The following is a 576,716-nucleotide window of genomic DNA, read 5'->3' as shown; positions in this document are numbered from 1 at the left end:
GCAGCACCCACTTTTATGTTCATATGGTAACAAATTAGTACTGATGCCAGTGTAAAAAGGGAAACCACCCTCCCCTTCCAAGTTGTAATACTGTCTTAAATGCAAAGGAATAGAGCAGGACAGTTGTATGAGTGTGAGCAGGTCAGAGCTGGGGCTTTATTGTATCACAGCAAAAGTATTGTTGAAACAAACAGAAACATAGCAGTGTAAAAACAATCTCTATCACATTTCTTTGCATTCCTACTATCAATCTCATATTATTTACTTCATTTCTATCCTGCTTTTCTCCCCATGGAAACTTAAGGCATCTGACAATAACATGACACAACCTAATAAAATGTGATATGAAATGTATAGTACTGTAATTTATTACATATATTCATAAGTGAAAGAAATTATAAATTTCAATTAGAGGTCAGAGAAAATAAAGATTATATGGTTTTTTTTCAATCCAAGCTAACAGACCCCCTGAAATTCTTCTATAGACTTTCAAGGGCCCCAAGTTCCCCTGGTTAAGAATCTCTGCATTAGAGGGACAGGAGTATCCTAAATCAGAGAGATAGGGATTGAAGAGTGAGATCAGCCATCACTTCCAAAACTTTGCTAGTACATTTCAAACAAGTTGGCTGGGGGAAGTCTTTCAGATCTTATCTTTTGAAACTATCAAAAGAAACCAAAGGTCTCTGGTTTAATTATGCTTCTTTTAAAGGAATGATCTTAGGACCTGGGAATAGAGGTACTTCAAATATAGTTTCCCTTTACCTGTACTGGAACACTTTCCTTGAAACCTATTATCCACAAAAGCACTGGTGTCGGTAGATATATTGTTTCCAAGGTTTTCACAAACATAATTGGAAACTCTAAGGCAGTGCTGTCTTTCCGTTGGCAGGGTTTCTATTTTGTTCCATGTTATCACATAAATGAGGATTAGGTTTACTCTAAATACATTGAGGGTATCTAGTGTCACAGGGGGAACAATTAAATGCAAAACATGGGGGAAAAATCTTGCCTGAAGACCAAGTTAAACTCACACAGTTTAATGATTGCATTTGGTTCATACAAGTAGAAACAAATTATTTTCTATTTTTAATTTTCTTTAAATAATGTACACATGAATTCTTTAAAAAAAAAAACCTTTGTAATAGAATTGCATATCCTCAAGGTTACATGTAAATGCCAGTGTCCCAAATTGCCAGGTGTGAGCACTGGTGATTAGCTGTAGGTCTAAGTAGAGCAAATGAAAATGTGATACAGAGTGTCTTTACAGAATCTTAAAATACATGGATTGAACTTTCACATTTCTTTTTTTCTAAGGTGCTCATATCTGGACACAAACCCAGTTTATTCTTACTTTAATGTAATTGATTTAATGCATAACCAGGCCCAGCATAGCATGCTGTGGCCAATGTGTATATGTTTTATTTCTTGCTTGTTTTAACAATTGTGTTTGTACAATGGGATACTGATTTTTTTTTTTTAGTAGAATAGAAACTGTTTTCACAGGTCTTAATCAGCTATCATTGATAAGACACACATATGATTGGAATGATTGCCAACATTAGTAATAATGAAATTACTTACCATCTGATTTGGAAAGCCAGTAAAGATATAATTTCAAACTTCCTTGGATTTTTAAGGGACGGCAAAGTTAATTGAAAGTTTAGAAAGTTTCTTTTAAACTTTCTAAAATGATTGAGCATATGGTTGCTTTACAATCCCAGACAATTATTAGATAAATTTCAGTCTATTGACATGATAAAGCTTTGTTTAGACATTCTAAAATTGAAAAAAAAAGTGGATTGTTACAGAAACAAGGATTGGTGATAAAGCTTCAGTGGAGACACCTTTTCCAACATGTTAATGCTTTCAGTAGTTAATTACCCTTCCGAGGAGGAGATTTCTCTCACTTCCCGTTGTCTCATCTCCATTCTTAACTATGTGTTGTTTGTAAGTGAGATGTTTGTAACTCGGTGACTGCCTGTACTTGTGAAATGAAAGTTCTCCAAATACATTTTTTTTTGTTTTTCTCCTCATCTGCTGGTTCACACGGAGAGCCTCCATGGATAGAAGAAGCTCCCATTTGCAGACCCAATGGTTTTCACATATGCAAACAATACAATACAAACAAACAAAAATAATGGAATGGACCAAATGCACTAAATAGAGACCAGAAACACAGGTGTTTTTTTTTTTTAAAAAAAAAATATTTAATAGTGTTTGTGGTTTGTAATGATCACAGAAAAAGATGGATCAGATGAATACTCTCAAAGACATGAGTAAGAGAGGGATTTTCCAATTATTAAATAGCATTCCAGTTGTCCATGCACAATAAATCAACATAATGAAATGGAATAAATGTTCCTTTAAATAAACTTTCAACAAAATTATAGAGTTAAATTAATTTACAGAAGACTGTTTGCATAGGGCATCTACGATGAATATATAACATCATAACACCAGCGTGTTGGCCACTTCAATGTCTGTGCAACAGCAGCTAGAGAAAAACATGCCAGCTTTCTCCAACAGTATCTAATATAACAACTAGGGCTGTGCAAAGCTTCAGAGCTCCTTTTCATAATTTGGAGGGGTCAAGGGGTCGATGTGATTGAAAATGGCAGCTGCATGCAGTTTTTTTCTTCATTAGACAATCTGAGTTTTAAAAAATCAATGGACTTGTGCCCATTGACTAATAGAATTATCAAAACTTTAAGTTTTACCAAACACACAGAAAAAGTAGCACACATCTTCCTCTTTCTCCTACTGCTCCACAAACAACCCAGTTTCTAATTCTTCGTGGAATAGTAGGAGACAGAGGAGACATGTGCTGCTTGTTCTGTGTGTTTAATAAAACTTAAACTTAATTTTTTATATAATTCTGTTAGTTTCTGTCCCTTCATATCCAGTCTATAATCTTCCTATGTTGAAATTATCCACCCCTAAATGTATATTTTCCAGATTTCTATAGATAGGTGTACTCCCTCCCAGAACTAACCTTCCTCTCAAATCTTTCTTTTATCAGCTTACTATGTGTGCTTAAGTCTCAGTGATATGAAAGTGATGTACAGCCTTATCACACTGGCACTACAACACAGGAACCCCATTCTTCTGGCATGAGCAGAATTCTAGGAAATGTAGTTTGGGAAAGCTAGAACCTCTGTAGCAGAGTATTTAAAAGACCCCACTCTAAACTTCTTTTCAAAGAATTCTGCTCACAGAAGAAAAGTGGGGCTGCCCGGGGGTTAGATTAATCTTATGTGCTTAAATTGAAAAAAAAAAAACTTGACAAATCAAAGTTGTAAATGTTGCCCACAAGTATACCAAGTTTCATCCTGATAACACCAAAAAATGACAGAGAAACAAGCCTATGAATTCTCCCCATTGCCGGTAATGGAAGAAATCTTAATGAAACAATTACGAAGTTTCAGAAATTCATATTAATAATCAAAACAGGCCCTTTTTGAAACAAAGTAGGGGCCATCTGAATCTCCAAAATGAATTACTAATTGGATTTCAGGGCAAAAGTATGATAGCTGGGACCCTATGCTGGTTGCACAAGGCGGGTCTGAATTAATGAGGGGAACATATGCATGAGACAGTGCAGTGAGTGAGAGATGCAGCTGCGTCAGAGTCATGGGAACCTTGTTCGCCACAAAGGGGAAGAGGAAACATTTCTATCCCGTTTACTGTTTTCGTAAGCCGTTGTTTATCATTTAACAGTAAATCACTCTTACATTACTTCACCCACCTTAAGCACTATGCTTTGTTGTCCCCCCTTTCTGTCCCCCCCTTCTGACCCGCATTGCACATGTCTTCCCTTCATTAATTCTGACACGCGTTGTGCAAGTAGCATAGTGTAGGGTCCCAGCTTTCATACTGTTGCCGATTTCAGTCACTTTGCACACCTTTAATAACAGCCTTGTGCTAAATCATAATAGTACATCATACAATTTAATGTATCCAATCCATAAAATTGTCACTGTAAAGACACGATTTCACAGAAAAAAATTAAACACAGATTAACAATGCTTTCACTTTATGATAATATTTCTCAAAATTTACTCAGATCGCTCTTATATTATTTTAATTGGATGTTGGCAACAGTGATTTTCTACTAAATACCTAATATTGTTGTAACACTATGATAATATAGATTCCACCTGGCCACTGTAACTTCTAAGTCTGGGACCATGCCACATTCACAACATTATTAAACTATTAGAAGAAGAAATGCTTTGAAATAGAAATGTGGTGGGGTGCTTGGCAGAACAATTTATTTATATAGGCTTTTCTTTTTCAACCTGAAATATTGGCTAAAGTAAGCTATATCTAGTGGCACACTTAATTTTTTTGTTTTATTAGTTTTCAATTTATTTGTTCTTTTTTAATGAAATACTTTTAGGAGCAGAAACTAGCAACACTGAAATAAAGTGAAATGAAAAATTTGTGACTCTTTTATATGAGAAATTCATAGCCCATTAAAACTGGATACACATATGGTATTACTCATGACTTTGATCTTTAAGGGCACATCATGTCAGTGGCAAAATGGTGATGATTCTTCTAGAGCAGTGATTCTCAACCTGTGGGTCTCCAGGTGTTTTGGCCTACAACTACCAGAAATCCCAGCCAGTTTACCAACTGTTAGGATTCCTGAGAGCTGAAGGCCAAAACATCTTGGGACTCACAGGTTGAGAACCACTGTTCTAGATCATGGTGAAACCTGGATTTGGAGATATGTCACCACTTTTCTTCTGTTTGAAACATTTTGATGTTAATGCTGGTTCGAATATTTTATGATCAGATGTTTTCCTTTCTTGTGAGGAATCTGTTTATTTTTATGAAGACTACTGAAGTTCCCAGTTGAGATGGAAAGGTCATCCATTCATATAGACTGTAAAATTGTCATGCCCAGTAACAGGAAAAAAATGTCTGTGTGCATCTGGTGAGCTTGTAAATGTCAAGCAAGCTGCTTTTGGGGATAAAAAGGATCATTATAATTGAACATCCCCTATATAGCTATAAAAAATAAGCAATTAGACTATATTTAGAATTTCTTCACTTGGAAACAGTATAAAAAGAATATGTGAGTTGATATTCTAACTCATATCACAGATATCACAAGGACATGTTGCCTCCCCAGAACATTGGTAATGGCAAGCTTAGAGAGGAGAAAGGAATAAATGTTAAAACTGTTCTTGTGCCTAATGTAATAGAGTCAGACTTAATATTTGGCAAAAGGTGTGGACCTGAGAGCACAGACTGCTGCCAAACAATGAAAAGAAGCAAACAGAAAGTACTTTGTGGAGCAGGAAATCACAGGAATTTGTTAATCCTTCCTTGCTTCTTAACTGCTCCCCCACCAACCATGACAAACACCCAGGTGGGAAACAGTTCACTGATGTCTTTCCTTCTTCCTATGAACAACAACAGCCCTGTTGCTATTTTCCCTTCTAGAGAGTGGTTGCACAGAGATGGGAGAATGTAAGTCTGCTGCTTCACAATTAACAGGGGAACAGAACAGAGCAGCTGCTGCCTGATAAGTGGGGACTAGGGACTTTCATGGTCCCTATGCACCCCCCTAAGCTAGGGAATACATAGTGATTGTGAATATGAATGATTCACAATGTATAACTCTAGGTAACTCATTCACACCTGCCTTAGCAAATTCTGGCCTATTTTTTTCAACCAAGTTTTTTTTCCAGATTTTAAAGTGCTGATCATAATTCTACAAGGTAATCAACTTCAGTAGGCATTTCCACTTCTTTATAGCCTGACAAACTCATTGATTCCTTTTAATTATTTATTCTGCACACTTTTGCAAGGAATGCTTGTAGAGTTGGCTTGTAAATGCATTACAGCACAGCATGATTCCTACAACTGCTGACTACAAAGGAGTATTGTTCAGTGCAAGTAACCCAAAGAAGGTACCCACCAAACAACATCAACAGCTAAAAGCCCTTAGATCTCAGCTCAAGCATTTTAAATCTTATTTCTTCAAAAAAAAAAACCCCTATGAAGTATGATTTCTAAAGAAGACACCGAACTGTCCAGTATATGAGAACTTTAGATAAGAAGGATCAATCTAGCATTAGTTGCATTAGTAGGAAATCAATTGTGGACATTAATGTTTCCTCTTGTTGCTAAATCTGAGATGCAAAAACATCAAAAACAAAATTCTTCACCAGGTAAATGAAAATATAAGATATAGATATCTGGATATTTATACCAAAGACAAGGAAGTATATTATGAAAAAACATATTATGGAAGGGCATTTTAAAGAAATATCGAATGGGAAGAGTGGGTGGTCAAAAATTGTAGCACAAACAAACACAGGACCAGGTTCTTGTGGGTTTTTTCGGGCTATAGGGCCATGTTCTAGAGGCATTTTTCCTGACGTTTCGCCTGCATCTATGGCAAGCATCCTCAGAGGTAGTGAGGTCTGTTGGAATTAGGACAATGGGTTTATATATCTGTGGAATGGCTGGGGTGGGGCAAGGAGCTCTTCCCTGCTGGAGCTAGGTGTGAATGTTTCAACTGACCACCTTCATTAGCATTTGAAGGCCTGGCTGAGCCTGGGAAAATCCCCTGTTGAGAGGTGTTAAGATGTGCCTGGTTGGACAAGTCTACATAGGGACCACCAAACGCAGCGCCCAAACACGAATCAAGGAACATGAAAGGCACTGCAGACTACTTCAACCAAAGAAGTCAGCCATAGCAGAGCCCCTGATGAACCAGCCTGGACACAGCATATTATTTGAGAACACAGAAATGCTGGACCACACCAACAACCACCATGTCAGACTACACAGAGAAGCCACTGAAATCCACAAGCATGTGGACAATTTCAACAGAAAGGAAGAGACCATGAAAATGAACAAAATCTGGCTACCAGTATTAAAAAACTCTAAAATTACAACAGCTAAACAGCAGAGAGGAAACAACCAGGCACATCTTAACACCTCTCAACAGGTGATTTTCCCAGGCTCAGCCAGGCCTTCAAATGCTAATGAAGGTGGTCAGTTGAAACATTCACACCTAGCTCCAGCAGGGAAGAGCTCCTTGCCCCACCCCAGCCATTCCACAGATATATAAACCCATTGTCCTAATTCCAACAGACCTCACTACCTCTGAGGATGCTTGCCATAGATGCAGGCAAAACGTCAGGAGAAATGCCTCTAGAACATGGCCCTATAGCTTGAAAAACCCCACAAGAACCTAGTGATTCCAGCCATGAAAGCCTTCGACAATACATTAAACACAGGACCATCTGAAATTTGCCACACTGTTTTTTTCTCTTTTTCTCTGGCTCTCTGCTTTTTGTCCTACTCTTCTGTTTTTGATTTTCTCTTATGATCTTTATGGCTATTCCTCAGTGTTTGTCTGGTAATACAAATGAATCATAAATGAAAGAAAAGGCATAACTCAAAACAAATGATGCCCTTTGCTACTCATCCAAGCCAGTTTGCATATTACCCAAAGTTAACCGAGGCAATTTGACAAAGGAATCATAAAATCGGAAAGGTTCATCTCCCCAACCCTGAATGTAAAAATATTAAGTATTTTCAATTGATATTTTTCTAACTCACAATGTCTCTATTCAATTTCAGATCATTTCCCCACTCTCTCATATGTGCATACTCTTCACTGTTTAGGAAGCATCCTGTTCTTCTGCAGATAATAACATGGGGATAGTAAGATGGAGAAAGAAAGGAGAAATAACACATTCACTTATCTTTTAATCACACAACTGTAATTAAAACCCAAAAGTCTTTCTGGGCCAAAACTGTACATATGTTTTTAAAAGCAAGAAAAGTAGTAAACTACAATTGGCAAAATACATCATATTTATGAAGACTATATTTACTTAAATGCAGTTGGGATGGAAAAAATTCCTGGCAGAATTTGACCAAGAGTAATAGGCTATTCATAGAGGGCATATAAAAATGGGGATTGGTTTTTTTTTTTCAAGTGAGACAAAAGGAATATTTCTTTTCCAAGAAGGAATGTGTATTTCATATTCTCAATAAATTAATACACTGTCTAAGTCATGACTCAAATGTAATTGACCTCAAGCAAGATTATCAGTTCAACCCGTATCTGTGAAGAATTCTGTAACTATTGACATTATTTGGTAGAAATTTTACATGACACACATCTGGAAATGTTAAACAGTGTTATATAACTTACAGGTTATTATTTCCATTTTTGCAGTGCAATATTTTACACTCAGATCTGTGAAGAAAGAAAGTTAAGAAATAAAATTGATGATGATGATGGTGTTGTTGTAGTTGTTGATATAATGCCACTGGGAGAGGCCATCCAGAGCTTTGGAATTACAGATCATCAATATGCTGATGAAACCCAGCTCTATTTGTCCTTTATAACTCATGCTTTGGAGTCAGTGGGAATACTAAATACTAAATGTCAAAAACTGAATGAGGTGAAAAAGTTTGTGGCTTAATCCAGAAAAGTCAGAAGTGCTCCAGGTCAGTAAACCAATTGGGATTGCAACTGGGGTTACTTTCCTTCCAAAAGATCAGAATAATCGTTTGAGGGTGGTCTTGGACCCAGTTTTACTTCTGAAAGCCAAGTTGTTGTGGTGACCAGGCATGCCTGTGCCCAGTTTCAGCTTCTGGGTCAGTTGCAATCTTTCTTAAGAAAAGCAGATCTAAGCACAATAGTTCATGCATTAGTTATCTCTTGTTCATATTATTTATTGTACTATATGTGGGGTTGCCCTTTGACAAGTGTTCAGAAGTTGCAGCTAGTGCAAAATGCAACCACCAAATTTGTCTAATATGTTCATATTAGAGACCATCTAACAGAAATCTTTCAAGAGCTGCATGCCTTCCAAGTTCATATTGTGGTGCTTGTGTTGTTCTACAAGGCCCTAGTTGACTTGTGGCCAGGATCTCTGAAAGACTGTTTCCGCCATGACCACGAAAAAAAAAAAAGAAAAAAAGAAGAAGAAGAAGAGGAAGAAGAAGAAGAGGAAGAAGAAATCCTTAATGCACATCAGTGCTCTGTGACTTGTGTAATCACCATCTGATCCTCAGACTGGTTCTGGAATTTCCCATGTAATCCTCTGCACAGTGAAACCATTTTCTTTCATACTGGTTTGAAACAGACTTAAGTGGTCAGGACTCAGTGTAGATATGTCTCATAAAAAGCCTTTTGAAATTTGAGATCTTCAGAGCTAGCCCCGTTGTGTGACCTAACATTTTGTGAAGTTACTTTTTTAGGTGGTATTATCATTATTGGAGCCCTGATGGCACAGTCGGCAGTTTGAATCCCAGGAGCGGGAAGAGCTCTTGCTGTTAGCCCCAGCTTCTGCAAATCTAGTAGTTTGAAAACATGTGAATGTGAGTAGATCAACAGGCATTGCTCTGACGGGAAGGTACAGTACTCCATGCAGTCATGCTGGCCATATGACCTTGGAGGTGTCTATGGACAATGCTGGCTCTTCAGCTTAGAAATGAAGATGAGCACAACCCCCCAAAGTCGGACATGGCTAGACTTAATGTCAGGAAAAACCTGTACTTTACTTATTATTATTATCTTTATCTATATCCCACCTTTTCCCCCCATAGGGACTAAAAACAGCTAACAACCACACAATCTAATAAAAATTTAAAACAAAACAAAAATTATAAAACAATTAAATGTTAGTGCATGGATATAAAGTTAAAATACAATAAATATAATTAAATTTGCATTAAAAAACTCACCATCTTGCACTCCAAATCCCACCTACAATCTCACCAGTAGCATATCCCTCATCCTTATATTTTAGACTGCTATGAGGAATTTTTAATAAGTATTTTAGTATGTTTTAAAAATGTTTTTATCTCTATATTGTTTTAATTTGCTTTAATTTGTTATTTTTATATTTGTTCAGTGCCTAGGGAGCCCTTGGAAGTTATGAGGCAATAGAGAAATACATAATTTTCTGAGAGAAGATATACCAAGGTAAACAGGCTTAGGGCTCACTTGAAAGCTTGAAATGATAAAAGTTGCTTGAACAAACCCTGCAATGTTGTCTTACCAAATACATTACCATAATATACATAATCAGAAATAAAATAACAAAATTCCTTAAAATAAAATTCCACAAAAGCTAAATATGCAGTATTACTATAATACAGTTAAATTGTATGCATTTTATAGGTTCCTTTACAAAGTGACAAAGAGTCAGGTGATCCATTATCTCCCCCCCCAAAAAAAAGAATGACAAAAATGAAACATAACAAAAACTCTTAAAATATAATGTAGCACTTTATAAATTGAATGTGCAGCACTGCTATAAACACACAGTCTAAAATGTTCAAAATTCAGGTGTCCTCTAAAAAGCTAACATCTTTGGGAATCAGATGGTCCTTGCGTAACCTTCACCACACCAGATAGGGATTTATAAGTTAAAATTAGCAGTTCAGGTACAATATTGATATAATATTGTACCTGAACTTAGTACCTGGTCTCTGCTATGAATCCACTGCCAATCGTTTGTTTTTCATAAAGCCTATCCACAAGATGATTTTATCAGTCAATTGACTTCCCAGATATATAATGTGAGGCTTCTGTATACTAGACTATTAATTGGCTAAGTTTCATACTTGTCCTGGAAAGCAACTGTCCATATAGATCCATCCCATATTAATCAAGTAAATTACTTGCCTGTTGTTTATTATACTGGTCCTGTAGAGTAACTGTCCACATAGTTGCATCCTACATTAATCAAGTAATTTACATGCCTGTTATAATTTTGTACAGCAAAGTCCTCCTCTCTATATATTATTCCTTTTTTGCAACCATAGAAAATGATTTTCTATTTGTAAATTGCTAATAAATCCCAATAGGTGAAAGGAAGCAAAACCAAAGAGCTATCCTTATTCCTTTTCAAATAAAAATATTTCTAAATTAAGTTTACTCTTAAAATCAAAGGGCATATCTTCAGTTAAATATAAATGCACTCACTGAAACATTTAAAAGATCATTTTATATTCCTGGTAACACACTCCTGTGAAAAGTTATTAAATAACTGCTTATCCTAAGCTATTAAAGCCAGTAAGCTTTAGGTCATGGCTCATAACACAGGTAAGAACACTTTTTTGGGGAATATAAATGAGTGCATTTGTTAACCAGTTAAATGTATCAAGCAGTATGTCTTCTCTTTTCATTGAAATGTATTTCTTCATGTTTTCCCTTGCTTTTCAAATGTCCACTGAAGTAAAATATACTATATCTGGTACTGTATTTCTAGAACAGAACTGTATTTCTAGAAGCAGCAGTGTTGCACAGAACTCATAACCATGGCTATTAGGAACAAAGGTCTCCAGAACTCTGAAAGTCTGAATTTGGAAGTCCCAGAGTAATTTGATGTGTTCGTTTTCTGTAACTTTTTCAGACTTGTGATACCACCAGTTCTTTGTCGCAGGCAGATGGTATTTGTGGCACAAGTTCCAACGAATCATCTGAGCAACAGAGTTATGCCTCTGCATGTAGCCTGTCTGCAGGGGCGGCCCGTCCATTACTCGAAGTAAGCGGTGGCGGAATACTTTTTTTGCCAGGGGGCGCTGTTCTGTCCTTAGGCCACGCCTCCTCCTGCAGGCCCCATGCGCCCTCCGCAGCCTTCTTCTAATGGAGAAGCGCAGGCCCCGCCCACTAGGCGAGAGGGAAGTCCTCCCTCCCTCCCTCCACGTGCTGCCAGGAGGGAGGCAGCCAGCCGGCCAGCCAGCCAGACTCTTTCTTTCGCTTTCGCTTTCCTTCCCTGCAGCTGAGCCTGGAGCCCTCTCAGGGCAGCAAGGAGGCCTGGTCAAAAGGTACTGCAAATGTTATCTTCTGTACATGCCTCCCCCAAACCCCTCTAGTATTTGGTAATGGAAGTCCTATATGCCAAGCTTGGTTCAATTCTATTGTTGGTGGAGCTCAGAATGTTCTTTGGTGCTTGGTAAACTGCAATTCCCAAATGTCAGGGTCTATTTTTCCCAACCCCCTCTCCAGTATTTTCTGTTAGTCATGAAAGTCCTGTATGCCAAGTTTGGTTCAGTTCTATTATTGGTGGAGTTCAGAATGCTCTTTGGTGCTTGGTGAAGCATTCTCACCTGATGTTTCACCCACATCTATGGCAGGCATCCTCAAGAGGCTGTGAGGTCTGTTTGTAACTAGGCAAGTGGGGTTTGTATATCTGTGGAATGTCCAGGGTGGGAAAAAGAACTCATGTCTGCTTGAGGTAAGTGTGAATGTTGCAATTGGTCATCTTGATGAGTATTTAATGGCCTTGCAGCTTCGAAGCCGAGCTAGTTGCTGCCCAGGAATCCTTTGTTGGGAGCGGTTAACTGGCCCTGATTGCTTTATGTCAGGAATTCCCCCCCCCCCCTTTTTTAGTGTTGCTCTTTATTTATTGTTCTGATTTTAGAGGGTTATTTTAGAGGGTACTGGTAGCCAGATTTTGGGCGAGGGGCGAGCGAGGCATTCTCTCCTGACGTTTTGCCTGCATCTATGGCAAGCAGCATCCTCAGAGGTAGTGAAGTCTATATTTATAAGGGTTTATATTTATGTGGAATAATGACCAGGGTGGGACAAAGGACTCTTGTCTGCTGGAGCGAGGTGTGAATGTTTCAACTGACCACCTTGATTAGCATTTGATGGCCTGGCAGTGCCTGGAGCAATCTTTTGTTGAGAGGTGATTACAGATGTCCCTGATTGGGTTGTTGTAGGTTTTTTCAGGCCATATGGCCATGGCCTAGAGGCATTTTCTCCTGACCTTTCGCCTGCATCTATGGCGAGCGAGAGGGGCGAGCGAGGCATTCTCTCCTGACGTTTTGCCTGCATCTATGGCAAGCAGCATCCTCAGAGGTAGTGAAGTCTATATTTATAAGGGTTTATATTTATGTGGAATAATGACCAGGGTGGGACAAAGGACTCTTGTCTGCTGGAGCGAGGTGTGAATGTTTCAACTGACCACCTTGATTAGCATTTGATGGCCTGGCAGTGCCTGGAGCAATCTTTTGTTGAGAGGTGATTACAGATGTCCCTGATTGGGTTGTTGTAAGTTTTTTCAGGCCATATGGCCATGGCCTAGAGGCATTTTCTCCTGACTTTTCGCCTGCATCTATGGTGAGCGAGAGGGGCGAGCGAGGCATTCTCTCCTGACGTTTTGCCTGCATCTATGGCAAGCAGCATCCTCAGAGGTAGTGAAGTCTATATTTATAAGGGTTTATATTTATGTGGAATAATGACCAGGGTGGGACAAAGGACTCTTGTCTGCTGGAGCGAGGTGTGAATGTTTCAACTGACCACCTTGATTAGCATTTGATGGCCTGGCAGTGCCTGGAGCAATCTTTTGTTGAGAGGTGATTACAGATGTCCCTGATTGGGTTGTTGTAGGTTTTTTCAGGCCATATGGCCATGGCCTAGAGGCATTTTCTCCTGACTTTTCGCCTGCATCTATGGCGAGTGAGAGGGGCGAGCGAGCGGCGAGCGAGAGGGGCGAGCGAGCGGCGAGCGAGAGGGGCGAGCGAGGCATTCTCTCCTGACGTTTTGCCTGCATCTATGGCAAGCATCCTCTACTAGTGAGGTCTGTTGGAAGTAGGAAAAAGGGTTTATATATTTATGTGGAATAATGACCAGGGTGGGACAAAGGACTCTTGTCTGCTGGAGCGAGGTGTGAATGTTTCAACTGACCACCTTGATTAGAGGGCCCGCCAGAGTGAGTGCCTGCCTTCACTCCTTAATAATAATTTTAATTTCTCCTCCCTATTCTACTAAATTAATAATTAAATTTAAAAAATATTGAAAAAATATTGAAAAAATATTGAAAAAAAAGGGCGCCATCTTTACAAAATGTTTTGTAAATATTTATGAAATTTCGTAAATACCAAACTTTTTTTTTTGAAAATTTTGTAATTATTTTAAATATCGAAACAAAAAAAAAACCCAATTACAAAACGATTTTAGAAACAAATTTTTGCGTTGTTACCCAGGCCTAATAGATAGATAGATAGATAGATAGATAGTGATTGGTTTTTGGGGGGGGGGGGGGGGCGCCAAAATACTGTTTGCTTACCATTGAAAATTACCTAGGGCCGCCTCTGCCTGTCTGCATGATCTTCTTGCAACAGCTGAGGATCTATTGTTTTATCTGCTTCCTTGCAGTCTACACTTACTATTATTATTATTTCATTGACACAAAAGGACAGTATGTCACAGCAAATAAGATCTATATTCTGACTTTTGTATCAAAAAATCACAAGTCGAACACTTCCCAAGCATCTAGGACTGTGTGATTTATGTTTGAATGTTGTGCACAGATCCAAGTAAGGTGGTATTTTGCAGTTGACAGATTGGGATTTTGTCGTGTTTTTGGGACCACCTGTGCTGGTTTATGCCAAAGCCTTTGCAGTTCGATTTTGAGGTCTTGATAGCAGCTGAGTTTTTCCTGTTGTTTTTCCTCAATAATAATAATTTGTCTCTGGAGGGCGTCATTGTCTAAAAGCAGTGCTTCAGCTAATTTCATCGGGATCTCATGACTACAAGGTGAGCCCCATTGGGCTAAACTGGCCCAATTGGGCTGAAGAGACGTCGGATTGCATGGCATCCCACGACACACACATGCACACATTGGAAGGCCAAGAAACCAGAGGAGAAGATTGACAGAAGGAAGGAAAGAAGGAAGAAAAGAAAGAGGAATAAGAAAGGGAAGGAAGGAAAGAGGAAGAAAGGAAGATGGATGCCATCATTATTTGGGAATTCCAGTGGCAAAAACTGAATCTAGAGTTGAAGCTGAAGACCATTATTCCCATCTTTTAACCCGACAATGCAGGCTGCAGCTGGTTGCCCGAATTGGAGCTGAGAAGGATTTTTTCCCCGTTGTCCCCAAATTGGCTAAGGGTGCAAATGGGTTTTTTGACTTCTCTGCCCTGAGTCCCCTTCGAGCTTAGAAGGGTGGAATATAAATGATTAAAATAATATTAAATAAATAATGTATAGGATTATATAATAAATAGTGTTTTTCGTTTATCAGTGTGATAAATTCCAAAAAATGCCAAATGTTACAATTAAATATTAATACTGAAAAAACCATTTTGCATTCATATTTGTAGGTATTTTCCTTTTTTTTTGAATTTGATTATCTTGTGTCATGTTATTGTTAGCTGTTCAGTAGAAGAAAAGGGGGATAAATATAAAGATGACTATAATAATTCAGTTCTTGTGGGTTTTTTCGGGCTATATGGCCATGTTCTAGAGGCATTTCTCCTGACGTTTCACCTGCATCTATGGCAAGCTTCCTCAGAGGGTGAGGTCTGCTGGAGCTGGGAAAAAGGGGTTTATATATCTGTGGAATGACCAAGGTGAGACAAAAGGCTTTTGTAAGTTGGGCTAGGTGTGAATCTTTTCAACTGACCACCTTGATTAGCATACAATGGGCTGACTGTGCCTGGAGCAAACTCTTCTTGAAAGGTGATTAGATGTCCCTGCCTGTTTTTCTCTCTGCTGTTTTAATTTTAGAATTTTTTAATACTGGTAGCCAGACTTTGTTCATTTTCATGGTTTCTTCCTTTCTGTTGAAATTGTCCACATGTTTGTGGATTTCAATGGCTTCTCTGTGTAGTCTGACATGGTGGTTGTGAGAGTGGTCCAGCATTTTTGTGTTCTCAAATAAAATGCTGTGTCCAGGTTGGTTCATCAGGTGCTCTGCTATGGCTGATTTCTCTGGTTGGAGTAGTCTGCAGTGCCTTTCATGTTCCTGGATTCTTGTTTGGGCGCTGCGTTTGGTGGTCCCTATGTAGACTTGTCCACAGCTGCATGGTATACGGTAGACCCCTGCAGAGGTGAGAGGATCCCTCTTGTCCTTTGCTGAACGTAGCATTTGTTGGATTTTCTTGGTGGGTTTGTAGATTGTTTGTATGTTGTGTTTCCTCATCAGCTTCCCTATGCGATCAGTGGTTCCCTTGATGTATGGCAGGAACACTTTTCCTCTGGGTGGATCTTCATCTTTACTCTTGTGGCTTGTTCTTGGTCTTGCAGCTCTTCTGATGTCTGAGGTGGAGTATCCATTGGCCTGTAGAGCCCAGTTGAGGTGGTTCAGTTCATCTTGGAGGAGGTGGGGTTCACAGATTCTTTTTGCACGGTCTGCCAAGGCTTTAATGGTGCTTCTTTTTTGACTTGGGTGATGGTTGGAGTTTTTATGTAGATATCTATCTGTGTGTGTGGGTTTTCTGTAAACGGTGTGACCCAATTGTTGATCTGTTTTGCGGATGACTAGGACATCTAGAAAAGGCAGTCTTCCTTCCTTTTCTTTTTCCATTGTGAACTGGATGTTAGGGTGGATGCTGTTAAGATGTTCCAGGAACCTGTTGAGTTCTTCTTCTCAATAATATTAAATAAATAATTTATTGGAATATATACTAATAGTGTTTTCTTTTATCAGTGTGATAAATTCCATAAAATTCCAAATGTTACAATTAAATATTAATACTGAAAAAAACATTTTGCATTCATATTTGTAGGTATTTGCCTTATTTTTGAATTTGATTATCTTGTGTCATGTTATTGTTAGCTGTCTTGGGTTCAGTAGAAGAAATGGGGGATAAATATAAAGGTCACAATGATAATAATAATAATAAAAACAATAATAATAATCTGAAATTACAACATAGCAATTTTTAATTAATATGATCATTGCATTTATTTAGTTTTCACTTTCCTCTCCTAAACAAGACTCAAACATATTCCCAAAAGGAATTCAATAGTATATATATCAGCACAACAGCTTTCAAAAATAAGCAAGATACCTGCATCTCTCACTTAAACACAGCATTATGCAAGCATCACAGTAGACTCCTCCTGAAGTCATAATATAGCCATGTATAAAAGTTAGTGTTTGTGGGTTTACATTTACTTTTCTGCAGGGATGTCAGGCAGAAAAGGTATCTTACACTTCAGTCTTACTTGGGGATTGATTCAGGAGCATCACAGAGGGAGAATCAGACAAAGAAGATGCCGGGCTGGAGAATGGAGTCAACTTCACTTGGCACAAATCTCACATGAACAGTAATTCTTATTATTTTCTTTCTTACAGGAAGAAAAAGAAAATCAGAAATTTGTCTACCGGAACCTAGGGATGGATGAGAATTTTTCTTCAAATTTGAGCAAAATAAGGAATATTCTGGAAGAGATATTGCCACTTGAACATTCCTTTGCTCACTCACAAGAATCCAGGAAAGTATCTCTGGTGCCTTCCTCACAGCAGGTAAGTATGTCCCAGCTGGGATAAGGCTGCTTCTTAGACTTTGTCTCCAGACGGCGGCATCGTCTAAAAATCAGTGCTTCAGCTAAATATCGGGAACCCATGACTACAGGGAGGGGCCCCATTGGGCTGAAGAGACGTCGGATTGCATGGGATCCCACCCACACACACGCACGCACTCATGGGAAGGCCAAGAAACCAGAGGAGAAGATGGACAGAAAGAAGGAAAGGAAGAAGGAAGACAGGAAGACAGATGCCATCCTTATTTGGGCCTCCAAGTGGCCGAAATTGAATCTAGAGATGAAGCTGAAGACCTACCATGAGAGGAAGCCTACCATGAATGCAAGATGAACCTAGGGCTCAATAATCCCATCTTTTAACCCGACAATGCAGGATGCAGCTGGTTGCCTGAATTGGGGCCGAGAAGGAATTTTTCCCCATTGTCCCCAAATTGGCTAAGGGTGGAAATGGGTTTTTCGCCTTCTCTGCATTGCCTTCCTCCTGGATTGCTGCAAATGTCCTTTGATTTGTAGCTCAGGAGGAGTTAAAAGATCGGTTTTCCCAGGAAGAAGAATGGATCACCTCCTTTTTGTTCAATAAAGTTCATGAATTCACGCTCAATTCATACTAGTGTGTTGTGTTGTTTCTTGATGTAAACATTCAAAGACAAATAAAATAGATGGCTGCTGAGCAATCTGTTTCATCCTCACTTCTAATTACACTCCCTGTGAGCAATTTTAAAATATTCCTACCATTTCCCTTAAAAAAATCATTTAAAAAGCACCTGATTTTGTCTCTGCTGGTGAGAAAATATTTTGTACAATCCTATTAGAAAATAGATATGAAAATGGGAAACTTATAAGGATTATTAGTATAATTTAAAACTAAGTTTTGTAGCTTTTTTTTTTTTTTTTTTGGCACATGGAACACTATTTGAGCAGAGGTAATTAAGATTTTGGCACGGTCAAAGCTCAGAACCCGATACACAACCTAACCAAAAACAAATTCTTGGTGTCTTGGTTTTTAGGCCTATTCCTGGGAGTATTTGGAACAGTGATTCAAAAATAATAACATAGGATAGAGCACAACATCATTTTGGTCATAGAGAAGGTTATCATGGTTTTCTACGGGTGTGCAGGTGGCGACTTGTAGATGCCATATGTTCTGTATCTCAAAAACTGGAGCTGATGCAGGAGAACTAGTGCCATATTTTGGAATCAACAGATCAAGCAGACCCAGCAAGAGGTCAATTATTTGACGCACGAAAATGTGTGTTGCCCAGTGATTCAGGTTTGGGGCTTTTTTGCAAAATGTTACCACTTATGGATCCCTCATTTCAAGATTCTTTAGATCAACTTGTATTGACTGTGGACAATTTTGTTGACAAACCTTTCTTTCAGATTGAGAAAATCCTCTAAAACAAAAATTAAAATGGAATCACACACAAAATTGTTTTTTCCTAAAAATGTGTATCGTGTAGAGAAATTAGGAGGCCACGCTGGACTGCGTCACCCTTCAACCCCAGATAGTCAGGTGATGAATGAGGGGGAAGGGAATCTAACACTATCTGGAGAGAATAGCATGTGCAAAATAACTGATTTAGTCAGACAAATACTACAGCTATTCAGATGAATATTGCATATATGTATGTATGTCATATATATATATATATATATATATATATATGAGACATATGCTGTATATATCTTTCTAGATATAAGTCAATGGTCAGCAATAGAGGACATTATATGGGAGAAGTATGGCTGGTCACTGATTGAAAGAAATGAAGATAGATAGATAGATAGATAGCACACAGATACACACACACACACACACACACACAAATATATAGGTGAAGGGTTCAAAAGTACAGACAGGGAAAGAATGGAAAACTGGTCAGATACGTGGGTCACTTCACTCCTCCTCCACCTCAGGTATTCCATTTTATTGTTAGAATTATTATATGTGTCATTTCATATAATGGTGGTTATGATACGTCCCAATAATCTGCAATGTCCCCAATTTTGACCAAGATTTCTTTACCCTTGGCGTGGCAAATGTTCTGGACTTCAGCCTCGAAAAATTGAAAATGATGAAGGATTCAGGTAGCTGAAACCCCAAATATCTGGTATAGTTTCAAATTAAGATCAGTAATTTCAAAATATCTTCCCGAGTCTTTTTAAATTCTTTCTTTCCACAGCCAAATTACTGGGGAAAGAAAATCAGCAGCTTTTTTTTTTTTAATGAAATGAAAAGGCCCAATTCCAATGCATTGCGAAAGAAACTTTATATTGTGAGATAATTCCAACAAAATGTGCATTTTGTCCTACTATAATCACAGTTTATCAATAGGTATTCAGGTCATCAGATGCATACCTAAGAATGTAACCAAATTGTGTGTGTGTAACAGAGTATCCAGCATAGAATGTCACCAGTTACATTGTTGGTAAAGGATACATGTCCTGTTTAGGGATTAATGTCTCCACTGAAGGTTTAGGCTACTCTTTCATTGGCTTCACTTGGGTGCAGGTTCCACGGAGTTTGGTACCATTTGCACCGTACAAAGATTTGTACAGTGTACAAACACTGTACAAAGCTATGATCAAGATGCTTTCAAACAGTGTATTTCATGCTGAGATAAATGTTTTTAATGTTTGTATATGCATATAATGAATTCTTGTCCCGGAACGGAATGCTTCCCGTATATATGCTGTGTTCTGCCCTGAGTCCCCTTCGGGGTGAGAAGCGTGGACTATAAACATTTGAAATAATATTAAATAAATAATTTATTGGAATATATACTAATAGTGTTTTTCTTTTATCAGTGTGATAAATTCCATAAAATTCCAAATGTTACAATTAAATATTAATACTGAAAAAAACATTTTGCATTCATATTTGTAGGTATTTGCCTTGTTTTTGAATTTGATTATCTTGTGTCATGTTATTGTTAGCTGTCTTGAGTTCAGTAGAAGAAAGGGGGGATAAATATAAAGGTGACAATGATAATAATAATAATAATAATAATAATCTGAAATTACAACATAGCAATTTTTAATTAATATGATCATTGCATTTATTAGTTTTCACTTTCCTCTCCTAAACAAGACTCAAACATATTCCCAAAAGGAATTCAATAGTATATATATCAGCACAACTGCTTTCAAAAATAAGCAAGATACCTGCATCTCTCACTTAAATATCGGGATCCCATGACTACAGGGAGGGGCCCCATTGGGCTGAAGAGACGTCGGATTGCATGGGATCCCACCCACACACACGCACGCACACATGGGAAGGCCAAGAAACCAGAGGAGAAGATGGACAGAAGGAAGGAAAGGAGGAAGGAAGACAGGAAGACAGATGCCATCCTTATTTGGGCCTCCAAGTGGCCGAAATTGAATCTAGAGATGAAGCTGAAGACCTATATTCAAGACAAAGCGTTTCCTGGAGAGAGGAAGCCTACCATGAATGCAAGATGAACCTAGGGCTCAATAATCCCATCTTTTAACCCGACAATGCAGGCTGCAGCTGGTTGCCTGAATTGGGGCCGAGAAGGAATTTTTCCCCATTGTCCCCAAATTGGCTAAGGGTGGAAATGGGTTTTTCGCCTTCTCTGCATTGCCTTCCTCCTGGATTGCTGCAAATGTCCTTTGATTTGTAGCTCAGGAGGAGTTAAAAGATCGGTTTTCCCAGGAAGAAGAATGGATCACCTCCTTTTTGTTCAATAAAGTTCATGAATTCATGCTCAATTCATACTAGTGTGTTGTGTTGTTGCTTGATGTAAACATTCAAAGACAAATAAAATAGAATGCTGCTGAGCAATCTGTTTCATCCTCACTTCTAATTACACTCCCTGTGAGCAATTTTAAAATATTCCTACCATTTCCCTTAAAGAAATCATTTAAAAAGCACCTGATTTTGTCTCTGCTGGTGGGAAAATATTTTGCACAATCCTATTAGAAAATAGATATGAAAATGGGAAACTTATAAGGATTATTAGTATAATTTAAAACTAAGTTTTGTAGCTTTTTTTTTTTTTTTTTTGGCACATGGAACACTATTTGAGCAGAGGTAATTAAGATTTTGGCACGGTCAAAGCTCAGAACCCGATACACAACCTAACCAAAAACAAATTCTTGGTGTCTTGGTTTTTAGGCCTATTTCTGGGAGTATTTGGAACAGTGATTCAAAAATAATAACATAGGATAGAGCACAACATCGTTTTGTTCATAGAGAAGGTTATCATGGTTTTCTACGGGTGTGCAGGTGGCGACTTGTAGATGCCATATGTTCTGTATCTCAAAAACTGGAGCTGATGCAGGAAAACTAGTGCCATATTTTGGAATCAACAGGTCAAGCAGACCCAGCAAGAGGTCAATTATTTGACGCACGAAAATGTGTGTTGCCCAGTGATTCAGGTTTGGGGCTTTTTTGCAAAATGTTACCACTTATGGATCCCTCATTTCAAGATTCTTTAGATCAACTTGTATTGACTGTGGACAATTTTGTTGACAAACCTTTCTTTCAGATTGAGAAAATCCTCTAAAACAAAAATTAAAATGGAATCACACACAAAATTGTTTTTTCCTAAAAATTTGTATCGTGTAGAGAAATTAGGAGGCCACGCTGGACTGCGTCACCCTTCAACCCCAGATAGTCAGGTGATGAATGAGGGGGAAGGGAGTCTAACACTATCTGGAGAGAATAGCATGTGCAAAATAACTGATTTAGTCAGACAAATACTACAGCTATTCAGATGAATATTGCCTATATGTATGTATGTCATATATATATATATAGATATATGGGATATATATATATGAGACATATGCTGTATATATCTTTCTAGATATAAGTCAATGGTCAGCAATAGAGGACATTATATGGGAGAAGTATGGCTGGTCACTGATTGAAAGAAAAGAAGATAGATAGAGAGAGAGAGAGAGAGATAGATAGCACACAGATACACACACACACACACACACACAAATATATAGGTGAAGGGTTCAAAAGTACAGACAGGGAAAGAATGGAAAACTGGTCAGATACGTGGGTCCCTTCACTCCTCCTCCACCTCAGGTATTCCATTTTATTGTTAGAATTATTATATGTGTCATTTCATATAATGGTGGTTATGATACATCCCAATAATCTGCAATGTCCCCAATTTTGACCAAGATTTCTTTACCCTTGGCGTGGCAAATGTTCTGGACTTCAGCCTCGAAAAATTGAAAATGATGAAGGATTCAGGTAGCTGAAACCCCAAATATCTGGTATAGTTTCAAATTAAGATCAGTAATTTCAAAATATCTTCCCGAGTCTTTTTAAATTCTTTCTTTCCACAGCCAAATTACTGGGGAAAGAAAATCAGCAGCTTTTTTTTTTTTAATGAAATGAAAAGGCCCAATTCCAATGCATTGCGAAAGAAACTTTATATTGTGAGATAATTCCAACAAAATGTGCATTTTGTCCTACTATAATCACAGTTTATCAATAGGTATTCAGGTCATCAGATGCATACCTAAGAATGTAACCAAATTGTGTGTGTGTAACAGAGTATCCAGCATAGAATGTCACCAGTTACATTGTTGGTAAAGGATACATGTCCTGTTTAGGGATTAATGTCTCCACTGAAGGTTTAGGCTACTCTTTCATTGGCTTCACTTGGGTGCAGGTTCCACGGAGTTTGGTACCATTTGCACCGTACAAAGATTTGTACAGTGTACAAACACTGTACAAAGCTATGATCAAGATGCTTTCAAACAGTGTATTTCATGCTGAGATAAATGTTTTTAATGTTTGTATATGCATATAATGAATTCTTGTCCCGGAACGGAATGCTTCCCGTATATATGCTGCGTACCTGCCCTGAGTCCCCTTCGGGGTGAGAAGCGTGGACTATAAACATTTGAAATAATATTAAATAAATAATTTATTGGAATATATACTCATAGTGTTTTTCTTTTATCAGTGTGATAAATTCCATAAAATTCCAAATGTTACAATTAAATATTAATACTGAAAAAAACATTTTGCATTCATATTTGTAGGTATTTGCCTTGTTTTTGAATTTGATTATCTTGTGTCATGTTATTGTTAGCTGTCTTGAGTTCAGTAGAAGAAAGGGGGGATAAATATAAAGGTGACAATGATAATAATAATAATAATAATAATAATAATAATCTGAAATTACAACATAGCAATTTTTAATTAATATGATCATTGCATTTATTTAGTTTTCACTTTCCTCTCCTAAACAAGACTCAAACATATTCCCAAAAGGAATTCAATAGTATATATATCAGCACAACTGCTTTCAAAAATAAGCAAGATACCTGCATCTCTCACTTAAACACAGCATTATGCAAGCATCACAGTAGACTCCTCCTGAAGTCATAATATAGCCATGTATAAAAGTTAGTGTTTGTGGGTTTACATTTACTTTTCTGCAGGGATGTCAGGCAGAAAAGGTATCTTACACTTCAGTCTTACTTGGGGATTGATTCAGGAGCATCACAGAGGGAGAATCAGACAAAGAAGATGTCGGGCTGGAGAATGGGGTCAACTTCACTTGGCACAAATCTCACATGAACAGTAATTCTTATTATTTTCTTTCTTACAGGAAGAAAAAGAAAATCAGAAATTTGTCTACCGGAACCTAGGGATGGATGAGATTTTTTCTTCAAATTTGATCAAAATAAGGAATATTCTGGAAGAGATTTTGCCACTTGAACATTCCTTTGCTCACTCACAAGAATCCAGGAAAGTATCTCTGGTGCCTTCCTCACAGCAGGTAAGTATGTCCCAGCTGGGATAAGGCTGCTTCTTAGACTTTGTCTCCAGACGGCGGCATCGTCTAAAAATCAGTGCTTCAGCTAAATATCGGGATCCCATGACTACAGGGAGGGGCCCCATTGGGCTGAAGAGACGTCGGATTGCATGGGATCCCACCCACACACACGCACGCACACATGGGAAGGCCAAGAAACCAGAGGAGAAGATGGACAGAAGGAAGGAAAGGAGGAAGGAAGACAGGAAGACAGATGCCATCCTTATTTGGGCCTCCAAGTGGCCGAAATTGAATCTAGAGATGAAGCTGAAGACCTATATTCAAGACAAAGCGTTTCCTGGAGAGAGGAAGCCTACCATGAATGCAAGATGAACCTAGGGCTCAATAATCCCATCTTTTAACCCGACAATGCAGGCTGCAGCTGGTTGCCTGAATTGGGGCCGAGAAGGAATTTTTCCCCATTGTCCCCAAATTGGCTAAGGGTGGAAATGGGTTTTTCGCCTTCTCTGCATTGCCTTCCTCCTGGATTGCTGCAAATGTCCTTTGATTTGTAGCTCAGGAGGAGTTAAAAGATCGGTTTTCCCAGGAAGAAGAATGGATCACCTCCTTTTTGTTCAATAAAGTTCATGAATTCACGCTCAATTCATACTAGTGTGTTGTGTTGTTGCTTGATGTAAACATTCAAAGACAAATAAAATAGAATGCTACTGAGCAATCTGTTTCATCCTCACTTCTAATTACACTCCCTGTGAGCAATTTTAAAATATTCCTACCATTTCCCTTAAAGAAATCATTTAAAAAGCACCTGATTTTGTCTCTGCTGGTGGGAAAATATTTTGCACAATCCTATTAGAAAATAGATATGAAAATGGGAAACTTATAAGGATTATTAGTATAATTTATTTTTTTTTTTTTTTTTTTTTTTTTTTTTTTTATAATTTTTATTCGAGTTTTCAAGCAAAATACAATAAAATAAGATCAGTATCCTCATAGACATCAAGTAAATACTCAATATCTAAATCGGCAAGGAAAGGATAAAATATAGAACGGAAAGGAGAGAGATAAAGAAGAAGAAAGAGGGAGAGAGAAAGAGAAAAAAAAAAAAAAAAAAAAAAAAAAAAAAAAAAAAAAAAAAAAAAAAAGATAAGTTCCCCCCAGGAGCCCCAACACCCTGTGGCGACCTCCATTCTTCTTACTTTGAACTACCTGTTAAATCCCTCTTCTTACAAACTTTGTTATGGCATAAACCGTACTGTCCAACTTTGCCTTATTTAAGGACTTTCATTCCAAATCTACTAATCTCCTTTTGTTCTATTTCAAATCCAATTGTCTTTATTCTCTATATAATCCTGCAAGACCGACCAGTCTGTTTGTTTAGTTGCTCGGCCCTTATGTTGCCTGAGCCAGTATGTTAACTCGTCCATATCTTTAATGTCTTTTATTTTACCAATCCAGTCTATTTTATTCGGTACATTTTCCTGCTTCCACATCTTCGCATAAGTCATCCTTGCCGCAGTGGTGAAGAAAGTAAAAAGCTTATCCTTATTTTCATCCTTAAGGAGGTCTGAGTCAAACATCCCTAGTAAATAAAATTCCGGCTGTAAAGGAAATTCTGTCTGTAATATTTTTTTGCATTCTAAGTGGATCATTCTCCAATAGTTCTTTGCCTTATCGCAAGACCACCACATGTGGTAGAAAGATCCTTCATGGTTTTTACACTTCCAGCAATTTATGTTTATTTGTTTGTACATTAATCCTAATTTTTGTGGGGTCATATACCACCTATGCATCATTTTTAACCAGTTCTCTTGTAAGTCCGAGGCATATGTATACTTTATCCTTTTCTCCCAAATTAGTTCCCATTCTTTTAGGGAGATCGATCTTCCAATATTTCTAGCCCAAGTAATCATTGAGTCTTTTATCACCTCTTTTTCTGTGGCCCATTCCAGCAGTTTAGTATATAATTTTGAAATTATTTTTCTTTCTGATTGTTGTATTTTCCCCCAAAAGTCCTCTTTGTCTGCAAAATGTCTTTTTTTATCAACATTATATGCTTCTTTAATTTGTGCATACTGAAACCATGATATATTCTTGAACTGAGCAGTAACATCCTCCTGCCTTTTTAATTCAAATGAATCTCCTTTTTTATAAAGTATATCGCTATATTTTGGCCAATGAGACCAACCTAATAATCTCCTTTGTCTAGCCTCAAGAGACGAAACCCAAAGAGGGGTTTTCTGATAAAGATAGTTTTTATATTTTCCCCAAACTTTTAATAATGCTGAACGCACAAAATGATTCCCAAAGTTTTTCTCTTTTTGGGCACCATCATACCAAAGGTAATTGTGCCACCCTTGTCTCAAATCAAATCCTTCTAAGATTAAGATCTTGGGTTTTGTCAAAGTGGACCAGTCCTTTATCCAAGATAATGCCGCTGCCTCATAATATAATTTCATATCTGGTAGGCCAAAACCACCTTTATTCTTTGGTGTGATCATTGTGACAAATTTGATTCTCGGTTGTTTTTTCTTCCACACGAATTTTGAAATATCTTTAGTCCAGTTTTTGAAGTATTTATAATTTCTAATTATAGGTAGGTTTTGAAAAAGAAATAACATCTTAGGCAAAATATTCATCTTCACTGCCGCTATCCTTCCTAGCAGCGATAAATTTAATCTTTCCCAACTTTCCATTTCCTTTTTAATTTCTTTCCACTTAGTTAAGTAATTGTTTTCTAATAGATGGAGATTCCTTGCAGCAATCCACACTCCTAGATATTTGAGTTTGGTTACTATTTTAATTCCGGATTTTTGTTGGAGCTCTGTCTGCTTCTCTGAGGAGATATTTTTAGTCAGCATCATTGTCTTAGTCTTATTTATTTTAAAACCAGCTACTTCCCCGTATCTTTCCAGTTTAACAATCCAGCTCTCAATATTGTGTCTCGGGTTCTCAATTATGGCTATCAAGTCGTCCGCATAAGCCCTGATCTTATACTCTTGTTTATCTATTTTTAACCCTCTCAGAGCTTTATCTTCTCTGATATTTCTCAGTAATATTTCTAACGCAAAGATAAAGATCAGGGGGGACAGTGGACAACCCTGCCTTGCCCCTTTTTGTATCCTTATTTCTTCCGTGTTGGTACCATTGATCCACAGTTTGGCTTTTTGTTCATCGAGTATGGTGTCAATTACGTTTTGAAAATGAAACCCAATATCAACTTCTTGGCATAACATTTTAACAAAGTCCCACCTCATATTATCAAACGCTTTCTCAGCGTCTATCGCTAAGAAAGCAACCTCTTTTTGATGGTAATGTTCATAGTATTCTAAGGAGTCAATAATAATCCTAACATTCTCTTTAATATTCCTCCTAGGCAAAAAGCCATTTTGGTCTTCTCCAATCCAATCTACTAGAAATTCTTTAAATCTGTCCGCCATGATACTCGCAAAGATTTTGTAGTCTGTATTTAACAAAGAGATTGGGCGGTAGTTTTTAATTTCTTCAGGGTCTGTGCCCTCTTTATGAATTAAAGTGATATCCGCCACTTTCCATGATTCTGGGATTTCCCGGTCGTTAAGAACTTTATTCATCATTTTTTGTAATATAGGTAGAATTTCTTCTTGTGTTATTTTATAATATGCCGCGGAGAAGCCGTCCGGCCCTGGGGCTTTGTTACTTTTCAAATTATTAATTGCCTTCTTGATTTCTAATTGAGTAATAGGTTTGTTTAATTTTTCTCTCTGTGCTTCTGAAATTTTATCTAGTTTTTGGTCGCTTAGGTATTTCGCAATTTTTTCTTTATCGATGTTATCTTCTTTGAACAGTTTTTGATAAAATTCTTGAAATGCCTCCAAAATGTCTCTTTCTGTAGTTATTGTCTGTCCATTGATGTTAATTTTGTTTATGCCTAGTTCATTTTTTTTCTTCCTCAACTTCCTTGCTAACCATCGTCCTATCTTATTAGCGTTTTCAAAAGATGTTTGTTTAAGATATTTTAAGTGTTTAGCCATTTTTTCTATCTCCAAACTATGTTTTTCTTTCCTAAGAATAATCAATTCACTTACAAGTTCTTGTTTCCCTGGGTTTTTTTTCAACTCGGTTTCTTTTTTATGAATTTCGTTCTCTACCTTATTTATTTGTTGGTTTTTAAGCTTGTTTCTTATTGTATTGTGTTGGATTAGTAAACCTCTCATCACGGCTTTATATGCGTCCCATACCGTTTGTGTTTTTACCTCCTCTGTATCATTTATTTCAAAAAATTCCTGTGAGTATTTCTTATATTTATTTATATCTTCTTCTGTTTTTATTAAATTTTCGTTTAATCTCCATCTCCTTGCTGGTCTTTTATAATTTATTAACATCGTAATTGGGCTATGGTCAGACTGATCCCTTGATAGAATTTTAATTTCATCTACTTTAGATGTTAATAGCTTTGTAGTCCAAATCATATCTATCCTGGACCAGCTAGCATGACGATTTGAATAAAATGTGAAATCTTTTTCATTTGGATGATGAATTCTCCAAGTGTCATCCATATTAAATTCTTTTATCAGTGAGTGGAAGGAGTTCGGCAGCGTGCTCTGTGTTTCTTTGTTATGTTTTCGTTGATGTTTCGTCGAGTCCATTTTTCTGTCCATTATGCCATTAAAGTCTCCAAAAATCATCATATGGTTTGTTTGAGTGTCTAATAAATAATCCTTAAGGATTTTCGCAAATTTTGCTTTCGCTCCGTTCGGGGCATAGATGTTAACTATCATGATAGTCTCTGTCCCAATCGTTATTTTAACCCCCACTATTCGGCCATCCTGGTCCCTGAATGAAAGTTCTGATGGTATTTTTCCATCTATGTATAGGGCAACCCCCCTTTTTTTTTCGTCCATCGAGGAGTGATACAATTTACCAAGTTGTTTTTGTTCTAAATAAGAAATGTGTTTGTGTTTAACATGTGTCTCTTGGAGCGCTATAATGTTATATTTACCACGTCTTAATTGATTGAAAAGTCTTTTTCTTTTATTGGGAGAATTTAAACCATTGACATTATTTGAAAAACATTTTATTTGGTATCTAAAGTCTGTCATATTATTCTGTAATCTGTGCGTCTTCCGATTCGTCTACATCCTCTTCGTCGTCTCCGTCCTCGTTCGTCGATTGCATACTAGATGTAGCGCCACGTAGTTCTGGGGATTTTGATCTCTTCCTTTTTGGCTTTTTTCCTTTTTCCGCTGATTTTGGAGAAGTTTTTATCAATTTGTCGCGTTCTAATCTTTTATAGAAATTTCTGGCCTTCTCTTCTGAGGTGAGCCAGAATTTCTCCTCCTTGTAGGTTGTCATTATGCCTTCATACTTCTCCCACCTAAATCTAATATTAAGACGTTTAAGTTCATCAGTTAGGAAAAAGTATTTTCGTCGTCTGTTCAAAGTTGAAGCCGGGAATTCTTTTAATATCAAGATCTTATTGTCATTGTGAAAAATTGGTTTTAAGCTGCTTTGCTTTACGATCTCATCTCGCACCTTTTTCCTAACGAATTTTACTATTGTGTCACGTGGAGTTTTGTTTTTCTTCGCATAGTTGGTTTGGATTCTAAAAACACGGTCTATTCCCATATCCAGTTCCTGTTCTGTGGATTCCAGTAGTTTTGCTGTTATTTTAATTATTGTTTCTCTGATATCTTCATTTTCTGTCTCTGCTACATTTCGGTATCTCAATTGATACTCAGTCTCATTTTGTTCAAATCTTTCTTGAAGTTTTTCTAACTTAGTGTTTTTATTGTCTAGATGTTCTATCTTCTTCTGCAATTTTACTTGGGATTTTTCTATTTTTATTTTGTCTTTTTTTAAGTCATTTATGTCTTTGCTCATCCTCTCTAAGTCTTCTTTTATCTCTTTTTTAATTCCTATCATCTCCTCTCTAATCAGTTTTTGTTGTTCCTCATGTCTAATTGATCTTTTTTCAAAGTCTTTTTGTAATACATCTTGTTTCTCTGAAAGTTTTTGTATTTCCTTTAAAACTTCTTTCCAACCAATCGTAGAGGGTGCGGCGGCTGTACTAGGTGTCATGGCCATTAGAAGTTCTTCTTGGCCTGAGCCTCTTCTGGCTGCAATTTTAGGATCTTTTATTTTTGAGGTTGCCATTATACTCTGCAGAGGTGCTAATATAGGAGAGGTAGGATGTGATAAATTTTGTTGATTTCTCAATAATGTAATATGTATTTCAATTTTTTTTTTTCGTTTAATTATAAATTAAATAATTTGTTTATTATTTTTTTTCTTTTATTTGATTATATATTTATTTAATTAATTAAATATTTATTTGATTGTTTTATTTTGTTTTTATTTTATTTTGTTTGTTTATTTATTAATTTATTTATTAATTTATTTATTAATTGTTTGTTTTATTTTTTTTTTTCCAAATTTTATTATTATTATTATTGTTATTGTTGTTTTTGTTTATATTGGGTAAGGTAAATCTTCTTCTTTTGCTTTGCTAGGTTCCTCCTCTTCCCCTTTTCTTTAAAGCAATCTTCTCCTTTAGTCAGCTCTAGCAGTCATCTTTTTCTCATCCTAGTCCGCAGCCCGTCTTTTTCTCGTCCTGGTCCGCCGCCCGTCTACTTCTCCTCCTGGTCCGCTGCCCGTCAACTTCTCGTCCTGGTCCGCCGTCGTCTTCTTCTCTTCCGGGCCCGGTGTCTGTATTTAGTAGCTCTATTGTGATTTATTATTTTGGATTTAGTCTCGCCGCCACACGACTATCTCCACCTCTCTAGACTTTTACTACCTCTATAGAATCTAAGTTTTATTTCGTAACTTCCTGTTCCTGCTCTTTCCCCGGAAGTCGTCGGTCGTCAGCGTTTTCTAAGTGGCGGCCATGCGGGGATGTTTACAAGAAGAGTCTTCTGTAGACACAACAATAGCTCCTCAAGGTCAGCAATACGGAGATCTTATTTCTTTCTTCTTAACCCGCCATGTTGTCTTTCCTGATGTCACCCAACGTATGTTTTATCTCTGGCACAGGTCGTTATGGTGATTCTTGTAGAGCAGTAGGGAAAAGATGGGGGGGGGGCGGGAGATGGGGTTTTATGCCGTCTGAACTCCTTTCCCCCCTTTATAATTCTTCTTATCCGGTCAAGGTTTTGCACTGATATTTTCCAACTTCCTCCGCCCTTCAATATCTCATCAAAGGTCTTTCTATAATTGTTTTAAACTTCTTATTTTCTCTATTTTTCTCTATTCCCCCCCCCTTCGGGGTCTGGAGATTAGCGCTATCTCAAAGTAAGAGAATTTTCTTTCTTGAGCACTTACGTTGCTCCGTGCCAGCTTGCCTGGCTCTTTGTTCGTTCCGCTTGCTTCGGTCTGATAAAACGGACGACGGGGCAGTAATTGCGGGGGTTTTCCCTGCTTCCCGTTCGTGATCCGCTCGCCCGACCCTGCACCTCACGACCCACTCGTCACCCCCTCCTTGAGGGTGGGGGTACTCTCGGGGTCTGTGAGGAGGTCCGCTGGCTCCGCGACTCAGCCCACTTCAATCCGTGGGCTGAGGAGAGGGAATTCACCTCTCGATCGGTCGATAACGGGTGGCTTAGCTGAGAGCCCTCAGCAAGCCGCTCCTGCCACCATTTTCGTCCACCGGATTATTAGTATAATTTAAAACTAAGTTTTGTAGCTTTTTTTTTTTTTTTTTGGCACATGGAACACTATTTGAGCAGAGGTAATTAAGATTTTGGCACGGTCAAAGCTCAGAACCCGATACACAACCTAACCAAAAACAAATTCTTGGTGTCTTGGTTTTTAGGCCTATTCCTGGGAGTATTTGGAACAGTGATTCAAAAATAATAACATAGGATAGAGCACAACATCGTTTTGGTCATAGAGAAGGTTATCATGGTTTTCTACGGGTGTGCAGGTGGCGACTTGTAGATGCCATATGTTCTGTATCTCAAAAACTGGAGCTGATGCAGGAAAACTAGTGCCATATTTTGGAATCAACAGGTCAAGCAGACCCAGCAAGAGGTCAATTATTTGACGCACGAAAATGTGTGTTGCCCAGTGATTCAGGTTTGGGGCTTTTTTGCAAAATGTTACCACTTATGGATCCCTCATTTCAAGATTCTTTAGATCAACTTGTATTGACTGTGGACAATTTTGTTGACAAACCTTTCTTTCAGATTGAGAAAATCCTCTAAAACAAAAATTAAAATGGAATCACACACAAAATTGTTTTTTCCTAAAAATTTGTATTGTGTAGAGAAATTAGGAGGCCACGCTGGACTGCGTCACCCTTCAACCCCAGATAGTCAGGTGATGAATGAGGGGGAAGGGAGTCTAACACTATCTGGAGAGAATAGCATGTGCAAAATAACTGATTTAGTCAGACAAATACTACAGCTATTCAGATGAATATTGCCTATATGTATGTATGTCATATATATATATATATATATGTGATATATATATATATGAGACATATGCTGTATATATCTTTCTAGATATAAGTCAATGGTCAGCAATAGAGGACATTATATGGGAGAAGTATGGCTGGTCACTGATTGAAAGAAATGAAGATGGATAGATAGATAGATAGATAGATAGATAGATAGCACACAGATACACACACACACACACACACACACAAATATATAGGTGAAGGGTTCAAAAGTACAGACAGGGAAAGAATGGAAAACTGGTCAGATACGTGGGTCCCTTCACTCCTCCTCCACCTCAGGTATTCCATTTTATTGTTAGAATTATTATATGTGTCATTTCATATAATGGTGGTTATGATACGTCCCAATAATCTGCAATGTCCCCAATTTTGACCAAGATTTCTTTACCCTTGGCGTGGCAAATGTTCTGGACTTCAGCCTCGAAAAATTGAAAATGATGAAGGATTCAGGTAGCTGAAACCCCAAATATCTGGTATAGTTTCAAATTAAGATCAGTAATTTCAAAATATCTTCCCGAGTCTTTTTAAATTCTTTCTTTCCACAGCCAAATTACTGGGGAAAGAAAATCAGCAGCTTTTTTTTTTTTTTTTGAATGTAATGAAAAGGCCCAATTCCAATGCATTGCGAAAGAAACTTTATATTGTGAGATAATTCCAACAAAATGTGCATTTTGTCTTACTATAATCACAGTTTATCAATAGGTATTCAGGTCATCAGATGCATACCTAAGAATGTAACCAAATTATGTGTGTGTAACAGAGTATCCAGCATAGAATGTCACCAGTTACATTGTTGGTAAAGGATACATGTCCTGTTTAGGGATTAATGTCTCCACTGAAGGTTTAGGCTACTCTTTCATTGGCTTCACTTGGGTGCAGGTTCCACGGAGTTTGGTACCATTTGCACCGTACAAAGATTTGTACAGTGTACAAACACTGTACAAAGCTATGATCAAGATGCTTTCAAACAGTGTATTTCATGCTGAGATAAATGTTTTTAATGTTTGTATATGCATATAATGAATTCTTGTCCCGGAACGGAATGCTTCCCGTATATATGCTGCGTACCTGCCCTGAGTCCCCTTCGGGGTGAGAAGCGTGGACTATAAACATTTGAAATAATATTAAATAAATAATTTATTGGAATATATACTAATAGTGTTTTTCTTTTATCAGTGTGATAAATTCCATAAAATTCCAAATGTTACAATTAAATATTAATACTGAAAAAAACATTTTGCATTCATATTTGTAGGTATTTGCCTTGTTTTTGAATTTGATTATCTTGTGTCATGTTATTGTTAGCTGTCTTGAGTTCAGTGGAAGAAAGGGGGGATAAATATAAAGGTGACAATGATGATAATAATAATAATAATAATAATAATAATAATAATCTGAAATTACAACATAGCAATTTTTAATTAATATGATCATTGCATTTATTTAGTTTTCACTTTCCTCTCCTAAACAAGACTCAAACATATTCCCAAAAGGAATTCAATAGTATATATATCAGCACAACAGCTTTCAAAAATAAGCAAGATACCTGCATCTCTCACTTAAACACAGCATTATGCAAGCATCACAGTAGACTCCTCCTGAAGTCATAATATAGCCATGTATAAAAGTTAGTGTTTGTGGGTTTACATTTACTTTTCTGCAGGGATGTCAGGCAGAAAAGGTATCTTACACTTCAGTCTTACTTGGGGATTGATTCAGGAGCATCACAGAGGGAGAATCAGACAAAGAAGATGCCGGGCTGGAGAATGGGGTCAACTTCACTTGGCACAAATCTCACATGAACAGTAATTCTTATTATTTTCTTTCTTACAGGAAGAAAAAGAAAATCAGAAATTTGTCTACCGGAACCTAGGGATGGATGAGAATTTTTCTTCAAATTTGAGCAAAATAAGGAATATTCTGGAAGAGATTTTGCCACTTGAACATTCCTTTGCTCACTCACAAGAATCCAGGAAAGTATCTCTGGTGCCTTCCTCACAGCAGGTAAGTATGTCCCAGCTGGGATAAGGCTGCTTCTTAGACTTTGTCTCCAGAGGGCGGCATCGTCTAAAAATCAGTGCTTCAGCTAAATATCGGGATCCCATGACTACAGGGAGGGGCCCCATTGGGCTGAAGAGACGTCGGATTGCATGGGATCCCACCCACACACACGCACGCACACATGGGAAGGCCAAGAAACCAGAGGAGAAGATGGACAGAAGGAAGGAAAGGAGGAAGGAAGACAGGAAGACAGATGCCATCCTTATTTGGGCCTCCAAGTGGCCGAAATTGAATCTAGAGATGAAGCTGAAGACCTATATTCAAGACAAAGCGTTTCCTGGAGAGAGGAAGCCTACCATGAATGCAAGATGAACCTAGGGCTCAATAATCCCATCTTTTAACCCGACAATGCAGGCTGCAGCTGGTTGCCTGAATTGGAGCCGAGAAGGAATTTTTCCCCATTGTCCCCAAATTGGCTAAGGGTGGAAATGGGTTTTTCGCCTTCTCTGCATTGCCTTCCTCCTGGATTGCTGCAAATGTCCTTTGATTTGTAGCTCAGGAGGAGTTAAAAGATCGGTTTTCCCAGGAAGAAGAATGGATCACCTCCTTTTTGTTCAATAAAGTTCATGAATTCACACTCAATTCATACTAGTGTGTTGTGTTGTTTCTTGATGTAAACATTCAAAGACAAATAAAATAGATGGCTGCTGAGCAATCTGTTTCATCCTCACTTCTAATTACACTCCCTGTGAGCAATTTTAAAATATTCCTACCATTTCCCTTTAAAAAACCATTTAAAAAGCACCTGATTTTGTCTCTGCTGGTGAGAAAATATTTTGCACAATCCTATTAGAAAATAGATATGAAAATGGGAAACTTATAAGGATTATTAGTATAATTTAAAACTAAGTTTTGTATTTATTTATTTTTTTGGAACATGGAACACTATTTGAGCAGAAGTAATTAAGATTTTGGCACGGTCAAAGCTCAGATCCCGATACACAACCTAACCAAAAACAAATTCTTGGTGTCTTGGTTTTTCGGCCTATTCCTGGGAGTATTTGGAACAGTGATTCAAAAATAATAACATAGGATAGAGCACAACATCGTTTTGGTCATAGAGAAGGTTATCATGGTTTTCTACGGGTGTGCAGGTGGCGACTTGTAGATGCCATATGTTCTGTATCTCAAAAACTGGAGCTGATGCAGGAAAACTAGTGCCATATTTTGGAATCAACAGGTCAAGCAGACCCAGCAAGAGGTCAATTATTTGACGCACGAAAATGCGTGTTGCCCAGTGATTCAGGTTTGGGGCTTTTTTGCAAAATGTTACCACTTATGGATCCCTCATTTCAAGATTCTTTAGATCAACTTGTATTGACTGTGGACAATTTTGTTGACAAACCTTTCTTTCAGATTGAGAAAATCCTCTAAAACAAAAATTAAAATGGAATCACACACAAAATTGTTTTTTCCTAAAAATTTGTATCGTGTAGAGAAATTAGGAGGCCACGCTGGACTGCGTCACCCTTCAACCCCAGATAGTCAGGTGATGAATGAGGGGGAAGGGAATCTAACACTATCTGGAGAGAATAGCATGTGCAAAATAACTGATTTAGTCAGTCAAATACTACAGCTATTCAGATGAATATTGCATATATGTATGTATGTCATATATATATATATATATATATATATATATATATATATATATGGGATATATATGTATGCGACATATGCTGTATATATCTTTCTAGATATAAGTCAATGGTCAGCAATAGAGGACATTATATGGGAGAAGTATGGCTGGTCACTGATTGAAAGAAATGAAGATAGATAGATAGATAGATAGATAGATAGATAGATAGCACACAGATACACACACACACAAATATATAGGTGAAGGGTTCAAAAGTACAGACAGGGAAAGAATGGAAAACTGGTCAGATACGTGGGTCACTTCACTCCTCCTCCACCTCAGGTATTCCATTTTATTGTTAGAATTATTATATGTGTCATTTCATATAATGGTGGCTATGATACGTCCCAATAATCTGCAATGTCCCCAATTTTGACCAAGATTTCTTCACCCTTGGTGTGGCAAATGTTCTGGACTTCAGCCTCAAAAAATTGAAAATGATGAAGGATTCAGGTAGCTGAAACCCCAAATATCTGGTATAGTTTCAAATTAAGATCAGTAATTTCAAAATATCTTCCCGAGTCTTTTTAAATTCTTTTTTTCCACAGCCAAATTACTGGGGAAAGAAAATCAGCAGCTTTTTTTTTTTTTTGAATGAAATGAAAAGGCCCAATTCCAATGCATTGCGAAAGAAACTTTATATTGTGAGATAATTCCAACAAAATGTGCATTTTGTCCTACTATAATCACAGTTTATCAATAGGTATTCAGGTCATCAGATGCATACCTAAGAATGTAACCAAATTGTGTGTGTGTAACAGAGTATCCAGCATAGAATGTCACCAGTTACATTGTTGGTAAAGGATACATGTCCTGTTTAGGGATTAATGTCTCCACTGAAGGTTTAGGCTACTCTTTCATTGGCTTCACTTGGATGCAGGTTCCACGGAGTTTGGTACCATTTCCACCGTACAAAGATTTGTACAGTGTACAAACCCTGTACAAAGCTATGATCAAGATGCTTTCAAACAGTGTATTTCATGCTGAGATAAATGTTTTTAATGTTTGTATATGCATATAATGAATTCTTGTCCCGGAACGGAATGCTTCCCGTATATATGCTGCGTTCTGCCCTGAGTCCCCTTCGGGGTGAGAAGCGTGGACTATAAACATTTGAAATAATATTAAATAAATAATTTATTGGAATATATACTCATAGTGTTTTTCTTTTATCAGTGTGATAAATTTCATAAAATTCCAAATGTTACAATTAAATATTAATACTGAAAAAAACATTTTGCATTCATATTTGTAGGTATTTGCCTTGTTTTTGAATTTGATTATCTTGTGTCATGTCATTGTTAGCTGTCTTGAGTTCAGTAGAAGAAAGGGGGGATAAATATAAAGGTGACAATGATAATAATAATAGTAATAATAATAATAATAATAATAATAATAATAATCTGAAATTACAACATAGCAATTTTTAATTAATATGATCATTGCATTTATTTAGTTTTCACTTTCCTCTCCTAAACAAGACTCAAACATATTCCCAAAAGGAATTCAATAGTATATATATCAGCACAACAGCTTTCAAAAATAAGCAAGATACCTGCATCTCTCACTTAAACACAGCATTATGCAAGCATCACAGTAGACTCCTCCTGAAGTCATAATATAGCCATGTATAAAAGTTAGTGTTTGTGGGTTTACATTTACTTTTCTGCAGGGATGTCAGGCAGAAAAGGTATCTTACACTTCAGTCTTACTTGGGGATTGATTCAGGAGCATCACAGAGGGAGAATCAGACAAAGAAGATGCCGGGCTGGAGAATGGGGTCAACTTCACTTGGCACAAATCTCACATGAACAGTAATTCTTATTATTTTCTTTCTTACAGGAAGAAAAAGAAAATCAGAAATTTGTCTACCGGAACCTAGGGATGGATGAGAATTTTTCTTCAAATTTGAGCAAAATAAGGAATATTCTGGAAGAGATTTTGCCACTTGAACATTCCTTTGCTCACTCACAAGAATCCAGGAAAGTATCTCTGGTGCCTTCCTCACAGCAGGTAAGTATGTCCCAGCTGGGATAAGGCTGCTTCTTAGACTTTGTCTCCAGAGGGCGGCATCGTCTAAAAATCAGTGCTTCAGCTAAATATCGGGATCCCATGACTACAGGGAGGGGCCCCATTGGGCTGAAGAGACGTCGGATTGCATGGGATCCCACCCACACACACGCACGCACACATGGGAAGGCCAAGAAACCAGAGGAGAAGATGGACAGAAGGAAGGAAAGGAGGAAGGAAGACAGGAAGACAGATGCCATCCTTATTTGTGCCTCCAAGTGGCCGAAATTGAATCTAGAGATGAAGCTGAAGACCTATATTCAAGACAAAGCGTTTCCTGGAGAGAGGAAGCCTACCATGAATGCAAGATGAACCTAGGGCTCAATAATCCCATCTTTTAACCCGACAATGCAGTCTGCAACTGGTTGCCTGAATTGGAGCCGAGAAGGAATTTTTCCCCATTGTCCCCAAATTGGCTAAGGGTGGAAATGGGTTTTTCGCCTTCTCTGCATTGCCTTCCTCCTGGATTGCTGCAAATGTCCTTTGATTTGTAGCTCAGGAGGAGTTAAAAGATCGGTTTTCCCAGGAAGAAGAATGGATCACCTCCTTTTTGTTCAATAAAGTTCCTGAATTCATGCTCAATTCATACTAGTGTGTTCTGTTGTTTCTTGATGTAAACATTCAAAGACAAACAAAATAGATGGCTGCTGAGCAATCTGTTTCAGCCTCACTTCTAATTACTCTCCCTGTGAGCAATTTTAAAATATTCCTACCATTTCCCTTAAAGAAATCATTTAAAAAGCACCTGATTTTGTCTCTGCTGGTGAGAAAATATTTTGCACAATCCTATTAGAAAATAGATATGAAAATGGGAAACTTATAAGGATTATTAGTATAATTTAAAACTAAGTTTTGTAGCTTTTTTTTTTTTTGGAACATGGAACACTATTTGAGCAGAAGTAATTAAGATTTTGGCACGGTAAAAGCTCAGATCCCGATACACAACCTAACCAAAAACAAATTCTTGGTGTCTTGGTTTTTAGGCCTATTCCTGGGAGTATTTGGAGCACTGATTCAAAAAAATAGCATATGATAAGACCACAACATCGTTTTGTTCATAGAGAAGGTTATCATGGTTTTCTACGGGTGTGCAGGTGGCGACTTGTAGATGTCATATGTTCTGTATCTCAAAAACTGGAGCTGATGCAGGAAAACTAGTGCCATATTTTGGAATCAACAGGTCAAGCAGACCCAGCAAGAGGTCAATTATTTGACGCACGAAAATGCGTGTTGCCCAGTGATTCAGGTTTGGGGCTTTTTTGCAAAATGTTACCACTTATGGATCCCTCATTTCAAGATTCTTTAGATCAACTTGTATTGACTGTGGACAATTTTGTTGACAAACCTTTCTTTCAGATTGAGAAAATCCTCTAAAACAAAAATTAAAATGGAATCACACACAAAATTGTTTTTTCCTAAAAATTTGTATCGTGTAGAGAAATTAGGAGGCCACGCTGGACTGTGTCACCCTTCAACCCCAGATAGTCAGGTGATGAATGAGGGGGAAGGGAGTCTAACACTATCTGGAGAGAATAGCATGTGCAAAATAACTGATTTAGTCAGACAAATACTACAGCTATTCAGATGAAAGCTGAAGTACTTTGGCCACATCATGAGGAGACAGGAAAGCCTAGAGAAGACAATTATGCTGGGGAAAGTGGAAGGCAAAAGGAAGAGGGGCCGACCAAGGGCAAGATGGATGGATGGCATCCTTGAAGTGACTGGACTGACCTTGAGGGAGCTGGGGGTGTTAACGGCTGACAGGGAGCTCTGGCGTAGGCTGGTCCATGAGGTCACGAAGAGTCGGAGACGACTGAACGAATGAACAAGAACAACAACATATATATGGGATATATATATATGAGACATATGCTGTATATATCTTTCTAGATATAAGTCAATGGTCAGCAATAGAGGACATTATATGGGAGAAGTATGGCTGGTCACTGATTGAAAGAAATGAAGAGGTCAAATATTTGAGGCACGAAAATGTGTGTTGCCCTATGATCCAGGTTTGCAGCTGCTTTGCAAAATTTTACCACTTATGCATCTCTCATTTCAAGATTTTTATGTATTCTATGATCAGAAACATGGAGTCGCTATGGGGAGCCCTTTCAGCCTGGTTATAGCACATTTCTTCATGGAACTCTTTGAGAAATAGGCCCCGGAAACAGCACCAAAAAAAGCCCACTATATTGTTTTGATATGTGGATGACACTTTCACCATTTGGAGCCATGGAGAAGAAGAACTTAACAGGTTTCTGGATCATCTTAACAGCATCCACCCAAACATCCAATTCACCATGGAAAAAGAAAATGAAGAAAACTGCCTTTTCTTGATTTCCTAGTCATCTGCAAACCAGATCAACAATTGGGTCACACAGTTTACAGAACCCCCCCCCCACACACACACACACACACACACACAGAGATAAAAACTCCAACCATCACCCAAGTCAAAAAAAGAAACACCATTAAAGCCTTGGCAGACCGTGCAAAAAGAATCTGCGAACCTCACCTCCTCCAAGATGAATTGAACCACCTCAACTGGGCCCTACAGGCCAATCGATACTCCACCTCAGACATCAGAAGAGCTGCAAGACCAAAAACAAGTCACGAGAGTAAAGACAAAGATCCACCCAGAGGAAAAGTGTTCTTGCCATACATCAAGGGAACCACTGACCACATAGGGAAGCTGATGAGGAAACACAACATACAAACTATCTACAGACCCACCAAGAAAATCTAACAAATGCTACATTCAGCAAATGAGAAGAGGGGTCCTCTCACTCCTGCAGGAGTCTACCATGTACCATGCAGCTGTGGACAAGTCTACATAGGGACCACCAAACGCAGCTTTTCCCAAACACGAATCAAGGAACATGAAAGTCACTGCAGACTACTTCAGCCAGAGAAGTCAGCCATAGCAGAGCACCTGATGAACCAACCTGGACACAGCATATTATTTGAGAAGACAGAAATGCTGGACCACACCAACAATCACCATATCAGACTACACAGAGAAGCCATTGCAATCCACAAGCATGTGGACAATTTCAACAGAAAGCCATGAAAATGAACAAAATCTGGCTACCAGTATTAAAAAAAACTTTTAAATTATAACAGCAAAACAACAGAGAGGAAACAATCAGGTACAGCTATTCTCTCAACAAAAGATTCCCCCAGGCACTAACAAGCCACACCAAAAAACTGCCAGGCCATCAAATGCTAATCAAGGTGGTCAGTTCAAACATTCACACCTAGCTCCAGAAGACAAGAGTTCTTTGTCCCATCATGTCATTCCACAGATATATAAATCCAGTTTTCCTCACAACCTCTGAGGATGCTTGCCATAGATGCAGGCAAAACGTCAAGAGAGAATGCCTCTAGAACATGGCCATATAGCCCGAAAAAACCTACAACAACTCAGAGCAAGATTAGTTTATAGCTGATCTGTTGAATAAGTTGAAAGTTGTGTTGATATACAATTGCCACTGAAACCATGTTCACAAATGTTTTCCTCTCCTAGACCACAAAATAAAAGAAGAGATAAGGTACCTGATAGATCTCTATCAAAAACACATTTTTAAAAGGTACTGAATGAAATTAGAAAAGAAAAAAGCAACCCTGCAACAGTGAACTCTGAGAAGTGAGGGGTAAATGAAAGGCAGACCAATTACTTCCTGCTCCTTTGGGATGTGTCTGTCTGTGTAGGTTGTCAGAGAGGGATATCAGAGTATAGGCCATTGCTTGCCCTACTGATGTACCTTTCTTTATTGCAGCTTCCAGGAAAAAGCCTGTAGTTTTATTTCATAACAGTGAAATGTCATTTTGGAAACTCTAGGCCAGATCAACAAACGGGTACAGAGAATATTAATGGGTTTTCATTTCCTAGGTGAGAATTTTCCCAAAGGAGTTGTGTTATTATTACATACAAATAATCAATTTTCCCTTAACTGTTTTAAAAGAAAAGAAGACTCCGTTGTCCATAAATTTAGTGGACAATCATATTCAGGCACTAAACCAGGTCATCCCTCCTGCAATATCAGATTCTTCCTGATTATTTTCATGGTCCCTGAAAGCCCCTTGATCATTATCTAGTCTCGTTCTAGTTTTGCTTCATTGATATCCTTATGCAAACAGAAAACTTTTGGAAAACCTGGAGTCCTAAATATTTATATCGAGAGTTTTGTGGGGCTTTCTGGGTTAGGCTTCCCAAAATGTACTGTACAATACTATTTGGGGAGTTGGTGTGGTGGAAGGAGTGAGAGGTATGTTATTTGTAAATGCAATATTGCATATATTTTGTGGTATGTGGTAAAACTCTGTGAATGGCTTTGAAATCTTTTTTGTAAAGCTACATGTTTACATACATTACTGGCATCCTATTAGTGATTTATGATGGCATAAATCCAACTGATTTATCACAACTCACTTTTTTGCCCATTTTCTAGATGAGAATTCAGTTCTGATTATGCAATGATCCAATCCTAGAACAATCCACTAGGTAAGTCATGCATCCACTCTCCCAATGTGGCCCTTTTCAATAGGAAAATCATAGTTAGAAGATATTCCTTTAGCTGGACATGCTGCAAGGATGTGCCAAGGATCCCTGAAGGTTTTTGAAGGTGTTTGTTGCAGCTATAGCTGGCTCAAAGGGAAATAACTGAATATGTTGGTACTGATCACCCAAACACATAACAACCTAGAAATGGCTGGTTGGAGGGTGCTGTGCATATAATAATAATAATAATAATAATAATAATAATAATAATAATAATAATAATACATTTTATTTATTACCCGCCTCTCCTGATGGCTTGAGGCAAGGTACAACAATTTCAAAAACAAATTGACATAAAAATACAATAAATGACATATATAAATACACACACATATATATGAAAACTTATAGTAAACACAGATACACAATTGACATATAGTGGCAATAGAATGTAAAACAAAACTCATGATTGAAAGTTCACTGGATTGGCCTGCTGGAAGACATGGGTCTTCAATTGTGTTTTAAATATTGACATCTCATTTTGCTGTCAGATCTCTTCCAGTAGGTCATTCCACAGTCATGAGGTGGCTGATAAAAAGGGTTACAGTCACCAATCAGGTTCTGACTGTTTGGAGTAAGTGTCCCCCAGAGGATCTCATTGTCCTAAAGGGTGGATTGTATGGGGGAAAGTGACGCTGTAGGTCACCTGGTCCCAAACCATGTATGGCTTGAAAGGTCAAAAACAACACTTTGTACTTTGCTTGGAAACTAATTGGCAGCCAGTGGAGTGACTTTAATATGCTCACTTCTAGATGTTTCTGTAATCAATCTGGTTGTCATGTTTTGAACTACTTGGAGTTTCCGAACTTGATACAGAGGTAACCCAATGTACAGCACAATACATATGTCTAACCTTATGAGGCGACTTTTGGGGGTGGTAGCATTGGAAGACATATGCTTTTTCAAATTCATAATATTCACCATTCATTTGAATGTAAATAAAAGCAACAACAGCAACAAAATACAATATATGGAATATATGAATCAGAAGTGACCAGAGATATTTTGTTTCCTAATAATGATAATCCAGGTGCATGTGATCAAGTAAATAATGCACAATTTGCTGATCTTTAATGGTACATCCAAAACTACTTCAGATAAAGGGGTTTTCCCCATACTTATAAAATTAAAATGAGTAGGTCAAACGAATATATTTTGGTTCACTTTTATGTACCTTTCTCTAAAACATTTTGCAGTAGTCCAACAGACATATTTGCTTGTGAAAATGGCTTTTGTTCAAAACTGCTACCCCATGTAGGATTTGGTCAGAGAACATACAAAGGAGTTTTTGAAAAAATGCATTTAAATCAAGTAATTGAAAGTCATACTTTCCATTAAGAAAAGGAAAGGGTTATTATATTGAAACAGGACTCCTAATTATAGCCCCTGATGCACAAGAAAAAGTCATGCATTGGGAACCAATTAGCAGTCAATTGCTTTATGCTAGATTTCAAACACGACTCATGAATATAACAATCATAGCACGTTATGCACCAGCATATAGCTGTGATGGAGAGATCAAAGATCACTGCTGCAATAACTGGCAACATTTGATGAGTCTAGTTCCTAAGCATGACATCTGCTTAGAAACAGGGGACTGAATCCTAACATCACAGTTGACTAAAACAATGAGGAACTGTAAGTCAGAAGCTTTGGTTTCAAACATCAAAGGGGAAGAAGAGATGGAATGCCAATTAAAGTTCAATGGAAGTGTTCTTTGTGTCTTCAAAGTTGGTGCACTGCAATTGCTTGGAAGGAGATCAATCATTCACGAGTCCATTTAAGAAAATAAATGCTCATATATCGATAAAATTGAACTATAAATGTATATTTAAGGTCCTGGTCCATAACACATTTAAGCTAATATGACTGAACTGAAATCATTGAGAGAAAACTGAGTGCTGGAATTTGAACTGTGATTGGGTAATAGAATGGTTGCTCTCATGTTAAGATAGCAACCCATTCTATCCAAAAACAAAAGTAAGACAATATAAGAAAGGTTTTATGGTCTCTGATTTGAGCCAGTTAATGGGAAATTATTTAAGATTGCAGATTTGGGGACAATAAAAGTGGTCTCTTCCATGTCAGATAATGATCGCTAGGAGTCATGTCCTTGAATGTGTATTCAAAACGCTTTCTCAAAGCATGCTCAAAAATTATTTGTGTGATAAGAAGGGAGACAAGGAAGGTATGCTCCCATTCTGGGCTAGATGGGTTTACTACAACAGAAGCCGTTTTCAGAGACACATGTGATAATGTCCCAAGAAGATTCTACAGATGATATACCATGGGAGTCTGTTCAGTGTTGCAAATATTGTAGGGAAAGGATACAGTATGACAGTTTCATCTTAAATAGATAAGGATCAAGACTATAATGGTATGTGATGTGGATTACTAGACTGAACAGGACTACATAGATATCAGAACTGCAATTAATGCTTTATCCAGTAGGTGGCAGCCATAAAGCCTATTCAGACTCAGCCACTTTATTAAACCAAAAAAGTAGAAGAATACATTCTTTGGTTATAAATTACAGATCGATATACGGTACATTGCAAGGTATTATATTTTTATAAATTACATCAGTCACTCAAAGGCTTAAACAAGAGTAAGGTTCTTTTTATATAAAGAAACCAGCTGAATTTGAAGATAGCCATAGCTTTCAAGAGAAAATAGAAGGTGAGCTATTAACCAGATTGCTGGAATTGTGCAAGGATGATAATGGTAGGGTAAGGCTGAGGATCCAGTGACCTAATTTCAGAAGAGCCTCATGAGTCCACAGCAGTAATAAAGGCTGTTGGTCTTTGAAGACTTTTCAGATGAAGTAGATGAAATTCTTAGAGAAGAATTTGAAGTGAGGCTACAAACCCACAGAGATGTGACTGGAAGTAGGACTATAGTGCACTGGACTGTATTCATAAAGGCTTTTTAATAGATAGGGATGGATACATGTGACAATTGCACGTCATTCACATTTCATTGTTTCCAGTTTCAAATATGAAAAAATACATTGAATGTGATTACTTTTTCTCCTTCATTTTCATTGGCCAAATTTCATGTTTTTCTCCTTCATTTACATTGACCAGTCTTCTTAGAGACCAGGCCCGTAGCCAGGATTTCGATTCGGGGGGGGGGGGCTGAGTTTGTTTCGGGGGGGCTGAGTCTGAGTGAAAGCGGGTCTACCCTAGCAAACCTTTTGTATTGTTACCCCAAATACCCCCATGCATATGGGATATATTGAGCATGGTGATCAATATATCATGATATGAATAAACATAACAGTTTAAATAATGCACCAGAAAGGCCTTTTCGCGAACCACCATGAAAATTTCGGCTACATGCCTGTTAGAGACTACATGCCTGTTACATGCCCCCGGCTACATGCCTGTTAGAGACTATGCTATAGTTAATAAAGAAGAGAAGTCTCTCCTGTCACAAGAGGTGGTTGCCTTGACTCAGCATGTACATATAATTCCAGACTTTTAAGAAGTGACTACTCGGAGCCCTGGATCCAGATGGACAAAATCTGTTTTTAGTTTCTCCTTCAGCTGATTTTTAAACATTTCTGTTTTTTTGGTAAATTCCTGTAATAATGAACTGCCAAATGTGCACCATCTCTACTGAAGGTGCATAGAAAAATGGTTCTTATGTCTTTTCCCACTTCTATTCATTCAAAAATTACTCCTGATTCTTAGATTTTTCACTGCTAATGACAGCTTCTATGTCACTGCTAATAGCAGATGGTTGGCTTGGTATGAGTAGAAATTTTTCATGGAGACACTGAGAGTGGAAGAGAAAAGGAGTGATGTCAAAACACAATACCAGATAATTTCATTTAGTGAACACCTTGACACCCCTTTTGGATGAAGTGCGGCCTCTGAGGCTTGGATGGCTGTGAATGAGATCACCCTTAGGCTTGGCCTGGGGGTTGCTTCTCTCTCCTGTAAAGTTCTGGGACTTGGGAGGGAGGACTGCTAGGTCTGCTTTCTAGATATGATCAGATGGGGTGAGTAAAGATGCCGATTAGCTACCGGGCCCAATTCAAAGTGCTGGCATTGGCCTTTAAAGCCCTAAACGGTTCTGGCCCAACATACCTATCCGAACGTATCTCGGCCTATCAGCCCACCAGGACCCTAAGATCTTCGGGAGAGGCCCTTCTCTCCATCCCGCCTGCTTCACAGGTGCGGCTGGCGGGTACGAGAGACAGGGCCTTTTCTGTGGTGGCCCCGCGGCTTTGGAATGCCCTCCCTATAGAGATAAGATCAGCCTCCTCGCTGATGGTATTTCGAAAAAAACTGAAAACATGGATGTTTGAGCAAGCATTTGGCTAATCCGATGCGATGAAGTTTTGACTAAGGACTGGCAATTACAGACAACGAATTTGGATTATGATTTATTTTAAGAGATGCATTGGTCTGTATTGGTGGCCCAATACTGTGTATTGTATATATATGTGTTTTTATATTTTTTATTCGGAATATTGTTGTTTTATTGTTGTAAACCGCAATGAGTCGCCGTTCTAGGCTGAGATATTAGCGGTATACAAGTGTATTAAATAAATAAATAAATAAATAATTTATTAAGTTTGCTTGCACTCAGGATCAGGTGTTTTCTCCCAAGGGTGGACATGGTTTGATATCTGTCCTTTGATCATAGCCCATATAAGTTTGCTCACCCTATGATTTTCATTAAATTTCTAGGAATCAAATAATTAAATATATTTTAGATTATCATTTCTGCAGAGAGCAGATATCTCTTGAGAAGGCTGAGTGATGCATTTTTGGAGAGAATTGTGTTTGGGAGGGGGGTAGATCGGGTGAGTGATCCCAGATATTATCTTCATTGCTTCTCTGCGCTTGGGAATGTCCTGTGCAGGGCCCTCAGAGGGCCGGGGAAGAGACCAGTCCAGTTATTGCTGGATTGATGGTAGATGATGTGGGAGATCTGTTACTCACAATTTTTGTTGTCTTTGTGGTTGGAAGGTAGGAGTGAATTCTCATCTGTTTGGAATGACTTGTGGCAGGCCTGTAGCCAGGATTTCGTTTCGGGGGTAGCATTTTGTACGGTGAGTCTTGGGTCATCTGGTGTGAGCTGTTCTCCATTCAGGAACTTAGTTCAGGAGCTGATGGTTGGTCGCCATCTTGGTCCTCCCTCTACATTTTTAGTCAATAAATAGTTGTTAATTTATACATATTTTGTGTCTGTTCTTTTTATTTCACAGTTGACATCTAATTTAAAAGTTGTTTCACCATGTGATGCATTCATTGTCCATTTATTTTGGCTCTAATTTTGTGATCTATGAGCTTCATTTCACATGTAATATCAGAAGTAGTAAAAGTCCAGTTCACTTGATTTTTGATCCTTCTATACCTCCATGCAAAATTTTTGAATCAGCTATTAGACAATTGGTAGTTAGCTGTGAACTACAACTGAATAAAAGACACAGAGCAGGCTAGATATGCAGATTTGGTATTGCAATAGACAAATGCATGAATATATAAAAATCAGACAGGCACACAGAGGATACTAACCAAACAGTTTGTATTAGCCTGCTGTAAGTCTAGTAATCTCTGTTACTGGCTGTAGAAAGCCATTTGCCCTGTAACAAATACGGAACTGCAAGAGAGGCCCTTCTACACTGTTATATAAAATCCAGATTATCTGCTTTTAACTGGGTTACATGGCAGTGTAAACTCATATAATCTAGATCAAAGCAGATAATGTGGATTATCTGATTTGGTAATCTGGGTTATATGGCAGTGCAGAAGGGGCCAGAATTGTCACTGAGGGTCCTTGTACACAAGAAAGAAGCTTTCTATAGATGCACTGGGACAGGAAGGACAGAATTCAGAGATGGGGTTTCTTTCTGTTCAGGAAGCCAGATAAATTGCAATAGGAGAAATACAGATTGTCTTCCCTTTACTAACAGCTGTCTCACGCACCTGCATAGGATTGTTAAATACAGGACTGATATATACACGTGAATTACTTAAGTTCTCAGGGAAGGGAGGTATTTCTGAGCCTTGACAATTCCTTTGAAGCGTGAAGCATGCATACAATATTGCCTTTTGCTTCTGTTTTTCACCAAGTGGCCAGTATTTTCAAGATAGATGTCGTGTAATTTGGAAAGAATACTGGAATCTTGTCAAGTGTTATTATAATATCTGATTACTTATAAACAGGCTGAGCATGTGGTAAGCAGGAGGATCGCTGGATAAGCAATATCAGTCCTAATATAATGTCAGGTTGTAATCCAGTGCCCCGCTGTTTACAGTGGACATTGTTTCCACTAAATATAAAGTAGGATTGCATTTTTGGTTGTTGTAAACTACAGCATAAACTTACACTTTCATGCCAGTCAGATGCAAGGTATTAAAATTACAAAGTTCCCAGTTTCCATGGCTAGCTACAAATGATTTCCTTTGGATTAAAGTCTTATTTTCCAGCTCCTATCTGGATCTCTAATTTACCTCTTAAAATTAAGTTAGCATAGATCCTATTCAATCTCTTGGAAACACAAGCACTGATTTTTTTTTCCACCAAATCTGCCACTCACTAGCCTTTTAGATTTGTTTTAAATGGGGTGACCTACATATCCTCCAACATTTTACAGATGAAAAGCAGAACATATATGGCTGAGCAACAACAGAGTGTGATCAAAAGAGAGGAGCAATACACTCTTATTAATGAAAAAGGTTTAGGAAAGCTTGAGAAAAATATTAACTCCCCAATCAATAAATGTAATATTCTCTATATATGGATGAAAGCACACATCATGGTTAAAACTAAATATGGTATTATACAATATTTTATACTTAAAATCAAAATGACTTTGACCCCTTCTACACTCCTATATTCCAAGATCTGATACCAGATTATCAGATTTAAACTGGATTGTATGAGTCTTCACTGGAATAAGGAGATAATCAGGGATCAGATCCTAAGATACAGGACAGTACAGAAAGGGGCCTAAATCAAACCATGACTTTTTCTCAGACTCCCCACCCTGCAGCTACCAACACATCCTCCTCCTCCTTTCTAGACAATGCATGTTATAGAGCAGCTGAAATCCTAGCTATTCAATAATGAAGCACCAGTGTGGTTGGCTACCTCTAGGTGATCATACCTACTCATAGGACTGTTCTTAAGACTAACAATGGGTTACAATGGAGAAATATAATGAACAAGAGAGACAACTGGAATTTGATGAGTTAAAACTATATCGTTGTTGGAAAGCATGATTGTCATTAATATGCAAACAATATTCAATTATATTTGAAAATGGTCAAAGACATGTTTGGGAGAGTTAAGAAATCCTATAGGATTATTCCTTGGTTGACAAAAATGTACAGTTTGTGATTTATTCTATACAAAATTGTATGCGGGTTTTTTGTGCATTGCAAAATCAGCTGCAGTGAACTCAAGTTCTAAAGTCACCTATAAAATCACCTTTTGATTTTATATCCTGCCCCATTGTAAGATATGAGCACTGGGAGTGAGGAGAAGCCTTTGGTGACCTTCATGGTTAAAGAAGAGAAGAAGAAAGAGTTAGAATATAAATATAAGATATATGTATGTAAAACTATATAACTTCATACTTACAGCCTTTGTCATTGTTTTATTCTAGAGTTGTACTTATTATGTTTACTTGAAAGTGTACTGTTTGTACATGTGATATAATGTATTTTAATGTAATTGTTATCTGTAGTTAACCTTTACAATCACGTATTTTAAGCAGGTTCCCATTATCCTTGAGAGCTCATTAACTATAAGTTCATACCAGATTGTAGCCTGGCCTCAAGAAACCATAATTAATGACAATTGAGGCACAGAGGTTGGAATGAAAGTCTTATTATATAAACAAAACCTCTGAGGGGTCTTCCACACAGCCATATAACCCAGAATATCAAAGCAGTAAATCCCACAATATCTGCTTTGAACTGGGTTATCTGAGTTCACGCTGCCATATATTGCAATTCAAAGCAGATAATGTGAATTTTATTCAACTGTCTGGAATGGGCCTACAGGTTGGTATCAGGTTGGTATTAGGTTTTGAGGAGGGAAAAGATAAGAGGGATTTTTATTTTATACTAGCTTGGGGGCCTGGTGCTGCCCGGGTTATTTGAGAAAGGAATTGTGTATCAAGATTGGTCTTTCTTTATCAGTTATTTATATGGCTCGCAGCGGTCTCAGGAAGTTAGTGAAGTTAGCGGGTCCCATCTTCTGGGGTCCATCTTTCTCCAAACTGCACCAGGACGGAGAGTGGGTCATGGGGGCTCTGTGTGCCAATTTTGGTCTTGATCAGTCATTGGATGAGGGTTGCAGTGGTCTCAGAAAGTGAGTTAAGGTACTGCAAGTCCCATCATCCATAGTCTTTTCTCCTCCAAACCTCACCATAATGTTGAGTTGGCCATGGGGGCTCTCTGGGCCAAGTTTGGTCTTTATTGGTATTTGGATGAGTGTCACTGTGGTTTCAGGAAGTGAGTGAAGGTACTGCAAGTCCCATCATCCATCATCCATCCTCCTCCAAACAGCACCAGGATGTAGAGTGGCTCATGGGGGCTCTGTGCGTCAAGTTTAGTCTTGCTTGGTCATTAGATGCGGGTTGCAGCAGGCTTGGGAAGTGAGTGGAGGTACTTGAAGTCCCATCATCCATGGTCTGTCCTCCTCAAAAGTCCACCAGGATGTAGAGTGGGTCATGGGGGCTCTGTGTGCCAAGTTTAGTCTTGATCAGTCATTGGTGAGTGTCTCAGTGGTCTCAGGAAGTGAGTGAAGTGACTGCAAGTCCCATCATCCAGCTCCACATTCTTCCAAACCACACCAGGATGTAGAGTGGGTCATGTGAGCTCTCTGTGAATTGTGGTCCAGATTCATCATTGTTGGCAGTTGTAATGGTTTCAGGAAGGGAGTGCAGGTATTGCAAGTCCCATCGTCCATGGTGCATCCTCCTCCAAACCATACCAGGATGTAGAGTGCATCATGGAGACTCAGAGTTCCAAGTTTGGTCTTTATCGGTAATTGATTGAGGATTGCAGTGGTCTCAGGAATTGAGGGAAGGTACTGCAAGTGCCATAATCCATGGTCCATCCCCGGCCAAACCACACCAGGGTGTAAAGTGGGTCATGAGAGATCTATGTGCCAAGTTTGGTCTTGATCGGTCATTGGATGAAGATCACAGAGGTCTCAGAAAGTGAGTAATGGTACTGCAAGTCCCATCATCCATGGTTCATCCTCCTCCAAACAGCACCACAATGTAGAGTGGGTCATGAGAGCTCTGTGTGACAAGTTTGGTCTTTATTGGTAACTAGCTTGGGGACCCGGCACTGCCCGGGTTATTTGAGATAGGCATTGTTTGTCTGTTCTGTAGTTTTAGTCTAGATCCAATGTCTGGTGGTTCAGTGGGTGCAGGTGAACTACAACTCTCATATGCAAGTCCCATGGTCCATGGTCCATCCTCCTCCACACTGCACCAGGATGCTGCGTGGGTCATGTGGACTTTGTGTGTCAAGTTTCTTCTTGATCGGTCATTGGTGTGGGTTGCAGTGGTCTCAGGAAATGAATGAAGGTACTGCAAATCCCATCATCCATTATGCATCGTCCCACAAACCACACCAGGATGTAGAGTGGATAATGGAATCTCTGTATGCCGTTCAATCTTGCCCAGTCACTGGTGTAGATCGGAACTATCTGAAGAAATGAGTGATGATACTGTAATTCCCATCATCCATGGTCTAAAGTCTTTCACACTGTACCAGGATTTAGACTGGGTTATGGGGGCTCTGTGTGCCAAGTTCGATCTTGCTCTGTCATTGGTGAGGGTCACAGTGGTCTCATGAATTGTGTGAAGGTACTGCAGGTCCCATCATCCATGGTCCATCCTCCTTCAAACTGCAGCAGGATGTGGAGAGGGTCATGGGGGCTCTGTGTGCCAAGTGTGGTCTTGATTGGTCATTGGGTGAGTGTTGCAGTGGTCTCAGCATGTGTGTTTAGGTACTCAAGTCCCATCATCCATGGTCCATCCCCCTCCAAACTGCACCAGGATGTAGAGTGGGTCATGGGGGCTCTGTGTGCCAAGTGTGGTCTTTATCGGTCTTTGTTGGGGGCTACAGTGGTCTGTGGGAACTGAAGGGTTTGAAAATAGTACAAATCCCATCATCCATTGTCTGTCCTCCCCCAAACCTCACCAGGATGTAAAGGGGGTCATGGGGGCTGTGTGTGCCAAGTTTCAACTTGATCAGTCATTGGATGAGGGTCACAGTGGTTTCAGTAAGTGAGTGAAGTGACTGCAAGTCCCATCCACCCTCCTCCAAACTGCAGCAGGATGTAGAATGGGTCATGGGGGCTCTGCATGCCAAGTTTGGTCTTTATTGGTCATTGGATGATGGTTGCAGTGGTTTCGTTAGGTGATTGAAGGTACTGGATATCCCATCACCCATGGTCCATCCCCCTTAGAACTGCATCAGGATGTAGAGTGGGTCATGAGTGCTCTGTGTGCCAAGTTTGGGCCTGGTCTGTGATTGCCAACCGAGGCCTACCTTTTGTAGTCAGGCTTTGCCAACCGAGGCCTAACTTTTTTAGTCAGGCCTAGCCAACAGAGGCCTACCCTTTTTATGTCAGGCCTTGCCAATCGAGGCCTCCCTTTATTTAGCCAGGCCTTGCCAACCGAGGCCTACCATTTTTAGTCAGGCCTTGCCAACCAAGGCGTACCTTTTGTAGCCAGGCCTTGCTAACCAAGGCCTACCTTTATTTAGTCAGGCCTTGCCAACCAAGGCGTACCATTTTTAGTCAGGCCTTGCCAACTGAGGCCTACCTTTTGCAGTCAGGCCTTGCCAACTGAGGCCTAACATTTTTAGTCAGGCCTAGCCAACAAAGGCCTACCTTTTTTTGTCAGGCCTTGCCAACCGAGGCCTCCCTTTATTTAGTCAGGCCTTGCCAACCGAGGCCTACCTTTTGTAGTCAGGCCATGCCAACTGAGGCCTACCATTTTTAGTCTTAAGCTCCCACCATTCCTGAAAGCCCCAGACTCTTACCTTTTTCCTCTCAGCCACTTCAGAATGTTAGAATCTTGAAGCTGGCCTATCAGAAACCATATGCAAATTATACCACAGTGGGAACCAATCAGAATGTTAGAATGTCAGATATAGATAAACATGTGTTCTTTTAATATTACTGGGGGTATGTAGTTTGCTTTTTAACCAAGTTCCAGGAGGTTTTTTTTTTTAGAAGAAATCTTAACAACACAAGATTTACATTGGCTACTGATGAAGACTACTAATCAAAATGGATCTTGCTCAGTGGTGTGAAACTTGTGGCCCTCCAGGTACAGTATTTTGGACTTCAGCTTCCAGGATTCCTGGCCATTGGACAAGTTAGCTAGGGCTTATTATATTTTAATAGATTTTTAAACATTAATCCACACTGTATTATTTAATTTTGTATTGTGCTTTTAAAACTATGACTAACATGTGGGATTGTTAGCCGCCTTGAACCCCCATAGGTAGAAAGGCAGGGTATAAATAAAGTAAATAATAATAATAATAATAATAATAATAATAATAATAATAAACAAACATCTGGAGGGCCACAGGTTTGACACCTCTGATTTAGTTTATGTTTGAATGAAGAATCAGATGAGGCCTTAGATTATTTCCCTGTCCACAAACAATTTACACCCTATGAACCTTCTCTTCTTTTGCTGTTTATAGAGTCAACTGCACGGTATGATATTTATATCCTCTTTTTCTGTGTCTTTTGTTATTTCAGGGAGTTAGGCTTTATCTGTTCTTTTTGTCCTCCCTTCTTACAGACAGAAGTTTATTTTTTTCAGCCTCCAATTTAACAGAAACAGATCCTTTATAAAGGGGGAAATCAGTGGCTTAACAAAACAAGTCCTTTTGCCACCTGTTTCTAATACAATTATAAAACTACTTCACCCTCAAAGATTTCAAAGACATGTAAATCCATAGTTGTCCCTTGCATTCAGGTAAGTGCGAAACCTTGTTCATATAGGAAAGTATGCCTATTGGACCACTTTCAAGGCTCTCTGACAGATTGCAGTCATGTACTATTTACATATTAAAGTAGGACATATCTTTTTAAGAAGCAGCATGGCCATATGCTGGAGGAATACAGTATTAGGGCCATTACTTTTAGTCATTAAATCGATTTTAAATCATGTTTTAATTCTGTAAGTAGTGCCTCCAAAAGCCAGTGATACACTGCTAGTTCTGTACATAAATTGGAGGTTCAACATGCAAGGTGGTATAATTCCTCATCAGTTATCACCTTCTCTAGAGGTGCTTTTTGGAATGATATAACAATAAATCATGGTTGGGATGATGAAGGAGCATTATCACTGTCTAATATCCACTCACTCAACCTTAAAGAGCTATGCCTGGTACTGTCACTGGTAGAATTGTGTGAGTACTGTGTAACAAAATGAGATTTTGTTCTTAACATAAATTATGGCCAGCATCTGTGGGAAGGGTCACTGTTCTTTTGGCAGATTTGGGCTATGAAAGACACCCAGAATATTATGTTATTCTGACTTGTGCCTTGTGAACAAAAGTAGCAAAGACCTTTTTCCCTCTGGTATTACGTCAAACATGGGATTTGCTTGAAATGTTGTGGATATACCTTAAAATTAAGATTTAGCTTAGTGTTTTGTAGTCTATACTTGTGCTATAATGAAAGACCCTTAGAACACATCTATTTATCAAGTATTGATAGTTATTTTATCTTAAATTGTGGAGCCCCCGGTGGTGCAGTGTGTTAAACCCCTGTGCCGGCAGGACTGAAAACCAACAGGTCGCAGGTTCCAATCCAGGGAGAGGCGGATGAGCTCCCTCTATCAACTCCAGCTCCTCATGCGGGGACATGAGAGAAGCCTCCCACAAGGATGATAAAAACATCAAATCATCCGGGCGTCTCCTGGGCAACGTCCTTGCAGATGGCCAATTCTCTCACACCAGAAGTGACTTGCAGTTTCTCAAGTCGCTCCTGACAAGACCAAACCTATCTTAAATTTTATTTTGCATCTCAGACTGGCTTGGCTACATTCATCCTGACACATTTGAAAAATCTTACAAAGAAAACATTTTCTGTGGAAGTCGAGAAAAGTTAATACTGTGCAAAGGTAAACCCATGAAGAGATGGGAAATATATTCAGATCAAAAGCCATTTCAATAACAGCTTTTAACCTAATTTGCAGTTGTGTTAGTGTATATCTACACTGTTAAAGTAATAATAATAATAATAATAATAATAATAATAATACCACATGCTAGCAGTAAAGAATTGGTGGGATCATAAACCTGCAAAGGTAGTGGAAAATGAACACACAAAAATACTGTGAGACTTTTGAATCCAGACTGACAAGGTTTTGGAACACAAAACACCAGAAATCACAATTGTGGAAAAGAAAAAAGTTTGAATTATTGATGTTGCCATACCAGGTGACAGCCAAATTGACAAAAAAAAACCACAGGGAAAATGCAGTTGTTAACAGGACCTCAAAACGGAATTGCAAAGGCTCTGGCATAAACCAGTACAGGTGGTCCCAGTGATCATCAGCATACTGGGTGCCATGCCAAAAGATCTCAGCCGGCATTTGGAAACAATAAACATTGACAAAATAATGATCTGTCAGTTGCAAAAGGCCACCTTACTTGGATCTGCACACATTATTCAAAGATACATCATACAGTTCCAGACACTTGGGAAGTGTTCGACTTGTGATTTTGTGACACGAAATATAGATCTCATTTGCTGTGACATACTGTGATAATAATATAATACTTTATTTCTAGACTGCCCTCTCTCCCTGTGGGGATTCAGGGCAGTTTACATGCATATAAAACAGGTAAACATTCAATGCCATGATAAACAATCAAAAATAAAAATAAACATTAAAAACTTATTACCAAAAAAGAATTAAAGTGAACATAATAAAAGAGGTACATAGGTAAAACATACTTACACTAATGAAACATAATTGCCCAGAGACATGTATACTAAAACAATGAGCTGCTAAAATTTAAAAGGTGCCTAAAATCAATGATAATTTAAGTACAGGCCGTAGCAGCCGTAAAATGCTAACTGTAGCAGCCATAAAGTTCTAAGTGCTAGTCCTCTTCCTCTCCATATGCTAAGGTACATAAGTGTGTTTTCAGGAGGTTTTTTTTAAGGAAAGGAGGGTAGGGGTCATTTTTTATTTGGGAAGGGGTTTCCAGAGATGGGGAACAATCACAGAGAAAGTCTCCTCTTTCATTCCCACCAGCCATGCTTGTGATGAGGGTGGAATCGAGAGCAGGGCCTCCTCTGCTGACAACGGTACGTGAGATGATTTCTATAGGGAGATGCGGTTAGACAAATAGCCTGGACCCAAACAGTTTAAGGCTTAATGCAGTTTGACATCACTTTAACTGCCATGGGTCAATCCTGGGATTTGTAGTTTAGTGAGACAGCATCACTCTTTGGCAGAGAGGGCTAAAAATGTTGTAAAACTACAATGCCAATTATTCCATAGCTTAGAGTCATGACAGTTAAAGTAGTGTCAAACTACAATGTAGATGCACTCTTGGGTTCATATATGAGGCAGAATGGAGGTTAATGATAATTATCTTTGCATTTAAAAAGCATCATTATCATCCACCTGTGATTGACGTACATTGAAAGAATTTTCTGATGAGGAATTTTGCCTTGCTTTGTTCAAATAGCCTAAGCAATTATAATTTTAGTCTATTGGCATAAACAAAATTCATGAGAAGGGAAGTACACCATTCTACTTCCTCCATATTTTTCTTCAGAATAATATGTGAAAAGCAAGATCTAAAGCAGAGATTTATCTCTTTGAATTTCTCAGTGTAAAGTGTCCATACATGCATATATTAGGGTCTGCATTTCAATGTCTTTTTTTAAAATGAGAAATAAAACCATGGGTGAGGTGCAGTTGGGTGCTTTTTCATGTTTAAGTAACCTTTGAAAATAATGTATGAAAGGGAACATACCAGATACTACCAGCCTGGTGTCATCTTTCCATCAGGTCAACTGTATCATGGCAAAATATATCTTTGTGTAAAACGGGATAAAGCTAACGCAAATGAAAGCCAAAAGCAATCACAATGAGGAAAGTGAGAGGCAACTCAATGCTTTGCTTGTGCAGTAGGTTGACACTTTAAAGTGGAATTGCATGCTGGGTCTGTGCATATGTGATAAGAGCTTTATGGAGAGAAAAAGCTCAGTGGATCAGTTTTTTTGGAGCATCTCAGATTGTGGGAATGGAAGGTAAGACTTCTTTTTGATCTGAAAGGCTCATTTAGTTCAACATCCATTTGGATGAGCTACATTCACTATAAGAATGAATTAGCAGTAAGGCTTGTGTGAGTCATCATTCTCGTCTAAATTTCCTGTTTTGAAGATTTTTAATTAACAAAGTGTAATGAGTCAGCTTCAAGGGAAATTTTAACTCGCTCCCTGTGTTTCTGGAGGACAAAATGAATAAATGAGTACCTTTGGGGTTCAGAATATTGATATTGAAATGACCTGGTGAATTTACCATGGAAGTTCTTTTAAAATCCTCTTTAGCTGACACTGATTTAGATTTGTTTTGCATGTAATGACTTATAGAGAAATCTAGTTCTCAAAGGCCTAACAAGGATAATCCTGGGCCCCATGTACATTGCCATATCATTGCAGTTTGAAACTGTACGATAGGGCCAGTATATATGCAGTTACTCCAGCAAAGGATCGCTGCAAAGGAGTAGCCTTCATAATTAATAAGAAAGTCGCTAAAGCAGTGCTTGGATACAAACAAAAAAATGACAGAATGATCTCAATTCGAGTGCAAGGAAAACCTTTCAACATTACAGTGATCCAAATATACGCCCCAACCACAGCTGCTGAAGAAGCAGAAGTAGATCAGTTCTATAAGGATCTGCAGCACCTAGTAGATAATACACCAAAAAGAAACATTATTTTCATTACAGGAGACTGGAATGCCAAGGTGGGAAGTCAAATGACAGCTGGGATTACAGGAAAGCATGGTCTGGGACAACAAAATGAAGCAGGGCGCAAGCTGATGGAATTCTGCCAAGAAAACTCACTGTGTATAACGAACACTCTCTTCCAACAACCTAAAGGACAGCTCTCTACATGAACTTCACCAGATGGTCAACACCAAAATCAGATTGACTACATCCTTTGCAGTCAAGTGGCAGACATCCATCCAGTTGGTGAAAACAAGACCTGGGGCTGACTGTAATTCTGATCACAAATTTCTTATTGCTCAATTTAGAATAAAACTAAAGAGATAAGGGAAAACACAGAGACCAGTTAGATTTGATCTCACTAATATACCTAGCAAATACGCAGTGGAAGTGAAGAACAGATTTAAAGGACTAGATTTAGTAAATAGAGACCCAGAAGAACTATGGACAGAAGTCTGCGACATTGTTCAGGAGGCGGCAACAAAGTACGTCCCAAAGAAAAAGAAAAACAAGAAGGCAAAATGGTCGTCTGCTGAGACACTGGAAATAGCCCAAGAAAGGAGGAAAGCAAAAAGTAAACAGTGATAGGAGGAGATATGCCCAATGAAATGTGTAATTCCAAAAGTTAGCCAGAAGAGATAAGGAACTATTTTTAAACAAGCAATGCATTGAAGTGGAAGAAGGCAACAGAATAGGAAGGACAAGAGACCTCTTCCAGAAAATTAGAAACATTGGAGGTAAATTTCAGACAAAAATTGGCATGATAAGAAACAAAGATGCCAGGGATCTAACAGAAGCTGAAGAGATCAAGAGAAGGTGGCAAGACTATACAGAAGATCTTTCTAGGAAGGATAATAATATCAAGGATAGTTTTGACGGTGTGGTGAGTGAATTAGAACCAGACATCCTGAGGAGTGAGGTTGAATGGGCTTTAAGAAGGATTGCTAACAACAAGGCAGCAGGAGATGATGGAATCCCAGCAGAACTGTTTAAAATCTTGAAAGAGGATGCTGTCAAGGTGATATGGAAAATATGGAAAACACAAGAATGGCCATCAGACTGGGGAAAAAAATCAACTTATATCCCCATACCAAAAAAGGGGAATGCTAAAGACTGCTCAAACGTTCATACAGTGGCCCTTATTTCTCATGCCAGTAAGGTAATGCTCAAGAACCTGCAAGGAAGACTCCAGCAATACATGGAGCAAGAGTTGCCAGATGTACAAGCTGGGTTAAGAAAAGGCAGCGGAATGAGAGACCAGATTGCCAATATCCGCTGGATAATGGAGACAGACAGGGAGTTTCAGAAAACATCTATTACTGTTTACTGACTATTCTAAAGCCTTTGAATGTGTGGATCATAATAAATTGCGACAAGTTCTTGGTGGTATGGGCACACCAAATCGCCCTGTCTCTCTCCTGAGGAATCTGTATAAGGACCAAGTAGCAACAGTAAGAACTGACCATGGAACAACAGACTGGTTCAAGATTGGGAAAGGCGTATGGCAGGGTTGTATACTCTCACCCATCCTATTCAACTTGTATGCAGAACACATCATGTGATGTGTGGGGCTTGACAAGTGCAAGGCTGGGGTTGAAATTGCTGGAAGAAACATTAACAACCTTAGATATGCAGATGATACCACTTTGATGGCCGAAAGCAAGGAGGAGCTGAGGAGCCTTCTAATCAAGGTGAAAGAAGAAAGCACAAAAGCTGGGTTGCAGCTAAACATAAAAAAACCAAGATTATGGCAACAGGAATGATTCACAACTAGGAAATAGAGCTGAGCGAAGGAAGATTGATGCTTTTGAACTGTGGTGTTGAACTGTGATGCTTTTGAACTGTGGAGGAAAGTTCTGAGAGTGCCTTCGACCGCCAGAAGATCCAACCAGTCCATACTTTAGGAAATAAAGGCCATCTGCTAATTGGAGGGAAGGATAGTAGAGGCCAAGATGGAGTACTTTGGCCATATCATGAGAAGAAAGGAAAGCTTAGAGAAGACAATGATGGCATCCTTGAAGTGACTGGATTGCCCTTGAATTTGCTTGGGGTGGTGATGGCTGACAGGGAACTCTGGCGTGGGCTTGTCCATGAGGTCACGAAGAGTCAGAAATGACTGAACGAATGAATGCATTATAAACTGCATTTAAACTGCATTATATGACAGTATAGGTGGGGGCCTGGATGGATATGAACCTTCACAGTTGAGGGCTTACTTTGTTCACATAGCGCTGAATATACAAAAATAGTTCTTCAATAGCAACATTTTCTGGTCAGGACACATATTCTGTAGAGAAAATAATATTCTTTTGCAAAACAATAACTCTCTGTGAAGAAAAAGCAATTTTCTGTTTTTAAAAGCATACAGTTTTGCAGAACGGATCCTAATGGGTAAATTTGCTCCAAAACTGTACAGTTTTGTAATACTTTCTTACAGCTAGAAGGAAACTATACAAATATCTTGTTGTTTCCTTTGAGAATAAAAATGGTGAAGAATTGCATCCCTAACAGAGAGTCAAAAGCTTCCCCCTTTGTAGGACTTTTCCCAGGGCTTACGCTCCTCTCAAAAGAGACCTTGCATGTAAATATTTCACACCCCACCTTTATTATTTGAATTGATTTGAATGGATCCATGAGCTTCTGAGTATTTCCTTTTCTGTTTTGCCTTTAATGACTGGCTAGAACTCACCTAACTCTTAAGTAAGAAGTTTTGTTCCTTTTTTTAAAAAAAAAAATCTCTTCAAACATATCATTTTGTTTCCCATTGTTGCTTCTGTGCTTTTTATTTATGATTGGTGTGAGTGGGAAAGATTTCTTTTTGTAGCTATTAAAGAGCATCAGCAGCATTACTGTCATTTTACTATGACAGGCTTTCTTATGTCCTTGGAAATTAGGAAATAGTGTTGGCAAAGCCGTTTGAGAGTCAACCTGCAAAAATATTTTTTCTCTGTGTTTGTTGTTCCCAATGGTTACTAGACCACCAGAAAGCCATTGCTAACTGTGTGTTTCCTTGTAGGAATTGCTCAGCTTAAATGAATAATTATTTTGGCTTCATCTCCACAGGGCAAAAATCCTACTTCTAATGATCAATTTAATATCTCAAAGACTTGTCAGCAGTAGCTGAAAAGTCTGAACTTGTGAGATGCCAATTAGATAGAACATACTGCCAAGTTTTCAGTTTTGCTTGCAATTAATTTGATGGTTATCACTTTCAGATTGCAATAATATGAACATTTACCTGGAAGTAAATCCTATTGCATTCAGTGAAATTTCCTTTGGAATAAGCATAGATAATTTTGCTTTCTGTCTTCCATTTGACATATAACAGCTGATAGAATCTTATTCACTGCTGGCAATGGGACAGTATTTTCTCCAACAACTGAAGGTAGCAGTTAAGTTAAGGGATCAGGAAATACCAAGCAGTCCATACAGTTCTGTCTTCCAACAGAAGTCAGAAGACTCAAGAGGAATAGTCAAAGTTATGCCAACATTTGCCACCTGGGGCACTTGCTTCATATTGACTTGTGGCAGAGCTAGCTATGATTAAGGATTGTGATATTGATGAAGATTTATTGAGCGTTCTGCCAAATGTTACATACATTGTATTATGAAATATCAACCCTTTTAATCATTTACCCACAAACAAACATTTGCAAAGCCAATTCAGACATTTCTTTTGGTAAAATAAAGACAAGAGAGGAACTACTATCTGAAAACTTCCCAAGACAAGGGTTTTCCTATTATTAGAATGACTTAAAATTGATAAAAACTTATTTTGATTTGCTAGTGATATTACACCTGAACTTGAAACTGTTTTGTACTCTGGAGATGACCACTTAATTGATAAGTTGCATAAATTGTTAACATATGAAGTGGAGGAGGAACTGATGAAAAAAAATTAGGGTTAAATGGGCCCCAAATTTTGATAAATACAAATGGAACAATGGGAAAGAGTCTTGTCAAAGAGTTTTAAATTTAAAGTGAGTAATGACTTGAAATAATTTTTTAATGAAATTATGTGTAGTGATTATTGAAATGCATGGAAAAGGTGGGCACTTTTTCTCATATATAGTGGCCATGTAAAAAGGCCCAGAAATACTGGACACAAATACATACAATTTTAGAAGAAACAGTTAAAATCAAATTTGAAATGAAACTCAAGCTCTACTTGTGATGTTAGATGATCAACTCAATAGAAAATGGGGAAGGTTATTGCTATACATGATAATGGCAGCAAGAATTGCGTACACTCAAAGATTCTATTACAAGACAATTGGCTCATTAAAATAAGTGAACTTGTGGAAATGGATAAACTTATTACATTGGTTAAGGAGAAATCTCTAATTAAGTAAGACTGGGCTGAATTGCTGAGTTCCTTCAGCAATGATGTAACCAAGTCTCCATCACTGGTGTTTTGCACTAGAAGTGGAAAAAATAACACACATAATAACACACTAGAAGTGTGTTATTATGTGTGAAAGAATGTACCAATGGTTCTATACCTTTTTTCACTAAATGGGTATAGAAAACAGAAAATATAACCACCAGACAGAGAATGTTAGGCCTTAGATAGGATAAAGCTCAAATCATGGTTTTGGGACCAGGCATTTGATTAGCAGGCTTAACAGCAAGCACAATGTTCACAAGAACTGAAAAGGGACAGGCTTTGGCCAGAATCTTGGATGCTGAATTGGACTTGGATATGACTATATTGTTGGTAATAATGTTTTAAATGTTGTTTTAAACCTAATGTTTTAACTAAAGTTTAATATTCTGTTAAAGTGGGTTGTTTGTATGTGTTGGCATCAAATTGTTGCCGGTTGTAAGCCACCCTGAGTTCCCACCCTGGGGGTTGAGAAGAGGTACAAATGTTTGAAATAAATAAATAAAACAGCCCCCCCCCCCCAAAAAAAAAAATTCTGGAAATGTTAGGTGGTACCCATTGCAATTTGTTTTTAAAAGTATTTTTAAAACTTTTAAAAATTCCCAAAACTCAGTGGATGAGTGAAACGTTCTGAACCTTGGGAGGCTTACAGTTGTAAATGTGTCCTACAAGTGTGCCAAGTTTCATCCTGTTAACCATAAAAATGATAGAGAAATGAACCTCTAAAGTTTCCCCATTGCCACCAATGGAACTAAACAGTAATGTAACTAAACAAAACTTTGGAAATTTGGATTCAAAACAAAACAGTGGCCATCCAAATTTTGAAATGAAATTTGAAAAGGATTTCTGCAGTTCTGCACACCACTATAACATACATTGTATGTTTTTTATGTTTAGTTTTTTATGTTTAGAATTTTTTTCATGTCAGGAGCAACTTGGAAAAACTGCAGAGAATTGAACATCTGCCAGAACGTTGCCCAGGGGATGCCCTGATGTTTTAACATTCTGTGGGAGTCTTCTCTCATATCCCCACATGAGAAGCTGGTGCTGTCCGACAGGAGCTCTTTCCACTCCCTGGATTCAAACCGCTGACCTTTTGGTCAGCAGTTTTGCCAGCACAAGGATTTAACCCATTGTGTCACCAGGGGCGCCGATGTTTAGAATGTAGTACTATTGTAGAAAAAGTATTTTTACTATTTTGTTGTTTTTGTATGTTTGTATGTAGGTTTTTTTTAATACATCTAAATAAAAAATTAATAAATAAAAAATTAATCATGAAAAAAGACATTTCTTTTGGCAGTATGTTGAGGAAATACTAATGCAAGTCTTGAGATATATATTCTCCTACCAAGTGAAAATGATGTCAGCTAAAAGCAATTAATTTTTCCATGATATTTCCACCAGACTTTTTGTTTTTTGGAGAGGGGGAATGGGGTTCATCTCTCACTCCTCTCTCCCAATGGTAATGGTACAATTACTGGATTAGGACTCAGATCCATGATAGGGTCAGATTCTCTCAGACACAGATGAAAACATGGGCAATACCTTTCCAAATAAATCTTGCCAAGAAAACCCTATGAAAGGTTGTCCTTTTGGGCACCATAAGTTGAAAATGTGTTGAAGGTAAACAGCATTGTGAATGTGATGCTGAGATACTTCTCTGCTCCTTCATATCAAATTAACACTGCTCTGTTAAATTAAAAAATATAATGAAAATTTGAACTTAGAAGGGGGGAGAGTTGGATTGAACCAAAAATGTTGAGGCCAGGACCATTTTGGATGCAGGGGAGAACATGGCCAGTTCCCAAACCAAATCTACCATTAAATTATGTCTAGCATGTTTCTCCTGGATGACAGAAAGACACATGTATAGGAAACAGCTTTTATTTATTTATTTTAGTTTGTTTTTTTTAAAAAAAATGTACAACCTTGTTGTTTAACAGCCTAGTAAATTAGCACATTTGAAGTATTTACTAACACAATTAACCTTTAAAACAACACTTCTTTCCACCTCAAATGTCAAGGTTTGCAGAATCTATTATGATGATAAATAGTCTTTTTGCATTCATGCAGCTAGAGAAATGAGCAGATTCAGCCCAAGTCCACTGTCCTCAAAAGATTTACTATAATAAAAAAACTGCTACTTGTCACACATTTGAAATTATGCTAATTAAAATAACACCTTTTGGCATACTCATCACTTTTAGACTCTTGTTTACAGAGGAGCTTTCTTCCCTCTCCAAAATGTATGCTATTGGGTTGCTTTTTGGGTTTAATTAATAGTGCCCTTGTAATGATGATAAGACATCCATAGAGAATTTTCTTCCTTCTTCCCCTCACCCCTTGTATTGTTCCTCTGAGCTGTTACTATCTAGATTGGCAAGCTCTCTGCTTAACCATCTGTCCGTCTTTGCTGCCAAAGACAGCTACCACAAAGAGTGATTTTAGAGATGAAGGGCCACTACCAGGAATTATGTTAAATACAAAATTGTGTATTTTTCTAGACTTTGCATTATTTGTTCCCACACAGCACAACAACAATAGGGACATAACTAAGATTGATTTAGCAAAAGCTGTGTAGCAATACACATAGGGCTCTGGCATGAAAAATAACTGCTGTATAAGCATTCTTACCTGAAGACAGGTTGCATGAAACAAAAAGCCTGATGAGTAACAGTTGCCAACAAAGTCTATAACATACAGACATTTATTTTTCCCAGTGTCCTTGTGGATACATTTTGGATCCAAGCTCACATAGGGAAAAACTTGCTCAGTCAAACAATATTCTGAAGCTATTGTGCATCACAAGCTCAAGAGAAATCCAACACTGCCTCTTCTATGCCCTGGAAAATTGCAAGTTCTACGTCATAGGAAAAATGGGAATGATCTTTTAGCAAGTTAGTTGCTCTGGTCTTACATTGCTCAATTGAACATTAAAGCATGGAGTGTTGTATCAAAGTCAACTAGTGGCATACTTTCAAAAGGATCTCACTGCAACCTTGGTTTAAAAAGGACATGTTTGGGCTACAATGATCATTATAACTGAATCGAATTACTGGTTTCATTCAGCATTGATTTGTGACTTTACTTGCTTAATGGTAGATCCCATTTGAATAAATAACTTTGATTCTATTATTCTAACCTGATCCAGACTTACAACTATATTTAAGGCATTGTTATCATTACTATGAGTAGGGAGAAAGTGTTTTTCACTTAACATGGAGCTAGGTATTTGAGGCTTGGTTTGGATACTGAATCTCACAAACACATGCACTTCGTCAATGTTGGACTTCACTACATGGAGGTAGAGAAGCCAGGAGACAATGGGAATAGCAGGGAAAACTGTGGGGAAGTGTTCCGCTTTGTTTCTTTACCATCATGGGTCATGGGCCACCATCCCACAATGTTTTGCCACTGTTCCAGGATTCTTCTATGAGTTGAGTTGTCACCCAACTCCTCAGGACTCTGACTCTGCATGCTGCTGGTACACTGCCAGTAAGAAGCCCTGCTGGAAATAGCCCTGATTCATTTGATAGGCTCTGGCAGACTCCATTGCGGCAATGTACCGACAGCATGCAGAGATAGGGAAAAATACCTGTCTGATGTCACAGGTCTCTGTGATATATGCCAGATCAGTATGTTCATCCAGGATGAAGTTCTGAATCACAGTGGTTTTACCATTCGCTGACATCATGTTGTTGAACAATATCACTCGCCACTTCTAGTTGACACATCCAGTGATGAGGAATGCTCGGAAGTGGACTCAAACATTTGAAAATTATTTGAATTATTTTCACCCCTATACTTGGCTATTTAATAAACTAAATATCACTGTATCAATCAGAGTGATATTTAGTATATTTGTATACAATATTTTACATATTCCTTCTCCCCCCCCCCCCAAAAAAGGGAAATGTGAATAAACATGCCAATTGTGGAAAGACAATTTCAGTTTCTAAATTCCCAGAGATATACAAAATGGAACATTCTTTTACAATTCTTTTACAAAAATGGCCCCGGTGCCATTTTGTCAATTTCCGTGGCAAAATCATGAGCTATTCCCAAGCAGCGCCATTTCCCTCATCCATATGCCATGATTCTGAAGCTGTTATTGGAGAGGAAACAGAAATGGCCAGAGTTGCAATTATGACTGTAGTAGTTGTCTTCTAGATTGACTAGCTCTTCGAATCTGCATATTCCTATCTTGGATTTCATAATTTCTAAATTAGGAAATACTATTCATACCATAAATCAAAAGTAAAACACATACATAGCATATGGTACCCCATGGATGGTGATGAGGAGGAGCTGGAGGAGGGAGAAGGGAGGGATGAAGAGGAAGAGAAGCAGTAACAACAGCAATAAAAAGTGCATACTAAGTTACAAGTCTAAGTAGGCTTTTGGATGTCTCATTCTGCTGTGTATGAACTTATTCCACTACTCTCAAAGGTGCTACACATTTTGAAAGTGCTAGTGTATGAAATTATTTTATGACTTTCAGCAGACTTTTTGTGCTTTCTGATATAGATGGATGTTTACTAGGATATTTATTGTGTGGTGTTTGCTGTTGTGTTTATTCTCCTTCTGGCCTATATTTCTTTTATTGATATGACTTTTTCTAGAAACAACATGAAAAAATGTGACGTTGGTCATGAAATATATGTGAAAGCAGAAACTTGAACACCAAACAAAAAGACAACTTGGTTTGTGGCTTGAAACTGAGTCCTGCTTATGGCAAGATTATCCTAAGGTTTTCTTGGCTAGGGATATATTAAATTGCCTTTCACTAAGGCTGGAAGTTGTCCAAGATCAACAGATCTACTGTCTGTATGTCAGTTGTCAAGTAGACAATTGTCATTATTATTTAACTGTGTCTCCACAGGGAGAGAGGATGGGTTAAAATAAAGTTTTATTTCTATTATATAACTTCAAGTCACTTCCAACTTAAGATGACTCTAAGATGATTCTATCAGTGGGTTTCCTTGGCACAATTTGTTTGAAGGGGTTTTGCCATTGTCTTCTTCTGTGGCTGAGATAGCGTAATTTGCCCAAGTGTACCTAGTACACTTCTATGAGATTCAAAACAGGGTCCTTGTCAAAGCACTAAATACATCAGTTCCTGTAAAACCACTGGTCAAAAGATTAGAGTGAAATACAAGACTCCTAAATATCACAAATCTGTCACCATCTACATTGGAACCATGCAGTGTCTCTATGCACTGTGAAAAGACTTCGGGTTTTGATAAATGAAGTGGAGCCATGAAAGGGGTGTGAATGGCATACAAAGGAACACAAATCCTAAAATCTTCTCATTTTGTTTACTTGATCCCAAATATGGAAGAAAGCTACATGAGAACAGTACATGGCATAAATAATTCCCTCGCCATTCACTCTATTAAAAAAGCACAAAATTAGAATACCTCCCAAATTGTAATCGCAATCTATTTGGCCTTAATACAGCTGTTAGAATTAAGTAGACTGGACTCATTAAATCAGTGGGGTTTTGCAAACAAACAGTTATGCAAATTTCAGTGATTCAATAAATCCACAATAGGTAGGGCTAATGATTGCATTAGGTCTTGTGTACAACCTCTTACCCACACACACACACACACACACACACACACACACAGAGAGAGAGAGAGAGAGAGAGAGAGAGAGAGAGAGAAGAATAGCTTTAATGCAGCAGATTTTCTATGACTATCCATAGAGACATCTAAAGAACTGCCTATCTGAGGCCCCTTCTACACTGATATATAATTCAGATTATCAAAGCAGATAACCTACATTATCTGGTTTCAACTGGATTTTATGAGTCTACACATATAATCCAAAATAGATAATCTGGATTTTATTTGGCAGCATAGAAGGGACCTAAAATCTTCAAAGGAAACACTCTGCTTTATAATTTTCCTTTCACAAAGATTAGATAATGAAAGCACAAAAATATGTGTGGAAATAGAGAAAACATTAGAATGAAAGTAGAAACACAGCAATAAAAACAAGAGAAAGAGAAACTTCAGTAAAAACAAATACCCACAGATTTGTTGTCTATATGCCACGTGTTCAAATACTGAAAGGGTTGTAAGGTCCTGAATCCAATGAATAATAGATAGTGGGCATTTATCTTTCCAATGTTGCAGTATAAGTCTTTTAGCCACCCTAAGGGCATGGTGAATCCATTTTCATTACTCTTCAAATGCTTAACTTTTGCTAGCTTCCATTGCAGAAGGAAAGAGTTTCCTTTCTATTTCCTTTCATTTTAAAATGTTTACATTTTGTTCTCTAGGGTTTTGATGTTAAAAGTCCATATTTAATCTTACGTTGGATTTCTGGCAAAGCATGGCTACAGACTGAATGCATGCAGGAACATTAAATATCAAGTTAAGCAGCACTCAGCAAATCAAATGAAAGGGACACAGATGTGCAAACATTAGTAATGTTTTGAAATTGTTACAGAACAGATACCAGGATTTAGCAAAGGCAGGTTGCAGAAAGCAAGTATCCTTGTGGCACTGAAAATCTATTCATTCTTCTTGCTCATATAAAAGTTTTCCATTTTTGTCACATTTTCAATGTGGTTTAGAACTGATTGTGTATTTCTTTCAGTGATGTACCTCAGCTTACCTTACTAGGAGGAGGCTTAGATTGCTGTCTATGCTTGTTGTTCTGTTCCACATATTTCAAAAGCAAAGCAGCCTTACAGTTTGTGCTTCACAATATGGAAAATGCTCATGGGAAAAGCTACCTCATATCATCCTCCTCTGGAATATATTTGAAATGTGGAAAGCCAAGAATGCTGCAGAATGGCAGAGTTACTATACGCTATGAAAAACTCTCCCCTTAACCATCTTGCACTTGAGCTAAACACAAGACCCCACAATTTAGCCTTGAAAAACAATCACCAAAATTGTCTTTGAAAATATATACATTTTAAAAATCAGAAATGATTTTTGTTTCTATCAGACTGAAAAAAATAGTTGGAAAAATGCTAATAAATACTGGGGCAGCACTAGCTAGTATGTTATTAGGTATGAACAGGCAGTGAATTGACAATAGTCAGCATCACACTGTGGACCTCATCACATGAAGGTATTTGATGCAGGGGACAGCAGGGGAATCTGTAGGGCAGCAGGGCAAATCATGGGGCAATGGAGCAAATCTGTCGCTCAGCACCCCACATCACCCGCTTGCCCATCACATGCCAAAAACCATACTTTTCCCACTTGCTCCCATGCATTTCTATTCTGAATACTGGTAGTCTCCCATCTTCAGATTTCTTCATCATAGAACACTTCACTGATGCAGCCAGCACAGAGCCCTGCCAATGTGATGAGATCTGGTAGGCTCCATGATGGTTGTGTTGGTGAAGTGTTCTAGGATGGGTAATTTCTAGGCCTGGGTAACAACGGAAAAATTTGTTTCTAAAATCGATTCGTTTTTTGGGTTTTTTTGCGTTTCGATATTTAAAAGAATTCCGAAATTTTCCTTAAAAAAAAGTTTGATATTTACGAAATTTCGTAAATGGTAAAAAAATTACAAAACAATAACGAAACAATAACGAATCAATTCGTTAATGGCGGCCGCAATCGCGCAATACGCTAAAAAAACTTCTGAAGCTTCCCTCTCCCTCTGTTGTTGACTGTTGATGTGATATTATAATTTTTTTTCACTAATTAAACAAAAAACAACTATAAAACTTGCCCCAGACATGCGGAAATAATAACGAAACGACCTCAAACCAATAACGAAACGAATACATAACGAAATACGAAGCATTTACAAAACAAATTGAAAAATTCATTTCGTTTTTAAGTTGCTCCAGAATGGTTCGTTATCGCTTCGTTAACAAAAAAAATAACGAATTTTTAACGAATTACGAATTAACGAAACGAAACCGCCCAGCCCTAGTAATTTCCCAATGTGATTAGGTCATGTAGCCCATTTTATTCCATGCTCAAATAAGGCTCTAATACCTGAGTACTGACAGCCCATGGACAGAGATTCCATCCACATCCCCAAATCCAAATCCACCCATGTCCTCTGGAGTCATTGCCATTGTGAATATTTTGATTATGGATTTGTTCTGAGAACTTTTCTCAACTTAAGAAAGGTCTATATGATGAAAAAGTGACAGATTCCAAAAATGGAGAAAAAGCGGTTTAACCTAAATTGTTTTCATTGTATTTTTTTAAAACCCAACTATTCTTGATATAGAAATGATTGTGGATTGAGGGTATACCATCCTGCAATATGTGTTTTCATTAAAAATTATATATATGGTTTCTAGACAACCTTTTCCAAGGACCAGAACTCCATTCATGTTTTGAATTATGTTTGTTGGGCTTCCATTTTATCAAGTACAGGTATAACTTTCAGAAAAAAATAGTTGATTTGTCATAAACCTTAGTTGTGCTTGTTAAGATTTGTTTGCTATTGCTTCCTGTTAAGATGTCATGAATAAGATCACCCAGTGGATTTTCATAACTGAGAGAGACTCTGGTCTTTCTTTTACCGTATCCATTACCATATTCATATACCCTCCAAAAATTATATTTTGTTGCCAGTTCGTTATTTTCTTTAACACTTTCTCGTAAAATTCTTCTTGCTTTTCATTGTGGGCATAAACATTTACTAATACATATTTGTCTTGTCCAATTTCTCCTTCCATTATTATAAATCTACCTTCTTCATCTTTCAATACCCCAGTTTTCACAAAATTACATTTTTCCCACAATTATGGCTACCCCTCTAGATTTGGAGTTGCCATATGCTTTCTCATAATATTTTATCCAGTTTAATTTTAGTTCATTTACATCTTCCCATTTTTGATGAGTTTCTTGGAGAAAATAAACATGTGCAGCATTTTTTTAAAGCAAACCTTCAATTTTCTTTCTTTTATACCAATTTCCAAGACCTCTTGTGTTAATCGTTGCCAATTTTAGTTTAGCCATCATTTTTAAACAATATATTGTTAACCAGTGAACTCCAAACAGTGCTCCAACTCTGGTCTTTCAAGAGTCCAGACCACTACGCCAGGCTGTCTCTTAGTTGGGGGGAGGGGAAGTATGTTTACACTGTAACTAACATTTAGTCTCTTTAGTATTTTAAACAGTCTTTGGGTTTACAAATGATTGGCTCCTGTAGCATCCAATTGAATGTGTTTCATACAATATTCATACTTTTTAAATGATCTCTTGATACATTATTGTTGGTGCCCCTAGCTCATGTTAGCATACTCTCTCTGTTTCTTCTTCTTTCTCTTTCTGTTTCCCTCTTCTTTTTCTCTGTCTTTTTCTCTTTTCTTTTTCCTTTTGTTCCATGTGCAGTAAATTAATAATTAGCTTTCACAGTTTGAGTTTTTTTTTAAAAAAATGCATTCTCCAAAAAATCTATATTTTCACTGAACATGCCAAAGGCTCTCCAATCAACAATGGATGGAACTGACCAACCAGTGCCTGTGGTTTCCCTTTGAAAGAAGGCATGCCCCCTGTGCAGCTTGCTTAACAGCAGAATTGTGCTTCCAGGAGGCTTTTGAGATTCCAGCTCCATTTGTAAAGAAGATACACAGGGAGCAATGGTAAATGCCATTGCAACAACATACGTGGTAGCAATGCCAGGGATCTGAACATAGGGCACAAAATGACACAAGTCTGTTACCTAATCCTGATTTAAAGGGAAATGAATTTTTGAGACAATGGTGTATACATTTACTGGGGTGTAAGTTCCATTTAATTCAGTGAGAGATGACCTGAATTGCATTTTGGTGTAGTCCTTGGTGACATTAGGAGATATTCTAGTCTATGCTATCTTTATAGCATAGGTGCCCTGCATCAAACATAAAAGATTACAAGAGCTCCAGAAGAAATTATCTTCCATTTGTAACCAGTCCATGTATTTTGTCCTTATCACCCTGGCCCTTGAAAATCTGTTAAAGAGAGGAAGGCAAAATACTTGCAGAATGCAGATTCTCTGGCAGCTCTATGAGTTCTGTCTGGAAACAACCTAGGACATAAATTGCCCAAGTCCCCAAACAATAAACTTGCATTTTACACATTCAGCTGTCCTTAACAGTCATTTACATACTTTCTCTACTTTAACACTTGGATGCCGTCCCTGGTGTTTTTATTGTATAGTTTAAAAGTTCCCCTGTAGTAATTCCTTCTTTTCTTTACTGTACTTAGAATTTTATCTGATCTACAGTTTTGATGGGGGAAATTTATTAGCAAAAATTATTTAAATTCATGCTTAAGAAACATGAGTTAGTTGGGAAGCTGTCAAAAATGCAAAGACTTTTTGGGCAAGCCTTAAATGCATTTATTCATTATGCATGCTATGAATACATAACTGGAACCAAGCAGTAATAATAAAGACAGAATTAAATTGCAGGGTGCCTGCCATGTGTAGCTCCATTTATAGCTGCCTTTATATGGATTACATGTACTTTTTATAGCAGATCTTGATACAAGACTATAGGGGAAGACAGCAGTTAGAGGTCGGTGTTTTTTCCTCTCTTTCCATTTCTGTTTCTAGTATACATTATTCATAGTATTCCCATTTTATTTCTATTTTAATTCTGTGTTTTACAAATGGCACCTGAATGATTCATTCCCTGATTTGTAGTCTCTAGCCCTGTGCAAATAACTAAATGTAAGAATAATCAACATATGGAAGGGGAAGCAAGTCCAGTTATTCATTTTCATACCCCCCAAAATTAATGAGTTATGTTTTAGTGCAGTGAAAAGTCATGACTTAAATTGATTTCAAAGGAACTCACATTTTACTGATTTCACTGACACTAAAGTGACTCCATCTTTTTCCAAATCCCATGTACACAAAATCTATATATGAAAATATAGAAGGCACAGATGACAAGAAATAGAGCTTTCTTCAACCTTATTGATAATTCATGACCAGCCCTACAATTAGGCAAAGTAAGGTGATTGCTTTAGAACAGATTTAAGGTGTGATAAATGGGCATCAAATGATTAGTAATATACTTTGTCACTGCTGCCAGGAGTAGGAAGAAGCTTTTCGGGGATTTTTTTTTTTACCTCGTACTTGAAAATAACCTGGATAGCTTTGAATACTGTTCATACTTGAAAACAACTTGGATAGCTTTGAATACTATTCACCTTGATGAGAGAGACATATGCTGCTCTGTTTAATACTACAAAAAGTCTTGGGCCATCCCTGACACATGATATATTCTCTGTAAGACTACTGATATACTTCCATAATTGTAAAGGTTCATCTGTCTGCAGTTGTTTGTTCTTAACAAGATTAGAGTGAATGTAGTGTAGTCATTTGCATGGTGGACTAGGACATTAAAATTAAAATCCCCCGTTTCTGCACACTGAAATGTATCAGTGCATAAAATGTGGGTGTACATTCATGCAAACACAAAGCATGACTTGACACACACTACAGCCTATATCAGATGTGATAGAAAATGGAGCTGAAAAGTTCTAACCCCTTTGCTTAGGCACAGACTTGCTAGATGTCTTAGTGGTAGTTATTGTCATATTATGGAGAGATGGAACGGCGCTATTTGGTAGCAGAAAACATCTAAACTTTTCAAAAAAAAGAATAAGCATACACATCTCCATTATGATAAATTAGGTTATGCTGACCAGTATATAGGATTACAGAGATAATATTGGAAGGCTTGCCCCCCAAAAAGAGACCTTGAGTGCAACTAATCATTAAACATATTCATCTAAAATGCAAATTTGAATTTTTACACAGAATTTTTTCAAAAATTCAACAAACCTTATATATCATTCAACCATTATGGCAGTTCAAATGTCGACTTTCATTCCCCATTTTAATCCACACTTTGCACAATAGCAGGCGAACCAAACCATAACTCTACTTTCGTGTTCTGAATTTTCTAAATATTGCAATAATTAAAAGTGTGTACAGATATGCACAGCTATGAGAATGCCTTGGAACATGCATACAAATATGAATGCATGGCAGAGAATTGAATTCATTGGATAAACTCTTTATAGACAGGAGCATATTGGGAAATTTGATATTGAAATTAGTATTTTTTTAATGCTCACATAAAAAGTACATGCATTTCAGTGTGGCAAAATGTAGTGGGAACAGGACAAATTTGTGCTTTAAAATAAATTTAATAGTTAATAACAACTGAAACAGACACATGCAGTTGTTTCCCTTTATCCTATCACACTCTCCTTAGCTTTTCATATTCACACTCTCTTACCTTGTCTCTCATTATTCTATTTCCCAGCCTCCTGCATCCTCCTCTGTAAACAGAACCAAACAACAGTGATAGCTGCATTCTAATTGGATATAATTTTTGATGTCAACAACTTTAACTTCCAATATCCAGCCAAAGCAAACTTTACAGGAATAGCAGTTTAATTTTGAACATTTTAAAAACTTCTAAATGCCAGAGGTTTGTCTATACACTCCCTTGTCCCCAACAATGAAGGCTGAAACTTGACCTTAAGAAAATGAATCTTTAAATTACTTTTTTTACAAGGAAACTCATAAATGCAAAAGGGGATATTACATATATATCCCTTGGACCAAGAGACAAATGTTATATATTCTCTGTAAGGAGTGCAGGGAGGGGAGAGTTTTCTGAGGGGGATATTTCATATCCAAATCAATAAAGGCAGAACTGAGGCTTTAAAGTGGCTTTCTGAAAAAATGCCCAGGTTTTTCTCTCCTTTGTACATCTAGCACTCTTCCTTTATTGCCTAATATCCACTCAACAGCAGAGTGAAGAACAGGAGACACCAGAGACATTGTTAACTGCTGATGGAATTATGAATGTTTTTCAGCTTTCCAAACAGGAGAGCAAATGCCACATTGTCCCAGCTCATCCCAACAACTAAAAAGAGCTCTATATTCTCTTCATCTCATGAGTTTGCGTCATTCAAGATCATTTCAGCTTTGTATTACTTTTATCTCTGTATCTGACTCCCTTACGACTGAAATAAAGTGGATATAGTATGCTCACTGTAGATTTGAGGACAATCTTTGCTTTAGGCTTTCTTATCACAAGAACACTATTTATTTATTTGTTCCATTTATAGTCCAACTTTCCTTTGAAGAGCCAAAGCTGATAACTCATGGTTTTGCTCTTACTTACTGTTAACCTCAGGACAATTCTATGAAATAGACCATGAGGAGAAGCATGGAGCTTCTTGGTCAAGTACAAAACTGAACCTGGTTCTCTACTCCTTGGCCAACATGCTGATCACTACCCCATATTGAATTTCAACACCAGAGTGAGGTGTCATAACTGGGCTTTTCAACCGATATACAGTGCAGATGAGTACTTTAGAGTTGCCAATGAAATCCCTCTGAAATAGAATTTTTCAGTAGTTGTTCTGGAATTTCACCAGAATGGGAATTGCTTATACACAGTTGAGATTATATTAGCAAGTGCATCAATGTTTTGCTATGACTGTGTTTATTAAAGCCCTTTTCGGATGTGACAAATATATGACATCAGAGAGAGAAATGCCACCCACACACTAAAATCCACAAGAGTGTGTTCCAAAGGCTTCTTACACCCTCACTGTTAAAGTGGAACACAGGTAATGAAGCACAAGAAAGAATTGCACATTCCACTATTATGTCTAAAAACAAACAAAAAAGAAACAAAATAGAGAAATAGCCTTAATTACTGTGAAGGTTGCATAAATTCATTTTTCCATCTTTATCCAGTTTTAGTCTTATTCGTTTTAATATTAAGAATTTTGAGTCCTGAAACCAATTGGGATAAAAGTATCACATTTGAAACTCTCTTCTGAGATCATTAATCCAAACAACTGCACTTATTGATTAAATTATTATTATTTTATTATTATTATACTGCTTTATCTCCCCCAAAGGGGAGATTTGAAGAATGAACCCAAGAAAAAGCAGCTCCAGAATTTTTAGCCATAGGCTAACTTAAGACATAAAACTTTTAAAACCTTGATTGATAGATCTGCTATTGCAACTTTGTGGAAAGCCATAGCACTCCATGGACCAAGAAAATTTATTGGGCACCTGTTTGCCTTCACTCTTTCTAATTTCTTCACTTCCTTGTTTGTATATAACTTTGGATGTATGTAAGCAGCTCATAGATTCCATTTTCTTAATTCGGCCTCTTTAATTCTGCTATACTTGTCATATTTTTTTTTAAAAAATATCTTTTTTCTTACTTATTTTCATGGGTAAATTACATTGGATTAAAGGTCAAGCACAAAGTGCCATCAAATGTGGTTTTTGTGTGATTTTCAAAATATTGTCTAGAGAATTGAAAGTTCACAGTGAGCAAAGGAAAGGAATTCTACTACTAAGGGTAGTAGAATTCAGTCTGCAGTGTTACTAGGCAGGGCTGGTAAAACTGTTTAGAAATCCATATAAGTACTTTCAGTCAATTTAGAAAATACTGATATAGATGAAGCAATGTCTGTCAATATAGACCTGCTTTCTTCAGAAGCAAATGAAAGACAATTTACTCACCATAACTCTCCTTCTTCTGTAGAATATACCCATAATAAAATGTTGAGTTCACTTCAGGGTCTGTTTCTCACTACAAAATCACAGCATTTTGATCCTACTTTAACTGCTATGGAAACATCCAACAGAATCATGAGAGCTGTAATATGGTAAGCAATCTGACAGCAAATGCTAACAGAAACCTAATAGTGTTTAGACAAATTCCAGCATTTTATAGAAGGGAATCTTGCAGTTGAAGTGCTATAATTGTCTAGCATAAAATAACTCTTGAAGGTTCAGCAGATAGAAAAAAGTTCCATCATATTTTGTTATTATTGAATGTGCAGCATAAGATAATGTTCTAGGAAAAGTTTCTTTGTGAGAGAAATGTCCATATTCCACAAAGATAGAAAGGTTTGAATCATTGTGTGATATATTCTGTCTGTAGCAGCTTTCAACAATCTTAATTGTGAAATCGTACAGCATATAGAACATCAATCATTCAAAACCAGTACTAGATACCACAAGTTTGTGGTGGTCAAATAACAGAAATTCAAATATAGAAATTCAATATTGGGTGAATGTGCACAGAATATTCAGCACCAATATTTGCAGAGAAGAAATTTGAGGACAGGTTTTGAATGCAAACATTATTTAGTTAAAATTAATGTCATTCTCACTGACTTTTACAAGACCTATACCCAACTAACTAGATTGGGGTAAGACAAAGACTGCTTTTGTTTGAGTCAATTCTCTGTGTGTCAAGACACATTGTGGGGTGTATAAAGTCAATATAAAATCATGAAGAATATCTGATTAAATGAATAAATCCCAAGACTGTAATAGGAAGCATAAATTAGTAAATTATTTAACTGCCATATGAAGATATCATTAAGAATGAAAATAATTGCAATTTCCGAATGGGAAGAACTTTACGGCCACTGCTCCAAATGTGGTAATTGGCAATCAATTAACATTAAAGTTAAAAAAATCCATTTTTGTGTGAAGTCAATGATTTCCAGCTCTTTTCTCAAATGAGCTTGGAAGCATGCATTTTCTTCATGTTTCTATTAAGAAGTTATATTATGGCCTCATTTACCCATAATTCTAAATTGTGACTTAACATTTTGTTGAACATGAGGTTAAGTCAAGGTTAATCATGTATGTGCTTTAAGTGTAAATAATAATAATAGTCATAATAGTAATATTACTAATACTGATAATATAGTATCATCATTACCTGAATCATCTACCCCACTCTTCAACAACAAAACATCATGCTTGGAACAATTTAAATTTTAAAATGGTAAAATCAAAATAAGCTAGTAGAAAAAGACTGAATGAATTGTATTATATGGTCATAGACTAGTTGTTCAAAAACCCTAAAACATTAAAATGATAGGGTTTTTTAAACTTTAAAATTAGAAGTTCAAAACATTAAAAGCAGAAAGTTCAGGTTGTATTTGTGTATCTAGATTCAAAAATCACAGATTCATAAGAATTTAAAGGGGCCTTGTCAGCATACTCCAACCTCCTCCCCTTAGTGTAGCATTCCCAGTAAATTACTCCTAGCTGGGTGTTGTCCAATGGCTTTCTGGAAATGTCCAGAGAAGGAGACCACCCTCTCTCTCTAGGCGATTGCTTCTGTTACTGAACCATTTTCATTTTCAAGAAGGATTCTAAGGTTCAATAGAAATCTACCCTCCTCTATCTTAAAACCATTAGAACTGGTTCCAACTTCTGGGGCAGCAGAGAACAGGTCATTCCCCTTATATCTCTCAGACAGCCCTAGAGGTTCTTAAAGAGGGCAACCTTTCTATCTTTAGCTTTTGTTTTACAAAGCTGAACATGTCAAATCCTTCAACCTTTCTTACATATGTTATCCATACCTTTTATGGGTCTTGTTGCCTTCTCCAATTTAACTCTACTACTCCTTTCCACCTAATTCCAAGGAGGCCTCTCGGGTGCTGGACGAGTGCCTGGCTGCTGTGTCTATCTGGATGAGGAAGAACAAGCTGAAGACTAATCCCGACAAGACAGAGGTCCTTCTGGTCGATCGTAAACCTGACCGGGGTATAGGGTGGCAACCTGTGCTGGACGGGGTTACACTTCCCCTGAAGCCACAGGTCTGCAGTCTGGGAATCCTCTTGGATTCATCGCTTACACTTGAGGCTCAGGCGTCGGCGATGTCTGGGAGGGCTTTCGCACAACTGAGACTCGTGTGCCAACTGCGACTGTACCTCGCGAAGGCGGATCTGGCCGGGGTGATCCATGCCTTGGTCACCTCCAGATTGGACTATTGCAATGCGCTCTACGTGGGGCTGCCCTTGAAGACGGCTCGGAAGTTCCAACTGGTCCAACGAGCAGCAGCCAGGATGCTAACTGGGGCCCCTTACAGAGAGAGGTCAACCCTCCTGTTCAAGGAGCTCCACTGGCTGCCGTTTATATTCCAAGCCCAATTTAAGGTGCAGGTGCTTACCTACAAAGCCCTGAACGGTTTGGGACCAGCCTACCTGCGTGACCGCATTTCCATCTACGAACCCACGCGTTCACTTCGGTCATCTGGAGAGGCCCTGCTCGTGATCCCGCCTGCGTCGCAAGCGTGCTTGGTGGGGACATGGGACAGGGCCTTTTCCGTGGTGGCCCCCCGACTCTGGAACACCCTCCCCAAAGATCTTAGACAGGCCCCTACATTGGCAGTCTTCAGAAAGAACTTGAAGACCTGGCTGTTCTGATGTGCCTTCCCAGAATAGGAAATCTCCAATACCAAATCCCATAAGCACTTTATTAGAACCAATGACTGCTGCACACCACACACCGCACTTGCCCTAGAAGCCTTATACATACCACCTGTCACATCTGCACTTTTAATCTTGTGCCCATTACTCCGGCCCAGTTTTATTGTGCTTTAGTGTATTGTTTATTGTCTGTTGTTCATTTTTGTTTTATTTTGTTTTAATTGTTTTTGATTTGCTTAGATTGTATTGTTATATTGTGTGTTGAGGCCTCGACCTGTGTAAGCCACATCGAGTCCTTCGGGAGATGCTAGCGGGGTACAAATAAAGTATAATAATAATAATAATAATAATAATAATAATAATAATAATAATTCCAGCTTGTCTATATTCTTCTTAAAGTAAGGAACATGGCAGTAGACACAGTACTGATCCATACCATTTAAACTACCTTACAGGATGGGCAGAGAACAATTCCTTCACAGATTTCACCCTTCCTTAAAATAGATTTTGAAATTATCCCTAAAGTGTGTTAGCAAATTTCCTATGTGTAACAGGACTTGCTATTACTTGTCCAAGGCAAAGTGAAGGGGGGAGTCTTCTAACAGTGGTATACTGGAGACTTGATGGAGAGTTTTCCGAGAGGGGTGGTGGATTTATATCTTGAATCCAAAGTAGAGGAACAGAAGCTGGAACAATTTTTGGGCAGAAATACTGGCTAGTTCCTAAATAGTTAGGTATCTATCCTTACATCTGCTACCTCCCCCCTGCATTTTGAATGTCTGCCCATTTTTGACAGGCCACAGTATAAAAAAGGAGTCACTGGGTAGACACAAAATAGTAAACAAATCATGAATCACCCCTCCCCTTAATATTCTGACATTCAATACAAGAAATATCATTGTGACATCTTCAAAAAAAAGAAAGCAGGAAATAACACTCAACCAGGAAAAATCAGATTGTCAGAATGGATAAACACTTTGGAGAATGTAGTGAAAGCTCTTGTCAAGCAGTCGACATTCTTTTTGCAAATATGTTCATTACAAACTGCTACATCTATACTTTTGCCTCCAGCTGTCTTTGGCCCCACTTCATTAGCTGGTCATGATTCTGTAGCTGTGGCACTATACTTGCTATTTAGAACAAAATATTACAGGGAATGGAGAGATAGCTGTAACAAGGATATGGGAAAAACAAAGTTCATTTATGCCAGTTTCCTGCTTGTTCTTTGTATTAACTGTCAGTACTTATTATTTGTGATAGAAGAATATGAAAATCAAACATTTCTTTTGCAAAAACAGTCTTGCAGCTCAAATAAAATAAGTATACAAATTGTTGGAAAAGTATTATTATACAAACCTTAATTTCTCCAGCCTTAGAATGTCACTGTAGACATTTTAGGGCATCACAATAAGGACTTTATCACATGCAATAAATTCAGTGTTTCTACACATTTAAGAAATGGCTACCGACAGAACCCATCACATGACACAAGCTCATACAGTGGGTTCCAGTTATTTCATCATTTCTAAATTGTGGTTTTTTCCCCTATGCTTCCTAAGTCAATTGACTTATTTTTTAATTCCCTGTGAAGAGATATGCAAAAATGCCAAATTTAACCATGGGATGGGAATGCCCCTTGCCTGCTTGTAAAAATAATGGTGACATCATCAGGGAGGGAGGAGCTGAAATGGCAGTATTGATTCCTTTCTTCCACCATTATTGTTTGGGGACTGAGGAGGAAGGAATGGCAATTTATATCTCTTTTTAAACATAAAATAAATAGACTTACCTTTTTATTTGATAGCTACAGTATCTGTCCTTATAAAGAGAAAATGTAGCATCTAAAGAAAATGGAAAAGGAGACAGTGGGAGGAGAAATATGAGAAGGGAAACAGATAATTAGAAAAGAAAGCAGAAAGAGGGAAACCATGTGATGGGGGTAGGGCAATCAACCATTTAATTTCAAAATGGGGCTTTGAGAAGCTTAAGGGGAAAAACAAATATCCCACACACTTTGCTTATCCCAAGGAATGAAGTCCTAAGATTCAAAAGAATCCAAACACCAACACTAATTATACCATGCATGTTAAATTAAGCATGAAGACTTCAAAAGAGTTGTGATTATTTTCTTCATAGTTATAGCAAATGATCAACCATAAGAAATATCTTAAAGTTTCTTTGTGGTTGTTTCTCCTGGTCTCCAGAGCAGGGTAACAGCATGAGGAGAAGTAGAGAAGAAAGTTAGATTTGGGTATTTTTGAATGATTTCAGCTATCACAAGAACTGTGACTTCAGGCCCAGTGTGTCAGCTCACAAAGGATTGAATGAGACACAGACATGTGATGATTTCACCTTGACCAAAGTGGATGTCAGCAGAGTCTGTGCTCCAAAGACTGACCTACCTCAATGCAAACATACAAAAATATTTATAGGACATTAACATCAGTTTGAAACAAAGAATTCCTGCTGTTCTGAGTGCTGATTTTATGGTCGTGTCAGGAGCGACCTGAGAAACTGCAAGTCGCTTCTGGTGTGAGAGAATTGGCCATCTGCAAGGACATTGCCCAGGGGATGCCCAGATGATTTGATGTTTTATCATCCTTGTGGGAGGCTTCTCTCATGTCCCCGTATGAGGAGCTGGAGTTGATAGAGGGAGCTCATCCGCCTCTCGCCGGATTCGAACCTACAACATCGGTCTTCAGTCCTGCCGGCACAGGGGTTTAACCCACCTCGCCACCCAATGGCTAGGATCTATAGGCTGGTTGGCTGGTATGCATTGTGTGTCATTGTTGCTGATTGGTCTCCTGATTTGGAGGGAAATTTCATAAACTGTCATTGATTTATCGGAAGGCTTGTGTCTGTTTATTGATCTGCACAGGAGAATGGCGCAGGTGGAAAGTCATGTCACTGGACTAGAGATAATGGGCTTAAATAGGTTTTAATGTTTCTGTTTTGGTCAATACAATGGGTGCAAGCCAGTAGACAAGAGGGTGCTCAGAGTGTTGGCAGATTCAATGGAGACCCAGGTGAGAAGGGGTTCAAAGAAGGGTAGCTTGAAACTAAGGGAAATGTTATAATGGGCTTTCAAATGATTCCTATAGAGTTGCGGATTCTAGGGTTTACTCCTTGGGGTCCAGTTTTTGACAACATAATCATCTGGAACCAGTGGTCACTGACTCAACATAATAGAATTTGCATGTGTGTTGTGTCCTCACAATGTTGGTACACAAAATGGTGAGAAGAGGGAGAAAGGAAGTGAGGGAAAGATGGTGGATACATGAACCTTGGCCCATTCTACCTCTTCAAGAAAGGTAGTAGACCACCAATCTATGGCTCCTGAACATTTATTTATTATTTATTTATCTCAGGCATTTGTATCCCATCCTTCTGACATCTGAAGAGGGACCCAGGAGGGCTTACATTAGATCCAACCCCCCCCCCCAAACTAAAACACACAGTTACAATTAACACAATTAAAACAATTATACGCATTCAATTAAAAACAATCTTGTTGCACAGGGTCTGGAAGTGGGGATACTCTCTGGACTTGCTAGGGAGACTTCCACAATTCCAAGCAGCACCTAGAGACTGAAAAAAATCAGTTTGGTGAGTCAGATGTGCTGTAAGTAAGCCCATGTCAGACGTGAAACCTGGTGAAATCACAGGAATTATGGCAGCTGCTTACCCAGCAGCTGATGGGGAGGGGAGATCTGGATTCAGTCCAAACCTGGACAAACTTTGGCCCTCCAGGTGTTTTGGACTTCAACTCCCAGAAATCCCAGACAGCTTACTGGCTGTTAGGGATTGTGGGAATTGAAGTCCAAAACACTGGAGGGCAGAAGTTTGTTCATGTCTGCTCTACTCTTCAAATTCTGGGAACATTTGCCCACATTTTTATGATGTCTATTTCTAGAAGTAGAAACAGTGTTGGCCAACTAACTCTTGCTTCCCAAACTCTGTAATGGATCTGACCCATTATATCATGTAGTGCTAGCTCTGTTTTTAGGCTTTAAGGCATGGAACCACATGCAATGGGTGCCACTTTGACTGGCAATCTTAGTTACTATAGCTGGATTTAGAAACTGGAGAAATACAATTAGTAGGGGAAAAATCCAAGCTATATGCATTTGCATCACTTTCATTCAGACCTGATTTTGGAAGAGATTATATGTTACAGTAATTATGGCCAAGTTTTCTTATTCATCTCATCCATTGTATTTTGCAATGCACCATTTGCCTGCACAGTAATTGGGGTTTGTGTCCACATATGGATATGTACGAGTATCACTACCTTTGAGTTGAAATGCTTAATTTTGGAACACTGGCAAATTAAAAAAGAAAATTGTACTCCAAACTGGCATTACACCATTTCCAAGTTCTATTTGTCATGTTAAATTTATAATAGTCATTCACACATGAAACTAGTTAGTTGGTGTGGTAATAATCTTTGAATGTGAAGTGAAAGTAAAAAGTGAAAATGCACAGATGTTCTGCAGTTGCTTTGAACAAGGACTGGACTATCTCTTTTTCTCCTGATGAAAGTAATCAGACACATGCCCTTTTCAACATGAGGGGAGGGAAGAGGCTGACATTTATGAAAAAAGACATAAATTCACCTTAACATTTTCTGGATAAGCTTTTTTATTGTTGTTGTTTAGCTTTGAAGCGTTTGCATTTGTGGAACAAAACTGCTGCATAAGCTGTTCTAGAATTATTTTATATTGAGTTCCTTGCTAAAAACCATTCATTACAACTTTTATTGTTATCAGCCAGAGTGCAAAACCCGATTGCTTTACCATAAGGTGGAGGAAGTTGTGATTTTTATGACCTGGCTCCATTAATTAATTTATTAAATATTAATGAAGGAAAAGCAATTCAAATGATATTCTATGAACGGCCACTGCAATGCTAACATATTATTACCCCATTCATCAGCCCTTGCACTTGAGATGTACAGAGTAATATAACTTAGATGAGGTATATTCAAAGCATATGCTGTTAATCTAGTTAATGGAATAACAAATACACAGCTGGATCTATTATGTTAGCGAGTAAACACAATACATTTTATGTACCAGCATTTAATTGGCTACAGGTTGGATGATTACACTGTCTTTTTGACACTGGATACAATGACTATGTAAATAACAGTGTTGCTATCTATATTTAAATCAAAATGGGTAACATAACTAGGCAGTGAATAGACCTGTTCTGCCTTATCATACAATTTGAGCTGTGCATGCTGCTTTAGATAAGATTTAAATGGTCCTGAATCAAGAGACTACTGATCGCTTAGCCAGAATGGCACTTTGGAAATAAGATAGTTTCAAAGTTATTACTCCTGTTGAAGTACCATTGTAAGAAAAGGTGAAAATGATGTCAATATTGGGTAGAAATCAGGATGAGATGAAAGATTGGAGGAATAGGCTAAAGAAGGTAAAAAGAACATCCAGATAAGTGCAGAAAGAGAGCTGCAGGTAGTGCTACTTTAAATATTATTTGTCTGGTTTTACAAAGCATGTCAGAAACTACTTTTTGGACTACAACTCCCAGAATCCAAAGTCTCCATAGTCTGGGTCTATGCTGCCTGGAAGATTCTAGGAACTAGTCCAAAAGTAATATCCCCAAGCCTTCAGTTACATGATGTGTGATTACACTGGCCATCTAAAAGATAACATTTTCTCTTTGGATTATCAGATTACAAACTTCCAAAAAGACCACTGATCTCATTTAGTATGCATGGAATGCTGGTGTGAAAAATTTGGGAAGAATGGGATTAATTGGCTATGAAAGGATTAAGGAGGAACCACCGCATGGAGATGAGAGCTACTAAAGTAAATCAATTTAGATTTCTAAGATTTTAATATAGTTCTGACTGGAAACCAATTTGCCTACTATTTCACAACTTTTCACTCCCCCACTCCAGAAAACAAAGAAGAAGCTGTTTCTTGCTACTACCCATTATAATTCGAAAGTCCTACTCCTTAGTAAAAGTGAGGTCTGAGACTAGTATGTAAGGAGATAGCAAAAGAGAAAGATATATATTAATACTAAAATTAATGAACTGAAAATTGTAGCGGACTAGCAGAAAACATCCTTCCTAAAAGAACCACCCATATTGTTTACTTTGGGGAAGCTGGTGGATTTTGCAATCCTGTGCTTTCTGTTTAGGTATCTTATCAGATCTCTATTGTTCAAACTTTCTATTTGTCAGTGAAGAAATTACTAACAAACCCACCCACCCCATATTGTACTGAGTACAAGTTTTCTGATTCTTCCTTCAAAAGGAAACTGTATCTGCGAAAACTTGCTTTTGAATATCCAACAGTTAAGAAAAATGTGGAGGATGAAGTATTATAAATTCATTTGAATTATTTACAGTGCACCTTTTTTGTTTTTTGTTTTGGTTCCATCATGTCTTCTGCGTATTGGTATAATTTTCATGTCAATCAACAACAACAAGCAAGCCAAACTTACTTTCTATATTGTGTCCTTATTTTTGCCTTCTGAGGAAATGTTACAAATATTATGTTATTACTCGTACACATAAATAAGAATACTGTGGCTCCACTTCAACAGTCATAGTTCTACCACATGGAATCCTGGAATTTCAATTCTCAAGGAGGAGCTGCACTATGATCTCACTAAATTATAGGTTGAATCTATGCCAGCTAAAGTGGGGTCACATGATTACAATTGTGCAGTATGAAAGGACCCTTGATGAGAAAACATTTTATTTAAAGACTACAGGTGAAATTCTCTGAATTGGCACACCATCTTCAAGGTCTCATAAATGCCTACCTCAAAAGAGAGGCCGATGTTATGGGCCTTAACATTATTTCTTGGTTCACATTTATTTTCTGAACGTTCAAGAACTACAAAGTCAATTGCTGAAGCCAGATTGGGTTCCCCACACCCATCAATGTGTGTTTTCCAAAATTGGATTAAAGAAAAGTAAATTCTGATACACTAGGTGAAAAAATGGATTATTTATATGCCCGTCCAATTCAATTTGGAGGCATATTATTTTTAGCCAATATATATATATAGGACAGCTCCTTACTCAAAGCTTGTGGAATAAAAATTATTGAAAGACAGAATGGTGTGATTTCCATTTTTACAATAAGATTATGAAACCACTGATGGTATGATTGCTAGTCACAATGGGATTTTAAGCATTTATCTGAACATAAATGGGCCAAAACTAACCAAATGAATTTCAACAATGACAAATGCAAGATATTCCACTTAGGCAGAAAAAAATGAAATGCAAAAATACAGAATGGGGGATGTATGGCTTGAGAGCAGTACCTGTGAAAACGATCTTGGAATCTTTGTGGATTCCATGAACCAACAATGTGATGCAATGGCATTTGGCCCATATCAATAGGAGTATAGTGTCTAGATCCAGGGAAGTCATGCTACCCCTCTATTCTGCCTTGGTTAGACCATATCTGGAATACTGCGTCCAGTTCTGGGCACCACAACTGAAGGGAGATGTTGACAAGCTGGAATGTGTCCAGAGGATGATGACTAAAATGATCAAGGGTCTGGAGAACAAGCCCTATGAGGAGCGGCTTAAAGAGCTGGGCATGTTTAGCCTGAAGAAGAGAAGGCTGAGAGGAGACATGACGAGGGCCATGTATAAATATGTGAGAGGAAGTCATAGGGAGGAGGGAGCAAGCTTGTTTTCTACTGCCCTGGAGACTAGGACGTGGAACAATGGCTTCAAACTACAAGAAAGGAGAGTCCATCTGAACATTAGGAAGAACTTCCTGACTGTGAGAGCCGTTCAGCAGTGGAACTCTCTGCCCCGGAGTGTGGTGGAGGCTCCTTCTTTGGAAGCTTTTAAACAGAGGCTGGATTGCCATCTGTTGGGGGTGCTTTGAATGCGATTTTCCTGTTTCTTGGCAGGGGTTTGGACTGGATGGCCCACGAGGTCTCTTGCAACTCTATGATTCTATGATTCTATAAAATGTGTTCAATTGAATGCCTGATCACAAGTATAACTTGGGTTGTACTTTGGCAACAGGCATAAAGAAGTTCTTTGCAAAGTGATTAACATTACTAATGGCACTTTCTTGTTTTTGCTGGTAAAGTGAACTGCCCTCACTGACTTATTGGGTCATGATTCTTTGAAAATCAGTACAATATAGACCAATACATACTAAATTAATACAGTGTGAAATCTACAGAAAGTTCACAGAAAATTTTAGATAATGAATTTTGGTGTGAGAGTGAGTGTTTAAAATGCAGATTTCAGTATATGACAACTGAAGTGTATAGGTACCAAAACTTTCTGTGTTCAGTAATATACCAATCTTCCAAGTAATTAAGTCTTTAACATAATTTGGTAAGATTTTGTTTATTGATCAGTGCAGATTGCCTCCTGAATGCTCTTTCCTCCCACCATCATTTGTCAACATTTATAGCAGTATATCAATATGAATTGTCATCCTCCTGCTGTTCCACTGAAGTAAATGTAATAAAATGTCAATCCTCTGAGCTCCTACTCTAGCTGAATGTCAATTGTTAGATGCTGGAATCCACTTTCATCCTGCAGTGATTTACCTAAACCTCAGGGACAAAACATATAAATAGTTACAGAGAACTTTTGATTTTCTTTTCCTTATTCTGGAATCCCTCAAACCTTCAGAGTTATTATATATTAACTCAGAGAGTTGGTACCCATCTTTATGGTACCTTGGATATAGCTTAGCAGTTACATACCCTCAGAGGCTAAAAAATTCAGCTGTTACACTTTAGTTAAATGCAAAACTTGATTCTATCTCTGTCAAACCAACTAAGTAATGCAAAGCAGCCAGCCTACATAAGAAATGTTATTCTAAAGTGACAAACATTTTACAACAAAAACAAAATATGAAATTTGAGTCTTAAATCTTATGAGAATGTTCATTATATATGTGTCGTTATAGGAATTCCACACTCACAAAAGCCTCATAGTATTATTTTGTTTTGGTTTTTTACATCTAAACAACTATGTGAGACTTACTTTTGCAAGAACAACAAAGACTTGTGATGGCACCCCAATGACTATCAAGTTTGATTTAGCATCAGCTTTCATCTACTACAGTGGGTGCAGTCTACAAAAGCTTATGTCAGATAAAATGTGTTTGTCTTTAAGGAACCACAAGCTTTTATATTATTTATTGAAAGCATTTTTATTCTGCCCCGTAGCTGAAAAATCCTCCCAGAGAGCCTTATGATGATCTGAAGACATTCCCTCCCTTCAGACCAACAAACTTCAAGACACACACACAAAAGGGAAAGGAGAGGAATGAGAAGAAAAACCTCAGGCACTTGAACTCATCTATAACGTTATGTGGGCTTAAAGCTGAATCTAAGTGTGGTAGAAAAGCTGGTAATTCCTTTCATGCATATGTTACTATCCAAAGGTAATTGGAGGGGGAATGCCTGTCCAAATTCGAGCACAATAAAGGGTGCCTAGTGGCTGTTTTCTTACCCTCTGGGAATCTCCGCCATATGGATGATGACAATTTCACCATCTCTACCTTTCTAAACAAATGATAATTCATAAGAACATGCTACACAAATACAAGCACAATGAACCATCACCCTACATTTCATTCGGACTACAGGGTATCTCTTATCCAGAATTCTGAAATCTCAAATATTCCAAAATCCAATATTGTACACATGGGTAGTTGAGATAGCGAGAGCTTTGCTTTTGGATGGTGCAATGTACATGACTAGGAGCAACAGTGGTGCAATGGGTAAACCCTTGTGCCAGCTGGACTGCTGATCTGAAGGTTGGCAGTTCAAATCCATGAGATGGGATTAGCTCCCATATGTCAGCTCCAGTCTCACTTGCAGGGACATGACAGAAGACTCCAGGTGTCCCCTGGGCAATTTCCTTGCAGATGGCCAATTCTCTCACACCAGGAGAGACTTGCAGTACATTCTCAATTCACTTCTGACATGATAAAAATGTACACGACTTTGTTTATGAACAAAATTATTAAAATATTGTGTATGGAATTATCTTCAAGCTTTATAAGTATGAAACATAACTACATTTGTTTTTAGACTTATGTGTCATCTCCAAGGTATCTCATTATGTATGTGTGTGTGTATGTGTGTGCAAGTTTTTTTAAAAAAATCCAAACGTGATTTTAGGAGTATCTGATTAAATATGCTCACCCTGTAGTTATTTCCCACTTTCAGCAGGGTAAAACAGGATTAGATTCTAGATTTTTCAGCTAAAGAGAAGTCTGAAAATTACTTTTGCCCTTTACTTGCAATAGGTGAAGGTCAAGGAAAGACAGTAAAGAATAACCTGCATACCTATGGTAACAAAATATTTAAATTATTATAAATTATTTCTGTCAAACATAACTATATAGGAATCTGAGAGTGTGTTTCACTCTAAACAGATGAACAGCAGCAGCAGTTTCCTAGGGAAAGTAGGAGAGAATGTTGACAAAGGCGATTCTATATGAAAAGTTACTTTATGAGTGTTAGCTGTGTGGCTGAATTTTCAAAACTTGTGTTGCCGTGGAATGTGATGTGTGGAAAAAATTAGAATACATGTGATACATTATTGTTTCTAAAAAAAATGAACCGACTACATTTACAAAAAACCCAGAAAGAATGAAAATATTGCTATGCTGTGCATGAAGAAATAAATAAAAAACATATACTTTGGAAAAATTATGCATGTTTGAAGTGCGTGTATTTTATGAATGCATACAAACATCATTTTGTCAATGAGAAAAAAAGGTTGTATTAATAAAAATGCATACAAACTCTGCACAATTTGAAAAAAAGAAGGAAAATATGAACCAAATTCTGTAGATGTATAAAGAAGACTTACAACGGAGAACTGGAAAGTGATAAGAAGCCCAGTGTATTTTCACATCATTAATCTCCAACTTTATTTCCTCTTATGTCTAAATAAATAGTCTTTGAACAGTATTACAATATTAAATAAAAACAGTTTTTTTTAAATATAAAGCAACCTAAACTAATCCATTGCCCTGGTTAATTTCATCATTTCACTTCTATTTATCCAGCGTCCCTGAATTCTAGCTGGAGTTTTTTTGCCTCTCAATGTCTTTCTTAGTTTTGTTATGCCCACCCCTTCCCATTACCAAATAAGTCCAATTGGCTTCAATTGAGGATGTTACTTGCTTCAGTACTTCCTTTCATTTGAATTTACAAAGTGAGCAGGTGTATTTAAGCCCTACACTGAGTGTGTAAAAACCCTGACCATTGTGCAGGAATATTCATTATAGCAGCCTGAAAATAATATAATTACAGGATGATTAAAGGCCATTGAAATAAGAGTCACAATATCTCTCTCCACTACAGAATATTAAAAGCCATTATTCCCAATGAAAAATCAATACATTTCACATGGGATTTTCATTGCCCAGCATTTAGATAATCTGACTCCTTTGGGCTAGCATAAATGATCATTTTCCAATACAATTTGCAACCATTTATACATTCAGTTTTCTTAAGAATAGTAGCCTAATATTATATTTCTCTTGAACTGTCCTCCCTTCTTTTATCATGTTCAGAGGCTTAACTGAAACTTTTTGAGAGAAGGAACAAAATGCAAACACTGTTAAACAGCAGGACCCAGTATTCTTCACCATTGGCTTACTGTGGAGTGTTTGGAGATCTTAAAGACTGTATTGTATCTGCACCTGCTTTATGCTGTCTGAAAGAGAGAAAATGAGGCAGGCATGCAAAAGCTGTGCTGATTTCATTTTATCTATAATTTTTCAAAATGATTTTTTTATTGAAATACACTTTCTGTAATAGGATTAAAAAAAGAGAAGGTAGGATATGGAAAGGAAAAGTGGGCTGGGGGAGGGGAGGGAAAGGTGGTTGGGAAGAGGGAAAAAGAAGGAGAGGGGAAAAGGGAAGGAAAGGAAAGGAAAGGGAGGAGAGCTATGAACTTCCAATCTTCTTCCATTATTGTCCTTAATCTCTTTTGCTTCTTCTTTGCAATATGCTTCTCCTTTTTGCACATCTTCCTGGTGGGGCAATTATTCTTTATCTCTTTGGATTGGGCTATGTTATCATTCTCCTTTTCTCTTGAGTCATGTAATCTTTGAAAAGCTTCCTATCCATTTTTCCTATATCTTCCAGGATGTTTTGTTAATAGTTGAGTTAATTTGTCCATGTTCATGATTTACGTTATTTTTGTAAGTCATTCATCTATTGAGGGTGTTTCTTTTAATCTCCAACTCCTTGCACATACTATTCCTGCTGCCGTTACTAAATAATTAGAAAGTATGTCTCTGTTTGTGTCTATAACCACATCTATTATTCCCAATAAAAATATTCAGGCTTCATTTGTATTTTTATTTTAAGTATTTTCTGGAATATTTCTTGAATTTCTTTCCGATATTCCTTTGCTTTCCTGCAAGTCCACCACATATGAAAAATAGTGCTCTCCTGGGTTTCACATTTCCAGCACTTATTTCACATATTTTTATTTAAAAAATCCTAATTTTTGTGGGGTTATATACCATTACTACATCATTTTGTACCCATTTTCTTTGAGTTCATATGCACATGTATATTTCAATTTGTGTTTCCATATGTGCTGTCATTCCTCCAAAAAAATATCCTAATCCTTTGAGAATGCCAGCCACAGATGCAAGTGAAAGATCAGGAGACATTTTGTTAGAACTCGGCCGTATAGCCTGCAAACCACACAACACTCCACTTATGATTTTAACTTGACTACCTCATCAGCCAAAAGTAGACCCACACTTCCCATTGAAATACTGGTACATTTATATTGGTTATTTTTTTTCTTTCATGCTCCCCCCCCCCCTCCCACTAAAAATAAAATATGTGCAGTTTGCATTGGAATTTGTTCAATTTTTTCCAAATATAGTTCAGCCCCACAGCAGTCTGGGGAACTCTCACTGGCCTTTTGTTTAAAAAAATGTGATGCCCCCTGAGACAGACAGACACATATGTGAAAATGTTGAGAGACTTGTCAAATGAGACATCTGAGAAAAAACATATCTTCATCTTCTCTAGCCAAACTCTATTTTGTATACACTACTATTAGTACTATTTTTACTGAGGGTTTTTATTTGGGGGGGGGGGGAGGTCAATATTCTTCTTTGAAAACTGAGATTTTCATTTCCATTCATTTTTAAAACAATTTTCCCCACATTTGCAAATTTCTTTATATTTTAATTTTGGAATGTTAAGCCATGGGTAAGAAAAAAAATCATTCCTCCAGATATGTGTCAGCTAGCACAGATACTGAGGGAGTTAATGTCTGGTGGAGAGGCTGGTCTGGGAACTTCATATCCAGCTGGGTCACAGTGACAAGCCCAGATGTCATTTCCAGGAGTGTCATAGAAATTGTCAAAGGAGGAGCCATGTGTCTTCTCTCTCTCTCTCTCTCTCTCTCTCTCTCTCATCTTGATTATCTCTTTTAGCTGAACTCTCCAACAATCATCTGAATGATCAGGAAAAGGATAGGGAAATAGACCTTTTCCTTCATGTTTGCATGTTAACTTTGTTGATTTGACAAACCCATGATAGTCAGAAGTTCACACAGAGTTCTGCAGCCAGGGCAGCTGGAAATAGTGAGAGCAACAACATTGGCAATATCCCCTTTTTTCCTTGATGGCCTTAGTGAAAAGAGGACACTGGCAGTATCCCATGTTGCCCATTCAGTAGTCTGAATCAGATCTGATCCAATCCTGCTATGCACAATGTCTTGAAACCTCAGAATACACTGTAGCTTCAAGCAAACCCTGGAGCATCCCCCAACTTTTACTAAAGTGGGGCAGATCAGGATTAACCTGGCTTAATGTGTATTACTCACCAGAAATTGAGAAATGTCACAAGAACAGCCCAGAGTCAACTCATGGTAATTTGGGTTTAATGCCTTTGTAGTTGAGCCCTTAATCCCAAATTTCTTGGTAATATCATGGTAACAAGGGGGGAAATGTTTAAAATGATAGCAATTTTCCTAAATCCTGGGCATATTGCATCTATTTTGGTGTAAAGATAAAGAAGATTTTGCAAAGTAGACTTGACTAAAAATACTTGCCACTTATTCTTGCTACGTATTCATGTACATTTAATTAAGCAAATGAAATGAGAACTTACTTTTGTATTACAGAAGAAATTGTGCCATTATTGTAAGTGATTTTGGAAAGAGTTAAAAGTACAATGACTTGCTCAGCTCTTGTGACACATGGATATAATGGAAAAAGTAGAAAGTTAGAAACTAATTCTGTGTCATCTAGAATTCCAACAGGGATTTCAATTGTTCTGCTGAGCTTTCTGTTTACAGAATTTTCTTTTATGACACTTGGAATCAATCTTGCCATGCTTTCCCAGTGCATGTGTATTCATTACATCATTTGTCATCTATCTCATGAGCTAGAGTTATACCCACTGGCAAGGTAAAATGTCAGCATGTATGAGACAGAAGTACAGATAGAATTTAAGAAAAAAATGTATTATTTTACATATTTTATATGGATGGAGATACACATAAGGTGTAATTTTTAAATGGTGACTTTATTTCACCAAAATGAATAGACAAGTTTTACTAAACTAAACCAGATAGACTGTTTTAGAGGACTATTTTGGTTCCTGATAAGGCATCTGACAAGCCCCACACTATACTGACCAGTATCTGTATATTTAAATTCAGTGGGAATGGATAAAAGCACCGGCTTCTCTTTCTATTTCTCATTTTTCTAGTCTTAAGATTCTTCCCATTTCTACATTTTTGTGATTCTTTTTTTAAAAAACTAATTATTCTTTGTTTGCATATAAATTCATATATATATTCATATTTGTTCATCCTAATATATTTTGCATGAAAACCAGGAATTGCATACAGTGAATTCAGCTTACTCACCTATTCTATATGACTCCTACCACTGCTTTTGTGAAACAGTGCTTAGTTCAGTAAATAAGACCACAGATTAGTGGGCAAATTCATATTTGTAGATAGCAGCCATTCTTAATGATAATGCACCAGGGGTTCTGAGCTGTTTCATGGCTGTGAAACTGTAGCACAGCATGAATTTTCTTCAAACCTTATTATGAACAAAAGGACAACTAGGTGTTGGAATATAAACACATATCACATCCCAGTTCCATGTCAGAAGTGAAGTCCATATAAATGACCACAGCAGTATGCTATCAATTAAATTGCCTCCCTTTTGCCAAACAAGTAACAGGGGTTCTTGACTGTTTTTCTTTTAGTTTTTTTCCTGCCTGCCAGTTATGTACTAATCCAATATATGCAGATAAGCAAAATAATAAGCCTATCTTTATTAGCAATGATGACATGTGTGATTGTCTAAAGAAGAGATTTCAAAATTTCTCAAAAAAACCTAATTATATGGAATGGATTGATTGGCAGTAGTCTATAAAGGTGAATTGAAAGAGACACCTGAAAGTGAGATACACATTTAGAAAGAATGATTCAATGTGCATTAATAAGCACTGAAATGTGCATTGGGTATTGAATAACCTTTTTCAATGCCTAATTTGGACATAGATTCTCTCCAATAAAATCCATGGTTTTTAAATAAATAAATAAATAATAAAACTGGATAAAAGGAGAAGGGGAGATTGTGCAATCCTTCTTAATATCTGATGACTCAGTGTGAAATTAATGTCAGATGTCATAAATTATCTCTACAATATTGAGGAAAAGCACATTACTCATATTTCTTACAGAAAAAACCCTAAGGAGAACAAATTCAGGGTCATTTTAAAAAAATTAATGGGAGAAAACAATTACAGCTTAATGAATACATATTGGCATCACCCAAACATTTTGTCAAAATATATAAACAAAATCCTATGTTAGGAAGCTAAAATAAATCCACTATTTTTTGTTGACAAAACGTTATGAAAAAGAACGAGAAAGAGGCATGGAACTGGTATAATGATGCTGATTGTTGCAGAAACATCTTAGCCTTTCTTGGATACCTCCATTTTTTTAGACATCCACAGTTATAAAAACAGAAACACTTCCAGCTCTTCCAGCATTCCATTTTTCTTATAGATCTTACTGAAAAGCTCATGCATGAATTCCACTGAGGACTTTTTTCTTTATTAAGAAATACTGTTATGCTATCCAGTGGTGTCCCTACCCTCTTGGCCTTTCAACAGAGCTTCTCTTTTAGTTTCTGGACATCTCAGAATCACATCTTCTGTATTTCCTCCTCAGCAGCACTGGCAGTCTGATCCCATTCTCATTAGACACAATAAGAAGCTACATAAAATTCTCTTCTCTCTCTCTCTCTTTTAAAAATCATCTCCTCATTCTTGAAGATAATTTTAAATGATACAGTGGATGTTCTTGTGCAAAAAGATTTCCTTAGATCCTTGGACTTCTGACAATTGTGCTTTGCCACTATTTCTCTTTTGAGGCATGTTTCATCAAGCCAACCCCTCCCCTTCCACTCATCCTTCTGTCTCTCCGCCCCACTCTCTTAACTTGTCTTATTGCCCTTTTAACCACTGTACTTCTTCATTATAATGCCAACTGGAACAATGTAAGGTTTTAGATTTTTTTCCAATCCATTTAGTTAGAAGATTTCTTTTGATATCCAGTTTGGTGAGCAATTCTTCTATTTAAATCTCTACACTTTCTGTGCAGCCTCATTATATTCGTTTTTGATAATGTTCCACCATTTTTGACATTTGACCTTATCTCTTCACACATCTCCAAATTGTCCCTTAGACTTTTGCTTAACTTCTACAGGATGTCTTAGTTTCTCACTCTGTTCCAATTACATTTCTTCTTCTTTTCTCATTGCAGCTCTATTTATCCAATTGTGTCTTTTGGTCTCATCTAAACAGTATCATGCACAAAAATCATCACGATAATATGTTGGATTGTTCAGGGAAAACATGTCCATAATATACTTGATTCTACAACATGGAATATTCCAGTCAATTAAAAACATGAATTTATTGGTTTATAATATGCATACAACAGCCAGGTTAATTTTAACACAGAAATGTTATGAGCCTTTCATAATTCTTTTTTGCTTGTTCAAAAATACTCAACAAAAAATAAAAACACAATACTTTAAGAACGTATTTGACAAAGTGAAAACTGAGTCATTATGAAAACATATTAACAACATATAGGGAGTAGTTCATACATGTAATTGAATGTAAGTCTTGTTTTTTTAAAAAAAATTCAATACATTTAAACTACCCACTACACAGCCCAACAAAAAGAATCCTGGTGTCTTGATTTTTAGGCCTGCCCCTGGAGTTATTTGGAGGAACTGATTCAGAAAATTGCATTGGATAAATTGCCTCATTCTTAGATATTATCATTATTTTCTATAATTATTAAATTTAACATCTACTTTATTGTTGCCATGCCATAAATAAGTGAGCCAACTAAAATGTAGATTGTGCCCTTCTAGTTGGAGCAATAATTCATCATTAAATGTTAACTATCCCAAAGAGAACCAAAGAAAAAACAAACACATGCTGCAAAGTTTAAGTTCAGATATGGGAGGGCCAACATCTTGAAAATGTTCAAACCTTATTCTTCTTACCATGCCATTATTTAAATGAGGCATCCTTAATTTGAAAAGGAGATATGATTTTGGGTAAAATGTTCATCTTAAGTTTACTCCATCTCTGTAAATCTTGATTTATATCCTACTGCCTCTTTTCATAATTATCCTGAAATTATTATATTTTTTGACAATGCTATACACAAATAATTCGCCTTTCTTGCTATTTGTATGTTAGATGACCTGATCTTCTCTCGAGTTCTTAAATATCAATTTTGACTTTTTGCTTATTTGTTTTAGGACCTGCCATTTCTCCAGATTCTTCCAATGGACTTACTAATACAATTCTTTCTAAAGCATCTTCAGTCATGGCTAACAGATAATGCACAAATATTCTGAATTAGAGTGACTCATTCTTTGTATTCAAGACTGTAATTATTTTTTTTTAAAAAAAAAAAAACATTAAAAAACCAGAGAAAGTACCATCTCTATCCTTTATTATTCATTTTAGTATTTGGAGTTATATTGAGATCCATGAGAAAAGAAGGGAAAAATAAAAGGCTTATGAATGTGAGAACTAAATTCATTGAAATCAACATAAATGTGGTTATAATTCAATAAATAATGTGTGTAGCTCTTGAAGAAAGGTATTCTGTATTCATGCATGCCCAATGCAGTTGTACAGGATAAAGAAATGACCAGAGTTTGGTATAAACTAAGGATGGGATAATCTGGTAATTTTCATTTCCATCAATTTCTTATTTTCCCCAACTTGTAGTTCCTTTTAATCTGTTTCCAAATCAATTTATCTTCATTTTAAAGCCAGTATTGTGTAGAGTTTTTAGTGTCAAATGAGGACTCTAAAAAAAACAGGGCTTGAATCTTCACTCAGCCACAGAAATCTATATTGGGTGATTTTGGGAAAGTTACGTTATCTCAAACTCAGAGGAAGATCACTTCTGAACATACCTTGCAAGAAAACCCAATGTCAGAATTTGCCTCAACAACAACCATAATATTAAAAATCTGCATGGAGACAGATAAATATTCCTATGTATGTGTGTGTGTGTGTGTGTGTGTATCAAATATTATATTCAGAAAGAGCCCTGTATCTCTAAAACTGATATCTGCAGTTTCATCTACCTGCATCCAGGGGGGGAAATGTATTCCAAACAATTCTGTGGTACCCCAAAACTGGAAAAAAAAACAATTTAATGACATTCGATTATATCCATGATTCCAGGTAACCATGATCCATTCCCTACATATATGGGGGTCTTATTACATTTGTGGAAACATGAATGTTGTAGTATAAAGTAAGTTATCTAAAGTTTTGGTTCCCATCCTGGTTTGGGAAGTATCCGTTTGGTAAGTTATCATTACCAAGCAAACTGAAGAAATTTCTCCATGTTAATTTTGTCTTTCCCTCTCAGATAGGGCAAAGGCGGATAGCATAGTTGGATAGTTGTAACACTGAATTGTAATAAAGTGGGATAGCAGTGGTATTTGGATAAAAAAATTGTGTCCTAATCTTCTGGATGGTGTGACCCGGTGTAATGCTCCTGAAAGATTGCTGGGGCTAGGCTATAGGAAAGGTCTCTGTTTGTGTCTATAACCACATCTATTATTCCCAATAAAATATTCAGGAAACAAAGCTGCTTAAAACAGCCTTGAACCAAATGATCTAAAGTCATGGGTTGCTCTGAATCCCCCCCCCCCCCACCTGAAATAACAACATTGTTGAGGTGTAAACAGTTGAGCTGGTTCTGATACGGGCCCAGCTGCAACTGTTTACTCAGCCATCTAATGATCCCTGGGCTTGGGTGGCCTGGGAACATTGGATGGTATTCCACAAAGAGTGAGATGAAGAAGTCCATGCAATTTCTACTGGTTGAGAATAGTAAGGGTAGTTGTTTTGTAGCACTGAACCAGTTTTGAAGCCACTGAATAGTTAGGACTCTCTTCAATCTTTGCAGTACACAAGGAGGTAGTAGCATAAACCATCCTGGGGCTGATTGGGTGTTTGCCATGCAATGACAGCCCCAGGATATGTTGTCAGTGTAGTACTACCATTGGAGAGCTGAGAAGGAACCTCAGGAAAAAGACTATAGAAAACTAGGATTTGTCTAGTTTGCTCAGGTGAGTTTTTCAGTTCTTTGAAAGGAAGTGGAATACTAATAATGCCCACTGAGTTACCTGTTTCATATGTGGGCCTATTAACTTTGGTTCTTACACGTGCAACCAGATGGAAGGAGTGAGGGAAACGCTGGGCTTTAAGTCAGTTGAATACTCTCTTCTTATATTCCAGTTCCATCTTATTTATCTATTATCTATCTATAATTTAAATGTTTCCACATCTAAAAACCTTGATCTATTCCTTGAGAGCAATTGGAACTATGATCACATGTTTCCATGACAAAGTCTACCAGGAACTCTGTAAATATTATTTTGCTTTTGCAGGGGAAACTTCCTTCCTTTGTGAAACCTCTCCCCACTGATAAATCCAATTATGTACGCTGGGAAACTTCCAGGCTCCCATTGATGGGATCAAAGTCATCAGATTATATGCACCAATGGACTTGCTGTGGGCAAGAGGAGCCTTGGTCTCATCAAGTAATCTCAATCACCCTTTTGAGTTTTCCTGACTATCTCTTTGTGTTTACCTGGACTTGGCATTTAATCAATCATGGGACTATTTGTGTTTGACATGAATACATTCCTGGACTCACACCCCTCATGAGGCTTGATCTTTAAATTGCCTTGGGTTTTAAATTTATCAACCACAGATACTCTTTTTCCCACTATGGGAGACCTCCTCCAGCTAGTGACATCAGGGGGAATCCCTAGCCAATCAAGGTTGCTTTTCCATCAATCAGGGAAGGGCACAGCTATTTTGAATGATTGTCAAAGTGGAAAATGTGTTCTGTATTTCCCTGTAAGTTTTATGACAGTATTTTGAGAGTGCAGATTCTTTACCGACATGCTTTCTGGCCACAAAGAATAAAACTTCTGTTTGTTGTCTTCAAACCTGGCTTGTGTCATGATCTGGCCTATGAAGCCAGTTTTAGTAGTTAGTTGAAATCACTCAACATCCGGAATTCAGGAAAGAAAGGGGAGATTAAATTTCTAAGGAAGGGCTTGATGGCAACACTACTGCTACTGCTGTATGGGGAAGATGTAACAAGTCTCAATAAAGCGCAGTCATGTATCAGATCCTTTTTCACCATACTTTGACTATATGTTTTAAAGATTTTTAAAAAATAGTTTTGGACACCAGAAAAAAATTACATACTACTTAATGTAATGAAAGAATACATGGGGAGAACTCTCTCAGTAAAATCAATTAGCAAGTCAGGTTTGGCAAGTATTATATGCAATATATGTGTTTAAAGTTGTTACAGTCATAAGAATCCCTTCATTATGTTAACCATAAACTAAAGATTATTTGGTTTAAAGCAAATGCATTTTGTTACAAAAATAGCAAGAAGAAATACAAGGAGGTTTAACAATAAATTAACAGCATTTCTTTGTTTCTTTTTCCGTAAAAAAAGCTTACTTCAGCTTAGTGCAATATTTAATAAAACTGTTGTAACACTGAAGCTTCAATATGCTATAAAATATACTTTAGACAACACATATTAAAATAAACAATACATCTGCAGTGATAAATACTAGGAGAATCTCATAAGTGCCAATGTCGGTGTACTTCTATCTAATCTAATCTAAGCAGAGCAATATTATTTGATGTCTTACTTTATATAAACCTGTGCTGATTAATTTTTTCACTTATCTGATGCAATTTTCCAGCCATAGTATTTCTATATATTTTACTATTATTGGTTTTGTAACCTGCATGTGATTTTTAATTTTTGTTGCTCCATTCCAAATCTGTCATTACACTCCAATGTATATTACTTATGTTACCATGCATTTTGTATTCTGTAAAATATTCATTGACTGAAAAATTCCTTTCCCCCTCCTTCTTCCTGGTATTGAATTAGCTTGGAATACTTGCAGTGCATTCAAATTAAATGGATACAAACTAGTTCAAGAAACATTCCCATCTCAGCTTTATTTTGGCAATACTTTAGTAATATTCTGTTTAACAAATATAGACAGTGATTACTAACTGTTCTGATCAGCTGGAATAGTGGCAAGCCAGATTCCATATGATTGTAATGACTCCAAATTTATATTTGGCTGCAGTTTTGTTTTTAAACCATAAAATTTAAACTTTTTTCATGTCAGGAGTGACTTGAGAAACTGCACGTCATTTCTGGTGTGAGAACATTGGCCATCTGCAAGGACACTGCCCAGGGGACACCTGGATGTTTTACCATCCCGTGAAAGGTTCTTTCATGTCACCATGAAAGAACCTTTTGAAAAGCTGACGGATAGAAGCTGTAGTGAAACTGACCTTTTTGGCAGGAAGGCCGAAGCCTGGAAAGTCAGTAGCTGACATGTTCTGGGTTAGGCAAGAGAGCCAGAGGCAGGAGGGAGGAGTCAGCCGACTCCTGATTGGTTAGGACAGTCAGGGGTGGAGTTAGGATTTAGAGGGGGGAAAGGCTGGCTTATTTGACAAGTAAGGGAGTTGGAGTTTAGACATCGTGGAGTAAAGACGTATATTTTAGGAAGAGAGAGCTGTGGAGATCTTAGGCAGGGAGGGAAGACTTTTGGTGTGAGCTTGAGAATTAGAGCAATGGATTGGCAAAGGATCCTGGTTCACTAGTCAGAGTAGGGACAGTGAAAGGGAAGCCTGATTTGCTCTGGGAGGCAGTTTGTGTACTGTGCTCAAAGACACACTGTGTCAGCTAGCAATCAGTGTGGGGACAAGGAACTCACTGTGAAACAAAAGTTGAAGCCTTTAAGTAAGACTGCCTGTTTAAAGCCAGCTAAGCCTCAAGAAGCTGAACTGCATCAAGATTATTGTACCACTCTTTTTAAGAGTTGTTCTGTTCATTAAGTTCTAAAATAAACCTGTTACTTATTTTCACCTTTAATCTGGTGTCTGCCTCAGTCTATCCCAACCTTTACATCTCAGCTAACTTAAAGAAGATTTTTCTCAGTCCAGTCAGCAAAAATAACAGTGGTCAAAGAAGAACAAAGAGTTTGAATACAACTTTTCCTCTTTTCACCTTCACATATATGGTTTTCCTCAGACCTATTTAATTGAGGTGGTGGCAGTGATTTAACAAATACATCGGTCTACAACTACATCACAGTTGGTCACTTAAAAGATATAGTACTAAGGTGGGATAAGAGACTCTTTTCCCCTTGTTATAGTTAGCTATCTTTATTTGATTAGTGTCCAGCTGAACGATAACCCTGTAAGCTGTTGGGCAGTGAGTGTGATTGCTTGTCCCCCCTGTCCAAGTGAACGTTTATCCTTTACAGAAGCTCACCCTGCTTACCGGATTTGAACTGCCAACCTTTCAGTCAGCAGTCCTGCTGGCACAGGGGTTTAACCCATTGCACCACCAGGGTCAATAGACTTAGAATATGCTGAAAGTTCAAAATACCTTATGTATCTCTCCTGGGATGTAAATACCACTTACTTCAGCAAAAACTCCTCTTCATGGCACTATAGCCCATCTTAGGAACTGTGAGTAGGACTAGTATAACTTAAGGGCTTGTTTACACTGGCTTTACATTTAGCCCGCACTCACCATGAAGTTACTCCTGGCAGTCTTCAAATTGTCCAAGGACTTCTGTTATTTACTGCAGGGTGATATGGATTATTATGGTTTAACCCCATGTTAATGAAAGATGAGAGTTGCTCCAGAGTTGTAACACTGGAGCATTCCATAATCTAATGCAGACTGATCCACACACAGGTTGTCACTGCTACTGTTGTAGTTCAGCCTGTGGCTGTGTCTAATGTTCATGATGGTAACGGGGTTAATGGTAATGGGGTTGAAGGTTTTCCTTTGCCTGAGTTAAGCTCAGGTGAGAGGCCCGAGGTGTCTCATGAACTGAGTGTTTTTCCTGCAGATTCACAAGGTCACAATCCTGGGAGAGGCCTTCAACAGTCTTTCTCTGAGAAACAACTGTCTTCTGGGGATGATTTGTCAGGTGCAGAATTTATGAAAGTAAAGATAGAAATCAAGACTTTTGTGAACCGAGAAAGAGTTCTGAGGCACAATGAAGGTCAATTCATCTGCACAGAAAGAGAGATAAGAAATCCTTATCTGTTTGTAAAGGCAAGGAAATACTTTCCTTTCGGTTCTGGGGTCAGGAAAAGCTTTATATTGATACAAGGGAAAGAGCTCAGTCTTGTCAACATTAGAATTTTATGTCGATCTTGTTTCCAAGTGTTCCTAGTTTCATGTTCCAAGTTTTGCCAGGCTCCTGATCTCTGCATTGGATTTTTATGCTGCCTTGTTCTATGGTTTTTATATCTTTGGATCTTGTGTATTACCTTTGTGCTTTGAAGCTCATGGACTATCTTTTATCTTTGAACTATATTGTGTTTACCATTTTTACTGTTTTGCTTACATATATTCTTCAATAAACTGCTTGCTGATTATACCAAGCTGGTGTGGTGTTTAAGGACAGAGGTGTTTCTGCTCTGGAGTACAGTAGCTATTCCCTTTCACTTAAATCATCATTACAAGGAAAGGGGGACAGATTGGATGCATGTCACAATGCAGGCATTTCCACATGACCAGAGAGATGGAGGGGAAGATCAGTACCATCCTCCTGGTCATGTGGTCACCTCTGCTAATGTCAGCAGGAGGCACCTTCAAAGGCCAGGAGCTTTCCTGGAGCTCTGTGTCCATCCAGCAGTTGTGGCAAAAGAGATGGTAAGGTACAAATCTAGTGGGTCTAAACAGGTCTTGCTGGCCCATGTATATTCTGCTCTTTTGCCATTGCAAGTTGAGGATAGAGTGTGTGGCTGCCTCTTGGAGGGCCACAGATTAAATATAGGTAAGCCCTAACATTCTTCATAATTCTCAAAATTAGTAGGAAGTGAAATAGAAATATATTTCATCTACATCCAAACACATCCATATGCATTGCTTCTTAAGCAGTTTGGTTTGGGTGACTGGCAGGCCTACTCCCCCCCCCCCCCCCCCCGCAATTGTTCCATGGACCAGAACCAAATTTGTTCCTATTAACTATGAACTGTTTCCTCAACATAGAAAGTGCAGTTGAATAGCAGCCAATAGCTTGCAGACTGCTCCACAAACCACCGATTTGAGTAGCACTCATCTAAAAGATCTGATGATGTAGAAATGCAAGACTGACTGGAATAAACAGTCTATAATACATTTTGCAAATAAAATTCCCTTATGCATCTGTGACTACACCCAGAATAGCTAGATGTGCAATTTAGCATTGAAGTAGAAAAGACAAGTAAAAAAGAAAGACCAAAACTGAAAAGACTTAAATGGTCTCCATAAAATTAGGTGTAGATAGTTCAGGCACAATATATATCTCATGCAAACTCGAGCATGGAAAACAACACCTGTATCAAACAAAACACAAGCATATATCAGCTAGAATACCTATAGGTGCTAGGAGATTCTGGGAGCTCTAGTTTTGTACTGCCTTAGATTAGCACATTTAAAATACTCCATAGACAGTGACTTAAAGTCTCCAACTACCAAGACATTCTGTATCTAGAACAGTCTTTTGAAATCTGATATCATCTGGCTCTTTCAGGTTTCTTTCCTATCAACCAAAGCCAATAAGACTAATGCTAATCCTAAAAAATATTATCCAAATTGTCTTGATAGCAGCCGTTTGGAAAAGATTGATCCAGAAACAATGCACTTTCAATCTAGATTACATGATTATCTTTGAGCACCAGATCTGGAGTGACACATTCTGACAAACATGTTCCTATCTATCTTCAATGTGCAAAGTGTCCCATTATTGCAAAGTGATTTGCCACAATAACTGGTTTGCATTTCCCATCTCCTTAATTATTCTGCTACTATTATGTTTCATTCATCTAAAGTGGTCTCAGCTGTATCCTCTTAGAATCAGCCACAGCACCCCATCAAGAACTTGGAAGAGGTTAGCGAACAGTTGTTTATCGGATCTACTTTAATGGTTTTCCACTGAGGTTTACATGTCATTAAAAAAGATTGAATAAAACCATGAAGGATGGCATGGAAACTCTAAATTCAGATATAATATAATTTTATTACTGAAGGCAGGCAACAAATAACAAAAGACAACTAACCAGTGTCATCCAGTGGGATGTCTTGTTGGCTATTGCTGGAAATAGAATGATGGATTTGATACAGTATTGTAAATCAGTATTAGATCTCATGTCCCAGTGAAAACAATTCATGATTACAGTTGTTTTACATTTGATTGAACTGGCTGAATCTCAACTGGCCACATCATCAATTGGACCTTTTCTTTATATCCATCTTTGGATTTAGTTTATTTTAAATAATATTTAAAGATGTTTTATGTACTATTTCTGTAGTGGATATCGGTAGTTTAAAATATGATAGATACATTTTGAATCACTATTCACCTTCTCCTATGTTCAGCCTAGACACCAATTTCTGGATGCATGAAGATTTCATTGGGTTCTGAGTATGAGACTGAAAACACCTCATTTCTTATATGGAAAGATACAGCATTGGTGTTTCTGCTATGTGGTGAACATTATGGGCAACAGGTTCTGTTCTTTGTAAGCTCTGTTTAGTGAGCTGGACAGAATTGAATAGAAGCTATTGAAAATAGACATATTATCTACCTTCAAAAGTCACTCCTTAATCTGTACATCCTCACTCCAGCTTCTTATTCCCATAGCTACACATTACATAATGCATAGTTTATGGCTATGTCTCTTGATTTACTTCCATTACAATCATAGGTGTATTATTTTCAGGATAAGAGAATATGGTGAGAGATGCTTAACTCTCCCATTTCTCTGTCCATAAGCTGTCATTTCCCCTTCACCTTTGGGGGTGGGGTAGTTAATCATAATAATTCTTTTATTGTGTCAGAAGCAAGTTGAAGATACAGTTAAAATGCATTTAAAAACACAAACAAAATTTAAAAAACTTGGCATTATGCTAAATGTACTTTAGCTGGCTACTCAGAGTGCCTCTGGTGTTGCTGTGAGAAGGTCCTCCATTGTGCATGTGGCAGGGCTCAGGTTGCATTGTAGTAGGTGGTCTATGGTTTGCTCTTCTCCACACTTACATGTAATGGACTCCATTTTGTAGCCCTATTTCTTAAGGTTAGTTCTGCATCTAATGATGCCAGAGTGCAACCTGTTCAGTGCCTTCGAGGTCACCCAATCTTCTGTGTGCCCAGGGGGGAGTTTTTCCTCTGGTCTCAGCCACTGATTAAGGTGTTGGGTTTTAACCTGCCACTTTTGGATTTTCTCTTGCTGAGGTGTTCCTGTGATTATCTCTCAAACTTAGGATGCTGTGTCTTGATTTAAGCCATTGGCATGCTTATTATTATTATTATTATTATTATTATTATTATATTTTTACCCACCTCTCCTCAAACCTTGAGGTGGGTTACAACATTGCTAAAAACATAATCAAAACACATAATGATTTAAAAACACTCCATAGAATACACATATTAAAACATATTTTCATAAAATACATATTAAACTACATAAAATAAAACTTAGACATAGAGTGGAAGTTTAAAATCCATCATTAAACTATCTGGGTAAGCCTACCAGAAGAGGTAGGTCTTCACTTGTGTCTTAAATTCCAACAGCTGATCTAACTGTCGGAGCTCCCGTTTGTTGTTCCCATTTGTGTCCATAGGAATTTCTTTTATTAGGTCTCATGTTTGCAATAGGTGGATTTTGGTAGTTTGTGGCAGTGAAAGGAAGGGGTGGGTAAATTAACTATACCAATAACAATGATTTCTGCAGCTGTGTTTAATTTAAGTATTTATTTATTTACTTTTTTTGTCCTGCTTTCTCCTGACATAGGGACTCAAGGAACTATATCAAGATGCTGTACATTGTGCATATACATTTACTATACATTAAATATAATATGTAGTGTGGTGTGGTGTTGGGCAAATCCTGTGACTAGTTGTGTGGATTGAATGAAATTATGAAAGAGGTGAAGATTTGATTAACTTCGGAATGAGAAAAACTGCTGAACTGACATAACTGACCTGAGATTTTTTGGTGTAAACAACACATGTTTATATGGTCAGAGACAGTGATTTTTTAAGTTAAGGAAATCAGAAACAATGACTCCTTACATTAAGGAAAAAAGCTACTTCTGTTCCAGAACTAATTGAGCTTCAGGGAGCCTTAATGGAATAACAAGTTGTCAGAACAGTGAAGAGAACAACAGAAAAGTTTTACATAAAGAGACCACTTTCTCTCAGAAAAGTGTGGCTGATCTGTAAGGAATACAGCCTGTCCACTTGCCTCCTTCCAAGATGTACTGAATGATGAAAGATGGTGAGCATGTATACGAGTGAATGCATGTGGACTGAATGTTGAGTAAATGTGATACTCCCCTTTGTCTGTGTAACAATATAACTATTATAAACCAGCACTGGACTGTCTACTTCTTTCCCTGAAAGTGCCTGGTGCAATCTGTGTCACTGAAATCAGATTCAAGAATATGTTTAAGTTTCAAAAAGTATTCATGACATCTGTACAGTGTATATCACCCCTGAATCTATGAGAGGAAGTCCAGGTGTTTTGGACTTCAGTGCCACAATTCCTAACATCTGATAAACTGGCTGGGATTTCTGGGCATTGAAGTCTAAAACACCTGGAGGACCAAAGTTTGCCCATGCCTGGCATAGACAAACACAGGCCATTATTCTGTTTCTTAATTCTGGGCTGGATTTACGCCCCCATTTAATGCAGTGTGACCTGCATTATCTGGGTATGATATTGCGGTCCACACTGACCATATAATGTGGCTCAAACTGCATTATGTGGACATGTAGATCCAGCCCCAGGCTGCTTCCACATAACAATTTAATTTGGGGGAGAATGTGGATTTAAGAGATTAGGTTTACTCCAGAGTGCCAACACAGGCATCCTGGGAACCAGGAGAAAGATCAAAGAGAATCCACACATTCACCAGAAATCTGAAACCATATTCTGATCTCGATTAAATGCATCTGTCAAAGCCCATGAGTTGATGTATTTTCTTTTCCTTACCTCCTGAGCAACAGTTTCAAGAGCACTTGCTTTACAGATCCACAAAGCAAGGTAATCGATTTGAGCACATCCCATGGGAATGCTGGGCTTTCTGAGGGAAGCTTTGTTTATCTTCGAGTTGGGCTATAACATTGTCTTATAACTCTGACTATTTTCCCACTGCTGTTAACATGACTGTTTTGTTTTCGACATTCACTCCTTTCTGCACCTTATTCAGATACAGGAGGGATGCAGTCACTAGAATAAGAATTTCAGGTGAGTCTTTTTAGCACAGTGTTTCTGATTGCATCCCCCATCTTGCATATGCTGTTCTCTCTTTTACAAGTTTGAACAACACTTGGTGCAGATCATCTCACCATAATGTATTAGGAAACCTTTATTATTTTAAAGTAAACCTATTTCATATGTTTGTATTAAAGAAGACTATGGATGGATCTACAATGCTAAATAATGCAGCTCAACCTGTATTATTTGGCAGTGTAAAATCATATAACTATATTGAACTGCATTATATGAGTCTACATTGACCATATGATACAGTTCAAACTGCATTATTTTGCAGTATAGCCAACCTATGGTTGATTTATTTCTCTTCGAGACACTGTGGATATATGGTGGTTGTGTCGGGCTACTTGCAGTATTTTCACTTTCCTGCCTGTGAAAGAGTATCTCTTATTCTGTATATGTATTACATATTTATTACCTATTTAATTTACAAGTGAAAACTCCTATCCTGATGGAGGGATACACTCCACCCATTCCATGAGGACTAGATGGTTATCATGATATTGATCTGCATTGCATATTGCTTTGAGAGTTACATTGTCATGTACAGAGGAGGAAGTTTCTATGTACAACCACTTCCTCATAGATCGATTGGATACATGATGCTATGTAGCCCTATGAAAATCTATATCCACTCCTTGGTTCAGAGGGAGACAATGTCCATTTATTTTGTGTACATTCCTTCTCCTACTTTTACAGGCTCAGTCTAATCCCCCCACCCTCTTCATCACCTTCAAAATGGATAGGTAGCTGTGAATTGCAATGATGTAGGACTCTGAGAAAGTAATGATGTTGGTCAGAGTTAGGAAGTGGTAGTTATCACTTGTGACAGAACTGAATGGCAGTATTTATTAACCCATCCATCTTCAAGCTAATCCAGGGTGAAAAGCCTCTTCATTACTCTTTGTACTTCATTGGGAAAAGGCTTGGCTGTAACCCTGCCACACTCAGTGCACAGTAATTTGGCAAGGGCATGACACTATTAGACTACACTCTTTGCAAAATGAGTGCTAAGGGGAAAAGGGCTTGGCAAGTACTGCCATTCCCAAGAGCATTATACAAGTATGTTCCTTTGTTTGATGGTTGCTCACAGATTTTGGAAAAAAAATCCACCTCTTTGCTTTATAATCTATTAAATAGAAAAAAAAATAGTAAGCAGGGAATAATAATTCAGTCTCTGATATGCTTACTCACAAGTGCATTGTTTGGAACTTACTCCTAAGTGAATGTTCTTTGTTTGAATAAATCCCCCCTTTTTAAAATAAATAAATAAAAGGTCCCCTTTCGAATCTGCTGTTAGAGATACCTATTTTTTTAAAGGTTTGTGGGGCCAAGAATCCCAATGTGAATAAGTTAAGATCTTTACTTTGTCTTCCTTTCTTTCTTTTGTTTGTCTCCCAACACAAAAGTGGGGATTTTGAACTAATAACTTCAATGGTGCATATTAAATAGGAATGCAGCCAAAAATGATCACACCAAGGGCACAGGTTGTCCCATCACTTCCACTTCATTGACCACATCCTCAGTGTTGGTTAGGATCAGATTCAGAATAACTGATCCCCTTATTGCCTCTTCTATCTTCAGTAAAAATTGTCTGCAAGGCAAGTGAGGAATTTGTTGAACTTTGTACTTTTGGCAAAGTATGTTTTTCCAAAAATATCTGAATAGTTAAAATCCCACATTACTACTATATCTTTTATTTCTGCATGTTTGGTCATCTGCTCAAGGAAGGCTTCATCCAGTTCTTCAGTCTGGCTTGGAGGTCTGTAGTAGATCCCCACGAATCCATCTTTTCCCATCCTTGATCCCATAATTTTATCCAGATTTTCTCAATCTGGTTTCCAGGATTGAAGTTTTGCATCTTATTGCTTATTAAAAGATTAGAAAGCTGAATAGAGGTCCATATCAGAGGTTCTCAGTTAAAGCTCTACAGTGAAAATAAAATGAAATTTCTATAAATAGCTATCTAAAATTGTGCTCTAGTATTACGGCATGCTGCTGAGCAATAACACTTCCTAAGTGACAAATAGTTTTCAATTGCATGCCCTTCATCCTCTACTAGAACATTAATCTCAAAGTGAAGGAATGTTGAACATCTCTGCCACTACCTTTTTGATGAATACATTATCATTGATCTTAAAACCCATTTAATACTTCAGATGCCAGATCATATACGTCTGGGTGAAAAGTACCTGAAAAGCTGCCAGCTTCAAGCCTACTCCCAAATTCTGCCTTGCTTATTATTAAAGCGAAGAAACAAGGTCTCTGCTGAGTCTTCTGGGATTCAAGGGAAAGGAGGTGGCCTCTCATGATGTTATTTCATTCACTTTCATGGTGCTCCTGTGCTATTTGGGACTTCTTTCCAGCATTTTTGCCCTCTCTCCCTTTTTGTCTCTGAAAAAGTTTTGGACTGCTGAGAAATCTAATGTTCCACTATAGTTAACTCTGAAATAGTTTGCAAAATTTCAGGGGAATCATCTTCTAATATAATTCCTCCAACTTCCTGTCACCACTGGATAAAAAATTGATCTCAAGTCTATCTACGGCCATTACTAGAGATGGGAAAGTAACTCTATATTAAATCAGTTAGTTTCTTTAGCACTAAATGGTGGAACTATTCTGTCCAGTTTCTGCATCATTGTACACATTCCATTTTAAATAGAAAGTCAGATTTAAATTTATATTTCTATGCATTTTAATAGACAACTAAGTATGGGTTTTTTTTTCACAATCTTTGCCATCAGACATATTTTGTATGCAACCAATATGCACAATTGTCTGCAATTTTTGAACTGAGAATGACACTTAACAATTAGAGATACAAAACCTAAAGGATGATGGCATTCCAGTGCAATTGTATGAGAAGTGGAAAGAAGATTGTCTTAAATATGTGAGGCACATTCTTCACTATCGATGTTAGTAAAATAACTGAAATATGAACAAGGAAAAATAACAGAGGTCTGTCAGGTATCCTGATCAATGTAGCAAGATACAAGCTCCACGATTTAGCTAGATGTCATTTTTTTTCTGGATGCTATTTTTCTGCATCCTGAAACATTTTTGGCTGTTCTTATTTTAAACAATGCACATACTTTTATGTTTCTTAAGCACAACCCGTAAGCCTTGAAAATATGTAGGCTATTAAGGTACATTAATCTATTTCAAAAAGTATTAAGAAGTCTCCATATGTGGAGTTGGAGTCCAGTGAAATTGCTTTTTATCCCTAGTCAAATTTCGATGTACAATCAATGCATGTCTGATACTTACTTTCAGCTTGCTAGGTTTCTGCCTGTTTCAGTAATGGGTGGTGGGGATGATCATTTGGCTGAAAATCATATCATTTACTTTTACCCAGTATGCCATCACTGGCTCATTTTGTTACAAAAACTTCTCAGTGACCTTCACATTCCAAGCAAAAATACTCAATTTTGTTTCAGCCAAGCTTATGGAACTCATTGCCACAAAATGTGATTATGGCCAAAGCATTAGACCTTTATACCATAAATTTATCTATCAGCATGTGTTCTTCAGGATAGCTTACATCTGCACACATTTTAACTTGACATTCTAGGATCACACAATTAAGGCTTAGACTGATGCTCCGGATGCTACTTCATGCTGAAAGTCATCTAGTTTCCACTATGGAATTCATGAAGCTTCCTTGCTGTTGTTGAAACCAAAATTCAAGCTAGCTAATCAGTACAGAAAAGTGTGAGCGAAGTGGAGATTTAACACTTGGAGGATCACTTGATTTGCAGCTTTGTATATTCCAAGGTATTGTTTTCTTTAGATTTATGGCCCTTCTACACAGGCCTCAATTCCTGGAGGAACTGTGATATTTTGTCCCAGTTCCTCCTGGGATTGAGGACCCACACCAAACTGAAACACCAGGCTTTCCTGGGGGGTGGGGGTGGTGGTTATATGCCCTCTAGGTCAACTATGGCTCAAGCCCTTTTGGTGAAAGCTCCTGGCATGTGAAGATTATTTCCTTCCTCCTGCCCCCTCCCCCAAACTCCAAACACATCATTTTCACACACTAGGAGCTTTTTCTGGAGTGGCCTGAGCATGCAGCCAGGACTTCGCATAGGTTTTTGGAGTAAGTGGGTGACTGGGAGGGGAGGTGGGATGCCCAAAGAACCAGGATCACAGTGAGGGTTGACCTCCAGGATCTCAGAAGCCCACAGGGCCCACACCTGGAATCTTACATTTCTGTCCTGTGCCATAGTTCTAGTTCACATCACATTTGGAACAGCTTTTAGTTATGTGAATGTGGACGCATTATTGAATGTTTTATGTTTTCCTTCTGAAGCTACTCACAATTTGCAGAGCTGTTTTGGATCAGTGGGGTGATCCAAGAGTTTTTGTTAGGAGATCAAGCTGAGCATCTTTCATGTAGTATCTAGTTAGCCCTTAGGTTGGAGGAGCCCCCAGGGTTAAACCCTTGTACTGGCTGGACTGTTGACCAGAAGGTGGGTGGTTCAATTTCAGGAAGCGGGTTGAGCTCCCATTTGTCAATTCCAGTATCTCATACAGGGACGTAAGAGAAGCCTCCCACAGGATGGTAAAACATCTGGGCATTCCCTGAGCAACATCCTTGTGGATGGCCAATTCTCTCACACCAGAAGCGATTTGCAGTTTCTCAAGTCACTCCTGACATGAAAAAAATTCCTCATGGTAACTCTGAGGATGAATTTTAAATAGTGAATACTTAATGTCATGTGGCAGGATGTAAAGAAGTTTAGATCTATGACTTTTGCAGAAGTCTAAGCTCTCATAGGTAGTTGCCATGAGTAAATAATTTAAATACCATTCCTCAGCCCAAAGAACTCTCAAATAAATGTGAGAGTTCTTTGGGCTGAAGAATAGTATTTAAATGAGCATGTGATATTATATTCAAAATACAGGGTTAGTCAAAATGCATAGGCCAATAAGCCATTCAATTGAATGGCTTATTGGCCTATGCATTTTGACTAACCCTGTATTAAGGTAAAGCATTAAGGTTTGGTGGACTCAAATGCGGATACGGAAAAGGTACCAAAATTGTGAAACTGACAATAAGACTGAGTAAATGAATGTAAAGGGGTGGGGGAGAAAACTGCAACCATTTTCATTTCCAACAATCCTGATATATTAATGGAAATTCCATGGTTTACTTTTCTTCTATCTTACAAATTGTCATTTGATATTCTGTATTAATTTCCCATGATTCAATGTAGCTGAGACATTTATTTGCCACAATCACATGTATTTCTTTGTGGCTTTTGCTCTTCTAGACTCTCCTTTCTGACACAAATTGGAATTCGTCATTGGTTTCCACGGACTTAAGACCTGGCCCAGGATATATGCAATTAGAAGATAATTACCTCCTCTCACCCAGGTGGCACGCTGCAGTGATGCAGACTCTGTTGATTCAGCTGTGACTCAACATGAGGTGGCTCTGCAGGACTCATTTCAGTTTGAATTCAAACGTTAAAATTATACCTCTCTATTTGCCATATAAATGTGAGCTGCCTGAAACAATGTATTTTCTATATGCAGATCACTCTTGTAAATGACATTATGTAGACCATACATGAAAAGAACCTGAAAATTATTTCTTTTACTTTGGCATGAGACATGTTATATTCTTTGGTAATTGGTAGATACTGCCAGACTGTGGAACAAGATGCTACCAGTGTGAGTCACACATTCAACAGAAGAGAGTGCTATAATGATTTTAATCTTAGGGTAATAATATCAGTGTGGTCTCCTATATGATGCTACAGTGAATCCATAGCCATTAGGGGGAAAATGTTTCAAAAATTCAGCCAGTGTAAAAGAGTCTTAAGCTGCCATTCTAGCTTGTCAAGAGAGGAAAGTTTCATGTATGTGGGAACGACAACACACACAATTATTTTTGTCTCTCCCCAGACCTCTCCATGTGCAATCATGCAAACATCCAGCCTTTTACATGTTGATAGACCACAGTATCCATCAGCTTTACACAGTGCACTTAGTGGTAACGGGTGTAATGGGAGTTGCAATCCAACAGCAGCAGCAGAGCACCACCTCTGAGGATGCTTGCCGTAGGTGCAGGCAGAACGTCAGGAGAGAATACTTCTAGAATATGGCCATACAGCCCCAAAAATCTACAACAACCAACAGCAGGAGAGCCAAATGTTGCCCACTACTGAACTAGAGAACTGCCACCCACATCACTAAGATATTTAGCTAGTTAAGCATAAATAATTATATCATCCTTGTATAGCATAATAGGGGTGCTTTTTTTAAGTATCCTACTGCTCCTCCTGAATATATACTGTAGGCTGGTTCAGCCTTAGTGGGTTGTCACCTTATCTTTGTTGTCCCCATCGTCACTGTCAGATGGCCATGGAGCTCTGAGACAGCTCCTGGCCATCTCCAAATGCTTTTGCTGATGTCTCCAGAGTTCCATGCCCATCTGCCACAGTGACAGGGAACAGCACAGGCCCAGTCTGTCTCCCTTTCCTTGCACTCCCAAGAGGATGTGGACAGCAGACCAGTTGTAATAGGAATTGGTCATGCTTCCACACTTCCTCTGAAGTGTGGGGCTTCACCGGAGCTTTCTCCAACTCTTCTTAACATGAGCTAAAACTAGGTTAACCCAATTTACCCCAAATTTAGGACTGGAAGTCCCAGGACATAGTTTGTACACCCAGATTCTAGTTCTGGTCCAATTTGGGGCATAGAGCCAATGAAAACAAACTCCTAGAAAGGTAATGTACATAATAAAAGATCCCTTAATGCCACCTTTTGTAGAGTGGGGTGGGGGTGGGTGAGTCAGTGGCTGAAAAGACACATCATTCTTTTGCATTGATTTGAAGAATCACAGGTTAGGGAACACACTTGCACAAACACCTTTAAAAAGCATGATGCTCTACATTTCATCAGAGAAAGCGTGGTTTCAGAGTTAAGATTTTCTACTTCCAAGACTTAGGAAAGAAAATGTTTGCCTGTTTGTTTGTTTGTAAACACAACACACTAACCTTTTGGTCATTGTCAGTTTAGCAACATAATGCATTTTTGTTTCTTCTAATTACACTTTCATTCCAAAGCAAATGACATATTTTCTAATTAAACTTCGATTCCAAAGCAAATGGAATACTTTAAAACAACATAGATTTATTTGAAAACCATAATTTCTTTTAATTATTGAGGTTGGTATGAAGAGGAGTTTTGTGTATGATAGAATGCATGAGATTCAGGATCTCTGTCTATAAATACTAGCCAGTGTTTAGGGTGTGTTCCTCAATGAAAATTAATCAGGTAGACAGGTGCATTGGCTGCAAGAAGAATTCATCAACACAGAATCCAAAGCACACAGCTGTATCACCCCATATGGGTGGCAACAGGCCAACCACAGGACACATGGATAAACAAGGATTTCAGATATCTGCACCAAAAATACATATTTAATTTAATTTAACATGGTTAGTCAGGACTTAATTTCCCACTACTGTACCACATTTGAAGGGCTGATTTGACAAGTCTAATTTTTCACTCTTGGAAAATAAATAAAAATGATGAAATGGATGAAGCGAAGTGTGAACACTTCAAGAATCAACCTCATTATTTCTGATGTGCCCTTCACATAGACCACAATGCCAAAAGTAGAGAGGAAACAGAACAATTGCCAATGCATGGGAATATCTCTGGGCTACAGTCACTTAACCAAATTCATACGTAAATAGAACAAGGATGGGCATGCAGTGTAAGAATAGGAACCGTGCCCTAATTATAGTTAAACCAATTTATTATTTTTCTCATTACAGAAAACAGATCAAAATAATATTGTAATAATATTTATATATTGACCAGAGTTGTAATTTAAGTTTTAAAGACTCCATCCCGATAATACTGAAATATTCCTAACATTTCATATAATAAAATTGTCTGGGTCAAAAATGCTGGTGAAACATAATCAGAAAATATTCAAATCACCCCTTGAGTTGAAAGACAGGATTCTAGGGGTTCATCTATTCCACATATTTTAGCCCAGTATAAATATGCTGCCCTGGAGCAGCTCCTCTGCTGGGGTGATATGCCTCTTCATATACAGGAAAATGCATTTTGTTCTAACTTAACTTCTTGCATAACTCCTTATAACTATTCTGGGTAGCTGAGCAGGGAAAAGGTATGTCAATATCATATTTATGTCCTTTTAAACATTTCCACTGGAAGGGATTCCCTGTTTTCATATCCAAAAGAAAAAATACAATACCTGCATTTTCCATAATACAGACCTGGCACTGAATATCTATTGGAGTGCCAATGTGTTGTCCAATGCATTGAACCACTGACAAGGGTTTGGAATCTTGAGTAGCTCCTTTGCAGTTCCTGAAATATATTCATTGTCTCACTGACACATATGCAGTGTCTAGATTCCAGTTCCAGGTTTCCACCCCCTTCCTCCACTCATCTGGGTGTTTTAGTAAATAAAGATAATATTCCAAGAAGAAAATAAATTTTATTCACAGAAAGTGATAGTTCTGATGTCGTGCACAATGTCACTCCTTTTTAAATTAAAAAAGGATGAATTTACTGGAAAACTGCACCATTTTTGAGGAGTTTGTTGCAGTGGAGAGAAAAATGATAAACTAAGCATTCTTACTAATAAGAATAAGATTATTTTTTAAAAAATATTCCTAACTATTATGTTGTCAGTAACCCATGCATATTTCATAATGGATAGAGCAGACAGTGCTGTAACTAGCCCGTGGGTGCCTATAACGAAGTAGAGGGATATCCGGGCAGGGTGGACACCACGATCACACCTCTGCCCTTCTGTATATAGCGTGGAACAAAAGGCTGAGCCTAAGTGACCGAAGCACTTGGTAAAAATAGCTGCCACCACCTCAGAATTGCCGGCCTGAGGAACCAAAAGGGTGTGATTGTATTTTAAATAAGAGGATGTTTGAGCTCTTGAACTACAATGGCTGACTGGAGATTAAAAATGTGTTGAGAGAATGACTTTTGAGGGAAACGAATGGACTGAGGCGAACACCAGTTAAAAGTAAACTAATAAAGTGTTTATTTTAACTTGAGAATAACAACAACTCGTTGGAATGAGTGGTACAAAATCTTGATGCAGTTGCAGTAACTTGGTTGCTTAAATCAAACAGTTCTCTCTGACAGAATAGCTTTCTCAGCTTGAGTCTCTATAACCAACTGTTCTATTATTAGACACAGTTTTACACAGAGCACAGACCCCTGTCTGCCTCCCTCAACTGGCTATAAGGTATCTTTGAAACCTCTCTTAGGCTCAATAAGACACAGCTCTCCTTTACTAGCCTCTCTAGTAAAGCTCTAGCCTAATGTCTTCACCATATACCTTACACCTAGAGACTAGCTAAAAGCTCTTCCCTTCTGTCAGTTCCCTGCTCTATCTTCCTCTCTAAAAATCTACATCCTTCTCTGTCTAAATCTCAGACTCTCCTTCCCTCTGTCAGACAAGACAGCTCCTTTCCCTCCATTCAGCTGACTCCACCCCTGATTGTTACACCCAATCAGGAGTCAGCCTGACTCCTCCTCTTTCTCTGCTCAACAACCAGGAGGCCAAACACTGCCAAGCAGGCTTCGGCCTAGCCAGCTAAAAAGGTAGTTTTATTACAGTGCCACTCTCAGAAAGCAAGGAGATGATAGCCAAGAATATGTCCTTTTTAGCACAGGCAGACTGCCTTGAATACCCATTATATGGAGAAGCCACTCTTGGGCATCATCTTGATCTTCCTACCAAGCATGGTGTTCTTCTCAATCTGTTTCTATGTTGCTTTCCTTCTGGCCCTGCAATGGGGCACATGTGACCCTATAGATTTATGTAATGCACAAGGTGTCCCTCATGTCCAGTGTGAAGGCCTTGTTCTGCCCATTAATCTGGTTTCAGATTGCTTTTGAATTCTAATTGCTGATTTACTATTTGGTTATGTGCACTCAATTGTCAGAGCTACTGACTTACACCATGATTCCTAGGTCACATTTAATTATTGTTTACTGACCAGTCCTGAATCATGACCACAGCAATCATCTTTTTGGGTTTATGGCTTGTACAAGATCCTTTAATTACATTTAGTAAACTGTTTCTCAAAATTTACTTGGAGTTATCCTGTGGGAGACAGAGATGTGTGCTGGCACACTCTTTGGTAATTACAGCTTAAAGCCATAGAGATCCTGTAGCAGTTGACAAGATTAGTGTACAAGAGTGGGAACAATAAGATATGGTCAAAACAACTATCAAATGAAAATTAGCACAACTGTGTGTTTGTTTTCCCCTGTTTTCAATTTGATCTTTTTGAAGCTCACAGCTGGTTCTGTGACTGGAAACATGTAAGAAAGCTGCAGTTAGTGTTATTGCTGAGGGAATAGGAAGGTTAATCTTGGAAGAACCAGATGAATCACATCAGTGGTCCAAGTAGAAAAACATTATTTTCCAAACATGGAGAGGAGTTTCTTTCCAGTTTCCAATAGAGTATACAAAATACTGTACATAATTTTTTGTGATGCAATTTCTGTAACACGTTAATCATGCCACAGCTGGGTTCAGGATAATGTTTATGATGTTTTTGCCAGAACTGATGAATCTCTGGATATTCTTACAATGAATGTAAACAAAATTGAACAGAATGATATCCAACGCTGGATATGTCTTCCTGTTTCCAGGCAGAGTTCTGAATGTTGGATTGCCCCTGGGATGGCTTTGACTACCAGGCTCCCTGGCAGGATGGAGTCCTGACTGTGCAGTGATATTGAATCTGGTTTAACACAGCTAGATAGCTACCATCTCCCTTCAGTGTTCATTTAAGTGGAGGCCAGTGTGCATGACATGGCTTGTGTCCAATGCTCATCACCCTGGAGTGATTCTGGAGAGGGAAGGGGGAGAAGAGGAAACATCTTCTCCTTTTTTGATCATCTTGGCTCTCCAGCCTATGTCACTCCAGGTGACAAGTGATGGTCACGAATCACATAACACTGTTACAAGAATAATAGAGGGCAGGGAATATCATCCATGTCCCCTCTCTGCCCCAGCCCAGAGAATACATGATGATCATGAAAACAGTTAAAGATTTGGCCCAACTGATTACTTGGGCCCAAAGTCACGGTCTGCTTCAGAATCAAGGCCATTTTAACCAGCTCCATAAATCATGCAGTGACTTTGAAGCTGATTCACCTTCCCTCAGGATAAAAGATGAACAGAAGCTCTCCATAATAATAATAATAATAATAATAATAATAATAATAATAATAATAACTATTGCTCCATTATTATTATTATTATTATTATTATTATTATTAGGTCCATTATTATTACTATTATTATTATTAGAAAACCATGTTTTGATATGCAACGGACGCAAACATTGTTTAGCACACATACAGTTATTTGGTCTCTTATTTGGTCTCTTATTCTTCTCAACAGGATTTCTTGGCTGTCAGGAAACTGTTTTTGACCTAGGAATGAATCCTTATGAATATTTTACCTTCCCTCTTCTGCTGCTGCCTTCTATCTTGCCAAGATTATAGTCTTGGCAAGGGAGAAGCTGTATCTTCTCATGCTGTGTCCAAAGTATAACAGTCTTGGTTCAATCATCTTGGCTTCTAGAGAGAATCCAGGCTTGATTTGTCCTATTATCCACTTATTTGTCTTTTTGTTTTTACACCAGAGTACAAACTCTGCCTAAAATATTGCAAACTACGAATGCATTTAATATTTGCAAAGCTGAGGTTCTGCTGCCCCCAGAAGTCTGGGGGCAGCCTATTACAGAGAAAACCAGCTGATTCCTAATCCATCCAAAACACAGATGTGCATTTTTTTTTTACTTAAGAACAAATACTGGAGCGTTGCAGCACACCAAAATACCTGGGACTTACTCTGGGCCATGTTCTGACTTACAAGAAGCACTGCTTGAATATCAAGCAAAAAGTGGGTGCTAGAAATAATATCACACGAAAGCTGACTGGCACAACCTGGGGATCACAACCAGACACAGTGAAGACATCTGCCCATGCGCTTTGCTACTCTGCTACTGAATATGTATGCCCAGTGTGGAATACATCGCAACATGTTAAAACAGTGGATGCAGCTCTTAATGAGACATGCCACATTATCACAGGATGTATACGCCCTACACTACTGGAGAAATTATACCGCTTAGCCGGAATTTCATCACCTGATATCTTCAGGGAAGTAGCAGCCAGCAGTTCAGATACCAGCCAGCAGTATAGATGTCCCCAGTGATTGCTGCCTACGTAGGTGGTGGTGATAAAGTGCCTGGCTGGTACCAAATATCTCCTTTGGTTGAAACATGGCAACTGAATAAAAGAGAAACGGCCAAGGGTTTGAACAAAGTATTGATAGCTGGGAAAGAGTCACATTTAGTACATGGGGAATAATAGCTTTCTAAAGCCTTGTTACAGTTGGTGGGTGGGGAGTGAATAGCAAGGATCTTTTCTTTGGCAAACAGAGCATTTTTATGAAGATTATATGTGGTTAAAGGGCTTCAAGGAGAGGAATAGAGGAAAGTTTCCCCTGCAATCTGCTGACAGAACAGGCTAGTCTTCCCCTTCCTTGTACTGCTAAAGGTGATGGTCTGCTGACAAGCTGGCCGAGGATAAAAGTAGTTGTAACATGAGACAACTGGAAGATGACTGGCCATAGTGATGCATAGATAATAGTGAGTTAGATGGACCTATGGCCCAATTTTTCTTTGGCAGCTGTATATGTCCCTTGACTGACATTTCAGATTTGTTGAGCTCAATAAAAAGGCTATTAAGCATTCCCAAATTAACTATAGGAGAAATGTACAGGGCACATAATTATCTGATTTTTACAATGCTTGCTATGTTCAGCTAGTTAATAGAAGAGTAAGTGTGCTGCCAGGTTCTAAATCATTTGACAGCTTAACAAATTAAATATTTTTATCTTGTTGCTAGTAGTGGGAAAAATAAAGGCAGTTATTTGTCTAAAACTGTGTGGCCCATCTCCAATGCTAGCAGGTTTTCTACCTGCACCCCCACCCCCTCCTCCCCATTTCTTTACTCCCAGCATCTGCCCTGAATGACAGCTTTCTTGGTTGTCTTATGCTTTTTTTTCTCAGCCGATATAAATATGCTCTTTTCAAGTCTGTGGTAGCATTCATGTTGTTCAGATATCGATGTCTTAAATGAGCACATGAAAGGTTTATCTCAGGATGATGCTTCCTAGCCCATTGCTCAATTTCCTTTTAGCTATGTAAGGGCAAGGTGCCAGGTCATTTCCATATATTTTGGACTTTGACTCTCATACTTGATTATTGGCTCTGTTGGTTAGGGATTGAGGACTTCCTAACAATTTTCCAGATGAATGGAGAGTATAGATCACATGTACAGGAATTTGACCTATATCCTCCATTTATCTCCACTTAAAATTTCATTTTTTCTGTTAAAAAAGATATTCATATATAATTCTGTTCTTCCTTCCTATTGCATTGTTTTTCTATTCTTCCTTCTGGCCTGATATTTATTATTTATAAACTCCCTGTACATATTCTAACAGTTTAAATTATGAAGCCTTCTATAAAAATGTTTCCTTCCTTTTTAAAATATAGTTTAGAAATGGTTCCCAGTCCTTGATAATGTTTTTTTTTGAGGGGGGGGGTGTTCATCATTGCTAATTTATCCATTTTTGCTATTTTAGACTTTATCCATTCTTCTATTGTTGGAAGGTCTGCCTTCTTCCAGAACTGTGTATATACTGCTTTTGCTGCTATGTAGTGTAACACTGTATAGTTTAGCATTTTTGTTTGGTTAATTGACATTTCCATAAAAAATAATTTGGGCTCCAATTGTATCTTTGAATGAATTTTTTTGCAGTATTTTGTGTATTTTGCCCCAGAATTCTCTTACTGTTTATTAGTGATGTTAAACATAGACTTAAAATGACTATGTAGCAGGAAGACATGGTTTTGAAGATATGTCTTCAGGTTACAAAATAATGAAAACTATTCCCATTTGTATTTATGATTAATGTGTTGGAAATCCTGATAACTAGACCAGTTCTACAGTTTTTTTGCATATGTTTTTCTAAAAATCTTTAATTTGCTTTTTAACATCTGTGTCTATACCTCCTTGAACTTGAAATTATATCTTTGCTGGGTGATCTTTGCCTACTCCATCAAACATCTCATTGCAATTCTGAAGCCTTTTGCTTATCTCTACTTTAATGAAAACTAAACAGACAAATGAATTCTCACACTGACATCTGCTCATAAATATGCAACTTGAGTTTTCTGGGAGGAAACATTAGAGACATTTCAAAGATTTTTGTAGACTTAATATCAATCTTTATTTTTATTCCATTTTTGACTGTATACATGAATACCATCCCCATTAAAACATTAAGTGATGGACCCACCCGCTCTCTACTTTTCCCCTATATTGTACGCATAAGAGAGATTATAAGAGAATGGGAAGTTGTCCTTCAACTGTTACTTGGCAGCAGCACCCATAAATATAGCCATTGGTGAAGGATGGTAAGTGCTATACTCCAGCAACATCTGGAGCAACACCTGTTCTTCATCCATAGCTTTGACAATAATCTACAGACATACTTGGCATCAGGTGGGGTAAGACAGATTGTAAGAAGAAAATAAGGCATGCCTTGGCATTGAGTTGCCAAAATATTTAGATCACTCACAACCATGTTTGATCAACTCATCTACATGTATTATTTCATAGCATTCTAGAATACTGAAGTCCCACCATGTCTAATTCTATATGTGAAAGATTAGATTCTGGATTCCCATACTCTTCACCCATTAGTGCACATAATCATGCCTGGATTGATGTGTACACCTTGTCACCTCCTCCTTGTGTATACAGTGCAGGGTATTCATTTCACCTGATATCAGTAGGAGATTCCCAGGTTCTTGTGAAATCTGTAGTTGCATTTATTTCTAATATTAGGGCATTCTAGTTGTTTATTTGCTCTGTATTTGTACCAACATATAGTAATAAATATATATTTTTAATTATTGTAAAGACCTCTGCAGATTTTCAAAGTTTAATTAATGTTTTTTTCTAAAAAAAAAATTCTGGGAGAAGGAGTGAGGAAATACTATAATAAAAATAGCAGTTAATGAGCATATTCATACAAATGTTGCCAATGCAAGGAATAAAAATAAGCCAGTGACTGCACACAGATAAGACACTGTGAGCAATTTGCTCAAAGATTTCAGAGATGATCTCACACACATCAGTAAAATCAAGAAAACAAGTCACTCAAAATTTAGGAAAATTTCAAAATATTAATCAAATATTAGTTCAAACTCAAAATAGCAATCTCTGTAATATTTCAGAAAAGGGTATGAGGCCCAGTATGATTTAGGTTCAAGCTATTTGACAGACTGTATCACCCCATTTGATCTTACTTGGACTTTGAGAACTACAGAAGACTCCCTTCCTTCAGTCCATGACCTTCACAGATACCTATTTCTAGGACCTTTCCAGACAAGCCGTTATCCTAGGAGCACCCCAGAAAGCACATGCCCCCTTTTCCTGGTGGGTCATTTGTATGCACCAGGAGAACTCTGGCCGGGTGAGTTATTTTCCTTTTTTTTACTGTCTTTGGGGGGGCTTCTGGGGAGGGGGTTGTATTCCCACAGTTTTCCTATACAACTGTGAGAATACTGTCTGGACTGCACTATTCTGCAATCCAAACACCGGAAGTAGTGGGTTTATCCTGCGCCTTCCAAGAAGGTGCGGAATAAACCCACTATCAAATTAATTCCGTGTTGCCCAGAACGTTGTTTGGACAGCCCCCTTTTTATTGCAGAAGTTTCCACAAGAAAGAGGCTGTCTAGATCCACCCCTAGACATCAGAGTTACCTCATTACTTTGGAACATCATTCCTAGGAAGGCCACAATATCCACTTCCTTATTGTCCTTCTCCAACAGGGAAAAAGTCTTTTATAAAAAAATTCAGACATGCTTTTTAGAACTTAGGGATTTAAGGAAAGGAGTAAGATGATGTTATTCTGATTAAAGCTGTGTTGCTTTGGTCATTTTTTTCATGCTTTTTATTTATATTTTGAATGATTTTACTATATTTAATAGTTTAATTTTGTTTAATACTGACATATTGTAAATTTTTATTTTTGCTGTGTTAGGTGTAATTTGTCTTGAATCCCATAGGTAATGATGATGATAACTACGATGATAAATTCACAAACATTCCTATTGATATTTTGAAATGAAGTTGTTTTTTTCCTTTGGAGACAGAGGTATCAGTTGGTGACTGAGAACTCTGAGGCAAGATGTACAAATGACCCTGAAAGCCAATGGAGGGAAGAGCTTGGTTGTCTCTCATTTTTCAGTGTGGTGAGATATTCCAAAAGAGCTATGGTGCTGTTAATCCTTGGCACATGGGCTGGTCAGGACAGGGTAAGCAGTTGCAGGAAGACTCTATTTGCATACAAGCCAATGGAATTTTCCAACTTCAATTCAATAAGCAATATCTGTAGTTCCTGAAAATACTTGTGGAAATTACCTAACACCCCCACCCATTTCTGTATGTGGAATGATAACCCAAAGGCCACCTGCTTCTTTTTTCAGGAACTCTGCTGAATAGCCTAAAGCTTGCCCAATCTGAGTTTAAGTCAAGCTTTTCAAGCTTAAGGTAAAGGTAAAGATTTCCCCTGACATTGAGTCTAGACATGTCCGACTCTGGGGGGTGGTGCTCATCTCCATTTCTAAGCCAAAGAGCCAGCATTGTCTGTAGGCATCTCCAAGGTCATGTGGCCAGCATGATTGCACGGAGCACCGTTACCTTCCTGCAGAAGCAGTACCTATTGATCTACTCACATTTGCATGATTTTCAAACTGCTATTTTGGGAGAACAGTGGAAACTCACTCCGCTCCCCGGATTCGAACTGCAAACCTTTCAGTCAGCAAGCTCAGCAGCTCAGCAGTCTAACACGCTGTGGCACCAGGAGGCCTATTTCAAACTTACCATCTTTGAAATGTTTGTACTAATATGGCAAAACCGCAGATGCTCATTCTGGGGAAACACTTCTGTCAGAAACACAAACACTGTGAAAAGACATTTTGTTGGCAGAATGGCTCCTTTCTCAGACTTTTGGTGTTTTCTCTTCTTTTTTTTGGGTAAACAATTTGATAGTTTTCTTTTTCATCAATTGGGATGTGTTCTCTTACATTCGGCTGAATTGGTCCTTGTTTTCTCTAACATTTTACACATTACCCAATACTCCTGTCAGCTCTTCAGTTGCAAGAGAAAAAAAAGGAAATGACATACCATGAAGAAAGTGAATTCAAAATATGAGCTGGAATTCTGTCTATGGGTCTTACTTGATTTAACATTGGAGACCTGGTTGTTACTAACAGGAACCCTTCTCCCTTCCAAGCATATTTATCACTGAACTATGTCGTTTCCTGTCAGTTTCTTGCTGTGAGGCAGTAAAACCTTTTAGAAATATTTGGTTTGCTTCTATGAAGGCTATTACCATACATATCATTTTCCTTAGCAGGAGATGGGAAGGTTTTATGCATAAGCAAGGATATTGCATTTTTAATGGAATGATTTCTAATTTTTGCAGATGAATATTATATTCTTTGAAATAAATTGACAACATATCTGATTAAAAGCAATACATGCCATAAATAATGTCTTCTCATGCACCTATGATGCTTATGCCTTCTACAACTCACCAAAGGAATGCTTCCCAGATTTTGAGCCCCCAAAAGTAATTGTTCATGTGAAAAACACTTTAAAATGTCTTTTAAAAATAAAATCATAACAGCCAATAGTTTCCAGAAAACAATTGGAAAACCAATGCTGTGACATTAAAACTTTTTTTGTGATTTTGGTACTAAACAACTACTACAAGTCAACCTTATAAAGAAATCAAAGAGCTGCAATTAAACAATGATTCTTTACAAAGCATTCACTTCAAAATATATTAGGGAGACACCTTTCTTATTCTTGATGCAATAGTCAACCAATCCAAATTGATTCACTTATACGCTAAGCCCATAAACAGATCTGAGCAGCATTATATTGACTTCTAGCATTTAAAGCTCTTGCACTGTTTCTTTTCTCTTTTTTTTAATGTGATTGGAAAAATTCAAGTTTACTCCTGTTGAGACCATCAGCACTGCAGTTGAGAAGCAAAACTAACTCTTAATGTTATAAATACATCACACAGTCTTTGTACTGTAAACAAAACACACATCTCTGCATTTTCACTGGATATGTAAATAAGAAGCAATAGAAATGAAAATCCTGTCAATGATTTTATTTAATATGCAGAAGTGGTTTGAGCTGAAATGCTATTCTTAGCCTTCTGGATCTGTAACTGCCACAAAAATTGAAGGTCACTGAATATTCAAACAGACTTACGGTCAATCTTTCAAAAGTTTATAAAACTGTTCACAAAAATATGGGTATTCTCAGCTACATCTCACAAACTTACAATGTTTACTGCTTTTTACCATTTACTGGACCACAGCTTGAAACACATCTTATCTTCTAGTACTCAAATATTTCAGCCCCAAGGATATGTGTGTTGCTACCTGAGTAGGGCCACATATTCACGGATTGCAAATGTTTTTTTCACATGTGCTAAAATGTTCACAACAATACATGACACCTTCAAAATAAAGATTTTTTCATCATCTACTCCGGATATATGATTCTGAGTACACTTAGAAAATCTCAGTGTAGATAAGTTTGGAGTTACGGTCTATTAACAGAAAGATGAGCCTGCCTGCCTGCCTTTTCCGAGTGTTACAGAAAGATGCCCCAGAAAAGTTTCAAATTTGACAAATCCTGTGGACAAAAATGTGGACTTGACACCACTACATTATTACAGACAAGTTATTATTATCTAAAGGCCAGTTTTGATGGGGGGTGGGGCAGAAATTTCATTCTCTGACATACTGTTTCTTCTTCTGAACTTCAGTTGTGAAAAGCACAAATATTTTCTGTAAATATTTTAGGTTTTTAATTGTGTTGATGTTTTTAACTGTATGTTTTAAGAGTTGCACTTTTTAATCCTATTTTAGTGTTTGTGATTTTTTTAAGTTTTAAGTTGTATATTGTATTGTTTTTAGTTTTAGATACTTGGGGTCTCCTTTTAGACAGATGAAAAGTAATATTATGGGTAGGATTAGAGATGCAAGCAGAAATTTTAAACTTTCATACCATTTTGTCTTTTGGATGACAACTATTACAAAGAAAACATCTATTAAAGGGAAACAAAAAGAAGCTGAATCCCTCTTGAAAGAATTCACTCAATTTCCAGGCAAAGGGGAAGGGAAAAACAACAAAGGGAAAACTCTGAGATCACTAGCCATGAAAATCTAAATATATCTTAAAGATGTTGGATGAGGTTGTTGTGTTTGTTATTATTATTATTATATTTATTTATACCCACCTTTTTCTCCCCTGAAGGGGACTCAAAGAGTCTTAACATAAAAACTTTTGCACAACATTTGAAATATACAAATATTAACACAGAATTAAATATTCACAGTATTAAAAAATTCATAGTTAAAACCATCCAAACATATTTGATGCATATTTAAAGCTAAAACCACAGCTCTCCCCTGAATTGATCTTATAAACCTTCATCTTTAAAAGCCTGCCTGAAAAGAAAGGTTTTAGCGTGCCACTGGAAGGACAGTAGGGAGGGGGCCACTCTGGCTTCCCTGGGTAAGGAGTTCCAGAGAGGAGAGGCAGCCACCAAGAAGGAAGGCCCACGCTCTCATTTTCACCAATCAAGCTTGAGATGGAGGTGGGACCAAGAGAAGGGCCCAGGCAGGTTCATGCAAGGGGATGTGGTTGACCAAATAACCTGGACCTGAGCTGTCTAGGTATTTAAATATCTTAGTTTTCAAGCTTCAGCAATTATTTAACCCTGTATTGAAAATGAAAAAGGGGAGGGGAAACTAGACAAACTGAATGGAACTGAAGTATGTAGGAAAACACTAAAGAAGCCAAGTTCAAAAAACTGAACAACACTTTTTCCATCATTACTTTTTCCTGTACAATACATATAGGATAGGATGTTTCAGTGAAAATAATCAGATTTACTACTGAGTGATAAACATATATACATTTGTCGTGCTAAATATTTTGCCCTGGATTGTATTTATAGTCCCAGTAGAATAAACCTGTTCGATTAAAAGCTGAATGGTGAGTCAACACTCATAAATCATCAATTAATTTGATGGATTTCCTCTAGCCAGTACTTCTAATACGATTGAGATATTTAGTTTTAGGAACAGAAGGCTGCTCTCATATGTGAAAATGCATTTCCCAGCAAAATCTTTTGCCATGAAAAGAGCACTGAAATACCTATGTGCTCTTCTATTTCCACAAGACATGGCACACTCATTTGTGCAAAGTGTTTTGAAAGCAATTGCAAAGTAATACATAGGATGGTGATGTGACTGGAAATTCTTCTGTTACTGCAACTTTTCATTCAAAATCCCTATACCACCATTTTAGATCAAAAATGTGTGTGCCGTACACACATGCAGCTGATCACAGATACCCCCTTCCCCATGAATGCAAGATCTGTAACACTTCCCACAGACAATATTCACTCTAGAGCAGGTCTGCACAACCTGTGGCCCTCCGGGTGTCTTACACTTTAGCTTCCAGAATTCTTGAACAGGATGTTGTGGATGAAAGAACATGAAATAAGTCAATAAGCACTATTGAATGTACATCCTGGTAAAGTTATCTTTCAGGAAATGATTATGTGTGCTTCTTTTTTATGGAAACCTTAATACACAAATTGAGTCATGCAACATCATACAAATGTCAGTACAGCTTCATATATCCATCCTGTTGTCATAAAGCTGGATCAGGTAATATGCAATGACTATTAAGAACAGTATTTGCAAGATGGCTGTTTCTTATACTCTTTTACTTGGGAGTAATGCCTACTCTACTCTGGGCTCTTCCACACAGGCCCAAAACTTGTGATGGGTTTTGGGTTAGCCTAAGACATCCAAATGACACTTCAGGTTAATTTGGATCACTGCAGAGTAAACCGGGATTTCCTAATTGAATTAAAAAAAAAACACCTGAAAAGATTTGGACCTTACTGCAAATTCCAGATCATTTCAGGTGTTGGGCTTGTGGGTATTGACTCTTGAGACAACTTCCCACAATCCTGGGAGTCAATCCCCATTACCATCCTAGGAATCAGGCACCCCCTCCCCCCCCCCTCCATTTCCTTTCTAAACCTACCAGAGGAGCTTGGCTGTAAATGCAGGTCCCTTCGAGGAAGCTTCCCAGGCCCTTTGGATTTCCCGCTCCAAAGCTCCTGATGCATCATTTTGACATGTCAGAAGCTTTATCTGAGGGTGGAGCCAGACCCCTCAGGAGGATGGAGGCTGGCTAGATGCCCTTCCAGGTCAACCCTGCAAGATTCTAGGTATCGGGCTTCTGTGTGGCTTCAGTCCTGAGAGGAACTGGATTTAAAATCCCCATTCCTCTCAGGATTTTATCTGTTTACATCAGGATAAACATGGAGTGGGTTGTAACAGATGCGCTCTTCTGCTAAAGAAAGACACTAATAAAACTTTGCTCAGCTTTCATTTCTAGCTTATGTCACTGTCTTATATCAACTTAGAAATCATTGCTCTGTTTTTCAATTCTGTCATTTATGCATAATTTAAGTTTTTGGATGGCTCCCTCCCTGCTCCCTTTTTATTATTGTTTACTAGAACCTGAGTTCCTCTGTGACTTTTCAGTGTTTGGAAAACTAACCTATTTGACCTTCTTATTAAAAAATAAATTCTCCTGCTTTATTAATATTTAATTCTACAATGAATAAGTGCACATTGAATATTCAGAATGTCTGCCTTGTTTTCATCTAGCCAGTCTTCTTCTTAAAAAAAAGAAATAATACCAAACAGAACATTGTCATAATAACTCAAGAGAGAATGAAGACAAAAGCAGTACAGTGTTTTCATTAACATAAAACTTCCAGGGTGAAGATTGGCTCTGTTTTGTCAAAAGGAAGAAGAGAAAAAGGGAGGGATGGAAGCTTGCTTGAAGAAAGAAGAAAACTAAGCTAATCTGTACAATCCTGATTTTTTTCTGTATCAATAAACATCTGAATCTGCTGTATAAGGACCTTTATGCATTTTCAGTGCAGATAAAATGAGGTGGGGAGAGAGGAAGGATGGCAATTTAACAGCAGTCTTCACTTTCAATTTATTTATATTCATTATGTGCATTCAATTCTATACAATGCATGGAGAGTTCAGACACATACTTTTACTATATAATATGTGTATAAACCCTTCCTGTCATTGAGACTTTTGAAGGCTAGTAGTCCAAAGGTAGAATCTTGGCAATGGGTCCATAAGTGACTGCGAAGACCTATTCTGAATTCACATGGTCTTTCACAATGAGAACATACATTTTCATATAGAAGGTGGTCCTGACAAGGGTTTGCTTGACATGCTTTTCTCTTGACATATTTCTCTCTTTCACCCTCTATTTGCGCCCCTTCAAAATCATTAGCTCTTTTGATAACAGCTGACTTCCAGTTGCAACACTTGTGTGCCAGGGCTTCTTCATTCTTGGTGTTTACACCACATTTCTTTCAGTTAGCTTTAAGCTCATCTTTAAATATCTTTTGTTGTCCCCCAACATCCCATTTTCCATTCTTGAGCTGAGAATAAAGACATTGCCTTGGAAGATGGTGATCAGACAACACGACAAGTCAAGTGAAGGTGGTGGTGGAGAATCATTGCTTCAGTGCTGGTGGTCTTTGCTTCTTCTAGAAAGCCGGTGTTTGTCTTCTCTTGAGGGTTTTTCAGGGTTTTTCAAAGGCTACGCTGTTGGAATACTATTACAGGAAAGAGCCCTGTGTCATGATCCTATATTCTTTTTACTACCACTGAATCTCTGCAAATGACTGATTGAAAGGTGCTTGGTCTTTCCAGATCTATCATTTGTTATGCAGCACGTGTTTTATTCCAGTGACCTAATGCCCAAAAACCCAGACCCAAAATAGTCTCAGACCAATAGTCAAGGTAAACAGAAAATCTTTACTCCCTTTACTTTGCAGAGATGAAATAAAACTGGAAATGCTGCACCCAAAATCAGCAGTGCAACTTATTTACAGTATTTGTAATATGCATAAAATAAAGCATCTTTTAAGCAGCAAATGGAAAATCAAAACAATCTGAAGTAAATAGCCATTTCACCATCAGCATCTCCTGCTGGTACTACACACTGGTGAAGCAGAACTCCAGTAGCAGTCCACCGGAAATCCAGCACCCACCACACTGTATTCAAAAAAACCCAAACAATTATAGTCCTTTGGGTGTGGCACAAGATTGCTGCTTGACCTACTTAATCAGCTAAACAAGATAATTACAAGCACTAAGGTTTTTCTTCACACATATACTTGTATCCTGCAAGGACTTGCCGTAACATCATTTGCATTGTACTGGCTACAGAGCATACATCTGGGCCTTTTTGGATGATGCACCAGGATTCGCCTGCCCTTGCATGAAATACAATGCGATAAACAAAGTGTGTAGGAGTTGTATGCTTTGCTTTTAAAAGCACCATAAGCCTATAAGCCTAGAGAATGTGTGACACCTTAAAAACAAAGTTATACACTTGCTATGTCTTTTATGTGGTAAAAGAACAATTCATCAACAAAAAAAATCACTTACGTAACCTTGCTTTTAAGGAGCATTGCATTTCTTCTATCTTAACATAAACTCATTGTGCATCATCTTGTTAGTACTGTGGATTAAGGAACCAAAAAGGAGTAGAGAATATAATTTGTCCACATCTTTCTATGTCTGTTCTGTTGCCTTTTATGTCGGGCACTGCTCTCCATGAAATCTGGGTCCATCATTTTGAAGCACCCTTTATATTAAGAATATTCCCAGGTTGAAGAGGCTCTTATCATCGTATTGTTGATAGAATCAATGGTGGAGCAGGTAACGTTTCATCACTCTCATTCTTAAGTATGAATACTTAAGCCATATTGATAATTCCTGAATAACATTGCTGGTTAAGACTAAAAGCAAGTATAATTGAGAGAGCATACAGAGACAGATGATTAAAAAGCATTCCAACGGCACCTTTCACAAGGATCCCAGAAAGATGCAGTCAGAACAAAAAAAATGGGCAAAATATTTTTACTTATGCCTCCTCCAATTTTTTAAAGAAGAAACTGGAGTGAATCTAAGGTGGTAGTTCAGAGCACTTTTTGCAGCATTATCTATCAGTTGAGGCCATGCTATATTAGGTTCTTAATTCTATGAATCCAGACATTTTATATTTTGTTCTAAACTTCTTAAGGATATAGTATTGGAAGGAAAGACGCATCAATGTTCGTATAAAGTGATTAGTGAGAGGGAACTATCAGCAGCATGCCTGCCTTCTTTTCACCTCTCTTTATTTTTCCCCTCTATGTACTCAGGCCTTTTTGCTTCTTTTCTGATTGAAGAGGTCACTTTCCTCTTCTTCCAAAAGTTAGTTTATCCTTTTTCTCCTCTTGAGCAGGGAGCTTTCATAAGGCTTTCTGCCTCAGGATGGCTTGCATGTCCTATGAGAGCCAGCTTCAGGGGGTTTGTACTGAAATTTGGATAATCTTCTTTTTGCTATCTCCTTTCCTATTGCAATATCGTAATTTGTGAAAAAAATACATTTAAGTTTTCCCATTTTGCTTTATACAAGCATCCTAAGTATGTTTTCCTGTTTTGTACCATATGTTATTATACTGCACTCTGCTATAGATACCAAATAATCCTACATCACAATACCAAACAAGGACAAATCAGAAAGTTGAAATGCTTGGCCAACCTCCTTATTAGGCTTCCAGACTTGTTGTTCCTGAAATATGTACACAACTGTATGGTTGTTTTTTCCATGCACTGCATATTACATCCATTTTATCAGTGTTCCACTAAATAAATAATATTGCAGGACAGGCAGTTGATGTTAAGGCAGTGGGTCCTGCCAGTCACTGTATTCCTAAAAGTTACACCTCGCTTAAGATACTTTTGTTATTTTTTTATTTATTTACCTTTTATCCTGCTTTTCTTCCAGTATAGGGATTCAAGACAGCTTACATATGATGCAATTTTTTGAATCACAAAATTGTAATCTTGAATTTCTGACTGGTGTTTCTTGGACAGCTTTCGCCAGCAATATCAATACTCGAGCGATTGATATTGAAGAGCTATAGTATCTATGTGTGACTGTTTGGAAAAAAGTGTGGATTCAGACTAAAGATCCTAATAATGCCCCAGGAGACTGTAGAGGACCACAAACCTCTGTACCTCCTACCCCCCCCCCCTCCAAAAAAAAAAACATGTCCTCTAGAATGTGGGTTGCATATTTGTTATGTTTTTTGCTTCCTTGGGCCATTTTAGGTCCAGGAGATGCTCTTTTCTTGCACTTTTATTTTTTTTAAAAGAAGATATTTCCTGCATTTAAAATTGCCAGTGAGTAAAAAATATAGGTAAAATGCTCCCCTGCCACATGCTATCTATTTGTTGGAATTTGGAAGCAAAACTTTTTTGAAGCAAAATGACCCTTAAGTACTGCAAAAATGCCCTTGGTGCTGCATAGATTTACATCTAGTCACTCATACAGTGACTAGATACTTATAAAGTCTATGGACATAAACATGAATTTGGTTTTGTGCTAAATAAATATTTAAAGCTTTTTCTCTTACCAAGGAATTAATAACCATTTCCATGTCTGCTCCAATACTAATATCAGTATCAATCCTAAAATGTGTAAAACCAAAGACCTTACATATAATCTTTTATAAATATACATAATTAATGCAGGTTACAAAATCCAGCTTTTCTTCCCATCATTATTAATATTGCTATATGTGTAGTAGAAAAACTTTTATAAATAACCCCATAACAGCAAGATCCATCTAAATCACTTATGAGTTTAAACATTACGCTAAATCTAAATATTCAGTCTTACAGAGAGGTGTATCCCTTGGGAATTAATAATATACATTACAATAGGATTCCAGATTTTCAATACATTTTTGATTGCTCCTACATATTTGATGACGCTAATAAAGTAACCCACTTTAGAAATGTATCCCATTATTTTGTGTTTTTTTTTCTTGGCCTTATTTTTCTTTGGAACCTCCACCATGAAATAAAGAGGTCAGTAAACAAGCATATGGTATTAAGGGACAATTATTTGACCTATTTATTTAATTTCTGTAACCTACAGGAAAAGAAGGGGGTTAGATTCATGTGATAAGTATAGTCAATGGATAGGTGCTACTTCACTGACTACCTCCACAGACCACCCTGGACCAGCACCTCAAACTAAAGGGGTAATCCAAACTATTTTGATTGCTCACCCCACCAGGAAGGCCATCCTGCGGGCACTCCTGCCCAAACCACAGGGTTTTACAAGAATGGGGAACCCCCATTCTAGCCCCAAAGATGAACCCTTTCCCAGCCCGCCAAAGTAGAGACCCTAGAGAGACCATTCCAGAAGCCCACCTTCATCCACAAAGGGGATGCTGTCGTGCCTACCAAATCTAATTTAAACTTTTAACATGCCAGAAAAAAGTTAAAGGCTTCTGCCTAGTCATTTCCCCCCACCAAAAACCCAAGAACAAAACATTCCTCTCAACAGAGAAGTGAACTCCATCTGCCCCATACAAATTGGGTCATCATAGATATCATCTGCCCTGTTCATACATACCACTTTCCCTGTAGAATTCAGACCATATGTGAAAAATGTCAGCAACTGCCAACGTACAGCATGAGATACTTTAACTCACAGTTATCCTTACACCATGTAAAATTGTATGATTTGGTTTGTGTGAAAAGAACATCATTTAGCCACCCACCAACTCAATTTAACATGGGTTATAATGCATGTGTAGAAGGGCCCAAGGTATTTACCAATGTGTGGCATCACCATCTTTCACTCACTGTTATCCTTACACCATGCAAAATCCATCTGATTAGGATTCTCATCCAGACAAGATAAAAGAGCATTATCCTTGTATAAGTCAGGCCATATGAAAAGAATGTCAGGATGAGCAGTAGAGTGAGATCAATCTGATTTGGATTCCCATCAACTAGTAACTGAAGGTGAGATGAAATAATGTTGTCCTTGTATAATTTGGGCCATGTGACAAGAATGTCATGTGAGCAATAGACTAATCCCCAATGTGTGGCATTGCATTATTTAACTCATGCTTATCCTTACACCATGCCAGATCAATCTTATTAGGATTCCCACCTACATACCACTAAGGGCAAGATAAAAATTGAGGGAAGGACCTAAAATCCATACTCCAGACCTTATGCCTCAAAAATCCAGAGAATACAAGATCAAACCTTACTCTTTAAAAGGCCCTCCAAGATGAATAATTAAAATATCTGGAGGAGGAACCAATCGTTTCTACACTGTCATATAATCCAGTTTATCAAAAAAGATAACCCACATTATCTGCTTTTAACTGGATTATATGAGTCTACACCGCCATATAATCCAGTTCAAAGCAGATAATTTGGAGTTCATATGGCAGTGTAAAAGGGGACTTAAAATAAAAGGGGAAAGTACGATGCTATTTAATCATAGCCAGTTTCTGGCACCCCTCTGTGACTGCAGCAACAAATAAGGGCCTTCCATTGGACCGAACACCTAAAAATTAAGTAAGATAGAATGGACAAAGCAACAACCATTTAACATGCTTTGATATCAATATTCTCGATATTTGGGCATCAAGGCTGAGGCTATCCAGGTTCTGAAGGAGTGTGTGCCAAAATATAGCACTAAGAGCTTGGAGGTAACAGCCCAACATTTAGTAAGGATTAAGATGCAATCATGGGAAAACAACTACCTAGGTCTTTTCATCATTATATAATGTTTCAATGCTCTTATATGGTAAAAATCAGCTTCTACACATTCCTATACCAATATGTGTGGGCAAATATAGTATTGGGTTTAATTGTGTGTGAAATAACTTAATAACCCACCTTCTAAGCTCTAGAAAATTTCTACTCTAGAACCATATGTCGGAGAAATATTAAATTACACAATATCCATAAACACAAACTAATGCTAAACATATTTATAGTTACTCTAGATAAAACTGTATATTTAATCTTCAATGTTCTCAGCAAAAATGTGATTGCACATATTCCTTAGTTCCTTTTTAATCTGACAGAAGAAAAGAAACACAGCAATCTGGTGATCTTGCTGAAAACAGATAGTGAGTTAATGCAGACCGCAATAATAGTTACAAAACAGAAAAAATATAGTTATTTATTTCAATTTATTTTAAAACATGCCAGAAAGAGATTGGTCTATATTCAATTTGAATAGCTATTGTCTAGTAGACACAAGCAATTTGATTTAATCAATAGTTGCTTAGAAATGATTATTGTAATTTTCTTCACACTGTATAAAATAAATGTCAGTTATTATTATTATTATTATTATTATTATTATTATTATTATTTGTTGCTTCCCCTGTGTATTGAGGTGTAGAAAACAACAGTTTAAAATACCACTCATAACATCAATTTAAAAAAAATCAAAAACCAAATAAAACACATAACAGCTTAAAACAACACATAAGACCAATACATATTAAAACTGCTATTAGTTTTAAAAAATTACAATTGAAAAATCATCTGGGTAGACCTGCTGGAAAAAACTATTATTTAATGCTATTTTAAATTCAGGCAGCATATTCAACTGTTAAAAATCTTCTAATATGTTACTCCATTGTCTAGGGGTGACTGAAGAAAAAGTCCTCTGGGTGATAGTTGCCAGCCTAGCCCTAGCTGACTTGAATAAATGTTTCCCAGGAAACGTGAGTGTACAGGCCAAATTATAAAGGACATAATTCTGTAGGTAATTAGATACAAATCATGTAGAGCTTGAAAGGTAATAACCAATACTTTGTATTTTGCCCGAAAACTAATTGGCAGCCAGGGGAGTGATATTAACAGTGGTGTAATATGATCAATTCTGGTAACCAGAAACCAATCTAGCTGCAGTTTTGAACTAATTGGAGTATCCAAACTTGATAACAAGGCAGCACTATGTACAGTGCATGGCAGAAGTCAAGCCTTGAGGTTACCATCATGTAGACTACTATCTTTAGATCATCAGCACTAGGAAGGGGCACAGCTGGTGAAACAAATGAAGATAATAATAGGCACCTCTGGTTGTCACATCTTTCTCAGCTGGCATTTGGAGAGACATCCAGGAGCATCTTCAAGCTGCAAACAGACGGAGTGTTACCCCATCCAGAACTGACTGACATGCTTTCAAGTCTAGGTTAGAACCCTTGATAGTATGCACCTCCATCTTGATTGGATTCAGTTTCATCTTATTTTTCTTCATTACAGGCATTCATTCAGAGATCTGAGGCTGTTTTTGAAGGCACAGAGAAATATATTTGGGTACTCTTGCCCTTGAATAATCTTTCTCAACAATTTCATGTGTAAGTTGGACAGCATTAGGGATAGATATCATAAAAGGGCTCTTTTTGAGTAGTTGCCTCCAAGGATCAACATCTGAAATCTGCCCCAGGCCCCTTCTACACTGCCATATAATCCAGATTATTAAACAGATAATCCACATGATCTGCTTTGAACTGGATTATTTGGTTCCACACTGCCATATGATCTAGTTCAAAGTATGCTCATAACCGAAAATATATGTTACCTGCTGTATGCTCTGAGACCAACTGGTATATGCCCATGTCTGTTATGGATGCCATTAATTCCCAAGTTACATCTGACAGACTGGTCTCAAATATAATGTTGAAGCCAACCTACAGCAAAAGTCCAGATGCCTCCAACATCAACAACGGAACCAGTTTTGTGACCTTGGGCAGGGAATGTGATGGGCAATGAAGTGGTTGCTATACTAACTGAAACTCCAGTCTACATCTCATCTGGACTCAGCTACATCCATTTATTGCGATTCAGTTCCTTAAAAGCTACTTTGCACCCCAATTTCCTTCACCTGCTCAATAACATGGGAGAGCATGCACCAATGTTGGGCCACTATTTTCTCCCAGCCAAGTTCCTGTGAACCATGCTAAGTCAGCCCATTGAATACAAGCATATTAAGTAGTTTAAAATAAACTATTTGCTGTCATGGGTAAGTGGACTGTTGGAGATGTTGGAGAGAATTCCATTGGGCAGTAAGTTAAAATTGGGGAACTGACAGTCGGGAGCAGTTGCAACTGGAACAGAAGTCAGAGTGTGGCTATGGAGACTAAAAAGTGTGGGGACTAAAAACAGTAAAGCCAGCATTATGTTATGGTTCTATTTAAATGATAAAGATTGACTTATATGTTTAAAAGTTAAATATCAGTGGGTTGGCCAAGCTGTGCTTGTTTATATGAGCAACATGAATGCATATAAAAGTGCTTATCCTTCGACATAGTTATGCTGCAATAGAATAAAATGAGAATATTGCTTCACATGAAATTTTCTTTCATTTTTTTCAATTCAGTTGACCATTTAGAAATGGAGTTTCTAAGTAAAGGAACAGGCAGGATCACCAACAGAATAAAAACACACAAGATAATTGGGTTCTAGTTGTAAATGATGCTTAAACCTGATCATGAAGATTTTATTATATCACTAATTATCTGAACTAATTACAGCTGTGTGCCAGACACTTGCCAAATTATACATTTTCCAACTATACATGTCTGAGGCTACACATTTTCTTATTAAACTTATGAAGAACATAATAAGGGATCATTTTCTGAGTCCTCTATATCTCCCAAGTCACCAGTAAGGCACCAATTACAAAATGGCTACTGTTGTTCTCATTATATACTTCCCTAATTGCCTTGGCAATACAAAGGATATCAGTTGCTTTTTTTCTGCTGTATTATTCTATTTGGAATAAGAAATTTCACTATGTTCTTCTTTTCCATTACAATACCCACAGTTACTGTGCCATTCGCATGGTAATTGTATTTTAACATTCTGGTGCTTAAACTTCCTTGTTCCCAATGTATATTAGTAGTCATATTACTATTGGCCTGGGGCCACTTGATATTATCTTTCTATATCTGGAAATGCCAATCTCCTTTCTTACGTCAGTTCTAAAGTGTTTTATTACTAACATCTAAATTCAGTTCTAGTTTTGTCTAGAGTAGACTGACTGACAAATGGCCTCATTACAAAGGCTGCCAGAATTGCCACACATCATGGCGATTCTGGCAGTGCAAGTCAGGGTGGGAAACCTGTTGCCCCACTCCCCATATCACCTGACTCAACCAATTTACAATCCCCACGGGGGGGGGGGAGTGTCAATTGCCTGGCTTCCCCCTATCATTTCAGGCAGAACACAGGAAGCTTTCTGTGTTGATGCCGCCACTGCGGCATGCTCCACATTAAGCATGCTTGTTAATTGCACAACATCGTTTACATAAATTCTGTTGGTATAGTGTTTCTACTCTAGTTAGTTAATAATTAGATTCAAGACTAAACTTAATTCTTTTCTGAAAAAAAACCTATCATTTTTTAATTATAGTATGATACTTGGAAATAAAAATTATACAGGATAGTGGAATCAGAACAAAGGGAAGCCAACAAAGCTTCTTAAGAGAAAGAATTTCACTGTTTGGGACCAAGAAGGCTATCTCCTGTGTCCTCACTAAGCATGTTTTTAATGGTGATGCCACCTAAAGAAAGTTTTTTTTTTCTAATGATCTTAAAACATAGGCAAGTTCATATTGGGAGATGTGGTCTTTTACATCACCAAATCAATATAAAACATTGACCAACTGTCTTGATGTTAAAAAAGGAGAGTTGGTAATGTAGTTTAAAATTTGCATTTTTCTATTCTGTAGATTGTATTTGGTGTTATTTTTGAAAAGAACCCTGGGGCATTGTTTGGTCTTATTTAAACAGTAAAATATATGCATGAATGAATTCTGGCTCCTAAAAATGCATTTTTCTTGATCAGACCTTTTATTAGTCATACATAAATAAACAAATAAAGAGTATCTGGCCATGTCTAGGTTTTCCTTGATCAATAATCTGTTTATAATCTTGCATGTACCCTTTCTTTATCAGACTTCAAAGTATCCCTCCCCTTTCTTTTTGCTTACCTGTGTGTTCACTACGTCTTTTGGTTACTCTTCTGTGAGTTTAGCTATTTGGTCAGCTAGAAATAATTGATGACCTCTAAATAGTAACATAATATTGTTTTTTATTTTTCAAAACAATGAATACCTTTTTTCTTCTATTAAGAAACAATGAAAGTGTTTTGGCTCATCTCTCAGTATTTTCTTTCATTTTGAGATGTTTGCAAAAAATGCACTAAAATATATTTTAAGCTGAGAACAGTGGTTTCTGTATTTTTTCACTTTTGCTCAAAACAAGAGTTTTTGTATAAAACTAAGATCTGAGATTTATTTATTTATTTATTTAATTTATTTGCTATATTTATACCCCGCTCTTCTCATCCCAAAGGGGACTCAGAGCAGCTTACAGATTATGGCAAAATTCAATGCCTCATTATACATACAAATAACAAATATAACATTTCAAATTATAAAACAGTTAAAACATATAAATACAATAAAACAGATTAAAATAGTTTCCCAATCACCCTCCCCCCCACAGGCCAAACATAAGTCTGCTAGTAAAAGTGGTCTTATGTGTTATTACCATGGGGTAAGGTGATATAAAGTGCTATTAGAAGGCTACAAGATTAGGGTACAGGTGCCACAATTTTAAAACACAAGATCTTAAAGTGCAGGAGTGCTAAGATGGAATGAGAGTTCGGCTGCAGGTCTCCTCATGGGTAAGCCCAGGACTGAGCAAGACAGCAAAGCTGGAAAACAAATGCTTAGGCCCCCGGGTCTCTCCTGAAGCAGGGCCCAACAAAGCTCTCCCAGGCCTCTAGGTCAGTCCTTTGATGTTCTCTGAAAGACCTGCATCCCTTCTCCGAGCCCTCTGGAGATTTAGGGCAAAGGGCATGATTGGCATTTTCTTTATGCTATTATATTCTGTCCCACTCCTGCAACTGTATAATCATGCTTTATAAATGGACTTTGTGCTACAGCTGAACAAGTTCATGCTATAATAAAAACCTGCGAGTCTTAAAGTTGTTTCCATATTTCTTTTTATGCTACAAGAGACTAACATGTCTATTTCTTTGAAAACTTTCTTGACTAAAATGTGTCTACTTCGGAACAGAGTTATTGACTGTGAGAAAATGTAATTAGGAGTCGATGTCGCCCCCTGAGTGTTCATCCATTTGTTTATGAAAAATAATATTCAGGTCAAATGTTCATGGATCCCAATGAGAATGTTTGATGATTCTGTCTCTCTTGCCCAGATTCATTGAAGGTGTAAGAAGCCCATCTGCACATTTTTACCAAAGTTCTGTAGCACCTGGGAAAAAGAGAAAAATGCAGATTAGGTGGACAGAATGTAGCAATGATTAGTGAATAAGCAACAAAAATGAATTAATTATCCCCAAATAAACATTTTTATTATTTCATTCATATAAACATAAGAAAGGAAATAGAATTCATACACAGTCGGAATGCACCAAAAGAAGCCTACAGGCAGAAAGAGAAAAATCAATAGCTCAAATTACCTTCATTACAATAACACACAGATATATGTGGCAATACTAAATATTAAATATTGACTGTGACATCCCTCAAAGGAAAAATGTGTAGAATGTTAAACATGCTCGAAGGATTTTTAAGCCAATCCACCCCATGAGATTGCTTCTACTTATGGCAATCATTGTGCTACAGTCAAAAGCCTGGTCTGGGAAATATCAGTTGCATATTTATGAAGTCCATCATTTCTACTTCCCAATGGATTCAGTGTCATTTCAATAATAAATTTGCCTTCAGGAAAATGCAGTAATAAATTGGAAGACTTATTCTTTCGATGTAATGTTTCTGAATGCTCAGAAAATGCCAAATATAATGAAATGCTTTAAAAAAAGTATTACATCATCTTTAGTTTTACAGTAAAAAAAGGAACACATGATGACAAAGTAGACTTGGGTAGTGACTTTTACTAAAAACTAAATTTAAATTGAATTTTTGGAATCCTGTACAGATGAAAAGTTTTGGGATCATGGAAGATATTAGAAAGAATCCTATCAATCAAAAATATTTTTCCATCTTGTGTGAAAAGAAGCCAACTACTCACACTTATGCTCCCCGCCATCCAAGCGATCATGATGATGTTGATGTTCATGATACTTCCTTCAAATACTCTGAGTGAGGGCTTTCCCTGGTCTCTATCTCAACCACATTTTAAGGATTTCTTCCTGCCACCCATTGTGTGACCATAATTCTGAGAACCATCTAAATGCCCTCATATTTCCTACAAGGATTTATGCAACTTCTGCTCACATTGGAACCCACCACCTCTGTATTTAGTGTTGTCAAATCAGACACTTTTCTGAATCCAAGTTTTAGACAGATAATATTACAAGAGGCAAACAGTGCAATCATCATCATGAGAAATGGTGTATAAAAACAAAGCAATTCACTATTTTCAGAAATATAATAATAATAATAATAATAATAATAATAATAATAATAATCTTTATTTATTACCCACCACCATCACCCCAAAGAGGAGTTGGGATGGCTTTTAACACAAAAAAGCAGAATAATCATTTACTATATTTCACCAGTCCTCACACTGAATAATGTGTCCAGTTCAAAAAGGATATTAGAAAGATGGAGAGTATCAGTAAAGGTAACCGAGATGACGAAAAGTCTGGAGACCAAGTCTTATGAAGAATTACTAGGGACTTGAGGGCGGTAGACTTCACTGCTTTAGAGGTATTTAAACATAGATTGGATAGACATCTCTTAGGAGTCTTTATCCATCTCTCCATCGTTGAACTAGCTTAACCTTGTGGTTCCTTGTAACTCTGGGATTTTAAGAATCCATAAATTCATTTTATTGCAGTAAAAATATTGTCATCTACTCCCTATTTTTTCCATTGACAAATTAGAAATTTAAGAGAGAACAAGTAGCCATAACAGAGGCCCATCCAGTCTTTTATGTCTTGATGGACAGTGTGGTCAGGTGAGAGCAGTCCTGCTAGAGATAATTCCAGCAGGGCGAACTAGTGGGAAAATGTAGCTTGGGATTCAATTCTCGTTTAAATGGGCTTGAGTTTTTAACCATGCCAAATTAATAAATTACTTGCTCCAATTAACCAATTAATTTATCAATTGTGATTACAGCCCCGTTATAGATTATACATCTGTCAAGAAAAATACTATTTTAATGTTTCATTCATCTTTATTCTTTTTGAAATGATTACTGAGGAAGTGAAAACGATGTTCTCTTAATCTAGAAAAAAGTATGAAACATTTTCCTGGTTGCTCTTTGGATAGCAAGTAAAGAAATATTTTACATTAGGAAAGCTATGTTTTGCTGAAATGATTCTAGTGTATAAAGTTAGTGGGAAAGAAAGTCAATATGATTGTGAGAGTCTCATGTCTGATAACTCAAAGACAACTAGTCTTTCATAAAAAACATTGGATAAGTTCCATGGCTTTCATTATCACACACTAATTTTATCCCCCTTCCATTATTTGTCACTTATATGGCTTGTAAAGTCTAAGCCACAGCACAGACATCTTTCATATTAGTAAGCATGGAAGAAATAAATGAAATAAATGGCTCTTTTGTGGCTTGCCCACATTCATTTGAAACACTAGCTTTATTGTGTTTCCTATAACTACAGGAAATCAATATACCTGCAACTCTTTCCAATCTGTAGCAAAATTCTAATATTATGTGTGTCTATGTGTATATGTAATAACTTGTATAAGCTTTTCTTCCCAGTAGTCTCTGCTAAAGGCTAATAATGGGTAATAAAGCTCAAGCTCAACAACATATATATAAAGCAGAGGGAAATCTCAAAAGAACAATTTCACTAGAGCAATTTTGTAAGGTTTTGATCTTTAAGAGCCATTGTGTTGGCTGAAGATTTCATAGGCACTACAAAGTTGGAGGGAAAACATCGTTAATATTTTTGTTAGTATTATTCTCAAGACCTGTCCTCAGCAATACAATCACTACTATTTCCAACAGGTTTTATTGGATTTTGTCAGTGAAAAGTTTGCAAGATAGGAGGAAAATACAAAGAACTGTACAACTCCAAAGAGTCATGCAACATCTGGAAAGCCATAGGTTTTTTATTTCATCCTACATACAGTAGTTACATGACTATTGGATTAATACAGTATAAAGTCATTAGACTACTAAAAACCTCTTGGAGATGTCAACTATAGCAGAATACTACTACTTATTTTTTTACTAAAAACCACTCAGGTAACATTCTTATTGTATGAGCTAAACGGCCTTGCTTTTAAGATCCTAAATGACCAAGAACAGGGCTACTGGAAAGGCCATCTCCGTATTCATATTTCTTGAAGGACTGCATGACAAGCCTCCCCCCACACTGACCTTTAAGATAATCTACTGAAAGCCACTTCAGTATCATAACAAAAGTGTTAAAAAAAATCTCACCATTGTCTTGATTTTAGTAGACTCAACATATCAAATCTGCCTGCCAAGAATTGTGCAAGACCAAAATGCCAAGTGCCTTTTGTTATTGTTGTTTTATATTCAGTTTGTGTAAAATATCTCTGCAAAAAGCTAGTACCTTTTTCCTTTGTGAAGCTGAGCACTTTTACCAGTCCACACAAACATTATATTTTTGGCATTTCAACGGGTTCTGTTTCATGGCTCCTTGTACATTTGTCTCCAGTGATAAATAATGGATTATTGACTTACTTGCAACTTATAAGTAATGCTAACTTGAGATATTTTGAAACATATGGATTTATGTCTTATTGCAATATTCCTCATGTAAGGAGAAGGTTTCTTGGAATATGTTTTAATTATTTTAAAATACAAATGAAAACTATCACAATGTACTGAAAGAAAATGAATAAATTAAAATCATTTAATAGAACAGACAAGGTAGAATGGACTCACTAAATCAATAGTATTTGGATAATTCTTGACATACGATTCAATAATCAATTCAATGGGCCTGCTTTTGTTACTAGTAATCAACAGAGTTGAGGCAATAAGATGGAAATGAATACAGTTCAGGCAATAAGACTGGAATTAATACAGTTATTATGTGAGCTCATTAAATGCAGTTTGATTTATATGTGAAGTGATTTGAATACTAAAGAGTCATTTTGTGGAGCCTAGAAAAATGGTTCCTGGATAACCAGGCACCTATTGTTCCTGGAAGGATGGGGGGAGATTGTTGGGAGCATATGATGGCTCCCAGCAAGGCTTTCTGCCACATAAGCCTTTTGGGAGTCCTGGCCAATGGGGGCCAGGAATTAGTTCCATTGGCTGACCCTGCTAAACGTTGTCACCTCAAATAGTCAGAGCAAGTAAATGGAGACAGCAACCCTCCTTTCCCTTATTTCACCATTCTGTAACAACTTCATGTTGGGTGGTTGTCATGGGTCATGGATCCCGAAATACGTGTCAGTTCAAACAGATCCTGGCAATTGGAAGCATTTCTATTGGAGGAAACCTGACCCTAGATACCTAGGGTCAGTGTTTGCCCAGTTGAAGGTAGGCACACCACATCAAAAATTCAGGTATCTTAAAACAGACCATGTTCCTCCAAAACTTGACAATAAATTCGTGCTAGTAGAGTCCTAGAAAACACACTTTTCCAGGCATTTTCTAGGTCTTCCAGAGCCATTCTATGGTATGTTTCAGCTGGAAGTCCAATATACCATTTATTTCAGGTAAGAAAAATAATGTTCCTGATTATGCCAAAATTATAGTGGATTCCTCATATAATATGCAGTTCTACTGTACATACAATTAAAAAATGGTCACAAAAATTGCAATAGATGATTACTATTTACAACAGCAGTAAATAAAGAGTGGTCTTTTGGATGCTTTTAGATCCCATATTCCCACTCAAATTGAGCCAATGTGTATGCGTACATTTTGATCTTTAATATTGCGAAAATGGCTTAACCTGGTTGCGTCCACATTCTGGAGGTAAACAGAATGCTTCCTAATATTTTAATTGATCTACCTTTTAGATAAAGAAATAACATATGAATCCTCAAATGTTTCTGGAGTAGTAAGTTTTTACAATTTCAATTTCCTGCCCTCTAATATACCATTTATGGATTTCTTATATGGCATATATTGGATGGAAGTTAAGACACTGTTCATTTCATGAAAGAAAATATATATTGTTTTAAGCAAATAGTTAACATTTCTACAAAAGCCCTGAGAATAGTAAATAAACTGAAGCCAGCTTATGTCTGCAAAAACATAACCACACAATCTACATAAAGCAAGAATCAACATTTTCTTTTTTTCCCAATAGCCAATACCTACTGGGAAAAATCTGGAATTCCACAACATTCCTATTTATATTAATATAAAATGAGGGTGTGAATATTCCTCCTCCTTCTTGTTGGATAACATTTATTACCTGGCATTTCATTAACCAAGTTGCTTGTATAGTTGGGTCTGACTTTCAGGGCTGTAGATAAGCAGAAATATATAAGCAGAATAAATGCTAAAATATATTATCTCTGTTAGTCACAGGAGCGATCCCTTGAGAAGATTGGTACACCTCCTTTTATTCAAGGATTTCCGAGTCACCATTTCTTACATACAGACTCCCTGATATACATCTTTTTCTTAGTAATATGTCACATGAGGTTCCTGTGACACATTGCTTCCTTCTTCTGTCCTAGAATAGAGGTATCTCAACTCAATGTTGACAAATGTATTTTTATTTTACTTATATATTTATTAAACATCTATATTCCCATTTTTTTTAAATAGGGCTAAAACATAAATAATAAAGCCGAGTCAATAACAGAGCTTGGAAAGTTATTTTAAAGAAGAATTAATATAACAACATTTAGTAGAATTTCATTTGTTCTTATGAAACTGCTGCTAAAACTTTAAGATATTCAAGGGAAGGTTAATGAGATAAAACAGGATGCTGTAACAAATGTTCACATAGTGAATCGCCATCAGGAAGTTTTAGTGCCAAGTAACTAACCAATAAAATAATAATAATAAAACTTTAGTTGTACCCTGACACCATCTCCCTGAAGGGACTTGGAGTGACTCACAAAAAGCACACAATAGTGCAGAACACACAAAATCCTACAAGATACCTAACATATAAATTGGTTAACTAACTTCAATGAAAGTGATCGAAATTGTTCCCAAATGTAATATATTGATGTGGAAAAGAAAAAAAATTACCCTGGAAATTAAAATTATTTCTGAGTGGAAACAAACTATTCTCTCTGCACGTTTGGTAACAACTCTCTCACTTGAGAATTGATTTCTCCACCAAAATTGTAACGAGGCGATTTCCGAGCTGGTGCAGCTGGTACAGGGAATCAGTTGGTCACCTCCACTGTCTTACTTACTTACTTACTTAGGCGATCCCTCGTTGGACGAGTAAGATGGTCTTCCATCATGGGTTTCCTTGTGGGTCCGCATGTGGCTGTGGAGCCCTATTCTTGCTCTGCATCTTCTTCCGCAGTGAGGGCATTGGTTTCCAGATGGAAGGCGGTCCCGGTCGGGGTTGGCTTGACGCGCCTTCCTCCTGGCACGTTTCTCTCTTTCACCCTCCACTCGTGCCTCCTCGAATTCTGCAGCACTGCTGGTCACAGCTGTCCTCCAGCTGGAGCGCTCAAGGGCCAGGGCCTCCCAGTTCTCCGTGTCTATGCCAGAGTTTTTAAGGTTGGCTTTGAGCCCATCTTTAAATCTCTTTTCCTGTCCACCAACATTCCGTTTTCCGTTCTTGAGTTCGGAGTAGAGCAACTGCTTAGGGAGACGGTGGTCAGGCATCCGGACAACGTGGCCTGTCCAGCGGAGTTGATGTTGGAGGACCATTGCTTCAATGCTGGTGGTCTTTGCTTCCTCCAGCACGCTGACGTTTGTCCGCTTGTCTTCCCAGGAGATTTGCAGGATTTTCCGGAGGCAGCGCTGATGGAATCGTTCCAGGAGCTGCATGTGACGTCTGTAGACAGTCCACGTCTCGCAGGCATATAGCAGGGTTGGGAGGACAATAGCTTTATAGACAAGCACCTTAGTATCCCTACGGATGTCCCGGTCCTCAAACACTCTCTGCTTCATTCGGGAAAATGCTGCACTTGCAGAGCTCAGGCGGTGTTGTATTTCGGCGTCGATGTTGACTTTGGTGGAGAGGTGGCTGCCAAGGTAGCGGAAATGGTCGACATTTTCTAATGTTACACCATTAAGCTGTATCTCTGGCATTGGAGAGGGGACGGCTGGTGACTGCTGGAACAGCACTTTGGTTTTCTCGATGTTCAGTGACAGGCCAAGCTTTGTGTATGCTTCTGCAAAGGTGTTGAGAGTGGCTTGTAGATCTTCTTCTGTATGCGCACAGACGACATTGTCATCAGCATACTGGAGTTCTATAACAGATGTTGTTGTGACCTTGGTTTTGGCTTTCAGTCTGCTGAGGTTAAACAGCTTGCCGTCTGTCCGATAGATGATTTCCACTCCGGTGGGAAGCTTCCCATCAACAAGGTGTAGTATCATGGCGATGAAGATGGAGAATAAAGTTGGGGCAATAACACATCCCTGTTTGACACCCGATTCCACCTTAAATGGGTCACTTTGGGAGCCATTGCTGTCCAAGACTGTTGCCATCATGTCATCGTGGAGGAGCCGCAGGATGTTCACAAATTTGCTTGGGCACCCGATTTTTTGGAGGATGGTCCAGAGAGCGCTGCGATTCACTGTGTCGAATGCCTTTGCAAGGTCGATGAATGCCATGTACAGAGGTTGGTTTTGTTCCCTGCATTTTTCTTGGAGCTGTCGTGCAGTGAAGATCATGTCCACGGTTCCTCTGGAGGGGCGGAAGCCGTTCTGGGATTCTGGGAGGGTGTCTTCTGAGAGGGGCAGAAGGCGGTTTGCAAGGATTCTTGCGAGGATTTTTCCAGCAGAGGTTAGAAGGGAGATACCTCGATAGTTCCCGCAGTCTGTTCTTTCCCCTTTTTTGAAGAGGGTGATGATGGTGGCATCCTTGAAGTCTGCTGGGATTTTCTCGGTCACCCACACTTTTTCTATGAGCTGGTGGAGTTGGTGTGTCAGCGCAGGTCCTCCCTCTTTAAAGATTTCAGCAGGGATCCCATCCGGTCCGCTGGCTTTGTTGTTCTTTTGTTGGCTGATGGCATTGCTGACTTCTTCCAAACTAGGCAGTGCTGCAAGCTCATCCCTGGTTTGTTGTTGTGGGATTTGTGAGAGGACCTCTTCGGCCACATTGGAGCTGCGGTTTAGGAGGCTTTGGTAGTGTTCTTTCCAACGTAGTGCAATTGACTTTTGGTCCTTCAGGAGTTTGGTTCCGTCTGATGAGCGTAGAGGCTGTATGCCATGGTTTCTTGGCCCATAGATGACCTTTGTGGCTTTGAAAAATCCTTGAGCATTATGGGTATCTGCCAGGTGTTGGATTTCTTCAGCCTTCTTTGTCCACCAGATGTTCTTGAGTTCTCTTGTCCTTCTTTGGACCTCAGCTTTTGCACTGGCGTAGATCTTTTTCTGTAAGGAGACCAGCTTTGCTGGAAATCATTCTGGTGAACTACTTCTGGGAGGGGGGGGGCAGAGCTACCTTAGAGAGCAGCCCGCCCACCCCCTTTGAGTTCACTTTGAGCTTTTTGATTGACCCTCCCTCCCAACGCTAATAGTATAACATGCTGGTCACTTATCGGGGCCAGGTAGGAATCCCACCATGTTCGGAGGGGGAGGGGTCGCCTACCCTATACTGTTTAAAAGGGCTAATTAGGAGTGGGGGGTCTTTAAATAGGCCATTCTATGGAAAGCAGCCCTAGGTTTACATTTGGTGTACACCTAAAGCACCCCTTTGTGGTGTGGGTCAGGAACAGAAACCCTCACCGGTGTTTACATAACTGGGTGAGGGCAAATGGAAATGGCCTTGAAATGGGGAGAGTTCTGGCTCTGTAAAATCCTTTGGACTTGGGGAAGAATTCTTAGTACATTTTTCTGAGCAGTTGCCCTGGAAACATTAAAGAGGACCATGTTTGGGGAACTAGGTGTTTGGCCCAGCTTAGCCGATGAGTAGGTCAATAAGGGCTATTACCTCAGCAAAAAACACACACCAGGTTCCTACACCTTTAGTTATATTTCAAAATACAGAAAAGTTAATTCAGGTAACATTGCAAATAAAAGTTGCCCATATTTTATTCCACATTATTGTCTGGTCTCTTATTGAGATGGTGGGATGACAATCATTTTTTGATTCTTCACCACTGCAGATAGTCTTATATCTGCAGATGTCAACTCTGCATTATTACCAAGGACAAAATAATGATATACATACTTTTAAAATTCTGATGTCATTTTAATGTTTAGATGCATTCATATAATATTGACGACTTAAACACAGTAACCAAGCATTGTAAACTACTTAACATTTTGCAAAAACTGACACCAGACATAGCCTGTGTTTAAGAGACCAATATAAGCAGAGAGGTTACCATAGTTTTTCAAAAGTCTATGACTGGAGAACACTCCTGTTCAGGTAACTCATCTATAATAAAAAGGCACAACTATATTATTATCTAACAAGTCTTCGTTAGTCATATTCATAAAGACAATGAGAGTATTTTGCTTTTGCTCAATGCCTTTAAAGAGAAAAAAGAGGATATTTTGCGGTAGTGGCTATGCCCTCAATTGCCATCAAATGTACATTTTATCTTAAATGTATGGACACTTGAACAGTAAGAGAAATGCCAATTATGCTTGAAAGGATTCGACCCTTGTCTTCAGTGTACTTTTGGAAAATTTATGTGTCATCATTGTCATCTAAATTCTTTTTATGATAAACAAATGCAGTGAACATGATTGATATGTGGAGACACCTTCACTTCCCCAGTCAAGACTGCCAAACTCACATCATACTCTCAGAAATGAATATTTTAACATTTCTAATGAATTGGTTAGTCAAGTTAATTCTATAGAGATTGAGCAATTATAAAGGAACTGAGACTGCAAGCACAATGAAAATTTGAGGAGGATAAATTTTTCTATATAGAAATTTTGGTTTGGGAACACAAAAGAATAAAATTCTTCCCAACTTCCCCATGAAAGGAAATTTCTATCTTTTGAAAAAAGTAAATCACAAAGGCTGAAGAGATTTCTTGCTCTCAGGAAATTAAATGTAATATTTGCTCTCAAATTTTACTGTTTCAAGGGAACTCCACTAACTTAAAGAGTAAAATTAAACATCAAAACAACAATGAAAATGGCTAAATTGTTATTGCTCTCACACAATTGTCAACCAGAGAAAGTATGGGGGTTAGATCCACACTTGCAAAAAAGTCTGTACTTATCTCAATCCCATTGCTGTTGGAACACATGATATTATATTTTATTTTATATAAGTTATAGTATGTTATAAAATAATATTTTTTTCCTGTTGCAACCATAGGTCTTTGAATAAATGATGCAAATAATATCCATAATCACCATAAACTCAGTATTAGAAACCAAGAATGCCTTTAAACTAAATAATCTCCAGCTACTTGATTGAAATGATTCTTTATCAAGAGTCAGCTTAAAGCCTATGATAAACATTATTTCAAAAACAGAAAAATACTTCCTATAATGATATTCTTATTCAGTATTGCAGATTTGATAATCTGACTGCTCTTTGACTATTGGTTGTGCCATTCATGTGTTTTATTCTGAAATAACCTACCAGGATTCCTGCTGCTGATTTTAATACAGAAATGTAGTGAATCATCAAAGTGTTGTATCTGAGAAACAATATTCAAAAATATATTGTATAAAATAGTCAAAAACATGTTTAATGAATGTTGAGAAAACTCTTGATGAGGAAAATTTTGGAGAAATTACCATATTCTTAATTGAGGACATTCTGTTTAAAGACAGTATCTTTGTAAAGGAACTAATGCACGGAAACAGTACTTTTTCCTGCACATAAAGTTTTTTGTACCCTAAACACATCTAAATTTTGGGCAGAATCAGTCCTCAATCAAAATATTTTCTACACACAAGCAGCATTTTATGAATTTTTATGGATAGAAAACAATATGTAAAATTACTAGAAACCCTAACCTTAACTCAAAATATTTTCTGCACACAATCAGCATTTTATGGATCGAAAACAATATGTAAAATACTAGAAACATTATTTTCTGAGCAAAAAAAAAAGTTATCTTAGTTTATAAAATGTGCTCTGTTAAGTTTTGAACTGCAAGTAGTCTAAGAACCATTCTTTTTTATAGATGTTCTCACAATGAGAAAAAAATTGCTAAAATTATTGGGGGGGGGGGTTCAAAATAATTAGGAAATAAAATAAAAGTTAAAATTAGAAAAGAATTACATTCTTTTATCTGAGTACTTCTACATAGACATTTAAACCAGGATGTGGATTAAAGAGACCCAGTTCCCTGCAGAGTACTTACACAGGCATCCCAGGAAGTGGCTGGAAGCTGGAATAACATCTGCAAAAATCCACTTATTGCAGATCAATACGATTCAAGGAATATTTTTCTCTACCTTGTCTGGCAGGATGTGCTGATAAAAAGCAGTCTGTCTGAAAAGAATCAGTACTGGATAAAACCAGGGCAGAGGAGCAAAGAGAAAGTGAGTGTTCTCATGGGAGTACTGTAGTTTTTGGTAGGGTGAGGTGTTTGCTTACCTTCGGAAAGAGCTGTGTATCCAGTTTCTTCCCTGAATGCTTCAGAGCTCGCCCTGTCCTCACAAGCACTCTGTATTTTGGTATTGGGTTTCTGCTCTTTATAGGATATACACTAATCAGCTGTTGTGGATTTTAAAGTGAACTAAAATTTCTGGTGAGTTTTTTTAAACATGCTGTTTCAGATTGAATTAATGTTTTAATTTGATTTGGAGTTGTACATGGATTTTAGTGCCTTCCGACTCTGTACTGTTTGTTCCCAAAGTATGTTCCATTCTAATGTTCCTGAGCATAGAATCAAAGGTTAATTCTAAATAAAACAAAACAAATAAGGAAGGATGGAAGAAGCCTTCAGATACATGCATGTGCTGTGTGTGTGTGTGTGTGTGTGTGTGGGATTGAATTCATGGGATTTCAATCCCATGAATTTCATAGGGGTTTAGAGGGAATGTTCAGATTTGGTTTTGTTAGTTCCTTCCTTCGCTCCTGTATTAATTTTCATTTGATAAAATCATAATGGCAATAACACTAGTTATTTGTAAGGATCAAATGGGAGATAAACACACATATTTACAGACACTATCTGGTATTGCTTACATTGAATTATGATGAAAGATATGGAAAGGCGATGTAAAGTAAATCAGTTTGCAGTGATGATTTTAGGTTTAGGTTTTTCTGTATATGTTAAAATAGAATCACAAACATACAGAGCTAGCTGTTATAATAAGTTTCATTGAGACCTTACTACTGTAGTTCTGGATGACTTCCAGGGTCTGACACATGTATCAGGGCAGACATTGATGGTAATCTGGTGTGTGTGGGTTGCATAGCAACCTTGTTACAGACAGATAACTTTATTTTCAAGTTTGGTTTAGTAGTAACACACCCTCCCTATAAGGGTCTATTTCAGATTGCAGAGCCTAGAAAATTTATTTTTTCAAAATCATGGCATTTGGGAGAAGTGGAGTCAATGTAAAAAAAAATCTCATTGCCATTCATGGTGATATCAACAGATGTAATTTTTAAAATATGATTCTACGGCTATTGCCAGTAATACCAGTGATTTTCCTAGTATGTTCTGTGGGAACACTGTTGGGGGGAAAATCTGCCATATGAGAATGCTGATGCTGCTTCTAATTTATTTTATTTATCGTGTCAGGAGCAACCAGACATTTGTATTATATTTTTAACAAAACAAACAAACAAACAGACAAAACACAAAGTTTACAAGCTTGGTAGTTGATTAAATGTCGTTTGACCAGTATCTGGCCACTTGTGCATGTAGCAGGGCTCAGGTGGTCAGTGGTTTGCTCTTCTCCACACTCGCATGTCGTGGATTACACATCATAGACCCATTTCTTAAGGTTTGCTCTGCATCTCGTGGTGCCAGAGCACAGTCTGTTCAGCACCTTCCAAGTGGTCCAGTTTTCCGTGTGCCCAGGTGGGAGTCTCTCATTTGGTATCAGCCATTGATTGAGGTTCTGGGTTTGAGCCTGTGACTTTTGGATTCTTGTTTGCTGGGGTGTTCCAGAGAGTGTCTCTGTAGATCTAAGAAAACTATTTCTTGATTTAAGTCATTGACATGCTGGCTGATACCCAAACAAGGGATGAGCTGGAGATGTCACTGCCTTGGACCTTACACCTTTGGCTGCTACTTCCCGGCAGATGTCAGGTGGTGCAATACCGGCTAGACAGTGTAGTTTCTCTAGTGGTGTAGGGTGCAGACACGCCGTGATAATGCGGCATGTCTCATTAAGAGCCACATCCACTGTTTTAGTGTGGTGAAATGTGTTCCACACTGGGCATGCATACTCAGCAGCAGAGTAGCATAGCGCAAGGGCAGATGTCTTCACTGTGTCTAGTTGTGATCCCCAGGTTGTACCAGTCAGCTTTTGTATGATATTGTTTCTAGCACCCACTTTTTGCTTGATTTTCAGGCAGTGCTTCTTAAAGGTCAGAGCATGGTCCAGAGTGACTCCCAGGTATTTGGGTGCGCTGCAATGCTCCAGTAGGATTCCTTCCCAGGTACTCCTCAGAGCTTGGGATGCTTCTCTGTTCTTAAGGTGAAAGGCACATGTCTGTGTTTTAGATAAATTAGGGATCAGCTGGTTTTCCCTGTAATAGGCAGTAAGAGCACCTAGAGCTTCGGATAGCTTCTGTTCAACCATCTCAAAGCTCCCTGCTTGAACAGTAATGACACGATCATCAGCATAGATGAAACTCTCTGTCCCTTCTGGCAGTGGCTGGACATTTGTGTAAATGTTGAACATGGATGGAGCAAGCACACTCCCCTGAGGCAGGGCAGCAGGCTGCTTCTAGTGATGACAAAGGAAAATGTGAAAGGAGACAGAAGTAAAAGAGAAATTCCCTTAGGAAGTCCCTTTATACAAAAGATCAGTGACTATTCTCATATCCTTTGGAGAAACTCCTAATGGACCCTTCTACACGGGACTTGTTCAAATAGACTGATTTTCTACATGTACATTCTGTGTGTACAACTTGCTTGTCTTTGTGACCATCCTCTTTTTTCAGTCACATCATGTTGTTGTTCATTCGTTCAGTCGTCTCCGACTCTTCGTGACCTCATGGACCAGCCTACGCCAGAGCTCCCTGTCGGCCGTTACCACCCCCAGCTCCCTCAAGGTCAGTCCAGTCACTTCAAGGATGCCATCCATCCATCTTGCCCTTGGTCGGCCCCTCTTCCTTTTGCCTTCCACTTTCCCCAGCATAATTGTCTTCTCTAGGCTTTCCTGTCTCCTCATGATGTGGCCAAAGTACTTCAACTTTGTCTCTAGTATCTTTCCCTCCAGTGAGCAGTCGGGCTTTATTTCCTGGAGGATGGACTGGTTGGATCTTCTCGCAGTCCAAGGCACTCTCAGCACTTTCCTCCAACACCACAGCTCAAAAGCATCGATCTTCTTTCGCTCAGCCTTCCCTAAGGTCCAGCTCTCACATCCGTAGGTGACTACAGGGAATACCATGGCTTTGACTAGGCGGATCTTTGTTGCCAGCCTGATGTCTCTACTCTTCACTATTTTATCGAGACTGGACATTGCTCTCCTCCCAAGAAGTAAGCGTCTTCTGATTTCCTGGCTACAGTCTGCATCTGCAGTAATCTTTGCACCTAGAAATACAAAGTCTGTCACGGCCTCCACGGTTTCTCCCTCTATTTTCCAGTTGTCAATCATTCTTGTTGCCATAATCTTGGTTTTTTTGACGTTTAGCTGCAACCCGGCTTTTGCGCTTTCTTCTTTCACCTTGATTAGAAGGCTCCTCAGCTCATAACTTTGTCAAATAAAACCATAGTATTGTGTGTTTTGTTTTGTGTGCAAGGGGTGTTGGTTTCTATAAAGATCCATTTTTCATTACTGCCATCTCAAAGGCTGCCTTTAGAAATAAGAAAAAAAATGTGTGTATGTGTGTGTTTGGAGAAGAGAACATAAATTGGATCTGCGAGCAAATCTAAACACATAGCTGTGTGACAGCAAATACACAGTTACTGCCCATAGCCTTCTAATATAGGGCATTGTGTAATGGAGAGTCACTTTCACAGGACCAAAAACAAAATGTTAAGCTTCACTGATTTTAGCAGTTCAAAAATAAAAATAAAGAATTGCCCAGCCTCTCATTCAATAACACCATAATTCAAATTCTTAAGCCAGAGGTTTGTTGAAGGTTTGATTAATGTTGATAGAACTCTTTACTTCTCATACATTTACTGCTTTTTCAGACAGCAACTGGAATAGATTTCAGACAACAGGGATCAGAATTATGTGTTATCTGTCCATGAAACACAAATCGAATGTGGCAGTCGCACATTGATGAACAAGCCCGAGTGTCCTTCGCAGCTTGTCCTATAATATTGAGAGAAAGATATATGTTGCCTATTACTTGGAGAGATCTGTTCTGAGGAATGAACTATAATGGTGTCCATTGTGAAGTAGAAGAAAAATGCCTTGTTGTGCTTGTCAGAGAAAAACAGATGATAGCATGAACTGATTGTATCCTTCCTCCTCTAATAGTGTTAATTGTTCTATCAGTTCTTCTGAGTCCTTCTTGCAGGGATTGATGTATTTATCTTCCCTTTTACATATCTCCTGAAATGCTTTGATGTAAACATAAACGGTTTAGGTGTTCATTTTTGAAGGATAGTTTGTTTTCAAACTATCTGCTGCCTGCTCTGTTGGGGAAATCTTTAATCAAAATTGAAATGCTTGGTAGAGTCTACAGTTGGCCCTCTGCATTTGCAAATTTGACTTTTGATTATTCACAGATTTGATTAAATGTCATCTCCAAAGAATTTCTAGAATCTATAGAGATTTCTAGTTGACTATATGGTAAACCTTTACTGGAAATGTATCATAAAGCCACGGCATATGTTAACCTTACTGTCACACTGGAAGACCCATATATTCCCAAAGAAGTTTTAAAATAGCAATTTTATTATTTGTGTTTTTTCACTTTTTCTGTGGTCCTGTGACCCTAACCACAGCAAATGTGGAGGGATGATTGTACTATTTCCAACATGAAAAACCAGAGGACTTATGCAGGAGGAATGGCAAAAAACTTGCCTGGAGCCCAGTTGGAGAATGACCCTTAAGATTAATGAAGAAACAGACTACTAACAGCTTATCAATGTGACCAAGAGGTAAGGAACTCCATCTGAAATGGTCCAATGCAAAAAGGCAGCCATGGCAAGAGAAGATGCACTATTGAAGGACAAACATGCTGCTGGACAAATGGGTAGAACAAGAAGTCAACTAGCATATATGTTTGGAAACCCTAATGGCAAAGAGGAAGGAAAGCTACATTATACACAATATAGTAGCTTAAAGAGAGATAGCGCAGATGGATTGCATGACATTTCCCATCACCCTTAATGATTATTTCCTTTGCTCAATGAAAAGATAATCTTTGCATCACTGGAAGGAAGGGGAGTGAGTGATGGGATGTCAAAGGAACTAGTAGAAAAAAATGAAACCATGGGCTAAGATATTTATGGAAGAAGATGGCATAAGGTTTACTTTAGGCCACAATGGCATGCATGAACTGGTTTACCATAGGTTAGTAAACATTATCATAAGAGCTTGGAAATTGACTTGTTTGGCTATGTTGGCTGAGATAATCTGTAGTCTAAATGGCTAACTTTTCCATGCTCTCCTTGTCCTCGGTCCTCTTCTGGCTAAGTAGTATGAGGGCCAGAAGTCCTTGCTATGTGGTATTTGATGCATTTATTATTTATTTATTTATTTGATGCATTTATTAACCGCCATTCTCAGCCCTTTAGGGCGACTCATGGCGGTGTACACACATATAAAAGACAATTTACAAAGAGGCAATTACAACAACATATAAACTACATAACAATTACAAAAACTACACTAAAAATCCACTTCGTCTCATAGTGGAATCATAACCAATCTCATATTCCTTGTTCCATTCCAGTCATCTTTACCACATTGTTATAGCACTTAATTAAATGCCTTCTCGAACAGCCATGTCTTGAGGCTTTTTCGGAAGGACATGAGGGAGGGCGCCTGTCTGATGTCTGCAGGGAGAGTGTTCCACAGCCGGGGGGCCACAACCGAGAAGGCCCTCTCCCTCGTCCCCGCCAAACGTGCCTGTGAGGCAGGCGGGATCGAGAGAAGGGCCTCCCCAGACGATCTCAAGGTCCTCGTGGGCTCGTAGGCCAAGATGCGGTCCGAAAGGTATTTTGGGCCGGAACCGTTTAGGGCTTTGTAGGCCAAAACCAGCACCTTAAATTGGGTCCGGTAGCAAATCGGCAGCCAATGGAGCTGGGACAACAAGGGCGTTGTATGCTCCCTGCCACCCGCTCCAGTTAGTAACATGGCTGCCGCGCGCTGAACCAGCTGAAGCTTCCGGGCCGTCTTCAAGGGCAGCCCCACGTAGAGAGCGTTGCAGTAGTCAAGGCGGGATGTGACCAGAGCGTGTACCACCGTGGCCAAGTCAGACTTCCCGAGATACGGGCGCAGCTGGCGCACGAGCCTGAGCTGTGCAAATGCTCCCCTGGTCACCGCTGACACCTGGGGATCCAGGCTCAACTATGAGTCCAGGGTCACACCCAAGCTGCGAACCTGCGCCTTCAAGGGGAGTGCGACCCCATCCAGCACAGGCTGTAACCCTATACCCCGTTCGGCCTTGCGACTGACCAGGAGTACCTCTGTCTTGTCTGGATTTAATTTCAGTTTGTTCGCCCTCATCCAGACCGTTACAGCGGCCAGGCACCGGTTCAGGACCTCGACAGCCTCCTTAGTAGCAGGTGGGAAGGAGTGACAGAGTTGGACATCATCTGCGTACAGATGACACCGCACCCCGAAACTCCGGATGATCTCACCCAGCGGCTTCATGTAGATATTAAACAGCATGGGGGACAGTATGGAACCCTGTGGAACCCCACAAGTCAAAGGTTGTGGTGTAGAACAGGAGTCCCCCAATAACACCTTCTGGGTGCGGCCCTCCAGGAATGACTGGAGCCACTGCAAAGCAATGCCCCCAAGGCCCATTTCCGCAAGGCGCCCCAGAAGGATACTGTGGTCGACGGTATCGAAGGCCGCTGAGAGGTCCAGGAGCACCAACAGGGACACACTCCCCCTGTCTAGCTCCCGGCGCAGATCATCCACTAAGGCGACCAAGACCGTCTCGGTACCATGTCCCGGTCTGAAACCAGACTGTGCCGGATCCAGATAATCCGTGTCTCTCAAGAATACCTGGAGTTGTGAGGCCACCACGCTTTCCATGACTTTGCCCAAAAAGGGGAGATTGGAAACAGGCCGAAAGTTGTCCAATTTAGTGGGGTCCAGTGATGGTTTCTTCAACAGCGGCTTTATAATAGCCTGTTTTAGGCTCGCTGGAATCTTGCCTTCCCGAAGGGAGGCATTCACCACCACTGTTACCCACTCAGCCAATCCCCCTCTGGCCTCCCTTAGAAGCCAGGATGGGCAGGGGTCTAGGGTGGACGTGGTGGGCCTCATTCCTCCAAGTATCTTGTCCACATCCTCGGGTTTCACAAACTGAAAAGAATCCATCAAAATAGGACAAGCAAGTGGTACTCAGTTACTGAATACTAATAAAGTATAACACTTTGATTGTGCTTTTCCTGCATGGCAGGGGTTTTGGAATGAATGGTCCAATTGATATCTTCCAACTCAATGATTCTATGATAATGTTATTTTGCCTTGTAAGCATCATGGAGTTTATGAAAACCACAGGGTTTGACATGTTCCTTTTCGATTATCCTTTTCATCAGTATAAAACATTTATTGGAGAAACTCAATAAAGATCAAGAAAAACTTTGGCAGGCTCTTGCAATTACCTTGATATACATGTGGTATAATTGAGAAGATGGTTTTCTATCCACAGATTGTCAAGCACTACAGACAGAGAAGAATGAATCTGTTTCTATCAGTTTTTCATTTTTCTAGTTTTGATCTTTCTTCAATCCAAGGAAATATGATTCTGTACTGTCATCAGTGATAGATGAGATGAGCATGAACAAACTGAAACCTTATCCAGAAAAAGATGGAGGTGTTTCTGGATAGTCAAAGGCAGATCAGAGAATAGGTATTCCACCCATGCTGAAAAGGTTACATTTTTGGTGTATATTCCTAAAATTAGTATTGAATCTCAAAGTCCAGATGTTTGCAAGGTATTTGCAGAGTTACAACTTGTGTCTGTTCACTGACTTGTTACCACCTGTTCAGATTACATTTTCATTCTTGTAAGGTTGCCTTTGTATAGCATTCAAAAACTTCAGCTGGTCCAAAGAGCTGCAGTCAGATTGCTAACTGGAGCAGGTTACAAGGAACACATAAATCCCTTGTTGCAACAGTTCCACCTATTTGTGATTCTATTTTAATATATACAGCTAAAATGTTAATAGAGAATAGCCATCATGCTGTGGTGGCTTGAGCTTTGGACCATGACTGTGGAAACCAGGATTCAAATCATGACTAGACCATAGAAACTCCTAAGTGATATTGGGTGAGTTACACTGTCTCAGTGTCAGAGGAAAGCAAAGGCAACCCCACCATGAACAAATCTTGCCAAGAAAATTCTACGATAGATTTGACTTATGATCATCATAAGTCAGAAACTACTTGAAAGGACATAACAACAAATGGCCTTGATTCTTGCATTGGAAAAAAGGAGGAATATCAATAGCATCAATAATAGGAATTGTTGTTATCATCCTGTTATACACTGAGTTCCTCAGAGCTTTGATTTTTTCTAAAGGTCACATGAGATTGGGTATATATATTGTACATATTTTACCTAATTCCTACATTTTTGTAAACACATATATACATATTATGTTCATAGTAAATATTAATATTGTACATTTTAATGTCATTTTCGCAAATATATGTACTTCATATGCTGTTATATATTAGTATATAAATTTGAAGTAAGGACTCTGTTTCAAAAATCAGAGAAGGGAACTATTCAAAGAATAGCTGTTTGGAGTCTCATATTGATTAGAAGTGGCAAACTTAGGTAAGAATTCAATAAAAAAGCCCTACGTACCTACTCCCTAGGTCCCAAGATCCCGAAAGGTCAGGATTGAGCATGTGACTTGTTTGGGTATTCACAAAAGTTCAAAAGGTTTGAAGACAAAAATAGTGGAAACCAGAGAGAAGATGATTAAGGAAGTCAGAAGAACCCCATCACCCCCTTGTACCCCTTTTTTCCTCCCTCCCCCGTTCCTATACATCCCTCCCTCTGTCCCACACTATCCTTGGTTGTCAACACCCCTTTTCCATCCCCTTCAACCCAGTCAACCCCAGTCAACTTCCCTCCCTTAATCCTAATATACTAACCCTATCCTTTTTACCTATATATCTGTAAGAATAAGTCTTAATAAAAATTATAAAAAAAGATCATCTTTCAAAATCTATAAGGCAGCTCTCAGAGGGTCTGCCCTTTCAGCCTTCTGCTCCTGCTTCCTCCACGTCCAAGGTAGGATCAACAAGGGAAGCCCCCATATCTCAAGCAGAACACCTATTCCAACCAAGAATTAGCACAGTATCACAAGTCCCAGAATTCTTGCCAGGGAAATAACACAGTTCAAATTAATTATCACAAAAAAGAAATCTGTCCACTGTCATCTTTATTGGGGCCTCATTTTACATATTGTACAAGATTGTATACCGTAATGTGGCATAGATATTGAAATGTTCCTTTTCAGAAAAATGTTGTCAATGTTTAATAACGTCTTAAGCCAAGCTAGTTGTGGATTTTAAATAATTATAATAGCAATACCAGGTGGCTCTTAAAAAGATCTATTTTAAAAAATAATGATGTTGGAAGAGAAAAAATTATCATGTCCCTGATCTAACTCTCCCTATACTGTTTTTAATTTTGCTGGAGAAACATTTTTGTTGAAAGCAATTAGATTTAGGAGTGATTAATTTTAGCTACATTATATCTTATTAAAACTTGAATTTTGCAAAAATAGAGTTTAGTATTTTTGGAGGGTTCCTTTTATAAAATCCAAACTTCTCATTCAAAGGAGAATTTCGTGAAAAGGGAATACAAAAGAAAACCTTTGACCATTCTAAAAAAGGTAAGGCTTTTACATTGTAAATGGTAGGCACACAAAGATCTCCCAATTGTTAAAATTTTGTGTAGCTAAAGTACTTTTGTAGGTTTGACTTAATACTTTCAGAACATTTCCATGATAACTAATCTATTTCAGATTTACTTTTTCAATACTGCTATTATTAGCAATCTATCTATGCCAGGAAGTAACCAGAAATCAAAACTAGTTATTTTATATTTACAGGTCAACATTTATTTGTATCCTCAAGTTCTGATAAAATGGATTCTCTGAAATTGTTCAATTCTCCAGTCATTTAGAAAAATGTATATGCTCTTTATTAAATTGTATTTCTCACCAAATGAAAATCTATCATCCTTCTGTAATAATGAAAGAAGTATGAGTGTGTATGTGTGTGCATTTCTGTCTAGACTTTAGCTCCAAGATTATGAAACCTAGACACTTGAAACTTCATATAAAAACTAAGGATGCAGCCCAGGTTACTTGTAGTTTTAAAAATGAATATTTTATTTTTAATATTCATTAATTAATCATAACCAATGAAATAATAGGTGAACCACAACATTTAAATGTTTCCCTCTGGTTTCAAGGGGACCTCAGGACAATGGAGTTGCTTAAACATTCAGTTCTAGCCTCTCCTTGAATAACATGAACTCCTGTAGGACAATGCAATTCTCAAGTCCTCCTTCCACGTACCCAACTCCAAATACAGATGCATGTATCTGGTTTTTCATATAGAGAATAGGAAAGAAAAGTCTTCAGGATGTGGCAAAAACAAGACTTTTATCCCTTCTCTCTAAGGATGGGATAGCGCAGGTGTCTGAGGAGAATGAAGGGGCAGAGTGTCATGAGGTGGAGAAACAAATAAAGAGCTGAATATGTCCCTTTTCATTTAGTCCTTAGTATGGAAATCCTTTTTAAAAAATTATTAATATCTCCATGTTCCTGACATGCCATCTTGGACCAGACCTTCCCTAACCAGAAGAATCAGAGCTGAAAAATTTCATTTCTCCATAGGTTCTCTAGGCGGTACTATTTTAAGTATTCCTATACAGGACCATATATGCTTTGAAAAAAATATTGAAAAGGAGAAAGGAGAACTGCTGCCTGATAAGGAAAGTGAGCAGCAAATGAGTGCAAGAGAGAGAGAGTTAACTTGGTTGGAAGGAAAGACAGGAGAGAAGAAAAAGAGGAAAAGGAAAGAGCAGAGAGGAACAGACCTAGCATTAATCTCCGTAAGAGACAAAACTGTAAAGTAAAGGTAAAGGTTTCCCCTTTCCATTCATTCCAGTTGAGTCCAACTTTGGGGGTGTGGGGTGCTTATTTCCATATTCTATTCCATTGTCCATAGACATCTCCTAGGTCATGTGGCTGGCATGACTGCATGGAGCACCATTACTTTCCTGCCAGAGTGGTACCAATTGATCTGCTCACATTTGCATGTTTTCAAACTAGGTTGGCAGACGTTGGGACTAACTAAGGGAGCTCACTCTGCTCTGTGGATTCAAACCACTGACTTTTTGGTCAGCAAGCTCTGCAGCTCAGTGGTTTAACCCACTGCGTCACCATGCCCCCCCCCCCCCCCCCGACAAAGCTGTAAGGAAATGTAAAATATTCCTTTTTTTAGCCTTTAGGAATCTGCTGATACCTGTTAAGGTACAATATTCCTGGTAAAGGCATCCTCTTCTAAAGCGAATCTGGATAGGCCACATTGTACCAAGGAAAGTGATTACTGAGGGGCAAGGAGGAAAAAATTCTACCTGCACTACCCACAAAAAATAAAGATAGAGAGGCCAGCCTTTGAATTGGAGAGAATGAGGGAAAAAAATCTTTCCACAAAATTCAGACAGGACTGAAAGTATTTACTCACTTTTTCTGTGCAAAGGAACTATTCTAATCATGTTTCACTTTCAACTGCTCTAAGGAGTGCACAGCTTGGTAAACATCATTGCTGCAGGAGAAATGATATTCTAGGTTATTTTGCATTAAAACAAACATTAGTTTAGGATTCTCCTGAGCTATTCCAGCTCCCCTTTGAGATGCTAATAATGGGTTTTACATTTTCAGTCACAAATAATGACATGTTGCTAAAGTATTGTGCAAACGTAAAATAGTACATTCAGGTACAAACTAAACATAATAAAGGGAATATTCACTCTAGGGTCATCTTGCATTTTTCTTCTGCTATCTGATGCAAGCATGAAAAATCATTGTGTTTCTATAGCATACTTAACCTTCATCCAGACAGATTAAAAAAGTTGTCACTGAGTATCTTAATCGAGCTTAATCTAATTCATATATTAATCTCAATCCATCTCCAATGAGTTGTGAAGTTAAATGTATGTAAATGCAGGTTGAAAAATAATCTACAATAGCTAATATTCATATGGTGTGGGACATCATCAAAAGGCCTCTGGACATCCAGGTTTGTGAAGAAAAGGGAGGGACAGAGGAAAAAGAGAAAGAGAGACAGAGAGAAGGTAATAAACATTCAATAAATTTGCTGAAACAGTCTTTGTTTCAACCCTATTTTGGTCTGTAAGCAAACCTGCACATGGCAAGTGCCTGAAAACTAGAGATATAGCATCATAACTATAATCTGAGGGACCCTGAGCCATGTAATAGCAGTTTTCAGTAGAGTACTGCTGTTACGTTACTATGCAGCAGAGCTAGCAAGTATCTGTATGATGTGCATTGGTGCACAAATAGCAGCAGTGCTGTGGTTTGCTATATACATCAATGTGCAATGTGTACTGATGCACATTATATGCTGGCATGCATTGCATACTGATGCACATCACACATTGATGTATGTTGCCCTCAATAACTGTTAGGCATTCTTGCCAATTTCTTGTTATGCACCTTCACAATTCAGTAAAAAGGTTTCTTACCACCTCTGCTAGATAGTAAGGTATATGTAAAGTTAGGCACATAACACAGCATATAAAATTCTGGTGTTGATTTATGATTGTTCAAATGACAATGTAATGTGCCTACTTTGTCCATCTACTTATTTGTAAATGTTGCAACAAAAGCTAATTCTAGGGATTACAATATTTCATCTGCACAAGGGTTGATACAATGTGGTTACCATGATAACTACCTGTAATGCTTGCCCACCATCCCACCAGAAGAAAGAAAACATTCAAAATTTCACAGATGAAAACTGAGACATGTGAGACTAAGTAACATCAAAATGTGACCATGAGGGCAAAAGATAATATGTAAACTAAGACAGGCTGCAAGAGTTTGCTTTTATTTAAATCTCCCGGGAAGGCAGAATTTTGTCCTATACTGTCCTTCATGCCTGCTGAGTTAATTAAGTATACGTATGTTGAACTCAATTTGTAGCAACTGAAGTACAGAGAATGTGGGGGGAGGAGAAAGAAACTGGGACATTTTAAAAGTAGCTTTCTGAAGAAATCGGGAGAATTGGGATTATTACTGTGAAATCAGGACAGTTGGAGGATATATCTTGAAAACTTGAGTATGTTTATTCAGGCCATTCACTCCAGGAGTTTAGCTCTTATTCCTGAAAACGTGTTGTAACATGTCTTAAATATATAGATGCATATAGCTATATGTCCATAAAGTAAAGGAGGACAAAAATAAGAGGAGGAGTTTCAAGTTCACTACTAGTTTTTAAAAAGCTCAGTCTTAAATGGCTTGGGAAAATGAGGACAGCATGCTAAAACTATCCCTACATCTTCTAAAAAGTCTTTATGAGCATTGGAATTTTTGTGAACACTGGAGGGTCTGAATGTCCCTGCAAGCCATAAAATGGTTCTTGGTGTATGAACTCACCCTTGGTATATGTGTCAATTGGAAATCTTTGCACATTTATTCTCACTAGTTCCTGCACATAGGCATTTAGGCAAGATTATTAAGATCGTCTGGAGAGGCCCTGCTCTCGGTCCCACCGGCCTCGCAAGCGCATCTGGTGGGGATGAGGGACAGGGCCTTCTCGGTGGTGGCCCCTCGACTCTGGAACTCTCTCCCACTGGAGATCAGAACTGCCCCTTCTATCCTGACATTTAGGAAACAGGTGAAGACGTGGTTATGGAGACAGGCATTCGACGAGTGAGCCAATACCCTGAGATATGGATGGAGGGTGATGAACAAAGATTTTAGTGTGACGACTGACCATTGTAGTTATTGAATGTAATTGCTGTTATAAGGTTTTACTATAATATGAATTATTATGTTTTATTGACTGTATGTGATATTATGGTTGGAAACTGGTCTGAGTGCCTCAAGAGAGGTGAGAAGGTCGGTATACAAAACTTTTAAATAAATAAATAAATTTAGACACAGCAACTATCTATGGTGAGTTCCTATTTGTTTAATCTTTTTTATAAACCCTTCTCTTTCTGCATCTTTTAAACATGGAGCTATTTTATTTTTACTGTGTCTCCAAAACCTACTATTTGATTATGAACAAGATTTAACAAGTAAAGCTTCTTGTCTGTCTTTCTTTCTTTTTTACAAAGAAGGCTGCTAGACTCTATGTTTAATTTGTGGGGCACAATACATAATTGTTTAGCTTCCATTTGCAATTTGATATTCAATGCTCATATTTTCCAACCACACCTATCTCCTAACATCTAGACCTTAGCAAATTCTAAGAATTCTGTGATTTGTAAAAGCTAATCAAAGTAGTTGTACAACCTGTCATTGGTTTGCTGTTATTATAAACTCTTCACAATAATTTCTTTCAAATTCTTTTATCAAATATAAAACTTTTCTTCAATTGGTATTTTGCCTAAGTTGTCAATGTATTCCAATGTACATTTAATAAGAATAGCTTTGTATATATGGGAAAAGGAAGATACTACAGCATTATCAGTTGGCTGGTTATATATGGGACTTTTTCATTGGATGGATATATATCCTTTCAAAAAAAATCCCGCTAACCCCCCCCCCCCCCCACCGCCTCTTTCTACAAAGTTTTCATCAGGAAACAGACATACTGCCGCCTCTGAAATAGAGTCAGAAATAGCTTCCATGTGGCTTTGTACTTATGTCAAGCTAGGTATAGTGTGCTTACTTTCTTCTTCTGTTATGATTCTGTTAGCTTTATCTATTTATTTTTTGCCAGTAAATTATAGCCTCAGTCACATTTCTTTCTCTTCTAAGAGAGTAATCCTGGCCTTGTTCATGCCATATTTTATTGATTGGGCATTCTCTATTAGGCTCTTTCTCCAACATTCGCAGAAGCTTTAATCTTCTTCCTTGCCTTTGGATTATTGTACTTAGTGCCCCATGGGTTCAATGAGCTTTTAGTGATTTTGGATTATTGATTGCTCTGTAGTTAAAAAACCATACGTAGAAATATACTACATAGAACCACTGCTACAATAGCATTGCTCTAAATATAAATGATTGGTAATAACAGTCTATGAAGTTATTTGCTAAACATGTACAAGTACATTTTAAAGATTAACTGTATGTGGATATGTTCCTTTAGTCACTAAATATGAAGACAGAAGGGTTTATGATAGATTGAGGGATACAAACACTCTGGATATTCTTCTGAGTTTAACATATTTTAAAGTAAAAACTACTTAGATTTTTTGACATCCTGTGGATTGAATGCTCTTTGGGTCAAATCTGGACAGTCAGTCTTACAATTATTTATTTATTTATTTACTGTATTTGTATACCGCCTTTCTCAGCCAATTGGTGATTTAAAGCGGTTTCCAACAAATCAGTATACATAAAACATAATAGATAAAAAACATTAAACAGTATAAGAACATCACAAAAACAATAAAAGCAACATCATCAGCATCTCATTATTCTCAAGCATTGTCCAATTCCATTGTCAGGTCATTCAATTTCCTATATTAGCTACTCTGTATTTGTAAACGCTTGCTCAAATAGCCACGTTTTAACTTGCCTCCGAAATGTCAAGAGGGAGGGAGCAGATCTGATTTCCATAGCCAAGGGGCCACCACTAAAAAGGCCCTGTCTCTCGTCCCCTCCAAACTTGCTTGTGACAAAGATGGGACCGAGAGCAGGGCCTCCCCAGATGATCTTAAAGTCCTCAGTGGTTCATAAGGGGAGATACGTGAAATTTCAATTTCAGACAGTCTGCTTTATGTATGAATCACTCTCAGACATGTGCAAAGTATGGTTTCTTGTGCAATTTTGGTTTTATAAAATGAAAGGAAATAAAAAACCTCTTTTGTTCAGAATGCCTCCAAATATACCCTTGGCATTTCCACCATGAATAGAAGCCCCCTTGGTGTCCCAGGAATCAAACAAAATGTTTGCAATTTCTTTCTAATCTCCTCCCAAATGCCCATGGGAGCATTTTCAGCACACTTGGGCCCACCTTTGGGCCACTTTATGTCTAAGAGATGTTTCTGCACACTTCCTATGGTTAAAAAAGGCCTCACCTGAACCTTAAATGATCTGGGAATGATTCCAAAATTATAATAATGAAGAATTGAAACTGCTCTAGTCACCTTAGTGGATGATCACTCTCTTAACATTGGCAGGGGGACTGTGTCCCTGTTGGTGCTTTAGATCTCTCAGTGGCTTTCTATTCCATTGTTGCTGGCATCCTTTTGCAACACCTGGGGAGGGAGGGAAATGGAGGCAAAATACTCCTGACCCCCCCCCCCCCCAATGATGCATCAGGAGATGTGGTAGAGAAGGAAAATCCCTCCTCTTCAACTGCCTCCTGACACGTCATGTTTGTATGTCAAGAGAACTCTCCAGAGTCACCTGCACCGCTGGCAGACCCTCGGGTAATTTTTTGAGGGGAAAATGGGGGTAGCTGGTTGCCCTCTAGCCACCTCCAAGAGAAAGACCAGAGCTTAGTTTGGGAGTGGGGACATAAATCTTAGGAAGAACTGGATAAAAAATCCCTATTCCTTCCTGATATTTTTGGCAGCATAGAAAGGCTCTGAGAGTCAAGAAGTAGTGATTTGAGCACTGGACTAGAACAGGAGACCAGGGCTGGAATTGCCATAGAAACCACCTAGGTAAATTTAGGCAAGTCACATTTTCTCAATCTTGCCAGGAAGCTTCTTGATAATTTCATTTTAGGGTCTTCTTATGTAGATAACCCATTGAAGGCACACAACAACCGTGCAGTGTGGATGGCCCTTGTTCTGAAATATATAACTCAAGCACATATAATATGTAGTAATGATACATGCTTCCATTTTTGTTTTAAAGCACTCTGCCTTACATTGACTATCTTATACTGTGAAAGCACTGGCCCATAGAAAAGGTTTAGCAATACTATTTTAAACAGAGAAAACTATCAATATTATATTGCAGCGTGAATAACTTGGAAAATGTAATTCTTGGAACTATCCTACTGTTAACATAAGGCACTTTCAGCAAATGTGATCTGGCAATATTTAGAAGTTAAGCAAATTTAATGAGCACCATCTAGAGGTTGCTATAATATTTCATTTAGCAATCAAACACGCATTTGAGTGTTCATTCATACCTGATTAGTCTTCTGCAATAGTTGGTCAGTAATGTGAGCTGCACTGAATGTTATAGTTATGAATAAAATTGCAAAATAGTAATTTGTTTGAAAAAGATGCACATTATGCTAAAAGATTTATTGAAAGTACATACATATTACACAAATACTGTAAATATAGCTTAAAGAAAATGGCTTTTAATCCATACAAATTTATGAGTCTATTTACAGAGCATTCCACACATGCAAAAACTGCAAAAGGAAATACAATTGCTTATGAGGGTCATGAGCTGAGACGAACGCACAGGTTAAATGAGCTTTGTGAATAAGCGATTTAATTTTTACCTTCTGAAGAAAACATTTGTGCTCTTAACAGCAAAATGTGTGGGTGGGAGGTATCTTTTGTAACTGTGCTTAAATGCCATTACATTATTTTTCATGTGCTTACTTTTCTCATCATTATTTAATACCACTGCTTTTATGGAAGAGGAAGTAAAGAATCATATTCTGTTAGTCTATTAGTGTTTCTCTCTGTGTGCATTTAAGTCCTGTGGATCAATCCTATGAAGCCACGAGAGTTGAAATTTGATGAGGCACCAGCATAGGTTGGCAGGGAAGGCTAGAGCTCTTGTAAAATTACAGCTTCCAGCATTCGGTAGCATTGTACTATGGCAGGTAAAATGATATCTAACTACATTAATGCTATAGTGTAGATTTTTTTATTTTTTAATATGGAACAAATATTTTAAAGGAAGGTAGGAACAATGGAATGGCATCAGTAAGGAGCACTGTGAAGTGACACTCTGAACCTCATCACATTAGGTGCCCTAACACAGGCAACAATATGGGAGATTTGCAGCAAATCTATGGGAAAGTAGGGGAATCAGTTGCCCTATGCCTTGCAGCACCCACAGGGCCACCTTTCCCATCACTACCCTGCTTCCCCCCATGTTGTCCCCATTGCTGACAACAAGAAAACAGGAAGCCTCCCATGTTCTCATTGCTCCATTGTAGGTGACTTTCAGCACAGTTCAAGGATGGAGCTCCACCAGAAGTAGCTGTGTGTCGCTTGATGGGAGTTGGCAGGCTATGTCCCCAAACTGTGCTGAAGCATCCTATAAGTGGTAAGTCTGCCTGTGTGATGAAGTGGTCTGTGAGGTATTAAAGCAACTCCCGACCTGTGACTGATCTATATTGATCAAGCCCAAATCTGAGGAAAAAAAATGTCCATCTCAATGATTCACCAGATCATCTCCCAGCATGTTATTTGCCCCTTAACCCCTGAAATAACGAGACAGACAACAGTGGTATGGATTCAAATTTGGGCAACTTTATTAAATGTTACCTATTTAACTTTAACTGAACTAAACTATGTGTCTAGGAACTTGGTGGCTAACTGAGGCAGCATCCTCGGCTATTTAGTGTGTAATATCTGTGTGCCCTGGATCCCCAACCGGGCAACCTGAAGGTAAAAGTCTGGAGAAGCCTGTCTCAAATTATTGATATCAGCCTCTCTTATTTCTGTGCCAAATGATGTCCCCTCACCCATTTGATGACCTCTAGGTGAGTGTTTGTTGCACAATGACCCCTACCCTTAAGGGGTGCCTTGCGTATACCTCCATGTCTGTGTTTTCCTGAGCTATTTATGCTAGCCTAATTAAACCGGACCACCCCAGCTAGCCCCTAACAACAGTATAGGGTAGGCGAAAAAAAAACCCCAGAACATGAGGGGCAAAAAATTCCTACCTGGCTCCAATGGGCAACTGAAAGTTATACTGTCAGTGGGTGGGTGTGGTGGGTAGAAAGTCTTCCAAGACTGAGGGAGGAGGCTGGCTCCAAAGCTCAGCCAGCCCCCGCCCTCCTTCCAGGAGGTTCCATAGGAACCTCCCATTCTTCTTATATTCAGGGGGCAAATCGCTCCCCCCACCAACTTCGTTGGTGTGGAGAGTCCCAAATCTTTGGATGCCTTTAACACAACTTCCATAGTAATACTTGGAATAAAGCGGACTTATTATATTTCTAAACTCAGCTCTGTAGTTTGCAGTATGCAATATAAGGAAAATATTGCCACATGACCTGAATATTACTGACCATTACTAGTTTATTTTTTTCATACCAATCCCAGAAATGCTTTGAATTTCTCTGAGGAAATGGGCTGTATCAGGGTTGCAAAATGGAATACAATACAGGATTTTTCTCTTGCCATAACTGTGGACCTGCAATGGAAAATAGAAACAGTGAAAATTCCTGGATCTGGTATTCAAGTGCTTCTGCTTGAAATGTCAGCACGGCTGGTCTGTATCAAGTTCTAAGCTGATGCAATGAATACATTTTAGGTTGGCTGGAATAATGTGAATGTCATGTACCCCTAAATATAATACAAGACTATGGCTAAAAATGTCAAAAGTTTTGTTCTTTAGCCTACACCATCATTCTCAATTTCCATTAATCTTAGTTTAATGATATAATTTTATGACCAGCAGTTCAGTTAAATTGTAATGTTTTAATAATGCCGTCCGGCGAAAAAATGTAAAAAAGAAACAGTTTTTTGTATGAACTGCTTGCCAAACCATGCTGTTATTTCTGCAATGCTTAATATGACTCATGCAGTCTCAATAGCTCTGAAGGGGGGGAAAACTGTAGAAAATATGTGGGTGTTCTTGTGAACTCCACACACAAATTATTTATAAAATCAATTGTAACTTTGCTTTCACACTTTTCCTCCCTATTCCAGTGTCAAAGTATGAATGAGGCTTTTATAGAGTCTTTTATTCTTCCTCTCCCTGGATTTTATTCTGCCTTTATGTATGTAGAGAATATTCTACCCTACCATTTGGGGCTGCTTCTTCCAGAAGGGCTAATAATGTATACAAACAACTTTAAAAATGAGATGCAGTGACAGTAATAAAATAAATCAGCAGAAAATTACATCAAGACTTAAGAGGTATGGAAGAGGAAAATAAAATGAAGCTTCGTTTAGAGCAAAACATGCACTCACAATCAGCAGTCAACATCAGGGAAGCTTCACTGAAAAAAAAAATGTATTTGAAAGGTGTGATGCCACTACTTAGAAGACTCATTCCTACATAGATGAAGGTCCCAAAAACTGCTTTATAATCCAATCTTAGAATTGTAGTGTTGCATGGAACCACTCCTTTGCTTCCACATAACATTCATTTAATTTTATCCTCACATCATTAGCCCTTCCAGTGTTGATCTCAATAACATATCAAGATGCAAATATATTACAAAATGTCAGCCTTATTATTCTCAGTCTTACCCCATACAAATGCCAATGTATGAGGTTGAGTATCCCTTATCCAAAATGTTTGAGCCTGGAACTCATTTTGGAATATGGATTTAGAATACTGGGATTTCTATATATGTACATAGTTAATAATATATTTGGGAGAGAGAGATGAAATCTAAGCATGGAATTTATGTGTTTTTCTCATACACAAAAACACACCAAGCTTTAAGGTAATTTTATATATGATATTTTTAAATACATTTGTTCATTAAAGCAATTTTGTGTATATTGGACACAAAGGTGCATTTTGGATTTTGGAATTCTGAATAAGGGATGCTTGATCTGTATAACATTTTTGTTGTCTTTTCCATAAGAAGTGACCTATTAACCAGTTTGTAGATTAAGATCTTCCGGGGAGGTCCTGCTCTTGGTCCCACCAGCCTCACAGGGGCAGCAGGTGGGGACGAGGGACAGGGCCTTTTCAGTGATGGCACCACCTGTGAAACTCCCTCCCAAGTGAGATCAGGTCAACCCTTCCCTCCTGGCCTTTAGGAGACAGCTAAAGATCTGGCTGTGGAACCAAGCATTCAGCCCATCATAGAAATATTTAAAGTTAAAGTTAAAGTTGAAAGTGCAATGACCCAGGACTGTTTATGGGCAACGGCTATGTCTCTGTGTGATATATGATGTTCTTTTACGTGATGTATTAATAATGTTTAATGTTTTATCGGGGGAGGGCCAATTTTAATGTTTTATACCATTTTTATCCATTAAATTTGAATTGTTGCCAACACTGACCAACCAACCAACCAACCTGAATCCCCTTCGAGGTTGAGAAGGGCAGTATATAAATATTGCAAATAAATAAATAAATAAATAAAGCTCTTAGTGGGGCAGATCATGCAATCAAAGATTAATGAGAGAAAGCTTTGCCAGTGTTTACAATTTTTATATGATTTACAGGTATAAATGCATGTGTTGCACTCCAGAACAGGAAAAGCCCTCTGACTTTAAACACCACACCATTAAGTAGGAAAACAATTCTTTTATTGCAGATAATTAAAAAGCAGTAGAGTAAAAAGCACTTTAAAGAAATAGGTAAATCCAATTAGGTAAGAAGATAAGCAGGAACAAAGTAGTCCAGGGAAATTAGTCCAGCAAAGTCCATAAAAACAAAGTCAAAACTTCTCTAATAAAATCCAAGAAACCAGGAAACATGGATCCAAGGCATGAATATAAAAGCATAGAATCCAAGAATCAAAACCCTAAAACAAAAGGCACTTGAACGTGAATCTTCCGAGCAAAGCTTCCATGAAACAAGGATGAGATCTTGACTTGATTCCAAACGATGCTTCATCTGACTACTTATCCTGTACTTGGGACTCTATCTCCTTGTTAGCTATGTCCCAAGCGCTCAGAAATTGGTTTCGCTTTGCCTTAGAATCTCTTATGTTTTTCTCTTGGAGCCTGGCAGAATGCCAAAGCCACTGTTCGGCTTTTCTGTTTTAACTAATCTCCTCCCGTCTATCTATTTGCTCATGAATGTCTGCACCTGGTGCCGAGCTGTTTTCAAGCTCCAAATCATGGGAACTCTCTGGTAGCAATTCAGGGAGCACACCATCATCCCCACACCCTTTGGGGACATTCTCATGGGAAACTACACTTTGAACAGAGATCTCCTGGTCATTCTCTGCATCAATATCATTGACCAAACCACTGCCACCTTGAAACTCATTGACATCACTCCCCACATCCAAAGCACCCTGATTCTGAAACACAATCACAGGCTGAGCTCCAATAGCATAGTTGATCAAGGATTTGCAAAGGATTTTTGTTTCTATGCCAAGCAGACACTCTCCATGATGGGAACAGCTGTTTGCTTTGAATTTGGTTGATTCAGATTTTTGAGGATTTTAAATCAGCATAGATTTGGATAAACTACACATTACACAGTGGTGATTCACAGTAGCATGGGGCACATGTTAGTGGATATTGGAGAATACTCTGAATTCTGCCCCAGAATTTGGGATGTCTCCTAACTTAGAAGCAGTGAACCCAGTTGGGCCAGTTCCCAAGTGGAACTTGCGGCAACTGTTCTGAATGTCATCCCTATTCCCCAGGTTTGGGTGGCCTGGAGATGCAGAATGACAGTCTTCTAACTGCACACCTGGCCGCTCTAAATGAATATCTGGCCACTCTAAATGAGTTCAAGTCCCCAGGGCCAGATCAACTACACCCAAGAGTACTGAAGGAACTAGCGGAAGTCATTTCGGAACTATTGGCAATCATCTTTGAGAGTTCTTGGAGAACGGGAGAAGTTCCAGGAGACTGGAGGAGGACCAATGTGGTTCCAATCTTCAAGAAAGGAAAAAAGGATGACCCAAACAATTATCGTTCAGTCAGCCTCACGTCGATACCAGGCAAGATTCTGGAAAAGATTGTTAAGGAAGTGGTCTGCAAACACTTAAAAACAAATGCAGTCATCGCTAATAGTCAACACGGATTTATCAAAAACAAGTCATGCCAGACTAATCTGATCCCTTTTTTCGATAGAGTTACAAGCTGGATAGATGTGGGGAATGCCGTGGATGTAGCGTACCTGGATTTCAGTAAGGCCTTTGACAAGGTCCCCCATGACCTTCTGGCAAGGAAAGTAGTCCAATGTGGGCTAGGCAAAACTACGGTGAGTTGGATCAGTAATTGGTTAAATGGACAAACCCAGAGGGTGCTCACCAATGCTTCCTCTTCATCCTGGAAAGAAGTGACAAGTGGAGTGCCACAGGGTTCTGTCCTGGGCCCGGTCCTGTTCAACATCTTTATTAATGATTTAGATGAAGGGCCACAGGCTCTCACTGTAATATCACTCCTAACTTTTCCCTGTTGTTTCGTTTGATGTCAACTGTGGAATGTTAGGAAGAGAAAGCCCCCTCCTGTGGTATCCCTCCATTGTAGACTGCCACAATATAGGAGAGGCAGGGGGCATGTAGGGTGGCCACCCAGTGATACCAAACAATGTTCAACACTGCTGGAAGGTCAAGATTTCTCTATCCTCCATGGTGGCTGAGGGAGTTCCTCTGTGGGCTCTTTTTGGTGACACTCTGGCATGGGGTATGCACAATCAGCATGGACCTAAGGATCAGCCCTATGTCTTACATGCTGTGACTCATGCTTCTCACATTCCATGTCCATATAATGTGTGTTGTACACTTCAGACTTTCCTTTCATCTCTGAGCATGTCAGTATCTGAACATTCAGCTCGAGTACAGTTTTGCTATTGATCTAGCACTACTTGCAGTTGTTCTCTGCTGCAGCCCAGGAAATAGTTGAGTGCTACTTGACCTGTAAATTTCATCTCCTGGCATAATCTCCCATTTCATTTTGGATTGTCTGCTTAGCAATCCTGGAACTGGTAGTTCATAGACTGGTAACCTCAAAATTATACTTCTGCAATGTGCTATACATAGGATTACTTCTACAACAAGTTCCAAAATATCAGTTTGTACAAAACATGGCAGCTAGATTGGTTATTGGTGAATCTAGGACTGATGGCATTACACCAATATTAAAATCACCTCACCAGCTGCCAATTATGAGTTTCCAAGCAAGATACTAAGTGTTGGCTGTCATCTTGTCCCACCTTGTATATCACCTTGTCCCATATAATCCATCCTGCACACTATAATCTTCTGGGGGACATTTACTTTAGCTAGTCAGAACTAGGCAGGCAACTGTTAACCAGAGAAAAAATTCTTTAACCAAACTTTGAAATAACCTGTCAGAAGTGAATTTAAAAAAACTTTAAACACAAATCTCTTCAGCAGGTCTATCCAGATGGTTTTTAAATTATGAATTGATTTTTTTTAATATGTATGCTTTTTGAACTGATGCCATGCTCTTTCAACTGATTATGTATTTTTAATTAGTGCTCATGTTTTTAACAGTGTTATGTATCTATCTGCTATTCCCTTCCTAATACATAAGGTGAGGAAGATCAGACATAAATATGATTGTTAATATTATTGATACCCCATGTGCAATCTCTGTACATGTACATACATGGAATTATGCATATGTAATACATGTAAACAGTCTATATAGACAGTACAGAAATTGTAGGGGTGGGGAGAAAATGAGTTTTTCATGTTTAAAAAAGCATACATCTTTTCACACAGGAGTTTCTTGATAATAGCCTGTATGTTGTTGTTGTTGTTGTTGTTGTTTGAAAGTCTTCTTCTGGAACATGTACAGAATAGTATTCTTGCATTGTTATTCAAATATCACATTTAAAAAGCAGTAGACTAGGACTAATTAACCCAAAGGCATCAAATCTTATCTGATCTTGGGAGCTAACCAAGGTCAGTTATGGTTAATACATGGATGGGAAACTCTCAAAGATACTCTAGGCTATTTTCAGATGAAGGGACTGGCAAAACCACCCCTGAATATTACTTGTCTAAGAAAATTTTGTGAAATACATAAGGCTGCCATAAATAAACAGGTGAAGACACAGAATAGGAGTTGAGTAAATTGGTGGCATGTTTTTATTTCAATTACTTGCTTATGCTTATAAAAACATCTGTCAAACTATTAAAAATAAATTCTGGTGCATTTAGAAGGGCTTTCATATCATGGGAGAATTGCACAAGGTCATTATTTTATTTCAGTTGCATGAGAAGCAATAGTAGAGATACATAACATGGTCCCCTAGTTATTACACAATTAGCACCAATTTGCCAATCCATGGTGTCGTGGTTGCTCTTTCACATACCCTCATAATCCCACCTTTCTGCGCTTCCATTGTTCTGAAATTTTTATCATTATTTTTAACCAATTACATAATTATAGCAGTGGCTAAATTTAAACAAAACAAAAAATACTCAAAATTTGAAAAAAGTTCTGGAATAGCAAGAGAGAGATGGGGAACAACCACACAATGACATCATTTCAATGCCAGCACAGAAGTGAAATGGCTCAATCACAATAGATAGGTGATGGCAACATAGCAGGATTCACAGCTATGAATGGTTTTGGTTGTCAGTACTGGAAGACAGGTTATTCATGGGGAGAAAGCAGATCGACATGCTTCCTCATATATTAAAGTCTACAGTGTTGTTAGAAAAATATTTTAACTTTGTCTAATCAATTTTAGACCTCCCAGTTGTATGCAGTTTAAAAATACGTTTGTCTTTAAGTCCTTGCCATAAAACTTTGAATAGAAAAGCTAATGAAAGTCAAAAAGAGGTCAAAAATAATTCAGAGGAAAGCTAAAAAGAAGGAGGGAATACAAGCAACCCAAGCATGTATATACATTAAGGTAAATTTTATTAAAGAGCCATGGACTTCTACACAGCTGTGGGCTTCATCCTGCCTCTCCCTGGCCTCAAAACTGCTGCTAGATTAATATTACATGTTGGAGATTTGGCTGGAGTTCTCTCCTCCCCGGTCTACATAGATGTGCTTTTTTTTCACACATTCTCCCTCTGGCCTCTTTACTCTCTCTCAGATCTTCTCTACTCAAATTCCATCACAATAAACTCTCCCCCAGATTATCCTAGGACAGTGCCTCAAGGACAAAAATAATTGCCATGTAGGCATCCTGTTGGCATCAGGAAGGATACAAAGACTTAAAGCTTCCCCTCCATGTCCCATGCTAAGGTACTGGAGTGTGTATAGTTAAGGCAAAGTTTGACCCTGTGGCAGTGGCACATAATTAAAGGAATAGGCATTGCACACAGAATCTACTAGATTCTCTTTGCCACATATAATCCCTCTGCAAACAATGGAGCGCCAGTTGCATTCTAACTTCAGAAAGTGAGACAGAAATGGTATGCCTGCATTCTGCAATTGTATAAAGTAGGATTCACTACAAGATACTTTTATGTATATTCCAAGCCTATACATGCCATCACCATGTAGGTGTTCTCCTTCACCAACATCTATAAGCAAAAATGCTTAATAAATAGAACAGATGCCTTTTCCAGAGCTTCTTTTAGACCCTTTAACTATGAGGGTGAGGGTGTCATATTATTCAAGCAATCCAAAGAATAAGTAAAAACAGCTGTCGTACTTGCTACAACCAAGAGAGAAGCTCAGAAATATCCCCCTTATGAACATAAAATCAGTTAATTGGACATTAATATTAGAAACCTACATCTACAAAATTCATAGAATCTTAATCATTGCTTGTGAGTTGGGAATACATCTGGGAATACATCTTAGCATAGCTTTGGACAGTCATACAAAGACAAAACCACATGCCAGTAATATCAAGACAAAATCACATATATTCCTACAGGACCTGGACAGCTCCTTGACACAGAAATTCAAAGGAACTAGTTAGCAACCTATGAAGTACTGAATTATAGGATACTAGCCTTCCCCTGCCACGTGTTGCTGTGGCCCACATGGGGGTTCTGTGTGGGAGGTTTGGCCCAATTCTATCATTGGTGGGGTTCAGAATGCTCTGTGATTGTAGGTGAACTATAAATCCCAGCAACTACAACTCCCAAATGTCAAGATTCTATTTTCCCCAAACTCTACCACTGTTCACATTTGGACATATTGAGTATTCGTGTAGAGTTTGGTCCAGATCCATCATTGTTTGAGTCCACAGTGATCTCTGGATGTAGATGAACTACAACTCATAAACCAAAGGAGACTGCCCAAAACCTTCCAGTATTTTCTGTTGGTCATGGGAGAACTGTGTGCCAGGTTGGGTTCAATTCCATCATTGGTGGGGTTCAGAATGCTCTTTGAATGTAGGTGAACTATAAATTCCAGCAACTACAACTCCCAAATGACAAAATCATTTTTTTGAGTGAAGGACATAGATTGGGTTGTTAGGTGTCTTGTATCCAAATTTGGTGTCAATTCATCCAGTGGTTTTTGAGTTCTGTTAATCCCACAAATGAACATTACATTTTCATTTATATAGATTTGCAGATGCCTAGTTAACACAAGACCTAAATGCAGTAAAGGCTGAATATCAGCTAGGAAAATGTATAAATTTAGGTTTTGGTGCCCTGATCCTTGTTTAGAAATGCACCCTATCCACTGAGGATGTGAAGTGAAAGAGGTTTGGCAAGGAACATTGTAATAATTTTGAATTGCCACTTCACCAAATAAATGAAAAATTTCTTTTACCCAAGAAATCTAAATATTGTACATAAGTAGCACTCACCTAAATTTGACAGAGATTCATGTATGTACATGCCTTCAAGATCCCTGTTGACTTATGGAGGCCCTCTAAGTGTCTTTGTGTTCCAGTGATTTGACATTGCATTTGGTTTTCCCTAGCTATCTCCCATAAGGCCTAATCCTACTTAGCTTCCAAGAGCATATGTGCCCTTGTATCTACAAGGTATTTAGGCTTCTTAAAAGAGATTACAGTGTCCATTTTCAACATATTTAAACTTGCTGTATTGTGGAAGGTTTTATTAAAATTAAAATATGTTAAAATAGTGGCAACTTATATTAAAACAATCACCTATTTAAAGGTGGTAGAGATTTAGGATCAATTTATACTGATGGTATTTTCTATGCTACAGTGTATGTAAGCACTCTAATACTTACAATCCAACGGCATATTACTTTTTTAAAAAGTCAGTTGGACCTACAGGGGAAAAAAAATCAGGACTGACCTCATTTGGTGTGACCCCAACCTTCTCTGTCATAGTGATGAAGGAAGAGCATATCCTCATCATGGAGATGTACGTGGTAATGTGGTTCTCTGTAGCATTGTATTACCTACACTTACACCTCTGTGGACAAGTTCTTGAAAGGCTCTGTTATTCAATTTTGCCATAATAAGAGTATTTCTTTAGGAACAGGCATCAATTATTATCATTTTCATATGGTGAAAAAATAAGGCCAGAATGGTTGAATAATTAGTATGCAAATAATGTTTTGGGACTGATTTTCAAGAGCACTGGATACTTATTATTCAGCAAATTACATGTGACAAGAATTTATGTGCTTCTTTAATACTTATGCCGCAAAGTTAAAATGCATGACTTGCGGGGGGGGGGGGGGGGTGTTTACAACAACAGCAGTGACAACAACTCTCTAATATTTGTGATAGATGGCTTTTCAACTAACTAGTTATCAGGAAAGTAAAAAATTCATTGTGAGCATGCTGTATGAATAAAGCAAAAACCTTTGGATACTTCCTATCTTAAAGATTGTACTAATGTATGTAAGAAGAGGCATGCAGCAAATGTATATTGGTTTTACTGATGCTGCTTTTCCTCATAATTGTTAGGCCTTTGTTAAATTTCTCTCTGGTTTTTTTCATCTCTCCAAAGTCAGAGATGAATATTAACCATCCATTACCATTACTTTATTTTTTCTAACTCCTTGTTAACAACATTATTTTCTTTGAATTGCTTTTACTGTAGTTGAGTTGGATTGTTCATAAATATTGGGTAAACCATTTTCTTGAACCACAGAATAGGCACAATATTGTGTGATGCTTATTCCTGAAGGACGAGCTGGGTGTAAGTTACATTTGATTAAAGCAATTATAACTGTAGAAAATAGTGCTTTTTAAAAAAACATGGTTTTCTGTTTCTAAAATGCTTGTTCTTTAGTACTGGACATGGAGAAACCATTAATATCAGCAAAGAATAATATGTCACTGAGTTGTTTTCAAAAAAGGAAAAGAAGTGAGTATAGAAGTGAGTATAGCTTGTTTCAAGATACTACTAATTAGTACCTCATGAGATGTTATAATGGCTTAAAGTGTGGACAATGTTTCATGAAAGATTCACCTAATGTTCTTCTACAGCAATAGTTCTCAACCTATGGGCTGCGGCCCAGCAGTGGGCCGCAAAAACGAAAATCCACAAATCTCATCCTTCTTTATTTATTTTATTTCCACTCCTTTCCACAGAGTTAGCCAGCACTGCTCCTTTTGGTACTAATGTTGGAGAGTCATCCCTGGACAAAGTAGTCCCCGGTCAAGTGGTCCCTGGTCAAAGCGGGCCCTTGTCAAGTGGGCCCTGGTCAAAAAAAAGGTTGGGAACCATTGTTCTTCAACATTTATCTTCTGATTTAATTGAACCATCTCCAGTTTCATTGAAAATTAACACAATAATGGGGCAGGCATCAAAATTCTAACAAAATATGCTTAGGTCTTTTGCATTGAGGTCCAAGTTTTATTGTTAATTTTGCCAAATCTTGCCAAAGTGGCCAAGTCTATAAAATGAGATGGCAGCTTCTTTCGTAATGCCACATTTAAAAAGGAAAGAAATGTGCACAGCTTTGAGAGAAAGGAATTTGTGTTCTGTCCTTCCCTGGCGTCCCCATCTTGACTAATACTAATCTAATAATAGACACGTAAGCATACCTGATTTTTTAGCATTGTATTTAGAAGTGTAAGTTAGCTACAACTTTTCAATTTTGCATTCACCTGAAATATTTTCCATAAGCAATCCTCCCTCTCTTTATAGAAACATTCTCAACCCTCCCCCTCCCCCCACCCTATCTACTTACATTTGATCATTAAACAGGTTTTGTGTCCTTGGAAAAATATTTTGTCCTTTTATCAACACATTCAAAAAGAGTAACCTGGAATACCATTATCAGTAATACTTGCATGGTTTTACAATGCTAAATATGGATACTTGGATTAAAACTTCCATTACCATGTCCTTTGCCACAAAAGCCATTTACCTCTTCTTGGTATCATAACAGCTTAATGTTTGACTCCATTGTCAATATGAGCCACTTATGAGCTGTGAGCGGTTGTCTGTTATTAACTCATCTGGGATGCTGTAGTGATCAAACTGTGATTTACAATGTGTTATTACATTGCTGCTTGATGTCTTCTGCAAGGGTTCAATTTCAAAATAATTTGAGTAGTGGCTCACCAGTAAGAGGTAATCTTTCATATTTAATTCAAACAGATCTGCCACCAACCTTGAATCAAGGGCGTTTAAAAAATAGCCTGCTGTCTAAGTGGCTTTTTTGTAATGTATCCTCAAACCTATTTGCACAATTTCCTACTTGGTATTATTTCCATCTTAACTTTACATAGTTTTCTTGAGGAGAATTAAATATTATATTTGAGTGTGTGTATGCACGCACACACATAAATAGGACCAATGTAGAAAAACATGTATTTTTTCCCTCTAGCACTTTGACTAAACTGAACCGAAAAGTACATGACCAACCTCCATATCTATTCTGAAATAAGCCACACTCAGTTCAACATCACTTGCTCTTGGTTATATATAGGATTGCAGCCATATGAGTTTGTCTTACAAACCAGGTGTTGTAGAGATACTCTATTCAGAACCACCTCCAAGGATGACCACAGCATTGATCTGCTTCTGGACTGGGCTTCATCATGGCCAGGGAGTCATCCAGCTAGATTACTGGCAGCCTCTACAAATACTATTTTAATCTTTACATCTGCTCACAAATATCCTTGGAATTGAGCTCTCAGGAACTGGAGACACTGTGAAATTCCACAGATACTATCTATTTCATGTCATTGTTGTGTACTGGCATTTCAAATTCGTTGTACCTCTAAAGTGAAGCTAGAACCAAGATTAGGATCAGCATTGCAGTGACCATACACCATGAAGGTCTGATCTGCAGTAATGTAGGGCAAGGGCACCTTAATACAGCCTTTTGCATTACTGAAAAGTCAGGGAAAACCCCAAATTCTGCCTCAGAATTCAGGCTTCTTCATGATTTAGGATCGAGGGAAGGTTGAACCAGTTCCCAATGGAACTGGCTATAACTTTACCTTCTGTCATCTAGTGTTTCCCAGGCTGGGAGAGTACCTGTGGGGAGACTCACAGTATTGAGGCTGATCTAACATCAAGCTGGCAGAATTGGACCCCACTTCAATGTAAGTGTAGGTGAGCCATAGGTGAGTGTGTGCAATCCCTAAGTTTGTCTCAGTGGGTGAAGATGCCCTGGAAAAGGGGCTAAAAATTGCTTTCAGTGAAATCAGGAGACAGTGGAAGGGTAAATTTACTATAGTGAACTCCATATTATATGTTTGCATCTATTTTTATTTTGATCTTTTCTTTTGAGTTTATCTACAATAACTGTCAAGTAGTAAAATTACTCAAAGTACATTCTGCACCATTCCCCAGAAAGTCCTGGAATTTTGGGAGATTGTATATGTGCCAAATTCATTATAAGATAGACAGTATGAGTGCTGGGTTTTATTAGGTATTAATTTTTTTTAAAAATCAAATAAATATGCAAAGTTTTGAAACTTTTTGAAATTTGATTTCCAACATTCATTTGGAGTAGAACCTTAGAACCCAAGAAAATGGTATATGTACACAAAATTTCAGCTATCCAGTGGTATTTTAGGCTTAGAGCAGAACAAAATAGCCCCCCCCCCCCCATTTTTCAGCTTTGTTAGTTGTTCTAAAATTTATGGCTTTCTTTTCTTAGTTTATTCCTCTCTGATGGGCAATTTGAAGTGCTGAAACAGTTCAAGAAGCACACCCCGTGGTTTGTTTAGCCCAGTTGCTGAGTAATTTGTGGAGAAATCAATACAGGATTGCTTCAGGTGTCCAGATTGTAAGCACAAAATTGGGGAGTAGCACTTTAATTTGCAAACCGACCTTTTGCATTGATGTGTTTAAGGGCAGTAGAAAGGGAGCACTGTCTCTTCAGTCAATAAAAACGATGTCAAGATATTGGGAACTTCTAATGGATTACAAATGCTAGAGAACTGGACAGCTTTAACAATATAGAAAAGAAATGGCACATCCATGTGTGTTCTCTTTATTATACCCAAGCATCCTATTTGGGATTTTAATCAATGGCTGCTCTGCATATATTGCCTATTAAAAAAGGCAACTATAAAGTTGGTTGTATAAAAATGATAAAGTAAAATGGTAAAAGCTTCCCCCCTCCCCCCACCAATGTTGATTCTTGTTTCTTTTTAAGACACCCAAATTCCCTACATACATTTTAATGAATGCCTACCATGTGTACCATTAAAGGATCCCAAGCAATTAGAAAACCTATAAAGGAACTTTGGGTGTCATAAAATGATGGAATATGTCGCTGAAAATAGTGTACAATGCTGTATGCTTTCTTATTTTGTTAGATTTTATGGGAAGAGCATGGCTTCTTTAGATTATGTATTTTTCTTAAGCGCTTCTTTACAGTGAGCATAACTAAGATAGAAAGTTTCTGGGATAATGCTGAAGGAAGGGAAGGATGATTCCCAGATCATGCCATGTCAGCCTTTGAAATACTGTAAATAATACTAGGTCCTATGAAGTAGTTCTTTGGGTTATGAGCAGAGCACCTTGAGTCCTGCAAAGTGGATCTTGTACATATATGGCGTGAATGTTAGGGGAAAGGATACCTACAATTCTTTTTGTCTTTGATTAAAAAACTGTCTCAACACACTGCAACATCTAATTTTTCACACTTTTGTGCCTCCATGTAAAATTCATTTCTTGAGAAAAAATTGAGTGAACTCCAACCTTTCTTTTTAAATTGTTTCCTTTATATGTATTCTGTTTTTTCACGCATATGGAACCCAAAGTGACCCAAAGAGGCATGTGTTGTGTGTTAAAACAATATAAGTAAAATACTATGTAATACAAAACTTTAACATGTATTAAACTCTTTAACATGTATTAAACTCATGTTAAACTCTTAATAGCAGTAATTTAAAACATTATTAAAAACAGGGAAACCTCATATACATTTAGAGTGAGCCACCTTTTGCATCATCCCAGCTAGTTAAAATCCAAAGCACAGTATAAATAAGAAACTTTGCGCAATAGCAAAAAGAAAGAAGGGAGGGGACCTCATCTCATTTGCCACCAGAATCGCTATGCATTGTGGTGAATCCAGTGGAGCCCAGCAGGGAGGCGGGGGAGGGGGTACCCATATTGCTGCTGCAGAGGCATATACTATTTCCCCTTTCCTTTTATCATGGAACCCCATCAGAAGTAGCTGTGCATTGGAGGATGGGAGCCAGTGAGCTCCGTGGCAAAAGGGAAGGGGAGCCAGCATATTCCACCAAATTCAGCTCTGTCTGATGAGGTTGTAAGTCTTATTTAGCCTGGGGGCAGCCACCAAGAAAGCTGCTCCTGAGTTCTTACCTGATGTATTTGTGACAATGGTGGAACCAAAGCCATTTCAAACTGCAATATATATCACTGTAGATGTGGTCCAAGAAAAAGCCTTCCCCTAAAGATCTTAAAAATTGTCTCTTCTCAAACGAGAAATGGTCTTTCAAATAGTCTGGAACTCAACTATATAGGGTTTTATCAGTTATAACAAGCACTTTGAATTTGTCCTAGAAATGAACCAGTACCCAATTGAGCTGTTTCAGGAAAGCATTATATTTGGCCATCTATCCACACCATTTTGGACCTTTCCAGATAGTTTCCAAAGGCATCCCAACATACAGAATACACAATCAAAGCAGTCCCAACAATTGGCCACCCAGCCTCAAACTTTCAGAGAAGGAGATTCCACCACACTCTGAGATAGTTTATTCCATTGTCAAACAACTCTTACTATCAGGAACTTTTACTTCCTAAAATTTACATGGATTTTGGACCCTCTGCTGACGATGGAGGCCCAGGTCTCCGCCGTTAGCAGAACCACCTTTTTTCATCTGCGGCAGGCTAGACAGCTGGCCCCCTACTTGTCCAGAGATGACCTAGCTACGGTGATCCAGGCTATGGTCATCTCAAGACTGGACTACTGTAACGCCCTCTACATTGGCTTTCCTCTGTCGGTGATCCGGAAGTTCAAGTTGGTAGAAAATGCAGCTGCTTGGCTTCTTGAGGGAATTCCAATGAGATGCCACATAACACCAATCTTACTGCAGCTGCATTGGTTACCAATTGAGCACCGGATCACTTTCAAAGTGATGTACTCACCTTTAAGGCCTTGCATGGTCTGGGGCTGATGTACCTGAGGGACCGCCTCACCCACTACCAACCCCAGAGATCCCTCCATTCTGAAGACCAAGACTTGTTGGAAATTCCCAGTGTCAAGACCTTGCGTCTAACAGCAACAAGACGCAGAGCCTTTACAGCAGTGGCACCATCACCCTGGAATACTCTGCCACCTGAAGTCCGTGCCTTGCAGGACTTATCAGCTTTCCGCAGGGCATCTAAGACATATCTGTTTCGACAGGCCTTTGATCTTTGATATTGCTGTTTTAAAATTGTTTTGAAATTGTGTTCGATTTTAGCCTGTTCTTGTAAGCCACTCTGAACCCCAGGGGAGTGGGGGCATATAAGTTCGAATAATAAATAAATAAATAAATAAATAAATACATTTTTTTTGTGTTTTCAGTCTATTGCTCCATGTCCTAGAGTACACCCACACTGTAGAAATAATATCATTTGACAACAATTCAACTGTCTTGATTAAATGTTATGGAATCATGACATTTGCTGAAATGCGTTTTTTTTTTAAATGGACAAGGTTTCCTATCTGTTAAAGTCATTTGAAGGCTGATCATGTTTTCATGGGGTGTAGAAACCCCTTCTAATTTGATATTACCTGAAAATTTGATAAGTAGGCCCTTTATACCATTATTCAAGTCACCAATAAAGATGCTAAATAGCACTGTTTCCAAATATAGAACTATGTGGCTCTTCATTGGGCACTTCTCTCAGAATGAAAAGGATCCACTGATGAGCACCCCTTGGGTTTGATAGCTCAATCAATTACTAATTCATCCAATGGTAACATCATCTAGCCCCTATTTTTGTAGCCTGCTTGCAAGAATATCATGGGGGATCTTGTCAAAGGCCATAATGAAACCAAGATAGGCTACACTTGCAGCATTAGGCTGTTGGGAGATGCAGCCTCGCAAGTAGGCTATCACAACTAGCAGTTCCCATCAGATTGCCTTGCCTAGCTCAGCCATTGCCAAAGACAAGCTTTCAACAGAAGCAGGCATTCTGTTGCTGGTCCCTTAAGATGAGACAAACTCATATGAGCAAACCAGATAATAGTTAATCATACCTCTCAGAGGTATTAATTGTTTCCAGACTTCTGATCATTTTGGTTCCCCTTCTCTAGACTCCTTCCACCTTGTCCACATCCCTCTTGAATTGTAGAACCCAGAACTGAATGCAGGGTTATTCCAGGAGGTGAGGTCTGATTGGGAACCTACATGATTTTTCTTCTTAAAAATAGATCCTGAAATATCTTGCTGAACTTTTAAATGAAAGAAGTGAATTTGAATTGATAGTCAATACAGTAATGTGTTACAACTATTAGGCTGCAATCCATATTGAATAGAAAATAAGGCAACTGAAATTCAGTGGAATTTACCTGAATGTAACCCTGCTTCAGGCTGTACTATCAATCTCCTTTATCTTTGCAGCCATGGATGAATGTAACATGCTGGCCTTCTTCTTGTCTACGATAAGCTGTTAGGTGTTGAAGAGACAACAATCCCTATACATTTAGTCCAGTTGAATATTCTGTTTTGCCAGAGGCAAAGGTTCCTTTTTTCTTTGAACTCAGAGTCCATAAGCACTCAAGTGGTTTACAGCTGAAGAAAGAAATTTATGGGAGAAGCAGGTATAATAACAGAACTACAGAAAAGAAATACACAACAAGCAAGCATCCACAACCAGTCTTTGGGAACTCCTGGAATAGTAATGAGGAAGACTCAACTATTGACCAGCATTCCTGGTCTCAGCCTGTATCAAAGCTCCTTTTTAGGCTGTATGTGAGGGTTTTAATGTCTTTCCAAGCCGGAATAACTTCTTAATCAACCACACCTGTTTTCCCTACGAAAACCTATGAATTACTAACAACTTATGAGGACTAACAATAGTTTTGCACAGCCCTAGTAATCATAATTTTATGCTTTAAGAACACTGATTAAAAGCCAGGAAGGGAAAAATCCATGTTAACAAACAGCTTTGAAATTTATGAAATACATTCAGATTTATGTATTGGTTTATTTTCAGAATGGATGCTGATAATAATTTATAGAAAAGAAGGGACCAATTAAATTTAAAGGCAGCTCAATTTTTGCATATTTTATAGCACTGTACAAAGATTGTCTTCTGTAAATGATATTTTCTGTAATCTATACTATATCCAAATGTTTAAAATGCCCCAGTCTGTTTTGTTTTCAGGCTTATAAAACATTTACTATTAATGCACTTAACAGATGATATGAACTTTTATCTATATTTATTAGGAAAAATAAACTTGTTTTTCAAACAGAGAAAACTGTGTATACCTTTAAAAGGAGCACATCCAATCTCAAGCTTTAAATGCCATATAAAATAGAAGTCATCAGCAGAGACTTGTCGAATTTATGAGGATTTGGGTATGTATGGCCCTTCATATAATAGTGGATTGTGACCACCACCATGATCCTTCAGCATTGACTATGTTGGTTTGGGCTGATGGAAATTGTGGCCCAACAATATTTGGAGGACTGCATATGTTAAAACAATGTGTTAAAGGCTTGTATTTGTTTGAAAGGCTTTCTAATAACTGAAACAATAATTAAAACATTGTTTTTACAGTGCTGGTTTCCAAAGGCATTTCTGTTTTACAGTGTGCCCTGTCTTGCTTCCCATCATTATCTTGTTCTGCAGAAATCTGTAATATGCTTGTTCTTGGCTTGAGGAAGAACCCATCCTGGACTATATGGATTGGACTGAAATAGTTACAGTTTTGACCCCAAACAGGTTGTGTTTTCTGTATTGTTGTTAATAATTGGAGTTTTAAAGCTCTGTGAAGTGGTGAGGTCAAGATAGATTGTTGATCAAATGCATAAAGTATTAGCAGACTTGAGTCATGGAATTTATCACTGTATGATTTGCAATGCTAAATTGTATGATTTGCAACAACAGTTAATGGGTGGAGAAAAAGTCTGACTTTCTCCCATCTGCTCCAACAGCAACTTTCAGCCTTGCTAAATCAAGTCATCTGGGTAGTCAACAGGCATTTCTTTGTTTTATCATGGTGCTGCATCAATCTGTGCTGGTAAATTTTTAAGTGCACATCCTCAACATGATAGTCTATAGCCTTTCCCCATAGAATCATAGAGTTGGAAGAGACCTCATGGGCCATCCAGTCCAACTCCCTGCCAAGAAGCAGGAATATTGCATTCAAAGCACCCATCTAAATGATGGCAGGAATTTTGATCTGTATCAACAATACAGTTCTAACTAAGAACACATTAGATCAGTTAATGAACTTTAATGGCTCACTGGGATGAAACCTTTCCAAATCTTTGAATGACAACAAGCATATCTGTTGGTAACTCGATACCTCATTGGTGAAAAATTATTTCAACACTTTCCATTACAATGAGAATTTCAGCCATTCACTGTCACATAATCCCATAGTATGGTAGATTTTCTATTTTGAAAATATATCAGGGTATGAAATATATTTATAGAAGAAGTGAGCATATTTTTTACACTCTCACCAAAAACTAAATTTGGATTAGAGCTTTGATTTGTGATCCACATAATATAAAACAAAGCAAACAGAAATGTGTCTAATCAATTTGCATACAAACCCAAACAATTTCTTAAATGAAATGTACTAGACTTATGAAATGTCTAGTTCTTGAATGTCTAGCAAGAGATTTCTAAAGTGAGACAGAAAAAAGCATCAAAGTAGCAAAGTTAAACTCCTAAAATCTATTTGCTTTCAGACACAAGAAGCATTAAAAAGTTGCTGTGGATAATATTGTCTTCAGGGGCAGAGAAACTGGGCCACCACCCTGTTACTGCCACCTGCAGAACTCACAGTGGCAAACACATTACAGACTATTATAGCATTTCTGACTGCAGCAAGAGTGGGGCAAGTTTCCTAATCCCTATAAATCTCAATGATCAGATCGAAGATCACCTGCTTTCTTGGGTTTCCAGTGGTGAAATTAGAAATATAAATGGTATTGATTTCAGAGTCTGAGGTGGAGTGAGAACCATTGCAAATAATGTGTGGATTTATACAGTAGCCTGCAATGTTCTATGTTGCAACCTAAAGCACTCCCCGGGCACTTGCCTTTCTTACAGGAAGTCATTCTGTGATTAATGAAATGTATCATTGATTAATGATTAGTGAAGTTATACACAGCTATAATAAGGTTTGGCACAGTTGCATTGGTCTGTTGCACAACAGCATTACAAAACTTTCTTCTAATACAAATCATTGACTTGCATATACTAGACAAAGGAATCACAAAAACCATTAGAAATAAAAGAATGAGAAGTTAATGGATTAAATGTCCAACCAACAATAATAATGTCTGATGCAACAACATATTCCCTTTGCAATCCATTGTGGATGTGTTTAGGAATTTGCACTGGATTTTTTGGGCTGCTATTGTGAAATGGTAATCTTGAGTGCAGTGGATTTAAAATGATCTACCTGATCATCAATGATATCAGGCGATATAATTTATGATCTGGTAGATCATTGTAAATTTGTTATATAATACAAAGGAAATAAATAGTGAACTGGATTTTCCACTTTTCCAAAAACACAAATAATTAGTTGCTGTGAATTAGGGATTCCTCAATACCTTCTATGTAGATGAACTGATGACATTGTTTGAAAGTAGGAGGCAATAAAGGCTTTTCATACTACTTCATCACACTAGAGAATGAATCCACTTTAAATCTGGTTTCTGCCTCCTACGGAATTCTGGGATTTGTAGGTTAGTGAGGCTGTTAAAGGCTCCTCCCTAAACTACAAACTCCAGAATTCTGCAGGAGGCAGCAACTGGATTTGAAGTGGATTCATTCTCTAGTGAGATGAGGTCCTAAGAACAACAAAGTTTAAGTCATGGAAATACTATTGAAAATCCTAGTCTCCCTTTAGAAAGACTGGTAAACTGGCAGGGATTTCTGGGAGTTGTAGGCCAAAACACCTGAGGACCCACAGGTTGAGGTCTACTGTTAAAGACCATAGAAGTCTGGGCATCTCAAAATAAAATTGGGGCAACAAAGACTGATAATGGGCCCTATCCACCTGAAGTGTGTTGCTCAGTGAAGCATAATTTTGCTAAATTACAATAATCCAATCATTTATCTTTCACCAAAATGTACAGATCCTTTATTAACTCTAGACTTCATAAAAAGTAAGTAAATGACCAGTGTGAGCAATAAGATATCTCTGAAAGGAGAGCCAGAAGTTGCTCTAAAAACCTAATTTTGAATGGCCTTAACTGTTGCAATATGACCCCGTTCCCATGTCTTTACCACATAGAGCAGTTGTGGGAAATCTTCGACTAGATAATTTTAAAAAATTGAACCTATCAGATTATCCAAAAGGTCCCATCTCAGACAATATTGGTTTTGCTGTCAACTAAGCTACACGTCTTGCTACCACTAAATTAAGTTTCCAGTTTTCATTATAAAAAAGAACTCTCCAATATTGAAAACTGTGACATTATTCGATCAAATGATCATCTATGTGAGATTTATGAAGGTGCTACCTCTTAGGGAACAGTTTTACCTTCATTTTATTATACTTCATAACCAAATTCTCCTGATTGCAATCCCTGCCTAGTTTTCTTAGCAATCCCCTCAAACCTACCTGACTGATAGATAAAAGGACCATATACTCAAGATATAACAATATGCTGATCTTTCTGTTTCCATTAAGAAATGTAATACAATTTGTGGATTTCACCACAACACAACTGATTAATGAGAGGTAATTAAACATATAACAGTCACTACATTATCTGGTCACCTATGGATGGCATGCAGTTTTTGGATGTAGATCTTCAGTTCTATAGCTGTTTGAACAACCAAGAAATGCCACAGCTAGAAATAAAGGCAGAAGGAACTCCAAAGAGGTGGGGATTTCTGCAAACGGACAATAGCAATGGACAAGGGGGGCAGAACACATATTACTTCTGTGCTTAATTAATTCATCCACTCTGTTTAGTTAAAACGTTCTTGCAATGTGAGGGACCATTAAAAACACAGGAGTCATCTTGCAGATTGAATCTGTATCACGGGGACTCAGCAATGCACAGAAATGAGCTTAGAAAAGTTATTTTTTTCTGGGTAGGACCATTTAGGCTACAAGCAACGGCTGTTGGAACTCTCTTTGCTACCCAAGCATTAGAAAATGGATGCAAAGTTTCTTGACTGTTTATTTATTTATTTTTGCAATTTCCCCCTTTTCTAACCCTATCATTTATTTATCAGCAGCCTTTGGGAAAGTGGCTAGAGTGCTCCTAGAGTCCCAGGCCATCCAGAGGAGTTTTTTGTCATCCATGTGGTCTTCCAATAGTGGAGGAGAGCCCCCCAGCAGCCTTGTCCCCATCCTCTGAGAATAAGCATAGAGAGTCCATTGCTCCCTCTTAGAATGAGAGGGATTGCCTCCATGCTTTTTTTTTTCAACTATAGAACAAAAAATGGAGACCTGTCATTGAGATAGGAGACCTTCCAAAGGCAAAAGGGTCTGAACTAGATCAAAGAAAGAAGCAGCATTTTAGGGAAATAGGGGGCTGCAAACTTTCCTGACTTCCTTGGTACTTTCCCCCCTTTCTAATCCTATTAATTATTTATTGGAGGCCTCATAGAAAGCAGCCAGGCAAAAATATAGACAGACAAAAGCATAGTTATGAAACCCTACCATCTACTGGAATCAGGAATGGGAGCAAAGAAGGAAAGCGCTAATCCAAAAAGAGCACCCTGCCTCTTGCCACCCTTGCCCCTACTATATAACTGATCTTGTTCTAACACACACACAAAAAAAGCAAACACCAAATATTTAAACTACCATTTTACTACTGGGAGATCAATCTTACAAACAGGCTGAAAAACCTCCCCCCTCAAGAGTTTGAATGTAGTGTAGCATCTCCATCTCAACTCATTTTAATGGAAGAAACTGCTTTGCCACACAATTTTTAGCTGGGCCCTTGCCCCTGGGTCTGCCTTTACACTTTCTAGAAGGAATAATACAACAGCAATGAGAAGAGTAAAGCATATGTATCTCAGTATATATGCTTGTGTAGATAGAGATCAAGTGTTTTGCCAAAGCAAATTAACAATGAAATCTGATGCATAATCAAAATGAACATTAAATCTTGCTGCACAGTCAAAAAGATTGAATTCAAAAAGCTTGAAACTATGTGGCAGTACTAGGTCACACTCTCTCACCTTAACAACTAACACCAAATTATGAACCTCAGTATTCCAGCAGATGATTGCCAGGAATCTCCAGAAGGACCTCATAAAATGGCAGCTGAGCTCACAGCCTGGGGTCTACTTGCAGTCTTAATGATGAGATGCTTATCACCCAGGCCCTGTGAGGCAAATATTAAAGCTGGCTAAACACCTGATGACCAGGGAGGCCTAATATAGACCCTGTGCTGGTTGCCCTGGACAATGAGGCTTGACATCCTGCCCGCAAAATTGCAGCCTAAGTCCAAGTTTAGCCTACATATCAAAGGCTGAAAAGGCCTCGAGAGGAACCAAAATTGAATCTTGAATGCTGCCAAAAGGCCAGGCCAACTATCGGGCAAATAAAAAAGACTCAACTCCAGACCGAAATTAAAACAATGGAGGTGGGAAGTATGGGAAGCTACTAAGAGTACTAAATTTACTAAAGGAAAAAAGCAGGTAAATAAAATGATTGGGAAGGAGACAGAGAAATGTTATAATCTCCCCTTCAACAATCACTCCTGAGGCAACAGCCAATGCTGTTGCCTCCCCCCTCCCACACAGAAGAAAAGAGCAATTTGATGCAAAGTGGTGGAGTGGCTGCCAAAGGAAATCCCAGGAGCCTAGCTAAGTAACAGCTATGACTGCCACTGTTAACTGTCAACCCCCCCCCCCCTTTTCCTCCCTGCCTCTTATTCCTCTGGAGTGCTAGTGCACATCTTGTTTGGAAATGGGGGGAAAAGACTGTTGATTCTGCAACCAGTTTAAGGCCACCTTCTGTAATTAATGTATTCACATCCCTAGCCTAAAACTTGTTCCACTATTGTCAAGTTACTCATCCATGAGACTTGTTTCTGCCAAGCCTAAGTGGTCAGTGTAGATGGGCCCCTAGTCTTTCCCATGTCCGAGTGAAATATGCATCTTGAAATCATAAAAGGAAAACAACATAGGAGGCAAATTGCAATAGAAAAGCAACAAGCACACCCCCCCCCCCCCCCAATTTCTATAATAAAAAGTAAGCACTCAAAACACTATTTTTTGTCAAGGAAAGGCAGACTGTCATTTTTTACTCTCCTCACAACTGTATGTGGCATACATTTCAACCCTAAGGCACAAAGGTAGATGTTCGTGGGTGGATGCCTGGAGCAGAAGAATTTTTAGCTTGTAAACAGAACAGTTAAATTATTAAGAGGCCAAGATGAATTTTGTATATTTTAAAATAGAAGCATGAAGATAATATTCTGAAAAACTTTGTGAAGAAATATAATGAGGACGATGGAATATTTAGGTACCAGATTTTGATTATATATTGTTAGAAGAATATTCTCATCTTCAGTGAAAAAGGATTTCTCAACAGGTCAATAAACCTTAAAAAATAAACAGTTGCACCCTGATTTTTCACTAAAAACCCCAAGGAGATTTTTTTAAATAAAGGAGGATGCACAAAATAAAATACTTTGGAAGAAAAATAAACTATAAAACTTATCAAAATAATCTCCCAATTGTAAAAAAAAAATGCATAAGATTTCCCATGCTCAGTAGAAATTGAAAAATTTGAAGTGTTCATTTCACAAGCAAAAATCAAATAAGCAAAAAAAAAATTACATCTCCATTTTGCAGAAGACATTTGAAAAGCTTCCTATAAATAAGGCAAATGAGAATACATTAAATTCTGAGTGTTATAAAACAAAGAACAGAATTAAATTAAAATAAAAAAGAATTGTTTACTTGCATTAAGGTATTAACAAAAGCCATTCATTTAAAGCTTATGTTCTTTGATTTTGTTTTACTAGGGAGAAACAATAGGAGATTTCAGTGAAAAACAAAACAACATTATTTAAACTCTAATTCTTTGTTACTTTATAGAGTGTTAACAATTATTTGGAAGTATGTCTGCTCTTACAAAGAGCTTATCTGTGCTGTTCCTGTTATTCCTTTTCCACTGCAAATTATTTGCCATTGTATTTTGTTCAGGAATGCATGGGTTCTCTATCTGTTGTGTAAATGGTGGGAAATCGTTAACTTTACTCCTTCAGACTGAATTTTAAAAGGTGTTTTCCATTTCCAAACTGAATTGCAAATGATAAACCATACAGGTGCATTTAATGACAGATAGGAATATATTGTCTTATCTCAAGCTTTGAAAAAGTCTAAACTGTGGGACTTTTCATATGCTTTAGAACAAAAGGTTTTTTTGTGTTAAATAGTTTGCCATCTTTGTCAAGGTGCTTTAAATCAAACATGCACATAAAAGAAAGCAGCTCTTTTCACAATGCAGACATGTAAAATAACACAGCTTAACTCTCTGAGACTGTCAGTTGTTTGGGATTTCTGTCCTGCAATTATGAAGGATCAGAGACTGATAAAATCAGTAGGGCTTTGAATGAATACTGAAATGGGTTCTGCTTACCTTTAATGGTTATGTTAAAGAGATAGGGATGCAATTATTTACTAAGTAACTTCTTGAAAGCAGTATTGATTACTTCCAGCAATTTTCTGCCCACTGCAAGAAAGTCTGAAAACTATACATTTCTGAAGGCTATTCGCAATTCAGGACTTATTTTGTGAAAAATTGATGCACAATTGTTTTGAGCAGAATGTTCTGTGTTCTGTGTAGAAAAACAGTATTTTCTGTGTGAAGAATACGTGAACAAAGAAATGTCAAGTCCTGTAAAAAAGACCTGTTGTCTGTATAAAACAACCACATGCGAATAAGTTCTAGATTTTACACAGAATGAGTCCTAAGAATCTTGTCAGTAAAGATAAGCAGGAGTCTAAGGTGGAGTAAGTTGTTATCTTTTATTCTTGGAGTGTTGGGGTCCTCCTCCAGGCATTCTGGTTCTTGGGGGGGGGGGGAATGATTGGGGGGAATGATTTGTGTCTATTGAAAGGAAAAGCACTAGTTTTTTAAGTCCAGCAGGATTTTCATCTCATTAGGTAATGTTGGTTAGAAGCATTGATTACTTGGTCTGCAGCATTGCTGCACTATTGTGGCTTGGTGATGTGAACCCAAAGTTGATAGATTTTGCCTGACACAAAGTTAATAATAAATTGAAAAAGGCCATGGTTCAGTTTGGCTGTTATGTTATTACTCAGCCTAACATTATGGTGTCCACTTCTCCATTGAGGGGAAAGTTTTGTTTTTGAAAAACTTGAAAAAGGAGGGTTGTATCTATGTTAGCCAGTCTAGTAGGGAAAAGCAGCCAGGCACATACCTGTCATTTAGTGACAGGCAAAAAGTTCAAGTAGATCTTGTAAGCACCGTGGCACCCCTTTTTGGGTGAAATACAGGCTTCTAGGTTTTGTTGCTTGGGAGGCAGGGAAATCCCATGGTTTGGGAAGGAGCACCCTCAGGATAGCCTTCCCCTTAAAACTGGTCAGGACAAGCAACCCTTGGCGCTTAGGTGCTTGCCCAAGGATAGTTTGACGGAGTGGTCAGGAGATTGACACTTTTCCCTTGGTCTAAACTAGGAATTCTGAAACTAAGGCTCATGGGCCAGATCCGACCCTCCAAGGTCATTTACTCAGCCTCTGGTCTAAACTTTAAACTTAGGGTCACCCTAAGCCTGAAACAACTTCAAGTCGCACACAACAACAACCCAAATTAACTTGACTATCTGATCAGCTAAAAGAAGGCCCAACATTCCCATTGAAATACTGGTAAGTTTATGTTGGTTATAATTGTTCATCATTTTAAATACTGTATTGTTCTTTCATGCTTTTTGCAGTACAAATAACACATCTTCAGTGTGCATAGGAATTTGTCCATGTTTTTTCTCAAAATATAGCCCGACCCTCCAACGTCTGATGGATAGTGAACCAGCCCTCCGCTTTAACAGTTTGAGGGCCCCTGGTCTAGACCATTAGATGGTTTTTACTCCCTTTATTCCCCTTCCAGGTTTGTAGGAGTTCAATAAATAAATAAATAAATAATTCAATAAGTTCTTTGGTTTCATATCTGTTGTTTGGCCTCTTTATTTCACGGTGGGGGTTCTATGAGTCCTAAGATTCTTGTTAATCAAAAATTCTTCTCTTCAAGTCTTCTCAATTGGCATTTCTCATTGGCATTTCTCAACATTTTCAATCATTTTAAAAATATTTTCAAATATTATTTTCATTACTAAGATGAGAGCAATTCAACAGATGTTGCCTGTTATCTCAAAGCTGTCTCTCATTTTCAAGTTGACAACCCTATTATGAGGACCTTGTAGTGGCTGTTACATTCCCTTCAGTTAATTTATTGTTCAAAATAAGATTCAAAATATGGGCAAACTTCAATCTCACCAATGTATCAGGAGCTGCATTCCCTCTGTGAAAAGTTCCAAAGGAAGAATTGACATAGCCTTAATATTATTCTTGTTTATCTTAAATCAAGCAAACCTATTGATTTCAAGCCTGGAATAATTTTATTTTAAGTAGTCTTTTACTCATTGCTCATTATTTGAAAAATAAAAATATAGCCTTATATAGCAATACATAGCATTAATCTGGACTTCTTAAAGACTAATATGTTAAAAAGTATGTGGCTATAGTGTTGCATTTTAGTCACTTTGTGATTACAGTCACTAAGTTACGGACAAGATAAGTTCTGTAGATTTGTTCTTATGTGAATTTGCATGTGTCAGAACAGGTGTATTTTTAAAGTGTAACTGTGTGTGTGTGAAGGGTTAACACACCTGTGGTGTTTGTTTTTCTGTCTTTGCTCCTATTCAGAGGATTTCACCTCATTTTCTGTCCCCGTGATAATTGAATTTTGAAAAAATGGCTTGTTGTGGAAACAAGGATTTGTGATAAAGTTTCAGTGGAGACACATGATAACTCTTCCAGGAGTCAATATCCCTTCCCAGGGGTAGATTTCTATCACTCCCTGTTGCCTCATCCCCATTCTTAACTATGAGCCATTTGTAAATCAGATGTTTGTAACTTGGGGACTGCCTGTATTTCCAAATGAATGAATGAATGAATAAATAAATAAAAAATTAAAAAATAAGGTTTTAAAAATACAGAACCAAATATACACCCTCCTCCAACAAAGGGTGGGAGATAACATCTTCATTTCTGTGTTACAACACAAAGCAAAACATCACAAACAACACTGTCATTTGTTATATGCTGCTTCCAACTTCTGAAACCCATATCCTATGCTTCTCCATGTTTACTGAAAAGTAGATTTAAGCTGTACATATACCTAGAAATAGAGAGGACAAGCTGTTCCATGTCTGGCCAGAGAAAAGGCTTGACATTGTCCAGAAACTCTTTCAGTAATCCTTCCAAATATCAGCTTTAAATAAGTAGAACAAGTCTCAGAACTAAGCAAGAGTCAAACACTCCAAAGCTTCCTTCTCAAGCAGATAAAAGCTCTTATCTCAAACCAGATTTTTGTTGGAAATAGCAGTTTTCTCCTGTTAATTGCCAAGAATGGAAATTTATTTTGGTATTCCTCTGATGAAAGCTCTCTGTCTGCTACTGTCAGGACATATAGATTGTTCCCTGGCAGAAAAGGAGTGGGAAGAAATTTGAGGCTTGACAGCCAACTATATGTAGCCCAATGGACCAAAGGTTTCCTGTGTCTTTTTATGTCACGTGCAAGTTTGGAGCCACAAACAATTTAGCCAAATGAGGATAAAGTACCACTACAGCTAATTTGCACCCCCTATGTTACAAACATCTGACTTACATATGACTCTTAGTTACAAATGGTGGTAAGACAACAGGAAGTGAGAAGAAATCTACCCTTAGGAAGGGGCATTCACTCCTGTAAGAGTTATCATTGGAAAATGTATCTCCACTAAAAGTTTATCACCAATCCCTGTTTCCATGACAACCCAAAATTTTCAAAATTCAATTGTCACAGGGACAGAAAGTGAGGTGAATTCTTCTGAAAAGGAGCACAGACAGCAAAACAAACATTACAGGGTGTTAACCCTTCCTTATGCTATACAAAACTGAAACAAACATTACAGGAGTTAAACTTTAAAATGTATCTGTTCCAACCCATATACATATTCAACTTAAGAACAAACCTACACGATCTCTCTTGTTCATAACCCTGGAACTGCCTATATTAATATATTGTTTGCTTATTTATTCCATCATTTCTTCATTCATTAATTATGCCAACCCCCCACCCCCACCCCTCAAGCTTGTGACTCAAAGTGGCTTACAAAAGTTAATAATAAGATACACTAAAAACATGATAATAAAACTTTGCATCACTATGAAACATAATGTTTTCTAACTGAGAGTTTAAAATCATTTTAAAAGCATATAATGATAAAATTAAAAGATACAGCATATGCACACCAATTAAAGGGTTCCCTGCAAGGTAATGTTTAAATGTAATCATTGATTAACGCATATATCATCATGAGAAGACTTCCCATAGTGCTGCAAAGTTAATTCAGGGATATTGTAAAATAAATCACCATGAAGACTGAAATGTCTAACTTTGTTAACTTTTGTTGTTTGTTAGTTTATTGGCTAAATGAGCAACCTTTTTTTGCCCTTGTCACAAATCGACTAAAGAGAGTTTAGTGCATTTATGATGCTAAATCTGTATAGGAAGGTCTGCAGGACTCTTGCTACCCATTTATAAAGTAGGTATCTTGAAACAAGGACAGCCTGAAGGGCAAAATAGGTTCATTGTTGCAGAAAAAGCCAGAAAAAATTGCTAAATCTATATTTTCAAAAAGGGAAGAACATCCAGCAATTTTGACTGCTGTTGGTAATGGATATTATTGACAACAGTGTCTGCTCTGTAATGGGCACCCATGTAATCATTTGTGTTTTGTTGAGAGTTTTCTTAATTTGGGATGTTTAGTGGATGATGATAGTCTCACCATGTATGTCTATTACAACTTTTATGATTTCTTGTGAAGGCTCTTACTACCAATTTAGGTCTCCAGTGGATGTGCTCCATTCATCAAGCCCCAATACAGTTCTTCAAACTCTGAACCAATGAATGATCATATCTAGCACAAACTGCCAAAGTGAAACACTCTTAAGTTATATTGGTTCCAACACTTATTTTGAACATGCATAATAGGGGCATGGTCAGAAAAAAAATCACCAACCTGTAGCTGCATTATTTGGCAAATTTCAGGCATTAATGCATGTTTTATGATGTCTAGAGCATTACCTGGGAATTATGCAGGGTATGCAGTTCGTGTTCAATCATGACCTTCTAATATTACTTCAGTGTTCAAGCATTTCTGGCCCTCTGCTGATTGTATCCTTCCAAAACAAGTGCATGCATTGCTATTTGTGTTTTAAAGCATGTATTCAATTTCTGAGAATTTTGTAATTTTTGGTCACTCTTGGGCTCTGGAGAAATTTCATAATAGTCTTTCTTCAGATATCTATGCCAGCTTGAGTCATAAAAAAAAATACGGCTAATTTCCATTACAGATTCAAGCACTCTGAGCTGGGAAACACAGAAACCAATTCTAAATCAAGATTTAGGGCTATGGAATCCATCAATATTCTACCATTAACTGCAGAATCAATCATGTTACTACCATCACTTTGAAATGCCTGTAAATGCTGGGCAGTGACACTTTTTTGTGTGATAGGCAAGGCATCGCTGCAGGTGATGTGGGGTGCGGCGTGATGGATTCCCCCACTGCCCGCCAAATTCACTACACTGCCTGGCGAATTCCCCTACTGTTACCTGTGTAGGGCAATTTCATATGATGAGGTCCAGAGACAGCCTAATCTCCTTCTGGGGGAAGTTCCATGATAGTTGTCGTCCCCGTTCTTGTATGTCCCTCTTCCAGAATGTATCACTCTTCCTCTTCTTTTCTTGTTTGGTCCTTTTCACTGTTGCTGTCTATGTCTCTGTCGTTCTTTCTCTATGGTTGTTCCTTTTCTTATCATTGTGACCCCGTTTGGCTTGGTGACTCCCCAGGTCTTGATCCACCCAAGGAGAGGGGCGCGCATTGCACTCTTGATCAGGGGAGCGGTTGATGCCCTGGAGCTCTCACAGCATCCAGCCTGCCACCATCCAGGCTCACCGGGAGTCCCAGGAGGAAGCAATATTTCTGATATGTTAGCCCCAACTCATTTAGAACTATGCAGGTCCCCATCAAACTTGAACTGAGCTCAGAAACAGATCTCTTAAGACTTTACTGACATGGCTCACAAATCCACACTTGAGAATGTTATAGCCATCCTTTGCACTAGGTGATAAAGGACTTTATCTCATGAAGCTACTATCTCACAGTAGTCATGTTATCTCACAAATAACTACAACATACTTGCATGAGCATCCTGGCTTTTGTACATCTCTGCATTTGTGCAATAGTGCCAAATCGCCAATCTATGGTTCCATAGAAATATTTCTGCATCACTTCTTACCCCCCCTCCCCCACTGCACCTTGCTTTAAATAGTTTTTTTTAAGGATTTTGGAACTCCAACTATATTTTATGAGAAAAGAAACAAAATATGTTAATTCCAAAATTACAGCCTTTGGAATAGTGAGGGGGGGGGGGGAGAGAAGGTGAATGTAGGAGAATCCTTCCCCCGGTGTAATTTCAGTGCTGGCTAAATGACACAGAATTGGAACAGCCTCATCACACCAAGTAAGTGGCAGGAAATGTGGTGCAATCTGTAGCTATTGACATGTTTTCCTGTTAGTAGGAAAGGATGAGTTTATCATAGGGAGGAAGGAGACTGACAATGAGATGTGTACAGAGTCATATAATGGGAACTATCACCAAAGGTTCTGCTTCAATTACAGTCTGCAATAAAGTCCAAAGTGGCTAATAAAAATGTGTGAATGCTTGAGACAATATGAGGTCATTTTTGCTGAATTAGTAAGGTCCAATTATTCTTGTCTCCCTCTATAAATCTTCCTGGGGTCTATCAGTAAATAACTAGAAAAACCTAGCTCCATATCTTTCAGAACTTACTTTGAAGTTCTAATCAGCCTTGCTTTATAAGATAAGAACACCAAGGATAGGGCAAATTTCATCTAAGCGTGCTTCTACAATGTCATTATCGAGCCAGTTTGGATCAGCACCCATTGTCAATGTGTATTTTGTGGTTACTGTGGCCTTGAGTTGGTTTCGAATTGCATTATGGACAAGATTCAGTCCCTTTGGCCAAACAACAAAAATCATATTTATTGCAAGCTCACATTGATACAAAAACATTACAAAAAGATAACAAAACTGAATTAATATTAGTTTATGCAATCCTTTTGATCCCCATTGTTGTCTATAGTTAAATCATCACACAAGTTTAATGTTTTAAATAATTGATCTTAATGTTAATGATTTTTTATTTTTTAAAAAACCCTCTGATTTTAATGTTTGAATGCTTTGTACTCGTGGTCTGTGACTATTACAATAAAATTCATTCATTCTCACAAGTTATAACCTTTCATATTAGCAAACATACTACCAAAAGTAATTAAAATGGAAATAAAGAATTCTAACATTAACAGGAGTTACAGACACAGGACATAGCAAGAAAAATGTAGTTAGATTTTTTTTTATAACAACTAGATTTTTTTCCTTATGGGGGAAAGATATCAGCTAGGTATTATTATAATTTATTCAACAAGAACTAAGAGACAGTGAGACAGTGAGCGTTATATAAATGACTTGGTGTTTAACTATTATTTAAGAGGCACTTAAAATTATACCTACATCACATTAAGGAAGTACATGGACCTTTGGGATTATTCAAAAGAGTTTAAGTAATGATGAATGAAATATATACTCTGTTTAATGTATTATACTTTAATCCCTGTTCCTTAATTATGACAAAGTGGACAAGCATACTCAGAGGAATCCCATTGAAATTCATGGGGCAAGCAAGTAATGATTAATATTATCCCATTCATTTCAGAGTCAGAGCATTACTAAATCTAGATTGAACCAGATAACTGCATAATATACAATATTCTGTAGCACATTTTGTATAGAATATAGTATGATGCTAAATACAGAGAAGAAAAAGGACCCCTTTAATCCCAATGCAAACAAATCAAATGCTACCAAATGGTTGTTTATGGGGTCTGTGAACTACTGCATGCTGCAAATGACCTTGGAATTTGAAAACATAATCCAGTCGCACAAGCAATATTGGATTTGTGTCAGGAGCGTAAAATATTTAAAGAAAAATAATAGGGGATCATGGGCAATTCCAGCACACTGTGTGTGATCATTTTGTCAGCTCTTAGATTTACAGTGCTGCTGTGCTATCGGTGCAGGCATAAAGCAGCCAAGTACTTTTCCAGCAGGTACCATAATCATTTTACAGGGCATTTAAAAAAGGAATATGCAACAAGGACACATTTTCCTCCAGGAAAGGCATAAATAACAACAAAGGAGAATCTTGGATGGGAAATAGTAAAGGCCATTTAGCCTGCCAAAATGCATTGTTTCTTCTGTATTTCTTCTTCTTTTCCTACTTAAAGTATGCCAAATGATTCTTTGCCAGTATTTCTATTTTTCAGAATAATCTTTCTTAACAGACCGAAAGGCATATTTATTGGGTTTTTTCAAAAATGTAATAGTTTTCTAATATCTAGAGGAACAGAACTGTTTTACAGTGTGTTCCTATGAGCAAATCTTTCCATCAGCAAGGCAAGTTTAAAAGAAGGAATTTCTAATGATCCAATTAAAGGATGGCTTTTCATGGTCTTTTGGGGAGGGTGATAGACCAACACTTACACAGAGTGATTGCCATTATTCTCTTTCAGGAATGGCTTCAGAGAAATCAGGCCTCTGACAGAACTTTACCTTCCCCACAAAAAACACTCACATCAAAGTTACCTATATAGGTATTACCATATATACTCATATATAAGTCTAGAAAGTTTAGTCAAAAAGTCAACCCAAAAAAGCCTTTATCAACTTATTCATGAGTAATGTATCTTATTTATTTTTTTAAAAAAAATCATTCCCTTCTCTGAGTGATGAAAGGCAAGAGCCCATACTAGCCCTCACCATCTGGAGGACATAAGGGCTTGGTTTTCAGCCATTGAGGACAGTGTTGTTCCTGTTTTTTCCCCTAAAAAGTTGCTTCCTGTCCTTCAGTTATTTATACAGCACATAATACATAAGTATGAGTGGATGTGATGAGCAGCGGCCACTGGCAATTTTGTGCCTGGTGGTTGCTGCTACTCCAAGGGCAAGAAGGGAAAGATAAATGCCACTCCCTGTCCTCAGCTGCCCAAACCTTGGGAAAAGCAGGATGGATGCGTGAAAAGCCCAAATGAACATGAACCAGCCAGACTGTTCACACTGCCATAAAGTGCAAGAGAGATCTGAAGCTTTAGGGAAACTTCAGAACATCATGATACTTTTTTAAACAAAGGGCACTGTCTTGGTGGACATTACAGCAATTGGGCCTCATGCATTATGGGGATCCCACAGAGTTCATTCATACCCCTCCTACCTCATTTGTCCTGTGTTGATGGGCACAGAGTATTTGACTGAGAAGAATTGAGGTTGAATTGGCAGCTCAATAATGAACTTCATTGGGTGACTTTCTGCCTAGCCTACCTCACTGTGATGTAGAATTGATACCAAGTGAAGTTCACCACATATTTTGCATTTTTTAAAACAAAAATGCACATATGAAGTAAATAAATAAGATTTCTGGTGCCTCTAGGTATTTTCTGTTATATTGCAGTAATTGATAAGTAACAGGACAGCATGTGCCTCCAAAGCTCCACTAAGGAATTCAGTGTTAACAACAAATTAAAATTTGCCTGTTTTTGTATAGATAAATGTATAAATATGTGAAGTAATTAAGGGTGTCCCCTGCTCTGTGATACAGGAAAAGACAGCTGTGATGTTATGCTATTTATATCAAAGAATGCAAAAGAAGGGATATTTTGTTGTTCAAGAGCCTGAAATTAATCTGTACCATCTGCTTAAAAATGACTTCCAGTTGGTAGAGAGATAAATTGACATTCGCTTGGGATAACAACATTTACATGTACACAATTTTTCTGCTGCTTATGTATGGACAGAAAATAGGTATGGCCCAACATTTTGTGATAATACTCGCATCATGCACCTGTCTGTTTTCACTTTAGCATATTTCTAGGCTACATAATAATACCAATACTGATGCAAGGACATCCATATTTAGTGACAATAATGTTTTCCTAGAATAGACAGCATCTGTATGTAACTTCACAAAGTGTGACATTATGTAGATGCTATGGTGATGCTGATCACATTTCATCCAACCTAAATCTTGGCTAAAGAAATGCCCCAGTAGCACTCTGGTTATACATTTTTAGATAAATAGGCTTGAAAGAAGTTATTTCAAATATCATGACCTGAATATGATGTCGCATTCCCAAATATGTTTTTGCCTCCTCTGCATTTTGTAGATGCTCCCTGAATTTCAGTTGTGGTTCTTCAATAAGGTCCTCCATGATATTCTTTCAAAGAAACTAGAAACTAAAAATGTGGGCTAGACAATGTTAGCTGTGCCCTGCCACATGTTGCTGTGGCCTATAGTAATAATATTTGAAGTAGAAGTAGCAATCTGGACTATTGTGAAGGATAGGTATTAGACTTGTTTAGGTTCGGTTCAGAAAAAAACTAAAATTTGGAAAAACCTACTGAATTTGGACTTTTGAACCAATTTTGAACCATGCAGGAAAAGTGGGAGGAGCAATTCCGAACTTGAACCACTTACCCATTGCTCGGAATTATTCTGTAATATTCGGATGTCTCCCACGGTAATTTTGATTTTCAGAACCATTAAGCCTAAACAAAGTTTTAAAATCTCACGGTTTCCCTTCCCTGGTGAGTGGCGATGCAAAGAGGATAAGGTGGGTGTGGCTAATCAGCACAGCTCTTCTTGAAGGCCAAGCCCCCAGTGGTAGAGATTGCAAAAGGTCCTATAGTTTAACAGCAGTTAAAATCTCACGGTTTCCCTTCCCTGGCGAGTGGCAAATGCAAAGAGGGATGAGGTGGGCACGACTAAGCACAGCTCTTCTTGAAGGCCACGCCGCCAGTGGTAGAGATTGCAAAAGGTTCTGGAGTTGTCCAATCACAGAGAGGGAGCTTGGCTGGGAATGGAAGAAGGCATCCCAGCACAGTATCGTCCCCATAGGCTATTAACACAAAAGGACTTCTGATTAAACAAAAGACATTCAGAAGTGGGAGAGAGGGTCCTAGGAGTATCATAAGGTAAAGGTAGTCCCCTGACATTAAGTCCAGTCATGTCTGACTCTGGGGTGTGGTGCTCATCTCCATTTCTAAGCCGAAGAGCCAGCGTTGTCCGTAGACACCTCCAAGGTCATGTGGCCGGCATGACTGCATGGAGCGCCGTTACCTTCCCGCCGGAGCGGTACCTATTGATCTACTCACATTTGCATGTTTTCAAACTGCTAGGTTGGCAGAAGCTAGGGCTAACAGCGGAAGCTCACGCCGCTCCCTGGAATCGAACCTGTGACCTTTCGATCAACAAGCTCAGCAGCTCAGTGCTTTAACCCACTGCGCCACCGGGGGCATCATAAATAATATAATATAATATAATATAATATAATATAATATAATATGAAGGCAAAAGGAACATGTATGGACAAAACACAGGGATTTGGAGGACCCAGTGTGCAGAGGAGGCATAGTTTTCCCAAGTACACACATTAGCCAGGCTCTTCAGAGTGGGGAGTCTGAGGGAGCTTAATGAGGGGGCCAAGGAACATTCCTGGTGGGGAAAAATGAAATGATTGGGGTCCAGGGACCCCAGGAAAGGGGAGGAAACCCGCCCCCCTCCATAGAGAAGATAAAGGTTCCTATTCTCCCATTCGAATCCTGGTCAGGGACAAAAACGTTAAAATCAGCTGGAAAAACAGGGGAGGGCATGGAGGGTTGCCATGACACACGTTTTGCTGGAAAAAACTTCCCCTTGTGTATCCTTTTTTGTTTTGTTTCGTTTTTTTTTTTTTTTTGAAAATGACAGAAGAGGAAGAACAGAGTGAGCCATGGTGCTACCCTGGGGAACCATGCCACGCCATGAGGACAGAGGCTGTTTCCCTCATACAACACTTTTAAAGTAAAGACCACACAAAGAAACAGGAAAAATACTTTCAAAATGCAAACCAGGAACATATTTCCTTTATTATTTAAAAATACTTTTTAAAAAACCCTTGAATAATTTTGGCAAGGGATGGAGATCAAACTCACAGAACTTCTGCTTATGAGGCCGGCACGCTATCCCTGAGCCACGCTAGCTCTGTAGTAAATCTAAGTCAGAACTTGTATTTAAGCTGGGTCACTATATAAAAACTTTTTATAAAAATTTTGAAAATTTGCCAAAAATCCATTGATAAGTCAAAAGTTATGAAATTTGGTGAGCTAACAGTGATCCATTGGTTCTACCACTGCAGCAAGTTTAATCATGATTGGTCTAAACATGAGGGAGGGACAATCCACTGAAGTTTCCCCAGTGCCAGTGCTGTTTCTTTCCTACTGCGCATGTGTGTCTGCCAATAACGAAGTGATTCGGAAATTTTGGATATTTCTGACTTTTTTTCCCAGAAATTTTCAGAAATCATTTCAAAATCGAATCACCGGTGCCCCCTACTTCCGAAACAAGTTTTTAACCATTTTTTTTTAATCAAACAAGCCTAATAGGTACCTATTGGATGTTGGTGATTTTTTTTACTGTTCAGTAGAGGCAGGTACGATTACATTATGATTTTGAAGCAGACACCTGTGTGTGTGTATCCCGTGATATATCTATCTATCTATCTATCTATCTATCTATCTATCTATCTATGTAATATTCCTCATTTTTCCAGTGCCATGTGCCCCCTTAGACCTTCTTGTACCTCACTTTAAGAACAGGACATGACAATTCCTTATTCTCATAATTGCTTTCTCTCTGTGTGTGTGTGTATCCCATGTGTGTGTGTTTAGAAATATGAAATATAAAAAATATAATTTTTAGAAATATGAAATAGCTGCTGAACACTGTCCTCAGAAAATGGAGAAATTCTAGAAATGAAACAATAGACAGAAAGGACAGATGGAAGGGACATTGATAGATGGAACAGAAGGTAGATGGGTAGAATATAGATAGATAGATAGATAGATAGATAGATAGACAGACAGACACCCTTTTAATGGCAAAGGGGGTTGGACTTGATGGCCTTTGGGGCTCCTTCCAAGTGGCTGGCCATCTGTCAGGAGGGCTTTGATTGTGTCTTCCTTTATTGCCAAAAGAGTTTGAACTGGATGGCCTTTGGGGCTCCTTTCTGACTGTATGCCTATATGTCGGGAGTGCTTTGATGGTAACTTCCTTTCCATCTGGAAGGCCATGTGTCAGGAGGGCTTTGATGGTGTCTTCCTTTATTGCCAAAGGTGGTTGCACTGGATGCCCTATGGAGCCCATAATTAGACAGTGTAGACAAGGCCAGGGCAAACTTTTTGGACTCCAACTCCCACAATTCCTCACAGCCACTGTTAGGAATGGTGGGAACTGAAGTTCCAAACCCCTGGAAGGCTCAAGCTCGCCCTGGCCCAGTGGAGATCCAACCTCTCCTGCCTCCCCCTGAACTCCAGGCTGGGAAGGGAGGGAGGAGGGAAGGAAGGAGAGCGGCATTCTCACCGGCCTGAACCCTGCCTGCCCCGGTCAAGATGTCCACCAGCCAAGGGAGAGGGAATGTGGGGAGGGAGGTGGAAGGGGTGGAGAGAAGGCCCGGGCGCCGTGGCCTCCAGGCTCAGCCTGCCACCACCAAGGAGGAGGAGGAGGGAGAGGAGAAGGGAGAGGAGGAGGAGGAAGCCATGCTCCCCTCAGAGTGCTCTCCTGTCCTGTTTTGCTCTTTAAAAACAGCCTCAATACAAAATGGAAAGTAAAAGAAAAATGCTTTACTCCAGCAAACAAAATAAGCAAATGCAATTGAAAAAGAAAACAAAGAAATCTTACTACAGACACTAATGAAAGTCTTTTGCAAATCCCAGCAAAATCAGCAAACAATAAAGGCACAGATCACGGAGTCGCAAAGCAGATTCCGATAGTAACAGAGTTGTTGTTAGCAGTGAAAAGCTAAGTTCTCCTGCTTCTGATTTATACCCCACGCAGCAGAGCTTAGGGTGTCACCCAATTAACTCATCAATCTTTTAGCAGCTAATCGAGCTGACTGCCGCCTGTTCTCTGACTCCCTCCATCTTTGTACAAAAGTAGGCACCTGCAAAATCTCATTGTCGGATTCTTCTTCCTCTCCCTCCAAGACCTGAGCACCTCCCTGCTCCTCTTCCTCTTCTGACAATGAGGAATCCTCAACATCTCCTTTCGATCCTCACATTCCAGTCAAGCTCCACAGCCTTTTTTCCGCCACTCGGCTTGAGGGAAGAAGGTGGCCTGCGTTGTCCTTTTCACCTCCCTTGCCTTCTCTCGGCGGTGTTTGTGTGTGTGTGTGGATGCTCGGCGGTGTTTGTGTGTGTGTGTGACCATGTGCGCATGCTTGGCTCCTGAGGATCCAGCATGGAGGGAAGGAGGTGCCACGTGCAGTCAAGGTGGCAGCTATGCATGTGTGTGCGTGTGTGTGTGTGGAAGGGGGTGGGGTAGGGAATTGTTTTGCGCATGTGTTGTATGGGGGGGGGGTTGTGTGTTTTTCTGAGTGAAGGACATAGATTGCTTTGGCTGGTGTCTTAGGTCCAAATTTGGTGGCAATTCGTCCAGTGGTTTTTGAGTTCTGTTAATCCCACAAACGAGCATTACATTTTTATTTATATAGATAATTGGCTGGAAATTAGTTGACTGGCTGAACCCAAAGGGTGCTCACCAATGATACCTCCTTATCCAGGAGAGAAGAGACCAGTGTGGTGCCACACGGTTTTATCCTAGGACCACCGCTATTCAAGACCTTTATCAATGATTTGGATAATATAATAGAAGGCATATTTATCAAATTTGCAAAAATTGGAAAAAAAGAATGAACAAAAACTATTTTTTAAAAAAATAATTAAAACAATTGAAATACTTTAAACAATTTTCAACAAAGATTTTAAAAGTCAGCACACCATTTTGCAAATACGCTCCTGCAATTTAATAAAATTTAAAAGGTCTGCCTGAGTAGAAAGCAATCAAGGGACTGATTGGAAAAATAAAAACAATGTGCTTCCCAGTTTCCAAGAAAATACACTAACACAGGCTCTTATCACATTAACAAATTTCAGTGTTCTAGGATGCTTGTAGGATGCTGGAAGCACAGTCTGCCAGAGTCCATCAGACAATGTAAGTCTCCTTCTGGTGTAGTTTTGTGCTTCCAGTGTCCTGGCAGCATGCTAGGACTCTGCCCAGAGAACACAGGAGGCTTCTCATGTTCTCATTAGAAAGAAAAGGGTGAGCATGCGGGAAAAGCTGTTCAGTGACATTCAGGGGAAATGCCATTAAACACCTTTTCCCGAACGCATGGGGGCAATGCTGTGGTTTCCCACACTGCCTGTCAGATTGATCACACTGCCTGGTGAATCCCCCTACTATTTCCTGCCATTTGGACTTCAGTGTGAGGAGGTCCACAGTAGTAGGCATTGCATAGATGATGAGGAAAAATGTAAGAAGAAAGCTTTTATTCCAAGCAAGAAAGCTGCATTACTCTAATGACATGAATCTCTGCTCCTTATACAGTGTAAAACATTTGCATAGTTATTTTGTATGCCCATATTCAGCCAACTCCAAAATACATAGAAATTACTTCAGTGCCTCCAACTACACATTTCTTATTCTGCTCACATTGAACTTAGTGCCCTGGTCTCAGCTTGTCATTGCAAAGAAACCAAGAGATTGGATATTTGGTTCACCTTCAACCACTGCTTCCCTAGAGTTACACAAAGGCACTGAAAACCTCTGTCTTTCTCAACTCGCCCATCAACTGCTCTGTTTGCTTGTTCATGCCTAAATTGGTTGTACTTCTTTTTAAAAACCTGGCTTTAAAACTCATATAATTTTCCAGAACCTTTCTAACTTATGCAAGGCCTACAGTTACCAAGGGAATCTTTCCTGATCATACTCCTTAACTCTTCCCCGACAGGTTACATTTAGGCCTGTGCGGTTTCGTTCGTTAATTCGTTATTTCGTTATTAATTCGTTATTTTTACCACATCCGACGCGATTTCAAAACACATTTTCAAACCCGGAAGGGTTTAAAAATATCGAAACAGCAGCCCCATATATTTTACGAGCTTCAGCTCGTGTCGTTAATGGGATGGAGGCTGCTGAGTGCTGCTGGTGCCTGGGAGCCAATCCGGCGCTCCCAAGCACCCCAGCAGTGCACCGCCCCTGCCTGTTGGGCGCCCGGCCCGCGCGCGCTCACCCTTACAACCGGCCTCCGCGCGCCATCCAATCGGCTCCGGCTCCTGCGCCCTCCTCCTCCTCCTCCTCCTCCTGGCACTTCCTGCAACACAGCTGGGGGGAGGAGGAGGAGGAGGAGGAGGGCGCAGGAGCCGGAGCCGATTGGATGGCGCGCGGAGGCCGGTTGTGTGAGTTTTCAGGGCTGTATGAGTGTATGACCATGTTCCAGAAGCATTCTCTCCTGACATTTTGCCCACATCTATGGCAGGCATCCTCAGAGGTCTGTTGGAAACTAGGCAAATGGAGTTTATCTATGGAATGTCCAGGGTGGGAGAAATGAAAGCCATTCAATGCTAATCAAGGTGACCATTACTGCAACATTCACACTTACAAAATGTTTTGTAAATATTTACGAAATTTTGTAAATAACAAAACATTTTTTTGGAAAGTTTTGTAAATATTTTAAATATCGAAACAAAAAAACACCCCAATTACAAATCGATTTTAGAAACAAATTTTTTCTTGATCAAACAGGCCTAGTTACATTATTGCTTTAGTAACTTTGCATTGGACTATGAACTTAATCATCCCAGCAAGACACTGAAACAGTTTTTCCTAATGTCTTGTTTTCCATGCAAATACATGTTGCAGCACATATTAAGGTTCTGAGTTTTCTAGCCTGCCCCCTTATAATCCACATAATTATGAATGCAACAGCATGTATTGTTGGGGTGGAGAAATTCTGAATTGGTTAAACTTATGGACACTGCGGAGCAAAGATTTGGGAGAAACATGCATAACACTCATAAAACAGTGCTACGTTTGGAAAATTCAGACAAATGAGCTGAAAAGGGCATTCTCAGAAAAATAAACAAATCCCCCCCCCCTTTTTTTTGAGTTGGAAGGTGAATTCCATTGCTGATTCTTATCTGATGGACCATTGTAGTTTGGCGCATTTCACCCAATGGGGTAAAGAAATGTTGTTCTGTTGGTCAATTTAGCATAAAGGGGGCTTATGTACTTGTGTAGAAGCAGCTTGAGACTTGTTCCCAAAAACCTGTTATTGGAGAGTGCTGAACATGTTTAAAATTATTAGCCCATAGACAAGAGTGTTGCAGTTGTTATGTGCCTGCAGGTTGTTTCCATCTTATGGAAGCTTTAAGATGAATGCATCACAGGAGTTTCTATGCAAGAAATTTTGAGAAAGTGTTTGCCTTTGCCTTCTTCTGAGAGAGTGTGACTTCTTCATGGTTTCCCAATGACTCTCCATGGCTGTGTCGGATTTCCAACCGTGGTCTCTAGAGCTATAGTTCAATATTCAAATCACTACATCACACTGGTTCAAGACAAGAATGCTGTTATAATAAATGAAGGTGGCAGTAGCAGGAACAGAAGGGAGAAGTTGCATATGGATTGAAGGAGGAAGTTGTGTATGGAATCCATATGAAATATTGCCAGTATTATTGAAACAGCTGATACAGCTGAGTTTTCTCTTTCAGTAACTTAAGAAATAAAAACCACAGCAAGTGATAGTGCCTTGGTTATTTCAAATGTATTGACAAAACATCTGAATGTAATCACCATTTATAGCATCACCATAACGTAATTACAAAAAGATACTGCTTGAAACATGCCACATTGCCTGATGATACCTCACTAGTTTATTGGGCATAATCTGAATCACTGATAGACTAATTATCCAGTTGGTAATATCTGGTGGACTGCAAAACCAATGACAATAATAATTTCTATTTTAGGTAGTCGTGGCACTAATCAAAACAAGATCAAATTATATCAGGAAATGAAATCTATATTGATTTCACATCAGGATGCACTCTGTGTTTCTGTATGTTTTTTTTATAATGGAATGTGGAGAAGCATCAAGGTTTAAAGAGCTTTTTTATATACATGCAGGGCATTTGAGTTTTGGATCAATATCTTGGAATAAAACTTGTAAAACAGTGGAAAATTGGAATGAATATACAGAATCAGCTTTGAAAAACAACCTGTAAATAAAATTTAATCTTTACCTGAAGAAAATGCAATGATAACAGTATCTTAAGTAGTCGTTGGAACTCTGGAGGTGAAGTGGGCACCAATAAGGTAAACTGTCAATGGGATTAAAGTCAATAATAATAATAATAATAATAATAATAATAATAATAATAATGACAAAGAGAAGTCTGGTAACAGTTCATTATTTACATCTTTAAGATTTGTCTACATGTGTAAAAAACAAACAAACCCTAGACTCAATTTGAATGGAAGGCTGTCTGTCTCCTGATACACAATTTCCAGTGAGTAGTCTGGTTTCCTTCTTTTTCCTTTCCTTTAGGAAAAGTTGGGGAATGCTTCAGAGTTTACTGGAAACAGGGAATTCAGTGTACGTCATGGCTTCAGGGCAGTCTTAGGAGCTAGATGTGTCATCTGCATATCTTACATTGTTGATTTCCTTCCTCCAGTATTCATGCTCTTTTCTCCAACTCTAATATGGCTTTCCATATTATATGTTCAGTGCACAAATTAAATAGAGTGATTAAAAACAGCCTTATTTGATCCCCATTCCAACTCAAAATATTCAATTTCTCCATATTCTGTTACTTTGCTTGCATGGGAAATTAATGCAATGGTCCAATGTGTTAACTTTCTTGAGATCAGTAATGCATATTGAAGATTTCCAATTGTTGGGCCATTGTTTTGTTTTCTAAATTGTTTACTTATTTTAGTTAGAACTAGAGTAGATTCTGTTTCTGAAATGGAGAGCCCTTCTACACTGACCATATGATGCAGTTCAAAGCTGACTTGAGGCTGCAGTGGCCATGTAATGGTTCATTCTTCTTTAGCTTTATTCTAAATTTTAATATTAGTAATTCATGGTCTGTGCAAAAATTTGTTCCTGGTCTATATTTGGCAGAGAAAATTAGGCTCATCCATCTTCTCTTTCCAATTATTATCCTACATTATAATGATCATCAAGTGATGTTCATATATCCAGTCACTTCTTGAGTAGCTTGAGGAATGTGTTTGTGATGGACAAACTGTTGATCTCATGGAATTTAGCCAGTCAATCAATATGTGTCCTACTTTATTTCTTCATGCTAGCCCAAATTTTCTTACAATCTTATGAAGAGTACCCCTCTATTATAGAATCAATATGGTTTTACATCACTTTCACTGCCATAGCTGAATGCTATGGGATCATGGAGTTGGTAGTTTTACAAGGCCTTTAATGTTGTATACCAAAGAGTGTTGATACTTATGAAATGATACTGTCTACAGTGTAGATGCAGCCCAAGACTACCAGCACTGAATTAGTCCAATTTTTTTTTCATTTGTGTAGACAAGCCCTTAGGCCCCAGCATATACCCCAATATGCACTGCGTCACACATCAAGTCAGGAACAGCACGTTTAAAAAATCACCACAAGGTCCAGAAAAAAACCAGACAATATTCTGGGCAAAAAAAAATAGGATGAATATTATAGAGACAAGAATTTTGCCAGTGCTTGAACATTCTGAAGTGTCTGGGGAAATTTCTTGTATGAAACCACATCTTTTTGTGAAAAAATCAGTCTTTACAGAAAGAAAGGTTGATTTTTTTTTGACATAAAATACAGGATTTTTGTCCACAAACTCACGTGTACATAACTGCACAGAATGACACTGCTACATGAGAAACATAAAATGCATTGGTTTCCCATAACATTATCCTATTTGATATATCAAAAGCATGCTTTATTGACGTTTTAATTGTAAATTGAACCTACTTTTATTTTTTTAATGTTATAAAAAAGAACAAGCCACTAAACTTTAAATACCACCTGATTTATGAGGACTCTATCTGGATTAATCAGTTTGAGAACTGACAAATGACAATAAAAATGAAAAGAAATGGTCAATATTGGTAAAAACCAAGATAATTATTTTGTCTTTACTATAATCTCTATAGTGACATGCATTAGTAAAACAGTCACCCCCCCCCCCCCCCCACACACACACACAAAATATGGGAAAGGTCCCTGGGTCCTATGTACACTAATTGTTTAGATTGGCATGAGGTCATATCAGCCAAGTGCCAACTTCATGGGGCTGATCCAAATTAACCCGGGCAAAGCCTTGGACATCAGTTTCAGCCTCCTTTATTTGTCAGTGTAGAACTGTTCCAGGACAGGGGCAGCAATGATCTCTTACTTACATAAATGTCTTCTCCTTAATGATAGAAGAGAAAAATATGTAAAAAATATTATTCTAAAGAAAATATTTCATAATCCATTTTTATTATTTTCCCTCAAAAATATAGTTCAGGAAAAACAAGAAAAAGTTTATTTCAAATCTTTACATGTAATTACAAAAGACAAAGATCTCAGCTGCATGCAATATATTTTATGAAGTAATTTAGCCTTTTGTGTGACCAACAGGGAAGGATTACTCTAATAGTAATTTTTAAACATCTGAGTTATTGGTGTAATTTGTCTCATGATGTCTTTCATTTCACCATGCCATAAAGAAAGATAAATATTGATTTCTGTGGAATGGCTTTTATTCTTATTATTTTTTGCTCAGTTGGCATGAACATTCCTGGGATTTTTTATGTATCATTTGGAAAACTTTGTTAGTCTCTTTCTGAATTTTGTAACAGTGGTTTAAGAGGGTGAAAATGTTTGATGAATTGATGTAAGCCTGCTGCAGAATTTGGCTCTGAAAAACAGTTTATGGAATGAAACATGTTGAGTTAAATGTAAATGAGTTTTGCCATGGCCTTTGCAGTTGCCAGAAAGCATATGATCATATGCAAGGCTTCTGCAGGTGCCAATAACTACTGTTGAGTGAGTGGAATTAATAGCTTGTGAAAATAACATTGGCGATCATTAAGTGCTCAGAATTCCTTACATTTTGCATATTTAAATATATTGATATTATTATATTTAATAAAACAAACTGAGTAATATCACAGTATTTGAGTGACTGAAAGAATTAATTAACATGATTCAAAGATTCAAATTGCTGGAAAAGATGTATCAGACATCATACTAATTTTCCTTAATTTCATAGGTGTCACTTATATCCTACCCTATGGCTAGAGATACCAACAGAGTAAATCAGAATCAGTCATGACAACACAAATCTTTCATGAATGATAATAAACAGTAAAATGAACTGCACACAATTCTGAAATTAGGAAATAAAATAATGTCCCTTGTATCAAAACCCTGCATATGTTTTATTTAGAGCAAAACCCCATTGATTTCAATTAAGTCTTTGCTCATAGTATGGGTATATAACTTTAATTAGTCTAGTAAACCAACCCAACAGCCACCAGTGAGCCACTTGAAAAGGGAACTTGTACTAGTTTACAGTTGTGATTTCTGAATATGACCTAGCTCTTTACATTATCTATCTACAGCAGCAGGATCAGGTTTCCTCCAAAGAACCTTCCCACTGCTGAATATCCATGGAAATAAAATAAAATATTGAATATTGTTATTAGAAGGTATTTCTAGCATTAAATCTAGAGTTAAATTACCAATACATCTGAATTACGAGTATATTGCTACTTTTATACATAAGTATAATATTTAAAAGGTAAAGGAAATGACTTGACATTTAGGTACTTTGACATTTTCCACTGCTATTAATAGCTCCATAAAACTGTCATTTGGAGTGCTATTTACAAATGAATAGATGCTTATTAATTAAAGATTATATTTAATCTATTTTAGATATAAAAGGTTAGGCATTATATTTGCTTCCGTTGTTGAGGAAATCTAAAACCAGCAGACAACTAAAACCTTTTGAAAAATAAAGCATGAACTTTAAACAGGATTTTTTTTAACTTCCCAGGGACCTTCAGATAGCAAAATCCTGCCACTAAAGAATCCAATAGCATTTTGTGCAAGCATCCCCCTTTATAAAAAAAAAAAAAAAAACCCTTAATTCTTTGTAGGCATATTTCTAGTGCATGTTCAGTTCTTTGCTACCGAAAGTTTTAATTCATGTTTTGTTAATTACATGCAAATAGAAAAATGCTTTCCTACAGGGCAAGGTTATGAATGTTAATGAGCTATTTTTCAACATGATCTATTTGGTTGCAGTCAGAGAGAGAATGAAAGAGAGAAGCTTTGGGTAGACTAAAATGATAGTGCTTAGATAGAGCCCAGAAAGTTTTTTTTAAGGAGAAATAATGAAAAGGCATGCTGAAATTATCCATAACTGAGCAGAAATAGAAAGAAAGCACATGTTCAAGATGCATTGTCTTTTTAAGGAATGGCATGATAAGGTGATTTGTTTCTGAAATCACAAATAATCTTCAGAGCATTTTTTCATTGGACTATCACTTGAATCCTGCATATCCAGACCACCAAGCAGCAATGTCAGCCCAATGTTCATTCAGTCTCTGATGTCTATAATAACAAACTTGATATAACTAACAGTCTACAACAACATAATTATAATGCATAGATGAAAGGGGAGTATCAGCAATAGATATCTGTCTTTTAAAAACACAGATTAAAACCATCTACATAAAAATCAGAAATCATCTACCCTAGAAATCAGAAATGGCCAACCATAAAATAAGACCATACATAATGAATTTGAAACCTAGAACCTCTAACCTATTTAATTGAGTTGTTCTTGGAGATGACCGGTGACAAGGAAGCACCTGATTGGGGTCTAGCTGAAGGCAGATTTTAGGCTTCCTCTGGTAAAAAAAACATGACCCCAAGGACAATCCAATGGAATAGATTGCTCACTCCAACCACAAATTTTCTGGTAGGCAAACTCAGGGCACTCCCTCCCAAGTTCCATGACTTTGTGAGAGATAGCAAACCCCAAAACAGTCTCCTTTACACCCATCCTGGATCCCAGCTCCAAAGACAGCCCCCTCCCTTCACATCAGCACAGATCCCAGGACCTAAATAGGCCATTACATTTACCGTAAGAGGTGCCAAGGTGTACAACAAACTTGTATAGTCTACCCCTGGTACCTGCCAGTTAAAACCTACTAATCAAAACCACCTTTAGCCAACTGTCAAAGTTCCTCAGATACAGTATGGAGTAGGCAAAAGGGGGAGAAAATTATGTTGGCCATGTGCTGAAACTGGGAGGTGTATCATTTCTCTTGATGTTCCCAGCTTCATCTTTTTGGAGTTTTGAACACTTAAGCTGTAACCTATCCCTTATTTTAAGCAACAACAATTGGAAATGAAATAAATGACAATATCAGAATAAGATTTCAGGGAGATTGCTGTTAAAGCTATTAGTTAAAATTCATTTCAAACAGTTACATTTATAGTGCTGTTTTAATCTGATGGTTTATTAAATCAGTTATCATTATTACTAATTTATTTTTATTTTTAACTAGCCCTTTTCTGTATTGTATGCCTCCTTAGATTACTGAGAAAAAGACAGCACTAGGGAGGGAGGAAAGAGAAGAAAATGTGTGATGTTCAAAAGAAATTACAGTTGTTTTTACAATTTTAAAGTAGTATTCTTTTATTTTGCTGTTCCCAAAAGAACCTGAACTTTTTATCATTGTTGAGTGCTTTTTAAAATATATATATCTGGATACTAGAAGCTGCTGACTGGTAGGACAAAACAGAGTCTTCCCTGTTGTCTTATCACCAGCATCACATGGCATCATGAGGAATGATAATTGCAATGAAGAAGGTGATGGTCTTCCTCCAGCATTTAGTAAGTCACACACTAATGCAAAGGCCAACTGTGACATCTTGAATTAGTCTGAAAATTGAGGTAGTCTCATGAAGTTCCAGTTGTGATACAATAGACATCCCTTGGCTACAAGTGACTTAACATTTTTTACAAGTTAGCTTCAAGCTCTGATTTCAATGTAACCTTTCCCCTGTGTTTTCCTATAATTTATGGGTTCAGAAGGCATGCTTCAATCTTTTTGTGCAAGGTAAATGGGTTGTGTTATGTTGGAGACATTTTTAATAATTAGTATGAATTAGTGGCATCCTTTCTGTGGGGCCAAGTGCTGTGCTGTTCCATTAGCTTTACAACACTTATGTTTCTATTAAGATGTCTGTTTCTTTCAGCCGTATTGTTTTTATATTGCTTTCAATTGTGTTATTTGTTTTATCTATTTATATATTTTGCTTATAGTAGATATTAGAGTATTATAGTTGACAGCTAGGGGGATCTTAGTTCTGGGGCAATCTGGGTTAGCTGTTGCAGCTGATGCCAGATGGTTCCTCCACGGGTCATCTGATAGTACAGCTGACATGGCCTGCACTGGCAATCACTGCACTTCCATCACTGCCACTACCTATCTACAGCCCAACTGACTATCTTAACTTCTATTGATAATTAAGATCTTACGAACTTATCCTGCTGCTATTGAGTTGCCATATGTCATAGGCTTTTAATCCATTAAGACTGCTGCTATATACTATATGTGCAATTAACTGGTCCCACTCCACTCTAGCATAAATGTGATTAAGTTGTTGTTATATTAGCACCTGACAACTGAATTGTGACCTAGTATTAGCACTTAACTTCCATCCATAGGAATATTACATATCAGCACTTTATATTCCTAAACTGTTGTCACAGTTGAGTTGTGACCTAGTATCAGCACTTTAACTCCCACCCATAGGAATATTACATATCAGCACTTTATATTCCTAAACTGTCATCACCAGGACATGGAACCAAGACAGTCTTGGTCGCCCTGGTTGATGATCTTCATTGGGAACTTGACAGGGAGAGTGTGTCCCTGTTAGTTCTGCTGGACCTCTCAGCAGCCTTCGATACCATTGACCATGGTATCCTTCTGGAACGCCTCAAAGATATGGGACTTGGGGGTACTGTTCTGCAGTGGCTCCAGTCCTTTCTTGAGGGACGGTCCTAGAAGGTATTACTGGGAGACACCTGTTCGACCCCACACCATTGTCGTGTGGAGTCCCACAGGGTTCAATACTGTCCCCTATGTTGTTTAACATATACATGAAGCCGCTGGAAGAGATCATACGGAGTTTTGGAATGAGGTGTTATCTCTATGTGGATGATGTCCAGATCTGTCACTCCTTCCCACCTGTTATCAAGGAGGCTGTCCGAACCTTGAACCGGTGCTTGGCTGCTGTGTCGTGCTGGATGAGAGCTAACAAATTGAAATTGAATCCAGACAAGACAGAGGTCCTCCTGGTCAGTTGGAAGGCCGAACAGGGCATAGGATTACAGCCTGTGTTGGATGGGGTTAAACTCCCCCTGAAGACACAGGGTCGCAGCTTGGGAGTAATCCTGGACTCACCACTGAGCCTGGAACCCCAGGTTTCGGTGGTTGCCGGGAGAGTTTTTGCACAGTTAAAACTTGTGTGCCAGCTGTGCCCATACCTTGGGAAGTTGGATCTGGCCACAGTGGTCCATGCTCTTGTCACATACTGAATAGATTACTGCAACATGCTCAATGTTGGGGTTGCCTTTGAAGACTGTTTGGAAACTGCAATTAGTCCATTGGGCGGCAGTTAGATTACTCACCAGAGCATCATACAGGGAGCATACCACCCCCCTGTTGTGACAGCTCCACTGGCTGCCATTCCAATTCCAAGCACAATTCAAAGTGTAGGTCTTGACCTATAAAACCCTATACGGCTCCGGTCCAGCGTACTTGTCGGAACATATCTCCTTCTACATCCCACCTCGGAGCTTAAGATCTTCTGGGGACGCCTTGCTCTCAGCCCTGCCTTTGTCTCAAACACATTTGGCTGGGACGAGGATCAGGGCCTTCTCAGTGGTAGCCCCCCGCCTGTGGAATTCGCTTCCCGGGGAAATTAGGTCGTCATCATCCCTCCTCACCTTTAGAAAGAAGTAAAAACCTGGTTGTGGGACCAAGCCTTCGGGCAATTAGGTTAAAGGACAATTGATAATGTTTGAGTATGGCTTGGAAGTGGATTTTGATAGGTTAAGCGGAGTAATCATTAGTATATGGCTAGATAAATAGCCACCAGACTAGCAATAGCTAAATGGATCGTAAGTATACTGTTTAATCTTTATTAATTAATGTTCATGTTTTAATTGTTATATTTGCTATTTTGTATTTTATATTGAATTATTGCCATTTGGAAGCCACCCTGAGTCCCCCTAGGCGTTGAGAAGGGCAGAGTAAAAATGTTCGAAATAAATAAATAAATATCTGATGTTTTTAATTGGTTAAAGTGTTTTACATGTGTGTTTTAATTGTAATCTTGGGTGTGTCCCTTGTAAGCTGCCCCGAGTCCCCTAGGGGAGATGGTTGGCAGGGTATAAAAATAAAGTTATTATTATTATTATTATTATGTCACCAAGCTAAAAAGTAGTTTATAGTGTAATTGAAAAGCTTTACTTTAATAATAGTTTTGAGATTCTGCATCCCACTTTTGTCAGGCTGCCTGAGCATTGCAGGAGGAGGGACAAGAGAGTCATCATGAACCATTATGACTTCCACAGAGAACATCCTTCACCATACCACCACACAAATGAGGGAGCATCTGCATGCAGCATCTGCAGCAGAACAACACCTTGCAGAATGAGAATAATGTGCACCAATTGGAGGAGAGCATATATCAGACCTGGGCAAACATCAGCCCTCCAGGTGTTTTGGATTTCAACCCCCAGAAGTCCAAAACACCTGTAGGGCCAACGTTTGCCATGCCTAGCATATACTATTGAGAGTCCCAGGAGAGATTGAATGCACATCCCCAGGAATCTCCAGGATTTCCTGGAGATGTAGAGTGGATGCCCAGAGAGGCAGTAGGAGGGAGAAAACAGGGATTGTGTCTGTCTTCCTGCTATCGATAAAGCACAGAGAGGGCTGCCAACAAGAATGGGGGACCTCATGGAAAGAGGCACCATGATCTTTTTAAAAAAGAAAATATTTTAAAGGCAATCTTTAAAATATGTACTGCTCTCCATGTGGAGCTGTTATCTAGGGCAGATATTAAGACATTAGTCATCAATGAACAAAGCCAGCTATGAGAGGTTATTGCTGTTGAATTACACAAGGTTTAAAATCCCTGGCTTGAATAATAAACTGAAGAGGAGAAAAAAAGTAGAATTAGTATGTTAGTTAGTTAGGCCCAGAAAAAATTAACAAGTATTTTATCTGTTTATTTGCATTCACTAATACCAGTAACTGATATGTATTATACCACTTCTATGTGATACTTGGGTTTCGGTGAGATTCCAAAATAAATATTATTGACCTATCTGATTGAGATATTGTTGGAATGAAAATTCATAAGTGCTCTGTACTCCTAATTTACTATCCAAAAAATTCATTATAGCTTTACAATTCAACAGTGGTGAAATCAATAAGTAAGCTTTTTCCTCTGAGCTATTTTTTTAGTCTCAGTATTAAAAACCCAAAGTTATTGGGAGAGATTTAGGATGTGATCTGAAATGCCCTGCCTTAAATTATGTTAATCAGGCCTGAAAACAAAAGCACAATTCTTCACGTAATAAAGTTGCTGATGAAACATATAACTCAACAGGGAAAAATGCTTACCCTAGTCACTTCTTACACAATAGCTCTTGTTGAAAATGAAAAGAAATAAATCTCACCATGTAAGTAACATTATCCCATTTGTCTTCAAAAGTTCTGAATGTATTAATGGATTGAGGCTTTTGGCTCTTATAGCCTCTTCTCTTAAATTTGTGTGGTGTAGAATTAACAAAACTTTGAAACATTGCTAAAAGAAATAATGAACAAAACCAAAAATGGCAATGTTGAATATTTATGATTAACTGGCAACCACCAAATCAACCACCATGTAAAGACAACAAAATCTCAATTCTTTAAATTATAGTTCCATTTCACTGCTAGAAAATTCAACATGCATAGCTAAATATTCCCAGTCAAGTGTGGGCTTAATAATGATCCTCTTCCTGAAACATTTCATTATAAATTATGGACCGTGGAACTGTACCTTCCATCCCTATAAGACATAAGAACTTGTAAGTATAATGAAGATTCATAAAATCAATGTGCGTGGAGCAAAATCAGATGGGAAGAATTTCATACAATATTTCTATACAAAAAATCAAGAAATTTTATTCAAAAAATCAACCCCCAAAACCTGGATCAACTTATCTATGGATTAGTGTAAGCACTGTACATTAACTGTTATTTTTAAAAAGTGGCAAGGGGAAATAGCTTTCTCTTCTCAAGATAACCTAAGAAAAGTACTGATCCTCCTCCCTCAACTTTTTCTGCCGTGGTGCCACTGCTGGCGTTTTTGAATGCTTGGGTGGGGAAATGATTTTCCTTTTTCTCCAGAATGAGCCTTGATGTATCCATGGATCATAACAAAATCCATAATTTTGGCCCCCAAATGTGCCCTCATCTTATACATGAATATATACAGTAATCTTACATGGAACACAAATGGAAAGCTGCTGTTGTGTTCATGCTTTTGTGGGAATTTTGCACCACAAATCTACCTGACTAGTGTGGTAAACTAGAAGAATGGATTAGACAGAACTTTGGTCTTGCCCAACTATTTTGGTCTTGCATTCTTATGTTCTTAGGGTATCTTCTCTTTCCTGTACTATTGACTATTTTATTATTTAAAAGCATTTTTCAAAAATATAGCAAAGGAGGAAATCTTGGAACTAACCAGCATAAAAGCATTACTGGAATGTTTAGAAATTTCTTCATAAATCTCTACAATTGTGTTTGATTTGTAGTCCACCCAAGTCTCTCAAAAGAATCCCAAAGTCTTCTGAAAAAGAGCTTTGCAACCCAATGAATTTTCAATTTGATTTATGCTTAAATGGAAGGCCATTCTAGTTTCTCAGCATTGTGACTTTGCCTGAATGATGGCATGTCAGTCTGAATGATTTTCCTTGAACTGTGATAACATTATATGGTTTCCAACTCTAGGGATTATGCTATTGTTTCACATTTAATTACCAAATTATCACATTTCCCCCAAGCTTATGTTCATAAATTGAATCTGTTGCCAATCATGTGACTTCTCCTGAACAGTAGATAGGTGTCTGCCAATTACTGCTGGTCTCCTTTTTCTATGCAACTGTCCTTAGAATTGCAAAATGATTATTTCTTTCCTTGCAAGTACCATTTAAAATTCCTTTTGTTGTTGTTGTTTGTCATCTACAAACAGAGACATTTTCTTTTAGATCTGTTAGCTTTCAGTATATAGATGAAATCCTTCAAATTATTCAGGAAAGGTCAGAGAAAACCTACATTGTGACCGTAGATATAGAGTTGGAAATGTGCTTTGTGTTACATCCCACTAAACATAAACATTTAAACCTACCCACTGCTTGCTCAAATCACAAAGAGAACATTCTGTATAACATCATATCAAGAAAATGACCTTCTTGCCTGTTTAAAAATTACCCTCTCCTCCCAAAACCTAAATATTCTTATCAATCAGGTCTCTGTTGGATGTACAAGAGGGGGAAAACTGTCTCTCTCTTCTCCTGGTAAAGGACTGAAATATCAGTAACTCCAACAGTTGGGAAGCCCAGACAAAGCACATGTTAGATCACTTGCTGAAGATAACAATTGGATAGACCTATTTCAGTGGGAGCCACACCACCTGAAGGACCATTGGCTAGCCATTCTTTAAAAAGATATAAATTGCCTCCTCATTTTATGACTGCTTTAAAAATGGCAGGATACCTCTACCCCATATTTGTGTTGTATGAACGGGCACTATGAGCAGCTGTTTCTTAAGTGTGTGGAAAGTAAATGCTTATTTATTGCTATTTGAGTCAAAAAGCAAGCCAAGCCAGGCAGTGCTGCAAGCGGCACTGAGACTTTAAATCATCAGTGGACTGGAGAACAATCTCTCTCTCTCAGAAGCCTGCTAGCAACAGAAAAATAGAGGTCCACCTTGGTTAAAAGACACTTTGGGGCTTTATTCCATTCTGATTGGCTCAATAGGCAGGGATCACATGGAAATTCCATGCAGGCACATGGCTGCCTCTCCATGCTCCATGTGTAACCAAATGAAACTGAAAGTAGCTGTGGTCAGCAGCCACATGGTTTGTTGCAGCCAAAAAATGGAGGCTGTGCCCATGCATTTACAACTGGCTGAAAGAGCAGGAGCCCATTTTAAAAAAACAGAACCATGCACAGACCTACAACATAAGAATAGATGAGAATCCTTATAGGCTCAGAAACTGCAGACACATCTCATTGACTTTTTAAAAAATCATTTTTTTCCTCATAAATCGGAAAAATCTGACAAGGAGATTTCAAAACTAACGAGAATTGTTTGCTTTTGGACTTGTTCTATGCAAAATTCACATGTGGTGTTTCCCGCATAAACAAACAAACAGGCAACCAGTGTTCTCTGTGCAGGGAATAATATTCTAGAAATATTTTTCCAGAAACATTTTCTGTGCATAACATTCATTTTTGTGAATATAAGAAAAGTAAGAGAAGAAAATTGGATTTTATGTACCAAAATGGTTTTGTGCAAAAATATTATATTTGTGGATAACAATGCTGTTTTCTGCCCAAATGTGTTGTCATTGTTGACCTTTGTTCAGAATTGTAATTATTTTTGTATACAGACTGCTTCATATCGTTTTATGCAGATTTATGGAGAATAAGTCTCATCTCTCCAGATTTCTCCATCATGGCTTCCCAACAGTCAACAAAAGAAGATTTTAGTATATTATTTTCATCTGTACTGAGCATATTCTCAAGTAATGCCTTCTATTTAATTATACATACTCCTAAAGTTACTTTTTTTCTTTTAAAAGAAAGGCTCAGCATTAGCAACATGTACCATTTATCTCAGCTGAGCAAAGATCATGGGAAATTTTTGAACCACATATAAATATTCCTCCTTAATTTACCATGTTCAAGAACAGTTTAATTTTCCCCCTACATCTTAATAAAACTTTACTGGTCTTGCATTTGAAGTGGGGTCACCAAATATTTAAAATTATTCTATATATCATAATAATGCCATTGGGAAGGCATTATAATATGCTGCATGACAGTTGGCTCCCATGAAGCAGATAATATGGAGACACTTTGCGGTACAGACCTGTAGAAGCTAATTGAAAATGTTTCCTGTCAAAGTGTAAGGCAAAATAATCCAATTAGGATCCAGGAACCAAAATGGCATTTTACTATGGCTCATTTGGGTTCATTGTGAATTTTCTTCATGTATATCACAAGCTGACATAATGTGGCCTTTTACTAAATACAAAACATACAACTTTTCTGAAGGAACAATTTAAAACTCATTTCCCAACCAGAAACTTCATTTATGATTAAAATTCATGTAGCCTTGGTTCATCTAAATGTGAAAAGGGTAAAGCAAGACTTTATTAGATAAGCAGTGTTTGTAAAGTTCTGCACAAATAAATGAGTTGTACAGAACTTTCACTGAGCTGGATGGCATAAAAAAGTATCAGGTAAGATGGTAGAACCATTTTAGCCACAGGAGGATAGGGGAAAAATATTGCAGGTAACTTGGGATTTTAGATCACAGTTTCTTCCGGGAGTTAGTCCAAACAGCAGCCCCAAACCCCAGAATTTATGAGGAGTTGTGTCCAGATACCCACCTGTATTGATCCAAGATCAGCAGAGGTGGGCAAGACCATGGCCAGCCCCCCCCTCCCTGCCCTCCATTTCCCCCTCTCCCCCCCCCCCCCCACTTATGAGATGAAGCCTTGGTCAGTGGTTCTCAACCTGGGGTCCCCAGATGTTTTTGGTCTACAACTCCCAGAAATCCCAGCCAGTTTATCAGCTGTTAAGATTTCTGGGAGTTGAAGGCAAAAAACATCTGGAGACCAGGTTGAGAACCACTGCCTTGGATGGAGGGCTGAAGGCTTTTTCTTTTCCTTCATCCCACAGAAGAGCAGACAGAGGGCTTTGGGAGGGGAGGGAGAATTCATTCTCCAAGGCTCTCTGTTAGCTGTTTGAGGCAAGAGGGAGAGAAAAAAAGGTTTCAAGACTCAATTAGAGCTTTCCTCCAGTAAGTTGAGAGGGAAATGGGGGCAATTCAGTTCTCCAGGCTGTTCGAGTCTGGGGAAGAGAAATTGAGTAGTAAACATACACTGGGATCCTAGATGTAGTAAATCCGGTTTATTCCAGTTTTAAACAGATTACCCTGAAACGTCATCAGGATATCTCAAGCTAATTCATTTCCCTGTATTTTAGGGATGTGAAGATGGGACCTGAGAGAGAAGGGTGGGGCTTGGGGAAATCTATTCAAGGAAGGCAGTTCCCATTCTTTGTCTCTCCAATGTTGGGCTTGATCCACCCACCCACTTCTACTCCAGTGTGAGTCTGACTGGTCTTTTAAGGGCCAAGCATGATTTTTTTTTCCCCTGTTGGGGCTTTTTGGCTTTGGCTGTGGTCTGTGATTAGTTTTTGGTCACTGGCAGGTTTTTGTTGGTATGGAAATTGGTGAACACCCATGACACCCTATTTAGGATGGAAAGGAATCCTCTGGAATCACCTCAGTCTTAAGACTGCAAAGGAGAGGATAGATTTTTTTGGGGGGGGGTTACCCCGAGGCTTACTTACCCAACCTTGGGGGTTGGAACTTGGGAAGGGGCAGACCTTGGGGAAGCTTTCTAAGTGCAGGTGGTCTGGAGAACAGCCCAAGATTTGGGTTTACCTTGGAGTTCTTGTGTCTTTGCTTGAATTAGGTGGCAAGGAGGTTTAAGAGGTTTAAGAGGATACCTCCTGCCACCACCTTTTCCAATTCAGTACACTCTTCCCCCCTTTTCTGGTTAAGGATATCACTGGTTCACAGTTAAACAACTAGCTCAATAAATATGGCCCAGTTTACCCAATATTCTGGTGTGGTGTCATTATTTCACTGATGGGTCATCATATATCAGGAACCAGGAAGGAACATAAATCCTAGTTACTCCCAATATATGGTTCTGGCCCAACTTACCTGTTTATTTATTTATTTTTGCCGTGTCAGGAGTGACTTGAGAAACTGCAAGTCGTTTCTGGTGTGAGAGAATTGGCTGTCTGGGAGGACGTTGCCAAGGGGACACCCGGATGTTTTGACATTTTTGTCATCCTTGTGGGAGGCTTCTCTCATGTCCCCACATGAGGAGCTGGAGCTGATAGAGGGAGCTCATCCATGCTCTCCCCGGATTCAAACCTGCGACCTGTTGGTTTTCAGTCCTGCTGGCACAGGGGTTTACCCACTGCGCCACCAGAGGCTTCTGTAGAATTAATGCAGTTAAAGTTATATCTAACTTCATTAATTCTTTAGTAAGAGCCCCTGGTGGCACAATGGGTTAAACCCTTGTGCCTGCAGAACTTCTGACCAAAAGACCAGTGGTTCAAATCCAGGGAGCAGGGTGAGCTCCCATCTGTCAGCACCAGCTCATGTGGGGGCATGAGAGAACCCTCCCACAGGATGGTAAAACATCCTGGCATCCTCTGGGCAATATCCTTGCAGACAGCCAATTCTCTCACATCAGACATGACTTACAGTTTCTCAAGTTGCTCCTAACACACACACAATATTTGGTGCAGATGTACCTCATTGCCCCCACATGCCTTGACTGAAAAGGTCATAATGATCTCTGGGCCTGTGTTGTTTTATCTACCCAGGCTCTTCATTCTCTTCTGTACACCACTGGAATTAGAAAAAGACAAGGATGACGTTTCAATACCTCCAAAGCCTATCTGTATAATTTGTTTTTAGCAGTTGCCTTAACTATTTTTATTCTATTCTGGGCTTTGGGAAGATGAGAATTACTGTTCACTGGGTTAGACCTTTATTCTAAAATATTGGTCTGCTGCTCTGTGTTCAGTTTTACCCAAAGATTCTCTAGATGAAGAACTGTGCAAAGAATCTTAAGGAGCCAGGACAATACACACCAGTCTTACTGCCACTGTTTTTCCCTGCTTTGTCTGTGCCACCTGTTTCTTACCTTGGCTCTCCTCCAACAAAAGTCCACTACCTGATTTCATCAATAACAAAATCTCCTGTTAAACTCCCAATGTCACCTGGAAGGAGAATTTCTGAGCAAACCGAGCAGCTGCTGCCTAGCAGGGAGGGAAACTGGCAGCTCGGCACTTAGCAACTGTACATTTCTATAAAGTTTAATAGTTGAAAAGGGTCTGGCAGGAACAGCCAGAATGGAAAGGCTCCTTATGTGCTGGTTTCTTTTTCTTTTTTTTTTAAGAAAATAAACCCTGTCCAAGAATTCTAGTGTTGCAGAAACATGTCAGGGCCATTTTGTTTTTTTTTGTAGGTGCTATACTGAAAGTATAAATCCCTTAGTTGCAATAAGAATGTCTAGATTGTCTATACAATCTTTGAATAAGAGCAGATAACTGAAAGGGCTGGGACTGCAATTCTTTTTCAAGAAAGCACTAACCAGCCACAATTGTTCTCACATTAGACATGTAAATATCTAATTACTGCATTATAAAGTATTTTGCCTTTTCTGCCAAAGAGTTCTGGTGCCCCACTAAACTACAAATTTACCATTGTGCAAAGGAAGTTAAATTTGTCACAAACTACATTAATTTGGCAATGTGGTTGCACCCTATGTAGGGTGTTAAACCTGGCTCTTCCAAATCTCAGGCAAACATTCAAATGTTTGCCCATTTTTGCACAAAGATTTTTGCAAATGTTTCATTTATTTTCTTTGTCTCTCATTCCTAAAACTATCTATTGCACTCTCAAAAACAGCCAAGGGTTATGTTCCTATTTAAAGCACCACATTAATGGTACTATGAAAGAAAAAAAAGGAGACCTGACAGGATTCAGAAAAGCTAGGATACACAAAAGTGTGAAAGGTGAAGAGATAAGGCATTATATAGCAGAAACCTGACAGAAAGGAATGGATTGTAAGACAACTTATTAAAATCTTAGCTTCCTTCGACCAAAAATGTCATGAGAAAAATAAATAAGATTTATGATCATCCATTTTCAACACATGATTGCTTATAGAGTCCTTTGTTCAGTTGCTCTGTCAATCAGCAAAAATCTACAAAAGCATTTAGCTCTAAATGTTGAATTGCTTTGTTTCAGAGTTTCATATTGGAATAGATTACATGCAACATTTTGGGTTATACTAAGATTAAAAATTTAGAAGGAGATGTCTACTTAGATGGCAGAGTATCACTGAATACCAGGTGATGTAGATTATGGTCACATTTACTCTGACCACTTAGATTGGTGTGAGGTTACATTAGCCCCATAGTGTCTAAAGCGACACACAAGCCTGATCTGGACTAAGACAAGGGGAAGCTGCTTAGTATGGGCTAGATAACTCAGGGGAAAACTGAAGCCAGGATTTGGGTTGTTCCTCAAGTTAGGGACAGTGAAGACAGCTAGGCAGAACCAGCAGCAGCTGTCCTGAAAGTCATCTCACACTCCTTAGGCTGAGGTGGCCCAGGGGCATGGGATTACACTCCTGTTGGGACTGCTGCCTTGTCCCACTATTACCAAGTGGCCCAAAACCTCCAAGGTCTCTGCCCAATCATGCCAGAAGCTTCCCTTGCATGTACTTTGTGGCTTCAGCACACTGTTTGGATTCCACAACCTGCTTCAGAGTTTCTATGGAGCTAAATAAATTCATGTCTGGCTATGTCAAACTTGTCTGAGTGGAAATAATTGATGCGATCTGTTCATCAGTATTATAGGTGTCAGTTTTTCTTCCAATTTTGCACAGTGAAATAAGATGTTAATTTGAAGAGATCGTCTCTGCTTACACCTTTTTGTAGTCATTGCAAGGTCAGTTCAAAGGGTAATTAAATTGTTGGAGTGCCGAAACTCTTTTTAGTAGTGGTATTTGATAATTGACTCATTAATCCTCCCAACATCATTCCAGCCAATGAGCAAATTGCAAAGCCCATGTTACACCTGCTGGCCTCTGCAACAAGGAGAAGCCCCCTCCCCCATGTGTATTGGGCTGTGTATCCTATCCCCTGTCCACAGGCCACCTGAGTACAGGGAATACAGGATGCCCACATAAACAGTTGTGGCTGGTTCAGTCTTGGAATCAGCCCAACTGTTTACATGGGACCTAGGGCACAGTTTACTCTGGATTCTAAGGGATTCTTCACACTAAGTGGTCAGTGTGAATGTTCTCTTAGAGAAATGTTAGTCTACTAAATTGATATGGATTCAATTATTCTTTTCCAGTTGGGATTCACCACTAAAACCAGCTCTCAGGGCCCTTCTACACTGCCATATAATTCAGAATATTAAGGCAGATAATCCACATTATCTGCTTTGAACTGCATTATTTGAGTTGACACTGCCAAAAATGCATTTCAAAGTAGATGATATGGATAATATACAGCTGTGTAGAAGGGGTCTAAGTTTGTGGAAGCCCTCCATAATACACGGCATGGCAGATTTTACCTGCGTAACACTGATTTGATCTCATTAGGTCTGAGCTGTTAGTATTATAACATATCATCTTTTCAAGGATTAAGGCCAGTGAAATATGCTGGCTGTCATCTATTTATGTTTTGTGCAACATTACAAAAAAAAACCACTATCAAGTATAATATCAAAAATATATTCTTGCCCACTGTTGCTTTACAAGGTTAAGAAGAAACAGAATTGGATTATGTTTAGTGGCATTTTGTGCACTGTGAATTGTCCTGCATTACTGGTAGCAGCTGCCTCTCTCTCAGATGTATCCCCAAGGCCAGTAAAGCTCAAAGATTAATAATAAGTAATGGCTTCACTTTGGCTTCTTTGTTCTCTTGACCTGTAAATTGGAAGATATGTGAATTCTCATCTACTGCAGAAAGACTTTTCCCTGCAGAACAAGTAGTTTGAATAGGCTGATTATTTTGGGATTTAGTAAAACTATAGGTGTGTCTATAGTAATGATGTATGTACTCATCTATCCATATAGAAACTTGATGGAGCAAGTGTTGGCAGTGCTGGTCATTGGTTATATATGTACAATATTATCATACATATACACAAGTGTCCGAAACAGGGATGATCACAACAATTGTCTGTCTGTACTCCACTTTCACTGCCTTTGGTGCTTTGTAAGACAATTGTTGTGATCATTCTTGTTTCAGATACCTGTGTATATGGAAAACCAGTATTTGCATATACATTCATAGTGTGATGTCTTGGAGATGAGACTTAAGACTAAACATGACATTCTAGCTGGTCCATTGGGAATCCCTCTAAAGGGCATCATCACTGTAACATAACTGTGGAACACACCTGCTGTATGTAGCAGAGTAACACCTGAACTCATTTCAATAGAATTCTCATATGCATGGATTTATATTTCTGGATGTCATGTAAATATGCTTAACTGCAGACAATAGTGAACCCCATTTAAATTAAGGGCATCTGGCCCAAGAATACCATAGTCACGAGGGAGGATCTAGGAAATGGCCAATGATGACCTATTTTGTCAGACATGTAAAAATGAAACCATGGATACAGGAGTCATGGTGTATTGTGAAATATGTGATGATAAAATGTCAGTTGCTAGGTTTTGAACTTGATGGTACTATTAAATAAATATCAGAGATGAAGGACCTACAGCTCCTATACAAAGTTTTCCTTCTCCAAAATGTACTTTCATGCACTGTTGATATTGTCAAGCTGCTCAAACACATCACCCATTGTCACTTATCTCTAGCTGTTACCATCAATTGGCATTAAAATTCAAGTCAATAACGCTGACACTGTTGCTTTGTAAGAAAAGCTGGAGGACATGTGATGTTTCAGATTGATAAAACCTTCATTTAAAACTCTCTTTGAAATGTGTTCGATGTACTTGAAGGTACATGACATGATATACTGCCTGTAGTTTGGGTGTTATGTCTCCTGAACCAAAGAATCATATTTCCTAGTCCTGCTATTCTGTCAAGGCTCTTATGATTAAACAAGGCTAGTGTGAGATAATGAAGCTTGGTTAAGTCACATTGGCAGCAACACAGTCAGAAAGAGGATAAATGAAAAAGAAAACCCTCTTTCTGAATAATCCTGTCTTAAAGAAATAAAGATTGCTGGTTTACCACACCCAAAACATGGGTCTACTGCTGATGTTCAACTCCAACATGAATATCCCCCAAACCATTTTAATAGTGTAACTTTGCATATAGACATAATATTTTATAAATCATAGCATTACTAAGGCATATTATAGGTCACAAGTGGCTCGATAATCTTGACTTACCTCAGAGCAAAGGGGTCTTAAGAGCCATGTCATATAAGAATGTGAAGATATTCCCTTATCTTTTGTTGTGTTTTTGAGTTGTTCAAAAATCACATATTACAACCATGTTTTATTTCTGATTGTGCTTCCCCATGACATACAGTTGTTTTGAATATCATCTGTTCAATCAACCATCCTGTGTTTTCATGATCAATTCATAGCTCTTCTCAGTACACATACATTAATTGTTTTTAATATCTGTTTTAATAATTAATGACTAGAAATGCTAGTCCTTGGAATTAAAATGAAAAATTAGCTATCTGAATATTTTGTAGTAAACATTCACAAAGCTTCTTAACTCATATAAGTACTGTAGCAGGTTAGGAATGAGAATGTTTCAGGACTAGCCCTCCATTAGATGAATCAATTTTCTAAATACATGATATTTTTAATGAGGAACCTAGTAATTCATGCCTATCTGTAGTATTTAAACTGGAGTAATTTCTACTAGAGTGTACTATACAATTATTCTAAATAAAAATCATTTGTAAATAAAATTCATAAACTATTGTAACCTTGCATTTTCTATATTCAAAGTACCGATTTCTCAGAATTACATTGTTTTTAGGGATTTTGTTTCTGTAATGTATTCAAAAGAAATATTCCACCTTCTGGCAAAGCGGTTTTGGTGAATAGATTATATTCTGGCTCATTGATTATTTAATTCATGCTATGTTTATTGAACTAAAGGCAAAACATTTTACATAATTGTGACAGGATTAATAATTCTAATATGACAAACAAGATAAAATATTGTGTGTTGTATTATGTGTTTTTTTCTAAAGCATGTTAATAGAATGATCCATAGTGAAAGAACTCTTAATGCAAGTTAAACAAAAGATTGAATATTAAGACTTTCCAGCTAATTAAACTCAACATACATTATATTAGCATTGTGAGCAGTGACAGGTTCAAGCTTCTTTGAATCTCTGAAAGATTATTCATCTTAGTTACATTTTTTTCCTAAGGAACAGCAATTACACTAATTGGGAAACAAGAGTGTGGTCTGTTGTTCTCTTTAGTTTAGTAATCACTGCAAATCTTAAGCATTAATGAAGACATTTCATGAAGCTAAAAATTACATATCTGAATATTCTGTTGTAAACATTCGCAAAGCTTCTTAACGCATATGAGTACAGCAGCGGGTTTTGAGGACTAGTCCTCAAAATTGTATAGGGTTACAAAACTCCAGAAAGAAAACTAAATAATATTAACCATGGATGAGATATCTAGATTATGTCTAACACACACAAAAAAAGCTCTTTTATATACTACTGTTGTGCTGGGAGAGATTTGAAACACATTTTAATTCCATTAAAATAATTGGATTTGAAAATATTTTATTTCTGAAATTATATTATTAGTTTGTTATCAGAAGTGTAGGATAACAAAAAACAGCATTAGCAACATCAACATGTGCATTGAAGTGCGTTGAAGTGTTATTTTAACATTTACCTGACATTTTCTAAGTGATAGTAGTGCTAATACCTCTGGCCTAACCACATGTAAAAGAGTTAAGCAACTGAAATTAGAGTGTGGTGGTTAATGCAATGGGAATAGTATATAGATTGTAGTTATACTGAGTAAGTTTGATGAGGGCTGTTGAGGAACAGATGGTGGTTTAGATAATTGTTGTTGTGAGTATTAAGGAAATGAGGAAGAAAAAGCCATAAAGTTTGTATATTTTGTGTATACTGCAGGAACCAAGGAGAAAAAAAAGCCTTCCTGCTTATTTGGGAAAGAACAAAAGTCTCGGCGTGTTTTGTATTCTGTGCAAAAGCAAACTTTTTGTAGAAACTTTGGAGAAAGCTTTAACTCCAAATCTCTAAATGTGAAAGACTATTGAAACATATTGTACCGACCTCTTATAGACTTATCCAGCAGGGACCAAACTTGGATTTTTTTTTCATTCTTGAACATGAATTACTTGAAGTATATGTTATTTAGACTTTATTTCCCTGCTCCCATAATTATTATAAATGTCCTGAGGAAAGGGTGTTCAGAAACAGAACTGCTATACACTCCTGAAATGGCACCCCTGAATAATATAGTTGCTTAATTAAAAGTGGAAAGAAAATAGAAAGTCTAATTCCTGAAGTGTTTTGAAAGGTCAAAACTATAATATTTCAGTGCTCTTCTTCCATTTAAAAAAGTGTACACTTATTCTGAAACCCATGTAATGGCCCAAAAGCTGATTTTTTTTTAATAATCATGCAATGACCTTTTCATTTTTCTACTGAAAAAATGCATAGCCCATTAATTAATATTATCAGCTGGACAATCCACTTACTGTCTTCTCTATTTAGTTCACAAGTGAGACTGGGATCCTGGGTGATAGTCCTAACTTGAGTTAACCCATTCAATCAATGATTGAAGGGTGACTCAATGGATAGATGCACTCTATGGATTCAGTGACTCAATTCTATCCATGTCTAACAATGTTTTAGGTCAAACATTGGCATCACTTTAGCCATCCTAGATCAATGCTATGAATTCAGGGGAGCTTTAGCCTTCTTTAACTGTGCCATGCTCTGCCCCAAACCTTGAGGAGAGGTGGATAAGAATTATTATTATTATTATTATTATTATTATTATTATTATTATTATTATTCTATAGTGTAGATGTACCCTAGCAGATTCAAAGGAAGAATAGCGAAATGGATTGGAAAAATCACCCCGGTGTATCTATAATGGCTGGAGTCCTATTGGCCAACTAGTAGGATTAATATGCAACTCTACATGTATTTTGTACTACAGAGTCTGAGTGGAGGACTTCAGCCCAAGCCCACTTAACACCAGGAGCAATTTGAGGTGTGCATAAAGGTTTTGGCAATAAGAAGAACAATTATCAGTAAGGTCAGTTCTAGTATATATTTAAAGGTTATATTTAGTTAAACAGTCATTGTTAAAAGCATATATTTTGCCTGCCCTTTAATTTTAACAAATATAAATTGCCATTCTTTGCTATAAATGTCTGAAGACAAGTTCACATGCACTTCCTCATTTCTTATCTACATCCCATGTTTGCATCTATTTTAGAAATATACACAAAATGTGTTCTGTATTTTTTCATATATGGAATCATGGGATTGGTAGTTTAGGGAGAGGTATTTAGGGTGCTTAGCCAAGGAGCTCTTCTAGTAACTCTCCAAACTGCAAACCCTGGCAAGTTGACTTATAACACTATGATTGTTTACTATGACATAATTGTGGTAAATTCGTTTTCCTAAAAAAGAGAAAGAATCATTAGAAGATAAGGGCAAATTTCTCATCCACAATGGTATATTTTCTGATGATGATGATGATGATGATGTTTCTTTATAACCCACTTTTTCTTCCACAAAATAAAAGATATGCTTTCAATTTTTACTGATTTAATAATTTGTAAGTTATCTTCATGCTTACCATTAGGAATAAAGCAAGATGTACATGACTAGAAGAAAGGAGGAGGAAAAGGGGCTCAATAACCACCACCACAACAACAACAATAATATAAGAGTAGGAAGGACAACTGTCGTGAATTTATCTCTCTGCATGAAGGTCTTTTTAAAAAACAAAGTACAATCAAGTATTCAATTTCTTCCTAATCTTCAGTTTGGATAGCTACAAAAATAAACCAGCTTATATGACCAAGTACTAAGTATACATTTCTGCTATCTTTTCATATGTCTTTGCTTCAAAATACACATCAGTGCCAGGAAGATCAGATGAATCAAGTTATTCTCTTTCACTGTGCAAAACAGGACTGTTAGCAATCTTCTGTCCTGTTCTGAACTCTTATTTTGATTTTTCAAACTGAGGACTGTTTATATTTGGCAAACAACTCTGAACAATATCCTTTAACACTGTTTCCTCCCTCATTCTACATAGCACATGGAGAATGAATGTGTCAAGTCTAAGATAATGTTTAATCCATTTGACATTTAGTATTCTAAGGGGTGGTGGATGTGGCTCACCATAAATATGGGATCTCTTGCTCTTTCCAAGTATCCATTTTTCTCAGGGCATGGGGGACTGAGATAATAGAGAAGGGACAATATGCACAGCATATGAATGGGGAACTGATGAAGCAAGATGAAGATCAAAAGCACAGTGAGATACAAACTATGGCTGACATCCCATCCTTTGGTTTGTGTAATTTCTTTATCCCCTACAAAAATATTAAGATTTTCACCTGAACCATTACACCTTTCTTGAGAGAACTTCACAGATCTGCTACTTAAGGTCTCGTCTATGCTATCTTCACTTTCAAATAAATGGCCAAAAATGAAAATACTGACCTTAACAATTGAACATACTTCAGAAGGTGCTTTCAATTGGTTGGCTCCTGTTCTTTTTATTTCACTGGTATATTTTAAAGGCATTATTTATGTTTTTGTTCAATTTACTTAGTACTGCCTTATTTTATTGTATTTTGCTTAGAGTTCCATTCATCAAAGACAAGTGGTATATACTGAATAAGTAGAAAGGGAGGTTTCTTTCTTTCTGCCTATTTGTCTTTCTTTTTGATATAAATGCTTTTCTTACAGAAAAACCCCTGTACATACCTATCTGAAACAAACCTCTTGATGGCTTTACATGAGCCAGCTATACTGCCAAGAAACTTTGAATAGTTTTTAAAAATTGCTTTAAAAGATTAAAAATTCACATCAAAAAATCTCTTAATTTGGCCCAGATTGAAAAATGAAATGCCATTGTAAGGATTAAAACTGCAAATGTCATTCAATTCTGAGAAACAATATAAAAGTGAAAACTATTTTTGTGCTTTCCCTGATAGTAAGTAGGACGTAGGAACTTCCAATTCTTAGGGTCAGGGCATGCATTGGAGCAGTTGTTTCCAGAGTTGTCTGAGCTCAAGTACACTATTTGCTATTTGCTATAAAAGTGCCTTAATGCCCAAGCCAAATCTTGGGAGTCTATGCACATCCTTAATGAATCTCTTCATATCCCCCAGTTATTCCGTACTTCAGTCTATCAATTTAAACAAAAATCCATTAAAAAAATCTAATCTAGGGACCTATGAAGAATTTCAGAATTTTTCATCAGTGTGACCAATCCTGTAAACTAAATATTGAACAATTGTTGAAGCATTTTTGTTAGTCGATTCATATAAATTACTACAATGAATTAATGAAGACAAGAAGTTGGTGGAGGAGAAGTTTTTAAAGTGGAGTTTCAAAGTTTTGTAATATAACCTTCTAGCAATGTTCATGCTACCTTCTGTTTTTTTTTATGAGAGCCCTGGGGATAAAGTATAGACTTAATTAATATGTCCCTTTGAGACCTTTTGGTTTCTATTCTGCATAGAAGGTTATTAAAAAGAAAGAGACAGAAAGAAAACCATTTTCTGCTAAAATCTGCTAGAGGTGATGAATTCTCTTAGACTTCCAGCACTTGTCCTCCAATAAACTGTTAAGATAATGAGACATTTCATTTATACACAAGTGGCAGCTCTCCAATGGTTTTTGGTGGTATTGTCCTCCTAATTTTAGATACGAAGTTCACACCAAAGTTGAGTTTGGGGGAAAGTGGCAGACAGGGAGGCTGTTTTCCTTTTTAAGATGTGTCACTAATGATTGGAATAGGGTTATTAATGACATCCCTTGACATACCATAGTGGTGTGTGAAATTAAAATGACTGCCTTCTGGAAATTGGTCTCCTTGTCTTTCAAACTGTCAGTAGCTTCAGCCCAACTGTCATCAGACTGACAAGAGATGGTCACCAAGTTGCAGATATCTTTGATTAATCAACTCAGAGTTTCCTGAGGGCAATAGTGGGCATCTTAATGCCAGTCTTCATGGATATGAGCTGTGAGATGCCAATCAGACAGAGTTACACTTACCATAGCAACTTTTTAAAGGCAAAAATAAAGACACATATTTCAATTATTTTCTGAATGTGTTGCCAATGTATTTCACTTCAGGGACCTATGCAAACAGGAGTAGGATGGACATTAATCATCAACCCTCAGTACTGCCAGTGTTGAAAGGTGATGGGAGTCACAGTCTGATGACTGATCTGGAAGATTGTAATTGGTGGCCCTTTCTAGTCACAGAAATACTTGCAGAGCAACTGTGATAGCTCCATTCATTCTTTCATTTCAGATTTCTCAGTTATCTTCTTCACCTAAAATTTAAGCCTAATATTATTTTTGAAAATTGGTAATCTACTGCACCTTTCTCTCTGGGAATGCTTCTATATAGCATTCAGCTTCCAGGAATACATTTTTATTAAGTTCAGGACCAAACAATACAAGCCATCATTCTGATCTTTAGTCTTGATATACTTGCAATTAAAAAACATTTTAACCAGATCTGTATGGATAAGAGAGACACTTAAACTCAAACAGTGCTCTATGTCAAAGAGAATTAAAATATTTTCCCCTAATTCCTTAATTTCCCAAAGTGCATTCCCAAGCCTGCTTTTCTCACACACTGGAAATAGTAGATAGTGGGAGGGGGCAAATCATTGTGTTATTCCCACTTTAAGAAAAAAAGCAGTTAGACACATATTTTCAATCCAATTTTTTGGTGTATCTCAAGGAAATTTGGTGTATCTCAAGGCACTTACTATTTGCTGGAGAATATATCTCTCTATAGACTGTGCATTTTTGCCCTGTTTTGCTGATTTTATGAGTAGCAAGAACAGAGCCTGCTGTAAGTCATAACGCAACTTACGGTAGGCCTCACCCACATTTCTCCCAAAGTGGAGAAATGCCAAAAGGTGCTTTCTTCTCCACTATGGGGAGGAAAGTGTAGCTTGAGTAGCTCCAGTGGTTCCACCTGCACTTTCCTCCACTTTTTGCCATCTGGTGGCAAAAAAAGGTGGTGGGGCCATACATGTTGTGATGCATTGGTGCCCTTTCTGCCATCTGATGGGGGAGGGAAAGGGTGCAAAGCACCCTGTCCCTGTTGAGTAAGTGGGCTTATTAACAAAAGACCCTCCTCATAAATGTATGCTTTAACTAATCTGTTGGAATGCACTGATGTACATAATATCCATGATCATTTGGTATGAGGAGAAGAAAGTGAACATTCCCATAGGAATTATATGTTTTCCTCTCCCAGGGAAATAGTTGTTTAGTAGGCTTGTTTGATAAAAAAAATGGTTCAAAACTCATTTCGGATGTAGGGGGCACTGGTGGTTCGATTTGAAAATCAATTCCGATTTTCATAGAAAATTTTTTCAAAACTTTTTGAAACTTCCGAGACTTCCAAATTCCAAATAATGGTTTGAAAGTGTTTCTTGTTTTATTGGGTGGTCTTTACTTTGAAAATAGTTGTTTTACTCCAGAAAGGGGGGGAGCAAAGGGAGGAAATTCATCCACGCTGGTTTAAAATGGCTTCTCTAGTGTAAGCCTGACATGGGAGGGACAGCAAAGAGAGGAAATTGAAAACCGCTTCTCCAGTGTAAGCCTGAAGTGGGAGGGAGAGCAAATAAAAAAAATGTAAAACAGCTTCTCTGGTGTAAGCCTGAAGTGGGAGGGACAGCAAATCAATGAAATTCATCCACACTGGTTTAAAACGCTTGCCAAACTCCAGGCAGAAGTGAGGGGAGAGGAGAGAGAGGGGAAATTCACCACTCTGTTTTAAAATGCTTTCCCAGACTCCAGATGGTGACCCAGCCTCAATAATAATAATAATAATAATAATAATAATAATAATAATAATAATAATAATAATGAGGTCGACTGGCTGAGGAGGCCCAGTAGCAGGGCGGTGGATCATGACCCCTGGATACATGCTCCCAGGGCCTCTTCCCGTGCACACTGTCCAAGGCTGAGAGAGAGAGGTGCCCCGAGGAAATTCATCTGCTTGAGCCGAGGCCAGGTACCAGAAGTGGGGAAACATCATTTCCGACTCACTGCTTCGGAACAGAAATGGCGGAAAAAGCTTAGGACTTCCGGTTTCCTTAAAAACTTCGAAATCACTTCAAAAAGCAATTTTTTTTCAAGCTCATCTGAATATATATCTACTATCTAATCAGAATTAAAAAGAGTGACTGCCATACATGGTGGAATTTGTGAAGAATAATCTGGCATTTCTGATTGAGCACCTATATGTTATAATGGCAAGCTTTTTAAAAACCAATATACAACCCAGTAATTTTGTAGAAATATACCATGTGTTCCTTTTTTCCCTCAGTACATTAATAAATGTTTGCTTTATAAAACTGCCCACAGGAAGAAAGTACTGTCAGTGATACATCTAATAATTTTTGTGACAAGTGTCATCTGAAATGTGAGAGAAATCCCTGGCTATGAAACACATCTGCTACAGGGATATTGCAGTTTAGTTTCACAGCTTTTCAAAGCAAATTTGAGCAGGAGGTGAAAGTTGCAAAAATGCACCCAGGGTATCTTATATATGAACTGTCATATATTCTGTGGTTAATATGTCTTGAATGCTTTGTATATATACATTTGAAATCAGAGAGCAGTGCTGGGAAAGCTTTTGAAAGCATTGGAATCTAAGGTCCCTTGGCCTTAATCCTTATCAGTGAGTGAGGTGGTGCTGTATTCCAAGAATATCTGGAGGACCAGAAATTATCCTTCCTTGTTGTAAAAAGTACAAATGTAAGCCTGCTTGAACAGTACATTTGGATATTAGCTGGTCAACACATATATCTTGTGCCAGCAAGACACAGCTCCACTGTATCTCATCCAGCAGCTGTTGGGAGCTCCCCTCACTACTTTCAACAACCATTCTGCTATCCATTGAGTGGGAGGAAGGCAGCCAGCAAGACTCCATTAATGTCAATTGTAAGCCTGAGGGCATATGAATATTTTGTAAGCTGCTCCAAGTGCCTTTGTGGCTGAAGAGCAAAGTAAAAATTCTCTAAATAGTCTCACAGGGTGAGAGACTTATATTCTGTTTTCAAACCCAAGAGCACATAGCTATGGTGCTGTGGTTGAGAGGATAAACCCTCCCTCCCTCAGTGCAGAATGGTTAAACATCAGAGCTGGATAGGATTTTCCTCTCTTGAGGTGAGGGGGGGTTTGCCTATTTCTGGGGATCTGGGGAACTGTGGTGCCTTTAATTAGGCTTCAGATTTGGGGGTACAATACCAAAAGTTGGTGTACCTTAGCACCATTTGGGTGAATGGTGGGGCTCTGGAGTTGCTTCTTTGGGTTCTGAGAGCTGGGAAGAATAATCTGGCATTTCTGAGATGGAGGCGCTTTGACAATGTTTTTAAATGCTGTGTATGATTTTTATGTTTTATATTGCTGTTAGTATTTTAAAGTATTTATGTTTGTTTTAATTTTAATTTTGTTGTAACTGCACCGGCATCAAATAGTTGCCTATTGTTAACCAATCCGAGTCGCCCTTTGGCTGAGAGGGCAGTATATAAATGTAGCAAACAAACAAACAAACAAATAAATAAGAAGCTTGCCCTTGGGGTGGACATGGGAGTTTGTTCTTCTTTTTTGAGTTCTGGGGCTTGACTAGTTCTCTATGTCTAAAATATGACAGTCCAAGGTGAACAACCTATAAGGCTGGACTGCCCTCAGGGGCATGTTTTTTTTCAACCAAGGGAGACTGGGGAGGTTTGTCAGAGGTAGAGACCTTCCCACCTAAGGTCCAATCAGGTTGTTGCCTGTCTCCAGCAATTTTTCCAGGTTAAAATTTTTCAGGTTTTAATCATAAACAGTTAACATGCCCTTATTTCATCCAACTCCATGTGTCTTATTATTTAATCAAGTTTTATTGGGTTTTAATTTATGTTATTTATTTATTTATTATTTACTTTATTTGTATATCGCTCTTCTCAGCCCTTAGGCGACTCAGAGCGGTTTACAACAATTTAGGTATACACAATACAAAATCATTAAGCATTTAAAAGCAATAGCACCACAAATCATTAAACATCAATATCAATACATCACTAGCTAATCACGAGAGATGACAGTGATTAGTGTTTATTTGTTGGTGTATTCGTTGTTTTTTGTCTTTTCTTGTTGACATGATCAGTAGACTAATCAATATCTACATGGGCAAAAACTGTTTTCTGAATGAGATATATGGCCTTAGTGGTGGTGTTCTAATAACCTACATATCAAAATCATATGCAATCACACTGGGAACGTTGTTTCCAAACCATGGCAGATGCAAATGAAAAGGAACATTGATAATGCAGGGAATATGGGAGCCCTTTTTGAAACTTCCTCAGGTGAATAATTATGAACAACAGTTCCCATACTTATTCTATACAATCTAGGGGATACTGATGAAAAAAAAAAGAGTCCAATGGGGTCTCCTTAGGGCTAAGTATATTTAGAATATAACCTTAAATTATCATAGTTTAACTCATATTAATTTTTCTAGGCCAGTGCGCCAGAACTATTTCTAGGCAAATATCAAATCAGTAAAAAGCACTGTGGTAGAAGTTTAGAAGTTAACTGGCCATGTTCACAAGCTGAGAAATGGGAATATGAGGCCCTCCAAGGTTTTTTACCTAGCCCAAATCTTGAGACTTTTGGTTGCTCTAAGTTTAAAATGACTTGAATGCACACAACAACAATCCTAATTAACTTGACCATCTCATCAGCCAAAAGCAGGCCTACACTTCCCATTGAAATACTGGTAAGTTTATGTTGGTTACAATTGTACTTCATTTTAAATATTGCTTTGTTCTTTCATAGTTTTTTGCACTACAAATAAGATATGTACAGTGTTCATGTTGTTTTCAAACTATAGTCCAGCCCCCCACAGTCTGAGGGACTGTGAACTGGCCCTCTGCTTAAAAAGTTTGAGGACCACTGAACTAAAGCATGCAAGTACATTGCATTATAATATTGTGCAGAAAATTATACCAACTCCTTGTAAAACTATTCTACCTTGTATATTTACAAATCAACCGAGGGGAAGCTCATTTCACTTGCTGGCTTAACTTTTGATCTTGTCATGATAACTTGATGTTCTGAAGGTTCCTCTTTCTATCTTTTAAAAAATATGCTCTTCCTTGTTTATGTCAATATGCTTTCATATTTCCTGCCAATCTATTTCACATATTCATGTTGCACATGACATGCTTCATTTTCGCTGAGATGCATATAAGCAGGATTAATACCCTTCTGTATCTAAGATTAATATAGCCTTGCACAGGAAAACTGGACAGAATAGCAAGTCAGCTTTTCAGACACCACTTATCATTGCCTGTGGACAACACAATATTCACATAAATTTTAACAAGTAAGATAGTACCCATGGGTGCTCATGAATTTACAATTTCCTCCACTATAATCATATGTATCCTCCTTTAAGTAACTGGTTCTTTCCATTTATCACAGAGCCTCCCCTAATAGTCATATTTCTCTGCTGACACCAAAGCCTTGCTGCTAAATCAGCTAAAAACATTCCTTGTGGAATACATTCAGGGCTTCTTTTTTTCCTCCAAGAGATAATTTCAATCTCAGTGTAACTCATTCCTTGCTTTCACAGTAAACAAAGAATCAGAAGCACTCGTACACTTGTTGACAATGGGGAAAGGAAGTATTGCAAATTTCTCCAAAGGCAAAGCTTCAAAGAAGGAGAATTGTTGGAGTCTACCACCTAGTGGTAGGCAAACTGAAATTCTAGAAAAAAATTAAAGTCATGTTTCCACAATTATATGTTAGGAAATGGGGCAATTTGAGGATAATCTCCAGCAGTGCAGCTGTTTCATAGTTGTTTGCAAGTAGAACATGCATGAAATACAATGGGCCCTTCATACCAACTGGAGTTTGGATCCAGGACCCCCTGTGGATATGAAAATGCATGGTTGCTCTCATTATGTACAATGGTGTAAAAGAAAAGTTTTTCTTTATATAAAACCGAGAAATAAAGATTTGCTTTGTGGGGGGGGGGGGGTATTCCTTGGAATATTTTCTAGCCATTAATACAGAATCTATGGATTAGAGAGTTGAATGTTTTGTTTTGTTTTCTTCCATAGTACTCTACTCTGCCACTAGCACAAGAGTTAAAATTATAAATGACAAGTCATCCAGCCCAATGTTGTTTTGGGGTGTGAAGAACATTCACAAATTTTCATCAAGAAAAATAATCTTAACATACCAAGACATCCTTTCCACAGTCTTGGCTTTGGAACCAAGCATTCAGGCAGCTGATCGAGCAGCAACTGCAATGACTTATGAGAACTGTCAATGAATTGATCTAGACTGGAACTCTGGATTATGAACTGAATTTGAAGACTTAGGATTGGTTGTGTTTTAATATTTAATGGTTAATATTTAATGTATTTTATACTCTTGTTTTACTTAATGTTAAACTATCTGCACTGCGACTGTTTGTTTGTTGGCATCTAATGATTGCCAATTGTGAGCCACCCTGAGTCTCCCCTCAGGGGTTGAGAAGGACGGGATATAAATGTTTGAAAATAAATAAAAAAATATTTTTGGAGAAAAATATCAACTAACGTGAATTTTTCAGTTCTGTGTGAAAATGAAAAGACCAGAGCATTTACATTTTATTTCTTATTTTCATTGGTTTATCTATAACAACATTCTATTAATGAAAATATATATACTGCAGTACAACCGCCCTTATCAATTGGGGATATGTTCCCAGAATTCACATGGATATGCATAACTGTAGATAACAGGACACCGTATTGGAATTAAGAACGTCCTGTTCAAGGCATGTTGGAAGAACTAGAAAATGCCTAGAGAAAACATACTTTATCAGACATGAATAAATGATATCACAAATACCAGTGTCATGGGTAAAGGGGCCATTCATTATAACACATACTTTTAAAATATAAAATATATTGTCTTGAGAAAAGCAGAAAGTTTTCTGAATAAAGAAATCTTAGCAAAATTTTTGCAGGAGCTTCCCAAAATATAACAGTGCACAAAAACCCTTACAATGCTTTCCAGTGGCCAGAAAAATTCATTTTGCAACTGAGATGAAAATAAGTGAAGATCTGCAACTCTTGTATAGTTCAGAGAAAACAGTTGAGTGGATGCTACAAGGCTGGATTTATATGTTCCTATAAATACAATTTGGTCTTTTGAAGACCAAAAGATGAATAAGAAATAACTTGACATAAAAAACGTAAAACATAGAACTCTGCTTCAAACAGAGAAATCAAGTGCTGACCATGAATGGTACATAAGAGAGCAGTAGACATGGACCTGCCCCTCTTCTACAAGTTCAATAAAGGAGATTGGTGAAAATAACATATAGATTATTCAGGATGATATATAAGTCAATTTAAACATTTTAAAACAATTTCAAATGTAAAACAAAGGATAATTTAAACAGACTGGGGCAGAAAAGTTTAAAAAAGTAAAAAAATCAGGTTAAAGTTTTAAAGCATGCACATTTATAAAGCTATCAGTTAGATAGCTGAGGCCAAAGGCCATATTTTAAGTAATGCCAGAATTACAATGGCATTACATACAGTGCCATATTTTAAGTAATGCCAGAATTACACCAGTGTTGATGCCATTTAGGCCTCCAAAGGGAAGGCATTCCACAACTGGGCCCATAACTTATTGTGGAGGATCCCCCCCCCCCATATCCACAATGTATTGCCCCCACTGGTGATATACAAATGAAGGTCCTTCCTGCAGACCTCAGCTATCAAGAAATCATATATATATATATATATATATATATATATAGAGAGAGAGAGAGAGAGAGAGAGAGACTTCTTTTTGCATCTAGTTCCCAAACTGGCTAGGGCATAGAATGCCATCACCAGCAAATTTGAATGTACTTATTTATTTATTTTATTTTTATCCCACATGTCTCCTGTTATAGGAATTAATTAAATATATATAATAACATAAATGTCTTAATTGTGTTTTTTTTAATTTTAATATTAATATTTTAATATAATCATATTGTTTTAAATTAGCAGTGATATATATATATATATATATATATATATACACACACACACACACATCACACTGCTAATTTAAAACAATTTGATTATGTTAAAATATAAAAACACAATTAGCCATTTATGTTATTAAGACCATTAAACATTAAAATATATTAAATCTATATACCCACCTTAAAATTCCAATCACTTTAAAATCTTGTCCCATATCAGTTTTAAAATGCTTGTTGACAGAGGAAAGTTTTTTCCTGCCTACAAAAAGCAAGCAGTAGGCCTGGGTAACAACGGAAAAATTTGTTTCTAAAATCGATTTGTATTTGGGGGGTTTTTTTGTTTCGATATTTAAAATAATTACAAAATTTTCCTTTTAAAAAGTTCGATATTTACGAAATTTCATAAATGGTAAAAAATTAACGAATTGATTTCTGAAACAATAACGAATCGATTCGTTAATGGCGGACGCGACTGCGAAATACGCTAAAAAACCTCCAAAACCTTCTGAAGCTTCCCTCTCCCTCTGTTGTTGACTGTTGGTGTGATATTATAAATTTTTTTCACTAATTAAACCATAAAACTGGCTCAGACATGCGGAAATAATAACGAAACGACCTCAAAACAATAACGAAACGAATACAATATCGAAATACGAAGCATTTACAAAACGTTTTTGAAAATTAGTTTTTTTTAATAATTGCTCCAGAATGGTTCGTTATCGTTTTGTAATTGAAAAAATTAACGAATTATTAACGAATTACGAATTAAAGAAACGAAACCGCCCAGCCCTAGCAAGCAGGGGTGGTGCCATTCTAGTCTCCATAGGGAGGGAGTTCCAGAGTCTAGGAGCCAGTAATTTTAATAATTAGAGCCAACATAGTGATTTGAGCATTGGACTACGACTAGAGACCAGAGTTTGATTTCTGACTATTCCTGACTTTGACAGGTCATATGCATTCAACCCCAGGAAAAAAAAACTGTTATAGGGTCACTATAAGTCTGAAACAACTTGAAGTCACAAAACAGCAACAAATTTAATTGTATAAAATACTTGCTTGGGCTTTGTTGTCTTGATATTTTGCTGATATGTCTCCTTTTACTGTTACCAAAATTCTATAGTACATCATAATTCTATCTTTCCCATACTAATATGTGAATATTCTGAAATATTCTGAAATGTTATCTGCAAATACATTAATGAATGTCTCCACTGAGTCCTCCTATGGTTAGATAAGCTAAGCTAAGTGGCCACAGGGTGTGTTTAGCATGGAGATGTGTGATGCGTACCAGTAATTACAAATGCTGCTCCTGAGGCAGTACAACCTAGGGAAATTTGGGGGAATGACATTTTGTGGTTAATCACTGGAGAAAAAAGTCCCTGTATCTCAGTGTTCTCTGTGTATTAAGGGAGCAGAATGAATCATTCTAATTTATTCATTGAATTTCCTCCCTTCCTGCTCATGAATTCTGTGTGATCAGATTACAACAGCCTCCGATTTATTTGTTATTTAAGAGTATTCATGAAATGATGTGAATGCGAATCTTTCCAGGACTTTCTAAGCAATCTTGATTGAAAACATTTGATTCATGAAATTAAAATGGAAAAGAAAAGTCATTAATGCTCATGACATTTCTCTCAAAACACCAGTTCTTTTATTCCCAAATTACATATATAGAATTTCACAGGCCATACTGTCATATTAATACTTCATGACTTAAAACTATATTCTCTGTGTGAATATCGAAAGATATTCATTATCTGATTCCAACAAAGTTTAATCATATTGAAATCTTATCATTATTTAGCATGTGAGCTAATGACTTTTGTGTTTCTTTTATTAACACAGACACAGTTTGTTAACATCTTTGCTAAGCGTCAACATATACATAAATTGAAGGAAATGAGATTTAAGCAGCTAATTCGAGTGCAACTACAGACAAAATGTCCAAGCTGGTTATCTGGAGCAAGCTCTGCTCACAGGTAGAAGCCGGATCAGCCTCAGGGACACTACACAATCAAATGTATAATGCGCCTTCACCAGAAACCTTCTATATTAACATCTGTTGTAGGAATGGATTAATGGGTCAATTACATTTTCTTCCATGTTTCTTTTTTCACACCCCCATTTGTCCCAGCTAAATCAAATAGGTAAAGCTCATATCCATATGGAAAGGGAAATATTGTTCAAAACTGCTACCCAGGTAGTGTATATGTGTGTGCATATGTGTTTGTCTTTCTCTAAATCTTTTACATATGGCAATTTTCCAATATATCATGAAGTATTTAAACAAATCAACCTTACCATTTCACATAAAGTTGTAAATTTTCTTCATCTTATTTGACTACAGTGAGTTTTCAATAAGAAAAAAGCTGACTACCCTCATTTTCACAATAGTGTGTTTGTATATGCAGGAAGGATGCAATAGTGTGTTTGTATATGCAGGAAGGATGCTAGGTCTGCTGATAAAATAGCAGACCTAGCACTAGAAGGAGGTAATATTCCATAATATGTTCTCTGTCCCTAGTGTTCTGTCATGCGCTGGGCCTGTAAAGAATTGCCTTTAAAATAGGACATGCAACTTGAGCCCAGCGGGAAGCCAGGACCCCCCAAAGAGAAGTTCTCAAGGATTTTCCACCACAAATGGTCTTTAGATGGCTTGTGAAGTATAACAAAGTCCTTTATTAATAAACAATCAAACAGAAACTTCTTGTCTTCAATAAAGTTAAACAAAGGCTTCCAGGCTTTTATGCAACTGGTGGCTTCCTTAATCTTGCCCACGAGGGACAGGCAATTGTCTTCAATAACTGTTTCTTTACTTTAAAGGAAAATCCCTTTTTAACTTCTCCCAGTCTGACTGTAATCTAAGTCTTACTGATGTGGGCTCCGCTACCGGGTCGAACTGCGTCTCGAGCACTGAGTGGACCTACCAGTAAGGCCAGTAGATTCTTCAGCTGGAGTTCTTTATTCTTCCAAACTGTTTACCCTCCAAAATTCCTCAAAGCTTTAGGGCTGTTTCCCTGGAAATCTTTGGAAATCTTTGGATGCTCTTAAGACTGTTCTCCCCCAGAAAGTCTTAAGAGTTGAAGCTTTTGTACAGGAGAAGCTAGTACACGTCCTCTAAATTAGCTTTCCTTACTGAGACTAACTAAAAATGGCTCCCTTCCCTTCCCAATTGCCCTGAACAAGGGGCGGAACCAAAACTTAACGATGATGGAAAGGTGACTTGCCCTAGGACTGCAACCTTTCTGCAGAATCCCTGAAACCTTGGACTGCAAGCAAACACTTAATACAAAGCAAATAAAGTTGGAGCTCCTGGTACAGCCATACCAGCACACCTAGATATAGTTTCTTGAAGACATATTTTACCACCATAGGGCTACAGAGAGGAAAATGAGGAGTGTTCCACATATTCAATCAGAAAAACAGTGGACTTAGTCCACTGATCCTCTGACAACTATTTAAAAACTAAGCTCTAAAAACTGGCCTAACTGAGCCTGACTAGACAAATATGCTTGATTTTTCATCACTTCTTGTTTTTTTATCCCAAATATGAAGATGTTTTTAACTTTGATCATATATATATAGTAATGAAGTGAAATTCTTACCCATCTCTTATACAAGTAGCAGCATTTTCTGTCTATGACTGGTATTACACGCAAAGCAACAGAGAGTGGGGAGGCAATAGTAAGTTATTTTTTCCAGTTTTCATAAAGAATAATACATTAATAGACCACATGAACCATCCAACCCCCAGCCATGCAGGAAAAGCCCAATCAAAATATCCCTGACAGCTGGCCATACAACCTCTGCTCAAAAGTTTCCAAGGAAGGAGCTTCCACCAAACTCCGAGCAGACAGTTCCACTCTTATGGTCAGAAAGTTCTTCCTGATGTTCAGGTGGAATCTCCTTTCCTATAATTTGAAGCCATTGCTCCAAGTCCGAGTTTCAAGGGCAGCAGAAAACAAGCCTACATCTTCTTCCTTTTTACATCCTTGCACATATTTATACATGGCTATCATGTCTCCTCTCAACCTTCTTTTCTGAAGGCTAAACATACCCAGCTCTCAGAGAGCATGGTCTTCAGCTCTTTGATCCTTTTAATCATCCTCCTCTAAACACATTCCAGATTGTAAATATATTTCTTGAATTGTGGTCCTCAGACTAGGACACCAGAATTGGTCTAACCAAAGCAGAATAGAGAGGCACAATGACTTCCCTCAATCTAGGCATTACACTCCTGATGCAGCCCAAAATCTCATTGGCTTTTTTAGCTGCTGCATCACACTGTTGGCTCATGTTCAACTTGTTGTGCATGAAGACTCCAAGATCTTTTTCACATGAACTGTTGTTGAGCCAGGCATTACCCATTCTGTATCTTTGCATTTCATTTTTTCTGACTAAGTGTAGTATCTTACATTTGGCCATGTTGAAATTCATTTTGTTGCAGGCTTGTGCAAAAGAGATTTCATGCACACACATTGTCTTGTTGACCATTAGGGGATGAAAGTCAGAAATTGCCTCCCTTGTATTAGGGCACTGATCTTCAGAGCTCTCAATTTTCACATAAATTGATCATATCATCATAAGCTATCACTTATGACCTAGTATGATTGCTTTCAAAGTATAGGATCTTGGTGGAATGTCTGTAAATGACTGTAGAGACCTATTCTGGATCCAGATGGTATTTCTCAGTGAGAACATGTATTTCCAAATAGTAGATGGTCCCGACAAGAGTTTGCTTGACATGTCTTCCTCTTGACATGTTTCTCCTTTGGGACATTTTGGTTTTGGTATGTCTTGAAAGATGCATGCATATAAATTTGTTTTATGTGTGGAGATCAGTGCACACCTGATCAACACACAGTCTTCACAGAGAGAGGTTCTGATCCCACATAATGGCAAAACTGACTACTGGTGGCATCTCATTTTTGCAGCCTTAACCCACCATCACAACAATTGTAACACGTATCATGTTATCATCTGCCTGCTCAGCCACTGAAGTCTTCAGATCATACTTTGTCTGGTTCCTCCCCTGTGACCCTGTTGATTTGTGAGATCCCTCTGCGAATACATAACTCTGATGACTTTGCTCACAGGTTGACTGGGACACACAAGACCTCTCACCACAACAAGGTGACAATCCATCAATGTGATACTTACATTGTGAACAACCCGTGTAAAGAATACTCATCATATCTTACAGTTTATATTAACTAATCTCCAAAGATAATAAAAACTAGCATTTTAGTTGAATCCTAGTTAAACCACCGAAAACTCACAGGATGAACCAAGAGCATGGGATGTTTTAAGCAAAAGGCTTGCCTATTACAAAACCTAAATGAAATACATAATTAAACTATTTGTGAAATGTGACAATGAATTATGAGACTCAGATAATACACCAATAAGCAAGAGATAATAAGATTTTGAACAAACTATTAAGCAAATGGTTGATCCACATAAGCAATATTAAAGAAAAACTATTTTTGTTTTTATCCTTGGCTATTCATGATTCATTGTATTAATCAGATACTGTTAATCAAATAAGTTCTAGGAATATTCACACTGCCATCATGAACTCCCATAATTAATCTAAAATTAATAAATAGATAATTCAAAACCTGAAAATTGCTGTGGCTGACCTAGGTCAGAGAAGAACATCTGCTCTGTTTGGCAAGGCAGCCCTTTACCATGGTGGTATTCTCTTCATACTTTAATTGCTGACATACAGAGGAGAAAGAAGAACATTTATTTCAATTTTGTTGTGCCATTACAGTTAATAACTAAAAAAGAAAGTATATTTTAGATATAAAAGGTGTTTTTATGACTTTCATTTCCCAAGGTTATAAAAGCGTTAGAGATCTTGGGGATATTTTGTTATGAAAGATATTGTTCAAATCATTTCCCTCTACTCCTAAATCTGTCACTGCTATTTGGAAGTCTGTTGCTTTGTATAGCTCACTTATCACTGTTGCAAATTGGTATGCTTGTTCTTTACTATTTATTTAATGGATATACAATGAAGCTTATTACAATGTAACCTAGATGGTTAATCAATACTTTATGTGGGAAATGTTGGTGAAATATAGAGGATAAACAATATCAAGTTGTAAGACAAATTTACCAAAAAAAGAGAAAAAAGAATGTGTGAAATGACTCTTTAAAATTAAATATAAATATAAATGATGGAGCAGCCAGAATGAAGAAGAAGCTAGTGAATAGACTGATGATGTTGCCAGAAAAGAACTACATGGGCAGAATTGACAGTGAAGGAAAAGTACAACTGGCACATAGGAACAGATGTGAGACAGGTAGGCCCATGAATCCAGTGGTAAAGGCTGGCCCTTCCTTGATCACAAGGAGAGACATAACCTTATACCATTAAAACAAATCCAATTTACATATCTCAGGTTGAGAATAGTTGCAGGTGTTGCATCTGGATGGATGGTGAATGCTACATTTTGTGAGCATTTTGCAAAATGCAAGACTGTTTATATATCACAAGATGAAAATAAAATTTGTGACCCAAACAATTACCATGCAGTCGGCCTCACATCGATACTAGGCAAGATTCTGGAAAAGATAATTAAGGAAGTGGTCTGCAAACACTTAGAAACAAATGTGGTCATCACTAATAGTCAACATGGATTTATCAGAAACAAGTCATGCCAGAGTAATCTGATCCCTTTTTTCTATAGAGTTACAAGCTGGGTACATGCAGGAAATGCCATGAATGTAATGTATCTAGACTTCAGTAAGGCCTTTGACAAGGTCCTCCATGACTTTCTGGCAAACAAACTAGTTCAATGTGGACTAGGCAAAACTATTGTGAGGTGAATCTGTAACTGGTTAAGCGAATGTAACCATAGGGTGCTCACCTCTTCATCCTGGAAAGAAGTAACAAGTGGAGTGTCTTATTTCAATCAGATTTCAAATATAAAAGTATTATAAATACAGATTTATTATCTGACTCTGGGCATTCAGCTTCTTGACTCAAAATATAAGATGGAATAAGTATAAATATAAGGTGAAGAAAAGAAGATTTTGGATGGCAAAGAAAGCACTTAAAATGGGGAGAGCCTGAAGACTCTATTCCCACCAAAATGGCACACATATATGTACTACCTAAAGGATAACAAAGATCTATCTTATCATGTTAAATATTCTGAAATTCTAATACTTGGCAGTGTGCAAATAGAGTGTTGATGATACGTTCTGCCTTTTTGGATGCTGCTGTTGATCTTAAATTGATATCTTTGGTATCAAGAAGGTGATGAGAAGAAGAAGATGAAAAGACTAGCAGATAAAAGGGCAGAACCCTCAATCTTTCCTCTAAAGAGGTAGGGGTGGCAAGCAACATCTGTATCTTGAGAATTTCATGACAAGGTTTTGTTCTTTCGTTTAACTTGCCAAAATTAAGAAATAATTGTTATATTTTTAATGCAGTTTACAAATATGACTGCACCAAAAGGTGAAACTAACAGAACACCAGATTTCCTACTCTTAGTTGAAGGTCATTTAATGAAGTATTTCCTCCCCCCCCCCTTTTAAAACTTATTAATTACTTGATGCATTTTATCTCACATTCCCATTTTGAAGATGCTCAGAGCTGCTAGTGCATTTATAAAATGAAAACATTTAAAAATATTATGCTAATACATTTTAAACTCCTGTTTCATCATTGTTACATAATCTTGGTGTCATAAGAGGAAGGGATCTTTTCCTCAGATATCTCTGCCATGCCATCACATTAGAGGCAGAAAATAGTATTTCCAGTGATCTCTAACTCAAGCAAGGTCATGATTTGAGACTGCTGTTATCCCTTGATATCACTGGGGTTTGGTTCCATATCACCACCCTCCACCTCTCCTAGAGATCAAAAATCGTAGTTGCTCAAATGTCATTATATGAAATAGCATAGTAAAATGCTGTCCTTCATATAAAAATTGAACAAAAATAAGTTTTGTTTTTTTGTATTAAACAAATATGTTGGGCCATGGATGGTTGAATCTGTGAGTATCTAAATTAAATAAGTAAACATTAGTGGGTTATAGAATAATCACTTTGGGCACTAGATTCCTTTAAGTCTTCAAGTTAATTTACATTTAAAGGCTTCATAAAGTACTTTCTAAAACTATTTCTGTAAAGAACCAAATCAGGATTCTGGGAATGATTCCAAATAATAATCAGAGTCAGCAGGAGATGCAAATGTCAACAAAAATACAACCCTCTACAAAATATTAAACTTCTAATCTCCTAGTGAAGCAGGCTGGTGAGAGGGTACTTGAAGTAAGCCCTTAAAGATCAGGATGCAAATTAGTACAATTGCAGCAACAGGAGAAACATGGACAAAACTGAAAGTATACATTTGCTGGAGATTATCTTTGGCTAATACGGTCAAAAAGAACCAAAACAGCTGGAATGGTCTCTCCTACTCATACTGCTGGAGTGTTAAGAATTTCTAGCTATAATTTTCTTCACACTGATAGAATAATCTCATTTATATTCCCGTGTTTAGTGTTTCAAAGCACATCATGTGAAGTGCTGAATATTCTTATCTCACCAGCATCAGTAAGGCAGAAGAATAACACATCCATTTTAGTAATCTACAAAGTTATCTGTACAGTAGAGCCATGTTAAATCAAGGATTAGGAAAGAGATAGTCTGCTACTATCCTGGGTCTTTCCAGCCTTCATATTCTGTGATTTGACTGTTTAAATGGGTGAGGTGGTTTCTGAGAAGTCAGGTACTTTTTTTTAATTTAAAAGAACACATATCATGCATATTGATTTTTTAAAAAATTTACACTGAACATACATATTTAATATACATTCAGGCACACTGTTATTTTAATAGAAAACCCGACATATAAAATCACAAGAAGTGAATATTGCTGTAGCTGGTATATTTAGCTGTTTGAGTTACAATTTGGAGAGATATAATAATAACAATAACAACAACACTTGATTTGTATTCTGCCCTATCTCCCTGAGGGGACTGAGGGCAGATTTCAGCATATACAGACAAGAGGCAAACATTCAATGCCTTGAAACAAAGAAACACAGATACACAGCCTTCCCTTCATCTCCAGCTCTGTTGGGTGGTGCTCATCTCTGACTCTGATGGTGATGCTCATCGCCATTTCTAAACTGAATAACCTGCATTAATAACTTAATAATAACTTTATTCTCATATCCACCTCCTTCTCCCTGAAGGGACTTGGGGTGGCTTACATGGGGACCAAGCTCAATATAAACATAGGTTACAGAGTAATTCAATTAAAACATATAACAGTCAACTATATTAAAAACATTGTCTGTAGACACCTCTTACGTCAGTGGTTCTCAACCTGGGGTCCCCAGATGTTTTGGCCTTCAACTCCCAGAAATCCTAACAGCTGGTAAATTGGCTGGGATTTCTGGGAGTTGTAGGCAAGAACACCTGGGGACCCTTAGGTTGAGAACCACTGCTCTAGATAAACACACACACACATGCACCAACATGTATATACACAATAACAAGAGGAGAGGTCTTTCTGAGGTTACAAAAGTAAAAAAGAAGGAAAGCAGGAAAGCAGGGTGAAAAAGTCAGCCATGGAAGTGTAGGTGGCTATTAAGATTGACAGGAAAACAATAAAGACTGCTGTTAGATATGGATATGCCAATATATGTATATTTGGATGCATGCCAAAAAGTTAAACACTTACCTTCTGTGAAGTATGGTCTACTCTAAACATACTAAGCACTAATACACTAAACAAGTGTTTCTCAAACTGTACTCCTTCAGATGTTTAGACTTCAACCAGCCAGCTTACCAGCTATTAGGAATTGTGGGAGCTGAAGTCCAAAACCTCTGGAGGAGCACACAGTTTGAGAAACTCCACTAAAAACATGAACATTACTTGAAATTGCCTTTTTGAGTGATAGAAATGCCTGACTTTTAAAACCAATTTGACTTTGGATTGAAATGGGTGAGTTAACACAATCAAATTGGGGCAGGATCCTGTGCACGGGAGCTCAGATTTAGTCCCTATGTTCATTTGGCCTGATGTACAACAGTGAGCAACTTGAAAAAGAATCCCCAAATTGCAGTCTCTCAAGTTAGAGATACTATCTAGTATAATTTGACATATATGCAAATATATTGCCATTGCCTTGAAAATATCTGGTCTCCCCTTGCAGGAAATTATTCTTCACAATGCTAATTAGCAGACTGATCAGGGATCACAGACCAGCTGGTCACTGAGAAGCACATAATTAGATCAGCAGAATGAAGCCAAAAATAAGGTTGGGACAACGTGGCAGGTCTTAATGTTACTGTAAAAAGACAGTGACTTTGCTTGTCCTTGGCTATTTCAGCATCATCTAATAAAGAGCCATTGATAATTGTATACATTTGTAAGAGACAGTTATTATAATTTCTCTTATGGAAATTAATATTTTTCATAGTAACAGAAGCTAATGTTATTCTTTACTAAATCCAAATACAACCACACCACTATGTGGAAACAGACTTCTGTGAATCAAGTAGATGATATGTGTATGTTTCTGTATCTTTCTTGGTCCACCATCACCCTATTTTATTGGGTTGCAGCATCAACAGTCATAATGTCCAAAAGTATTTCCCTCTATGAACCATCTCAGAGGTTAAGATCATCCGGAGAATTACATCCCTAGTTATGAAATGACAGCCCAAATACAAAATGTTGCTTATTATATTTCTGTATGTATCTAAGGATTTACAGTGTTTGGAATATTTCACATATAAGCCTCAGTCTCCTCATTTCCCCATTGTAATATGATGCATTCCATTATTTATGAAGCCTGTGTTGGGATCTTCAGGTAGAAATGGGGTATCTGAATAGTGAGCTCTATGTCCTCATAAACAATGAAACTGTTTAAGGCAGGCATCCTCAAACTGTGGCCCTCAAACTGTTTGGGCCTTCAATTCCCAGAATGCCTGACAATTGAACAAGCCCATGAGGGCTTCTGGGAGTTGGAGGCCCAATCAGCTGGAGGGCCACAGTATGAGGATGCCTGGTTTAAGGTCATCTATATGGGGCTGGGGTGGTGCAATGGGTTATACTGTTGAGCTGCTGAACTTGCTGACCAAAACGTTGGCAGTTCAAATCCACAGAACAGGGTGATCTCCCTCTGTAAGCCCCTGCTCCTACCAACCTAGCAGTTTGAAAACATGCAAATGTGAGTAGATCAATAGGTACCTCCTCGGAAGGAAGGTAAACAGCTCTCCATGCAGTCATGTCAGCCACATAATCTAGGACAGTGGTTCTCAACCTGTGGGTCCCCAGGTATTTTGGCCTACAGCTCCCAAAAATCCCAGCCAGTTTACCAGCTGTTAGGATTTCTGAGAGTTGGAGGCCAAAACATCTGGAGACCCATGGATTGAGAATCACTGCTCTAGAGGATGATACACAGTTGTGTCCTTGGTGGATCTAAAAACACACATCAATCTAAAAAAAAGCAACAACTAAATAAATCAATTGTAGTAGATTCCACTTCAGGAAATACAAATAATATTATAAACTCCCATTATGCTCAGACCTACCAATGCATGGCAGTAGCTCTCTCTTCCTCTATTACTCCTGCCCTGCTCCCTCCACCCCTGCCTCACCTGTCCCCCCTCCTCCTGGTCTTTTGTCCCAACATTTTTGCCCCTCTTATAAACAAGTGAGTGAAAGAAAAAGCACATTCACCATTGGGCCCAGCCATTCTGTCAAATAAGGTTAACTTGACATAAACACTACTGAAGATGAACACTGATATTATCAAAGTCCCTGTTAAAAACTGAGTAGGATAGTACCCCCTGTGCCTCACCTTCACAAATGTGGAGGGATGACTTATTTAATTAACGATAACATATACACCAGAGAGCAGATAACTTTGATTCCCATCACTCCTAACAACTATACTTACTTGTGAGGGAACATGGAAGCATGGTGTTGTCTTTTTTTAACAGTTAGTATATCTGGAAATATTTTTAATTAATTAAAACTGTTTATTTTGGTTATGGTACATAACAGAAAAGCAAATTGTGGCAGATATAATCAGGTAACAATATTTTTGATGTGTACATGCCTATCTACCTTAGTCAATCAACCAGTTAATTTTGACATTGAGTGCAAATTATTATGTTACTTAACTTAATACATATAGATTTGCTATTTCTGCCTGTTTTCCACTAATTTCAGTCAAAGCTTTCTATTCATTTTTTCCCATAACATTCAGAAAATCAGCACATAGCATTTTACACACAGCAGACCATACACTCATCCCAAAACCCCTATCCCAAAAAAATAAAATAAAACCTCTTCCCTACACCCGTGCACCCTTCACCATGACTTCCCACACCAAAACACTATGAAGCCTTTAAACCTATTTATCTATTCTTACTCATGGTAAACCTAAATTCTTAATGGAGCTCCTCTATATTACTGACTCTCTATTCTGATATGCCATGGCCAACTTCCATTTTTCTAAAAAGTCCTCATTGCTTTTATTCCTCCTGTTATAAGTTAGTCTGTCCATTAGCATATATTCCCGCATTCTTTCCCTCCAATCCTTTTTGGTTAGACCTTTTCCCCCTTTCCAGTCTTTGGCTATGGTTAATTTTGCTGCTGTAAAGCTATATTGATATATTTCTTGGTACTTTTGATTATTGTTTTCTCTATGTAAATCTAGCAGGTATTTGCTGGAGGTGCAGGTAACAGAAAGGGACATTCCTCCATATGTGGTGGACCTGTGTGACCATACAGGAATTTTGGGATAAGGTAATTAAGGAGACAAATAAAATGCTACATAACAAGATTTTTTAAAAAAAGCCCAGGATTGTATCTGCTAGGTATATCGGGAAATATTCACATATTCACATATCTGAAGATCAAATGTGTCTGCTGGGCCAAATGATGAACACTCTGACTCAACCAAGGCCAAGCTTGTCCATAGCATTTGCCAGAGTGAGGCAGCTGCTCCAGGAAGTATGCTTTTGAATAAATGTATTCAGGGTTCGTAGATTAATATATAATTAATTAATTAATTAATTGGCTGGAAGATTCTGTTCTTTGCCATCTGTAAAAATAACCTTACAACTTCTGTCTTCACACAACAAAGTAGCTTGGGCCAGTCCTGCTTGCACACGAGAATTAAAATCTCATCCTAAATGTGGATATTATTAATACAAGTTGATCTTATTTACTGATTATCAGCTTATGTAAGTGTTCTACTGAATTCAAGGAGATTTACCGTTGTGTGTACATGTACAAAATTTCACTTGTTAGTCATATGCTACCATATCAGGGTTTTACAAAATGCAACCAAAGCCAGACTCAGTAACAATATCAGAAATCCAATATATATCTATCATGCTATGCATCCATCCTGTTGGTGGAAACACGCATCCATCTATAGGAAAGCAACACCTAAATAAATCAATTGTAGTAGACTCCAGTTCAGGAACTACAAATAATATTACCATGACAAATGTATTTAATGGTTATTTTGCAGCTGTTCTGTGATAAAATTAGCCCGATGCTATTAATCTTGTGAAAACCTATTACCGTTTCTTCAGATGAGGCCATCAGCCACACTAATGTTGTTAATGGCATAATTGAGGAAGTCTGGAAGACATGAAGGTGGACAGAAAGTGAAGAAAATGAATAAAGCACTGCTATTGTTCCAGGTATATCTTGCAATAGTTCCATGTATGCTATTGAACTTTATATGAACTTCTTTGGATTCTACTTTCTTTGCTCTACAAGATCTATACAAAACCACATATTTATAACAAACACCATTTTATATAATACTTTTTTTTACTTGCAAATGTGCACTCACTAGTAGAAGTTTTTTTCTATCTGTTTACAGGTCTTTGTGTGTATTTTTTTCTTTTATAAAAAATCTGATTTTAAAATCAGCTTTGAGAATTCTTGTTCATCAGTATTTCAAAGGACAGTGAGAAAACAAGGATTTGCAAATACTTTAAATAGGGAATAAAATAAATGGCATTGGATGTAAACCTCTAAGAATGGATTTGAAAAATATAATCAACAGTAAAAAAAGAAAAGAAAAAGAATAAACAAAATGTTGTCCTAAGCCACCCAAATATCAGTCACAAAATTTCATCTCATCTTATTTCGAAATACCAGATTCAGATGGGGTAGATCTATTGGGAAATGCAAGAGGTTTTAGTGTATCTCTCTAGCAGATAAACTAATGAGCTAAGAAATACATTTAAACACACACACACACACATCCCACAACATTGACTGTGATGATCCAAAGAAGCACATGAAAGGGCACCCAGGTTTTAAATAGCCTGAGGCCCTGTCCTATCACATGCTACATTCTGGTGGCTTGTACCACACATAAAGTCTCTTTGTCCCAATCATGGAAGACACCAACTCCCTCATAGAGATTTTTGACACACAGTCTTCTTCATCAGGCATATAAAATAGGTTTTTTTATTCCTTGATACTTATGATAATCAACATAGATTTGTTTTCTTTAAGAAGAAAGAAAACACGGTAGTCCACGCTCTGGTTACATCCCATTTAGACTACTGCAACGCTCTCTACATGGGGTTGCCTTTGAAGATGGCTCGGAAGCTTCAATTAGTCCAACTCTCGGCAGCCATGATTTTAACAGGAGCGGAGCGCAGGGAGCATACAACCCCCCTGCTGCGCCAACTCCACTGGCTACCGATTTGCTACCTGGCTCAATTCAAAGTGCTGGCATTGGCCTTTAAAGCCCTAAATGGTTTCGGCCCAAGCTACCTATCCATCCGCATCTCTGCCTATGAACCCACCAGGACTTTGAGATCTTCCGGGGAGGCCCTGCTCTCGATCCCGCCTGCCTCACAGGCATGGCTGGCAGGGACGGGAGATAGGGCCTTCTCGGTGATGGCCCCGCAGCTGTGGAACGCCCTTCCCACGGACATTAGATTAGCTCCATCATTAATGGTATTCCGCAAAAAAGTGAAAACCTGGTTGTTTGAGCAGGCGTTCAAATAGTTAGTGCAATGAATGTAATGAACATAGGAATGGAACAATGGATGACGGATCTGGATCATGTTTTTAGTGATGAGACGCTAGCGAATGGCTATTGGTGTTAATTGTATATTGTTGTTAATTGTATACTTTTCTATAATATGTTATGATGTTAACTGTTTTTTATACTGTGTTATGATAGCATGGAATTTCTGCTGTTCTTGTTGTGAACCGCTGTGAGTCGCCTAAGGGCTGAGAACAGCGGTATACAAATAAAGTAAATAAATAAATAAATAAATAGAAAGATAAGGAAAGGGTACTATGTGTTTATGACAAACCCTGAAATAATGAGACCAGACACCTGAGATTGGATGAAATAAAGCCCATTATATTTAACCTAGTAACCTGGGGGGGGGGGGGGGGAGGGACCAGGTTGGGACTTAGCTAGGACCAGGGAGAAAAAAAAATTCCCTAGTCTCCCCTTGGGTAAAACCACCTGAACTCGAAGGCAATCCATTATTTTGGTATTGCTCATTCCAGACCAAAAGAACCCCACACAAGCCTCAGAACCCCCATGTCTGCCCTAAGGGCAAGCCTCTTCCCATCTCCCAGGCTCCAGAACCCGAAGATTTATTTATTTATTTACATTATTTCTATCCCGCCCATTTCAGCCTGAAGACGACTCCCATTCTTTGATCCTATTCCATAACCCAAGCCCTTACTCAGATATTTTGAAGGTCTACAAACATTTTTGGTTGTCTTCCCCCAAACCTGCCAGTGAAATCAATGTATAGTTACCACCAATTCTCCATCCCCCTCATGGACAGTATGAAGTAGGCAAATGCCTCCCACCACCCCACAAAAGGGAAACATTCCCATAGGCAACCAGATGAAACTCCTTCTGCTCTGATGATAGTGTGATTGGTCAAAAAGAGGAGAAAGAGCTCCAGAGGTGCAGCCAGAACTTTAGCTACAGCCTCTGGTTTCACCTTTTCCATTTGTCCTGCCTCAGTACCCTCATGCGCTAGGATGTTTAACCCTGGTCTCTATCCAGGCAGGTCATCAAAGGTGCTTCCTTTTTTTTTTTTAATAATTAAATTTTATTTTGAAAAGATAATACACCAACCATATATGTTGCAAAAATGTACACATACACAAACAAACACACATACACAAACAACCCTCCATACAGTTACCCCTCCACCCACCCCCAGTGCTACCCACCACCTTGACTTCCGTCACTAATCCACGCAGGATTTATGCACAACTTATTTAACCCTCTATACTTCTAATTCAATAAATTCCTCTTGTTTTTATTTCTTTAGCTCTCCCGTCAAGTATGCTAAGGCCAGCTTCCAGTTTCTTTCAAATATTTCATTATTTTCATATTTCAAATTGCTTGAAATCTTAGCCATCTGTGCATAATCCCACAATTTATCCTTCCAATCTTTGATGCTTAATGTTTTCTCCCCTTTCCAATTTTTGGCAATTGTAATGCGTGCAGCCGCAAAGCTGTACAAGCAGATTTCTCTCTCTGGCTGTTCTAAGCTGTCTCTGAATATCCCTAATAGGCACATCCCTGGGTTCTTTTTTACTTTGTTGTAAATCATTTTATTTGTTTCCTTTATTATTCTTTTCCAATAGATCTGCACCAGTTCACACGACCACCATACGTGAAAGAAAGTCCCTTTCTTTCTTTTGCATCTCCAACAAGATCCTGTTTGTGACTTGTCCATTTTGGCTAGGAGGGCTGGAGTTATGTAGCATCTGTAGAACATTTTATATACATTATCTCTAATTGAAGCTGCCACTGTAAATTTAAATCCATTGTTCCACAGGTTTTCCCAGGTGTCAAAATCTATGCTTCTCCCTAAATCTTTTGCCCATGAGATCATGGGGGTTTTAACACGATTATCTTCCAAATTATAGTGTAAAATATATTTGTATAATCTGGCTATTAATCCTTTTCCCCCTTTATCTAATATAGTTTCCAGATCTGATTTTTTGGAAGCAAATCCCCTCTTCTCGTCTTTTTTGAATCTATCGTATAATTGATGATATCGGAACCAATCTTTAATACCCAATTCGTCTTTTCCCCTCAGTGCCCATTGGCCATTGGACCTGATAAGTAGTTCCCCGTATGTTCTGACATCATCCTTGCAGGTGGGTCTCCCAATGGCTTCTATTGGCCTCAGCCACAGGGGTGTTTTGGATTCCATCCCTAATTTGTATCTTTTCCAAACATCTATTAAGCTTCCCCTAATTACATGTTTATTGAATGCCTTATTTAATCTCTCTCCTTCATACCAGAGGTAAGAATGCCATCCATATCTGATTCCATGTCCTTCTAAATTTAGTAGATTTATGTTCCGGAATTGTATCCAATCTTTGACCCAGCTCATGCAGGCAGCCTCATAGTAGGTTTTTAAATCTGGTAAATTTAGTCCTCCCCTCTCTTTGGTATCAATTAAATTTTTGTAAGCAATCCTGGCTTTTTTCCCTGCCCAAATGAAATTCATGATATCCCTCTTCCACAAATTGAAAATTTTAGTCCCTTTAATAATAGGTATGCTTTGAAAAAAGAAAAGCATTTTGGGAAGTATCATCATCTTAATAATTGCAATCCTGCCCAGCCATGTTAATGGTAGCTTTTGCCAATTGTTCAAATTTCCTTTGATCTCCGACCATGTCTTCACATAATTATTTTGAAACAAGTCGATGTTCTTGCTTGTGATAGTTATTCCCAAATATTTTATCTTCGGGACTACTTTACAGTTAGCCACTTCCTCTAATTTCCTAATAATTTTAGTGTCTAAATTTTTTGTAATAAATTTAGATTTATCTTTATTTATTTTAAAACCCGAAACCTCTCCATACAATTTGATTACCTTTAATAATTTTGGAACGCTCTGTGTTGGATTAGATAAAATACAAACCATATCGTCTGCATATGTTCTGATTTTGATTTCCTGGCCTTTTACTTTGAACCCTTCAATTTCATTGTCATCCCTAATTCTTATACTCAAAATTTCCAATCCCAAAATGAATAGTAATGGTGAAAGTGGACAGCCTTGTCTAGTCCCTTTCTGTATATCTATGGCTTTTGTCAGCTGTCCATTTATTTTTATCTTAGCAGATTGCTTAGAATATATTGCCCCCACTGCTTTTCTAAAGCGATGGCCCACCCCATATAAATCCAAGACCTTTTCCAAATAAACCCAGCTGACCTGGTCGAAAGCTTTTTCCACATCCAAAAAAAACAATGCTAAATCTTTATTGGGGTCGCTCTCCGCTACCTCCAAAACATTCAGAATTGTTCTGACATTTTGGCTCAGGTATCTATTAGGTAGAAATCCCGCTTGATCCTTATGAATGATTTCTGCTAATGTCTGTTTGAGTCTGTTTGCCAAGATTGTAGTAAATAATTTATAGTCACAATTTAGAAGCGAGATGGGTCTGTAATTTTTAATTTGGTCTAGGTCTTTATCTGATTTTGGGATTAGTACAATTGTGGATTCTTTCCAAGAATCTGGAATCTCACCTTTTTCCAAGACTTTATTCATTACAGACACCAGTAATGGTGTCAGCTCTTCTTTAAAAGTTTTATAATAGAGTGGGGAAAGACCATCTGGGCCAGGAGCTTTATGTGGCCTAATCTTATCTATTGTTTCCATTAGTTCATCTGGTGAAATTGATCTATCTAGATTAGCTTTCATTGCTTCAGTTAATCTTACAATCTTGGTCTCATTAACAAATTGAATGGTCTTGTCTAAGTCTTCCTGTTCCTTTTTGTAGAGCTTTGAGTAATATTTTTCAAAAATTGTCTGGATTTGCTGCAAGTTTGTAATTGTCTCACCATTGTTTCTTATTCTGGTAATCAGTTGGGATTTCTTTGTACCTTTCAGCTGCCAGGCAAGAAATTTGCCTGGCTTGTTTGCATTCTCAAAGAAGTTGTACCTATTGTACCTGATTTTCCTCTCAATATCATTAGCAATCAAGAGGTCATATTGCTGGTTTAAGTTTTTCAATTCTGCCAGAATTTCCTTTCGCTGCCCTCTTTTCCTCTCCAGCTCTATTTCCTTTCCTCTAATCTTGACTAATAACTCTAGTTGCTTTTTATTATTACCTTTGTACCAAATTGAATTTTGCTGAATTAATACCCCTCTTATTACAGCTTTTCCAGCCTCCCAAACCACCCTATCCTCTAGGTTATCATTGGTGTTGTCTTTCAGGTAGTATTTTAATTCCTTTCCAATTTTATCTCTATGTGTTTGTATCAAAGGTGCTTCCTCATCCATAGCACCTTAGTCTTGGTTGTGAAATATCACAAAAGTTAGGGTATGTCTCACAAGCAGAGCTCTTCTGACAATATGCTACATTGTGAAGGGCAGGGACAAATATTAAGAGAAAGAGTACATGTGACCCTAGAGAACAAAAGAAAAGTCTATGTTATGTTGGAAGAGAGAGGACATGTACAAACATAGACAAACAGGAAGTAACCATAAATATGCTTTGCCTACATTCCTGGAGCAGACATGCAGTCTAACTATGAGTGAATCTAACTATCAGTGAGGACATTGTAACTACCAGTGAATTCAAGCATGAAAAAGTTGCACACTCCAACAAAAAAAAATACACAAATGTTAATGTAAGTTGGAAAGCATGTTTCAGTATGGGTGGTATTTAAAATAGTGTAAATCCACCTTATGCTATTGTAACCCATTTTTTTTCATTGTGGTGATCGCAATTCTGTACTGCCTATATACAGATCCCAACCCCAGATTTTAAGCAAGAAAGCACTCCAGGTAGTTGATGATCAGAAGGATTATCAGAGATATGTCCAGCTATTTTTTATAGTTGGACATGCCACTTGGAACTCCCAAAGAGCCCCATAAGGTCCTTGAAGATGCCTGTTACTGTACAACCACCTTCAAGACAATAGCTGGACTAATCCCCTTACTCTCCAACATGGAAATAGTAATGTTGGGTGGCTCCGTTGCTTAGAGGTTTGGCTAGAGGTAGCATCAAGGTACATTATTACATGTGCTAGACATACAACTTCTCATGCAGGATATTTTTCCTCAATGTTCAATTAATACTGAATAATAATATGAACTTACTAGAGGAGTCTGCACAAGTAGCAGGGAGCTGAAATGTAAAATGATGTTGGGTTAAATCAAATGGTAAGCAGTTAACAAAGTTGACACTACCTGTAAGCAAGACAAATGGTCGCTGGAATAAAAATAGCTGGATATCTTTCAGGAATCAAACTTGACTGGCTCATACAAACTACTTGTCTAGACAAAGCTAAGTTTAAGGATTCATTCATCAGTGATCCCTCGTGGGTGACTATGATTGCCTTCCAAGTGTAGGGTCTTTGTGGTGGGTCTGTAAGTGACTGTAGAGAGACCTATACTTGATCTGCATACTTGATCTGCATGTTCTTTTGCAGTGAGGACATCGGTTTCCAGATGGAAGGCGTTCCCAGTCAGGGTTGACTTGACTTGCCTTTCTCTTAACACATTTCTCCCTTTCACTCTCCATTTGTGCCTCTTCGAATTCCACAGGACTTTTGGTAACAGCTGATCTGCAGTTTGAATGTTCAAAGGCCAGCTACCCAGCTACCCAGTTCTCAGTGTCCATGTTACAGTATTTAAGGTTAGCTTTAAGCCCATTACTTAAGGATTACTGATAAAAACATATTAATATTAAGTTAGAGTGCTCTAGACATTCTATGCCCTGCCAGGATTCAGCCAACAAACCTTCCTTCTATGGTTATTTTTTATGTGCAGCAGCAGAAGCAAAGAGTTAATATGGAAAAGAAGAAGAAAGCTGTGCTTTCAAGTTTGCAAGGGAATTAGTTATTTTCTCAATAAGGAATTGCGTACTGCTTCCTATCCACCTAAAATTACAACCAATTTGTAGAGTGCATGAGGCTAGCTAGTTAATGGAATATATATTCAGTTCATGTTTTAATTCAATTTACATGTGTTCGCACTTCCTAGAATAACAAATAAATTAAAGTACAACTATGCGTACATTTTTATTCTTCTCAGTTTTGTAATATAGTTCTCCATTGCGCATGCATATGAAAATGCATAAATGGGGTATATAACTGTACTTAACAAAAGTACCTGCAAAAATATGAAGGGCATATCTGGAAGATGTGTACACAAATGTATATGAATGTGCTGATATTTTGAAAAATGCAGACTAGTGAGAAAACCACCTCTTTAAAATATGATGAAGAAAGGACCCACCCCCCTATCTATCTATCTATCTATCTATCTATCTATCTATCTATCTATCCACTCTCACACACACATACACACACACACACACACACACACGTGTGTGTGTGTGTTTACACAAATACATTCTTCAGTGTATCTTTTCTGAGTCTATATGCTTGTTGTCAACTATAATAGATTTGGTGTGCCTATGTCATCTGTCATACAGCATGCCTTGTTTTGTTTTGTGGGCTCATAAAATTTGTTATTTATTGGTTTACCCTTTGTCCTAAAATGCTGGTTATTTTATGGTTGTTTTATTTCATATGCTTGTTGTATTATGATGTTTTGTTTTGCTTTGCTTTTCTATGCCTGACCACCTGGTACCCATTTCTCCTCTTTCTTTTTGTGCATTTGAAGGAAGCTCTTCTTTACTCTGGCTATCTTAAAATGATGATAATATGAAACAAACTAATCTCTGCACACACACACACACACACACAAATTTGTACCTGTGATCATTTTCACGGAGATCTCATTTGATGTTAATATTAATGTTAAAGCATTTCAAAATATCTATCTTTTCACATTCTTTGATAGTTTACACAAATCTTTCTTGTATCTGCACAAAATATTGAGGTTTTCCATGTGAATGTGTTTTGATAACGAAATACAATTTTTGAGAAGTAAATAATACAAGATTTGCATGCTTAATCAAATATCATATTTCAAACTAGTGGAAGATTTGTAAGTGAGTTTCCTATTTTAAATAAATGCTTGTGTTATAAAATATCATGGACCACCACCCAGTTGTCAAATATTTCTCCAATAATATTTAATCTGTTGTTTCATCTTATATTCCATTGTTTTGTATGTGTCCAAAAAGATATTGTAAAATCGTTATGTAAGAGGTTTCTGTGTGTAAACAATTTTAGCCAAACGTCTAGTGCCATCTTCTGGATGCATTCAGAATTAAGGAATTTCCTTTAAAATGATAGAATAAAAGTACCCTAAACTACAAAAAAAGGAATTAAAACATGTATGCATTTCAAAAAATGCTGAAAGGAAAAAAATGTTCAGATTTAAAGTATTGTGTGCTTTAATTAGTACATAATTAATACTATGATATAACAGTTGATACCAAGAACAGGATCCATCCTTTCATCAATAAGATGATTGTACAAATATCATATTTTGATTTACTTTGAATTTATTGACTACACTAGAAAGGTCATAGTTATTATATTGTCATGAAGATAACAAAAGATGAATCACACATTTAGCGTTTGTAAAATCTTTTAAAAATGTAATCACATATTTTGAAGAAAGGAAACAAAATATATGGTCACAAAATTCTTTGCAGCTCTTAACATTTATTTGTATCAACCTTCTCCTATGCTGTGCTACTACAAATTCAGTAGCCTTGAAGCTGACATATTTATCTAAGCAGTATAGAGGAAACTTCAACTTTGATGGATGATCTTCATTTGGAATATGGCTCAACAACACAAACAATATTTCTTCCCCCTTATTTCATCTTAAATTGTGTAAAACAAATAATTATCCAAGGTTTCCAGATAATATAAAGCCATGAGGCTATTTCACTGGTGACCATGGTGTGATCCCAGACTTTGTAGTTTTGAGGCCAAAGGGCTAGAACATAAAACATGAGTGATATTCTAAGATATTTGGGTTTTTTATGGAATGGTAGGTGAAATAATCAAACCAAATTGCTACAATTCCCTCTGTTTATTTTGGCTTGGATCCTAACGTTAAAGGAGATTCATGGGAAGAACAGTTTCCACTTGTGAGTTGTCCAAAATAATGTGGGTGATCTTCCCAAACAATATTAAAATGGCTTCTGGGGACAGAAAAATCACCCACAGTTTTAAGGAGGTCAGCCCATTTGGGTCAATTCTCCCCTCTACCAGTATCAGTTCAACTACGCCCTTGTTTATATTGTTCCAATTGTGTGAAGAGACCTCTAAATTAGATGGAGAAAGGAATGGGAAATCTTTATTCTGTAAATTTTATTGAGATGTCTAGCCAGCGTTCACAAATCCATTTTAAAACTATGCCTTGAACCTTTAACTTCATACATTAATGCCAGAACTTCATGGCCTAGTTATAAACTACAAATGTTTCTTCTCATATTCAAAGAAGTGTAAATAATTCCTTTCTACCTTAATGGATGTTGTTCCAGAAGGGGACTAAATCTAGAAAATGTTTTTGGGATTGATGTATTGTTGAAGGCTTTCATGGCTAAAATCACTGGGTTGTTGTAGGTTTTTCGGGCTATATGGCCATGTTCTAAAAGCATTCTCTCCTGACATTTCACCTGCATCTATGGCAAGCATCCTCAGAGGTTGTGAGACACTTTCAGAAAATACAAGGGACATAAAAATTAGCCTGCCTTGAGCTGTGGGGAGAGGCAGATAAGAAATATAATATAACATCAGTAGTAGTAGTAGCAGCAGTAATAATAATAATAATAATAATAATAATAATAATAATAATAATAGCTATTATTACTATGCAAGTTACCCTGCTATCCCCCATAAAATGGTGGTGGGGGCTACATCTGCAATTACTCCCCCTATCAAGCTTCTTAATGACTTCAGGTATCATAAACAGTTTGATTAGTGATTGTCTATTCTTCCTGGCCACTCTGCTACCTTACTGAGGCTTGGGAAATATATTAATCTTTTATTAAGATTAACAAACATTCTTGGTATATGATGCATATACCAGCATAGCTAGCTCATAGTTTTAATTAATGGGGGGAAAGGAAGATTAATGGTTGAATATTTAAGTTACCTGAGATCATGTGGCAAATAATTGGTGGGACTAGGAGTGGGAAGGGACACCTCCCATCCAAACAGTTTCTTCCTTCCAAATTCTCTTCTTCAGAAACTGGAGGACAGAATATGCAAAAGTCCTACCAGTTAGAAGTAGGAAATGAGTACAGAAAAAGTAGTCACACAACCCTGTGATAGAAAAAACAAAAACTTGCAGGGAAAGTTTTCTGCACCTTATTTCTCCAGTTTTCAAGAAAAATGTCTTGAGTACCCAATATCTCCACTTCAAATTGTTTCCATCTGTTTTCAAGATTTGGGCAAAGGGACAGATTCCTAGGCATAGATGACAATTAAACATGCAGATTTAACTTCACCATGTTAATTGTGAGTCATCTTGTCAATAAAACTTTTTGCCTAAAGACTTTTTTTATCTTACAAAGGTCAAATAAAAAATGTTTCCTCTCCTTTTGATTTTCTCTGCCTTTAGATTATGATTGAAATCTACAGTGTTAAGATCCCTGGGAATGTCTTAACCTTTCCATTCATTTTCCAGTAGTGATATTACTGAGCTACTATCAATGAAATATCGTCCAAACAGAACATCATTTTTCTGATAATGTCATTCAACACAAAAGTCAAGTCTAAATTTTAATTAGTCAACTAATACCTAGGCTTCAGAGTTTAAAAAATATGGGATGTTTCTACTTTTTTCCATTCACACCTACTTTTTCCTTATGCATAGCAGAGGCATATGCTGCACAGTCATAAGTAAAGGTACAGTCATTGCCTTATCAGTACTGCATAGTCATAACATAGCTTGCAAGGTCTGTTCTTCACTCTCTATGTAAAATATTCATTCATTTCAAGTGGCATATACCAGTCCCAACAGGTCTTGCCAGCATAGTGAGTGATACAGAATGCTAGAAACTGGTACAAGAAGTTCTAAAGAAACACATGATTCCCACCCCTGGCTTATTGCAATGTTTCCATTTCTGTAAAGAGACTTTTCTTCTTTGTTGAAATATATCACTCTAACAAACAAAAGTATTATGGACATTCCCTAGTTGTGATTCATGGACTAGGTGCACAGAACAGTGCCATGAGATAACATGACTTATTGGAAAAGACAATAACAGCACAAGCAGTCCATGAGTTACAAACATCGAACTTACAAACAACTCATAATTACAAACTCGGGTGAGACAACAGTAAGCGAGAGAAATCTGCCCCTAGAAAGGGAAATTCATTCCTCAAAGAGTTATCATGGGGAAAAGGTGTCTCCACTGAAGCTTTATTACAACAAGCCAAAGGTTTCAAAATCCAATTATCCCAGGGACAGAAAGTGCAGTGAAATCTTCTGAACTGAGGAACAGACAGCAAAACAAATTCCACAGGGGTGTTAACCCTTCCCTATGTTATCCAAAGTGATATATATATATATATATATATATATATATATATATATATATGAGAGAGAGAGAGAGAGCTGTAGTTGCATTTATAAAATGTACCTGTTTTGACTTACAAACAAACTCGACTTAAGAACAAAGTGACAGAACCTATCTTATTCATAATTTGGGGACTGCCTATATAAATGGAAAGCAGTAAGAAAAGCATGTTTGTGTGGAGAAGGAGGAGTGGGAGGGGAAGGGAAGGGGGAGTAATTCAGCCAAGGAAATAATGGTCCCAAAATTTGAGCAGGTTAAAGGTAATGGATTTCCCCTGACATTAAGTCCAATCGTGTTTCACTCTGGGAGTTGGTGCTCATCTCCATTTCTAAGCCAAAGAGCCAGTGTTGTCCATAGACACCTCCAAGGTTATGTGGTCAGCAAGACTGCATGGAGCACCATTATCTTCCCATAGAAGTGGTACCTATTGATCCACTCACATTTGCATGTTTTCAAACTGTTAGGTTGGCAGAAGCTGGGGCTAACAACAGGAGCTCATGCCTCTCCCCAGATTTGAACCTGGGTTCTTGGAAGTTTCTCATTTATAGGGTCACCATAATTCAAAGCTGGTGGTAAATAACAACAAATTCCTTCCCAAGTAGGCTAGGATGGCTTCTTCTTTGTGCTTCTTCTTCTGGAAAGTGAAGACTTTGCTTTTTGATCAGGTTTGTTATAAGCTGACTGAGCAGCCTTTAACAAAGTGGTATTTTGTTGACTTTTTATTTTCCACCTTTAATGAATGTGAAATGGGTCTATGTCTATGGATGGTTGAATTGTGTTTGTGTATATGTATGCACTTAGGCTTGGTTGATCAAGAAAAAAATGGTTCTAAACTCGTTTCGTATATAAGGGGCGCTGGCGGTTCGATTTTGAAATTATTTCCAAAATTTTCTTGAAAAAAAAGATTGGAAATATCAGGAAACATGAATCGCTTCGTTTGTTTCGTTAATAGAAGGTGCCCCTCCCTCCCTCCAGAACCATTAAAATCTCGCAGTTTTCCTTCCTTCCCTTGTGACGAGCTGCCATACAGAGTGACCAGGTGGACGTGTCCAAGCACAGCTCTCCTTGGAGGTCACTGGGGGTGAGGCCTCCAAGGGGAGCTGTGCTTGGCCACACCCACTTGGTCCCACTGCATGACAGCTTGTCAGGGAAGGGAAGCTGAGAGATTTTAAAAGTGTTAGCTTTAAAATCTCTCAGCTTCCCTTCCCTGACAAGCTACCATGTAGAGTGACCAGGTGGGCGTGTCCAAGCACAGCTCTCCTTGGAGGCGGTGATGCGGAAGTGCAAGGTGGACGTGGCTAAGCCCAGCTCTTCCTAAAGACCACGCCCCCAGTGGCCTTCAGGAACGGCTGTTCTTTTCCACGCCCACTTCCTTCCTCTTTGCATCGGCGGCTTTGCATGCTCAGCGATGCAAATAGGGACGAGGTGGGATGTGGGTAAGAACAGCTGTCACCAGGGAGGCCTTACGTGGGTAAAAACAGTTGTCACCAGGGAGGCCAGGGAAACTGCAAGATTGTAAAGTTTGCACCAGATTTACAATCTCGCAGTTTCACTGGTCTCCCTGGCGACAAGCGGCGATGTGAAAGGGCGAGGTGGGTGTGGCTACGGCCAGCTCTTCTTGACAGCCACTGGGGGTGTGGCCTTCAGGAAGAGCTGGGCATAGCCACACCCACCTCGCCCTTCCGCATCGCCACTTGTCGCCAGGGAGGCCAGGGAAACTGCGAGATTGTAAACTTTGACCAGACATACGAAAATAATTCCGAAAAATGGGTAAATTGTTTCAATTCATAATTACTCCTCACACTATTCCAGCATGGCTCAAAATTGTTTCAAAAGTCATTTTAATATGAATTCATTTTGATTTTAGAAGCTTCCGAACCAGATCAACCAAGCCTATATACACTTAAAACCCTTTCAAATTCAAGAAAATAAATAAAAAGTCAACAAAACGACACATTACTCATGTATTATGGGTTTTTGCATGTTTTTAATTTGCACTAGTTATAGTAACTTATATGTTGCCTTAAATTTTATTCCTGGGAGGAAGTGCATCATCATCACCACTACCACCACCATTTTAAAATCCATCATAGCTCGTAACCACTCCCACATATTGTAGTAATCAGTATGAGAAAACATTTCTACAAGGTAATTAACTAATGTCATTTTAGCATATAGGCCAATGGGTTTAAATTGCAGAGCAAGTAGATTTAAATGTAGCTTCTGTTAGAGTTTGGTAAACTACCTGGTAGATTCGTGGTTAATTGTAAAGTTGGGAGTGATTAAGCAGTACATAAGTTCTGAGTAAATAACACAGTAATGAATGGGACCTGTAAGCAATTAAGAATAAGCTGCAGAGGGGGTGATGTAATGAAGTAGGTGACTGATTAAGAGGAATATCAATTAAGCAAGCAACCACAGCATGTGGGTTTCCTGAGGTTGGTGGAGTGTTTGGGGCTTCACTATAGAAGAGAGTTTGATATGATTTTTTGAACTTGTAGACCAAATGTTACTTTAAGACTGAAGACACAACAAAGATTATATTGCAAGTAGTAGAAGGAGGAGAGATTGTGTATATATTGTACAAACTGTGTATATTTTGGTTTATGGAACTCTAAAGATAAAAAGCCTTCCTGGTTGGAATGAAGATAATCTTTGCTTGTTTAATGTACTCCAGAGTTAATAAGAATATCAATACTTACTTCTGTTGCATAGCCTGACGTTTGATAAAGTATTTTGAAGGCTAGAAAAATATCCAAAATCTTGAGCATTCCATTGGCCAAACTCATTTAAAACAACCGAGGCTGCAGCAGGATTTTCAAACTGGATTAACACTATACATACATCTATTAAGTTTACATGTCATTTCAACCTGTCATATATCAATTTTCTGGATGTTACTGTATATAAAAATCATAAAAATCATAATAGACTCTTGGTAAAGAACTTTATAAAACCCTCTGATAAAAATTCTTTTCTTCATTATAACAGCTTCCACCACTTTAATCTAAAAACCAATCTTCCATTTTACAACTCCTTAGACTTAAGCGTAACTCAACTACCAAGGAACACATTGTTCATGAAAGTAATGCTTTAAGCCATGAGTTCATAAATAGAGGCTACCCTAAACATGTCATAAGAAAAGTATTAATTAAAATTGAAACAATGGATAGGACCATCTTACTGAAAGAATACTGAAAGAATGCCCTAAACCTATTAAAAAATCAAATTATTTGGACACAAGAAATATCACACTACTCCAAACACACTACTCCAAACTCAAATTATCAAAAACACTGGCTTCTTCTCTAAGATATTCCAGGTTGTGAAAAATTACCCATGTTCAGCAATAGACATACCAAAAATATATGAGGTTTTTTAATCCACACAGATTTAATCACTCCCACTATTTCACCTAAAAGTACTTCGAGAGGCCATTACCCCTGCGGACACTGTAAATGCTGTGCGCAATCTTGGAAGACTAAGAAGGTATACAACTATATGAACAAAGTGGGCACTACACTTAAACATTTTTCCACTTGTAATAGCAGCAATGTAATTTACATGTGATTGTGATCTGTGGTATATCAGAAAGACCACCAGACCTCTGAGAATTAGAATCTCTGAACATAAAACTAGAATCAAATGTCTATCTACCAAGTCCCTTCTATATTCTCACTCTACACAATTCAAACATTCATCTAAGTCTTTTAAATTTTGTGCTCCAAAACCCCATATAGACTTGGAAAAACTATTATCCCAAAGGGAAATGTACTGGATCTTTAAGTTCAAAACCTTTTCCCCCCAGGGACTTAATGAGTCACTTAATTTTAGCTGTTTCCTTTAAGTTTCTAAATACTCCTTATAAACCTGGGGATGAAGCTTTAGGATTACTCACAGTTGAAATTACTACAAGCAGAGTCATTTCTTATAAAGTTATCAGGCACTGTGTGAGTATATGTTTGTTATATGGGTTCTATTTTATAATTTTGCTGGAAAATACTTGTTACTCTATGTTTTATTTTAGATATGAGTCTACAGCAGTGGTTCTCAACCTGTGGGTCTCCAGGTGTTTTGGCCCACAACTTCCAGCCAGTTTACCAGCTCTTAGGATTTCTGGGAGTCGAAGGCCAAAACATCTGGGGACCCAAAGGTTGAGAACCACTGGTCTAGAGTCACTGTGCATATCAACTCCTGAAGAAGGAGATTTTTTCCCCCAAAACGGGGTACAAAAAATACCCGGGCACCCCTGTCGATGCATTTGGATTTGCCTATGAAGACATTTTTGAGAGTGGTGCTCCATTATCACTGGACTTTACTTGGATTTTGATGCTATTTGGACTTTCCTTTGGACTTAATGACTCATTGTCTGTTTACTTTGAAAGGTTTCTTCATTGAATACATATCCCCAAAACCTCTCTCTCTATATATATATATATGGAGAGAGAAAGAGAGAGAGAGAGAAAGAGAGAGAGAGAGAGAGAGAGAGAGAAAGAGAGAGAGAGAGAGAGAGAGAGAAAGAGAGAGAAAGAGAGAGAAAGAGAGAGAAAGAGAGAGAAGAAGAGAGAGAAGAGAGAGAGAAAGAGAGAGAAAGAGAGAGAAAGAGAGAGAAAGAGAGAGAAAGAGAGAGAAAGAGAGAGAAAGAGAGAGAAAGAGAGAGAAAGAGAGAGAGGAATCTATCAGTCTTAGAACTGTTATGTGTGAGAGCGGTTGCTCCTTTTCACTTTGCTTTATGCCACTCTATTGAGCTGTATATTGGGAATTTTGATAAAATTATATACTGTATGCTTTTTGGATATTATACTTTCTCCTTACATAGATTGCTTTGTGTTTGTTCTAACTGCCTCTATTTGCTGCCCAGTGAAGAATTCCTGCACTCACATGGGAAGTGGGAAGAGTAATAGCCTTTCTTCAGACAATGGAAAGGTTTCTGAAAGTGGACTAATAGAATCTTTTTTCTATAACTGAACATAATAATTTCAAGATGGGATAATGCCAGCAATCCTAGCTGTTTTTCTTCATTTTGTGATCCAGTGAGGTTGTTGTTTCTAGCCTTTTGGGTGTAATATTAAAATTCCTTGCTCCTTCATCCGCACTTGGCTGGAAATCATGTCATACAAATGTAGCTGTGTTGATTGTAAGACTAATTCTCAAATCCATACTGTGTTCAACCTTAAAGGGCTCACAAATTTCTGTGCAATTTCTAAATTATGCATTAAAAAGTACCAAGCAGGTGAAAGTGTGATGTAAATTATGAGATAAATAATATTGCCCCATGGTGTTATGAGAGGAAGAGTCTATGCACTATCAAATTAGTCTCTTCAGAGTATACATTAATGGGTTGTTTATGCCTGCTGAGAATAAGAAAAGAAATAAAATAAAGACAGTAAATATTGTCTTCGTTATATAACTTTTTCTATTCCCATGTTGTATATTTCAGTGGGGGATTGTGGAAGGCTAAGAACTCCTAACCCCAAGCACTTACTTATTTTGGGTTCTATGCTACTACTGTGACCAGGAAATAGACAGCAATAAGTCTCACAAATCACAACATTGAAACTCAGTTCTCTGCCTTGCAACCAAAAGCAGTTGAGCTTTGCTGCCTCATTCCAGCACTACATTTGCTTAAGGCCGGGGTGGGGAACATCAAGCCTGGGGGCTCTATAAGGCCCCTGAGATCATTTGGCCTGGCCCTTGGTCTTCCACCAATATATTTACCACGGACTGACTCAGATCTGGTGCCTTTCACAATCATTACAAAACTGAATCTCAGGTAAAGATTAAGGATATTACAGTATACATTTAAAAACCTCAAGAGTCAATGATACATATATTGGACATATTCCAAATCCAAGATGCAGGATTAGAACAGCAATCAGAGCAAAATAATTTGTGCCCAGTTTGGAGCCTTCAGGGCTGAGCTACTGTCTCTTTCTGGGCAAGGAGTGGGAATGTCTGGCCCACGAGCCATATAAGACCTATAAGATCATTTGGTTTTGCGGTGGAGCCCCGGTGGCGCAGTGGGTTAAAGCACTGTGCCGGCAGGACTGAAGACCGACAGGTCACAGGTTCAAATCCGGGGAGAGGCGGATGAGCTCTATTAGCTCCAGCTCCTCATGTGGGGACATGAGAGAAGCCTCCCACAAGGATGATAAAACATCAAAAATCATCCAGGTATCCCCTGGGCAATGTCCTTGCAGACGGCCAATTCTCTCACAACAGGAGCGGTTGCTCCTGACACGACAAAAAAAATGGTTTTGCCCAGAATTGGGAAGTATACCTGTCCCAGTTTCTCCACTTAATCTGGATTCTGTTGTTCCTTCAAGCAACTACTCTGACTCTTATGTTGGCTGGGTGTCATTTTAAAATGATCTGAGTCACATCCAAACTCCTCTCCTCATGCAGGTGTGTTCTGCTTCTTCCACTGCTGTTCTTGCCGTCTGAGCTGAAGCTGATAAGTGTGTGCACAGGCAGCTCCTGTGCCATGTGACTTTGGAACTTTCATTTGATTTTTAATATATATTGTATTTATAACAATATATAATTTTCTAATTATTCATTCATAAATAAATAAATGGCCTGTCATAGGAAGCTGCGAGAGCAAAAAGTGTCAGTTTCTGTAGAACAGTGGTTCTCAACCTGTAGGTCCCCAGATGTTTTGGTCTTCAACTCACAGAAATCCTAACAACTATTAAACTGGCTGGGATTTGTGAGAGTTGTAGGCCAAAACATCTGGGGACCCACAGGTTGAGAACCACTGCTATAGAAGATATAATTTCAATAAAGCTAACTGGACAAAATTTACAGAGAACCTGGAAGCAGCTGTTTCTGATATTGAACCTTCTATAGAAGGCTATGACTTGTTTGTAGAAGCTGTGAAAAGACCTCAAGGCTCTAAATCCTTAGAGTCAAGACCCCGGGGAGGGGGGGGGGTCACGAGGGTGAGTTAGAGGGATCACCAAAGACCATCAGAAAACACAGTAATTTCTGTATTGGGGGGTTCTGTGTGGGAAGTTTGACCCAATTCTATCGTTGGTGGGGATCAGAATGCTCTTTGATTGTAGGTGAACTATAAATCCCAGCAACTACAACTCCCAAATGTCAAGCTCTATTTCCCCCCAAACTTCACCAGTGTCCACATTTGGGCAAATTGAGTATTCATGCCAAATTTGGTTCTGATCCATCATTGTTTGAGTCCACAGTGCTCTCTGGATGTAGGTGAACTACAACTCCAAAACTCAAGATCAATGCCCACAAAACCCTTCCAATATTTTCTGTTGGTCATGGGAGTTCTGTGTGCCAAATTTGGTTCAATTCCATCATTGGCAGAGTTCAGAATGCTCTTTGATTATAGGTTAACTCCCAAATGACAAAATCAATGCCCCACTCAACCCCACCAGTATTCAAATATGGGTGTATTGCGTACTTGTGCCAAATTTGATCCAGTGAATGAAAATACATCCTACATATCAGATATTTACATTACAATTTGTATCAGTAGCAAAATTATAGTTATGAAATAGAAACAAAAATAATGTTGTGGTTGGGGGTCACCACAACATAAGAAACTGTATTAATGGGTCGCAGCATTAGGAAGGTTGAGAAACAGTGCCCTAGAGGCTGTCATACAACCTAACTACCAGATCTAAATGAAGAATAGCTAATTCAGCTACAGGAATACCTCAGATTATTCCAAGAAATCCATACAGTGATGAAACTATAGCAGCAGGCCACAAATTATCTACAGCCATAGTTAATGCTAAGACCACTGAATAAAGCTGCTTAAGAACCTTGATATGTCCAAAAGTAGTTGTAGAGCCTGGCAATTGTTGAGACACTTGAATAACGATCCTTATGCCCTCTGTATAAAACATATGAGAGGATGCTATTAAATCAACGAGGCCCTGTTATTGAACCCCAACTTATTGCACAACAAGCAGGCTTCAGGCCAGGGGAAAATGATACAATTCAAATTCTTAACCTGATCGAGTATATCGAGGAAGGCTATGAGAAAGGTTGCATTACAGAATGGTTTTTGTGGACCTTATGACAGCCTATGACATGGTGCAACATAGGAAAAAGGTGGCATAAAGTCTTCCACATCACCAGGGACCATGATTTGACAGAAACTATCCAGATCCTCCTGGAAAACCACAGCTTCTATACGGAGTTTCAGGGCAGGAAAAATAGGTGGAGGAGGCAAAAAAATATTCTACCTCAAGGCAGCATTTTTGCACTGATCTTGTTTAACATTTTTACTAATCATCAGCCACAGGCACCACTCTCAAAGGGCTCTATATATGCTGATGACCTTGGCCTAACAGGACAAGCAAAAGTCTTTGAAACAATTGAAAACCAACTTACTAATGCCCTGAAAGATCTCTCCAACTACTATAAAGATAACCACCTGAAGCCTAACCCTGCCAAGACACAAGTGTATGCTTTCCACCCATGTAATTGTGAAGCCAACAAGAAATTGAAAGTTACCTTGGAAGGCCAAGAGCTTTAACATTGTTCCCACTCTAAATATCTTGGCATCACCTTAGATCGAACACTAACATTTAGAAACACTGTACAAACAGCAAGCGCAAAGTAGCCGCATGCTGCTGAAACATTCTGCTGAAACTTACTGATAGCACATGGGGTGCAGACCCAAAATTAATAGAACATCAGCCCTGGCCTTGTCTTACTCAACAGTTGAGTATACCTGTCCCATCTGGCATAAATCTGCCCACACAAATCAAGTGAATATAGCACTGAATGAAACATGTAGAATAATCACATAAACCAGATGTCATAAACCTACATCTGCTGATAGAATTTATAAGCTGGCATTGCCCCCCCCCCCCCCGATGTGTGATGGGAAGTTGCTTCCAATTGTGAGAGAAATAAGGTTGAACACTTTGAAAGCCACCCCCTGTATAACTATCAGCCTCCTCCCAGTAAACTTAAATCAAGGAAAAGTTTCATGAGAACCAACACTCCTCTTAATTTTCCTTCAGCAACAGCATGAATATCCTTGTAGATAGAAATAAAAGAGAATCCCAACTGGATGCCCCCCTCAAGAGTCTTCCCCCAGGGGCACACCAAGAATGGGTAACTTGAAAGTCCCTGAACAGCCTCAGAAGTAGAATTGGCAGATCAGAAGACAACCTGGCAAAATGGCACTGCATAGAGGAATCCTCAGCATCTGTATACTTGCCCACAATGTCCTGTCTCATGCACAGAACTGTTTAAAGTTGCAGACAGTGCAGTCACTGTTGCCCATTTTTAGTCTAAAATTATTTAGCTCCTTGTGCTCCCTTTATTTGATTAGTTTTATATTTATTTATTTATTTATTTATTTATTTATTTATTATGCAATGCTTTTGACACAAAATAAATACATGGCCCTTGGAAGAAAAGAGGTTCCCCACTGTGGCTTAGGGCTTCCTCAAAGTTTCTTTCAACTGGACAATCTGGTGCTTTTTAGTATTTGCCAGTACTAAATTGTTCATTGCTGATGATTCTGTCACAGAAAGAAGTTGCACTGCTTGTTTTGCCAACCTACATCAGCTTTATGTGTTTGTTTGTTGGTTTGTTTGTTTGTTTTGTCTAGGTCAAAACAACAATGTCTTCTCATCCAAAGGGCATGATTCTTAAAGGAAGTCAAACATGAACTCTCACAAGTATGTCTCCCCATACTTAGTATAAAACACAGTGAAAATCTCAACACAACTTCCGCCAAAGACCAGATGGTTGTCAACCTTAGTTGCTCCTCAGGAATAATTGTAAATGGCATGAAATACTTTGTGTGTGCATGAACATTTGTGAACACATATTTATGCATACACAAAGTCTTTTCTGCCTTTTCTGAATAATGACTCTGACCTTTCAGTCAGGAGGTTATTTTGCCTTCCAGTTATAGAGAGGCAGGTTGCCTGAAAGCAGCAACATGAATGCAAGTTTCTTGGAGGAATGAAGCTCCATCTTTCCATTAGGAAGAGTGAGGTGACTGCCTCAGGTGACAGATTTTGGGCATCAAGAAAATGCAACAAATTGTTTCATTTAATTCTATTTTATTTTTACTGCCAGGGAGGCACTTGTGGGGCTCTCTGCTTCAGTGCCAAAACAATTTAGTTCCATTAGATGTGCTGCGAAAAGCTTCCTAATTCCTAGGACAGCATTGTGTGAGTAATGAGTGTGATATTCAATTCAAAAAATATATCCTCCCAACTGAGGATGCAAATTACAAACATGCATAGACTTCTTCACTTTCTAATACCAAGACGTTAAGACATTATAGGTTACCAAGATAAGGCAAAGTTTCAGACCTAATGCTTTCAAACTTTGTAAGAGCCATTAACTCTTAATCCTCATAGTTTATCATTACAAACAAAGCACTTTCAATACCCCACTGCTTTTAAACTAATAGATATGGAGTGAAGTGGGACAATAACTTAGGAGAAATGGTCTTTCAGGGTTTATTGTGCAGCAAATTTATGCCACACTTCTTAAAGTGCTTTCTTATAGGTCGGCACATCTTTATAAAAGTCTATTACTTGGTGGTCCAGCATATTGCTGTAATGTAAACCTTTTCTCTGCAATTCATACAAAATACATTTATGAGACAGCTTTGGTTTTGGGCAACTTGATTCCTCAGTTACTGCATTCTTTCTGGCTGTTCAAACTGAAGAAAATTGACCTATGTCAAGCAGTGGAAGAATGAGATTAACAAGAAGTTTTACACAACTTTAAACGCAAAGAAAAGTTATTTACAGGCAACCTAGAAATATTTCTTTCTTAGGTGTACTGACATTAACAAAAAATAATAGACATCAATGAATATGCTTAAGGTTTGTGCTGCCCATATTTAGGACAGAAAGGTGATTTATTTGATCATTAGGATTTCTTAATATTCTACAGTTTTGACATAAGAAGTGAATTTGTGTACATATGACAAAGTTCTGTGCATGATATATGGCCCTTCTAGAGAGGCCCAAAATATGAGACTTGTCTCACTTTTACCTGAAGTGTCCATACGATGCCTCAGGTAGAAGCGAATTAATGCTGAGAAAACTGGATTTGACCCCTGGAAAGACCCAGATCTTAAGCTAAGGTTTGGATCTTTCCAGGTGCTGGGCCTGTGGAAATTGACTTCCAGGACTGCCGCTGCAGTCATGGGGGCTGGTCCCCACAGCCATCCTGGTTCTTTGGACTTCTAGAGCCTGAAAGAATGGTAGGGTGCCCACTCCATCCCTTCCAGCCCTCAATCCCGCCCCTTCTGCACAGTACTCCTGAAGTGTGAAAATTGTGCATCAAGAAGTGGGGGGAGGAGGGATTTCCCTCCTGTCTTCTCCCCGCCCCCTACCTCTCACCTCCTGACATAATTTTCTCACATCAGGAGTACTGTGCAGAGGGCCTGTGATGCTGGCAGGCCCCCTCTGGTAAGTTTTTTTGGGAAGAAATGAGGGACTGGAGGAAGGCATCTCTCAAGGGGAAGCCCTGGGTTTGGATTGTAGCTGGGGACAGACGCACAGGTTTCTGCCATGTCTAGAAGAGCCCATAAATATATTCACAAATGATATAGAGATCTCTGTCCATACTAGAGGGGAGATACAGTCCAAAGTACCTGTCCTTGTTCTGCAGTATATAAGAACCCATCTACAATGCAATGTAGATGGCACATTAGCCTGGAGCATCCAAACACAGGCTAATGCGGAGTAACCTGAGGTAAATTGTTTAATCTAATGTATATCTAGGTTACAAAATAGCCACAAAGAACTAGCTCTTCCTTGAATATCCAGATCTTGAAGATGTAGGGGCTATGAAGACAGCCACCTGGGATCGCCATCTGCAACCCTGGGTGTCTGTTTCCACAGCCATTCTACAATCCCTGGGTCAAGGCAATCAGGCAATCCAGAGAAGTGGGATAGCAGTGTCATCTTCCTCTCCCTGTCCCCTGTTTGCACATGTGCCAGTGCCACCATCCCATTTCATCTGCAGGCTAGAAGGCAGGGAAAAAGAGGTGGCACATCTTTCACCCACCTCCTTTTCCCTCTCCTTTCCTTAGTCATGTGCACACCCTCTGCTGATGTGGGATAGGTGCCCTATGAGTGTAAGGAACTCTCCAGAGCTCCATGGCAATGCCAAATTTGGGTGTCTCTGTAGCTAGACCCCTGGAATAGTTTTGTGGAAGAAAAGAAGCAGAGAGGTTTACAGTTCATGTCACCCTCTCTATCTACCAATCATCCATTTTTCCTTACCCCCCCCCAATCCAACACTCCCCCTCCCGCTTTTCCCTTTCATATTACAAGATATTGGCTTTCCCAAGTAAGGATTCCCCATGCACTTCATCTGATTTATTTTGGAATATTTTACATGCATTGTTTCAGCTTTCGCTTTGATTTTGCCTCAGGGATGTTCACAAATGGACAACTAAAATTACTTAGCTGCCAAAAAATGAAGCAAAATTAGACCAATTCTATGCTATATTTACTTTACATATATGTGGATTGACGCAGAGCTGTGAAATATCTACTGCTACCTTGCATTTCATTGTCTTTTGGGTTATTTACTTTCCATAGAAGTATCCACAAAAATTTTCTCTCACTCCTTGAAATGATATTTTCTTGCCACTAGAGGTCACGTTTGCACTTCACTGAAGACACCAATCTATCCCCACAATATCCCTCACTCCAAGTACAATTGACATTCATTACATCAAAGCTTTCGCTGCAATTCAGCTTGACTTTGTAGTATTGCAACTTGAGTTTCTGATGAGACATATTATTGAAATAAGTATATCATGTTTTAATACTAACATTATAAACTCAGTTCAAGTTTGAAAATAATTTCAGATAAAATGTAAAAGTGGAAAGAAAACACAAGGAACATATTTTTACAGTGAAATTAACTCTTTTTGTTTAATGTGCATTTTAACTAACTGGATACATTCTCTTTAGTTCACAACCATTGTTCTCCAAGTGTGATAATGAGCCTCTTAACTCTCTGTTGAAGGATGTGGTCAAATGTACCTAAGTAGCACACGTTAAAACAAAATTTTTACATAATAAATGTGGTTTTGATCTTAGTTATAATTGAGCCCAAAAAGTACTAATCTAGATTTTAAGACATTTCAACATCAAATGTGAATTTCTCCCACAGATCCTGATTATAAACTGATGGACAATTAGAACAGTTCAGTGGAAGATGGCCAGTAGGGTTGTAATTCTTCACTATTTTTTTTTCTCAAAGGAAGCAGTGGGAAGTTTTCTTTTTTTCTGAAAGTAAATATTTGAAAGTTGCACAGTTAAGAGACCAGTTGCAGTTTCACACTTAAGTCGAATCCAAACAGGTCATTATGTCCACAGTCAGATACACATGATCAAACTCAAAGCAATGCCACATTGGCCTCCCGCTGGTCTAGACGATCCAGCCAGGCTGAAACTGCATCACCTCCACTGGACCATCACTTCACTTTCCATGTCATACTGCTACTCCCAGGTGGCCATGGAGAGGTGTGCCCTGGTAATCGTGAAGAAGGAAGGGAGATTGCTGGTCACATGAAATCCGGCCTGATCAGCTATCCAGACTGGGAGCCCCTAGTAGCGCAATGGGTTAAACCCTTGTGCTGGCAAGATTGCTGTCTGAAAAGTAGGCAGTTTGAATCTGGGGAGTGGCGTGAGCACTCATCTGTTAGCTCTAGCTTCTCATGCTGGGACATGAGAGAAGCCTCCCACAGGAGGTAAAACATCTGGGGGTCCTCCTGGCAACATCCTTGCAGACATCCAATTCTCTCACACCAGAAGTGACTTGCAGTTTCTCAAGTCACTCCTGACACACACACACAAAAAAGCTATCCAGATTGCTGCACAATCTCAGGATATTCCCAAATTTCCATTAAGCTCCAGAGTATCCCATAATTTTGGCCAATGTTGGTTTAAACAAAAAAAACCATACTTTTGATACCTATTGGAAATCAGCAAGTGTTGTGGGGACAGTCAGAAATGGATTTAGAGTGAGTCAAGGTATTCCCACCCATGGAGACTCAGCCTTAGTATAGACAGAATTTTCACATGGTATTTTTGCACAGCGAGCAGCAAGAAACACCTGTTCTGTTTATAAATCTTTCTGTGAAGGAAATTATATTTCTGCATGTTTTCTATGCAAAACAACCACATGCAATTTTTTCTTAAGTTCCAAACTATGAGATTCTTCTTCTTGTCAGCATTTCTCATCACTTGGTTTTAACCATTTTCTTTCAAATCTATTTTTCAAACCTAGGCACTCTCTGAAATGTTATCCATATCTGAGAAGTATAATATAACATTATATGGTACTGTTGTTCAAAAACTCCATATGTTTATGATGTGGACATATGCAAGGGTGGCCCTGGAACTTGAAAATAGATCACTTATAGGAACACATGAAGCCAAGCGTTTTTCTTACTTGTCAGGCTACTGGTTCATCCAGCCCTATATTGTCAACTCTATTTTTTTTTTTACTGATATAATTCCGTAGCTTAGTCTGTTAATCTTTGGTTTTCCCTGGTGCTCAGATATCTAAACACTAACCCAGTTTATCTATCAAAATCCCAAGAGTTCCTATTTTCAAAGATTTTGATAAAGTATAGAACTTTGTACCTTTTCCATCACTGTGTAATGTGGCATAATAGCCACTACACAATGTGTGTGGGAGAGGGAGTGATATACATGTGCCATGTGGGTTGGAGAGTGCTTGAATTGCTTCTGTACCAGAGGTGAAATTCTAAAACAAAGAAAGAAATAACAGAAATTATTCTTTAGCGTCACCTGTATAAGTAGTAGCATTTTTTGGTTTTAAAAATGATTTGACACTTGTTTATTGTGTGCCAAAGAAATGTTACAGCGTCTTCTTTCTTCACTAAAGACAATAAATCTAAACACCTGTGACCAACACAATATTCTGACATTTATACAGAACTCTGAACAAATCCTGATCTCAGTCTAGGGACACAACCAGCTTTGTTACAAAAGGAAGACTTAGAATTGATGGCACCTCCCACTATAGAGAGAAATGAAGACAGCAACAAAAAGCAGCAATGGTGTGTTTTCTGTAATGGATGTGGGTTGCACTACTCACACAATTATGCATTGTGGTTATTTTCCATATGATGGTTTGTTCCGCTCTACTGACCCAATTATAGAATGAGTTGAATAATCCTTTCCGAAAATCAGAAGGCCTACCCAGCAAATATCCCAGAACTGTTTAGGTTACCACAACATATTACATGTTGGTTTGTCTCACATATTTTTATGGAAACAGCAGTTGGTGCAAAATGTGTAGCCAAATGGCTTTCCAGAATGCAATTTCTCTGCTGTATTATACTGGCCTTTAATGAAACACTTTCTTCCATGTCTCTTTTGCTTCGTCCCCTTTTATTTTATTATTTCATTGGCTTGGAAATTATGTATGCCTATCCCAAGCTGGGGTACATTTCCCGTTTTGGGGGCATATATGTCAGCATAACTAGAAATGTATGACTCATATAGATCCATCAGTCATCCCTAGGTTGGCCCCAACATATTCATGGAAAACCATTGTCTTGCTTCTATTGAGACCAGAGAGGCCAGTGTTGCAATGGTTTCCATGATGGGTGGGAAGGAGTTTGCAACATCAAGCTTCAGCCACAGGATTAGAATATGTCCCACACAGTCCCAAAAATATTATTGCAGTGAAACCATTTCAAACAATATAAGAAAACTGATTTCTTCAAAATGACAGTTAAATATTGACTATCAGCTAATACATGGTTCATATTTTTAAAAACGAATGCAAATAATTATGCCTATATCAGTCAATAAAAGGTAGTCATACATCTTAAACCATTCACATTTCCTTCTGCTTCCTCTTTCCACTTTGTTAAATATGAGTTTGGCCTTCTGTATCCATGAATTCTGCAATTACAGATCCAACAATCCAAGGCTTGTATTTTTTTAAAAAATACAAAAGCAGACCTTGATCCTGCTATTTTATATAATAATAATAATAATAATAATAATAATAATAATAATTCATATAAACACATTTTGTATATAATGGGATGTGAGCATTTACATATTTTGATATCCATGAGGGGCCTGGAACCAAACCCCAGCAGATACTGAGGGTTCACTGTATTTTGCTGTATGCAATGTTTTAGCTAACCAATGTTTTATTGATGATTTGACTATGATTATGCATTTTAAAACAGTTCATGGTGTTCTTTCTGCGTGATTCATTCGTAATATCTGACTAATATAATCCATATGTTCAAAGAAATGAATTCTATCAGTTTCAAAGGTAGCTCTTTTGGTTTTGGTCAAAGAAAGCAAAAAATAAGTCTAAGCATTTGGACTCCTATCACATACAAGCCCAGTTGCTGTTTGGTTTTAAACTTTGTCTCTGAAGCATCACCTTGTCTTTGTAAACTTCTTTATTTTTTTAAAGTGAACTCAGAATTCCTGATGGGAAAGTATTTTGCCCCAAATATGCCTGATGTGTAACACCCAGCTTAAGACAGTTTCCTTTTTATGCTTAATAAGTACAAAGAAGGCAAAGTATGGTATGCCTTTTGATATGAATTCTTGATAAGAGTGATTATAATTTTAACATATGCTGCATTGTTTGATGAAATGTTTTAGATGCTGGAAGGAAGAGTCCTTGAAGGCCAAGCGTGAAAATAATGTCCTACTTGCGTAAAATAAATTTGAATCTTCAAGTACAGTAGCTGTTTATTGCTACCCAGAGTGCCATGTAGAACAGACATCAGAGAGTTCATCACGAGGCCGTGGATGATTCGACTTTCTCTTCCTGAATGAGTTACAGATGCTTTCTGTTATCTGATCCTATGCATATTTCTACTGAAATAAACCACCTCTAAGTTCAATGAGGCAAGCTATCCTATTGAAAAACACAGAAATCTAAGAAATAAATAACTAGTATAACAGCTCAAATCTGTCAGCAGCTAGATGGATTGGTAGAAGACTGATATAAGCAGCTGCTTTATACTGTCTTAGATCAGTTATACTAGCCAAATTAGTATTATCTATCTTGACTGGCAACTATTCTCCAAGTGTGTTTTCCAGGCCTATGGCTAGAAATAGAAGTTGGAATGGCCTGAGAATAAAGAGAAGGTTCAGACCAATTAAATGAAAAATAGGGAAAGTATGACACTTTTAAATATATGCCCCAAATGATTTACTGGGAAATATACATATGTGTATAGGAAAAAACAAATTTCATCAGGGACAAACCCTTTCATGTTCTCAAAGTGGAGCTAGAAGGATGTCTTCCCATGTGGGTTCCAAGATAGACTTACCCAACTCATAACATGGATTTTTTTCTCCGCTTCACAGCGCTGCCAGCACACTGCCAGTACAGAGTCTTCTGGAGCCCATCAAATTATGCAAGGTTATTTCTGATGGGCCTCCGTTGGGCTCTGTGCCAGTAGCGTGCTGGCAATGCCAAGTACGGAGCCCAGAAGAGTTAGGTGTACACCAGAATTCTCATACAAGAAGCCGGTGAGGAAGTGTGAGGAAGCCAGGGACATCAGGAAACATCATGGGATAGCATCCCATGACCAACCACATTAAAGGAAAAAAGTGCTACACTGCCACATGGATTCCCCTGCTGTCCCCCAGCTTCTTGTCCTCCATGTGATGAGGTCCTTAGAATGTTTAAAAATTTGAATTCTTAAAATAGGACTATGACCACCACCACCACTCCCCCCCCCCCCCACACACACACAAGTTGAACTTCTCTCAGGCTAGCTTCACAGTTGTTGACACAAGGTCCATGACTTGACCTTCCTAGGCATGACTTGTTTCCCTTGGGCACAAACATTTTATGTAAATCCAAGAATGGTGGATTTTCTTAAGATTATTCAGGAGGGGTATCCTGAATAATCTTTTGAGATAATTGAAAGGTACAACAGAAGCCAATGGTATGTGTTCTTTGGCAAAGCCTGGAAGATTATTTTAAAGAGCAATGCATGGGAATTACATGGGCAACTGGATAACTGGATAAATGGATTGGTGAATGCATCTATGCAGCAAGGAAGGGTTCCACCATGCCTGAAATAAGGTGAACAAACTGAAACTTGATCCAGATGAAACAGAAGTTTCCCTAGTCATCTGAAAGGCAGATAGGATATGTGCTTTTCAGATGACTCTGCAAGATTACACATGTAGTGTTTTGAATGTTGAACTATGGGTCTAGAACGCTAAGGTTCATAGCCCTATTCAGGGATTTGGAAACCCACCGGATGATCTTGGCCACATCACACACCCTCAACTTTAGAGAGAGGCAAAACCTTTCTGAAAAAATCCTGCCAAGTAATCCCACGACAGTTTCACCTTACGCTTGCCATAAGTCACAAATTACTTTGAGGTACAACAGCAACAAACCCAAAGAAGATGTAGTTTCATGGTTGGTATGTAATTATGTATGCCTGAATTGAGGATTCTCAGGAATGCTTTTGCAGAAATGAAGCTGTGCCTGTCCTTGGGAGTGTCAAATATACTTTGTGGCATATATTTTAATTATATCCTATTTGTATTCCTGTAACATGTTATATTTTGGACTTTTTTTGGGAGAATGCTTGTAGACTTTAAACAATTTGAATTGAGTAGGACTATTGAGTAGGACTGGTTATCAGAAGCATATAAATTAGGGGTGTGAAAAATTTCAAAGGTAATTTTATAATTCAGGAGATTCATATGATTCAGTCGTTACAAATTATGAATTGACCAGGGGGATCCTCCAAAAAAATATGAATTTAAACAGCCCCCCTCTGAAACTTTCAGATTTATTTTGTAAATGATCCATTGATTTGGAGCATTTTTTACGATGTAACAACATTGCCTGAGGTGGGAGAGAAAAAGGGGACTGAATGTGGCAGCTGCAAAGCTAGTCTCCTCCCCTCAGCATAGAACATGTGATTCCACATTGAATGAGTCACTTGGGAGCCAGTGCTGTCCAAGACTGTTGCCATCATGGCATCGTGGAGGAGCCACAGGATGTTCACAAATTTGTCAGAGCACCAGATTTTTTGGAGGATGGTCCAGAGAGTACTGCTATTCACCATGTTGAATGCCTTTGCAAGGTCAGTGAATGCTATGTACAGAGGTTTATTTTGTTCCCTGCATTTTTCTTGGTGCTGTCATGCAGTGAAGATCATGTCCACTGTTCCTCTGGAGGGCTAGAAGCCATTCTGAGGTTCTGGGAGGGTGTCTTCTGAGACAGGTAGAAGGCAGTTTGCAAGGATTTTTGTGAGGATTTTCCTAGTGTAGGTTAGAAGGGAGATACTTTGATAGTTTCCGCAGTCTGTTCTTTCCCCTTTTTTGAAAAGGGTGATTATGGTGGCATCCTTGAAGTCTGCTGGGCTTTCTCGGCCATCCACACTTTTTCAATGAGCTGGTGGGATTGTTGTGTCAGCTTAGGTCCATCCTCTTTAAAGACTTCAGCAGGGATCCCATCCGGTCCACTGGCTTTGTTATTTATTTTGTTGGCTGATGGCATTGCTGACTTCTTCCAAACTAGGCAGTGCTCTAAGCTCATCCCTGGTTTGTTGTTCCAGGATTTGTGAGAGAACCTATTTGTTCACATTGGAGCTGCAATTCAGGAGGTTTTGGTAGTGATCTTTCCAATGTAGTGCAATTTATGCGATTTATTTTTTGTCCTTCAGAAGTTTGGTTCCATCTGATGAGTGTAGAGCAGGGGTCCTCAAACTAAGGCCCGGGGGCTGGATGCGGCCCTCCAATGTCATTTACCCGGCTTTCACTCAGGGTCAACCTAAGTCTGAAACAACTTGAAAGCACACAACAACAACAACAATCCTATCTCATCAGCAAAAAGCAGGTCCACACTTCCCATTGAAATACTAATAAGTTTATATTTGGTAAAATTGTTCTTCATTTTAATTATCGTATTGTTTTTAAGTGATTTTTGCATTACAAATAAAATATGTGCAATGTGCAAAGAAATTAATTCATTTTTTTCAAATTATACTCCAGCCCTCCAACAGTTTGAGGGACTGTGACTTGGCCCTCTGTTTAAAAAGTTTGTGGACCCCTGGTGTAGAGGGTGTATGCCATGATTTCCTAGTCCATAGATGACCCCTGTGGCTTTAAAAAAATCCCTGAGCATCATGGGTATCTGCAAAGTGTTGGTTTTCTTCAATCTTCTTTGTCTACCAGATGTTCTTGAGTTCTCTGGTCCTCCTTTGGACCTCAGCTTTGGCACTAGCATAGATCTTTTTCTTGTCTGTGCAGTTGGTAGTTCACACTGATAACCCTCTCAGGCATTATCTAGTTCCCAAAGATTCAGCAGTCCTGTTTGTATTTGAAAGAGAATGAATGTCTATATTTGTACCATGTGTGCAACTCCATTATTTTCACCTCCCTAAACCAGTGCCCAGGTAGAGGTCATGTTCACATTTACCCTTTGCACATAGAATCATAATACACATCACTTTAAGCACATAGGCCTTTAAAAAAACCTCTCCATTGAATAACATTAACAGCTTGTTTGCCACATCCATAGTTGTTTCCTTCACTCCAGGTGATGGTCTCAAATTTAAGAATTGATTAAATACAGGCAAAGAGGCAAAGTAAGCAGAAACAAAATCTCCAAATGCAGAGCTTTGGGGGAAAAAAACGGTCTCCTGAGAAGAAGTGAAAAATGAAAGAATTTTTGAAAGACTCATGGAAAGAGAATCTCCAGACAATGTGCGGGGAGAGTCTCCAAGAGAAAGATAGAGAGTCTTTAGAAAATCCCCCTTCATCTCAAGACTTTAACCTATAAAAGTTTGATTGAGACAACTTTCGCCACAAACCAGTAAACCTTGAATACTACTCTTATCAACTTAGCTAGTAGTCTTCTCTGTATAGCAGAAGAAAAGGAGAACATCCATTTTCTTCATATATCTATAGTAATATGTGAAAAGGATGCTTCAAGCAAAGGCTTATACATAAGACAATAATCTATTCTTTCAAGAAAAAAGGAAGATTGCAATAATCATGTGATTTATTTGTGTGAATTTTTTGTGAATATTGTGTACGGCTTACAAATCAGTGTCCGACATAATAGGTGTTTTCAGAGCTGTTCAAAGTTAGGTAACATTGTTTGCCAAACAACCAGGATAATGTTCCCTTTCTTTTCATGCTAAAACAACTGCCAAAGAGAGTCCTCTCAATTAGAATCCTGCCTATGTGGGAAAGAAGATTGATAGATTTAATGTGCTTTCCTTAACATTTTGTGAAATCTAAGAAGTACATAGTGTTGTGGCATTGCTGCATCATTATTCAAAGTTCTTTTTATCTCTCTCTCTCTCTCTTTTGGTTAAGGCACCAAAATAGCAACAAGTAAAAAAAAGTGTCTGGAAGTAGTCACAGAAAATATATAGAACAATGGAAGACTGAGGAATTTTTGACCCAGAACTGTTTTCAAGTGCAAATCTGTCACAACTTTAATTGATGCCATCTATTTATGATTATTTGTAGAGTAAGAAAGGAATTTAATTCAACATGAAAAAGCCATATTCCTAAAAGCCATTTTAAGACACAGAAGTAACATTACTCAACCTCATGTGCAAAAATGCCCAAAAGATTAACATTAGCCAATAAATCTGCGTCATATGCATTAAATTCAAGTCCTGGAATTAGCCTGTGTTCATTTAAGCATTCTCACAAGGACTTTTAAAGAGTGCTGAACTTCTACTTAGAAAGTAATCCCATTAGACCAGCCAGTTAAGACAAAATATGCTGATCTCGAATTTATAGGCTAATTCAAAGTCAGATTTTAGATTATCTGGGCTCTGGATTCATTTTGGATTTATGTCAATTTCTTGTTTATTCTCATTAATTTATTCATTTAAAAAAATGAAATGCTAAGGAAATGTTTATTCATTTGTGTATAGGTCTTAATTGCAGTTGCTTTATTTTGGATTTCTTTGAGTGAATGTTGAAATGTGTTCCTTGGTTTTTGGTGGCTTTTAATATTTACTTAATACTGCTTTTGCCATCCTTCTCCATACCATTTTTCTACTGTTACTTTGGATTTATGGTCTAGTTTTGAGATTATGTCATAGATGGCAAATGATGCTATTTTATTGATGATGTCAGGTTCACAATCTGGTGAGATCAGGTCATAGATGCCAGTGAATGCAAGCCTTTGAACTGGCAATTCAAATTAGATAAGCCAGTTATGTGAGGAAACTGGGTGGAATTGTGTTGCAAAAGAGGAAGTAAAATGGTGTAAAATGAAAGAGCAAACACATAAAGTAAGCAGGGAACAAAAGCTTGAGTCAACACTGACACTCTACACTTTCATAAAAGCTCAATTTTCTTTTCACTAGCTTTCATCTATTTAGACTGTACATCTATAATCAAATTAAACATTGATGTTACTCAGCACAGCCCAAAGGAAAACTTTACAATACAAAACTCTCTACGTTTCCATATCTGTTGTAACCTGAAGGTGGCAGCAAGTGCTCAAATCTCCCAAGGAAAGATTTCAAAAATGAAGTAGCCTCTTCAGAAAATTACCTGTATCCTAAAGAGGGATATTCTCTCAATAATACATGAACATTATTTAACGGGAGCGAGGGTGTCAGTAGAATATAAACAATGGTTCTCCCAACCACTCGCCCCCCAAAAAGCACCCGCAGCCCGAATGAGTCTCTCCCTTTGATGAAGTGAAGGGCTTGTTCAATTTGCTCAGCGTGGGATTCTTTGTCATTTTAACAGGATGGCACAATAGATATTGATAAAAATAAAAGTCTTTTAGCATAATAGCAAGACAAGACAATGGCAAGAAAGTAGTGAATCGGTGATGGCCATTAAAAATGTATTAAAACATGCATTCAGCTCTTTTATTTCTTACAATAATAATAAAAAGGTTGGGTAAGTGCTTACATGCAAAATCCTTCCATAAGGAGAGAAATAAAAGGGTTGCCAGAAGGAGGCCACCAGATTTAGACATGGGAGAGAAATGGAAATAAAGCAAAGGGGCCTTTGGGAGAAAAGAAAAGATCAGTGGCTGCTGGGTTGAGCCATAGGGAGAAATATAATCAATCCAAACAATGCTATAGAAGTCTTAGTCCTCTCAGCAAAACATGGCCAGAAGCTTTTGCATAGACAATTCTCTATTTACTATTTCTGCATCATACATATTTGTTCATTTATGAAGATCCAGGCTGTTATAAAGCAAGAAAGCTTTCCTGTGCTAGAAGTCTGATCCTTGGAAATATATGTAGTTCTGTTGATAAAAGCTGCTCCATTGAGTTCACTTACTGAACATAGTAAAAAAAATATCTTTAGAATTATACTGTAACTTTTATGTGAGTTGAATTTATGTGAAAATTAGAGAAATAGCAGCACTGGTTGTTAATGCCATTAACATTTCCTTTCCCTCCCAAATAAGAGAAAGAACCAGAGCATATTTACTCCTTATCTCTTACAATTAATTTCCTTTGTTAAATGTTGCTTTCAGGTTTGCACATAAATCCATGCGCTGTCCCCTCTCTTCATCCCACTCCTCCACGCACATAGTTTGAAAAAATCTTTAAAAGAAACAAAAGAAAGCTTTGACTTGTTTTAAGAGAATCATGAGCATGTGCAGAGAAGCTGAGATTAAAGGGTAAAATATCATCAACAGCAAGAATTTTTTGATGACGCCAGTAAGCAAGGAAGGAACTGTTGTTTTACAGTGCCTTGCAGGGCTCAGAGCAGACATATTAAAACAACTTACAGATGTAGGTTGTGCAAAATATTAAGGTGGGTGCCTTCACAGCATACTTTGCTGAGCTGTTTCTACTCTTTCAAAATGCATCTAAGTCCTGTAAATCCTCCAGAGCTCACTGTCTAATTATGTTGGGCATCCTGTATACCTTCTCATTAAAAACTAACCTCTTATTTTAATGACTTGGTTTTAGTCCTTTGAAGATCAGACTGTAATAGTGGCTCAGTGTTAGCAATGTGGGATATCCATATATCAGCTACTTAACTATTAAAAAAAATCCTTTCCTTCCTTTCTAACCCTTGGTGAATTCTTTCATATTTTTACTCAAGGACACACTTTTCTTTTTGCAATTTCTGTCATTCATAATGCTGAAGCTACACTAAACCTTCACACAAAGGGTCGGGCAATGTTAAATGCCTTGGCTGCTCTCACCTAAATGCTAAGCATATCTTCCAGGTCAGTGTTTTTGCTTTCAAGGGATGTTTCAGTGAAGAAACATTGTAGAATAGCAATATAAATGGGGGGAATAGAGTTAATTTTATCAACTGACTTTGGAATTGTCTAAGGAAACTGGATGACAGCAGTATAGGGTTGTTACAGGGTGCTTTTACAAAGGAACTACAATGTAGCTTGAAGGCAGCTTGAGGTTGGGTTGTCTACAAAGCGTTCACCTCCAATGCATGCAGCAGTATGCATTCAGCCCAAAACAGTTTAAAAACTCATTGGAAAGTCTGGAGCAAGCCACAAAATCTTCTGCAGCTGATCAGAATATATCCCATGCAGGGCTGGAAACCAGAACTAAAAAAGCAAAGCATTCATCAGTCCCCAACCCCCATACCACCTTCTGAGTTCACTCCACCCAAAAAGACCAGTACCATTCATAACAATGCCCCAAATATAATCTCAGAAAGGCAGCCGAGAAGGATACTATGGTTGATGGACTCAAAAGCTCATGAGATGACTAGCTGAACCAAGAAGAATACACTCCCCTTATCCATACACTAAAGCAATCAATGCTTTAATTAATCCCAAAACCTGGCCTGAAACCAGATTGAAATGGTTATCATCAATCTCAGCTAGTAATCCCTGGAACTGAGAGGCCATCACATGCTTCAGAATCTTGCGCAAAAATAAAACATTCAATAATGGCCAATAATTGTTCAAAATGGTAGAGTCCAAGGAGGCCTTTTAAAAGTAAGAATTTCATCACAGCCTCTTTCAGAGATGACATAATTTTTTCTTGAAATAGTAAGGTCAGTCCCTTTTATCCACTGAAGCCAGCAAAAAGAAGCACCAAGTATATATGTGTTGGTTCCCACTTCTCCAAGGAAGTGGTCCACATTTTCAGGCTGCAGAAATCAAAATGTGCTATCCAATAATGGAGGACAATCAGATATCACAATTACACAGAAAATATTTAAATATTAAATTTGCACAATTAAAAATAAAAAAATCTGTACAGATATAAATACACACACACACACTTTTAAACAATGTATCCTTCTTTCCATACTGTAATTGTTCCCCATTATGCTACTCTCTTCTCCCACCGAACCTGTTATACTGCCTCCCATTCCTTGGGTTGAAGACCATGTTCCTGCTTTCTGGTGAGGAGTCATGATTATTATAATAACATTTCCTGTTATGCAGCATGCAATTTTTACCCAACAGGTAGAATTGTGCTAAAGTCAGATAGGTAGGAAAGTAGATGATAGAGAGATGGATAGATGATAGATAGATGATAGATAGATAGATAGGTAGATAGTAGGCCTGTTTGATCAAGAAAAAATTTGTTTCTAAAATCGATTTGTAATTGGGGTGTTTTTTTGTTTCGATATTTAAAATATTTACAAAACTTTCCAAAAAAATGTTTTGTTATTTACGAAATTTCGTAAATATTTACAAAACATTTTGTAAGTGGTAAACTCCATTTGCCTAGTTTCCAACAGACCTCTGAATTAAACATGATGTGAATGTACTACTAAAAGGGAAGTCCCCCACAAAGCCTAAAAAGTTAATTTCAAAAATTAAATAGTTATAGAATCAAAGCTCCAAAGATAAATTACGAACATTGTTATTATTTAGAAAAGTTAACTGTTTCTCAAACGTAATTAAAAGTAGCTACCTTATTAAGTTATTTATTTCTAAAATCAAATGATGCAGACCTGTGTCCCAAAACATTATCCCACCGCATCCAGGAAGTGCCAGGAGGAGGAGGAGGAGGAGGGCGCAGGAGCCGGAGCCGATTGGATGGCGCGCGCGCGCGCTCACCCTTACACCCGGCCTCCGCGCGCCATCCAATCGGCTCCGGCTCCTGCGCCCTCCTCCTCCTCCTCCTCCTCCTCCTCCTCCTCCTCCCAGCTGTGTTGCAGCCAGGAAGTGCCAGGAGGAGGAGGAGGAGGAGGGCGCAGGAGCCGGAGCCGATTGGATGGCGCGCGGAGACCGGGTGTAAGGGTGAGCGCGCGCGCGCCATCCAATCGGCTCCGGCTCCTGCGCCCTCCTCCTCCTCCTCCCAGCTGTGTTGCAGCCAGGAAGTGCCAGGAGGAGGAGGAGGAGGAGGAGGGCGCAGGAGCCGGAGCCGATTGGATGGCGCGCGCGCGCGCTCACCCTTACACCCGGCCTCCGCGCGCCATCCAATCGGCTCCGGCTCCTGCGCCCTCCTCCTCCTCCTCCTCCTGGCACTTCCTGGCTGCAACACAGCTGGGAGGAGGAGGAGGAGGAGGAGGAGGGCGCAGGAGCCGGAGCCGATTGGATGGCGTGCGGAGGCTGGGTGTAAGGGTGAGCGCGCGCGGGCCGGGCGCCCAACAGGCAGGGGCGGTGCTTGGCTCACTGGGTGTGCGCTCACGCCGCCCCTTCGCCCCGCCCGCCCCATTTACTGCTGGGGTGCTTGGGAGCGCCGGATTGGCTCCCAGGCACCAGCAGCACAGTCAGCACAGCAGCCTCCATCCCATTAACGACACGAGCTGAAGCTCGTAAAATATATGGGGCTGCTGTTTCGATATTTTTAAACCCTTCCGGGTTTAAAAAAGTGTTTTGATATCGCGTCGGATATGGTAAAAATAACGAATTAATAACGATATAACGAAATAACGAACGAAACCGCACAGGCCTAGTAGATAGGTAGATAGGTAGATAGGTAGATAGGTAGATAGATAGTAGATTTGTACTGCATCTTTCTCAAAATTGATTTTAATTCCAAACTATGCTTTTTGCTTTTAACTTATTTCAGAGCCTGTTTCTTATGTGATTAAGGTAATTTATTTAACAAAAGTGAATCCAGCCAAAGTTTCAGTCTTAATGTGTAGCAATATGAATCTATTGACAGGGTCTATCCTATCTTTTATGCTTTGTAATGTAGTTAGAAAGTTTTAGGTGATTAATGAATTACATTGTTGATGGGGAGCCACTGTTTCACCTACTCTTTACTTGTAATTTAGATGGGATCCTCAACAAAATATTGCAATGTTCAATATTGAAATGAACTATTCAGCCACGCTTATCATCTCCCAGGGTACACTGTTTCATTCTTCAATCTACTCAGCATTCTATGGTCAATGAGTATGTATATATCACATTGGAATAGGAAAGTGTCTCCTTGTTCCGCACTCCCCCAAAAAGAAACCCTGTAAAATAGGGGTTCTCAAACTTTTTCAGTTGAGGAGCCCCTTTTAAAGCAAAAGTTTCTCGTGGACCCCCAAGAAATGTTTTTATATTATATTATATTTTACATATAATGTATATATTTATTAATTGTTTATATATTATAACAATTAAGAAATGTTTATATATTATATCTATATATATAAATTTGTTAGGGGCATCCAACGAGGAAACAAAACTCAAAAACCCCCCAACGAAACTTAACCAAAATTCCCATGCCCATAACACAACCCACAAGGTACAAACATATCTACTCAAAATGAAAAACAACACAACAACACACTCACAAAACAGCAAAACAACAAAACTCAAAAATCCCCCAACGAAACTTAACCAAAATCCCTGTGCCCATAACACAACCCACAAGGTACAAACATATCTACTCAAAATGAAAAACAACACAACAACACACTCACAAAACGGCAAAACAACAAAACTCAAAAATCCCCTAACGAAACTTAACCAAAATCCCCGTGCCCATAACACAACCCACAAGGTACAAACATATCTACTCAAAATGAAAAACAACACAACAACACACTCACAAAATGGCAAAACAACAAAACTCAAAAATCCCCTAACGAAACTTAACCAAAATCCCCGTGCCCATAACACAACCCACAAGGTACAAACATATCTACTCAAAATGAAAAACAACACAGCAACACACTCACAAAACGGCAAAAGAACAAAACTCAAAAAAAAAACCCAACGAAACTTAACCAAAATTCCCATGCCCATAACACAACCCACAAGGTACAAACATATCTACTCAAAATGAAAAACAACACAACACACTCACAAAACGGCAAAACAACTGAGCATGCGCATTGGCGCCCAGCCGCAAGTTCCATCGCGCGCGCACATGGCCTTCCGGCCAACGTTCCCTCTGCGGAAACCATGCCCACTCCAAGCCCCGCCACGCCGCTTCCCGCACACACACACACCCTGCCGCACACACACACGCAACCCCACGCTCCATCACTCCCCCCGCCGCCGCACACACACATGCAACCCCACGCTCCATCACTCCCCCCCCGCCGCACACACACGCAACCCCACTCCCCCCGCCGCCGCACACACACACGCAACCCCACTCCCCCCGCCACCACACACACACACGCAACCCCACGCTCCATCACTCCCCCGCCGCCGCACACACACACGCAACCCCACGCTCCATCACTCCCATGCCCCAATCTTACCTCCTTTTACTTCAGGCCACCTCCAAACCCCACCCCGCCCCTTCCCACCCTTGTCAAAATCTAGGAAAGACAGGAAGGAAGGAAAGAAGGAAGAAAGAGAAAGGGAGGTAAAGAAAAAGGGGGACGGAAGGAAAGTTAGAGGAAGAAGAAAAGGAAAGAAAAGGAAAGATGGAAGGAAAGAAAAGAGAGACAGCAGAAGAGAAAGAAAAAGGGGGAAGGAAGGAAAGAAATAGAGAAAGAAGAGGAGAAGGAAAGATGGGAAGGAAGGAAGGAAGGAAGGAAGGAAGGAAGGAAGGAAGGAAGGAGGGAGGGAGGGAGGGAAAGAAGGAGAGAAAGAGGGAAGATTGGCCACAGCAACACGTGGCGGGTAAAGGTTGTTATTTCTATTATTATTATTATGCTATTGTTCCTATGAGACCCTTTTAGGGGGAATGGGAAAGGTGTCAGGTCCCAGAGGCAATGCATTGCATTATTGTTATTGTTATGATGGTGGTGAAATAAAAGGAAATAAAAAGTGAAAGAAGGAAGCAAACAGGGAGGGAAGAAAGGCAAAGGAAGAAAGGGGGAGGGAATGAAGGAAAGAGAGAAGGATGAAACCAAGTAGTGAAAGAAGGAAAGAAAGAAAGAGGTAGAGAAGGAAGAAAGTAGAGAAAGGGGGAGGAAAAGGGGGAAGGAATAGGTAGGGACCTCTCTTTCATAATAGTCCAGATATCTACCTCAACTTTGATAAGTTTTACTATAGGCCACAGCAACGCGTGGCAGGGCACAGCTAGTAATATATATAATGTGTGTGTGTATAAAATGAAATATTTATATATTATTATAATTGATAAATGTTTATATACTGTATAATATTATATATTACATATTATATTAAAAAAAGGAAACAATATTTTAAAAGATTCATGGCAGCTGGAGGAGAAGGAGCAAAAGTTGTGGGCATGTTCACTTACTCTGCCACCAAAGGAAAGGGGAGGAAAAGGAGGAAAAGGAAAGGAAGGAAGGGGAGGGATGGGAAGGGAAAGGAAAGGAAAGGTGGAAAGAGAAGGAAGGAAGGGAAGAAAAGAAAAGGGAGGAAGAAGAAGGAAAAGGAAGGAAGGGAATGGGGTGCAGCTTTGTGGAGTGGGGCTTTGGGACTATTTCCTTTCACACAAGATGGCAGCGCCTCTCAGGCAAAGGCCTAGATAACAACTGAAAGATGGGACAGGATGAGCAGGAAAGGGACCACTGAGCAAACAATTTCCAGACTGCACCTCAGGAGCCCCTGGAGAAGGCAGGGTGGGGAAGGGCCTGGGTGGAGGGGTTATATGGCACCTGTGTGTGCTCTTATTTCAGCCTGCCCACCCTAATGTCTTTTGAGTGCCACAGAGCTTGCAAACCCACACATGCACTCAGTGAGAAAAGTGAGGGGTGCAAACAGGGAAAGGAAGTGCGAACTGTGCACTTGGGCAGTGTTGGAATCCAGCCATATTCTTGGTGCACATGTATATCTTCTAGCCACTCCTCCTCCCTTTCCTCCTCATGGGAAAGAGCTTCCTGCCATCACCATGCATGTGTGGAAGGGAAGCAACGGGTGACAGGGGAGTGACCAGTTGACCAGTACCTCCCTCCTCACTTCCATGCACTCTTGAAGCAGCATCATTTAGCCACCCCATTCCTTTGACTCTGTACCTTCTGTATTTTAGAACCTGTGTAGAAGGACCTTTAATCAAGTTTCTTTTTTTAAAAAAGTTTTTATTAAATATTTTCTAAAAGACATAATAAAAAAGGTATGAAAAGAAGGAAAATAGAAGAGGTAGGGAAAACTGAGGAAAGTGTCTGGGGGGAGGTAAAAGTATGGGAGGTATCAGGGAACAGAGGAGAGGGAAGATAGCAAGGGAGGTATTTGGTTAACTTCCAATCCTCTACAGCATGGTATTAAATTCTGTAATGTCTGTTTGTTTCTTTTATCCTACTTCCTCCTCCTTTCTGTGGTCCAAAGGGTGTTTTCCCTCCACTTTGTAAGTTCATAATAACATTTTCATTTTTTTTGTTTCATGTAATTAATCAATAGTGACCAGTCTGTGTTTTTTTTTTTTTCAGGTTGTTTTGTCGATATGTTAATAGTAGTGTTTGTTGGTCCATGCTCATAATTTCTACCATCTTTATTAACCATTTCTTTATTGTTGGGATTTCTGTAGTTCTCCGGTGTTGAGCATAAACTGTTCTGGCCACTGTTGTCAAGTAATTGAAGAGAATATATTTATTTTTATCTAGCTTTATATTTATCATTCCTAATAAAAATATTCGGGTTTAAATTGTATTTTTATCTTTTGAGTTGCTTCATATATTTATCTCCATAACTTTTTTTCACCTTCCCACAACTCCACCACATGTGGAAGAAGGTACTTCTTTCCCCTTCACATTTCCAGCAATTCGTATTCAAATTTTCATAGCATTTCGATAATTTGACCAAAGTGATATATCATTGGTACATCATTTTATACCAGTTCTCTTTCATTTCATAAAGTGGTTATATTTTAATTTACCATTCCACATTCTTTCCCAGTCATCAATTCCAATGGTGTGGCCTACATTCGCTTAAGAAATAAAGTTTCTTAAGGCATACAAGTATTCCCACTTTTCCTCCAGCCAAGCTGGGCATGGTCTACTAGTATTAACTGTAATGAAAGTATGTTAATGTTTATGATAGTGTCTACTTTACTACTGTACTACTGTACCCAGGTGCTTACAATCTCTGGGTGGTACTTATCCTTGTTCCATTTGGAGTTGATTCAATCTTTTAAATTGGTGCATTTGAAAATGTATCCTTTCCTTGGCATGAAAAATGTATGGCACATTTTGCCCTGCATTTAATTATTGTGTAGAAATTTATTTAATTGACCTTACTACACCCAATCAGTATATTCAGTTGGTTGGAAGCATTGAGTATATAATAAATATGATTCATATTGTGCATGTGAAATGAATACAGCAACATGCAACAGTTCAAAAAGACAGGAAAGTTCTAATTGGTTTATTTGTTTTTCAAAAAACTATTCTTTACATCCGTGGCATACCTCATTTAAGTTATTCAAACAAATCTGAATAATTTTGCTTACAATATGCAAAGAAAACTTCTCATATCTACAGACTCTGTGTGTGCGTGGGTGTGTGCATAAAACTTTGTATGATCAATAAAATATTGCTCATCAACTTGGTGTGGATTCAGTGCTGACAAATATTTTCCACTGCTTTCTATGGAATAGATTATTTTTAAACCATATCTGATTGCATACATCTAATCATGGGCACTTCATGGACAATCAACCTCAGAAATTCAGGTGAGATGCAAGCTTTTGATCAGTGCTGGAGAATGTATGGTCTGTGATCTCAATTGTGATCCTTAAAGCTTTCACTATCCCATTTAGAAAAGTTCCCTAAAATGCTTCCATGTCCCTAGGAGGTTTGGGGGTAATTTAATCATGTTTTTGGGTTCTGGGTCATTTTAGGTCCCTGTTTTGAGATGAGGCTATCGATTTCTGACTCACTTTCTGTTATAAGAAAGGAGATTTTCTGAGAATAGCAAAATGTGAGACAAAGCATTGTTCTGGGTCAAAATATTGGAAAATTTATCCTCATTCTACATAGAAGCATTAGGGACATTTTAATGCAAAAGAAAACAAATTTAGAAAACAAATCCAACTTTTGTCAGGGTGTGGAGTGCTAAGGTCTCCTTTGTGACGAAGGTCTCCAGCCATTGGCTACATCTGCTTTGGGTCTTTAAAAAACTGTTCTCGAAATGAAATAGAGTTATTTTTAACAGGAAAGTAAAGCAGTTTCTTTAAAACTGTTTATTGCTTCAGCTAAAAATGACAAACAAACAGGAGCCATGTTAGTTGCAAAAAGCAGATACCACAAGTTTGTATCTGGCATTGTAACAATCAGAGTTTTTCCTAGTATTTCCTTATTGTGTAGTAAACAATGTACTAATCCAACTTGCACACAAATAAATGTTTTAAAAATGATTCAATGAACAAGTTACTAATTAATCCCAACTTTAAAGTAACTTTATTATACAGGTTGTCATAGTTCAGTGTCAGAGTTCATGGTATGAAAGTATTGAACAGTAATTGTCATAACCACAAAATGACTTCTTCCTGTATCCTCTTTTTCTTCCCCCTATTTTATAATATTCCTACTCTTAGACTTTTCCAATTGTACCAACTCTAGAAACCTCAATATCTCATCTCCTAATATTGCTAATATTCAATTTACAACTGAATCAGATGTCCTTCAGGCAGCAAGTAATTTTTTTTAATTCAGGCAGGCTTTTAAAGAAGAAGGTTTTTAAGATTGTCAGGCACTACTGTGATTTTATATGCTTTTAATGATGTTTAATACTCTTTTAATACTTGGATATTTGAAGTTGTATTATATACTTTTAGTTGTGAGCTGCAATTAGTCTCCTTATGAGAGAAAAAGCAGGAAATGAATGAATGAATGAATAAATAAATAATGTTGCACAAATTAGTGACCTGGTTTAAATATAGTGCTAAGCATATGCAATTTTGTATTGATAATTTTCAAATGTATCTATATCATGCATATGTAACCTGACATTGTCACTGAAATGTGAAAGTATCTGGGAAAGAGCATAGATACATGTACTTTATATCTTCAATCTAAAATAGGATCCTTTTTTTGGGAAGAGATGCATTTCCAGGTATGATTATTAATAAATCTGTTGGAAACCAGAAGCATTATTATTATTATTGTTACTACTACTACTACTACAACTACTCTGCTTTATCTCTCCTGAAAGAGACTCAAAGTGGCTTAAAATAAAAGCATTATTAGTATACAGTTCAAAATATACAAATATGTAAAAATTAACACAGGTTTAAAGGTAAACAGTATTTTTTTAAAATTCCCAATTAAAAAAACATTAAAACATATTCAAAGTTAAAAACCACAGCACCTCCTGAACTGATCTTTAAAACCATCAAGGAAATTTTTATATTTAAAAATATTACGTTTTATGAACTCCTAATGTTTGTTCAGTCCTCGCAAAAAAGGTGAGTAGAAAAAGAATGAGAACAATGACAGCCAAGTGGATTTGAGGCCATATCACTACAGGATGATCAGCTGTCATAACACCCAGGAATGTATATTATTTAAACCACCCTTCCTATTAGTAAGGGTGAAACATTTGACATTGGCAGCAAATTATAATGACAGGGAAAGACTATTTGTTTGTATTTTGTTTTGTAGGAAAGCAGCATTTATGGGCTTTCTCTACAATGTAGAAAATTTATCTTTGTTTTAAATCCTATTCACCTTAACATGGGAAGGTGGGCGGAACCATTTCCTATCAACCTCTAAAGTAGAAAAATGTATTGGGACAAATCCATACTAACCCTTTATCCCAGGGCCAACCTGGAGTGTAGAATTCTGGATCAACCACAGGATGGTTTTGAGAATGAATTTCTCACCATCCAGCAGTGCCAAACCTGGTTTGTCACTTCTGGATGGCCAACCTTACCACCTTTCTCCCATTCTTCTCTTGGTAGTGGCCAGCAGGTTTGACATGGCTAGTATCCATCACTTCTCACATAGAGCAATGTTTTCTGGGGTACCAGACTGACATGGGAGAAGGGAAGGAGGACTCTCTTTACCTTTTTTTCCAATCACGCTGGTGCTACAGCTCTTGGTGCTCCAACTGACATTAATACAGGCAATGAGCAACAGCCACCAGCTATGTTCCACCTGCTAGCTACTCCTATGACAATAGTGGGAGGAGGAAAGTGTCCCTGGGTCACCTGAACCCAGAGAAGATGAAATGATCATATGAATAGTTCAGCTTGTTCCATCTCAGAACCAGCCCAACTATTTACATGGGGTGCAGATTCTTAAGGAGAATTCAGAGCACAATTTTTTGTCAATTTGGTTCAAGGCTTTATTAAGTAAGCATGGCCTGCATTAACCCAAATCAATTCCATAGATTGTGCAGCCACCATAGATCTGTTTCACCTTCCCACTGCAGGGTAGGTGGTCAGTGTAGATGTGCTCTTGGCCAAACCTTGCCATCAGCTCCATTTGTCTTATTTCTACCAGCAGGAGTGAAAACCAGGACACCTTTCTTTTTATGCCCATTGTTTTGATTCACCAGAGAAGGAAGAATTTAGACCCATGCTACACTTAATGGTAGGAAAAGCTTAATGAGAAGAAGAACAGCCATTTCTGCAAGCAGTTCTTTGCTTCAAGAATAGCACTATGGACTCTGAGAATAAAGTGCTTCTGGGTTTGCTAGTCTGCCAATTGGAAAGTATAAAATCATCAAAGAGAAAGAAAGTCTGTTGGGCCTGAAAGAAAAGTTTTCTTTATAGAGGTTAATGTCTCCTAAGTGCGGCTCTCAGTTTGGCATAAAACTAGAAATAAAGGCACTCATATTGGAATGCCCTGCATCAAAAATACAAATAATTTTCTATTAGCCGTGTCAGCAGGATAAATAACTGCTAGGTGGAATTGAGGCTATTATCAGGAAATGTATGAACATTCTTCAAAACAACCCTGACCTTAATAATTTGTTTAAAGATCTCTTCCTGATGGTTTATGGAAGAAGCCCAACTTAAAAGACAAAAGTGTGCGCAGCATGCATTGTTAATCACTCTAGACCCTCAGTGGCACAGTTACCTGATGTCAATTACTTTGTGATGCCTGTGACTGTGTAATTCAGCCCCCAAATAGAAGTGTTTTATTTTATCACCCTATTAGAAGGAAAATATCCTCTCCCATTTAATGAATAATAACATGCGCTACAAAGAATGTACAGTAGCCCATCTAACCAAATGTCCTTGTACTGCAGTTAGCCAAAGATCAGACCACAAAAATTGATGACTGAACCAAAAAAACCAAACAAAAAGCCTCCTATCCATTAGTGGGAATGATGGCACCTCTCAGAAAGATGAACACATTAACACCCGACTTTATACTACTATATCTATGGAATAATGTTTTTCAGTGAAGAAGGGGCAGCGTATAGCTTCTTCTTGGTGCTTTAAGGAAAGCAAGTGGATATTCAAAAGATTTTTTTCATTAATATAATGTGTGCTTCCAGTAACAAATACACAGAGACAGGCTACAGAAGAGCATGGCAGTTTTATGTAGTCTCCATCAATGAAACAAACATTTTCAGAATAGAGTCCCCTATCTATAAGATTTTTCTGTGCCCCATCATCAGGAATTTATCACACCAGCCTGTCATTTCCTCACAATTATATTGTTCAAACAAATAGAAACACAACATAACTGGAATTATCACACTCGGCATAATTATGTGATGTTGGCACTTCTTTAATGGGAATTCCCATGATCACCCTTACACAGTTACTTGCCTCCTACCCATGTTTGCCCTACCCAGAACTTGTGTAATTTTTTAAAAATCCTTTTTGACACAATTTCAACATGAGAGATTTCTCTACTTCATAATACTGGGAATTCAGCAGAAGAAAATTACCACGCAAGAGAGAGTGGTAGAACAGTGCTATTATTTATTTATTTATTTATTTATTTGGGGTTCTTTTACCCCGCCCTTCTCACCCTGAAGGGGACTCAGGGCGGCTTACAAAAGCAAGGCACAATTTGATGCCTGCATCATAAAAACAATCAACACAAAATTACATCAATACACAGTTAACACCAAATATACATTATAACCATAAAATCAATAAAATCAATAAAACCAAATACAAACCCAGATTCTCCTCTTACATGGTCAGCGTTCACTACTCATAGATCTAGTTTTACGTTCCACTTCATCAATCCTGCTGGTCTTACTCGCCTGGTTGTCTGATTTAATTGCCGGAGTGCTCAAAGGTATTGAATTCATTGATACTTTTTTTTCACAATCTTTCTTTCTTTCTCGTGTCAGGGCAGCCAGTCAATTATATTACATTTCTAACAAAACAAAGCAAACAAACAGAGAAAATACAAAATGTGTGGATTTGGTAGTTGATTAAATGTCCTTTGACTAGTATCTGGCCACTTGAAGTGCTTCTGGTGTTGCTGCAAGAAAGTCCTCCATTGTGCATGTGGCTGGGCTCAGGTTGCATTGCAGCAGGTGGTCTGTGGTTTGCTCCTCTCCGCACTCGCATGTAGAAGATTCCACTTTGTAGCCCCATTTCTGAAGGTTGGCTCTGCATCTCATGGTGCCAGAGCGCAGTCTGTTCAGCGCCTTCCAAGTCGCCCAGTCCTCTGTGTGCCCAGGGGGGAGTCTCTCATTTGGTATCAGCCACTGGTTGAGGTTCTGGGTTTGAGCCTGCCACTTTTGGACTCTCGCTTGCTGAGGCGTTTCAGCGAGTGTCATTTTTCATTTTTTCATAATGAAAAGGAACAATCCATTCAATCACTATTAAAGCACAATACCACTATGGAACATAAAATCTGAGGTAATTCCTAAGTCATTAAGAATCAACAGGAAGGAATTCCTTTGGACAAAGAAGGTGATTACATTTCAGGTGAAACATTCTGGGTGTCAGTCATTGTTAGAAGCAGATCATACACAAGAGATTCAGAACCTCTCCTACTAAGCAATTGCTTCCTACTTCTTGATGATGATGTTGCAATAGGAGATCGGCAACAATCCACAAAATCCCTGATACATCCTGCTGATTATTTCTTCTTTCAAAAGGTGGAGGGTGAAATAAGGGAATCAATGATCCTGAACTTGATTGTCATCAACAGGGAGGAGTCAGCCACTAGAATCAAAACAGTATTTTAGGGGAAAGTACTATGTAATGCAAGACTTCATGATTTTGGGACCAGCCAAATAAGAGTATATTTAAGCATGAATCTTGAATTTCAGGAAAACTGATTTCATCAAGCATAGGGGAACACTGGGAATAATCCCATGACTAGAGATACTGAAGAAAAAAGGACAAGTATGGGTGGGATTTCATGAAAAAAAATGTTGCCGAAAGCACAAACAATTCAATGGACTACAAAAATTGGAAACATCTGAAAAATCCAATGTGGTGACACAATAAATTCAACTAGGAAGTGAAAAGGAAAAAAGAGCATACATAAAGAAGGAAATAAAGGATGAATCACAAAGGAAAAATAGATAAGTGTAGCCCATGCTGGGGCTGGTTAGGGAAGCAGAAAGCAAAAAGAATTTTTTTTTCAAATATATTCAATGGAGTAAATGACCAAGGGGGCACTGCTCTACAAGGATGGTACATATTTTGCTTCAGTTTCTGTCTCCCCCCCCCCCCCCCCCAAAAAAAAGACTGCTTGCTTCCATACATATCAGAATGAACCTTGTCAAGGAATGTGGAATACAAATTGGTTTGAAGTTGGTCAGGAATCACTTAGTTAACCTCAATTAGTTCAAATCTGCAAAGCCACACGAAGTGCTTCCCAGAGTATTGAAGGATTTTACTGACGTACAGAAAAGACTGACTTAATTTTTGAGAAATATGGGGAATAGTTGAGGTGCTAGAGTACTTGAGATAAGCAAATATTGTTCCCATCTTCAAAAAATGCAAAAAAGAAACCACAGCCTGACCTCAACACCAGTAAGATATATATTTAAATTGATTATATAGCTGTTTGTTTGGTAAACCTGATGAGAAGGCAGTGATCAGTAGGAGCCTGCACGGTTTAGTCAAGATCAAATCCAGCCAAACAAATCTTGCATCTTTTTTATTGGACCATTAGTATCGTATGTGATGGGAATACTGTAAATGTCATTTGTTTGGATTCCAGAAAAACATTTGATAAGGACAACCATAATATTTTGATCAGCAAGCTGATTATATATGGAACAGACAGGAACACTATCAGATGAATCCATAATTCATTGGAAAAATGTGCTCAAAGAACTGTTATCAAAGGTTGTGCTTAAAGCTGGAAGATCTCAAATGGAGAGTCTCAAGCTTCTATCTTTCTTTTTCATTTTGTTTCTTAGACTGGTTCCACACAGGTGAAAAGTCTGATCTGGCCAGGGTTTAAAAAAACCAGATCAAGCTGAACTTCTATCCCCACACCGGCAGAAAATACCGCACTTTCCTGGGAAAGGAGGTGTCCAGATGCTTTGCCAGACCTTTGAGCAGGGTACTCAAACAGCAACAAAACTCCTCGGAAAAGCCTTAAAAACTAAAAATTACTTACCCAGCCACCATTACCCTCCTGCTGGCCCACTCTTGGTGCCTAGATATAGCACACCTGGAGAAGGAGGGGCCAAGAGTGATTTTCCTCCTGCACCCCCTTTCTCCTGGTACATCATTTCTATGTGCCTGGAGAGGGCTGGTAGCAGGGTAATGGTGGCCAGGTAAGTAATTTTTAGTTTTAAAGGTTTTCTGGGGGAGCTGGGGGAGGGGATTATCCCATCATTTTTCTCATTCTATTGTAGTCCCAAATCAGTTTGCGAGACTTTGTTCTTTTTGTCACCAATGGTTTGTACATGTGATTTTCTTTGCATTTTTTTTCACTGAAGTAGACAGCAAGCTTTGTAAATGTATGGATTTCCAAGGCAAGATATTCATTAATTCACTGCCAGGAGATGCTATGTGGGTGCCTCCATACATATTCTATCTTCTTCTTTTTTTACATCCTCCTTGCCCAAGGGTGCCATTTTGATGTAAATTGCACAATGGATGTGGAGATTGAAACACCTAATAGTATGCATGCATTGTTTATGCTATTTTATTTCAAACAAAAACCACAAATGTGCAGTTTCAAGACAAGATGGTTTTGGCTCATAACTAAATGTGATATCTTGTAAAGAATGTTGATTCTAACAAGAAAAGCAAAATGCAATTACATCCTCCACATGTGTTTGTTTCTGTTCATATGTGTGTGGAAGTCTACGGTCACATGTACACTAGCCATTTAGGTCAGTTTCAAACTAGCATAGAAGAAAGCACTTTATTTATGAGGGCAATTAGACTGGTAATTCTGGAAGCAGATCAAGGTCCAGACAGTGATTACAAATACAGCAGACATGATCCCAAACAATTCCAGGATCTACAGTATTCACAGCTTCACCACCACAGAAAATGCAAGTTTTTTAAAATTTCCCCTCCAGGATGTGCATGTGTACATCAGTGCTTTGTTTGTCCATACAGAGATTCACATTCTACAGAGTCAATTTTGCCTTTCAGTTTACATTGCAGAATGAACTGATGCAATTCAGATCTTTCTTTCAGATTTTCTCCTAACCTTGTGTATCTTGGTTTAAAGACCTTAAAGCATACTGCAGGATGATTGAAAGGCATGCATTGCATAGCCACTGCACTTCAAACTGCATTAAATGGTCAGTGTACATGAGGATTAGCACTACATAGAAACTTACATGGAAAATGGCTCTTAACAATGCAAGGGACATCACATCTTTTTGTGATACAGCATGTTTATGATATTTTTCTGATAATGTTTTAGTTGGCAAGAGTGTGATATCATAGCATTATCCTTTTAAGTATATATAATTTTAAAAAACATTTAGCATAGTAAATGCCTATTTTAAGATTTGTACAGTATAGTGAGCATTATAATGTAATACATGCACAGAAGTAAGGAACTCATTCATATTTCTTTTAGGATTTGTTCACCATGTATCATGCAGTAAGAAGACACATACTGCTATCTGAATGTAAGTCATCAGAACAATATAGATTTATTACATTGCCATTCTGTAGATTCTTCAAGTTTTCTGTTTTGTTTACATTGTGTTTCTTCTTGCACAGAGGTCCCCAGAATCTCAAGCATGATTAATAAGTTAATGGTGCCAGACATGAGTCGTTTTCCATCACCAGATCTCATATCACTCAAGTGGTGTTTGAAGGAAGGAGTCATGAGAGAAGTAACTATATTTCTGTAGCAACCACCTGTACCAGTCACAAATGTGACCAAAGAATTTGTGCAGGGTAGTATCTAGAGCTGAGCAAAAATAGCTAGGCGGGAGTCTACTCACAAATGTCAGGACATGTGCTTCAATTGATGCCCACTTGCCTACTAACAAGTCATTAAAATGGATATACAAGGAATTATTAGGCTAGAAGCACACATCCAGCAAAAGAGTGTTGTGTGATCACACAGATTACTATAGTTACAGTAATCAAACATTTTTTTAATTGGCTCTGATTTCTACATGTAGAAGAATAGGTAGTTCACTTACCAAATACAGGGCAGCTGGCCTTAGGCAGTGCTATAGTTCTCTTCATTACATGTGCAAATCCTTATGAATTACATAATTCTGACAAAGCATTAAAATTGCTGTTTTGAAAGAGTATTTACAGTTCAGGACTTATTCAATGAAAAATAAGGTCTTGAAAATTGGCATTTGCTTTGGAGAAAAGAAGTTTCTTGAACGACAATATTTCTGAATGAAAATATATTTCCTGCAGAGAAAGCAGCATTGAGTGTACCTATGAGATTATTTACACTTTAGGACTTCATTTGCACAAAAATACATGTGGTTTTTCTGGTCAGAAAGGCTTTGAGGGCAGTACATGTTATTTTCAGCACAAAAAGCAGTATTTTTTCCAATTAATTATCGCATTACTGACTGCAAAATGCGTTACCATCTTTACAAAGGTACTGCTTTTTGCACTGGAAGCATGTTTTCTGCACAGAAAGACCAAAAAGCAGAAGCAGAAAGATTTTAGTACAAATAAATGTTTTGTTTATTTGTTCAGTCTCTTCCAGCTCTTCGTGACCTCATGGGCCAGTCTACGCAGAGTTCCTTGTCAGCCATGGCCACCCTCAGTTCTTTCAAAGTCAAGCCAGTCACTTCAAGGATACCATCCATCCATCTTGTCCTTGGTTACCACTTCTTCCTTTTTCCTTCCTTTTTCCCCAGCATCATTATTAAGCTTGCCTGTCTTCTCATTATGTGGCCAAAGTACTTCAACTTTGCCTCTAATATCCTTCCCTCCAGTGAGCAGCCAGATATTATTTCCTGGAGTATGCACTAGTTTGATCTTCTTTTGGTCCAAGGCACTCTCAGAATTTTCCTCCAACACTACAGTTCAAAAGCATCTATCTTCCTTCATTCAGCCTTCCTTATGGTCCAGCCTTCACCTCCATAGGTTACTACTGAGAATGCCATTTCTTTAACTATGTGGATTTTCATTGCCAGTGTGATGGCTCCACTCCTCACTATCTTATCAAGATTGGTCATTGCTCTCTTCCCAAAACTAAACGTCTTCTGATTTTCTGGCTGCTGCCTGCGTCTGCAGTAATCTTTGAACCTAGAAATGCAGTCTGTCACTGACTCCTTTTTTCTCCCTCTATTTGACAGTCATCAATAAGTCTGGTTGCTATAATCTTGATTTTTCTTTATATGTAACTGCAACCCAGCTTTTGCACTTTTTTCTTTCACCTTGGTTAGAAGTTTCCTCAGCTCTTTCTCACTTTCAGTCACCAAAGTGGTATCATCTGCATATCTATGGTTGTCTGTGAATATGAAAGCCACCTTGAGTCGCCTTCAGGGTTGAAAAGAGTGGGATAGAAATATAGTAAATAAATAAATAGTAAATAAATGTCTGCGAACCAATTCCCAAGATTCTTTAAATTGCACAGAACATTTCATATTCTCACAAAGCGGGGAGGGAATCCTGAAATGATTCATTCTTGCATGTAAGATTAAAGTAAGTAGAAGATTTACACTCCCAGAATTTGAAAAGTAAGCTCCACTGATTCAATGGGTCTACTCTAAATGGAGTTAACAACTACATTTAGGCCTTTATATGCTATCATGAAGGAGGTCAGGATTAAAATAAAACAGCTTTAATTAATTAATGTCTGACCTATTAACTTCATTTAGGATTATCTACTAATAGAGCAGGATTACAAGAAAGATAATGAATGAAGTAATCTGACTGCATGGATCATTTTCAAAATAAAGAACAGATGTTCAGTAGCTATGCACAGACTGTCTATTTGCATATTTTGAAAATGATCCCTAATAGTGTCAAGTTGCCTCATCTACTTATTTTATGTAATATTGTTCTATTAGTAGATAATAATAGGCAGAGCTAACAAATTTTAAAATATGTGAAAACTAATGAGCAATTACTGAACTATTATTTAATAATTTTGTTTAGATATACGGCATTTGTTTTCATCTACTGAAAATTAAGGAGTTACTTTGAGAACTAACTGTTCATATAAAATATTTATAGCAGGATCAATGTTTGTGCAAAATATCGTATGAATGTGTGGACTCATTCCATGGAGTAAATATTCTTTAACTTTAGAGTATGTGGGCTGGTAATAGTGAGTTGTCATTTTAGGCTAGTAGATCAATGCATACATAATGAGAAACAGATAAGATTTGGCATCCGGAAGATCTCTATTTAAACTATTGTGATGAGAGGATCTCTTTTTTTTAATGGTAATGAATGAAACTGAAAACATAGCATGCTCTAATGAAAGAAATCGGATTCATTAATTATCATGTCCCAGCTGAGATGCTACTTTCCTATCAAATCCCATTAATCTTTCAGGAATTAAATTATGATTGTCCACTACAGTTGTTCTCATTCATGCTAATACTGGATGGATGCCTATCAAACTCCTCAGCATCATAGCTAACGGTTTGCTACTGTGCATTCTAAGTACAGCTGAGTTCAATTGATTTGGTACTAAGAGTTGGATATACTAATATGTGTACTCCGAAAGACTGTACTGTTAAAAAAAGATTGAGTCTGTGGACTCAATCACTAGATGTAGTCAAGACTTTCACTCTCAGAGTCCATCTGCATAGGCCCAAAACTTTTTTTCCTGGGTTAGTCTGAGGTATCAAAACAGAGGAAACCTGGATTTTCAAGTTCACTCTGGGTAAAAAAAAATACTTGCAAAGATCTGGACTTCTCAATAGGTCCAGATCTTTGCAGGTGTGGAGACTGCCATGATTCCAGTGGCAATATGCAAAGCCATTCTGCCTCTGCAGGCTCAAGCACTCAATGGCGTACATATGGCAATACCATCCTCCCCTCCCTCACCCCCTTTCCCGCATTTAAAACAATACAAAACAAGTTACCAAGGCTGGAGGCTTCTCAGGGCTCGGTTGTGCCAGAAAATGATGCAACTGGATTTTTTAGATGGGAGTGGGGTATTCCACCTCAAAAGCTTTGTGGGTCATTTTCAGGGGCCACAGAGTCCCGAGAAGCTTCCTATCTTGGTAATTTTCAGTTTGCAACTGTTTTAAAGGCAGGAAAGGGGGAGACGAAGGGTGGGGATGGTTATTCCCCATTCACCATGCATATGCTAGTTTTGCACAGGAAAGAATGTAGCCACCCCCTTGCCAAAAAAAGGACAAGATTTTGGACTTCTATGTGGACAGAAGATGTGCAAGGAACTGGATTTTTAAATTCCAGCTCTCTGTGCATTTTCTGTTGTCTATAAGAGCCTTCAGCCTCAATCCCACATTTGTAAAAGGGAAATAAATATCCCTGTGGGAATTACACTATCAGTTTAAGAGCAGTGCTTAAAACACGCAAAAGCATTGATAGTATTGTATAACTGTTTTCCAGATCCATTCCAATTTGGCTTCAGGCCAGGTCATGGGAAGGAAACTGCTTTGGTCACCATGGTAGATTATCTTTGGGGGAACTGGACAGGGGGAGTACGACCCTGCTGATCCTACTAGATCTCTCAGCAGCATTTGATACCATCGACCATGGTATCTTTCTGGAGCACCTGGCAGGGATGTGCCTTGGAGGCACTGTTCTGCAGTGTTTCTGGTCCTTCCTCTAGCATCATCTCCAGAAGGTGATGTTGGGGGAGTCCTGCTCAATCCCATGGCATGTGGGCTGTGGGATCCCGCAGGGCTCATCATTATCTCTGATAGGGTTACAACTTGAGAGCCAAAGGTGAATAGTTATGTTGGTATGAGATGGATGCTGTGAGCTGATACTGAGAGAGAAATGACACTATAATTTCACTTTGTGAAAGACAAAACTTTCAACTTTCTGAATCTATTTCACTATGCCGCAGAAATAAGTTTAGTTTAATGTGAATTCAGGCTACCTTTAATACATTTTCAATTTATGAAAAAACACAAGTGCACAATTGTTTATTTTATTCTTTTATTTAGATTTATAGCTTATCTGAGTCTCTAATGGTTTAAACTAGGTCGCAGACTTTTAAAACTGGTTAACTGCCATTGGAAGCTACCTTGAGTAATGCCCTATGGTTGGCTAGAGGGAGCAGTTTCAATGGAAGCTACACATAATGTAGCCATTTCAAATTAATTTCTCGGAGAGTTATGATTTAATAGTACCCTAGGTTTCATTCAAAACTCGAGGGAATGTCATTGAGATGATCAAAACAGTTTAACGTGAATCACTGCAAACTGATATTGACAACTGTTATGCCGCTCTGGTGGCATGATTTTATTGCTGACTTTAGTCTTCTTGAATTATCATTTTGGGAAAGATTAACCTAATCTCTTTCAAGAAAATATAAATAACCCTGTCACTATTCTTCATTAAAAAAAAATTAAAATGACTGTGTCCAAATAGATATGATAATCATTTAAAGATATATGTACTCTTTGGAGGAATGAGCAAAATATTCATTATGAAGTATTGCGGTTATTTCAGATATCTGTTTCATTGCATTCCACAAATAAATATTGGTTTAGTATAACTTTGATGGTGCCATGTAAATAATTAACTGATAACAATAATAAGAATTTGTCATCAGATATGCTTTCCTGGCATCTTCTTTCTGGTCATTTCAAGGCGTGGTGTAATAATGGTTGCTGGCTCTCATCTCAGGAAGGTGGTAAATCCACTCTGGATTTTAGTCCAAATCTTAAAGGGGTTCTCCAAGGTATAAGATGCTGCACCTTGGATGTCTTCTTTGATGTTTAATCAAAAACTTGGAATAGATTGATTGTCCTAAAACTCTCTAGCTAGCATTGCCCTGGTGAAGCTCTTTTGTGCAAACATTTTCCTGGGCTAATTATAATCTGTGATTTTAAAATTATAAACTGTATTCCATTGATCACAGGCCAAGTATGTGCGTGTGTGAACTTTTCTCTCAGTTGACTTTGTTTATGCTGAAAGTTGTTGCTTTGTGACATTGTATATTAACATAATAGTTTATTGTTTTATGTTTTTGTATTAAATAGTTTTTATTAAGTTTTCAAAAGTACAATATTAAAATCACAAATATTAAATTAGAAATAAAAAATAGAAGAAATAATAAAAGAGAGAAGAAAGGGGAAAACCATGCAAAAGACACCAGCTAGGACAAATGGCATCAAGTGGATTGTTAAGACTTCCACTCTTCTCTTTCATGATATTCTACTAATACAATTAATCCGTTCTTCCGAGTATTTCCTTTTCCTATTTACGAGCATCAGTAGTTTCCTATTTCTTCCTTTTTTTCTTCTGTTCTTCTATTCTTTTGCTTCTTTTGTCCACATTCCCCCTTTCCTACCTTCTTCTAATTTTTCCTTCATTTCTTTCTTTTCCTTCACTCTTCTCTCCTCTTCTTTCTTCCTCTTTTCTTTTTTCTCATTCCTCATATTAATTTAAGTTGTTGTTAGTCTAATTCCTCTTCCTATTTAATCTGGTCATATTAATATCTTAACCTTGTTTTCCTTTAACCAATCTTTAACGGGATTCCAGTCTGTTGCTCTAATTGGTGTGTTTTGTGCACAAGCCAGTATATATGTTAGGTGGTCCAGGAGCTTTTCCATCCATTCTTCTTTTTTTTGTTTTTGAGCCCCACAAAATTAATTAAATAAAAACTCAGGAAATACATTTCTGTCAAGAACAGTGTAACTTTTGAGGTATTCATGCTGATTTTTAGGTGTGTTTGGGTGAGGCCTGTGAACTTCCCAAAGAATGTGATGAATAGAAATTGTGTGACAAATTTAATAGATAAGTTAAAACAAAGCAAACCATAGGACATTTCAGCATTATACACCAATTTCAGCTACAGAAGCAAGATAAATCATCTGACTTATCAGTGCCTTTCTCCAAATATCCATTGCATTTTATTTTATTTTCTCTTGTGATTGAAGCTAGTCTATACTGAAATAAATTTTTGAATAGGTTTGCTTGCATTAATTTACCTGTCAAATTCATTGTGCAACATAAGTCGCCATACAGGCCAAATGACTCCATGTCATCCATTCGCTTTAATGTGGGGGAAGGCTGCTTAATGCGGACATGTCCCACATTTTAAAAAGTCATGGCATGCTCTGGGACTCTCTGAAGTTCTGAAGCACACTCACATTTTGTGGTGGTTTGAATAACTGGGCCACCTCCTAAGAAATAAAATTATTAATATTATTTGAAACACAACAATATGAATCCACAGCAAACAAGATCACTCTGCTGGCTGTTGTATTGGATCACATATGTGTATTTTACAGAGTATTTTAACATGATTGTGTGTTTATGTTTTAGTAATGCTGTAACCTACCTCGAGCCATGGGTAGAGGCAGATAAGAAATACAATTATTATTATTATTATTATTATTATTATTATTATTATTATTATTATTTGAAACATAATAAGATGAGTCCACAGCAGATAAGATCACTCTACTGGTTGTTGTATTGGATCACACGTCGAACACTTCCCAAGTGTCTAGGACTGTGTGATGTATTGGTGAATATTGTGTGCACAGAACCCAGTAAGGTAGCCTTTCGCAGCTGGTAGATGGTAATTTTGTCAGCGCCGATTTTGTTTACGTGCAGGCCAAGGTCTTTAGGCACTGCACCCAGTGTACTGATCACCACTGGAACCACCTTTACTGGCTTGTGCCAGAGTATTTGTAGTTCGATCTTTAAATCCTCATATCATGTCAACTTTTCCAGTTGTTTCTCTTCAATCCTGCTATTGCCTGGGATTGCAACATCAACAATCTATGCTTTGTTTTTTAACACAATTGTGAGGTCAGGAGTATTGTGTTCCAAAACTCTATCTGTCTGAATCCAGAAGTCCCAGAGTAGTTTGACATGTTTATTCTCTGTAACTTTTTCAGGCGTGTGATTCCACCAGTTTTTTGTCGCAGGCAGATGGTATTTGTGGCACAAGTTCCAATGAATCATCTGAGCAATGGTGTTGTGCCTCTTCTTGTATTCTATCTGTACGATCTTCTTGCAGCAGCTGAGGATATGATCCATTGTTTCATCTGCTTCCTTGCAGAGTCTACACCTGGGATCTGTCGTTGACTTTTCAATTCTGGCTTTGATGGCATTTGTTCTAATGGCTTGTTCTTGGGCTGCCAGAATCAGGCCCTCTTTCTCCTTTTCCATTTGTGAGCCAAATCCATGTTTTTTCTTTGACAATTTGGCTCTCAACTTTTTCCAGGAACTGTCATTTTGGGCATAGTGGTATCCACCACACACAAAACTTGTGCTTGTCACCATTCAGTGCCTGTTGTGACAATAACCAGAGAATTAAGTAATCGGAGAATGGAGGGAGAAAAGGAGGGAGCAATTCCCCCTTCCCTCCCCTCCCCTCTCTCCTGTCGCTTCATCACTCCAGCTAGTGTTGCTACAAGAGTCAAGCAAGAACCACTTTTTTTTTTGCCGAGTGGTTGTTTGTATGCCGAGAAGAATTGTGGGAAGGTATAGGTGGCAGTACAGCAGTACTGAACTGGATCCAGCAGCACTGGGCTGTGAAGACGCTATCCAGCTAGTAGGCAAGCTGGTGCCATGCAGCTCAGTCACTGAGCTATCTTGGAGGCTAGCCACGTGGACTTTGGTGGCACTGAAGAATAGCTATTTGTGGCACACATAGATGGCCCTTGAGTGGTTGTGGGTTTATTTATTTGTTTTGAAGAATTAGAAATATATGTTGTGCACCATCAAAGTATTGATTACACTATGTAAAAAAAATGGAAAAAAATCTGTTTCTGGTTTGAAAGTGATATTTTCTGTTTAATTGTGTGGTATTTACATTGAATGTAGTTGTTATACTCCAGAAATGACATTTTTGGCTGCCACAAACTATGCTGAATTAGTTTAGACCCTAGCAGATATTCATTGAAAAACTATAGCAAAATGTGCTGCAGGGTGGCCCACAAAAACATTTTTTTACAGTTTAATAAACTTTTTCCATGTTTTTATGATAGAACCAATTAAGAAATGACATTTATAACCAGTAACAAAAGTCATGTAAATAGTGTTATTGAATACTAGTACTGTACATGTAGCAATGTCAGTATATCAAGATGTGCACCCCACACATTTGAGACTAAAACATGTGCTCATGAAAGGGGCACTATTCCTATTTTCTATTTCCATATACGCACATAATTAGATATCTTGGAGATAGAACACAACTCTAAGCATGGGTTTTATTTATGTTTCATATGCAGTTTAATCACATACCATGAATGTAATGTTACAAAATATATTTAATAATTTTGTAAAGCAACAAAGTTTGTATACATTCAACCTTCAGAAAGCAAAATTGTCAATAAGGTGATGGATAATTTTGGAGTATTTCAGATATTGGAAATCCAGATAATAGATATGTTACTGGAATTTAACATGGGCTACTTAGACTGCAGAGATGGGAAAAGTCTTGACTGCCTAGCAGCACCAAACCCCATTTGACATCACAAGAAAGCCACTCTTACCATTCCCTCCTTGCTGTGGTTACAGGAACAACATAAGTCCTTCAAGTCACTCTTCACTGTAGTGACAATAGATTGGGTGACAGGGCAATGAAGGAGGAGGGAGGGGATCACCCCATCACCCTAGACAATATCAGTGCAGGAAATAAGTAACTGGCAGAACTCATGTTGCACCCAGAGAAGACTAGGAAAATAGGAGGGACTAGTGAACACAAGATGGCCATTTATACAGTTGCCAACTTGGAACTGGCCGCTGACTGTTTACATGGGCCTGAAGTCATAGATTGCTCCTAATTCTGCATCCAAAGCTGCCCCATAATGGGTGTGAGGCTGAGTGGTATTGTCTAGGTGAGTGTTTCAACAGGCATTCTCTTAAAGGGTGTCCCTCTTTCCTCCGCCAATGGACTACTTATCTTTTAAGTCCTGTGCTAGCTTTCTTTGATGGCAGGGCCTCTTGGGCTGTCCCATAGGTTGGGTAGATCTCTGGACCTCAGATAGATCATGCCGCGTGGGTGGGCCTCTGCCGCACTCTCATCTGGGAAGTTAGTCAGAGTTGTGCAGACCTCCTCATTGGGTCATGCACCTTATACCTATAATCCACTTTATCATAGGCCTACACAGTTTCTACAATTTGGGTCATTGGTCTTTATCAAAGCCACACTCCCTCCCCTGCATCTGGGCTGTGCAACTGACACCCTACTGCTGCTGGTCTTTGTCTTTTGCTTTCTCTCAGGACATGCACTCACTGCCTCTGCCATTGGAGGCCTCCACTCTGGCCTCTCTCTAAGTTGCACCCCCTCCCTTCATCTGGGCCTTTGCACCTGTCACTGCCACCTTCGGCCTACTCTTAGGCTACAACAAAATGGCCATATAAACAGTTGTGGGCAATTCCATCTTGGAAGCAAACCAACTGTTTTCATGGGCCCAAATCCACAACTTTGGTTAACATGGGGTCAAGGCCATATTAAGTTTGCCTTGCCCTGTGTTATTCTGGTTCAGCTCTGTGCATAGCTTGTTCCCTGCAGAGCTGATTCCAATGCCCTTTGTCTTAAGTGGTCAGGGTAGATTTGCCCTTAGTGACTTGTGCTCTTTTGAGATGGCTGAAAATATTTTAATCTGTTTGCAAAGAGTCTTGATGTTTACCAATTAATTTGCATGATAAAGAAAGTATAATACCATATGCTCATGGTAGAAATTTAAGCAAAATTAAAAGTTAAGCAAATTCTTGAAAAGGTGCAAAAGTACTTCACTGACATTTTAGTTGTTAGCTGGGATACATATATGGCAAACCATTCCAAAATTGACAAGTCACAAATACAACAAGTCTTGTAATCATTCAAAATTTCCTCTTAATATCCATATTGTTTTCCGATTGTATTTTTAAAATTTTAAATATCTATTCCATGTCATAGTTAATTTAACATTTGGATAATTGTTTGCATTAGGCAATTTAACATGCTGGCATTAGCTTCATGTACTAACATTATTTTCTTTGTAAAAATAATAAAGCATACATTTTAATTGCTTTTATATGAATTAAGTTTAGTAGCTATATAGATTTATGACATAGATGCTTCATAGAAAACTCCACATATTTTGCAATGATGGTGATCACTTAGCATGTGTAGGATTGGATCACATGCTAAAAGGACACAGATATTTTCTGTTATGGTTCTGTCAAGTTTAATTTTATTCTATTTTCTTTAATTTTTTATTTATATCCTGATTTACAGGAAAAATATTCAAGGTAGGATTGATGGATTCACTCTTCTCCCTTCTCAAGAGGTAGTGTTCCATTGGGATTTGAACTTGGGTGAACCCAATTCTAGTTTTACACTGTAATAACTGTACCATGCTGAATCTCCTCCAATTGTTAAAATTCATACAAACCCACCAGTGTGACTGTGGGACATAAATTCTACAATAATCAACTGAAACCTATAGGACTTTAGTTATGATGAGGACAATATATAATGATAGGGCTTATGTATTTAGGCTGGACCTCAATTTGTTTCTGCTAGCCGGATACCAACAGGCCCCCATATCCATTTTCATGTGCCTTCCAAAATGAGCAGGTAGCTGGGATATCTGTTTTCATATGGTAAACAGAAAATATAGCCAAATCCGGCTCATTGGTGCTTGGGGGGGGGGGGCTCCAAGGGCTCCTCTTACCATCATTTTAGCAACTGCATCACTTGTCCTTATATCCTTCATTAAGCATCAGAGTTAAGATACCATTCTTTCTATAACCCTTTGCCTTCTGTCTGTAGAGGAGAGCAGGTTTAATACTTAGTTAAAGCTGTTTCTATTCTAGAGGAGACAAGTGCTGCAGGTGCATGCCACTTTCTCCCTGCAGCATGCAGCTTTCCATTATTTTAAGGAGGCTTCCCCACTTCCCAGAGAAGGAAGAGCGATGACCTGGAGCTATCATATCCTGGGCTTCCTTTAAAAAGGCCTCTCTTTTCTCTTGATTTTCACTGCAAGTCCTACCTGGAGTGGTGCCTTTTTTCCCCTTACACCTTCTACTTTGGTTTTAATACTTCCTTAAAGCTGTTTCTACTTTCTACTCCAGAGGAGAGGCAATTAGGTAGTAGTAGTTTTCTGAGAATCAGGCGCTTTTTTTGTTTGCTAGGATGACTATTACTAATTATTTTTTTTTTCAAAGTGTTTTCTGAAGTAGAGGAGGAGAAAAAGAAGCTAAAATTATGACTCTCCAAGCACCCAAATGTGTGCATGCACACCCCACCCATCAGTCCTGCACATTCCCAACTCCCAGTCAGTGCCACTAAATAAAAATAATCAAGAAAATAAAGGAAAAACAGAAATATTGAAGATAGAGGCCAAGCCAGAGGCAAAGCCTAAAAATACACTGAAGCCAGGATGCAACTGTGATGTTGAATAGGGGAGGTGGAGCCGTGATTGGCTGCCGCATGGTCCCATTATGGATAGGAAAACATGATGGCTAGGCCCTTGCTGTTATGGTCATTCTGTCAAGCCAAATAGGCCAGATTGGCCAAAGGGAACAGACCACTCCCAATTTGTGCACAATTTTAATAATGAGAGGCACCACAGTTTTGTCATTGGAGCATTGGAGCACTCTGGAAACCAGGGTTCGACTCCCCACTTAGTCACAAAAACTTACTGGGTGACTTTGTTGAAGTCACACACTCACAATACAGAAAACCTCATGATAATTCATTTTAGGGCCACCATACGTCAATAATGATTTGAAGACAAAATAACAGCATGGGTAATATGAAGTGTTATCTGTTAACACTAACTGTTGGTCCAGAATATCTAATATATCCATTCAACTCTGCAACTGAAGAAATGTGCACACATACATACACAAAAACCCATGCAAAAATAAGAACCAGTTAGGCTTAAAGTGCAGTCAGTTTTTTTTTCCTCCCCCTTCTTTCCTCCTTTTTATGCTGCAAAAAATGTGTTAATTGCGAGAGGGTCATAACCTTTGGTTTCATCATAGATTTATATACAATATTACAGAGGGATGGATGGTTGGAAGGAAGGAAGGATGGATGGATAGAAGGGAGGAGGGAGGGAGGAAAGAAAATTAGATATCATGAAGTCACTATTCACCCTGTCTGGTTTGGTGATGAATTACAATAACTTCAAATCTGCACATTTCTTCATTTTTCAAAAAAGGTCCAGCCTGTTTGGCTGATGGCATCCCCTTGTATCAACCTGCCTGGGCCCTGAGATCTTCAGGAGAGGCCATTCTCTCAGTCCACCTCCATCTCAAGCCCGGTTTGTGGTCAGCTTCTCTCTCAGAGGCTGCCTCTCAACTCTGGAACTCCCTTCTTCACAGGGAAGCCAGAATGGACCCCTTGTGACAGTGCGAGTGGCGCCACCTATGTATAGAACTGTTAGTTGCAACATTTAAATCCTGCCCCTTTTACCCTGCTTATGTTTAGTTGTATGGATTGGTTACTTATAGCTGTCAATCAGTATTGTTTGGCTCCACCTCTTCCTGCAGGAGAGGAGTGCTTCCTTTCTTTTCATTCTGCCATCAGAGTTCATACCATATGGACGTGAGTAAGAGACTTGACTCTAAAAGACCCTGATTTAAATTACCTCTTAGCACCAGTTCGGAGGTTTTTTACCCTTGAGACTTGTGCTTCATGTTCAGACCAACCTGAACGACGTTGGAAGTCTCAAGCACCTTCAAACCGGTTCTTTTGGCACCAAAGGAAGATCCTGAGACTTCAAAACAGGCCATCTGAACTGGGGTTGTGGTTTGCTCCGGCATTCACAGCCATTGAGGAAAGAGGAAACTTGGTGAGGCTTCTTAGCTTCAAACACCTTGGACCCAGGACTAATTGAGACTGTAATGTATATTTTCCTTCACCCCTCTGAAGTTTCCAGCTCATTGCTTTAAAGAAATAACTCTTCGTGATCAATAAAACTTATTTTGAGTTATTTACAGCATTTTGGGTTTTTGAGAGTTCCAGTTTCCTATAAGAGGGCAAGAAGCAATCCCCTGGGGGAAAGATGCCACGTCCATCCCTCCTTTAGTAAGAATAATAGCCCCCAGGCGTGACGGCACACCCCTCTCTGCTGTCCTTCAGGCAGCAGGTTAAAACCTTTTTATTCAGAGAGGCTGTTAAATATAAAGGTTTTAAAGATCAAGTTTGGGTGCTGTGGTTTGTTACTTTGAATTTGTTTTAATGGTTTTTAACTGGGAACTTTTAAATACTGTTTATATTTAATCCTGTTTTAATATTTGTATATGTATATATTTTAAATAGTTATGCCGATGCTTTTATGTTAAGTCACTTTCAGTCCCCTTTGGGGAGATAAAGTGGAGTATAAATAAATATAATAATAATAATAAAATAATCGTAAGACACTTTCAGGACAGAGCGCCACCAGATGTAGCCCTGTGTCATTTGATGGTCTCCATCTGGCTCCTTCCTGAAAGCGTCCTAGGACAGACTTAGAGCCCAATGTGATGAGGTCTTTAGCACTGCTTGTATGGAGAAAAAAATGTTTTTGCTTGAAGAGCAGTATGACATCTAACATAGATGTTTTTAAAAGTCCATGCTGTTTGGAGAAGTTCAGATTACATTTTATTGGCATGTAATTCAAGGATTTAGAGAAAAGTTGCTCCATGGAATAAATGAAAGTAGTATATGTATATGTACATATACTGTGTCCTTTGAAATCAAATGTCCTCTTTGCTTTCAAAGAGAAACTGACATCATATTGATAGCAACATCCCCAGCTTTTAAGTGTACTGACATTATAACAGTTTTGAAGGCCAGAATCTAATTGTTAGTCTCAGTTATGGATAAATTAAATTTACGCAAATACTAACATATAAAGTCTCAGTTGAGTTGAATTAGCTGGCATGTAGTTTGCCCTATGTGGCTTGGACTATTTTCCCAAAATGTAACTAAGCTTGAACACATTTCATCTACAGAAACTGGAGGGACACTACATTTCCCAAAGGTACTTCTATACGTTTTTATACCATGCAACTGAGAGACTATTCCTATGCAAGTGTACTGTGAGGAAGTTATGGAAAAAAGCCTATCAGTCTCAGTCTGGTATTTCTAAGCATCTCACTCATTTCTCATTTCATTCTTGTTCCTCATTAGGATATGAGACATTTTATTTCTTTCTGTAACAAAATGTGTGGGTATGTTTGTGTGTGTTTTGTGCTTTTTCAATAAATGTACATTTTTATAGCAAACATTTTGTAAGCATTTCCTCCCTGGCTAAAGCATGCTGGTATGTATTTTTTTCAAATCTATAATTTTGTTGTGTACACATCTGAATTACACACATGGCATCATGTGAACCTTTGCCCATCCAAATATATCAAAAGCTTTAGAAATGTATGGACTGCCATACCTATTGTCACTAAAGAGATGATGTGGAATGAGTATTTTCCTATGGAAATACACACCCAGCATATTTGTTTGCTGTACCTGTTCTGAAATCAATGCCACTGATTTTAATGAGATTTCTTTCCAGACAGCTCTGAGTAGCAGTGAAACCTTGGTGTGTTTTTATTAGTGATATTTTTGAAGTTTATAATTACCTGTTTGGGGATACAAATCTGTCAAGCTTGTAATATTCAGATGTATTTCGAAGTGATAGTAACACTTCCCCCTGATGTTTTTCTAAGATTTTATGACATTATGTTGCACCTGGGTAAGAAGCAATTTTCAAATGCCCCTGAAAAGAGGATCTTTATTTATGTATTCATTTATTTAACATCCACATTCTGGATTCTCATTGCAATACAGGCCAGGTTATCCTGGATTCATTCATTCATTTATAGTCTAAAGACCCATTTACATGACCACAAAATCCAGAGCTATTCCCTTCATATTACGGTGGTGCAATGGGTAAAACCAGGCATGGGCAAACTTCGACCTTCCGGGTGTTTTGGACTTCAACTCCCACAATTCCTAACAGCTTACCAGCCATTAGGAATTGTGGGAGTTGAAGTCCAAAACACCCAGAGGGTTGAAGTTTGCCCATGACTGGTGTAATGGCATGCCGGGGATTGAAGGAAAACTATGTGTGTCTGGCCATTTCCCAGTGGCTATCGGTATACCCTTTATGTACTTTACTTCTTTAAAATATTTATTTATTTATCTTTAAAATAAGTTCTCTTGAGGCAGGAATAAAATTAACCAAATAAGTTTGATTACTGAAATAATGCAGAATTAGAATAGTGAAGTACAGAGCAAATAATAGTTATGGTGGTAAGCACAGGCTATGATATCTAAATGGTAAAAACAAACTATAATCTATTAGATATGTACAGGATATGGTAACTATGAGCTATAAAAATGGTATGAACTCTAAGGTAAGTACTAGCTATAATGGTAAGCATTCTCTATGCTGTTAAGTACAGATATAAGGTATAAACTCTGAGGTAAGTACTAGGATATATGATAAATACTATGAGCTATAAGGTATGTATTTGGCTATAATGATGGTAAGCACAAGTTATAATCTATGAAGTAAGCAAAGCTATAATCTTTAAGGTATGTACAACTCTAATCTTTAAGGCATGTACATGCTTAGGGTGCCTGTTATAGGTTGCCAAGCCAGTCCAGACACTTTCTGGCCTAACTGCTCTAAAGCTCTGCCAAAAAAAAACAAAAAACAAAAAAAAAGAATGGAGGGAAAAAAATCTTTCTACCAAGCTCTGAGCCAGCAGGGCTAAACCATCAGAGCTAGGCCTCTAGGGGGATTTTAAGCTCCACCCCTAAAACTCAGCAAAATGGAACAGTCCACCCCAAAGAGAGCAAAACAAGGAAATGAACAGAGGAGGGAAAACTAGGCCAAGACATAACAACTGGGTTAAACCCTTGTGCCAGCTGAACTGCTGACCTGAAGGTTGTTGATTCAAATCTGCAAGATGGGGTGATCTCCCATCTGTTAGCCCCAGCTTCCCATGCGGGGACATTACAGAAGCCTTCCTCAGGATGGCAATATATCCAGACATGCCCTGGACAACATCTCTGCTGATTCTCTCACACCACCAGCAACTTGCAGTATGTTCTCAATTTGCTTCTGACATGATAAAAATAACAACACCCTGCCCCAATATTTTTCCAAAAGCTCATTCTGGGGAACATTATTTTTATGACCATTTCTTTACTTGTCATTTTTGTTCTAGTCAGACTGGATCCAGGGTAAGAATGGAAAATCTTTGGTCCTTAAGATGTTTTGGGCTATCATGATTCCTCATCAGTAATGATAGTTTGGGATTTCTGATGATTGAACTCCAAAACAGCTAGAAATCAACATTTCCCCATTTCTTTCTAGGACATTTTACTCTAAGGAACATGTGTTAAAAACATTTTTTAATTCTACTGTTTTTAATTTCTTTGATCTCTTCTACATAAATCAATTAGATTTAAAACTGTTTAACATTGGCATGATCACATCCATTTTTTCTACTAATGAAATTGAAACTTATAAGAAAAATAATTGCTCTGGAATGTTAACGTGTCATCATAAATAGAATACTCTTAATATTGACATCACTATTATCCACATGGATTCATTCAAGACTACTGATTGCACAGAGATAAATTGCAGATTTAAATAAAGCAAATGGAAAGATTTTTCCCCAAGCTTCTGTCAGATCATAGAAATAGAAGTCCAGTATTGTTTCTTTTACTTGGCAATACAGCTTTCCTGAATCAAAATGAACAAATATCTATGTTCCCCCATATCTATTATTTTTTAAAACAAAAACAAAAACCTTCCTATTTTTATTCATTTAAACTGATCAGTGTAAAGAAAAAAGACAGCTGGACGATAAATGTCTTTATTTGAAATTAGCATTTTAGGCTAACTTTATTTTCACAAGATTTGCAAAGCATTTTGCCCCTTGATCTCCTCCTTTGAAACACTGCCTGTTGTTCCATTATTCCACAATCCATTTGCAGATAACAATGCATCAGAACTTTTTTTACCCTTTGCTGCAGAAACAATGCCCTTTAGTTGAGAAAGGACATTGTTTTGACAGATAAAGTAGGCATTTGATAAATTGAAACTAGTTCTGAATTATTTTGAAGGGAATGCGTGCTACATCTGTCTGCTGTGTTTTCCAGTGAAGCAGTGCTTAACTTTCTTGTCTATTTGTGATTTATAGAGCTGCAAGAAAGGTTAGGAAAATTTCATGCCTCTTCTCTTATAATTTGTAAGTGAATCAAAACGCATTTGTTACTGTTTAGGATGCTCAAAAAGACAAAACTGGAAATCAAAGCTTTACTCAAAACAAAAGCAAGAGTGAATGCACACTCACAAATATCTAGAATCTATTCCTTATTCATTATTCTGTTTAATTCTTAGAAGAGTAAAACAAATAAACAAGCCGAAGTCAGACAAAATAATGTTGAAAAGGGTCTGAATTTATGCTTGAAAGGTTGTCTGGCTGAAATATATATTAAAAAATCACCAGCCATGAACCAATTTTCTGAAAAAGAATATATTTTAACAACTTTGGTTAGCATACCATTAGGGTTATCCAAATGTGTTCTTTTGGGGGCACTGCAATGTTTATTGTTCCCTTCCTCCTTTTGCAGTGTCCAAAGCAAACAAGTTGTACAAATGTTTAACTATGTCCCCATAGACATGACATAATTACAGCAGGACTGCGACCTCTAGAAGGACGTGATGGCAATAATATTAACATTCCCCATCTTTCTGCAGGGTCATAGCCAGATAGTTCTACAATCCTACCCACTCACTATGGCAGTATAGGTTGACTTCAAGAGCTTTTCAAAAACTTTGGGGAGGGTATGTGGCTGAGCCTAGCATAGGTTCACATGTGGATATTTATACTATGTTGTAAGAATGTTGAATTGCAGCCACATTTTCCAATGGTACCCCTTCCTAGATTTGGGGGACCTTAAGATGGAAGTGCATGTGCTGGTAACCTCAAAGTTGGACTTCTGCATTTCACTCTACATTGCGCTACCCTTATACCAAGTTTCAGAAACTCCAACTGGTTCTAAATAGAGCAGCCAGATTAGTTACAGGAACATCTAGGAATGAGCGTATTACAGCTATCCTAAAGTCACTCCCCTGGCTGCCAATTAGTTTCCGGGCAAAGTACAAGGTGCTGGTTTTGACCTTGGAAGGCCAACATGGTTTGGGTCCAGATTACCAAAAGAATTGCCTTCTCCTGTACAATCCTCCCTGCACACTTCAATCTTCTGGAGGATACCTATTCCAACCAGTCAGAATCTGACTGGCCAACATCACCCAGAGGAACTTTCATCAGCTGCATCAAGACTGTGGAATGATTTGTCAGAATTTAAAAACCATCTAAAAGCCTACCTACCCAGTTCAAAGCATGCTGAAAGCATGAATTTTAAACTGATGTCTTGTGCTTTCATCTCTGACCTGTGTGATTAATGTGTATTTTGCAGAAATGTTTTAATGTGTACAGTATCTTTTATGGAACTGCATTTTAATATGTGTATTTGTAGAATTTTTATAGTATTTATGTGGTTTTGATTGGGGTGTGACCTTCTCCCATACAATCCATCCCAAACACTTAGGTCTTCGGGGGGGGGGGGGGCAGTTACTGCAACTAGCCAAAAGCCAACTGGTGATCACCACCCAGAGGACCTTTTCATTAGCCATTCCATGATAGTGGAATGACCTGCCAGTAGAGCTCTGACAGCTGGATGAGCTATCGGAATTTAAGATACAAGTGAAGACTTATCTTTTCCAGCAGGCCTACCCAGACAGTTATAATGGTGAATTTTAAACTCCACTGTATATCTTGTTTTTGTTTTGTGTAATTTGATATGTATTTCATGGAGATATGTTTTAATATGTGTATTTTACAGAGTATTTTAAAATGATTGTGTGTTTATGTTTTAGTAATGTTTTAGTAACCTACCTCGAGCCATGGGTAGAAGCAGATAAGAAATACAATTATTATTATTATTATTATTATTATTATTATTATTATTATTTGAAACACAACACGATGAGTCTACTGGCTGTTGTATTGAATCACACATCAGATACTTCCCAAGTGTCTAGGACTGTGTGATGTATCGGCGAATAATGTGTACAGATCCCAGTAAGGTGGCCTTTTGCAGCTGGCAAATGGTAATTTTGTCAGCGCCGATTGTGTTTAAGTACAGGCCAAGGTCTTTAGGCACTGCACCCATGTTCGATCTTTAAATCCTCATATCGTGTCAGCTTTTCCAGTTGTTTCTCTTCAATCCTGCTGTCACCTGGGATTGCAACATCGACAATCCATACTTTGTTTTTATTGTTATTAAACAGGGAATACCTCCATCTTTATTATTAATAACTTTCTAAGAAACATTCTGCTGACCATGATGTGATGATGACTATTGTAAAACAGCATTTCTCAATATGCCCTAGTTGGTATGCTTGGGCAATGACTCCCATCATCCCCACACCTGGTCAGTAGCTGGAATGATTGAGAGTGTTACTCTGTGAACATCTAGAAACTATAAACTGCCACACATGGATCTTTGATCTGAGTATACAGGGCAGTTGTGCACCTGTTTTAGAATCTCATTATACTTACCAATTTAAGCATTTTAGGATGCTTGCAAGCTAGTTGAGAGATCGATGGGCATGCAGCCCATCTCACAACTTCCAGTGGAGGCCCCATCCCAAATGGTGTGGAAGCATCATAGGACACTTCCTCATCAACACAGGAAGGGTCCCATGTTATTCTGGCTCCAATGGAGCTAGCACACTTCTTTCCTGGTTGGGCAATGCTTCCCCTGTGTGGTGGGGTAAGCATTGCTGTAATGGAGTCATTCTGCACGCCCGCAGTTTCACCACACTTGCTGGCAAAACAGCACCTGGCGAAACAGCTACTTGCACTGTAAATTCCAACCTACTCCCAGAATCTATTTAAAGCAGTGGTTCTTAACCTGTGAGCTGCAAGGATGAAAATCTGGTCTGTGAGCCTCCTACCTCTTTATTTTGTTTCATTTCATTTCATTTACTTTATTTACGTCCCTTTTACACTGCCTTCCATGCCTTTCCTCTTGCTGACCATGCCATATATTCTGTATAAGAAACTAGAGCTGATGTGGTCTATCCAGTGCAATTTTCTGAATCAGCACCCCAAATCTAAACTTGACCCAAATCTAAACTTGACCAAAAACTGATTCATAACCCTTTTGGTACTAATGTTGGAGAGTGGTCTGGTCAAGTAGTCCCTGGTCAAGTGGTCTCTGGTCGAAGTGGTCCCTGATCAAAAAAAAGGTTAGGAACCACTGATTTAAAATATGAAGTTTTATTTCAGCTTCTGGATCAAGGAGTCACTATCCAAATGCTAACATAAATTTCATTTCAATGAGGACAGAAGTATAACAGTCGGGAAAAAAAATCTGCACGAAAGCCCAAGACAACAGGACACCTTATGGTGTGCTCAAACAATCTACTACACAACTTCTGGAGAGAATACTGTTGAATATTGTTCTCCTTTGGGTAAATTTTTAATTAAACTAACAGCATGGATGCAAGCTTTAGATCTCCACTATTCAATTGGTAGAGATAGCTGTTTGAATTTTAACATCTTCAAGTGTTTTGCAAAAGAAAAAAAATAGATACTGTTTTTATTTGCATGATTACAGAATGTTTTCAGCATGAATCAACCATCATGTATAAGTCAAGCATTCTCTATAGTGCACTGTAAAATGTACATGACTCTTATGAGAATGTGCTACACTGGACACAAGAATATCAGTTGATATTAGTGAGAAGTACATTTACCAAATATTCCAAGAATCTTTAAAAAATGCAAAAAATCTTGTTCTCCTTACAAAAGACTGTCTTTACCCAGTAGGATAGCAAAATAAGGAATAACCTAATAAATACTTTTAATTTTTAAAAAGGCTACATAAGAACCATCATAGCTTTACATAGCTATTATTATTTTGCACATGTTGTTATTTCACTGCAGTTTTACATAACTGTTCCAAATTTGCACAATTTGCAGAAACATGCATACAAACAATTTGTCAAATGTGAGGACTCTTGCCAAAAATATGGGATGTCTCTAACCACCTATTGTCTCTATTGTATTTATTTATACCTTGCTTTATCTCTTCGGAATGAGACTCAAATAATAAAAATGGTTTTCCTCATAAAAATTGTAAAGTTTTTGCTTTTTTGATTGGTGTATATATATTCTCAAGCAGGAGATAGTTAAATCTGTGGGTGAGGAGTCCATGGCATGGGGAGCCAATTGCACAGATGATGCCATGTATGATGCCTCCATGAAAAGTGATAACTTTAATATTTAAATTGTCCCAGGAGAAAGGGAAAGTGCTCTTTCTCCCTGCATGGCAATGTGTATAAGAGCCCATAGATCCTGTTTTTAATTGCATGAATAAATAATGTTTTCAGCAAGAATCAGCAATCAGTTATTTCATCACAGAAAATCCTTTAAGCACATATTCTCTGCCAGTGAAATAGCAAATGAACATATCAGAATTTGCTGCCTATTTATTGCATACCATGTCTGATATTCAAGGTGCCTATCCTCTTGTCCCCAATGATAAAACTGGTCTTCATAGGCACAGGATCACTGTGGAGGCCATGCTGGCAGTCATGACTCACCTTACTTTGTAGGGGTGTGCACTGTGCAGAACTCCATTTGGCAATCAGGATTTAGGAAAATTTGATGATCCAGCAGCTAGATCGCTGAAAACAAACTGGGCAGGACCCAGTTGAAGCCTTAACTGGAAAGGATCACGAGTAGCTGGATCTTTCAGGTAATGGGGGCAATCAGGCTGAGAAGCGCTCTACCTGAGGCAAAGGTTGCTGCATGTAGGAGACCTCCCAAATCAGGCAAGAAGGGGTGCCTGGCAGCGGTGGCTCCTGCTCTACTTTCTTCACCAGTAGCCTCCTCCATCCCTAACCCTCCCCCCTCCCTCCGGACAGAGCACTCACTTGAGGCAAATAGGTCCAGAAAACGAGAGAGAAAGGCAGGAAAAGCTTCCCTAGGCCTCTCCTCCAGAAAGGACCCCACTGGGAATTCGCTTTCCCAGCAGCACTTTGCACAGGGCTGGCATTGAAGGAGCCTCTTCACTCCCTCCCAGGACATGATGGGAGTTGAGCTTTTTCTCTCTCACGCATTTTTTTCTCAGTCAATAAGAGCCCTGGTTGACTGTGTCCATTCTCCTCCCTTCTTGTGGCACATGCTGGTTAGAACTTCAATTACCAGAACCCCCTCTTGTGACTTTTTTTTGAAAAGGTTATGGTAAAAAAAAATTTAAAATCTCAAAACTCAGTGGATTGGTGAAATGTTCTGAAACTTGGCAGGCTTGCAGTTGTAAATATGGCCTACAAATGAGGCAACTTGCATCCTGATAGGCCTAAAAATGTCAGAGAAATGGGCCAATGAAATCTCCCATATGGCACCAGTGGACTGAATCTTACTGGAATGAAAATGGCACCCCACCTCCCCATTTCTAGAATTTAGCAGAAAATGGAATGGGAAGGGGCAGCAATCAAAAACAGAACCAAAAACAGTATGGTTTGGGGTATTATTTTGGAAATCAGGAGAACATGAAACATCAATATGAACCTGATCACAATGTTTGGGCAAGTTCATATAGGAGAATCTTTTAAGAGCCCTGGTCTTTTAAGAGCCCTGGTCCAAAGTCAACTTATATTTATTTGTACTTTTCACACATTATTTTATCTTCACATCACTTTGCTATTGGATCTTGTTAACTGTGAGACAGGAGTTATTTTTGTGTCAGTATTGATGGCTAACAGTTCAGAACTCCCAACAGTTATCTAGCAACCACCTCAATTCACAGTTAATAATATCCATAATATCTATTTTGCTTCTTTTACTCAAATTTAACTGGACTAAATGTTGTGTCAACCGTATTAATTGCAGACCAGATGATGGTTAATGGTACAAAAATCAAGTTAAGCTACATTTAACCAGTTCTTCTGTAATATTTAAAGTTTATTCCAATGAGTTGACATATTTAATACAAGAACACACACATGCATACACAGTTCCTGCTTTAATAACAGATAAGCATGGATCTCTTTTAAATATATACTTTTTATTTCAATAAAACAAATAAGAGAATATGCTATAAACCTTATGGTTGTTCTTCATTTTTACCATGGCCTTACAGCAAAAGCATGCTTTACACAAAGACAAGTCTGCCTTCTTAAAGTTTTGTCTGTTATTATAAATTATACAAATACATAAAGTAGGCATGTAGATTTATGATTGGTATGACCCTTTTAATGCTCTATACTTGTTGTTAAATTGCATATTTTGCTATCAAAGCATTGTAACTCATAACAAAATAACTAACACTGGAAATTCAGTTAAATCTCAAAAAAGTCAACAAACTAGGCATTTGTTCTTAGACTTGGCACTCCTTTGGGGAAATCAAAAATTTTTATTGCCAGATAAATTAATGTTTCAAATGTGTGAATACAGATGCTGTTTGTAAATTTGCACAATCTGTCTTCCAGGGGAAAGAATTTATACTGTATACAGTAATGGAAAACAGAAAACTGCATATTTCACTAAATTGCATCTGTAGAGAGAAAGATTTATATGGTTGGTTTTTGTCACTGAAACATGTGGCTCTAAAGTATTCCACTCGGGTACTAAAAATGGACAGTCTCCCCTCCTATTCCAGTTACTCTTCTCGCAAGCATAGAATGGATACACTATCACATCTGCAATAAAAATATATAGAGAGAGCAACTATTGTTTTCTTGTCTGGTTATTTGCAAAGGAAACATGTCTCTGTGTGAGACAGAAAGTGATGAACTGCTGCCCATCTTCAATTAATCTGCAGAAATCCTCAGAATAAGGAGACAGCAACCCAAATTCTAGGCAAGACCAACTAAAGATAATGATGGTTTATCAAAAACCACATTGGTATTCAGTAAACTTGAGGATGAGAAGTAATGGTCACTCATAGAAAAGTGGTAGGCATACATTTTAAATAAAATCTAAAGTCACACAAGTGAATGTCTGTTCATCCAATGGGTTTTGTTTCTGTCATCCCACATATCTGGGTATACCTTCAAATGTGCTTCGATATGTCTCCCCAACATCTTGGAAACATTTGGGGGGGGGGCACATGGGAAACAGCAGCAGGCAGAGTGATTATCTCTTCTTATTCTGTTAATGGAATCTCTTCCATCACTAAGAGGTCCTATATGGATACAGCTCCCTTTTTTCAAATAGATAACACTGGTCAACACATTTTGGGGAATATTTTTGTTTCCTCTACAATTTTGGGAGAACCAAATAGATTTTAATACACTGAACACAACTATGTATTTATTATGTCTGTATGACATACTGTTTCGCAGAAAAAGGTGATACAGTGTAAGAATTGCTATGTGTCTATAGTGACATACACTATGACAGTAATGATGTCGTCAGGAAACAAAACTAATAATGTTTTGCTGCAGATTTTCATTTGTAATCACTGTCTGATGCTTCCTGGATGAGTGTCCAGAAATAACCACCCAATATAGATGGATTTCACTTGCCCCAATACTATTTCTCCATCTTGGCAATGTCTTGATGAATCCTTTCACCATGTTTGTCACTCACAGCACCCAGTTTGTCTTGAAAGAAGTCCAAATGGAAATGAAGAAAATGTATGTTTGGTGACATGTTGTACTTCAGTGATTTGTATACCCGAAGCAGACTTTCAACCTGTTGAACATAATCTGTTGCCTTATAGATGCCTAGAAAGTTACAACATTCTTGAAGGCTATCCATTCAATATGTTTTACACTCTGAAGAAGACCATCAAAGTGGCTATCCTTCATCACATCTCAGATTTGAGGGCCAAGGAAAAAAAACATTATTTTACCTTTACATCACTTATGCATGGAAACATTTGCCATAAATAAATTAAGGCTTCACATTACTTGTTCATTGTCTTAATGAAGTTTTTCATTAGCCCGAATTTGCTGTGTAAAAGGGGAAGAAATATCATCTTTGAATCACCCAATGGGTCATGTGAGGCAATCTTCTGACAAGGAACCAATTTATTGCAGGGAGGCCAATTTTTTCCAATATAATGCAAACCTCTTGCCTGACTGTCCTACTCACAAAGAAAATAGCAATATTTTTTATAACCAAGCTGCAGACCCAGTAGAATTGCAACTACCTTAAGATCACCACAGAAATTCCAGCTGTGCTTTGAGAATTGAAGGTTGTTCAGAAGTTGCATGTCCTAATATGATTCTTTCATAAGAATGGCATGTCCAACAGGTATAGAAGGCTAGATATTGCCACTGCGCAGCAAAACAGCCTTCAAACTTAAGAATCTGATAATCTGTTAGGGGTACTTTGATTGTGCTTTTCCTGCATGGTTGAGGGTTGGACTAGATGGCTCATGTAGTCTCTTCCAACTCTATTATTCTATTAATCATGAGTAAATAACCAGTTACTATTCTGTTGGGTCGTGGTTGCATCTGAGAGCAGAAAACTAAAATATTTTGTCAAATCTTCATCAGCAGTATCCGTACCTCATGAAGTCTGACTTGGCCATGGTGGTCCACACCCTAGTTACCTCCAGATTGGATTATTGAAATGCACTCTACATGGGGCTGCCCTTGAAGACAGCCCAAAATTGCAATTGGTGCCAAGATCGGCGGCCTGATTACTAACTGGAGCAAGCTACAGGGAGCAATCACCCCCCCCCCTTCAAACAGCTCCACTGGCTGCTAATGAGTTTCCGGTCCCAACTCAAGGTGCGGGTGATTACCTACAAAGCCCTTAATGGTTCAGCACCTGCCTATCTTCGCAATCACATCTTCCCCTATGAACCAACACGAGCCCTAAGATCATCCGGGGAGGCCCTTCTCTCACTTCCACCTCTGTCTCAAGCACGGTTTGTGGGGACAAGGGAGAGGGCCTTCTCAGTGGTGCCCCCCCCCCCCAGCTCTGGAACTTTCTTCCTAAGGAGATTAGATTAGCACCTACCCTGCCCACCTTCCACAAGAACCTAAAAACATGTGCCTTTGACTAGGCAGTTCCAAAGAATTGGCCCAACGTTACCTAAGTTCTAGCACTTTAGCATGGCCCTGCACTCTACAATCCTGACATTTTAATGCCCATTAACATTATCCTCCCATCCCTGCCTTCTGAATTTCTCCCTTAGCTCTATCTAGGAATTTGCACAAGAACTCAGAGCCCTCTGAACTCAGGACTTTTATCATTCTGTATGGTACTGTTTTTATGATGTTATGTTTTATTGTGATATGTTTTTATTTGGCTTTGTTTTGATGCTATTTTATTGTGTTATGTTTTTAACTTTGTGCTCGCTGGGCTTGTCCCTTTGTAAGGGGAGATGGAGGTGGGATATAAAAATAAAGTTATTCTTCTTCTTCTTCTTCTTCTTCTTCTTATTATTATTAATTATTATTATTTCATAGTGGAGAAATTTGGGGATTTCTGTACCTGATGACAAGATTGCATCCTTAACCTTGATCCAAGTAGCTCTGTCTGATTCATCAATAAGCCGAAATCTTTGACCAGATTCAGCTCTGCTTGAAATATTAAATGAGGATCACTTCCGCCTGCATCTGATTGCCATCATCACCTACCTCTTCATCCTCTAGTCTCCATATCTTTGGCATGCCCAAGTAAGTCTCTATACAATTAGAAATTTATTCTTGTGGTATTTTAACAGACTGTTATATGTTACATAATGTTGGTTATGGCTGTCAAAAATATGAACAATTTTTAAAAATCATGCAAGTTACTGTTGAACAAAGAAATATTTCAAAATTTTGCAATAATTGTAGAACAAAATTGGCCTTTTCTTAAAAACTTTATGTGGTGTGGCAATTTTGAAGTTATTTCTATGATCAGCATAAATATATATATTTGGTATACAAAATACGTGTTTTTCAGTGTAATTTCCTATTTGGGCAGGCTACATGGAGCATGGGGGGAGATTTTATTATCTGATTTCCTCCCCTTTCATTCAAACAATTAATGGCCTTTGAAACTGTTTTGACTTTTTCCACCTTAGTAGAGCAACAGGGAGATGGTCACCCAAGTATAAGGCCAGCTTTAATTGCATCCTGGCACCACATACAAGGACAGAGGAAAGAGGAGGTGGGACTTGAGTAGCCCATTTAAGAAAGCTTTTAGCCCCCTGCTCTTCCTCTTTGGAATCTTTGACCCATCCTCCCATCTCTTTTTACAGTGTAAGTGGAACTAGGTAGGAACCCCCCCCCCTTTTTTTTCTATTAATGTGTTTTTTTCACCTACCTTGCACTGTCATGGAGGACTAGACAATTACAAACAATCTACAAACCCACCAAGAAAATCCAACAAATGCTATGTTCAGCAAAGGACAAGAGGGATCCTCTCACCTCTGCAGGAGTCTACCGTATACCATGCAGCTGTGGACAAGTCTACATAGGGACCACCAAATGCAGCATTACCCAATCACGAATCAAGGAACATGAAAGGCACTGCAGACTACTTCAACCAGAGAAGTCAGCCATAGCAGAGCACCTGATGAACCAGCCTGGACACAGCATATTATTTGAGAACACAGAAATGCTGGACCACACCAACAACCACCATGTCAGACTACACAGAGAAGCCATTGAAATCCACAAGCATGTGGACAATTTCAACAGAAAGGAAGAGACCATGAAAATGAACAAAATCTGGCTACCAGTATTAAAAAAACTCTAAAATTACAACAGCAAAACAGCAGAGAGGAAACAACCAGGCACATCTTAACACCTCTCAACAAAACTCAGGCTCAGGCAGGCCTTCAAATGCTAATGAAGGTGGTCAGTTGAAACATTCACACCTAGCTCTAGCAGAGAAGAGCTCTTTGCCCCACCCCAGCCATTCCACAGATATATAAACCCATTGCCCTATTTCCAACAGACCTCACTACCTCTGAGGATGCTTGCCATAGATGCAGGCGAAACGTCAGGAGAAATGCCTCTAGAGCATGGCCCTATAGCCCGAAAAAACCCACAAGAACCTAGTGATTCCAACCATGAAAGCCTTCGACAATACATTGACTAGACAATTGACTTAGGGTGGTTTCTTCAATAGGTCCTCGTGGCTGGTGTTGGTGGCAATTATTCGATCAGTGAGCACCTTTCTGGCACATTTTGTGAAAACTGGGAATTTGGAACTTATCCTGAGAATCAGGCAATAAAGGAGGAGGTGGAATGTACTGTTCTTAGGGATAGTTTCTTGGTCTTTTCCTTCACCAGGGACTTTGAGGGTTTACACTCTATTTAGCCTACCAATCTACTAGCTTGCTAAGAACAACCCTGCTTATCAGAAATTCTCAGGGGAGTTTTTGCTCAGGGGAGACAGAGGACATGATCTGGGTGAGAACCATTACTCCAGGTTTAAACCCCCCCCCCCTCTCAATAGTTTGCTTATCATAAAAAGCAATTAAAAAGGTAATAGTTAATAAAATTGCCATTATTTTACTCCATATCATCTTCTGGTCTTGCTATTCCTTGGGTTGGTCAGCAATAACAAAAATATACACTTATCCTTCTGTTTCACATCATTGGGTAGTACAAAGTTATAGATGGATTAAGAAAATGTATAAAATGTTTATTAGGAGAATGGTGTAACAAAACATCCACCAAATCCAATAGTGTAAAAACAAAAACAACATGTAAGCTGATGCAAAACAAAGATGAAAATAAAATGTAGGTGGGACTCAAAGAAATGTAACAAACTCCTGTCATAGTGATTTTCAAATCCTTAGAAAGCTGTTGTTATTGGTTATTTATATAGCACCATCAAATGTACCTGTTTCTATACGTCTATGCTGGAATGGTGCCCTGACTTTACTTTCTACCTTCTTATACTCTTCTTATACCCTGAAAACACAGCCTTCTTTTACAAGCCCTCTAGCCTTATCCTTTTACCTCAAAGGTGTGATCGGATTTAGATAGTCATGGGCTGTTCCATTCTGCCATCACTTCTTTGCTTACAGTACTTTTTTCTTCTTTTTATCTATTGACCTTCTCTATCCTCAAGTGCCTCAGTAATGGAAGATGGACCCACACTTCACCATATTTCTTTCAAAGGAATGCATAGGAAGATCATATTGTTGACTTCTCTACTATCTCAGTAATTCTTAAGCATTCATTTAGATATCTATGAAACTTTGAATTATGGATAATAATAATACTACAGTGGAGCACGTTACAATCTGATTTCCACATGCATTGGTGATAGTTCACATCAAGACAGCTTTCTTTTTTCTTATACTATCATTTTCGTTCTAATAGTGGGTTCTTTTTCTTTCCTCCCTTGAGTTTGCTTTCTGCTAAAAGGCTTCAAAACAGGAGCTGATTTTTTCCCCCAGCTGCAAAGTACTGGATCCAATTACTCTAGCATCTAACAACAGAGTTTATTTTAATAGGATTTGCAGTAAAACAAGGCATATAAAAATCAGATGCATAGGCAAAGATTTTTTCATCTTTAATCATTAAGCTACCAGTACAAATTGAGCCCTGCAGTTATTTCATTCCCAAAGGAGATCAGAGATTTAAAGAATTCAAGGGATTAAACATTTGTGTTTGAGTGAACATGCTTAGTGTTTTTGTGCTTGATATCATTAAAAATGTATTTCTTTCAATACTTTATTTTAAGTGGATACAATACAATGTCTTTCCAAGTTGTTATTCTTGCTTGATGCGTAGGTTCAAGAGCATATATTTCCAACTGATCTTTCAAATTATTCCTAAAACAACATATGCAGATCACCATATGAAATAGTAGATACAGTACAATCCCATGGGACCTATATCTACAGTTTCATTTAACCACATCTGACAATATGTGTCCCCTCTAGGAATTTTCTAAGCCCTCCAGATATTACTATGGTATACTTCCACCAGATGTAATCACCAAGTTGTCTCTTTTCTAGTTCTCTAAATGACTCTATGGCCATTCATCCATTTTGCCCCCCACATGTAATAGAGACCAAACACAAAAAAAATATGGAACAAAGGGCCAGCTTGTTTGTCTTACTATTTAAACTGAAATTAACTTAATATAAACTGAATTTCTGAGCTGTCTTGAAATTAGTGGGGTAACCCTGTCCATGTCTAGTCACAAAAAGTCCCATTGAGTTCACTGGGACTTATTTCCAGATAGGATATATGATTTGGAGACTCTCAGTACAATGACTGGAATATTACTTAATTCCTCTTATTATTCATCAGCCATAACTGATCTCCACAGTGAGATCAGTTATGGAAAACCTTTATCTTTCTATGCAACATTATTCAGCTTGTAATAATTGCCTAGTGTTGATCAACTCATCTTTAATATTTTCTGTATTTCTAAGGTATCCAGATGAGACTTAGAAGGGCATGTTTAAGCATATGTCAGCAGGATGAAGAGGAGAAGAAGGTTACAGATGGTGTTTGACTGTTGAACTGAGAATATACATATCTATAATTTATCTGCAAAAATAAGAAGTAAACAAAACATTAATTAAAACTGCTGATGATATCAAACTGCAATTGATTGGGAACACCACAGAGAAGAGATATAAAACAAAGTGACCTAGAAAACATAGGGCAAAATTAGGAAGGCAGAATAACTTGCAAAATGCACTACAACAAGAAAACAAGAATGTATTAAGATTGTAGGGAAGACAAATCTAAACCTTGCATATGATAAACAGAAAATTAGATGCCTGCTGAAGAAAAAAGAAAGATATTGGAAGACCCACTGTGAGAGAAAGAGAGCAGACACAAACATGTGGGTGAAATAATGGACCATATATTGACCTAACTTGTAAACTGAACTATCCAGGTTAACTGCCAACTCTTTGCCGGGGGGGGGGGGGACCTCTGAGGGAGATATGTCAATTGATTACCACCCCTTTAATATACCCCTGGGAGAAACACAATCAATCTTCATGGATTGCCCATCCCAGACAATCGTACCTGGAAGGCTATCCCAGAGGACTCCCTTCCAAGTCCCAGAACCTTACAAGAGAGAGTGGTTGACTCAGTAAAACTCCAAGGGTAACCCTTTCTCAGCCCCTCAAGCCCCAGAACCTAGATGCCCTACCTTCACCAAAAGTGGATATCAAGGTGAACACTAGTAAACCCCCCTCATTTTCAGCCTAGGACAACCTACCTACAAAACATCACACTCATAAACTCTGTTCACAGACAGATACATCTGTTATTTATTTATTTATATCCCGCTTTAACTCTAATGAAGTGGACTCAAAGAGGCTTAACAAAAAATAATTAGCATACAATTTAAAATATACAAATATGCAAATGTTAAAAGAGAATTAAATATAAACAGTATTTAAAATCCATTAAAACATATCCAAATTTAAAAATCACAGCACCCCCCAACTGCATCTTAAAACCTTCGTCTTTAAAAGCCTGTCTGAATAAAAAGGTTTTTGCCTGATGCCTTACCCTTCTTTCAGGTGAGGCTGGATCATGTGCCAGCCTCACATGATTGCAATTGGCTTCATTCACATAGGTGGGAAATTCTTTATTCTGCACACATATACTTTTGTAATGGTTAATTTTTATATCTAAACATACACCAAAATCCTCATTGGGATTAGAAAATAGGCCACAATTCAAAGCTTTTTTTTAAAAAAAGTCCTAGTGGATGAAAATTAAAAGCTGTCTCCAAGCACCTCTAACAAAGAAAAGACACCACTATTTTTGACATAATAAAAATACCTGGCTTGTCAATCTTTTGTATAAAAATAAAATCCATGGTGGCATAATGGAGTTCCCTTTCAGGAATTACACAGATTAAATCCACTTGCTTTTATTTTTGTCAACGGCAGAAGTATGTTGGGATGAAGAAAAAACAGCCAATCCATCATATTCAGCAGCCATTAGTGCCAAATATATACAGACAAAGCTCTGTCAAGTTAAAACATACACACTCACACGGTAATGTCTGTGCCCATGTATCAAGAGAATGAGAGAAAGAGGTTTTGAATAAAGATGAAGGATGGAGGAACAGTAAAAAAAAGATAATATTCTAGCTGATACTTGCCACATTCATGTTTTTTAAAAGTATTATCCAAGGTGTGAGATAATGACTGAAAGGTTTGATTACGATAAGTAATTTAGCATCTTGGTTGTAGCTGTGCTATCAGTTTCAGAGCAAGGCAATTTAAAATCATTTTCTCTTGAGCCGCTAAACATCCCAAGTGCTTTTGTCATGTCTGAGGGTAACCATTTGCATGAGAAATATTATTGCTGCAACAGACAAATCACATAAAACTTAAATCGTTGTTTTAAAGAATGCATTAAGACATTCTTAGCTGCTGGCTCAGCACCACAAGATTGGAGTGGACCATAAATGGAACTTACTGGATAGTCTTCAGAAGATACTCACAAGCTTTAGCAGCCACTGTGCCAATTCAGAATTATCAAGCATGGTGCCTTGCTAACACTGGAGACACATACCATCGTGTTGTCCGTGGCTGCAAACATAATTGTCAGGGGTTTAGGGGGTGGGGTAGTGGGAGATATCACTTCTTTAAATGTGCTAAAGTCAGCATGTGAGGGTGTCTTGAAAACTAGGTGTCATTGGAGATGCTTGGATCTTTCTCTCCATCTCCCTCTCCCCCCCCCCTCTCTCTCTCTCTCTATTATAAGAATGTAATTCTCTACTAAGACTATTATTGAGGAAGCAACAAGTAGTTTTCACAATCTTCTTCCGGCTGAGAAGTCTTTGGAATGTGCAGTTATAAACCAGCTGTTAGGATTTCTGGGAGTTGAAGGCCAAAACATCTGGGGACCCACAGGTAGAGAACCATTGGACTAGAATAGGGCTAAGAATATGTTTAGTATGCTAAGAAGAGACCATGATGAGATGCCTGTGTTCATTTGGTATAAATAAGCAACCACAAAGAAAATAAAAAAATATTCTCCATGTGACATGTATTTTGAAGCTATTAATAAGAATTTATGAGATGACTCTTACTAGGAGTCTATTATGGAATTATAGAGGGAGTTATCAGTGTAGGGAGACATTGTGATTGGCATAGACCCCATGTACGCTGCCATATAATGCAATTTGAAAGTTCATTATATGGTCAGTGCAGGCTTATATAACTCAACTTAACTTCATTGAACTGCATTCTATGAGTCCACACAGACAATAGAATGCACTTTCAAACTGCATTCTATGTCCATTTAGATGGGGCCATGGAATTAAGAAACAGTCAAAACTATAAAATAAGTGTGAAACATAGGTTCCAGATTAAGTTATGTATTTATTATGAATTTCCTCAGCTTGATAATTCTTGTCTTGATGAAGGCATACAACTAATACAGCACAGTCATCATCTGAAGAAGACAAATCAATAAAACCACTAATGTTTTCTAAAAGTGATAATTATACTCAAATGCCATTCCTTAAAATATGAGGTGATTCTTTTTTGTTAGGCATACAAAAGCATTGAATAAAGAAGCCTGGCCAATCTTCATGTAAAAGGCATTCCAAATGACAAGTGATACTATTGAGAAAACATCAACCAACATAATATAGCCTCAGAAAATCAGAACAATATGTGAAGCACAGATGAGCAAAATTCAGCTCCGAATGTTGGACTCCCGGCAACCCAGTATACCCAATAGCAAGGATTTAGAGAGCTGAAGTACATTATTATGTGGAAAGCTGCATTTTGTCCACTCTTTATCCCAGACAATGTGTTAATATCCAATCTGGCTATGTAGCAGAAGGTTTTGGAAATTAGAAGTAAAAATAAGGACACCTCCAATGGAGGAAACATTTCATCAGTTTCAAGGGGAGCTTAAAGAGTTTCAGGAGAAGTAGAGACATCCCTAATAGGGGTGTTTGTCACACATCGGTATTCAAAATACATATTGGTATGCAGATAGATTTACAGAAAAGTAGATCAGAGTCAAGGATCATTGACTGGGTCCTAGGGAAAAAAGCTCTATAGGATAATAAGTTATGAAAACTGTTGAATAATTTAAAGAATGAACCTAAACTAATTAAAATGTTCTCTTAGAGCTGGATGCAGTATGGGGAGCGTTGCAAAAAGATTCAGTGCTCAATAATGAACTTGTTTGTGACAGATCTGCGTAATTGCATTGACACTATGAAAAGTGCAAAAGCAAAGGGAAATAAAAGTAAAGATTTATATACCTTGAGTCCCCAGAACACAGAATGCCCACCATGTTCAGTAGTGTTACATGAAGGTACCTTATACCACAAACACTATGCTTGCACCCAGTTGATTTGATACAGTTGATACTGTTTTCTTCACTCTCCACTATTATGCATGTTAAGACCCATGGGCAGAACTTGGAAAAGTCAGAATTGTGGAATACAACTCCAAGAATCCCCCAATCATTCCAAAGTACACTGTATCAACTGAACCAATACCTTCATACAAAATTGTTGACTCCAACTTCTAAAAAAAGATAAGCTGTATAAAACAAATAGATAAATAATTTTCCAAGAGTGCATAAGAGAATGTGTTATCAAGCACTCTTAATTATTTATAAATCCCTAGACAGCCCAAGCTTTTTAAAAACACATATATTCTTAAAGTTTCATGCATTTAATTTTTCAGTTTCCAAAATGCATTATATGATAGGCCTTTACAAAAAAAAAAAAGTTGCTATTGTTTTCTAGTTTTCTTATTCTGTTGATACTGTGTTTTTTTGGTTTTCTTACCTTGATCTTGCCACAAGAACGCTAATAAACTACAAAATGGTCAGTGTTTGTGTTCTTTCTTTGGTTTTTATAAATACAAGAGCTAGCATGGTATACTAGCTTAACTAGGACTCTGAATATCAGGATTCAAATCCTTGCTCAGCCATGATTAACAACAAGTCATGTTTGGTGTACAATTGATTTTCTCCTGGATTCCACCACAAAACCTTTCAATTTCTTCTTCTGCTTCTGTAATTGGACCATAAACTTGGACTTTTTGTTATTTCATTTGACAGCTTTTGCTACATGTCTTCTCATTGTTAAGGTGCTCGTTTTCTTTTCTGAGATCTTCGTTTCCTGAAAATCTACCCCAATTATTTCAAAGTTTATACTTTATTCACTCCCGATTCATCCTACTCACATTTTGTTTTGCTGTAATTTGTGTTTTCCAGCTTTGGATTTCTCTTTGAACTCTGAGTTCATCAATGGCCAAATATCTTTTCATTTTTAGTCCAGTAGTATTATTGGCCACAGAACTAGTTATCCTTTACTATTCCCTAGTAGCTCACTAAGGCCTCTTCCACACAGCTGTATAAAATCCACATTGAACTGGATTATATTCCAGTGTGAAGTCGGATAATCCAGTTCTAAGCACATATTATATTTTATATATATTGTATGAAAATATATCTTGTAAGCCGTTCTGAGTCCCCTTCAGGTTGAGAAGGGCGACATATACATGCCGCAAATAAATAAATAAATAAATAAATAAATAAATAAATAATCTGCCTTGATATTCTGGGTTATATGACTGTATGGAAGGACCCTGAGTGCCTTCCAACCTGGGAGTGTAATCTTCCAGCACTATCTCCTGTTTCATTTTGGATTTCCATATAGGATTTTTATTGTAAAAGATATGTACCACCTTCTGCAATGTACTGATATATTTTAGGTATAGTGCCATTATAATTTACTCTTCAAGATCCACCACCAATGTCTCTCTCACACACCAATACTATTGAAAATATTTAAGTCTAGCTTCTCAGCAAAAAGCTGTCTAACACAGGAGGCTCTACTAGCAGTACTACTACCAGCTGAATAGCTTCTTTTCTCACAGGAATACGCAAACTCACCATCTTTCATTTTTATAGGGATAAAAAAAGATATGCACATACAAACCATAGTTCTCAGATTGCATGGTGAAGAAGGATGATGAAATGGATTAAGGAAACAACAAAGTGAAACAACCACCTCAACTGTAGGGGAAATGAAAACAGAAGGCAACATTGTCATAGAAGAAAAGTAAAAAAGTGATTGTCTTTTGGTTTAACTAGGGATGGCTAGATCTGTTTTCTTTTGCTTTTCCCTCCACATCCATCATTTTAAATCCACATTTTAAATCATATTTATGAAGACATTTGGGGAATTTGAAAAGTTGTTATAAATATGAATTTAACAAAATTCTGAATGAATTTTATTTGCCAAATTCTCTAAATGCCATAATCCATGCTATTCAAGTGTTATTTGATGGTGAGTCCAAAATATAGCTTTTGTAATGTTTACCTGGATAACTTTCAAATAAGATATTCCTCATGTGAAATCTCTGGTAGTGACATAACGTGTGGGAATTACATCCCATTAGGACAATTGCACCGGTCAGCTATTTGGTAAACAAAGAAGGCATGAAAGGACTGCTGGTCTAAATCGTTTTTTCTATCTGAAACAAACCCAGTGCATCCCAACATAGAAATTCTCAAATTCTAAAAGTTTCATTATACTCTTCAGGCACAAAGCTTGACTTTCCTCGCTCTCTCCCTCTTCCCATCTTTGAGTTGCAGTCAATGGGGAAGATATTCCACTAAGAGTTTTAGGAACTTTTCAAGGTGATGAAACCTATGTCAAACTAGATTCAGCACCTTGAATAACTCATTGAAAGATTGTGATAAAATCCCGAGTTAATCAACTTCTTCATTGATATGGAAGTCATCAGATGCCATTATCTGTACTTGAAGCAAGTCATTTAGCTGTGCTACATGGCACAACCCACCTAATAAGGGGAAGTACACCTCTTTCCCTCACTCTGTCACTGTTATCAATTTCAGACAAGGCTACAAGCACAGAGACCTAACAACTTATTCAGAAGAGAATTTGAAAACACTTTGTTTTACACAAATTATCCCTCACTGTACAGAAAAGGCATTTTTGTGTGCTTGGGATAGGGAGGGAAGCTGATCCAACTAAAGAAAAACCCCATGTTGCCAGCATTTCCAGAAAGTGAGAGAAAACCCATGCTAAAATAAGCTGCTTTAAATGGTATGCTATAATTTGCCAATGAACACTTACTGTCAAAATTTGTTAGCACAATCTTTCTACAGATACTTGATGATGCAACTTGCCATCAACATTTAGTGGTGATGCAGGTCAAGAGGACAGGGGAAGTCCATGGCTGGTCTGTCCCAGAACAACCATGGTTGCCTAATCTAGATGAAGGATTAAATGAATATAAATTTTCTTTTTATACATTACATCTACTAAATTCATCAGAGAACGTATTTTCATAAATCAAGTACTATATATACTAGATATAAATAAATTTATCCATGGGTCAATGTAAATACTGCACCTTCACTCTTATCAAAAAAGGAACAATTCTCTTCTCTGAGTAGAGGGGCAAAAGGTGAGAATTTAGTCAATCCTGGTAGACTGTAAAAAAAATTGATCTGCTCTACTCTCTTTTCTGTGGCATGACATCTGGTCTTTTTTTAAAATACCAGGGGATGGTGGTGGAAAGAAGTAGTTTCCCCCATAAGGCAGGGCTAGACCTTTCCCTTTTCCAGATAAAGACTTACAACTTATTCTTGGGTCATATCAAAATCTATAATTTTGCCCCCAAAACTTGCCCTTGATTTATTCATGAGGTTGACATATACATGAGTATATAAATGTAACTATCTTGCCTTTAAAACATACACACACATCTGATTTGTCTGAACTTAAATGACTTGGGCTGAAATTCTAGGTATGGGGATATAATCCAATGAAAATCATACTTTCTTATTTTTTTAAAAAAATCCCACTGATTTTAGTGGCACTGTTAACCAAGAGTTTCAATATCAAACTGAAAATACACTGATGTTTGACTGGATTGTGCCATTATCTTGTAAGTGTACCCTTCTGCTTGGTGACTTTCTTTTATCCTGCTTCATGGACTAAAACATAAATTAGAATGTAAATTTTAGATAGTAAGTTAAAAGAAAAGAAGTTGGTTTTGTTTATAGCTGGAAGACATATCTGCAGCCTGGAGTTTTATCATTTATATAGTTCTTACAGTCTTAATGCCAAACAAGTTATTTTCCTGGGTTTTATGGCTATTGAACATGATATTGTTTTGTTCTTCTAATAGTTGAAGCCATTACCACAGGAATCCATTTGGGCTGCAATCATTATTGAATTGATACCTAAATATTACCTCTACAGTTTCTCTCATTCTGATGTATTATTCCTATACTAAAGTGCACTATTTGAAAGATTTATTTTTTGCTTAGTTGTCTAATATTTCTACACTTAGAGAGTGCTCTTTAGATGGAATAAGTCAAACATGTTCTTTGAGGTTGCATGGTTTGCTGTGCACAACAGATGCAGTATTAAAATCTTGTAATGGAGTTTATGGGTCACTGCCTCAACTAAATGTACTATTGCTAGCTCCTAGCTGTAAAGGCAAATTAGCAAGTGGGAACTGAAGAAAGTCAAATGCCTTGGAAGAACATTCAAGCAACCATCGTGAGCAAAAAAAGAATTGTCACCAGAAGAAGAACCTGAGAAGCATGTGCCTGCTGGCTCTCAGCAATCCACAGATGAAAACAAGGAACTACAATCTTCTAACAGCCTTTATTTCACAAAGGAATCCCCATGTCATATATACACATTTTTTTCTTGGCCTTTCTTCATTCTGTATCTTTGGCCTTCCGTCATCCTGTATTTTGCACCTGCTCCTAAACAATGACATATGGTGCATGTTCTACTCCTAATAGTTTATTATTTCTTAAAATACTGTGAGCCTACTTGGTTTCCATTTCAAAAGAAAGCCAGGATAATAAATGAATGAATCAATGAATAAATAAATACAATTTAATAAAAAGTTTAATCTCATTTAGGAACATTAAATGAACAGAATAGTTGAAACATTCAGGAGGATTTAATGCATCTACAACCAGCAAAAACTCAGTATAAACCAGTAAAAATATGCCAGTAAAAAAGAGAATAATCTGCTAAAAGGTTTATAAAATAGGAAAAGACAGTGTGAACCAGTAAAAAGCAATATAAACTAGTAATAAGTGAAATGAACCAGTAAAACAACAGAAACTAGTGAAGAAAACAGTAAAAAAACAAAAACAAAATGCACCAGTAAATAATGAACCAGTAAAAACAGAATAAACCAGTAAAGAAAGCTTATGCCAGTAAGAAAAAATAAACCAGTAGAACCAGAATAAACCAGTATAAATGCATAAACCCAAAAAAAGAATAAAAGAATAAAACAGTAAAAAGTATGAAGCAGTAAAAAGCAAAATAAACTAGTAAAAAAAAGGATTCTCAAGTAAAAAAAAACCAAAATTAAATATTATTAACCAGTAAAAAAACCAGTAGAAACAGTATGAACCAGTAAAAAAGTTTAGAAACCATTATTCTTTCTAATAAAATTTCCATAATATTGGTTGACAAACAATTGAGTCATCTCTTAACTATGTCATTTGACAAAGGTATTATGGAAAAGCCTTGGCAACTTGCTCACTGATCAACACTGCAGAAACACTGCAGATAATATAAGTTCTTGAGATATTGTGTGTGGTTTCTGAGCTTTTGCCATTAGTTGCAAATTTTCAAATGAGGCTGTCACTGCATATTCATTGTTACAATCAGTTGAAGTCTTTTTTTACATTCTGTTCCCTACTTTTGAGAGAAAACAATGTTCTTTGTGGAATGTTTCTTATGTTTTGTATCAATTTGTCCTCACAATTTTGACAGCTTCATTGACAGCCTCATAACACAACACACACTGGGGTTGTTGTAGGTTTTTTTGGGCTATGTTCTAGAGGCATTTTTCCTGACGTTTCGCCTGCATCTATGGCAAGCATCCTCAGAGGTAGTGAGGTTTGTTGGAACTAGGGAAAAGAGTTTATTTATCTGTGGAATGGCCAGGGTGGGACAAAGGACTCTTGTCTGTTGGAGCTAGGTGTGAATGTTTCAACTGACCACCTTGATTAGCATTTGATGGCCTGACAGTTGAAAATGCTTCAAGATGTTTGAGAGCAGGAAGTCTTCCAATATAAATTGGCCTGATCCACACACCCCTGACTAATTTGTGAATCATACCATTATAATCAATTCTATTTCTATACATAAAAAAGTTTCAGCTCAAGAAAGCATCAACATTTTTTTAAAAAATGAATGTTTAAAAGTAGGTGTTTACATGCACACAAACAAATTTTTGTGCAGATTTTCAAGAAACAGATAGAGAGTAGAGCGCAAATGGAATATGGTGGATTTATGAGTGAGCTCATGAAAGTGACAGAGAGAATAAATAATCAAATTCATCTCTCATTCAAAATGCAATTTACTAAGGTCCCACCTGCACACTGCTGGCGTAAACTCCATTCTTCCACTTTATTCAGACCCATGTCTAAGCCAGGCCTTATCCATCCTCAATGCAGCTGAAACAGCAGGTCAGATTTATTTTATGTATTTGTGCATTTTCCCAATGTAACCTATGCAGTCATGCTGTTGGTTGCTCTCCCTTACTCCCCGCCCTCCTCCCTTCCTCTATATATAGTTGTATGACTGGGATTTTAATGAAGTTGGCACAAAGCCTGCAATGTAATTTGCTATTTTTATTACTCTGTCAATATTGTGCATTAAGGCCCTCAATACTACTCAATGAATGTAAAAAAGAACTCTTTAAACTATGCAATGCTGAAATGAAAACAGGAAACTGCTAATGCATGTGTCTTAATACACTAGCCCAGATTACAGCTTTTGAAGCAGACCCTCGCTAATTAATTTGAAACTGTGATGAAAACACAAAGTGCCCATAGATGTGAGGTTCCTAAGGATTTTTTTTCCTACTGACAAGAGCATTTCAAAATGGGTGTTCGTTTCTTGACAAAAGCAATACATCACAATAGAATAATGGCCCAGATTGATGGTGAAATCTTTTGCTGTTCCTCAACAGGGACAAGAGAAACATGGATGTCACTCCTGGTCCTGAACTAATAAACTGTAAAATCAAAGCCACAACCGACAGGGCTCCTGGGAGATGAAAAGGAGAGATGCAAATCTGATTCTGATTTTCATCTGTTAATATTAATTTGCTTTTTCTAAACATGTTGAACATTCACAATTGTGCTGCTTCTTCATTTACTGAGAGGGGTGTCATGTACAATAAGTATAATTCAATTAAAAGGTATTTTTGAAGCTAACTAAAATAATGTTTAAGATTCTTACTGATGTTTTATTCTTATTAATTCTGCTTTGCATATGGACTTCTGATTGGTTCACATCAGTGCCACATTGCTGCAGTCCCTCACCCAGATATCTGTCTCTATGTTGGAGGTTGCTCTTGACTTCACTATGAGAAGGGAAATCATAAGGACCTTTGGAGTGGCCAGGACTTTACACCCGTGTATGGATTTGGGTCTGCTAGAAACTGAATGGGATTTCAAATGGTAAAAAAAAAAAAATCAGATCTGCTCAATGTGTCCTTCTTATCAAGTTTTAGGCTGGATCCAGACAGGTCTTTATTCCAGAAGAATCCATGTTAAAATAACACAGTTGTTTCTGGGGGCCTGTCCATACACACCCCACGTGTGCTTTCTGGGGTGACTAGTCCAAGAGAATGTCCGGAGGCCCTACCCCCCGAGCCCCCAGACCACTTAGAAAACTAATAAAAACGTATGTGGTCTCCATTAGAAGCCTCGGCCGGCTCTCCCAGCATGTAGAAATGACATGCCAGGACAGCAGGGGGGGGGTCAATTTTCCTCCCTCCTCCCCGCTCTCCTGGGGTGTCATTACTACACGCTGGGAGAGCTGGTCAAGGCTTCTAATGGAGACCACATAGGTTTTTATTAGTTTTTAAAGAGGTATGGGGCTTGGGGGGAGGGGTGGGTATTCTAGGAGTTTACTGGGGTTATTTAGCACAGTAAACTGTGGAAATACTTTCTGAACTGCAGTATTCTGAAATCCAGACCCAGAAATAGTGGATTTATCTTGCGCCTTCCAAGAAGGTGCTGAAGAAATCCACTATCAAATTAATTCACTACAAACCAGGGTTTTCTTGGTTTGTGGTGAATTAATTCGGGACTGTCCAGGATGTTGTCTGGACAGCCCCTCCTTTATTACGAGAGTTCTCACAATAAAGGTGCTGTCTGGATGGGCCCTTAATCTGTTGAAGCTGAGTGAATCTCCATAGGCATGGCAATCCAAAATACTGGTGTTCCACCTGAAAAGTTTCTGCTTCTAATGGACACACATCAGTCATTTTTTTGTTGGCAAGGACAACTGAAACACAGCTTAAAATATTGAGTAAATTATGAAAGACCTGCCACAGGAATTTAGTGAAACAAAGGAAGATTTTATTCCGTATGATTTAATTTTCAAATTTAAGAAATGTGTCCAAGTATAGCAATATTGCAGTTGGAATTTGTCCCTTTAAATTTTAATCTAGATTCCTTTAGATAGGACAAATTAAATCAGAACAAAGCTCTTGGAATCCTATATCAAAGATTTCTAATTAGAATATGCAGATGCAATAAGAGAGTTTAAAACGGAATAACATGAGATCAGTTTTAAACAGGGACTGATGACTGAATAGAAAGCATATTACCTTCTTGATTTCTTGTTTCATTTGCTAAAAATAAATACACCTGTTGACTGCCAATTTCAAGCACAGCTGATACACATAAGAAAATCTGATTTACTGAGGTGGTTTCACAGGCTGTGGCTATGTTTTTGAAAATGGTAATAGGAAGGACGGCACATGCCCTTTTGCCTATGGAGATCTGTTTATAGCTGTTAACAGCTGTTTGAATTTATGTTGAAATTTATTGTATTAAATACTGGTTACAAACTGCATTTCATTGTCCTGGTTGGACCATTAAAAGGCCTTCAAAGAAAGCAGCTGCCAAACATTACCCAAAACAGTTCTTTCAGATTTCTTTTTCCATGATCATTATTTTTAAAAGAATAACACAGAACAAATCCAGAACAAATTCAGATGGAGCACAAACTGTTGGCAAGAGTAAAAATGAAAAACCTGCAAATGTACAATTGATTGCACTTTCCTCCATTTATTTCACAGAAAATATGAAACAACAGGATAGATCAGCTAAGGTGTATGTAATGCAACATGAAACACAGACACACCAAAAAGGCCTGGTGGATATATATACTGCCTGATGTGATTTTTTTTCTGGACACATCCATGTTGGAAAGATTGGAACAGCTAGGGAAGGAGGTGAAGCAGTTAGATGGAAAACAGGTTGGACATCCCTTACCTGGAAATACAAAATCCTTCATAATTGAAAATTGTCCACATGAGTGGTTGATGTAATGACCGTTGTTTTCTGATATGTTGATGAGCACACACTTAATGTTATTCACAAAATTGTTTAAAATATTGTGCATACAATTACCTTCAGGCTATAAGTATAGGATATATATAAGGCTGTATCTGCACTGCCACAAAATCCAACATAGGAAATCTGATAGCCTGGTGCATTTAAACAAGGCACACAGGCTAATAAATTTTAACCTGGAGTAAGACATTTAATCCAGGTTGATTCCAGATTTCTTTTTTTAAAAACCCAGAAAAGACCTGAATCTTCCAGAAAAATCTGGGCATTTGCTGATTCTTTGGCAGTAGAGACTACCATCTTGGATTGCCATGTGCAATCCCATATGTCATCTCCACAGCCATATCATGCTCCGGCAGCCTAGCAGAGGTAGGATGCAACCTGGTTCTCTCCCCCCCCCCCCCCCAAAATGGGAGAATCGTCTTACCATTACAGAAGGCACTTTCCTTTTTGGAGCCATGTCAGTCAGAATGCAATGTAGTTTTGGAGGAGAGGAGGGGACTTACTACTCCCAAACTGCCCATGCCCAACCTTGCCAAATTGGCATCAGCATAGCTGGGCTGTGTGGCTGGTCTCCCATTGCAGCAATGGCAAAATGTGGTTCCAGATGCATTTGGTGGCTGTGTGGAAGGGGTTTTGGATTTAGACTTTGTTTAAATGCATCATGTGTTTAGATTTGGTGTTTTGCCAAATTGCAAATTAGTTCTTGTGGATCCAGAAACAATAAGCACACTGGTAATTGGTGAATAAAGAAAGAAATTTATTGCCAGCAAAGCAAATATAGATGTAAACAGAAAGCAAGATATGCAATACCCAGTTCCCTCTTTCCATTGTGGGAAACCCAGGAAAAAAAATTAAGAATACCAATTCATGCAGAGCAGTCACTGGTTTATACCCTCATCAAGGTTCCAACAAACAAGACAAACTGCCTCCCTCTTATGCACCAGCCAGCCATCCTGGATAATCTCTTATCAGGTGCTTCTAATGAAGCAAGGCTGAGATGAATTCTTATCAGAAGCTAGCCTGATAACATCCTTCAGGCTCTCTCTGGCCTTGCTCCAGTAAGGATTTACAGTACTTAGGAATTCAACCAAAACATTCAGACACCCTATCCTCAATGTACAAGTCTTCAGTGAGAATATTTCCTCTACACTTGGGTCTCATCGCCTTATTTAAAAAAATGTATTTTATTTTTATTTTATTATTTCAGTAAGAAAAAATGTTATGTGAAAGTAGCATATATTATACAGAATTCAAAATACAAATATTGTTTCCCCAAACCCACTTCCCCCTTCTCCTACCCATGAACCACCACGCATGACTTCCAACACCACTCAACATGGAACTAGCAGGTGAAACGTCAGGAGAGAATGCCTCTAGAACATGGCCATATAGCCCGAAAAAACCTACAACAACCCAGTGATTCCAGCCATGAAAGCCTTCAACAATACAAAATCTTCATTATTTCCTCCCAAGATACCACTGGAGAGATTGGTCATTTGGATACACTCTACTAGTTTTCTTCTCTACTCCTTAATAAGCAGATCTTTTTCCTTCTTCCAAGATTTTGCTGTTGTAATTCTCACTGCTACAAAAATATATTGGCAAAATTTTACATCTTCTTTACCAATTATCTCATAAAGCAAATACCCAATGGGCATACTCGTATACTCTGGCTTCACTTCAAATCATAGAAATATTTTGCTTTTTGTGTGACTCTCATCTCCAAAACATGTATTCAAAAATAAATCCAAAATCAAAACTTTTCTGGTCTGAAGCGTGGATACTTACCCTGTATTTGTGCAATTTTAAGGGAAATACAATGTTGTTGATACCATTCTGTCAGATGAATGTCTACCTTTAAATTCATGTGATGCATTCAAAGTACTCCACCTCAGAAATAAACCTGAGGGTGTATGGTCAAAAAATAAGCAATCTTCTGATATGAAGCATATATCAGGTTTTATTTACCATATTACAGATGTGTACGGCAGTGATGGAAAGAATGTTTGCCATTATTTTTTTTCTGACACTCAAAAAAACATTTCGCAGTGGAAAGACCATTAAGTAATATTTACTTAGAATTCACCTATCCCACATCAGATTTTTTAATCTGCATAAAAATGCACATTGTTTTTTGCACGACAATTATCATTTTCCATGCCAAAAAATTATAATAGAAAGAAATCTGGCCATCTTGCACAAAACAGTTTACTTACTTCCCCACCCCCCACCCCCAAAAATATTACACATAAAACTAGGGGTGTGTGATTCAGGAACAAATGTGTTGTTTTATATTCTGTTTTTAGATCCTTCCCCCCAGTCCCAGAATTGAGTGCCATTGTCATGTCAGTAAGATTTAGTCCTTTGGTACCAATAAAACTTATTGGCTTATTTTCCCATCATTTTAGACCTATCATGATTAAACTTGTAGACCACATTTATAAATGCTAGCCTGCCAATTTTCAGAATCCACTGATTTTGGTGAAATTGTAAACCTTTTACCATAACATCTTTTTTTAAAAAAACCACAAACACAGAGGGTGTTCTGCGAACTAAAGTCCTAACCAGTGATTCAAAGGAGGAGAGGAGAATGGACACAGTCAAGCAGGTCTCTGATTGGCTAAGAAAGAAACATGAGAAATAGTGAGCACTCTGTTTGGGGGGGGGGGCTTCAAGAAGGGATGAGGAGGAGGCTGCTGGGGAAGACAGAAGAGCAGGAACCTCCAGGTGCCTGCTCTTGCTTTATTTGTGAGGTAAGGTAGAATGCTCCTCAGCCCCATCACCCCATTAACAAAAATAAAAATAGACTGCCGTGATCCATTTCTGGCTGAGCCTTCCACTGTCTCCACCCAATCTGCTTTTGGTGATTCGGCGGCCAGATCTCCAAATTTCCATGAATCTGGAATACTACATAAAACACAATTGCTATTTGGGGGGGGGGGTGTTGGTGCAAAGTTAACATTTGCTGCAAAACCCCAAAATCTTGTAGACACAAAAATAGCTTTGTCAGGTTTAAGTACAATACTGTACCTTTTGTGGGAGATGACTGGGGTGTGCACAGAAAACGGATACCTTAAGCAAAAAACAACACACACCACTTTCTGTTTTATGCAACACCTCCCATGATTCTCATGTAATTATTCTTTATTTCTGCACAGAATAACTTTTATAAATATAATGAATAGGTTAATAATGGGCAAAAATATCATAAAATTATATCCCTGCTCTGCAGAGGGGAGAAAATGGACTTTTTTTTTACTTGTGAGGATATTTACATAACTAATACAGTGGGGGGGGGGGGGTGGTCATAAAATATGCCATTTACATTGCCAACAAGGAGTCTGACTTTGCTGGGCAGTGGAGGTGGAGTGGAATTGGCTTGATTTCAATAAAAAGGGAAGGGTTAAAGGCCTTTTCTTATGTGCTAAGTTTCTTCCTCAACACAACAAACCTGTAATTAGGGAAATAAACCTAGGTGCAATACCGTCTCTCAGGATACCATCTGGTATGGATTTCAGTGATTTTACTGCACATGGAAATATTTTCTGAGACCAAAACTCTTGCTAGAAAAACAAAAAAAAGGTAGTCTTATTACTCAAGAACTCGAAGGCATCACGTGGGAACAGGTACATTGTAGTCCCCAGAAACACTTCTTCATTCAGGAGAAAAAGTTGAAACTCAAGGGGGAAAATATTCCTTATTGTCATTAATATACATGGAAAGCTTTCAAGGGGTTACCTAATTTGTGTGTTTGTTGTTGGAATTCTCCCACTAACATCCTGTCCTTTCCTCCTCCTTTTTCTTTTTAATTTTTTTCTGTGTACATTTCAGGTTTGCCAAGTTGAGAGTGAGCCAACTGTAAGGGATTTGTCTCATGGTTTAACTTCTGCTCCTATCTCTCCTTCCAAGAATTTGCTATTCGTGCTTCTGCTCTTAGGCTCCCTGCCAACTGCTCTGCTACTTTGCACCAGCTTGACAAGGCTCACTAATTATAAAGAAATGTTGAATGTCTCAAATACTAGGAGGTGGAAGGAAAAAGGAGGAAGGAATCGCAGCAGTAGGGAAACCATAAATATCAGCTATGTCCCTGACTGAAAATCACATTTTTTTCCATTACAGAAAAAGTCAGTTGCAAAAGTTTCTCATTTTCTAATAGTGTTAATAGATCTGTAGAAAAAATAGCTCTGAGATCATTGCCCAAAGTCCCAGTGCAGTTACATGCATAAAGTTCAGTTTGAAAGGCAGCATTATATATTGCTTTTGAATGGGAAATAATTTGCAATTAAGACAGAGCACAATGTCTGTATTTGTTCAAGAAGGAATAATGGATATTTAGATCAACTATTTAATCTAAATATCAACTATTTTGAGCCTGTATTCACAACCAAAGAATGGTGTTATGAGTGCAGGCATTGCGTGCTTATAAAATAGGAATTGTTTGATATTTCACATAATACATAGGATTTCCAGATTTCCAGAAATCTGGAAGCCCCTAGTCACAGACTGGCACATGGGCGGTGGGTACGGACTCAGTCGTTCTACCTCAAGGTCCGAGGCAGTTGAGTAGTTCGGCAGCTGTATCCGCGACTGAGCAACCCTTTTGAGGACCCACTCTGCTCACCCCACATGGGGAGGGGGCTAGAAAAGGTGCCCTAAACATAGTCTGCCTCACTTATCCCTGACTGGACTGCCGCATCCAGTGGGGTCACCACCCTGCGGCCAAAAAAGGAAAATGAACTTCGGTACGTGGAACGTACGGACTCTGATGGACAACAGTGGCAGTGAATGCCCCGAACGCAGAACTGCCATCATTGCAAGGGAGCTGGGACACTTCAACATCTACATAGCAGCCCTTCAGGAGACCCGGAGAGCAGGAGAGGGACAGCTGAAGGAAGAAAAAGGAGGCTACACCTTCTTCTGGAAGGGACTGCCCGAAGAAGACAAAAGACTGCACGGAGTTGGCTTTGCTATCAGGAATGATCTGGTGAAACATCTGACCGAAGCACCCACTGGCATCAACGAACGTCTCTCAACCCTCCGAATCGATCTTGCCAAAAACCAACGGGCAACCATCATAAGTGCCTATGCACCAACACTAGATGCTGACGAAGACATCAAGGAAAAATTCTACTGTCAGCTGGACACCGTCCTATCGGGGATACCTAAGGAGGACAAAATCATCCTCCTGGGGGACTTTAATGCAAGAGTCGGGCGAGACTTCGACCTGTGGCCAGGGACCATAGGAAAAGACGGGGTTGGAAACAGCAACTCAAATGGCATCCTGCTTCTCACCAAATGTGCGGAGCACAACCTTGTCATCACCAACACGCTCTTCCGCCAGAAAAACAAGTTCAAGACATCATGGAAGCACCCCCGGTCAAAGCATTGGCACCTCTTAGACTATGTAATAACACGCGCCAGAGACCGCCATGACGTGCTCCTCACAAGAGCCATGACAGGTGCTGACGACTGCTGGACTGACCACAGGCTAATTCGATCCTCAATGGCTATCAAGATCACTCCCAAGCGCAGACTCCAAGGAAGGAAGGCAAGGTGCAAAATGAACACCCAAGCCCTTCAGGAGCCCTCCAGACGAGTCCATCTCCAAACAGCACTCAAGGACCATCTACCCACAGTACACCCCGAAAATGTCGAGGAACATTGGAACAAACTGAAGACCTCCATCATTCAAGCCTGCGAAGAAACTATTGGATACCAAGCCAAGAAACATCAAGACTGGTTTGATGAAAATGACATCGAGATCCAACAGCTAATTGACAAGAAAAGGAAAGCCTTCCAAGCATGGCAGAGAGACATCAACTGTGCTGCTAAGAAAAAGATCTATGCCAGTGCAAAAGCTGAGGTCCAGAGAAGGACAAGAGAACTCAAGAACATCTGGTGGACAAAGAAGACCGAAGAAATCCAACACCTGGCAGATACCCATAATGCTCAGGGATTTTTCAAAGCCACAAAGGTCATCTACGGACCAAGAAACCATGGCATACAGCCTCTACGCTCATCAGATGGAACCAAACTCCTGAAGGACCAAAACTCAATTGCACTACATTGGAAAGAACACTACCAAAGCCTCCTGAACCGCAGCTCCAATGTGGCCGAAGAGGTCCTCTCACAAATCCCACAACAACAAACCAGGGATGAGCTTGCAGCACTGCCTAGTCTGGAAGAAGTCAGCAATGCCATCAACCAACAGAAGAATAACAAAGCCAGTGGACCAGATGGGATCTCTGCTGAAATCTTTAAAGAGGGAGGACCTGAGCTGACACACCAACTCCACCAGCTCATAGAAAAAGTGTGGGTGACCGAGAAAATCCCAGCAGATTTCAAGGACGCCACCATCATCACCCTCTTCAAAAAAGGGGAAAGAACAGACTGCGGAAACTATCGAGGTATCTCCCTTCTAACCTCCGCTGGGAAAATCCTCGCAAGAATCCTTGCAAACCGCCTTCTGCCCCTCTCAGAAGACACCCTCCCAGAATCTCAGAATGGCTTCCGCCCCTCCAGAGGAACAGTGGACATGATCTTCACTACACGACAGCTCCAAGAAAAATGCAGGGAACAAAACCAACCTCTGTACATGGCATTCATCGACCTTGCAAAGGCATTCGACACAGTGAATCGCAGCGCTCTCTGGACCATCCTTCACAAAATCGGGTGACCTAACAGATTTGTGAACATCCTGCAGCTCCTCCATGATGACATGATGGCAACAGTCTTGGACAGCAGTGGCTCCCAAAGTGACCCATTTAAAGTGGAATCAGGTGTCAAACAGGGATGTGTTATTGCCCCAACTCTATTCTCCATCTTCATCGCTATGATACTTCACTTTGTTGACGGGAGGCTTCCCACCGGAGTGGAAATAATCTATCGGACAGATGGCAAGCTATTCAACCTCAGCAGACTGAAAGCCAAAACCAAGGTTACAACAACAGCTGTTATAGAACTCCAGTATGCTGATGACAATGTCGTCTGTGCGCATTCAGAAGAAGATCTACAAGCCACTCTAAACACCTTCGCAGAAGCATATGAGAAGCTCGGCCTGTCACTGAACATTGAAAAAAACCAAGGTGCCGTTCCAGCAGTCACCAGCCCATCCCTCTCCAATGCCAGTAATACAGCTTAATGGCGTAACATTAGAAAATGTGGACCATTTCCGCTACCTTGGCAGCCACCTCTCCACCAAAGTCAACATCGACGCTGAAATACAACACCGCCTGAGCTCTGCAAGTGCACCATTTTCCAGAATGAAGCAGAGAGTGTTTGAGGACCGGGACATCCGTAGGGAGACCAAGGTGCTTGTCTATAAAGCTATTGTCCTCCCAACCCTGCTCTATGCCTGTGAGACGTGGACTGTCTACAGACGTCACATGCAGCTCCTGGAACGTTTCCATCAGCGCTGCCTCCGGAAAATCCTGCAAATCTCCTGGGAAGACAAGCGGACAAACGTCAGCGTGCTGGAAGAAGCAAAGACCACCAGCATTGAAGCGATGGTTCTCCAACATCAACTCCGCTGGGCCGGCCACGTTGTCCGGATGCCTGACCACCGTCTCCCAAAGCAGTTGCTCTACTCCGAACTTAAGAACGGAAAACGGAATGTTGGTGGGCAGGAAAAGAGATTTAAAGATGGGCTCAAAGCCAACTTTAAAAACTCTGGCATAGACACTGAGAACTGGGAAGCCCTGGCCCTTGAGCGCTCCAGCTGGAGGACAGCTGTGACCAGCAGTGCTGCAGAATTTGAGGAGGCACGAGTGGAGGGTGAAAGAGAGAAACGTGCCAGGAGGAAAGCGCGTCAAGCCAACCCCGACCGGGACCGCCTCCCACCTGGAAACCAATGCCCTCACTGCGGAAGAAGATGCAGAGCAAGAATAGGGCTCCACAGCCACATACGGACCCACAAGGAAATCCATAATGGAAGACCATCTTACTCGTCCAACGAGGGATCGCCTAAGTAAGTAAAGTAAGTAAGTAAGTAAAATACATAGGAGCTAAAGTGTGGAAGGAAGAGAACCCCTTTTTAAAAAATCACATTTTAAAACATTTGGCAGGATGTATTGATGAGCGCAGGCAATTATTCCTTCATCACTTGGCACTGCAGTACTTATTTATTTGTTTGTTTACTGTATTTGTATACTGCCTTCCTCAGCCCACAGTAGCCATGGTAAAAGTGTTAAGGGTTTAACATTCTAGTTAGACCTTATCTCAACAGCAAGCAGTATGCACCTCACTATATGGTAATCTGGTCTATATATGAAGGGCCATACTCAGACTATGTGTCCTGGAGTTCATGTCTTAATCAACACCTGGTAGCTGGGATTGAGGCCTTGGATCTTATTCCTCTACATGCTTCCCACCCCCCTTTCATCTCTATCCTGAATCAATGTGGAGGGTTGAAGTTTTTGCTTTTGTAAATGCATTGGGCAATTAATATTGTAGATGAAATTGAGCTGCCCTCATCTGTCTTATTCAAGCTTGTGGATAAATCAGTTTTGACCTCTATATGAAAGGTCATATTATTAATCCACCATACCAAGCCATTACTTTCTTCATTCTTTCTTACACCAGATGAATTCCACGATTACTTTCAATTAAGTTATCAATAACTTCTCAAAACAGATGCTGGAGTGGGAAATCCAGATGCATTTCTATTGTATCACTAGGTATATCTGTCAATATATCCTGGTAGATTTCATTTCTGCAGGTGAAAGAAAAAGCCCGTTATATCTCTTCCTATTTCAAAGCTCTTAATGAAGATTCATTTCAAGTTGCAGCTTTACATAAACATTACTTTTCTTGTTCTGAGGGAAGGGAGGTGAGTCTTTCACAATCTATTTTAGTACTTGCACAAAGGTGTCTCACTGCTGTTCTCCTCTTCCATTTGTCACAAAGAGGAAGTTAAAATTATCCTGGCTGCCAGTGCCATTGTCTCGGTGCAAGAGCAGAGCCAATGGAAGCTGTAGAAAGTATGAAATGGCTGGCAACAAACTCATATTTATAATATGCAAGCTTCATCTTTTACTGTGTCCTTTTCCAGAGGTATTGTAGGCATTAACAAGAGCTGGGTTTTAATATCTTTATGATTATGCAAATTCAGAGGCAAAGATAATTTACTCATCTTGAAGAAGGTTTGAATATTTTCCTCTTGCTGAGTGCAGTGAAACTGGGGCTTATAAACTCTGGCTAGCGAGATGAACCAAGATGTGGCTTTGGAAGAAATGTCTACCTACCTAAAGTTAACTATAAAGAATACATCAACCACCTTTCAGACATAATTGTATCCAAGGTGATTTGCATTAAAAATAAAATGAAATAATTCCCTGTTAAAACCATTCAAATCCATATGGGCTCCCTCAGTAGCCCTCCAAGAGGTCACATCGCTACTAAATTATGAAGAGATGGCTGTCCATGGGGATGCAGGGCCCAAGGTATAGCTCAGGCACAGTGAGAAATATCTTGCTGAGATTCCCCTTTAATGCAGTAGCACAGGTGAACTTTTAGGGCCCTTCTATACAGGCATTATAACCTGGGGTAAATTGGGTTTAATGTATTTTATATATTTCTCATGATTTTCTGTATAACTTGTATCTTTCCATATACTGTGTTGTCAAAGGCTTTCTTGGCTGGAATCACTGGATTGCTGTAAGTTTTTTGGGGGGCTTTATGGCCATGTTCCAGAAGCATTATCTCCTGGCGTTTCGCCTGCCCCTATGGCAGGCATCCTCAGAGATTGTTAGATCTTGACAACCTCTGAGATCTTTCTGTGGACACATTTATGGCTGCAACCCCGCCCCCAAAGTGGCTTTGCAGTGTGTTGAGATCATCCACTGAATTTTAGGGATTTTTTAAGTTTATACAAAAAAAAAAGAAAAGAACTGGTGCAGGAGTACACACAAGCCAGAAGGTAGGACTGCAGAGTGGGGAAGAGCAGAGAGTCAAAAAGGGTGTTTTTGTTGTTGTTTGTAATTTTTAAACATTTGGGAAGGAAGGCTGCCAGTGCAGGACAGAGTACAGAAGTCAAAAAGGTATGGGATTCCCCACATTCTCCTGTGGGGAATCAAGGAAACCAGGCTATCACTCCTTCCCTAAACCTATCCCACACTCAGTAAAGTTAAAGCAAAAAAAAAGGAAAAAATATTTAAACAAACATACAAAAATGACATTTTAATAAAAGGCGAAAGATTTATATAATCTGAAGAGAAACCACGTGTGGCTCCTCTTGTCAATCACGGACCAGCCAAATCTCCTGAATTTTGCCAAAAGATCCAGTTCCACATGGTCTGTTCCGGTTGAGCCTTTGGCTGCCTCTCAACCAGTTCATTTTTGGCAAACCATTCATTTTTGGCAGACCAGCTGCTGAATCACCAAATTTCCTTGAATTGCGAAACAAAATCATGCACACCCCTAACGAAATGTATAAACTGCTTCCCCAAAATTTAACCAGATTAGCCCAGGTACAGTCATTTCTTCTTAACCCTACTGAGGAATTTCCTGAGACCAAGAAAGTTGGACAAACCCCTCTGGCTGTTTCCTGGCTGGGCAGTCATCATAATGTATTGTTCATGTATATGCAGAGATAGGTGACTTCCCTGTCAGCCCAGATAAACCCAAACCTGTTTGTCTAGTTATATGGTTCACTTAAAGCTAAAAGTTGCTGGCCGCAGAAATAGAGGCTAAGAGTATGTGCATTTCTTAAACCTTTTTATTGACAGCCAAGCCTTTGATTAACCAAGATCAGCACCTTTGTCCCTTGAGTTTTACACTTTTGATTCCTAAAACCCATATCTTTATTTGACATAGAACTGGACATTCAAGCTAATCAAAAACCCATCAACATATCTTTACCATTTGTTTTACCTGGACTGTGCCTTCCCAGGGGGCATCTCTACAGCTGATTGGTCCTTCATTCTGACCAATTCCCAGCTGATATTTTCCCTCCCAACCAATCCTGGCATGGATCCTAGCTAGCCTTTTTTCTAACCAGTCAGGAGAGGGGGCGGGAATAGCCGTCAGACACCTATTTCTGGATCTCTCGCTGTCTGGCTTTAGGCCTGGGCCCAGTATCGAGATGGCTTTGGTCGCCTTGGTGGATGACCTCCACAGGGAACTTGACAGGGGGAGTGTGACCCTGCTCGTTCTCTTGGATATCTCAGCGGCTTTTGATACCATCGACCATGGTATCCTGCTGGGGAGACTCGCTGGGATGGGACTCGGGGCATGGTTTTACTGTAACTCTGGTCCCTCCTGGAGGGTCGTTCTCAGTTGGTGAACCTAGGGGACTCCTGCTTGAACCACTGTGGGGTCCCGCAAGGCTCTATTCTGTCCCCATGCTATTCAACATCTACATGAAACAGCTGGGAGAGGTTATCCGGAGTTTTGGAGTATGGTGCCATCTCTATGCAGATGACACCCAACTCCACTACTCATTTCCACCTAACTCCAAGCCCCGAGGATACTGGACCAGTGCCTCACTGCTGTGACGACCTGGATGAGGAAGAACAAGCTGAGGATCAATCCTGACAAGACAGAGGTCCTCCAGGTCAGTCGCTTATCTGACTGGGGTATTGGGTGGCAACCTGTGCTGGATGGGGTTGCACTCCCCCTAAAATCACAGGTCCACAGTTTGGGGGTCCTCCTGGACTCAGCGCTGACGCTTGATGGTCAGGTGTCGATGGTGGCCAGGAGGGCCTTCTCACAATTAAAACTTGTCCGCCAAGCTCGACCTTACTTCATGAAGTCTGACTTGACCATGGTGGTCCATGCCTTAGTTACCTCTAGACTGGACTACTGTAATGCACTCTATGTGGGGCTACCCTTGAAGACGGCCCAGAAACGACAACTTGCCCAACATTCGGCAGCCAGATGAATAACTGGGGCTAGTTATAGGGAGCGGTCTACCCCCCTGTTTAAGGAGCTCCACTGGCTGCCGTTTATTTTCCAGTCCCAATTCAAGGTGCAGGTTATCACCTATAAAGCCCTAAATGGTTTGGGACCCGCCTACCTTTGTGACCGTATCTCCCTCCATGAACCAACTCGGGCCCTCCGATCTTCTGGGGAGGCCCTTCTTTTGCCCCTGCCAGTTTCACAAGCTCGCCTTATAAGCACAAGGGAGAGAGCTTTTTCCTCTGTGCCCCCCCCCCTCCGACTCTGGAACTCATTACCTGAAGAGATTAGGAAAGCCCCTACCCTAGAAACCTTTAAAAAGAACTTTAAAACCTGGGTCTTCTGCTGCGCCTTTGGTGAGTAGGTACACAACCCCACACTATTGCTTAGCCTCAATGTTCTGTCATTGGAGTATACATCCCCCCCTTTGTAGGAAAGTTTGATTCCACAACCCCCGTTTTAATGAGCCCTCCTTCGCAAATAACCTACTTCTCCTTTATCTCACCTGAGTGTTTTAACCAGTTTTTAATTAGTTTTTCTTTTAATTATTATACGTAGCCCGCCCATTGTCACTGTGATTGTGTTTATTGTAATTTTATATCGTTTTGCATTCATATGTAATTATGATGTTGTTGTTTATTGTTTGCGTTTTCAGTTTTATTCTGTTGTAATTTGTTGTGTGGGCTTGGCCTCATGTAAGCTGCACCGAGTCCCCATTGGGGAGATGGTGGTGGGGTATAAATAAAGATTATCATCATCATCATCATCATCATCATCATCATCATCTTTGGACATATAGAAATCAAATGCTGGGAGAGGGTTAGGCTATTATTATATTATGATAGTATTTAGTGAGATGTTGAGATGGGCAAGGCAGGACGATTCAAATACTATCTTACAGATGGTGAAATATTTATATCTAGCCATTATGGTATATGGTGTCAGCATAAATGAGTACAAAAATAGGAGAGGCGTCCTCTGCAAAAAATCCTGTAGTAGCCTGCAGCAATTGAAACCTCCGATTAAGGAGTAGTTGAGCAAGGTGGCATCTTTTAAATTATTGCCATGATGATATTTTATATATTTGTTTTAAAACCCTGCAAGTTTTGCAGTTCTTTTAAAAACAAGTTTAACTAATGTTTGCAAGTTTCATATATAGTATTTTCATACAAAGTACATTGAAAAGGCCATTCCAAGTGTTCAGTTTAATGGGCCCCAAAGGCTGCATGTAGTTCATGGACTACACTACTTCCATCCCTGCTTTATCACAATAATTGCAGATATTTGCTTTTAAAAATATAAGAGCAACCAATAAACTGAAACCACATCTATACTAGACAAGGTACTCTGTGGTAAATCTGGCCCAGAGCAGTCCTGGATCCAACACTTATTTGCTGAATTTGGGCCGTTGTCCAGGAATGCATCAGACCTTCTATCACTTCATCCTCTGTGTCATGGTGGCTGCTTCTCCCATTTTTTGAAAATTGGAACCCACCCACCCCACTTTAATATGACTCCATTGGGACAGACAGTAAGCATGCATTGACTTCTCCCTTAATTCTAACCTTCAATGAACTTCTCCCTGAAATGTTGCCTAACTTTCCCTATAACCTGGGCTCCAAGGGATAGTCACACATTTAGCCACATTTTACAATACCCTGGAAAAAATCACAGGGACCACATAAAGGGTCTCTTGGAAGAGTAACATGAGTTGTCATAGTATTATCTGATTTTATCCTGGGAACATTTCCTTATCTGTAGTATTGTGCCAGACCCTCTTATGCAAGGTCTCCATTATGTATGCCAACACCCTGAACACTTTTTGTCTATCTGGCTGGCACCCAAAACAGAAACACCAAAATTCATTTCAGCCCATTATCTCTTGCCACACTACATACTTTTCTGCTTGCATCCTTCTCCTGGGCAGATCAATAAGCAGACACAAGCCTTCAAATATACTAATGACAGTCTATTAAATTTCTCCCCAAACCCAGAGACCAATCAGCAACAATGACAGACAGTGCATCCCAGCCATCCAGCCTGCAGATCCTAGCCTACCACTATCTAGACCAGCAGTCCACAAACTTTTTAAACCGAGGGCCAGATTACAGTCCCTCAAGCTGTTGGAGGGCCAGATTATAATTTGAAGAAAAAAACATGAATGACTTCCTATGCACACTGCACATATCTTATTTGTAGTGCAAAAAACACTTTAAAACAATAAATAATTAAAAAGAAAAACAATTTTAACAAATATAAGCTTATGAGTATTTCAATGGAAGCGTGGACCTGCTTTTGGCTGATGAGATAGGATTGTTGATGTTGTGTTCTTTCAAGTCATTTCAGACTTAGGTTGACCCTAAGTGAGGGCCAGGTAAATGAGCTTGGAGGGCCGTATTTGGCCCTCGGGCCTTAGTTTGAGGACCCCGAGGGCCCTGATCTAGACCCATTGATCTGATCTAGACCCTGATCTAGACCCCCCTGATCTAGACCCATTGACATGCAAGGCAACAGAAGTCATTGTTTTCAAACTGCTGTCAAGGTATTATAAATATTTCTGCATGTTTGCATTGAGGTATGTAAGTCCTGGGGAGCACAGACTCCACTGGCATCCTCTTTGACTAAGGAAAATAAATGCCTCTGATTTTGCCTTCAACCCATCTGTGTCTTATCTGCCCCTTTGGAAGCTTAGCATTCTGGGACCCAAAACCACGGTTTTACTAGAGCTGAAATCACATAACACCCCAACCCTGAAGGTCTGTGTGAGCACCTAGCTATCACTCATCACATCTGCTGATCTCAGAGCACTAATGTGATCAACAAGAAAGGGTTGATTGTGGCACTGTCCATCTGGATCAGGTCTGAAATAGACATGATCCAGCTATCCAGACTGCTGCAAACCCCTAGGATACTCTGGACTTACCAACAAACTCTGGAGTATACCCCATCTTAGTGGAGCAAAGTCAGATTAACACACTTCACACCACATCCCCAAAACCTGGGATACACACCCGAAGTTTTGTCTTCTGGAGACAGATGGTGATAGATTTGTGGTCAGTTTGACCAATGTAGACAAGCCCTAAGACAAACCTAAAAACAGCAAAACCTAAAAACAGAAACCAGAAACCAGTTCTTGCACAACTGAATTAACTATCTGGTTTTCCTTGCTATTCAGGTGCTTCACTTCTTTTAAAACAAAGACCTAAATTCAATTTCTAGTTCCAACCATAACAGATCCATTGATACCCACTAACAGAATGGTAAGCAAATGACATTCATTAATATGTCTATTCTAGCTGGGACTAGCAACTGCATTTAGGGCAAAAATAATCCCTTGAAAATGTCCTTTACAAAATCAGAGCTATTGGTACTTACAAAAATTGAAACTTTTTTTAAAAAAAATGCAGCCTTTGTCACAAAGTGTAACAATGGCACTGAATGTTAAAGAGGAGGATGTGTGATGTGTGTGTGTGTGTGTGTGTCTACATATATATATATATATATATATATATATATATATATATAGTTTATAGCAGTAATCCTCTTAAATACTTGAGGCTTTGCCAGCTTTTAGCTAACAAGCTCTGTTATTAACGGCTGCAGTGCTACAACACTCAAAGGATTATTGTCTAAGTTTGCTGACAATGCATTGCCTACTGACCAGTTTCTAACACGCAATCTGTTATTGTATTTCACAAACTAGATCAATGTTAAAAAACTGCGTGCAGCATGAAGTCTTGAGTCTCTCCCCGCCACACACCCTCACCTTTTAAAATAAATAAATAACCAGATAAATAAATAAATAAAGTTGCACTTCATCTTTCTTTTTTTCTCTGTGATTAAAGGCTATGATTATTATCAGCGAAGTTATCTGGCACCAGTTTGGGGTTTGGGGCTTGATCAAGTAAACTTGAAAAGAACATCAAGCTTTTCTCTCTCCCGCTCCCTCTCTTTTAAATTTACCTTTCTTTATTGAAAAAAATGGGACAGAACTGTCAGGAAGCTGTCTCGCTTCTCCTAATTCTTAATATGGAACTTCTGACAAGTATACAGATTTGCCTTAATTATTTATTCATTTTATTGAAAGTGTCTTCATCTGCTTTAAATTTCTAATAAGTCTAATTTAAATAAAGAGAATCCTGTTTGAATGTTGATTTCACATTTAGGAATCCAGAAGATGGCTGCAGATGCACAATACAGACATTTGGTAAGTGCTTTTACAGTGAACAAAATTCTGAGTAATCTGCCTGCCGCTATATTTGAGTGCAGTCTAGAGAGAATAAAACACAACACAGAAATCTATCTGCTTATCAATCATTTTAAAGTTTAGGTGAAGTATGGTGTTTCTTTAAAAATTCAAGTCAAAATATCACCCCATGCCATGTTCCCCTCCCTTTCCCATAATGTTTAGAAAGAGAAACTACTTGCATGGTTTTATTACATTGTACATTATCCAGTTTTACATGTTGTCTTATATGAGGTTTGGAGTCATTTTGACTCTAGATTTTTTAGACAATCTTTTTTGTGAAATACTGTTGGTAGTCCAGTGTCCACCAGCAAAGTGGTTTCCATGTTATTCAAAAATTATTGCATCATTTCAACCTTTGTTCCTGCACTTTACTATTGTTCTCTACCCAAAGAGATAATTGCTCTACTTTATATTGCCCTCTATCCCTAATATTGGTAGTTGACTTACACACTTTATCCATCAGCCTTATCCTTACAATTCATTTGCACCAGTCCGCCTACCCAGTGTCCAAAAACTGGATATTATTTCAGGTCCATTGGCTTTTGGTTTGATGGTTGTTTTATATATATATATTGTTATAATGATGATGTTTTATTTTGTTTTATGCTGTTGTTTATGTATTTAATGTGTTTATTTTGACTATGTTGATTGGGCTCGTCTCCATGGAAGCTGTCTCGAGTCCCTTTGGGGAGATGGAGGCGGGATACAAAAATAAAGTTATTATCATCATCATCACCACCACCATAATTACCATCATTAATAGAATACGATTTGGCTTTCCTGTCACCTATTGAATACCACCTTTCCTGCCAGCTATTGAATGCATCTATTACCCACCTTTATTGTTTACTAATGTGAAATCAATTCCTAGACTTTAATGTATGTTAATTCCTTGAGTCCATTGAGTTCCAAATAAAATAAAAACACTGTTATTTTTAATTTACTTTCTGGAACATATGCATTGTTATAAACTCTGAAGAAGGATCCAAATTAAAGGAAAATTATGTCCAATCTACTCATCCCAGAAGTAGCAATCAGTTTAATGTACTTAAAAATGCAAATGGATCAAAGTCCTTCCCTGGGCGAGCACCCATGCATTGAAAAGAAAATGAGGCCACGCCTCCAGTTTCTGCCTCAACTCTAATATGCCAGTTGGCTTGATATCCATGCATTGGCATGGATATTCACTTTGTGTAATCCTATAGACATGGAGCACTATATGCATGGCTTTTCTAATGCAGATTATATCTTCAATCATAAATGTGTTCTATTGGATTTCCTCTTTCAAAAAAATCATGATGTACAATTATTTTAATATGCATTTTCCAATAATACACACTTTTTGCATTGATTTTCCATAATATATGTATCTCCCCATAATGTGCTTTTTGTATAAAAATTCCCTAATATATGCATTTTGTGTACAATTTTTGAACAGTTAATTGCATCACAAAATTAAATGAATGCTGTTTTGAGGATGATTGTGTTCTAATACATATATTAGTCTAGGAAATTCAAATAAAGTTGGAATTGAAAGACTTCCCAGTCTCTCATTGATTATCATTAAGATTACCAGCAGAATAGAGATTTTGTGGCTTGGAAGGGGCTTTTGCTCTTCCGATCACAAGCCTTCTCCACCAAGATTATGGTAACTTATTACAAGTCAAAAAGGTAACTCATTTTTCCAAATATTAGCAGGTATGGCATGGTGTAGTTCTCATAAGGGCTATAAATTGGTATAGCTGTTCCCTGGCACAGTAAGGGCCTAAAGCAGGGGTTCTCAAACATTTTCAGCTGCAGAGCCCTTTTTGAAGGAAAAGTTTCTTGTGGAGCACCAAAAATGTTTATATATTGTAATATATTATATATTATATTATAACGTGTGTGTGTGTGTATCGGTTGGGCCGATGGCAGATGGCTGGAGGGTGTTTGTGTGAACTAATTCACACAATGCATTCATTCTAGTAATTATTACTACTAATAATAGCATAAACCCCAGAGGCCATCCAGTCCAACCCCCTTCTGCCATGCAGGAAAAACACAACCAAAGTTCCATCTGAGTGATGTGAGGGAAATAGGGCTTTGAAACCAAAGAAGGGGGAGGGGAAGGGTCTGGGTGGAGAGAAAAAGAATTTTGGCAGTGAGGGAAGTGGGGGGGGGGGGGGGGCTGTGCTCTAGGAGGACACTCCTGCTGTTGCTAGTAATACTACTACTGTTGTTTCCGGCTGCTCAGAACTCTAATTTCCCTGCATTACTAAGGAGGAGGGAAAAGGAGGAGGAGGGAAGCAGCATGGCACCATGAAGCCTCTCACCATGACCTATGGAGCCCCAAGGGCTCTGCAGAGCACAGTTTGAGAACCCTGGCCTACAGCATTGTGTCACTCTACTCTGTTGCTGAACAACTATATTTTAAAGGGGATATATACAGGGTTAGTCAAAATGAATAGGCCAATAAGAAAATTAATTTTAGACGAATGTATGTTTATTGTAACCAAACTACAGCTACGTATCGACAGATAAATTATCAAAGTTTTGTCTCACCTTCAGAGATGTTCGATATGGGTGCCCTGTGTGACACGGCAGACGTCCAAGCGATAGTCCAGTTCATTCCATGGAAACACGATTTGTCAACTTCTGGGGACTTCGTTGAAAGGATGCACGAATGGATTCCACTGTGTCTTCGGAGACACGCGGTCGTCCTGTGGTTTTACCCTTGCATAAGCAGCCCGTCTCCTCAAATTGCTTTACCCACCTCGCAATGGAATGTCGATGAGGTGGTTCCTTGCCATACTTGGCTCGAAATTCTCGCTGGACCGTAATTACTGACATTGTTTTAGCAAATGTCATCACACAAAACGCCTTCTCTTTGCCTGATTCCGCCATTTTGAAAACAGCGACTCCTAGCGACGCCTAGCGGCATTAACGTACATGTGTGTTGCTCAAAAAAAACTTTGATAGTTTATCTGTCGCTACGTAGCTGTGGTTTGGTTACAGTAAACATACATTCGTCTAAAATTAATTTTCTTATTGGCCTATTCATTTTGACTAACCCTGTATATATATATATATATATATATATATATATATATATATATGCCACAGACAAGGCTTCTATTTCTGGGATGGAACCCCTGCATGTAGAGGTAACCCCAAGTATCCATCATATATTATTTATCTGGCACATTCACTGGAAGAGCTTTCAGTGAGTAATGAAAATGTTGTATCTTACATTAAAAAGTGGTTGTTGTGTGCCTTCAAGTTATTTCTGATTCAAATAATTTCTGACTTATTGTAGCTCTAAGGCAAATGTATCACAGGGTTTTCTTGACAACATTTCTTGAGAGTAGGTTTTCCTGTGCCACCTTTTGAGAAAATGTGAGTTGCTCAAAGTGGGTTTACATGGTCAAAAACAGGAATTTGAATCCATGGTCTCCAGAGTCATACTCCAATTCTCAAACCACTACACCATATTGGCAGCAATGGCAGCAAAAATGGCAACAATGACAACAACAAATGATTACTGCTACTATTTCATTAAGATACCCAAAAAACTTGTTGCAAATAATGTCATTATTTGTAATGTGTTGATTTCAAGCTTTAGATTTACCACTGCTAATAATACCAAAAACAGCATTCTAAAATGTTTTCTTAGGGGTGTTCCACTGGTTTCAGTGGGCATGAAAGATTGTGCATCCCTCTTGTTTAGCCCGAGGAACCAAAGCAGAATCCTGGCCCTTTACTCACCAGTCTTGTTGTACTGTGTTTTGCTTTAAGGGATACACAGATTGAAGTGTTGGAGCTGGTCCTAACATTAACCCCTCTTTCTTGCTGCAATTATTATTATTATTATTATTAAACTTTATTTGTACCCCGCTAGCATCTCCCGAAGGACTCAATGCGGCTTACAAAGGCCAAGGCCTCAACACACAATATAACAATACAGAACCAATTCAAATTGAATTGCTTTAACATATAGCATGGCCTTGCAATCAGACCATATAATAAAAGGACTTCAAAATATATCCATGCCTTTATTAACTAAACACACGCTAAAATATCACAGAGTTCACCTCAACATATCAATTGACATAAAACATTTCCCCACGACAGTGGGCATGGTATTGATTTAGTGGGGGGGGGGGGGGGGGAAATCCCAGATCTCAGAAAATGATAAGAAAGTCATAAGAAACACTGAAAGTAAGTGTTTCGTTCATCTATGCAGACCAAAGAAAGTGGGCTCACCCTGTAATTACTGTGGGGACACTACATGGCATTGGCTGGATTTGCAGAAATGCTGCACCCAGTCATTAATCCAATGCAAGAGAAATAGAATTTATTGTGGAGCTTTCAGAAAGATCTGGAATTATCCCAGTGTTTTGAAGGTATGGAAAGCTGAATTGTGATAGATCTATCCCAGTTCAGCATCCATTCACCCAACAGACCCACCAGGCAGAAACAGTTCTCTCACAGAGGCTTCTGGCTGATGCCCCTCCTGGTGAAGTCACAACAGAAATCCCAGCCATGTGACCAACAGAAGTGACATTGCCAGCAAGTCTCTGCAGGGGAGCTGCTTCTGGATGGGGATGAGGATGAGGATGATGATGATGATGATGATGATGATGATGATGATTATTATTATTATTACTTGTTACCCACCTATCCTAACAGCTCAAGGCAGGGTACAACATGGTCAAAACATATCAGCATAAAACACATACAACAAAATACATATATCAAAACACAGGGTACAAAGATCAACGTACAGAGGTAACAGAATGCAAATCATGATTCAAAGTTGACTGGGTAGGCGTGCCGGAAGGGATGGGTCTTCAGTGGACCAAAACCATGTAGGGGTCTAAAGGTTTAACCAACACTTTGTACTTTGCCCAGAAACTAATTGGCAACCAGTAGTATGAATGTATTATAGGTGTTATATACACAATGGCACAATCGCAGTGGTGGCATCAATCCCAAAGCACTCTCATCCTGATCAGCCATCCAGATGTCTAAAGGGCTAAGGGGACACTACTGTATCTGCATGGGGGGAGCTCCGGAGCATCTTATGAGTAAGAGTAGACTAAATTCAGCCTCAGGCATAATAGTGCTATGTTGGGAACTGGCTAGCAGAAAATTACAACATAGACAGTAATTGTTCAATTGGGTGTCTGGAGGTCTAACCAGGTTGCAACTGGATGTCTGTTGAATACTTTCCTGGTAAAGGGGGAGCGGCTTTGTTCTTTTGCTTCACAGATGGTAGCAGAAAAAGAACTGAAGGCTGTACAAGACATTTCACAGAGATGATTCTGACAGGTGATCAAATCATCCCTGCAAAACAAAGTTCAGATGCAGTCTGGGTGTACATCCCATGACAGCATGAACATACCTTTTTGCATGTTGACATTCATTTTAATAATAGAAATCGCAAACAGGATTTTGCAAGAATGACAACAGCTCAAAAAATCCAATCCTACCCCTTCATGTTTGCAATGCAGAATTTCTCATCAATTAATCTTTTTCTTTAACTTGGGAATGACTCTTTTCACCAGGTGCCTTTTAACTTTTGATTGCATGAGCAGAAAGTCATGTGCATAGAATATGGGAACCTTGTACTCGCTTCATAAAAGAGGGAAATGATCCTCTTCAGGATGGGATTATAAATGTTGGCAAAGATGCTATTAATGGTGTTAACATGAGAGCTTCCTACTAAATCATGTCCTTGATTCTGGGAGCTAAACACATAAACAACATTTCAAGGCCCCTGTCACTCAGAGGCACATTTCTGCAGTGGATAAGCACATCTGTCACTCCAAGATGTATACAGATGTTTTTAATGCAAATAACATGCTCACTTTTAACTCTGAATTGTCCAAAAATGTCTCTCCAATGGCATCAATATTTCATCAAAATTGTAATCTTAATCTTGCTGCAGCTTGCGGAAATAGATCGCAAGCATACCCAATCTTCCAGGCCTGATAAACTCAATTCAAATCTCAGCTTCCCCAGTGATTCACTGTGAATCATCATGAGTGTCATCTAATCTCATCTATACATCCCAGAACATCTTTTTTCCTGAATAATATAAAAGCTATTAGTGACAACGGTATTAATATGATGAGTTGACCAATGGCTCTGAATGAGTTGTGGCAAAGTTTATGACTAATTTCTTTTACTAGGGAAGGCGTATGACCACAATGCTACATCAGTGAGAGAGAGAGAGAGAGAGAGAGAGAGAGAGAGAGAGAGCTTAACTTTTTACTTGGAGAGCTATTCTATAATTGTATGATCTCACCTCATTAATATCTTCCAGATATTGGTGGAATTCAAGTTACCATTCTCCTTGAATGTCACCTATGGTGGTTGTTGGTGATGAAATCTGGAGACAAACAAAATTTGAAAGGTAACACGTTTCTCTCATTGATTTCATAAGAAACGGGGGGGGGGGGGCAAAGTTGAAATAAAGAAGAAACTTCAGTTTGTTTCCTTAAGACAAAAAAATAACACTAGCTTTTAGGGGAAAAAATGACACTTTTAAAGTAAATTATATATGTTAATGCCATATCTGCATCATATTCCACATTAATTAGGGATTTTTCTCCATCAAGCCTCATGAAGCAATTGAAGTAGCAGTGTCAACAACAGTTAATATGATTAAAACTGCATTCCTAATAAGATGTGTATCCCAACTTGTATTAATGTTTATTTTAAAATGCTTTTGTGTTACAGTACCATCTGTTTCCTTCTTTTTATGATACCTGATTTCTACAGTCATAAGGCCCAGGGGAGATTTCTTTCCTAACAATATAGCTTACACTCAGATGTTCATTCTAAGTTATGCTTTAGTGAAATATATCTAAGTATGGAAATGTTCCTAGAGTTTTAAAACATTAACCTCATGGCGAACATACAAATTATGGTATCCTTTGTTGTTTCTACACTAAATGAGTCTTATAAATGTCCTTGCCACAGTTTAAGAAAGAAAAGTAAGGGAGATCAGATATCAACAGTGCAAAGAAGTAACATTTTTATTTATGGAAAGAGACTTACTAAAACTGCAGCTATGCTACATTTGAATTATGACTTTCAAATCACCTTTTGGAGAACACTGAAATCAATTAAACAATAAGTATATTCTCATTTACAAAAGAAATCAATCAGCTGTCATTTTTGATTGATTATACTTGGATAGAGTGCTGTTTAATCTATGAATTTATGGCACATTATTCTACTACTATAAAAACAGCATGTGGATTAGGCATGAGAGGTCTCATGGTAAATGGGGAAAGAATTTTGTTTCTCTTTTGAAGTCTTGGGTACAGCAAGCAATCATCTGCTCCTGATTTAGGCAGGTTAAATCTTTTAAGCATCAAACTACATAACTTTCTATTAAAGGTCATGGAAATAAGTATTCCCAAATATTATGCTATCACACAATGTAATATAATAGTTATTGCTATAGAATCTGACCACTGGTTTAGACAATACTGACAGTAAAATTCATGTATTTTTACCGTAAAGATTAACAATGTGGATAACTAGAAGAATTTGGATAATAGAAATCAATGGAATATTTCCCAAAGATCAGCATAGCATTTTATCTCAGCAAAATAACTCATATTCAGAGAATCACATGAGAAGTTTGAAATTCCCAAAGAGACTTCCAACCTTTAATTCTCAAACATTTTCATACCTTAGCATAAGAGACTTTTGGATTGATGCCTTTGTTCAAATAAATGGTTCAGGCAAGTCTAAGGATGTGACCCAATCTAGCATGACTGTTCTAATACATGAATGAAGAGTCGATTTTTTTATACAATCCATAGTTGAAGAATCTTGGGCTTTGCTTCTTTTTCCTCTTCTCCTTGTGTGTGTGTGTGTGTGGGGGGGGGGGGGGGGGGTTGAATTGGGAAGAACACAAAGTCTGCATCCTAAAACAAGTCCTAGATTCCAATGGAAATCCAGATCCTTTGTTCTTTTCTCTCTCTCTTTTTTTTTTTTGGAGCTGTGCAATACTACAGAGTGCTAAACAGAATGTGAAATGCTAGCATTTCAGAACATACTTAACAATTATCTGTTAGTAACTACTATTTCTCATGGATCCATTTGCCTTGTCATCTATTACATTTGCCTTATAATATTCATTGCTTTTAGTTTCTTTTTGTTCTTTTTTGCAAGGAGCATGTTAGGGACAAATCTAAACTATTAAGAAAATGGTATAAAGACTTATGGGGATTCCTTCAAAGCAACCTCCGAAGTGCTTTTGTCACCAAATAAACTACAGTAAAATGCCAATATACAGATTTTGCATCGATATTCAAACCAAGGAAAATCATTCATCGTTATTGAAATGAAGTGTGTCTGGCCCAAGAAAACTATACGACTATGCTGGAGGACCACGAAAATGCCTAGAAAGAACATTCTTTGACAGATCAGAATTCATGAGATGATCTTCTGGCTCCGTTTCCTTGTGCTTAGAAAACGGAGCCCCACAGAGGCCATTATATGATGCAAGAGCACTTTCAATGGAACTCCATGGTGCTCTGTTTCCTAAACATGTAAAAATGGATCCCGAAGACCATATTCAGCAGTTAGGTGTTACCCAACTCCAAACTAGAGAAGACAGGGAATGGCTGGCTATCCCAAGGATGTGAGATGGCAGGCTATCCCAGAAGAGAGGAAAAGATGGTAGGGAATGGGATAACACCGTTCTATTGGGTTTTCCTCTCCCATCTGGTGAGGGGGGGACTTTGGTGGGGGGGGGGGGCAATGGACATGTACTATACAGGCAGTCTTCAAGTTAAAAGCAAGATAGGTTATGTAGATTGGTTCTTAAGTTGAATTTGTTTATAACTCAGAAAAGGTCCAGCAAAAAGTGTACTCTTTGTAGCTTGGCCCCAAAAAGGTGCACATTATAGTTCCTGTGTGATTAGAATCCCTTTTTAGAAATCATCAAAGCTTCTAAGCAATTGAAAGGAAAACCATAGAAATAGATAACCTTTCCTGTTTATCCTGCCTCAGATTCCTTGGAGAGTACTTAAATTGTAGAATGGATGCAGTTTGACATCACTTTAACTGCCCTAGTTCATTGCTATGGGATTCTGGGAACTGTAGTTTTACAGGGTCTTTAGTCTTCTCTGCCAAAGAATGTTGCTGCATCAAAAAATGCAAATTCCAGCATTGCATAACATTGAGCCAGATCAATTAAAAGTGGTGTCAGACATGAAGGAGAGAGAGGAGAGATGAAAAGATATCGTGAAGGCAAAGGAGAGCTAGATAGGAAAGAAAAGGAAATAGGGGTTGGAGTGATGAATAGGAAGAAAGGGGAAAAGAAATTTGGAGATATATCAGTAAATAAAATATGTCTTTTTTTAACAAGTCTCAACAGTAATTGATTGGGGGGAAACTAGAATTACACCCTGACTGCATCAATGGTTGGCTCTAAAACTTTGTTTGATCAGACAAGTGCTGGTGATGCTTGGTGTCTTTTTGGTCCAATTTGGGATAGCCCCTCGCTCATTAATCCTGTTAGTGTTTGTTTCAAATAATTATTTTACAAATCGTAGAGATCTCACTGGTCTGTTGATATTTCTCTCACATGTGCAGGTAATACTATTGCCACAAAAGAAACAGACCTCACTTTACTATTTCTATCCACCACTGTGTTTCAGTGAAGCTAAGTGAAGTCAATGATTCATTGACTAATTACTCCTGAGTGTGGCCAGATTTTATACAATATATTTTATGTTCTCTTCATTTGTAGCTATCTAATGGTTATCTGCATTAGAATGCCTTTCCTTTATTTTTTTTAAGAATTAATAAGCTGTAATTGATACATAAAATAACAGCCTTAATATAACTTAATAAATAGTACTGGTTATTTCTTGCAAAATCCTCCAGTCTTTCGTTATAGGTAAGCTTTATTGAAGGTTGTATCTGCAACATCTTTTTGATATAGGGAGATAAAAAACAGAACTCAGTTTTCTTCTACTTCAGTTGTTTTCATGCGACTGTGAAGGGCCTGAAACTTGCCTGAATTGTGTGCTGAAGTTTAAGAAATGCAGTAAATTCAACAAGGCTTTCGCAACTTGAAAGAAAAGTGGATAGAATCTCTTTCTAGTTGCTGCAAGGGCAGCCAATATAATTTTTGAACTTCATGACAGCTCCCTTGCTTTTAGCACCATGAAACAGCCCTCTTATGGGTGAGTTCATTTAGAAATGTTCTTTCATCTAGGACTGCAAAGTGAAAGTTTTCCTGTCATTGCTTTATGCCATGTTGACCAGGAAAAAAAGATATCACAGTAGAAAATGACCTACAAATAAATGTTAGCTGGGTGAGTTTGCTCTTTCAAAATATACTTTCAAATAAAATATCACTCCCAGAAGCTCCATTTGGCATGCTGGCAGAGGGAATTCTGTAACTTCTCAAAATATTTCTCAAAATATATCCAGGTCTGTCACTTCAGCCTAGCTATACAGAAATACTTTGCTGCCTTACAGGGCTCTTTTCTCCTTACAACAATTTCACCTGCTGTTGATAGGTGAAGAACTGCATGGATGGGAAATCATAAAGCTTTTATGTCAATCAGCCATATCTTCACACACCAGGAATCCTTCATTGATAATGTGGTGTGAATTGTGAATTGCCAGATAGCGTTTCATGGTTCCTTGGTAACCCTAGTTTAATTCTACCTAATTAGGAGGCTGAGCAAATGGAAATCTTTTCACAGAAAATGACATGGATCTTTACAACTCCCAAAAATGATTTTAAATTCAGTGGTTGCTCTAAATAATTTTTAAAACTGCTTTAGCCTAGAAGAGCAGTATCAAACTTGTGGCCCTCCAGATGTTTGGGCCTCTAACTCCCAGAAGCCCTAGCCAGCTTATTCAACGGCTAGGAATTCTGGAAGCTAAAGTCCAAAATCATAGAATCAAAAATACCTGGAGGGCCTCAAGTTTGACACCACTGGCCTAGAATCTGTTTTTGGAAAAATTATATCTTTTGAGAAAAGAGCATTTTGTTTTAAGAAACACAAACAAACATTTGCCTATTTTCTGAATAAATTCATTATTTGACACTGATCTTTATTATGATTGTGATCAATAACTTTGGATCTCAGACTGGAAAAAAATCAAGATATTAAACAAACAGACATAATACTGCACAACTTTTCAAAACATCTTTACAAATCTTTATTTTCAGGTATCATGCCTTATGGTCTTGTAAATCTAGAGGGAATATTCAGAAGGAAGGGCCTTAGCTATTTTATGTTGAGTAATATTTGGAGCCCCCGGTGGCGCAGTGGGTTAAAGCACTGAGCTGCTGAGCTTGTTGATCGAAAGGTCGCAGGTTCGATTCCAGGGAGCGGCGTGAGCTTCCGCTGTCAGCCCTAGCTTCTGCCAACCTAGCAGTTCGAAAACATGCAAATGTGAGTAGATCAATAGGTACCACTCCGGTGGGAAGGTTACGGCGCTCCATGCAGTCATGCCGGCCACATGACCTTGGAGGTGTCTACGGACAAAGCTGGCTCTTCGGCTTAGAAATGGAGATGAGTACCACACCCCAGAGTCAGATATGACTGGACTTAATGTCAGGGGACTACCTTTACCTTTACCCTAATATTTGCTGCTTCTATTGGGGAAGCCATTTTGACCCCAGTTACATTTACCAAAGTTTGTATCCAGATATCCCCAGCACCTGAAACCTTTATCCAGGGGCTGAGAAGATAATGTGTTTGTAAGAATCTGGACAATTAGTGTGCCACATGTATGGAAGATAAGAAAAACCTGTTGTTATAAAAGAAGGTGACTTCCACCAGCTCAGTCATGAACAGTGAATCCTGAATCTCAACATATTTTGATACTTTATTATTCTTAAGAATTGTATCTTTATATTGCACATGGAAACAACTGGGGCACTTCAAAGAACACTAGTTTGTTAAAAGTATGATAGTTCCTCCTGATATGTATTTTAAGCATAGCATTAGTAGTACTAGTGATTAGGGCTGTGCAATTCGGTTTAACGCTGTTCTTCTTTTTGGTATCTGGATTTTGGTGGACCCCCAGATTTGTTTTTTGGGAGCCTCCCAAATTCAGTTGTGAAAAAACTATTTTTCAATCTGTCAACCAAAAGTTCTTGGAAAATCCATCCCATTGGCAGCAATGGGGAACTTACAAGGCTCCCCCTTCCATCATTTTTAGAGCATCAGTCTTAAGAAACCATCCTTCTGGGAACCTTTCTCCTTGGACCTCTTTCCACATGCTGTCAGTGGCACCCACCCTGCACCTCACTCCATCCACGCTTCCCCCTCATCACTTAGAGGGCAGCCTAAGCCTCAGTGAGCCAGCTGGGTTCAGACTTTGAAAAGGGAAACCCAGCTATTTCTGTTTCACTCACCCTTCTTTCCTAAGCTGCTTCAAGCCTCAAGTAAGTTATGTTCAGATTTTAAGGGAAATGAGACCTGGCTATTTCTCCCTTCAAGCCTCAACCCGGCTGGGTTCAGGTTTTAAGACACACTTAACTATTTCTCCCTCCACTCTCCCTTTTTTGTCAGCCTGGGTTTCATATTGCCAGAGGCAGCTCACACCGTCCTGGTTTCCCCCTTTATCACATGGGTGGAAGCCTCTTTAAGCTGATTCAACGTAGCTTGGTGGTCCTCCTGGACTCAATGCTGTCACTTGATACTCAGGTGTCAGCGATAGCCGGGAAGGCCTTTGCACAACTCAAACTTGTGCACCAGCTGCGATCATACCTCGTGGCGTCTGACTTGGCCAGGGTGGTCCATGCCTTGGTCACATCCAAACTGGACTATTGCAATGTGCTCTATGTGGGGCTGCCCTTGAAGACGGCCTGGAAGTTTGAACTGGTACAGCGGGCGGCAGCCAGGCTCCTTACTGGAGCAAACTATAGGGAGCATACAACATCCCTATTAAAACAGCTTCATTGGCTGCCGATAAGTTGCCGAGCCAAATTCAAGGTGCAGGTCATGACCTATAAAGCCCTAAACGGTTCGGGCCCCGCCTATCTCCACGATCGCATTTCTTTCTATGAGCCGGCACGAGCTCTAAGATCTTCTGTGAAGGCCCTCCTCTCGGTCCCACTACCGTCTCAAGCGCGGTTGGTGGGGACGAGAGAGAGGGCCTTCTCAGTGGTGGCCCCTCCGCCCTTCCAAGGGAAATAAGACAGGCCCCATCCCTCCCCTCCTTTTGTCAGAGCTTGAAGACCTGGTGGTTTCAACAAGCCTTTGAAAATGACCAGTTCTAACTCAGCCCTACACATTGTCTAATACGGCCTTATTCTTCCTACCAGTTACCCAGATTCTTTCCTCTAATTGGCCACGGAATGGACAGCCACAGACCCGTACCTAATATTATTGTTGCCTGCCATAGCATTGCACTTAATTCCCAGGCCTCCTAGAATTTTGGGCTTGCACAAATCTTGGCCCGGCCTTTTAAATTTTTAATTGCCTTGAAAAGGCAGGATTACTTTTAATATATGTGTGTTATGGCGACAATGTTTATGCTTATATTTTGTTTGTTAATCTTATGGTTATGTTGTTTTTACTCTGTATGTTTTGTGATGTTACTTGGGAACCGCTCTGAATCTCCTCGGCGAGATGGAGCAGTACATAAATAAAGTATTATTATTATTATTATTATTATTATTATTATTATTATTACTATTAGCCATGCAGAACTGCGAGTGGCACTGATAATTTAGATCACCAATCTGTCTTTCTAGAAGTCCATTTGCAACAGAAAAATGGAAGCCCAGTTTGGCTAAAAGACACGTCATGTCTTTCTTCTGCTCTGATTGGCTCAACGGGCAGGGCTCATAGGGAAACCCCATGTGGATGCATGTCTGCCTCTCTGTGGTCCATGTGCAGCCAAAAGAAACAGAAAGCAGTCGTTTTCGACAGCCACATGGTCTGCTGTGGCTGGAGAAAAAAAATGGGTGTTGAGCATGTGCCATTATGGCTGGCCAAAAGGGCCAAACCAGTTGAACCAGCTGGAGCCCATTTGTAAAAATGAAAACATGCACAACCCTACTAGTAAGGTTGTGTCAGGATCTTTCATCTGGTCATGCTTGCTTGCCATGCTTTTGCATATGCTTAGTGATGCTGGTTAATGCAATATGCCACTTTCCTAGTGATGTTAGGAAAATGATTTCTTAACATTTATGACAAGGGACAATGAGAGGGGAGGAAAATGAGCTGTGAGGGGCCAAGGTTATTCCTGTGAGAAACATAATAAAAGAGGAAGGGAATGAGCCCTGGGAAAACATATAGTTTTGAGTAGTTAGCAAATGGGATGAAAATTCACAAAACCACCTAAACTGCTTTATGACTTATATATACTGTATAATTGAAGGACTCCACTCCTGACAACAATGGTGTGCTGTCATTGTGCTGGCACAGCAGTGCCAGGAGATTTGAATTTCTTTTTCTTGCACTGCTAGTTTGTATGAATTTATTTAGCCATGCATTTTGCAATCAGGTAGCTTCCCCAGGTTGCAGTCATAGGGCCAGCAACCTGGCTATCATTGTTAGAGTCTTTAGACCCACCCCTTTTCCCGGGGTTTTGGAGGCAAAGGAGGACTTTTGTTCAGTCTCACTGTTTGAAGCCTAACAGCAGGATGTGTGGGTTTCTCTATCCCATCTGCACAAAGGCTTCACTTCTCACAGCTCTGCTGGGGGAGTAAAGGAATTTCCACAGCTTTTGCTGGTGAAATACAGCCAGCCTTTGCTGGGGCAACAGGACAGTTCCTACAGTCTTCGTGGAGTAATCTAAAGGACACCTTTAAGCTTGGCAGATCTACAGAAATCTTGTCTGATAAGGGACCACTCAGGCTATTCATAAAGTAGCTTGGAACCGGGAGTAGGGGCCTCACGCCAGCAAGGAAAAGAAAGATTGCCCAGGGAGGGGTCAGAAGATTTCCCTAAGGAAGAAAGGAACAGTTTACCACCAGTTGCCTGCCCCTTGTTGGCAGATTGAGAAAGCTACCAGTTTTCCAAGGTTGTAAAGGATTTAATTCATTTGTTTGAAGATTTAAGCCCAAATAAAGAACTTTGTTGAACTTATATTGAGCCTCAATAGAACTTTGTGTTGGGAAATCTAAGGGGCCCTTCAGCTGAGGCACCCCGGCATCCCGTTGGACATACAGAAGGCACGTCCTGTAAACAGACATTATTTCAGACCCAGCGTGCGATAGCACAGTCATCAACTTTTAAAAATAAATAAATAAAGCTATATGAATTTTCTGAAAGGATGTGTTTTCTGGATTGCGGTAAGCCAGCATGTTACATGGAGGAAGGATTGCAGAGCCTTTCTCTTTTGCTAACATACTTAGGAGTATGTTAAATGTTTTCTTTAAACACTGCAGATCAATGCAAACATGAAATAGATGTATGTGTCAACACATGTGAAAGTAGCATGGACTGGAAGTGTAGTATTAGTATTACATATTGAACTTCCATTATCCAGAAATCTGAAATGCTCCAAAATTCAAAATTCTCCACATGAGATAAGGACACCTTTGTTTTTTCATGATTCAATGTACATAAACTTTGTTTCATGCACAAAACGATTAAAATATTGTGTATAAAATTACTTTTATAGTATGTGTATAGAGTGTATAGGAAGCAAAAATAGTTTCATGGATTTGGGTTACATTTCCAAGATATTTCATTATGTATATGCAAATGTTCTAAAATCTACAAAAATACTTCTGATCCTAAGCCTTTTTGATAAGATAAGGGATACTCAAGCATAATAATAATAATAATAATAATAATAATAATAATAATAATAATCTCTCTTCTAGAAATAGACTTTTTTCTGAATTCACTGCACATGCATATAGCAAACTAACATAGCATGTGAAACGTTTGAAGAAACAAGGACGATAGATCAAATCACAAGAAATATCTACCAAAAATGGAAACATTGATTGTGATGTTCATTTATAGTGGGTCGTCTTGCCCATTTTGTTTAGATAAAATATATGACAGGGAACAATTAACATGAAAGGATCAAGTATATGAGGAAAGGACAATTATCAGAGGAGACTGTAGCTAAAGAAATGTTTTGCAGATGTAGTGCATTTAAATTAATAAAATCTCATTAGGTTTTATGTTTGCCAATAATGGCTGGAAAAGTTACCATACATTGTAGGAACAATTACCCAAATCTTCACTGTCTCATTAGGTTTGTCATACTGTTTTCATTATAATACATTAGAACTTGCAAGTGAGCCTTCAGTAATGACATATTGTTCCAATTCGCCTTTCAGCAGGCTCTAAGATATTTTAGTATTTGTGTTATAAGCCAGCAGGTGTCTTCACTTTGCTCCCCCCTTCAGTTTTATACACAGACCTCCAGACATAGAAAGGAATGTAAAAGGGCTTTCAACAGTCACATAAAAATGAGTCTGATTAGACTAAAGCAATACACGCTATTTTAATGTTTTGAGCATAATTCAAAGCATTAAAAACCTGCACCTTTGGAGCATATTCCTGAAATATTCTTACTGAAGGCAGTATCTAATGTGTATAAATAATTATATGATATACACAGCATAGAGACATTCACCTAACAAATAACAATGGTGATTAGAATATTTAAGAGATTATTCACCCCAGTGGGAATAATCTCTGGTTAAATAATCAAATGAAGAAATCATTTAAATCCTATAATTAAAAATTGTAGGCACTTCTGTATTTTATTCAGAAACTTTAAGTCTGAAACATGTGTAATCTCAGAATCCCTTTGCTGAAGGGGACACATACAAGCCAACTAGGGATGAACTGTGCTTTTCCAAGCATTGAAAAGCACAGTTGGTATCCAACATGTAATTTTTCAACTGAAAACTGTATGCATTTCTATATGTGGTTCAGGAGATATGGATAAGATAACCTCATTGTTACAAACAATGGAGATCCATATAAGATCAATGTGTTTTAGAATAGGCATAGACTGTATTTTTGAAGATTGATTAGCTCGCAAGAAAATAATTGGCAGAATATCCCAAGTCAAACCACAGTGTGGTTCCCTGAACCACTGCATAGTAAACAAATTATAGTCTGGGGAAAAAAATATAAATTGTCATATTTGATCTAAGGTAAACTTCTCCATCCTGGTAACCTTAAAATATATTTGTAGACAGTATCTTTCTCCCTCTCCCTCTCCCTCTTCTATCTATATTCTATTTATTTATTTATTTGCTTGCTTTCTTACTTTTTTGTTTTTCCTACTTAACTAGGACTCAAAACAGATAGCAGGAAAAACAATTGCAGAAAAAATACAAAAAGTTGTCATCGAATTGTGCTTTGTATTTAAACCAATAATGAATTAGAAACAATCTACCAAATAAAAAAGAAATGATGACACCTTGGGTAAAAGCATAGTAATTTGAGACAAAACACTAGCAGGTAAACCCTGCTTTGTCCTGAATTACTTTGGCGCTCCATTAGACCTGGGCCTTTATGTAAGTTGCTCATTGGAGCGGCACTCAGAGAGCACACAACTCCCCTGTTGTGTCAGCACTAGCTGCCAGTTTGCTACTGAACACAATTCAAAGTGCTGACTTTAGCTTATAAAGCCCTAAACAGTTCCGGCCCAGGCTACCTATCTGAACATATCATCCCCTACAAACCAGCATGTAGATTAAGATCTTCTGGGGAGGCCCTGCTCTTTGTCCTGCTGGCCTCACAAGCATGAATGGCAGGGACGGGAGACAGGGCCTTCTCAATGGTGGCCCCTCGGTTGTGGAACTCCATCCCTAGCAACATCAGAGCAGCTTCCCTCCCTATTGGCCTTTAGAAAAAGAGTCAAAACCTGGTTCTGTGAGCAGGCCTTTAGAAACTAAGGCATGCAGTATTTTTGAATTGAAACCTTGTGCAATTGACCTTGGAACGGATTCAGACCATGAACTTGGATGGCATGTTTTCTAAGTTTACAACTTTTAAAATCTATTTTGACTCTGTTTAATTTGTTGCAATTTTTGAAATGTTTGGGTGATTGTGTTGAAACACAATGCTGTGCTTGAGTTTCCCTGTCGGGGTAGAGAAGGGTGGGGTACAAGTATGACAAATAAATAAATAAATGTAGCAATGATGCACCAGTAGGTGCAAGGGGGATCACTCCCCTTCTGCCTTCTGGAATGCAATTGATATGTTCCAGGAAGCCTGCAGCAAGGCCTAATCGTGACTCAATATGTTTTCCTTTATTTTAAGGCTTTTTAGGAGGGGTTGGATGGTCCTGTGCCAGCACTGTAATTACCACTTCTTTTGGGCACCTATGGGGACATTAACATGGGCAAAAATGGGTTACTTTAACCCATTTTTGCCTGCAATAAATTTCTGTCTCAAAATACTTTAAAACTCTCCCCATAGGGCATGGTCTCCAAATCTTTGATCATTTTAGTTATCCTCCTCTAGACATATTCCAGCTTGCCAATATCACTCTTGAATTATGGTGCCCAGAATTGTACAAGTATACTAGGTGAGGTCTGACCAAAGCAGAATAGAGTGGAACTATGACTTCCCTTGATCTTGACACTATGCTCCTTTTGATGCAGCCCCAAATTCCATTGTCTTTTTACGCTGCTGCAGCCCATTGTTGGTAAATGACATAAGTTCTGTATCTCAAAAACTAGAAATGATAGAGGACCTTGAATCAGCCGGTGAAATATATCCAGAAACAGGACTAATATTTGAGACACCAAAATGTGTGTTGAACAATGTTATTATACTCCATGTCTCATCTCTTACTGATACAACCTCAAAAAGATGTACAGTTGCCCATATCAAGCAATGATGAATGTAACTTTCATCCAGTCCAGGAAGGAAATTGAGCTGGTGCCAAGACTTATGTGCTTATTTCTGTGAGATGGACATTGTTGTGTGCTTTAAAATTCCCTCAACTACTCCAGAGCCTCCTGGCCTAGGAAAATGCAGGTTTTCTTAATTTATTTCATGCTTTGAATTTTTTCCCCTTAGTCTTAATTTGTGCACGGACTTTAATTAATATCTTCCATCATGGTTCACAGATTTGGCAAGCTTTTATTAAAAGGAAGAGAGAGAGGAAATGCAAGTTTGCTCACCTAGCAAAATTTCATACACTTTCTGTCCAGGGAGGGTGTGGGGGACAATCCCACAATAAATTTGAAATCTTTTATTTCAAGGTTATTATAATGTATAAAATATATAATATAATTTTGTATAATATATAAAATAATATATAAAAAACATAAATAAATATATAAAGTAATGCAGGCTCAAATTGCTAGTAACCATTTCAAGTTCAGTATGGAAATTGTTTCCTTTAAAGAAAGACTATATATTTTCCTTACAATAGGTTTACAGGGTAGGATTGATACCAGTAAGTTTGCCTGATTATTTAGGATGTTAAAAGTAATTTAAGAAAATACATATGTATATGTATGTGTCTTCAAGCCAACTTATGGCAACCCCGGGATTGTGGCGCAGCTGGCTGAGTGTCAGCTGCATTAAGATCACTCTGACCAAAAGGTCATGAGTTCGAAGCCAGCCCGGGCTGGAGTGGGTGTCCAGCCATTGTGTAGCCTGTTGTCAACCTTTGCAACCCGAAAGACAGTTGCATCTGTCAAGTAGGAAAATAAGGTACCACCTTGTGTGGGAGGCTAAATTAACTAATTTATGAGGCCATAAAGAAAACTCCGGGATGTGGAATGCGGAAGAACTTCATCTGTGTCGCTGATTGACGATGAAAGCAGCAGCTCCCCTGGCGGCCAGAAAAAAATTAAATAGCCTCTGTGTATTGTCTGTATTCGTTGTCGGTCAAACTGGCATTGAATGTTTGCCATATATGTGTATACTGTAATCTGCCCTGAGTCCCCTGCGGGGTGAGAAGGGTGGAATATAAAAACTGTAAATAAATAAATAAATAAATAAATAAATAAATAAATAAATACCCCATGAATTTCATAAGGTCTTCATAAGGCAAGGAATACTCAGGTTTTGCCAGGACCTTCTCTAAAATATTGCCTGATATCCATGCTCTTCCATTCAAGTACTAACCAGACCATGCATACCACTTCCAAAATACCCGAGGGAAATATATTATATTATTAATTTGAGTGTTTCAAAGTGTTGTTAATGATAGGCATATTCAGAGAGAAAACTGAAGAGTGCCTTCTCAGATCCCAAACTGCTGAATTCCCTTTCATAGGAGTTTTCAGTTGGCCCCTCTCTCGTCTATTTCCATCAGCAAGTAAAGATCTTCTTTAATTTAGACAGGCTTTTGGCTCTTAGCTCATGTGTCAGAAGGATCATTTAGTGTGATACATTGTGCTTGTATCTCTTTTTATTGTGCTTTAAATGTGTTTTAAACTGTTTTAACTGGGATTTAGTAGAACTGTTTATTTGAATGGTTTTCTTAAACATAATACAGTAAGATTTTAACTGTACTTTATATCAGTTCATTATAAGCTGCCTCAGGTCCCATGTCATATCAATTACACAAATACATTTATTTATTATAAATATAAAATATAAATATAAGCAAAATAAATCATTTTAATATAAATTTAAATAAATCTAAATATCTTAAAATAAAATATAATAATAATAATAATAATAATAATAATAATAATAATTTACATGTGCATAGCAACACAGCACACATGCAAATTAGGTCCAAGTGTCTGGGATTTGTCTCTTAATTTCAGGATCTTCCCAGGGGGCTAGGATATTAGAGGTATTCTCATAAAATGTGTGCAGTTCTGAGAACTGAGAACTGCACACATTCTGTATGTGGGCTGAAAGAAAATGAATCTTTCAGACCCAGAGAACAAAAATAGATATCTGCCTTCCCAATTTTGGGAGGCTCCCTAAAAAAAATGGGGCCTCCACTGAAAACCGGGACATGAAACAGGTCATGGTTTACCTCAAATGTACATCCTATTGTGCACCTGTGTATGGACTTGGGCCATCCAGATGTTATGAGAACTGTTGACAGTGTTGGAACAAACTTACTCCACTTTATTTAATGCTGGAGGGACTTCATGTAAGAAGATTGTAACCAATTATTCTAGATTGAATTGTGCTGTGGAAATGTGTATAGATTATGGCTATTTCTGTGTTTTACTTTTTAGATGCCATTGGGAAACTAGTGTTTGCATCTGTGTGTATCTGACATAGAGAAGAGGCAAGGAGAGACACTGAGAGCATAAAAATGGAAAAGTCGACAAAAGACTACAAAAACATTAAATAAATGAAATTGCTTGAAGCTGATAGTGAGTTACAGGTTCTGGAGACTATAGGACAGAAGTGTGATATAACTCATGATGGCCTCTAGAGCTGGTAAGTTATGGGATGTTCAAATATACGAGAAACCATGTAAGTTACTGGAGTCTATATCATTACTTCATTATAGCTAGGGACATATGAAATGGCTGAAATTCAGCTAGGAGTTTTCAACATCAGTCATAAAACTTAGCAAATCAGAACCCGTATTGATTTTGTTCCAGTCTGGCTGTTGGCATCACTATATCTGTAAGGGAAAATATAGAATTTTGTATTTTTTGTATGCTCTTGTGAATGTGACAGGTTTTTTTTTTTAAAAAAAGGGTACTACTTCCAGCAGAGGTGGAAACGCTATCCTCTTTAACCAGTGTATATTAATCTTTAAAAATATATTTAACTCCTTCTCTTTTTCCCAATAAAGTATCAACAGCATAAAGTGGAAAGGGGTGTAGGAGAAACAACCCATTGATAAGGGGTTACACATGACTGCAATATTGTATTTACAGAGTATACAATGAGAATCCTGTTTGGGTATATGGACATCACCATTTTTATTTTGCTTTCAGAGTGCAGGATCTACTTTCTCTTTTTATGTTTGATTTATTTTTCCAAAGTGTATATTTGTTTAATTTTATACATTGTTACTGCCGCCGCTGCTGCTGTTGTTATTGTTGTTGTGTGTCTTCAATTTATATCTGACTTAAGGAGATCTTAGGACAAACATATCACAAGGTGATGCTAGTTTTTACAAGATTTATTCCAAGTGGGTTTCTTTTTGCTTTCCTCTGAGGCTGAGAAAATGAGGCTTGTCCAACAGTTTTCATGGTTGAGTTGGGATTCAAACTAGTCTCTGAGAATTCTATAAAACACCTATCAAAGCAGTGTTCTATGTACATTTGAAATTCGTACATTTGTCTAAATCCACTTTTCAAATGTGACACGTGTACAATGGGTAGATGTAGGTGAATAAATTGTCCCATGGATCAAGAGGTTCCAGCCAGGCAAAGTCTGAAAATGTTCACTGAATAACATTCCATGAATATTTCTAATTCAGCCACCAGACAGTGTGAGTAGTGGCCAATATTACTAAGCCAGGCTATAAACCAATTCAACTGAAAGTCACAATAACAATCACTGAGTAAATGTCCATCCTTGGATTCAATGCAGCAATGGATGGTAGTTTCATTCTGATCTCCTATTTATGAACTAGGCATGAGGTCGAAAAGGGAAGAGTTCCACAAGCTACAGCTGGTGACTCGAATGTCAATAGAGCAGGGAATCTGTTCTGCAACCTGAACTTTAAAAGAGCTATCCAGAGTGCTGAATTCAAACATGCAAACTAGAATCTATAGATTGAGGAACTCCCAAACTAAAGCCTGCAGATATTCCACTGGAAACACCAGCTGCTGCGGACTCCCATTCAGGTTCACTGATCCAAGAATTCAAATTGCAGATGCAGAAAAGAGTTATGCAGAAAAGAGAAGGGTTCTACTTCAACCTCATTTTCCTCCCAAAGGCATAACAGAAATAAGGCATGCAGTTTTAATAATACACATTTCTTCATAGGTATATGAGAGTAGAGAAATATTCTCTCTATATTAAATGAGGTTAGTAGGTTATAATTTGACTGAGTCATTCCAACTAAATCTGTGGGAAATGAAAAGTTTACTTCCAGAGAGATAATAACATGGTATACATCACAAAGGCTGTAATGGCAAATAAAGGATGCAACAGATAAGAAGCCACCAATCATTGGAGCAACCATTCCTTTGGATCAAAACCTCTTTCTGGGAAGACTATGTGTTGGTCATTGTGCACCAATCTCCACACATTAAACAAATTCTCACACAGCCATCTTCCAAGCAAACCAAAGAGCAGGGATTAACAAATTCCTCTGCATTGCCAGCAATAAAGCTTAATGGTGTAATGCTAGAAAATGTTGACCATTTCTCCTACCTAGGCACAAAAGTTGACGTTGACACTAAAATGCAACGCCAGGCTTTAATGATACCAAAATGCTTGCTTATAAAGCTATTGTCTTTCCTACCTTGTTGTACTCCTGAGAAACATGGACCATCTACAAATGTCACTCTCAATTTCTGGAAAAAAATCCATCAGTGTCGCCTTGAAAAAATCCTGCAAATTTCTTGGAAAGATAGGCAGATAAACATCAGCATTCTGGAAGAAGTGAATACACCAGCATTGACGTAATGATTCTGTACCTTCAACTTCACTGGACTGGCCACCTCATATGAATTTATTTATTTATTTATTTATTTATTTATTTATTTATTTACTCCATTTATATACCACTTTTCTTAGCCCTCGGGCGACTCAAAGCAGTTTACAGTTGCAAAATTCAATGCTTGAACATCATAAAACAGGTTAAAACAATTAAAAACCATAGCATCAACATACAAACATTACAAAATTAATACTACATAACTCATGGCATCTTTTCGTCAAAATCAAGATCCAATCTTGTCATCCAGTCGTTTCATGTTTTAGTAATTGTTACACTGCCTTTTCAAATGCCTGCTCAAATAACCAGGTCTTAACCTTCCTACAAAATGCTAACAGAGAAGGGGCCGATCTAATATCTCTGGGAAGGGCGTTCCACAGCAGAGGGACCACCAATGAGAAGGCCCTGTCTCTTGTCCCCGCCAAACATATTTGTGACGCAGGCGGGATTGAGAGCAAGGCCTCCCCAGATTATCTTAATGTCCTAGCTGCTTCATAGGAGGAGATACTTTCAAACAGGTAAGTTGGCCAGAACCATTTAGGGCTTTATAGGCTAGAGCCAGCACTTTGAATTGTGCCCGGTAGCAAACTGGCAGCCAGTGGAACTGGAGCAACAGAGGAGTTGTATGCTCTCTGAGCACTGCTCCTGTTAGTAACCTGGCTGCCGCCCATTGGACCATTTGAAATTTCAGACAGTCTTCAAAGGCAACCCCCCGTAGAGCGCATTGCAGTAGTCTATACGGGATGTAACTAGAACATGGACTACCGTGGCCAAGTTAGACTTCCCAAGGTACGGGCACAGCTGGCGCACAAGTTTTAACTGTGCAAATGCTCCCCTGGTCACCGCTGCAAACTAGGGTTCCAAGCTCAGTGACGAGTCCCAGATCACACCCAAGCTGTGAACCTGCGCCTTCAGGGGGGAGTGTAATCCCGTCCAGCATAGGCTGTAACCCTATACCTTATTTGGCCTTATGACTGACCAGGAGTACCTCTGCCTTGTCTGGATTCAATTTCAATTTGTTCACTCTCATCCAGTCCATCACAGCGGCCAAGCACCGGTTCAGGACCTGAACAGCCTCCTTAGTAACAGGTGGGAAGGAGTGTCAGAGTTGGACGTTATCTGCGTACAGGTGACATCGCATCCCAAAAACTCCCGATGATTTCCTCTAGCAGCTTCATGTAGATGTTAAACAACATGGGAGACAGTATTGAGCCTTGAGGAAGCCCACAAGACAATGGTTGTGGGGTTGAACAGGTGTCTCCCAATAACACCTTCTGGGTGCGACTCTCCAGAAAGGATCGGAGCCACTGTAAAACAGTACCTCCAAGGCCCATTCCAGAGAGGCCTCCCAGAAGGATGCCATGGTCAACGGTATTGAAGGCCACTGAGAGGTCCAGCAGAACCAACAGGGACACACTCCCCCTGTCCAGCTCCTGACTAAGGTGACCAAGGTTGTCTCAGTTCCATGTCCCAACCTAAAGGCAGACTGTGCTGGATCCAGATAATCCATGTCTTTCAAGAATACCTGGAGTTGTGAGGCCACCACACATTCCAGGACTTTGCTCAAAAAGGGGAGATTGGAAACAAGCCAATAGTTGTCAAATTGAGTGGGATCCAGTGATGGTTTCTTCAACAGCAGTTTTATTATAGCTTGTTTTAAGCTCTCTGGAAAATGGCCTTCCCGAATGGAGGCATTAATCACCATCTTTACCCACTCGGCCAATCCCCCTCTGGCTTCCTTCAAAAGCCAGGATGGGCAAGGGTCTAGGATGCATGTGGTTGGTCTCATTTCTCCAAGTAACTTGTCCGCATCCTCGGGTTTCACCAATATCCGATCGTCTCCCAAAGCAGTTACTTTACTTTAGCTCAAGAATGGAAAAAAATGTTGATGGACTGCAAAAATGTGTTATGGACACTGAGAATTAGGGAGCTCTGGGCCTTGAGGGTTCTAATTAGAGGTCAGCTGTTACCAACAGTGCTGTGGATTTTGAAGCAGCACGAACAGAGAGCAAAAGTAAGAAATGTGCCGAGAGGAAGACATGTCAAGTAAATCCTTATCAAGACCACCTTCCACCTGGAAAATTATGTCCTCATTGTGAAAGACCATGTGGATCCAGAATAGATCCCTACAGTCACTTACGGACCCACCATCAAGACTCTATTCTTGGAAGACTATCATGCTCAACCACAAGTGATTACCTAGTATAGTAGTATAGAATGTTATTTAAGTACAGTTGCATCACTAATGGCCTTAGGGCATATGTTAGCCATCATCTGATATTTCAACAAGGTCCACAAGATAAATAGTCCTGTATGAACTGGCACCAACCTAGACTGCAATTATGCCAATAATGTATGTCTATATATGAATCAAGTGTAGTACTACCTAAACCACTGAGAAGAAGTGATTACAGTGCCAGGCTAAGATGTAGAGAGTCAACTTCAAATCCTCTCTCGTCCATGAAGCTCACCAGGTGGTTTTGGATAAATTACTCCTCTCTCTGGCTCACCTTCACAGCACTGCTGTGAAGACAGTATGGAGGTAAACACATAACACATTCAGGTAGCACAATGTACATTTGTGCTACATATAATTAATAAAATGATAATTTGTTCATTCTCTCAACTGGCTTAATATTCTTCCCCACAAATCCCACACATCAGTATAAATTTATGAAAACAAAGCATAAATGAGTGCCTAACTTTTACATTGTTCAGTTCACTCTGTCTTTTAACTGCATATTTATTACCTCTTGTTTTACAGATCCTGTATTTTATGTGTATTGTCGGCATCCCTATTTGTTCTTGTGTTTCTGTCCTCTAGTTAATTTCTAGCTATTCTAGAGGTGAACATCATATGATTTACTTAGCTTAGTTTGCAGTTAATCAGCTGCTGGAAATACACAGAACAATTTGTTTCCTACAGATTGTATTTGTGAAGTATGTTTGGAATGTTTTCTTAATTTACAGCATATTTTTCTTTATCTTCTTTCCTGGATGGCAGTATGGAATGTCCAAGAGGCTTTTTCTGAATGTATAAATCCTTTCTCAAATGCTTTTTATTCTAGTATAAATTGTTTTTGGTATGTCCCCTTACTGGTAAATGCCTGAATGCTTTTCACTTCCACATAATGCCAAATCATTTTAATATATTTACTGTTACTGTTAAATTTAACCAAGGTAGGTTGTTTTTCTCCCCTCCCTTTCTCTAAAGTATCACTCTGACTTCATTAGAAAATTACGAATTTTCAAGTGCCCTCAGCTATCTCAGGAAGTTAGCTACAGTATGTTGCAGTAGAGTTTGTTGAGCAAGCTACAACTGGTAGTAGGAGGGGAAAGAGGGCTGCTCAGATGCTGGATCATGACACCTACAGATTCTGAATCATTTGAAGGTTTCTCTGATTCTGAAATGGAGGAGGAGGGAGATGGGGGCAGAGGCTTGAAACCGGCTACTTGGGAGCAAGAGTCAGATGAAGAGAGAGAAAGGAAGTGGATCCGTGAAAATGCTCCAACTGAGGAGGAAGACTTCATGGGGTTCATGGGGAGTGATGGGACTGGGAGTGATGATGGGGAGGAGGATGGATTAGATTGAACCCGTGTACAAGAGATCAGGGACATATGTACACAACCCACATCAAGTGAGGATTTTGAAGGGTTTTCAGGAGACTGGCAACCTGGAAATACATGGGGTGATCTAAGTCTTGATAGACGCTGGAAAAGTTGGAGGGACGGGCAGTGGCGAGCAGCTGTGGAAGCAAAGGCACCTGAGAGTGATGAAGATAGGGTGGAGTCCAGCTCCACCTCTGATGAGGAGTTATAGGATAAAAGTAAGGTATCAAACTATTGGAACTTTGCAGTAGGCAAAGTGTTGTATTGGGCTTGGGACTTTGTTGCTGCCATTACTCTTGCCTTGGGTCCTGGGACTGCAGATCGCTGTGTTTCCGTGCTTCTACCTTCTGGAATCCTGTAAGTGCTGACTGCTATCTTCCTGCTGACTTCAGATTGTTTTTGGGACAATGACTTCGCGCTTTGGACTGCTACAGTTTCTTCTGGACATGCTTTGACCTTGGACTGTTTCTAGACTATGTTTTCGCTTGCTCCTACCTTGTTTATTGATGTTTATTGGACTCTGTGTTTTTGAAGCAGTTTGCTGATACTTTTTGTTATCCCATATTATATCCCAGTATAATCTGGATTATATTCCAAGTTGTGTTTTTTTGCTTGGCTTTTTGCTACAGACTTTCAGTTTTGCTAGTAACACTGAGTTAAGTGTTTCTAAGCCATTTTTGTTACTTTAATAAACTTTGTTGGACCTTTACCCTTGTTCTTGGCTCTGTTAAGGCTTCTGGTTCACAACACAGTAGCTCACCAAAAACAAACATAAAATTAAGTAGAGATTGTGTATCACTACCACAGATTCTCATAACAGATAATATGCACACATTTGACACAATCAACAGAGAATTTTCTGTAGTGCCCCTCTCATTCATGAAGTTGAATCTAATCTAAGTTGGTTGCAGTTAGTCCACATTGAAATTAATGTGAAAAAATCAGAAGTCCTGCTGGCTGCCAGGCAAACTAAGTGGAACGAATCTAGTTTGATCTTCAATCTTCAAGTGTACCTGCAGATAATCCTCAAGCAGGTAGTGTCAAATACAGATAGTATACATATTCAATTAATGAATACATTCTCTACCACTGTTCTATGCAGACATTCTATGCATCATATCACTAGGACAATGTGTAACATTCTCATAAATGTATGCATAGTAATTGTGTGATATGGAATATGCAATTAATTGACCGCATTGATAAAATGGAACATGTTCAGAGAAAGGTGACCATAGTGGTAAAAGATCAGGAGACAATGAGGAGCAGTTAGGGAGTTGGATATGTTTTGTCTGTGGAAGAGAGATTAAGAGATGACATGACTGCTAAGGTGGCATTATTTATTTTGGGGGCTTGCAGAGGGGGCATTCCCATAGTCTGCCTTCCAAAATATGACTGGCTGGGGAGAGCAACACATAAGACTGGATTGTCCTCAACACAAGAGAAGACTGGGGATGATGTCACAGGAAGGTACCTGCCTCAGCACCAGGTTGCTCCCACTCTTTAACAAGTTTCCCAGAATAAGCTCTATAGGTAAAATTAAGTAGCTCTTGTATATGTGTCTGGATTTATTATTTATTTAGTTACTATATTTATATACCATCCTTCTCAGCCTGCAGGCTGGATTTATTTCAGATTTGGTGAGCACTGACCAGGCAATACAAAATTCTGCTATAAAGATTTTGTATTTTAATGTGTTCAATGATCGTATTTGAATATGGACTGTCGGTGGTGTGTGTATACAACTACTGGTCAGCTCTGGTTTATCCACACGTGTGTGCATATATATTGTTTTGGGGTGCCTTCAAGTAATTTCTGTTTTATGGCAACTCCAATTTAACCTATGATGAGGCTTTCTTGTAAACATTTGTTCAGCCTTTGCCTTTCTCTAAGGATGAGAAAATGTGATTTGCCCAAGGTCACCCAGTGTTTCCATGACCAAGCAGGTATTTGAACCCTTTCACTTGAGTCATAGTCTAGAGCTCAAATCTACTACATCATGTGCTCTGTACGTATCTGATATACTAGGACCTGTGTTCTTAAAATTTAATGTTCTCTTAGTTACATACAGGTGCTGTAATGCTTAGAATCACAATAGTGAAATCCAATATTGAAACAGGTATATTCAAAATAGTTTTTATTATAAATCTCTGTAAATTTGGCAGCTGGTAGAATGGGAAGCTTGTTGATAACTCTAGCAAGATGTTCAGAAAGATAAAGTAGAAAATGCTAGACAGAAATCTTCCAGAAATGAAATGTATTGTTGGCTGTTTCTAGGGTTGGTTACAGGGAGCTGTACTAAGAACCTGGCATGAGAAGCAGGTTGTTTTAAACACTTTCCCAAATTTAGCAGGGACACTGATATAAGTGGCAGCTTTCTTCCCATTGGAAAAAAACAACTATGGGGAAAGATGCCAAATATTAAAGCTCCCATCCCTGAATGATACAGTTGCATCCAGTTTGCCACCCCACACTTATGTTGGCTTTTACGATTAAGCTTCTCTATAGAAAAAAGAGTTGGTTTATTTAAAAAAGACCCTCTTAAGTTTTGTTTTAATGAATATGTTCCATAATGGCCTGTAAAAAAAATGAAAATATTTCTATTATGTATTTTGCTTACTTGTTTCATTTTGCCACCTGTCTACTTGCCAGACTTTTGGTTACGTAAGTCATTTTAAAAAATATGATGCACAAGAAGAACAGAGTCATGTAATAGTGTCTTGGAATTTTTTTTAATTGAAAGGATTGTTTTAATTAAAAAAAAATAATACAAGCTATGGTGATTAAATCAAGACTACCGTTGACTTTCCCAATATGATTTTCCCAATCAATATTTTCTGAAGTTACAATATGCTTGTGTGAAACCTATTTCTGATGTCTTCAGGTCTAAGATGATGAATGCTTTTTTGGGAAGAATGGATTGTGTCTGGATGCATTATTTTGAATAGTATGAGCTCACTAGTGAAAATTACATAGTATTTTGCATCAAAACAGATCAGATAATTTCCAGCTCCTCGAATAGCGAATTGCACTGACTCAACTTAAATGCTTAAAAACAAATGTAAACACCAATTGAGGAAGATGCTGAAAATTGTTCAGAGATTATTTAAGTTGTCTCCAGTTAAAGGGATCTTCAACTAGTTCCATAATATGACCCCATTATATTTAAGGCTAAGGCTTTGTTTCATTTATCTCTCCCCCCCCCCCCCCCCACCTAAACTGCTGCTTTGCATCATGCTTCTGTGGTTCTCCAGGTTTCTGTTGTGGAGGCCAACATCAGCTACTATTAAGGACTTTTCATGCGTGTAAAATAATATGATTTCACAATGATTACATATTCACTCTACAGCTGGCTGAGTTTTTACATCTCCATTTGTCATTGACTATTGTGTCCAATTAAATGATTAGCTTTTAAAAACTGCTGCACATTATGAGAGTGAACTTGTGTTCCATTGCACTGAGTGATGCAGAAACAAACTCATTACAGCATGTAATTCACCCATATTAAATAACAAACAGATGGCTGCTGTAAATGAGAGCGGTTTTTTCTCTTCAAAAGTGCCAGGGAAAAGGTGTTTTTATTTATCTTTGTTTCCAGCTTCTTTCTGTTTTCTTGACAAGTGGGCAGCTGGCTGCTGAGGTTTTCAATTGGTGCAGAAGAATGAAAAGCCGGTTTCCATTAATTTCCCCATAAAATAACTCTTTGAATCATTCCCGTTATAAATGCATGTGCAGTAGCAAGCTGCTGCTTGATTAATTCACTTATTATGAAGATTTCATCTTTTATAAGAGGGCCTGCAGGTAATTTATCTTGTTTAGTAAGATTAGAAAAATGTAATTATCTTGATACCTTTGGACCCCTCTCATTTTAATTGTGTTCCCATAAATTTCAAACATAAAGATGGAATTTCATTTCTTTCTCCTTTTTTGCGCACAAATGTTCCAACATGTGGTAGAAAATGTATACTAAGATGTCCATTACAAAGTTATGAATTCAGATGCATTTCAGTTGTTCCATTAATAGGCCCACAGAATGCTTGGAGACAGCTGGTGGTGGCAGTCCATACATTTCTAGATCCCACCCCACCTCCCAATTTCATAATCAGTTGAGTTGTAAGGAAGAGATTATCAATCAATGGATCAATCAATCAATCTAGCTACTAGTTAATATAGGTCACTTGGTCATTGACAAGATCTTATTGGCAGTGCAATCTGTTGTATAACTTGGAAAGTTAGAAGGTCTAAATGCTCTAACACTTGCTGGGTTCCTGTGGCTGAGGAAAGAGAAATGGTATTGACCACACCATTCTTTTTTCAACCTTATTTCCCTCTCATTGACTCAGGTTTAATCTAAAAAGTCCATATGCTGGAAGGGGTGGGCCTTGAATATTTCACTGATTCCTGCCTTGCCTAGATCATATCAGTCTTCCCATCTCTCCACTGTTTATTGACCCAATCTCAGAGTTCCAGTGTCAAGGAGGTAAGAGTGAATAATCTTTCCATGATTGCAAAGTGGAAAGATCCAAAATCACTTTTCTACAACATCAGAACTTTCTCTACAGACTCAGAAATAAAGTTGACATGTACATTATGCCCGATAAGGCCATGGAATTGCCTTATTTTTAAATAAAATCCAAATTAAAATCGCAGAATATTTCCTGGTTTTAGTACAGACTATTAAAGGAATACTACAATAAAGATAAGACAACAAGATTTTTGGAGGAAGAGTCCTTCTGGGATAAAATAATGATAATGGAAAGGAAAGTAATAACAAAAATATACAAAAAAAAAACCTCTATTAGAATGGTTGACAGAAACATAGCAAGTGAAAGGTTGCATGATTAAATGGGCAGCAAACAGAACATACAGTTAAATTAGAAGAACGGAAAAGAATATGGAACCACTAAGTAAAATGTACCTATGTCTACGATTTGAAAGAAAATAGGTACAAAATGATGTACCAATGGTATATAACCCCACAAAAGCTAGCAAAATGTTATAGAAATATTTTCCAACAAATGTTGGAAGTATGAAACACATGTGGTCACTTTTTACCACATGTGGTGGACCTGCAAAAATAGCAAAGAATTACTGGAATGAAATACAAGAAAAAATACAGAAAATACTTGATAGAAAAATTCAACTGAAACCAGAATACTTTTTACTGAGAATCACAGGCATGGACTTAGAGAAAAATAAAGGTATGATTTTTAATTATTTTGTGATGGCCACTAGAATAGTCTATGCACGAAATTGGAGAACAAGCGACATACCTTCATTGGAACAATGAATGTTGAAAATAGTAGAATTATGAATATGGACAAATTAACACAATCATTAGTGAACTACCAAGGCAGATATAAAACAGCAATGGATTGGACACTCTTAAAAGATTATATGATCCAAGAAAACATTGAAATGATAATTCATCTGGGCTAAAGAGAAAGAGAAAAACTGTTGGAAGAGAAATGAAAGGAAGTGGCAGAAATCAGAAAGAAGCAAATAATGATATTACAAACCACAATGAAGAAGTTTGGAAGTCAAAATTTTCCTCCTGGCCTTCCTCTTTTTCCCACCCCATAGAAAATAGCTTTTTTAATTTTTTCCTTTCATTTCACATATATATTTCCTCCTATGTGGTAATATTTCCCTACTTTAACCCATACCCCAATTTTATAGATATTGTAAATAGCTGATGTTTATCAATAAAAAATATTTTTAAAAATTGCAGGTTCTTGTTCGTCAAACATCAATGCTGCTCGAGTAACTCAGATGTGCTCATAAATATCCTCTGCTAGTGTGAAGACCTTCCCCTCAGTGTTGTGTTTACACTAGATGGCATTATTCCATCTAGCTAAAAAAAAATCAGATTTCTACTGAACTAAAATAAGAGTGTTGCAAGAATGGCAGTGTGTTTATTTGGATCTGTTATAAATTTATTCTTATAAAGTAATAACAAAATTACACAATGGGTATGACTCTAAATAGAGACATAGTAGCACCATGGAATTATCATCCACTTAGAACGGCTAAGCCACCAAGGCTACTTCCTCTAAATTCCTGCCCATGCCATTGTTCTGCTTCCTAATCTTTTCCTGTGTCTTTGCCGCTTCATCTTCTTTCCTGCTTGTGTTTGTAGGGCAGTTCACTCCCTGTGCCCTGAAAGTCAACTTTAAGCAGACAGAGAAAGGAAAGGGGGATTCAACACTGTCCAACTCTCACCAAAATGGGGACAAAAAACATTTTTTCACACTAAGCTTACTGGAAACCTACCTCCTTTTCTACCTAAAGTCTATGCTCTAGAGTCAAAATATTTTAATGATGGCAAAGAAGGGTTAGATCAGTGATGCACTAATGGGTGCAGCTTCAAATACTGTCAAAAACAATGATGGGGACAAATCAAACCATCCTTTTAATTCTGTTTAATTCAACATGTTGTTCATGTATGCTTCCACATACATGTAGAAGACAGGGGATGCAACTTTGCTGGTGTACTTCATCATTTCTGTGCTGAATAGAGTAGCTAGCCACACGGGAGTAGTTATTGGCACTAAGATATAATGTTTTCACATCATTTCCTAAATATGACATTTGTGGATAGATATAAAGTTGTAAGTAAGGAGACCCTATGATCCAATGATGTTTGGGGGGGGGGGGAGCCTCTACATCTATCAACTTAATGTCTTGACACCATACAACCTTAATTTAGAGAATAATGTCACTATTATATCCATAACCATCCCCTAAATCCTGTGCTTAGACTGATATTAGTAATCTATAACTTTCCAACTGGCACTGCTATTGAAGGCAGAAGCCCAAACTTCTGATGCTTTATTAATAAATCATTTTCCCATGAAATGGTTATATTTAGTTTAGTTTAGTGATATCTTTTCATGATATTCTTCTGTCTGAATATAGTGTTGTTTAGTTGCTTCAATGTGTGTGTGTGTATGTGTCTGCATAATTTTTAGGAATTGAAATTAGGGCCATGTACATTCAGGTGCTATGCTTTGTCACTGTAGCAAAAAGTGCTAGGCAGTGAGGAAATTCATAAATGTATGAAAACTAGGATTCAAGAAGGACACTAAGCTAAGAAATGAGCACAGATGGCTGGAACACTTCAAGTCAGGTGAGAATAGCAATTGTGACAAACCATGATCCAGGAGACCTTTGTCAGCAACCACACATTTGAATGTGAAACGGTGAGCAGCTCATTAGGCAGATTGAGAAACAGCCCTCAATGACCTTGCAACAACTCTGGATTGGAGTTTTGCATCACCCACACATAATCCAGTACCGGGTTTCTCTGAGGCTTATGTGTCTGCCAGGTGATATTAGAAATGCAGCCAGGAATATGGAGTTGTTATTCCCAAGAAGTAAACTAGTGCAGAGTAGGTATGAGATCAATGCTACAAAGCACAAATTGGAAGGAAATGAGTTTTGCATCAGAATTCTGTCTCTTTCTCCCCATCTGCATAAATTCATAAGATTTATTCAGTGCCATTAGTAAACTTCACTGATTATCAAAATTCCTCAAAAATAAAAGTTCTAGTCATAGACCAAAATTATATTTACCTGCATTAGTTTGGTGGGAAAATCCACTGAATAGTGTAGAATGAAGTGCTGGGTAAGCATTGGTCTGAAAACCATGGAGCTACCACTCTCGAAAAGACAAACGTAAAAGACAGGAGCTCATCATCTGCAGTGGACTGAAAGATAAATAGAAGAGAATACTATGAACCACAAACAAGGCTGGAACTGGAATCACTGGAAAAAAATAGTGTGTCCATTTTAAAAAAAGAAATGACCAATACTGAAGAGAAAATAGCACTCGATGCTGAACAGTCAGGTGTTCCTAACATTCTTAGTATCAAAATTACAGACACCCATCTCTCCTCTAAGTTTTATTCTTAACTCTGAATGCAAAAGGTCAACTTTTTCCGGCTGTGTGAGAAAGGGCAATCTGGAGCAAAGAGACAGAGGAAGAATACAAGAAAGAGTTCCATAGCTCCTTAGAAAACAAATAATGTTGTGATGAGATAGAAGGGGGGGGGGGAGCCAGGATATGACGCTTCCCCCAGTATGATGGGAAAAGTGGTGCAGTGGATGATGTGAGACATAGGGCAATGCTTTTTCCCACTGCCCCACAAATAATGCCATGCTGCCTGGTGAATACCCTCACTGTTGCCCGAATTCAGGCCCTCAGTGTGATGATGTCTGAGGTTACTATATGTCATTTTTATATTTGATGTTGGGCCCCAAAGAAAGTAAACATTGGCAATGAACTTTAGTTACTCCAGAATTTACTATTTTATTTATTTATTTGCGGTATCTCAACCCTGAAGGGGACTCAGGGCAGTTCACAGTGTTGGCAACAATTCAATGCTATCGATAAAAAACAGTATTAAACATCAATATTTACTTCTGAGCATTTGTGATCCTTCAGCTATTTCAAAAATGCTTTCACCAATGGCTGAAATTGTATATGTTTAATTTTACCTAATTTAACAATCAGGAAGTCTCTCTGACATTCCACGATTGCCAGGATAAATATACCAAATAGAAATGATATTGTCACAAATAGGCATTTGTAGCAATCTTGTTTCCATTGGTACACTTGTGTGATATTGGTTGGAAAAGATAATATTTCCTCATGAAAAATGATATCCCTTAGATAATAAATGTGAACCTCTGCTATTTGTGGGCAGGGCAAAATTGTTTTATTAAAATGGAATGGAGGCTGATTCTTGATTATGGGAGAAGTGATTTGCTCTCCTTACAATTTCCAACCTTTATTTTCACTAACAGCTTTCTCTTAGGTTGACCTATGCAATGATTTACATTGGAACATATTGTAAATATAAGCAACTCTATTAGCTTCCATAACATGTTTTTTCATTTTGAATAGCTTAAAGACTGATGATGCTTCAAATAGCTTAAAGACTGATGATGCTTCAATCATCATAGAAACAAACAGCTGTACATTTTTGTTTGCCCACATTGTCCCCTGTGATATGATAGTGCCCCATGCTCTTAAAAAAGGGACTTGGCCTACCCACAACCCAGACACATAGAGTTAACTCCTCTAACTCTGACTGGACTTGGATTCAGGTCCGACTGGACTTGACCACAGCTCCAACTGGATGTGCTACTCTGTGGACCCTCCGGCTTTCCTCTTCTTCATCTTCCAGTTAGAAAAAGGCTGACTCTTCCATTGACCAGAAGTGCCATGCCTGAGGCTCTCATCCTGAGGGGATTCTTACAGGAGCACGGTGACAGAAGCTTCAAATGCAAAAAAGCTGTCTACACTGACCCCTCAGAAACCACACATAAAATATTAATCCCTCCAATTAAAAAGGGCCTAACTTAGGGGTAAACAGTGAGGGTCTTCATGAGACATGACATTTGGCAAACTAGGACTGAAAGCTTCCCAAGGAAAGGAAAACTTTACAGTACTTACTTTCTTTAATATGTGTATGTGCCGGCATGTAGCTGGGGGAGAGGGGGGCTTCAGCCCCCCCCCCCCAGAAATTCTCATGGTGGTCTGCAAGAAGGCCTTACTGGTGCATTATTTAAACTGTTATGTTTATTCATATCATGACCTGATCACTATACTCAATATATCCCATATGCATGGGGGTATTGGGGTAACAATACAAAAGGTTTGCTAGGGTAGACCCTCCTTCACTCAGACTTAGCCCCCCCCCCCCCGAATCAAACTCAGCCCTCCCCCCCCCCCCCCCGAATCAAAATCCTGGCTATGGGCCTGTGTGTGTGTGTGTGTGTATGTTAGGATTTCACCTATGGCCTTATAAAAGACTCCCCAGCTGATGTAGAATTTCAAACTAACTCAAAGCCTTAAAATCAGCTCCATGGGCTGCTAATTGAAACAGAATTTTCTTAACTTCCTTTTCCTCTTGTAGTTTTCTGCATTATGTTTCATGAATCCTTTGGATTTACCCAAATGTTTACATTCAGCATTAGATGTAGTTGTCCTTCACTACTAGGGCTAAGATCTGACCTACTCTAATTAGAACCCAAACAGCTTTATCTCCAAATAAGAAAGGTCATAATGTATCATTCTTCTTGCTGTAGAATTGCTTTGAACAATCACACAGTCAGGCGGCTCTAATCTTTGTCTGCTAACAGAGCAACAATTACAAACCAGACTAGCATTGTTTCTCGGCTAAATGAATGCACTAGTAGCTGGTAGTTTACTCCATAAATGACAGAGGGGAAAAGTAGGAATGATTTGGGAATGTATGTTATTTCCTAGTAGAGAATCTTAAAAGAACTGAACCAAGCTCTTATCTGAAATCCAACTCTATACTCTTTATTTCTCCTTTTCTTCTTATCACCCTCTACCTTTATGCTAAACATGCTACATGTATCATGTAATTTTTCATCAGAATGTTCAGAAAGTTGTGAAAATAATTTTGTGTTGGAAGCTGGAGTATTTTCAAATATTCTTTCCCTCTCTAAATGCTGATATTATAATCAACAAGTTAACATCATTTGCTGTAAATTTATTTGTAGGTCTTTTCTTTATGATACATTCCATTCAATCATTCAGAATAGTTCCTTTCTCCCATTCTTTCCTTCTTTCTTCCTTCCTTTCTTCCTTTCTTTCTGACTCCAAAAGATTTGGTGTGCTTAAGTAGGAATAAGGGAGAGAAAGACCAAGAAAGCATGAGAGCCCATGGAAGTAATAAGTCCATTCATCTCTATGGACATTATAGACCAACCCACGGACACCCATCAGGTCAATAATTTTTGACTGAAGAAGGTATTTGTAAGATTTATGACCCTCAGTTTCAACAGCATGTAACTCAAGCAGCATTAATTATATTTTCATTAACCTCAGTGGCTACTTCCTTCTGTAATAATTTAGTCCCTTTATGGACTAATATGGTGTTTTACATGCTCAATAAAGTGTACACACAAGCAAGTTCTATAATAAATAAGCCCTTTAGGTCAAAATATGCCTTTCCAGTAAAGCTGCCCATGAAATACTCAGCTTCTAGAAAGGTCTCATGAAAAAAGCAGCTGGAATTTGTTATCGCTAATCTTGGTAGCCTCTGTTCTTTCAGGATTGGCACTCAGTGGCTCACCAATGCTGTGATCACAGTGAAAGGTCTTAAGCAAGACCAGTAACAACCAAAAGAAGTAAATAGCAAATTGTTTTGCAATAGCTTAAAAGAAAGGTAGTATATAAATATAAATTGAACAAATAAAACAAATTTTAATTTCTGTATACATAAAGTAATACTAGAAATCAAATTACTCGCTTCATCAAGCTTATTACTATCTACATTATTCAGGTCAGTATTCTGTCTCTAAAGGGAAGATTGTATAAACTGCTCAACTGGTAGTTATGATTGTGATAATCACACAGGGAACAGTTCTACTTTCATATAAAACACAACTTTAAAAATGCCAAATGAATGATCATCCAATTGCCATAAGTGTACATATCAGATCTCCACTGTTTGTTTGTTTGGTTTGAAGAAATTGCTGGTAGATCAAAAGCAACTGAGAAAGAAAACCCAGCTGAGAGAGAAAGTAGTTGTAGAAAGAAATACTAATCCATTAGGACAAACAACTCACAAAACTATCATCAGGATTTATCTATTCCCCTTAAATCACTAAAAATAAAGCAACCTAAGAATAAGTAGAGTATCTCTTGGAATGTCTTTTTTCATTGTTTATTAGATAGTTTAAAAAGGAAGAAATGAGAAATTCTTCAAAGGTTATTTTTACATTTTTGGCTTTGCAGAACAGTTTGATAAATAAGGGTTTTTTTCTTCTCTGTATCCAGTAAAGGAATTGTATAGCTTTGATAACACAAAAAGAGGAATAGTGCATGTTATTCAGCAATCCAAAATATTTGCCTTACGCCCTAACAATGATGGCACATGGTGGTGTGGGGCCCAGTAACAGTCATGATGGGGTGTTCAAATTGACCCTATTGGCCCCTGTATATATTAGACTAGACAGAATTTAAAAGGTTCATGGGGAGAGTAGGGTTTTCCCTTTCCTGCTTGCTAAAAGACAGAACATGTGCTAACAAACAGGGAAATGTCTGGAACACGGGTATGGAGAACAAGCCCTATGAAGAGTGACTTAAAGAGCTGGGCATGTTTAGTCTCTAGAAGAGAAGGCTGACAGGCGACATGACGGCCATGTATTAATATGTGAGAGGAAGTCATAGGGAGGAGGGAACAGGCTTGTTTTCTGGTGCCCTGGAGACTAGGACGCAGAGCGATGGCTTCAAACTACAGAAAAGCAAGATTCCACCAGAACATAAGCAAGAACTCCCTAATGATGAGAGCTGTCCAGCAGTGGAACCTTTTGCCCTGAAGTGTGGTGGAGGCAACTTCTTTGCAGGTTTTTAAACAGAGGGTGGATGGCTATCTGTCGGGGGTACTTTGAATGCGATTTTCCTTCTTAGCAGGCGGTTGGACTGTATGGCCCACAAGGTCTCTTCCAACTCTATGATTCTTTGATTCTACTTTTGTGTTTTACAGGAGCCTTATGTAAATGAATTTCAATCCTACTTTTCTACTCTTTTCTTTTCCCTGTCAGAGCGTCTTTGGAAAAAAAGCTCAGTGGGCCCTGGACATGTGACTAGTCCACTTTTTGCCATCCTTCATTGACTATGTATATACAAATACAGCGATTCTGAATTTTTAAAAAAAAATCCAAACCCAAAAACTTAAAATCGGAGATCTCAAGCATTTTGGATAAGGGACACTGAACCTGTATAATTTATGTCAAGTTTGAATGATGAGAGACGCATGCGTCTAAAAAGCCGTGAACTATTATAATCATTCTTATATTCTCTTTCTAAAATCTGGGCTAGAATTGTACTGGTTTTGACACACTGAACAATAGGCCACTGAATTCTCAGAACAAGCTTTAAATATTACAGTTAGCAAAGTAATGCCTTCCTCGTTCTGTAAGTAGCATGAATGTTTCAATGGCACTTCCTAGAAGTAAGTGTTATTACAAACCATGGAACTTACTTCTGAGCACATATTAATACAAACTGTACAAGATATCTCAATTTCTTTGGTAAATTTCATCTGCACAATATATAGATGCCTGAAGGAGCACTTGGAATCTGACCATGTCCAAAATTAATGGAAAGAGAGATAGTGACTACCAGTCGGAGAAACTATTGAACAAGATTAAATAAATCAATATTTAGCTATCCTTAGATACCAGGCTTGTTTGATTAAAAAAAATGGTTCAAAACTCGTTTGGGATGTAGGGGCGCTGGTGGTTCAATTAGGAAGTCACTTCCTTTTTTTAAAAAAAATCAACTTTCCAAAACTTCTGAAACTTCCAATTCACTTTGTTAATGGCAGACATGCATGCGCAATAGGAAAGGAACAGCACTGGCATTGGGAAAACCAGGGGTCTGTCCCTCCTTCATTTTAAACCAATTGTGATTAAATTTGCTACACCAAATTTCATAACTTTTGACTTATCAATGGATTTTTAGCAAATTTTCAAAGTTTTCAAAGTTTTTATAAAATGTTTTTATAGACTGACCCAGCTTCCCACTGGTAAGTGGAGTAAAGTATAAGTTCTGAAGGGAAATTTTCTATAGGCAGCCATGGCTCAAGGAGAGTGCGCTTCCCTCGTAAGCAGAAGGTTGTGAGTTCAATCTCCCTGGCCAGGGAAAAAAATTCAATGTTTTTTTTTAAAGTATTTTTTTAATAATAAAGGAAATATGTTCCTGGTTTGAATTTTTAAAGTGTTATTTCCTGTTTCTTTGGGTGGTCTTTACTTTGAAAGTAGATGTTCTACTCCAGAAACTTTGTGCGGCACAAACTGTGTTAATTTGGGGTAGAACAGAAATCAAATCATATACAGACCCCATCAAGGGACATCTAGACCGTCCCCCTTTTGAGATCAGGAACATGGTTTCCCACCAAAGGGAAGGGAATGGGGTCTCAGGAGCACAAGACAATGAGATAACATAACACATAGACAAAAATACAGAGCTTTTGAGGCAATTTTATATGCATGAGATTTATAAAATACCTTAGGAAGCCAGACTCCCTGGTGCATCAATCCTAGGGGACTCTAAAGAGAGGGATGAAGGAAGGAATGTCTTCAGGTTTTGGGAGAATAGGGGCTGGAATGGCCCCACTACAGAGAAAAAAGAACTGGCTTCTCACTGAAGTATAAGTTCTGACTTGGTTTTACTACAGGGCAAGCGTGGCTCAAGTGGAGTGTGCCGCCCCCATAGGCAGAAGGTCCGTGTGTTCGATCCCTGCCAGGGAAAAATGACAAAAAGAAAGATTCATGGTAAATAATGGCAAACAGAGAGAGGCAGGGCATGTGGGGAGCCAAGACACACGTTTTGCTGAAAAGGAAGGTGTGGAGAGTCATGGAGGCTCCCCTTTTGTGGTGGACACGTACTATCTTTATTGCAGGGAAAGAGTTAGGGTTGCTTATTGCTTTTCTGCCTTCTCTTTAGACACCTCTGTAAATTGAATCAGTTTATTTTATATTTAGGCAAAGACTGCTGCTCGGCCATTTTGGCTAATGAGCAGCAAGGCAGTGTGGGAAATGTAGTTTAACAGCAGGACCTTTTGCAATCTCTACCATTGAGGACATGGCCTTCAAGAATGGCTGTGCTTAGGCACGCCCACCTCATCCCTCTTTTCCTCATTGGGGAAGGGAAACCACAAGATTTTAAAACTTTTTAGGCTTTACCTGTTGGGACTCAGCCTGTGATTGAACCTGAGCCTGTGCTTGAACCTGTGAATGTGTTTCAGTCTCCTGATGTTTCTTTGTCTGATGTGTGTAATGAGGAGGGAAATCAGTCCCCTGTTGCTTCTGATGTGGGGGATGCTGGGACTGAATCTGAGGTGCAAAATGGAGACACTGTGGTCAATGAGTTTCATGCAGACACTGACAGAGAGGTTTTGGGGCAAAGGGCAGATTCTCATGAGAATGTTCCTGTCACGCCTTAGGAGAAAGGTTTACTCCCTCCCTCTGGGAGCCCTTCAGATTCCAGTTTGGAAAACAGTCAGACACCTGCTAAAGTTAATGAGGAGTCAGATAAGCAGAGTCAGCAGCTGGAGATTAGCCAGAATTGACAAGAGGCCCAATGTTTACGTAGATCCGAAAGAATTTGTCGATTGAAGTCAAAGACTAGGGGAAAACGAAACCAGTTCTTGGGATTTAAGGTTTGCCGGTAGAAAATCTTGTCAGATCAGGCATCATTTGGAAGCCTAGCACAGGCCTCATGGAATTCCTGTACAAGTGTTCTCGTCTTCATGGTTTTTTCTAGCCTTTCAAATTGACTAGCAGCGGCTGGTCTGTGCTTGCTTCTTGGTTGATTCCTGTCTGGATTATCAATGCTTTGGAATATTATTTTATGCTTTTTGAACCTTGCTTTTGAATGCTATGTTTGGATGCTGTGTCTTCTTCCTGCCTTTAAATGCTTTATTGCTTTTTGGAATCTTATCAATATTTACAAGCATTTATTTTTACTGGCTTTTTGCTAAGCTTTAATGAAAAAGATTATTCCTTCACTCAACGTGTGGTGTGTTTTTAGTCTGAGGGGCCAATTTCTGTTCTGGAGTGCAGCATTACCAAAGTTTCTTAATGGTTCTGAAAATCAAAAGTAACCTTGGGAGACATCCGAACCTTACAGAATAATCCCGAACAAAATGGGTAAGTGGTGCAAATTCAGATTTGCCCCTCTCACTTTTCCTGCATGGTTCAAAACTGCTTCAAAAGCCCAAATTTAGTAGGTTTTTCTGACTTTTAGGTTTTTACGAACCGAACCTAAACAAGTCTATTAGATACATCAAATTGGATGTAAGCTATAATCACTAGATTTCACATTTAATCAGTCAGACATGTTAGTCATGATCCAACCCAAACTATCAGCAACTGACTTTGGTTGTTTTAATTGCCTTGATGTAATCTCAAATTTCATCAGCAAACCTTTGATGAGATCCTATTAAAGGAGAAATTGAGGGTGAGGCATTATTTGAAAATATAGCAAATAATAATAATAGTAATAATTATTATAATACATTTATTTATATTCCACCCTTCTCCCCTAGGGGACTCAGAGCAATTGACAGCATTTACATACATAGACAAACATTCAGTGCTATTACAATCATATACAGTGAGACACACAAACATAAACAAAGGCAGAGGCTTCTCCTTTCATTTCCAGTTTCTGGAGGCAGTGCTCTCTCTGGGTCTAGGGAGGTGCTTTCTCCACTTTCAAGCCAAGGAGCCTGCGTTGTCACCTTCTGATATGGTTGGCAAGATTGCTTGGAGCATCTCTTTTCCTTTTCCTGCTAAAGTGTTACCTATTTATCTACTCACATTTGCATGTTTTTGAACTGCTAGGTTAGTGGGAGCTGGAGCTGACATACAGGAGCTCACCCTATCTCATGGATTGAACTGCAGACCTTCAGGTCAGCAGTTCAGCAGCACAAGGGTTTTACCCATTGTGCCACCGCAGCTCCTTATTAAAAACTGCTAAAAAGTCTTTCCCCAAATTATCTGTTACCAAACTCAGTGACATACTTAGAACCTTATCACACACACACACACCATGATGCTTTGCCAGCAAGCATGGGAAAATGGCAGGAATGAGGAGTAACTCCTGCACCCTGTGCACCTCTCTGGCACACCGCCCAACCAGAGCAGAAGTGCTGGCTCCATTGGAACTAGCACAACACGAAAGCCTTCCCATGTTGATGAGGAAGTTTCCTAGGACATTTCCACTCTGGTTGGGAGCAGGGCCTCCATTAGAAGTTGAGTGACATCATGTAATGGGATGTGTGCCCATCTGTCCCTCAAATGGTTGGCAAGCATCGTAGGGCACTTAAATTGGTGTGATAAGATCCTTAGATGTAGTCCCACATGTGCCGTTGTCTGCTGGATCTTGATGCATCCTTTGCTTTTGTATTCTTTGACATATGAAAAACCTGGGAGGTTGACCATTAAAAGAGTAACAAAGAATGCAGATCTATTTAGAGTAAGAAAGAGTGTAGGGAGGGGAGGGAATGGGGGGAGTAGAGCTTGGCTTAAATTTTCTGCAGAAGGGATGCTTATCTTTCCCTGACTGAATGTCATTGTGTCAAAAGGGAAGTCAAAGCCTGAGGAAGCTAAGATATTTTCAAGCAATAAAATTCCAAAGCTTCGGGAAGTTTCTTTATTACTTAGTACTGTATGTTCTAATCAAGCATAAAGCAGGAAAGTGTCTACTATCAAAGGGCTCATAAAAAGAGTTTATGATGTTTCAGATTCAGACAACATAAAAAGGACATATTCAAATTAGAACCACTATTATAAAGTGTGATTCTATAAGGAATCTCCATAACAGACTTAATAATGTGATTAAAGAGACAAAGTAATGGCAATATACACAAGTACTAATTAGAACATTGAAACTATTATGCCTCATGTGGGAGACAAGCCATAAAATTCAAAGAATATTTGTTAAAAAGAAAAAAATCTTCTATCAAACTAGCTTTCAAGTCTTCCGTTGCCTAAGGCCATGTATATGAACTTGTGGCATGTGTCAAAAATATTTAAACCTATCTATTTGGCCTAGCAATTCTCCTTCTTCTGCCCTCCCCATGCACTATTTCCTGTTATGCAGCATTTAAAGATGCAGAGCTAAACATTGTTCCTCCATAGACTTTCATGGATTGGTTCAGGCAGTATTGTATCAAACATTTCCTCTATATTTTTTTACCATTCTCACTCAGTCTTATATAAAGATTATTTGTCCCCCCCCCCAAAAAAAAATACCCAAGGGAGATCATTTCAGATTATTTATTTATTTTTTGTGGCTAGGATATGGATTTATTGTGATTACAATAGTTCTCAGGTAGACAGGCTGTGTACTGTTTATTCTCTTCTATCCTGTGTTATCCCATAAGTTCACAATAATAATCTTTTAAAAACCATCAAAAAATTCTTAGGAATTCTGAAGAAAAAATAAACTCTCAACCTCCCCCCTCCCTTCATGAGCAGGAAACTGTGAGATGGATATTTGACACAAGAGATCATTCCACCTCTTCCTAGTGCCAGATCCTCAAACTCTTCCCTTCCTGCCAACTACAGATTCCTGCTAAGAAACAGTACTATAAACAATTGAATTGTATGCATCCTCAATCACTTCTCAGAAGTTTAACATCTGGAGGCCTTTCCAAACAGGCCTTTATCCCAGGAGAATCCGGGTTTAAAAAATGCGGCTCTTCCTGGGGGCCCATCTACACGCATCCCAGAAAGCAAACACTGAGACACTGTAACCCCCCTCCCCGGAAGTTACCAAAACACAGTAAAAAAGAAAAGAAAATAACTCACCTGATCTCCATCAGATGGCTCCTGCAGTTCTCTTGGCACGTACAAATGATGCGCCAAGAGAAAAGGGCGGCTATGTTCCTCCCTCCCCCCCCCCCCCCCCCGGCAGCCTTCTGATGGACCAGGCAAGTCATAAACAGGTTATAGACAAAATCAGAGGCTTTATTCACATTAGCCAAGGTGGAAGTCAGAGGAGTCTGCATTCCTTATAGACTAACATACCTCAATGTAAACATACAGAAATATCATTGCACTTTGACAGTTCTTCATAACAAAGGTACATTGCCAAGCTAGCTCTGGATGGTAAAATGTGGTGGGCTAGGATCCACTCCCTGATTTATCCAGGTCTCTGAATGATATAATCGCTGGTTGGTTCCAGTGGTGAAGGAAATTTTAATATTGTTTTGAAGATTTGTGTTGATTCATTGATCCACTCAGCAGAAAGGTGGGAGCAGAAAGAAATGAGGTGTGGTAAAAGATAATGAGCTGAAATGGGATTTGATGTCTCCGTTTCGGTCAATTCAATAGGTGACAGCCAGATAGACAAAAAAGTGTTCAGGATATTGGCATATACAATGGAGACCACATGAAAGAGGGTCTGGCACAACATTATAGATGAGGAAACATTCCCAGGACAATATCAAGAAAAACCACTGCCAAAAGGTATGCTCACGTTATATTTGAAAAGGACACATTTCCTTATTGAACCCGTCCCTGCAGCCATCACATTTACTTTTCTAACCTCACAGAATCTGTTTGTTAACTCCAAGGGCCCTTCCATACAGTCATATAACCCATAATATAAAGGCAGACAATCCCATTATATCTACTTAGAACTGTGTTATCTGAGTCCACACTGCCATATATTCCAGTTCAAAGCAGAAAATGTGAGGTTTTATTCATCTGTGTGCAAGGGATCGAGGTCACATCTCACAGTGTTATGAACAATCCTTTTTGAGGTGGGAGGTCATAATAATAAAAATAATAATACTTTTTCTATACCCCACCACCATCTCCCCAAAGGGACTTGGGGAGACTCACAAAAGTTTCTCCTGACTGCTGCACATAGAACAAACAATACATAAGCATAAAAACAATAACATAATTTTACATGAACATGCACATTATCAGGCTATATCTCACAAAAGATGCAGAACTGAGGATGGGTTTACAAATGAAGATCTTTGTGCTGCTGTGCATTGTGCTTTGCATTTTATTTGACGTTTTTACGCCATCTCTTTCAGAATAGCTGGAACCAGGTATGGGCAAATCCATGCCCAGGGGCCAGATGGGCTCTTTTCTCAGGCCCTTCTCTCTCTCATCACCCTATCATTCCTTCTCTTTCTCCCCCCCCCCCCCCGCTTTCCTCCCACCCTTTCTTCCTACCTTCCTTTCCTCTTTCCTCCCTCCTTCCCTCTCTCTATTCCCCTTCCTTCCTTCTTGTCTTTCCTTCCTTCTCTCTTCCTCCCTCCCTCCCTTCCCTTCCACCCTCCCTCCCTCCCTTCCTCCCTTTCTTCTCTTTTTCCTTCATCCTTTCCTCTTGGAGGTTGTTTAGCTGGGAGAAGATAAGAGAGATAACTTGAGAACCATGTTTCAAGATTTAAAAGGGTGTCCCATTGAGGAGGAGGGAAAAAACTGACTTTCTGCTGCTCTAGAGCACAGACACAAGGGAGCAATGGTTTGAAATGGCAGGGAAAGAGATTTGACAGAATAAAATAGGAAGAACTTCCTGAGAGTAAGAGCTGTTAGAGAGTGGCATAGGCTGCCTCAGAGTATAGTGGAGTCTCTTTCTCTGGAAGCTTTTCTACAGAGGCTTTCTATCAGGAGTGCTTTGGTTGTGCCTTCTTGCATGGCATGGGGTTGGACTAGATGGCCCATGGAGGCCTTTTCCAGCTCTAGTATTATATATCAGAAGTAGGCAATACAGGGTCTAATTGATATACCTTTTTCTCTCTTATCTGCCATCTCAACCTGACCAAGGTCAACACTTTTGGGATCCAAACGTTTGGTGTTTTTCCTTCACTTTTTGCCTCTGAAAGAGAAGAGGAAGGTGGGGAAAGGGCAGGGAGGAGACTTGGGGAGAACTCCCTCCCTCCTGGCCCACCCACCTCCCTCCAACCCACCATGCAGCCCCCATGTTAGAAAGTTTGTCCATGCCTGGCTTAGACACAAAGGAGGATCTAGTCTTTGGAACTGCTCCAGGTCCCCAAGCTCCCAAATCTGGTCTCGAACTTCCTATGTTACAGGTTTGTCATTTCAGGGGTTCTTTTTGAGAACACCCTGATAATATTCTCATTAATTTCTCTAGAATAAAGTTTTAAAAGCTGATCTAACAAAAACGTTGGACCATTTTGTACACTTGAAAGACTTTTGAGCATGAAAATATTTTTACAATACAAAGCATCAGTAGATGATTTGAAAGAAATAATGGTAAAAGATAAACTCTTTATGTACCTACTAGATAAAATCTGGTTGCGATTGTACCTACCAATTAGGAGGTTAGGGTGAGTTATGCTATCATGTCGGTTTTGACTCCATTGTCATCTAATATGTCACCTGTCACCAATTCCATCTCCATTACATTTGGCTCAGAATACTACAGGCGGTGAACTCATTAAGTCACATTTCTCCTGATGGTTTAAAACTACTTTCTGCTACTAGTTTGCACTAATGTTAAAAGGCTTAATAAATCTTAGGTTGCTCTTTAAAACATTAGCATGAATTAGTGTGCATTTTTAATTTAACCCTCAGAGGGGTCTTTTTAGTGCAACTTTTCAGTGCGATTTTTATCTGTCATTTATTTCTATACTCAACTATTCACCTGGAGACAAAGATCTTCCATTCTGTCAATTTCTTTGTGATATTGTTATTAAATCAGCCTGTTGTTAGATAGAAGCATCTTTAAAACAAAATCAACTTGTGATGATATAATGCAATAAAACTGCATTATGGAAGTCTACATTGACCAAATAATGCAGTTTCAAACAGCATAATATACTGTAGCAGTGTAGGTGGAGCCTGAATCAAAAGCTGAAGCGAAAGTCGCAGCTGTTTCATAAATACTGCAAGCTCAAATGTTAACAGGTGTACAAAATGAGGAACAATTGTTGAGCAATATGTAAGAATGCCTCCCTATATAGCTTTCACATTCAAATGCTGAAAGTATTCTCATCCATCTTAATTGAAAAAATATGGTGTGACTAAGTGCTGATTAGAGAAAAATGGCAAAGGTTTTTATGAGTTACTTACTCCTATGGAAGGAGGAGAAGGAAAGGAAAGAGGCTACTCATCTGATTAATTGGTAACTCCACAACTCACTAAGTAACTTCTCATTTTAAAAAAACCACGCCATTTATAAATCACCTTTCCACTCAGTAGGGCTCCCAAAGGGATATATCCTCCCATGAACTTTTATTTAAAAACATGCTGCAAACACACTTGAGTACTAAACTAAAACATATCTGGATGTGTATCTGAGGCCCCCATCTACAATGACCATATATTGCAGTTTGAAACTTGCATTATATAACAGTGAAGGTGGGGTCCCTCACTCACTCAGGAGAGAGCTACCACTTTATCACATTGAGAAAGTTGTAGGACACTTCAGCATCCATTCAAACATGGAGAGGCACTGAGCTCATCCCATGAATTAAACTACTTCTGGCAGTTATACATAACCCACCATGGTTGAAAAAAGACAGAAGTGTTCCGAAAGGAGGGAACTCCAGCAATCAAACTCATCACATTGAGAAATTTCCCCCTCATGGGACACTTCTAGAATGGAGAGGCATGGAGCTCATCACATGTTCCAGAGTTGAAGAGAGGCTGAAATGTCCTGAAAGGAGGGAACTCTGAACCTGTTTCAGTGCCTTACCATCAGCAGTTTCTTGTATCCTGTGAGGTTCCATGCAGATCAATAGGACCCCATAGAAAGCAAATGTTTAAATCTGGATTTCTGTCTCTTGTATCCTCTGGGGTTCGATGAAGATGAATAGGATCCCATGGAAAGCAATGTCTTTAACCTGGATCACTGTCTCTTGTATCCTCTGGGGTTTGGGACAACAATTTTTCCCATGGGAAAATGAGGTTTCAACCTGGTGCCTGTCTCCTTTAGTATAAAGGCCTTTGGGCAGGGCAAGGGAGCTCTTGGTTTTTGGATATTGTTGTTTCTCCTGATTAAAAACAAAAAAATAATGGTGACCTTTTGATTAATGTAAGAAGAATGTATTGCCAGCTCTCAAGCTCACACAGCTCCATGTGTCAGTGTGAGTGTGATGGGAAGGCAGAATGTTAAATGGGACAGCTAAAAATGATGATAGGTGTCCAGTTGAAGTCATTACCTGACCAGTGTTGGGTCCTAGAGCAAATCCGAGCTGCATGCTTAGTTCTTCAAGGGGAGAGAAATGTCATCTAAAATTAATATAACCTGGGATTATTGTTCTCCCATGCCAGTAGACTTTCTTGATTTGGAAAGAGTCTCTTTCTTTTTCACTTGCATACAGTCCCTTATTTAATATTGCTATAGATTCTTTAGTTTTGTGTGAGACCCAGTCCCACAATTCTGGATGAATATCCACAGAAATATCATGTTAATGTTTAAAAGAACAGAAAATGTCATTGAAGGTATTTTTTTAGACTGATTCTGACAGTCTGAAAAATTCTGTTACCTTCTTTGGACTTTTAAAAATCTAATTGTATACTCAGAAGCTGTGATGATGCAATTTGATATATAAATGTTATTACGGAGTCTCTTGACTCTGTTTAGGGTTGAAAATGCTGTATATTCATTAAAAAGCTATTTCAGGTTTGAAACAGGTTGAGAGCAGGAAAGAAATTTTAAATTACATGCCCAAAGCTTTTTGCCATTTTAGAATATTTGTCATGGAAAGGTGCTGGTGGTTGCCTATTGGCAAATCTCTGGGCTGTCTGTCCTCCATGGATTGCACTTTGCTCATGACTGCCACAAGGCAATGGCCATATCATAAAGCAACCCTTCAGCATTGCCTTCTAGGACCAGAACCACCAGGTAAAATCATCCTCCCAATTTTCGTATCACTCAAACAGTTCAGATATACTGTAAGAGCACCACAAGGTCCGCCAGAAAAAACAGAGAGATGCTTCCCCTATCTGAAGCCCCATCCACACTACCATATAATGAACCTTCGTAATGCAGTTCAATGAAGTTAAACTGATTCTATATGGCAGTGCATGAAACTGATTATATGGCAGTATAGATGGGGTGTAACTCCTCTCCTGCTGCAGATCATCTGGTAATAGTGAGCAGGGCTGTTTCCCAACCAGGAATGGAATCAGAATGAAATCTGCATAAGACCGTAATGAGAAAATATTTTTAAAAGTGGGTCAAAGAACAATAAGATGCTGAAAGATTAAGCTTAATGCATTTGCCGATGACAAAAATAACAGAAATGATTGGTGAGTGGAACCTTTTAGTATATTATTGGAGAATAAGGAATACCAGTTGTCAAGCTAGGGAAGTCTACAATTTCAGACCAAAGAATTAATTTACCTTAAAGCGAAGTACAACATGGTCCAAAACTAATTAAATATGTTTTATACAACAGACTACAGATATATCATAAAGCTAGTGCAAACTAATTAAGGCAAGACAGGGATGCATTTGCATTACAGACAAATAAGACTATTCATATCCAGTAGGGTCTTTGAATCTTTTGGTTCTTCAAAACATAGTTTTCTATTGATAAGTTTGTCTCTGTGTATTTCTTCAGAGGCAGTGTGGGATTTGTGCCCCTGAATATCTGCAATATATTCCTGGAGGTGGATTTTTTTCTGAAAAACTGAATTCTTAATTTTATTTTGGATTTGCATCAGTGGGTGGCCTTTTTAATGACTCTGTGATGTTCTAAGCTCATACTTCAAGGGGAACATTTAGTTTTATATTTTTGAATATCATTTGCTATTTGCTCAGTATGTTTCCGGTGCAAATTGGTTTGACCTTTTTTCATCATCTGTGCCAAAGCACTGTGGTATTGGGTATCATTTCAGATCTGGGTATTTAGATTGCCTTTTAAATATAAATGAGGAAAATACTTAAGTTTAACTTGTCTTTTTTAATTACATATTGCTGTTGCTTTATTTACTCGCTTATTTAATGGCAGAGTCTGGTTTCATATTGGCTTTGTTTTATTTTAACCAGATAGGCATATCCAAGAAAAATATGTAAGCCCATTTAAAGTGTGATAGCACTTTATGGGCACGTAGTTAAGTTGTAAGCTTCACCTGCAGAATGTTCCAGGTTCAATCTTCATATCATTAGGTGAGATCAACAAATCTGGCAGGTTTCCTTTTCCCCACATTTGGATTTTAAAACCTTATGTTTTTTCCACTAAATTTAGAGGAAAATCATGGGTGCATTTTGGAATAGTCAGACAAAATTGTGAAGCATGTGCACCAGTCAAATTTAATAGGTAGATCGTTGTGCCAGCAGGACTACTGACCAATAGGTCAGAGATTTGAATCTGGGGAGAGTGGGTTGAGCTCCCTGTGACAGCTCCTACTCCCCATGCAGGGACATGAGAAAAGCCTCCCACAAGGATGGTAGAAAACATCAAACATCCAGGCATCCCCTGGGCAACATCCTTGCAGGCAGCCAATTCTCTCACACCAGAAGCGACTTGCAGTTTCTCAAGTCACTCCTGACATGAAAAAAAATCTAAACAAAAATAGGGTCATGTTGAATCTGTCTGATGTGTAGATGCGAAAAGTGGAGAAGGCAAATAAAATCCTAAATAAGCACCCTGGCCAAAATTGAATCCATAGCTGAATTCATAAAAATTGAAAGCCCGACTTTTAGAACACAAATCCGCTTGACAAAGCAATTTGCTAATTTTGGAAAGTTTTAAAAAGGAGGGAGTCCATACTACAATAATTTTTCCTCATCTTTTCAATAGAGATATAATTCCTTGCTAATTTTCTTCTTGAAGGAAATAATGAGAAATTCTAGCAATTTGCTTCCCACTATTTGCAGGTTTGCCTGTGCAAAATTCACACATATTATCTTTGTGTAAAAAAAACCCCGACTTTTAGAACACAAATCCGTTTGACAAAGCAATTTGCTAATTTTGGAAAGTTTTAAAAAGGAGGGAGTCCATACTACAATAATTTTTCCTCATCTTTTCAATAGAGATATAATTCCTTGCTAATTTTCTTCTTGAAGGAAATAATGAGAAATTCTAGCAATTTGCTTCCCACTATTTGCAGGTTTGCCTGTGCAAAATTTACACATATTATCTTTGTGTAAAAAAAACCAACATCAAATGCCATTACTAGTAGACAAAGCAGCAATGTGAGAATGAAGGTACCATCACCAGGGGTTTTGAGGGAAGAGGCAGGCTTTGTTTTCTTTACTGCCTCTGGCTCAGCTCCTGGAAGCCACCCTTTGAATAACTGAGGCCCTGGCTCTGTGAAACAAGAACACCTGCTTGCCCCCAGAAACCGGAGCATGAAAGAACCATGCCAAAGGGGATGGAGTTGTCATCGGAGGAGTGACACTAAAGGGGGAGCTGCTTCAGGCATGGTACAAGGGCGAGGGTCTGTTGCTCTACTTGGATTTTAAAATGTTATATTTAAACTTGCTTTTGACATCTACCTGCCTGTTTTCTATAAGGGTTTTTGCCAAAGTGTTAGCCTGCCCATATAGCAAGTATGTGTTTTTCTAGGGAGGGAGTCCCTGAATTCGTGGTACAGCCATTGGACTCATACAGGACAGGAGAAGATGAAGCAGGGGAAAACAGTTTCAGTACCAACAAAATGGGGAGAGAAATAGAGTGCTTATTGCCCCAAAACTGTCTCCTATAACTTATAGCCTGGATAACCAGGGTGACAGGCCCTCTAGGTTGAAAATGCTGCTGTCAAATGCAAGGCCAGTAAATGGGAAAACTAGTGCCACCTGGGCCTTAATTTTGGATTAGCATGCTGACCTGGTCTGTATCACAGAGACCTGGCTGGATGAGGCTGCCAGGTTTCTGGAGCCATTTATACAGCCATATAATGCAGCTTGAAACTGTACGTGGGGCCTCAGAGGTGCCATGACATTGGTTTCCAGAGGGGCTGATATGTCCACCAAGCACAGGAAATTGTCTGTTTATCTTACTACCTGAGAATGAGCAATTTAGGACAGCCCATATTAAGCCACAAATCAGGGTTCTCCATTCCAAACCCTTCCACTTTGTACCTATCAATATGGGTAATATTGGGTTGTTTGTAGGTTTTGATTCGTGTTTGGGCGCTGCGTTTGGTGGTCCCTATGTAGACTTGTCCACAACTGCATGGTACACGGTAGACTCCTGAAGAAGTGAGAGGATCCCTCCTGTCCTTTGCTGAACGTAGCATTTGTTGGATTTTCTTGGTGGGTCTGTAGATAGTTTGTATGTTGTGTTTCCTCATCAGCTTCCCTATGTGGACAGTGGTTCCCTTGATGCATGGCAAGAACACTTTTCCTCTGGGTAGATCTTCGTCTTTATTCTTGTGGCTTGTTCTTGGTCTTGCATGACTCAAGGAACATGAAAGGCACTGCAGACTACTTCAACCAGAGAAATAGCAGAGCACCTGATGAACCAACCTGGACACAGCATTTTATTTGAAAACACAGAAATGCTGGACAACTCTCACAACCACCATGTCAGACTACACAGAGAAGCCATTGAAATACACAAGCATGTGGACAATTTCAACAGAAAGGAGGAAACCCTGAAAATGAACAAAATCTGGCTACCAGTATTAAAAAAAACTCTAAAATTGCAACAGCACAACAACAGAGAGGAAGCAGGCAGGGACATCTAATTACCTCTCAACAAAAGTTTGCTCCTGGCACAGTCAGCCCATTGTATGCTAATCAAGGTGGTCTGTTGAAACATTCACACCTAGCTCCAGCAGAAAAGAGTCCTTTGTCTCACCCTGGTCATTCCACAGATATATAAACCCCTTTTCCCTAGTTCTAACAGACCTCACTACCTCTGAGGATGCCTGCCATAGATGCAGGCGAAACGTCAGGAGAGAATGCCTCTAGACCATGGCCATACAGCCCGAAAAAACCTACAACAACCCAGTGATTCCGGCCATGAAAGCCTTCGACAATACATGGGTAATATTTCTGACATCCCACATTATTCAACATGTGTAATATCCATACCACAAGCAATGAAGCAAAGAGGAGAGATCTGCCTTCTTGTAAGGAAAGAAGAACTGCTGAGACAGGAAATCAGTTGGGAGACCTCTCACATAATTGCAGTTTGCCAGCAAGAGACCTCTTGAGCACACTGACAACTGAATAAAGACCTTTCCCCTTCATCTGAAGTCTAGAAGTGCTTCACATTAATGAAACAGTATAGGCTACGTCAAGCATCCTCAGAATGAGAATGGAGATATATAGAGAAAAAGATGTCACCACCTCATATTTATAGTTGGAAAGTGTAAAAATATGCAAAGCTGTTTCTTGCACACCCAAAATAAAGGATGCAGCCCAATATCATAGCACAGAACAGTCTAGTGTAACTCACGTTTTTACAGCTTTGTTGTAATAATAATAATAATAATAATAATAATAATAATAATAATAATAAATCTTTATTTGTAACCCACCATATCTCCCCAAGGGGACTCAGGGCAGTTTCCAGAACAAAAGTGGCAAACATTCAATGCTGTAATGAACAAACAACACTGATCAAAACAATAAAAGAAATAGCATCAATATAAATGTATAAACTTAAATGACGAACCAAAGAATACTTTAAAACAGATAAGCCTCATTATACACACCTACATAATAACAAAATCTAAATAGCTAAAGTGCTGCTCCTCAGCTGACTACAGTGCCTGTGTTGGTTTATATGCGGAGATGTGGTTAGTTAAATAGCCTGGGCCCAGGCATGTAGCCGGCGGGAGGGGGGGGGAGGGAGTTTGAGGGAACTTCACCCCCCCCCCGAAATTCTCATGGTGGTCCGTGAGAAGGCCTTACTGGTACATTATTTAAACTGTTACGTTTATTCCTATCATGATCTGATTACCATTCTCAATATATCCCATATGCATGGGGGTATTGGGGTAACGATACAAAAGGTTTGCTAGGGTAGACCCTCTTTCACTCAGACTCAGCCCCTCCCCCCCCCCCGGAATCAAACTCAGCCCCTCCCGAATCAAAATCCTAGCTACAGGCCTGCTGCTGGGCCCAGCCCAGGATTATGGAAGAATGCTGCTATGCACTTTATATGTTTTTAACTCTGTTATTAATCTATGTATTTATTTGCTTAACTGTTTTAATTCATGGAATATGTTTTTATGACCGTGTTTGGTGTGGCATTGAATTTTGCTGGAGCTGTAAGCCGCCTTGAGTTCCCCAATGAGGTGAGAAAAGCAGGGTATAAATAAAGCAAATAAATAAAATAAATAAATAAACAATTTCATAACGGGTGAATGGGAGGCTCAACCACATCTTTGACAAAGGGTTCATGAATCATATGCATGCCACTCGTATGCATGCTGTGTTCGTGAATTGTATACGTGCTACTGTTTTATAAGAACACAGAGGTATCATGTCAACAGAATAATTCTCAATTAAGTATACAAATGTATAAATAAAACCATGTATATAGATACATAGTATTTTTGAAAGTAAAATAAGAACACTTGGGTTAATTTCCATTAGGCAATACTCTGAGAATTATCACATTTGATTTGGTGGGTTATAAACTATTTTAAGCCATACATCACTCATATATGACACAATAGTTATCAGACAGAACTATAAGTGTTACATAGTTAGTACTTTTCCTCTCAATCCTTTGTGACATAATTATTTTATTGTTGCTGAAAGACTAAAATTGCTCTCACTTAAATGAAGAAATTATTTTCTTTCAATTGACTTTACCTGTTCAGATGCCATAAAAGCAGTGCAATTGATGGCTCGGCTTGACTTTCTGGCCAATGGCCCAATTCGGTCTCTTTTCAATATGTTAACTTTGTTTTCATATCAATTGACAAGAGTTTGTTTGCAGTCATTCCAGGAGTTGATTAGTCTAAGAGGTTCATGTTTCTGCATGCTTCATATACAAAGAAGAGAAAACTGGAAGCTTTATCCCTCTCTTTTTCCTCTCACAGCCACTATGCAGAACTCTTGCACATTTAATCATGGCTTTCATTGGGTCAGTATTATCCTCTCAACCTTCTATGTAGCATCTGTTCCACAAATGAATCACCCTGCAATGCTGAACACAGATACAGGTTTTCCAATTTATCAGGTTTATTTGTGTAATATGAGTCAATTAAATTTGCACAGAGCAAACCTCCACAGTTGGGACTTCCTTCTCCGAATCTTTCAATTTCCCTACAGAGTTTTAATACCTGATTATGATTGTTTTTTGTAATTAAGATTTAAGTATCCATTCCCCAAAGACATCTCATAGAGAGCACTGCCAGTTAGCTGTTCCACCAACCTTCCCAAACACACAATTGCTGAGCCACAGTGTGTGTGTGTGTGTGTGTGTGTTTAATTCAATTTTCCTTGTGCCATTGGACACTTTTTTCTTGTTCTAATGAGGGAATATTATCGTCCACTCCAGCAACTATATAGAACAGATAAAAAAATCCAGAAACAGATGGCGAGAATCTATATTACATACAACTAAAAGCACATATGGTTAAATGGGACACATACTGCTCAAGATAACATACTTGTAGTTATTGATCCCGCTCTCACACACCCAGCTAACCTAACAGCAATCTCTGTCAGCTGCAGGTGATAAATGTTTGAATTCAATGCTCCACCCATAATCTAGTCACCAGTAGCAGCTTGCTCTTGTATTAAAAAGACAAGTGAAATTAGCTTTGTGGGGGTTTGGATCAGTATCGGAATCTCTTCCAAGTAGAATAGTTCCATTGAAGGTTGACCACGTTTACATGTTGAGAGCAGGTGAAGGGGCCAAAATTATGGGTTTTCATATGATCCGTGGATAAGTCAAGGTTCTTTCCATGGGAGGGGAAAGTACCAATGCCACTTGAGGAAGCCAAGAACCTGTGGCTGCTGCCACTGTTTTCCCACCCAGGCATTCAAAAGGCCAGAAGCAGCACTAGGCCAGAGAGAAGAGTCAGTGCTTCTTTTAGGTTCTCCCTGGATAGAAAAGAAGATGGTTCCTTTTTTATATAAGGATTAAGGCACACTACTCAAATTGAACCATGGATAATTCAAGCCAGTTTCTAGACATATACATGGATAATTCCATGTGTTCTTCTTGGTACTTATAACTGGATTTATGCTAGTGTGGTTGTATTATTACAGAAATGTTGCTGCTATTTGTTGTAGTCTGGCAAGAGCCAGAGGATTCTGAGGATGAGGGGTTTTGAAATGAAATGTCTGAGAGCATTTAGGGAGAATCACAGACATGTCAGGCTGACCTGGCCAATGATTTCCATACCCTAGATCTAGATTCGATCTCAGAATGCAGGGTGTGAAAAGTAGGCAAACTAGGTCTTCCCAGTGCCTCCAAGATAAGGCCTTGAAATCCAGATGCCTTAGACATGATTTCATGGGAAGCTGGATGGGCTTAAATTATGTGTTTTTGTTCCAAGCATTTCAGAGAAGACAACATTGTTAATGAGGAAATAGTCCCCTATGTACCTTTGAAGAGTTTTGTCTGGACAAATTTCTTGTGTTCATGTTCCTGGAATTACCTTGGATTATTTCTATGTGTTTGGATTTCTAGCCTCTGTGATGTTCCCTTGGCATTTTTGAATTACCTTTATAGAACTCTGGCTTATTTTGTATACTGCAAGTTATATCCTGACTCTTACTTTTGAATTTAACTGTTTTTGCCCTTTTTATATTCTCTCTTCAATAAACATTTTATTATTGGACTATTGGCCTCTGGTGGGGTGCTGGGTGAATAGGTACCTCAGTGCTAGGGTGCAACACTATTATTGTTGTGTGCCTTCATGTTATTTCTGCCTTATGACTAACCTAAGTGCTGGACCTGTCTCGAGTTTACCTGAGGTATGCAAGGGGACTTCATCTGCTATGTTAAAAAGAATAGATACCTTGACAACCCCTCTCCTCAAACTTCAAATGTGTTGCCCAGCTGAAGGCAAAGAAAACAAAGTAAGGAATCAGCTAATTATCCAGAATGAGTAACACACCAAGAAAATCAAGGAGACTTCTGAGGGTAAATTGATTTATAACCAAAAAGAAAGGAATCTCTAACAGACCAGGTGCCCTAGAGGAAACAACGTGGTAAGGAATATTAAAGAACTAGATGAACGATGGTCTCAATGGAATGTAACATCAGGGGTGATATTAAGATATACCTGAAGTGTCCAAATGATGCTTCAAGTGAACCTGAATTAATTACAGAGTAAACTGGGATTTCCCCGTTTACTTTGGATTAATTAGATACCTGGAAAGATTTGGACCTTATTTCAACATGTGGGCACTGTGGGGATTGATTGTCAGGACCACTTCTGCAATCCTGGGGGTTAATCCCCCCAGAGATCCCAGTTCTTGACAGCCACACCTGCCCCTACCAGCTCTCCATTTACCCCTAAAACTTACCTGAGGGGCCTGGCTGGATGCTCAGGCCACTCCATTGAAAGCTCCTAGCATGTCAAACTGACATATCAGGAGGTTGTGGAGGGAGGAGGGAAATCTCTCCTCCCTCCATTCTCCCAACATTTGTCCTCCCAACCTCTGGTTGACCTGGGAGGGCATGTAGTCCCCCACCCCGTGGAAGACCCAGGGTTTGGGGGAGGTGTGAGGCCTGCCTCCTGTGAGGAACCAGGATAAAATATTCTGATTCCTTCTGGAATTCTACCCTGTCTGGAGGGCCCTTAAGACAAAACTATTACAGTGTTTTCTTGACAAGAAATATAATGTAGGATCCTGGCCAGTTTTTCTTACAAGCATGGGAAACCTCAAAATTTTAGAATGAGAAAGGAAATTGTACAAAAAAAGATAGAAAACTGCCAAAGGTTAGCATCATTAGGAAAGATGTGGCTATCTGAGATGGCTGAAATTTAATCCAGGAGCTCATGTCCCCCTGCCTTCCATGTTTTAAAACATAAAGCAGATTCCAAACTAATACACTGGCACCAACAGGATGTTTCTACTGTTCTCATTTGTGAAAAAAATATTTTGAAATAGTGAAAGAAACAGTTTTTTAAAAAAAAATAAGAAAAGAGCACAGGCAAAGAATAAATGGTAATATTTATGACTTAAGGCCAACCAAATAGACTGAAGGGAGAGGGCAATAAAGTTGCTTTAGAGTTGCCATAGATTGGAAATGACTGGAAAGCACACAGCAACAGCAATTATAACTGACAGTGATTAAAAGAACGATGAGATCCATTAAATGGCCTAATGTTGGAAGCCACAGCAGCAGGGAGACCCAAAATTCAGTAATTTAAAATAAACACTTAAAACACACACTTTTGAACTGTAATAATACTTACGCACAATTGAAATCCCCTCCTTCCACATAATTCCTTCTGCATGAGGAGGACCCAATTGTACCTTTTATTATATTGCATTAGTCACAATAAAAATACTTTGTGTTTTCAATTTCATGTTCTAGGAGTGAATTCATGTTGCAAGAGAAAGAGGAACATTTGCATTTCTTATAGGGATGGAGGGAACAGTTACATTTTAAAACATGAAATAAAAGTTATCTGAAACACAACAATTAACTTCATTCGCACATGAACACACACACACTCACATTCTCAGCAGTGAGGGGTGTACAGTTCATATTTGGAAGCATTGCACATGAAGACAGAATTCACCCAATAAAATTCACAAGTTTCTCTAGGAAAGAGGTGGCCATTCACCCAGTACCAGGAGCCACGTTAGTGCCCTGGACATCCTCATAAAACAATCCTCATAAAACAATCCTAATATCTCTTTTTAAAAATATCACAATGCACCCAAACAATTTAATTTTGAGCATTCCCCCAGAATATTTTAGATCAAGATTATGCTGAAAGTAAACTGAAAGTTGGGTTGTTGTTATTTTTAAGATTGCATTAAAATGGTTGGAGACTCAAGGATAAGAAGTCACTGAAGTCTGTCAGACATACCCACCCTGAGCGGTTTTGCAGCTATATACACATGCTGTTGTAGCCACCATCTCCATTCATTACCATTACACAATACCTATTGAAAGGTATGGAGAGTTCCTCAATTGCATTTGTTCCTGAGTTGCTAATATACTTTCATATCAACACAGAAATTTATAATTTAACATTATAGAGATTTCAAGGTGATTTGCTTTTACACTTTGAAACCCCTGTGTTTGCACTTTTCCCTCATGTTTCCTATGCATAATCACATATTAGTTGCAATTTTCCTTGAAACATGAGACTTAATTATGCAAAGGAGGCATGCATCTTCATATAAAAGATCTTTTTTTCAAAACAACTACCTAACAATACAGGTATCCAGTTTGTGCTAATACTAAGATTGGAAACTCATTACCACTAAAAATGTCACTTCTGATGAAGCATTTAAAAAAATTCCCAGAATCAAATTTAGGATGTCTTTACTAAGCTGTTTTATGGTTGAGCCCACCATTGGAAATGTGATGAGTCTTCATGTAAAAATGCTGATTTGAATTAGATTTAGAATATATGTCATCCCCAATTAGCCTTCCCTTCATCAAAATGATCTCACAAACACGGAGAATGAATCTTTATTTCCTCCTTTGCACATGGGAGGTCATTTGTCAGATTTAATATACTTCTACCTATGTCTTCCTACATGCTTTGGGTTCAAGATGGATGACCACAGAGTTCTGGAGGGTGGTGGGAAGAAATATCACTGAGTATTTGAATTTTGTTTTAATGAAACGCTCTAAGTAATAACACATTGTGCTGTAAATTATAACTGATTTTATTGCTACAATATGGGAAACACCATATTAATTCCCTATGGACCACATAGCATATGGTCTGATCTGTTTTCTTTATATGCATCTAACTAATAATAATAATAATAATAATAATAATAATAGCAGGAATTGAACAATGAAATTGAAGTTGTTGAAGTAAAACATTGCTCATCAGTTTGCATTCAAACTGATAAGCAATTATAATGTATTGCTTCTTCCAACTATGGTTGGAAAATGAAGTTTTCGGTTATGACTGTTGCAAAGGTAGGGACAACAGAACTGAAGACAAGATAGGGGAAAGTTATGAAATGTTTATACATGAGATTCATTGCCTCCAGGAAAAGAAAACTGTGGTTTCAGTAGTAATGGATGCCCTGTGAGTAATTCCAGGTGAACTTACAAAACATCTGAATGTATTTACCATAGATAAGATCACAACAGCATGACACACTCCTCCTCATCAATGGTTTCACCTGGAATCAAGGCTCCCCTCTAAAGTAAAAATGGGTGCGGCTGAAGCAATGAGCATGAATGAATGAGATGAAACAAGGGTTGGCATGAGGAAAGGAGGCCTAGTAGCCCCTTCCTCCTCATTGTCAGCCCCCTCAGCATCTGTGTGTCTTACCCAAAACTTATATTTTCCAAATTCCCATTTCTTCCCCAAATTTTACAGCCATTACCTTCCCCCTCAGTTCTCTTAAATCACATGTGCTTAAATTGAAAACAAAAACTTTAAAATTAGTGCATTTATTTATTGTTCTTAACCTTAGCAGGCTTTCTGCCCTGCTCGTGTTGTCTTAACGTACCACAATTTGAGGGAATAAGTCTTGTAGTTTTTAAAAAAATAATTTTAATTGATTTTTTTTAAAAAAATCCTAAAAACAAGTAGATGAATATTTTTTTCTGAAACACTGCAGGATCAATGCCCTACTTTGTCTTATTGTGCAGAAATTCAAGTTGATACCTCTTGTAGTTTTAAAAAGAAATTATTTGTAAAAACTTTTAAAATGGCCTAAAACATTTTAGACTAAAAGACTAAAACATTCTGAAACTTGGAAGGCTTAAAGTCATAAATGTTTTCTACAAGTGTGCCAAGTTTCATTCTGATATCCATAAAAATGACAGAGATACAAGCCTCAGAATTTTCCCCATTGCTGCTAACGGAACAAATCTTAATGAACCAATTACAAAGTTTCAGAGATTTGAATTATGAATTGAAACAGGACCCTTCTGAATCTTTACAAATCAAAGCGAGAGCCAGCGAAATTGCCGAAATGAATTATTAGTCGGTTTTCAGCGATTTCACACAACTCTATCTACTAGTGTTGTGCACATATTCGGTTGGGCTGAACTGATTTGGAAAATGCTGTAATTCAATTGTTAAATCCCTGAAAACAGGAAGTTGGAGTGAGGGGAGCTGGAATACCGGCTGTAACAAATCAGTGGAAGCTGGATCTTTCGGATACTGAAGTTGATGGGGTTGAATAAACTCTACCTGAAGCAGAGGCCTGCCACGGGGGCTCCTGGAGATTTTGGGGTTTGTATGTGAGGCAGTGTCTCTTTTCTTCCCCTTTGCAGCATTCTCCATTTATTCCAGAAAATGTTCCTAGGTCCCTCCTTCAGAGAGGGCCATGCTGGGAATTTGCTTTCCCAGCAGCACTTGCATGGGGCAGACATTGAAAAGCCTCTGAACTCCTCCCAGGGCATGATGGGAGTTGATGTTTTTCTCTCTTTCTCTGTTTCTCAGCCAACAAATGGTCTGGTTGTGTCCATGCACTGATTGGCTGAGAATGGACAGAACTGGTGACTACAATTCCCAGAACCCTCTCTTGTGGTTTGTCTTATTTTTAAAAAAATGTTATGGTAAAAATTTAAAATAATTCCAAAAAATCAACAAATAGGTGAATTGTTATGAAACTTGGCAGGCCTACAATTGTAGATGTGGTTTTATGCAGATAGATCTAACAATTACTGAAAAATGAGCCACCAAATTTTTCCATTGTAGCTAATGGGCCATATCTCTCCTGAATGAAAGTGGCATTCCCTGCCTCCAATTTCAGCAATTTCCTGGTAAACACAATGAGGAGTTAGCCAAAAATGGGTCTGAAAATGGCATGCTTTTTGTGCTGAATTGCACAACCCTACTATATACTGCGCAGCATTGTGAATAATACAGCTTTAGTTGAGCTGATAATATGACTTTATAAATCTATGTAAACCTGTATGCTTTTGTGTTAGTGCTGAATTTGTGACAGATTGCTCATCTCAACATCTTCTCCATGGTAGAAAGGCCAAAAAATAATTTTCTACATAAAAAAGATCCATCACAGTAAAGCTAGCTCAATTGAGCAAGAAGAAATTCAGTTATTAAACAGATCTTTATTCTCTATTATTGTTCTTCGTGATTGGGACTTTACATACAAAATCCAGAAGGGGCTTCTGTTTTCTTTTCTATGAGTAAAATATGGATCAATTCATATTGATTAAATTTAGATAATCTGATATGATGAATTCTGTAGAAATATGCTATTGGTTTGATAGCTTTATTATAATCCACTGTACATCATTTCCAAGCTGTGGTCATGACTAATGGCCTTCATTCAGAAGAGACTGGAAAGCTCCTATAAAACATACAACTTTGAGCTTGCATGCCAACTCCTGGCTGGTATCCCACCTGACATACATCTCATTTCTATATATGAAATCCTGTATGCATAACCTTAAAATTACACAATCATTTCCCAAATAATAACCAATTCTGGTTGCATATTCCATCTACATTCCATCTGCTCACCTTGAACACTTGTAAATAATGTATTATAAAAGGCACCATTAGACTCTTGTGCTTCATAAATTGATCACACAAAGGTGGACTTAAATTTAACCTCCTACTACACCGAGTAACAAGAAATATAAACACTGTTTATGCTATTTGTTTCTTAAACTGAAACTTAAGTGGCTATATTGATAACTAATCATCTTATGGGATGGTCCAAAATGATTTTCAATCTTGCACTTGACTTGCTGTACAGGACCCACGTGTAAATACTTAAGGGAGCAGCTGCTTTGCCTGACAGGTGCCAATTTGCATTTCACTAAGAGATAAACTTAAATAATGGACTACTTTCATGTACTGTTTTCATTTTATATATTCTTGAAGACACCTTAAATATATTCATCAAAGGAGATCTTTCCAAAGAAACTAAGGAAAAAATTTGTCAAGTCAACTAAAGCAACCTTCCACTCCCCTTCCCCTGGCCATCATTTTACTTTGAGAGGGAAAATCGAAGAATCTGTTAGTTGTGGAGACAATTAGATCAGTGCTTACTATGGTGTCATTGCTCACAATGCAGAGTCCACACAAATGTACTGAGTCTGTTCTCACCATAGGTTATTGGGCATTGTTCTGAGTTTTAAATTGTTTTTATGTTCTATTGGCTTTACTTTTTTGGTATTGTACTGTGTGTTTATTTTATGTGTTGTTTTTAGGCACTTTGTGCCATATGTAAGCTGCCTTCAGGGAGATGGAGGAGAGGTACAAAAATTAAGTTGTTGTTATTATTATTATTATTATTATTATTATTATTATTATCGGTTGTGGAGAAAAGCAGTCCAATCCTAACTATTTTGCTGTATGATGAAGGCAGTCCAAGTACCAAATGAGATCATGCTAAGACATAGAGCAATATTTTAGTTGTGGTACGGTTCAATTCTTATCATAATCAGCTTTGAGAAAGCGGGGAAACAGGTCTTCTTTGGTCTCAAATGTATTTTCACACAGCCATCATGTAGTCTGGTTATGTCTATTTCTGGGGGAGGATGGGAGGATAAGAATCTATCAGGAACAGATTGAATCTGAACGTAACAGACATTGTGCTTTCATACCCATGAAAGTTGCACTTGCATTTTGAAAATGTGAAGATGGAGCACAACTCTGGTTCCATCTTGACCTCCATCCTTAGACTTGCAGCATAGTCCTACACGTCTCTGTTTAGAAGTAAAGTCAATTAAATGCAATGATGACATACCCCCTCCCCCAATAAGTGTGCATAGAGTCACAGCCTTAATGATGTTGGTTCTGTTAGGTTTTGGGCACTTTGCAATATAGTTTCATCAACAGGATAATGATGGAAAGATTAACCTTTCTGATGCACAAAGCATTCTAATTCTTTTTTTTTCAGTCTTGGGGTGGCATATTTATATTGACATTTATACTGATTCGTTTTATGGCATAGTGAAGGTGATGAGCAAGCCTAGGCAAGAGGTCACCCTGTGTCAAGGCTGGTACCCAGTCTGTCAAACACACTGAATCTAAGTTCGCTAATGAGGAATTAAGTAGACAGAAAGGGGATATTTTAGTGTTTTCATGCAATCTCAACCTGTTAAACAATGCTAATCAGGTGTTTATTAAGTAAAACCATTATGCCACACTTGCTGTAGCCTTTACCATATGTCAGAGAGGTTGTAAAATATTATTCATTAGATTTAAAGCTGATTAATATGAGTCATTTAATAAGGGAACTTTCTTCCTTTCGCCTTCAGCTCAGCATATGCATCAAGGTTAAACTAATATCTGGAGGAAGCTTTTTGAGACAATCACTTTTAAAAGAAAAGATCGTATTTAACATTTAATTAAACCCTGATATTCATCATTCACCTTATTTTTAACTAATAATTACATGCAGAAAGAAGTCTCAAAGATATTTTTTAAATGAAAAACATGAAGCCAAAAATTACACAGACAGAGCAATAAGCAGTTTGCCACAAATATGATGTTCTATTTCACATATATGAAAGGTAAGTTACAGTAAATGCCAAACAAGCAACCTTCACAAAAAAATGTTGAAAATCCCAAAAAAGTTTAATGTATCACTGCCACATAATATTGCAATCTATGAATATATTCCATTTGAATATGAATACAAAAAGGAATTTAGTTTGAGTAGATATAAATAGAATTACAGTGCAAATGTGACTGTCAGCTTTCACTTATACATGTTCAAAAAGTGTGTGTGTGTGTGCACTGTTTGGCATTTACTAAGTTCACCAGCAACTATCAATATTTATTTTACTTATTTAAAATTATTTCTAGCCATCTGGCAGGCACAACAAATCTAGACAGTGTTCAACAACCACACATACTTTCACACATTAGGGCCAATGTTTGCTAGATTTTTGACATCAAGAGAAATGCAGCATTTACACAAACATTTTGTGTTACATTCTAGCTATTTTTTAAAGGTAAGAAAAAAATCAAGCTTCTTTTTTCTTTTTAGATTGCTGATCTATTGATATACTCCTAGCTGGTTGGGATTGATTCCCTAGTTAATAAACCTATCTTTTCTTTATTTAGTCAATTGAATACATATATATACGACCCATGAAAATGCATGTTGTTAAGCTGAATATTATGGATGTGAGAGCTGGACCACAAGGAAGGCTGAGTGAAGGAAGATAGATGCTTTAGAACTGTGATGTTGGAGAAAATTCTGGGAGTGCCTTGGATCCAACCAGTCCATACTCCAGGAAATAATGCCCAGCTGCTCACTGGAGGAAAGGATATTAGAGGCAAAGTTGAAGTATTTTGGCCACATAATGAGAAGACAGGATAGCCTGGAGAAGACAATGATGCTGGGGAAACTGGAAGGGAATAGGAAGAGGGGTCGACCAAGGAGAAGATGAATGGATGTTATCCTTGAAGTGACTGGCTTGACCTTGAAGGGGCTGGGGTGGCAACAGCCGATAGGGAGCACTGGCATGGGCTGGTCCATGAGGTCACTAAGAGTCAGAAACAACTGAACAAATAAACAACAACATGAATCAGGTGGCAATCAATTCACTATGTAACACAGTTTTTGTTCCTGGATTACAAATGCCATTTTCTAATTGGTTCCATCATAAAAACATGAAAAAAGTTTATTAAACTGCAAAAACTTTCTTTTTGCAGAACATCCTGCAGTACATTGTACTATAGTTTTCAATTAATGTCTCACAGAGTCTCAACCAATTTGACATTGTTTGTGGCAACCTCAAAGACGAAGTCTCTAGGGTATAATGAGTACTTTCAAAGTAAGGACCACACAATTAAACAGGAAATAACACTTTCAAACCAGGAAAGAAAGAAAAAATCAAATTTTGTTACATAGTGTTATCTTCTATGAAAGGAAATATACCTACACAGCCACACCACCAGGTGTGGCTGTGTTGATCTGTTGTACATAAACTGAATCTTGTGATACCTTAAACAAACATATTACAGTTTAGGTTGACATGGACTGTCACATGTGGAGTACTGAGACATCTGAAGGGCACTCTTAAGTTTCTGCCTCAATTCATTTGTTATTTATTTCTTATTTTCTTTATGTATTTATTTATTAAATTTATATCCCACCTTTCTTCCAAGATAGAATCCAAAGTCGCTTCTAATAATTTTAATAATATTAATCTAAAGCATTAATTTACAAAGGTTAGAATTTAAATATTATTTTTAAAACATGATTTAAAATAATTATAAACACTTCTCCATTATTTAAAACTACAAGTTCAGGTGCCACAGTTTTTGAAATGGCACAATGCCATTGCTCTGAATATTATAGTTTTCTGCATTGTTACTTAATTTTACAGGATTTCTTTTTCAATCAGTATTCTGTAAACATTTGTGTTTTCTTACATAATTAGAAAAATAGCTAGAGGTTCCCAACAACTATTTATAGTGTTCTGGTTCAAAACAACATACCACAAGAAAACAATCCTGTTGTGAATTTCTGCATCCCAGCAGCTTCTAAAAGAAAGAAAAGAACATTTGGCTAATCAAAAATTTGGGCACCTTAGAAAGTTATGAATCCAGGTAAATTAGGTTCACATAATGGGAGTTCTTCACATTCATAATGAAGAATAACACCTCAATTTAACAACTCAGTGAAGAGTAACACCTCAATTTGACCCTCTTCTACTTATTCAATCTCATTAACTTCAATTGATTGACTCATGTATGCCATTTCTGCTTTCAAGATATGTTCATTCGTCTCTTAATTTTACTTTACAAACTGGAAATATTGGAGGCAGACTTCATGCTTACAATCCAACACATTTATATTTAGAATATAAACAATAATAAGAAAAAAACAAATAAAAACTAGCTCCCAAGTCCTCGCACTCCCCATTTATAGTGTACTCGTTTTAGTCTCTCAACCATCTCTTTAAATGGTAATGTGTACTACTATGCTTCCTTCAAAATTTGCCAATGCAGCTTGCTATATTTGGATGCTCTCTTGCCCATTCTACTGAATGGGCTCTGATGAACAGAAGTTAGGAGCTTTCTCAAGGATTCTGCTGCTCCTTGTGTTTCCACATGGTGTGCCTCTGAACTGGGAGTGACTAACTGAAACAGGGCAAGACCTGGCTGAGTTGTCCATATCTGGACAGTCCGTTCTGATAAAATTCAAGATAGAGAAGTAAATAATTCAGGGGGAAAGATAGTATTCTCCTCTGAAATTTGTTGGGGTTTATATGAAAGCAAACCCAGAATGCATGCAGTCCTGTCCAGACATCCCAGCCCTTTGTGCATCCACAATGAGTAAATATGAGCCAAGTAAATGGGGAAAACAAAAATTTACTCTTAAGTAACAGAGTCAAATAAGAAGCTCCAACAAACACAAAATATCCAGCTTTGAAATAGCTCAGTACATCTGCAGAAATAAAACTCACATAAAGGCCTTAGCATTAAATTCATGCATCTTCTTTGTAGAATTCTTTTTTCAAATGGTGCAAGGATACAAGCATAATAGGCTCTCAGCCTGGAACTTACTCTGTGTAAGTTCTGATGCAAGTGTTTCAGTCAGTCCCAAAATCCATTACAAAACACTCCCCAAGTTATACCCCATTCAGGGAGTGGTTCAAGCTTGTTAACCTTGATTGCTTCAATTGCCCAGGTGTTTTTCCCTTAACACACACACACACACACACAGGAGACGATACTTAAAGAAACTTAGTCATATACATGCATATACCATAATAAGATTTTCTAACAAGTACGCAACAAAATAAGACAAGTTGTTCCAAAGGAAAATGTGGCCATTAGTTATAAAAGGACAGCTTAAAAACCACTAAAGGTGTGCCATACTGTAGTGTACACATCTGAGGATGGGAGTTTTTGGATCATAACAGACTTTCCTATTGTTGATAATTAATTAATTTTCATGGAAATACAGCTATTCTTTTGAAGTACAAACTGTGAATGAGAACTCCCTGCATCCAATTCTTTCATCTAGACTAGAGCCTCTGGTAGCACAATGGGTTAAACTCTTGTGCCAGCAGGACTGCTGACCAAAAGATCAGTGGTTCAAATCCGGGGAGTGGGGTGAGCTCCCATCTGCCAGCTCCAGCCTCTAATGCAGGGCCATGATAGAAACCTCCCAGAGGATAGCAAAAACATCTGGGTGTCCCCTGGGTAACATCCTTGCAGATGGCCAATTCTCTCACAATAGAAGCAACTTGCTGTTTCTCAAGTTACTCCTGACACACACACAAAAATCTGTAGACTGTCTGGTATGCAAAAGCTAAGATCACAATCAAATTCTTAACTTTTAAGAAGGTGTAAAATGGGGGGAGGGGACTTTTTTAGAGTAATCTAGTGGAGATTTGCAGCCTCATCACATGGGGCTATTGCCTCATCTTATAATGCTGCCAGGACAAAGTCCGCTGAAGGCCATCATATGATGCAGAGCTACTTCCAGTGGGGCTCCAGCCTGCCTCCATCCTAGCAGTGTTATAGGATGGAGCCCTGAAAACACAAGTTGCTACCCATGTTCTCATTAACTAAGTTAGGAACAGTGCAGAGAGAACCTGGGCAGTGACTGCTTCCCCCTGTGATGGGGAAGAGGACAGTGCAGATGATTTGGGGTACTTAACAACAGTTTCCTCTGCTGCCTGATGATTTACCCCATTGCCCGATGTGCATTCTCCCACTGTTGGCCGGCTTAAGGACCTCCGTGTGATGAGGTCTTTAAGCATACTAAACACACTGGAATGACTAGGCGTGTGCATAATGCTTAATTTTGGATAGAATTGTAATGTGCACCTTGTGAATTCACCTCATTTATTATATTTTCCAGGTTCATCATAAACATACACTCAAGGATTGGAATTCCCCTTCTAATTGATGTGTGATTTGTTTCTCAGTGAATGCTACATTATTTAAAAAATACATATAACACTATTTAAAATGAGAGTATTTGTATTGCAAATTGTGTCAGTTTGCAGGTGTCAGCAATTATTCATACCACAAAGGACCCAAGTGTTTGAGATATCAACCAGGAATACAATGTATCTAGAAATTTAGCTTCATTAAATGTCATGGTCTTCCTTATGTATCTTGTATATTACAAATCTTCAATGGATGTGTAGACAAATCAATGGTCTTACACTTACTGCAGTGATGAAGGGAGGGACCACCCTTCTCTTAATCTCCTCCTCCTCCTCCTCCTCCTCCATTAATTTACATTTTCTGGGAAAGGCATCTTATGTTGCTGTTATCAATGCAGATAATAAACCCTTTTTTACAGAAAACTGGACAGAGGCCAACCCCATCAAGTTCTCCTTCTAAAAGATAACTTCCAAATGTCCATCCCTGATGACAATGCCTTGAATATCTTTAACTTTCCCATCAGAACCACTTAGTGTTATGAGCCTTTGCCACTGTTTGAACATCGCTACTATTGTCAGAACCAGGCAAACAAATTTATGATGATGTTCCTGGGAATAGGGAACTAATGCAAAGGGGATTTCTCTGTAGTTCTTCATTAACATTTCATTCATTACAACAAGGGAGTTATAAGAGTTTCCTTTTAAGCAAATTAGGTCATGGGGAAAAAAATACACAGCATGGAAACACAATGTATTACTACGTAGAACAAAAGAGGTGGTTAATAAATTATGATAATGGAATTAGTCTACTGTTGGTGCTGAAAGGCACATTTAAATATTGTGAGATTTACTTAGCGAGAGGAAACCTCTTACACGCATTCATAAAATGTTTTTCTCTCCTTTGTGTTGCCATTATTGTCATTCTTCTCTGTGTTATTTCCCTCTGAGGGTGAGTATGTACTCTACTTTAAACATTTGCTTTGGTTTGTTGTAAAGCCAAAGGAGCTGTTTAAGGAAAGTGGAAGAAGCTGCAAGCAACTATGAGAGGCAGAAACAATTCAAGCAAAGCAGACCTGGAAATGAAGAGAGTTCAGGGAGATGAAAATGAAAATAACTTGCCTATGAAATGAGAAATCTATCATTCAGTTATTCCTAAGCTCTTTGTACTTGAGCAAAGAAATAATGTGCCAGTTTACAAGGATACTTTAAACATAGATCCTATCCGAGTGCAAAGCGAATTCCCCATTAATTTTAATCAGTGTATTATGCCTTTACTAACATTACAGCTGTTTTGTTCTTTTCTTTTCATTGTTATAGTATTGAAAAGAATCCATAAGTGTGTTCAGAAGAGTTGTCTGATGCAGACATTTCCAAGGCCCATTCAAATGGGGAGGAAATTATGAACATGGTAATTGGATAAAGATAGTTGGATAGAATATAAACTTAAGATTAAGCAAGCATTTATTTATTTATTTATTTATTTATTTATTTGCAACATTTATATGCCACCCTTCTCACCCTGAAGGGGACTCAGAGTGGCTTACAAGTCATATGTACATACAACATACTATATTATTAGCATAGTACTAATACATCATTCATAATATTAGTATTATATAATATTATATTGTATTGTCGAAGGCTTTCATGGCCGGAATCACTCAGTTCTCCTGGACCCTACTATATACAGAAAACTTAAGCAAGACCCAACTTCCAAAATAACCAGAAAAACCAACACTCTAATTAAAAACTCCTCAGTCAACTTCGACATACGACAGCAGCTATGTAAATCGGAAGCCCTTCCACCCAGGCTTTATGGACTCCCCAAAATCCATAAGGACTCCACCCCACTCAGACCAATCGTGAGTGCCATTGGGTCCCCCACATATGACTTAGCCAAATTTCTTGCTGCACAGTTACAAAGCCACATTGGGCTCACAACACACTACATCAAGGACTCAGCCCACTTCATTGAAAAAATCAGCAATCTCAAGCTAAATACAAATGACATACTGATCAGCTTCGATGTGGTGTCTCTATTTACCATGGTCCCAGTTGCAGACACCATGGCACTCATCAACCAGAGGTTCCCAGAAGACATCACGGCGCTGTTTCACCATTGCCTCACCACCAGCTATTTTCAGTGGGACAATGAATTCTACGAACAGAAAGATGGAGTAGCTATGGGGAGCCCTCTCAGCCCAGTCATAGCTAACTTCTACATGGAACAATTTGAAAAACAAGCTCTTGAAACAGCAACCAAAAAGCCCACTATATGGTTCAGATATGTGGATGACACTTTCACCATTTGGAGCCATGGAGAAGAAGAACTCAACAGGTTCCTGGAACATCTTAACAGCATCCACCCTAACATCCAGTTCACTATGGAAAAAGAAAAGGAAGGAAGATTGCCGTTTCTAGATGTCCTAGTCATCCGTAAACCAGATCAACAATTGGGTCACACCGTTTACAGAAAACCCACACACACAGATAGATATCTACATAAAAACTCCAACCATCACCCAAGTCAAAAAAGAAGCACCATTAAAGCCTTGGCAGACCGTGCAAAAAGAATCTGTGAACCCCACCTCCTCCAAGATGAACTGAACCACCTCAACTGGGCTCTACAGGCCAATGGATATTCCACCTCAGACATCAGAAGAGCTGAAAGACCAAGAACAAGCCACAAGAGTAAAGATGAAGATCCACCCAGAGGAAAAGTGTTCCTGCCATACATCAAGGGAACCACTGATCGCATAGGAAAGCTGATGAGGAAACACAACATACAAACAATCTACAAACCCACCAAGAAAATCCAACAAATGCTACGTTCAGCAAAGGACAAGAGGGATCCTCTCACCTCTGCAGGAGTCTACCGTATACCATGCAGCTGTGGACAAGTCTACATAGGGACCACCAAACGCAGCGCCCAGACAAGAATCCAGGAACATGAAAGGCACTGCAGACTACTCCAACCAGAGAAATCAGCCATAGCAGAGCACCTGATGAACCAACCTGGACACAGCATTTTATTTGAGAACACAAAAATGCTGGACCACTCTCACAACCACCATGTCAGACTACACAGAGAAGCCATTGAAATCCACAAACATGTGGACAATTTCAACAGAAAGGAAGAAACCATGAAAATGAACAAAATCTGGCTACCAGTATTAAGAAATTCTAAAATTAAAACAGCAGAGAGAAAAACAGGCAGGGACATCTAAGCACCTTTCATTAAGAGTTTGCTCCAGACACAGTTAGTCCATTGTATGCTAATCAAGGTGGTCAGTTGAAAAGATTCACACCTAGCCCAACTTACAAAAGCCTTTTGTCTCACCCTGGTCAGTCCACAGATATATAAACCCCTTTTTTCCCAGCTCCAGCAGACCTCTGAGGAAGCCTGCCATAGATGCAGGCGAAACGTCAGGAGAAATGCCTCTAGAACATGGCCATATAGCCCGAAAAAACCCACAAGAACTAATATTATATTGTTGCTAGGGGAGGGGTTCTGATGTCAAAGGAGACAAAATGGAACTATCTTCTTAGCTCCCTTCTTTACTCTGGTCCCAGAGCAGTCGTTGGTGCTGGGGGAGGGGCTCTGACATAACTAACTACATGTGTGTTTATATACATAGTTAGAAGTAGGAGTAACTGAAGACACTGGGTATTGGGGCATCCAAACAAATCCATTTTGCCAGTACTGTTTACTTTGGGCATAGAAATGATGTGCCAGGAGAGTGGAGGGAGGAGGAAAATCGCTCCCCCACCCACCCACTGTCCTGGCGTGTCAAGACTGTAATGGAGGCCAGGTAGGTTTTCCTTACTTTTAAAAGGGGGTTGGGGGTGGTATTCCCACAGTTTTCTGGACTAATTGACTGCTGCCCAGACACTGGAATTACTGGGTTTATCCTGCAGCTTCCAAGAAGGCACAGAATAAATCCACTATTTAATTAATTCGCTACAAAGCAGGGTTTTCCAGAAGCTGGAGCTAACAGCAGAAGCTCACCCTGCTCCCCATATTCGAACTGTCAACCTTTCAGTCAGCAAGTTCAGCAGCTCAGCAGTTTAACCCTCAGTGCCAGGTTGATTTCTTTTCCTCTTAGATTTGTCACCAAAATTTTGCCCCCTCCCAAAAGAATTAATAATTTCAAAACATATAATTTCAAAACAGTTTTAGGAAGACAAAGCCCCTTCTGCACTGCCATATAATCCAGTTCAAAGCAGATAATATGGATTTTATATGGCAATATAGATGGGGCCTAACAAAACTACATGAGGAGCTTAACAGATTTCTAGGGTGTCCTTAGGTTTTGGGCAGAGTGAAAAAAAGAAGCAAGAAGGAATTTTACATCTGAGATGAGACAGCGAGCAAAATTGTATGTTAAGACATAGTTACTTAAGATGGATCTACACTGATTTATATCCCAGGATCTGATTCCAGATTATCTGCTTATCCCAGATTTTCTAGTAGTGTATACTCATGTATTCTAGTTCAATGCAAATAATTTGTCATTTGATCCTGTGATACAGGACAGTGTAGATCCAAGCTCAGGTGCCATTAGTATAATTCTAGACTGGGGTGCATTAAAACCCATCCCCGTCTTTAATTTCTAAAATAGGTTTCATTTGCCTACAGGTCCTGCATTGAGAGAAAGGAGAGATAAACAAAATAACACAATTTCATACAATTGGCATCTTCAAGATTCTTTGTATATTCTACCTGGTATACTTTTGTCACAGATAGTAGACTTTTCACCATCAGTCTGTCAAATATGTGGGTCTTAGGCAAAGACCTAAACTTGATGGCAAATTTAGCAGGCCATGAGAAGCTGAATTTATTTCAAGTAGAATTTTCCAAAGAAAAGAACATGAAAATAGTTGAGCAATACTTCATCAGGTGGAATGGCACTGGCAGATCGCATAAAGCTATGCTTATATTTGGTGAAAAACTTAAAAGGAGATATGTCAGAACTGAATCTTTATTTTCCTTACTAATTAATAAACATCACGCTGTGAGTAACTTGTGATAATGTACTAATAAGAAAAATCAATAAATTTGCACCCAGGGTCACAGTAATTGATGCCACAGAAGAGAAAAATGTATTTTCCATTGATCCTTTTGCAAACTTCTGACTAAAAAGGATAGGAAAGAAAGCCAATTACTGTAGTGTGCCTCTGAAAATGATAAGATTAAAAAAGCTAATTATGTGTTTTTGAATAACTACAATTTTTGATGAAAATGAGTTGAATAAGGGCAGCCCATGTCTTCTGCACAAAGCTATTACTTTTGACTAATTAAAATAGTTAACATTACATTAAAATGCTCTTAAACTAACCAACAAACAACTCAAATATTGCTGTCAAATTGCAAAACTTAGGTATATGTACACATGTGCAAATATAAAAATAAATGCTCAGTTTTGACCAGATGTTGAGGCCATATCTTTAAATGACCTAGATCACAGAACTGAGCTCAGTCTTCTCAAGATGGAAATCTATTTGTCGGCATGTTTTAGAAAGAGTTGCATCTGCAAAAGTCAAATTTGCATCCTAGGTATTGAATTAGATCCAATCCTATCTTGATAGGCCAAGGTAGACTCAACTGAGGAAGCCAACCTCTACAGCTGTGGATTATCTTACACAGAATATCCTACAGTTAGGAATTATAATATTTCATTTGGACTACTGACATGTGGTGCAAGCTGAGATGTTCTTGAAGATTGACCCTAAACAAGTTTAGTTTTAAAACACTGGACACAGTCAATTTATTGGCATCATTTTCAACACAATTGCATGGACTGCTGGATATTTTATGTAACATCTATTGATACTGTGTTTGATTCTAATTATTCCTCCTAAGTTATTCCTCTTAAGTTGAGAAACTGCAAGTCACTTCTGGTGTGAGAGTATTGACTGTCTGCAAGGACATTGCCCACACCCAGATGTTTTGATGTTTTACCATCCTTGTGGGAGGCTTCGCTAATGTCCCCCCATGGGGAGCTGGAGCTGAAAAATGGAACTCATCCACCCTCTCCCCAGATTCGAACTTCTGACATGTCGATCTTCAGTCCTGCTGGCACAAGGGTTTAACCCATTGAGCCACCGGGGGGGGGGGGGCTGTTCATTGATGTTCATTTCATATGAGTCACTTTCGCACAATTTTATGGTGCAATGGCATACCATTAAATCACTTGGAGTCCAATGCTGAAGATTCATATCTGATTATTTTCTTACATCCAAATTGACCACTGGAAATACTTTTGGGAGATACCATTCTTTATACCTAAATGTTCGTGAACAGAGACATTAAGTAAAGTTTTCTGTGGGAATCATAATGAAACATAATCACATTCCCCTATGCCTAGTGCAGGCTTACTGGTGTTTTGGAATTCAGTTCCCAGAATTCCTGTCCATTGGACAAGCTGGCTAGGACTTCTGGGAGTTGGTGTCCCAAACATCTAGACAGCCATGGATTGTGTAAGCCTGGTCTTGTGGATGCTTTGCTATAATCATCATGGGGAGAGTAAAATTTTCAGAGAATGATTATTCTTTTCCTCCACCCAGATTTCAGAAACACTTTCTCCAGCCATATTTCTCTAGTTGATTTTATTACACTGTAAGGCTCGTGTATAAGCTTGCCTGAGAGTAAGATCCTTTCAATTTAATTGGACTTATTAGCAAAAGTGTATATGATTGCCCTATACAAAAGCTTTGTTTTGTTTGGTCTGTGCCTTTTTATAATAGAAAAGCTGAAAACCTAAGGATCTTTTGTGGAAGCCACATCAAAATCCTGGAAGGTAGATATGTTAAAGAACAGGTAATAAGATGAATATCCATGTTAATTATTGGTATTTTTGCCTCTTCATTTTAATGAATAAAACTAGATGGTCAAATGACCCAAAGGTGACACCATTTCATTTGCATGCCCACATTTATCCTATTTTATGTTGGGGAAAAATAAACATTAATGTCTTATGAACTATGCATTATGTGTAGGTCAAACAAAATGCAACGTAATGTTTTCTCATTAATGGATTAACCTGTGTTCTGAACCTTAAAGGCTAGGACTGGTTCTCACTGAGGTTCACTTTAGCTAATCTATACCTCACTCATTTGCAAAACATAATATAGACTGGCACTCGTAATGTATTTCAATAAACTCTTCCATTTTTGTGCTGTCAAGCTGCAAAATAGCTGCTACTCATTCCGCCTGTTGGATATTCAGTGCCAACACATAATTGTGCTAGGCTAGGTAAAACACTTTGGCTAAAAACACAAATACAGGATCCCTTCCTTTTCCATTAAATGATTTGTGGAATCAGTTGGTATAAATCAGTTGGTATAAATTAGCTACTTTTGGTCGCTTGTGTACTCCTTATATTTCTGGGCTCTCTTGTTTATAAAGTCAGAAAGAGTAATGGAAGTTCTTCTAAGCAGCCTGCAAACCAGAAACCCATGTATTTATACATTCTTGAACATGTAGCATTTACCACAGAGTCCAACCCATCTTGAATTACTGGGCAGCAGATCCAATTTCCAGTCCATTAGGAAGAAGCAGGGTCATATCATGCTTCCTGTCATAATAGAGATCACTTGCATGAAGGGAAATGGGATCATCAGTCAGCTGCTTCTCTATCAACAGGAAGACAACTCCTATTGATCACCATGGCTGCTGTCCAGTACTGAAGGACCTTCACAGACCTGAATACAAATATGAAACAATCATGAATGTGTAAGTGCAAATTATATATTCGTAACTTCCCAACAGAATTCCAGCCAACACCCCTACTTGGTTGACAAACATCACTCTACCTAATACTCCTACCATATTTGAGGTGATCATTAGCTGCTCAGGGACTCCCCCCCCCCCCCTTCCTGCTATATTAGCTTTCCACGCCAACTTGCAAAATGTTCAGAAATTTTCTAAAATCTTTACGCGTTGGCCATTGATTTCAGCTGGATCCAGCCCTATCAAATTTACATTCCATCCATGATAATAGTCACAATACTAGGACACTAATTGAATTCATACCAGGGGAGAGGCTGGCACAGAGAGGAACTACTTGACTTCTACTAATCTGTCAGAAGACAATCTTTCACTTGACTCCCATCATCATTTTCTATAGAATCAAATTCAAATTTGGGGCATCAGTATGACTAGTCCAGCCTATCAAATTCACTCTCTCACACTATGTTACCCAGTTTACTCTAAGAGGAAAGAGAAGGGATGGCTCCATACATCATTCCCCCTCCCCTTTATTTCGGAGGTGGGGGATTATAAGGAATAGGTTTGCTATATTATCTGGTGGACCAAGTCTTAGCAAGAGTCTAGGTATGCCACTGTATGCCTATTTAGATCTTCATTGTGCCGAGTCTAGAATTCTATTTTTTTGAAAAGGTCTAGCACTTCTAGGAATGCAAGGCAAAATGTACAATCCTATTGTTTTGTGAGAAACAAGCTTGCTACTGCCTTTTAGTGAGTAACCAAATCTCCAGTATGTGGCGATTTAAATTGTAGAAACCAGCCTCCCCCAGTTACTTAAGTGAATTTATAGCTGTCTGTTAATAATTATTTTACGTTTGTTTTTCCTGATCTCCCTGCAATCTGCACATAAAAAATTACTCGCTTTCCGAGGATGATTGTCTTCCAGTGTTCTTGTGGGTCCGTATGTGGCTGTGGAGCCCTATTCTTGCTCTGCATCTTCTTCCGCAGTGAGGGCATTGGTTTCCAGGTGGAAGGCGGTCTCGGTCGGGGTTGGCTTGACGCGCCTTCCTCTTCGCACGCTTCTCCCTTTCACCCTCCATTCGTGCCTCTTCAAATTCTGCAGCACTGCTGGTCACAGCTGACCTCCAGTTGGAGTGGTCAAGGGCCAGGGCTTCCCAGTTCTCAGTGTCTATGCCAGAGTTTTTAAGGTTGGCTTTGAGCCCATCTTTTAATCTCTTTTCCTGTCCACCAACATTCCGTTTTCCGTTCTTGAGTTCAGAGTAGAGCAACTGCTTTGGGAGACGGTGGTCGGGCATCCGGACAACGTGGCCGGTCCAGCGGAGTTGATGGCGGAGTATCCATTGCTTCAATGCTGGTGGTCTTTGCTTCTTCCAGCATGCTGACGTTTGTCTGCCTGTCTTCCCAAGAGATTTGGAGGATTTTCCGGAGGCAGCACTGATGGAAACGTTCCAGGAGTTGCATGTGACGTCTGCAGACAGTCCACATAAAAAATATAACCACAGGAATGGTTTGGTAATGCCTGTGAATAGACCAAAGTATCCTAATATTATATCTAAATTTTGAGATTTGCTATAATATTATCTTATCTTTACAAGCATTTTATATAAAACAATATCATTTAACTTATTAGTGTTTCTCCATTTTAACTTTCTAATCACTTCATCACAAATGGTTAAAATTGATGGCATATGGTGGTTTAGACCAGGTCACCCATGGAGCCTGCCTGCTCTCATCAAATGACATCAGCAGGGCTCCATGGGTGAAGTAGGTGGAGCCAATGCATGCAACCACTGTGACAACACGGGAAATTTCCCATGTTGCCATAGAAAGCCATAGGGGAAAATGGCATGATTACCCAATGATGCGGAGCAACTCCTGCAGCCATGTGACAAGGTCAAAAGTATTTTTGGAGTGAATTAATAGGGTTCAAGAGTAATAGATAGCAGGACAGGCAGAAACATATTGAGTCAGATAGGTGCTTGATGTAATTGAGTCATTAGGAATTAGCTCCTCATTTGCTTTTCTTAGTACAGGCAGTCCCAAGTTGTGAACAAGATAGGTTCTGTAGGTTTGTTCTTAAGTTGTTTGTAAGCCAGAACAGGTACATTTTTAAGTGTAACTCCTGCCAAAAATAGCATAGGGAAGGGTTAACACTCCTGTGGTGTTTGTTTTTTTGTCTGCATATTCTTATTTTTTGTCTGCACCCATGTTCAGAAGATTTCACCTCAGGTTCTGTCCCTCTGATAACTGGATTTTGAAAAAACTGGTTTGTTCTGATAAAGTTTCAACTGAGACATCTTTTCCCCCTGATAACAAAGACAACTTGGAAATTATTTGAAAGCAAATGACACAGTCTTGAATATTTCAGAAATGAAATAGTATACCATTTTGTGGATAGGAGTGGCCTAAGCATTCTTGCTGCCTAAATAAACACTAATAGTGTGGCTGACACTGTCTCAGAGCTCACAGTGTCCTAGACCCTATTCTTTTTTTTTAAGTGTTCTTCAAACTCTGCCAGTGCTTAACAAGTGGTGCTTCTAAGGAAGACCAGCTGCTGCTATATGTGCAAACAGATCAATCAATCAATCAATCATCAATTGCTTTATTTATGGCCTACTTCCCACCCCACTCCTCTGCAAGACTGAGATTCAAGTCATTTTACAGGATTAAAATATGCAGATAAAACATAAGAATAAGATTAAAATCGAATCAAGTTGTTTATAAGTTTCAAAGTCTATAGGGTCTGCTTTAGGTCTGCTGGTGAAGAGCGTCCAACAAAGTCTTCATAGAAAGGAACCTCCAGACTCTGAGAGCAAATATGGAAAAGGTTTTGTGTTATTTTTAGTGTATGCCTTCAAGTCATTTCTGACGTATAGTGATCCTCAGGATCCCATCACTGGGTCTTCTGGAGTTGAGAGTGTGCAAATTGCCCTAGGTCACATTTCAGACTCACGATTCACAAGTCATATCCACCCTACCATGTCATTTTATGTGGCCCTCCAGGTGCTGGATTATAACTCCTGTATTCCTCCTCCTCATAACCATCAACATTATTTATTTATTACTCACTTCTTGTTACAGTTCAAATTAGACATCATGACTAGATCTGATGGAGTGATGTTACAGTAACATTTGAAAGGGTGCAGTTTGTTCTGTTTAGTCAGGATGGCAGGGTTTGAATTTAGATACAAGACTTGTTGATACTATGATGTTAAAATATCCTTTAAACTTTTCCCAACTTCAGAGCCACAAGTGCTGTAGGGTTGCTATTCCCATTATCCCTAGTCCTCATGGCAGATAATCCAAAGTGATGGGAAATGTCATTCAATTCAATATATTGGCTCCAAACTATAGTACATCAATCACTATGAAGAAAATATATAGTTAGCCTTCTGTGTCCACAGATTCTCTATCCATAGATTCAATGCCCTGTCGAAGCCAACCATAAAGGTGATATGGCCCTTGATGAAAATGAGTTTGACACTCCTGCCCTAGATCACCAAGGTTTCCATGGCTGAGCAGATAATTGAACCTTGCTCTTCAAAGTAATAGTCCAGTGAAGGAAGAGGGGCATAGACTCAATGTGTCTGTGAAAATGACAAAAGAAGGATGTTACCCAAAGACCTAGAAACAGGTGGAGGCTTATGTGCAAAAATACAGTCCTCCAAGAAATCTGGACTAGAACAATATAGAACTTTATAAGTCATAATCAGCATTTTGAAAGTGCACAAACACAAGATAGCAGTGGGTGGGAGTATTATGAGAGAGGGGTTGCAACCACAACTATCCCATTTACAATGTGTCTGAAGATTCTGGACATTCTCTAAGAACTACCCCAGAAATGTAACCCTAAGAATTGATACAGTTGGTACATGGGGATTTTTTTGTGTGTAAATGCAATCCTGACTAGTGACTAATAATGAAATCTGCAGGTTCAGGACTGAATCCAGGAGCACATCTGGAGTTTGAACTTCTATTGTCAGAGGGTGTAGATAAGCCTGCAGTCTACCTAACACTAGGGCCAAGTTTGTACATAGACAGTTACCCACTTCATCAAATGCAGTAAGCAGATTCTTATACACTTGTTTGGGTGGAAAAACATAATTAGTAAGATGTGGGGAAAATGAAATGCAAAATAACCTAACATTATCATGAACAGCCAGTAATTGTGTAGCACAAATATATTTACATAGATCAACTGGTTAATAGATTTATTAAGATGAGAAACCAAATAAAACAAAGAAAGTTAAACTTTAAGTAAAATATTTTCTGAATTTATTTTTTAAAAATCTGTATCTATGAAGAAAATCACACCTTGTTCTTCCTCTCCGATTCCTGTAGTTTGTTCTCACTTTACTCTGCATTTTTCCCTGTGAATCAGATGACAATGTGCCATCTGTGGTGTACTCATAAATATGTTAAGTGTTCTCATAAATATGTATGTAACTAAAATGATGCTACTTGCAAGGCTTATATGACAATATTTGTTGTTGTATTGTTGCTATTATTATTATTATTATTATTATTATTATTATTATTATTATTGGCACCCACAGTGTGCATGGTCTTTTTATATGGTGTTTTACTTGGGCCAGACAATGTTTATGCCCACAAAACCCGTGTAAGGTAGTTTTAGCTAAGAGGACGTGGCTGGTCCAAGCTTGCCTTGTAACATTTGTGACTGAACAGAAAGCTGAATTTGGGTTTCCCTCTACCAAATCCAGCACTCTGTTACACAAAGCTGTTTCCGAGACCACTGCTTACTGCTCAGATTGTGTCAAGGCTAAAACTTAGGTACAGAAACAAAACAATGTAGGAATTAATGTTTAATTTCCGTACCATGAAAATGTGCACAACGTGCTTGATTTGCATACAATGCAAATGTAAAAGCTAGTTTTATTCAAATGTGGAGAGCTAGAATATGGAAATGCAAGAGGGCAAGATCCTCCCTTCTACTTTGCTGTTTCAAAGCAAACTTTTTTCTTTCACACATCAAAATTTGTGTCCTTTTCCCAACCCCTCCCATTGTTCCTACTGTTTGCTCTTCAAAGCCAAACTAGATTGAATTGAATGAACAAATGTGTTGCTGTGTGTCATCTAAAAACTTTGTAGGTACCCTAGCTTCAACAAACCTGAACATTTCTATGAACAGTCTTGGAGTGCAGTGATAGTGAAGAAAAATCTGTTTGCTCTCTTCCCTACTACTTACCTGGTTATTTTTCCAATCTGGATTTGCAGGATACTATCGCTCCAGAATAAGGAGTGTCTTCTGATGTTCTTTGAGTGAGATTCCTACCCATGATGCTACATCTCTTATTTAATATACCCCATTTGCTAAACATAATTACTTCTTATGGTTGTTGATTCTATAGTTTGATTATTATAATATGTAATACAGCATTCATTTGTTTGCCTGAATATATTATTATTCATCTTTAGTGGATGATTCCACCTTCCAAATCTTAGGAGGAAGAGAAAATCTTTCCCCATTCACCTTCATTATGTCCCTTCTTATTCTCTTTTTTCTTAGGACCCTTCTACACAGGCTGTAAAACGTGGAAAAAACTGGGATAAAAGGGGGTGGCTAAATAACATTTGCCAAAAATGTGTGCTGGATTGCATTAATGGACAACAAACATATATAAAAAAGCTGATCTTAAAATCCTATTTCGGCCAAAAAAAATGTACATATCCACATGACTGTGTATTCCTGCAATCAAGAAAAACACATTACTTCATCCTTATATGCTGGTATGGACTGCTCCAATGCATGTGTGTGTGTTAAAATCCCAAAACAGCTGATAAGGGCTGTAAACAAATGGAGCCATGACATACAGGTGTCTAAATGGAAGCACAATTGGAAAGTAATTCTCATGAGAATTCTCTGCAAGCATTCATTTGTTATCATGTTTATGGAATTGAACAGAGCTTAAATTTACACAGTGGGCACCAGCATGGCAGGCACATGACCCAAAAGGGAAACAGAGTTCAAGTGGGAAAAAGTAAAAGCAACAGGAGGGTGAGGAGAGATAATGTCAAGAAATTTGCTTGTGTGCAAACATTCAGATATGTGCACCAGCACTTATGAGGTCCAATGCATCTTAGAAAGTCAATTTAAAAATAATTAAAATTAAATTTCCACCAGATATCCCCCATCCATCTTGCAGATTTCTAAAATCTGTTACAAATAAACATTTCAGGATGCATTGATTGGGACTGATAGCTCCATGTTTGGACTTGCTGACTTGATGCAATTTTTGCCCCACTATTTGTCCCTGATTATGAGGCTGTCTGGAAGGGTTCTAAGTTAAATAACTACAAATGTCTCATTTTTTTCCAGTTGCTCAAGTTACTTGATAATTTTGCTCACTTTGTTCTGCAACTTTCTGCATTCTCCAATCTCCTTTTCCAGCTATGACAACCAACATTGCATGCAGTATTTCAAATTCTGAGTAAGGCCTATGGAAATCATCTCAAATAAAAGTTAACACTACCAATCAGCCACATCCAACAGTCTATCTATGGCTCACTAAACATTCTGGTTTGCTGCCTTAATAGAAAACAGGGTGGTTGTCAACCAATGTACCTGGAAAGCTATGCTGCATGCCTCGTGGAACATGCTTAGCTTCATGGGTCATGTGTTGCTTCAGTTAAAACAAGAAATACCAATAGAAGAGGGTATGAATCAAGGCAAGACACTAGGGATAAAATGGGAGTCTGAGAACAGCATGAATATCCCCTGAGGACATTGTTTAATGTTGTGAGATATTGTCTGAGGTTTTGTAAATGAAGCAAGGAGTCACAAGTTATATAACAGCGAAGCATTCCAGTCTTCCAGTTGTTCATTTCCTTTTGATGATCTTTTTATTGATAAAGCTGGTAAGTAGTTCTTGATGTATATAAAAAAGACAGTTTCTTAAATCAGGAGGGTGGGAATTGTGTGAACCTCCACAACTCCCAATTCTTGTCAATGCTGGTTAGGGCTGTGAGGAGTTGTATTCCAACAACCTCTGGAAGGCTCCATAATCCCTACCTCCATCTGAAATAAATATCTAAGGAATAGTCTCCCCAGAATATTTTTTTCAAAATTGAGAATAGAGGGAAAACACTCTCAGTATATTCTATGTTCTTGCCATTGTATGTACAGGTGTGTGCAGCAATATTTTTAGCACATCAGGATCTACATACCAAACCTAACCAAAATGGAATGTATAGTATGTTGTTAGACAAAGGATAAATTTGGGGACAACTATAATAAGAACTGGTAATTACAACAAAATGAGCTTTGGGGTTGCATTTCTCTGTCTTCAGTCCTTGACATTTCTGTCTCAAATCATTATGTCATGTTCAGTACCGTCACAATGGCTTAAAATGTGAGACAGCAAACATGACACAAAATGTCACAGTAACCAAAATGATCTGGCAGCGAGCAGGGGGGTGGGGGTATTATGGAGATATTTCTTCCCTTTTACATCAGAGCATTCATTAGCAGAAGAGCTTGACCCAATTTTGTCCACCACCCCACTTTCCTCCTCCTCCTCCTCCTCCTTAAATTTGAGCTGTAAGTTGTAAACTCTTCCTTTATACCACTGGGCTTCACTGGTTTTATACAAACAAAAGGAAATAAAGGTGAACGCATGGATTTGATGACGTTATAAATCAACATTTTATTGATTAAGGCTAAATCTGCTATGGAAAATTATCACTTTGATACCATTTTAGCCCCATCTACACTGTTCTACAATGCAGTTTGAAACTATCAGTGTAGAGTAATATAATGCTATTCAGTGCAGTTAAACTACATTATATGAGTTTCAAACTGCTTTATATGGCAGCATAGATGGGTCCTTTATTTCCCAAGGCTCACTCTCTTATAGAATTCTAGAACTTGCAGTTCAATGAGGCACTGCCAAAGAGTTTTGATTCTATAGTTCAGGGGAGTATCTAGGTCAGGCTGCACAAGATATGGCACACGGACCATGTGAAGCCTGCAAAGGGTTTCTCTGCAACCTGCAGAAGGAGCTGGGATTGATCAAGACCAATGGTTCTCAAACAGCGCTCCGTAAAGCATAGTCAGGCTCTGTGGGGACCCTGCCTCCCAACCCCCACCCACCCACCCACCCCCCGCATACGAAGCTCATGACCACCAGCATAGCCTGAAAAATACGGCCTGGTGAGCCCTGCTGCACCCATGGAATGCAATGCCTCCCTTGCATGGCAGAATGGGGTTAGACTGGTTGACCCCTGGGGTTGCTTTTATTATTTCTGTTGTTGTTGTTGTTGTTGTTGATGATGATGATGATGATGATGATGATGCTGTTCCCAAGGCTGGGAGTGCTTTTATTGCACTTTTCCTGCATGGCAGAATAGGGTAGAACTGGGTGGCCTCTGGGGTTGCTATTACTACTACTACTACTACTACTACTACTATTACTACTGCCTAACATTAAGCAGAGACTGAATGGCCATCTGTTGTGGCTGCTTTGACTATACTTTTCCTGCATGGCAGAAGGAGGTTGGACTGGATTGCCCCTAGGGTCTTCCACTGAAATACTGTGAAGTCAATGTTGGTTAAAATAGTTATTTGTTTTAAATATTGTATTGTTCTTTCTTTCTTTCTTTCTTTCTTTCCTTCTTTCTTTCTTTCTTTCTTTCTTACTTACTTTGGACAACAAACAAGATATGTGCAGTGTGCATAGGAATTTGTTCATGTTTTTTTCAATTAGTTCATACAAACATTCTCCATCCTACTGCCACTGGCCCAGACTGCAGTATTACCAAACTACCTTAACTGAGCAGTATGCCTGTATGTTGAGTTAAAGAACAAGATGGCATCTCTTTCTATTTCATTTGAATAACATTACCTGTTACAGAAATAAATTCCATATGTTAATTATGCACTCTGTAAAGAAAATTTGTTATTTGCTAATTGCCTTTGCCTTACAATATAGCTGCATCCAATTACATCTTTCTTGCTGGATCATTATATTTATATCATGCTCATCCTTCAGGGAACTTATAGGGTCACTGAGTGGATTCCAATCCATACACATAATTATTTTTAAAATGTCCCAACATTTTTCACACCATTTATTGGACCAGCTCTTGTACTCCTAGTAGGAAATTCAGGTTAATTCAAAAATCAGAATCTGGCTGTGTATGGTGTCCCTCTGTCTCTGTGTGTATTATCATCTGGAAAGGCTCAAAAAGAGCAAACAGAATGTGACTGCCTGAAACAGTCCAATGCACAGCCAAGTCCAATGTTCTGGAGTTATGCCAATTTAGTTCCACTGAGGTCAATGAAACTAAATCAACTTATAGTTGAGTATTTTAGCATAGCTGGCTGGTGAAGTGAGCTGCCTACATCATAAACCAGGCCCTCTCTAATTTTTTTATTTTATTTTAACTATTCATTAGAGGTGGCTGAAGCTCAGGCATAGCATCTGTTTATCCAAGGCTTTGCAACTGTATCCAATTTACAGATGGGAAGTTAAGCAATGCTGCCAGGCTAATAATACACATCTTGCTGTTGATATTTAAATGCTGAACAGTGCATGTCATCTTGCTTTTAGTTCTTTTCTTTGTTTCATGGCCGGAATCACTGGATTGTTCTAGATTTTTCGGGCTGTATGGCCGTGTTCTAGAAGCATTCTCTCCTGATGTTTCGCCTGCATCTATGGCAAGCATCCTCAGAGGTTGTGAGGTCTTTTCTTTGTTCTCAATACAAGAGCACCAAAAACAACAGCAAAAACAACAATACATTTTTTCCCGAAGAAGCTAAAACCTCAGTGTGATGTAAAATAAACCAGAGCACCTTTTGCAAAGACAAATGAAAGAACCAGATGTTTGATGCAAAATGTAAAACCTGTCAGAAAGAGTAATCAGAAAGGTTTCTTTACTTTAAAAAAACTATTTTACTATGTAGTTAATCGGCTTATACGAGGGGGTACACAGCCTCTTAAATAAATTATAAAGTGATACAGTGGACTAAAGCTGTTTTCAATTTGTAGAGCAACCATTCTCTCATCAACTGGTAGTCTTTCCTCCTGTTTTTCATTATTAGATGAACCAATTAAGCCACACTCGGGCGGTTGAGGTGTGTGCAAAGCACACAATTTGTTGGTAAAATTCTTATCTGCATTGATCTCACTTGAACTTGGCAGAGTGGCTTCACTTTTTAAGAATAAGAGTTTTGCACACAAAGTAGCATGCTGAAATGCTTGACATGAGAATTCTCCAACGGTCTTAACTAGATTTTGGCATTTAATAAGCCGTAAACTGCCGAAGCTATTTGCAGATGAAGTCTCATTTTTGTCCATCAGCAGGGGGTTGGGAGCATAATTAATTGAGTGAAAGTTAAAAGACGGACAGCATGGTTACATTTATGCAAATACTGCAGTAGCACATCTAACAGAGGAGGAAAAATAGCTTGTAACTGATTGGCTTGGGTTTGGACCAAAATCCACAGGGCCCATTTAACTACAGCAGATTGTGCATACAACAATTAAGTTCTATAGTGTGTGTTCTTTTTCTGGTTTTTTGGCCCGTTGTTATTAAAATCTTGTCTGCAAGATAAGAAATACCAGAGAAAAGGCACATTTTCCTAGCAGTCCAATGTTTAGGTCCAATGAGACAATTCTATTTTGGTTTTTAAGTTTTCTTGATGATCATTATATGTTAAAAGAAGCTAGCAAAACAAAAAATTAGGCGAGGAAAAGTGCCTTCCACCATATGTCAGTCTCTGCTGTTTGTTTCTTTTATTCATATCCCAGGCATATGCATCCCTGGTACACCAAAGGTTCTGTTTAATTAGTTAGCTAAAAGCTCAAACCATGGAGATCAGGACAGATGCCAGAGGTATTAACCTAGGCTCTGCTTAGAGGGATCAGACGCTCTCACAAAGTTTCACGGTTGCTTGCAAGCACTTGGGTGTGACGTACAAGAAAGGAAAAAGTGAAAAAGGAGATACTTGGAGCATCCTCATACACAAGTTCTTCATTGGGCAAGGTGAAGATACATTTTCAATTAATGCTACAGGTTGTTTTGGTTTATTGGGTATTTTTTCTTTTAAAAAAAACTAATAATGCAAAAAACTTCCGGTGGAGGCAAGCATGGAGGCTGCAGCAGCTTGCTGAAGCTCCTGAAGCTCAGAGCTGTAAACCTCTCCCACAGGGTCGGGGACCAATATTTCCCCCCAACAACGATGGACAAGGTCGTGTTGGCACTTCTTTCAAGGTACACAAGCGGCAAGGGACCTTGGTAGGAACCCTGCTAGCAGCAACAACCTTGAAGATAAGATAAGACCCGGGACGAGGACGCCGACCTAATAGGAACGGCATGCGGCCTTCTGCCTCCATAAACTATTTAATTACTTAACTGCAAAAAGAAAGAAGAATGCAAGAGAGATAAGGGAAACAGAGGAAAAAAGGAAGAAGAAGAATTTATTGAAATAAGTTACCCATAGAAGCTGCAGAGAAGAGTAAATAAAAAATAAGCCAAAGCAGTCGGAGGAGCCACAAAAAGCAAGGGAAGGCTGGAAAGAGTCGAAAAGGCTGAGGAAGGAAGGGAAGGCTGGAACAAAGCCAAAAAGCTGAAAAGCTGAAAAAGAAATAAAGGGAAACGAAGCTAGAAGGACAAAAGGTGGCAAAAAACACAGCACAGCAAGACGAAGATCACTAAAGAGAGAGGAAAGAGAACTGAGGAAGGCCAAACTACTACACCACTACTACCGAGAGCAGTAGAAGGGAATAACAAACACCGGATTGGAAGCAACCTTGGCGTGGGGGGAATGAGAAGAAAACTGCAAAGTTGGAGCTTGTGAAGCTTAATGGAGGCGGTAGGCTGCTGACACTCCTCTCCGCTAATTTACTAACTTACACACTACCAAGCTACTGGGAGAGGAGAGTGAAGCTGGAAGCTAACCTTGACGAAGGAAAAAAAAAAAGAGAAGAAAACAGCAAAGGTAATCAACCCAGCTCAATAAATAGGTTTAAAATTAATACCTAAACATATTAAGATTGAATTTGTTTAATATATGTAACTGTATTTAATGGTACTTATATTTAATTAAACTCTCAATATATTAAATTAAGTTATATTGAGTAAGGTAAATCTTTATAGGTTATATGTCATATCTCATATGTAGGATACTCCCAAAAAGACCTGTGTAATGAATGGCTGTATGTAATCGTGACAATATATAGTAGGAGCTAGCGCAATTGAATAACTGGAATAGCACTTTAAAGCACTTTAAAGCGTACTAGCACCTGATAAAATTGATGATGATTGTAATCATTGTGAATAGACCATTGTAAAAGTAGATGTAGGGCTCTACACTTGGTTGTAAAGAAAGAAGAAAGAAGAGAAGCAGGAATAACCAGAAGAATATACTAGACAAAGAAATAGGACGGGAAGGCGAATTAGAAGTGTTGGAAACCAGGCATAGCCGGATAAGAGGAACGCAAACTTGGTGAAGGCTGGAAGGAATAACTAAATTAAACAAATAAATAAGGAAGTTAGAACTGACAGCAAACTCGATTGGGAATATACTAACTACTGAGGACCCGCAATATAAAAGGGAAAAAGATGGAACAAATGTTAGCAACAAAAGGCAATAAATTGCCACAAGGAAGAAGACACTCCCTACAGGGAGAAAAACTACAGAAAATGATAGGGGAAAAAGTTGAGAAAGCCCAAGAAGAGTCATCCACTGCGGGCATAATGGCAGAGCTAATTAAAATCCAAGAGGCACAAGGAAAATTACAAGAGACACAAGAAAAAATACAAGCATCCCAAAAGAAGATGGAATCCAAATTGGAGAAGATGATAAAAGATGAAATGGGGAAACTAGGAGAGGAAATTAAAGAAGAAATACAGGCTGTCAAAACAGAGATGAATACGATGCAAAAAGAAATCAATGACATAAAAAAGGAGAATGTGGCACAGAAGAAAACTGTGGAAAAAACAAATAAAAGAGTGGACAAATTGGAAGAGCTAACCCAAAAAATAAATAAAATGCAAGAAAGAACAGATAGAAACGAAACAGAGTATCAAATCAGAATTAGGAACATTGAAGAAAATGAACAAGACAACCTAAGGAATACAGTAATTGAAATTACAGCAAAGATTCTAGATGTGTCGACTCAAGAGATGGACAAAAATATAGACAGAGTGTACAGAGTGCAAACGATGTATGCAAAAAAGAAAGGGACGGCAAGAGACATCGTGGCCCACCTAGCAAGAAAACATCTAAGGGACCAAATTATAAAAAATAATACCAGAGAACCTACAACTTACAAAGGCAAGAAAGTGATCATCTTAAAGGAAATATCAATCTCGGACTTGAGTAAAAGAAAACAATATTATTTTCTAACAGATGAATTAAAAAAGTTACATATAAAATTTAGATGGGAAAGGACAGAGGGCATAATGGCTACCTACAATGAAGAAAAACAATGGATAACATCGGTAGAAAAAGCCAAGATTTTTTACCAAAAAATTAAGGAAGACCAAGAGGACAAAAAAAAGAAAGCGGGAAGACAACCACCCAGGGAAGAAGAGAGAGAAGCGGATAGAGAAGATATGGAGATAACAAATACACTAGACCCAACCAAAAGGAATAAAGGTGAAAAAAGAGCCAGAGAAACCTCCCCAGAGGATTATGGCAAACAAGGAATGAAGGACATAGTAACTAAGGACTTATCAGATATAAAATTGGATGATGGCGTTTAAAATTATATCGAATAATGTTAACGGGCTGAACAGCCCGAATAAAAGGAAATTAATAAGCAATATGTTTAAGAGTTTAAAGTGCGACGTAGTAGCGATGCAGGAAACGCACATCATGCAAAAACACTCTGCACACCTGCAAAATAAATATCTAGGAAAGCTATTTTATTCATCAGCGCCCCAAAAAAAGAGAGGGGTGGCATTATATATTAAAGAAAATCTGGAACCCGAATTGGCTTTTAAGGATAGTGATGGGAGGATGGTAGGTGTGAAATGCAAAGTAAAGGGGTTAAATGTACTTATATGTAATATATATGCCCCCAACGGAGCTAAGTCCAACTATGTTAAAGCCCTAAAGAAAGAACTAACGGAACATAGGATGGAAAATATCATAATTCTAGGGGATTTTAACGGAGTATTGGATAACAAAATAGACAGATCCGGAAAGAGAACGAGAGGGGGGGACCCGAAAGGAGGGAACCTACCAGCAGCCTTTATACAGATACAAAAAGAGTTCCATCTCCAAGACATATGGCGAACATTGAACCCAGAAGCAAGGGATTACACTTTCTTTTCAAATAGACACGAGACATGGTCTCGTATCGACATGTGCTGGATGTCCAAATCTTTAGTTATAAAAACCAAGAAGATAACAATAATGCCTAGAACGCTCACGGACCACTGTCCACTGAAGCTCGAAATGGTAATTAGTCACAAAGAGAAAAGATGGAGATTAAATGACTGGCTAATACAATCAGAGGAGGACATAAAACATAATAAGAACATATTAAAGGAATATTTCGAGAACAATATGGGCAAAGGAACTAAGTTAGGAATAGTGTGGGACGCTAGCAAGGCGGTTATCCGGGGACATCTAATACAGCAAGGAGCCATCAAAAGCAAAAAAAGAAAAGAGGAACAGGAAAAATTGGTAGAGAAGCTAAAAGCTAAAGAAGACACACTAAAGAAAAGACCAGGAAATAAAAAACTTCAATTAGAAATAGAATTGTTAAGGAAGGAAGTGAACGAGGCACAGATAATTCAAATGGCCAGGAAATTGAAATATTTAAAGGCCCAATTTTTTGCTAAGGCCAATAAGCCGGGCAAATTCCTGGCAAGTAAGTTGGCGAAGAGAAGACAACAAAAGTTCATAACACAAATAATAGAAGAAGGTAAGATCTACACAAAAGAAAGAGAGATTGCAGATCAATTCAGAAAATACTACCAAACATTGTACAAAAAAGATGAAGTTACAAAAGAGGATATAATGAAGTATATTTTAGACCAAAAAGTTTCTAAAATATCAGATATAGAAAGAGAATCATTAAACAAACCAATAGAAGAGGATGAAATAGTAAGAGCAATAAAGAGGATGGCCAACAATAAGGCCCCGGGCCCGGATGGGCTGACAGCAATGTATTATAAAACTTTTAGAGAAGAACTAATTAACTGTTTGAAAGAAATAATGAATGGCATCCTGAGTGGGGAAGAAATGCCGGAGACCTGGCATGAAGGTTATATATCGCTAATACATAAAGAAAACACAGAGGCTACACAACTTAAAAACTACCGGCCCATCACCCTGCTAAATTGCGATTGTAAGTTATTTACAAGCATATTAGCTGAAAGATTTAAGCTACTACTAAATGGGAAAATCAGAGAAGACCAAAGAGGCTTCTTACCGGGCAGACTAATGAGAGACAATGTAAGGACAATACTTAATGTTATAGAGTACTATGAGAAAAACCGCCAAAAGGAAGTAGGATTGCTTTTTCTTGATGCAGAAAAAGCTTTCGATCAAACAAACTGGGACTTCCTATATCTAATGTTAAAGGAGTTGGATATTGGCTACTCTATATTAAGCGCAGTTAAGACAATTTATTCAAGACAGACAGCAAAAGTACTAGTAAATGGCCTGCGCACAGAAAATATTGAGATAGAAAGAGGGGTGCGACAAGGGTGCCCCCTGTCCCCTTTATTGTTTATCTTAGTGCTAGAAGTCCTGTTAGAAGATTTAAGAAATGACAAAGAACTAAAAGGTCTTAAAATTAGAACGGAAGAATACAAAACTTTAGCTTTCGCAGACGATGTGGTCTGTATTATGGAAAATCCAGTAGAATCCATTCAAAGATGGATACTAAAAATCGAAAAATTTGGGAAACTTGCTGGGTTGAAGATAAATAGGAATAAAACAAAAATTATTACAAAAAATGTCAAGATAGAGAGAAAGGAGAAAATCTTTATGAACTCAGGAATAGAAGTGGCAAATAAAGTCAGATATTTGGGCATCATAATCTCATCCTCTAATATACATCTGTTTAGGGACAATTATGACAAGGTATGGAGTAGTATACAAAAGAAGTTTAAAAACTGGAAGTACCTAAATTTGTCCATACTTGGGAAGATTGCAGCCATCAAGATGAGCGTGTTGCCTCAGATGTTACACCTGTTCCAAATGATCCCAATTATCAAGACGAACTCATGCTTTCAAAAATGGAACAAAGATATTAGGAACTTCATATGGGATGGAAGAAAGGCAAGGATAAAATTTAAAAATCTTACGGACGCTAAAAACAGGGGAGGATGGGGACTACCAGATATACAGTTATACTTTGAAGCCTGCGCGTTATCGTGGGTTAAAATATGGGCCACTTTAGAGCAAAAGAAAATGTTGACATTAGAAGGCCACGATATAAGAAGAGGGTGGCACGCCTACCTTTGTTATGGGAAAGCGAAAATAGAATACAATTTTACCAATCACTATGTCAGAGCCGCCCTATTGAAAATCTGGAATAAATATAAAAATGTCATGTACCCTCAAATACCCATGTGGACGTCGCCAGTTGAGGCTCATCACAAAAGAGAAATACCGAAAAACAGATGGCTCAATTACAGACAATTGCTGACAAAAATTAACAACGAATGGCACCTGAGATCAATGGAAGAACTGAAGGGAGAAGACAAAGAAATAAACTGGTTACAATATATGCAAATCAAACAGTGCTTCAAGGAAGATCTAAAGGTTGGGTTCAGTGAAAAAGAAAGCTGCTGGGATATAATCATGAAAAAAGACAAAAAATTGATTAGATTATTATATAAGAACTTGCTTGAATGGAACACTGAGAGGGAGGTGGTAAAAGAGAATATGGTCAAGTGGGCTAGGGACGTAGGTCACTCCATCTTATTAAGTGAATGGGAGCAAGCATGGAAAACCAAACTGAAGTACACCAAATCCATCAATATTGTTGAGAACTGGTTTAAGGTTTTCTATAGGTGGCATCTGACTCCGGTCCAACTAGCCAAGTTTAGCAAAAACCCTAATAACCGATGCTGGAGGTGCGGAAAAGAAGCTGGCACTTATTTTCATATGTATTGGAGCTGCAAAAAAATAAAAGCTTTCTGGAAAATGATACACGAACATACACAAATCATTATAAAAACGAAATTTGACATAAAACCCGAATACTACCTACTAAATATAATGGAAATCGGGTTAGGGAAAAATGAAGAAAAAATCTTTTTCTATTTATCATCGGCGGCTAGAATACTAATAGCGCAAAAATGGAAAAGTAAAGAGATTCCCTCCAAGGAAGAATGGATAAAGAAGATAATAGACTACAGGAACTGTGATAGCCTATCGTGCTTACTAGAGGAGCAGAATAAGAACAAACAAACAAATTGGAAATACCTTAAAGAATACTTAAAAGGAAAAATCAAACTGGACATATAAATTTCTATGGGGAAAGAAACAAGAATTACGAGAAGAAGGCAAAAGAATAAAGGAGACAAGCAACTACCCTCTGTGGACTGAACGGAAGTTGTATATACATGTGTGTATACCCCTACCCCAACAACCCCTCCCACTATCTTCTCATCCCCCTCCTTTCCCCACCCATACCCACCCACAATTCTGCCCTTCACAATCTGTCTAAATTCTGTGACTTTCTATCACAATGATTGTTCCCCCTCTTTCGCTGTAAAGAAAAAACTGTATAAAAATATTTAAAAAAAAAACTAATAATGCTATTTCTAAAAAGATCTGGTAATACAGGAAAGGTGCAAAATGGTTTCTGCATTTAGACAAAATTATAGCTAGATGCCCACAGTACTTGCAGGCCATTCTTTGAATATTTAGTTACTATTCTAGAAATATTTAGTTACTATTCCAGAACAAAAACACCCATTTGGAAAGATACTCATTTTGGGGAAGTGCTCTAAAACAAAAACAGGGGCCTTACAAATGAAACAAAGAGAAACTATAGTGATTTTGTACAAATACACAAAATGATTACCTGTATCAACCAGAAATGGATAGATGGATACATGCAGACATGTATCAATCTATCCATTTATCCACCTGTTTTTAATACTTAACCAAAATGCTTAGAATGTCTGAAAGCTGTTATAAATTATGGATGTGTAGTGATTTCAGCTAGGATGGCAGATAAGGAGGTCCATGCCCAATGAGCTTCTGCTAAACCAGATTAGCCAGAACAGAGAACAAACACTCTGGGATGAAGGCAAACTAGAGAACTGGTCAGTTTAGAGGTCCAGTCTGTTGCAGAGACACCCCCTGACATGGGTATGCAGATGATTCCTTCGTTAATCTAAGTGTCCAGTTCCATGGATACAAAGACCCAAAAAACAAAGGGTGACAATCCCAAGTAACCAGGAGCATGGTTGCCTATACAGAAGACTAATGTTTTCATATTTGTTTAGCCTTCTCTTCTGTGGGAATAACAATCCTTCAGCTGTTAGTTAAACAAGTTGGTGACAAGAAAGATCATCTGTCTCACATACACACACAAAGGGTTTGACTTTATCTGGCTTGACAGATCTTTATAAAGACCTATGTCAATTATAAAGTGATCTCTGTTCCCAGGAGCTTATACGGACAGGGGGCATGGGGATAGCAGATGCTTTCAGTATACATTTGATACAAATGTATACATTTAAGAATTGATATAGTACACAAACAACACAAGTTACACAACAGGTATCATTTTATACATTTATTAAAGGGTTTCGCTTTTATAGAGTTCGGGGTACAGCTGCTGCTGGGTCCTACCTTTAGTGGCGTCATGGCGTTTTGAAACTTTGGGACAGTAGATTTTTAAAAAATAAAGAAAATGGTGTGTCTTGCTTGAAGTCTCCTTTTGTTCATAAAACCTTTGGGAAGGGGGGTGCCATGATTTGGCAACAGCTGCATTAGCGGGAAGAGGGATGAATTGTGTCCTGGCCTATTTCTGTTATATTGAGCATACTATTTAGCACAGAAATTTATTAAATAAAGCAACATTTGGAGGGAGGGAGCATGCCATTGTATTTACTCTGTTGCTTTTGAAATTCACACCCAATCAAATAAATGTCACCTAATATTTCAGTTCTAGTTTTGAAATTTCTGATCAGAAGATCAGTGGAATGTTGGGCAGCTGTGAGACTGTGAAGCTCGCAAGCCTCCAGTTTGGCAGCCTCAAGAAAGAGAACTGTAGCAGACATATAAAAGGAGCTCTAGCCAAAGTGCCTGCCAAAATAGCTCTATCAAGGTGGATTATGTAAAGCTATATGCAGGGTGTCATATTGAGCATATTGAATGTTACAATTATTTGAACTGCTTAGACTCTTTCATGTAGAACACGGCTATTAGTAAAACAAAACATATGATAAAGGAAGGACTCTCCTAAGGTAGATGCCAATGAATTAAACTTTTAATAGAAAAATACCTTTTTAGGCAATGTAACTAGTTTTCTTTTTTTTAAAAACAAACTTTTCTTTTGGTACTCTAACTGTGCAGATAGAGTCAATAGAATCATCAAATCAATGAGCCTGTGGAAGAATGGAGGAAGTTTACTTCTAATTTGAAAGTCTTTATACAATTCAAAATATTCATCCCAATATTGTCCATTTTCATCTTGAAGATAGATATGGTTTTAAATCTAAACTGTTTATATAGGAATGTAGATTTTTATATAATTCATTCAAATACATGACAATATAAAAGTTCTCCTTCTTGAGTGATATTACTAGAATTTTTAACAATGTTTATATCTATCTAGTTTTCCATCCAACCAATTAGTTTTTCACTAAATAATAGTATTTTCCAAAAAAAGGTTATTTGTGTAAAGTCCCAAAATGTGAAAAAATAACTGAAAAATGTGCAGAAAATCTTGTAATGCTTTAAGATATGTTTAGAAAATTGTTTAATCTTTAGTGCCAGGTGAGTAAATGTCCTTAGCATGATATTAATTTTTTTTAAAAATCATACATTTTACATTTTTTCCCAAAACAAATAAATCAACTAAGCTAGTGTCAAACAACTAAATTATTAAACTAGTAAAACTGGTAAAATCCAGAAATGAAATTTAAACCATAGAAACAAATACTGATTAATAAAATTTGTGGGTTCCTTCCAGAAAAAAGGTTTTCAGATGCTGTTTAAATGTTTTTAACAAGAATGCTAGGAAGATCTCTTTACAAGGGTATTTCACAGAAAGGAAACAGGCTTTTAAAAATTCTTTTTCCTGGTGGCAACTCATAGCATCATTGTTGGAAGCTGTAAGCTTTGATATAATTTATGGGAGCAGTCAGTCCTTCAGGGAACTACATTTAGGTTTTTTAAAGCTCACCAAAATCGTGAATGAAACTCAGAAGCTAACTAGTTATCTGTGTAGTTGCGAGGAGATGAAGGAGGGGGATGAATAACCAATCCCAACAAGTATCTTTTCTCCTCTATTCTGGATTAACTGAAGTCACAATAATATCCATGTTTCAGAAAAAGAGATAGAAAAATCCAGCTCATTTCTCTTTAGCCTCACAGCCTTGCATATGTTTTGACTTGCACACCTGCAAATATCAAAAACAGCTTTACATCAGGGTAGTGTGTTTCTTCTGAATGCATGCCTGGAGAAGGTAATGATCTAGATGAAGAAAAACAAATTGAAACTGAATCCAGACAAGACAAAGGTGCTTGCCATCAAGGGTCCTAACCTGAAAGTGGAGGTTTGTCAAGTTCTGGATAAAAACATGCCATGAAAGATGGTCCTCACAACTTGAGAGTGCTCCTAGATCTGTCTCTCCAAATATCTGCTGAGATAGATGGAACAGTCAGAACGTTTATTACCAGCTTTGGCTGATAAGCCACCTGCTAGAATTAGAAGACCTAAGATGGTAGTGCATGCGCTGGTCACCTCAAGGGTCAACTTCTGCAATGTGCTTTACATTAGGCTACATCTGTACTATATAGAAACTCCAGTTAGTTTATCTTCTCTGATATAATCTGCCCTGTACACTTAGGTCCTCTGGAGATATTTACTTTGATCAGCTAGGATTAGATTGGCACTCAGAGGGCATTTTCCCCAGCTATCCCTAAATTGTGGAATGACCTGGCAGAATAGATTCTACAGCTAAACGCGCTGTCAAAATTTAAAACACAATTAAAGACCTATCTTTTTTGGCAGGCTTATCCAGTCAAATTTAAATAATGAATTCTAAGTTTTGGTTTTTTGGTGTTGATGTTTTGATCTAGTTTCCATGTTTTTAATGTATGCATTTTATCGTCCTTTGTTTTATCTATGTATTTTGATTGTGTTGGACCTCATTCAAGCCATGGGGAGAGGTGGGCGACAAAACACACATACACACAGTGTGTACATGTGAAGGCTGGGACCAGCAGCACCTACCCACATGTCAAAGGTTAACAGAAAAACCAAACTTCTGCTGCCTGCATGAGCAGTCTACCTAACTCTGGGCTGCAGGAAATGATGCAGCAGGCACCTCCAGCTGTGGTCTTAGAAATATAGAATCTCTGAAGTGTATGCTGGCAGACCCACAAGAAGTCGAAAGGGAAGATTTATGATCAGATTTCCCAACATCTGTTTCCTGGCTTAAAGAGGCATAAGGTGGGGCCTAGATAGGCAGCATCAACTCCCCCCCCCCCTTTTTTTCCAATTACATAATTTATATGGACCCTCAAAGTGGTCTAGTAAAGGTAAAGGTTTTCTCCTGCCATTAATTCCAGTCATGTCTGACTCTGGGTGGTGGTGCTCATCTCCATTTCTAAGCATAAGAGCTGGAGTTGTCCATAGACGCCTCCAAGGTCATGTGGCCAGCATAACTGCATGGAGTGCCATTACCTTCCCACCGGAGCAGTACCTATTGATCTACTCACATTTTCAAGTTTTCTAACTGCTAGGTAGGCAGAAGCTGGGGCTGACAGCGGAAGCCCACATCGCTCCCCGGATTCGAACCAGGGACCTTTCAGTCAACAAGTTTAGCAGCTCAGCAGTTTAACCCACTGCACCACCGAGAGCTCCACCAAAGTGGTCTTAGCAGGTATATTTTAAAATAAGATTTATTAGCATTAATACGAGACTATAATTAACCTGCCAGGTAGAAACTGGAGGGAATTAGAAGGGAGATTTCTGAACTACTCCCTGAGTACTGGATCTCGTACCCAAATCTCTTCCTACAGTTTCTCTTCAACAAAGAAAACAATCAACTCGCAAATAGCTTATGAGAATAAGGACAGTGCAACATTCAGTATGTTGGACTACATACAGAAACATCTGGATTTGCATCCCTGCCCAAGCATCAGGCTCAGTGGGAAATCAATGGCAACTCACAATCTATTTTATTTTATTTTATTGAAATCTTGCCTTTTCCCCTAGTCTGTTTCATGGTGCTAAAATGAGTGGTATTCTCTATGGCATTCCTTGTAAGAATTATATTCTAAGTAATATGAGGTTTGATCCAACAGCACATCTTTAATTTGGTTCTAAGAGACAAATAGCATTAAGATCTTGATATATCTGAATGCAGCCAAGAAGAATTCATGATCTTGGATGAAAAGGTAAAAATGAGCATATGTTGAGAAATGCACAGCAAAAGGAAATAGTCAATTTGTCTACTTCAGGAGTCCTTCATGACTAATGGGGTGGATACCTTCTTTCCTCTTCAATTACTATCCTTTTGAATGAAATGGTACTGTTCCACAAATACTATGTTTAAAAGATATTTAATTACTGCAGTTTATCAGGAGCTATTTGAAGAGTGAGTAAAACGAAAATCTCACACCAGGGAAGCATGATGCTCCACATTCAGTGAAACATGGCAGGTTCTTATGTTTCCAACCAAATGCCCCAGCCACGGGTGTTACTTGGAAGAGCAGGCAAAGAAAATCAAATACTTTTCTGATAGGGAATATACACCATTTATTGGGGTATGTTGCATTCCTTTCCCAGTATGTTGTGGCATCTGCTGTGCATAGAAACAGGTTGCTCTGCTGTAACTTCCATTTTAGAGAAAAATAATTGGGTGAAGTAGTATAGCCAGTGGCACCATTTTTAAAATCCTTTCCAGACTATCTGCATGTGTCAAGTTAGTACATAAGCATGGCAAGCAAATCAGTCATTTGTGGAATGAATTCTTCCTATTACAACTGGTCCAGGCAACAGCTTAAAACAGTTAAATCAGTGCCTGTTTAGGAATGATTTTTTATTTGTGGGTTACATTCAGCTTCTTTTTCTCAGTGTCCTTCACTTTCCATGAATTCAGGTGACTTATTGAGTATTTTATGGCCCCTCTTTTCCCCAGCATTCAGAAATAGGGATCTTTTTGCACGTTCACAACTCTTGCCTTCATACAAGCCATCAAGTGTCATCCTTCCAATGTAACACATAGTAATGGCAAACTTTTCTGTATGCTGTAAATTGCACCAATTCCCCTTGAAATACCTTCCTCAATAGTGGGCTTCTCAGGAGTACTGAATGGGTTTAAAGCTGTGATTCTCAACCTGTGGGTCCCCAGGTGTTTTGGCCTACAATTCCAAATATCCCAGCCAGTTTACCAGCTGTTAAGATTTCTGGGAGCTGAAGGCCAAAACATCTGGGGACCCACAGGTTGAGAACCACTGGTTTAATGGACTTCTGATAGATTTAATATCAGAGTTCTTGCTGCTACTTTTGTTAATCTTTGAATGTCTGTGGTGATTCATTACTAGCTTGGATGTTGCTTTACAGCCACTTAAGTGCAATATGTTTGTTTCAGGATGTCCTCATTGTTAATTATTTCCACAATTTACCAATATTTTCACCCACTAATTGCCTCACTCTAATCCCAGTCATATATTCTTTTTCTCTCTTTCTCCTCCATGCATTGGACTATTCACAAGTATTCGTACGCAAAACTGCATGTTTTACAGAGTGGATTAAGCTCATTTATTTTCTCTGCTAGTCCTTTTGTGGAAAGGTGAGGGAGTCATTGTTCAGCTTCTGCCTTGCTAACTAGATTATGGTGCTTGTACAATCCAGTACTATATGGACATTATCCCACACAGCCCTCTCCCAGTTTCTGAACACTTGTAATACAGTAATTTGATGGTGTATAACAGAGCCCATCATATGACGCAGTGAAACTTCCCCTCTATGTTCTGTCCGAACGTATCTCCTTCTATGTCCCATCTAGGAATCCAAGATCTTCTGGAGAGGCCCTGCTCTCAGCTCCACCCCTGTCACAAACACGGTGGGAGGGGATGAGGGACAGGGCCTTCTCAGTGGTGGTCCCCCCGCCTGTGGAATTCACTCCCCAGGGAACTTAGGTCATCTTCATCCCTCCTCTCCTTTACAAGGAAATTAAAAACATGAATGTGGGACCAGACCTTTGGGTAATCTTGCAGACTTGACGAGGACAATGATGACAATAACTATGGAAATGGATTCTGAACAAGCTGAATAGAGCCTCTAATTACAGAACTCAGTGAGACAAAGGCTACCAGACTGGCTTTCATTTCTAGTAGATTTTATTGTATTAACTCAATGTTTTAACTATTTATAATTACTGTTTTTGTTGTGTAATTTATTGTGTTGAATTGTAGGCATCGAATATGTGCTTGCTGGAAGCCTCCCTGAGTCCCTCCCCCCAGGGGGTTGAGAAGGGCGGGGTATAAATATCCAAAATAACAAATATATAAATAAATATGTCTGTCATGACTCAATGATAAATTGTTTCTGAAGTATCTGGAAACAGGTGCGAAAGAAGATGGGAAGACAAGGAATTGCTATACAATTGATGAAGCCCCCCTCCCCCAGAAGCACCAATTGATTAGATATTTATATATCAATATTTATCAGTCTCCCATCAAAACTGAATTCAAGTGCATATATTAGTGAACTATGTGCATTGTGATGTGAATATTAGTTAAAATAATTGCACAAATTGTTTTATTGGGGAAAATAAATTGCAAAGAACAGGTTGAGATTAAGCACAAATGTAAACTATATGTACTTTGCATATGGATGAAAATGCATAGACATTTTGATGTGGACTTGTTTTTTAAAAATAAGTACTATGAGAAGCTAATTTAAGGGTGGCAAAATAAGACTTTGTATGAAATTAAGTGCATATTTACCAAACTCTTTTTTAAAGTTTAAGATAAATGGTTTTATTTCAGAGGTGAAGAAGAACATCCTCCAGGCTCATCTGATCTATTTTGTTTTTCACCAGAACCCCATGATCAACCCATCAGAACATGTTACTAAGGGGGTATGATGATGATGATGATGATGATGATGATGGTGATGATGATGATGATGATGATGATGATGATTTATTCATTTTATCCTACTTTTCTCCCATGGATATCCTGAGCGGAGGAGTTTAAGGTGGCTGTAAGCATATCCTGACTTAGGGATTTGTTTTCACTACTAGAACTGAGCCCACAGTATTCTCACACTCCTGCGATAGTTTCAAAGTCCACTCCTTGTTTCCCCAAAATTTCACCATTTCAGCAGACAAATCTACGTTTTTTAAAAAAGCATTCGATTATGACTATTTTTAAGCAATTAGAAGTTTAGTGCCCTTTCTGGTCTACTATAAATGAAGCCATAATATGCCAATAGGTCCCAATGTTATTGAGGTGAGTGTGGAAGGGAGACCATTGGACTTCAGTGCACATGTGTATCTTTAGCAGTTACGAAAGGCATCAGTAAAACCAAAAAGAATTGGGGGGGGGGGGTTATAGCAAGAAAGGGGTACTTTAAAAAAAAAAACAAGGGCATTCTGTAATAAATATCAACCGCAACAAATTTCAACTGAAGAGTATTTTCCATTGTTTTCCCCAGTTTTCATTCACCAGGCATGAACACAGGTTCCATCATCTTTTGGCTACCTGTTCCCCTGACCTATGTGAGCATTCACAAACAACTGGGATGGAGCCCAGCTGCTTATTTGCTTTCTGACCTCACTGCCATCTGCTTGAGCATGGAAGCTGGCTTCGTAGTGAGAGTATCGGGGTGGGGAGGTCAGGATGCAAAAGTGCCTGCTCCTTCCATGGGAATCTTTGTCTGGTTTATTTGCTTGAAAATATGGGAGAACTGCCATGCTTCCTTGCAAGCTGTGTTTCTTGGTTCCCCAAACTGTTTTCAGATATTAATCTGTCAACAATGCAGATCTGTATATATACTTCTTCATATTTGCCCGCCAATGTAGCACTGCCAAGGTCTTTTAGCTTCTCTAAAGTGTATCATCTTAAATTCTCTCTCTCTCTCTTAAAAGCTTCTGTTTATTTTCCCAACAAAGTGAAATCACTTGTATGCTATTTTGTAAATAGTACTGTACATGTATTTAACCATATGATACAATCTGTATGAGATACTTTTGAACAGAAGGTACTACACATTTGCAATATGCCACACTCACACAAGCACCGTCCATTTTCTTTCTCTTCCAATTATGTGCTTTTCTTTCTTTTCTTTTCTATTTCAAAGAGCTAGAGTAATGTGAAGACACATCTGAGCTACAAAAGAGTAGGTTCTAATTCAAGAAAACACTTTTTGTATAACACTTGTCTTATGGAGCAAGCAGATGTATAGCACAAGGGAATATAGTGACATTAGTGGAATCTTGTATAAAGAGACATTTCTACAATATACATCCTTATTCCATTTGTCCAACTTGAACCAACAGCAGAATCATACAAAAAATGTTTTTTCTTAACATTTTTATTTTTAAAACAAAATATTCATGTATTAATTTTAACACAAACAATATAATTCGTAATCAAAGTAATGCAAATTGAACATTTCTTATCCAAAATGCCTGGGACCAGCATTTTGAATTTCTTTCAGAATTTGCAATACATAATGCGATATCCTTGAGAAGAAGTCCAAGTCAAAAAACAAAATTAATTTATCTATCTATCATATACAAGTTATAAATATAGTCCAAATGTAATTTATGCACACTATCTTCAATAATTTTGCATATAAAACAAAGTTTGTGTACATTAAACCATTAGAAAGCAAAATTGTCACTCTCTCAGCCATGCATATGGACCATTTTGAAGCATTTTGGATGTCAGAATTCCAGATAAGAGATATTCAACCTGTATGCATTCTGAAAAATAGAAAAAAAAAGACTAAGAAAATAACTGGGAAGAAATTTTAAAAAGAAAACTATAACTAAAACTAAAGCACAATACTAACATATTAAACAGAAAGCCTGTACCCTAGTTAAATCACTAAACACTTAACTGAAACATAAAAGGGCTCTGAACCCCCCACCCCATCAAAACTGTAATGAAAGAATAAAAGAAAAAAAATATTATTCCACCATTGTGGATCAAACCAATTTCTATAATTATGAAGAAACTGTAGCCACACATTATTAGATTTTTTTACTGCTCAAAAATAGTATTGGGTATTTTTAGTCAACAGGTGTAAAGGGCTCGTGAAAATATATGTATTCTCACCCTAAATGTTCTTTAAAAACTATTGATGGTTGATATACTGCTTTCAGTACTCCATAGAGAATTATTTTTCCCAGCATATAATGCATCGGCACCTGAAAATATTTCAGACAAAAAGCATGAACCTAGATTTATATCGGATTCTTTATATGTATCATCTGTGGTATTCATGCTAGGTACCCTAAGCCAGGTTTTTTTTGGAGGGGGGGGGGGGGTTGGGGGGTTGTAAATAAAAAACAGAAACATTCTTTAATGTTAAGACATTTGGGTGACTTTTTCTGGATCTATCCTATTTTTATGATGCTTGATAGAACTTGGAATGTTTCTTTGTTCCCATTATTCACAGCAATGTTTAACAAGTTGTATTGCATTTTTATGAAATGTTTTGCTGATGTTTGGCTGAACTATTCCAAAAAAATAACATATTACTAAGTAATTGTTACTTTGCATGCATACACCTTGAAATGTGTGTTTTTTTATCGTACACACAATGATCATGTTTACGGCCACACATTGTATTATTATTGCTTCCAGGTTTCTGGAAAACAGCATTGTTTTGTACACTACAGATTATTTTTAGAGACATCTTTTAAGAAGAGGTGATCAAAGAATGTTGCTACCTGAAATGGAACGCGAAGTCCTTCCATTCAACACACAAAACGAAGTACAGAGTAACTAAGGCTTGTAAAGTAAATTTTGCATCTGAGGCAGGAAAAAAACCCTTACAACTGCCCCCCCCCCCCCCATTCTAAGGAAAATGCAACAATAATAAAATAGTTGGCTGCCCTTTCATAAACATCTGCACCCTGCTACCTGAAGGGGTGGCTGTTTGACAGAAGGCCTTAGTTCTAAGGTGGGCATATAATTTATTTGCAGCTTCAGTAACAGTGATCACCTGAGCACCTTGAACTCAAGGATGGAGGAAAATATTTTTTGTGGTAGACAAGGCTACTTTTGAGTAGGTTATCCATTTTTAGTTATTTTTGTCGCTGAGGTTGAGGATTTCTCAACAGGATTACAAAGAACTCAGAGTTACAACCCAAAGCTTTTGAAAAATTATAATCAAGGCTATTAGCCTATACCTACTTACCTAAATGTAAGCCACATTTAACTCAATAAATGGGTAGGCACATAAAATATTTGCACTCTTAAAGTGTGTGAACCTTAGAAAAGCATAATGACAGTAGAACCAGAATAAATTAGTACCCCAGTTTTCCAATGCATTTCCCTCCTCTATAGTCAGCTGGATTGAGAGTTAAAATGGTACAGGAAATCATAGGGGGGGGGGGTGGAGAGAAAAGACCTAAACTGACCTTTATGGGGTTTTGCTGTACAGCAAACTTCAGAAAGCTCATAGACATAATTTCTGGTTTTATAGCACTGTTTTCTTAAATAGGAAAAGATTTCGGAAATGTGGGGGTGGAAAGGGAAGAGAAGGAAGAACTGACCCCTGTTCAGCATTTACTTAAGCAGAATTGGCATTAATAGAGTATTCTGTCAAAAATTCAAGTTCAGGAAAATGGATTGCTTTGTCCGTAGTAGCAGCTATCTTAGCAGATTGCACTGTCACCGCTTCACGCAAAGAGCATTGCAACACCATTAGTGGACATAAATAATGCACAAGCTCTTATGCCGTACTCAGCTAAGTGCATGGAAACCTTGGGCTCCCGTTGTCAGAAATTCAATGGATTAGTACCTAGATTTATTTTAAGTCTGTAAAGCACTTTGTTCTTGACAGCGTTCAAAGTAGAAAGAGTGCTATCCTGAATGTGCATCTTAATACTGTCATGCCTGTCTTGTAAGAGCAGATGATATATGGCCTGCAATACAGCTTTTTAATATTTAAAACTTTTCACTCGGCAGATGCAAATGTACAGATATTAATAGAGATCTACAGCTGCTTTATTGATCTGAAAATGCAAAGCACAAAACAATACAAAAAATATGGACGGGAGGGGAAACCCTTTAAGGTAGGATCAGGAAAACAACAGTAACATTTGCAGATTTATCAGATATGCAATGATATGTAGATTGCAGCCATAATGACATATTCTCTTTAGATTTGCCCTTGTACCAGAATCATGTTAAATATCACATGCACATCTCCTTAATTTCACAAATGGCACAAGTTCCAAAATGACATTTCTAAACCTTATATTGTCATAATGTCTTTCTAGCTTGGTGTACATGGCCTAGTTTAGACTGGTGACCTCATCCCATTTACCTCTTGCTCCATCCACCACACAGCCAGGACAGAGACTGCTGGAGCCCTTCACATGACACAGAGATACTTCCTGTGGTGCTCCATTCTGGAAGCTTCCTAGGATGGAGTCCAGAGAGCACAGGAGGCTTCCCCATCCACAACTGCCAGGTCTGAATCCTATACAGTGTCATTTTCCTTTCATATCTCTGTAAATTCAAATTGCTTTGAAATCCTGTTGTTATCTGTCTGCAGTCCTAACGCCCAACTGATGGCTACAATTGCACATCAACCCATGTTATCCATTTTCCTCACATCTCCTTCATTTTCTTCTACTCCTCTCTCTATTTCTTTCTCCCAGACCAGGTTCTAAGAAGCGCCAGGTGATAAAATTTAACCTGAGCCAGGACATTTCAGACCACAGACAAAAGTGATCTATCACCTACTTGAACAATCTCCTATCATTTAAAAAATTGCACATAGTAAAGTAAATATCAGAGAGCAGGCTGTTGGCTTAGATGGCTCCCATATATGCCAGCTATATGGTGAGTGTAGTGTTTTCATTACCTTTTTAAAAATGTACATCCCGGTAGCAGTATGTAACCATGCATCTAGTCTCCCTCACACATTTCAGCCCATGAGCAACACTTTCTGAAACTTAACCTGTCATAACTAGGATCTCCGGTCATCACTCACCAGGAAGAAATGGGGCTCTATCATAGGAGAATAAACTGAGTAGCGATCTTCCAGGACCTTTCCCTCATTTGGCCTTTATGTAGGTAGAGTTTAACTTGGCCATTCAGAATGACATGCTCCAAAAGAATATTTCAATCAACTTGCAAATGATGACATTGTGATAATATCTATGAAATAAACAGATGCAGATAAATATCCTTATAAGTCTTCTAAGACGTTAAAAGTCTCTGCATTTAGTTTCTTGTTTTCAAATATATTTTAAAGTATTGAAAACATGTTTCAGAAATTGCTTTGTCACAGAAACATCATTGTGGACCTTCTCTCTCTCTCTCCATACCTCTCTCTTTCTTTATTTCTGTCTTTTCCCCCCTTCCTTTCTCTTTCTCTCTGGCCTCTGGATGTGCTGGAGAGTTAAGCACGATAATCCCCATGCATTTGAGAGGATAACAGCCCCCTTTGTGTAGATTAAAAGCAGTTTTCTATTGACACTGGGGTGGTAATGCAAGAACAGCAATATCTCATGTGAAGGTCAATCTTTCACAATGCCACTAAGACATAAAATCTTCATTTGAAATAATAACAGTTACCTTTTCCCTTTGCCTGCATGCTCCATGAATTTCCACAGAAGTCACTGAACCAGCAGGCAATGAAGTATTCATTACTGAACCCTACAATATCAAAGTCACAATATGTGTGTCATTAATGTCCACTGGTGGGGGAGGGAGGTTAAGGAAGAAAGAGAGAGAATTTGAAACATACTGAGAATATATCAATATATGCACATGATAACCTTCACAGATAATGTACGTACATTAGTTGCTTTCTCTGAATGAATTAATCTGCAACATGTAAGGTTAGCTTATGGATTTCAATGGAAATTTGTTTCAAATAAATGCTATCACCATTCATAGCACACCCTTCTCTACATTACTGAGACTATCTTTATGAAGGACACCAGTCATCCTTCAGTTTGGATATGATGTATGCATCTTATTTATTTCACAACACCTGATTCAAGCATGCATGAATGTCTCTAGTGTCTGGCCAGCAAAGAAATTGGGGTACAAAAATAGTAATATTTATCAGTGATATTGCTGTGACTGCCAACACATTATTAACTGCCAACACATGCACTAAGCATGTGTTGAACATGTATGGATAAACCTTAAGAGTCACCAACCTATTATCTATTTTACTAGCATGTAACTGATCAGCCATAGCATGATTCCTTACCAGCTCTCTCACCTAGGGGCCCCTTTGACTTGCTCTTGGTGAATAGGCTGTCATGGTGAGAATACATTCTCCACATATTCTTCCTTGTTATTTTTGTTTTCCCATGAGTTTATTTGCACTGTGGAGATGGGTTGAGCTCCACTGAGCCAACTTGAAGCTAAACTATGGAAATGAATTTTAAACAGAATAGTGCCACAATTTATACATAACTGGTAATTAATGCCCTGCTTTGCAAGCTTTCAAACTTGTATGAGTCAGTGTACAGAAGTACAAAATTCGTATTTATAGTTCTAAGTATCTGCATTTCAGTTGATGATGTTCTTCCAAAACAAGGTATGCATTAGACAATGGCAAAAGTCAAAACATGTTTGGTCATGAGGGCTAAAGTACACTTTTTGTGTTCCGTTTCCAGATATTGGGGGAAAGGTGCTTGGGAAAGTATCAGGACAATTTTGCCAAAGGGTTTTGCATAATCCTGAGTTACTTCCAAGTAATGTCTTATTTCTTGTGCTTAGAAGAAATTGATCAAAAATCTGTAAGAGGAAAGGGACATTTCAGCAAAACTAGTAATACTGCACACATTTGCTAGAACTTTTGAAAATAAACTGAATTTTGAGCAAAATTACATGGCTCCTGCTGAGTAGAAAAATTTAATTTAAAGTATTTTAGATTGATGATATTTTTCATTAGATAAGCATTGCATGCATAATGACTTAGTTAGTAGCTGCATAGGAAGTGTCAGAAAGGAAGAAAAGACCTACAATTCTAAATGATATTGTGTTATTATTACTGTTGTTATATTCCTCTTTTTCTCTCTAAAGAGAGACCCAAAACAGTTAACAATGCTATGCAATTTAAAACCCAAAAAACATAGAAATGCTAAAATAGGATTAAACATCAAAACTAATAAAAATAGATAATTAAAACTATTAAAACCATTGAAAACCTATTAACTTCCTTAAAACACCTTTAAAATGTTTCTTTAAAATGTTTCTTGTTTAAAAGTCCACCTGAGTATGGTTTTAGCCAGAAGGACAGGAAGAAGGGGGGATATTCCAGGTTCTGTCGGCAATTCCAGAGTCAAAGAGTGGCCACTCTCTCATTCTGACCAACCGAGCTTGAGATGGATGTGGGAATGAGAAAAAGGCCTCTTCTGAGGATCTCAGGATTCAGCCAGGTTCATGCAAGGAGTCTTTACATGATATAGTCTTGACCTCTGGTGTATAGGGTTTTACAGGTCATAACCAGTACTTTGAATTGTGCCCAGAAACAAACTGGCAGCCAGTGGAGTTGTTGCAACAAGGGGAAGGCGGTTGCACTCCCCATAGTTGGCCCCGGTTAACAATCAGACCACAGCAATTTGGACCAGCTGAAGTTTTTTAAAGGCAGCCCCATGAAGAGTATGTTTCAGTAATCCAAATGGGATGTAAACTAAGGCATGTATCACCATGGCCAGATTTGGCATTTCCAAGAACAGGCACAATTGGCACAGTAGTTTTAAATGTGAAAAGGCACTCTTGACCTCCACAGAAACCTGGTCTTTAAGGTTCAACACTGATTCCAGGCATACCCCATAAAATGAACAACTGTCTTCAGGGGGAGAGTAACCCCATCAAGCATTGGTTGGATCCCTATTCCCTTCTGACTGACCAGTAGCACCTCTGTCTTGTGTGGAATAAGGTTCAATTTGTTTGCCCTCATCCAGTCCATTACTGATGACAAACATTGGTTTAGAGTCCTATAGATGGCATCACACTCCAAAATTCTGGGCAACCTCTCCCAGCAGTTTCATGTATTTGTTAAACAGCATGGGAGACAAGAAAGAAACCTGAGATCAGTGTTAGAGTTAAGAGTCTGTCAATAACATTTGGAATTTTCTTTTCTATCCATTCACGCTATTTTTAAAAAAGAATATTGGTATCAAAAGCAAATTTTCTGTAAAACTAAATTGTCTGGATCATATATAAAAGAAAACTAGTCCAAATTATTTCCGATTGCATCAAGATTATCTAACAACTATATATTAATGCTGTTGAAATGGATTCCCTGCCCTCTTTGTGTACTAAACTAAGGACCCGCACAGCCCTATATTCCAGAATATCAAGCAGAAAATCCCACATTATCTGAATGTGGACTCAGATAACCCAGCTCAAAGCAGATATTGTGAGATTTTCTGCCTTGATATTCTGGGATATAGGGCTGTGTGGAGGGGCCCTAAGACAGTACAGAGAATTCAGGCTTAGTTAGGCTTCAGCCTTTGCGTACCTGTACTCACTGATTACTACAATAATTTTAATGTTACTCTCTAAAAGTTTAGGCACAGTATATATTTAATATAATTTTCTCTGTGTTCGTTTTCTCCACATCATCTCTCTGCATCAGTCTAAACTGGAGCCATTTTTCTTCTTTCTCTACTCCATCAGTTCTTGTAGTTGATTGTGTGTAAGTCTTTGTAAGTAAAGCTGTTTTTTATGAAGAAGAAAATTGGGGTAGTTGTGGTCTATAAACACCACATTAACCTGACCAGTCTACCTACTAGGGAGCTGAATCACATTGGGTGTATGTACCTAGGTCTGAAAACCAGGGATAGACTGGGGATTCTGTTAGTGTACCATCCACTGGAGGCCGTTTTTTCAGGTGCAGCTCAGGAGTTCATGATATCCATGACAATCATGGACCTATCCCAATTGATTTCTGAACCTCCACATTCAGCAGATCATACACTTAATGTGGTTTTCAACTCGGAACATACAGATCTGTGAGTGGAGGTAGCTAATACCTCTGAATTGTCATGGACAAATCACTTTCTGGTCAGGGCTAGTATCATAGCTACAAACTACCCCTGCAGGGGTAGGTAGCCTATTAAAATGGTCCGTCCTTGAAGGCTAATGGATCCTTTGAGATTCCAGGAGGCCTTAGAGGGTTCTATGGCTGGCATCACCAATGATTCTGTTGAAATCCTGGTCAATAAATGGAATCAAAATCTAACCAGGGCTATTGATACAATCACTCCTAAACATCTTCTCTGACCCATTACAAATCAGACTCCTTGGTATACATAGACCTTCAGGGAAATGACATGAGAAGCACAATGACTAAAGTGCAGTTGACAGAAAACTCAACATTTATGTGACAAGACATGATATAGAGGACATCTTTGCTCCTATAAAGTGACAATATGTGCAGCAAAGAAAGCTTTCTCCTATGCATCTGCAGATTCATGCCCAGCTGAGCTGTTCAAAGTGGTGAGAGATGCCCTCCCCTCTGAACCCATTGCTAGAACCTTCAGTAGCTCACTGGGATGCCTTTAATAACATTTTTGCTGTTAAAATCTTTCGCATAAGAGCAACTTAAGTGCTGTCATAGGATCAGAAGTCAACATTGAGATGTCCAGCAAATCTGTGAGTGGGATTATATTGGATCAGTTTCAATTAGGGAGTACTGTTGATGGGAAGAAGCTGAAGGGGCAAATAAGGAGTACAACCTGCTTTCTTGTGATCCCTGTCCCTCTTGGCTGGTTATCCAAGGAAGAGATGCAATTAGATCTCAAATACAACAGATTATCAATGCATCTCTTAGAAAAGGGAATTTTCCACCTTGTTAAAAGAAGCAGTAGTTATACCACTGCTGAAAAAGCCCTCCCTGCATCTCCTGGACCAGTGTCTTACCTTCCTTTCCAGGCAATCTTGGATGACACATACTTCCTTGACCCCTTTCAAACTGGCTTCAGAGCAGGATACGCAGTTGAGACTGCTATGGCCACCTTAGTGAATTATCTCCATCTTAACATGGATAAGGGGTGTATGTCTTTGTTCATGCTTTTAGATGTTTCGGTGACTTTCAATGACATCAGGAACACCAGAGGAAGGGGTCATTGGGAATTGTAGGCAATGTGCTGCAGTGGTTCAGGTCATACCACTCAGGCAGGTTCCAGACAGTGGTGCTTGGAAATAGCAACTCCTCAAAAAAGGAGCTTTTATATGGCATCCTACAAGGTGCCATTCTATCCCAAATGCTTTTTAACATTTACATGAAACCACCAGGAAAAATTATCCAGAGGCATGGAGCGGGGTGCCATCAGTACGTTGATAACACCCAAATATATTTTCTATGCCTTCCAAAACAGGTCTAGCGAAGGATAGTATGTTTCCTCCGAATGAATGCCTAAAGGAGGTAATGGTCTAGAGAAGGAAAAACAAATTGAAACTGAATCCAGACAATTCAGAGGTGCTTGCCATCAAGGGTCCAAATCTGGGAATGGAGGTGTGCCAACCAGTTCTGTATGGGGTTACACTTCCCCTGAAAGACTATGTTTGCAGCTTGGGAGTGCTTCTGGATCAGTCTATCCAAATGTCAGCCCAGGTAGATGTGACAGTCAGGAGGGCTTACTATCAACTTCGGCTGATATGCAACTGCACCCCTTCCTAGATTTGGAGGACCTAAAGATGGTAGTGCATGCACTGCTGACCTCAAGGTTGGACTTCTGCAATGCATTTTACATTGGGCTACCTCTGTACCATGTTTGGAAACTTCAATTTGTTCAACAGACAGCAGCCAAACTAGTTACAGGAGCATTCAAGAGTGAGCATGTAACACCCACACTACAGTTACTCTATTGGTTGCCAATCAGTTTCTGGGCAAAGTGCAAAGTGTTGGTTTTAACCTTTAAAGCCATACATGGTTTAGATCCAGGTTACCTACAAGATCACCTCCTCCCATACAACCCCCACTGAACACTGAGGTCCTATGGAAGACATCTATTCCAGCCTGCCAGAACCCAACTGGTGACTGTTACCCAGAGGACTTTTTCATCAGCTGCCCCAAGACTGTGGAACAACCTGCCAGTAGAGCTCTGACAGCTAAATCAGCTGTCAGAATTTAAGGCACAATTGACACATCTCTTCTGGCAGGTCTACCAGTCACTTTTAAGATGTGAATTTTAACCTACACTTTATCGGTGGATTTTAACTTGTATTTTAATTCTGTGTGTTTTTTTGTACGTCTTTTAATAGTAATTTATCTCTTGTTCTAATGATGTTGTATCCCACCTCAAGCCACAGGGAGAGGTGGGTAATATATTCATTACTACTACTGCTACTACTACTACTACTACTACGTCTCTGTTACAGTGCCATTGGACTGGAAGTTGTTTGGCACATGTTTTGCCAATTTTATTTGTGAGTTAGAGGTCTACTACTATCTCATACATTACATAGCAACTTAATTACTCCTAGTGCTACTAGGATTGGTCCAGGGACAGAATCCTAGTAAATGCTAGCCTACTGGCTGAGTAAGCTCTAAATCAATGGTTCTCAACCTGTGGGTCCCCAGATGTTTTGGCCTTCAACTCCCAGAAATCCTAACAGCTGGCTAATTGCCTGGGTTGAGAACCAGTGCTCTAAATTTTCCTACCACTTTAATGTAAGTTAAAATCTAATTGATGTTGTGTAATAGTATAGGCTTGAATCCAGAATGCCATGCTGATTCTAGATTCTAGTTACAGGAGCATTCAGGAGTGAGCATATTACACCCACACTACAGTCACTCTATTGGTTGCCAATCAGTTTATGGGCAAAGTACAAAGTGTTGGTTTTAACCTTTAAAGCCATACATGGTTTGGATTCTAGACCCATTTAAATAAATTAAAAACATAATGACTGAGGGCAGATCTACACTGTAGAATGAATGCAGTTTGACATCACTTCAACTACCTTGGCTCAATGCTATTGATCCTGGGATCTGCAGTTTGGTGAGGCATCAGCCCTCTCTGGCAGATAAGGCAAAAGGCTTTGTAAAATCATAAATCCCATGATTCTGTACTATTTAACCATAGCAGTTCAAGTGGTAATGAATTGTATTCATTCTGTAATGTAGTTGCACCCTTAGTCCCTTTGAGTTCAACCAAGAGTTTACAAAAAGAAATCCAAGGGCCTTAGAACCAATGAAGAAGCACAATAGGTCCAGATTAGGAATATCCACATGGAAAAAAGGCATAATCCAGAGAAAGCATTTTTAATCCATTGCTTGCAAGATAATAAGGCACAGATGACATCACAAAAACAACATCATATTCTGTGGAGGAGTGGGGTGCATATTTGAAGTTTAGCATTTTCCCGTGCACCCAAAAAGTTTACTTTCTGGAAAGTGTAGGTGAGATTAATTTTTGAAGAAAGTTGCGTAGGAGAAGACTGGTTAAATGAGGCTTAACTGACTGTTTCACACCCATACAATTTACAACCTGAAAATTTACTATTTTAGTTTTGCAACTGCAATTTGAGACACTTCATAGTCCAATCTTCCCCCAAACTACATTAATGTGCCATTGGGGGAGTATTATTAAAACACGAGAAATTCTTGTGATTTGTGACACATCACTTTTTACAGGCTAATCCACAATTCAGTTAATGCTTGTGTTACAATGATTTAGTTCAATTGGCACCAGTGTTTATGTCACCATGACACAATTATCTTAAATCCAAGAAGTTTAACTGATTTGGGGATTAGTTTCCAGGGCTCCGACTGGAGACTTATGCTTCTTAGCAGAGTGTTTTTACTTGATTGCAAGACATGTTTTAAATCTTGAAATTATATATGAATTTATTGTTCTTTTAGTAGCAGGTTGTGAGGTGGAAACTATAACTACTGCCTTATGTGGAGGTTAATAATTTAAAAGCAATAAAATGCATTGCATGTTTTAACCAATAGGTGGTGCTTTTCCCCTTCCTCTTGGCCTTTATCAGTTGCTTATGCTATTGCAAGCATTCACAGACATTTCTGAATTTTAGTGTAAACATGCAAACAAATATATCAGAAATACCTTCTTGTAGTTCTTTTACCTCACCTTAGTGTATAGAAAAGCTATTTATCAGCACTGGATGCCTGCCAAGTGTCCCTTTACAATGTAGACCTTTGCTGTTAAGCTTACTGATAGCAAAACTTTTGCAAATTACAACCTGACCTTTCTGGAGGTAATAACACATATGCCAGCAGGGGTAGAATCATTCACACACATACAAATGTATTTACCCTAAATGCTAGGTCAACTTTCCTTCCATCTACCAACCAGACCACTACAGTGTTTGGGGATGATGGTGTTTGCGATCTAACATATTCCATTAAGTTAGTGAAGACTAAGGTGACCCACAAGTTGACCTCCTTCCAAATCTCCTTGGACTTAGCTCGCTGATTCCTAAGCATTGAGCTTTCATGAGCAAGGCATCTCTGTATCCTTACATAGCACTACAGGGAGAAATGCAACCAAAGAGGCATTGTAATATTGTACATACATCTTCTATGTGTTATATGGTCAATTCTGGAATGTAGCAGAGATGGTGGCAGAATATAAGAATAAAGTCATTGTTGTTGTTGTTGTTGTTGATGTTGTTGAACAACTGGGTTCTACATTCAAGTTGCCTTCTAATAAATCTGCCTGTCTGCTAATGGTCCACATCAAGGACAAGGAAATTACAAAGCAGATCTGGTAATAAGGTGACTCACAGGTAGAAATGGAAAATTCAATAGCCTCAAAAAAGGAGCTCTTTCACAGCAAGATTGACTTCAAGGAGAAATACACCTCACCTTAAGATTTCACACATTTGCTAGACTTACAAAGTTTGGCAAAAATCAAGTGCCCACATGTGCATAACTACAGTGTGTCTATTGAAAAAATACACACACACATTATTCAACAGAGAAGCTGCAAAAATTGGGTTAAAAAGTACACATTAGGAAAATGCATATAATTTTTTTACAACTTTCTAGGCAGTTGTAATTGCAACTATACAAAAACAAAAACAGGAAGAGGGACAGATTACATTTGGAATAATGCAACAAAATTGAGAGAGGAACATCCATCTCCTTCTGCATAGTGCAATTCTATTTATTTCTACAGATTTTGTAGCTCTTATATGTAGACTATTCCTCAAGTTCCAGTGATATGCCCATCAGGTGTGACCAGCTATGACTTCTACAAGAGGACCATCTTCTTTTCTTGAAACAATGGAAACTATACTTAACTAATTCTTTTTACAGTATCCAGATCAAGATACAGTCAAATGGAAGGTTTCGGTGCTTGGGTTAGATGATCTATAACAGAGTTGTGTGCAGAATTCGTTTCTCCCATTTCATTCATTATTTCATTCCTTTCGTTCTCTTTGCAAGCACATAAGGGGAAGCACCTTCCCAGTACAGAAATCAACTCGAAATTAAAGCTATCAGGAGCCAATAACCACTCCCCCTCTGCATTCATGACCACATGGTGCTCCTGGCTCGACTGAGCTTCAGGTCATTGGCTCTTCCTTCCCTGGGCCTCCTTGAAATGCCTCTTGGAAAGCTGCTTGGCTTTTGGTGCTATTGAGAGAAAGCAGGCACACCTGCCCCTCTAAACAGCTTTAAGAAGTATTAAACCCAATCTCCTCTATGAACAAAAGGTAAAGGATCTATAAAGAGTGGTAACTCTAATGCTTTTTAATCCAGTTCTTAATGAAGGATAAGGACAAACAATCCCAGAAAGAGGGGGTATCATTAACCTGTGCAGGTCCAGCCTCCTCCTCCTCCACCATCAACATTTAGCAGCAGCAACAGCCAGGCCTCCAGCTCACATCAGTAGAAGGAAGGGGAACCAAGGCTAAGTGCATGCAGCCAAGGAGCTCTTCCCCTCCTTCCCTCCCTCTCTCGGCCTCTCTCTTGAGGACACAAATCCAGTGCCACGGGAGCCCCAAAGCCAAGCTGCGTCCTGCCTCTCCTCTAGAGTACAACAGCTTTAAGAAGCATTAAAACCAGTCTTCTCCTCTACAAAGGGAAAGGATCCAGAAAGAGTGGTAACTAACTCTCCCTTTTCCCGCTTCTTGGGCATGTAGCTCCCTTTCTCCTGGCGCATGTGCTGTCACCCACCTCTGCTTGCCATCCTGCCCCCTGATTGCACACTTGCTTGCCAAAACCCTATTTGCTCACCCACTCAACCAACCCCTGCCCCCTGCTCACTCACCCACCCCTGCTCACTCACTCACCTACCCATCGCTAATCCACTTGCTTGCCTGACCCCCACTCACCCACCCACTCACTTGCTCACCTACCCATCCTGCTCACCCCAAACTTCCCCCTCTCACCCCCATCACTCCCTAGCCCCTGACTGTTCTTCCCCGCCCCCATTTTGGGCACTCAATCGCTAAAAGATTCTTCATCACTATAGCCAAATATTTCTTACTGCTATAACCCTAGATGAAAATCTATGGAACTAGCTCTGCATGCATTGGATGATCACTCAAATACACCTCTTAGTGTGATTCATCAAGATTTTAATTTTATTGAAATGTATGGCTACAGGGAGAGTATGGCTTATGTTCTCAGTGCTACTTGTGATTTTGTTATCATCCTTGACAAAGTGATTAGGGACCATAGCTAACATCAGTAAAATGTTACTTAACTTGAAAGCAGTCATCATTTCTAAAACTTCTGCACATTTCTTCAACAGATCATCAGATTCCCTGGGTTACAGATTCACAACTATACATGATTTTTATTGTGCCAGATGGACTCATTCGTTTAAAGGCATGCTATTTTGATTGGCCTCTGTAACCTCTGTATTTCATTGACAGATGCATGCCATATTTGCAGATATGTCAAGTTGTCATTCTTTTTGGCAAAATTATTGTAAAATATTATGTTATTCTGATGGCAGTATTAGACAAACTTTACTGATATGGCAGGCAAAGTTGTGCATCAATAAACAAAAATGCCATTTCTGTATTTTCCCTGTGACATGATTGGAACATGTGATATTTCAAAAGGGCACAACTGGAGTATCTGCTTTCAAACTTCTGAGAGGACACACAACTAACACTAAACTGAGGAATGAGAAACAATCTTTGGGACTCCTTTGTCCAAATAATAGCATATACAATCATATGTGAATTGTAGTTGACATTTTCAGAGCCACACAATTAGATACAATCCATCAACCAAGTTTTGTTGTTGTTGTTGTTGTTGTTACTTGCCATTAAGTTGACTTTGACTTATGGGGACAAATCACCCTATTTATGAACAACCTTGCCTAGAACTTATAGAATAAGAGATGTCCTGTTCTTGATTGAACATATGTATCTGTAATATGGTTCTCTTTTTCTTTCTCTCTCTGCTTTCTTCTACCGTGCTTATCAGGTGGACAGGAGGAAAGTGGGGGACAATGGGGAAAATTGTGGGTTAGCAGAGGGAACCATCAGACTATTCCTTCCTGTTGGGATCCATGGTCTATCTTCCCATGTAGTTTCCCTGTCTGCCCCCATTACTCTTCATCTTCTCTTCCTTTCCTTAATGAGGAGTCAGGTAAACATACAACTCCTCTGGGCTCCACTGCTGTAGTGATGCCAGCATGGAGCCACATGGAGTCCAGCTAGAAGTAGCCCTGTGTCATGTGATGGGCTCCATGTAACATCAGTCCTTTCTGGCCATAAACATGAATTTCCAGCAGCTAGGTTTTTGTAAGTCCATCTTACAATATTACAACTGAAGAATAAAATGTTATTTTTTATTTATGTCTCCCAATCTGGGACCCATGTGTTGCTTGAAACTCTCACCCTGGAATTTAATATTCTGAATCATAACAGCTGATGCTTGGTAATCTTTTTTTTAATGATCAAAATTAAAAATGCTGATGAGCACATGATTTTCTCACTTTTTTCATCTTTCATAATGGAAGGAAGGCAATCATTTTGTTCTTATTGTCTACTCTCGGTGTAAAAAATATTTATTGATATTTGCATCTACAGCCAGTCCCCAAGTTATGAACAAGATAGGTTCTATAGATTTGTCCTTAACTTGAATTTGTATCTCAGCCAGAACAGGTATATTTTTTAAATGTTACTCCAGGTAAATAACTATATATATTATTTATTTATTTATTTACTGCGCTTGTAGACCGCCGTTCTCAGCCCTAGGGCGACTCACGGCGGTGTACAACATATAAAAACAATTTACAATAAAGGCAATATTACAAACAACAATAACAACATCACTATCAATAATACAATTACACTAAATCATTCGCGACGTCTCATCATAGAATCACAATCCAATCTCGTTATCCATATTCCGTTCCAATCATCATTGCCAATTGTTGTAGCACTTAGTCAAACGCCTTCTCAAACAACCATGTCTTTAGTCTCTTGCGGAATGTCATAAGGGAGGGCGCCTGTCTGATGTCTACAGGGAGGGTGTTCCACAGCCGGGGGGGCACCACCGAGAAGGCCCTATCCCTCGTCCCCGCCAGGCGTGCCTGTGAGGCAGGTGGGATCGAGAGAAGGGTCTCCCCAGACGATCTCAAAGTCCTCGTGGGCTCATAGGCCGAGATGCGGTCAGACAGGTATTTTGGGCCGGAACCGTTTAGGGCTTTGTAGGCCAACACCAGCACCTTGAATTGGGCCCGGTAGCAGATTGGCAGCCAGTGGAGCTGGGACAACAAGGGCGTTGTGTGCTCCCTGCGTCCCGCTCCTGTTAGTAACATGGCTGCCACGCGCTGGACTAGCTGGAGCTTCCGGGCCGTCTTCAAGGGCAGCCCCACGTAGAGAGCGTTGCAGTAGTCAAGGCGGGATGAGACCAGAGCGTGTACTACCGTGGCCAAGTCAGACTTCCCAAGGTACGGGCGCAGCTGGCGCACGAGCCTGAGCTGTGCGAATGCTCCCCGTGGTCACCGCTGAAACCTGGGGATCCAGGCTCAACAATGAATCCAGGATCACACCCAAGCTGCGAACCTGCGCCTTCAAGGGGAGTGCGACCCCATCCAGCACAGGCTGTAACCCTATACCCTGTTCGGCCCTGCAACTGACCAAGAGTACCTCTGTCTTGTCTGGATTTAATTTCAATTTGTTCGCCCTCATCCAGACCATTACAGCGGCCAGGCACCGGTTCAGGACCTCGGCAGCCTCCTTAGTAGCAGGTGGGAAGGAGTGACAGAGTTGGACATGATCTGCGTACAGATGACACCGCACCCCGAAACTCCGGATGATCTCACCCAGTGGCTTCATGTAGATATTAAACAGCATGGGGGACAGTATAGAGCCCTATGGAACCCCACAAGTCAAAGGCTGTGGCGTTGAACAGGTGTCCCCCAATAACACCTTCTGGGTGCGGCCCTCCAGAAATGACCGGAGCCACTGCAGAACAGTGCCCCCGAGGCCCATTTCCACAAAATGCCCCAGAAGGATACCGTGGTCGACGGTATCGAAGGCCGCTGAGAGGTCCAGGAGCACCAACAGGGACACACTCCCCCTGTCTAGCTCCCGGCGCAGATCATCCACTAAGGCGACCAAGACCGTCTCAGTTCCATGTCCCAGTCTGAAACCAGACTGTGCCGAATCCAGATAATCCATGTCTCTCAAGAATACCTGGAGTTGTGAGGCCACCACGCTTTCTATCACTTTGCCCAAAAAGGGGAGATTGGAAACAGGCCGAAAGTTGTCAAATTTAGTGGGGTCCAGTGATGGTTTTTTCAACAGCGGTTTTATAATAGCTTGTTTTAAGCTCGCTGGAATTTCGCCTTCCCGAAGGGAGGCGTTCACCACCACCGTTACCCACTCAGCCAATCCCCCTCTTAGCTTTGGATAACATAGGGAAGGGTTATCATCCCTGTGGTGTTTGTTTTGCTGTCTGTGTCCTGTTCAGAGGATGTCACCTCACTTTCTGTCCCTGTGATAATTGAATTTTGAAAAATTTGGCTTGTTATGGAAACAAGAATTGGTGAAAAAGCTTCAGTGGAGCTTTATCACCAATGATAACTTTTCCAGGAAACTTTCCCTTCCAAGGGGTAGATTTATTTTACTTCTTGTTGTTTCACCCCCTTTATTAACTATGAATCATATGTAAGTTGGAGGTTTGTAACTCAGGTACTGCCTGTACAGCCAAACAAAGGTTACCAACCCTCAAGACACCTAATGAAAGGAAAAAGAGACTCAAGATCGCTTGCACTGCAGAATGCTTGGTTTTGAAAAAAAAAGTGTTTCTATGGAAGTAAATGTAGTTTTATAGTAGAGAAAAAGTCTGATCTTTTTTTTCTTGTTTTAGTGCCGTCGGTGTATAACTACAGAAATAAAACTATTAAAACGCACTAAACACATATACTCTAATAACATAGGAATATATGGATCTATAGGGAATATAGGATCTGGACAGGGTGGTCCATGCCTTAGTCACATCCAGATTGGATTACTGTAATGCACTCTATGTGGGGCTGCCCTTGAAAACGGCCCGGAAATTTCAATTGGTACGACAGGTTACTAACTGGTGCTTCTTACAGAGAGCGGTCAGCCCTCCTGTTTAGGGAGTTCCACTGGCTGCCGTTCATTTTCTGGTCCCAATTCAAGGTACAGGTTCTTACCTATAAAGCCATGAACGGTTTGGGACCCGCCTACCTGCATGACCGCATTTCTGTGTACAAACCCACACAATCTCTTCGATCATCTGGAGGGGCCCTGCTCGCACTCCCACCTTCTTTGCAGGCGCGATTGGTGGGGACGAGGGAGTGGGCCTTCTCGGTGGTGGCCCCCTGACTCTGGAACTCACTTCCCAAGGACATCAGACATGCCCCAACTCTGGCAGTCTTTAGGAGGAGCCTGAAAACATGGTTGTTCCAATGTGCATTCCCAGAATAAGGAAAACTCTCAGTAATATGCCCTCAAAATGCACTTTTGCCATTTATTTAGGACTGACCACGTTCCTGCATATCTCCTTGAAAATTCTATCCCAGTTATATCCTACCTTGTTCATGTCCAGCATTATTTTTAATTTTAACCTATTATATTTGGCCCAGACATTGGTTTTAAATGCTTGTGTGTTATAGTTGTTTTATTGTTTATTTTTATGTGATTTATATTAATTGTATTGCTTTGATTGTTTTGTTATTGCTTTGTTTATTGATGTACTGTGGGCTTGGCCTCATGTAAGCCACACCGAGTCTCTTGGGAAGATGGTAGCGGGGTACAAATAAAGTTTATTATTATTATTATTATTATTATTATTATTATTATTAGGAGGAGGAGGAAGGAAGCCCCAAATAATTCAAACAGACATATTTTGAATATACAAAATTGTAAAGGTGGTATTCTACAGCATTCTAAAGGTTTAGAAAACAAAAACATTTAAAACTGTGATTCAAAAACAGATTGGTCTCTTTAGGGAGAAGTTCCAAAGTCTGGGAATAACCACTGAGAAGGTCCTATCTCTTGTTCTCACCAAACAAGCATGAGAAGACAGTGGAACAACAAGAAATTCATCTGCAGGTTATCTTAGAGCTTTAGCAGGAAGATAATTCTGTAGCAATAGCAAAGTATAAGGCTTTGTGACAGAGCAGAAAACTCTGAGTCAGGTAAGAAACCTGGATATTAAGGAATGAAGATCTTAAGACAGACAAAAATTAGAAATGAAACCAGAAAGATGTTAGGAAGACAAATTATACAGAAATTTGACAGTCAGAACATGAAGCGTATACTGTGTCCTGTTAAAGAAGTCAACAAAGTTAACATGGTTTATAGATTTAATCTGAATTGTTTTGAATACTAATGATATTTAATACTATTTTATTTGTTTATTTGTATATTTTAATTTGTATTATAATATTTTTTAATGTTAACTGCTTTGAGTCTTCTTATGGAGAGAAAAACATAATGATGATAATGATGATGTTCAAACCAATAAATTTGTTTGTTTATTTATTGACGACATTTATATCCCACTCTCCTCACCCTGAAGGGGACTCAGGTCGGCTTACATGAGTGGCATTATTCCATGTCTGAACAACAACAATTAAAAGCAATTAAACTACATTTTAAAACAAAAGTAAAACAACATGTGTAAACGTTAGATGACTATTGTGTATGTGTATATATAAACTTGTGTCTTATGTTTAATCTTTATTCTGTGCATTTCAATATGTATTTTGTCGAAATACATTTAATATATGTATTTTATAGAATGTGTTTAGATGATTATGTGTTTTTGGCATTTTTGTAACTTACCCTGAGCCACAGGGAGAGGAGGGTAAAACATCTTATGACTATTGTTATCATTATCATTATTATTAATAGACAAAAAAGTAATCTTAGCGCGGGTATTAATGGAAGAGTTGTCAAAATAAGATTACAGTCATCAAGATGAGAAGGGACTAAAGCATGAACTACATTCTTTGCAGAAGATGTAGACAGGATATGTCTGAAACTTGCTAAGTTGAATGGAAAAGAATAACATTATTTAGCTACAGAAATATTATGTACTTCTTCCACAGAATGAAGGAATGCATTATTAGTGACAAAGAGTGTGTATCGGTATTATTTTGAAGGAAATCTTTATCATATTAAATATCAGGTGATGGTTAAGTTCCATAATAAAATTGCTGAAAGACAAGTCATAATATGGTATTGGAGATCATAGTAAAGGTCTTAAGTCACAGTATATATCTGTGCATCATCAACATAAAAATAATAATGAAGTCCACTTTACACAGGGGAAACGTATAAAGAAAAAAACCAAATGTTCCAAATGATCCAAAAGAATAATTCTTTGGAACATCAAATGAAAGGGGGTGGGGGGGGGGGGGTGATACAAAATCTCCATCTCACACATGAATGCCATGAAAACGCAACTAAGAACAGAATTTGTAAATCTTTGGCCTTAAGGGAGTCACCATGTCAAAGATGGGAGGAAAAATAAGAATAAAAATGCAATTTATGGATGTGGTAAAATCATAATCTTCATGCAAATCATGCCCATAGATTGCAAACAGTGAAGTCCAGATTTTAAAGGATCTTGTACAGAAAAACAAGAGAGAAAGTGCATTGGCAAGCATATTCCAAAACGTGTGAAAGGACGGACAATAAAGAAACAAAGTGATAATTAAAAGGGGGTTCTGAGGCATAGGAAGGTTTCTTGAGAATCAGAAAGATACTGGCATATTTCAATGTAGAACACTATTAACCAAAGAAAGGGGGAAAATAATGTTGTAGTGAAGAGAAAAGAGAATAGCAGAAGAAAAGTGAAAAAAATGTGAAGAAACAGGTTCAGGGGAAACAGGTTCTTAGCTGCAATTTGACCTAACATTTCATGGTCCATTGGTTGGTGAAAGGGAGGATTTATCTTCCAGAAGTAAGCTGGCCAGATTTTGGGTTCTCCTTGGATTCAGGTATTTCGCCCTTGGGAAGTTGGGGTAGAGGTCTAGAGGAGACCACCTACCTCAGCTGATTTTACATTAGGTTGCTCAGGCCTCTTGCGCCTCTCAAGGGTTAAATTGGTTAATAGCTAAATAAAGTGACCACATTCAGCTCAGACTTTTTGCCTGGTTTCTGTGGTTTAATGCAGTTCAAAAGAGGCTAAGCTATACTTTATGCAATTCATGTACAGCACTGGAAAAACAAACTATGTTCTTTAGTAACTTCAAGTAGTTAATCAAATCACCCCAAAATTTATCTCCCAAGATAAAGTAATTTACATGATGTAGTAAATAACAACATTTATGTCTTAATTTATATTTACATAAATACTCTGCATAACTATTGTTTTAGCAAGGTTACTGCATAGAATGATTTGACTAATATTAAATATGTATGAAATTCCTGCTATTCCCTGGGGCCTTCAGAAATGATATGCATTTCAATAGACTGATAAGCAAAGTTGAAATTTAAAGACAAAGCCCTCAAGGATCCTGTATCTGTGGTTTTTCTCATTTCTTAACCTCTAATTTTCACCTGCAATAAACATTTAATAAATAGTTACTAGCGCAAGGCTTATAGAGTTAAGTAAATTAATTGTCCACCAATTCACCCCCACCCAAGCAGTCTGATAGTTCTGCATCTGCCTTAATAATAAATATATGACATGATTGATCTTAAGGGTATTGACTTTTTACAGCACCATTTATGTTGATGAATTAAAAATTTTCCATACAGCTGTCCAAGGAACTATTTATTGTAGCTTTAAAATCTAAAATCTTTCCAACTGTGGCTCTAAACTGAGGTTACTGACATTATTGGCTGTAGATAAATTGTGATTAACATCTTAGCAACATTAAGTGAATTATACAATACAGAGAAACTGTTGTTGTTATTTATTACTGGTAGTTACCTCAAATGTACACCCATAGGTTCATGGATGGCTTGTTAACAAGACTTATTTGGCTATTGACAAAATTACACTGCATTTTCTTCAACTTGGAGGCTTCTTGAGTAATGGCACAAGACATCATATTTTATAGGCTTTAGAGAATACAAAATTTAGGCATCTTGCAAGAGAATTCTGAAGCTGGAGAAGTGTCTGCTATGACCACTTAATGATGGGATATTTTCTGTGGCTGAATCTACTAGTCCCCCACCCCCCATCCACTCAATAGCATCGCAACAATATCTGTTAATTCTCTATTAGTCAGAAAAAAATGTTTGTTCTTTCTACCTTGAAAGTGGTATAACATTTCTTCCTTCAGAAAAGACAAATGGCTTTAGGTAGCTTAAGGTGATCTTAGTAGCAATGTGCTCTTGCTTTTTCTAGAAAAAGATCAATTGAATCAACAGGATCTGTATACATATTGGCTTGCCATTCAGCTCGTAATTTGTTGGATCTACTGAAGCTGGGATTAAAAATCACTTTATGCCAGTATTATTGTAAGGTACTTACTTTATACTGTATTTAGGAGTAGACTAAAAAGCCTACTGTTCATCTTTCATTTATTTCATTTTCTCTTCCCATTCCAGCTATTAATTAGGCCACAATTCATAGAATCATAGAGCTGGAAGAGATCCCAATGGCTATACAGACTAACCCTCTGCAGGAAAACAGAATCAAAGCACCCCTAACAGATTGCCATCTGGCCTCTGTTTAAAAAGCTCAAGGGAAGGAGACTCCATCATACACTGAGGCAGTCTATTCCACTGCTGAACAGCACTTACTCTCAGAAAAGTTTTCCTAATGTTTAGGTGGGATTTTTTTTCTGAAATTTGAATCCATTGCTCTGTATTCAAATCTTTAGAATAGAAGAACACAAGCTTGCTCCCTCCTCAATATGGCATCCAGTTCTTTACTGAATTTGTAATCGTAGATGAATCTAGTGTTAACAGAATATCTGATCTGTTCAAAGCACCTAGAGAAAGACTGTAGTGTGAGCACAGCCATTTATACTGTATATATAGAAAATGTTCTCCGCACCTCGTTTTCCCCTGATGACTTCTGAAGATGAGATTCTGAAAGTCCCATCCAACAGTGCTCCAATATCCATACATACTGCAAAAGATCTTATAGTATTTAAGAACACCATAACTAAGAATCAAATTTCTATTAATGTAAACGTGAAACATAAACCTGTCCAGATTTTGCAGTAATGTTCCAGATTAATCTTCATTCTTATTTTAAGTTCTTTTTTAAAAATACCCCAATTTCTCTTTCCTCCTTGCTTTTTTCTTCTTCATTTTCCATTTACTTCAATTGCCAGAAAGTGAATTTAAGGCGCAAAGGTAGTTTGTTTTCAATTAATTCAGCATAACTTTGTTTGTTTTTATTTATTTATTTCATTAGCTTTTTAGAAGGTAATAATAAAAGAGGGGGAACAATCTGATAATAGGAAAGTAGGAAACAATAGGGAGCAGAAGGGATAAACAGGATTGGTAAGGAAAGTGGTTAAGGGAGAGGAGGGGGAGGTTTAGCCAAGGAATGAATTGGGAAGGGGAAAGGGCATAACTTTGGAAGGGGAATAACCTTGACTGAGTAGGCTCAGGTAAAAGCAAACTGCTATAGCGACTCCTAGCTTTTGTGTTGTTCCTCATTAATACGTTTTGCTATCTTGACAACACTGTTGCCTGGAATCACACATTCTGGTTTTCATTTTTGAAGTGTTGGAGGTTTGGAATCATTTTTAATGTCTTGTCTGTGTAGGTGAATCATTTTCTTTACTAGTATCTCTGTTGGTCCATGCCAACAACAAAAATGACACTTTGATATTTCAGTCACAGTTTGGATGAAACACAACATGATCCATATTAATACATGATTATGTAGATTGTACAAAGACAAAGGAAAATTTCCCAGTAAAATCCCTTAAACAAAAGCTCAAGTTATTTGTATGATAGATGGAGGAAGAAACAGAGAGAGAAAATAAATTTTGAGGTGACTCTAGTGTGAGCCAAGTCATGTAATGAACCTATAAAATGCTTAGTGAGAGGCAGTCAGGCTTGCAGATGTGTTTACAAAAAGGAATATTCTGGTTTCATATTTATGATGAGCTTCTGCTGATTTAAGACTACCATATATTGAAACCTAATAAACAGCCCCTTATTTACATAGGCTTCAGCAGAACACAATCTAACACAAAAGCTCTCCATGCCTGTATTACAGACACAAGACAATGTGGCAAATACAACATAAAGAAATGCTGCCCATAGCATCCAATATAAAACTCAAAAGCTTTATGGAGAGGGATGGGGGTGAAGCAGGGGCGGCTTTTCCATTACGCGAAGTAAGCGACCGCGGAATACTTTGTTTGTCCCAGGGGCGCTCACGCGCCTCCTTAAATGCCCCTCCCTCCAATTGGGCCTCGTCCCATGAGCAGCGCCGGTGGGGGCAGCAGCGGGAGGAAGCAGAAAAGCCGCGCATGCGGCAAGGGGGAAGGGAAAGGCGCGCGCCTCTGTCCTTCCCCTCTCGCCCTGCATGTGCCTTTCCTAGCGGCAGAGGCAGGAAAGGCGTGCGAGGGAGAAGAGAAAGGTGCATGCCTTTCCCTCCCCTCATGCCCCGTGCACCTTGTAGAGTGGCGAGAGGAGTGTGGGGCAGCAGCGAGGCTTGGCCATCTCCTTCTCCTCTGGGCTCTTCTTCCTCCCCCTCTCCGTTTAGACACCTCCAAATGGAGAGGAGGAGGAGGAAGACCCTGGAGGAGAAGAGGGGCATCCTCGCTGCTGCTGCTGCTTCTGTGCCACTCTCTTCTCGCCCCCTTCGAGGCCTCGCCTCGAAGGGGGTGAGAAGAGGAGCGTCCGGCTGCAGCAGCAGCGAGGCTTGGCCATCTCCCTCTCCTCTTGGCTCTTCTTCCTCCCCCTCTCCGTTTAGACACCTCCAAATGGAGAGGAGGAGGAGGAAGACCCTGGAGGAGAAGAGGGGCATCCTCGCTGCTGCTGCTGCTTCTGTGCCACTCTCTTCTCGCCCCCTTCGAGGCCTCGCCTCGAAGGGGGTGAGAAGAGGAGCGTCCGGCTGCAGCAGCAGCGAGGCTTGGCCATCTCCCTCTCCTCTTGGCTCTTCTTCCTCCCCCTCTCCGTTTAGACACCTCCAAATGGAGAGGAGGAGGAGGAAGACCCTGGAGGAGAAGAGGGGCATCCTCGCTGCTGCTGCTGCTTCTGTGCCACTCTCTTCTCGCCCCCTTCGAGGCCTCGCCTCGAAGGGGGTGAGAAGAGGAGCGTCCGGCTGCAGCAGCAGCGAGGCTTGGCCATCTCCCTCTCCTCTTGGCTCTTCTTCCTCCCCCTCTCCGTTTAGACACCTCCAAATGGAGAGGAGGAGGAGGAAGACCCTGGAGGAGAAGAGGGGCATCCTCGCTGCTGCTGCTGCTTCTGTGCCACTCTCTTCTCGCCCCCTTCGAGGCCTCGCCTCGAAGGGGGTGAGAAGAGGAGCGTCCGGCTGCAGCAGCAGCGAGGCTTGGCCATCTCCCTCTCCTCTTGGCTCTTCTTCCTCCCCCTCTCCGTTTAGACACCTCCAAATGGAGAGGAGGAGGAGGAAGACCCTGGAGGAGAAGAGGGGCATCCTCGCTGCTGCTGCTGCTTCTGTGCCACTCTCTTCTTTAAGGTAACTCTTTATTCACCTCTACCTTTTTTTTTCAGTGATTGGTTTTTTTTTGGGGGGGGGGGCGCCAAAATAATGTTTGCTTACCATTGAAAATTACCTAGGGCCGGCCCTGGGGTGAAGAGTAGAAATCAATACTCTGAAAAAAATAATAATACAAAACCAGAATTCTTTAGTGTCATTCTGTCAGTATACTCTAGCTGCTGACAACCATCAAAGAGATGCATTTCCATAACATTTCAATAATCAGTTCAGACAGTGATAGCACAGATACTTCTAAATATACAGTGAGTGTATCTCCCCAGGGTCTTTTCCCCCTGAATTGTACCAGTCTTGTGGAACAAAACGGAGCACTAGGCATGATCTGATTGCTCCTTATTTACTCACTTGGCCACCAAAAATGACCTTTTATCTTTCCATTTGTTTCCTCACATTGCATGCAGCCTAATGCAGCAAGTGTTGCCTTAGATATCCAGATGTATAATTATTTATTAGGGCCCCATTCCTATATCACAGTATCATCTTATTTCTGTGTTATGGAGACTATTCATGACTATGAAAATTGGACTATATACGGAATTGGACTATATACCGAGAACTGGACTATATATTTATTTATTTATTTATTTACGGCATTTATATGTCACCCTTCTCACCCCGAAGGGGACTCAGAGTGGCTTACAAGTCATAAGTACATACAACATACTACATAATACATAACTAGCATAGTACTATAACATCATTCATAACACTAGTACTACATAATATTACATTATTGCTAGGGGAGGGGCGCTGATGTCACAGGGGACAAGATGGCAATGTCCTCCTGGCTCCCCTTCTTTATTCTGGCCCCAGAGTGGCCGTTGGTGTTGGGGGAGGGGCGCTGATGTCACAGGGGACAAGATGGCAATGTCCTCCCGGCTCCCCTTCTTTCTTCTGGCCCCAGAGTGGCCGTTGGTGTTGGGGGAGGGGCGCTGAACAAAGCTAAAGAAGACAGATATACTGAACAAAGCTACTGAACAAAGCTAAAGAAGACAGATCCCTGAACATTTTAAACAGAAAGCCAATATACTAATTGACCAAGAGTATGTTGATCCATGGGTTTGGATGAATATCTTGCCTGTTGGTTCTGTGTACATATTTAGGAGGATCTCTGGTTGCTATTACTTGAACTTCATCAATCTAAAAGGCTCTATATGTAGACAGGGAAAAGATGGAGTAAATTAGAGGTTCTCAAATGGGAGCTAGGAGAAGCAATTTTAGCAAAACTGGAACAGTCCATGTGTGAGAGTACAGGCAGTCCCCGAGTTACAAACATCCAACTTACAAACATCTCACAGTTAAGAACAGGGGTGAGACAACAGAAAGTGAGAGAATTCTACCTCTAGGAAAATTTACTCCTGGAAGACTTATGGGGGAAAAGTGTCTCTACTGAAGCTTTATCACCAGTCCTTGTTTGCACAACTAGCCAATTATCACAGGGACAGAAAATGAGGTGAAATCTTTTGAACAGGGGCACAGACAGCAAAGCAAATACTACAGATTTGTCACCCCTTCCCTATAGGATCCAAAGCATTTGGCTGGAGTTACTACATACCTGATACCAATATTTGTAGCACAAAATAGCTCTTAAAGGGACTATAAATCAAATAGTTGACCTTCTGCAGTTATCTTTTAAAATCCATTTTAAATTTGCTTTTAAAGATTTTTCACAGAACTCCACAATTTCTTTAAGGAATCTAGGGTTCCATGGAACAAAATTTGGGAACTACAAACAAGATCCTGCTATAAAGAAACAATGAGGAGGATGTTTCTTTCATGGCTTGTTTCTAAAAGGCAATCGGTCCTAATATCTGAGGAAGTAGATTTACATCCATGAAAGATGAAGCTAAAATAAAAACCAATTAATCTTAAAGGTGCTGCCTCACTCCTTCTCTCTCTCTCTCTCTCTCTCTCTTTCTTCCTCCTTTTTTTTAACTGTTCAGATTATTACTGATTGTATTATGCTGAGGAGAATGGAAGCAACGCCTTTAAAGGTTAGTCTTTAGACTATAATTTCAGGAACTCCCCTGATGTGGCCATGCTGGCTGGGAGATACTTGGAATAGTAATCCAAAAAGTAGCGTTTTTCTAATGTCTGGATGGAGCCTTGGTTTTTATCCAAGAGGTTCAGATTCCATCCAGTATGTATATATCTTTATTCCATGCATTTTTTTAGACTACCTATCTATATCTTTATCAACTTAAATATCTTCTGTAAACATACAAGGATTTTTTAAAAGGACACACCATATCAGTAAATGAGGTTATATTCCTAATTACCATACTGTGTTGTATTACCTCTCCTGTTTTACATTTTGAAAAAAAAATATCTCCAAACCAAAACCCAAAGTGACTTCCACTTTATCACGTAGATGAAACAGTTATCTTTCAGGGTTTGAAATTTCTGTGATCTTTATGCTTAATAAGCTCAGTAAAAGGCATTCAAATTACATCACTTTTGTCTTAGAAGTTAAATTGGGAAATATTGCATTCTCTGAGATGATAAACTCGGTAGAAGATAAATTATCATGAGAAATAGTTTTAATTGATTTACCATAATAAAAGTTATGTGACTTTGAAGTGCAAATGACACATTAAAATGAATCTACAGTATGTTGATAATAAAGTGGCTTCTTTGTTAATGGAATTACTGACAGTGCAGATGCTTACAGGAGAGCTGCCTATTGTTAAGTTGGAAGCATTGATGGGAACAAAGATAGGGAGTATTTAAATTCAAGTGTAGCTCTTTAGTTACTATTTGGATTCTTGCAGCACTGAGTGGGAACACAATGCTTAAAGTAGGGAACAAGGGCTTGTGATAAGAGTCTTGTTTTGAAAGATGCCCTGTAGGAAGAGGAGGAGACAAGTGCTGTTTCCTTGAATCCATTTTGCCTATCTGACAGCATAGTGAGTAACTTTGTGAGCTGTGAAGCTTGCATCTCAAACACATTACTATAAACTTACTGATTGGTGGTAGAAATGCCATAACAATTTTCTCCATGCCTCAACCACTTATCCGCATAATGCAATGACCTACCTTACAGAGTTGTTTTGAGAACTGCTGATGTGAGGTAGTGTCAATACAAGAAAATTATAGACTATTATTCTGCTGTAGTGTTAGGAAGGGGGCAGATGTTGGTGGGAATATACTTTGTCCGTGTTGCAAGCCAGCCCAAATTAGAGAAAGTTGTTCATTTAACTAGTTCATAGTTAGATATCTAACTGTAAAAATAATGGGATGCTTAATCAGTTGGTACCAAGTAACATGGCTTGAGGCAATTCCTTTTATCAACGATGACACCCCAGCAGCAGCCATGGGATTCTGGAAGCCATAGTCCAAAAAGTGGCTTTTTCAAACTCTTCGCAGAGTAGTCCAAGTGAAAACAGTTCCATGCCTAGCAAAAAATGGTCAGACACCTATTTCTCATCCACCTGTTTTTGTACCTCGCCAATTCGGGGAGCTGTTGGACACATACAGCCCTTGAAAGGCCTTAAGAAGTGCCTCCTAGAATATTGGGGTCAGTCCTTCCATTTCCCACAAAATATATATTTATATTTCAAAAGGCACCTCTGAGCATTTATAGACACTACATTGGTTAGATACCTTAGATTTGTATGAAGGAGAGCTGAGTACCAATATTTCTGAATGGAAAACAGTCTCATTCTAAAGCTGTATATAAATATGCTACCACAAAATATCATGATTGGGTTGTCAAATTCAACTTTCCTTAATGACTTCACTCCAATCCTTAGCATTTGGACAGGGGAGAGTATCCCTCTGGAATGCCAGCATTATATATATCATGGCTTCTGAAACTGCACTAATAGTGCATATTTTGGCCTCCATACTTAACCGTCGATTTGTTTGTTTAAGCTTTCATATCATGTCTTAATAATTCTGAGAGCTGCAAAGCAATTCATTCTGCTTGCTTTATAGCTTGGTTATGGTAAGTCAATGGTTCCCTTAAAAAATATTTATAAAAATGATATAACAATTATTACTAGTACAAACAGTTACAAACAAAACAAACAAAACACAACAATGACAGTAACAAACAAAACAATAGAATTAATCCCTCTTTCTCCACACCCGTGAACCCACCAACTAAAGCTTCCTTCATCACTCACTGTGATACTTATACTCTATAATACAAACCCTTGTAAATTCTTTACATTATTCCCCTTGAAGCTTCCCTAAGGTCCACTCTTGCCTACCTTTCAAAATATGCAAAAGTCAGCCTCCATTTGTTTATAAACTCTTCATTATTTTTACCGTAAACTCCATTAGACAGCTTGGCCATTTGTATATATTCTAATAAATTTTCCCTCCGATCTCTCTTTCACCCTTCCAGGATTTTGTTATTATTGTTCTAGCTGCTACAAATTTGGCAAATTTCTTTATCCCCCAACTTACTCCCTTTCTAAGACAATGGTTCCCAGTCTTTGATCCTCCAGATAATTGGAATTTCATTTCCCAGAATCCTTTACTATTGGTAGAACTAATTGGGCTTCTGGCAGTTGAGACCAGAACATCTGGTGGACCAAAGCTTGGCAAATACGGCACTAAGTGATTCTAAAGAAAACCTAACAGAGTATAAAAGTGTAAACATTATAGAAAACACTTCTAAATATCCCACTTCCACCTGTTCCACTCTCTCCCTCTTTGTAACTTTGCAGACTTTGGGAATGTCAGGGTTCCCATTCAGAGGAAACCCCTAAGAAATTGTAAGAGAAACTAAATATTTCATAGGATTAGTAAAATTGATCTGTCTGTTAAAGGACTCTAACTATGCCTATTTGCTTCCCAACTTCCTATTCCTAGTTAGCGAGACAGCCAGGTAGTTATATTTATATCTCACATTTCATTGTTTGAGCTTTTGGCATTGAGTCTCTTCTTCTCACAATAATAGTAACCTTGTGAGGTAGGTCTGACTATGAGTAGCTTGCCCAACATCAATTAGGACCTCACACCACAAGAGGGGGGGAGTGTCATATTATTGTGATGTTTAGTCCTATTGCATTAGAAAGCAAATTGCATAATTTATCAGTATCCATTACAGTGTTATTTCTTGCCTTTTCTCCCAAAGGCATCCATTTTCAGATTTATCACATTAGTGAGTCTAGTTAAGGCAGAACCTATTTCTCTCCATGGTCTCTTCTCCTCTCCCTCCAAATGCCCTTACTCCCAAGGAGACAGGGGACATCATTCCTAAGGCAGACCCCATTTCTCCCCATGGGCTCTTTCTACTCTCCCTCTCAGTGGAGAAAGAGGAAAAAAGCACAATTTCAAAAGGTTACCATCAAGTGAAAGCAAAATAGCAATCTCCTGAAGTAACACAATTTCTACCAAATACATATTGCAAAAATACAATGCAAGGATCAAGCAGCTGGGTTTTGAGAGATTACCGGGGCATCACTGCTTTGTAGGACACCGCCTATAGGGATGCTCGTTCCACATCCAAATCGATTCAATGTGGTGAATCTGACAGATGTCATCCCATGTATTTTTCACCATTTTCTTCTATTTCCAAGCAATTCCTGAGCTCAGAAGACAATTTTCCCCACCTCCTGCCCTCCTCAACCCCCCCCCCCCATTTGTTTACACTTTCAAAACAGTTCCCTAGCAAAGTGTCACGGATTACAGGGGGAGATCTCCTTGCATTGTGTGATGGCTTCCGTATTACTCAATCTCTTTAATGTTTTAGAACTGTTTAGAAACATCATGGGAAAATGCCCCTAGTGAATTAAATAGTTCAGTGAGGAGTCCCAATACAAAAGACTTACTCCATATTAATTACCCCAGTATAATCATATTCCCATTCTAACTATTTTGATAAATACCTATCTTCATCCCTGTTGCTTGGTTTTTAACACTGATTCTATAGACTACAGATTTTCACATACTAAGCAGCAGGCATAAAGCATTTTATTCAGGCATGGATTTCAAACAGAAAACTTTTCAAGAATGGGTCTGGGCATACTGCATTGGTTTAGTGAATTATTTTCCAAAATGATTTTATTTATTTTAGTTGTATTTAAACTGTTTTATTTTAATAATTAAACAAGTTTAAATCATTTTAATATTTACCTTTCATGCATTTTGTATTGTATTTTGAGTCTCAATTCTAAGTACAAAACAAGTTAACAACTCCATGTTCCGCATGGTATAAAATATCAAGAGTCCCAAAAGACTCTTTGTTTCTCCAAATGGGCTTTGCTCTGCTCTTCTTCATTACTTTACAAAATCCCTGTGGAACTTTTTTGTTCCACTTTATTTCCTAACTTTCTTGAATACCCAAATATCGTAACTATATTTAAACAGTTAGAATCACTGATATGTCTGCAATTATCCTTTTAAAGCACTCATATATTCCAGATGCTTTCAACAGGAAGAGCTCATATCTGATTTTTAGTACCTGTTTAAACAAAAATAGATGTTTATCTCTTTAAAATTTTGCCAGGATGCTGTCACTTCCCCATTTACTAATGTTATGTTGTGACAGAATGTGTCAGCATCTCAGAAAAACGAAAAGAGATATAGTCCTCTATTTAGTGAAGCTGGAAAATATGTCGTCATCAATTCAGTGAAAAGCAACAATCCATATGAAAAATGTGGGCAAGTACAATGGTGCTAGGTAGTCAGTTTTTTTTTCCTGATGCTTAAAAAGGCTTTGAGAGCATTATGGACGTTCCAATCCATCCCACATCCAAGCATTGGCTATATATGATGTTGATTTTTTTTTCTATGAACACACCAGTAATATGTGAGTCAGTTCATACAGAACTTCTTGGATGTTCTGTATGAAGAGCTATCCAAGTGACTGCAGTAGCTTATTTATTTATTTATTGCATCAGGAGTGAACCAAGAGTACAGTTGTAGTGCATTTAAAAAAAACACAAAGTTTAAAAACTTGGGGGACATGAGAGAAGTCTCCCCACAGTATTGCGACACATCCGGGCATCCCCTATGCAACATCTTTGTAGACAGCTGATTCTCTCACACCAGGAGTGACCAAAAGCAACTTGCAGCATGCAACCAAATGAACATGAGCACTGTAGTAGCTAACAGTGATTTTGAGATTTAATTATTCAGAAGATTTTGTGGGGCTGACCCTACAGTGAACATTGGCTTTCAATATTAATATAACCTACTAATATCCCTGCTATGTCAGAATTAAAAGCATGGTTTGTCTGCTAGTTCCTTCACACTGCACCCATTGATACTTAATCACACAGAGAGGAGAAGTGAGGGGGACAAACGTTCAATCAGCGTTTCTCAACCTGGAGGTTGGGACCCCTGGGGGGGGGAGTCATGAGGGGGTGTCAGAAAGGTCACCAAAGACTATCAGAAAACACAGTATTTTCTGTTGGTCATGAGGGTTCTGTGTAGGAAGTTTGGCCCAATTCTATCGTTGGTGGGGTTCAGAATGCTCTTAGATTGTAGGTGAACTATAAATCCCAGCAACTACAACTCCCAAATGTCAATGTCTATTTTCCCAAAACTCCACTAGTGGTCAAATTTGGGCACATTGAGTATTTGTGCCAAGTTTGGTCCAGATCCATCATTGTTTGATTCCACAGTGCTCTCTGGCTGTAGGTGAACTACAACTCCAAAACTCAAGGTCAAAACACTTCCAGTATTTTCTGTTGATTATGGGAGTTCTGTGTGCCAAGGTTAGTTCAATTCCATCATTGGTGGAGTTCAGAATGCCCTTTAGGTGAACTATAAATCCCAGCAAACTCCCAAAAGACAAAAATCAATCTCCCCTAACCTCACCAGTATTCAAATTTGGGCGCATCGAGCTTTGTCTTGTGGTCTGAACAGATGTGATTGTATCAGAGGGCTTGACTGTAAACTGTGGATTTGACAGTCTATTCAGTATGGAAACTGGAAGTATGTAAATACATGTAGCAGCCAGTGTGTTTACAATATAATGTGGCACTTAGATCTTATTGTGTAGCTTTACGGTGATATCTAGAAAGTGAACTTGTTCTGTTGAAAGTTCAAGGCTGAGACTGAAGATGGGGTAGGAGTTGCTGACATTTTGGTGGAATGTATTGAGTGTATCTTCTCCACAAATTATTCACATAGTTGGAAGTACTGATGGCATATGGTCTAAAGATATTGTTCATATAACCAGAGATGCCAAATGAATGTTTACATAATGAGATGATGATAGACTGTTCAAGGTTGCCCTGTTTATGTGTTTTGAATAATAGATAGAATAATAAAAACATTGAGTTGGAAGAGACCTCATGGCCATCCAGTTCAACTCCCTGCCAAGAAGTAGGAAAATTGCATTCAAAGCATCCCCAACAGATGGCCATCCAGCCTCTGTTTAAAAGCCTCCAAGAAGGAGCCTCCACCACACTCCGGGGCAGAGAGTTCCACTGCTGAACAGCTCTCACAGTTAGGAAGTTCTACCTAATAAGAATGTGCTTGAGTCAATTCAGATTTGATTGTGCATCTCTATGGGGAATTCCATGAATAATGTGTGTAATTCCTTTTTGTATTCACCTATGGCAGTGGTTCTCAACCTGGGGTCCCCAGATGTTTTTGGCCTACAACTCCCAGAAATCTCAGCCAGTTTACCAGCTGTTAGGATTTCTGGGAGCTGAAGGCCAAAAACATCTGGGGACCCCAGGTTAAGAACCACTGCCATAGGTGAATACAAAAAGGAATTACACAGGACTCTGAAAAATGTAGTGTTGGATCATTGCTTCTCAGTCACATCTATATAGTCCACTTTGCCTATGATGATCACAATTGCTCCTTTTTGTCAAGCGTTTTTGATGACATTGTTAGGATTGTTACATAGAGTGTGTGTAGCCATTTGTTCCTTGTAGCTGAGAGTATATGGTAAATTGTGGTCTCTTATTGATTATTTCTATATGGTCACAGCAGTTGAGGCATTCCACATAGAAATCAAATTCTGTGCACCGACCATCCAGGGAATCAATTGCCTGTTGTTCTGGTATGGAGACAGTGGTGACACCATTGGGTTCTTGTATTTCGCTCCTGTTAGGTATATTTACTAGGCTTGGTTGATCAAGAAAAAAAATGGTTCTAAAATCGTTTCGTATGTAGGGGGCGCTGGAGGTTCGATTTTTAAATTATTTCCAAAATTTTATTTAAAAAAAGATCGAAATTACCAGGAAATACAAATTGTTCCCTTTGTTTTGTTAATGGAAGGTGCCCTTCCCTCCCCCCAGAACCATTAAAATCTTGCAGTTTCCCTTCCTTCCCTTGCGGCAGAAGGGAGAGGTGGGCGTGGCCAAGCACAGCCCTCCTCGGAGGCCTCGCCCCCAGTGACCTCCAAGGAGCGCTGTGCTTGGCCACTCCCACCTCTCCCTTGGACAGCTTGCCAGGGAAGAGAAAGAAAGGTGAGAGATTTTTAAAGTGTTGGTTTTTAAATCTCTCACCTTTCTTTCTCCTCCCTGGCAAGCTGTCCAAGGGAGAGGTGGGCGTGGCCAAGGACAGCACTCCTCGGAGGCCTCACCCCCAGTGACCTCTGAGCGAGGAGCGCTGTGCTTGGCCGTGCCCACTTCCTTCCTCTTTTCATCGGTGGCTTTGCAAGGTGGCCGTGGCTACGCCCAGCTCTTCCGCATCACCACTTGTCGCCAGGGAGGTAGTCATGCCCACCGCGCAAAGCCGCCAATGCAAGGAGGAAGGAAGTGGGCGTGGGTAAGAACAGCTGTTCCTAAAGGCCACACCCCCAGCATTTACGATTCACTGGTGGAAGTCGTAAGGAAGATGGGGGCGCGGCTTCGATATGGCAAAAACACTTGCCAAAACGCGTCAATATCGCTTCTAAAGGTAATTATTTAACGAATTAATAACGAATTAAGAAATTAACAAACTGGATCAACCAAGCCTAATATTTACATGCTTTTTGGGATGATTTTATTACCCTAATTGTCTTTCATTATTCACTGATTGTTGTTCTAATAATGATTTACTGTTTTATACTGTACTGTTACCTGCCTGGAATGCTCTGTGGAACTGTGCTTTATGAACATAAATATAAAAAAAGAAAACTGAATAATAAAAATGATTGAGCTTATTCTACTTGAAAAAACAAATACTCTCTAATACCCAAAACTGACCTTGGCAAACATACCAAAATCTGGTAGACAAGTGCTAAAATGAAAGATGGGAATGTATACTGGAGGTTGAGCTGGCCGTTCTGCCTGTATGCTCTAGCATCAATAACTGCAATTGAAGCGTTCCAACTCAGCTTCTATGGGCAATAAGGTTATTCAGCCATTGAGCACATTTTGGCTGATGTGGATGGGATTTTGCAGCTCTCTAGCATTGCAAAGGATTTGGGAAGCTTCCTAATTAGTCAGTTGAAGAATTGTCTTGTAGAATGAAAATGTCAGCAAGCATCATGCTTTCTCCTCCTGCAATTCTATTTTTTATAATTAGGAAAAATGTGTGTAAAACCATGAATGGACACTGTGTGTTGTCAAAAGCTTTCATGGCTGGAGTCACTGGGTTGCTGTGAGGTTTCTGGGCTGTATGACCATATCCCAGAAGCATTCTCTCCTGACGTTGCACCCATATCTATGACAGGCATTCTCAGAGGTTGAGGGGTCTGTTGGAAACGGGAAAAGTGAGGTTTATATATCTGTGGAATGTCCAGGGAGGGAGAAAGAATTATTGTCTGCTTGAAGCAGGTGTGAATTTTGCAATTGACCACCTTGATTAGCATTTAATGGCCTTGCAGCTTCAAAACCTGTCTGGTTGCTGCCTGGGGGAATCCTTTGTTGGGAGGTGTTAATTAGCCCTGACATCAGATATCAAAACAGCTGCAAGTCCGAGAACGAGCCACAAGAATAAAGACAAAGATCCACCCAGAGGAAAAATGTTCTTCCCATACATCAAGAGAACCACTGAGCACATAGGGAAGCTGATGAAGAAACACAATCTATTGTTTGAGAACACAGAAATGCTGGACCAGCCTAACAACTACCATGTCAGACTATACAGAGAAGCCACTGAAATCCATAAGCATGTGGACGATTTCAACCGAAAGGAAGAAACCATGAAAATGAACAAAAGCTGGCTATCAGTATTTAAAAAAAAACTCTAAAATCAAGACAGTAAATAAAGAACAATACTAAAAAATCAGGGGAATTCCAAACAAGAATCAATCAGGGCCAACTAATCACCTCCCAACAAAGGATCCCCCAGGCGGCAACCAGACAGGCTTTGAAGCTGCAAGGCCATTAAATTCCATTCAAGGTGGTCAATTGCAACATTCACACTTGCCCCAAGCATACAAGAGTTCTTTCTTCCAACCTAGACATTTCCCACTTGCCTAGTTTCCAACAGAACCCTCTACCTCTGAGGATGCCTGCCATAGATGTGGGCGAAATGTCAGGAGAAAATGTTTCTGGAACATGGCCAGACAGCCCGGAAAACTCACAGCAACTCATGAAGAAATAGTTCACATGCGTGAGTATATGAGCCATGACAAGCAGAGCCTTCATTTCCCCTAATGCCACTGGAAGTACAATATGTGTTAGTTCACACACAATTCTATTAACATGGTATTCATGAAATATTAACATTGGCATGATCTCATAGCAACAGCAGGTTCTTCATGGGATAGGCTTCAGATGGCCGTCTAAAAGTTGGAGAGCAATCTTCCCCTCCATATGCCTACCTATCCTACCACTGCCACAAAGAAGCAACACTTCAATAAGTGACATTATTTGGCCAATGGTGTCAATTCCATGGGTCACAACAAGGTCCTCATTCTACCCTCTGCCCAACTATCACTACAAACATCTTGGGTAAAAAAAAAGAGGCACACTTCTAGATGACCTATTCTTCCCTTAAATGTTTCTAGTAAGGGTGACTAATTGGTAGCCTGGACTAGGTTCCCAAGCTCAATGACACAACATATGACTTAGAATCATAGAATCATAGAGTTGGAAGAGACCTCATGGGCCATCCAGTCCAACCCCCTGCCAAGAAGCAGGAAAATTGCATTCAAAGCACCCCTGACAGATGGCCATCCAGCCTCTGTTTAAAAGCCTCCAAAGAAGAAACTTCCACCACACTTCCGGGGCAGAGAGTTCCACTGCTGAACAGCTCTCACAGTCAGGAAGTTCTTTCTAATGTTCAGATGGAATCTCCTTTCTTGTAGTTTGAAGCCATTGCTCTGAGTCCTAGTCTCCAGGGCAGGAGAAAACAAGCCTGCTCCCTCCTCTCTATGACTACATGGCTATCAAGTCTCCTCTCAATCTTCTCTTCTTCAGGCTAAATATGCCCAGCTCTTTAAGCTGCTCCTCATAGGGCTTGTTCTCCAGACCCTTGATCATTTTAGTCACCCTCCTCTGGACACATTCCAGCTTGTCAACATCTCCCTTCAATTGTGGTGCCCAGAATTGGACACAGTATTACACATGTGGTCTAACTTGCATGTAGAAAGTCCCAGGTTCCATCTACTTCTCTTAAAAGGGCTGAGAAAGATCTCTTCTTGAGATGCTGAAACAGAGCTTGTAAAGTTTAGCACCCTCTCTTTGCATAGGGGGCATGGCTTCTCCCTAAGCTGGAGATATAATGGCACACTTAGCAACCTACAACTTGAGATTCAGGTATTTTCCTTTCAAACTGTTGGTTAAGTTGTATTGGAAAGTCAGGCTTTTATCTCCTAAAAGCCACGAAATTCATTTTAAATTAATCACTGTCTCTCAGCTTGGCCACAGCTTTGAGAACATGAAGATTGTTGAACACAAGAAGTAAGATTTTTTAAAAATAATTTTATTGAATTTTAAGGGGAAAAGAAAAAAGAAAGGAGAGGGAAAGAAAAGGAGGGTAATGGGGGTGGGAAAATTTTACGGGTAGGAAAGAGGGAGGAGGGAAGAGGGGAAAGCTAACTATGGTTAAAAGGAGATGGGGGTGGGAGTGGAGCAGCTAGAAGACAAGGAAAGGTAAATAAAAGTGGAGTAAAAATGGGGGGGAAAAGACAAAAGAAAAAAAGGCTTAATGAAAAAAAAGGAAAAAATAGCCAAAATATGTTAAAATGAAAATAAGAATAAAAATAACAGTAAAAATGAAAATAATAAAATTTTCTTGTTGACTTCCTAATTCTTTTCCTGTTCAGGAAGTTACTCTCTTACATATACATTGTAATTAATCTCTCCGTCTTCTCATAGTTGCATCATGTCCATCTATTTTTTTCCCACTGTATGAAGTAAAAAAAACATCACTAAGGCAAGAGTTGAACCCTGGAATAATCTATTACAAATCATAATGTAGTCAGAAAATGGCAGGATCCTATTAGTGATCATAGACAGACCATTCAAATAGAATATCAATGAACTACTATCCATGCTGGACAATAACACTGACTTCTGAAAGGTTCTTGGTGGCAGGATTTTACTTGCATACAGGCAGCTTCCCAATCTCAAATAGTTACTTACCCACAGGAGGACATGCAAAAGAGATGGAGAAATGTAAAAAAGACCTTGTCACAAACCCAAATGTACTCAAGAAATGTCATAGAAGCTAATCACATCATCAATAATATTAGAGGTACTTTCACTTACTCATATACTAATGTGATATCTCACATGGGTGAGGTCCGCCATTGTGATTCACCAGCCTTCGTGGCAAATTGAAGTGACAGTGGGGCAATTCCAATGACTCTTCCCCATCACACATGGGGAAGCATAGTTGTGTGCCTTAATCCTGAAGTAACCCCATTGTTCCTAATAAAACATAGGGAGGCTACCATGTTGGCAGGACTGCATCCAACCATGATGACACCCCAGCTTACCCACAGAGTCCTTTCAGAAGTCAGCCTACATCATTTTTCCACATGTGATGAGGTTGTAAGGCTTATACTTGTGCTACCAAATTTGTTCTTTCAATCTTTAAGGTGCTAAAAGGTCCTTCTGCATATTGCAAAAAAAAAAAACAAACAAAAAAAAACCAAAGCCGAACTTTTCTTAAATCACAGAACAGTGGGCTAAAATTAGAAAGATGTTCCCTTCTATGTTGGAAACAGGTTTTCTTTATTAATAACCAGAAAGAAATACCAGACAACCTCCTTCTGGTACATTGTGGCTAAACTCAACTTTTGCTGTACTAACCTTTCCTATCAAAATCATTGAGATGGAGCTATGCATTCAAGGAAATAATGTGTTTCTGGAATATAACCCAAACTGACAGCTGCAGTATAGGTTTCATCACACATTCTTATTGTATTTTTTTCTTGATATGATATCACTCTAAAGCATGGCAAAGAGAGACCAGAGATCAGTGCTGAATATGACTTTTCCACTCTGAGGACCTGACCAATATGATGCCTTTATTTTTCAGGTATATTTAAACTCAAACTATTTATTATTGATATTATTAGCAGAAGTATGTAGAAACTGGAAGAGAATGGCAGAAGAACCAACAGCGTGTTTCTACTTCAGCATTCTGTTCAAACAGAAGCCAGCCAGAGGTCTATGGAGCATGACATAAGAATAACCATAGCCTCCAAGTTCTACTTTCTATTACAAGATATACTGGGGCATATAGCCCCTGATACGAGAGGATACATGACCTTGTAAAACTTCAGCTGCCATAATTCCATAGCATACAGCCATTGCAGTTAAAGTGGTATCAAACTTCATTAATTCTACTGTGTAGATGACATTCTGTATAATGTATGAATAGAAGGAAACAAAACAGAAGAGAGATCGTTTGAGTCTTTGTAGTGATTTTGGCTGCAAAATCCATTATGCAAACAGGAATGAGAGATAGCTGAGCAGTGAGAGAAAAATCTTTGAACAAAAATGTTATTCATTTGTTTCATATTTTTATCATTGACACTGATTGTACAATAATAATACTCATAGGTAAAAATGCAAAGCAGCACAGAGCCAAGGTCATTGTATACCAAATTGCTCAAAAACAAACACTTGGGGTTTAGGATATTTATTCACTGACCCTGAAATGTCAGCTTGACATGGCTACTAATGTAGCACACCTCTCTCCAGAGTTATTCCTCTATGCAAAGGTGCCACCAACTGTGAGAATGCACCAGGGGAGCTGGCTGGAAACAATCTGCATACCTTATTTTATCTCTAAGCCTCATAAATCAACATTGTAAGGAGGCAAAATATCTAGATTTTCATATAATTTTTGAAATAGGCAGAAACTGAATGGCACACTTTTGAAAGTCCACTTACAACAGAAAAGAACAGCTTAAATGTTATTTTATTTTATGTTTTGATTTTTGGGTTTTGTAAAACTATCCTCAAATTACTCTGCTGGTTAACTATAAGGATGTATTAATTTTCCTAGTGTATTATACACATATTCATACTTAGACACTGTAAATTCTGTAACTGTCACTTAATGACTCATTTTTATTTTACAAAATCTACTGAATCAATGGTTTTTTTCCATGGTGCAGTCTTTATCCAAAAGTAGGGCTTTCTTTAGAGGTTCTCCACACATACATGTACACACAATTAAAAATCTGCTTATGTTTCTTATTAGAAAATTATTGTGTTTCTGCAGAGACAAAGTTCTGTTCAACCACTCTACTGGGGAGTTTATTGTTAGAACATCAAAGCTAGAAACATTTTGAAATTTCTGGAAATGCATTCATGCACCGAGCTCAGTTGTTTTTGCTAGTTTGTTTGTTTTTTTAAAGCATTATTTTGTGATCTTGTTCGTGGTAGATGCTGCCACATCACAGCTACTAGAACATAAAATTGCAGACTTATCTATATCCTGATTCTTATACACAAGATTCTCAGACCTTCAATCTACTGTGATGTTGTAAAGACTAAATGGATGTCCTGCGTGAGCCTGATCATTGCAATATCTCTAACATTTGCTGCACAATCACAAAGAAAAAGTGAGGCCACCCCTCTGCGCGTCTATTCAAATTCAAGCAATTATTAGGAGGCAGGTAATAACTCAGAGAAGTTAGACAAAATTCGACACTGAGTACTAGGCTTGTGTGCAGATCCGTTTTAGCCATTTTCCTTCAGTCAATCTGGCTTCTTCAACTTGGATGGATGGCCGTAATGGCAAGGGCCTAGCCATCATGGTTCCTGTCCATAACAGGACCACGTGGCAGCCAATCATGGCTCCTCTTCCCCTTTTCAGGAGCACACTGTGTGCAAAAGAGGCTGCTGCATGCTGCTCACATGAGGTTTCCCTGCAAGCCCTGCTTGTTGGGCCAATCAGAACAGAAGAAAGCCATAATGTGTCTTATGCAAGCTGAGTCTGCTTCCTTAACCCCATTCCTCAAACCCAGGCTCCCTTGAAGGGAAAAAAAAGGAAAGGGTTCCAGGAAGAATGTTTTCTTAACCTTATTGCTGAAACCCAGGCTCCATTGAAGGGAAAAAAGGACAGGGTCCCAGGAAGGGGGCTTCCTTAACCTCATTGCTGAAACCCAGGCTCCCTTGAAGGGAAGAAAGAAAAGGGTCCCAGGAATTCACCATTGCTGCCAATGGGCCAGATCTTGCTGAATTTTTTTGGCTGCAGACTGAAAATGGCTATTTGACTATCCAACCATTTTTGGAAGGTGTGCGAAAATGGATACAGGGATCTACCGGAATCCGGCCAGTGGAAACAGATTGAAGATCAACCAAAATGCACAAGTCTATTGAGTACTAAGCACACCACATTAAAAGACCTAAAGTAACAGAACTGCAAATTGCTTGTGCCTGAATGGTAGATAGCTTTACATAACCTGAAATAACAGAACTAGAAATGATTTATGTCTGAACCTTACATAACAACTGTACCAAAACTAGAATAACTCATTTCAGAAATGTTTTGAATCGACTTGAGGTTCCCACTGCTATTCATGTCAAGAGAATAGAAAGAGATAAAAAGCATGGTCTCCTTTTAAAGGAGTCACATGTATCTTTCTATGACATCATTTTCAATACTTTCTTGTGTATTGGCTGTACGTTTTGATCTTCCTTCTGATTTCCAAGATTATATTCCCAGTCCTGTTGAGATTGACATTTACATATGCAATTTTTCCAAGTAAAGCTAATGAGGGTGAAGATGTTTTATGCTACATGTACAAATTACTTATTGTCCATTCTTTTAATTTAAAATGGAGACATGCAGTAATTGCTCTATTATCAGGGAATACTGTGATTCTATTATGTTGTGGTGAGCTTCCAAGGTTGTCAGTTCCAGATAGCTTTGTTCTTTATCTCAACTATTATTTCAAGACAATGTGACAGGCTGAGCCTCTGAAGAAGATGATGAGAAAGCAGGGGAAGAGCATATTACTATGTTGTCTCAGCAACTGGGTGGTTAACATGCATTTTAATCACATGGGAGTAGTAAAACCCTGTTGCTTTTTAAAATAAGAAAACTCACCACTGCCTTTAAAAAGATAGTATTGTAAATAACTCAAATAACCAAAAAGCTGAAGTGGTCCAAAGTAGTTATAAATTCTTTAAAATCTGTGTAATTGGCATAAGTGGCAGAAGTGGAAATTATGTGTCCATCCAAATGTTGCTGACCTGAATCTCCTAGCAGTCATTACCCTCTTTCAGCGAAAATAAGGCATACCCATAAAATAAGTCATAGTGGGATTTCTAAGCATTTACACAACATAAGCCATACCCCCAAAATAAGAGATAGTGATAGATGTGGCTATATAGCATACAAGGTCAGCTCCCCCTGTCAGGTCCTGGTTGTTCTGTGCATGCTGCAAGTTGAGGCATAGAGGGAGACACAGAAAGTGAAAATAAAAGTTTCCTCAGTGTATTTGCTGAGGAGCAGGATTCTCTGCTTTAGGTATTGTGTGTCTTCAGGGGGAAGAAGTAAAACGGTGGCTCCCATTTTACTCAGCACTATGGGTCTCTCTCCCCCAGAACCAAGCAGCAATGGTTTGTGGATCTTTCTCACCCCTTACAAACACCATAGAATGGTGGAAGAGACCTCATGGGCCATCCAGTCCAACCCTCTGCCAAGAAGCAGGAAAATTGCATTCAAAGCACCCCCGACATATGGCCATCCAGCCTCTGTTTAAAAGCTTCCAAAGAAGGAGCCTCCACCATACTCTGGGGCAGAGAGTTCCACTGCTGAGCAGCTCTCACAATCAGGAAGTTCTTCCTAATGTTCAGATGGAATCTTCTTTCTTGTAGTTTGAAGCCATTGTTCTGTGTCCTAGTCTCCAGGGAAGCAGAAAACTAGCTTGCTCCCTCCTCCCCGTGACTTCCTCTCACATATTTATACATGGCTATCATGTCTCCTCTCAGCCTTCTCTTCTTCAGGCTAAACATGCTCAGCTCTTTAAGCCGCTCCTCATAGGGCTTGTTCTCCAGACCCTTGATCATTTTAGTCACCCTGCTCTGGACACTTTCCAGCTTGTCAATATCTCTCTTCAATTGTGGTGCCCCCCAGCACTGCCTAGCAACACTGTGAGTCTCTCTCGCTCACACAAACACCAGGTGATAGGAGAAAAGCTTCAGCAAGCAGTCTGCTACTGAGCCCAGAGAGATCATCCCATAAATGCAGATTGTTGTACCATATGTATTATCGAAGGCTTTCATGGCTGGAACCTCTGAGGATGCCTGTGATAGATGCAGGTGAAATGTCAGGAGAGAATGCTTCTAGAACATGGCCATACAATCCGAAAAACGTACAACCTGTTGTACCATACGTAATAAAAAAAATACGACATCCCCTGAAAATATATATAAGACTGTCTTTTATTTTTGGGGAAACACAGTATTACTGTGCTGAGGATGCTGAAATCCAACAATGTTCATAATTCCTGCCTCAGTTTATAGGTAAGTTCCTGTTTCATCAAGGCAGGTTCTTTAAAAGCATCACATCACATTTGTATATTATTGCTTGTAAAATTTAATATGTCAATAGCATTTTACTGTGTGTGTGTGTGTGTGTGTGTGTGTGTATTGAATAACCCATCTTTCTCCCACTGTGATCTTAAAGGTTCCACTGGGTTAAGCATTGTTTCCAATGTGGCATTAGTGAACTTTGGTGGCAATCTTTCTTGGGTTGGTTAAATCAATATCTCTAGAATAGGTAATTCTAGAATGTGAGTGGCATAACAGAAACACTCACATGGCACCATCTAGTCAGGAATATAACTTTACAACAAAAAAGAAAGCCTACCTATGAGAATGCTTGCTCAAAAGACAAAAACATATTTACCCCTTTAAATCACAAAGAACCTTTTTAACATCACCAAAAGGAGGACACCTTTCAATTTTTCTGAAAATATTCATGAAAAATATTCCCTTTCAGCTTAGCCTTATTTGAAATTCTTGGTGACAAAACTATACTGCATATTCATCAAGGAATGCATTAAAAATGTAGTTGCTTTGTGTGCATTTATAAAGAACATCTTACTTCAGAATAATCCAACAACATGTCATGCATGATAGGATCATTAAAAAGTAGAGCTGAAAGGAAATACACTGGCCATATAATCCATTCCCAACTTTGAACCACACAATATTTTACCTGAATTAGCAATGGTCAGTTTCCTAGCTTCAAAGCTCTATGATGTAATGCCCAAACTGACTGAAAGCTGAGCCCCTTCCCTCACAACATTAGACTTTGTCACAGAGGCATATTCACATCAGAAATAGCAACACTGGACTATGATCAGGGAACAGGAACCAGAAGTCACCAGCCTCTGATGTAATCTTCTTGAATCATGCATGTACTACTAAACAAATTACCAGTGTTAAACTATATATTTGTTAGTGGTGGAAAACATTAATGTAATATTCTAGAAGAAGCCAATAGCTAATGCCTTCTCTGTGGTCATAAACTGACAATACCTTTGTGATAGGAGTAAAGAAAAGGGAAATCTTATAACAACTTAAATATTACATTAATAGTTGTCATGCCACAATCCATTTTGCATTTAGTAAATATATTGAAAATGTACCTTTCCGGATTCTCTCATTACTGAAAACATTGTCACTAATCTTATTTTAAAAAATCCAGTGATGTCCATGGTTAGCAAGCATACAAATCCTGCCCTTACAGCTTCCCTTTTTGAATGAGTTATATTTGTATTAACATTGCCCCAAAAACTGATGTACATGAAAAAAAAACCCTTCTCAGAGATTTTTCTCCGTTAATAATAAATTGTAATATTAACCAACAAACCATTATGAAAAGAAAAAAAATCCATGAAAAATATGATGGAGAATCCTTCTACAGTGCCATTTAATCCAGATTATCAAATCAGATAATCCACATTATCTGCTTTGAACTGGATTATATGAGTCTACATTGCCATATAATCTAGTTCAAAACAGATAATTTGGATTTTATATGGCAGTGGAGAAGGGGCCTTCATAAACAAAGAGCAACACATCACATTCATTGTAGATTTCCATGCAACACCTCTAATTATCACTCAATAGTCAAGGTAAACTACACATTGTTAGAGAATTATGTAAGTCTTAAAGCAATTTCTGGATTTAAAGAAGTTACCAGAGCAAGTTGTTCTTCAGTCACAGATTAATCATTCTAGACGCCATCCTCCTGAATCCTTTGACCACATCACATTGCCAAATTTCCCAGTTGTAGAACACTTCACTAACACAGCCAGCAGGAAACCTGCCCAGATCTCATCACATGACCCAGAGCTACTTCTGCTGGAGCTCAGTACTGGCTGCATTGGTAAAATGTTCTCTGATAGGGAACTCTGAACACAGGAGACTATCCGTGTTCATACTAAAAACGCTGGAGACAGTTCAGGAGAAATCTGGAAAGATCTGCTTTCTAGTGTGTGATAGGCAAATGGGTGATGTAGTGATGCAGGGTGCTGGGTGATAGAGTCACTCCACTGCCTCACAACTTGCCCCGCAGGCCTACATATTCCAGCATCAAAGACCTCCATGTGATGAGGTATCTAGTGTTACCTATGTTTATCTCAGGAAACATGGTGATCTAAGTCTAATTATTGGTGTGAACTAGAATAGAGTCATTCAATCAATGGGAAATGAAGCATTCATTAAAGGTTCGACTTTAGCTGAGACCAGCAATTAGGTCTAGGTATATGAAGAGCAGGACTTACTATATCAAGCAAAAATCACCTGAAGGTCTTGCAGTGCCGTTTAACTCGTTGAATCTAAATACTCAACATGTCATACTGACCTACATATGTTAACATTTGACTAGGAGCATTAGATATATTAATCACTCATGAAGAACAACAGTAGCAAGAAGACTCATTTTATTACTCTCAATAGGAAAAGGGTCAAGGATACAGTGAGCTGGAAAGGGAGCAGTGCCAAGCAATGTCTTTGTATAATAAACAATGGTAAGGCAGCCAATTATCAATGATGCCTAATGGTGTGCTACTATGCACAATGCCAAGGTGGTCTGCCTGTCTTATACTAGTGTTGATTCCAATTTCGCTTTTGAAAATGCTACCTTTGTGAGGATGACATGTCAGGTTTTGGAGATAAGTGTTGTGAACAAAGCAGAACTTACTAGACAAGAAGGATTCAAAAGGAAACCAAGATTACAAAAAATAGGACACAGTGTTCCAGGTATTGATGAAATTGTGGCTATGTCAAGTAACTTTCCTCCTACTAATGGAGATTTATGCCTGTATAAACTTGTTTCAATTTTACACTCACCTTGTGTCTATTATCAGAAAAAAGAATGTAACTGGAATGCTGTTGTCCCAATGGAAATAGTCCCCTTGAATCAGTTGTTGAACAGTGAGTCAACATGTAGGTATTCTCTAATTCAATGGGTCTACTCTAATAAGGATTAACACATGACAAAATTTACGATAATAATTACCAGGAGTAAAACAACAATATGATCCAAGAAAAAAACATTGGAATGGCTATCATTTTTTTATTTTTTAAAAAACAAGGTTGTCCTTAATTTTTGAGAATACACACAAGTACATATACACGAACATACAACCCAAAACACAGATATTGACAGATTTGTTTAATCTGCATGAACATATAATATTCCCAGATTGTTTGTAGATTTTAACTTCTGACTGTAAAAAAATACAACGTACTCGGAACAATGGGAAACCTGTCATCATCCCACTTTGTTCAGTATATGAGAGTTGTTCTGTTAATCCTGTCATCAGAAATAAAAAGCTACATATTTCAAAAGCCGTTCCTGGTGTTACAAAATCCAGCAGGGAAGCTTCCATTAAATGAACTGCTACTAGCAGAACTACTTTCATTTTGATATGAATCTCTAAATTGACATCTTGCTAGGAACAATGTAAAAAGATTACCCTTCAACACTGCCTTCTACCACCAGAATTTGTTTTTTCTGGTTGTACAGGAAACTATTGTTTGCAGCTGTTTCACAACATTGTTCAGTGGCTCAGACACCATTCATATTTGTGTGGAACTGGCCCAAATTCCACCCTAAAAGAGTGGAAGAAATCCATAAAAGGATTTCTATGAACTAGTGGAAAAGATTACAAAATGGCTGATGAGACTCAATGAAAGTAATTTCAAGCACTATACATTGGGACAAATACCCCATTTTGTGCAAAGGACATTGTCTATCATATGTGTAATTAAGTCTGTGTTCTCTCTACTCATGTGCTTCAGGATACACTATATACACCCATTTCCAGCCAGATTCATTTGGTTGATGGTACGAGTCATCCCTTTTTAACATATTGTTTTGAAAATGTACCTTTTCTACATTGGATACATTACCTGCACACATTGCTTCCTTTAATAAAGCATGTTTTGGATCATTTTGATTGCATTTGAAATGTGTCCTCCTTTCTATTGGACATGTGCAGATTAACAAAGTCCCCATGTCTACTTCAGATATAGCAGACTCAGGGAAGATCACATAGAAGTCTGATAAACTAGGCTCTTTTCAACTCTGTCATATGAATTCTATCTCATATAGCAAGAGAAAACAGTCATTTTGTTTCAGTTCTTGTGGGTTTTTTCGGGCTATATGGCCATGTTCTAGAGGCATTTCTCCTGACGTTTCGCCTGCATCTATGGCAAGCTTCCTCAGAGGTGAGGTCTTCACCTCTGACCTCACCTCTGAGGAAGCTTGCCATAGATGCAGGCGAAACGTCAGAAGAAATGCCTCTAGAACATGGCCATATAGCCCGAAAAAACCCACAAGAACTGAGTGATTCCGGCCATGAAAGCCTTCAACAATACATTAGTCATTGTGTTTTCTCTACACAAATAAGCACCCCTTTCTATGGCATGTTATGTACCCCAAGTTAAGTATCTCGCACTGGGAAACTTGTTTCTTTTTAACACAGAAAGAAAGCATAAATGAAACAGAACAGCAAATCATTGCTTAAGCTTCTAGAAGGCTGCAAGGCATATTAATGAACCCTTGTTCCCTTGAGGTTCATTACTTGTATGGAAAGAATGCCTTGTTTGCAAAGGCATTTCTCTGTCTGACCTTCAGTTCAGAAGCTCTGCCCACCTCTCCAGTATTCATTAAGAATACCCCTTTGCTCTTTATGTTCCTTCCTGCCAAATTAAGTTAACACGTTTTACAAAACTGCAATGCACAGCCCGGCCAATGCAAGATACCATTTACTGTATGGATACTACTGAAGTAATGTCTTTCTTTTTATTTCTTTGTACAGGGTTTACATTTCCAAACATATAACAATGTCAGCTGCATTTATTTGAGAAAAGAGCCTTTATTTACAGCTCTAGTTTCATTATTTGTCAAGTAAAAATTAACTAATTTAAAATTTAACTAATTTAAGCAATGTAATAGTGAGCTATCAGCATATAAGTGACACATATGTCAAAAGAGGTCAGAGATTAAGATGTGCAGGCCACATAATAAAGTAAGGTTTGAACCCACTGCAATGATGGATTATGGCAGTAATGTTTTTACATCATTGGGGTTGTACTATATAGATAACATCTGAAATAATAGCACATATGAAAGAAGATGTGTTTTTAAATTTATATTTTCATTTGAAACACAAGTCCCTCATAATATGTTTATAATATTTCAAAACTCTTATTAAATAAAGTTACTGCCAAGCATTAGCCACAGAAATTCAGTTGTATGAAAGCATTGTTAAAATCAGTCTGGCAAAAGAAACACAATGGATTGGAATACAGTTTGCTAAGATTCAAAGGGCTACCTTTAGGCTTTTTTTTAGTTTTCAGGGTTAAAATAAATGCACAGTGATGGAAATGTACCTCCTTCAATAGCACTCTCCATCTGCAGATATCTACATTCTGAGGAGCAGAGCATTCTTTATGAATTAAGACATCTGATTTGGAAGTTTCCAATCATGTTTCTCAATCATGCCATGAGTCTCCATGAAAAGCAGATGCTCTTTTTTATATGTAAATGTTTTTTATTGAATAGTTACAAAAAGGAAGTAAAAAAACCAAAAATTTAAGGAAAAAAATCAAGTGACTTAAGAAAAGTGTGAAAGTGGAATGAGAAAAAGAGCAAAGAAAAAAAGGAAAAGAAAAAAAGTGTAAGGTAAAATATATAGTCACGCTTCCAGGCTTCCTCCTGAAGATTTTCCCTTTGTTCTCATCTTCTTTTTCTTTAATTCTTCTTATCTTTTACTCTCCCCTTTTTCTATAGAATCTACTTCTGATAGCTCTTTTTTTGAATTATCAGCCACTACCTTGGGAGAACAGTGATAGAGGGGAAAGATCTAGATTTGTTTACTTGTCCTTTTATTTTGAGTCTATTTTGAATTCCTTAAAAGAACTTTAAATCATAGCCAAATACTAAAACATGATGAGTAGAGTTCAGTGTAGATTCTATGCTTTTAATACACACACACAAGTATTCCATTTGAAGTGCAACAGTGATTAGCCCAGACGAATCAAGAATGGCTCAGAGCATGCTGTGATAGTACAGGGTTAGTCAAAATGAATAGGCCAATTCGGCTACAATTAATTTTCTTATTGGCCTATTCATTTTGACTAACCCTGTAGTTAGGTTAGTTCTCTCTCTTCTAAACTACTTATCCTGACAATACTAAGAAGCAGACCAATACTCTTAAAGATGTTTCACCAATCATCCTACAGTTCTTCCCTAAAATGGAGCTAGTTTAGATTATCACCCTAAATGACTTCTTTAGAGAATCTACAATGCAAACTTTAGTTTGTTTCTCCAAGTAAATCATGTCTGTGCTCCTTAATTTATGTCTCCAACCACTGTATTAACAACGCTACAAAATAGGGTAAAAAAGGTAAAGGTAGTCCCCTGACATTAAGTCCAGTCATGTCTGACTCTGGGGTGTGGTGCTCATCTCCATTTCTAAGCCGAAGAGCCAGCGTTGCCCGTAGACACTCCAAGGTCATGTGGCCAGCATGACTGCATGGAGCGCCGTTACCTTCCCACTGGAGCAGTACCTATTGATCTACTCACATTTGCATGTTTTCGAACTGCTAGGTTGGCAGAAGCTAGGGCTGACAGCGGAAGCTCACGCAGCTCCCCGGAATCGAACCTGCGACCTTTCGATCAACAAGCTCAGCAGCTCAGTGCTTTAACCCACTGAGCCACCGGGAGCTCCACAAAATAGGGTAGATTAGAGATATTAGAAGTCTGGTTGAATGGGAGGATCAAACCAAGGCATTTTCTACCTTAGAGAAGGAGATGATTGAGCTTTACCCACAACATTCCACAGATATATAGCTGAAGGCCCTTCTCCACATAACTAAAACCCAAGAGGAAGTGGGTTAACTTCCTGCTTCTTCCCGAGTTTTGGTCCCCACCCCCTCCCATAACCCCAGGCTTTTCCTCAAGGGATGGCTAGATGCATCTTCCAGCCCCCCTTCCCCCCTTCTCCAAACTTACTGGAAGGGCCTGCAGGTAGCACAGGCCCCTCTTCATAGTCCTTCTGATGGTTGAAAATGGTGTGTTTGGAGGTGGGAGAGGAAAGGAGGGAAATCCCCACCCTCCACCTCCTTTCAGTAAGGTCCTGTTTTGTTAATCTGAGGGCAGTTCCACACAGTGTAAAAGTCTGTGCTGACCTGAGTTTAAATACTCGGGGATCAGGGCAGACTGTTGTACGCACACCAGCTGCGTACACAAAAGCCCACACTTTTGTGGCTGGGTGTCCAGATGTTTTTCTGGAACCTTCGAGGAGAACACCCAGACACACAAACCCCCTCCCCAAAACCTCTTAAAAACTCCTTTTAAAAATAAATTAACTTACTCAGCTGGCATTGCCCTGTTGCTGGTCCTCTCCTGGTGCTTAGGAATAATGCGCCAGGAGAAGGGGGGCAGGAGTGATTTTCCTCCCCCCCCCCTTTCTCCTGGCACATCATTCCAATGTACCAGCAGAGCTCCACACTAATGGCAGTCAGGTAAGTTCATTTCTTTTTAAAGGACTTTGTTTTGGGGGGAGGGGTAGGGAGGAGGTTAGATCCCTCCTGAGTTTCCCAGGTCTATTCAGCCTGGAAAAGATGAGGTGGCTGTGCGGACGGCCTCTTCAGAAGTCCCAGGACTTCTGTTAGGCCACTCCAGACAGCTCCCATAGTGGGTTTGCTCCACACCTTTCAAGAAGTCATGGAACAAACCCACTAAGAAATTAGTTTCCTGCTTTGTGGCAAATGAATTCATTTTTAAGTGGGACGTTGTTTGGACTCCTCACTTGAAAATGTGGGAGCTCCCACTTTTTAACGGCTGTCTGGATGCACCTTGAAATAAACTGGAAAATCCCAGGGCGGATCTAGACAGCCCCTTTAATGCAGGAACTTCTGCAAGAAAAAGGGTCTGTCCATACAAAGTCCTAGACAAACCCAAATTAATTTGCCACAAACCAGGAAAAACCTGGTTTGTGGCAAGTTAATTTAATAGTGGGTTTATTCCATGTCTTCTAGGAAGTTTAGTTTAGGGTATCCAGCATCTTTTATTTGGACAATGAAGTAACATCTTGTATTTGAGGTCTGCACTTTCCATCATCAGACTATCCACAAGGTCAAAAGATATTCTTGTTAATTCACCCAGCCTGGCTTCTTTCTAAAAGAAACAAGTGCACCTAACAACACTTGCATGCTTTTGTCTCCTCCTTGTTCAAATTAATGCACAACAGTCTTGAATATAACAGCTGAAATGTAACTTGAGACAGAGTCTCTGCTTAAAGGCAAAGTATTTTTTTCATCACATCATCAAAACAATACTTTATCTTGCAGAGATACAAGGCATTATTGTTGAGCATGTTGTAATTTACACAACAAAACAAATGTTAGCACCCATTTCAGTATCCTCTATCTAATAATCAAATGTGTTCACATTGAATAGGATTATACAAGCAGTGTGATTTGAATAATTACATATATTTGTTTAAATAAACATAAAATGGGGGCTTCAGTGTTTTTTTTAAAGGGGAGAAAAAGAGACAGCTGCAGTGTCAGTATATCAAAAAATAAAATGAGATCATTATCACCGTACACTGAAGGAGTAAAAGAGGATGAAAATCAACAGTACTGGCATAATGATTCCATTAGGATGTATCTGTGGAGGGATGAAAGTAGGAGATCAGTAACAGATTGCTAGCGAAACAGGGAGTGTGCTCGAGCAGTTGAAGGTGATAACGTTTCAGAAAAGGAAAAGTCAAAATCCCTCTGAAAACATAAGTAAGCTAATCCTTTCTCTGTGTGTCTTCAGGCAGGGCAGCAGAAAAAGGAAAAGAAGAAGATAAAATGCACATTTTGTCAATGCAGTGTACAGTCATTGATCTCTGTTGAGTGTTCAGCCTAATGAGGCAAATAGGACAACATCATAATGGCTCTTTCATACATGCAGGTCTGGGTTTCAATTGTGGTGCAGAACTAAGCCACAGCACATATAGAGAAAGTCTTGGGAAGGAAGGCAGACCTCTAATTTCCAATCAACATGTGAATGTCAGTTGCTGAAGATTATTCTGATCTCACAAACAAATACATGCATGCTCAAATACAGTTCTCAGCCTTTTCGCATCATCTGGCTTCTTCATAATTACAAAAAACAGCCTCAGATAGTTGTGCTAGTTGTATTAATTTACCTCCTTATTTTTGAGGATAGGAAGCTATTTACTCAGTCACAGAGCCCCTCTACACATAGCTAAAACCCCAGAAGTAACCAAGATAAAAGGAGGGTGGCTGCATGACATTTCAACAAAGTACAGGCAGAATCAGGTAATAGCTAAAAAGCATGCATTAAAAAGGTGTGCTTAAAATCTGATTCTGCCCCAAAAATGCTTACTTTCACATAACTCTATATCCTTGCACTCATGCAAAACACATGCTTTCCTACCTCCCCCCGTGTGGACTGCTCCAGTGCATGTGCACTTTTTAAAAGCCTGACCCCGAGGTAGTTCCAGGACTGCCCAGTAGTCAGTCCTCACAGGCCCAGTACCCAGTTAGACCCAGACCTTTCAGGAAGGCCCATGTCTGGAGGGGTATTTAATTCAGAAAAACTATGGTTATTCCGAATTAATTCGCTTTTACTGGTGACGTCACCTCTGGTAAAAGCATGACAGGTCCCATATTTTTGGGCCTGTCTGGAAGGGCCCTTAGTTATTCAAGTTTATCATTCCATCTTAAAATGAAAAATTATTGAAGTTTTTTCAAACATATATACACACTCCTATCACAGGCCCACTACTTGAATGTTTCATTTGCATCTGCAGGTTATATTTACGTGGACACAAATAAATTCCTATTTTTTTCACAGATAGCAAATCATGAGTGATGTTATCCTATCAGATGGCCTATCTATACTAATCCTATAATGCAGTTTCAAACTGACTCAAGATCACAGTCACTACAAAAATGCACACTGCCAATGTGCACTGCAGCATGGATTTAAGGGAAAGCAGTGCATTAAAAAAATCACAAGAAAATCTGATTTAAGCCATATAATCTGTTGTAACTCATCCCAGTGTACACCAGATCCATGGTGAAATTAGTTCCACGCAATGCAGGGTACATTGTAGACACCTGCCCCTGCTGAAATGCAGTAAATGATCAAGAATGGGGATACCAAAAATGCCCCAAACACAGGGTTGGGCAGCAGGGGACTAATTAACTTCCTGGGAGAGGCACATAACCACATAGAGAAGGCAGCCAAATTATGCTTTTTAAATACATATCTCATTTGAAATATGATATCATTTTAGAAGATGCATGCATTTCTGCATTTGCTGCTAACTTAGTTTTTGACAGAATAGGAAGCACTGCTGGCCAGTCATGACTATATATAAAAATCATTTTCTTATAGTTGGCATCCCTTCCGGCTCAGAGAAGGTTGCACCCAATGTTTCAAATTGTTTTAATAGCAGGTGGTTTTATATATTAAAGTTTAAATAAATAAGTTTAAAATAGCAAAGCAAGGCAGTTCATTTCTGGAGATGGTGAGTTTCCCTGGATCTGGATACGAATTGTGTGGCTAATTTCGTACTTCTGGGAATGCTGATGTTTGCAGTCCAAGAACATCTCCATGACCCCCACTTCTGCTTTCTACATAAGGGGTCTCTGACTGTGCTGGTTTAAGAAACCCCAGTGTTCATCTTCACCCTAAATTAACCCCATTCAGCAGTCTCTACAATGAGGCAGCTAAAATAACCAAAATCTTCCAGTGACCAGCAAAAAGATATTTTCTGTCCTCAGCTCTGCACTGTTTAACTGTCATTTATCATGCTTTAGTTCGCTAAAGGACCTACTCCTCCTTTAGCACACTAACATATCCCTGACACTTTTGTTTGTAGATTTTAGAAATCTGCAAGATGGGCAGGGGACATCTGCCAGAAGTTTTTTTTTAACTTCCCGAGAAGTGCTGAAACTTATAAGTACTGATGCAGGTATCTGAATATGCACACAAGCATATTTCTTGTAATTATCTCTTCCCATCCTCCTGCTGCCTTTATTTTTTTCCCTTTGGAACTCCATTTCCCTTTGGGGTCACTTGCCTGCCATGCTGGTGCCCACTGTGTAAATTAAAGCTCTGTTTAATTTCATAAACATTAGAACAAAGACATGCTTACAGAGAGTTCTCATGGGAATTGCTTTCCAATTCTACTTCCATTTAACTACCTGTGTGTCCATGGCTCCACTTGCCCTCATTTGCTATTTTGATATTTTAAAATGTGCACATGCACTGGAGCAGTCCAAACCAGCATATAGGGACAAAGTCGCATGTTTTCCTTGAGTGCAAGGATATACAGCCATGCAAATATGGGGGGGGGGGGTTTAAGCACACTTTTTTGCCACGTGTTTTTTGGCCATTAATTTTCCAACACATATTTTCACATGTTTAGCAAACATCATTTAGCCCACCCACCCCACACCCCTTTTATCCTGGTTCTTTCCACATTTTAGGGCCTGTGTAGAAGGGCCATAGTGGAGTCAGGTATTTTCTATTGCTGTTACATCTTGTTTAGGGAAATAATAAAGTTCCTGTATGATTTCATGAAAGTTGCATCCTCTAAGGTCACATCTATGCTGCCATATAATCCAGTTTCTGAATCCAGATTATCTGATTTGGATTATATAGCAGTATAGAATCATATAACCCAGTCCAAAGAAGGTAATTGTAGTATGTCAACCTGTTCAGCCTGTGATTGCGTCTAATGATTAGGTTGCTTTGGATTATGGGAATGACAATGTTGGGTCTAATGATCAGGTTGCTTTGGATTATGGGAATGACAATGTTGTTCATGTTCAAGTTGATTCCTCTGATGGGAATGGGGGTGCTGTCCATGAAGATGTTCCTGAATGGAATGGGGGTCTGTTTCCTGGGCCTGGTTTTAGAGCTGTGGGGCCTGAATGCAGTTCAGCTGACTGGTTTGCGAGGTTTGTATTGTTGCAAAGGGATTCTCAAGATCTTGAGCCTGGGAAAGGCTCTGCACTGCAGTCCACTGGTCAGTTATCTCCAAGTGCAAATTTTAATGAAGCCTTGAACAGAAGAAGTGCTTTTAGCCAGCAAAGACAAACAAATCAGAAATAAAGGCGCTCAACCAGATTAGAGCAGAAGCTAGAAGTGAAAACAAAGTTAAGAAAAAAAATCATTCTTAGCTGTTTGGGAAACAAAGTAGGGATATAGGTGCCAACCTGCGGCCAAAAAAGAAAAATGAACTTCGGTACGTGGAACGTACGGACTCTGATGGACAACAGTGGCAGTGAACGCCCCGAACGCAGAACTGCCATCATTGCAAGGGAGCTGAGACGCTTCAACATCGACATAGCAGCCCTTCAGGAGACAAGGAGAGCAGGAGAGGGACAGCTGAAGGAAGAAAAAGGAGGCTACACCTTCTTCTGGAAGGGACTGCCCGAAAAAGACCAAAGAATGCACGGAGTTGGCTTCGCCATCAGAAATGATCTGATGAAACATCTGTCCGAAGCTCCCACTGGCATCAACGAACGACTCAACCCTCAGAATCGATCTTGCCAAAAACCAACGGGCAACCATCATAAGTGCCTACGCACCAACACTAGATGCTGACGAAGACATCAAGGAGAAATTCTACTGTCAGCTGGACACCGTCCTATCGGGGATACCTAAGGAGGACAAAATCATTCTCCTGGGGGACTTCAATGCAAGAGTCGGGCGAGACTTCGACCTGTGGCCAGGGACCATAGGAAAAGACGGGGTTGGAAACAGCAACTCAAATGGCATCCTGCTTCTCACCAAATGTGCGGAGCACAACCTTGTCATCACCAACACGCTCTTCCGCCAGAAAAACAAGTTCAAGACGTCATGGAAGCACCCCCGGTCAAAGCATTGGCACCTCTTAGACTATGTAATCACACGTGCCAGAGACTGCCGTGACGTGCTCCTCACAAGAGCCATGACAGGTGCTGACAACTGCTGGACCGACCACAGGCTAATTCGATCCTCGATGGCTATCAAGATCGCTCCCAAGCGCAGACTCCAAGGAAGGAAGACAAGGCGCAAAATGAACACCCAAGCCCTACAGGAGCCCTCCAGACGAGCCCATCTCCAAACAGCACTCAAGGACCATCTACCCACAGTACACCCCGAAAATGTTGAGGAACATTGGAACAAACTGAAGACCTCCATCATCCAAGCCTGCGAAGAAACTATTGGATACCAAGCCAAGAAACATCAAGACTGGTTTGATGAAAATGACATCGAGATCCAACAGCTAATTGACAAGAAAAGGAAAGCCTTCCAAGCATGGCAGAGAGACACCAACTGTGCTGCTAAGAAAAAGATCTATGCCAGTGCAAAAGCTGAGGTCCAAAGAAGGACAAGAGAACTCAAGAACATCTGGTGGACAAAGAAGGCCGAAGAAATCCAACACCTGGCAGATACCCATAATGCTCAGGGATTCTTCAAAGCCACAAAGGTCATCTATGGACCAAGAAACCATGGCATACAGCCTTTACGCTCATCAGACGGAACCAAACTCCTGAAGGACCAAAACTCAATTGCACTACGTTGGAAAGAACACTATATATCATAAGGGAAATGCTGTCAAAACTACCAGGAGAGTCAACTCCTATCAGACAATACTAAACTAGAAAGACAAATGAATGTGTCCAATCCTAACCTTATTTCTATATTACTAACAGTGCGGCATCAAGGGTCATTCCTAAAATTATGCAAAGTAGAATAGCTGTCTTGGATAAAATATTCTGTATGGCACTGTGTCTGTAAAGTACTAGAGGAAATAGTTTTATGTGTACCACAAAGTCTGCTCTATGACCTTGAATTAACTCCATATCTCAAGTGCTATAGTGATGGCCAGCCCTGAAGATAGATAGGACTACCACATCTGTATCTGGAATAAGGAAGGTGGCATGTCTTTGTCCTTTCCATGAAGCAGAAAAACATGGTCTCATGCCATTGAGGTCAAAGAATCAGTGCAGCTTCATGCTACCTAGAAACTCGTACCTCCACCCAGTACCTACAATGAACATGGTGATCTGACTTTTTTAGTTTTTTAAAAAGGAGGGGAGATACAAAGGAAGCAAGTTTGACAGCTCTTGTCCTACATCATGGGTCATCTTCATCTTCCATTAGAAAAGAATCAGGTGTTTGAATTAGATATCCTGGTCATAAAACAGCTTGCTAAACTATTTTGGCACCAATGAGTCATATAACCTGCAAACAATTGGACATTATCTCATTCCAAATCCCCTTTGATTTACTTTTCTGAAACATTTATTTTCCTCAGGCTGCCAATTGGATTATTAAGTTTATTGTTCTGAGGTGTAAGGAGGGGGGCTCACTCTAATGATGGTTATTATGAACCTGTGCAAAAGGAACATGAATATTCATGATGAAGACGCTATTTAAGAGCCTGAAATGTATTGTTCTGTTTGCACAGTTCATTGTTTCAAGCTCTTATTAAATGATAGCTTAGTGGCAAAGAGTGGTCTCTGAGAATTTGCAGTATTAATACTGACTGACCTTTCAGTGACACAAAATGGGGAAATATGTATTTAGCAGGTACAAAACAATTTGCTAGGCCAGAAATAAAGACAACAGTGCAGAAGGCAACTGCAGAGTTACCATGACTTTACACATCCCCAAGTGGGTCATACCTATTGTTTGTAAGTGCTTCTTATCCCCTCCATTTCCATTAACCACATATTTATCTGTCAAACACTATATGACACAAAACATCAACTGAGACAGGTGTGGAACTGCAAGTTCTTTGTTATACTGTCATTTTAATGTCAAAACATAGACATGAGAAAATAAAGCAAAGAACTGTAAACACAGCCAACAACAATAGTTATACATAAAGCTATGGAATCTGGGATGTAACAAGAGGTTGTATTCAGATGATCAAATCTCACCTTGATAAAACTGGATAGTAATAAGCTTTATACATGCTTTATACTGGTATTTTGCTCCTTCTTTTGTATTAGCATAATCCTTGATCACCAGTTGAACATACCTCCATCTCATAATGCAGCTGCTGCCTGGTAAATTAGGTTTGAGAATATTAGGTCAAGAGACATTATTGTTACATGTATGCAAAATAAGGGTCTTGTCCATCAACAAGCCCAAGTCATTCCTGCCAAGATGAAAAGGAGTCCATGCACTCCACATATGGATACTCCATAAACAAGAGGAACAGATTATTTTAGTGGAGACTTCTTCTCCCTAGACACTCCATAGTGGCCAACTCATTCAGCCCTAGCTGAGTCCCAAAGTAAGACTTTGGGCCTGGCAAATCACCCAGTAAACCATATTGTGTCCACATATCAAGAGCTAGTTGTGTAATGTGGTCCATCCTTTAGCAGGAAAAAACATCAGCTTTCCACGCCAGTCAAATAGAGAACCATATATAAAACACTATAATACAGACACCACAAATCCTTGAGGAACCTAGAACACATATTTTTATTATGTACTGTCCAATACGGTAATAAAGTAGCTTATTGGATCAATTCATACCACCACTGCCTAACCCATTGGGTTTTTTTTGTTGTTGTTGTTTCTCCTGCTTTCTTAGTATGATCATACTGAAAACTGCACAATGTATTATTATAATGACCTTATTGTCAAAGTGACTTTTCTATGTATTGAAATTGTTGATTTCCGAGGGTGACTAAGTACAGAATTCTATCTCCTTGAAATTTGTTTCCAGGATGTTAACTGCAAAGCAAGTTATATATAGCAGTAAATGTATGCTTAATTTGTGCAGAAATCATGGTGTGGTGAATACAATTAAGAGCCTCAGAGGGAATAATTATATTACTGCATAAAGCTGGTGGATCTCAAATTACTTGGTGCCTAGACTTTAAATCGGCCTATGCTCCTGTTGGGAAAGTCATTCACAGTGGTAAGAAAAGTGAAGGCAGAAACAGGAAAGTTTTTTCAAAGTCATGGCTGGCTCCACAATCACAATTAGAAACTACAAATGTAATTCCTAAAAGAACAACAATTACAAATGCAATAGTAACTGACAGATGCAATAGTAACTGTCAGAAAAAATTGCTATAACTAGTGTCCCACTTCAAACATAGGAATAATAATTTTATTGCTCTGAATAACAATTCTGTGATTCTACTTTACATTTTTACTCATAACAAGCTTCCCAGCCCTCAACTCATTAATTATAACATAGAATTATTGCTCAGCTATAGCATATCTGAAGGTAGTGAAATGACTGTGGGAAACTCTGGAAAGCTGTTGCTAGTCAATATTGAATAGGCCAGAGGTGAACAGAGCTTAAGTTTGTAAGGTATAGTTTATTTTTTCTTAGGACTTCCGGGTCTAGCAGCTGCTAAGAATACAATAGCAGCTCAGAAAGTGGACACAAAAAATTGGAGGACTCAAGGTTGTTGCAAGACAGGCCTTTCCCTATCAAGTTTTTGTATAACTTATATTGTAACAAGGCAATAATGAACTACTACTCTGACTCTTCTTCATATCCTTGGCAGTCAAGGTGGATTTCAGAAGTTGATGAAATGTCCTCACATGCAGGTTATTTATTGCTAACTTTAAAATCTATGGACAAGCACTTGCAGTTTCTGAAACCTTGGGTAAACATACCTCCTATTGCAACTAATCATTCAGGAAACACACAGACAACCCCGCATCCATGTGAGGACATGAGAGAAGCCTCCCACAGGATGGTAAAGCATCAAACATCCAGGCATCCTCTGGGCAACTTCCTTGCAGACAGCCAATTCTCTCACACCAGTAGTGACTTGCAGTTTCTCAAGTGGTTCCTGACATGGAAAAAACCCTATTGGGTTAATATTGGCCTCCACAATATAGCCAATTTTATTCCTTGTTTTGTGAAGTAGCACAAAATTTGCTACTGGTTCAGATGAAGGCCATTGTACACATCACAGTTTTTTTAAAAATGTACATTAATTTTCCGCAGAATATCTAGCTAGGTATAGCACATAGGTGGCATTCAAATGACAAGGAGAGCTTTGCTTCTGGTTTATAATGTATGAAGTTGCCTAGATATTCGAAGAATAGATTTTTAGACAAATCCCAAGTGGTTTTGTCAGAGATGCATGCTCAGATCTGATTGTTATAAAATCATCTTCCAAAGAACTGCACAAAACTGCTTGAGGGATAGATTCATACAGTTATGAAGCTGAAGACTAATAAGCATACTGTCTCCACTGATATCAGATATACTGATACAGTTGCGATATGAACATAAGAGGAAACTACATCTCTTAGATGACCTAGAATGATCAGTACTTCTGTGTGTGTAGTATAGACAGGCTATGATAACTTGGTGAAGTTATTGTGGGCATTGGTGGTTATATTCTACACAACCTATATCTTGTGAAAGTAAAGAAGAACCAAACGATTAACATTTTTGATCTACCACTTTTTAGCCCAGAAGATTCTGCAGCTCCACAGTTCCCAGCTTTATAGCATGCTCTTTCTTACTATATTCCCTAAGCCAATATTATTTATGCTATCTACTGCCTTAGGAGTTGTCACAAATTAGTTGACTTTATAGCCATGCATATGTCTTTCTATATTCTTATTGGGGCACACTCTAGTCATTTTATCTTCTTATAGACTGATGGATGTGATTCACAAGAGACAAGTAAGGTGTAACAAATACTATTTTGTTCCAGCTCATTTGGTTCAAATCTATTTTACCCCTGGACTTTTTGAACAGAAAAGAGGACAAGATGTCCCCAGGTGTATTGTACTGTCCACTTTCTTGCTTTCTGTTTCTTAATCCCTCTACATATTTCCGTAGCAGACAAACCTTCAAACAAAATGCAGTCCTTCGAGAGAGATGAGTCAAGATTAGCATGTGCACTGTCCATATAATCACTGTTTTATTCAACACCTTTGAATGGATAAATCTTGTGTCCAATGGGACTGCTAGAACAGGAAAGCAAACAATGAATTCCAATCAGGCTGAAAACCTATGCACTCTGCCACAAATAAAACAGTGACAACATTTAGCTTGCAATTAAAAATAAAGTCCAACAAAATTGCCACACATTCACTGCAAGTTTAATTCCCCAGACTGTTGATACTTTGCCTGATAATTCAAAAACACCACAAATATGCTTTAAAATATGAACACTTATGTTTTCAAGCATAAATTAAGTGAGTGAAAATATCTATGTCATTTTCAGAGCTGTAAAGCTCACAAGGAGAGCCAGCATGGTGTAGTCATTTGACTGTTGGATTACAACTCCAGAGATCATGGTTTGAATCTCCTCTGGAACAGAGAAACCTATTGAGTGGCCTTGGGAAAGTTACCCTCTCATCTGGACAAATTGCATTGAGAAACCCCATGAGAGGATTGCCGTAAGTGGGAAATGGATTGAAGGCATACAACAACAACAAAACAGCAGCAGCAGCAGCAGCAACAACAACAACAACAACAACAACAACAACAAAGCTCCTAAAAAGGAGCTGTAAGGCAGAAGTATTGACAAATGCAGGAGTAGAAGAACTAGGACATAAACAAAAGTAGACTCCCAGAATACAAACAAGCAGAAGGTCAAAGGAAGTGGGTGGGCTCAGGAAAGAAGAGGTAGACAAAATGACAGTCCAGATGGAAGAGTTCAATGAGAGAAGATGTGCAAAAGCAGTCTAAGAATGAAAGAAAATGAAATTTAGAGAGGAAACAGAAAGAAATGACTGGTGCCCAAGTTCTACATCTTCTTCTGTGTGCCTTTTAGCTATTATGTTGCCTTCAAATGTGGTGGAGTATTTTGTACCATTGTCAGACACAAAGTAAGATTCAACTGCCCATTCAGTCAACTTCTTTTTGTGGAAGGGGCATCTTGTCATCCATGTCAGATGGCAATTCTCTATCTTGACAATGGTTGGTCTTCTTTTATCCCTCTGCTCTTGTAATTATGTGATAGAAGTTCTATTAGTCAGAGTACCAGGTTCTCATCACATTTAGAGAAATATTGAAGCCTGTCAATGTCTTATTTAATTGCCCCCAGAGGAATATTCTCATTGATCTCTCACACCTTCAGAATAATAGAAAAACCTCTTGAAGTGTTCTAAAACTTTGCTACAGAGGTTCCATAAGATATTATTACCAAGTCTTTAATTTAACCTTTGTTCGATATCCAGAAATTTAGTAACTAAGAATTCTTTAGAGATGGGTGAAGCTGTAAGTGTCTTTCTCCCAGACTGGAATTTTAACTTCTTTGCATCCACATTGGCACATGTTGGTGAATTCTAATCAAAATCATATTAATTTGGGATTATGTGCATGCAGGCAACAGCACAACAACCAGGACAAAGTCCACCAGAACCGATCATATGATACAGGGCTACTTTCAGCAAGGCTCTGTTGGCTGGTAGCACACTGGCAGCATGCTAAGAGGGAGCCCTGAGGAGACAGGTGACTGCTCATATCCTCATTGAAGAAGCCAAGGACAACGAGGAAACGTTATGGGATGGCAACCCATGACCAACCATGTAAGGGGATAAAACTGGGCACCACCCCACAGTTTCCCCCACTGTCCCCTGGCTTCTGAACCTCCATGTGATGAGGTTCTCGGTCAAGGTCCCCCAGAGGTTCCCTTAGCAGGGATTCATATCCTGGCCTCTAGGATTGACATGTACCAACACTCAAACACCCAAACCAGTACACCATGCTGGCTCACAACATATAGGTTGTGCCTATAACATGCATAATTAAAATGGAAAGTATAGAATGCACTATACCAATACATAATCCATAACTTGAAAAGACAAGGCATAGAGATGAAATAGCAGATAGAAAGCAGTGTGCTTCTGGGATGGTAAAAGAAGGGATGGTATGATGCAGCAGATATTCTTTACTTTACTCAAATAAAAGTCTCTCATGACATAAGGAATTGCTTCACCACTCCTTTCATACCTTTGCTAACAAAAGTGAGGAATAAACATATTAACAAAACAGTAATAAAGGCTGATTTAATATGTTTCATTTGATAATTTGAATAATACCGAAATTAGGAGGCATGGATTTAGGAGACTGCAATATGACAATGTCAGGCACATTTTGATCCTTGGTTTGATGTCAAATCCACTAATTTTAAACCTATAGTGGTAGAATCCAGGAAAGATTACATTTTGATTCTGCTGACTATACAAGTTCAGTGTCTTTGCAGAAAAAATAGTTCCCACGAATGCTATGGTAACTCAGTCTTATGTTCTGTAAAGGCATATCTTGCTGGCTTTCTTCCTTCATGGTCTACAACAATTCCAGATGCTGATCTGTGGGGAAAATATTTTTCCAGCAATAGCATCTGTCTCATTGGCAACATTTCCTTTCATTTCTTTTGGCTCCTGCTGCAATTGTCTTTAGGCTGTGAAATGATTAGGATGCTGATGTGATATCTTATTCACTTGAATGCCATTGCTTTTAGCAAACTTGTGATGTGCATTCATGGATATCCCAACACTTTTCTGTAAATGCAAGTACTTACAAATATGCCTGCATGGAATGTGGTTAGCAAGAAAGCAAGTAGTATCATTCTATGCTTTTTCAAACCCAAAAGATGACTGAGTCCAAACAAGGAATAGCTATGGATAAAACTGCCAAGTTTACTTCCACACAGCTTGTTAAATTTCTGTTGTTACTTCAATTGCATTCAACATAAATTTGAGGATTCTGATTTTAAAAGTAGACAAAAAATGCACATATTTTTTGTTTTGCTTTATTTATGCCATATTTATGCCATATTCAGATGTACACATTTCCCTCCATATTATACAGTGGAATCATGTATTATTATTTTTTACAAATTGTGCTTTAGTGCACATCTGAATATTTGTCATCTAATACGTATGCATCACATGGTCTTCTTTTGTTTGTGTTTTTTAGGGGCAGAACTTGACATTTAGTAGCATGGATTTCAGACTGCAACTCTGATTTTATTTAAGTATTCATTTGGGACATGCCTAATAAGCAAATCCACATCAAAATGCAAACTGAACAAAAATTGTTTCTATCACTATCCATCATACCTTACTGCTTCTGTTTTCTTCTGCTCCTACTTGTGCTGTTTCTTGCATAGAGCTCACAATGCCTCCCCCCTCCCCTGAATTTGACTGGATTTTTTACATAATAGATTCACCCGTAATTTTGAAGGAATTATCCCTTATAAGGAAATATTGGGGAACAAACTAGTTCTAGAGCTGAATTGGACACTGTTGTTATTTCTTTTGAATGTTGGGATGCACTGTCAATTTTTGTTGTGTTCAGTCATTTGTTCAGTCGTTTTCGACTCTTAGTGACCTCATGAACCATCCTACGCCAGAGCTCCCTGTTGGCTGTCACCACACCAGCTCCTTCAAGGTCAATCCAGTCACTTCAAGGATGCCATCCATCCATCTTGCCGTTGGTCAGCCCCTCTTCCTTTTTCCTTCCATTTTCTCCAGCATCATTGTCTTCTCTAAGCTTTCCTGTCTTCCAGTGATGAGGCCAAAGTGCTTCATCTTTGCCTCTACTATCTTTCCCTCCAATCAGCAGTCGGGCTTTATTTCCTGAAGTATGGACTGGTTGGATCTTCTTGTGGTCCAAGGCACTCTCAGAACTTTCCTCCAACACCATAGTTCAAAAGCATCTTATCTTCCTTCGCTTAGCCTTCCCGATGGTCCAGCTCTCACATCTGTAGGTGACTATGGGAAATACCATTGCTTTAACTATACGGATCTTCGTTACCAGTATGATATCTCTGCTCTTCACTATTTTATTGAGATAGGTCATTGCTTTTCTCCCAAGAAGTAAGCATCTTCTGATTTACTGGCTGCAGTCTGCATCTGCAGTAATCTTTGCACCTGGAAATACAAAGTCTGTCACTGCCTCCATGTTTTCTCCCTCTATTTCCCAGTTATCAATCATTCTTGTTGCCATAATCTTGGTTTTTTGTATGTTTAGCTGCCACCCAGCATTTGTGCTTTCTTCTTTCACCTTGATTAGAAGGCTCATCAGCTCCTCCTCACCTTTGGCCATCAAAGTGGTATCATCTGCATATCTAAGGTTGTTAATGTTTCTTCCAGCAATTTTTACCCCAGCCTTGCATTTATCAAGCTTTGCATATCACATGATGTGTTCTGCATACAAGTTGAATAGGTTGGGTGAGAGTATACAACCCTGCCATACGCCTTTCCCAATCTTGAACCAGTCTATTGTTCCGTGGTCAGTTCTTATTGTTGCTACTTGGTCCTTATACAGATTCCTCAGGAGAGAGGCAAGGTGATTTGGTATGTCTATGCCACCAAGAACTTGCCACAATTTATTATGACCCACACAGTCAAAAGCTTTAGAATAGTCAATAAAACAGAAATAGATGTTTTTTCTGAAAATCCCTGCCTGTCAATTTTAGCTAATCGGATTAAATGAAAAGAAACCAGCAACTCTAAGAACTGAGAATGAGTTATAACTTTGTGGACTTCTTGAGTTCTTGGATTTATTAGGGGATTGCTTTACAATCCAGTAGGTTGTTTTGCCTGTAAGGAAGACTTCTTAGAAGTCCAAGTAGGACTTGGATAAGACAATCCTAATAAGTTTAAGAATGTTATTCCGCTGGAGAGTTGAATGTCAGCTTTTGCTTCCTAGATTGGTTCTACCCTTTTCCTTGTTTTTCAACAGTAACTCCCAAAGCCTTTTACATTCACTGATCATCTCATTGTGTCATTGTGTTGTTTACTATTTCATTTTCTCTGAAAGTTAGGATTAGTCTAGAATTATTTTTCAGTTTCCTATTGATAGGAATATACAAAATTAAAAAGTCTTATGATATCCAAGATGGAAATATCCTTGATGCAAGAGGCAAAATGAACAGATTTGTTCATTCAGTTTGAATTGCTTAATTTTTTAAACCCAGTATATTCAGCCATATTATCACTGAATTGAAGGTGAGCTCCATCTTTTTCTTCTGAAAAACATAATCTTATTCAGTTCTGAGATATAGGTTGGTGAATCCCAGCATTACTTGTGCCAGTGGACATGATAAATTTCGCACCAATCCTTCCTATTCTTGTTATTTGCCAAGGTTGTTCTCTAGTTAGCAAGTCAGGGGAATGGCATTCTAATATGTATATGAGTCACTTTCACTGTGTTTGATCTAGATGTGACTTTGCCATGGTAGCCAAATGGCTCCCCAACACCCAAGAAGGTATGTGCGGCAACAAGAAATCTTCAGATCCTGCAAATTAGTTCTTATTTCTCCCAATAAGGACACTGCAACCTTGTCTTCTCAATTTGAAAATGAAATCTTATTTTAGGCGTCTGTAATTCATAAGATATTTCCTTAATGGATTTCATTCCTGCGAATTTGTCTAGCAAAGGAAAACCAATAGAGCTGGGAGGGAGGTTGCTGCCCTTTCTGGCAGTAGCACAAAATGTACGTATAGCATCCCCTGGTGCCTCTTCATCCTCTTTTATTATTATTGCTACTGGTACAGATGTTTTGCAGCCAATTCCTCCAACTACTGAACCAATGCCAGACCCCCTGATGGGAATGGGACATGTGCCAGCAAAGAAGTTTAAGCATCATAATCTGGGACTTATAAAACTCACCTTTCTGCAAAAGGTTTAATTTTTTTAAGAAAAAAGAAACAAACTTTAATCAAATGTAAGCACTGCTATGACTTTGCTCATTTTTCTGTTCTACTTCTGTGGGTAATGGAATCTTCAAGACTCATGTAAGAAACAATTCTTTTAACAAGTGGGATCTCTACTTTTTTGCAGTGATTTTAACTGTTATTAATTTGCTTGTGTTTAAATATAATAAATTTAGCTTGTTCCTATTGGGTGTGTGTGTGTGTGGGGGGGGGGGGGGGTTATCTATACTTTATTTTAAAGTTAATCTTTTTGAGAGTTGCCTTGAATCCCATTTTAGAAAATGAAATGAAGAAATACACAATCCTATATAAAGTAATACATTTCTTTCACAAAGAAATGGGTGCATATCTTCATGAATAGCTGATATTCAGCAACATGCCAGCCCACATCTACATCACATTTCATTGTTATCATGAGCCATCATTTCAACTCTTACTCATGATGACTGTCATAGGGGTTTTTTGACAGTATTTAAAACAAGAGTTCTGTAGAATTTGCCCAGGACCACCCAGTGGGTTTTGTGCAGCTGAGCAGAGATTTGAAAAGTACTCTCCTAGAATACTAGGCCTTATCTATAATGGGCAGGTTAACCCAGTGGAAATGTGCCCTAGAGCAGCACTGGATCCAGTACATAATGATAGATACGGAGCCATTGTTTCCTTGTCCAGGAACGCAGCCACTCCTCTGGGATAACATGTAGCTTATCTTCTCTGTGTCATTGTTCCTAGCCATCACAGGTGCCCCTGACCTGACACTGGCTTTCAGTCCAATACAATGGTTCTCAGCCTGTGCGTACCCAAATATTTTGACCTTCAAATCCCAGCTGTTAAACTGACTGGGATTTTTGGGTATTGAAGGCCAAAACACCTGGGGTCCCACAGGTTGGGAACCACTGGTCCAATAGATATGTCCTCTTCACCAAAGAAAAGCACAATTTTCTAAGTCCAGCCTTGACTTAAAAGTTTAAAATGTTGTGTATTGTGTATGATTTATGTTTCAATATGGCATTGAATAATTGCCCAAACTTGAAGCCACTCTGAATCCCCTTCAGGGTGAGACCACCAAGCCACTGCGTGCTCTAGCACATTATCCAAAAAAAAAAAAAATGATTTGCAGGAGAAGTCTTTCAGGTCATCCATTACTTCAAATTGTTCAGTTGAAATTCCAGAAACTAAACTATCTCTTTACCACAAAATAGAGCTGAAAGACCTATTTGAAGGAAGTTGCTAAACATTTCTGAATCATTAAAAGAGTAAAGAAATAACATGCCAAACTAGCCTGAAAAGAGAAAGAAAATGACAAAGGGAAAGGGTTAGTTAAAAAGAAAGTAAAACAATAACCTGCCCTGTCGGTTAAGAATACAGTTTACGTTTCCCACTAAAATAAGGGGTCAATTTTCTGCTTTCAACATCCTAATTTGCTCAAAAATGTCCATTAATGCTTAACTGAGTTTTCTAATCTTACTCTTAAAAATGTATTCATCTGTTTTAACTTCTGAGCATGCCTCTTTTTCCCTGAGTGTCTCTATTCTGCCCTTGCTTTCCATTCCATCTGTGTGTATATAAAAGGGGAGGGAGATGTGTTAGTAGTTAACTTTCTAACATAGATGCATTTTGACCTGCAGTATGGTAGGCACCAGCTTTGTTGGCATTTGGGCGCTTGTTAAAAGCTTAAGTGCTTGACCAAGCATTTGCTGTCTTTAATACTTAGTTCAGGGAGAATTTTTAAGATAAAATTTTACTGTGAGCTTTTGTGCTGTATTTGTATTTTATTTTCATTGTTGCATATTCCCATGCAATTTTCTTGATTCAGAGTGATAAATAAGTATTTCAAAGAAGTATTATAAATGGATGCAATGAATCACTTGGAAAAGACATCCCTTAAGAGCTGAACAATGTTTTTTGTACTATACAGATACTACAGAGATTTTCTAAGTTGGTACAATTTTATACATTGAATATGTTATGGATTCCCTGGTAGACTTATGGCTTTGACTAGCCTTCAGTGTTTGTTTATAAGATGCTGCAGCCTTTTTCTTGTATGTTCTTTCCTCTGTATTCTCACTTAATTCCACAATATATTGCATACAGGTATTATTTGGACTGAAGTCTATGCTTTAGTGCAATTTCTTGAACTATCAGTTTCACACATGCTATATTAGTAGCATAGTACAGAATACAGTATAATTTAGTATAGTAATGTATTAGTAGTAGTAGCAGTAGTAATAGTATTTAAGGATATGATTGCTTGTTAATTTTCTTCTTGAAAGAAGCCTTGAATAATTTTAGTAATTTACATTCCCTCTTCAAGTAAGTCAAAACCCGAAGTTTTTGAGAACTATTTACAGTTTACTCAAAATTCCCATGTGGTTTTACACATACCGCATGATTTGATTTGATTCTACAGCATTTTATTCCGTTTCTTTTACAGAAATGTTTTGTGTACAAAAAATAATCAAGTGAAATTTTTTGCATAGAATAATTTTGTCAGTTTTGTTATTAGTTTCTTTACATTCAAGATCATTTTTCAGATATATATATATATATATATATATATATATATATATAGTTGATCACTATCATAACAACGACCACCATCACATCATCAATCATCATCATCATCACACTTTTAGCACATACAAAGTTTGGGCCCATATACAACTTTTCTGCTCCTTTCCCCTCCAGCAGACCCCTCCATACCCCTGCCAAGGGGACCACGCTGGATAGGATAAGTTATAATATGTAAGATTGAGAGAGCAGGGAGTTCCCAAATATTGTTTCAGGGATATAACTAACATGATTTCAGGTATAGCATGGAGGGATTATAGAGATAAAGGAAAGGGAATGTCCACTTCCATTTTACATTAGCCCTATTGTATATTCCTAAATCTGGACACAATTCATTGGATAGTATAAAGGACACTCACCCCTTAATACAGCAATCCCATCAGATGCCACCAAAATATAGAGGTCTCCAGCCAGCTATTAGAGAGATTCCACCAAGTGCCACCAATTATAACCAACTACCCTTAACAATGACCACCTAGGCAGGAACAATAGTTAGAATTTATCTCAGGCACACTCACACAAAAAGGACAAAAGGACAAACAGGCAATCCAAGTGAGGCCATGAGGGAACTTAGAGCACATGCACACGCACTCATACACTGCCAAACAGTGGGGGAAGCTGCCACTGAATAATATATTTTGCCTTTGCTACTTCCAAATTGTTTTATTACATATTACTTTCGCTGCTACCAGTTTACGATCTTTCCAGGCCACCTCCTCTATGGAAATGTGTAAAAGCCACACAGAGACTTTAGTTGGAAGAAACAGAAAATTGTAGTTTATTTATGAACAGACAGTAAGCATAATGGTTGGAGTTATCTTATCAGGTGTATCTGATTACAGATGATGGAATATTAAACTTAAGTTTCTTTAGAACAGGTTTCACACACAAAAGAGTCAAACCAGAATCTTTTTAAAACCTTTCAACAACTCCCTTCCTTCCTTCAGAGCTTTCTAAGCACTCTAGAGGCTTATAAACAGTTAATCCTCAACAATGTAACTTTTAAACCACAATCGGTTCCCAATTCTTTTCCTTCCTTCACTCCCTTCCTCCCTTCCCTACTCCATGCCCTTCTTCTTGGGTTCTGGCCCAACTTACCTGTCCGAACATGTCTCCCCTTACGAACCATCGAGGACTCAAAGATCATCTGGGGAGGCCCTGCTCTCGGTCCCGCCTTCATCTCAAGTACGTTTGGCAGGGACGAGAGACAGGGCCTTCTCAGTGATAGCCCCTCGGCTATGGAACACCCTCCCTAGGGAGATTAGATATGCTCCCTCCCTCTTAAAATTTTGGAAGCAAGTTAAAACATGGCTGTTCGAGCAAGCATATAGGAAATCGAACGATTTGACAATGCTTAATAATAATGAGACACTAATTATGTTGTTTTTATTGCTTTTGTGGTGTTTTATATTGTTTAATTTGTATTATGTTTTTATATGTACTGATTTGTTGGAAACTGCCTTGAGTCGCCGATTGGCTGAGAAAGGCGGTATACAAATAAATAAATAATAAATAAATAAATTCTTCACTTCCCACTCCTCTTCCAACCCAGTCCCCAAAACTGCTTCAACTTCAACCCCATTTCCCTAACGTCTTCCTATTTCCATCCCCATCTCCTAGCTGAACTTAAAATGGCTGCTGTCTTCTTTCTTTGGCTCTGGCTCTGCCCATCTCCAATTTCTATCAGCCAATCTGATAATTGCTCCACCCCTTGAACTCTGCTGTAGCTTCAGCAAGCTGGGGCCTGGCTTCTGCCTTTTAAACCAATCCTTATACACACCAACCCTTCAGAGTAGACCAAACCTTTACATACCAACCCTTCAGATTAGGACAATCTGTTACAGATGGCATTGGCCCTACCCCCTTACAGCATTTCCTAGTGGCCATCAGCCCCTAACTTGGGCCACCAATATTAACTTCTTGCAAGAACTCATTATGATAATGTACCTATTTTCTTTTGCAAAATAAAGAAGTTTGGGAAATATTTTTTAAAAGACTATCTCTCATTTAGAAGTACTTGATTTGTAATTCACAAATCTGAAACTGTGAAGTTTGTGAAAAACTAAAAAACTAAATATCACTCACTACAGAAAGAATCTGACAGAAGTAAATGCTAAACTGGTTTCTGGCTGTGGATCAACTCAAATCCAAATCTCTCACAGACTGTCATACCTACCAACTGTACTGCTTTAGCAAGGTCACATTTGGAATTCTAAGTTTTTGCATTAAGCAATACATCCAGTTTGTACCAAATTTTTCCTTCGGTTTCAGGAGTCCAGCAGGAAGATGTGATCCAAAGGATAAGAGCCCACCTTTTATTTATCAGGATGATGAATTAGGGAAGATAGTCTTTATTTTTGCCATGCTTTTTCAGTAGATCTACAGTAACATCTAAACAGTCGCAAAGCATTCAATACTGCTTCTTTGAACCTGCAGTGTCCATGAGATTAGGCACCATTGCACATACTTGAACTTTCTTCTGAGTAGAAATGCTCTGAACATTCTTAGCACACTTGTCACCAGTAGTGCATTCTTGGCCGCTTTTATCCTTTCCTCAGACATGTTCTGTACTATTCTAAGTATCCAGGTTCAGATTAGTTTGTTTGAAGAAAATCAATTTTTGTATTCTCCTTCTCTCTGAAAAAAATACCTGAGGTAACAGTTAGCATTACTATATACATCACACACTGAGTGACTCACAAAATTCACCTTAAAGGCTGCATCAAAGGTAATTGGCATGTTTTCTCCAGGAGGCCTTACACAGTTATATTGCTAAGGTTCAATTTTAACTGCCATAGTTTCATCATATGGAAACGGGTGTTGTGGTTGAACACTGAATTCTTATTGATGATGATGATAATGATGATAGTAATTTATTCTTTACATACTTCTCAAGGCTTGAGACACATACATTATGGAGTATAGACTTATGATTAAAACACATTACAACCATTAATACCAATAAAATTTAAATTCATAGGCTAATGTTGACAGGTTAAACCTGCCAGAAGAGATAAGTCTTAAATTCTGTTTTAAATTTAGACAGCTGGTTTAGCTATCGAATCTCTTCTGACAGGTTATTCCACAGTCTAAGGTTAGCTGGTGAAAAGGTCCTCTAGGTGACAGTTATTAATCTATCTGATTGATGTAAACATCCCCTGGAGAATCCCCTGTATGAGGTTTATACAACTCTAGAAAACAGGGTTCAAATTACTGTTTGGCCTTGGAAACCCACTGTGGGCCCTTCAACACTAAACTAAGGGCCCTTCCACACAGCCATAAAACCCAGAATATCAAGGCAGATAAATTACAATATCTGTTTTGAACTAGGTTACCCGAGTCCATACTTCCATATAATTCAGTTTAGAGCAGATAATGTGGGATTTTATACAGCTGTTTGGAAGGGGCCTAGATCCCAAGAGGAACTGAGTTATTTTAGCCCAGTTCCTCCTGGGAGTTAGGCCCCACACCTCCCACAACCGCAGGATTTCCTTGGGAAGACAGCTAGATGCATCCCGGGTTGACCTGGGAGGGCATCCAGCCACACTACAACCCCCTATTTCTTCCTCTAAAGCTTACCTCAGGGGCAGCCCTCGCCTGTAAAGATCAAGACCTTAGTTTAAGGTCCAGAACTTTCCAGGTGTCAAATTAATCTGGAAAAAAACTGGGATATCCCAGTTTTCTCTAGATTAATCCAGGTCTACCTGAGGCATCATTTGGACATCTTGAGTAAACCAATTACCCATCACGTGCTTTAGGACCAGTGTAGAAAATCCCTGTGTGATCTTGAGAAAGCCACACTATCTTAGCAAAGGCAAAGGCAAACTCTTTGGAACAAAAAGTAACCTCCATGAGAAGTCTGTTTTAGAATTGTCACTGTTGATGAAATGACATCAACACACAGAACAACAACAAACCATAGAGCTATAGCATCCCACCAGATTATAAATTGCAGGATGAAGTCATGAAAATTAAAGTAGAATTAAAGTGAGAATTTTAGGACAAGATTCTGTGAGTACTAAAATTGTATAGTGTGAAATGTCCCTGAAAATTTCTGATTTTTTTTTTTTACAAGGGCAAGCAGGAATACCAGTCTGTAAAATATAAATATACTAAACATTTCTCTATACTAGCTGGCCATGAACCAGTTTAGTTAGGACCAGAATTAATCAATACCAGAACAAACCAATGGAAAATAAATTACTAAAAGTGAGCTTTCATTTACATCTTTTAAAACCTGACTCTTTTTTTTTCAAACAGCAGACCTTACAGGTATAGAATAACATACCTCTGATATGACTTGTCTGAAATTAGATTTGGTCAATCTCCTCTTTACAGTCAAACATATATCCAAACTTTATCTGAACATCTGAGGAAAAAATAAAAATCATAATAAGTTTTAATTTTCCAGTGGGGTAGCATTGGGGATATAGAATTGAATTTCTAAAAATGCATTTAGATGCAGGAACTAAATCTATCGAGTCTTAGTTAGTCCAAGATCTGAAACAAAGTAAGGGCCTGTGCACAGACCTCTTACTTCAATCTTGCTATGATTGGTTTTATGCAATGGGGGAGCAGATTAATATTGTTATTTGAATTGTGGGGTTTTTTTTTCAAGATATATGTTTATCATCCATTATCTTTTGTAAATATTCCTGGGAAATTTATTTGAACAGAGGTAAAACTATACTGAGTAAATACTGAGATATTAATAGATGACCAAAGTGGATTACACTTTGATCTTGCTGCCATGACCCTCATTTTACCTCTTGACTTACCCTCTGGATATCAGGACCTCATATAAACAAATTCCTTCGAAGAAATTTTAAACCCCAATTGTTCCTGCCAATTTTAGGCCTGCTGAGCCACTTTATATTTATAGCATTCATATTAAGACCTGTAATATGAAAAAGGCACAGAACTCCTTACTCAATAAAGAGATGTCTTTATTTCTATTCATTCCAATACACAAAATAGCCCACTGCTCCCTTATGTGCTGTATCTGTTACTAAGATGCTGGCACTACTAAATTGCCAGCAGTTGTTCTTACTCTCTTTGAGGTTATTAGGACAGAGATAGCAATTAAACAACTTGTCAGAATGAATAGTGTTTCAGCATACAATATCAGGGCTTACATAGAAATTCCAACCTAATGGAGAGGAAATTATTTTGTGTGAAAAAAATCCCTTGCAGATTGTTTAATAAAACAAGTGCTTCCCATCTAGTTCAGCAGTTTCTAGATGCCTCTAACAATTGTCTCCAAACTGAAGTTGCAATGTGGCAATAGACAAAGATTTGAAGTAACACATTTCAGATCAGTAATTACTTGTATCTGATTCCTATGTGCAGTACCTTATGTACAGCACTATGTACAATAGTACTATATACAGTGACTATGTGACTATGTAACTCTGTTTAACTGAACATGTACCAATGAATATCAAGTGGGACAAGGGTTAGCTTATTCTGTTGTCTTGTGATTCATCCTCATGTCATGGGTATTCAAGTGATGACAACATTCAGGTTTTTTTGTGACATTCAGATTTCTTGTTCAAGTATCTAAAAGTAACTAAAAGTAACTATTTTGTTAATTCTGAGAAATGGAGAAATAGAAAGCTTTGACGCATAACTATAAGAGTAGTATCCTCTTTGGTATGGTTACTGTAACTAATATTTTAAGGTATGGGGATACAAGGGATCATCAACCATGATCAACCATACAATTTTGAACCATATGTTTTCAGACTACCATTTTCCACATCTAGTCTGAGAAAAGGTAATCTTTAACAGGAATAACATCCATAATAGTTGTCATGTCAATTTCATTCCAACTATTATGCCAGCCTGGTTTCAACAGAAATTATCTGTCTGATCTTTCTGTTAGAAGAACAACACTAAGGAAACCTTAGTATAAAAATTGAATAATATTCCTGCAATTATTTATCATATTTATGTCCTATTAGAATACTGATGGCAAAGCTTTGAAAATTGTATCTCTCTACTAAAGGCGTCTACAGTGAGACATTCTCGCTGTTAGAACATTAGTGATATTTCTGTTACAAATAGATTCATTTTGAATTTTTCATCTCTTAGAATTTTTTCCCTTCTAATGAGATTCAAAATGTTCATTGCTAAAAGGGGAGTAATTCCTACAAGACACTTTCTTAACAATGAGAAGAAAATCTCTTCCTTAAAATCTAGCACCAGCTTTATCTTGCATAAGGAGAAGAATGTAAGATCCATTGTATTGCTCACAGAAAATCTCTCAGAGATCGAATGTCCTTGTAACAAATATGGAATCAAGAATCAGTTTGAATTTTATTTTCATTCCAATCATAAAGCACTAATTGAGCTATCTGAAAGACTATATCTCCCAGTACAAGCCTGCCTGAATTCTAAGATCCTTTGGGGGGGGGGGGACTTTCTTTCAGTATCTTTCAATTGCATTTTGTGAAGACATGACAGATAACCTTCTTGGTGGCTGCTCCCAGAAGGTGGAACTGCCTCCCATGGGAAGTGAAGTTGGCCCACTTTCTGCTTACTTTTTTTTTATTCACCTGGGCTTTTGGCAGTTAACTATCAATTACAGAAAGTCTCTAAATCGGGGTGTTCTTTTTTGTATGTTTTATCATATTATATTTGAAGAGCCTTTTTGAAAATTGCTATAAAGCAATATTTATATATTTTTTAATTTCTCACTATCATTCTTTTAACTGTAGTTTAACTCAAATTATGTGCTACCTTGGGAGTTGTATTAGGAGAAAGGGAAGAAACAAAATAAATAATATAAATGCAACAAATATACAGGTAAACATTTTCAGCTCCCACCCAAAGGATGGATTCTATTGTTTAAAGGATTACAAATCTCCAAAACCTCTTGGTCAACTTGATTAATACCAAGTCTTCAAGCCTTCTTAGATTGACTCAGAACTTTTAACATGGGATATTGAATTCTTCCATGTCAGTTTATTTTAACCCACAAATTAGATATAAATATTGTGCTAATGGACTTCTGAAAGCATTTCACAATTGAGATGAAGCAACTTAGAAGGTCTTCTTCCATGTTCTCCTACACTGTATTGCCCCGATTTGATTAAATACAATCTTTGACCAGCAGGTTTTATTAAGTCCATAATTTCTCACTGGATATTTTCATACTCAAAGCTAAACTTGTGGCTCAGTTAATATATGGTAATTCCATTTGGATTAGTGCATTAGTGCAGCAGAAAATCCAAGTTACTTTTTTGCATCATGATCTGGATGTTCATATTTAAGATTTGCAGACAAATTGATATCCACCTGTTGTCTGTGATGTTTCATCAGGGAACTGTTTTAGTAGTGTTTAGAAACATGGGGGACAGTAGATAGGGAGAAATTATGTTTTGAGCTCATTTGAGTGTAAACGGGAGAAGGTGGGGGACAACAAATGGGATAGGATCTGTCAAATTTGCCCATGTGGAATCAATTCAGTGACATGGAGTAATGGACATTCCTATGGATGGTTTCCTACCAAGAATTGAAATATCTCTCCCAAAATCTTGCTTCATCAGCCTGGCATGGATTTCTTTAGATAAATTGAACATTAGAAATATTGCTATTTCACAATATCACCACTTTGCTTTTCCTTTTCTTTCTCCTTCATTGTAATCTTTGCTTTTGAAATTGCACTACTCCTAGCTTTTTAATTTTGTTTTTTCCCTTTTTTTAAAAAAAACCAACCAATTACAGTTAATTCCAGTGCATAGTAGGTTTTGGACTTCTGCAATTGAGAGTATGAAGATTGGGAGCAGAAGGAGAGGAGCCCAGAGAAAGTTTGTCTGCCTCAAGAATGATGCCTTCTGTCTCCTCTATAGATAGTTGAGCTAGAGATAGTTGGAAGCAAACCTGTGTGATGGGATTAACTAAATTGTCAGTCTTCTTTAAAGACAGAATCTCATGCAAAGATGAGTCTACACACAAAGAAGACAATTTCCCCCAGTTTCCCCCAATTTCCCCAGCTTTCTCTGATGAAGTCCTAGGTTTCCATAAAGTTTCATCATTTAATATCCCAATTGAACTTGTTTTCATAGATGAGTAACAAGAAGCACTTATGATGTACCCCAAAGATTGTGTGGCACTGAGAGATAAGCTTTGTATTATTTAATAAAGATAGGATTTTCCCTGCCTTTGCCTCCTGTTTGACAATTTTTAGAATATCTCAAGTTTGTAGATCAGTTTTTCTCACTAGGTTTTTCTCACTAGGTTCACTAGATTTTAAAGAATTGCTCACCACAAAAGATACTGTCTATTCATTGTTGGTATCCTTGAATCCTTAACACCTGTTCTACATGCTTTTTTAAAGTAGAGGTGAGACATCATATGATTTACTCCCATTTGCACAGTTCCACAGATACTCTGATAAAATATTGGTTCAGTGTTCTTTTTTGGACTGCAACCCTTATGTTACCCCCAAGTTACACTTTTCTTCTTAGCCACAATGCGATAGTTTCACTTAATGGATGGTTCTAGATAACCCTTTTTAAACCTTTTTATTGTACATTGTATATGTATGTGTGCAAAATGTCCAATATAAAAGTATTTGTAATTCAAATTAATATTGCAAATAAAGACATGGAAGAGATCTAGGGTTCCTGTTTATAGAGCTATTGCAGATAAAGACACAGAAACATGAAAAAATATTGGTCATATCAGCAGAGCTGGTTTGTCCTAATGGCTAAGAGACTAAGGTATGAATCAGGAAGTTCTCAGTATGGATATCACTTCTCTGATGCACATGCCAGATAAGCAAGCAATTCTTAGCCTTAGTCTCTCATCCTTATCAAACTATGTTGGTCTTTATCACACTACACTGTTCTAGCTTTTATTTCATTTTCACTGCCAGGGCAACGTCCTATGGAATCATTTGCATTTTAATGAGCAGCACTTAGGATTCTCACCCAGAGAGTTCCTGGGCCTCACTAAACTGCAAATCCCAAAATTGCACAAAATGTTACCATGGAAGTCCCTGGGTGTTTATCATAGCCTTTCCTTTTATTCCCCACTCCCTGCCTCCACCTTACACACATAAATTGATATACTGTTAAAGTCAGGATAAGACTGGAAAACTGTACTCACCATCATATCTCTGGGGGGAAGTGGAGACTACATTACGTTAATAACAATGTGCAAATGACTATCTGCTTTTTATAGTTTAATGTAGCCTTTTTGAATTTAATCATTTTTGCACTACAAAGCCCATCAGCTACTGGCAACATGGCCCATGTTCAGGGGCTCCAGGTGAGCAAAGGCTGCTGTAAATTCATAGAAATCTTTGACATTATTTGGAAGATGGATTTATAAGTTTGTGTTAACCATGGAACTTACTATCATTTAAGATAAAATAAAACCAAAAAGGTAACAGACCCCCATGTTAATATTTCAGGCAAGTAGCTAAATATTTAGTGCTCCTTCCATGGAGCATATTACAGATGCAGGTCTTCCCAGTATTACTCTTTGAGCATTAGCCGTCTTGTTTATTCAAGTCAACCCATTTATAGACACAAAACTGAAATTTGCCTTCTTAAAAATTTAAGAGCTGAGAATATCCATAAATCAGTTATGACAATCACTGTCAAGCCAATCAATGAGCAAGGAATCTACATTAATTCAAATAATATTGATAGTCACACAAGCTTGCATCAGTCTTCTGTGAAATAAGAAAAATGAGACATCTTTTTAAAAAATCAATATTTCCCCACTTATGTCACTCACTTGAAGTGTATCAATAATACATTACTTTGTACCTTGAGTGTTGGTGGCCTTTGCGATGCTGAAGCATCTTGAAGGAAAGTAGAAGGGGGAAAGAGTATAACCGAACAATGAATGGCTAAAAAGCCTTAACTTTTCCACATAATGCTTCTTTTTTTCTGTATGTGAAGCATTACTAGATGAATGCATTATGTAAAATTTATACTTCAGTAACAGAAGGTTGTATCTTTGTCCTATCATCTTAGAGAGAAAGAGAGAGGAAGATGAACAACCAAACTCATATAGCATCCTTATCTCTCTGTGGCCCATGTGAGCAGAAAAGTTATGCAGGTGTATGTACACTGTATGGTGAAAACTACAAGTTGCAGAACTACAGCATCCATTCATCATAAAAGAAACATTTTAATTGGTTATAGGTAGAAAATATCTACTTGACAGTCAGTTTCTCACTTTTCACATAAGTGCTTTGCTGCTTGGATGCCTAATCTTGTTTAGTATAGGGAAAGTAATTTGACATGAAAGTACCTCGATGGCTGCCGAAAATTAATTGCCAATTAAAAAAGAAAAATGTTTGTGCTACTCTATAAACAAGCCAACATATAAACCTTTCAGTCTTGTTCCTTTATTTATGTCTTGGTAGATCTGGTTTCAAGCTATTTGCATACAATTTACAAATTCACATTATAATTCTCCAGTATATTTATGATTTTATAGTTGTATATATTTTACCTCAATGAAAAATATTTATTTCTGTGTGCTGCTGTTGCTTATTATTTAACAAAAGCATTTCATTACATTTGATAGTTTATGCATCTTCTTTAGAATGAGGCATTTTTATTTCTGAGGCTAAAAAAGGTAATTTATCCTATAAGTAACAGAATGGAATCTTCCCTAACTTTTTGGCTACTAGGGAGGTGTTCAAGGTTAAATATGTGGATAGCCAACAAGTACACATGGGATAGATCAGATTGTTCATCCAATAGGGAACATAAAATTCGAATGTGGTACCAGGTAAAGATTGTCCTTGTTTCTACCACCAAAATGTTCTGAAGTTGTAAATTTGGGGTATCAAGAACATGAAAAATTTACAGCTAAAGTCAATTCAATATTTCCATACTTCTAACATTGTGAAGTTTTAAAAATGAAGTTCAGCCTACTCCTTGAGGGTACTCAGTGGCTAACAACCACACACATCAATTTACAAACATTCAAAAACAAATAATACTGTGTATGTTACATTAAAATGCAATTAAAATATTAAAAATACAATTAAAAACTTTTAAAAATACATTTTAAAAACACACAATCCCCCAAAAGATCCCACCCACAATCTCCCCAGCAGTCACAGGCTAGCAATCTTTCCAGGTTAACAAGACAGGAATGCTGCCAAAGTTTATAAATTCTGTCCATGGTATATGGAATATGAAAGCTCATGGTAAATGCTGAAGGAAGGAAAATGAAAGCACATGGGATGTCAGCAGTTGAGCTATGGTTCTGGCTTATGGTTCTGACACATGCACACATTCAAACCTAGGGAGCTCCATGCACCTCAATTCATGCAAAAGATCAATTGTGCCATTTTTGCTAGATTGTAGCTTCAGATCTAGATAAACAGTAAAACCAAGAAATGGACTTAAAGCAGCTGGTGGGCCCGGTGAAATATACATCCCTAGGAGCAGGGCTTCTTAAACTTTCCAGTTTTGACTCTTTTCCACCTGAGAAAATTTCACATGACCTCAGGTATATAGATACATAAAATAGGAATTAAAATCAAACATTTACTGATAACAAATCATCATTTGCATGGCTTGCTAAACAGACTGGTTTCCCTTTTTTATGAAGTACAGCTGAATCATCTTCTGCACAAAAGTTTCATGTAAATTTGTAAAACAGCCACTAGGTGGTGTTCAGAAAACTTTTAGTGTTGCAATTTTTTTGTGACCAACATAGAGCAAAGGGGACCCCATTTGGGGTCAGAACCCACAGTTTAGGAAGCCCTGCCTTAGACGATTCTGGTTTTGGCTGCAATAAATTTGATGCAGACAATTGAAAGAGGGGCACAGGCTTCAGTGGACAACAGTCTCTTTAACTGGGCCACCATGTTGTGTATATTTTTAAATGTAATTTCAAACTGACTTTCCACATGCGAATGAGCCCTCAAGGCAAGTGCCTTTCTCAACCCAATCTGGTGAGGCCAATTACTGATCCGGAAAACTTCTGCCTGCAAGGTATGTGTTATAATATCCACCTATGATATTTCATTGTTTTTGATAAGAAGTCAATCCATGGAAGTAACAGTAGCAGTCAGCTGACACACAGTTTTCTCACTTTCTCTAATCTACTGACTTACTCAAGCATCAATAGGTTTGGAAATGTGGTTGTGTTAAATAAAGGCAATCAAAATTGGTAGATTTGCATTTAAGATTTTACAGATTTGAGGCAAGTTCCAAGTCTAGCAGTGGTGGTCTAACTGGTTCACAGTATTTTTGTGACATTAAAAAAAAAGGAATGGGCAAGCATTGTATTCCATTCAGCCTTTGATAAAAACACAAAAATCCATAAACATGTGTGTAAGTTCAATGGAAAAATTAAGATCAAAAGAAATTAAATGTGAGGTAAAAGAGAAAATTACAGATTTGGCTATCCATGGAAATGTCTTTAACCACTTGGCGCTTCAAACAAAAATATGTTTGGCTTTGACTGTGTATTCTATGCTACTGAAATAAAATTGCTTCCTCTTTCTTCCTGACAGATTTCTTGTCTTTAGCAACTCTATAGCAGGCAGGTCAATATAATTCTCTCCACAGAAGTACTTTACCTATTCAACATAGCTTGTGACGTTGCATAAGAACTTTGTTAAATTTGTTTTTGATGAAGATTTACCAAATATTTCAAAATTCCTTATGAACAGGATGAAAAAAACCAAGAAATTAAAGAAAATGAAAGAAAATGAAACTGACCAATTTGTCAATGCCTACATGAAAGCCTAAAAAGGTGAAGCTTTTATACAAGGTGATCTCTGGGGCAAACTTCGCCAAACTAATCAGACCCCATCAATAACCTATTAGGAAACTGATTTCCTAATCTCTGTGTCTTTTCAATAACTTAAGTCAGCAAATGTTTAACTGTTTCATTTCTCTAAATTAAACTGTGAGGTTGACATCTCTTTACCCTGTGAATTGCTTGCTGTCATACTCCTAATGTCTTGGGACACTGTCCCCCCACCCCCGCCCCCCACCCCCCATACACAAAGACAAACATGTTGTGATAGAAATCTTTCTCTTTTTTTGCTTTAGATGTTTTCCTTGGCCTCTCTTGTATTGATTGCCGCTTTTGAAGGATAAGGAGTCTTCTGATTGTGTTCTTCTGGAGAAATTGTTAATGCAGAGCAAACCTAGAGATGCTAAGCAGCAGGTCACTGGGCAGTCTTTCATAAATATTCAACAAGAGCAAACATTGTGAAAGACACTAATGCTGATAGAATTCACAGATATGCTAAGTAAGAATAAAGCATTTCCTGCAGAGAACTCCTGTTGAGACTATATGGCCTTCTGCCTTAATGAAGTTATACTATTGCCTAATGGAAAATGATGACAACATCTTCTGCTCTATACAATGCTCTTGAATTTATATATATCACAGTCCATAAATTACGGGGTTGATTAAGTGCTGACCTAAGCTGTTTGAATGGTTGCAATATGGTTCTTTTAAAAAATAAGTGGGTTTCCACCAAAACATATAAAACAAATATCCCTTTTCAAGAATAGGAGCTGTTTTCATTGCAAAGACTTTTGATGGGCTAAAGCAAAACTTGCAGTGACTGCTTTCATTTAAAGCCTGTTCTAGCACATTCTGCTCTGCTGCCAAGCTGTCATATAGCTCATGTGTTCACTAAAGATTGGGGTAGAAATAGGGTTGTAATTCTCACTGAATTTCTTCTTGAACGAAGCAATAAGTCATTTTAACTGTTTTTTTCCCACTGCAAAATAGCATTTAGCTTTTGAACAATATTCACAATTTGATTCTTATTCTACACAAAATTCACATGTGGTTGTTTTGCACATTCAATAGCATTCTCTGTCCAAAGGTGGGTTTTTTTCCCTGAGTATGATATCACACAGAAATAAAATAATGTTTCCTGAACAAACAAACAAAAAGCAAAACAACCCTATTTCCAACTACTGCATTTTCTGTCTGGGAAACAGCATTTTCTATGCAGAAATATTATTTTCAGAAATTTCAGCTTTATGCAGAAAAAATGCTGGGGATTGGATGTATATATAATGTTGCATATAATAAGTTTCAAACTGTGAAGATTCTCGGCAATTTGAGTTTCTTCTTCTCAAGGTTTCTCAGCACTTGAAAAGCATGTTTTCCTCTATTTTATCAATATTTTTGAATAATCTTTCTATCCCTACGCAGGTGTAACTCTCAGTGGCTTCTGCTGGGTCAAAATAAACAGGCTGCATGATTGCTGAGGGCAGAGCAGGTACAAAATCCATATCTCAAGAGATTTGTGATAACAAGAAATATGTTTCTATTTTAAATGTATATTCACTTTCTAAAGCCAATTGAAGATTTAAATAATGCCTTTATTTTTTCTGGATTTTATATATTTTATTTCAGTTTATTTACAAATGCAACTGACTCATATTGATTATGTAGTAAATATAAACATTAACGAATAACTAACACCCACCAGCTCTGAAAATTACTCTGCAAACATCTCACATGACAGCAGACAGGAGGTACAGACTTCTGTAGAAGCAATGAAATTGCATGTAGGTTGTGAAAATTTCAGAGGTGCAAAACAAGGTGAGGTGTTAGGAATTGGGACTATAATACAAGACTAATTGGGAACTTTAGAGATTGAGTTGTACCCTGGATCACCCATTGCTATCCTTAGCCTATTGTTTGAGCCCTATATTTTCTTAGCAAGCTGATACGCTAAAATATATTGTAAGTCATTTAGTGGATTTATTCCACACCTTCTTGGAATGTGAGGGATAAACCCACTACTTCTGAATAATTAGTCCAGAAAACTGTGGGAATCCCACCCCCATCCTCCATAGCCCCCAAATCCCTTTTAAAAGTAAAATAAACTTACCTGGACTCCATTACAGTATTGCTGGAGCTCTCTTGGCATGTAGAAATGATGCGCCAGGAGAGCAGGGGAGATAGCAATTTTACTCCCCCACCACCACCACCACCACTCTCCTGGCACGTCATTTCTACGCACTGGGAGAGCTCTGGCAAGATTGTAATAGAGGCCAGCTAAGTTTAATTTACTTTTAAAAGTGGTTTGGGGACTGTTTCTTCAGATGTTCTACCTGGTCAATCCCAGCAGAACATCTGGACTCCCACCCCAGAAAGTGCATGCTTTCTAGGGTGGGTGTAGACAGGCCCTCAGAAACAGCCGTGTTTTTAAAATGTGGATGCTTCTGAGATAAAGGGCTGACTGGAAGCACACTTTGACTCTGAGTTCAATAGTAGAAGAACTTTATAGAGAACACTGTAAATCAGAGTTGTGACTCTCATGACGCTCTACACCAAGGATTCTCAAACTATGCTCCACAGAGCTCCCATGATATAGCACAAGATAGTCTCTTCCAAAAATATGGAAAAGCAATTTTTGTAGGAACAACATTCAATAAAGAACACTATCAGATCCATTCCTATATTCAGCAGAATATTTCATTCTTTTACAGTTTTGTTACACACTCATCACACATGATGAATAAAGAAAACCAACAACAAAACAATTAAATACCACTGACACAAACAAGAGCAGAGAATGAAAGAGTGGCAGAGAATATTTCAGAATCTACTTGTGCAAATGAATGAACTTCTACCACATACAACTCTTATTCCAGGGAGATTTCCCTAAGATGATTCACTCAAATTTATTTATTTTATTTATTTATTTGGTTTAGTTTTACCCTGCCCTTCTCACCCCGAAGGGGACTCAGGGCGGCTTACACAACCAAGGCATAATTCGATGCCCGTAACATACAACAGCAATAAAACAAAATAACGTAAATTAACAATCAGCAGCAATACATTACATCTATACTCGCTAAAACCAATAAAACCAATAAAAATTTCATACAAACCAATTACTACTTATTACCGGTCAATGTTCGCTATGTCATAGTTCAGAGTTTCCTTCCACATTTATCAGTCCTGCCGGTCCTATTTGTCTGGTTGTCCTTATCTAGTTAGCAGATTGCCCGAAGGCCTGGTCCCACAACCATGTCTTCCTTCCTCCTGAAGGACAGGAGTGATGTCGACGCCCTGATATCCACTGGGAGCGAGTTCCACAGGTGAGGGGCCACCACTGAGAAGGCCCTGCTCCTCGTCCCCACCAGCCTCGCTTGGGAAAGAAGTGGAGTCGAGAGCAGGGCCCCCTCAGATGATCTTAAATTCCGTGGTGGGACATAGAGGGAGATACGTTCGGACAGATACACTGGACTGGAACCGTACAGGGTTTTGTAGGTCAAAACCAGCACCTTGAATTGTGCTCGGAACTGAATCGGCAGCCAGTGGAGCTGACACAGCAGAGGGGTGGTGTGCTCTCTGTATGTCGCCCCGGTGAGCAATCTGGCTGCCGCTCGCTGGACTAGTTGAAGTTTCCGAACAGTCTTCAAGGGCAACCCCAAGTAGAGCGCATTGCAGTAGTCTATTCGAGATGTAACAAGAGCGTGGACCACTGTGGCCAGATCAGACTTTCCAAGGAACGGGCGCAACTGGTGAATTCCTTCTATGTGATTGTCCTTCACTTAATGGGAGTTATATGTAGAAAAGAGAAATGAGTATTAGCGAATTTCAAATTCGGGGCCACATGATATGTGAGCAGGTGTTCCTTCAGTCCCTGGGTCTTCTAGCATTTGTTAACTTGGAAGTAACTGTGATTATTTTGGTCTTGAAGCAAACAGTCAGCCAGTGAAGCTCTTTTTAAAGAAATGCCTGCCTGCCTGCCTTTTGACTGGACCTTGGAGTTAATCCTAAGGTTCAACTTTTTCACTTGCTTACAACATGACCCAGTTTTTCCTCTCCTCCACTCATTTCCCTCTTTTATCTTCAACCTATTAAGGCTGCATCCACAGAGCTGAATGAAATCCCACATTATCTACTTTGAACTGGGATATATGGCAGTGTGGACTCAGATAACCTACTTCAAAGCAGATATTGTGGGGTTTTCTGCCTTGATATTCTGGATTATATGGATGTGTGGAAGGACCCTAGGTGCAAGAATAGTTTGAACTCAACACAGTAGGAGGTAGAGGGAAAGAGATGGTTAAAAGGGGGATGCTTCTACACTGCCAAATAATGCAGCATGAATGTGCATTAGCCTGCATGCATCCACACAACACACATAGGCTAATGCAATTTAACCCAAGGCAAACCACTTAAGATCTGATTCAGATCTTCAGCCATATTGGAGTAGTGGGGCCAGCCATACCAAATCCTTACAAGAGATCCAGGATCACAGTCTTTCCACAGCTATCCTGTGCTCTTCAGGTTTAAGCAGCTCAGGGAGGTGGGGTGGTAGTCACCTCCTAGCATCTTCATTGCTGATTTCTCCCTAGAGAAGACAGAAAAGTCACCTACCACATGATGGCAGCCCACACAGATAATAGCTCACCCCCTCCACTCCACTCTCCAGGTTCTTTTGCCAGCAACCTGGCTCAGAACAAGGAATGGGGACTTTCTTTTTCTGTCTTCTCCGAGGGATAATCAGGGGTGTGGGGCGGGTGGAAAGCAAGGCCCTGCTGAACTGGCTTCAGCATGACTGGGCTGTCAGGACATGTCAATTTCAAGCTGCATTATGTGCCTGTGTGGAAAGGTTTCTATAAAACTCAAGGAAATGGAAACCGTAACCTCTCCTAGCTTTTGACCATTACTCCATGTGTCTTGTGATTCCAAATTATAACTTGGTATTATCAAGAAGAGTAACACTTCATAAAAAGCAGAGGAAAGAATCTAGCTGATTAAGAAGGCCTTCCCTTGAGAAGATTTTCTTTGTATTACAGTAGTTCCAAAACTGAAGACTACCTCTCTTTCTCGCACATACCTGGACCCTTCCCCCAATTTTCCATAAAATATTACCAATATTGTTAAGAAGCATTCCCAATTTGACTTTTTTTCTTCTCCCTTCAGTTTTGATTTTATTTAGTTTTGAGATTTGCTTAAACTTCATATTTTAAGTCTTACTTTACTGGTTTTCTCTTGACAAACCTTTCCTTTGATTTATTAATCTACCATGTATGCCAGGGCTACACTCTGCCACAAGGAAAGAGACTGCAACTTGCCAAGATTAAACATTGGAAGAGTTTTTACTTTGAGTGATTTTTTTCATGCAGAGCAAAAATCAATTTAGATTATTAATGCAATCGTACACATGTCTTTGCAGAACGCAGTTTTTTAAAAGGGGAATTAAAAGGTGTTTTTATGACAATCACATTTTTCTAACTACATCTTTCATAACTAAATATATTCCATGTATTTCTTGGAGCACAATATTTTTCTTCAAATCATTCAATTTTTACTTTAAGAGCTACCCAGTGAACTGCATTAGGCTGAGAAGCAATTGGTTAAAGGACTGCCTAACCTTTGCTTTGGGGAATCTAGGATTTAGCTGAGGCTTGGACAAAAGGGATGACTATGAACACAGAGATCATATAGATCAGAGAAAGCTTTCATTTTGAGTGAGCCTGATAAACTATATTTTGATTCTACGAATGCGTTATGTAGTAATATATTGTTAAATAATCATACTATTCTCACATATGAACACTCAAAGAGGGTTTGTATTTATGCATTTTCCCTTTTCATACTTTGCTAACCCATTATTATTATTATTATTATTATTATTATTATTATTATTTACTTCATTTATACCCTACCTTTCTCCCCATGGGGACTCAAGGCAGCTAGCAATACCAGACTTTGGTCATAGTTCTAAAAGTGCAATACAAAAAACCCAATTCAACAATATAGTGTGGATTAAGGTAAAAATAGATTAAAATATAATAAATACAATTAAAATTGCCTTTATAACTTACAACCCCCACCCCAAATCCCACCCATATTTCCATACTCCCATATTGCTCAGCCACACATGTTCCATCTTTCATCTGTGAAATGCTGTGGAGTATGAACTTGCCTTGGAACAGAAATATGGCAATAATCCAATTGGGACATTCCTCTCACATGGATAATCCCCATTATTTCTACCCAATTGTATTCCCAGCTGGTGAACCAGTTATAGCTGGTAAAGGGCTCTCCTTTGAGCCTTCTGGGAACAAAACTGGATTATCTTAAATGATGTAAATAACTTCAGAGTGCACTTGATATTGTGATAAACTACTTCCTTAAGTTGTAAACCCAGTTGCTCAGTTATGGGGCTCAGGATTTGTTCCCTCTTGTCCCTTCATGCTGCCTGTTAACATAACCAAAAGGTCAAGAAGACAAAGTGTGCTGCTTGGTCTTTCTGTGTACCAAAAGATGTAAAGGTAAACTTGAAGTGCAGTCTCATGTGCCAAAGAAATTGTTAAACAGATTTGCGTCAGAGACTAACACTGCTTCATTTGCACCGTATGAGTGCCATCTTACAAAAGCAATGCTAGACTTTCTTGGGACTAATATGAATCTGTTTATAATATGATTAGGCTGGCAAAGCACTCTTAAAGTGCTCTGTCATTCGTTCTGTGACTGCTATACTACTGTAGTGGGACCTCTTCGCTTTCTAATGGGTTGAAATAGCAAGACTTACACATGTTTCTTATAACTTAAAATGAAGACAGACTTTGCCCACTGGCTTCAAATGTTGTATTAGCGCAACAAATACTAACAGATTTCATTTTATTATTAGCTGTAATTTTCTAATTCAAACAGGGGCCTTCCACTGGAATCTCTGAATCCCCGAATGCATTATTCAAAGTGCGCGTCCCCTCCCCCGCAACCCTTTCTTTTCCCTCAACACTTACGAGATCAAAGAGAAGAATTTAATGCACATTTGTGACCATTTAGAATATACTTTCAAGGGGAGGCATTACTGTGGGACTATCAAATACAGTTCTATACAAAAAAAACGGCTAGGATTTCTGGAGACTTCGAGATTTGCATTTTCTTTGTAGTTTCATTAACATAATTGGAAAACAGATTTAATTAGTGTCTTAGCACTATTCATGTTGTTTTCTTTTTATTCTTTACTTCCTAAAGAGACTTGGGAGGATGGAGAGCAGTAAGTCACTGACACAGCAATTTTGAGTCATCATAGATTTTTGAAGTAAATCCAGGGCTCAATTTACTGATCAAAATCTTCTCTTTTCACATGCACTTGTAGCCAGGCAGGGGTCACTTTTCCTGATATACAAGTTCACATGGTTAGGTTATTATGTTTTTAGTAAGAATGCTTGCTATCATGACGGTACTATAATTCTGTGAGATCCTACATCACAGTCTATGTTTTGTAAATACAAACCTGTAAGTATGTTGCAACACATTGTTAAGATGTGCATCTGGGCTCAGACAATAATGTTCCAATGCACATTGGATATTTCTGATGTACACTAAGTACTTCTTATACTCAGTGGGCACTTCTGCGATGTGTTTGATACACTTCTAATGCACATTGTGATGCATACTATGCTCTGACACTTCCTATCTGCTGTCCAGATGTTCATTGGAAAGTAACTCAATGTACAACAGTGCCCATTATGCATTGGCCCTTGGTACATCAGACACTCTACTGTTGCACAACAAAGGCCCATATGTCAACCCTATGTGAATGTAGATATTGAAAATCGACTCAGTTCAATTTTGCACTCACATTAAACCATTTATGAAGACGTAAATCCTGAGCAAAATACCTGCCATTATTTGTTTCAATTGGAATGTATGACACCTGCCTGTAAGCTGTTTATTATTTTTCATTTACACATGCTTTTATGATCAAATGGTTGTGGAGAAAGGTAAGTGTGCTAGTCCATCCTGGGAGAACATAAAAAGCCTCCACCCTCTCTAATTTCTCCAACACGGTGCTGCTTCTAGCCTTTTTGAATAGCTGGATGGGAAAGGGGGGGGGGGGCATTAGAACTTCCTCTTCCTGAGGGGGCATTGGTACTTTCTCCTCTCAGTGAAATGTCCCTCAATTTATCCATGAGTCATGTAAAAAAATCCATAATTTTAGCCCCCAAACCTTCTCTCAACTTATAGATGAAGTCGACTTATACATGAGCATATATACCAGCTACAATTAATTCTTTATTAACATTATTGGATTCGCTAAAATTCCCCCACTCATTAACAAATAAAACCATTCATGTTTAATTATATATAAGTAAACCTTAAAGTTATTTAAACTGACTTTAATTAATATGATATTGACTATGTTCTCTCCTGGTAATATTGAACTAAAAGGAATAAAATTTACTATGATATTGACTATCCAATTGATTACCATACATTTAATTTTTTCGTACTGACTGCAGTGCATTTAGGAGTTTGTAATTTGTTTTAAAAAATACAAATCCTAGGGCGCATTGAGGAGCTTGGAGTTGTTTGCAGCCTGCAGCCTGCATTTCTTCTTCTTTAAGAGATATTTTGACATGTACGTATAATAAATAACATGCCTAACAAGTTGTGGAGTCCTCACCCATTTGTCACAGTGTGGTTGCAGTGAAAGTCTTATTAATGCTTCAGTCTCCATAATCTGATGTCGTATGGGAATCAGTACATTGTGGTGCATAATGGTTACCATGTTGAATAGGGAAACAATAAGTAGTCTTCTGAAATGCTAGATCGTACCCTATGTTGTCTGTATAGGCTTGTCTAGGTAGTCATTTTAATCTGATGGGAGCAATAAAGAAAAACACATCTCTACTTCTCTACTCCAGCAGGGATTCTTTTCTCAATCTTCTTTTTATCTATATTTGGATTACCATACATGTGGCTCCATGGCAAAAGTGAAGAGGAACCAGCATACATCACCACTGCAACAACACGGGAGGCTTCCCATGTTTCATTTCCAACAACAGGGGGAAGCCAGATGGCAGACACTTCCCTCCATGGGATGGGGTAAGGGGTAAGCCAAGCAATGAGGGGTGTGATGTGATGGGTTCCCCATGCCCCAAGCCAGACCCCAATAGATCCACCATGGAACCTTTACTTAATGTGAGAAGGTACTTGGTCCATTTATCCTCACTTGATAGATGTCTAGAAGTGGGAAATACTGCATGGAAATGCATAAACATAACCTGGCAAGATTAGTATACCAAGGGAGAAAAAGAAATCTAGACTCAATTTGAAGTATACAAATGCTGATCATAATTGACATTATTATTTCTTTATCATTCCTTACTATAATTTCTCTATTATTTCTTCAGACTATCCAACATGACACCTATCTGGAGGTAACATTGGAAGGGTCCATTCTAGAAAAAAATAGTCCTTCTTATGCTGTAGTGAAATTAATTGGTTAGATTAATTGCTGCTAAGGTAAGTCCCATTGATTTACTTTCATTGAGACCTAGGCTTGACTAACCTTACTTGATCAGGACCATTGATTATGTTGTTGCTGCTGTTTCCTCTACTTTCTCAGGATCAACAGGGTAACTTTCAGCAGTTGCCCTGAAAGCACCAAGGAAAGTTACTAGAAAGCTCTGAAATACACCGCAAAAATATCATTCCCCATTAATAGTAAATTTCTGCTAATATTCCTAATGCAAAAATTAATGGTTTAAACATCCCTAATTCAAGGTTATGGCAATAATAATGGGATATTGTTGAAATACTGAAATAGTCAATACTTCTACAACTATTATTAATATAGTAATATTTTCACTGACAGATTTATTATAACTGTTCATCACTGGCATTATCATCACCACCACCACCATCACAAAGCCTCAATTGGATCTAGCCAGCTCCCTAACCTCTATCATCAATTAACAATAGGTACTTTGCCTTCCCTATGACATACTTATTACTTAACTAACCTAGAGGTACCCAACCACATGGGGGCCTTTACCCTGGCATGATCTCATGCCCTCCCATCAGCTGTACTCGAGGGTCCATATCAGAAAAACCCCTATCTGGAAAGACTGTGCCCCTGTGTCTCTGGACACATAGAAACAAAAGAACACGTGTTCTTCCAGTGCCTGTTTTACAGATACATTTGAACTAGTCACATTTAATCATTGTTATATGTCTCCTCTCACCCAGGGCACTCAGGACAATTTTACACCACCTTGTTGCTGTCAGATACCCACTCTGTTACAACCTATAATGTTGCCACGTTCTGCACAGTATTACTTAAAATTAGCTGGATGATGAATGGTACCACAAGTTAGCATTCTACCTTATCAGAGAATTGTAACTATAGGTATATTTAATTATCCAACTCCAAGTCTCCTTGGCCTGTATCTGACTGTACCCCACCCTCCTTATGCTCCCTCATATTCCCTGAATGCTCCTACCCCTCCCCCCAGATTTTCTTTTCTTTTTCCTTCCCTCTTTTTTATTTTTAAATTAGTACCTTGTGTTTTACCTTTTCAATATACCATTGCATTTTAGATTTTAGCCTAGATTTATAATGTATTATGATTTTATTAGACTGTACCCCACTCTCCTTATGCTGGTCTATGACCATAAGGTTTGATTTGATGTCCCAAGCAGTTTGAAAAGTTATTTTTATAATTCATTCATTCATTCATTATTCAGTTATATGTAAGGTACCAAAAGCACTCTGTGGCCACTAGCCCACTGTCCAACATTTCATTTTTGGTAAGGTGGCAGAATATGCATGGCTTTCCAACTCCAAGGAGTCCTGGATTAAATGGATTGTCTTGTTCCCTTCCAGTATATGGTTTCACACTTGGTGATTAGACAGAGGCAAGCTATGCTTGGAAGCAGACAGATGGAATGTGTTCCTGTTGCTTCAATTGGTCACATGGTGATTAGCAACATCATTGCCCTTGCTATCCTTTTGGACCAATTTAAGCACTACAACTTGGAGGCAAAGCTTTACAGTGACGCCATACCTTCCAAGAAATTTGTGCCTAAACAGTGGTGCTGGTCTTGAACCTGGCTAAGGGTTTTTGTTTTGTTGTTGTTATTATTACTATTTTGTTTTGCTTTGAGGGTTTTTTGGGTTTTTTTGTTTGTTTTGCTTGTTTGTTTGTTTATTTTTGCTGTTTAAAGCTAGTGTGTTAACTGTGCCTATTCTTTGAGGGGGTCATTGTGGGTTACTGTGATGCCCTTTAAATGGTACTACCTTAGCAGGGTTCAGAAATTTCAATCTAGGCATAGGTTGAGATTATCTGACAGGCCATAACCTCCATTATGAGCCTGCCCAGACCCTGATATATGCAGAAGAGACATTGCTTTTGGTCGCACCACGTTCTGAAATAGGTCATCTTAATTTCTGTCCCAGTATTTTTGGAACTTTAACTCTAGTGACACAAGAATGCCCTCCTTCATGTTATCCTTCCAGCAGCTGTAAAACAAAAAGTTTTATTCAAACAGGTTTTTGTAACTGGAAACCTTTAAGGAAACGGTTTAATGGGTATTGCTCTAAACTGAACTGTTCAGAAAAAATAAAACACATAAAAGTATTTTAGTTATGTAAAACTAAAAATTATGTACTAATTAAAATAGACTACAATTAAATGCCCTGCCTGACTTAACGGGCAGGGCTGTTGTGAGGGTGGGCGCCCTCCACCAGGCCATGGCATCCGCAGAGGCTTTTCTCTCTCAGAAGCCCCCTGCATGATGGGAATGTTTCCTGCCACCAGGCCAGCTTGTCAATCAATGGCAGGCCCTGCCCTGCCTCCCCATTGGCCAGGAGCAGCTGCCATTTTAACCAGGCAGCCTTCTTAAGGCTGCCTCAGTCTGGTGCATGCACCAAGCCTGCTTTGGTGCTGCATCCCACCCACCTGGCATTATTGTTATGTTTTCAGTTTCATGTTAAAATTTTGTCATGTTTTGGTTTTACATCACAATTTCCAGGTTGGCATGTGGCATGGGCCCTGAATATGGCTTGCTTATTCCCCCCCCCCATCATAAGGGGGGGAACATCCAGTGGTACTAGGATGCAGCATAATCACTTGCCTGGTATTGTGCCTGCTGCACCTTAATGTGGTAACCAGTATCGGCCAGCAGCAGGCTGCCCGATCCTTGATCCAGGGCCCATGCATGGTGGCCAACCCTTGTTCCTGTAATCAATAAACAAGTTGTGGCCAGTTTATATCCCAAACTGGTGTATGTGTCATCTTTATTCTGCCAGCAGGAGGTGTGTCACTCATGCACACACAAACAATTATTTTTAAACTACTTATTTCCCTCTACCTACTTGATAGTTGTTATGCCTTATTAATCTATTTCCTTTAAATGATAATGTGATCACACATCTAATTTTGGCAGCACTCTACTAATTCATGAATTAGTTGATACATGCCCTCATTCTTCTTGTGGTCTCAATCTTTCTCAAAGACTTCTCCTCTATCAAGCATGAATAGCAATGGGATATTTCAGGACACCTTTCTTTAATTTTGTACTTTAAAATGTTCTACTTTTAGAGCATTGGAACAAATTCTCCACCTATTGAAATGACCATGACAACTGAAAAAAAGATAAATAAATTATGTCTAGATCCTACAAAATGTTGCTTAAAGGAATTAGTTTTGAAATTTACAATAAACCTGAATATTTAAAACATTTTTCTCCATTTACAGTTCTGGAAACCTAGCAAAATT

The 576,716-nt window shown here is 38.4% G+C and overlaps 1 protein-coding gene across 1 annotated transcript; it reads left to right on the top strand.

The window, feature by feature from the left end:
* Window positions 1-465,480: 465,480 nt before the first annotated feature.
* LOC137096742 (uncharacterized protein PF3D7_1120000-like) lies at window positions 465,481-467,473 on the top strand. The gene has a single exon (XM_067466908.1). The coding sequence runs from the start codon at window positions 466,328-466,330 to the stop codon at window positions 467,471-467,473; it is 1,146 nt and encodes a 381-aa protein (XP_067323009.1). The 5' UTR covers window positions 465,481-466,327.
* The last annotated feature ends 109,243 nt before the right edge of the window (window positions 467,474-576,716 follow it).

This window comes from Anolis sagrei, chromosome 3, assembly GCF_037176765.1.
Source record: "Anolis sagrei isolate rAnoSag1 chromosome 3, rAnoSag1.mat, whole genome shotgun sequence".
NCBI lineage: Eukaryota > Metazoa > Chordata > Lepidosauria > Squamata > Dactyloidae > Anolis > Anolis sagrei.
The sequence above is the reverse complement of the archived record's forward strand: the minus strand, read 5'-3'. Positions and strand labels throughout refer to the sequence as shown.

Bases quoted from the DNA above. Each gene is read 5' to 3' on its own strand.
- LOC137096742 (XM_067466908.1), top strand. From the start codon at position 466,328: ATGGAACAAATGTTAGCAACAAAAGGCAATAAATTGCCACAAGGAAGA.